Genomic DNA, 497,434 nt, shown 5'->3' on the forward strand with positions numbered 1-497,434 from the left:
CCATTTTTATGTGGAGGGGGCATAATGTCTAAAGTGCTATGTCAAATGCAAGAATTATAATGTGATGGAAAGGCATTTTTAAGGTTGAAGCAGAAATTGTCCAATTCACTGGTGGAATACATCTACTGCTGCCTCCTTCCAAGTACCAATTCACCAACCCTGGTTCAATTTGCTTACATGTCATTGAAAAGTATGAATTCCTGCTCTTTCATAAATAATCCTTTGCTTGAGAGGCCAGTTCCTACTCCAGTAGTTAGCCCACAAGTGCCCTTCACGTGGGTAAGCATTTCGGAGCACACTTAGGCATAGGGAATAGATTTAGAGGTTGAACATCAAGTTCTGTCCAGTACGTCATGTCAAAGGTACGATTCAGTCTACTGATTTTAATCATTGTTAAGTAAGTAACATTACATAACTAAATAATAAGTTTGTAGGACCTTGTCACGAAAATGGCTGCCACAATTGCCTAAAAAAATGCAAACTACACCTGAAAGCAATTACCTGTAAACTGCTTTAAGATGTATCATTGTGATAAGGTGCTATAAAAATGCAAGTTCTTTCTGACTGACTGTACTCTATGTGCCTGCCTAATGTCACTGAAATATTTTACAAACCTTTTTGATCAAGGGTACATCAATGCTGGAAAGTAAATATTGAAATAATAGTTACAAGCGGCTCAAGCAGCTGGAACGTACTCATTATACTCATTGACTTATCTCAAAATAGACTCATTTACCTTCAAAATGAAATCACAGCTCATGGCGATCACATCTGAAGGGGGGAGAATTCACTTATCGGCTATTTTTTCACCCACAAAGTCAATTCATGTTACAGTATATTCTGTGAAGCGCTTTGAGACGTCTAGAAGACGTGAAACGCGCTATATCAAATGCAAGGATTATTATTATTATCACCCAGTGATTCTCAAACTGTGAAGTGATAAAATGCTGAAAGAGTGATACAATTTTAAAAGATAGCCAATATGGGTTTATGAAGGGAGATCCTGCCAATTTAATTTATTGATTTATTTGACTGTGTGATAAAGGAGCTTGGAGTCCTGTAGCTCAGTGGTTAGAGCACTCGCTTTGCAAGTGAGAGACCTGAGTTCAATTCCAGGCAGAGGGCGAAACCTTGGGCAAGTTTCCTTACTCCACACAGAGCCTAATAATAATCCCTCTAACAAAACAATAATAAATTTGTCATTTTCAATCTACGACTGTTTGTGGGACATTGCTGTGCACAATTGGCTGCCGCGTTCGCCCACAAATATACAGTCAATTCACTTTACAGTGTGTTCTGTGAAGCACTTTGGGACGTCCTCCCGACGTGAAAAGCGTTATATCAAATGCAAGGATTATTATTGTTATTATTGATAAGGGTAAGGCAGTGCATGTTGTATATCTGGATTTCAGTAAGGCCTTTGATACAATTGCTCATGAAAGGCTGGTACTGAAAATAAAGAAAGCGTGAATCAGTGGAAGTATCTTGCAACAGATATGTAATTGGTTGACCGATAGAACCCAGAAAGAGGTGGTACAGGGAATGTCATCAGGCGGGGAGAATGTTACCAGTGGAGTTCCACAGGGTCTGTTTTGGGACCTCTTTTATTTAACATCTTCATAAACCACCTGGAATTAGGAGTCACAAGCACAGTGGCTAAATTTGCAGATGACACAAAGCTAATGAAGGTGGTAGACTTCGAAGATTAACAGACTAGGTTACAGGAGGACTTGAACATTCTTGGGAATTGGGCAGATCGATGGCAGATGAATGATGAAGGTAATGGACTGCTATTCATTGTGTTGTGCATATGTGGGTTCAAATCCCATCCTTTTCGCATTGCCTAATATCGGTTCAATGAGGGATTGGCAGCATTCCTACTCAACTGTAGAAAATCTATCAGGGGTCTGTACTGCACTGTGGCCCTTCCTGTTCCTTGTATTCACTGAATAACTAAATTCACAGACTCAGTGAAAGTTAAATGTGCAGGTGACACCAAGTTGGGGAAATTGTGGAATAAAAAGAGGTAACAAAGAGAGCTTGACTGAGTGATAATAAAATCCTAGTATTTGAAATATCTCCTTAACACATTGTCAGAACATCTCAAAGCACAGGATTTACTGTTAAGTGTAACAACTGTGTATTTGTCAGCAATTGCAGCAGCTAATTTGCAAACAGCAATTTCACACAAACGGCCATGACGAATATGATCAATTTTATCTGAGACATTACTTGTCATTACACTTGGAGAAACTCCCTTTTTTCAAATTCCCTGAAGTACTTTGAGACATCTTCCAGACATGAATGGCGCTAACCCAAATTCAAGGATTATAACAATAATAATAATATACAGTATCATGGGATTTTTAACAGCTGCTTGAACTGTTGGCAAGATCTCAATTTAACATCTCATCCAAAAGACAATGCAGCATTTCTCTAGCACTGCTGTGGAGCGTCAGCCTAGACTATGAGATCAAAGTCTGGATGTGGGGCTTGAACCCACAAACATTCTTGTAAATCTTCTTTCCAATTTTTTTTATTTGCCATTGTCATTAAAAATAAGCAGTGATAAGGTTCTTTACAAGTTTGGCTTAAGGGACTGAGATGGTACAATGGAGGAACACTACCCTTTCACCTCTGGGATCTGGTTTGGAATCTGGCCCAAATTGATGGAATAAAAGGTTTTTCTCTGCCAGCCAGAAAGGGCTAAGTAAAATTAGTTTTGGCAGTCACAACCCAGTTCCTAATGATCATGAATCCACAGCAAAACAGTGCCCAGTAATTTAGCACAAATTAACACTAAGTTGTCAATCTCAATCAGAAAGACTACAAAGATGCCCAGTATGGGAATGAAAATGTTATGATGATGCAACAGGAATTTTGCTTCTGAGGTTGATATTAAGTTACAAATAAAGTAGAATAAAGGAAGCTTTATACTTCCTGCTCCCAATTGCTCCCACCAGGGCTGGAGGCCTGTGCGTTTGTGCATGCGCAATTAAGTGCAATGCTCTGATAACTGTTAGTTGTTTTAATGTTATTAATGAACCAGTTATGCAGTGTCTTTTTAATAACTTCAAATGGACTGCCAAGAAGTATTAAAGGACCATTTTTTGAGCAGAGCATGAATTGATTTGCATTTTCTGCATTTTTTACGTCCAGCGCCCTGGGACGTCTTTCCGACGTGAAAGTGTCATTTGTTGTTGCGTTTATTACTACAGCAAGGTAAATAAGTAAATATGTATCCTGCCAAAGCACGTTTTACAACAAAGTCGAAATACTCAGGGGAAATAATAATAATAGTAATAATAATAATAATCCTTGCATTTTGATATAGCGCTTTTCACGTCGGGAGGACGTCCCAAAGCGCTTCACAGAACACACTGTAAAGTGAATTGACTGTATATTTGTGGGTGAACGCGGCAGCCAATTGCTCACAGCAATGTCCCACAGACAGTCGTAGATTGAAAATGACCAATTTATTATTGTTTTTGGTTTTGGAGGGATTATTATTAGGATCTGTGTGGAGTAAGGAAACTTGCCCAAGGTTTCGCCCTCTGCCTGGAATTGAACTGAGGTCTCTCGCTTGCAAAGCGAGTGCTCTAACCACTGAGCTACAGGATTCCAGGACTTGTGTCTAAATGTCATTTATTTTAATCTTCCCTTCTACCCCTCTTTAGCCAGATTGCATACCTGCATGGGCAAAGTCAGGATTGAGTCTGGCTTTAATGCCAAATCCCTCTAGTTAAGTAACTGCTGACACTCTGCTGACTGTGGCCACTTGGGTAAGGTACTCGAGAACACACAGAGAACTGTACCCCAGGAGAAGGAAATGAGAGTTGAAATGCTTTCAGAAGAGGAGAGAAAATCTTTGTGGGTTTATTTGCATAAAAACATTTGCATAAAAATGTTTTGTTTTAAGTTACCTGTTTTACTTCTAATACTGTTTCTCTCACATGGACCTAGTTTAAAAGCAAAGGCTGATGTTTAAGAGCCTGTGTGTCAAATCTGGGGCAACTATGGAAAAGAGAGAGCACCAGAGTTCTGAGGAAAGAGCTGCAACTTTTTTTAAAATATACAGTATATATACATACCAGATTTTCAACTAAAACTGCACAGATACTCAATATTCTAAATTTCTTATTATCCTGGCCTCATCCAGTTCTGAGTGACTGACTGCATTAAAAATAATAATAATAATTTGGTCACTCTACCCATGACTGTTTGTGGGACACTGCTGTGTGCAATTGGCTGCCACGTTTTGCCCACAAAATATAGTCAATTCACTTTACAGTGTGTTCTGTGAAGCGCTTTGGGACGTCCTCCCGACGTGAAAAGCGCTATATCAAATGCAAGGATTATTATTATTATTCTGTGAAGTGCTTAGAGACGTCTCGAAGACCTGCAATATCAAGGATTATTATTATTATCTCCTCAAGGTTATTTCAGTAGATGGCTGCAGTGTGACTGCTTCATGCTCATGTGAAACAAACTAGGTTTTTCGAAATGGAACCTTTTTGGCAAATTGCCACAGCAACGGCACCTAAACCTGGGTTTTAATCTGGATCTGACACATGCTATGTCTGTCCTTGAGGTACACGAAGCTCACTAAATTACAGCTCCAGGAAAATGACTTCCTGCAGCATAAGCAGATTTCATCTGTAGGAAGCCAGTGGCATGATTTCATTGATGAGTCATTGCAGTATCCTCCAGCCTGCATCATTGAATTTGTTTAACAGTATTCCTTTACTGTGCTGGAGAAATCTGCAATAGAAGCACTCAGAGAGAATAATGGTATGTGGAGCTATCAAAAATAAACCTACATAGGGTATAAATATTGAGTGACTCAATATCACCATTTGATCCTGAAGCAACAGGAGCAAATCTGATTCCAAAGTGACAATTTACTGTCGGATTTGAGTCAACTCTTTGTGATGGTCTCAGACTCTGGTTTCTGATCCAGGAGTTTTGCATTACTCCAAGACGATGTTGATAAGAGATCTAAAAAACCTGGCTCAACAGCAGGGCTTTGAAGAGTACAATTTTTCCCACTTGGCTCCTTGCTAGCCAAAACCCTGTCAGATAGAAGAATGGTTCTAATTGGAATAAAACAGGAAACTTGCCCGACAGTGCTCACAAAGGCAAGCGATTCAGTGTTAGCTACGTAAGCTCAAGCAGAACTCCGCAGTCTCCAAGTCTTCACTCCTGCCAACCTGTGTCAAATACTCCAGAATTAATTAAGCAAGATGTGTTCTGGGGAGAAAGTGCCTACTCCATTCTCGAAATATGAGAAATTTTCATGTGTAGATAGTATGCATATAGATTCATAGAATTATACAGCACAGAAGGAGGCCATTCAGCCCATGTGGCTCTTCAAAAGAGCTGTCCAAATTAATTGCACTCTCACGCTCTCCGTATAACACTGCAAATTTGTCCTCCACAAATATCGATCTAATTGTCTCTTGAAAACTGTTATCAAATCGGCTTCCACCACCCTTTCAGGCAATGCATTCCAGAATATAACAATTCGCTATGTGGAAAAAAAATTCTCCTTACCTCCCCTCTTGTTCTTTTGGCAACTATTTTAAATCTGTGTCCTCTGGTTACAAACCCACCCGCCAGTGGAAACAGTTTCTCCTTGTTCACCCTATTGAATCCCCTCATATTTTGATCACCTCTATTAAATCTCCCCTTAATCTTCTGTGCTCCAAGGAGAATAATCCTAGTTTCTTTAGCCTCCTCATAACTGAAGTTCTTCATCCCTGGTACTATTCTGGCAAATCTCCTTTGCAACTTCTCTAAGGCCTTGACATCTTTCCTAAAATGTGGTGCCCAGAACTGAACAACAACAACAACAATTTGGATTTATATAGCGACCTCCACACCTCAGAGCGCTTTACAATAACGGATCCCGGGACTGAGCCAGGGGGAAGGGGGGGGAAGGTGACCAAAGGCGTAGTCAAAAAGAAAGGTCTTCAGCAGAGACCTGAAAATGTGAAGGGAAGGAGCGAGGCGAAGGGAGTGAGGAAAGCAGTTCCAGAGCCTCGGGGCAATAGTGGCCGAAGGCACGGTTGCTGAGGGTGGAGCGGAGGACGAGGAGGAGGCCAGACCCAGAGGAACGAAGGCAACGGGTACGGTTTTGAGGAGAGAGGAGGTCAGAGAGGTAGGGGGTGCAGAGGAGTGCAGGGACTTGATTACAAGGGTGAGGATCTTGAAATTGATCCTCTCTGGGATAGGCAGCCAGTGCAGTCTGGCAAGGACTGGGGTGATCGGGGAGCGGAGTTTGGTGTGGGTGAGAATGCGGGCGGCAGAGTTTTGAATGATTTGGATTTTATGTATTGTAGTAGATGGGAAACCGGTGAGGTGGGCGTTGGAGTAGTCCAGCCGAGAGGTGACAAAGGCATGGACCAGGGTTTCAGTGGCTTTTGGGGAGAGGTATTGGCAGAGACGGGCGATGCATCGGAGGTGGAAGAAGGCGGTGCTGGTGAGGGACCGGATGTGGGGGAGGAAGGATAATCGGGGGTCGAACCTGACGCTTAGGTTGCATAAGGGTTCGGAGAGTTTTAGATGGAGGTCGGGTAGATGGAGGAGGTGAGAGCCGTGAGATTTTAGACGTTGACGAGAGCCAAAGAGTATGGCTTCCGTCTTGTCAATGTTCAGCTGAAGGAAGTTTGCACTCATCCAGCCCCTGAGATCTGACAGGCAGGCTGACAGAACATCAGGGGACTGGGGGTCGCAAAGAGAGGTGGAAAAATAGAGTTGGGTGTCATCTGCATACATGTGGAAATGTACCCCATGTCTACAGATGACATTCCCAAGAGGGAGCACGTAGATCAGAAAGAGGAGGGGGCCACGGATGGATCCTTGGGGTACCCCACAGGTGACCGGGTGAGAGCGGGAGGAGAAGACATTTGTGCAGATGTACTGCTGGCGGTTTGTGAGGTAGGACTCGATCCAGGCGAATGCTTTCACACTGAGGTGGATGACGGAGGAAAGGTGGTGGCGGGGGTTGGCGTGATCGACTGTGTCGAACGCGGCGGAGAGGTCCAGGAGGACAAGAGGCAGAGAGAGCCCTGGTCACAGATAGAGAGAATGACATTTGTGACTTTCAGAAGCGCAGTCTCTGTACTGTGGGCAGTGTGGAAACCGGACTGGAGGGGTTCGAAGAGGGAGTGGGAGGAGAGGTGTTGGTTGGCAACGACGCGTTCTAGAACTTTTGAGAGGAAGGACAGATTAGAAATAGGGCGGTAGTGGCTGGGGTTTGAGGGATCTAGGGAGGGTTTTTTCAGGAGGGGGGTGATGACAGCAGTTTTGAGGATTTCAGGGGCACGAGGGAGTTGAAGGTGGAGGAAAGGCGATCATGGAGCAGTTGGACGGCTGCTTCAGGATCTCCGCGGGTGGAGGGTGAACACAGTACTCTAGCTGAGACCTATTTGAAAGATTCATCATAACCTCCTTACTTTTGTATTCTTTGCCCCTATTTATAAAGTCAAGTATCCCGTATGCTTTCATAACAGCTTTATCTACCTGTCCTGCCACCTTCAAAGATTTGCTTATGTGGACCCCTGGGTCTCTCTGTTCATTCACCCCCTTTAAGATTGTACCATCAGCTTATGTTGCCTCTCCTCATTCTTCCTCTCAAAATGCATCACTTCGCATTTCTCCACATTAACTTTCATCTGCCACGTGTCTGCCCATTTCACCAGTCTGTCTATGTCCTCTTGCAGTCTGCTACTATCCTCCTCACTATTTACAACTTTTTCTAGCTTTTATTATCTGCAAACTTGGAAATTGTACTCCCTGTAGCCAAGTCCAGGTCATTTATATAGATTAAAAAGAACAGTGGTCCTAAAACCGAACCCTGGGGTCACCACTGTATACTTCCCTCCAGTCAGAGAATCAACCGTTCACCACTGCTCTCTGCTTTTTGTCCCCCAGACAGTTTTGTATCCATGCTGCCACTGTCCCTTTAACATCGTGGGCTTCAATTTTGTAACAAATCTATTATCTGCCCTTTATCGACTCCGCCACTACCTCACCCCTCAGGCCACTGAAACTCTTGTTCATGCCTTTATCACTTTCAGGCTCGACTATGCAAATGCCCTGCTTGTCAGCCTTCCCAACTCCTTCCTCCACAGATAATCCAGACCTCTGCAGCCCGTGTCCTCTCCCGTATCAAACTCCGTGACCCCATCTCCACCACTCTCGCCCGACTCCATTGGCTCCCTATCCTTCAGAGGATCCAGTTCAAGATCCAGGTCCTCACCTACAAAGCCCTCCATGGCCTCGCCCCACCCTACCTCTGCGATCTCCTAACCCCCGACCCACCCGCCCCACCATTGGCAAGAGAGCCTTCAACCATTCTGCCCCCAATCTCTGGAATTCCATCCCCCACTCCGCCTCACCCCCTCCTCAGCCTCCTTGAAGTCCCGCCTTCAAAACCCTCCTCTTCAACCCTGCCATTGGTCACCCCCCTATCCCTCCCCTCCCTTCTCCCCCCCAACCCCAGCTCGGGTCTGAAATGTTGTACACTGTCTAGTGCCTTGGGATGTCTTCCCGACATGAAAGGCGCTATACAAATGTAATCTTGTTGTTGTTGTTGTTTATCATAAGCCTTATAAAAATCCATATACTACATCAACTGCACTACCTTCATCCACCCTCTCCGTTACTTCAACAAAAAACTCTCAGGTTTGTTAGACGTGATTTGCCTTTAACAAATCCGTGTTGGCTGTCCTTTATTAACCCATATTCTTCTGAGTGAAAAATTATTTTGTCCCAGATTATTGTCTCTAGAAGTTTCTCCACTACTGAGGTTAGGCTGACTGGCCTGTAGTTCCCAGGTTTATCCTTTTCCCCCTTTTTTTGTACATGGGAGTAACATTTGCAACCCTCTAGTCCTCTGGCACCAAGGAGTTCAAGGAAGATTGAAAGATTGTGGCCAGAACCTCCGCTATTTCCACCCTTAGTTCCCTCAGTAACCCAGGATGCATCCCGTCCGGAACAGGTGACTTATCTACCATTTTAGTACCTCCTCAATGTTTGTTTTTTATATAAATATATATGGAACTATTCTTCTGGTCTCTATATTCTTAAGGGTTTTGCATGTGTCGGATACCATGCTGACCAAAAAAATAGTTACTACTTTGTTTAAGGAATGGTAGTTCAGCTGTCACAACACTATTTAGTCAAACTCACTTTCAGAATTTGGCAGGCAGCTGTCATCTCAATCACCAGGACTGTGGAAGCACAAATTTGTGGCCATTGTTAACTTTTATCTGCACATTGAACTGGCGAGATTATGGGCAGGACCAAAATAGTAAGGAAGATAAATTCTAAAGCAAATTACATTTCTATCCTTCCACTTAAGTCATTGCAGCAAACACTGTGTGAAACTGTCAGATAGGATATGCAGATATATTTATAAGAATGTTATTATTCATTCTGTGGATTTCTTTTATCCTCTATCTGTATTTATATTCAGGGTTAACTGTTTTCAGTTGATCACTGACTTGATAACAATTCTGCCTGTTTTGCTATAATTATGTAAGGTGAGCTGCCAAAAAAGTGGGTGTAATTACGAAACTGCAAGCAGCTAATATATGAAGAACAGTCTAGTTGCACAGTGACACATGGGCTTTACGCAGTATGTATTTCATCAGTTTCACCTAATTTGTACAGTAGGCTGGCCCAAGTCCTGTTAAGTTTAAAAGATTCACTGAAAGAGAGTTGTTGGAAGGCAGACAAGGGTCGTAAATACAGTGAGGGTGTGGTTTGTAGTTTATTCATGAGGGAGCTGTAAGAGGTTACATCAGAGAGGGATACAATGATATCACCACACAGCTAATCATTTATACTCTTGCACATTTTAAGCGCTTTGAGATGTCTAGAAGACGTGTAAAGTGCTATATCAAATGCAAGGATTATTATTATTTTTGCCTGGTTGTATTTTTGAATTTATCTTGTGATTCATAAATTCTTTTATCCAGACCTTAGCAGAATGTTAAAGTACTGTATACTAATAATAATTCTTGCATTTGATATCGAGTTTTTTCATGTCTTCTGGACGTCTCAAAACTTTTCACAGAATATACTGTAAAGTGAATTGATTGTATATTTGTGGGCGAAACGGGGCAGCCAATTGCACACAGTCGTGGATTGAGTGACCCAATTTTTTTTTCTTGAGGGATTATTTCACCCTGCTGGGAATCGAACCCAGGCCTCTTGCTTGCGAGGCGAGTGCTCTAACCATTCTTACCACTAAGCTACAGGATTCCAAACAAAAAATCCTCTTTGTTCCTATTCTGTTATTTTTTCAGCCCGGTCCCAGACCTGAATCTAAAGCTGTTTCAGCCAAAATGTATGATTGGAAGCTATTAGAGCAAACTCGCATTAGTGCAAAAAGCAAGGTTGTTCATACAACTGTCTTAGAGCTCAGAATATGGAGTGAAGAGTTGGTTGATAGCTTAACAAGTATCTGAGATGATTATTTAGGTTCCAGTTAAAAAAGCTTTTCTGATACAATGAAAATTTATCTGATTTTGAAGTGTTACAGTACACAATGACGTACAGTCATTGTGTCAGTATAATGATTGTTGTGGGGAAGGATCTACTCACAACTTTCTACATAGTTTAGCAACGGATTGGGATGTTCCTGCTATGTGGTGGCTATGCTTGTGGAGAGCATTCTGTCTGAAGGAGCCTGGAATTCCCAACCATATTGCTTTGTTGGAGGTGTCATCCTTCAGATGAGATGTTAAACCGAGATACTGTCTGCCTGTTTAGGTGATCATCAATGATATTCTATTCGAGAAGAGAGTTTCTTCTGGTATCCTGGCAACAATCCCCCAAATAAAATTGGTCATTTAGCTCATAACTGTTTGTGGGACATTTACTTTGTGCGTGTGCTTGTGTGTGTTTGTGTGCATGCTCACCCTCTCCAGTTGAATGGCCTAAGAACACTCACTGCCAAGGATCACACATGAACATTGCCACCTGAAAACTTGAGGGCAACCAACTCCTGTTCAACTATATTCCACCCTGTGAAGTCTTGGGACCAGAAACAGAGGGAAAACCCCTCCAAAAAAAAGTAAAATTAGAACTATAATTTGACACACTACAATCATAATAATGAACTCCAGCAAGTAAAATGTACAAAACTAATTTTTATTCGCCGAAGTTCAAGGTCAAAAGAAAGTACAGTACTTCCTAATATTAGATCTAAATGAGAGAACTCCCCAATTCACAGCCAACTTAATTTGGGCCTTCATTATCATGAGATATATTAAAAAAAGTATTTCTAAAACGCTTGCCAGAAATTTCACATCTTATTTCCCCCTTGCATTATATATACATTGGACAAAGAAGATGGGCTTGTGGTATTATCACGGTCACCCCTTTGATTTCCATGCCTGTCTGTTTTTTAAAATATTACTTGTGAAGTTTATGTGTTCACTAAAAGCACGAGCCAGTGTCAGTGCGGTTAGTAATTACTGATTGCGCTCGGGGAAACTCGGAAAGTGACGAAATTCAGTAGAACTGACGCATACGCGCTATAAATATATTGAGTAACCCTTTCAATATTTGTTTATGTATTTAACATTGTTTTTGATACTCATGTTGCCATCAGGTCTCCAAAGGTATCGATTGCAACAATTTGTTGGGGTAATTTACCATTCTAATCTGCAAATTAAGGATTGGCAGTGTACTTGTCCCATGTTGGATAACTGATTGGAGGATCTGATTGGACCATAAAAAAGGTACCAATTACATCAAGTAATTTGTGCAATACAATTACCATTGGGTATCCTAATTTGGAGAGGGGCTCAATGCCCATAAACGAACGAACGAGTCTTGTTGACGTTCAAATGAAAAAAACTAGCTTTCATTCAGGACTTGATGCCTGACAGACATTCTGTCAGCACAGCAGTGGTCCTGGAGTCAAGGCTGGAGGCAGAGAGGTACAGTTCGGTGCCATCCGCATACATGTGGAAGTTGACCCCATGTTTGCGGATGATGTCACCAAGAGGGAGCATATAGATAGTGAAGAGGAGGGGACCAAAGACAGAGCCCTGAGGAACGCCACACAAGACAGTGAGGGGCTAGAGGGGAAACAATTTGTGAAGATGAAGTCGAGGCGGTATGAGAGGTACGATCTGAACCAGTCAAGGACTGAGCCGTGAAGGTTGAGGTGAGAGGAGAGGCTGTGGATGAGATAAAGCGGTCAACGGTGTCGAAGGTAGCATAGAGGCCAAGGAGGCAGAGGGAGCCCTGTTCACAGATGGACAGAATGTCATCTGTCACTTTGCTGTGGGTGGCATGGAAACCCGATTGGAGGGGTTCGTGAAGGGAGTGGTGGGAGAGGAAGGAGCGAAGCTGAGAAGCAACAACTTGTTCTAGGACCTTGAAGAGGAAAGGGAGGTTGGAGATGGGGCGGTAATTTGAGAGTAGAGATGGATCCAGAGAGAGTTTTTTAAGGATAGGAGTGATGATGACTGTTTTTAATGGGGTGGGAACAGTGCCAGTGGACAGGGAGAGGTTTATGATGTTTGTGAGTAAGGAGAAGGATAGGGATGGAGTCGAGGGAGCAGGTGGTCGTTTCATGCAGGTTATAGTGATGGTGAGAGAGGAGTGGGAGACAGGTTTGAAGGTGTGGAGGGAGAGACGGGTAGGGACCGGGGTGGGAGGGGGAGATGGGGAGGGTGTAGCAGATGGAATGGCTGAGGCAGCTGAGCGGATCCCCTCGACTTTGGATTCAAGGAATTCCAGCATTGCCTCGCAGTAGGCATTTGAGGCGAGGATGGGAGAGGTGTGAGACAGTGGGCCGAGGAACTTGGGGTTGTCCTTGGCCTCCAAGATTGTCATGGAATAGAATGATGATTTAGCGGAGGCGAGGGAGTAGTGGTAAGATTGATAAGATTTCATTAAGTTCGATTTAAACCAGGGGTTGTCGGAAATGGAGGTGGGTTGGGTGGCTGTGAGGAGAGGGATTGAGGAGTTAAGGGAGGTGAAGTGATGGCGAATTTACACACAGCGGTGTCCCACATACAGCTATAAAGCGAATGATAAATTTTATTGGAGGACTGTTGGCCAGGAAACCAGGAGAAACTCCCTTCTCTTTTCAAATAGGAATCTTTAATAACCACCTGAACAGTCAGATTGGTTTGACATTTGATCTGAAGGATGGCACCTCCAATAATGTGGCACACCTGCAACACTGCACTGGATTGTCAGCATAAAACTATATGAATTCCAAGTTTTGATGTGGGGCTTGAACTTACAACATTCTGACTCGGAGGCAAGATTGCTGCCAACTGAGCCACACTGACACACAGTTGGCAGCAACTATTTGACTAAAATGTACAACAACATCAAGATTACATTTGTGTAGCGTCTTTAACGTTGGGAGGATGTCCCAAGGCGCTCGACAGTGTTCAGCATTTCAGACCTGAGCTGGGATCGGGGGGGGGGGGGGCGAGAAGGGAAGGGAGGGGAAGGGGGTGGCCGATGTCGTGGTTGAAGCGGAGGGTCTTGAGGCGGGACTTGGAGGAGGCTAAGGAGGGGGTGAGGCAGAGTGATTAGGGGATGGAATTCCATAGGTTGGGTGCAGAGGGCTGAAGGCTCTCCCGCCAATGGTGGGGCGGGTGGGTTGGGGGACGTGGAGCAGCCGGAGCCGGCTGAGTGGAGGGAACGGGCGGGTTGGTAGGGAGTTAGGTGGTCGCAGAGGTAGAGTGGGGCGAGGCCATGGAGGGCTTTGTAGGTGAGGACCAGGAGTTTAAACTGGATCCTCTGAAGGATAGGGAGCCAATGGAGTTGGGAGTGATGGAGTCACGGAGTTTGGTGCGGGAGAGGACACGAGCTGCAGAGTTCTGGATTATCTGCAGCCTATGGAGGGAGGAGTTGGGAAGGCCGACAAGCAGGGAGTTTGCATAGTCGAGTCTGGAGGTAATGAAGGCATGAACAAGAGTTTCAGCGGCCTGAGGGGTGAGGTAGTGGCGGAGTCGGGCGATGTTATGGAGGTGAAGGCAGAGCGGGTCATGGCTTGGACGTGGGGAAGAAAAGACAGTTGAGGGTCAAACAAGACACCGAGGTTCCTGACTGGCTGGTGAGTTATGGTGAGCAACCATGGAGGTTGATGTTGCCAGAGCCTGAGGTGCTGAGGTGCTGGTGGGAGCCAATCAGGAGGGCCTCAGTCTTGTTCATATTCAACTGTAGGAAATTTTCCCTCATCCAGGACTTGCAATCATGCAGAACTGTGGAAAATTCTTAAATTGAATTTTAACTGAAAACTAACTTCCACATTAAGACTTGATCATCCAGAACTTAACAGAAAATAGTCTTACAGGATAAAACTAGGTGGAATTCTGGGCTGTTAGCATGAGTTTAGATATTAGATAATATCAATTTTACCTGGATGTACTTGTTCTACCAAATAACAACCACCATATTTTACTGTATCTGGCAGTGGACATCTGCAATCCACCAAATCTCGGGATGGAGCAATTCTACCTGTGTTTAGGTTTACTCTATTTTCTTAGCTTTTTAAAACAACTTCCATTTTTGAAGCTGGCTTCAAAATGTCAGTAGCGTTCCTATGCACAGCTCACAGGAAATGACGGTAGTGATGCTTCCGGCACATCGTAAGTTTGTATACAGCACATAGGAAGTATTGGCAGAGGTGACCTTGTGACCTGGAAGTCAGCCATTTTTTGTATGTGCTTATTAACATGGTTGGTGAGACATTGGATCCAGCTGACTGTACTATAGCAAAGTTTCCCTATATTTAAGAACTTGCCCAAATCCTGGGCACTTCAAAATGATACAAATATAGAGTAAATCCAAACCTCGGTGGAATAGAGGGGTATAAGTGAGGGGAAAATGACGGGTGGGGCTTGTGTGAAATTTTAACATTGGCTAGTCTGGTTGTACCAAATGACCCCTTTCTGTGCCGTATTACAATGATCTGGATGAGGATCTTTGACCCATTCGATCTCATCCCACCAGAACACCCACCCAACCATCCTCCGTTCATTACATCTAACTGCTTTTTAAATGAGTCCAGTGTCCTGCCCTCTACCACCTTTCCTGGCAACCTGTTCCAGTCAATAATTACCATCTTCATAAAGATAAATTTCCTGATATCTGTCCTGAAATTACCTTTCACAGCTCTAAACCTCTGTCCTTTGCTCTAATCTTCTGATACATCCTGAAGTATTGATCTGGTTTTACTTTTTCAATCCTATTTAAAATTCTATACACTCTATGAGGTCCTCTCTGTGTCATTTTATTTCAGAACTCAACAACCATCTTCGTTGTTCTCCTCTGAACTGCCTCTATGGCCTGGAAAGCCCCTTATGTCATGTTGATCCGAACTGTATGCAGTATTCTAGGTGTGGTCTGAACAGAATACTATACAGCCTGAGTATGTCATCTGGGGATCCATATTCAACCGATTCAACAGCATCCTGTTTGCCTTGTTTATTGCTGCCTCACACTTGGGTTACCAACTCTGGTTGAAAGTATTCCAGGAGGAATGGTTGCTGTTGTAAAATGAGTCGGCACTGACTTTAAGGTAGCGTTGTAAAGTATCATAAAGTCCCTATGATGTCCCTATATCCCAAGGATTCCCTATGATCGTTCTCCCAGATTACTGACAGCAGTGTATGGAGATTAATCTTTAATTCCTGGCGACTCCAGGACACTCCTCACACTGTTTTGACATAATGAGCGATACAATACAAAATTACATTTGTAAAGCGCCTTTCACGTCGGGAGGATGTCCCAAGGCGCTGGGATTAGGACCCAAGCGGGGGGGTGGGGGTTGGGATAATGGAGGGTGTGAGGGTGGGGCTAGGAGGGTGGCCGAAGGCATGGCCGAAGAGGTCTTGAGGCCCACCTTAAAGGAAACACGGGAGGGAGAGAGACGAAGGGAATGTGGGATGTGGTTCCAGAGGGAGGGGGCAGAGAGGCTGAAGGCCCAATTGCCAATGGTGGGGTGGGCCGGGTGGGGGACATGGAGCAGGCCTGAGCCTGCTGAGCGGAGGGAGCAGTCAGGTTGATAAGGGGTTAGCAGGTTGGAGAGGTAGGAGGGGGCAAGTCCATGGAAGGCCTTGAAGGTGAGGACGAGAATTTTGAACTCGATCCTCTGAGGGATGGGGAGCCAGTGGAGTCGGGCAAGGGTGACGGGGTCATGGAGCCTGGTGTGGGAGAGGACACGAGCTGCAGAGTTATGGATGATCTACAGCTTGTGGACGGAAGAGTTGGGAAGGCCGACAAGCGGGGTGTTGGCATAGTTGAGCCTAGATGCAATGGAGGCATGTATGAAGGTTTTGGTGGCCAGAGGGGTGAGGCAATGGCAGAGTCGGGCAATGGGATGGGGGAAGGCAGAGCGGGTTATGGCACGGATGTGGGGGATAAAAGACAGTTGAGGGTCGAACAAGATGCAAGTTCCTGACTGGCTTGATGAGGTGGAGTGTGCATCTGTGAATGCAGATACTGTAAATGCCTGAGGTGTGGAGGTGCTGACATGAGCCAATCAGGAGGGCCTGGGTCTTGCTGTAGAAATTTGGCTCTCATCCAGCACTTGATGCCTGACAGGCTACCAGTCATCCTGGGGTTGAGGGTGTAGGCAGAGAGATAACTGACATTCCTACATGTCTTTCAGCCTCCCCATTGGCAAGTTTAATCCCATCCATGGAGCCACTTGACGTAACTCTGTATAATTTCTCCCCCTTGATCTGTATAAAATGCCAGCATATCTTTTCAATCACCCAGCTGCAAACATTGTCTACCAGTTGACTTTGCACCTATAAATTGTGTTGAGTTTTCAGAGAAAGTCGAAAAGCAAATGGTTAATAGTAGCTCTAAAGTGTCCACATCTGGTAAGCATTTTAACCAGCAAAAATCGTGACATCATTGGGTGACAAGTCTACTAACAACTCTTCAAATTTTATAGCCCTAAACACTCACAAAAAAGTTAGTACCTCAGGAGTCAAAAATTCCACTGGACAGAGTGGAAACTTCTGTTCAGTCCAGAACAGTAGAAAATTATCTTCAAACTTTATTAGGACAAGAAGTTTTGTTTTAGTGCTGTTTTTACTTGACTCTTCCCACTGAGTAGAACTATAATCAACTTATTTCTGCACTGAAAAAATTCGATTTAATTTTAACCACTTGATGAAGCTGTGAAATACAATGATGTTTCTGTACAGCACCACCTAGTGCCTGGGATTGGGTATATAACATGTAGACTTGCCAATGTACAGTAGCACAGTATAATGAGGTAATGATAATAATCCTTGCATTTGATATAGTACTTTTCACATCTTCTAGACGTCTCAAAGCGTTTCACCGAATATACTTTAAAGTGTATATTTTTGGGTGACCAAATTATTATTGTAGAAATTTCAGGTGGGTCTGATTGGCTTGCGCCAGCACCTCGGGCGCTGGCAGCATCAGCATCCACAACTGCACGCTCAACCTCACTAAGCCAGTCAGGAACCTGGGTGACTTGTTTGACCCTGAACTGTCCTTTCTCCCCCACATCCGCGCCATGACCGGCACTGCCTACCACCACCTCCGCAACATTGCCAGACTCCGCCACTGCCTCACCCCTCAGGCTGCCAAAACCCTTATCCATGCATTCGTCACATCAAGGCTCAATTACGGAAAGTGCATCCTCTTTAACCTTCCCAACTCTTCCCTTCACAAGCTGCAGATCATCCAAAACTCTGCAGCTCATGTACTCTCACGCACCAGGCTCCGCGACCCTATCACTCCCACCCTCGCCCGACTCCACTGGCTCCCCATCCCCCAGAGGATCGAGTTCAATATCCTCGTCCTCACTTTCAAGGCCATCCATGGCCTTGCCCCCTCCTACCTCTCTGACCTGTTGACTCCCTACCAACCTGCCCGCTCCCTCCGTTCAGCGGACTCCGGTCTGCTCCATGTCTCCCGCCCGAACCGCCCTACCATCAGTGGCCGGGCTTTCAGCCTCTCTGCCTCCACACTCTGGAACTCCATCCCATGGTCCCTTCCCCTCGCTTCCTCCTTTGCCTCCTTCAAGGCCGGTCTCAAGACCCTTCTCTTCGATCGTGCCTTTGGTCTCCCTCCCACCTCTCTGCCTTCCCTCACCCCTACACCACCCCTCCCCCATGCTCGGGCCCCGACAACTGACTGCTCAGCGCTTTGAGACATCCTCCTGACATGAAAGGCACTCCATAAACGTAATTTTGTTGTTGTTCTTGTCTATTCTGTTAATGTAGCATTTCAGAGTGTGTAACATGTAACAAATTGTTGAATTAAGTTTTAACGTTGAACCCCTTTCTATAGTTTCTTAAAAAATTGTTAGTTTACTCATCCCTCACAATGTCAGAACAATGTTAAACCAATAAAGGCAAACAGGATTCTGGGCTATATTATTAAATTAGTTGAGTCACATTCCCAAACATCATAGTAGCTACACAGTGCTCTGGTCAGGTCACACCTAGAGTACTGCTGGCAGATTTGGTCATCATGACATAAGGGGATGCCCTAGAGAAAGTGAGGAGGAGAGCGATGAGAATGATCTCCAGTTAAAGGAATTAGCTATGATGAGGAACAATTAAACAAGCTTGGGCCCTTCAGTTTTGAAAGGAGCTATCTCAGACAGAACATCATAGAGATATGTAAAAATTGAAATAGGATTGAAAAATACAATACACTGCAAATTTACATGTATATAGCGTCTTTCATGCCAGGAGGATATCCCAAGGTGCTGGACGGTCTAAGATTTGCAATAAGCTGAGTGTGGGGGCAGAGGAGGTGGGTGTATCAATATTTTAGCATATATCAAGATCATAGAACAAAAGAACGTATGTTTAGAGTTGGAGAGAGCAATTTAGGGCAAATAACAGGAAGTTTTTTTTTACTCAGAGGGTAATTAATGACTGGAACAGGTTGTCAGGACGGATGGTCGAGGCCAGGGAATTGGACTCTTTTGATGTTGTGATGGGAGGATAGTAGGGTGGGTATTCTGGAAGGGTAAGATCAGATGGGTCAGAGGGCCTTCATCTAAATCAATCTTGTGATCTTGTGACTTGCAGGAAATTGGCTTCAAAATTAAAGATTGTATTTAAGTATTAAACCCCGAACAAGGTGGTAATTCTACCCCAACAGTATGTGGAAGTGTGTTTTGCGGCTATAGTTTACAATAAGCCACAAAAACAATTCATAAATGGTTTATAATTGTCATAAAAACACCAAGCTGAAATAGCATATTTATACTCAAACTACATTATATACACATTACTACTATTTCAATAAAATAAAAACAATACAAATGGTAGATAAAACTAGTATTTGCATTATACTTTATTGATTGTAGGCTGTAAGGCCAAACCATTGCTCAATGGATAAGGGTGTGTACAAATTTTAGCTGGTAAATGGTGGCATTGCTCTCACAATTTTCATGCTGAGCTATGCTGCTTACTGGAAGCTCACAAGGAATTCCTTGAACTTGCTGTCCACCTTGTGAGGGCTCAAACCTGCACTTGTTGAATATCTAATGAGCATCTGTGACTAGTGGAGGAGGCAAGGTTTTTTTTTTGAGGCTGTACAAGCTCCTACGTGATCTGATTGACAATGTAATATTGGAATCGAGTGAATCTATTGTGGTTGTTTCAGCAGTCTGGTACCTGGTCCATCAACAGGCCAGGATTCTTCCCACTTGGCTTCTGTTAACCCTGCAAGTAAAAACCCTTAAGGGTAGGATGGTGCTTACTGGATAAGTAGCAGATAATGTTCACAATGACCAGCTCTGCAGTTTCAGCTGGTTAAACTCCAGTTGTACCCCATTGCACAATTGGGGTCCTCAAGCCTTGGCTCCTTCTAACCTACACCTCATACTTTCCAGAATTATACAAGAAGATTGAACACCTCCTGGAAGAGAGTACCGCACGACATCCCACACAAATAAGAAATTTTCACGCATAGCTGCCATATGTATGTAGAACTCTCAGTCTGGTTTGGATACTCTTAGGCATGTGATGAATTTCCGCATAGGTCAGACACATGAGCTGACTAAAATAAAGTAAAAAAGTACAAAATAATGATGTTACATGAATATGACAGTATAACAGATGGATTACTTTGCAGTTCTAAAGTACAATTACTACATAATATTTAATAGGCTCTTAATTCCCTTACAACAGTATCCTCAATCAATTTAATCAATTTAATTATAGTAATTAATTTATTACCACCCAGTGGCAAGAGAGAATTACTACAATTACTGGTTGAACCAGGAACACGCTTAAAGCAATTACAATAAAGTAATAATAATCCCTCCAAAAGACAATAATGGGTAATTTTCAATCCATGACTGTTTGTGGGACACTGCTGTGTGCGATTGGCTGCCATGTTTCACCCACAAATATAGTCAATTCACTTTACAGCATATACTGTGAAGCGCTTTGAGACATCTAGAAGACATGAAAAGCGATATATCATTTGATGAAGTGCTTTATCAAGTTATCAATATCTCAAGCCCTTCAGAGTATTTTACTGTCAAATGCGGAGACTAAATACAGTAGTTGTAGGTGAATGCGTCTGCCAATTTGCACACATTGGCCCAAAGGCTATGAAATTAAAATTGTCAATGTCATAAACATTCTTGATAGGCACATAACACTTCACAATATAGTGATACAGTGTTTAGTGTCAGACTAGCTCATTTGTGGCACTCTCAACTCTGAGTCAGAAGATGGGTTTAAGTCCCACTTTGGGACTTTGAACTCATATTTTCTGACACTAACCTGGGTGTGTGCTGCATTATTGGAGGTGTTGGCCTTCAAATAAGATGTTTCACCGAGGTTCTGCCTACCTGCTCAGGTGAATGTTAAAGATCCCATGGCACAATTTGAAAACAGAACGGAATTCCTCCCGGTGTCCGAGCCAACAATTTCCCAAATAAAATTGATCATTTGCTTCATGGCTATTTTTGGGACATCGTTGTGCACAAATTGGCTGCCATATTTTGCCAATAAAATACAGTCACTGCACTTTAAGATATATCCTGTGAAGCATTTGAGACATCCTCCCAAAGTGAAAGGCACTACATAAAATATAAGCATTTTTTTTCATAGACGTAAAACAAGGACTGGACAATTTCTATTTTATGTCCTGAAACCATAAGTGAGTCAGACGAGGACATTTTAGGAAGAGAAAGAAAGTCATAAGAGGACAAGACCATTTTTTTTTCAGCAAAATTGTTTTTATGGATTTCTTTAGAGTACATTACAGTCTGGATATAATTAAGTTGGAAATCAGTGCAAGGTTGGCAATTATACAATATAATACAGCACAATTTCATTTCTACAGTGCTTTTCACATTGAGAGGATGGCTCAAGGAACTTGATATCACTGGCTGAGCTGGGCATGGGAGCCAGAGGGGGTGGGGAGGGAAAAGATGACCGAAAGTGCAGTCAAAAAGGTACGCCTTGAAACGAGCCTTAGACAAAGTATTTACATATTCTGTTAAAATAAATTATTGTCACTATTAAAAACAGATGCAAAACAAAGTACCAAACAATGAAATCCTTTCTTTTCTGGCCCCTTTAGCAAGTTGTCTTTTGGAGCAGTTTAACAGTCACCAGAAACTAATTGAAAACACATATTTTATTTACAAGGATATGTGATGGTTCAACTCCCATTTGATTGTTGCATCCAATACACATTGGTCTAAACTGGTGAGGTGCAGAAGGATTCATAATCAATGATTCTTTGGACGTATTGCAGCCAACCCTTTGTGTGTCTGCTCAGCAAACAACTGAGAACTCAAATCAGAACCGAGGTTATCATCAGAGTGGAGATCCCGAGGGTCATCCTCGACACATCAGGGATTCACTTGTTCTGATTTATCTTGTGACCTCGAACTGCCCAATGCAAGACCTTGTTTAAAAAAAACATACAAAAATACAGGTATATACATTTTTGTTGTTGAATTATTCAAAATTGCTGGAAGCAGTTACTGAAAATATAGAAGTGTTGAGAGATTTTTTAAAATTAATTGGGTATCTGACACATAGAAACCCATCACCATGTTTAAGAGCATCCAAACCAAATTAATGAGAGTTCCACATATGAAGGAAGTTTCCCTGTGACAGGGACGCACCTGCTCATCTAATCCAAGAATTATTAGGCGCAGGTTGTTGAGAGCCAAGGTTTGGGAACCCAAGAATCTGTGTTGGGAGCTCGTAGAGTTTAATCGGCTAAAACAGTTTGCCATTATGAATACTATCGGGCAAGCCTCCCACTCCTTGTCCAGCGAGACCACCTTACCTTACAAGCTTTGACTTGCAATGTTAACGGGAGCGATAAGTGGTGAATGGTTAGAATACCTGCCCCAAAGGACTGGTAATTTGCTCCTCCAAGTCCTTCTGATGAATCACTCTGGCTGGTCTGTCATCAACAGTACTTTGTAAGTACTGCAAGCCTGCCTGGTTCAGGAACTGGATGACCGCGATCACCATACTACAAAGCATGATTTCGCTAGAAGTCCTTTTTTCATTAAATTGTCCATCCAGTTTGATGCATGCAAGCTCTTCACTGATGTCTTTAACTAGATGGCAAAAATGGAACATCTTTACCTTGATCATTCTCCTCAATAAACTGATCTGCATACACCACCTTTGAAGTATTGAATCATTGGCACATCTCGATGCCCAGTATAATTAAAGAAACCAAAGTTAAGGTACATTTCAAAAACCCTGACCCTTTTCTCATTACTAGCCTTCAATGTCCAATTCTATCCTATTTAAGAGCAATCTCAATATTCAAGATTTTCAGAAATGTAGCTTAATTTATATTTTTAATATCGCTATTCTTCCAGATGACACTTAAATCTGTGAAAGCTTTTCATGCTGTCTCAACTCAATTCCTCACTGAACCCCCCCCCCCCCCCATAATTTCCATCTACAAAACTGATTTTTTCAGTATTTATCACAAGATTTGATAACTTTGCCACCACTGCCCACTTGCATGTTTGTCTTCTTAATTTTGTGAGGTTTTCCTCAGTTTTTCATGTGACATTCAGCATCAGCTGCTGTGTTTCATGTTCAATGTTGCTAATCAAATGGATGTAATCTGGAAAAGATTCTGACCTTTTCTGTCTCCGATATTAATTCCTGGGTCTGTTCCTATGTTATCACTGCAGGTTGCATCATGCTTTGCAATGGATGAGGCTTTGTTTTTGTATAATAACAGCATGTCAATCTTGGATGGGAAAATTGCACTGTTTGGACATCACCCAGGCTTGGCTGAAGCCTCTGGACTTGTTATTTAAATTAATCATTTTAAAGAAAGGAAATCGCAAGTAAAACAAACAAACCTTTATCCTGTTTCATTTTATAAACATTTACAGGTGTAGGTTTTGTAACATCTATGCTGCAGTATTCTGTTATTTGGATATAAGAATGTTTCCCAATATCTTATGCATATGGATGTGTCCCACAGCTAATTCACTCCATAAATCTACTTAGCTTGGCATCTGCAACATGTGTCAGCTCAGCCATGAATCCAGTGATTAATGAAATTCAATATTTTTGCCACAACAAATTGCCTCAGTTCATAATTCTCACACACCATTGGGAAGTGAACAGAGCCCAGCTGAACCTAAAATGGCTTTCAAAACATACATTTTATTTCTATGACAACCTTTAACCTAAAAATGTAAAAAAACACATTTCTGATATAAAACTTATGAATCCTGGTAAATATCCAATCACTGTGCCAAAAACCTGCTGATTTTGAACCCGGGTGAGTGTAAACTGCAGCTGGAGAAAGCCCATTGACAAGAATATACTTGTTCAGCAACATTTTTAAAATAATAATGCTTTCATTTGAGATTGTGCCTTATCATGTCATTAAAGCATCTCAAAGCCCTTTGGGAGGTGAATTTTGTAGGTGAATGAGGCAGCCAATTTGGGCAGACCAATGTCCTACAAGCAATCGTGAAGTGAATGTTGAATTTTATCCACAGGATTTAGAGGAAACTGAGAGAAACTCACTTTTTGTTTCAATAATCAGGCAGGAGGAACCTCAGTTTAACACTTTATCCAGAGGAAACCACTTAATTCCCTCTCAGGAATCCAGTCTCTGATCCATCTCCTTTGTGCTGCATTTCTGAATCGCTGGACAGTTCAACCCTGCGTTATACATGTTCCCGCAGAATCCTGGCTCCGTGGCAGGTATTGATTCTCTTGTTCCTGCCCCCAACCCCCAGGCTTGACACAAAATAAGTGATTTCTTATGAAGACGTAAAGACATTACAGACATTTACATGATTAGGTAAATGTGTTGCCATTTGTGTTCCTTCATTCACTTCATGGAGTTTGATGTGATGATATAAAAAATCTGGTAATTGGGTGTACAATATTACACACTGTATCCTCTCTGTTTCAAAGAGAGGATTGTTGTTGACAATCCTAGAATATCTGAATGGAGCCAGTTCAAATCTTTCTAAAACAGCCAGTCAAAAAAAAATCACAAGACCCATTCCACTTCCTTGGGAGAATCTTTAGCATGAACATCTTTATATTAAAGAACCCATAGCACTATACAATAAGAGAACATAGTTTCTCCTGGTGTCTGGCCAACAATCCCCCAGATAAAATTGTTCATTCACTGCATGAATGTCAGAAGTGTCCATGAAGCAGTCTGAAGTGTTTCGACAGGATAAGGTATGATATCAAATGCAAGGATTATTATAAAATAGTTTAGGAAATATTTATCCTTGTGTAATGTAATTATTCCTGTTTGCTCTTGTATTGGTGTGCGGCAGGCAGAAACCCCCACCCCCCGCACATTGTGGAGTCCTGTAGCTCAGTGGTTAGAGCACTCGCTTTGCAAGCGAGAGACCTGAGTTCAATTCCAGGCAGAGGGCAAAACCTTGGGCAAGTTTCCTTACTCCACACAGAGCCTAATAATAATCCCTCCAAAAACCCAAAACAATAATAAATTGGTTATTTTCAATCTACGACTGTTTGTGGGACATTGCTGTGCGCAATTGGCTGCCGCGTTCGCCTACAAATATACAGTCAATTCACTTTACAGTGTGTTCTGTGAAGCGCTTTAGGAAGTCCTCCCGACGTGAAAAGCGCTACATCAACTGCAAGGATTATTATTATTATATTATTATATTGAGAGGAAAACTGAGTTGCACGCTCTCCTTTTTCACAAAGAGTTTACTTTCATGGACAGAAATGAGGAATTAAGGGATTAATGGATGTCTCAAGAGGGAAGCAATATGCATGAAATGGATGTAATATCAGAAAGACAGCAGATTGGGACTTGGTTTGAGAGCTTGCCAGGCTTTGATTTATTGCAGCTGCACCATTAGGCTTGCCAACAAGAAGTTTCAGAGGTAATTTTTCTCAGCAATAAGGAACGACTGAGAATTACATGTTTGTATTATTTATCTGGTTACTAGCTGAATTTTAATTTTCTGTTGAGAAGTTCATTTAGAGATGCAAGTTTAATGTAAAATTTTAACCAAAATACAAAGTGGATCAAGCTGTACCATGTGTAATTAAAAACTCCTCTGCCCGGATACTCACCCGCACAAAACTCCGTGCCCCCATCGGTACACCAATCCTTGCCAGGCTCCACAAGGATTACCGAACAAATCAATTTCAACCTTCAGTCACTCGTTTTCAAATCTCTTCATGATCTCACACCTCCCTACCTATCTACCTATCCAATCTGTGTATCCCCCACCCTCACTCCACCACCCACTGCCTCCGCTTGGCTGGCTCCGACCTCCTGTCTGTCCCTTGTCCCCTCCACCATCGGTGGCTGTGCCTTCAGGCCTTCAGCCCTGAAACTCTTTCCCTTAATCCCTCCGCCTTGGCCCCTCATAAAGTGAATTGACTATGTATTTTGTGGGCGAAACGCGGTAGTCAATTGCATACTGTAGTGTCCCACAAACAGTCGTGGATTGAGTGACAACTTTTTAAAAAAAAAATAGATTATTAACCCCAGAAAGAGATCCGCCAATTGATAAACAACTGGGTTCTTACTTACTGCTGGATAAACAATGTTTAACAGTTAAAATTAGGTCCCCTCTGACTTTTCAAAAAGAGAGGGGAGTTCCTCCTGTTATCCTGGCCAACTACAGTTTAAAGTAAAAAAATAATAAATAATTTTTGCATTTCATATAGTGCCTTATCATGTCATCAAGATGTCTTAACGCATTTCACAGGAATTACTTTGAAATGGGGAGACTGTATTTGTAAGCAAATACAGCAGCCACGTTATGCACAGCTATGCCCACAAACAGTCCTAAAATGAATGATCAATTTTATCTGGGGGATTGTTTGCCAGTACACTGGCCAACAATTGGCCTCTTTGCGAATAGTGTCATGCAAGCTTTAACGTCCCTCTGAACATGCAGGAGGAGTCGACATTTAATGCCTCATCTTAACGACGGCACTTCAGACACTGCTGGACTCCCAGGACTGTATTGGAGCATTAGCCTGAATTTGGAGCTCAAAATCTTGATGGGTCTTCTTATAATCCTGTAAAGAAGCACTTTGAGACATTTTGATAACTTAAGAAGCTATATCAAATGCAAGGATTATTATCTGAATGAGTGGGAAAATCCACCCTACTTTTTAATCTCTTTCAATCACACTGATCTGGCTGCTCCCTTCACTCAGTGAATACTGGCCTGCTTCATGTCCTCCATCCTAAACACCCCACCTTTGGCAGCCAGGCTTTCACCCTTTCTGCCCACTCTATGGACTACATCCCAGAGTCCCTCTGACTCATTCCTTTCCCTCATTCAAGGCACATCCCCTATGTACGTTTAACCATGCTTTTGGTCATTTTTGAACCCATCCTTGGTGCCCACCTCCAGTTTGGGTGCCAATCCAGCATTATTGGATTGTGTGCTTTGAGACATCCTCTGGCACGGTATAAATCTAAATTGCATTGTGTTATGATACAATATAGGCCAAAAAAATTATGAGATGGTTGCAGAAATGTAAGCTTCGATAATAATAATAATAATCCTTGCATTTAATATATCGCCTTTCAGATTGGAAGGAAATCTCAAAACATTTCACACATTGTGGGGGTCCTGGTCTTGGTTTAACTTCCATGAAACTATTCACTTTGCAGTTGAATCCATGCAATAGATTTGTGTGTGATATTTTAAGTTTCCTTGCGTAACTATTGATGCTTTATCCTGGAGCTCCCTCTAATGGCATAGAGAGTAAATCAACTATCTTATGTTATATTGAGCCGTAAAACAGGAAAACCTCAACTTCAATCCTCAGCCTGTGCTGACATAGCTAATGTCAGCTGGAGCAGCAGTTCTGACCCGACAATTAGCCCCAATGGCCCCAGACTTCAGAAAACAATCTTAATAGATCTTGTTCTTTTTTGCTCTCCAATGATTTATGCTGTAACGTACAATGTAGATGCTGGAAGATGATGGGACTGAGTTCCATCCTAGCATTCAAATAACTTGAAATGCGTGACAACAATGCCACCATCTTCCTGACCGCACCTTGGACACACGTCCATTCACATTGAGTGATGTTTCCACCAGTTGGAGGTGTGAACCTTAAGCAGCAGCTGCTTACCTCTCTGCAAGGCAAACAAGGTAGATTTCAAGCGCTGGCTATACAAACACATGTTCACTCCAGGTAATGCCTTTCGGTAGCTATTGCCCCAAACCACAGAATTTCCTCGTCAACTATCTGATGGACATCTGTCTTCAGTGTGGTGGGAGGACCTTTACAGGACAGCCTGTGACGTGTCAGTCACCTTGATGTTCTTGAGGTCTAATTCCAATACCGTATACAAGGCTTACACCACACCAGCTGCTTAATTCAGGGGCCCTCTTAATAGATGTGTCCTCCGTGAAGCCGACTCCACCTCCAGGATGCTTAGTAACAGGTCACTGTAGGCTGGAGCCCTCCCTGCCTGTAGCCGCTTCCTGTGTTTGTCACAAATCTACCTCACTGCTTGATTCGAGACTTTGCAGATGGGCTAAAGGAAGCCCCACCACTGCGTCCCGGGAGCTCAGATCCAAAAAGAACTGTTTGCACACTGGTATTATACTCCGCAAACGTGACCTCTATTGGGACCTTGCTGTCCTTGAAGAGAGATCAGTGAGCTTCACCTCTACTCTGCGCGATCCTTCAGGACAGTGTTCAGGCAGAGGTTGGTGTCCACCACAATCCCAAGGCAAGTTGAAAGTTCCTGGTTTGGATCCTTAAGATCCTCACCATTGTCTGTTCCTCTCCCCCTTCCCTCAGAGCAGGTTTTAATGAGCATTAATGACATCTCCACCAGCTGCCTAGCCTTTCCATTAGCACAGCACCACAGTGCGGAGTCTACCTCCTCCCAGTGGATTACGTAGTTAAGACCTTCAATCTGTTCCAGATCTCCCGTCAGTTCTTCCATCCTCCATGCAGATAATAATAATAATAATAATAGATGTTCAGCACCATTGGTCACCATGGCAATACAGGACGTAGGCTGAGTCAGGAAGTGAAAAGAAAAAAATCAGAAGCCATTTTCAGAGGAGCGCTCGGGTAGCGGGGGCACTCAGGGACTTTCCTGATTTCCTAAATATTCAGTTTTCCCCTGGAGGTTACCCAGCCATGCTGAGCAATGCAATTGGAGACCACAGTATGTGCCAAACCATCACCGTCACAATTGATTGTTGATCCATCCTTCACTCCATGGAATTTGTGAACCTTGGAACGGAAGCAGAGGGCACCTCTGTCGAAGGCTCATGTTTCATCTTTCAAGGTTCACACATGAATAATGACCATAAAAAGCATAACAAACTGAACATGCACAACTTTCTAGTTTCAGATTTCATTCAGAGTTTATAAAATCTGAAAGAAAAAGAATGAGATTCATGATTGGATTCCAGGCAACCAATAAAACCACAATCTAAGCTCTCACCAAAAAAGCACAGCAGTTAGCTGTACCCTGAGCACAGTGTCAATTTTAGATAATGCATAAATCTGAGGTACCGTCTTCCTGTTTTTCAGGTTAATGTTAAAGATCACATTGCATTACTGGAAAAGCACAGCAACTTTCTCCTCGTATCCAGACCAACAATCTTCCAGATTAATTGGTTATTCACATCATGACTGTTTGTGGGATTTTGATGGGGCAAATAACTGCCATGTTTGCCTACAAACTAGTCAATACACTTGACCATGATTACTTGTGAGGTGTTTTGAGATGTTTTGATTTGATAAGATGCTATAAAAATGTACATTCCATCTTTGAAAGAGGTTCAGGTCGATTTGAGCAAAAACCAAACTAATTGCACTACGCAAAACAGGATACATAGAAACTCCATTTACAATCCCATAAGAGTTATCACAATAGCTCATAACTCTGGTATTAATTGTAATGGAGGAGTCCTGGAGTCTATTCCTCCAATAATAATGGGAGGAATAGTAATAGTGGAGTCCTGCAGCTCAGTGGTTAGAGTACTCGCCTTGCAAGTGAGAAGCATGGGTTTGATTCCTGGCAGGGCAAAACCTTGGGCAAGTTTCCTTACCCATACATGCGATAATAATCCCTGAAGAAAAAAACAATAATAAATTGTTCACTTCAATCCACGACTGTTTGTGGGACACTGTCGTGCGCAATTGGCTGTCTTGTTTTGCCCACAAATAAACAGTCGATTCACTTTACAGTATATTCCATGAAGCGTTTTGAGAAGACGTGAAAAGTGCTATATCAAATGCAAGAATTATTATTATTTTATTATAATAATCCTTGCATTTGATATAGCGCCTTATCACCTCTTTGAGACGTCTCAAAGACGTTAGACTCCAGCAGTTACACCCACACACTCTGGGGTCCCCAGCCAACCTGCCAATACTTTCTGGAATGAAGTAACAGATGCCTCCCTGTAGGGAGAGAGTGCACATTCCAATAAATATCTCTGGGATTCCCCTGTGCCGGGGGGATACACGGGTTTCCACATCTGATTTGATAAGATGTCTGAACCCAAAACAACAAAACATTTGGCTGCAGCCAAAGCCCTGATAATGAGGGAGAGGGTCCAGGCCGATCAGGTCCAGCGCCGCGTCACTCCCACCGTATTACACACACTGAGGGACTCCACCCCCGCACCCCGAGTGCCAGCCCCCCCCCACCCCAGCACCCCGAGTGCCAGCCCCCCCCACCCCAGCACCCCGAGTGCCAGCCCCCCCCCACCCCAGCACCCCGAGTGCCAGCCCCCCCCCCACCCCAGCACCCCGAGTGCCAGCCCCCCCCCCACCCCAGCACCCCGAGTGCCAGCCCCCCCACCCCAGCACCCCGAGTGCCAGCCACCCCACCCCAGCACCCCGAGTGCCAGCCCCCCCCCACCCCAGCACCCGAGTGCCAGCCCCCCCACCCCAGCACCCCGAGTGCCAGCCCCCCCCACCCCAGCACCCCGAGTGCCAGCCCCCCCCACCCCGCACCCCGAGTGCCAGCCCCCCCCCACCCCAGCACCCCGAGTGCCAGCCCCCCCCCACCCCAGCACCCCGAGTGCCAGCCCCCCCCCACCCCAGCACCCTGAGCGCCAGCCCCCCACCCCAGCACCCCGAGTGCCAGCCCCCCCACCACCCCAGCACCCTGGGCGCCAGCCCCCCCAACCCAGCACCCGAGTGCCAGCCCCCCGCACCCCAGCACCCCGAGTGCCAGCCCCCCCCACCCCAGCACCCCGAGTGCCAGCCCCCCCACCCCAGCACCCCGAGTGCCAGCCCCCCCCCACCCCAGCACCCCGAGTGCCAGCCCCCCCACCCCAGCACCCCGAGTGCCAGCCCCCCCCACCCCAGCACCCCGAGTGCCAGCCCCCCCCCCACCCCAGCCCCCGAGTGCCAGCCCCCCCGCACCCGAGTGCCAGCCCCCCCCACCCCAGCACCCCGAGTGCCAGCCCCCCACCCACCCCAGCACCCCGAGTGCCAGCCCCCCCCCACCCCAGCACCCCGAGTGCCAGCCCCCCCCCACCCAGCACCCCGAGTGCCAGCCCCCCCACCCAGAGTGCCAGCCCCCCCACCCCAGCACCCTTGAGTGCCAGCCCCCCCACCCCAGCACCCTGAGCGCCAGCCCCCCCACCCCAGCACCCCGAGTGCCAGCCCCCCCCACCCCAGCACCCCGAGTGCCAGCCCCCCCACCCCAGCACCCCGAGTGCCAGCCCCCCCCACCCCAGCACCCGAGTGCCAGCCCCCCCCACCCCTGCACCCCGAGTGCCAGCCCCCCCCACCCCAGCACCCCGAGTGCCAGCCCCCCCCCACCCCAGCACCCCGAGTGCCAGCCCCCCCCACCCCAGCACCCTGAGCGCCAGCCCCCCCACCCCAGCACCCGAGTGCCAGCCCCCCACCACCCAGCACCCTGGGCGCCAGCCCCCCCAACCCAGCACCCCGAGTGCCAGCCCCCCCCACCCCAGCACCCCGAGTGCCAGCCCCCCCGCACCCCAGCACCCGAGTGCCAGCCCCCCCGCACCCCAGCACCCCGAGTGCCAGCCCCCCCGCACCCCAGCACCCCGAGTGCCAGCCCCCCCCACCCCAGCACCCCGAGTGCCAGCCCCCCCCCACCCCAGCACCCCGAGTGCCAGCCCCCCCCACCCCAGCACCCCGAGTGCCAGCCCCCCCACCCCAGCACCCCGAGTGCCAGCCCCCCCCCACCCCAGCACCCCGAGTGCCAGCCCCCCCCCCCACCCCAGCACCCCGAGTGCCAGCCCCCCCGCACCACGAGTGCCAGCCACCCCCCCACCCCAGCACCCCGAGTGCCAGCCCCCACCCACCCCAGCACCCCGAGTGCCAGCCCCCCCCCACCCCAGCACCCGAGTGCCAGCCCCCCCCACCCCAGCACCCCGAGTGCCAGCCCCCCCACCCAGAGTGCCAGCCCCCCCACCCCAGCACCCTTGAGTGCCAGCCCCCCCAACCCAGCACCCTGAGCGCCAGCCCCCCCACCCCAGCACCCCGAGTGCCAGCCCCCCCCACCCCAGCACCCCGAGTGCCAGCCCCCCCCCCCACCCCCGCACCCCGAGTGCCAGCCCCCCCCACCCCAGCACCCCGAGTGCCAGCCCCCCCCCACTCCAGCACCGTTGAGTGCCAGCCCCCCCCCCACCCCGCACCCCGAGTGCCAGCCCCCCCCCACCCCAGCACCCCGAGTGCCAGCCCCCCCCACCCCAGCACCCCGAGTGCCAGCCCCCCCCCACCCCAGCACCCCGAGTGCCAGCCCCCCACCCCAGCACCCCGAGTGCCAGCCCCCCCCACCCCTGGCACTCTGAGTTCCAGCCCCCCCCCACCCCAGCCCCCGAGTGCCAGCCCCCACCCCTGCACCCCAAGTGCCAGCCCCCCCCCACACCCCAATTGCCAGCCCCCCACCCCAGCACCCCGAGTGCCAGCCCCCCACCCCAGCACCCGAGTGCCAGCCCCCCACCCCAGCACCCCGAGTGCCAGCCCCCCCCCACCCCAGCACCCCGAGTGCCAGCCCCCCACCCCAGCACCCCGAGTGCCAGCCCCCCCCCACCCCAGCACCCCGAGTGCCAGCCACCCCCACCCCTGGCACTCTGAGTTCCAGCCCCCCCCCCCCAGCCCCCCGAGTGCCAGCCCCCACCCCTGCACCCCAAGTGCCAGCCCCCCCCACACCCCAATTGCCAGCCCCCCCACCCCAGCACCCCGAGTGCCAGCCCCCCCACCCCAGCACCCCGAGTGCCAGCCCCCCCCCCACCCGAGCAGACCCCGCTCCCCCCGAGCAGACCCCGCTCCGCTGTCGGGTCGGGTCGGGGGGGGGAGGGCCCTGTTGCCTGACGTCGCGCCGCCGCCAATGAGCTGTGTCCGGGCCGCGCTCCCCACTCACCGGCTTTGAGGAGGAGTCGAGGCCTCGGCGGCGCAGGAAGCCCGGCGGCCGGTACTCGCTCCTCACCCCGACACCGCCTCTGATTCCCGGGCGACATTGGCTCAAGTAAGTGCCCCTCTCCCCCCCCTCCCCCCGGGCAGCGCGGCCTGAGCGAGCGGCAGCGGGGAGTGTGGCACTGCACTGTAACTATAACCAGCGCCCACCCCCCCCCCAGGGCTGTGTGTGTGTATACACAGCCCACCCCCCCCACCCCCCCCCAGGGCTGTGTGTGTGTGTGTGTGTGTATACACAGCCCCAGCCCCCCCCCCAGGGCTGTGTGTGTGTATACACAGCCCCCCCACACCCCAGGGCTGTGTGTGTGTGTGTACACAGTCCCCTCCCCCCCCAGGGCTGTGTGTGTGTGTACACGGTCCCCCCCCCCCCCCAGGGCTGTGTGTGTGTGTGTACACAGTCCCCTCCCCCCCCCAGGGCTGTGTGTGTGTGTACACGGTCCCCCCCCCCCCCCAGGGCTGTGTGTGTGTGTATACACAGCCCCCCCCCTCCCAGGGCTGTGTGTGTGTGTGTGTGTGTGCGTATACACAGCCCTCCCCCCCCCCAGGGCTGTGTGTGTGTGTGTACACAGTCCCCCCCCCCCCAGATCTGTGTGTGTGTGTGTACACAGCCCCCCCCCCCTCCCAGGGCTGTGTGTGTGTGTGTGTGTGTGTATACACAGCCCACCCCCCCCCCCCAGGGCTGTGTGTGTGTATACACAGTCCCCCCCCCCCCCCCCCCCCCCGGGCTGTGTGTGTGTGTGTGTATACACAGCCCCCCCCCCGCCCCCAGGGCTGTGTGTGTGTGTATACACAGCCCCCCCCCCCCCACCACCCAGCTAGCTGTGTGTGTATACACCTCCCCCACACCCCTGGGTTAGCTGTGTGTGTATGTATACAGACCGTAGTTATGTTGTGTGTACATGTACACCCCCGGGATAGCTTTGTGTGCACACATGTACACCCCCACCTCCCACCCCATGGTTAGCTGTGTGTGTACCGCCCGCCCCCCCCCCCCCCCCGGTTAGTTGTGTGTGTGTGTACCCCCCCACCCCCGGACAAGCTGTGTGTGTGTGCGTGCGTGTGCATGTGCACCCCCACCGGCCTAGCTGTCTGTGTGTGTGCGTGTGCACCCCCCCCCACCCCGGTCTAGCTGTGTGTCTGTGTGTGTGCATGCGCATGTACCCCCCCCCTGGGCGAGCTGTGTGTGTGTGTGTACAGACCGCAGTTATGCTCTGTGTGCATGTACACCCCCGGCTGGCTGTATGTGTGTGTGTATGTAGACCCTAGTTAGACTATGTGTACAACCCTAGGCTGACTGGCGCTGTGTGTGTGTGTGCACCCTCCCAAGGCTGTGTCACCCCCCCCCCCCCCCAGGACTGTATGTCTGTGTCTGTGCATCTCTCCAGGGCTGTGTGTGTGTGTGCATTGTCAGCCAGCTCGGGGTCAACTAGCCAGGAGAGTGTTCACACACACAAAAACACAACCCTAGGGTGTGCACACACACACACAGGACGTCCTCCTGATGTGAAAGGCATTATAAAAATTTAATCTTATTGTGTGTGTGCACCCCCAGGGCTGTGTGTGTATGTGTGTGCGTGTATGTGTGCATCCCCCCAGGGCTGTGCATGTGCACATGCGCACCCCCTCCCAGGGCTGTGTGTGTGTGCACCCCCAGGGCTGGCTGTGTGTGTGTGCATCCCCTCAGGACTGTGGATGTGTGCACCCCTAGGATTGTGTGTGTGTGTGAACATCCTCCTGGCTAGTTGACCCCGAGCTGGCTGACTATGTATAGAACCGTAAACGGGCTGGGAGGCTGGTTGGGTGACTGCCTGGTGGGCTGGCTGCCTGATGTATGGGCTGGGTGGATGGTGGTCTTGGTGGTTGGGTGGATGGTAGGCTGGGTATTTTGGATGGGCTTGGGGTGGGTTTGAGGGGGATTGGGTGAATGGTGGGATTGGGTGGATGGTGGGTTTGGTGGGTGGAGGTAGGGTGGATGGTGGTGTGGGGTGATGGGATGGTGGTGCGGTGGGCGGGGTGGGTGGTTTGGTTGAGTGGAGGTTGGGTGGGTGGGTGCGGTGGGTGGATGGTGAGAAGGTGGGGTGGATGGTGGGATGGATGATGGGTGAGGTGGATGGTTGGGTGAATGGTTGGTTGGACGGTTGGCTGGTTGGACGGTTGGCAGGTTGGCTGGACGGTTGGCAGGTTGGCTGGACGATTGACAGGTTGGCTGGACGGTTGGCAGGTTGGCTGGACGATTGGTTGGTTGGACGATTGACAGGTTGGTTGGTGTGGATGGTTGGATGGCAGGTTGGTTGGATGGCAGGTTGGTTGGATGGCAGCTTGGTTGGATGGCAGGTTGGTTGGATGGCAGGTTGGTTGGATGGCAGGTTGGTTGGATGGTTGGTTGGATGGTTGGCAGGTTGGTTGGCAGGTTGGCAGATTGGTTGGCACAGTGGTTGGTTGGTGTTGGTGGTTGGATGGTTGGCAGATTGGATGAATGGTTGGATGGTTGGTTGGCAGGTTGGTTGGATGGTTGGACGGTGGGCTCGCTGAGAGTTCTGGTCCTGCCCTGATAGATTGCAGGAACAATAGTGGAATGTGGAATATAAACAGTGGGACACAGATCTTCTCCCACTCCCCTCAGCTACAACTCCAGTTAACGTATATTAACATAGAGCATCACAGCAAGGAAACAAGCCATTCAGCCCAGTTAGTCCGTGCTGGTGTTTACATACGTGCTTCTACCCCTCTTGCATCCCTCTCTTGTATCCCTCTCTTTCCTCTATTTCAGTCTCCCTAGTGTGTTTAGAGTCAAACGTGCTTCTTTTCACCCACCCAATCCTAACCATATGTCACTGGACAATTGCCATCTGGTCCAAGTACAAAGAGGTGCTTTACCTCTTCTTTCTCCCACCCCCACCCCCAATCTAGATGCCACCTCCAATCCACCACCAGCAACTGACCGTTAGATTGCTCAATTAGATGTTTGTCCAGACTCCCATCCATTTTATAGGTTGTGAGTGCTTGCTCTGGGCAAAGTGTAAGCTGTCTGTAAACTCTTCAGTTAAATAATGTCCGTTTTCAAAAAAAAACAAGCTGTAGTCACACTTGTTATACAGTACGCTTTTATGTACAGTGGGTGTATTGTATATATATATATAAAGAGGTTGGATAAAATGCAATTTCAAATGCTTTTGTGTTTTTTACAATACCCAAGTTAGTTTCCTGAAATTATCCTGAATAAGTTTGGTTATTTTGTATTATATTTAGCAGTGTTTTTTTAAAAAAATTGAAAAGGATTTACAACATATCCTTCTCTAAAAGTACTTAAACACAATGGAAATAAAGCATTTTTTTTAAGAAGGCATGTTTGTAATCATTAACTAACAGTTGGTATTTTTGAATATTGTTCACATAATGGGTTGTGCTGGTCTCAACAGGAAACAGAGTTCCAGTTTGCTTTAGTGGGAAGGACTACAGTGTGATGGGATCAAACTTGCCAAGAGGGAAGCTGGAAGAGATCTAGAGGTGTTTGTTGTTTTGTCTTTCCTTCACTATGTCAAAGCAATGTGAGACAGCAATAAACAAGGCAAACAGGATGCAGGGCTTTATAACTAAATCACTTGAGTTTAGATCCCTAATGTCATACTCGGGCAAGATAGCGCTCTGGTCAGGTCAGACCTTGAATACTGATCTGACCTGAGCACTATCCAGCCCAAGTATGATGACTGGGGATCTAAACTCCACTGATTTAGTTATATAGCAATCTGGTCACCGCGTTTGGTCACCGTGACATACAGGGGCCCAGGCCTTAAAGAGGAGAGAATGGTAAAGGGATGAGCTCTGAACAGCGATTAGACAAGTTAGAGCTCTTTAGTCTTAAGCGAAGATGACTTGGATGGAACCTTATCAAGTATACAAAATATAAATGGGATTGAAAGCGTAAAATCAAATCAATATTTTTGGATGCATCAAGACAGTAGAACAAGAGGACATTGGTTTAGAACTGTAAATGCAATTTCAGGACAGATAGCAGGAATTTTTTTTACACAGAGAGTAATCAACAATTAGAACAGGTTAGCAGGAATAGTGACAGAGGCCAGGATACTAGATTCATTTAAAAAGCTGATTGATGCAGTGGTGAGGTGATGATTTTCTTGAGAGATGAAATTGAGATGGACCGAAGGGCCTTCATCCAGACCAATCACGTGTTATTGTGATGTACTCAAAATTTGTGAAATGCCATTGCTCTGTACACAGCTTTGTAAGTATAACAGTTTGTTTAATGCACTGAGTACAAAGCAGTTCATTGCATTGAAAACTGTAAAACTATTGTAGTTAACTCCATAACTCCTGACTTGTGGAGGTGATTGCCATTTTTATTTGTCACTTCACAGGATGAGAATGATGTTTACAACGATTATAAACCTAGATTCAATCATTTTGCTGATTTTTATACAGTCCCTCAAACTCTTGCAAACTGCAGTGCATAATTTGCCACTCTGTGAAACACTGCTTCCATTTCAAATTGGTGGAAACTCTGGCTTAACTCCAGTTTAACAAACAATATGGATTTTTATTGAACTTGGGGAGTTATTTCACTCTATGGTTACAGATTATATGATAGTATAAAGCCATCCACTCCAAATCCAACTATTTTTAACACATAAAAGTCAATGACCACCCTTAGAATAATTATATTAGTGAAGATAGCAATGCTGCTATCTGTTTGGTAACAACAAACAAATCTAAATTTGGAAGCCAGTTAGATTGCAGAGCTATGCGTGTAACTCACTGTTACCTCACACTGCTCTATTGAACAAACCAGTTTCACATCAGAACCTGCGGTCTAACAGGGAATTTAAACTATTGACATCCACCATAGATAACACAGAGCAAATTTTATTCTAAATCAAATCGGAAGCAGTAAATTCTTACTGGAAAAGATTGAAATGGTGTCATTGTATGGCAGTTGAGTGCAACAAAGATATGTTTGGGAGATGGATCCCTTTGACTTGTGTGTAAATTTACTAAATATTATTGAAATGAAATGTAATTGATAGCCTGGGACAGTGTGGTTACCTGTTTCGCTGAGGTTCACAATCATAAGCAATATCGATGCACTTAGGAATGCTCAGCACTTTTGATTGCGGAGTGATGCAGAGTAAATTTGTACCTGTCATTTTGTTTTCTTCATTTCCCCTCAACAAACACACAATAGATCCCTGATTTTGATTATTCAACAGTGAACATTTTGTTAGTTGAATAGTTTTCTGTGCCTGTCACAACAGAACAACAGTCCTTGAGGTACTCATTTTGTTCAAACGGATTCGCCTTTTTGAATTAGCTGTGACTTGAATTATCCAAGGCAGGAACAATACACTATTTAGTCAAGAATATTTGACATCAGTACAAGTGCTTTTGTCTCTGAATGAAAGATAGCACTCCAAGATCAAATAGAACAAGCTGATTGTTCTAGTTAATTTGAGAATGATTAAAATGTCTATATCATAAAGCCTTGGATAATGTACTTTTCACAGTGCTTCTTGTTTTTCCCATTTTGCCTGTGGAAGTAGTAAGCTGCCTCCCTCTGACAGCCAACATTTGGAGGAAGTTGTCACTGAGGAGCATTCTGAGTGCATACTCTTCTGCACAGTGTATAACAATAGTACAGAAGCTGTCTGATGTTCTCAGCTGTTCAGAGTCTGCTAGTATACTTTGTGATGCCATTTACTCAGTGCCATTTTACAAAAAAATCTGGTGGATTGATCTGGAAAATTTTGTGACCGACTACTTTAGTTTGTGTGGTAACCCATTTTACTATCTTGTAAGCTGCACCTGTACAGCAATCTTTCTGTTAGAAATGGAGAACCGGATTTGCAAGAGTTGTAAAGCGCTCGGAAACGTTGTTCTACGTGCAGGGCGCTATACAAATACAAGTTGCAGTTATGTTAAATGTTTGCATCAAGGTCCCTTTGGAGGTTATGGTTAGCAGTGTAAAATTGCAGTAGCGGGGAATTAATTAGAAGGTGAACGTAAGCTACCATTTTTGTCAGTAATTTCTCTTTTTCTAACATTTTTAACTTGAAGGTTATGTTAACATGGAAATATATTTTAAAACGGAAGATTCTTTAGAGTATAAAGGAAGTCAATTAAATACATCAGATTTCGAGTCTCAGTATATTGGATTTCAGAATGGTAATCTGGTGTGGCTGTTCACAGTGGAGTGAAATATTGTCAACATTTACAGTCGTTTGAATTTGCAATTTGCTATGAGTAAAATTTTCTGACGTTTCTGTTGCTGCCAGATTATGTTCGTCTATCAACCTTACATTTGGACTAGGTTAACGTATCAGCATTCTAAAAATCAGTATTTTTATATGCAATTGGAAAAGTAAAAGTACCATGAGTTTATAATTGAACAAGTTGTGTCTAAACAGTTAATAGTACTTTACTCTCAAAAGTACTGTACATTCAAATGCTCTACACATGAATTTGCATAAATTGTCATTATAAGTAATATACTCAAGTTGTACATGCACCAAAGTCCCATTCATTTTCCTACTAAAAAAAATTTGATTTCTTTGCACAAGTCGGATTTTACAAGTCGGATAAACAGCTAAGTCAGGTTTCTTGGTCCCAAATAATGTAAATCCTGATGGAAATAATCTCCTAATACGTGTCATCGCAAATGCATCTACTGACTGGATTAACAAAGAACTGCATGTATAGTGCTACGTTTGAAACACTACAGTAAAGTAAATGAAGTAATTCAGTTACAGCGTTAATAGTTCTTTGTAATACTCTATTAAAACAGATACGATTTGAAACTTTTTTGGTAGCGCTATTGTACACATTTTAAACACGTGAGAATATGTACATTGTACAGATGTATTTGTTATGCAACAGTTGTATAAAATCCCACTTATACAAATCTTGTACTTCATGTAAGTCATATTAAATGTTATGGTCCACTGATATGACTTATGCAAGTTTACTTGTAGTTGTGACCAGCGGGTTGCATAAATTTGTATTGGTCATGATCAGAACAATTCAGTTGTGTACATATAAGTTCTAAACTGACTGATGAAACTAACTTTGTTTTTCATTCTCATGAGGTGTTTTTGTTTTGCAGAAACATACTATTGGAGAAGGTTCTGAGTCTTCTATATGGGCCATTTTCTTTCAAAAAATGGTAAGCGTGTGAAGAAGAGAAGACGGAAATTCAGGAAGAACTGCTTTCTTCATGGTCCTTGTATGCTGTGCTTCATAGTTCACAACACTTCTGTTCTTGACGAGGATCAGTTCGAAAGCGCGTCTAAGCTTGCCGAACATTACGCAGCACTGAAGACTTCCGAGGAGTGTGCAAAGTTTCTTCTTTCTCCAAAGGAACTTGCTATCTGGGAAGAGCAGGGAAAGAATCTACTCTCCAGTGTACCAGCAAAATTGATCAGGCCTCCTCTGTTCAGAACAATCTCATCTGAGTATTCCGAGATGCCAGTTTGCAAACGTAAATGTGCTGGGGTGCAAAAGTGTACACCTTGTAAACTGCCTCGCTCAACAGTTGAGGGAGCTCCTGAGACAGGCTCGAACAATGATCTAGCTCAGCGTCAATCACCTGTATGCACTTTGCCAACATCCACAGTGGAATGCACTAACGTGGGGCTTCACGTGGACATGGGTGACTGCTCTTCTCTGCTGCAATGTCCGGTGTCTCCTCTGGGACCGGAAGACAATGAATTGGTCCCACGTGGAAATTTGAAAGACTTAAGAATGGAGTCTGAGCTGCCCAATATAAATCAACTCCCTTCCTCTATACTTCTGAAGGTGAGGTATTTAACTATGCAAATATTGTACTTGTTTTGATTTTAATTTTATTCATACACTTCCATCATTTGTGAAAATATCAAAGGTGAGATTATTTTAAATTCAGACTCAGTCTATGTAGCTCGATGCTAGTTTGGGTAACTTGGTTTGAACAGACTTTGGTTGCTTTGAACAAGTTTGTTTTCACCACTCCCTGCTTAAGAGAGTGGATATGCCTTCCTCTCCCATGCGTCAAGATATGCCACTTTTATATTAGATAGATGGTGCAATAAAGAGGTTTAAATGTTCAACATAATCCAGTTTAGTTGCTTTATTCCTTTTCTATGGAGAGCTGCCCAGCTGTTTTTTGTGTGTTTTGTATTTTTAAGCATGCTTGTGAACTCATGGGTTTCTCAGAAAATTATAGAAAGTTCCATTTGAAATAAAAAATGAATAAGGCCATTGATTGGGGGTGGGTGTGGAATCCACAGAGTGAGAGAGGGATGTAATGCCTGGTTTAGGTTTTGGTGACTGCTCGTTCGTCACTCTCGCTGTTCTACCATTGGTGACCAATGTTCATCCACTGTCCTCCCCCTTTCTGGAGATTTCTCCGAATATCATCTCACACTTTCAAAGTGTATCTCTTTATGCATTTGGTCAACACCTGAAAATTTTCCCTCCTTTTCTCTCTACTTGGTGTGCATTATTTTGTCAACGACTGTTTAGTGGGATACTGCTGTAGGCACTTGGCAGCCGCATTTTGCCACAAAATACACAGTCAATTCACTTCACAGTATATTCTGTGAAGGGCTTTAAGACTTCTTGAAGACATGATAAGGTGCTATATCAAATGCAAGGATTATTATTATAATGTAAAACACTTCAAACTGTTCATTCTGTGTGAATTATATTATAAAGGAAAGTTACCGCAAGAAGAGCCTAAATGGAAGTGCGCACCACAAAAAACAGTGCTATACCCTTTACTTAGCAAAATGTTGGTTTCTGTTTGGTTTGATCTCCAGCACATGTGCCTCTGCTGCTGGAATCCTTAATGAACCCACAGGGAAGTAATAGCAGTAGAGCTTGAGAGCCGAGTGTCAGGTGACTTCTAGATCCCTCCAACCTCACAAACTTCAGACCCATCACAAACCTGCCATCTCTGGCCAAAGTTTCGAACATGTCGTTGCAAAACCACTTTGTTTACACCTCCTCCTCCACTCTACTCAAACCTCTCGAGTCTGTTTTTTTGCCTTGCCCAAGGCACAGAGACAGAGCTTGTCAAAGCAATAAATGACATCCTCTCTCTCTGCCTCCTCGACCCTTCCACCTTGTTCGACATAGTTGATCATGCCATCCTCCTCCACCGCCTCTCCTCCCTCATGCATCTTAATGGGACTGCACTCACATGGTTCGAGTATGAACCTACTTAACAAACCGCCAAGAATACATATTGGCAAATATTTTTTCCTCTCACCCCCGCTCGGCTGGCTCCGGCCTCCTGTTTGTCCCTCATGCCCTCCGCTTCACCATTGGTGGCTGTGCCTTCAGCCACTATGCCCTGAAACTCTATAACTCTCTCCCTCAATCCCTCTGCCTTGCCTCCTCCCGCCCCGTTTTCAATCCCACCTAAAGACCTTTTTGATCATGCTACAGTCACCTCCCCCTCCTCCTTCCCCCTGGCTTGATGTCAGACTCCTCCACTGTCAAGTGCTCTGGGACGCTACCGTGTGAAGGGCGCTATATAAATGCAAATTGTTGTTGACCTGACTCCTGGACTGTGCAGGCTCTGTTCTCAAACTCCATTAACTTTGTTTTGCTGCAGGCCTGATTTATAGGAGGAGTTGAGCAGCATGATGTTGCACATATGGTGTCACTGATGTATTCATGAATGTAATCGGACTGGATGCCAACCCAGAGTGATCTGTGGGTGGTTAAATGCACTGCCCAAAATCACCGTGGATTATACAATACAAAATTACATTTCTATAATGCTTTCACATCGGGAGGATGATCCCAGGTGCTGGAGGATGGTACTTAGGGCCCACAGCTCTGTTTATGTTGCCTGATTTTACTCGAAGGTGGAATGATGTGAAGCTTCCATTATCCTCTTGACTATTGATAATATTGACTGGTAAATATTATTGACAAGTAATCTAGACCAAACCCTATGGTGCTGTGCACTGAAATCCATTTGTGTGCTAATAAACTATTTACCGGTATGTTAAAATTCCAGCAAATTGCTTATAGTCATCTCAGAATAACTGGAATTTTAGACTCCTGTTGGTTGAATTCCGCTTAGTCCAACAGGGACCTAGGAAAATCGGAACAGGAGAGGCCGTTCAGCCCTTCGAGCCTGTTCCAACATTTAAGTAGATCATGGCTGATCTGTACCTGAACTAATCCTTTCAATTCCAATTTCCCGCTTTCTCCCCATATCCCTTAATACCCTGACCTACAATAATCTATCAACCTCACTTTGGAAGGTGTGGATGGATCCAGCACCCACGGCCTTTTTGGAAAGAGAATTCCAGATTTCTACCGCCCTTTGAGTGAAAAAGTGCTTCCTGATTTCACTCTTAAATGGCCTGGTTTTAAATTTAAGACTATGCCCCTTGTTTTGGATTCCACCACCAGAGGAAATAGCTTCTCTGTATCTACCCTATACCTTACCATCTTAAATACCTCAATCAAATCACCCCTCAACCTTCTAAACTCAAGGGAATACAATCCAAGTTTTCACAGCCTTTTCTCGTAACTTAACCCTTTTAGGCCTGTTAACATTCTGGTGAACCTGCGCTGCACCCCCTCCAGTGCCAATATATCTTTCCTGAGATGTGGTGCCCAAAGCTGAACACAGTCTCCAGATGAAGTCTGACTGATGCTTTATGCAGCTGAAGCATCATTTCTTCCCCTTTGTATTCCAGGCCCCTTGAGATAAAGGCCAATAATCCATTCGCCTTTTTGATTACTTTTTGCATCTGGGAACTAGATTTTAGTGATTTGTGGATATGGGCACCCAAATCTCTTTGTGTCTCCACAGTTCTTAATTTCTCTGCATTAAGAAAATATCCTGCTTCATCTTTTTTCTTTCCATAGTGGATGACCTCGCACTTCGCTACATTGAACTCCATTTGCCATAGCTTTGCCCACTCACTTAATCTATCTAAATCCCTTGGTAACTTCTTATAATAATAATCCTTGCATTTGATATAGCGCTTTTCACGTCGGGAGGACGTCCCAAAGCACTTCACAGAACACACTGTAAAGTGAATTGACTGTATATTTGTGGGCGAATGCGGCAGCCAATTGCGCACAGCAATATCCCACAAACAGTTGTAGATTGAAAATGACCAATTTATTATTGTTTTTGGTTTTGGAGGGATTATTATTAGGCTCTGTGTGGAGTAAGGAAACTGCCCAAGGTTTCGCCCTCTGTCTGGAATTGAACTCAGGTCTCTCACTTGCAAAGCGAGTGCTCTAACCACTGAGCTACAGGACTCCACACTTCTTACTCCCATCTACACAATTTACTGAGCTTCCTAGCTTAGTGTCGTCTGCAAACTTGGATATAAAACTTCCTCATCCTTCATCCAAGTCATGTCCTGCCAGGAACGCCAGGGCCAGAGGAAGAGATACAGAGTGGAGGGTAAAGAGCCCCGGCCCTCTCAGTCACGTTTCGCGCTGCCTCTATGACGCTACCCCATGTGAAGGGCGCTATATAAATGCAAGTTGTTGTTATGCAACTTGGTGTGACGCAGCGAGCAGCAGCAGGAAGAGTGCTATTCTAAAACTATAGAACTATATAATCTCAGTAGGAAACACAAGGTAGTGATAGAACATGGGGAATTTCAGTGTAAGTGGGAAGTGGATTACTTGTTTATTGAAAGTAATGGAATACCTCAATGCCTTGTCTTACAAGTCATATCTGTGTTGAAGAAGTTCAGAATTAGTTTTGCAATTATGGATTAAACTATTTTGGTTTTATTGAGCATTTTCTGTAGGCGCCTCCATATGCCTGCACATTTTAGCTGATGTAGCGCTTTTCATGTCTTCTAGACATCTCAAAGTGCTTCACAGAATATACTGTAATGTGAATTGAATATATATTTTGTGGGTGAAACGGATACAGTATAATGGATAAAGGATACAGTAAAACTTGCATAAGTCTTATCTTTATAAATCATATAATCGCCTGCACATTCACCCGAGTCCCATTCAGTTTCCTATCAAAACCATTTTGATTTCTTTGCATTGGTGGCATTTATCACCTACTAACTTGTAATGGCGCTATCCTACCTTGCAGTAGTAATGGAGGGTAGGATTGAATTATTGGTTGCATTGAATCACGGGAAACATAGTTTTGACCCGTCATTGCATGTGCACTTACCAGCTGCAGTGATGAACTACCACATATGCACTTACCGGCTGCTGCAGTGAATTACGCATGCGTAGTGTAGATTATTGATTAAATCAGATTTTGTTTTCATTTCAACATATGCTGCTATTAAATAAAAAGTTATTTCTTCTTTCCCAGCAATTTTACATTGATAATTTTATCAATGACAATTTTACATTGAGTGGAGACCTGTAGCTCAGTGGTTAGAGCACTCGCTTTGCAAGCGAGAGACCTGAGTTCGATTCCCAGCAGGGTGAACTTTGGGCAAGTTTCCTTACTCCACACGCCTGATAATATTCCCTCAAAAAAAACAATAATAAATTGGTCATTTCAATCCACGACTGTTTGTGGGACACTGCTGTGCGCAATTGGCTGCCGCATTTCGCCCACAAATATATATAATACAAGGATTATTATTATTACTATAATGCCAATGCAAATAGAAAGTTGCTGGTGTGATTTTTTTTCACATCTGCTGCTATTGATGCTTAGACAGATGTTGAATTGTAACTAGTGCAAAATAGTGGAGTCCTGTAGCTCAGTGGTTAGAGCACTCGCTTTGCAAGCGAGAGACCTGAGTTCAATTCCAGGCAGGTCAGGGTGAAACCTTGGGCAAGTTTCCTTGCTCCACACACCTAATAATAATCCCTCCAAAACAAAACAATAATAAATTGGTCATTTTCAATCTATGACTGTTTGTGGGACATTGCTGTGGTTGGCCATCAGACATGTAGCCCCAATTGTCAAACTTAAAAAAGAAAGTATCAATTATAGTAACTTGTATTTGAATTTATCCTTTCTTGTTTGATTAATGTCCCGAGGTGCGTCACGGTGACTATGGGGAAAACCCAGCAGGGAAACCCTCGAGAAGTTTACAGTCCAGAGAAATGGAGGGAAAGTTTGATGACGTTGGTCACAGCCGGAGTTATTTTGGGGAACGTTTTGAAGGCACGAGGTGAAGGAATTTGGGGAAAAAGTTCCAGAATTTCTAGGGATAGAGCCTGAAGGATGAACACTTTTCCAATCCATCACTACTTGACACTGCTGTGCACAATTGGCAGCCTCGTTTTGCCCACAAAATACATAGTCAATCCACTTTACAATATATTCTGTGAAGTCCTCCAAGACATCTCAATGACGTGATAAGGTGCTATATCATATCAGGATTATTATTATTGATACAAGTGTGGCTTTCCTTTGCAGTAGGGTTTCATCCGGAAAGAAAACTGGAAAGTATACAAGGTTTTATCTATTCAAATTGGTTATTTGTGTAATAATGCTGAATTAAATGGCTGCTATTAACTTCTGTTGCGAGTTGGTGCTGTGCAAAGCTACTGTTTCAATGGATGGCCCAGCAGGGTGATGGCATAGCATGCAGCATCACCTCAGAACACTGCTGAGCACCGGCAGTCACGGGAGATGTGATTTGGACATTGGTGCACGACAAGAGTAATGAAAGCTATGACGAGCATTGGAAAAAGATCAGTAAGATAAGATGTCTGATGTACAAAAAATCAGTGCGGTTTTGATCGCTCAGCAGCTCCTTGGAGTATTCGTTTAATAAGCAACTTCCATCCCTGTCCATTTGCTGTCAGCACACATCTTATCAGGGGAATTCTGTACTTCTCAGTAACCAGTGGGTGGGCTGCCTTGCACATACTAACAGTCAAGCAATGTAGTGTAAGTGCTTCCTATTCCTCTGTGGGATTTGTTTCTCCTGGATGATTTGCACGAGGTAGCTAATCTAGTCTAACACAGTACAAACCCAGGGTGAATTTGGCAGTTTCCCTGAAGGAATAGCTGTCTTGAGGCAGGTTTACCTCTGTGTTGGTGTACCCTTTCCTTCATTATCTGACTATCTCGTTGTCAAGTCTTCTCCCAGATTTTTCTTCTCCAGAGCTTTAGAGTTTGTTACAGAAGTGTGTGTTTCCACAGGCATGACTTGATTCAGAGGAGGAATTAGGATTCTATTACCAAAGGAAAATGTCTTCTTCTATACAAGAATGATGCCAACTTTCCCTCCTCGTGATCTGCAATAGATTAGAACGATCATTTATTTAGGTCAGAAAAGAGTTGTGTATCAGTCTTGTGCAGTCCTGTAACTCAGTGGTTAGAGCACTCGCTTTGCAAGCGAGAGACCTGAGTTCAATTCCAGGCAGAGGGCGAAATCTTGGGCAAGTTTCCTTACTCCACACACCTAATAATAATCCCTCCAAAAAACAAAAAATAATAAATTGGTCATTTTCAATCTACGACTGTTTGTGGGACATTGCTGTGCGCAATTGGCTGCCGCGTTCGCCCACAAATATACCGTCAATTCACTTTACAGTGTGTTCTGTGAAGTGCTTTGGGACGTCCTCCCGACGTGAAAAGCGCTATATCAAATACAAGGATTATTATTATTATTGTTGTTGGTTTTGGATGAGTCCTGGGAAATGGAGTTGGGAGGTAAGCGGTATTGGAGGCAGGTTCCTGAGACAATGGGTCCTCAGTGATCAAAGCCACTGATGATGATAGACCAGCCTATCTGGCTCACTGCCAGTATCGGAGAGGCAGAGTAGTCCCTTAGCGCAGGGATTCTTCAGACTTGACTCCTGTTAATCCTGCAAGTCAAAGTACCAATGAGTAGAGTACTGTTAGTTTGGACAGTGCTCTCAATGGCAAGTTATGCAGGTTTAGCTGGTTAAACAACAAGAAGTTGCACTTATATAGTACCCTTCAAGCGGGCTGGTGTCTCGGAGAAGTAAACTCCAGCAATACCCCAATGTACACTCTGGGGTGACCAAGCTTTGACTCTTTCAACCGGTGCCTGATGATTTCTGGAATTAGCAGGTTGCATATTTCCGTGAGAGAGTGCATAATTCATTGCAAAATGGGAATGTTTTTATGCGAGTATGCGGAACTTTGTCTAGTTTGGATACTCTTAAGCATGGTGATGGGTTTCCGACATCTCAGCGCCTTGGGAGATCCTCCCAACAAGGCAAGGTACTCGATATGACTATGCAAACTTCGTGCTTGTCGGCCTCCCCAACTCCTCCCTCCATAGACTGCAGATCATCCAGAACTCTGCAGCATGTGTCCTCTCCTGCACCAGGCTCCATGATCCTATAACCCCCATCCTTGCCTGACTCCACTTTCCATCACACAGAGGATACAGTTCAAGATGCTGGTCCTCACCTTCAAAGCCCTCATGGTCTTGCTCCCCACTACCTCTGCGACCTCCTTAACCCCTACCAACCTACCCCTCCCTCCGCCCAGCAGGCTCTGGCCTGCTTCACGTTCCCCCACCTCGCCCGCCCACCATTGGCGGGCAAGCCTTCAGCCACTCTGCCCCCCCGCTCTCTGGAACTCCATCCCACAGTCCCTCCGCCTCACCCCCTATCTTGCCTCCTTCAAGACCAGTCTCAAGACCCTCCTCTTTGATTGTGCCTTCGATCACCCTCCTTCTCCCCCTGCCTTTCTCCCTCCCCGATCTCGATCCCCAGCTCGGGTCCGAAACACTGACTATCCAGCACCTTGGATGTCCTCCTGACGTGAAAGGTGCTAAACAAATGTAATTTTGTTGTTTTGTTGTATATACGCAATTTTTGTAATGCACCTGCCTCACCAATGTTTATTCAAATAATTTTGCAGTCTAGAAATTTAGCAGGTGTGATATTCTGTAATCCTTTGTACTGTCAAAATATTCTTGTTGTATAGCCTGTTCAGGACTCAATTTAGCTTAAATTTCTAGACTGCAACATTATTCGAATAAACATTGGTGAAAAATGTCCTGTCCTAAACAGGGCAGAAAAACTCACTTCCTTAATATTGCCAGCATTACAGGTACTAATTTGTCATTTTTTGCATTTCAGGTCTTCTCTCATTTGTCGTTGAAGGAACGGTGCCTTTCAGCATCTTTAGTCTGCAAGTACTGGCGTGATCTTGGTTTAGATTTTCAGTTTTGGAAACAGCTAGACCTCAGTGGGCGACAGCAGGTATGAAATTGTGCAGTTGTGATACTCAAAGAAAGTCAATACACCATTGTTTGTAATTGTTATTAGCAAGAAAGGAAGCAGGTGTCAAGATATATGTCATATAAGTTATATACGTAAACTATTTTGACAGAGGAAGGAAATATTTGCTTATTTCTTTACAGTACCCAGAACACTGTTTTTTGCTCACGTGTCCAACGTTACATAATAATAATCCCTGCATTTGATATAGCGCCTTATCGCCTCTTCGAGACGTCTCAAAGAGCTTTGCAGAATATACTGTAAAGTGAATTGACTGTATATTTTGTGCGCACAGCAGTGTCCCGCAAACAGTCGTGGATTCAAGTAATCAATTTTTTTTTAAAGGAATTATTACTCCCGAAAAAGCGATCCGTCAGTCAACTAACATTCCTACTACTTCCTACTACTTGGTAAACAGGCGTGTTGAGTAAGGAAACTTGCCCAAGATATCCCCCTGCCAGGAATCGAACCCAAGTCTCGCTTGTGAGTCGAGTGCTGTAACCACTGAGCTACAGGACTTCATGCATGTCTGATATTCTGGGTGTGTGCCTACAGTAATCCCTAGAAAATGTGAAGTTTATTAAGCTAATTCTCATAAATAACCAGGTTCAAAAATACTATAATTTTAAATCCGTTCTGCCATTCCTTTAATGTGGTTGCTCAGGACCTTGCCGCCTCCTTCACTTGAGCGAGTGGGTTGATATGTGATGCACACAGCTTGTGTTGACTCTTGTCAGTAGGACATGACGTGCACAATTCAGGTTTGCTTCTCTCTCTGCCTCAGTATGAAACAGTCAATTGGTGAATGTGACTGAACACCTTTGGTCTTTTCCTCCTCATGCTCCCCAGTGAGAAAAAATCCACAGCAAGAATGTTTGCTTAGGGCACGTGTGCTAAAGATTTCCGTACTCTTCTTTCCTATCCTCAGCATTGCCTGAGCTCCTGCACCATCAACCTTCTACAGTCAACAGTCGTGGAGTCCTGTAGCTCAGTGGTTAGAGCACTCGCTTTACAAGTGAGAGAGTTCAATTCCAGGCAGGGCGAAACCTTGGGCAAGTTTCCTTACTCCACACGCCTAATAATAATCCCTCCAAAAAAACTAAACAATAATAAATTGGTCATTTTCAATCCACGACTGTTTGTGGGACACTGCTGTGCGCAATTGGCTGCCGCGTTCGCCCACAAATATACAGTCAATTCACTTTACAGTATATTCTGTGAAGCGCTTTGGGACGTCTAGAAGACGTGAAAAGCGCTATATCAAATGCAAGGATTATTATTATTTATTAACAGACTGAACAGAGGCAAAGCAGTGAACAAGGGGAGAGAGTGAGAACAAAAAGAGGAAAAAAGGGACATCAAATAATTTGTTTTCTTCCCTTTGTCATTTTTGATCTGCCTTGCATGTGAGAGAATTAGCTATAGATATACAGTTGATAATACAAACAAACAGAACAACATGCCTGGTCTGCACTTGGCAGCTTCCCAGGGTAGCACGTTTGAGATCAGGAGCTCATGGTGAGTAGAATCAATGTGCGCAGAGCTGGGTCTTGATCTCCACTTTGCAGCTTTGTTTTGATGCAAAGTGTGTGCTACTTTTTGGAGGCAAAAAGCTGGGGAATAAATAGAAATCCTTAAACTGCTGTAGCCTGCCAGCCCGTAACTTGTACATCTTAAAAAGGCTTCTTGACTTTTTCCCATCTGGGGTTTTGCACAACTGAAATACGATCCCATCTGCTGCACAATGCAAGCTCCTGGCTCACCTCGGGCAAACACCACACATGTTACTTGAAGTTTGAGAATGTGGGAGTTATTTGAATTGGAAATCCCAGATTGTGAGAAGGTGTCTTGTTTTGCTGCCAATCAAACATAGAGAAGAAACTGTTTGGGGATAAGGAAAATTCATGAGTGACTTGAGTCAAATATGGCAGCCACTTGTTGTAAGCAAAGTTCTGTAAATATTAATGAATTATGAAATCTGAAGGATTTTTGGTAAGGATGCTGGGAGAGACTTCCTTCTGTTTTCTTTCTTGGAAATTAAATACAATACAGTTTACATTTATATATCACCTTTCATGTCGAGAGGACATCTCAAAGCTCTTTACATTGCTGGATGGTCAGACAAGATGGGGGTGGAGGTGGTGGTGGGAGCTGAAGGGGTTTGGGAGGGGAAAGATGACTGAACATACACAAGGTGATAACTAACCATTTGAGTTGAGAGATGTAGACCAGGTGCCAGAATGCCATTTGAATACGATCTGTTCTTTTCACAGTTCCTCACCGCAATTGAAATATTATAAAATTTGCTGATGCGACCAAACTACATGATAGCCCACATTCAAGCAGATCTGGGGAAATTAAGCAGTCAGACTGAAGAATGCGATGAATTCTGCCCTCTGTCTCTTTTTGAACGCATTACCTCACTGCCTTAGCTCTGGAGGTTTTCTGGAGGAGAATGCAATTGCTGAGATTTCTGATTTATTCTTGTCCTGTATTCATTGGAATCCTGTAGCTCAGTGGTTAGAGCACTCGCCTCGCAAGCGAGAGACCTGGGTTTGATTCCAGGCAGGGCGAAATGTTGGGCAAGTTTCCTTACTCCACACGCCTCTGTTTACCTAGTAGTAAGTAGGAATCAGGTTGTTAGTCGATTGGCAGATTGCTCTTTTGGGGATAATAATCCCTCAAAAAAGTAATAATAATTTGGTCATTCAATCCACGACTGTTTGTGGGACACTGCTGTGTGCAATTGGCTGCTGCTTTTCGCCCACAAATATACAGTCAATTCACTTTACAGTATATTCTGTGAAGCGCTTTGAGACATGAAAAGCGCAATATCAAATGCAAGGATGATTATTATTATTATTATTGTGTTGTGCACTCCAGAGTATGTACTGGATGTGCAGTTGAGATTATCTAGTAGAAAATGAATTGAGTTAAAGCTGTTCTTTAATTACAGTGATGGGAAGGTTTATTGATATAATTATAGAACAGCAGGTATTAATATGTTAACTGACCCTTTTAGATGAATCATTATTGGAATAGCATTTGCGGAGGTGAGAAGAGGGATTTCAGTTGGCTGCTTAAGTGTATCTTCTCCGTAGCATCTCAAACTACGCTTTTGAAATGGAAATTACACATATTATAGTACATGCCTAAACTGCCATAGAAATGAATTTGGAAGGCAAATTCAGCTTTATAAAAATTGTGTACTTGGATTGAGACTTCTATATGGACTGTGTAACAAAAGTGTACATTCATTTCTATAGGTCATAACAGTTCATTCAGAACTCTGCAGCTCGTGTACGTCCCGCACCAGGCTTCGGGAACACATCACTCCCACCCTCGCTCGCCTCCACTGGCTCCCCATCCCCCAGAGGATCGAATTCAAGATCCTCACCCTCACCTACAAGGCCATTCACGGCCTTGCTCCCTCCTACCTCTCCGACCTACTATCCCCCTACCTACCTGCCCGTACCCTCCGTTCCTCTGGCTCCGGTCTGCTCCACATCCCCCGCCCCAACCGCCCTACTATCGGTGGTCGGGCCTTCAGCCTCTCAGCCCCAGGCTCTGGAACTCTATCCCCAGTGCCTTCGCCGCCTCCTCCCTTTCCTCCTTCAAGGCCGGTCTCAAGACCTTTCTCTTTGACCGTGCCTTCAGCTCCCCTCTCGACTGTCTACCCCCTCCTCGCTCCCTCCCTTCCCTCCCCTCACCCTGACCATTTCCCCCCTGCTCGGGTCCTGACCCAACTGTACAGCGCCTTGGGACGTCCTCCCAACGTGAAAGGCGCTCAATAAATGGAATCTTGTTGTTGTTGTTGTTGTTTAACGCTATTGTATGAATTCTCCAAAGCAGCTTCTTAGGTACTTCGAACATCAAACTTATTTTATTATGTAGCAATAGAAATTTAACTCATTATAATATTATTATGTTGCATTTATTACCTTATGTTCATGGATAATTTAGTGTATAAGTTTAGCCCACAAAATATTCACTTTACAGTATATTCAGTGAAGCTTTTTGAGACATCTTGAAGATGTGATATAGTACTATATCAAATGGAATGATTATTGTTATGTTATAGGATGAGTCAGGCCTATTTTGATCTTCTCCTCTCTTAAACGAGTTTTGACTTTTTCATCTTTTCAGTGGTATGGTTCTGCAGCAGCCAGATACCCTTTGGTAGCATGATCATGTGTGAACTTCAACCTTCAGTATAGCCAGACGATTCAACTTTGGAGAAGTGCATTGCGCCTATATCCATTCCTGTCCTTGTATGATACCCAAATATTTATGCCTCCAGCAGCAGTTGCTTGATAGCTTCCAGCAGTGGGAACCCTGGCTGAGTTTGAACTTTGGCTCATTTGGTCTCCCTTGTCCATAAAGCAATCTTACTGCTGGCCTGGCTGAGGCCAGCCAACTTTGGCACAGACAGGAGCTAGAACCTGGGATCTGCCCATACGGCTCAGCTCCTCACTGGTTGAAATCATTGAGTCATCGAGGGACTTTGCCTACAACAATAGAATCCCAATAAAGAGTACTTCATTTTAGGTCGGTTTTGCTTCCAGGGTTGTGGACCTCGAAATTAACTTACCCGAAAAAAAGATGAAAATGTATATGCAGACTCATTAGCACTTCAAAAAGCTGACTTGAGAACCAACGTGCATTAAGTGACATTGACAGAGACCAAATGACCTGGAAGGCAGCCATCGTGGCTTCCTTTGTGTTGCTTGCTCAAGCATTGATAGAGTCAGATGTCTTTCTGTGCTCATGCACAGTGAATGCAGAAACGCTGAACACCCCCTGTTATAGCAGTGGTTCGGATGTTATGGATTCTCAAGTATTCTGTGTTATGGGGTAGGGGGGTGGGGGCTCCTAATGGGTGCGGAGTCAGTTCACCAATCACGTGGAGAATTGGGAAGGAATACTAAAAATCTTCAACTGAAAAGAGAGTTTAGAAAAGAGTGTATAATCAAACAACGTCCTTCGGATGAGACATTAAACCGAGGTCCCATCTGCCTGTTCAGGTGGATGTTAAAGATCCCAAGGCAATATTTGAAAAGGGAAGGAGTTTTTTCTGGTGTCCTGGTCAACATTTCCTCAAATAAAATTTGTCATTCACTTCATGACCATTTGTGGGACATTACTATGCAAAATTGTCTGCTGGGTTTGCTCACAAATACGCAGTCATTCCACTTCACAGTAGATCTTGTGAAACGTTTTGGGATGTCCCACAGATGTGAAAGGAGCTACACCAAATGCAAGGATGGTAAAACTTCTGCACATCCTGTGTGAAGCAAAATAGAAGAAATATTTTTCACCTTTTTTTGAACAGAGTCCACGCAGTGGTGGGAGGTATTTCTCTGTTTTTATGCTAGTTATAGTTTTAGCTAAATATTGGCAACTAATGTTTTCCCCTCATCTGCCTTCCCGATCACACAAGCAAATCATTTGTATAAACAGAGACTTCCTACCATTCAAAGGTTGAAATGCGCCAATATGCTGAGAATGGATAAGCTGGAAAATTGAACTGTGGTGTTGATGTGCAGCTTTCCGGCTGATTTGTTTTTATTTACTTTATAGTGTTCAATTTCCTGCTTTGCTGCCACCTTGACTTTCTTAGTTAAATATTGTTCAGATGCAGGTCAAAAGCTGATTCAGTAATTTTCCAAAAGCCCAAACTGAAACACAAACAGATGTCTGCTCCACTATAAAATGACTAGCTTTGTGACATTTATTTTGAGGTGTAGATTTATGAAGGCTAGTTTATTTCTAAGCTTTACATCAAAGTGTAATATTAATGAAGATTGGATGTGTTCCTGGAATCAATTGTTGCCTTTAAAAAATTGTATATGAGCTTCTTGGTAAAGTCATTTTATTCTTATTTGACAGATCAATGATGAAATACTAACGAGGATTGCAGCGAAGAGTCGTAACACAATGCAAATTAATATTTCTGATTGTCGAAACATCTCGGATACAGGAGTGAATTCCATAGCATCGCAAAGCCCAGGACTTCACAAGTATATAGCATATCGATGCAAACAGCTGAGTGATGACTCTCTCATTGGGATTGCATCACATTGCCCTTTCCTGCAGAAAGTGCACGTGGGGAACCAGGATCAACTCACAGATGAATCCCTACGACAGGTATAATCAAACACTTAACCTATAAAATCAGTAGAAGGTGCTCTTGGCAGAATGATATGATGGGTAGAAATCTGAGAGTGTAACATACAACAGAGGCAAGTGTTATTTTTGTAATTTATCTTGGTACCTTTTTTGATCAATATTTTGTTGCCTTTTTTCTTGGAATAAAATGAACTACAGACAGTGCTGCTCAGTAAATCTTTAAATCTGTGAATATGAGACTAGGATATCTTGGTTCGACTGAGTGAGATGGATTTGTAAGCCCTGGCTGGAGAGCAATATGTCTTTTTTTTCCCCATTTCCTTGGGTAGTTTGCTTCATGTCTATCAGGTTTTATCCACAACATCTGCAAGAGGCATTTGGGTCACTGTGTTAGTGTAGTAGAATTGGGTTTTCTCTTTACTATGGATGTAGCCGAGATGGGGCTTTTTGTGTAACAAAGGCACACAAACAATCTCTTGAATTCAAATGCACTGTATTTTTTTGTTGTTTTATTTCTTGATAATTTTGCATAGCTTCAAAATCAACAAAAATAAGAAGTGGATGATTTTTTTCTTTTATAGGGCACATTGAACAAACTAACAGTACTGGTGACGACACTATACAATATAATACAATGCAATTTACATTTAGATAGCACCTTTCACGTTGGGAGGGTACCCCAAGCACATACCCAGTGGGGCAAGATGACCAAAAGTGTGGTCAAAGAGGTACATGTTGAAACATTCCTTGAAAGACGGGAGGAAGCAAGTCGGAGGAGCTCCGGGCAGGAGTTCCAGCGAGAAGGAGCTGAATTGCTAAAAGCTCGCCTGTATAAGGAAGGGGACATGAAGCAGAGAGAAAGAAATGGCTAGGTTAGTAGGGTTGAAGGAGGTGCAGAAGTAGGGTGGGGTGGGACCATAGAGGGATTTACAAGTGTGAACGAGGATTCTGAACTTCATCTGCTGGGGGATAGGGAGCCATTGGAGTTGGGTGAGGATGGGATGAAGGGCTTGTGGAGCCTGACACAGGAGAAGACAAAGGCTCAGAAGGAACTATAACAAGTTTCAAAAAAGAACTGGCAGGTTCATGAATGATGATTCATGAACCTTTAACGAGGAATCATTAAAGATTTCTCTTTAATATCTATATGCTCCTCTTGGTGACATCATCCTCAGACATGGGGTCAACTTCCACATGTATGCGGATGACACCCAACTCTATCTCTCTGCCTCCACCCTCAACTCCAGGACCACTACTGTCCTGACAGACTGCCTGTCGGACATCAAGTCCTGGATGAGGGTAAATTTCCCACAGTTGAATATGAACAAGACTGAGGCCCTCCTGATTGGCTCCCGCCAGCCTCCATGGTTGCACACTACAACTCACCAGCCAGTCAGGAACCTGGGTGTCTTGTTCGACCCTCAACTGTCTTTTCTCCCTCATATTCAAGCCGTGACCCGCTCTGCCTTCGCTCACCTCCGTAACATCGTCCGACTGTGCCACCACCTCACCCCTCAGGCCACTGAAACTCTTGTTCATGCCTTCATCACCTCCAGCTCGACTATGCAAACTCCCTGCTTGTCAGCCTTCCCAACTCCTCCTTCTATAGATAATCCAGAACTCTGCAGCCCGTGTCCTCTCCCTCACCAAACTCCGTGACCCCATCACCCCCACTCTCGCCCGACTCCATTGGCTCCCTATCCTTCAGAGGATCCAGTTCAAGATCCTGGTCCTCACATACAAAACCCTCCATGGCCTCGCCCCACCCTACCTCTGCGACCTCCTAACCCCCTACTAACCTGCCCGTTCACTCCGCTCAGCCGGCTCCGGCCTGCTCCACATCCCCCAACCCACCCCAACATTGGCGGGAGAGCCTTCAGCCACTTTGCCCCCAATCTCTGGAATTCAATCCCCCAGTCACTTCGCCTCACCCCCTCCTTAGCCTCTTTCAAGTCCCGCCTCAAGACCCTCCTTTTCGACCATGCCATCGGTCATCCCCCTTACCCTCCCCTCCCTTCTCTCCGCCTGACCCCAGCTCGGGTCTGAAATGTTGTACACTGCCTTGGGACATCCTCCTGACGTGAAAGGCGCTATACAAATGTAATCTTGTTGTTGTTGATGATAAGATAGATGTGTTGGAGGAATCATGAGGGAATTGGACAATACATGGAACAATAGTGCGCTGTTCCTGTGTGTTATTTTTGTTTGTAATTTAAGCATAGTCGGCACATTTTTATTCTTTTTAAACAAAGTTTGTTGCTTTACTAGTGTTTTCTGTGTGATTGAGATTGAGAGCCGACAGTATGTGGTCCCACCAGTATATCCCAACAGTATATATCAGTGACCTTTCTCCAGGAACGTTCAGTTCTACCTGGGTGAACTTGGCTACAAACCATTTCGATTCAACTAAATGGTGGGTTCAACCTTGAGATGTGCAGAAAAATGTTTTAAACTGTTGCAGCATTGTGATTATCAAGAGTTGTAGGCCTGAGTTTTGTTCAAATAGTTTCTTTATTTTTGGAGGATGTGCTCAGTGAGGAAGTTGCTCAGTGTGTAAATGTGTGCAGTGTGGCCTAAAGATGCACAGACAGGAAAGGTCTCGGGTTCAATCCTTGACCCCAGTACTCATGAGGGTAGACTGCCAAAGTCGGAGATTGTTGTCTAATTAAATGTGCACATACACACTTACGTGTATGAATATCCTGTTTGGTGCGCAGCAGGTCGGTGACTGGCTAAAGCTTCTCTGAATTAGAGACGTCATGATATAGGGAGCATGATTGACATTGACATTCTTGTTTCGGCTGGCGGGGGGGAGGTGAGGGGGGAAGTAGCAAGATGGTAATTTGCTATGGTTCGCACTCCTGAGCTTTGTCAAATGGTCTCTCTGGGGGGTGGGGGCCCACACGCGTGAAGGCAATTTTCGTGTGTGGTGCGTGTGTATTCCCAGAGCTTTCTCTCCTTTTACCAGAAGAAAAGTAGTTAAATAAACTGAAGAGAGCCACCTGGAGAGAGTTCTGCGTAGTTTGTGAAAGGCTGGACATGTGGTTCACGTATCCAAATGACAGTTATTTTCTTGTTTTGTCACAATTAGGTTGGCTACTGTTCTAGCTATTTTGTTCTATTTTGTCACTCAAATATGATGATTTCAATGCATAAAGCTGAGTAATTTCATATGATGGTGGAGTCCTGTAGCTCAGCGGTTAGAGCATTCGCCTTGCAAGCGAGAGACCTGGGTTCGATTCCCAGCAGGGCGAAAAGTTAGGCAAATTTCCTAAGAACCTGGTTGTTAGTCAATTGGCGGATCGCTTTTCTGGGGGAAATAATTCTTTCAAAAAGGTAAGTGAACAAAGTTGCGTTAGAAAGAGATGCTGCCGATTTGGCTTATCGCCACCTTTCCCTTTTCCTCTCCCCCACCCAGTCACGCACAGCCGCCAGTTATCTGAGTAAAGCGTTTTGAGACGTCCTCCCGACGTGAAAGACACTGTAAATTATTATTATTGTTGCCATTGTGTGCAAAAGAAGGGAAGCTAAGAGGTGTAAAGATGGAGTTTGGATTTACTTTTCCTGGGTGGTGGGAACATCCTGAACCTATTCTCTGAGAGGTACTGAAGAACAAATCCAGAAGGTGGTGCTGGCGTCACAAGTTTTCTACACAGTCTAATTCCCACACTGGTTCAGATTTTAGGATCGGAGACTGACTGGGTGTGCGGTGCATAGAATACATTGTGTAGCAACAATCCTGTTGATGCGTGCTTTGAATTTTGTGAGCACTGGCAAATTGTTGACCCTTAACATGAATACACAAAACACATTTGCTCTTAAGTGATTAACCTAACAGCATAGGAATTATTGTGTGAATAATAATCCTACACTTATTCTCTCTCTTGTGTAGTAAATATATCAAATTAGGCAATTCACTTTGCTGAACTTCGAGAAGCTCAGGGTTTCGCACTTAATAATGACTTCCACAAAGTCCACCTTTGTGGTGTTTCTCACATGGAGATTGTTCATGATTTTATGATTTTAATAAATACAGAGCTTTGTATCTTTAGTACTTTCTTAGGGAAATTTGAAGACTTAAACTTCAGTGTAGGTTTGATGTGGTGTTGAGCCAAACAACAACAATTTGCATTTATATAGAGCGCATGCAACAAGGTCCCATAATGGTCCAGGCAGCGTCTCAGATTTGATCTCTCATTTATGCAAAGTTAACCAACTTAATCATTGGAATGGCAGAAATATTTCCCAAAAAGGATTTTGATTTTGATGTATTCTCACATCCCCCATATGGGTATTCTCTGCGTTTACACACTCATCCTGATTTTTGTGCTTTGTTATTCTGGGATGCTGTGTAAGGCAAGAAGATCAGAGCACAGGAGCTCATAGAAAATTCTGAATTTTAAAATTCACTGAGGTCAGAAAATGGTTTCTGAGATGTGGAGAGGAACAATAAAGATTAAAAAAATTTTTTTTTGAAATTCTCTGCTGCTGATCCCTTCCCATTTGTAAGTTTCTCTTTTTGAATGTTAGATCTTTCTATTATTTTTATTCTCACAGAAGGTTGGGATATTCTAGTTTTACAAAAGATGTCAGCACTGATCTGTGGTTGACTTGGTTGGCATCATTGAGTGGGATTGGAAGGACTCTGCTCCAGGCCATTGCTTCCTCTTCACACACTTGAATCCAATTAAAATTGGCAGTGCTCACCTTTTGAGGGTAGTCAAGATGAGGTTTTAATTTTGGCCTCAGAATTGTGTTTCATCCATGTTACAGTAGCAGACAGGGAAGCTAATTGAGCTGAGGAAGCTTTTGGCACACCGGATGCTGGTTTTAGGTATGGAAGATAAAATATAAGCCTGATATATTATTGGATAAGAGAGCGAGGAGTGGAAATTCAGTACATGGTAAATTTATAAGCTTCATTCACGGTTTTGACATTAGGTATCGATGGAACATTTGTCATTTGAATTATATACGTGTTATACGGTCACAATAGATGTTGAAAGTGACCTCAGCAACTGGTTTGAATTCAATGTCCATGTCCAACAGGAGGGTGTTGTCACCATCATTCAGACGAGTTTGGAAAAGGTTTGACAATGAGACAGGTTTCAACATCAGCAGAGCTTTGTGCCCCAGCTTCCCTTTGGTGATATATTCATTTGATTGATTATACAGGAGATAATTTGTTACAGATGACAGTTTAATATCCCTGTAAACAGTGGGGGGCAGTGCAAGTAAATTTAATAAAAACGAACCTGTTATCTGTCATTAGATCAGAAACGTTTAATCATAAGACTGGATTTGCGAACATTGGAGAGGATTGATCTCTGTTATTTGGCCAAGAGAATGACTTGTGATAAGTACATTAGAGCAGAGGTAGACAAGTACAAAGATAGTGAAGATCTCTTGAAGGCCAAGCTTGACTGAGGGGATGAGTAATCACAAAGGGAATTAACAAGGACAGAATTATTTTTGTTTGGGGTTGATGGGTAGAATGTGGAATTTAATGCTACAAACCTTTGTTGAAGCAGAGTCCAGAAGTTTGTTTGAAAGGGAATCAAATACTTGAAAAAGAGTAATATTAAAGGGTATGGTAAGTGGGCAACAGGATTAGATCAAGTGATACATAGGCAAAAAAAACCTGCAAATGTGCAGACCTGTTTTGCAATATGTAACATTCTATCATTCTGTTAATGACAAAGCAGTGAGAACCATAATAATTGGTGGTGGAGATGGGGGAAGGGAAATGAAGACCTGGGCACAGTTGGTAGATGTTATAATATGAAATAAGATGTGAAATCCAGGCTTCAATGCTAAGATTGGGAATTGGGTTGAAGATGTATTCTGGGCTGTCCTGGCATTTGCGTAGGGAGCACGGTCGAGTCGAAATGGTGAACTTCAAGAGAAGGAGTGATGTTGAGGTGATCTTAAAGGGAAGTGGGTGTCGCCAAGCTTTCCAACTGAAGTAAAGGAAAAGATACACTAAAAATTGGTGATGTTACGAAACAAATCATCAAAGATATCTTAGACAGTAATTATATTTAACTGAACCCTTGAGTGCAAGAAGAAAGAAACTGGAAAAAAGCTGGTTAGAATGTCAGCCTGGACCCTTCCGGAGGGGAGCATCATTATTCTAGATATAATTAAGGTTAAACTTCTGAAAAATTTCCGAGCAGACTCAATAATTACAGTTTCTCCACAGGATAATCAGTCCTTCGAAGAGTGGGGGAGGGGGCTTGCATGATTTATGAAAAGGTGATCGAGCTAACATGAAAATTGGCAGGTCATAGAGGTGAGGATAGTGTACTCGGGGCAAATGACATTGAGTGATGGGATAGCTTAATGTTGAGGAACATTCTTTTTTGTTTTTTAAAGGAGAATGGTACTCTTGAGTGGAGTGAAGAACTGCAAAGGAAGAAGAATGAACTTGCATTTGTATAGCGCCTTATCATGTTGAAACTTCTGAGTGTTTACAGTATATGCTGGCAAAATGTATTACATAAGTACTTCCAGTTTCTTCTGGTAAGGATTTTTAGAAATGTTATGAAAAGAGAAATCTCAGCTCTTCAAGGCGAGGGAGGAACCCGGTGAAGGAATGATCTTTTGGTTCTCGAAGCCAGCAAATCCTTGTATATATGTGCTATAAAAATGGTCTGGCTAATATTAAACTAGTTAAATGTATTTGTGATCTCGTGTCCATAATCTAGAACTGGGACTGTCCTCTGGTCGAGATTTTGTTAATTGGCCAAAGATGTCCCCAGTCACATAAATAACCCATCATAAAATGTCTTGTTGTCTGCAGGTTACTTACTTGCATTTCATATTGTGCCTTATCACATCATTGAGACATTTCACAGAATACACTGTAAAGTGAATAGACTGTGTATTTTGTAGGTGAAACGCGGCAGCCAATTGCACACAGTTGTGTCCCACAAACAGTCGTGGATTGAGTGACCAAATTAATATAATATTTTTTAAAGGGATTATTACCCTGGAAAATGATCTGCCCATTGACCAACAATCGGGTTCTTACTTACTGCTAAGTAAATAGAGGTGTGTGGAGTAAGGAAACTTGCCGAAGATTTCGCCCTGCCCAAGAATTGAACCCGGGACCTCTCGCTTATGAGTCGAATGTGCTACCAATACGCTACAGGATACATGGAGTTATGTCCTGTACAGTTTATTTTTAAATATCAAATGGATTAAGTGGGTTGTTCATCTGTATCTCTGTGAATTGGAAGATTAAGTTGTACTTTATAGTTTTTAAAATTGAAATTTTTGCTGTGTGAATTTTCTTTGCATTAACATCTTAGCTGAACATCTTTTCATGAAAAGACTGGCTTGTGTTAAAGAAGCATTCTTAATTCAGATTCTGATGATACAATCCGATTTATTTTATTGAGGGTGCTTATGCTTTTAATCTTTGACTTGGTAATAATAATTCCATTAAAACTTTCTTCTGATATATTCATAATGTGCATCTGTCATCCTTAAGTGAGGGAATATTTCAGGTCATCAGTTGTGAAGGTTGTTGCTGACCAAGTAAAACTATCAACTTAAATGCGCTTCACTGAAAAGGTCACTTTTACTCTCGAGATGATCTGCTCTGTTATGGTTTTTCAGACGTACCAGCTGACAATAATGTAGAATATCCTTCCTGAGACTATTTGTTCAACAGGATTATTTTCGCCTTTTCAAAATTTGATTTGAATCGAAGTCCTGAGTCAGTGAGTGAACTGAAAGGTGCAGCTGCACTTTACTAGTTATTGTGAGACGCAATTCCTAGAAACAAGAATTCACTCGAGTCATGCTGTACGTGTGAAAGGATATTTACTCAACCAGCATAACTATGATGCCACATTTTTTCATCAAGGTGAATGATTTCAGTGCTGGGGAGATGGACACGTCCCCTGTTTTAGGCACCCATCGTCAATATTAAGCAAACACCGCTGCAGAGTAGAACTCCATTTACTCTGTCCAACAGTGTGACTTTATCCCAACTTTAGAAGTGCATCCACAAACACACCAGTGGGTAGTTAGTTTTTCATTGCTCACATCACCCATTTCAATGGGTGATTTCAGAGAGGAATTGAAAAGCAATGATCTGGCTCAGATCAGCTAACTTATCAGACAAACTATCAAATCTGAGTACTTTGGCCCCTCAAGCAGTACAAAAGACTCCTGGTTTGATTGCTGCTTTGGTGTCAACTTGTGCATTTTGCAATGTTGGGGGAAGGAAAGGACTATCGTAGTGGAATTCTGCCCTCACCCAACATCAAGAGGTCAGTAAAATCTGAAGCAGGAGTGTTGGTTGATGATTTTCTCTCCCTAGAACCTGAAATCTGGACTAAGATAAACCCTTGTGCAAGACTGAAAGCTTTTTTCAGCGTTGTGACCCAATAAAGTTGTGTTCATTAAAAATAACATAGCTGACATGTGTGAATCGGTGTGTTTTCATTTTTAAACCATTTTCTGTATAATGTTTCTAACATCTCCATGGGCCGGTTTTGATATGCTCAAGCATAGCAATGGGCATCAGGTTTGATACCCAGTTATTCTTGCTTCCCCATATCTCGTCCCTGACCAGGACCACTGTACTCCACCCCCGCCATATCACCACCTCCAACCAGATCTCATACCCAAGGCAGCTGAAAACCTCATCCATGCATTCATTATCTCCTGCTTCGATTTTTCCAACACCTTCCTCCCCAGTCTCCCCAGCTCCACCATTCATAAAATCCAATCAATTCAAAACTCCACTGTCCGTGTCCTCACCTGCACCAAACTACGCATCCCCATCACCCCAGTCCTTGCTAGGTTTCACTAGGTTGCTGTTGCAGAACAGATAATTTTAAGTTTCTCACACACATACAAATCACTTAATTTCCCGGCACCTCCCTACTTCTCTGATCTCCTTACAGCCTGTTCCTCCTTTGCTCAGCTGGCTCTAGCCACCTGCATGTCTTTCTTGGGAGGCCACCCTTGGTCAGTTCTGATGAAGGGTCGTGGACCCGAAACGTTGACTCACTTTCCTTTCTCCATAGATGCTGCCTGATCTGCTGAGTTTTCCAAGCTCTCTCTATTTTTGTTCCATTGTTCTGGTTATCTGCTAAGTAAAAGAGAACATACTGTGGCATTATTTTTCATTTTGTATCTGTAGCCTTTTGAGATTATTAAGAAAACAATATTATCACGCTTCAGTTTATATGTGCCTCAGAGTTAAACAAAGATTTAACAATCTCACTTTATACAGAGTAAATTATCTACCTCAATTAAAACCATGGAAAATATTCATTGAAGAAGATTGTAGTGGTGGCTGTCAAAATGTAAATAGATAGAATAATAGATAGTAAAGTATGATTTATATTTGTTCACACAAATTTAACTGAATAATTCACACATTACAGAATATCACCCAATTTTTTCCAAATTTGCAAATTAACAGTAAAAAGTGATCCTGCATAAATGGTGATAGTTTTGGAATTTGGGAATCTGATTATTGTGGAGTGCTGTAGCTCAGTGGTTAGAGCACTCGCTTTGCAAGCGAGAGACCTGAGTTCAATTCCAGGCAGAGGGCGAAACCTTGGGCAAGTTTCCTTACTCCACACAGAGCCTAATAATAATCCCTCGAAAACAAAAAACAATAGTAAATTGGTCATTTTCAATCTACGACTGTTTATGGGACATTGCTGTGCACAACTGGCTGCCGCGTTCGCCCACAAATATACAGTCAATTCACTTTACAGTACATTCTGTGAAGCGCTTTGGGATGTCTAGAAGACGTGAAAAGCGCTATATCAAATGCAAGGATTATTATTATTTGTCAGACTGCATTGCAGTAGGCTCACATCATGTAACAGATAAATAATGTGACACATCTTCTGCTGTTTTCTTTGCTCAGGAAAAAATGTAGCACGTATGTCAGACAGGTAATCTAATATCTTCTGTTAGAGAAATTAAAATGGGCTGACTTTCATAGAATCATAGGAGTCTACAGCTAATTTAAGATGCGCCTTAAAAATGATATGGCATTTCTTTATATATAATATGTATAATCTTGTGAGATCATTTTATATGTTGCAATCAACAACAAAGACGTTTCCTCTTTTTGGTTTAATTCTTTTGTTAAAAAAAAATTGTGTTTAGAATTCATTATTGTCTTGAGATGTTTTAGAGCTCCAGCATGTCTGGACTATTTGAGAGTCCAGTAATTTCAGTCTGTGTGAGACTCAGAACTAGTTATGTGCCACATGTGTCTAACCCCATCACCCAACCATGTTGTTAGTCTTTGGGGAAAAGCAAGAATCTGCCAGGAATTTAATTTGATTTCCAAAAGCGTAACAGTTCTGCAACATTCAATGACACAAAAATAGATCGCAAAGAGAGCCTCAGAGTAAATCAAGATCAATTTGGAAAAGAATGTGGATGAATTGAGGATGGGTGAGTAAAGCGAACTTCAGGCAATATGTCATTTCTCTCTGGAAGTCTCTCCCAATCCCTTCACTTTTAACCCCTTCTCTCCCTTCAATCAAACCCTCTAAAAAAAACCTTTATGTTATTTGATTAACTTCCTGAAATCTTTTTACGCTATTCAGTAGTCCACATGATTTTTGAGAAGTGCTTTGTATTTACACAAGTTATTTACACGCAAAGTACTGTATGCAATACAGTATAATACAATACAAATACAACTTATACTTATATAGTGCCTTTCACATCAAGAGGATGTCCCAAAGAACCTGACAATTCTGGCTGTGTACTGGAGGTGAGGGTGTGAGTTGAGGGTGTGAGGAGGGTTAGGATGACAAAGAACAGTCAAATAACTACTCTTTTGAGATGTCTTGGAAAGAGGGAGGGAGGCAGTCGGAGGGAGCTGGGAATAGAGCTCCAGAGCCTGCGCAGGTGCGTGCGGCTGAAAGGCCACCAGCCAATGGTGAATGGATACAGCGGGGGATGTATGTGTGTTGGAATTGCTCGCAGACAGACTTCAGCTCGAATGCTTAGACATTATTTTTGTAACCTGTGACCTTAAGATATCACGTCTAAGTTAGTTATTGAATTATTGAACTAAAAAAAACTCTTAATAAGAAAATAGTGTAAAATCGTAATAATGTGTTATGTGAAAGTCGTGAACACCAAGAGACGAAAATTACTTTATTTGCCAACGTCAATTCCCAAACATGTCTGATGGTAACACCAAGGTTTATTATATTTCTTTTGGTCACTGGTACATGTGGAAACCCATCATCATATTCATGAGCATCTGAACCAGACTGAGAATTCCTGAGTCCGAATGTAAGTGCAGTATTTCCCCAGAGGGATGTACCCTGCTTACCTAATTTAAAAAAGTCTGTGTGTATACAGCATTGTCCATATTAATTAGAAAAGTATCGTCTTCGCCAACAAAAGCAGCAACGATCTCATTTACGATGTGGGAAGGAGTGTATCAGTGCTGGTCATCATTTCATCTCCACTGATAATATCTTGTTGCTGTGTAGAGCAATGTGTCCACTGTAATATCACCTATTATGTATATAGATTATTTTGTGACTCACATCTTTCAAATAATAAATCTACGTTAGTTATTCAGTTATTAAACTTATTAAAGATCTCTTAATGAACAAATAGTCTAAAACCTTAATAATGAGTTATGTGAAAACCATGGACATAGAAAAGATAACTTGAGGAATTTTTGGAATGTAACTATTTTCAATGAGGTTATTCCAGAGTGAAAATGAATTACAACAACTACTTGCATTTATATGGCACCCTTCACGTAGCAAAATATAATAATAATAATCCTTGCATTTGATATTGCGCTTTTCATGCCCAATGTTTCGCCCTGCTGGGAATTGAACCCTGCTCCTCTTGCTTGCGAGGTGAGTGTTCTAACCACTAAGCGTCAGGTCTCCATAATTTGAAGGAGGTAGGGTGGATGAGACCATGGAGGGACTTAAATTCGAGAACAATTATCTTGAACTTGATCAGATTGAAGATCAGCTCTTTTACAAACCCAGTATTGTTTTTATGGCTTTTATCAACTCGCCCAAGTGACCAATGGCACGTGTAGGAGCTTTGGCCTTTTTCTCTCATATTACATTGATTTTTATGAAATTTTAAATTGGCTGTTATAGATTAGTGTACTTGCTTAATGGATTATGTACTTTCAGTGAGCGGTGAAACTTAAGGCTGGTTGAATAATGTATCCGCAATGGGGATGAATGAAAATTTGGGACTAAAAGAGAACGTGCTGATGGAGAACTGGAATTCATTTTGTGGGACAACTTTATTCTAATTATTTGTCATTACACTCGGAACCCATTTAATCGATAGTTCCATCGATAAATTATTTGCACTTGCTGTTTATGCGCCAAAATACAGTCTTCATTACATTTTTTTTCTCTCTCTGTGAGATATCTAAGTGCAAGTTTTGACGTAGTCAAGGTTCCAATCTACTACCGATGCCATGAGGAGCCATTGGGCATTCTTAACAGACTATCATTTTCTGCTCGGACTAACGATAACAAAAACAACTTGCATTTATATTGCGCTCTTTACGTGTGGCAGTGTCTCGGAACACTTAATGACAATCCTTGCATTTGATATAGTGCCTTATCACATCATTGAGATGCCTCAACAACAACAAGATTCCATTTATAGAGCGCCTTTCACGTCGGGAGGACGTCCCAAGGCACTGTACAGTTGGGTCAGGACCCGAGCAGGGGGGAAATGGTCAGGGTGAGGGGAGGGAAGGGAGGGAGCGAGGAGGGGGTAGAGAGTCGAGAGGGGAGCTGAAGGCACGGACAAAGAGAAAGGTCTTGAGACCGGCCTTGAAGGAGGAAAGAGTGTACATAGGAACAGGAGTAGGCCCTTCAGTCCCTCGAGCTTGTTCTGTCATTCTAATAGATCATGGCTGATCTACACCTCAACTCAAATTTTTCCGTAGAATATATGTTGAAACGTGGATTGACTGTGTATTTTGTAATGATGCACGGAAGTGACCCACAAACAGTCGTAGATTTTTTTTCTCAAGGGATTATTACCCCCAGAGAGCGATCCACCAATTGACTAACAACCAGGTTCCTACTTACTGCTAGGTAATCAGAGGCTTGTGGAGTAACGAAACTTGCCTAAGGTTTTGCTTCACTGGGAATCAAACCTGTGTCCTCTCGCGTGCGAGGTGAGCAGGATAACCACTATGCTATGGGTCTCCAGCAAAATAGAACTGCGAGGATGAATACAAGCTGCAGGCTCTTTCTACATACTGTTTTCTTTGGACTTTGAATCATTGGATTTATGATGAACGAGTGGTCACGATTGCAATTTCAGCACTTCTGTTGGAAAATCCACTTACGCTCACTTTTGATTTAAACATATTCCTGATACTAAAGTAAACTGAGTTTCCGCACTACAAATGTATTAGATTTGAAAACTTCATGAGATTCCCACCATGCAGTTTTGGGAGTTAAATGAAATCTTTCAGGAATCTGCACGCCTGACAGGCAGTATGCTGACATTTCTGAATTGAATTTGTGCAGTTCCGCATCAAGGGCCTTCATTTTTCTCAGGTCTTTTGGCCTAACTTTCTGAGCCAAATTATCGAGCTACGGTACTTAAATTAGGACTCCTGGGAGAGGGAGTGGGCAGTGGGCGAATAATTCTCTACTTGTTTGTGTATTCACAGACCTTGAAGTTGGTATGTGTAATATTCTGCAATAATATGGGCAGAATGCATTATTTGTAAATTTTACAATTTCAGCTTCCTAATAAAGGTATTAAGAAACTGAAGTTGGTGGTATTTCATAAACCAGTGAGTCCCATGTTTGGAAATACCAAAAACAAATTAATATTTGCCAGTTTGCTGTTGGATCAACCTGCCCATGCATAGCTTTTTTTATGAATAGGTGTCTGGTTAGAAGCAACCGTTTTGGTGCTTTTTTTATTTAATGGGGGTGGGGTGGCTTGTGTTGGGCCACTGTTCCATGGACTCTGTCCACCATCTATCACCTCATTCAGGTGGCAATTCTAAGCGTGTGAGCCGAGATAGCCAATGATGAAAGGCTGTTGGATGATGGAAGGAATATGTCAGGCCTAAATTCCAAGCAGATGGACTTTCAGCAGGAATCATTGGATAGCAACCCAAAGCTGCAATTGCGCCTGTTCTTCTCTTCCCATCCTCCCTTCTCCCCGCCCCGCTGCCAATTTATTTTTATCTGTACATTTTATTGAATGTTTTGATGTTTCCTTTTCTTTCGTTCATCTCCTCCTTTCTTTGCAAACAAGCAGTTACAAATTTCTCTTGTCATTTCTCTTTTGTTTTGTTGCAGCCCTCCCCTGAGACCACCTGCTTTTCCAGGTTGGTGTCTAGCAGTGCAGACAGTGTTTGTGTGTGATTGATGCAGTCTCCCTGCAGCTACGCTCATTATCAGTTTCTGTGCAGGCTGCTTTCCGTACTGCACTTTTTATCCCTCATTCGTGTGATAAATGGGTTCAGGACCTGCACACAGGTCACAAGTGGTACAGTACTGCAACTCTAAGATCAGGATGGGTTGATTTGTAATTGAAGAGACTGTTGCTTCACTTCAGGATAGGTAGTTTCGGGAGGTAAATTGTGCTGTATTTTCACTTGCATAACCTTTTAAAATTGATTGCTTGCTTCATAAATTTAGGAAGTGGAACCTAATGTCCCGGTAAATAGTATTTCGTGATGTAACTGAGCACTATTTATTAGTGATCCCTGCACTATATTTTCTAAAAGAAAAAAGCAAACCATTATTTTGTTTGAAAGGCTACACGAGCAAAATAAAGCAGCATAATTCATGGCTTTTCCCTACAGTGCTCAGAGGTGGTACTGGAATTTCTAACACTGAATTCGATGCATCGGGAGCTGGGAGATACAGTTCATGCTCGTAGATACATTTATTAACAGAGCTGCTTCTGAACATGAGGTGAGGACGAGATGGATACGTGTTTGAAAAGGTTAAATAATGTCAGTGGGGGAAACTGCTGAAAGATCAGAGAGTTTATCTTGCAACCAAAGCAATTCTTGTGATGAAGTTCCTGAGAAGCAGGTTTTTAAGAAGTACCTGAACAGTACCCAGGAAAGTACAACCAGTGTTGAAGGTTGGAGAGGCTGTTAGTCTCCCAGCACAGTGGTTAGAGAACTTGCCTCGCAAACAAGTAGACTCGGGTTCAATTCCCGGGCAGGACGAAACCTTAGGCAAGTTTTCTCATTCCCCTCGCCTCTGTTTACCTAGCAGTAAATAGGAACCTGATTGTTAGTCGATTGGGGGATTGCTTTCTGGGGATAATAATCTCTCTTAAAGAACATAAAAAAATGGTTTACTCAATCACGACTGTGGGACACTGTTGTGCGCGATTGGCTGCCATGTTTCTCCCACAAAAACACAATCAATTAATTTGACAATATATTCTGTGAAGCGCTTTGAGACGTCAATGATGTGATGAGGCGCTATATCAAATGCAAGGATTATTAGAAGTAGAAGGAGCAAGTGCTTGCATTAAAACATAACAAGATTTCTGTGTCAATTCCAGTATTTTTGTGTGACCTTCCTGAATTAAAGCACTGAGTCAGCATTTGCACCATTTCATCCTGCCCCTGTTTTTGTTCTTTGAGTTATTGCGTATTTTTTCTTTGCACCACGACTGGAGAGTGAGAAAGTGACGACTGTTCTATCGTCTGACCTATCTGTGCTCCTGTGTAACGGCAGATGCTTTCTCTTGATTTTTTAATGCACTTTTTTGCTTTTCACTCAAATAATCCAGTCTCCTCTGATCCACTCGAACACAACCATGTGCTTCAGCAACTAAGAGCAATGCAGACATTGTGACCATTTTTTCCTGAAGGCATTGGTAATTTGCCTGGGTTCTGGTGCTACAGGTGCTGGGTTCCTTCTGGTATTTCATCCAATCAGCCATTGTTCGTGTGTGAGATTTGACTGTAATTATTGATGGGTTATTTCAATCAAGGAGGGTGGGCCATCACAGCTGAGTCTGATCCATCTCTTTACTCGTGAGGAAGATTGAGTATATTGCATATCTATACTCCCGACACCAACCACTGAGGACAACTTTAGCGTTCTGACTGCACTCTGGCTGAAGTGAACTAACAGTATAGACTGGAACTTGAACCTTTCCTGGTTTGTATCACACAGTTACAATACAAATTACATTTACATAGCGCCTTTCACGTTGGGAGGACGCCTCAAAGCCCTTACCAATTGACAGAGCTTCACAAAAGCAGTATGCAGCACGAAAGTTCATATTTTCCCAACTCCAGTGCAATTTGTTCTGTTTTTCCCCCCTCCCCCAGCTTAGCCTTGATACTATACATTTTGTATATTTGTGGGACATTGCTCTGTGCAATTTGGCTACCACATTCACTTACAAAACACACCGTCACTACACTTCACAGTGAATACAGTGAAGTGCTTTGAGACGTACATCCTCTTAAAGTGAAAGGCGCTATATCAAATGCAATGATTATTATTATGCTCCTTTATCCAGTTGGACCCTTCACCATTACCCATGGTTTATTGATTACTTCATTGACCTATTTCATGTCCTATTTATTCATAAACCATGCTACTTACTCTGCAGCTACTGCACTTAGTTTTTCAGCCATGTGCGTTCTCTTCAATACTCACTCTTTTGGTTGTAATTGACTGCACTGACACATCTGTTTGATTGATTTGTGTTTGTTCCTTCTGGCTATTTTGGATCTTGTTCGTGACCTATTACTTGAGCCCAGTGAACTAGCCACCAGGCTCGAATCCACGCAGATATTTTAAATGCAGGTTATCACATTTCAAAAATTACTTTTGGCTGATGCTCAGATTGTGAGTTTTAAATAAAAAAACACGAGTGGAGCATTACCTGCGGTGCTACATAGCCTTACAGTGCAGGTAGGTTGTTCTTGGTTGGAACAGCTTTTCTGAAACCAAAATACTACCTTCTGAATTTTGAACATAGTGCTGCTAGAATGAAGATTAACTGCTGTGCACCTTTCCATTTTCAATGCTACTTTACACCATTAAAACACAAAAACAGCACTGTGATTTGCTGCATGTGCAAAGATCTTTAAAATAAATATTTTGAACAAACTTCTCTTTATTTTTGGCTGTAGTAGACACCGGTTAAACACTGGACTTTGGGACACTGGATTCTGGTTGAACTCCTGCATGTCCAGGACACTGTTTAGCCACCTTGTCACTAGATTAAGATTGGTTTGGATGAAAAAAGCGCTTCTGCTCATTTAATCTCATCCTTCTAGGACACCCACCCTACCATTTTCCAATCACAGCATCAAGCTGTTTTCTTAAAGTTTCCAGTGACCTGGCCTCAATCACCTTTTATGGCCACTCATTGTAGTGTTCTCAACCAAGCACTAACGCAAGTGAAAGGTTTGTTCTAGCAAAGAGGAGTGATAGTCAGAACCTGTAATACATTTCAAAAGGAGGATGTCTTAAAGTGCTTTGATATGCCCTCCTGATGCGAAAAGTGCAATATAAATATATATTGTGTTGTAATACTATGAATGTATTTTAAAATTTGGTCAGATGTTGGTTTGTGAAATACTGTAAATGAAGCTCTCTAATAAGGTCGGCAAATGTACTGAGATATTTTGACCACATTAGCAGTATCTAGTAAGTTTGATTTACTCCTGTATATAATAAAACAGTGAAATGAAGAAGACTGTAAAAAATCTGGCCATCAATGGGATGGCCTTTACCATTTAGACCTTTTGGTCTGTGTACTGAACTGTACTCTGAACAGCTGTGTGTTGTACTGTAGGTGGTTGAGAATTAGGACGAAATATTGAACTTCAGCTGACTTTACCGGAATCTGTCCATTTGTGAAATTTTGCAAAATAGTAGCGGTTATAAGCAACCCCATGGTCAGAAAGGAGAAGAAAATTGAAGCTGTGATTCCTTTCATGCTCACTGAAAATATAAATGAATATTCATTCATATAAACTGCTCACAGCACCACCATTGTATTATGGAGCGAAATTCTATCCGTCATAATCAGATCTAGAGGAAATGAGATACTCATCTGCTTGTGGAAAATGGGTGATAGAAACTGTACTCTGTTTTTCACCATTGGTTATCAATTTAACTTCACTGTTGTATTCAGTGAATGTAACTCACCAGTGTGTGGAGGTTGCACATAGTTGGTCAGGATGGCTATTTTATCCCTACCATGTTTATGAAACTGTTTAATCCATGTTGTACGCATTGGAGAACCCTTCAGATAGCTAAATTCATATATTTTTGAAATCAGAGGAAGATTTTGGCGTGAGGATTGTGAAATTCAATGGTAGACATTTTAAATCATGAGTGAAACAGTGGCACGTGTATTGATAGTTTTCTTAAACCACTTTATTAGTTTTCCATAGATTGGCATCTTTATCATTGCCCCTTGTTGTAGAGTTTGAAAAACTTACTTGCAGAAGTTTATTCTCATGTATTTTTGGTCGTTACAGTTGGGAGAAAACTGCCCAGACGTCATGGATATTCACTTCGGCCAATGCTACAAGATCACAGATGAAGGAATGGTTGCTCTAGCAAAAGGCTGCCGGAGGCTGCAGAAAATCTACATGCAGGAAAACAAATTGGTAGGTCAGATATAAAGCAAATGGGAAATTGGCTGAGCACAGTGCCTTGGTGCTGAGGGATAACCTCCAAATATATTCTGGAGGAATATTTTTATATTTACAGTTAATAATCCAGTTAATTCAATGCTTTTTTATGAAATAATTAATATTTTTTGGATAAAGCTAATGATTTTGGCTATGATGGTGTTTTGGTGGTTTGCTTCTTTATCATAGTATATGTCCCGATTGTACAGTGTTAGGAACCAGGCACTCCTTAAGAGATGATCATGATTCTTGTTTATTTCATTAACAGGAAAGCTTATTTGCAAGTACTTTGCACAACCAGTCACATTGTATTAAGGATGCACATTTGGACTATTTTATGTTTCATTCCTACATGCAATTTGGGCCCAGAGTCCACAGAGTTTTCAATTTGTACTTATCCATTCGGAGAGGTAACAGATGAGCATTAAATATGCCAGTTGATTTACTTCTCAGGCTTAAAGTAACTGCATAAAATAATGTCCTATTTCATGGACCGATTCTTACAAGTGAGATGAAAACTTTGGCCTGCTTGAATGAAAAATTACCTGCTGCCAAGTATGTGGATGTGTTGCCCATGGAGCCATGAAATGATTTTCAAAACTGGGAGCTGAAGCACTGATGATGATTTTTAGAATTCTTTTCTTGCACCTATAATCCTTATACAACAATAATGTTACAAAAGCCACCTGTATGACCAGGTGAGTGCGGTTTTGTTTCAGCTTTCTGTCTGCTTTGCATTTAAACAATGTTACTCTGACCTGAGCTTCCACCGCGAGACCTCTTCAAGGTACAGTGGGAATGTTTGGAGTTCTGCAGATTTCTGCCGTAAATGCTAGCAGATTGAGGAGCTGAACTTCTTTGAGACTCAAATGGCCTATTTTTTGGCATTGTTTGGTGAGGGATGAAAGTGCAAATAGCCTTAAAAAATTGCTAATGGAGTATTCTGAAATTGAAGGGCAATCTGGTTGCTGTTCAATAACTGAAGTTCTATCTGATGTTATCACTTGTCATGTAGATCACTGTTAGTAGTTTATTTAAATTAATAGCGAGCAACTTTAAATTGCTGAATAGTTATTTTGATAATTAGCAGTTTACTTGCTCAATAACTAATTCTCATTCTTAATGTGCGATTTAAATTTGAAGCTTTTAACTGTTGATTCATTTCAATGAATGAAAAGTGGAGGTGTTTATTGCAGAATACTCTGGTATTGAAATTTCTCCTTTTAACAGATCAAAAACTGCGAAATACTGGGCAGAGTTGCATGACGTTAACATGTTGTATTATATGCCGCATTAACTATGCTGCTTCACTTGTGAGAATGTATAGCAGATGTGAATGTGGGTGCCAAAGGACGTCTTTTATCCTAAATGGGAAATGATAAAGGCGTCTGGTCAAAGTCACTTGTAGGTTATAGATATCATCTGATTTGTGAGGGGGACTTGTATTACACTGATGTCTGCCAAGTACGTGAATAATAAATAATGGTGAATGTGATATTGATTTTTTTACTTCATAAGTGAGTTACGGGAGTCTTTCAAAGAAAATAAACAGCCATACAAACAACTTATCTTTTATTCAGTTGTAATACATCTGGAGTCCTGTAGCTCAGTGGTTAGAGCACTCGCTTTGCAAGTGAGAGACCTGAGTTCAATTCCAGGCAGAGGGCGAAACCTTGGGCATGTTTCCTTACTCCACACGCCTAATAATAATCCCTCCAAAAACAAAAACAATAATAAATTGGTCATTTTCAATCTACGACTGTTTGTGGGACATTGCTGTGCGCAATTTGGCTGCCGCGTTCGCCCACAAATATACAGTCAATTCACTTTACAGTGTGTTCTGTGAAGCGCTTTGGGACGTCCTCCCGACGTGAAAAGCGCTATATCAAATGCAAGGATTATTATTATTATTATTATTATCTGAAGTTAGTGGCAAAATCAATTTTTAATTCCTATGGAATGAATTTTTATTCTGGCTCCATCATTCTTTTAGTGAACAATTGCTATTTCTGTGAGTAATGTAAATGCTTTATTAGCACTGCAACATCTGGATCTAGTTCAGCCTTTTTCTGCGCAAAGCGTGGATACATGGTTTCCTGAACCAACAAATCGAAGCTCACTAAATACTGCTGTAATTCATCGGGACTGTCGAGTCTGAAAATGAATGAAATATCTGTGTATATGGTTTTATCTGGACTCAGTGTGGTCATCAATCACAGTGGCTGGTGGCAGGTAGAGATGAAATGAAGTGGTATGAATCGCTGGCATTCTCTTTGGAGCCTGGGAAGGCGAAGCAGGCCTGAAATTCAACCTCATCTATGACCGTTTTGTCTCAAATTGTAAGATCACACAGCATTGTGGAAAAATGTTAAATTCAGTGTAACTTTGGAAGCTAGCTTATTTTGGGAGGAAAATCTGGCTTCCAAATTTAGACTGGATCGATGAATTTTTTGGACCGTCTTAAATTTTAAGGCAAAGTGATTTTTACAGGCTCAGACTAGGTGGTGTTTCAGGCAGTGCTGTGTGATAGACATTGAGACGACCGATTTTAAAAGTAATTCAATGTGCTGTAATCTGGAGACTTGAACCTTTCACTCTTTGTATGGATGGATGTATGTTACACGGAGAATCTGTCTGGAGGGATTCTATTGATTTTTAGTTGGATGCTTTGGATCAGTCAAAGTCGATCTGGAATTTCGCAACTCTAATGATGTTTAGTACTGGTTATATATTTCTGCATCTTCACCTGTACTAACATTTTTCAGGGTTGGGTGGCCTCGGGCAAGCTTGAAAATCAATGCAGCCACTTCTCCTTTCTTAAGTCCTGGATGAGGGCAAATTTCCTACAGTTGAATGTGAACAAGACTGAGGCCCTCCTGATTGGCTCGCGCCAGTGCCTCAGCACCTCAGGCTCTGGCATCATCAACCTCCATGGTTGACCACTGCAACTCACCAGCCAGTCAGGAGCCTGGGTGTCTTGTTCGACCCTCAACTGTCTTTCCTCCCCCACATTCAAGCCATGACCCGCTCTGCCTTCCCTCACCTCCGTAACATCAACCGACTTACCCTTCAGGCCCCTGAAACTCTTGTTCATGCCTTCATCACCTCCAGGCTCGACTATGCAAACTCCCTGCTTGTCAGCCTTCCCAACTCCTCCCTCCACAGGCTGCAGATAATCCAGAACTCTGCAGCTCGTGTCCTCTCCCGCACCAAACTCCGTGACCCCATCTCCCCCATTCTCGTCCGACTCCATTGGTTCCCTATCCTTCAGAGGATCCAGTTCAAGATCCTGGTCCTCACCTTCAAAGTCCTCCATGGCTTCGCCCCACCCTACCTCTGGGACCTCCTAACCTGTACCAACCTGCCCGCTCCCTCCGCTCAGCCGGCTCCAGCCTGCTCCACGTCCCCCGACCCACCCGGCTCACTATTGGCGGGAGAGCCTTCCGCCACTCTGACCCCAACTTCTGGAAATCCAACCCCCAATCACTCCTTGCCTTGCCTCCTCCTTAGACTCCTTCAAGTCCCGCCTCAAGACTACTACCTAAAGGACTATTATGACTTTGCTTACTACCCCAGAAGGAATAGTTTTGAACAGAATTTGCTCTCTCTCGATTTGCTTTCCCTTTTCATAATTTTTATCTGGTCAAAATGAAATCAACTATTTGCTTTGGTCAGTTGACATTTTATGTTAGTTGTTTTGGAGAAAAGGACAACATTGATTATTTGGTGATTTTTTTTGATGATTTGAGTTTCTCAATATTCGCAGTCCAACCCTATTACAAGAAGACTTGTTAGAGTGCAATTGTTTGTGTATTGCTGGTAGGCTGTGGACTACACTATACTGTGTACATTTCCAGTGCTGACTGACTGGCTTCCTGCACATATGACAGCACATTAGGTCAGCGTGACTTCTGTCATGAACCCTGAAATATTCGCGAGAGTGGTTGTGGCTTATCAGCCAGCTTCCTGCATAGGTGTGTTGTATCATAATAATAATCCTTGCATTTGATATATCGTCTTGTCACTTCTTTGAGATGTTTCAAAGCGCTTCACAGAATATACTGTAAAGTGAATTGAACCTAGAAGTCAGCACTACGGCCATTCTTGTTTAATAGACCCTTCCTTAACAGGGTGGTGGGGTCTATGGACTCCTACCACTGTTAAAAATGTTGTTGTAACCGCAATTCACAATTGTAGAAAACAATTTTCCATTCACTTAAATAGTGCCATAAGAGTTTGAGGAAGGGAAAGAAGACTAGGTAGACGGGCTAAGCTATTTGTCAGTTCAGAAAATGCTATATTATCTGAAGATCAGCTAGGTCAAAATGCCTAGAAAACAAAGCATCAAATCTCCACGTGACAAAAACTGTTGCATTTCACATTCTGGCTGAGAACTCGTTATCCACTTTGGTTGGGGAGTTTGAATGACAGGATCGGACGTCCAGGACCATAACCCTGGAGCTGCATTGTTGGGTCGTCTGTTCTTGCAGTTTTAAATCAAATGTTTCTACTCAAAGTCCTGACTTGAATTTCTTCTACGAAAGTAGTGTTTATTAGGCATGTCAGATTGTCAAGAAAACTTAGGTCTCTTATTGTGTTTAACAGAGCAAGCATCAGTGGTTCTCACAAGGAAAATTTGTTGATTGAACATGTAGAAAATGTGTTTCTAAAGATTGAGGAAAACTGACAACACATGTGGGCAACTTTTTTGATCTGCAATTGTGTTTTTCCGTGGATAACCTCCCTGCAAAGTGGAAGGTCAAAGCTACCATTTCTTGATTTTTATTCTGTATTTTGACGCAAAAGCTGAGCACTGTGTTTACCAGAAGAGGGAGCATGAGCATCAGCAAACCACAAGCCAGCAGCTGCTGGTGGACAGTGTTCTTAAAAAGACTTGGAACCCACAGCTAAAATATGAAATTGCAATGCATCGTGAATGAGATATTAATATTAAAATGTGTATCCTCTTAGATGCAATACATACCTGAGTTGTTTACCTGTTTTTCATGATGCTGTTGTCTGTGTCGTGCTGTATATTAAAAATTCCATGAATAATTAATTTAAAAAAAACTTTTTATGTAAAATCATAGAGAGGTTGAAAATGTGTTGCTGTGTATGAAGTGCTGTGAATCGTGGTTTACAAATTACTACTACTCAGCCACGATATCGCCATCTGGCAAAGGCTGTTTTCTGACCAGATTTTTATTTTCCATCCTTCTATTTTACTGTTCGGAACTTTTCCCAATTCATCTTAAAATACTTTATAGCGAGAACAATGAATCATAGTAATAATGATCTTTGCTTTTGATATAGCACCTTTCATATCGGGAGGATATCTCAAAGTGCTTCATAGGATTTGCTGTAAAGCTGTGAGCACTTACACGTAGTTTGAGTAGACTATTTAATAGAAGCAGATTGTCAGAAAATTTAAGAGGGAATAAGATGGTGACTTTTTTTTGAGGTGTATGAGACTTGTCCATGATGATTCATATTTTAATTTTATTTCCTTTGGGACAGGACGGATGATTGTATGTTGTTACATTTCCTGTCGCACATTCCAGCTGTTAATTACCTGCTCAATAAAGAAATACTTCTTGGTGTCTATCCTAAACTTACCCAGCATATCCCCGAAACTTATCATCTTCATTTTATTTTCTCTTTTCCATTTAGGAACTTCTATACCTCTTCTATATAACTTCCTTTATATAATGTCCTCTGATGCTACTTTTGTTTGGCTGACAACTCCCAGTTTATCTAGCTGTACAATAAAAGATCATCTGTCTAATTCTAGGGATCTGACTAGCCCTCGGTACAGATTTAAGACAACTTCTTCAGATTTGACCTCACTTGATTTTGTAATGAGCCTGGAACCCTTTTGTATTTTTGTTGCTGTCTTATTCTGTTTGGACGTGGTAATTAATTATCATAAGATGTTACACCATTCAACCAGGCAATTCGGCTCTTCGAACCTGTGCTTGTCTGTAATCCCACTTTCCTGCTTCCTCACCAAAATCCTTCAATATTCCTCCTTTTCAAATAACTAATTCCTTTTTTTAAAAAAAAAAGTGCTTGGGTCTCTTCAACAACTGTTTGTGGCAGAGAATTCAAATTCCAACCATCCTTTGTGAAGACTTTTTTTCTAATTTCCCCCTATGATCCTTTTTGTCATTATCTTAAATTTATGTCCCCTCATCTCCGATTCAAATTAGAGCAGGTTGTTTGGCCGTGGTAAGTCTTTGTGGTAAAAGCCATACCTGCTCCAACTCGAATACCATATCTGGTGCTGGTCACACACAGAGAGTGGGAGGAGCAGTAGATTGTGTCATCCCTGACACTACCCCAACTATGGAGGCACTGACGAGTGATTGAACTTGCTAATGGCTAAATACATGAGGTTGTGCATTTTCACGTGGAGCCACTCAGGGGAGTAAATGTGTATATTTTTAATGATTAAGCTACACAGTACCAGTTAATTATCCGGTAGCAAGCACAGTCACTATTGTTCATATTCCCAGTGTAGGAAGAAATGGAATGGGTTTGAGGACTGTTTGCAAATTCTGCAGCACAAAGCGTGTCTAGCAAGAAGTGGTTTCCATTATTAACGTTGTTGGACAGTTGTGTTAATTGCCCTCTCTTACAAGTACTAACATTATTTTTCTGGATTTTTTCTCAGAACAGCTTTAATTGGGTAATTACTTTTGATGGATTCCAAGAGGTAGCACTTAGTGGCGCCATGAACTCGTTAGAAAATCTCTGGTCATTACTAGTTTTTATTAAAATAATTGATAAATCACTTAGTTTCTAAATAAGACCTAACTCCTACACAGTCCTGGCAAGTTTATAATGTAATAATAATAATCCTTGCATTTTATATGGTGCCTTTTATCACTTTGTTGCGATGTCTCAAAGTGTTACACAGGATTTTACTGTGAAATGAGTGTCTGTATTTGTAGTAATAATAATCATTGTGTTTGATTTAGTGCCTTATCACGTCGTTGAGACGTTTAAAAGTGTTTCACAGGATACACTGCATAGTGGTTTTGCCTGTGTGTTTTGTGGGTGAAACGTGGCAGCTAGTTTGCGCAGAACAATATCCCACAAACATCTGTGACTAAGAATGACCAATTTTATTTGGGGATATTGGCCAGGACAACAGAACCACTCCCTTCTCTTTTCGAATAGTGCCACGAGATGTTTAACGTCCACCTGAACAGGCAGACGGGACCTCGGTTTAACATTACGTCCAAAGGACGGCACCTCCAACAATGCATCACCCCTCCAGCACTGCATTGAAGTGTTAGCTTAGACTGTGTAATTCCAAGGCCCGGAGCGAGTCTCGAACCCACAACCTTCTGACACAGAGGCAAGAGTGCACTGCACCAAACCGATATACAAGGCAGACAAGTTGCGCACTGCGATGTCTCGCAAATAGCCACAAAGCGAGGTAACATTTTTTATTTTGGGAGATTGTTGGCCAGGATATAAAGAGAAACTTCCTGCTCTTTTCGAACAGTGTCACAGAATCTTTCACTTCCACCTGAACAGGCATACGGGACCGCTGTTTAATGTCTCATCGAATGATGGCTCGTGACAATGCAGCACGCCCCCAGCACTGCATTGGAATGTCAGCCGAAACTATTAGTTTGAAGTCCTGATGAGGGGCTTAAGCCCACAACCTTCTGACTCAAAGGGGAGAATGCTGTACTGCTGAGCCAGGCTGTCACAAGTATTCCACCAATGCATTGTTCACTGGACTGTCAGTAATCTGCTCTACAGAATAATTCTCGATTCCCAAAATGGCAGGTTGCAACTCTTGACCATTCTATCTAATAATAATAATATTCCTTGTATTTGATATAGCGCCTTGTCACATCTTCGAGACGTCTCAAAGCGCTTCACAGAATATACTGTAAAGTGAATAGACTATATTTTTGTGGGCAAAACGCGGCAGCCAATTGCACACAGTAGTGCCCCACAAACAGTCGTGCGTTGAGTAAATAAAATTATTATTATTTGTTTTTGAAGGAATTATTACCCCTGGAAAATCTGTGAAGTATGAATGGGAGGTGTTGTATAAATTAGATGTAAAACATATGATTGTTGTTAGATGTGAATCGTGATTCCAATTGGAAAACACCTGAAGGGGTGAAGGCCCAGTGAGAAGATTGAGGAGGGGAGAGAGAGAGAGAGGAGGCTGTGAATGAGAATCTAGTTGAAACTTTTTCAAGTTCGGAGTAGAAAGTGTTGATTATCTTATTTGAGAGATGTCACACAACAGGAGGGAAGGCACGTCTCCAAAGAATGGAAAGAAAAAAAAATGGAGGAATTCATTCACTCACTTTGGGTGAAATCGATACATTTGATTTGAAAATCCTGTGCACGCTTTGCATGCTTTGGATTGACTGTTGAACATGTGGCTAGAATTGCATTAGGGTATCATGAAACAAACAAGGTTTGCTATTTACCGAAGAATCTGGGAATAGGGGAAGAGCATTTAGCGATTACATTTTAGCCCATTGAGTCCGCTCCACCACAGATAATCACATTGAACTACGACCTCTCCAAATCTCACTTCCCTGCCTTCTCTCCTTTAATATTTCAGCTTTCCCAATTATCTACCCATCTCTTTCTCGAGTCCCTCTAATGGTTGTTCAGTTATTTTCAGTAACTTGCAAACACACAAAATCCAGAATCACTGTTTAAATCAGTATGATGCCTGATACTGGGCTAAAAAAGGAACTTGTCAAAAAGTGGAATGAAATGGGCCCCAATCAGTGAATAAGAATAACATACAGACTGGTTTCAAGGAAAAATGCATCTAAAGGTTCAGGTAGCACTGTTTGTTTTAAAAAAACACTCTTGTGATTTATGTTGTATGTTTCTGCCATGCAGTGTGCTCCAGCATGTGTGGTGCCCTGAAATGACCAGAAGAGCATTGCCAGCTATAGACCTTGTATTGTAAGCATAATTTTAAAAAAAATCAAAAGCAAAAGAGAAGATTTTGAATCTTGTTGACTTTGCAAAATGTGGTTAATAGATAAATCTGACAATTAACTGTTATACATGAAAAGTATGAAATATTAATCAGGCATTTGCATCTGCTAATGAAATGTGAATGAAGCTTGTTAGTGTAGGATCAGGTCCTGTCGCTGGATGAAAGTTGCCAGTAAATTTTTTATTGACTCAAAGTCAAAGATCATTACTCCACTGAGAAAACAGTTGTCAGGGCTTGGGTATTTGCTTGGGTATTCACAGACTTGAAAGGCTTCACAGCAGTAGCCAGACCATGTTTGGCTTAAGACATGGTACTCTTGACCAGGAAATTGTTGTGTTCCGTTCATGATGAATTCTCAAAGGAGATATCTGTCAGGTTCAATTCCGCTGTGCAAGTTGGTTTTCTGGTGCTGGAAGACTTGGCTACAGATAAATGATACTCTCTGCAGTTTAAGAACCGGTCCTTGAGAAGTAGTCTTTGAAGATTTGAAATAATAACTTTCATTACTTTCCAGCAGCTGTACTAGCAGTTGCTGTATATTTTTAATACATTTTTACAACTAATGGTTTTCCACTGGAAAGCAGAGAGTAGTTCAAATAGAAATATTAATGCAATTTTTAATGAATTAAACATTGCATTTGGTAGCTGGGATGCGCACTGCCTGTGTTTGGAAAGCTGTGCTTTCATTTGTTAATCTGATAAAGATGGTAAATTGGGATTGCTGATTAAAAATTATTTTGCATATTTTATTCAATGCAAATTTTGGGGGTCTGAATCTTTGAGAGTCACAGTCTGACTTTAAATATTTTTATTGCTTAAGATTGTTGCAAGTTTTTCATTGGAGCAAAACCTTTATATTCATAATTCCTAGAGATTCATTTTAGGTGCATGACCTTCTATAATGAATGCAAACTGATGTCAAACTGAGGGTATCATTAACGAAAGTGGGTTCGGAATTGTTGAATAATAGAATTATTCAATAATCCTTTGGTTTTAATTGGCATGAATTTAACTCCGATTTAAAGGTAATTTGTGGCTGTTTTTATTTGGGGGCGGGGTGGGAAATGACAGCGAAGTTTAAAATTAATATATTTGTGATGGAGTTGTGACTGAATAATCTTATTGCTGGTCTTAGATTTGTGAATGCTGTTGGGTTCTATCTGGCATGGTATTAAATTACTTCCACAAGTGGCTATGCAGTACACTCAACACAAACAGATTATAACATACCATAAACTTATAGGCGTTTATTTGGAAAGAAATTGATAGATCAATAGAAGTACATTTAAGATTTTAAGAATTGCACACTTGCATATTTTTAACTTTTTAAATTTCATATATTTTAATTTTTTTCTCATTATGGTCTCTCTGCAGGTATTTTCTACCGTAAGCAGTTTGCCATTCTGTTTCAGAAGAAAATAATATTGTTTCCTAACACAAGGGAATTATTCAGACACTTGAGAATAAGTTCAGCATTTGGTTGTGACACTGATCATATCAAGATATTGCAAAAACTCCATGTTTTATGCATTGTATAAAATGTGTTTCAGTTTTGAAATTGGCTTAAAATGACTGACTTGACTTTATATAAATGTTATGTATTTCTTTTCCATTTGTTATCCTCCACATGCCATGCAAGGTCAACAGGGTAAATTGCTGAATGGCTGTCGTTTTCTGAGACCTTTTCCAACTGAAACCGCATGACTCTTTCATCTTGGAATTTCATTCTTTTTCCTTTAAAGATATTTTATTTATTTTCTCACATGACCAGGTTCTGTTCTAGAAAGAATAGCAGGCAGGCAACTGCTGGGGTTTCTGTATCCTGAGTCACTCTTGGTTTTCTTGACCCCTTGGGGGGAAGTACATGGCATCGCCCCATAACAGCATGACTGATATTGTCAACAACAACAACTTGCATTTATATAGCGCCCCTGATGCAGGGTAGTGTCCCAGAGCTCAGCTCAGTAGATTTTGGGTACAAATCCTTGTCCTGCTACTTTATTGTAGCGTGATAGTCCAATGCACAATGTGCCTCCTCACCTTCAGTCATTTTTGTCCGGTCTGTAAAAGCATTACGTGTACTGCATCAAAGGTGTCATCGCACAGCAGGTACAGTACCATTGGAATACTCATAGGTTGGGTTGCTGCTTTGCCTTGGTGTAACAATCACCCTATCTCAAGTATGGTGCCTATAATACAATACAAAATTACATTTGTACCGCACCTTTCACGAAGGGAGGATGTCCAAAGGAATGGGCAGTCAGGCATTTGGACCTGAGCAGGGGGTGTTGGGATCAGGGAGGATGCATATACTTATCTTATAATCAGCCATAAAAAGACTTGGGTATGGAACCACGAAGGCCTGTCTCTGTTGTTTTTGCCAGAGTACCAGATATTGCTACCTACACACTTGCCCTTTACCAAGATCAGGACAGTGAGTGATACAAGTACAAGAAGTTGTTGTTAGTTCAGGGAGGCAGCTTCCTGGTCAAGATTTTAGTTTATGCCCTGAACTTCCTTTTAATCAACATATATGTAGTGCCGGTTTCCATTCTCCTTAGGTATCCAATCAAAGTTTGTGTGATTGAACCACAAGCTAGCAGATAACTCCTGTTCCAAGATGCTAAGGATTTAATCCAGAGGTCAATATTCGCAATATAAAGATGCAGAAAAGCTTTTTAGCAACCAGGATAAGGCAGATCTCTGCGTCACTAATTGCCAGGACTGAGAAGAAACTGTGAACCTCACAAGATAACTTTTTGATAGATATAGTTCATTTCCCTTCCTTTTAAGTATCCTAATTTGTGGTGACATGCAGATGGAGATCCATTGCATCAAAGCAGAACTCAGTCTATCATCTGCTTTAGAGGGGAGCGACCAGGGTTTTGTCACTTAATGACATCTTTTCCTGTGTGTGAAGTTCTTACTTCTGTGATTTTGTGGTTATCTATCTTCTCAACTGCAAGTTATTCTGAATATTGACCTCAAACCCAATTCCTTCAGGACACATCCAACATTCTTATCATTTCATCCTATTTTAGGGAAAATTAGGGCAATTTGTGTCCAGATTTATAGAAATTGCCTGTGAGGTCATTAGATGCCTTTTAAACACAGTTTACTTTAGGATATGAATTTGGCATGATTCTACCTCTGAGTTCTCTGTCAGCTAGGTTCTGGCTGAGCAAACAGTATAACTTGGTAACTGATCATTCCTCCCTCATGTGACATGGCTGCAGATCATTTCTACAATCTCTGTATGTTTGTTCTGTCTGAGGCACAAAATTACAGTTCCTGTTCCTTGTTTCACAGATATCCGGATTGCAATGCATCTCGGTGTGAGAGAAAGTCTGTGTGATTGAACCTGTCAGACGATCAAACTGACGATCTGCTGCAGGCGTAAACCTTGGGTTAAACCAACCATCAAACATTTACTTGATGCATTAGGAAATAAACTGTCCCCAGTTACCATCTTACAGGAAAAAAATCTACCGATAAAATTAAAGGCTATGTTGCAGTAGAATTGTAGTTATGAGGCCAGGGTTGCTGTAATATGCATTAGGTTATGGGAAATGTGCTGCTGGTTGATACCCCAGTTCAATTTCTGGATGTCCTCCTATACTCCCAGCAACAGCCAGAGAGAGTTAAGTTCATGTGAAATAAGTCTTCTGTTATGGACTGCCTGTGGTTTATGTACACACTCCTTCCTATACTATCAGATGGATAGCTCCTCTCGCTTCGAAAAGAAGAGGAAGATCCATGGAGAATTATGATGATTACAGTAAAATTTGTTTAGATCTGCTAGTAGAATCCTATTTTCTAATGAGTTATTACTTAAGGAGAATTAATCCGATATTGTGCAGAACTCTGAAAGAAAATGACCCAATCACTTTACCTCAGGTGTAGTATTCCTCATTCTTGAAATCAAAGCTCGGTTCCATGTATCAAATCACTTATATTCCTACATTCTGACATTACTTTAGGGTTGTCAAGGTTTTCTGAGGAAGTGCTGAATTATCAGAGGTGCTGTAATTTGGATGCATTCATCCATTCAACTGAGGTCACATCTGCCTGTTCAGGTGGATGTTAAAGACCCCCACGATGCCATGTTTAGAAATTGATGCCACAAGACGTTATACTCTGGAGGATACAAATAGTTAACTGTTTGGCAAATAGATCTGGTCTTTCATAAGCCTTTCATAATTTTGGAGCAGAGGAGCTGATTCCTGAATGCAGTTTCTGTCCAGGGAAGGTAGAAGATTGCTATAGATATGGATATCATTTGAGGAGCATGCTTTCAAGTCGAGTTACTTCCAAGTCAAGAGTAGTTAGAAATATCACTGCATTACTAATGAACTAACTTACCCCAATGACAAATCTTTGGAATTATATGACTTTCTAAAGGAAGCCTTTGTGGGTGCTTTTTGTGGAAGACCTTTCTCAGAAGAGTAAACACCGAATAGACAAGCTACCAATTGTCAGCTGGCTAAGGAGGGATAAAATTGCATGATGTACAAGAGCTCTGTTTTTATTGATGTCATTGGAACATTACTGTGTGGAAAATGGCTGCTGCGATTGCCCACAAAACATACAGTCACTCCACTTTACCATATATCTTGTGAACGCTTTGGGACATCCTGAGGTGAAAAGCGCTATACCAAATGTAAGGATTATAATTGGCCTGTAAACATTGATATTACATGCGTTCCACAAATGATAGAGTGAAGTGAGGCACACTAAGGCACCTGAGGCTACAAATTGCTGTGGTCTTAACCTTAAGAATGTGTCTTAAAATTTAAGATTGGACAATTTTGGAAAATTTTTAAATTCAGTCTTTTAACAGTTGTGGAAAACTCTTCCAAAATAAGATTTAATTCAGAATTCTTCCAAAATTCTTGATCTTAAATTTTAAGAACCTGATTTTATGAAGGCTTTCGTATCACAATCATGAAGAATTTGGGCTTCTGTTGCTTCAACGGAAAAATACACACCTCCTATTCCAAAGAGCACTTTCGAGCTGGGTGACTGAGGTATATTATGTTGACTGAAAGAGTAGATTTTTATTTTAGCTCTATGGTGATGCACATTTAACTGGGAAATTAGAACATTTTTGTTTTGTTTTAATGTGTTAATATGTTAATTGTATTCAAGATTCAATTGAATGTTTGGTTACCAAATTAATAGGTTAGTGCTAAAGTCATTAGTTTAAACGTTTAGGATTTCCTCATCCTGTACTGTTGAATGTTTTTTTTTAAAAAAGCATAAGCATTATTTAGATTAAACAAATTGAAAACCTATTTTGTTGCTTCCATCCACCTTTCACCAATCAGATCACTGTGACATGTCGTATTGTGATTCTCTCGCCAGATTGGAAAGCAACCAAATAGAAATGTCTGAAAGTATCCTGATCACAAATATGTTTCCGTTCTGTGCTGTTTATCCTGGCTGCATGACCTTCACCTCCAATTTTTGCCAATTTAAACACACGTGAATGTGTAAACATTCATTTACGTGGGTCTACAATTTAATTCCCAGCCAGATGTTTACAGATGCACATAATCTTGATGTGTTTACCATCTGTGTCCTCGTAAGGACGGTACTTGTTAACTGTTGTGAAATCAGAAATTGCCAGCCTACTGCAAAGTGCATGTGTGTGACTTGCCCACAAATTGTATTTAAATTGTATTTCCTTGTATTAGAGCAATAACCTTGCAGGTTACATTGATAAAATCATAGTTGTAAATGTCTTGCAGAGAGAACTTATGAAATTAATATTTATATTCTTGCTTGCAATGATATTCGAGAACATTTACTGCTTATACCCCAGCCAGTTAGATTGAAGAATTAGCCAACATGACAATGCTTTTAAAGATGCTCAAGCTCTGATTGACCTATTTTTCTTTCCTAATGGAGCTTACTCCACTAAATAATAACAACAATAATAATCCTTGCGTCTGATATAACACCGTGTTATGTCAGAAGGACGTCTCTAAGTGCTTCACAGAAGTTACTGTGAAATGGAGTGATTGTGTTTGTGGGCAGCAGTGTTCCACAAACAGCCATGAAATGAGTGACCAATTTTATTTGGGGGATTGTTGCACAGGACACTGGGCGAAACTCTTTTCTCTTTGCGAATATTGCCATGGGATCTGTAACGTTTCTCTGAACAGGCAGTTGGGATCTTGGTAATACGTTTTCATCCGAAGAACGGCACCTCTGACAATGAAACACACCCCAGGCACTGCATTGGAGTACCAGTTTAGACTATGTGAGTTTGAATGCTGATGTGGGATTTGAACTCAGAGGTGAGAGGTGCTACCAACTGAGCCAGGCTGACACACATTACATGCAGAAGATAGACACCCTCGATGGCCAGAAAGTAAAGATGCTGATTCCTGCATCATGGGGTCAAATAAGAAGTCACCAGTTCAAACTTGATCTGAGCAGTTGGGGTATAATATTTGGCCACAATGTTCTGAGTTAGGGAGGGGAAGTTGCTCAGTATTCCCACGTTTCAGCACGAGCCAGAGAGATGTGTATGTGTTGATATGAAGATGGGTTTGGAATCAGTTGTGGTCAAATAGCTGAACTCACTGTCAAATTTCACAAATGAATGTCTCTTGGGCAAAGTACTGGAAAACACCCGCGGAATCATAGCCCCTGGAAGAAAATAGTTGAACTTCTTCAGGAGAGGAGAAAAGTTGGCAGAAGCCCCCCTCCCTCAACACAGAAAATATTGCTGGTCAGAAAATAAGTGTGGTCTGCACAATGACGGATGCTTGAGGAATTGAGAAATCAGAACGAGTATCCTCTTTGTAGAGTTGGTATGAATTGTGCAGAATTGATTTGGTTTTGAAGCCATGCAGTTAATAGTTTTTACTTCTGTGGCAAGAGGTAATAGTCACACATATGGGACCAATTTACCATCACAAGTTGGTAAAATGGCTGTAACTTGTGTGTGCTTGCTGTTGACTTGCTATTTCAAGAAGGGATAGAAGTGAAGATTTTTTGAAGTTTGTTGACTTCTTCCCAACACTGGATAAAAAGACAGTGTCGACAATCTATCGTTTTGCATGAAGAGCTTACTTGTTTGATTGATGAATGACAGACACAGCTATGCTTCCAAAAAAAATCAATTTGTCATGTGGCAGTACAAGCTTTGAAAGAAATCAATGTCTCTTATGAGTACGCAGCAAGTGTTACACAAAAGCGTTTTTGGTTTTGTTATTACAGCCTTGACCTTGATTCCACATCCACTTAGTTAAATGCTCTATAATGCATCTTTCAGAAATGTTGTCTATCAATCATCTTAGGTGACAATGCTTTTTATGATTGTCAGATGGAGTCTGGATTGCAAGGAATCGATCAAAATGGACTGTAGTCATAAAAGTATAAAACTCTAGTTTTGTGTCCTATACATGTCACCCGACATTTCTGAAAGTGAAGTTTAGTCTTTAAGCAGATGAATTAGTTGGGTGGTCTGTCAGTAACCTCTGTTAACCTGCTAAGATGAAGATGAACCTTACAAAGCGTCATTGAAGAACTAACCTAATTATTTTCCTAAGCAGACCTTTTAAGTACCGCTCTGATACTCTGTGATGTGTTGAGCTGTACTTCAATGGATAACACTGCTGTTAATTAGTCTCTGAAATATATTTCTTCACATACATTTAAGGGGCCATTTGTATATATTAATAGGAGATTTCTTACATATATAATGTGATAATGTTACTTTATTGAGGTAAAAGTTATTTTAAGTTATTTTAATATCACTTCACACCCTCAATATCCATGGTTTATGTTTTATCTTTTTGGATTGTATTCCCCCCAGTAAGTTATCTCCAATTAGGAGAGCTTCGTCCACCAATGAATTAGCCAATGGAAGGCAACATCATTCAAGAGGTGTTAGGGCATGTTGGACAGCACCGGCTTTTCTTTCCCTTGTCTTGTGGGGGTGGGAATGGGATGGGTTGCTGTATTTGGCTGCCCAACTGAGAACTGGCAACCAGCAAGAGGGAATAATGAACAGCCATGGGATGAGGCCTCACAGCCTCCTGCAGATCAAAATAATAATCATTGCATTGATATAGCACTTTTCACATCTTCTGGACATCTCAAAGCACTTCACAGAATATACTGTAAAGTATAGTGACTGTATGTTTGTGGGCGAAATGTGGCAGCCAATTGCCCACAGCAGTGTCCCATAAACAGTCGTGGATTGAGTGACTAATTTATTATTGTTTTTTTTGAAAGATTATTATCCCTGGAAAACCGCTCCGCCAATCGAGTAACAACCGGGTTCCGACTTACTGCTAGGTAAATAGAGATATGTGGAAAAAGGAAACTTGCCCAACATTTCGCCCTGCTGGGAATCAAACCCAGGTTTCTTGCTTGCGAGGCGAGTGCTCTAACCACTGAGCTACAGGACTCTTAGTACTGCTTGTTCTGCAGTGCACTGCTTCCCCTTGCTGGTCTCTCTTGACAGTTCAGCTGTGACAAAACAAATCTGCAGTTCAAGTTGAACTGAGCTTGGTATAGCGTTAACCGTAGTCATTGTTGATTGTATTTGTCGGTTACTATATCAGTCAGTGATTGATGACTTAGCAGTAAAGAGTTTCTGTCGATGGACATCTCAACCAGACCATCTGATCAGAGCAATTGCAATTAACAATGTAATGTGACTATCTGAGTTACCAGGCATTCTGTGTAGGAATTTGTGTTCTGTGGTGAGAGAAATAGGCAAAACAAGTTCATGTTCTCTGGGCAACTCGGATGACTTTAAGAATGTAGATAGTTATGTTTGATATTGTTTAGAGGCATATATATTCAGTGAAGGACAATGCTTCTGAACTGAAATGTGGATAATGTAAAATGAACAAAAAAGATTCTTTATCTTTTAGAAAAAAAACAACTGCTGCATGCCTAGTTTTCCCTGTTGGAATTTTAGCAATAACGTTCCCCCCCAAATAAAATGACATTTTAACTGATTCAGCTGTTAGCGAGCTCATTCCACTTGCATTGATACGGTTATTATAGGTTACATGTTGATCTCTATGCTCCTTAATCTGAAATGATACAACTGGGACTCTCAAACTATATCTTTATATTCTGTTGACTATTTTTGAATCCAAAGCTTAACAGCTTGTTTTCTGTAATCTTTGGGGAAATGTTATCCTTGAACAGATACGGCTGATGCTTAACAGGAAACCTCTTCAGTGTGCAGTCCAGCAGTAAAAATAAAAATGAAACTTTATTCCAACAGACTGTCATTGCAAATCTTGCATTGAAACAAACTTTCTCCCTGGTCCCAGGTGAAACTGCTTTATACTCAAAAAGAGGAGCTTCCTCCTGTTATATTCATACAATGAACACTGACAACTATTTTGCTGGTCTCCCTGAGTTTGTGACAATGAAATTTGAGTGTGTGCAGCGAGATAGAAGAATATTGTTCACGGACTATTTATCTAACATTTTCTTTTTTGATGTACTCACCCGCACAAAACTCTGTACCCCCATCACACCAGTCCTTGCCAGGCTGCACTGGCTCCCAATCAACGAACGAATGGACTTCAAGATCCTCTCATTAGTTTTTAAATCATTTCATTCCCTCGCACCTCCCTACCTATCTGACCTGCTTACCCCCCACTCAACCGTCTGCTGCTTTCGCTTGGCTGGCTCTGGCCTCCTACTTGTCCCTCGTGCCCTCTGTTCCACAATTGGTGGCCGTGCTTTCAGTCACTGGACCCCGAACCTCTGGAACTCTCTTCCTCAATCCCTCCCTCTTGCCCCCTCCCTCCCCACCTTAAAATTCCACCGAAAGACCTTCCTTTTTGATCATGCTTTACAGACACTTCCCCCCTCCCTCTCCCCTTGGCTCGTTGTCAGACTCCGCCACTGTAAAGCGCTCTGGGACGCTGCCCCGCATGAAGGGCGCATATAAGTGCAAGTGTTGTTTCTCCCTCCCCCCCTTCCAACTGAGACTTTCAAATTTTAGTACTAATAATCATCCTTGCTTTTGATATAGTCGTATTGCATCAAGATGTCTCAAAGCGCTTAACAGGATTTAGTGCAGTGTCTGTGTATTTGCAGGTGAATGTGGCAGCCAGTATGTGCACTTCAGTGTCCCACAAACAGCCTTGAAATGAATGATTAATGTTATCTGGGGATTTGTTATTCAGGACACCGGGAGAAATCCCTTCACTTTTCGAGAAATGCCATTGGATCTTTAATGTCCACCTGAACCGGCATCTGGTTTAACTTCTCATCCAAAGAACGCCTCTGACAATGCAGTGCTTCCCCCAACACATCTAAACAAATTTCAAATAAATGATATTTATCTGGTACAAGTGAAAATATTTCCCTACTCCAAATGTTGACCTTCTGCTGAAGTCTATTATAGTTTCGAGCATCAAGGCAGTTCTTGTTCAGTAAGCCTATTGTTTAGCTTTGTGAATTATGTGCTGCAGTTGTTACTGTTGGAGAACCATAAATGGATAGAATTGTATTAGGCAGCTTTTAGCATACTATCCTTCATAAACAGGCAAATTAAAGAAAGGGGCTTGAAGGGCGATGGGCATAATGTGGGGCTGGTACGGACTCAATGGACGGATGGCCTCCTTCTGCACTGCAGATTTCTATGCTTCTGGGTTCCTATCCTTCCTGTTTGAGTGCATCAACGTATTCAGTATTTTTACCTGCAGAAGCTGTAGCTCACTCTTTCAGTAAAACATTTTTACTTTCCCTCCCCTCCCCGCAGTCTGTTGCTATGGAGGTCAGATAATGTCCCATTGCTACTATTCATGATGGGAAGCTAAGAAGAGTATTTTCAGAGGCGATATTCAAATCCCTCTGCCTCAAGTTAATGCACATCTCATGGTATCAATCAGCTGTTCACTTGTTGGACTTAAAGCAAGCTGTACAGAGGATCAGGCCACTTGGGGCATCAGATGTACAAATGGCTTGTTCACTGAAGTAAATAATGCCCTTGTCTTTTAAACTCATTTCTATGCAATCGAATGATGCATTTGTGTACAACCTCCACCCTTGTATGTTGATCTGTAACTCACCACTGTATTTCATTACAAATAAGATTACTTTAGAAGGGTTTCATCATGCAATGGAGAGGCAAAGAGCAATTTATAATTATGGTAACCTCTTAACAGACTGTGCTCTTGGTAGCAGTGACCCATTGTCCATGGGGTTGTGAACAGCAGGTCAAGCCTCTTGCTAGTATTGATAGGGTTTAAATAGCGTGCCCTTCAAAACGAGGCTTCTGCCCATCATTCTGTGCTAGTTCCTTTCTTTCTTAATCAGTTCCAGCACCAAAAACTAGCATTGCAAGATTGAGGTCACTGAGATTGATAGTTTGCTACACTGTTTGTTTTCAGAAGCTTCAATTTTAGTGAATGAGAACACCAACATCTCTGGTTACACAGCGCACTGCAGACAGGAGTTTTTGGGTGGGGGAGGAGGGGGATGAAATGGTTACATTTAATTATGTTTAGTGAGTCAACCAATTGATTTTGTGAGGAATCAGGCCAATACAAAGGTAAGGTTATAGGTTGAGAGAGTTAAACTTACATTTGTTTCTTCTTTAATATATAATAATAATAATGATCCTTGAATTTGATATAGCGCTTATCAAGTCTTCTCTCAAAGTGCTTCACAGAATAACTATACTGTAAAGTGAATTGACTGCATATTTTGTGGGTGAAATGCAGCAGCCAATTGAGCACAACAGTGTCCCACAAACAGTTGTGGACTCAGTGACCATATTATTGTTTTAAATTTTTTTTGAAGGGATTATTACCTCCAGAAAAGCGCTCTGCTAATTGACTTAACAACCAGGTTCCTATTTACTGCTAGGTTAACAGATGCGTGTGGAGTAAGGAAACTTGCCCAATGTTTCGTCCTGCCCAGGAATCAAACCCAGGTCTCTCACTTGTGAGGCGAACGCTCTAACCACTGAGCTGCAGGACTCCACCAGGGTATTTCCTAGTGGACAGCTTCAGAGGAGCTTTGGAAGCAGGTATCCCTTAAGCCTATCGACCACTCATGGCTTGTGGTCCAGGGCAGAGGTTGCATGAAGATCATGCAACTTGTGCAATTGCTTGGGGCCCTGGGCCAGTCAGGCCCCGCTTGGACCAAGTGATAAATTTCAGATTTTCTGGCCTGAGGAGGTAATTGGAGATCATGCCTTTTCACAATCGTACATGTGCGGATTTGCCACTAGGTTAAGTAGGTAGTGTTTAGTATCACTGTCTAGTAAAATGTAGGGGCCCAAAACCAAACCTTTGCACAAGGCCCCCGCAAGGCAACCACCTACACTGTCCCAGTGTGACCCAAATGAAGAAAAATCAAATTGCATGTTTCTGCAGTGGTGCAACAGCTGGTTACGCTCCGCATTCAGTGTTAGAGAAGTTTGAAAGTCCTTAGTTACATTTGCAGATTAAGGTTTTCTTACAACATTAAAATCAATCTTCGTAAAATTAGAGATTAGAGAACAAAATCACATTGTTTAAAGAAGAAATGAAGACAAGGGAGAAAACTTTTCGTGCAAAGTTATTTCTTTTTTTCCTCCACATCTTACTTTTCAACTTCCCATACATCTGTGATATATTAGAATTTTTTTTTTGATATCGTGGATACCCATCGTTTCTGGCAGCTATTTCACTTGTGATCCAGTAATTTCTGTAACACTGATCGATAACAGTAGCTACATTTTGGTGCATTCTTTATGGGAAATCCCATTTTGAAGATGACTGAAAAGGTAGCTATGATGAGAGATCAGCATAAATCAGACACTTATATTACCGAATAGCTCCAGTACCTCTTGGGCCATCTGCATCAATTTCATTACAAACTGGTGTTCTTGACCAGCTTGGAGTCTCATCTGGAAATGCAGTGGGGGGTGGGGGAGAAGGGAAACCCAAACAAAGAGACATTGCTCGTTTAATGTTCAGTATTCCCCAAGTAATAAGATAAAAGCCGCAACCTAATTATGTGTGCGCTCTTTGGCAGATGAGCCATGAAAAGATGAATTGGTTGTACAGTGTCTCCTCTCCTATTGAAACATAAGATGGTTTCATCACTGACTTGAAAGAAAACCAAAACAAAACTTGCTAACACAGTTAATAGTCTTGTAAAACCCTGCGAGTAAATTTTGCAATAAGTCATCAATAATAAATTGAATACTTTACTGTAAATAATCCCATCAATCTGTGTTTCAGGATTACATTTTTTTTAAAAAAAATTTACTTGCTCTGGATATTGTGCTCAGCGAGGATCTGAAATGGCTGCGATTACTAAATAGTAAGCCTCTCCGTTAATATTTTGTACTGAAGCAGAACAAATCCTTGGACTGTGTGGCGGCATTCAGACACAATGCTCACTGAACCGAGGCAACTCTACCCTTCAGTTGATTGACTTCAGTCCAGACAAAAGGAGTCGGTCTCTTGATGAGGATTGGAATGCTTAATCCCCAATGATTTTAGTTTATTTATGTTGGTGCTCCACATTGAGTTTAGAAGTGCATCTTATTGCATTGTTGCAGCCATTTCTCTTTACAAACTGAGGTTTGAGGCAGATGTGCATGTGTTATTCAACCCAAAGCCCTTATTATGATGAGTTTCTTTAAACAGAACTCTGCTTTTACAGATCCAATATAACACGAGCTTTTATTAACTCTTATTTTGTTCAATTTGCTCCTTATTTTTCTCCTCTTTATTGTCTCCCCTCCAACGCCACATACCTTCCAGCGCCTTCCTCCCGACATGAAAGGCGCTTTACAAATGTAATTTTTTTGTTGTTGTTGTTGATTTTGACTTTGGCCAGGCTATTGGGAGTCACAGGAGAATGTCTGACTATTGTTTTGCAAGAAAAAAATGAACAATTCATTTTTACCTCCATGTCACATTGCCTGACTAATTGTTGCTTTTAATTTGATTTTAACAAGGCCCAAGTGGTAAAATGCTGCTATGATTTTATGTTTCTTTTAACTTTATAGCTTGTGTATGAAAATTTTTAAAGATAAGAAACCTATATTCGTGGAGTCCTGTGGCTCAGTGGTTAGAGCACTCGCTTTGCAAGCGAGAGACCTGAGTTCAATTCCAGGCAGAGGGCGAAACCTTGGGCAAGTTTCCTTACTCCACACAGAGCCTAATAATAATCCCTCCCAAAAACCAAAAACAATAATTAAATTGGTCATTTTCAATCTACGACTGTTTGTGGGATTGCTGTGCGCAATTGGCTGCCGCGTTCGCCCACAAATATACAGTCATTTCACTTTACAGTGTGTTCTGTGAAGCGCTTTGGGACGTCCTCCCGACGTGAAAAGCGCTATGTCAAATGCAAGGATTATTTTATTCCGTCAGAAATGTAATCTTGCTTGAGCTTATTCCCGAATAGCATGGATGTTTGAGTTTATTCTTGAATAGTATGAGTATCTTAGTGATTAGAGCACTTGCCTCGCAAACGAGAGAACTGGGGTTCGATTCTCATGCAGGGCGAAACCTTAGGTAAGTTTCCTTACTCCACAGCCCTCTGTTTACCTAGTAGTAAGTAGGAACCTGGTTTTAAGTTGATTGCTTTCCCGGGGTAATAATAAGCCCCTCCCAAAAAATAATAATAATGTGGTCATTCAATCCACGACGGTTTGTGGGACTTTGCTGTGCGCAATTGGCTGCCGCATTTCGCCCACAAAATACAGAGTCAGTACACTTTACAGTATATTCTGTGAAGCTCTTTGAGACATCTCAATGACATGATAAGGTCCTATGTTAAATGCAAGGATTATTATTATTATGATGTATAGAGCTGTGGGATTGAGAGAGAGGCGGAGGTGCAGCAAGATAGGGAGGGAGGTGGAAGTGGGGGAGCTCTTTCGTATGCTTTTGCAGCAAACAGATTTGAGGAAAAGGATAAACACCCAAAAAGGTAAGTGTAAAATAATCTCTGGTTTGTACAAGAATTATTATTATTAAATCTGCAAAGAAATGCTGAATTTTACAGGAGTGTAGTACTGCACACCTTCAATTAAGATCAATCTCAGTTTCACACTGGGCACTTCTCTTCCTCTAAGGGGGGAATGGCAAAGTTGCTTTGCCATTCAAAAGATTGGCCAGTGCCACCGTTTCCACTGAACAGCAGTATACAAACTGAAGTGGAATATAAAAACAATTGTCTGTAAGCACATTGACTAAAATTTAACCATTGCTTTGCACTGCAGAGGTATTGCTTTATTGCGGGTAATAATAATATTAATCCTTGCATTTGATATAGTGCCTTATCAGGTTGTTGAGATATCTCAAAGCGCTTCACAGGATATAAGTGAATTGACTATATTTTGTGAGCGAAATACAGCAGCCAAAATGCATGTATTATTGAGCATTACAAATTAAAACTTCTCTTTTAGAGGTGGTGGGATGGAGATCTTTAAATGTCATTATTAAAATATTTTGATGTCTAATTTGTTCATTTTAATGTTACCTTTGTTGGAAATTTTGACAAAGCATATTTTTACAATGATCATGAGCAAAGGGTATTCAATCCAACAGAAAATGCGGTTCAGTTTAAATTATACCAGGGAGACACCGCAGTTAATTTCATATCAACTTTTGTGTATTGGACAAAGTGGATAATTTATCATAAGTGACTCTTAGAAATTTGCAAATGTGAAACTCTTTATCACCTCACTCATTATGATTTGCTTCACTAGGTAAATAATTTGTTCTTTCAGATTATGCCCAATTTAATCTATGTATTAAAATGCTTCATTGTGTTCTATTTTTCTCCAAATCCCAACATCCTTTACAAAAGATATTGTAGAATTTGTCAGATGATGGGTGTGTGCTGCACACCCCCCACCCCCCACACACACATACACACAAGCAACCACACAATAAACTTTGAGCATTGCAAAAGCAAAATGTCTAATGAGCTTTGTCTGTATTCCGAGCATAGCATTTGTTTATAACTGTTATTTGGTTCCATTCACAGCTTTAGAAATGTAGAATAGGTTTGTATTGTGAAAACTGGAGAGATCTTTTATTGCTAAAAGAATTGTGTGCCATTTTGGAAATTATTACAAACCTTGTACAAAATTCTGTAATATTACAGAATTATTACAAACAGATTGTACTGTGAAAAACTGAGTCTCAATACAGATGTTCATTGTACTCTGCACTCCAAAGATTTCAGGTAATCTTGAAAATGGAATGAACAACTGCTGAGGCAGCATTGAGAAGGTGGGAAAAGGTAATGAATGTATGTTAATATAGTAATTTAGAGGAATTGGTGTTCTTTGGGGCTGAAATTCTGGTTGATATAACATTCAGCATTTTAGGGTGATATGCGGTTATAATAAGGAAATCCCATTAGAGCCTGACATTGCCAAAGGCACTGTGCATAAGGTCACCTGGAATTTGAGCCCATTTTTGAGATTAACGATTGAGCACATTGTGTGGGAGATACGAGTGCTGAAATTTCGACTGGATATATGTGCGTTGGTTGGAGGGAGGAAAGCAAGATGATGGTGAGGAGGGAGTGACATTTATATTAAATAATATTTGTGGATGGTCGAGGATGATGAATGAAAGTGAGACCAATTGCTGAATGTAATATGGAAGCTAGGAAGGACTCTTAAACACAGAACACAGTCAAGCTTGTCATCTGCAAAAGAGTAGCTGCTTTTTCCAGGTTCAAAAAACAAGGTGCATTTGTTGTTAACACTTTCTGGTTACTAACTTCAAATATTTTTTACATTTTACTTGAGGTTAGAGGAGTATGACGGTGTAGCATGGAGCAAATACTTCAAAACTTCCAATATTAAGCATTTCCATCTTCTGGGAAATTTGAATATTTCTGTTACTGATCCCATTTGATAATAATAATAATCCTTGCATTTGCTATAGCGCTTTTCACATCTAGATGTCTCAAAGAGCTTCACAGAATATACTGTAAAGTGAATTGACTGTATATTTGTGGGTGAAATATAATATCTCTCTGTAAGGGATAATTCAGTTGATATTAGATTGGGGACTGTCAGTGACTGAGCAAAAACATAGTTCCTTTTACTCACAATAGCTTAGGGTTATTGCTTTTTGTGTTCATATTGTTTTCTCGCCACCTTTCTGTTTTTGCTTTTTCTTTCCAGTTTTGTGGCTGCTTACACAATCCTGGGGATTGCCAACCTTAGTGGATCAGAATCTACTTTGTAGATGGCTGAGTCAAAAAATGTGGAAGAGACAAACTCAGTGCATCACCATGTAGGTGGGGGAAGTGCTGGTTGGGTCGGGGTTGGGTGGAGGGGGGGGTGGGATGGCGGTGGGAGGTGATGATGAGTCAGAAGGAGTGAGGCAATTTGAAGAAGAGCCGTCTTGAGATCACTCATATGCAACTTATTCAGTAAGTTTGACAGGACAAGGTAACAGGGAGCTTCCCTTATGGCTGCAATCCATGTGTGACAGATTGAAGAGAAAATAGAGTGATATCGTATTCCTCTGTAAGGAAGTGATGCGCAAATCCTTTTTTCACAGTGGAAGTAGTGCCATATAATTTAAAATTGGCCACTTCTGCTTTGTTGCACTGTTTGCATATTTGCTTTATTACACATGCACACCTTTTTTTGCACACCTTTGAGTCTGTTTTGTAAGATATTTCACCTTTTAAGTTCTAGTTTTTGATCTTAACTCTTTGCATAGTTCCTTTTACTCTATATTGCTCTCATCCCCTTAGTTTTGTTGAATTGCAAATTATACACTTCGAGTAGTATCTATTGGAGTTGTTTTGTCTTCCTTGATGTTTGCCTCCGGGACGGTACCCCACATGAAGGGCGCTATCTAAATGCAAGTTGTTGATGTTGTTGCCTCTCTGACATTTCCTGATCCTGAGTTCTCTCAAGGAAGTCTTGCCTGCAGTGCTCACGGCTTTACTGTGTCGTGCTGTCAGCTGCAGGAACTGTTCACCAGGAGCTGAGAACAGACAAGGACATTCCTGAATGTCTGACAGGAACTTAAATTCACTGTGTCTACAAACCAAACCAGGCAGGACTTCCTTGAGGAAGAAAAACTAGCTTCGAAAAAAAACTCATGCATTGCTGTTAATTTACACAATCTTCTTTGGGTTCTGAAAAAAAACACTAGCTTTGATTCTAAGGGACCAGAGGCATTCAAACAAACTAAAAGAGCTCAGAGGATTTCTGATTACCACTATTTCCAGATAGACAGCAACAAATTGCATTTATAAAGCCCGTTTTGTGTCGGGACAATGTCCCAAGGCGCTGGACAAGTGAAGCTCAGACTTACAGGTTCACATAGGAAATAATGATACTGTTTTATGTTGTACGATGTGTTGTCAACAGGGCTCATTTGGCAGCACCCTTGCCTCTTAGTCAGAAGGTTCTTGGTTCAAGTCCCACATTGGGACTTTGATATAGTCTGGGCTGATAGTCCAATGCTATGCGTTTGGAGATCCTGTGCTGCTGGCGGTGCTGTCCTTTGGACGAGATGTTAAATCAAGTGGTTCTCTGCACCTTAATTCAGATGGATATTGGATCTGGTGGCACTGTTTTAAAAGAGGGGAGTTTCTCCTAGTGTCTTGGCCAACAATCCCCCAAATAAAGGTAGTTATTGACCTAGTGGCTGTTTGTGGGACATTGCTGTGTGCAAATTCGCTGCTCCTTACCTGAACAAAAATGCACAATTTACAGTTTATCCTGTAAAATACTTTGAGATTAATATTTTGTTTTGTCGTTTCATGGAATTCGATATTTCCTCCAATAGTGCTGTTCAGAATAATAAACACTTTGTATTGGTTTCCAGCAAGATTCTAGCACATCCACAGAAGTGGACACCGTACATTACATTGTGCTGCAATTTAAATTCAACAACCCATTCTGAGTATTTTTCAATGTTGTTGTTGAGCCGGGTGTCTAATCTGTGAGGAAACCCATCACTGTTCATAAGTGTCCAAACCTAACTGACAGCTCCACGCATACCACCTATACATGGAAATGCCCAAAATGCATGGAACAGAACAATGCTAATAAGACACTAATCCAAGATGTATTTCCTATTATGGTTATCGGGAAACATTGGATGGCAAGAAGCTCAATAGGACACATAACTTGATTGTAACTTGATTATTTAGCCCCTTACACAATTAAGGAAGGATGGAAGGTCATCAGGGGAAACTGTAATTTTTAGAGGGAAAAATAACATTAAAAAATTGCTTATTGTGATGAGAATAATTCAAAAGGAAATATTTTGATTTGCTTAATATGAATCAAGTTCCCTTCTCAATTGCTGAACCACCATCCAAATTGTAAGAACAGTAAGCTCCTGATAACTCATCACTCCTAGGGAAAAGGCCCAGTGACGAGTTATCCAGAGTGGCGAGTGTATAGATACATAAATGCAACCAAGATATTGATAGCATGACGACTTATGTGATAGTGACTAGTTAAAAAGGGTCGAGTTATCAGGAGTTCACTCTGTGTTGGAAAGTGGCAAAATTGTGGCATGATCTTTGATGTTTAAAGCACTTCTTGTTTTTTAGTTCTATTAATTATAGTTGAATTGTGCGGGAGATTTTTCCGCTTCCCTCCACCCCCCCACCCCCAAAAATATTGTTGAATGTTTCCTGTAGATGACTGTCTAATGAATTAATTTTAATAATAAGTGAAGTTATATCTACCAATTTCTGTAGATTTTAGATTGAAACTCTAGTGTTGTTTGTGGCATCCTAAGGGATTGCTCTTTCAGGTACATCAAGATACGTACGGCGCATTAAAGTTTATTTTTTTCAGTCAACATTTCTGGTTTCTATTGTAGTTTCTTTCTTCGAGAATTAAAATTTAATACAATTTGTAGTGAATCATTTAAATGCACCGTTCCAGGAATCTGTAGCTCATTAAAACATTTGACCCTTGATTCCCACTACATTCATGCTGAGTAATCCCGACACATTTATCACAGCCTCTTTCTGCTGGGTCTGCATGGCCACTGAAAAGCGTGTCGAATTTATTTTCAGACAGAGGGAAAAAAAGTGCAGCAAAGTGTTGGATCCTTGAAGCGATTAGATTCAGCAAACACAGACAAATCTTTAAATAAGATTAAAAAGCATTTATTTGTATTTTTAAGATGTGAAAATTGGGGAAACAAAACTAAATTAGGTCGCTGGCCCTTCATTGAAAAGCTTAGCTGAAGATCAACAGTATTGTCATTGATCTATTGACCGGAAAAGCTTGCTTCTGCCCTTTGAATACTGCTTGCCAGAAGGCCCTATGTAACCCTGTACAAAAACTTTTTGTTACCAGTTTGCAATAGTTCAGAAAGTGTCACTGTTGGACCACAGGATGTAAAATGGCCTTTGTCCCCATGAAAGGGACATTTCAAAAACTTTGCATTGCACATGCTGAATATTTGTCTAACTGTAGTCAGGATTGGGTTCACAGGGTTTAAAGAGATGGGAGTGTTGAGAAGAAAAGAACCCAAACAGGCAGGGAGGACTTGGCCTTCCAGCCAGTATAATCCCTTCTTCTGCTGGATGTGCCCAGGCCTGACACCCCATAACAAAGGACACTGAATTAGAAATGATGGGAGCTGAGGGCCGTTCCATTGGAAGCACATGTCATGGCCCACAGTTCATGTCAGGTCTCTGTTTGATGGCTTTTATTTCACCTGACACATGAGGGAAAGGTTTACAGAAGGGAAGTCATTACATAAGCTCGGCCAATGTCAGATCAAAAGTGGCCTGTGATCAAACAACCTAAAGGGTTGTGGAAGAAGCTTTTCTTTCTGCCCCCAACACCTGGCTGATCACTGAGTGAAAAATATCCCAATCCCTCAGATTGTGCCGATGTACTTTGATGTACAGTCAATGTAGGATGTTAGCGGGAATACAAACTTCAAAAGGGTGGTTCATAAGATGCTATAGCTTAACAAGAAGTTACAGGAAAAGTTTTGTGAGTCAAGGTACTTTGTTCTCTAGAGAGAGCGAGAATGTATTATCTCTTGTGGGTGCATCTTAAAGATGTACAAATAAATTTGAACTATAAACATTTGAAAAAAGCACTGTTTGATTTTTCAACCGATCATGGTCAAGGTTAGTAATAATTTAGTTATTGTTCTACAGTTGTGAAAACTGGGATCAAAATTTGCTGTGAAATTTTATAAGTTCCAGTCTCTTTCTTCTTTAGGTCAGGATGTTGCTTTTCGGTTAGAATTAGCTTCAGTCTGGTGTGAAATAAGAGTGCATTTGGCGATATATATACAAACATAAAAAAGATGACGCATAAATGAACACAAAGATAGAAATATATACATATTAGTGGCTGTTACGTTTGTAATTAAAATTGTGTATTAAGTGTGTCTGTCTTACATGATGACATAGCTACATTTAAATAAATATGGTATATATGGTTGTGATTTTATGACAAGATTATGACTTTTATTCCAGATGCATTAATATGTTGGCAGCTATGATTTCTTTTCGAGAAACCTCTTGCGTGATCAATTCTGGAAGGGGGAAGACACGGAAATGAAACGTGTTTTTTAGGATTTGGTTTTAACCATAAGGAAGACTGCCTGTTTGTTGTAGCTCTCGACTCACTGGAGAGGATAATGAAATTAATGCACTCCACTGGCGGGTTATACAGCCGATTGTATGTTTGAATCAACTTTCCACACAAATGATCTGGTGATTTATAAACTGAAATCTTCATACATATTATATGATTTATGCTGAGGAATATTATTAAAAATGACCACTACACAGGCAATTTGTAACATATTAAGAATGATGATGAGCTGAAATACCATAACGTACAGATCTTTGTAATACAGTAATTGCACAGTTTATTTGTCTTGTGTGGGATTTATGTCCTCATTATTTGTTAATAAGCACAGCGATTACCTCACAACCCTGAATGGTCTTAAGTGAACCCCATCACACAGCTCTAGGTGGAATTGGGATTACAGGGCACAATGAGAGTTTGAGCACTGGTGATCACTGTCTGCACAGAAGCAAAAAATATGTCTCTTCTGCCCCTTCCCACGCAAAATAGTAACAGAACACAATCATCGAGAGGGAATATTTTCAGTGCACTAATCTGACCCTGGGGTTCAGACTGACCTCTTCAAATCCCGACATCTTTCCTCTGTTAATTCAGGATGAGATTTAATACGCTGGGATTTGTAACATATTAGCGGCTTGTTCTTGTTCCTGGGTGTACGTCCAGCAGTCTCGTGTGAAATCTGCTCCGACTCAGTCTACTCCCAGAGATGAGTTCTTGCAGATCAGCATGACATGCTTAGCGAGCAGCCGATGCTATTTGTGACTTATATTACAATTCGATACACGTTTGCTCTGTATCCCACCTACACGTCCAATGTCAGATAAACCAAATAAAAATAGTTTTTAAGATCTTCGTTTGAAAATAAGACACCAATTTCAGGAAAGGATATGATTTGTGTTCTGCTGGTGGTTGCGTGAAGGATTTTACTGAAAGGGCAAAAATCATTTTGCAGATTCGTTTATGCAGGTGGTACATGTCTTGGATTGGGAGAGAAATTCTCCGTTTTCTCAACACTTCAAAGAATGCTGAATTTGGCAAATTGTTAAATTTAGCCTTAACTTTGTGATTTTTAAAACAGCTTTGAGGAGAAAAAAAAAGGCTTTGAGTTAAGACAGTATTTAAGAATTTGCCAAAATCTCTGAAGCTCTGAAATGCTAAGAAAATAGAGTAAATCTAGACTTGGTGGAATTTCTAACCAGTTTACTTTATAATGCAGTTTTCGGCCAGCTGTTAATCAAATTGGTAAGGTGCTTGAGGCATCTGCAGTGTTTATCTGTTAAAAAATGAAAGTTTGAGGATTGAACGTATGCATCTACAATCTGTCAAACGGATTTTGTAATGTATATTTTTGATATAGAAATCCACTGGGCTTTTTTTTTAGAAATTATTCTTTGTATTATTTGAACAAATCAAAAAGCTAATTGTATTGTTTTCAAATAAATATGTAAAACTATTTATGGAGGAGCTCTAGGTGTGCTAATAAAAATGCTTACATCCTTATACCAGAATATAGTGTTCTGAAATTTAAAAAAATACTTACATTTGATATAGCGCCTTTTCACGTTGGGAGGACGTCTCGAAGCGTTTCACACTGTAAAATGTGGTGGCTGTATACTTTGTGGGCGAATGCATCAGCTGATGTACACACAGCAATATCCCACAAATAGCCAGGAAGTGAATGACCAATTTTATCTAAGATTATTGATCAGGATACAGGGTGAAATTCCTTTCTCTTTTCAAATAGTGCCGGGGGGATCTTCCACGTTCACTTGAACAGGCAAACAGGTCCTCGGATAACATCTCATCCGAAGGGTGCCTGGTCACAATTTGATGTATGTTATTAATGTGGTTTAGTCTGCATTTGTAATTATTGTAAATGACGCGTGTGCAGTAGTAAGCAACATGGTAAGTTAATGCTTCTACAATTAATATCTTGTGATCCCATTTTCCTTGTCAGTGCTTCTGAACACTTGCTTCAGAAGAGCACTCCTCCTTAAGCACAACCTTCTTTTTGCTCTCGTTCTGCTGCATTCTCTTTGAGGTTATCTAATTCATCCCAGTTAGCCAAATCTTCAACCTTTGACCCATGGTGAACTCACTGACACATGGGGAAGAAATCAGATCTATTTGGCTCACGGCAGTGAAATTGCGCCTAGGTTTTTTAATTTGTCCTTTTTCTTTCAGTAACGTGAAATATTTCATTCTGGTACTGTTCAGAAAGAAAGACAATATCAGATGGGATCAGAATAAGAATATTCTTTAGATGGAAGGAATTCATAAATGAAAATGAATAAAAACTGCAAGTCAAAAGGGAAAGCAAACCAGAACAGAAATATTAAAAAAAATTAAAACAGGAAAAGGTTTTACATTTTATAAAGCAAAAATGGAACCAAAGAGGAAGAAAATACTGTACAAAAGTGGTTTAATAAAAAAAGTTATGAAAGAGGAAACCCATAGATTTTCAAAGGGTTATCATGGTTATTGGTGCAGCATTTGGAGGCAAGTTCCAGGCTTCAAACAGCAGGTAATGTGGTCTGAAAAACTGATATTTTTTTGTATGAGGTAGATGCATTGTCCCATCTACAACGTCTGCCCCAATAAACCAAGTGAGTGCAGATTCATTCTCAGGTGTTATTCAATGAGATGAAGCACTGAATGTGGTGGAATGTCCAATCCCATCAGGACCAAAGCACAGTGATAATGTAACAAGGTCAGATAAGTGAAGATGCCCCTTTCTCAAAGGATCTAAGTTCTAATGACCGCAACACAGCTAATTTTTATCAGATCAAAGAGTGAGACATTGCTTAGAGGAATAAGTAATCAGGGCAGATATGCAATATGACTTGAGTTTCTGAACTTGTTCAAATATTGGTCTCTTACTGTTTTCTCCCCTGCTCTCCTGAAGTTGCTGACTTGTGTGTGGGGGTTAAAGGTTACAGTTACCGATTGCTCTCTGGTAACTAGCCCATATGGCATTCTTCATGTGAGAATTTGTAGGTTATTTTGGTGGTGGTTGAACCTGATCCTGGCCTCATTCAGGCTCTACAAAAGTATATTTTCCAACAGGATCCCTCCCGGATAGGGATCAGGTGTTGGCTTTATTTGATCTTCTCTCTGTCTTAAGGGTACTGAGACCAAGTGTTGAATTCCTACAACTGGTTCGGCTGAGATTAGCAAACTCGGCTTGACCCAGGGATTGAATCTAGGAGTTTATGGCTCCGTTTCACACTGACTTCGTATTTACTAACTGAGAGATAATGGAGCCCTTCTGAACCAGTTTTTATCAGCTTTGTACAGTCAGCCACATCAATGAAAACATGCAGACAAGAAAACCTGGCAAGTTTTCTGAAGTCTGAAGTTTTGCAGACGATTAAAAAGAATGAATGTTTTCATACCAAACAATCCACATTTTATAATTGTGTTATCAAGCCAACACTGTATGAATACTTTCAGACACCTTACCTCACATAACTATGGAAAAATATAATTCTATGCTATTTTGGCACTCCTCCTCCCATCTCAAGTAACCAGTTCTAAGTGTACAATGTACTTTCCAAAAATCCATCAACTTTCAATGAGTTTTACTATTCCGTACCAGTATTGCCAACAAGAATATTTGGGGTTTTCAAATGCTCGGAGATGCCGCCCCGCGTGTATGGCACTGTCCTGCAGCTTAGTGGTTTGAGCACTTGCGTTGCAAGTGAGAGACCTGGCAGGGTGAAATGTTGGACAAGTTTCCTTACTCCACATACCCCTGTTTACCTAGCAGTAAGTAAGAACCCGGTTGTTGGTTGATTGGCGGATCACTTTTCCGGGGGTAATAATTCCTTCAAAAAATAATAATAAATTGGTCACTTAATCCATAACTGTTTGTGGGACACTGCTGTGCGCAATTAGCTGCCACGTTTCGCCCACAAAATATACAGTCAATTCATTTTACAGTATATTCTGTGAAGCGCTTTGAGACATCTCGAAGATGTGATGGGGCTCTATATCAAATGCAAGGATCTTTTTTTAATATTATTGTATAAATGTAAGCTGCTCTCTGGTACCTAGCCCATATGGCATTCTTCATGTGTGAGACAGTGAGGGTTTGTAGGTTATTTGACACTGGAGAACCTGATCCCGAAAGGCGCTATACAAATGTAATTTTGTTGTTGTTGTTGTTCAAAGACGCTTCAAAGCAGATGCTAAAAGAAGTTGCTTTTGGCTTGGTTTTATGCTGTGGACTCCTATCCACTCCTGAAGCCTTCAGCTCCCCTCTCGACTCTCTTCCCCCTTCTCGCTCCCTCCCATCCCTCCCCTCACCCTGACCATTTCCCCCCTCCTCGCTCCCTCCCCTCCCCTCACCCTGACCATTTCCCCCCTGCTCGGGTCATGACCCAACTGTGCAGCGCCTTGGGACGTCCTCCTGACGTGAAAGGCGCTTTATAAATGGAATCTTGTTGTTGTTGTTGTTGAAGTCTGATTCCTCGTAGAATCATAGAATTATACAGCACAGAAGGAGGCCATTTGGCCCATCGTGTCTGTGCCGGCTGTTTGAAAAGAGCTATCCAATTCAATACCACTCCCCTACTCTCTCCCCATCACCCTGCAAACTTGTCCTCCCCATTGCTCAAACTAATTTCACTCTCGGCTCTTAATCGCTGATGGCAGGAATGGGAAACTTTAATCTCATATCTCTGAATGGCTTTGAAGCTATGTTTCAAGTACATTCAGGTGCACATTGGTAGACAGTTCCTGAATGCTTTCTAATTGGTGAGGTGGAGTTCTCGTGCAATATTCAGTCTGCTTCTGAAGGACAAGAAAGTGAGGAATTCAGTTCAGTGCTGTGCAGTCTAAGAACTTACAGTACAAAGAACATTGAATTGTAATACATTGTTCATTTAAGTGAATTGATTCATCTGTGAAAACTAAGTAAATGATACCACAGTATTTTATGAGTTTATTTAAGATGTAATGAAGTGTATTGTACATGCAAGACAAAGCAATATCCTTCATATAGTGGACAGAAGATTCACTTGCGTCACTGAGCAGTAGAATTTGAATATGAAGCATTTATGAACTTGATATTCTGATGACTGGAAGCGAGGGACTGTTGATTAGTCTGTGTTGCCGTGATTTGGCATTTGAATAGATATTAACTATTGAGCTATCTATGTCGACGTCTTTCGAGTAACACTGGGTATGGTTATCACGCCAGCATACCTATTAAGTCCTTTTGTTTGACAGAATTTCAGACTGTTTCCTATGGTTTCTCATATGTCTTCACTTTTATGACTGGAGGTTGGTTCTTTATGCACTCTAGATTATCCAGACAAAAGGTTAAACTCTTCCTGGAACATCAGGAGATTATCGTATTTACAGTACTGTAGACTTTATGTTTTTCCAATTGCAAAGCCAAGTTTAAAATTGAGTTCCTATTCTTCTGTCTTTAATCTGCTTCAGGTTATCTTTGATCATCCTTTAAAGTTTTTATTATTAATAACAGATAATAATTAGGCTAATTTAATAGTAATTCTTACATTTGATATAATTCATCATCCCTTCATCCAAGCTTCTCAAAATGCTTCACATGATGTACTGTAGTGTGTAAGCAAACTTCTGCACAATGTAATGAAAACTTAGTTTTGTAAGATCCTATATTTAGTCACTTCATTTTTAGATTGCCTTACAATTTTTATAATAATAATAGGTTCCTCCCCTCACAGCCATGTAGCTTTAGATCCAGCCGTTGAATTAATTTGATAATAAACTATCTTTGCACCTGATATAGAGCCTTTCACAACAGAGGACGTGTAAAAACGCTTCACAGGATATACTGTAAAGTAGAGTGATTGCATTTGTAGGTAAACACGACAGTCAGTTTGTGAAGAGCAATGTCGCACAAATAGCCAAAAGGGAATGACCAAGTTATTTGGGGGATTGATGGCCAGGATATGGGTTAAAACTTCTTTTTCTTATTGAATAGTGCTATGGGAACTTTAATGTCCACCTGAACAAGCAAACAAGACCACGGTTTAATGTCACATCCAAAGGATGAATTTAAAATAAAATTGAACTTGAAAGCCTTTGGGTTGGGGAGATGCTGTTCTGCACACAAATTGAGTCATTTTTTAAAAAAAAATAAAGATTTGGATTTCAAGGCCAAAAGTTTGTGCTGGAGGGTTAATTCTAAGGATTCCTTGTAACTTGGCCTTTAGAAAAAGGAGTTGTATCAGGCAAGGACATCAATGGAATTACTTCTTTACAGTTCAGTATAACTGTCGCTAGATGGCAGCCAGAGAAACATAATTAAAAACTGAGCAGATTAAAGCACATTTAATAGCTCATCGTTTGCCAGGTATTTTAACTGCAATTGCATCTCATTCAGTATTCATTACTTGTACATTTAAAGGATCCTGATGGATTCTTGAAGATTAGGAATTCACCACTTGCTGCACTGGGACAATTACAGGCAGGTCAGTTCAACCTAGGCACAAATTTACTACGGTCTAGCAGACTGTATCATCAGTTAAGTTGCTGCCAAAAAACAATGAGCCTTCCTGGTGTGATACAAAAGTAATGAGAAATTTTGGACATCCATTGCGATTACCATACATACCTTTTGAATAAAGTCATAGCGGGATCCTGTATTCCATTGCAGCAGAGATAGAAAGGTGTGGCTGTAAAAGGGAAGTTTATTGGTACATATTATCCTCGCATGAACATTTTACTGTTGATTCGTCTTTCATTGTCAGATATTGTATTTCTGCTGTGGATTCTGTTCTTTATACAATGGAGGTGGCTCCAGAAACCATTGAGTGACATGACTGATTCGGATTCAACTTGGCAATGTGAGTGTGTGTGCTTGTGTAGTTCAGGGCTCAATGACATAAGAATATTACATGGATGGTCCCATCGCTCAGCACTCTTATGCTTCGCTTTATCCCCTTAACTCTGTAAAAGGGAGTGTTTATTCTTCACCCAACAGGAAATTGTATTTTGTTTGCAATTTGATGGCACAAACACAACAAAAGTGGATATGCAGTGTTGCTTTTTTATGTTTAAAAATGGGTGCTACTTTGAATGTTTTCCCATTACCATGCATTCCAATGGTTGTGTAGTTTTGTGCATGTAATTGCTAACCTTAGTCATATATTAACAGCTCTGCATGTTCTGGGTGATTGCCATACAGGAAATATTCCATGAATTATACAAAGTTTACAGGAAAGAACAGGCCATTCAGCCATAATAATTGGATTCTCTCATGCGCAGAATTCCATAAAGGGGACCTTATGTTGGGGGTGGGGGGAGGAGATGTTATTTTAGATCCCACCAGTGGACTGACTTGATAAAGTAAGAGCAGCAACATTGCAAGTGCGTTACTATCAACACCAGGAGTGAGTGACATACATTGTCTTGTGGATCATTATTGAGTGCTCTGAGATGCTACCCGTATGAAGGATGTTATATAAATACAAGTTGGTGTTGTTATTGTGCATCATGTTTACTCCACATGTAAAGTTGCTGATTAAAGTTTGTTTTATTTGTGCACAATAGTAACCTGGTCACAAGTAAATTTTTCTTACTATCCCTTACAGTTTCTCTTCTTTGGGACAGCAAAATAGTTCTGGGGCAGTTCTTGTTCATTGCAGGTACAATCCCAAGCACTTTGGGACATCCTCCCAACATGAATTGCCCTATATGATTATAAATTTGTATTGTACAGTACATTGAATGTTTTGTAAGCATTTCACTGGTGTCTTTATTGAAGCCTGGAAAACTTGATGCTAAACTCCCCTTGGCCAATCTTTCTATATCAGTGTCCAGTAGTTTCAGGCAATGTTTTTGCAAAGAATTCCACTAGCAGGTGAGTCGGTAACCAGGGGACATAGATTTAAGATAATTGCAAAAGAGCAAGAGGGAAGATGAGGAGAGTTGTTTTTACACAATTTTTTTTTGTTACGGTCAAGAATGCACTGCCTGAAAGGGTGGTGGAAACAGATTCAGTAACAACTTTCAAAAGAGAATTGGATAGGTTGTTGAAAGGGAAAAAAATTGCAAGCCTATGGGGAAAAAGCGGGGGAGTGGGACTGATTGGGTACAAAGACCCAGCACAGGCACGATGGGCCGAATGGCCCCCCTTCTGTGCTGCAATATTTTATGATTCTATGATTGTATGATAATTAGGTTGGAAATCTGTCCTGCTATGTATGTAACGCAGAATAAATTGCTGGTATTGATTTTGGCAATTCTCAGTTGCTTCTTGCACAGTCAGATCTGAAATTGAAACTAGCTCTGAAATAATATTGTAGTAATTTGTGTGCAACTGACTGAAGAATAGCTATAAATCACTGGACCTGAGCAAGGAGGGCTATTAGAGAGGGAGTGAAATCCTTGGAAATGGCCTGGTTCTCCACGAACACTAGTTTCTTATTTCATACAATGACAGAACTCTTTGGTAAAAGACAGTGTAGAATTGCAGTTGGTTACACAGCATAGCAATGAAACACCTAGAAAATTGCAGTGTATCAGAATAGTTAAAGCACGGGATGTGCTAAACATATGCAGGAGCTCTCAGCAGCCAGTTTCAGAAGGCACTGGTGGAAACTGGAAGGAAAAACAATTAGCTGGAAAAATAGCTTGTTGGTTTATTTTCTTTTTGCAGTTTGTGTTAAGTTGTACGTTAGTTAAACCGTGATTCTAATTTGGGGGTTGATCTGTTGTTAAAGTGCATCGAAATTGGTGACTGAGCCAGACTCTGGATTGAAGTGCTTCATGCTTTCAATACTACGTATTCATGTTTACACCTGTCACAACCCTCTCTGTGATCTGTTTTTCTCCTGTAATTGCCTCAGTAAAGAGGAGCAAATAGGCGTAACAGTTAAATGATTGGGATGGCTTTCCTTAAAACATTGTTGTGTTTTGGAATGAGCCAGTAATCTTTCTTGCAAGTCTTAATTTCTAGCAATGGGCTATTTTCTACTTTACATTTGGTGCTGTTGAAAGTTTATGATGCATTGCTGTAGCACCTATGCAAACGGCAATGATCATTATGTTCTGTCGGGTTAGAGGTCTGTGAAAGAAATCAATGAACCAAATGTACAAATTCAATTTTTAGGTACATTGCAGATTATTAATGATGATTAGAAACAGAATTATAGCTTTCTCTTTTGGCTCAGTGGGTAAATTCAGAGAGGGCCAAAGTCATACTGACCAGAAAAGTTGGATCCCTGTAAGAAAAAACAGCAGGGGATAACAGGACTTGGTGAAACCCCCCCATATATACTTGTGTACATATGCCCGGCTGAGAGCGAACAGCATCAATAACTTTCTCTCTCTTCCCAACACCCTCCCCCCCCACCTCCCCAATTGCACCTTTGAAGAAGGAAATCAGAAGGTAAAATCGCCCAGTCACAAGGCTCATAAGTGATTGGTTCAGTGTCAATCTGCCTGGTGAGTGTTGAGGTCTAAAATGACCGCCTTGCTCAGAGGAACGGAAGCTCTTTTCAATTTAAAATCTCTTATGACAAGGTTTGTTTCAAATAACTGTTTGGGGAGAAGAGTGGAATCTTTCCCATTAAATCTATTTTCAATATCTTTAGGACTATACCTGTGAAGCTATGCACTTGTACATATTTGTGAAATTCATATTTTTTACTTTCATTTTTCTTGCGGTATTTTCTATTAAGTGTACAGTAAGGAAATAGTATAAAACGCAGTACGTTTCCCCAAATAAATTGTGTTTTGTATGTCAGCATCCTTTATGGCTGGATGTGAGAACAATCCATTGTACAGCTGTAGGTGCAGTGCATCTGCTCTGGGGGTAAAGATGCAGAAATACAATGAAAGAAATATTATTCGCTGCAGGGCCACAACACTTGATGAAGCCTTTTTTTAATACAAACGGTTCAGTAAATCCGCTTTGAACATTGCTTGTATTTTCTGCTTTGAAATCTTTCGGCAACCTATTGAAGCATTGGTTGACAGACTCATTTTTTGAAAAATAATTGTCTGGTGTAAACCCATATTGGATTGCATTCATTAATCTGCCCTGAACTTTTGGACATCAGACTTGTTGGTGAAAGTCCTTGACTTGCTTGTTCCTCCCTTCAGTGTTACCTTGTTGTTAATGTAAATAACCTGTTTTTTTTCTTAATGAGGTTATTAGCTCTGGCCAATTAGAGAAATCTGTTTGTAGACTGTTATATTGATTATCAGTAAAACTGTAATACCGTAATTATTGCTTCTATCGTTCACAATTAATTTTTGGACGGTTGGGCCCAAACCTGTACTGTGATTAATGGAAGTTATTTCTGTTTGTGTTCATAGTTCTTGCTTGTCTTTGAAATCTCCAGCAAAACGTAATGTGCTCTGAATCAGTGCGCAGCCCGGGATATATGTTAGTCTAACTGGAATATCTTAAACTGTCTAAAGCTGTTCCTTAAATAATTCAAGGACCGTTTGCCAGAATTTCCACATTTGCAACTGGTATACACATACAGTATTTTAAAATTAATTTCTCCATTTTCTTATCCGTTTTTGAGTAAAATAACTCAACTGATGATATTTGCATCCTATAGTCATTCCACTACAGTTCAGTTTCAACAATTTCATAGTAGATTATCGTAATGGATGGGTAGTCCAATATGAATGTGTGTTTTGTCTTCAGGGGGAATTTTCTTCTCCATGTCAGTTTTTAGGGCCATTACAAAAGAAATCTGGAAGGAAATCCTCTGGCCTATCGAACACGGGATAATCCAGAGTGACACAGACAGAGAGCACAGGCTATTTTCTTCACCACAGGCATGAGAGAAAAGTCTTACATACCTCTAGTGCTCGGCTCAAGAGTGACTTTTGGCAGAGACCTGAGAGCAGGTTGTTTGCCCACGATGACAGAAAGATACCGGAGGAAAGCTTAAAGAAAGAACAAAAACACGTGGCACACCAAAGAGGAGAAAATTACCTCATTTCTTATCTGGTTTCTTTATCGTGTTTGTTGCTGATATTCTCACTTGTGCATCAGCTAAAACACGATGGGGGCACGAGGGCATGAGTTAAGGTTAACTGAAGCTGATCTTCGTTATGATATGTAAATGAAAGAAAATGTAACCGAGGTGAACTTAATATTCTGGAAACATTCTTTTGATGCTGGGGTCTGATTGGCAACATTTTTATATCCCCGTTCGGTCTATCAGTCAGCCAGTGTTCAAGGCGTTTGCTGTGGTGACTTCACAATCTATTTAATTAATCTAAGAGATTGTTGTCGAGATAAGGGATGCCAGAATCGGTGCGGATCACATCTAACAGTCTAATAACTCTCCTGAATATGGAGACAGTCATCTACATAGTATCACAAAGTCCTCCTACCCTCTCCCCCACCACCCAAGCTGATATATATTTGGCCTCATCCCTCCATCCATGTTACGGAAGATTTTGCACCAAACGTGGCGACAGATCATTGTCATGAAAATGATGGCGCTCACACCGATCCCCTGGATGTCTAAACACAGTTAAACACTTGAATACAGTTGAATATAATGAAGTACCTCTACATAGAATTATTATCATTCTTCCACATGTTTCAGATGTTGGTCAGTGCACTGTAAAAAAAACATGGAGTGAACATGACTTTGTGAGCACCTTCTTGTGGCCTCTCACTTTTGTTTAACTGCTCTCTTTGGTAGTACAATCACTGCTACAATTGGAGCACATGCCTTACTGGTACATAGTAATAGTTCATAGTACATAGTAATAGTACATAGAGGAAGTTCATAGCAATTGTGCCTTTCCAGAACATACCCCCACCCTTCAGCCAACATTCAATGACCCTCAGAGACATCATCTTTCCCATCTTTGATTTAGTTGCTTTTGTACTCAGTTAAGTGCTTTGCTTGCTCTCTCAATAATGTTTCAAATTCCATCCTCTGTTGTGTTCCTAAAGTGTCCTTTCTACGTCTAGATCGTTCTCCTATGTTTTTCCAGTCAGTCACTGAAATCAAGTTTCCTTTAATTTTATACAATAGTACACCATGGTCCGATTTGATTGTGTCTCGTGGAACTTTTGAAAGGTGGTTTATTATATACAAAGATTATTGTTTTTTTTAAACTCCAAATCCAAGTGCAACATTTAGTTTACGGGAGAAATTATATTCCTAACATACAAAACAATTTTGTGCTTCCAAATGTGGTTCAATGTTTTACTTCCCAAATCCTTTTTTTGCTATTTAACATGATTGGTCAGATAATTATAGACTAATTGGCTATAACTTTCTGCTTACCATTACACCTTTACTGAGACACTGAGCAGATGTGTGGAAAAATGTACAGGTGCAGAACCACAGGAAAATTTGCTCATTTAGAAATATACTCTGTGGTGTGTGTTATGTGTGTGGGGGTGGTGGTGGTTGGGGGTGGTGGGGGGTGTTAAATTGACCTTTCCAGTAATATCTATCAGGGCTAGTAATCTTTTCTACAAATCCATATTGCCATATATATAGTAAGGTCGGGGATAAAGTGAGCAAACTCTCGCTTTTCTCCCTCTTCAATCTCTGAAGCATTAGGAAGCTAATTGTTTGTGACTTCTCTCTCATCCAAATAAATTCTCTAATATATTTATTTATTCTTTTGAAAAATGCCTTTTGGATGTGATAAGGAAACTCTTGCAAACAGGTAGTCGAGTCTTGAAATAACGTTCAATTTTATTATATCTATTCTAGCCCAAGGAAATAGAGGTACCAGATGCTATCTCTGGAGAGCAGTTTTTATCTTTGATCATATCCGCTCCTAATTTACATTTGGGATGTCTGTTAATTCTTGGGAGATTATAATTCCCAAATAATTGGCTTCTGAGCGAATAGAAAAAACTGACAGAACATGTCGAGGACCAGATTTGTTCAGTATTAACACTTTTGATTACATCCAATTAACCTTTATACCCTGAAATGAATGCAAATAAATTTATGAGCTCTAAGGATCCTTACAGCCAGAATCTCTGAAACCTTTAAGATCAAAAGAATACCGTCCATGCATTAGTGAATGTGATGTTCCATGCCAGCCACTGTCAATCTGCCGATTTGCAAATATTGCCTGCAAGTAAGAGGAATGGGCATGGAATTCCTAGTGCTTGCAGGCACTAGGAGGCACCTTGTCTTGTTTCTCAGCTGAATGAAAACAGGTTTAAAACATTACAGTTAGTTGATATAGAACTATACCCAAGCATTTGGTAAACTTTTAGTCGCTGTTGCCGCTTGACTGTTCTAAGAGGCCTCTTGACTATCTGAGCTAACATAGTCTCATATTTGCTTTTATGCTTTTGAATATACTCTTTCTGTCGAGCAGTGGTGGCCAACCCATGGCCCCTGGTCCAAAAGTGACCCGTGGGGCGTTGAGAAATGGGCTGCTGAACCTTCACACCAATCTAGGTTGGTCGATACTAAATCAATATTTTGTTTCCTGCAGCTCCTGAGTCGTGATATTCATGGTGTGGCCATAAATAAATAAATAAATATTCAATCAAGAAAAATGTATTTGGTTGGCTGACCCAAAAGGTTGGTCACCACTGCTGTTGAGACTTGGGCTCAGGGAAGCTGGTCATTTTTATCTTTCCTTTGTGTGTCTTGTGCACTTTGACAACAGTGTAGTTAACGTGCTGAAATGTTCTGCAGTGAATCCACCTTCTGCTTCCTGACCCTTGGCATCGTTTTTTGGACTTCCTATATAATTATCTAATTTGGCTCAAATTATTTGAATGTTTAATTGGAATTTAATACTAGGGAACAAAATAGCAAAAGGGAATAGATTTTAAAGTTTAAGGATATTTGGAATTAGATTGTACTTTTTGAATAGAAATTTAAGATTCTTTTATTTAAAATAAAACTCCTAGTGTTTCCTGAGCCTCTTGGTCCGTCACCTGAAATTTCTCATGATCCTAGACTTGAGACCATTTAAGACAACATTTAAAGTCAGACTGAATTTTGCAAAATGGTCTCAAATTTACTTTTAATTTAGAAACCAATTTTCTGCAGTATGAAAAAGAACTATGGCAAATCAGCCTCCAATTTAAGGGTGAATTCAAAACTGTTTTCCACAACCGCTGCACAATATGATATTTAAAGCCTAACAATAGGGAATTTAGGGCCTTTGTTTGTTTTAACCTATTTCATTTCTGTAAAAGCATTTAACTTGCTCTACTTCTGAATTTGAAATCAGAAGTTCTTGTTCTACATCAAGCACTCTTGAAGTTAGTACTTACCAGTGAATTACTTCCTATTTTGTTCTGCTGTTTTTAACAGCCTGTAATTCAGGTTCTGAAAATTTGTTTCATGGTTTTGATCACTTGTTGGTGATTCCTGTACCATCATCACAGAATGACAATCGCATCCAACTCAGCTATTCCACCAGCTGAGCTGTTGCACTAATTAATTTACTTTTAGGGGATTTATGTGAAGCTCCTAATATAATACACCCTGCTGTGTTAAAGATCCCATGGGACCACTTGAAAGGAGAAGGGGAAGGATTTTCACCCAGTGTCCTGGCCAAAGGTACCCCAAATAAAATTGTTCATTCAAGTCATAGCTGTGTGTGAGGTATTGCTGTGTACAAATTTGCTGCTGTGCTCGTGTACAAAATACATAGTCACTGTACTTTTTAGTATATCTGGTCAACTGCTTTGAGACGTTCTCCTGATGTGAAAGATGCTATCTCAGAGAGTGCAAATATTTTGTTTTGTTTGTTAAATTCTAAATTTCAATTGATTCTTATTTGTGTCTAGGGGTTGGGGTTGGCTTCTGTTCACCCTGCAAGCCAAAGCCCTAATGGGTAGGGTGGTCCTAGCTGGACAGGCAGGGGGAAACTTGCCAGAGAGTTCTCTCGATGACAAGCTGTGCAGTTTTATCTGGTTAAACCCCAGCAGTGCCTAAACACACACACTGGGGCCTCCCTTGTTTCTTGTCAACCTGTGCCTAATGGTCTCTGAAATTCAGTAAGCAGAGTGCTTCCCTCCAGGGAAAGAGCATGCATTCCATTCCAAACATGGGGAAATTTCCATGTGTAGATGGTATACATATGTGTAACTCTATCTGGTTTGGATGCTCTTAAGCCTGGTGATGCATGTTTCTGCCACCCGGCTGACCAAAATATGTTAAGTATTCCAGAGACGTCTTCAGTGATATGGCATACGTTATTGCATATAGATTCTTAACTGGCCATGAAACTGCTATTGATATAGCACCTTATCACGGTGTTGAAATATTTCAAAGCCCTACACAGGATTTAATATAACGTTTAGTAATTGTGTATTTGTTGGCAAACTCGAACAGTCAATTTACGCATAGCAATGTCCCACAAACAGCCATGAAGTGAATGGCCAATTTTGTTTGGGAAATTGTTAGCCAAAAACACCAAAAGAAACTCCCTTCTCTTTTCAAATAGTTTCATGAGATCTTTAACGTGCATCTGACCAAGTAGCTGGGACCTCAGTTTGACGTGTCATCATAAGGTCGGCACCTCCACCAATGCAACGCACGCCCAACTCCGCACCGGAGTGTCAACCTAGACATTATCTGCCATCTGCTTAGTTTTCAAAGTTTAAATGTAGAGCTTTGGGCTCTGCAACCCTGCAGCTGAATCTGTGTCCAAGGCAGCTGGAAGTCATGTTGAGTGTGGGGAGAGGGGTAGGTGTACATTGGGTTGGGAAGAAAGAAAACAGCATAGACTTTAGCCTATGTTAACGTGGGTTCTTTGGCTGACTTAGAGTTAATCAGCCAGCTTTTGTTTTGTTACTTGAATACAGTTTGTCACATTTTCCATTTGTCCTGCAGTATTACTGCTTATTCTTCAGCTTTATTGTGACATGATTAAAATACCAGAAGGAACACCTTCCCATTAAACATCTGTCGCTGTGTTCTGCTGCCCTGTAGATTATAGAGTTGAACACACCATTGTTTCAGCAGGGTTATTGGATGAGTTCTGTAGGGAATGTTTCTAAAACTTTCACTGCAATATCAGTCTTGAGAAACATTCAACTGGCCAATAAACAAAGGTTAGTAAGCATTTGGCTTGGGCTCTTAATAAAATAGCTGGCATACTTAGTTTCAGTAAATTACACTCTATCTGAGAGGTGCATTGAAATACCTCGATGATGTAATAAGGTCCTGTACCAAATGCAAGTATTATTATTGTGCAATCACAATTTTGTTCACTTTTATGTAGAATATTGTTGTTCAATACTGACTTACTGCTCTGTTGTATATATCAGTCACATGATTGTCATTATGTGGCGCTATATCAAATGCAAGGATTATTATTTTTATTGTGTGCCATTTATTTCTAAACGTATTAAGGTATGGAAAAGGTATAATGTATATTTTCAATGTTTTTACAGATTAAGAATTGGAGCAAAACACTTGAATATTGTGAATCAAACTGATGCACTTTAATCACATCACACATTTAAGTGCTCCTTGTGTTATAGCAAACTTGAAAAATTGAAGATTTTAATTTTTGATTTATTTTGGTACTGCATAACTTGTTGCAGGTCTGAAAATGATTAACCAGTGATTGCACTTACAATAAAAAAAAGTTCATAGTAATGTACTCTGGCATTGTGTATAATGGCTGTATTACCCTGTGTGAAGGGCGCTATATATATGAGAGTTTTATTTTATCCATTCTATTCATAATAGAAGGCAATCATTGATCGGTGCCTAACAGAGTCATAATTTTATCAGCATATAATTTATATAGTCACTCATATGACCAATTGCCTAACAGTCAATTGACATTCCATCATAGACATCATAGAAAGGAGACTTATCATGTAAATGGAATAATCTACCATTACAGAGGAATAGGATCATAATGTGCTGGTTCAGGTCCGTAAACTCAAACATCTCATCACTGTAAAAAAAAAGGCCAAACTGGCTGCCCGGCATCACTTCCTGTATGTTTTACATGCGTCTGGTGTACAAGAAGCATTTCCTGGAAAATGTCCACCACTGTCATTCATGTCACCCATACACCTGACTTCCCATGCTTAAAAAAATGCCTGACTTGCAGGTTGTCAGAATGCTGCAAGTATTCTTTTCTGTGCGCTGTGCGTGCATATGCATACATGACGTTGGTGACTGGACAACCAGGAAGCCAGACATTTTTAGTGCGAGAAGTCGACCAGAAGTCGGCCCAAAACCAATCTTCATTATAAGTGAAGCCACTGTCTAATGGGTTTCAACTGTATAACTATATATAACTATATAATAAACCAGCAAGATAGTGCACAATTGATGTACATGAGTACACATAATACTTCGTAATTGTCACATATTCAGAAAGCATAAAAGAAACTACTTAGAAATGTTCAGCACAGAAGGGAACCATTTGCCCCATTGTGTCTGTAACACTGCAATCTGTTTTCCTAAGTTTTCTGATAATACCCCCTCCCCTTTCCAGTTATCTCCCCATATACCTTAATGTTTTCACTGCTTATCTAGTTCCCTTTTGAACAATGCTGTACAATTGATCCAGCCTCAATAACCATTATAGGAACAAATTCCATATGTAAAAATCCTCTGAGAGAAGAAATTCTTTCTAACCTCTAATTTTTCTGCTTTCAATCCTGACACTATGCCCCCTTGCTCATAATTTCCCAACAAAAGAAATACATTTTCTCTATTTGCCTTGTCCTACTCCTTTACAATTTTGGACCATAATCTCCTTCTCAATCTCCTCTGCTCTATTGGTAAAAACCCCTGTTTAGCCAGCCTTTCTTGATGGTATAATTGGCCAGCTTATCAGGGGATAAAGTCAACTAGAGTTTCTGCTCCTGATGACTATCCAGTGACACAAACCTGGAAATGTCACATATCGACCTTGGGGTGTGGAATAGTTCAGGTGGACTGATATCTCAATTACTGGATAAAGTATCAACACTCAGTATGAGTTCACATGTAAAAAATGGTCACTTGAGTGAAATACTGGAGGGTTTCTGGTCATAAGAAACTGTAAATAATCACTCAGTGCTTTGAGGAGAATACAAAAGAAAAGAATATTTAATTGGGACTGATGATGTAGAACATCATTCCTCTGTGGACATTTTTCCTCTGTGACTATTCAGTCCAATAATGGCTCCTGAAAATCTGAGTGAATTTGCCAGTTCTCAATCCCAGATGAGATGAACGATGGGAAAATGGGTCAGATTCATAGTAGAATTTTGTGTACAAGGATTAACTTTTGGTGCTAGAACTGTTGTGTGTGATTCCACTGTTCATTGCACATTCAGTCTTCAGAATAGTGTAGTTAGAATAAAAGTTAACCACTTTCTGAAGGAGAGATTGATACATTTCCCAAGGCAAAGATAACAGTAATCTTGGAAGTTGAGGAAAAGACATGGAATGGGACACAGTAGTGAAAATAGAGAAGTTTTATTAAACACATAAAAAAATGTTTAAAGCCTCTAATTGTATACCGGATCAACTAATCAAAGGTCATTTTTTTTCCTTTTTTGTTTTGGGACTAGGGCTGGAAATAATCAAAATTGGCAATGAATCAATAGCATGCCCAAAGTCTAGTTGGAGTGATTGAACAGTAATGTCACAGTTGGACTGAAATGGTTTGATGATGTGTTTAAAATTTTACCAGCCTGCTATTTCATTAGAAGTTACTGTATGGTTGAGTGCTCAATGCTCTTGAGTTAGATTTAGAAGTTCAGCAGCATCTTTAACTATCTCTACCAGAGCTTTTTGTTCTGCTTGTAGAAAATAACTAGATTGTCTAAAGGCTAGGCAATGGGAGCCATTTTAATTACAAATAGGTTACGTAACCCCTGATGCTGATCATCGACTGACATGTTTGATGATCAAAGGCAGGGTTTATTTCGGAGGTTCACTCAGTTGACGTTCAGCTAGCAGTTCAACATGGTAGTCTTTTTATTGAGAATCTAAAGCAAGCCGGGGTCAATGTTGAAGCATTACAAAGAGCGATTAGCGTACATAGCAGCCATGTAAAGATTATTGCATTGGTTCTGTGTATAATGAATGTGATCACTGCACATGTAAATTCAGAACAGATATGGCAAACTTTATAAAAGCTTGTGATTTTGTCATTTCTCTTTGAGCTCACTTGTGTGAACAAAGAAGGGATATAACTCTGATCTCTTTGTTCATCAGTGGCTTCACAGCATCAGCAAAGCTTAAATAAATCAAATGGACAGATTCTGGTTCAGGGGAGTAGAGGGAAATGTGTTTGGCACCGAGACAGGAAAGAGAAGAAAATGACTATTGTTTGAGCGGGTCCAACAAAAGAACTTCTGATGATGGGTTGAACTGGGTAGAGTGAATGACTTATTCTCATTCATGTTTTTTCTGAATTTTCTTGCTTTGCGCATTTGGGTTTAGTTTGATGAAATCAAGAAAGTGGCAATAGCATCCATGGCAATTTCAGCCAAAACAGATTAGTATGTAGTGTGTGTAGGGGGTAAAATGTAAAATCTGCACCCTTAAAAATTTTAAACAGCTAAATCTCATTCTGCCTCACTAAGTGCCCACAAGTGCACTTTCCAGCAGGGGCCACTATACAGCATAGAATCCAGGAATAATTATTTTCTCCTTCACTCCACATTGCTGCAATCCCAATAGCCTTGGCTAAGATCAACCAATTCAGCGTAGGGCTGCAATCAAAATTGGGACCTTTGAGGTTCTTTATAGTTTTACTCTTGGCAGTCGCTGGGAAAGCTGCCTGACTGTTATGTGAAAACGTACATATTTGATGACTGCTATTCCTGAGTTGAAGACCGTTCAGTATCCTGGTAGGCATCTTGTCTGTCGTGTAAAGAAATTGTCAGCAATACTGAATCTTCTATAAATATTGAATTCACCTTGTTGCTGGTTTCTATCCCATAAAAAGACTATTGTGTAGAGCTGAACAATAACTGAATTGTTCTATCTAGCTGAGGGGCTAAATCAGCACTGTGTCTTACTTATTAATGAGAGAAATATTATTTTGCTTATTTTTAAGCGTGTGAAAGAGGTTCTTTATCAGTCTGAAGAGCATGTGCTGTGAAAGAAGCTTTTAAAGCAGATCAGGAGCTGATTATGAAACAATTGTTAGTTTGTCAGCAGTTTGCTCACAAACAAACATCCTTTGCCAGGTATAGTGAATCATGCAGCTGTATTGTGGTCATGCAGCTTGCAGCCAGCCATTCATCAGAACTGTGGCCATCAGGCTGGAGAGTGAGAGCCAAGTTACAGTAGACCAAGGAAATAAATGAATCAGGATGAAAATACCGCAAGTCAAAAACTACAAACACAAGGAACAGCTAATTGGTTAGTAACAGATTGTAATATACTGGAATGATGTTAAATGCTTTGCTGTATACAGTGAGAGTCAGAAATGCAGTCATTAGTGTGATAAAGGCAGAGGATATTCCTGCAAGTTGGATGCATGACATTTGACTTGGACTTCTGGAACTTAAATTTGGTTGGCATGCCATAAGCTACTACTGTATATACAACAACATGCCATAAAACTACTGCTGTGTGCAAACGGCTGCCACATTTTGTCCACAAAATATCCAGTCAATTCACTTTACAGTATATTCTGTGAAATGCTTTGAGACGCCTCAACAATGTGCTAATATGCTAAATCAAATGCAAGGATTCTTAATTATTATTATTAATTATTATTATTGTTATAAGATACCAAGCAAAGGTCTCCGCCATATTGAATGTGACATTTGTCAAAGCTGATGAGGAAACTCTGGAGGCTCAGACTGTTGAGCCTCCAGAGTATTACCTGGTATTGTGAGCATGCACTCTGAGTTTGGGGTTTCAGTGGTTTCTCTGATTGGTATCTTGAGTGCAAAGCAAAAACTGCTGAAGCTTTGCATCTCAATCTGGTAAATCACCTTTCAGTGAGTTATAGTGTGTCTTGGCTATGGTCGGGATGATGGCAATGCACTCACAACACTTTTTTTTGCGGTGATTCAATAACTGATTTGCAGGACCTGAGTGTAATGACCCAGTGATTACCCAGCATATCACTAAGTATGGAATTCTTTCCACTCAGCTCCCGAAAACCCTGCAACTCAGCAAATTAAAGGGTTTCTGAGCTTGACGAGCAATCAGAAAGTTAACAGTGCAAGGAAAGCCAAGGTATTTCAAACAACTTCAGACACAGGGAGATAATGATCTCAGTCAGGTTGTCTGAAGGAATGGAAAATCACTCGATGTTTCAAAAGACAAAAACAATACAACCTCTTGCAGTTGGTGTCCCCGATACGGAATTGGTCACTTGGTCAAACTCTGGGTGTGTGTGGCTGTGATGCAGGGGAAACAATTGGCAGAAAATCACTTCACAAACTGGTTTTATTTATAAAGATAATGTTTTTACTGTACTGTGCATTAATGTTCATTAGCTTAGGAACGCCCAGTGCTTTGGGATCTCCTCCTGATGTGAAAGGCCCAATACAAATATAAGCTGTTGTACTGTAGAGGACATGATCTTAAAATTGGAGCTAAAACCAGTTTAGAATGAAATCAGCAAACTTATTTTCAGGCAGAATGTTGTGGAATTGTGGAATTCACTACCCTAAAAGGTTGTTGTAAAATGTTACTGGTTCAATTGAAATATTTAAACGGGAGATGAATGATAATGCTTGCATTTGATTGATCACATCTTTTAAGACAACAACATTACATTTATAGACGTCCCAAAGCTCTGAACAGTCAGGTGTTGGGGCCTGAGCATGGGGGTGGGGTGGTGTAGGGGTGAGGGAAGGCAGAGAGGTGGGAGGGAGACCAAAGGCACGATCAAAGAGAAATGTCTTGAGACCGGCCTTGAAGGAGGCAAGGGAGGAAGTGAAGCGAAGGGACCGTGGGATGGAGTTCCAGAGTGTGGGAGCAGAGAGGCTGAAAGCCCGGCCACTGATGGTAGGGCGGGTCGGGTGGGAGACATGGAGCAGGCCGGAGATGTCTCAAAGCTCTTCAAAGAATGTACTGTAAAGTGAATTGAGTGTATATTTTATGGGCGAAAGGTGGCAGCACAGAAGTGTCCCATAAACAGTCGTCGATTGAATGACCAAATTATTATTTTTTGAAGTGATTATTACCCCCGAAAAAGTGATCCGCCAATTGACAACTAGGTTCCTACTTACTGCTTGGTAAACAGAGGCATGTGGAGTAACATTTTGCCCTGCCCGGGAATCAAACCCACATCCTCTTGTTTGAGAGGCTACAGGACTCCACAATGAATATTTGGTGTTAGATCGCACATGATACAATAAAGTGACGAGCAGGCTCGATGAGCTGAACAGTTAACTCCTGTTCCTTTCTTAGAAACTGGAGTCACTGTTCTGTCTGCAGTCCTTTCCTCTGTTAACATTAAAACACAAATGATGGCTGCTGAAATTCCATACTGGGAATCTAAGTTTGTAATCACCTGCAAGGAGAGAGTGAAAAAGACTGGGGGTGTGATTCATTTGTATTCAATTGCAGTCTAATGTTTCCTGTGCAACACTTCAGCAATTTAAGCAATGAAAGTAAAATGAGAAATAGATACCAAGAAAAATCACAGTAGAGTTTTATAGGATAAACTCAGCAGTTGGTATATGAGGGGCTGTAAGAAACAGCATTGAGTTTGTGTAAAAGGAGGCATCATCCACAATCATCAACTGGAAAATGCTAATGTTTCTTATGGTAAATCCTGGGTTTTGAGGTGGATTATTTGCCAATATTTATAACTTCTCCATTAATTTTTCGACAAAAAGAAGTTGTGTTCTATTTCACTTCATTTTGATTTACTGTGACACGTCCTTTAAGGGTTTTGTTTCAAAGATCTGTGGTAAATTGGGCAATTATTTAAACCTAATTACCCCAAAACCAACCGAGCTGTATTTTGTTTTAATGAATAAACCTCTATTTCTTTGGAAATACACAAGTGAACACAGTTGATGACAGACAATCAGTTTATTTCAACGGTAGGACTTGGAGAGTGGTCACTGGAACCAGGAACACTTCCTACTCGGCTCCTGTTAACCCTACAAGCCATAACCCTAACAGATTGGGTGGTCCCTGCTGGACAAGCAGTGGGAGATTGCTAATCACTGCTCTCACTGGCAAACTGGTTTTAGCTGATTAAACCCCAGCAGTACCTCAGTGCACACCCTCGAGTCCCAAGTTTGGCTCTTTCCAATTTGCACTAATACACTCTAGAATTTGGTAAACACGATGCATCCCTCCAGGGAGAGAGTGCGTATTCCGTCCTTGACACAGGAACATTTCCATTTTCCTACATACTGCTAGATGACAGACATGTTTATGTAGCAGTAAGTAGGAACCTGGTTGTTAGTTGATTGGTGGATCGCTTTCCGAGGTAAGAAACCCTCAAAAAAAAATGATCATTCAATCCCTGACTGTTTCTGGGACACTGCTCTGTACAATTGGCTGCCACATTTCATCCACAAAATACAGTTAATCCAGTTTACAGTATATTCTGTAAAGAGCTTTGAGATGTCTCGACGATATGATGAGGCTTAATATCAAATGCAAGGATTATCATTATGATTTTGTACACATGTGGAACTCTGCCTGGGTTGATACTCTTAGGACACCCGGCTGAACAAACAAAAAGGTAAAAGTAATAGAAATTCCCCCCAGCTTTCCTGCAGGTGGTCAGATACATAGAACCGCAGTGGCCTGAGAAACATGGGTAACATAGGCTGTAACTGCTGTGACTCAGAGAACTAAGAGTACTCCTTGATGATTAAAAATATAAGTAGTCATGTACTGAATAGGCAGTAAATAAAAAGATGAAATAAGTTGGCTTTGCCCATTTTAATTGGTAACTGAATTCCTATGTAATGATCGGTCAAGTGGACAAATAGATAGTTACCAGAGCAGTGTTTAATAGTCTGGCTTCTCTGCATACTTCAAACTGAAAGAAATAGTACTCCAGTGATTTTGCTGAGCACCAGAGCCATATCAAAGCCTTAACCCCCATAAATTAGTAATGCGAAGTATATATAAATCAATGCCCCAGGGTTTCTGGGAGAGATTGGATTTTCTCGCGTGCGATTATTCAACCTGCCTATCAAATGCATTTTTTACCACATGGCGACTTCTTGTAAAATAAATATTTGAAAAAAAATGTGAATTTGAGAGGAGAGGAAGGAGTATTTTTTATATTGCAGCTGTGAAAAATGTATTTTTTTTTGTCAATGAAATGTTCAGCTTATGTGACGTGCGGGCACATAAACTAAAATAGAAAATGAGAACGACAGGTCCCAACACTGATTATTAGAGCATCAGCCGAATCCATTGTGGCTGCAAACCACATGTGTGTTTTATTTCACCCTTCCATAAATTCTAATTTTTATCGAAATTCCATTTTGTTTTTAAACTGCTTCAGGTTTAACACTTTGCTGGTATCTAATATTTGCATATACCCATTAAAGAGATATTTTGTTGCTATCTCTTTCCTCATCCACCTCCTCCACCGTAATGTGTATACACATGGGATATACAGTTGAAGAAAAGTGCAGTGCAAATAGGTACCGTACTTATTTTCTGGTGATATGACTTAGTGCTGTGTAAGATATATTAATTGGTTGTTATAATAATTTTAATTCTTGCATTTGATATAGCAGATGTCTCAAAGCGTTTCACTTCACAGGATTCACTGTAAGATGTAGTAACCGTATTTTGTAGGTTATTACAAAAGTCTTGTAGCTCAGTGGGTGGCACACTCACCTCACAAGTGAGAGACCTTGGTTCGATTCCCAGCAGAGCGAAATGTTGGGCAAGTTTCTTAACTCCACACGCCTGTTTACCTAGCAGTAAGTAGGAACCCAGTTGTTAGTCGATTGGCAGATCACTTTTCCGGGGGTAATAATTCCTTCAAAAAAAAATAATAATAAATTGGTCACTGAATCCATGACTGTTTATGGGACACTGCTGTGCGCAATTGGCTGCCTCGTTTCGCCCGCAAAATATGCAGTCAATTCACTTTACAGTATATTCTGTGAAGCGCTTTGAGACGTCTAGAAGATGTGATAAGACACTATATCAAATGCAGGGATTATTATTATTATTATTATTAAATTCCTACAAATCCTTCAAAGCATGGGTTAGCCACTGGCATTTTGTTTTTGCAGTTATACATCAGAGGATTGTCGCTAGTTTGTGAGCTGGATTGTGAAATATTTAATAACCATAGGGACTTGTAAAGCAGTATTTTGTAGCTGAGAGGGAATCTAGGACCTGTGGCAGTGCTGGCAAAGACCTTTTACAGCATTGCAAATTGATAGCAGGGATAATAACAATAATCCTTGCCTTTGATATAGCGCCTACGTCTCTGAGCATTTCACAAGTAATTGCTGTTAAGTGTAGCCACTGTGTATTGGTAGGCGGATGCAGGAGCCAATAATGCAAACAGCAGTGTCCCTTAAAACTAATGCTAAGTGACCAGTCTGTCACAGGGAGAAACTGCCTTCTCTTTTTAGATAGTGCTATGGTATTTTTAACCAGAATCAGTGGACAGGATTTCGGCTTTTGACATCTCATCCCAAGTATACAAAATAAATTTCAAATAAATTTGATCAGAAAGCAATTTGGAATTGTAGCATTTGACCTTTTGTTCTGATTGCAATATTCTGTCCAAGTTTGTTTAAAAAAATGTATATTGTTCTAGGCCTTGTGGATATCACATTTGCTACCTTCTCTTTGAGTGTCTGCAATGTTTGTATAGTTTGGTGGGTGGGGGGCAGAGAGAAAGGAAAGGAAGAAAGAAAGAAGGTACTTAGTATTATGTTCCCGTCAGTTATTTTAAAAACAAACTCCACGCATATGGCTGATTGCAATATTCATCGTCTTTTAATCCAGACAACAGAAATCAGGGATGAATAATTCAGGCCCGGCACAATTTGTTTTGTTTACTTGATATTTATCTTCATTATATGTTTCAGTAGAGAATACCTCAACACGATTACAATCTTACCCCGCTTGGGAATGGATTTATTTCAATCTAATGCCACTTTATATGGTGTATAATGTTCCTGTAGATTTATCACTCATGTTGATTATGTATCTTGATTTCTGATAATTGCTCTTATTTTGGAAAAAAACTGAGGTGCCAGTTGTCAGGAGCTCAAATTAAATTTGTTCTAAAATAACTGGGAGCTGGTCAGCCTGGCACTCTCATTTCTGTTGTGGAGGGTGTCAGGACTGACACTCACAGTCCAGTCTGACCATTGGCACCACCTTGTATTGTCGAAGGGGCTCATCAACATTTGGATGAGATGTTAAACTGAGATCCTATTTGCTTGTTCTATTCGGCTTCAAGATGCCAAGATACTATTGAAAAAGAAAGTGAATTTCTCCTGGTGTCCTGGGCAAAATTGTCCAGATACGATTCACCATTTCTCCTCCGATGAGCACAGGACCAAGCACTGATTGATAACTAGGATGGACCTGTGCTGTCACACTCATTTGAACCCTTCAGGACTTCAATGTGTTGTGTTCAAATATGAGTGAAACACATTTAAAATTCTTGCAGCTCATGCTTCACTTTCCTGCATAACAGCACCAAAACATAGTATTTGCATGTGTCATCTGCCACTGAGTTCACATTCTCTCAGTGGATCACAATTTCCTAGTGATCCAGCAATCTATATTTTAATTCATCTCAAAACTAACATTTTTTTTATTTCTTTGAACATCCCTTTATATGACAATATTATCACATTACAGAATTGATTTACACTTCAGTTCACAAAGTCTACATTGTGGTGAGTTTCCAATGGGATTCCTTAATAACAGTTCTGAGTCACAAATGGGGATTCCAACTGTTACCTGAACTGTGATAACTTGCTCCGAAGGTAGATTCTGTTTAATCCGTGAGACGCCAGCCCATCAGCTAACCCAGCACAGATCAGGAATCAAACCTGTTACCTTCAAGATCTGTATCAATTATTGCTGCACCAGTTGGTGCCTTTACCCACCAGAGCACTTGGGGGGTTACGTGTCTGGGTTTTAAGAGTCATAGAAAGTTTACAGCACAGAAGGTGCCCATTCAGCCATCTGCTGGTGCTCGCTCCCCAATGGAGCAATCAGTTCCAATTCCGTTCCTCTGCACATTCTCTGTACCCTTCAATATTTTTGCTTGAGTCATTTTTAACAACTTCCTTTTTAAATAGTGCTCTGGAAATAATTTTCAAGAAAACTTTTATAACTTAATTGTGAGTTCCCTGTAAAGGAAGTTGTTTTGGTTGATGACCTGTTTTTGTGTGTGTGTGTGTGTGTTTGTGCGTGTATGCGCACATGTGATATCTGGGGAAGGATGAATTCTCATCAACACAAAGGCAGATGTTTATAAGAATTAAAGGGTAATTGGTCAGGTTGATATTTTTCCCTTCAGTGTTGGTGCTGAATTGCTGTTGTAACTGAGTTATGGTAGCCCAGGTGCTGGCATTATGTCAGCATCGTTTAACTGCAGTATTTCACACATGAGCAAGTGTTCATTGTAGATACTGCAAATGGGTTTGTCTGGCTTTTCTTTTTAAATCTGAAGTTTGTTTCGCAAGTAACTATTGAGGAGAAGAAACCTTTTCGAGGAGATTTAAAATGACGAAGAAAGTAACAAATGGGGGAAGAAACAAAGTCTGAAATTGAAACCTAGGGAGCGGTAAGGGACGTACACACACACACACACACATGTACACACACACGTACACATATACACACACCCACGTACACATGTATACACACACCCACGTACATATATATATACACACACACATGTACACACACACGTACACACACACATACGTACACACAAATGCACATACACATAGACGCATGTACACACACACGTACACACACATGCGTGTACACCCACACCCACACGTTCACACACAGACACAATGCTAGTGTTGTACAAGCATCGCTTTTGATAATGTTTAAGTGCTTGCTGAACATTTACCTTTGAAAGGCCGTCCGTGCTTATATCCAATGGATGTTGCACATGTCAGAAACAATTTAATAAAAAAAATTGGCCACTTTAACAGAGAAAGGCCCGTGTGGGAAATCACAAGGCTTGTTACCCTGCAGTCCTCCAGCAGGTGAAGGAAGATCTCTAAGGCTGCAGTCACTGATCATTACTGAGCTTTGCTATTGTATCCCACCGAAGAATTATCTATGAAGAATTTACAGATGTCCATCCCAGCAGCTGGGTATAAAGTTTGTTTCTTAGTGTTAATCATGTTCAGAATTTATCTTGTCTTTATTTTCCACTTGAGTTGTAATTTTTGTCAAATTGACGGTACTTATTGCAACTTAAATACAAAAAGCAGCAGATTCAAGACTTTCTTTACAAAATTTTGGTGCTGCAAACTTAAATCTCCAGCAGAAAGTGATCTAACAATATCCCAAATCCCTGTGTAAAGTTGCTTAGTTTATTCTCTTCAACCGTGCCTTCAGCTCCCCTCTCGACTCTCTACCCCCTCCTTGCCCCCTCCCTTCCCTCCCTCCCCTCACCCTGACCATTTCCCCCCTGCTCGGGTCCCGACCCAACTGTCCAGCGCCTTGGGACGTCCTCCCGACGTGAAAGGCGCTCTATAAATGCAATCTTGTTGTTGTTGTTGAGCAATGGTTTTAAATCGGTGGGACTGTTTTGTTGCTGCACTTTGGCTGCCATTTGTCAGCACATCTCTGAGCCTTAACAGAATACTCCAAGATAATGCCATCCTAAAATATTCTGTACCACACAGTCGTATATCTAATTTTGATAAAAATATATGTTCTCAAATTTGATTTCTTTTTCAAAAAATATAATTTGTCACTCAAATCACAACTGTTTGTGGGACACTGCTATGTGCCATTGGCTGCTGAGTTTCGCCCACAAAATATACAGCCAAAGCACTTTACATTATATTCTGTGAAGCGCTTTGAGACGTCTAGAAGATGTGAAAAGCGCTATATCAAATGCAAGTATTATTATTATTATTGGTCAACACGCTCAAACTCCCCATTCTTTCTTTCCTGTGAAGGGAATTGGAAGCTATAAAACATATTTCTTAGAAACACAAAATTCCCATGCGCCAGAAACTTATAATAATGATAATAATAATCATCCTTGCATTTGATGCAGCAACCATCATGTTAAAAGTCTCAAAATGTTTAAAATGTCAACATGTTTGGAACAGTGACGCCAAAATGTAAACAAAATGAATGCAGCACATCTGCTCCAAGTTTGTATGTGTTTCATAACGATGTACTTTATAATAGATTTCTTATTTTGTAACCACATATTTTTTCTCCCAATTTTTGTTGTACCTAATTTGCTTTTTTTTGAGTGAATTATTCTCATTTTGACAGTCTGCAATGTAAAGTCCTTTCTCTCTGTGCCTTCCATTGCAGCAGACAGGTTTCCTTCACTCAGTAAGATTTTTCTCAAATATAGTCTACAATGTTACATGCAATTGTTTTCCAATATCTGGTTTCAGTTCCTTTACTGATTTTAAGAAGAAAAGGTTTCTGGTCTCTCCATTTTCTATTAAAATTAATAGACAGCTTGTCTCCAGCCAGCGTGTGTCTGATTTGGCACCAGTTGAATGAATGACATGATATTTATTTTTTCTGACATCCAAGTGATTAGATCCACAGTATAAAGTTGAATAGTTTGTAGCAAGTCCGTTAGATTACGCAGTTGTCAGAAAGCAATACATATTCGATTGATCTGAACCCTGGAGTTATGGGTGGTCGGTCAGTCACAGTAACAATTTTCATTGTTGCTGATGGTTTATTTAGTTGGGATAAATCGGGTTTGAAAGCTGAAGTGTGTTCATGAAGGTTTTGTTTTACTATATAACTTGAAAGCTGAATACTCCTGTAACCACGAGCTTCTTTCACCTGGTTTAGTTTTCATTTCCCACCACTGGTTGGATTTCTAATGGTTACAGTACGCACCGGGAAAAGAGTTCGACCTCTGAACTGTGCTGAGTGAGTTGAACTTAGCCAGGCCAGTGGTGGGAATGCAGAATTTGGCCTTTGCTTGTGAGACAAAAATCTGACTCTTTCTTGTTTGTGATTGATAACAAATATCATCTGTGAAAATTTGCATGTGTGGCCGTTTAGTGAGGACACCAGTGAGATCAGTGCTCCCAACTGGTTAAAATGCTGCTTGTGTATGAGGAAACAGTCACTTGAGGCAAGGGGATGAGGTGCTATGTCAAATGCTAGGATTATTATTTAAATTAAATTATTATTAAATTAAGGATTACCGCTGTACACAATTGGCTGCCCCGTTTCACCCACAAAATACAGTAAATCCACTTTACAATATATTCTGTGAAGCGCTTTGAGAAGTTTCCACGATGTGATAAGGCACTATATCAAATGTAGTGACTATTATTACTAAAACTCCAGCAAGAAGGATGCCTACTGCAAAGGGATAGGGAAAGAAAGAATATTTGTGATCTTTGGAATCTCTCTAAAAAAACACAGCCAGTGTGATAAACTAGACATTCGGGTGAAAAGCAATTTCTTGTCCCACTCGTGAAGTTGATTGTAACGTTGGACTTATCGCTTGTGAGTTACCTGGTCTGCCTCGTGATTGGAAATAAAACTCATATCTGACAGGGAAGCATTGAGCATCTTCTGTTTATCCAGTGTTGTGTGACTGAGACTCAGAATGTCAGAGTCTGTGTGTGTCTGTAAAACTAAAGGAAGCCATCTTAATCAGTACTTCCACAGCAATGAGCTTTGAGGGCTCAATTTCCTTCATGGTTCACAGACATTCAGCATCATTCCTCCCCATTGGTTTGAATGATTCGGTTCAAATATTCTGGAGTAGAGCAAAACAAAAAGTTACATTGGCTTCAGTGACATCATTTGTTCTACAATAAAGTGAGAGAAGTGAGTGATGACGAGAACATGGATATCAACAACAACGAGATTACATTTGTATAGCGCCTTTCACATCGGGAGGACGTCCCAAGGTGCTGGACAGTCATGTGGATGCTTGTTGTGGTGAAGAATGGCCACTTATGTGAGGTGGTCGTAACCTGTGGACCTACACCCCGGCCTTCAGCAGAAAAGGAACAGCAACACTGAAATAACACTTGGACTCTGAATGACAAGCCTTTTACTGGGGTAGATTTGCTTAACTTGTCATTTACCATCTCCCCCCCACCCACCCCCCCACACACAAAAAAAGATGTTTATAAACTTAAGCACGTTGAGCAAGGGGATGAGGGAGATATCTACATTAAAGCAAAGGTGAGGCAGAAGATGGTTAAAGTAGCGATACTTGCAGCAGGTCTTAAATTGATGAGCTGAACAGATGTTGCTATAACCCAGCGATTCTTCCAGCTTCCTCCACAGCTTGGTGTCGTGCTGTCAGTCGACGCCTTTATTGCCCATATTAATGGTATACATTTATTTAATAAAATGTGTCATTGACTAACCTCTCACCCCAAAATGTAAACACAGGCAAAAATAGAAGCTGAAGTAGATAGTGGATGAGTGGGTGTTTGTTTCTGAGATCCCTTGAAGCAGCCAAAGGGGTTAACCGCAGTAGGTGAGGTATTTGACAGCTGCTTACCAACCATTCTGGTGCCGTGGTTCAGAAGTGCTGCCACTGTGCTCCAAGTTGTAATGTAGTGTGAGCTATGAATGCGCACCACTGTGTGACTGATGAGATAAAATCTTACTGTGGGGAGTTGGGGGTGGTTGGGGAAAGCGCCTGTGATAAGAGGCATTTTCTTCATCGAGAGAATATCAGCCCAAAATCTATTCACCCTTCAGTTTGCACTTGCCCACATAAAGTACTTTTGTCAAGGTCAACAACAGTTGTTACAGAGCTTTATTTTATTTTAATGTTGTACAGTATTTGAGCACCACAGTAACGTGAATAATTTGCAGTGCTCAGGCCGTGTCATATTCTGTGAAAACCATGTTGTAAAACCATGTTATGGTTTCCTGGATGCAGCTTTGAAACCTCACAAAGGAGTAGCCCAACAATTTGTAAGAGAAATTTCTCTCGAGTACTCGTTATCCTTTAAGGCTGCTGCCTCTGCTGTGCAGTGGACATTGTTGAACCCCTTTTATTTTGCTGTGTACCTTGCATAAAATTACATTGGTCAGTCATCGGTCTGAGCTGGCTAAACATTTTTATTGTGAGCAGGAAAGTAAGGTTCCACCAGCTCACGAGGTTGTGCTATTGACAGTGATTGAAGACATGTTTCAAGATTCTGAAAGCATTGAAAGCATTAAGTGGAAAGCACAATATCAAAATGCTACAGGGAGACGAAGTAGCATTGGCTGCCTTTCTTCACACGTGCACTGGCTCTTTTCTCTTTCAGTTGCGGGATTTAACAATGTGTTAAGGTACAGGTTATTATTGGTGCGCACTGATTTGTTTGAGGTGGCTTTGTCGTTGTTTATTGTGGGAGATTGATTGATGATTTTGACCATTATGTTTGTTGGATGTGAAATTTTTCCTTAATAACTGACCGCTTACTGTCCCTTTAAGTCCATATTTTTCCCAAGTGATTATCGATGTGCATCTTACAAGCAAGTTGCATGCAGTATGCAAGCAGCAGTGATATGATCTTTTTCTGGATTCAAGAAAATGCAAGCAATTCAAAGAAGGAAATTGAAAAGTTAACACTCAAGTTTTCATTCCTCTTAATTCAGTTTGGGACAGCATTGCATTGGAACTGTTGGCCAGACTTACCCAGAAGAGCTTACATTTTTCGTATACATCTGACTGTAAGTCACTACAGTGATTCGGTGTCTTCCAATCTACGCTCCTGTCTTTCTCATATTCTCCCCCGCTTAAAATTGATTACGGTTCAACCCATTTTTGCATTGCAACATGACTCTGACCTGGCACTACCCTGCATGGAGCCCAGTTGAAAACTGAGGATAGCCTTCAATCAACTTTCAGCTCCTAACCTTGGTGTGATTGAGTTCAGCATGAGGTTTGTTTAGTTGGCTGCCTCCAGTGTGGATCGATAATAACCCTGTTACGCTGAGGTATGTCATTCAGATTCAGTTTACACTCCGTTCAGATCACATTAATCTGAACTGAATAGGATTTACTTTCCATTTCCACTGCTCTCGAGTCCAACCTGGGGAATGCATAGTGCAATATGAAATGTCCCACTGACACAGGGGCAGGAAGCAGATATCAAATTCACTCATACGTTATGATTAGCGAGAGTAACATCTACTGTAATCACAGTTAATGATGAATTAAAGTTACATTTACAGTGATAAGCCATTTGTCCCGAATATCACTTATCCAGACTGAAGGATTCTGTGAATCGCTGGACTCTGTAACTCAGAACACTCTTTGTACAGTTATACACACTCCTGCGTACAGTCAAGTTGGCTTGACAAAAATTTTATATTTTGTGCTTTGTTTCGGTATTTGTGATGAATCGGTGTTTTCCTACAAGTTCTATTCAGTGATTTCATTTTGGAAACTTTTCAGTGTTGAAGGAATTGCAGCTCGGCGGATTCGATCCCTTCCCCAACCGTTTTGAATAAATATCATTCCCCTGCAGCTGCCCCCCCTTCAGTACCATGTTGGTCGTGTAAGTAGCTACGGTGTGTGAGGTGCCTCCATCAAAGGAGCTGGTTTCAGCCATTGTCTCTGTTAGAGATGGAAGCAGCTTTGAACAGCTAAAGCATTGCCTTGTATACAACAACAACAACAAATTATATTTGTTTGGCTCCTTTTACGTTGGGAGGACGTCCCAAGGCGTTGGGCAGTCATTTGGACCCGAGCAGGTGGTTGGGATCAGGAGGGGTGGAGGGCAGAGAGGTAGGGGTTGGAGGGTGGCCGGAGGCACAGTTGAAGAGGAGAGTCTTAAGATGTGCCTTAAAGGAGGCAAGGGAGGGAGCGAGGTGAAGGGACTGTGGGATGGGGGAATTTCAAAGGGTGGGGGCAGAGAGGCTAAAACAGGGAGTTGGAGTAGTCGAGCCTAGATGTAATAAATGCATGGATGAGGGTTTCAGTGACCTGAGGAGAGAGGCAATGGCAACCCGGATGTCATTGCAGAGGTGGGGGAAGGCAGAGCAGGTTATGACACGGATGTCCAGTAGAAAGGACAGTTGAGAGTCAAATAAGACCCCAAGGTTCCAGACTGGCTCAGTGAGGTGGAGTGTGCAACTATGGATGGAGATGCTATGGTGTGGAGGCGCTGACGGGAGCCGATCAGGAGAGCCTCGGTCTTGTTGATGTTCGACTGAAGAAAGTTAGCTCTCATCCAGGACTTGATGTCTGTCAGACATTCTGTCAGGACAGCAGTGGTCCTGGAGTCAAAGGTGGAAGTTGACCCCATGTCTGCAGATGATGTCACCAAGAGGGAGCATATGGATATTGAAGAGGACGGGACCAAGGACAGAGCCCTGAGGAACGCCGCACAAGACGGTGTGGGGCTGGAGGAGAAGCGGTTTGTGGAGACAAAGTGGAGACGGTGTGAAAAGTAGGATCTGAAGCAGTCAAGGACAGGACCATGAAGGTTGAGGTGAGAGTTGAGGCGGTGGAGGAGGAAAAACTGATAGACAGTGTCAAAGGCAGCAAAGAGGTCAAGGAAGATGAGGAGGCAGAGGGAGCCCTGGTCATCATATGACCAAAATGTAATTTGTCACCTTGACCAAAGCTGTTTCTGTACCGTCGGCAGCACGGAAACCGGATTGGAGGGTTTTATAGAGGGATTGGTGGGAGAAAAGGAAGGGAAGTTGGGAAGCAACGACTCGTTCCAGGACCATGGAAACGAAAGGGAGGTTGGAGATGGTCCAGGGAAGGTGTTTTTGAGGATGGGGGCTCGATTACGCGAACTCCCTCCTCATCGGCCTTCCCAACTTTCCCTTCACAAGCTGCAGATCATTCAAAACTCTGCAGCTCGTGTACTCTCACGCACCTGGCTCCGTGACCCCATCAGTCCCACCCTCGCCCGACTCCACTGGTTCCCCATCCCCCAGAGGATCGAGTTCAAGATCCTCATCCTCACCTTTAAGGCCATCCATGGCCTTGCCCCCTCCTACCTCTCTGACCCTACCAACCTGCCCGCTCCCTCCGTTTAGCGGGCTCCGGTCTGCTCCTCGTTTCCCGCCCGACCCACCCTACCATCAGTGGCCGGGCTTTCAGCCTCTCTGCTCCCACACTCTGGAGCTCCATCCTTCGGTCCCTTAGCCTCCCTTGCCTTCTTCAAGGCTGGCCTCAAGATCCTTCTCTTCGACCATGCCTTTTAGTCTCCCTCCACTTCTCTGCCTTCCCTCATCCCTACACTACCCCTCCCCCATGCTTGAGCCCCGACACGTGACTGTTCAGCGCTTTGGGACATCCTCCTGATATAAAGGCGCTCTATAAATGTAATTTTGTTGTTGTTGTTGGCTGTTTTTAAGGTGGTGGGAACGGTGCCAGTGGACAAGGAGAGGTTGATGATGTTGACCTTTGGCATTGGTTGTTATAGACAAAACAATGCCAAATTCCCTATCCTTTGCTTATCCTTAAAAGTCCAAATACCTTGTATCGTTAACTCTTGTGCTTCCCCCCCACCCCAAGCCAGAGCAATTATGCTTTCCCAAAATTTGTCTATTCCAGGTGAGACCTCACTAGTTTATTTGTGTTTTTTTTACTGCCAAGAAGCAGAGTATAAATGAGCTCCAGAGGCAATGAGATGTATTCCTGCAAAAAAAATGGATTGAGGGATGTGGTAGTGAGAAGGTAGATAGCTGGGCCTCAGAATTAATCTAAAGAAATAGACTTATTGAACCTAATGAACCTGCCCTAAAAATAAAGTTCTTCACAATCACTGGTATATGCCGACCTTTTCCAAGATAAATTGAAATTCTTCTATAATCTGGAACAGAAGTCATGTAAATGTGCTGAAAGGCCCATAAGTATCAGTTATCTGTCAAGACTCTCTTGTAGCTCTGCTTTTGCTGTTTTAAAGGCTGTGGTTGAAGTAGCCTGGGAGAGATTTTTGTGCAGCAACATCCAGGCAATTTGTTCCAGTGACATTTATAAAGACTGCCCACAGTTATCATTGTGTAACTCATTGGTTAGGCTGCAGTTGGAGCATTGTGTCTGATTCTGGCCACGTTACCTGAGGAAGGATGTGAAGGACCTGGAGAGGATCAAGCGGAGATTCACTAGGGTGTTATCAGCGATGAGAGGTTTTGGTTATGAATCAGAGCAATTGAACAATAATAACCCTTGCATTTGGTATAGTGCCTTATCACGTCGGAAGGACGTCTGAAAGCCTATGTATTTGTAGGCAAACACAGCAGCACAATTGCACACAGCAATGTCCCACAAACAGCCATGAATTTTAGCAAACTAAGGGAGAGGTAAGGAGATTTATGTTCTACACGCACAGAGGTTGCTGAGATATGAAATATACTGCCAAAAATGTGTGGTTAATGCAGTATCTGTAATAGCTTTTACAAAGAATTAGGCAAATATTTTCAAAAAAGGGAAATGGCAGAGACAAATAAGAGCAGACAAGTGGAACTGAATGGGTAACTCTTTCATAGAGTTAGTGCGCGCATAAAGAACTGAATCTGCTTCCACCTGTTCATTATATCATTGAGCTTTTACACCAAAGCACACAGTGTGGCTACCAATCAGCAGCTTAGAAGCCTGGGAATAGGTTAAGATTGCTGGGAGATGGTACTTGGACTGCTCCCTTCCTTTTACATCATTTAAGATTAACGTAGCAATTGGGCTGAATATTGATTTCCTTTAAATAGAGTGCATATGTACATTGATTGGAATACCCGAGTGTCAATTTGTTCGTTCTTTGAAGTATTTCATTTAGATTTTTTGGATCAGATATGATGTGAACATTTTTCTTGAAAAAAATCTACAATTTTTAATTAGCTGCTGATTTGGGAAGGTATCACTTTTTCAGTCTCTTTTGGGGCAATTTGTTATTTCCTCACAAGCTTCAGCTGAGATCTAAATGAGATGGGCAATTTGTGAAATTTCTCAGTTCGACACAATGGGCTAACTGGCCTTCTTCTGTGCTGTAAATTTCCATGGTTCTGTTCGGTGCTGGAAAGAGTTTCCCTCTTGTGTCCAGAAAAGGTATAAATTATTCTTTTTGAGTTTAGACTCTGTTTGAATCTTTGGATTGGAGGCAGGTTTTAAAATTATTTCTCTTTACTTCTGTTCAAGCTTGATTGAAAAGTCTGCGTTTTTTGAGTTCTTGAAAATAATACATCAACCGGGTCAGGAAGGCTGAATGATAACCTTCGAATCTTTCTAAATGTTGAACTGTTAAACCAATCCATTCAGAAAAACAATTGATACCTCATCATTTCTTAATTATCTTAGAGGTTACCCAGTGCTGCCTCATCGTTCTTTTCTGTGCTTATTCTTACGTAACATCACAGGAGGGGTTTCTGACTAAGAAGGCCCCTTAATCCATTTGATCTTTCCTTTCCAGAATGCCCACCTTACTGTACTGTACCTCCACTTACAGCATGAAGCTGTTTCATATATGAACTCAGTGTCCTGGCTTCTACTACATGAAGAAGGCCCTTTGTCTTATCTGATCTCATCCCTCCAGAACACGCACCATGTCGCTCCCAGTGCCCCATTGAGTCCAGTGTCCTGGCCTCTGCCACCTTTCCTGGCAGAGGACTTGTTCCAGTCGTTGTTTACCCTCTGTGTAAAGAAAAACTTCCTGGTGTCTGTCATGAAATTGCACTTTACAATTAATTCTAAGCCTATGTCCTCTTGTTCTGCTGTGATGATACATCCTAAAGTATTGATCTGACTTTACTTTTGATACAAGCTCCCCTGAGAGTCGCTTTCCCTCAAGTCTGCCAGTTCCAATTGTTGATTGCTCTCTGAGTAACAAAATACTTGCTCACCCACTCCGATTCTGTGAAGTGCTTTGAGATGTTTAATTATTTGAAGGGCACAATATAAGTAATTATAATACTTGCATTTGATATAGTGCCTTATCACGTCGTTGAGACGCCTCAAAGTGCTTCACAGAATATACTGTAAAGTGAATTGACTGTATATTTTGTGGATGAAAATACAGGTTGTTGTTGCTTGGTGTATTGAAAGTTCTTCCTTTTGTAAAAACTAATGCCCCATTTAGCTTACTAAAGCCTCTGAAGGCAGTGCTATAATCTAAACAAGATGCTATTTTGCAAGGGGTTTCTTCCATGTTAACTGGACCAAAGCACAGCCCTGGATTTGTATGCAACCGGGTTTATAGCAGTCCACTTTAGCAGTACTGTGTGTCCAGTCCGGAGATTAGAAATCTGACAAAAGAGTAGGGAATCAACAACAACAACAACAACAACAAGATTCCATTTATAAAGCGCCTTTCACGTCAGGAGGACGTCCCAAGGCGCTGCACAGTTGGGTCATGACCCGAGCAGGGGGGAAATGGTCAGGGTGAGGGGAGGGAAGGGAGGGAGCGAGGAGGGGGAAATGGTCAGGGTGAGGGGAGGGAAGGGAGGGAGTGAGGAGGGGGAAATGGTCAGGGTGAGGGGAGGGAAGGGAGGGAGCGAGGAGGGGGTAGAGAGTCGAGAGGGGAGCTGAAGGCTCGGTCAAAGAGAAAGGTTTTGAGACCGGCCTTGAAGGAGGAGAGGGAGGAAGCGGCGAAGGCACTGGGGGATAGAGTTCCAGAGCCTGGGGGCTGAGAGGCTGAAGGCCCGACCACCGATGGTAGGGCGTTTGGGGCGGGGGACGTGAAGCAGACCGGAGCCAGAGGAACGGAGGGTACGGGCAGGTACTACATGCACTAGTACTGCACTAGTACTACATTTCTGTTTGCAACCCCAGCCATTCCTTTCTTGGCCTTTCTTGGCGAGATTGGCAGCTTAGTGCAGAATTGAGGTCAGCCTTGTGTTGTGATCCCACACCCATGTCCACACCACCATCAAACAACGAGGAGACGTTCGTACTGTCAGTGTGAGCTGGATTAGAACTCAGTTTTAATGACTTGTGCTTCTCGATGAGGGGAAAGTGAGCCAGGGCTCCTACTTCTGAACACAATCATGTGAGCACTGCTGGAATCGCCGTGTGGGGATGTTGGTTGATAACAGGATTGGACTTGGCTGTAATGCCAACTATGATTGACTAATCTGCTGTCACTTGGTGTCTGGGCCACACATAAAGAATGGTCACTCGGATACCGTACTATAGGGCTCCTGGCGCCTATGAGACTGTGCCCTAGAAGGAATCGGGAGGGGAGAAAATTATCATTAAAAAAATGCTACAAACAATAAAACAGTAGACAAAAATTGTATTATTAAACATTCAAGCTTTGACCATGCTGTACAGATGAACCAAATTAGATTGTGAAAACCGCAGTTGAAATGATTTAGTTTTATGTTTTACAGTGTTGCGTTTCATCTTCTGAGGCTTTCGGATGCATTTATGTTGAAGGCGATCGCAGTACCTTTGCAGAAACTGATGTGTTCTTTTGTTGAGAGATTCTGAGATCTTATTTGGAGAAAATTTCAGTGCTATCATGCTCATTTTTTATCTGCCTGAGGTTAGAGTTAACCTTTCAACACTGTATTGGTATAACGTATCATTAGGCTTTTGGTTCTAATTCCTGCTGTTAGCTTGAATGGTTAGAATTGCTTCCCAACCTGTGCAGCAACATTGCTGTGAAGGTGTTTAAACATAAATTGCTTTTGAGGTTCCTTGCAAAGAGCTGAACATAACCCTGGGTTTAGGATAACTGATGGTAAATTTAACAGAAATTGATCAAGCTTATTTACTTCGATTGACTTCTCCCTTTAGTTAAATTAATTTTGAATCTGAATCTAAGTGAATTCTCTGAAATATCTCCCCTGCTGATGACTTGATGTATTGTTGGTCTTGTCGGATTTGACCTAGTTAAGAAGCTGAAGTATGAATGTATTAAATCCCAGATTGATGCATTTCCCAAACCAGTGTTCTGCTGTGTGGTGTCCTACTATTTCACAGAAAAGTGGGTCTGAGTTACTATGTTCCAGCTGTACTATCAACTTGCATAACATTCTAATACAGCGTGTGATTTATGCCCAAAATGTGCAATCTAAATAAATTATTTCAGAATAAATTGGCAAAATGTGAATCTTGAAATGTTCCGGTATTTAATGGAGAACGTATCAGGATTATTTTATGCTGATATGAATTTTCAATCTGGATGTATTGGTAGCAGGGGGCACACTGGATTTGCACTCTGTGCGTTCATGTGTGGGATCCAGGTTCAAATCCACCCTAGACTGATAGCATGAAATCTCCCATTTCAGCTGGCTGTGAGGGTCCTGTATTTGGATGGTCTGAACTCAGTTCCCAGTGAGCAGAAAACTGGCGATAAATTGGCTCTGATCAGCGCAAGATAGGCTATGAAAATGGCTGATGTGAGAAATGAAAATGTCATGTTGGCGCAGAAGGGATTCCTCTACTGATGCTCTTCTGAGACTGGAACTGAATGAGTCAGTGTTGGGTCAAAGCAGAGGGAATTCTTCATTACCCTGCATCTGTCTTCCTTAACCTGGAATGCTTGATGCCAGCACTGGGTAACGAAGTGGAAATGTGTTCCATTCCCTCACCTTGAGCTGAGCAAACATTTGCAAAGGTGTGGGGGGGATACACAACTGGTTTCAGCCTGGCATAGTTGATAGTATTCTCATTTCTGGTTCTGAAGGCTGGTTTCATGTCACATTTTAACGCCATCAGATATTAAAGGGTGCAGACTACATTGAACGGGATGCCACACTCTCTGGCTTTGAGATTGTGTCTTAAAAACTAATGGGATACACAATGCCTGTTTTGACCCGTAAGGACAAAATAAATAATACCAATTAAAGCCTCCTTATGTATCCATTCATTTTGCTCACTTCAGCATCTGGATAATGTATGATGTCCTCAATTTAACCCCTCTGGATAGTATAGTACAGTACCACAAAAATCCAATAAGATATCCCTTTTTTATGTTTATTTAGAGACTGTTATTGAGTGCAGGGTAGTCTCAGCGCAAAAATTATGGCACAGGTTAGGTTGGAATGATTTTCTTCACTCAGAGGGCTGTTGAAGTTCAGAATAAATTACCACAAGTAGCTATTGAGGTTGGATCAGTGTAATTCTTCAACAGGAAGCTTGGTAAGAACTTGAGTGTTCTGAAACTCTGGAACAGTCCCTCTCCCTCAACTCTCCCTCAATCCCTCCTCCTTGCCCCCTTTGTCCCCATCTTCAGGTCCTGCCTGAAGACTTTCCTTTTTGACCGTGCTTACGGTCACCTTCCCCCTCCCTCTCTCTTGGTGTCGTGCTCTGCCACTGTCAAGCACTCTGGGATGCTACCCTGGATGAGGGCTGCTATGTAAATGCAAGTTGTTGTTGTTGAGAAGGCAAAATATTAAGAGATACAAAGAAAGAACTGAAAAGTGGGATTAATTTTACTGAAAATGTTTTTTTAATAATAATGTGTCGCAATGGCACAAACTTGATAGGCAGATACATTTGTACTGTATCCGATTCTCCCTTTTTAGCACATTATTTCTTGGTGATTGTATGTTAATTGTTTATCAATACACAAAATTATTGAGAGCACAGTTGTCAATTGCTGACTGGAGACGTTGAGAAACATCAATGCTCTGGAGTGATTTGATCGTCAGCATCGACCATGTTGCTTTTGTTGGATGCATTACTCACTGGAGAGCAGAAGAACCCAGCGAATGCATGTGAGGATGCATAACAGTTCTGAACCATTTCAAGGCTGATAGGTCTCACCTTGGGATTCAAATGTGGCTTGTAAACTGCTCAAGCTTCATTCCTGTATTTCATGATGTCCTCGAAGTCTCTCAATGAGATTACTTCCTTTCAATCACTTCCAGATATTCTTTATGATAAATTATCATTGATAAAGACCTAGGTTGCCCATGTTATAGAACTCTATGCATGTATATTGATGGATGCAAACTGCTATTCAGCTCTTCAAAGCTGATGTTCTGTGCAGTGTTTGGTATTGTACGTGGTCTGTACGTGGTCATTTGAAGTATTCGGCTATACTGTGATTTATATCCAGGTGAATTACTGCATTTTACAGCACGAATGTCATCTTGGTACAGATCAATCCACTTAATCTAAAAGCTAGTAATGTTGACATCAAAGTACTTTTACAGACAAGCTAAGGTTTTGTATGCTTCTTCAGCAAGATATAACAGTTTGAGGTGCGTAGTGGTTTGGTACTGTCATGAGTGCAAACAAAGAAAAATAGCTATTGAGTGGTCTTCAAGTCAGTCAGTTTTCTCCAACCCCATTTACAGTTTCATGCTTTGGTGCGATAGAGCCTGACATTGTTCCTGAGACTGGCAAAGACTCTGGTCTTTGTTGGATTGTTTTCTGCTTCCCTAGTGTTGCTTTTCACTGGTGAACTGATTTGGTCTTCAAAGTGGACTGGAAGTGATTAGATTTTGAGACAGAATCTTATAAAGAACCAATTATATACCTGCTTTATTCAGGTAGACTTCAAATAAATAATTGAGAGGCCATGCCTCGGACCTCAGGGAGCTGTATTGTTTCTCGAGGGATGGCATTGGGAATCTTGTAAACATAAGAATGAAGAGAACATTGTAGAGTTTTCAGTTCTCTGTCTGCAATGCATTACACTGAGAAAGGAAATGAACTGAATTCGATTCACATTTGCAAAGGGAGGATGCAAATTACTGTATTCTTGTCCCTTAATTCTCCTTCTCCCTGCTTAGTGCTGCCTATCATAATTGTTAAGAGCTTTGAGATTTTGATTGTGTGTGGAAAGTGCTATAAAAGTGTAAGCTTTTGTCTCCACACGCCAGGCCCATTTGCTGCTTGCTGTCACAGTGCAGACTGTTTGACTGTGACTGGAGGGAAGTTTAAGGCTGGCCTGGAAAAATAATTTTCGGGTTTCATGAGGATGTGGAAGATGAATCAAAAGCAGGAAACGTTGGAAATGGTCAGTCAGCATCTGAAAGAGAAATAGATTAACATATTAACTTATAAATCATTGGTGAGACCATACTTAGAGTACTGTGTACTGTTCTAGTCGCCGCAGTACAAAAAGGATATGGGAGAAATTGAGACGATATAGAGGAGGGCAACCAAAATGATTGAGGGGATGGAGGAACTGGACTATGAGGAGCGACTAAGTAAATTGGGCATGTTCACGCTGGAAAAGAGAAGATTGAGAGATGGCATGATTGCTGTCTTTAAGATTCTAAAGGGGCTAGACAATATACATCATGACAGACTGTTTCAACTTGTCCAGAATAGTAAAACCAGAGGACACTGCCTGCGATTGAAGGGGGGGAAATTCAGAACGAATCTATGCAAACACTATTTCAGAGAGCGAATAGTGAACCTGTGGAACAGGCTCCCTAGAGAGATGGTTGAAGCAGGAAGTCTTTCAAACACAGATTAGATATGTGCATGTGACCACCAGGAAGGTGGAAGGCGAACTAGATGGACCTTGGTCTTTGTCGTCTAGCATTTCTTGTGATCTTATGTTCTTATGTTTCAGTCATAGCCCTTTATCAGATGGATGGCTGATTCAACCTCTTTATGGAGAGATGAAGCACGTAGGTTTAATGCCAGCAGTTCTACTGAAGTCAATTCTACTTCTAATTTGGCAAAAAAAAATCTACGTGAGGTGCAAGTGGAAGCTTAACAATTTTTTTTCCCCTAAAAGGGGTAGGGTACAGATAGTGTCAGCAGTTCAGAAAAACAAAGTCTCCTTGAAGTAAAGTGAAGTATTTGTTTGGTTGATTTCTCTTTGTTTGATTCAATGTCATGTTGAAATGAATTGGCTCCCTGTCAACTGGGTGAAGAACTTTGAAGTGTCCTCCTGATATGAAAGGTATTGTTGTTTATTTCAATCCTTATAATCCTTGCATTTGACAGAGTGCTGTTTCATGTCATTATAATGTCTCAAAACTCTTCACTAAATTTACTGTAAAGTGTAGTGACTTTTCATTTGTGGGCAAACATGGCAGTCAATTAACACACAGTCACAAAGTGAGTGACCAGTTTTAACTGGAGGATTGTTGGGCAAGACACCAGAAGAAACTCCCTTTATCTGATTAAGATTTTTAAAATAATAAAGGCATTCAATTGGGTAGATACAGGTAAACTATTTCCTCTGGTGAGGGAATCCAGAACAAGGTGGCATAGTCTTAAAATTAGAACTAGGCCATTTAGGAGTGAAATCAGGAGGCAGTTTTTCACCCAAAGGAAATTGGGAACTTTCTCCCCCAAAAGGCTGTGGATGCCTTCACATTTTTACCACTGAGGTTGATAGATATTTAAGCGCTGTGAGACGCCTTCCGGTGTGGAGGGCGCTATATAAATCCAAGTTGTTGTTCTTATATTTGTTGGTGATATCAATGGATATGGGCAATGGTGAGTAATTGGACTTGAGGTACAGATCAGCCATGATCTTATAGAATGGTGGAACAGACTCAAGGGGCTGAATGGCCTACTCCTGTTTCTATGTTTCTATTGCCGTTTTATTGGTGTTACTAGAGCAAAACTGGGATGGATTGAAGTTAAGTGAAATCGTGTGGGTTTAACTACAGTGTGCCACTCGTGAGATCTGTGGGATCCATGAGTGGCTGGCTGCTTTTAGTACTTTGTGTAGCCCTGGAGTGACATTAGAATCGTACTTCTGATATTAGTACCTGTATGCAGACAGCAGGAAGTGCTGGTCTAGTGATGTGATGCTCTTGCATCTGTCTGACTACTACAGATAACAGTGTTACAGGAGGGCAAATGCTGGGGATCTAGGGCATTAACCCAGCTATACCAGCGTGCCAAGTATGAAGGGATTGTCATGACAATCATAACAATAATATGCGATAGAATAAACATTTTCTTTTCAAAATAATAATAATAATCTTTGCATTTGATATCACGCCTTTCAAGTCGTGATTCACAGGATTCACTGTGAATTATAATTATTATATTATGGGACAAAAATAACTTGATCTCCGATTAATATTTTGTTTATTTTTCCAGTGGAGAGATACACATTGTGTGGCTGTGCTGAGACAGCCATAATCTGGGTTCAGTATTTAAAGTTTCTGTTGTATAAATGTTGCTGCTTTTTTCTGTTCTCCAGTCCTTTACATTGCTTGCCAGCTCCATGGGGATCGCAAAAGAGTCTCTCTGGCTGCTTTTCACACTGAGGGCGATTAAAAGATTAAAACTCAAATTGAGGTTTAATTCAGCCAAGCGTCTGAGGTATCACCAGTGCTTTTCACCTTGCCTGTAATCCATTGTCCTGATTCTGTCTGTCCAGGAGCAAGAGTCATAAATATGCAGTCAGTTCACTTTACAGTCTATTCTGTGAAGCGCTTTGAGACGTCTAGAAGACATGAAAAACGCTATATCAAATGCAAGGATTATTATTATTACGGCAGAGAGACAGAGAAAACCCAGAGCCAGCAAACCATTCAATCCCCTAAACATAAGTATACATCCAGGCTGGAAACTCACAACCCAGCTGCTGGGAGTCGTAGAGGTGCTCTTTACTTCTCTATTTGTTTCTATTTGTTCTGAGAAGTTCTGTGCTTGTATTTTTTTCTTTCTCAGAGCCCTAAACAGTGACGGTGTTTAACGTGGAGCTGGGTAGATAGACAAGGTGACCATCGGCACTTTTGAAGAGGAAAGTCTTTGGAAATGGGCAAATACGGGCAAGGCAGAGGGAATAAGGCAAAGAGCTCCAGAGGTTCAGAGAGTAGTGACTGAAGGCATGGCGGCCGATGGCGGGGAGGAGGGGTCGAGGGATGTGCAGAAGGCCTGAACCAGGCGAGCGAAAAGGACAGTTAGGCAAGTGGGGTGTGAGCAGATTAGAGTGGTTAGGAGGCACTAGGGCATGAAGCAATTTGTAGATGAATGTGAGGATCTTGAAATTGATCTGTTCTGCGACAGGGACGGGGGATGGCAAGAGGCAAGGCCTGGGGCAATCCAAAGTGATGTACAGGGAAGTGCTGGGCGATGACAAATTAGCAAAGTTGGAGTATTTTATTGGGTATTTATATTGATCACAGTCTATTCCCATAAACACAGCTGCTATATTATTACTTTGATCTTATGTCTGGAAACAGTTTATAATCACAATCGTGACGATGAGTTGTTGGCAACACAACTTGTTGGCAGCCCACACGCTGTGGTTATGAGTCTCGCAGGTTGTTTTTTGTTTACTTCCAGCTTATCGTCGCTGCAGTAAAAGTGAAGAGCTGGAATGAAGAGGCTCATAGATTATGTGGAGCTATTTTGCGAGATGAGAAAATTACTGCAGTTAAATATTTTATCATTTGTTATCCTTCGTTTGAAGCTAACCTCTCCCAACGCGCTTTGCCGTTTTTAATATTCAAAACACAAAAGCGCTCTTAAAAATATATAAAACAATATTGGCTGGAGTTGGATGGCAGCTGAGAGATTTCCACCCATTAAAGTGAATTATATTGGTTGCATGGTGATTCCTAAACTGGTGGTCAGCAATTAGACCAAATTAATACAGATTGAAGACAGAGTAGAGCTGGTTTATTTTATTTTAGGTAGATGAGCACAGTGGAGATGACGATCAGTCTCGTTCTTTTTAATAACCATTTATCATTAACATGTACGGAGCGCTGCTGCTTATCATTATGAGCTCTTAAAGCTATTATCTTCCCCTGAAGACATTTTGTCCTGAGCAAAAATGTACTGGGGTCTATTTGTAATAATTATAGACTGTTAAATATGCACTGTTTATAACGCATTTCACTGATTTATACCTTCATTGTGCAATTTGAGATAATGTCTTCCAGAGAAACTTTTTGGAACTTCACTGAAAACTATGATGCTAAACTGCCCATGCGTTAGTGAATTGTTGTCAGTAACAAAATACAGACCAAGGCGAAAAAAATAGCAGTGAAATTGAGCCAGCCTATAAAATATTTAAGCAGGATTTTTGGGGGGAAGGGGTGGAATTTCTGAGACTAAATAAAAATAAATGACTCCTTACTGGGGAAAACTACAGCACACACTAAATGCAAGTCCTGGAAAAGTAGGGAGAGAAATTCACCTGGCTCCAGATTTACTCTCAGCTTTTTCAGAATGACCAGAATTTTAGCAAATTGTGGAAGTTGGTCTTAACTTTTAAGTCTGTTTTCAGTGGCTCTTAAAAAAAATCTCAGAAAACCAGCTTGATTTTGAAATCAAGGCTGCTTTTAAGAAGTTGTCAAATTCTGGGCTCTCTGAAATACTGAGAAAACCGAATAAATTTAGACTCGGGTGGAAGTACTCTGTAGTTGGGAGTATAAATTAGTTTGTTGGGTGTTCAAGAGATTGCTTGTGAAAAGATATTGTGCACTGTCTCATAGGGTTTAGAAGTAAAATCAAGGATGATTGAAAGGGAGACATATGATTAAAAAGGTGATATTTTTGCCTACAAAATACATAAATACTGCACTCTACAGCAATTACCTGTGAAGTGCTTTAAAAAGCAATGACATTATCGGCCCTATATCAAATACAAGTATTATTATTATAGATATTGGAGAAATGAGAGGATAATATATAGAGAAAGGGTTAGGAAATGGGATTACCAGATCTGCACAATCTAATAAACTCACAGCACAGGCTCATCTGGTTGAATAGCCTCCTTCTGTTCTTATGTTCCAAATGTTCTTTATTTCCATGTGTAAGTAGCATACAATTGTGGAACGGACTCTGGTTTGGATACTCTGAAGCATGGTGATGGGTTGCCGCAGGTGTCAGGCACCCAGCAGGCCAAATAAAAGGCTCTTTTCTGGACTGATTTGAGAAGGATCTGAATTCGGAATGGTTTGTTCCTTTGGATGACTGCGTGTTTCCAATTAATATCTTGGAGCTTTGAGCAAGTTTGACTGGACTGTGAAGTTTCAGAAGATACAGTGAAAGCTGCATTTGATAAATGTGATTTATTACATTTCACTTGTGTTTTTCCCTACAATTTTTCCTCTTCTCTGTCTCGAAGATGTTGCTTGTTATTGCACTCCCTCTGTCCTGCTATCCGTAGCCAAACCTTCAGCCACTAATCCCCGTTCTCTGGAACTCTCTCTCAAAATCTGCCTTCCCTTCATAAACCTGATAACTATATAGCAACTGAGATTCAATCAAGTGTATAAAAGCAGTTGATGGGTGGAATTCTGATTCTGTTATTTGCAGCTGAACATCAAAGTGCCATTTGGTTTGTTGTGCTGCATTATGTCCTGTTGCCAAATGAGTAAGACCTCGGTCGCTGGCAGCATCAACCTCCACGGCTGCACACTCAACCTCACTAAGCCAGTCAGGAATCTGGGTATCTTGTTTGACCCTGAACTGTCCTTTTTCCCCCACATCTGCGCCATGACCGGCACTGCCTACCACCACCTCCGCAACATTGCCAGACTCCGCCACTGCCTCACCCCTCAGGCTGCCGAAACCCTCACCCACGCATTCCTCATATCAAGGCTCGATTATGGAAACTCCCTCCTCATCAACCTTCCCAACTCTTCCCTTTACAAGCTGCAGATCATCCAAAACTCTGCAGCTCATGTACTCTCACGCACCAGGCTCCGTGACCCCATCACTCGACTCCACTGGCTCCCCATCCCCCAGAGGATCGAATTCAAGATCTTCGTCCTCAGTTTCAAGGTCATCCATGGCCTTGCCCCTTCCTACCTCTTTGACCTGCTGACTCCCTACCAACCTGTCCGCTCCCTCCGTTCAGCGGGCTCCGGTCTGCTCCATGTCTCCCGCCCGACCCGCCCTACCATCAGTGGCCGGGCTTTCAACCTATTTGCCCCCACACTGTGGAACTCCATCCCACAGTCTCTTCGCCTCGCTTCCTCCCTTGCCTCCTTCAAGGCTGGTCTCAAGACCATCCTCTTCAATCGTGCCTTCAGTCGCCCTCCCACCTCTCCTTCCCTCATCCCTACCCCACCCCTCCCGCATGCTCTGGTCCTGACCCCTCACTATCCAGCGCCTTGGGACGTCCTCCCAACGTGAAAGGCGCTCTATAAATGTAATTTTGTTGTTGTTGTTGGTTGCACTTACAGATCACAACTGTTATTGTATTCAGTGTCAGCTGCAAAAGAAGGGAACCCAGTGGCTGCTCTCTTGTTTGCTCCACTCTCGGCGTACTCAGATGCTTGTAACAGTCAGTGCCTGGAGGGTTCGATGTTTCCATTGGAGAATGAGTCCTTTTAAGATCTTTAGCCTTTCTTGCTATCCCCCTGTCCACCCCCACCAACCCGTTTGTAGGCGATCACCTTCAAAATTCATGATAACTGTGTGAGTTTTCCTGCTGTTGAAAGATGCTAAAACACCTTACTGTAACTTATTTGCTCCCCTCGTGTCCTGATGTGGGTGTGTTGGCAGGCTGTTTGAGTGTGGGACAGGAAGTGACATCCATAAAGTAAAATATTCCATTTGATCACTTAACCAGCTCTTCAACATTTAAAAAAAACACACATCTCTAATTTTGGTGTTGAGTAGATGTTCGGCCAGAATACCAAAACACCAGTGTTATTTTGCTTTGGCCGATTGTAAACAATATAGAGCAGGTGGTATAAAGCTAGCTTCTCACTGCACAGCCCTCATCCCAGTGGGTTGTGAAGCGGCTTCTCTCCTGGCGTTACATCCATAGCATAAAATAAAGAAGTTTATACTTTGTGGCGCAATGTCGACACAGATGTGAATGATATAAAGCAAACAGCCTGAGGTCTTTTGCAGCAGCTAATTTGGAACAAAGTGTGGTGTTTGGCTCTGTGCTGTGCTGCAATGTGGATGGATTCCATGTCTCTGCTCCCATTAGAGGAATTGAACGCTGAAACCTTGCTCTGCTGCAGAACAATGTCCTTTTGTTCTCACAAAGCAATAATGCGATACCTGTGATAGTAAATCAAATCACAGGTCTCGTTGGGTCACACGCCATATTTGGAGGCAGATCTCTGTGTGGTGCAACTTTAAGCTGGATGTAAGTTTGTATATTGTAAATCATAAATGTGGAGGCATTTGCCTACAAAATACAGTCACTATACTTTTGAAGAATATCACTTTGAAACATTTTCCCGATGTGAATGGCACTCTATCAAATGTAATGATTATTGTGATTCCAAAAAAGGCTCATTGGTTTGGGTTTAGGGATAGGAAAATTAGCTGCTCTTCATGTACTTTATTGCTATCCAGTAACTTTTGCTGGAGATACTTGAGAGCGGACATTGACTGTGGACCGGATTGCGCTTCTCTGTGATGCATATTGTGGTTCATTAGCCTGCCAGCACTCACTGCTGCGTCTCCCTATGAGTGATGCCCATTGAAGCAAGGTAATGGCGAGTGACATTGGGATTGTGGCTGAGTGGAAGAAAAATCAAATGAAGTTCCCTTGAAGGAGAGAAAGTTGGAGGAGAAACTTATCGACCAAATCTTCCTTTAAAAATACTTTTAAAAAAGTGTAATGATGTAAATCACATGAGACTTTATGCCGTGCTACTCATAGAAGTTGTCATTGTAACAAAACAGACAACTCTGCCTTCTCTCATGCATCCCTGTTCCAACGAAAAAAAGATGAAGTTATAAAGCGAACAGCCCAAGGTCTTTTGCAACAGCTAATTTGGAACAAAGTGTGGGCTTTGGCTTTGTGCTGCAATGTGGATGGATTCCATGTGCCTGCTCCCATTCAAGGAATTGGTGGAAACTAAAGTTTTCACCCCTCCAGTGAGAGAAAGATGGTTTTCATTCACCTAACAGCCTGTACCCCCAGGCTTCGCTATCTGCGGTGCAGGAATCTGGAGTGTTCCTGGACTCCCTGACAGCTGATTCTGAGATGGATGAATTTCGCTGACTGAGAGAGGTAAGATAATGAGCTTCTCACAGGACGCACCTTGCATTAAGATACGGACAAACTGTAATAGGTTTGTCAGATCCTTCACTGTTCTTCAAAAAAATCTTGTCTAAATCATGAAACTGTTGTCAGGGTTTCCCTTGTTGCCCAATTTTCCAGAGAGTAACACTTTGAGTTGATATGTCAGTAAAAACATCACTTTTTGTCTGAGATCTATGATTTGCATCCACTTTACTCCAAAATATGGTTCAGCACCATTTCTCAGTGTAGTATCAGACAGTACATTAATCCTGTAATAATGTAGACTGGAGTTTTTTGAAATAACATCAATACTTTTTCTAGTACTTTCTGAATCGCTGAAATTGGATTATCTATTTGGGATTGGCGCCTAGTAATGAATGTTTTGGAATGAAATGCATCCTTTTTTTTATTCCTATTTTGAAACTTTTGAAACATTTCTTGATTAATTTCTGTTACGATGCTTTAACACTGCTAAATGAACTGGAAATTCATAGCAGCTTAAAGACTGCCTTTCTGAGGCTCAAAGTAAATACAGTAAATTACTTACAGCAAAGGAAATTTCCATCAAAGACCATCAGATATCCAAAATTTAAAGGAAGTGACATTGGTGGTTTCATGATAACTTGAAGTTGGCCAATTTTTAGCACACGAGCCGGCCAGAAGCAAACCAGCTGACTGCATATGTGCACATTGAAGCCAGCTATCATCATCTCATCATGGTTTGGGTTGGGATTTGATAGACACAAATCACCACATTGTAATGGGGCTCCACTGTATTGTATTTGTCCTCCCTTGAGCCACTGGGTCCCCTTCTCCTAGCAGATTGATTTCAAAGCTCTTACCCTCCCCTAGGAATCCATCCACATCTGAGCATCTCACTTCCTCTCTGATCTTCTCTCACCCCATTACTCGACTCAGCCCCTCAGGTCTCCCTCCCTTTAGCACTCCATCTCATGTCATCTCTGTCTGCCTTTCAGTACTCACATGAAATCTAGTTTGACTGTACACATGGTCACCTCCCACTTAGCCTCTTCCCTGCTCGGAATCTGATCCCGTCTTTGTAAAGCGCTCTGAGACGTAATCTTCTGTTACTGGCCCTATATAAGTGCAGCTTGTTGCCAAGTTAAACAAAAATAACGATTAGACCCAACGTACTGTGATTTAAAATATAAATAAATAAATATATATTCTCAACGTACTTATCTTATGATTATGATCTTAGCATGAAAGTCAATTGAAGCATGTAAACGCTTTGCGTACCTGTGCTGAGCATGTCATTCCAGACCAATTCCTTACCTCTGTGACCCCCTTGGCAATGAAGCATTTATTTAGACACCAAATGCATGTGATCTATTCAATGAATAAAATCAAGGTAACATTGTAAAACTGACTCTGCTTTGAGGCTGCTTCACGACCAGGATCATATTTTTTTAAGAAAAGCACTTTTTTTTATATCTATTAATCTCGTTGCCCTATTCCAGGTGAGTGCTTAAGCATGCGGAGTATGTACACAGCAAATGCACATATAATCTGTGTGCTTAAATTCTGTCCACAGCATGTGCAGTAATATTGAGCGGTCCGCAGGTACTCAGGCACCTTGTGATGCACTCATCTTTTCAATATTCACAATGCACTGTACTGTAACCATCTTAATACAATTGTACTGTTTAATAATTGCTTCAAGTAACATGAGTGATCAAGAAATGCTTATGTTAGGCCAGTTAAGTTAATTTATAAAAGTAACTTACAATAAATATACTTTGTGATTTGCAACCTCTTGTTCTATGAGCTACTTCTGGAAACATTTAGCAGCACTCTAGTTACTCTCTATCACAAGATGCCTTACCACAATGAATGTGGTGTTATTGGCCTCCCTGAGTTATAGCAATTAACTAGCGCTGTTAACATTTGAATGTTAAACCACCTGAATCAGGGCAGAATGAATACCTCAGTGATCTCACTTAAAACGCACATGCCTACTGCAACCCAGGGTGCAGCCCTATCACACTGCTGCCTATTAGCTTCACAGTTTGAATCTCTGGATTAATAATGCCTTCCATGATTACGTTTTTTCCTCTCAGACAATGTCCAGAGTCATTCCAATATGATTTAAACAATTGAGTTTCTTTTCCACTAAATAAATCTTCAAGATTAATACATGGAGAATTGCTCTAGCAATTTTAAAACAACATAAGCTAAATTCCTATTTGTCCAGAATATGCCAGTGAGCTGTGTATCAGACACCTCATAGCTGTCTGAATTCTGCACTGTTGTAAATGAAATAATAGGTTTTTTTTAAGTTTCCCTTTATTACTGTTAAGAAAATTCATTAAATGTAACCAGATGGAGTTAATAGAAGGTGGATGACAGTGTTGTTGGGAAGAGTTACAGTTTTCTGGGTTTCAGTTTGGTAACACATGAGTGACTTCCATTCCCCCAGAGAACGTGGAGCCTGTGTTTTGTTATTTTGCTCCCCTTGCAGAGTGCATGCCTGAGGGTTTCACAGTAGTCTCACACCTATTATTCTGTGTCCTGTTCTACAGTGAACTCCCCAGTTAGGAGTTAAAGTGCATAAAATGCTAACCAGCACTAAAACGTAGTCCTGTAGCGTAATGGTTAGCACGCTTGCCTCGCCAGAGAGAGGACCCAGTTTTGATTCCTGGGCAAGGCGAAACCTTAGGCAAGTTTCCTTACTCCACACATCTTTGTTTATCTAGCATAAAAACATAAGAATTAGGAGCAGGAGTAGGCCATTTCGCCCCTCGAGCCTGCCCCGCCATTCGATAAGATCATGGCTGATCTTCAGACCTAACTCTAATTTCCTACCCTATCCCCATACCTCCTAATCCCTCTGTTTTTTTTAAAAATCTATCAGTCTCAGCCTTGAAGATGTTCAAGGACTGAGCATCTACAGTCTTCTGGGGTAGTGAATTCCATAAATTCACTACCCTCTGAGTGAAGAAATGTTTCCTAAACTCTGTTCTAAAAGGCTGACCCTTAATTTTATGACTATGACCCCTGGTTATAGATTCTCCTACCAGGGGAAACAGACCCTCAGTGTCTACTTTATCCAGCCCTTTAAGAATCTTATATGTTTCAATAAGATCCCCCCTAATTCTTCTGTACTCTAGAGAATATAGCCCTAGTTTATTCAACCTATCCTCATAGGTCAGTCCCCTCATCCCAGGAACTAACCGAGTGAATCTACGCTGCACCCCTTCTAGGGCAAGTATGTCCTTTTTTAAATAAGGAGACCAAAACTGCACACAATACTCCAGGTGCGGTCTCACCAAGGCCCTATACAGTTGCAGCAAGACTTCCCTACTCTTGTACTCTAAACCTTTTGCAATGAACGCTAACATGCCGTTCGCCTTCTTAGTTGCTTGCTGCACCTGCGAACTAACTTTTTGAGACTGATGTACAACGACACCCAAATCCCTCTGCACACTAACACTATCTAATCTCTCCCCCTCTGGAAAATAATCTGTTTTTCTATTTTTTCTACCAAGGTGAATAACTTCACACTTCCCCACATTAAATTCCATCTGCCACCTACTCGCCCACTCCCCTAGCCTATCCATATCCTGTTGCAATCTTTTTGCATCATCCTCAGAGCTTAATCTCCCACCTAGTTTAGTGTCATCCGCGAATTTAGATACGTTACATTCAATGTCCTCGTCTAGTCATTGATGTAAATTGTAAATAGCTGAGGCCCAAGCACTGATTCTTGTGGCACTCCATTAATAAGCAGTAAGTAGGAAACCGGTTATTAGTCGATTGGCAGATCGTTTTCTGGGGGTAATAACCCATCAAAAAAAGTATGGCCACTCAATCCACGACTGTTTGTGCGACACTGCTGTGCACAAATGGCTGATGTGTTTCGCCCACACAATACACAGTCAATCCATTTAAGAATATATTCTGTGAAAGGCATTGAGATGTCTCAACAATGTGATAAGGCTCTACAATCAAATGCAAGCATTATTATTATATAATATAGAAAATGTAAAAGTCTTGTTACCATCTTCCAATGCATTCACTTGCATACAAAATCCCTCCTTTACAGGTTTGGTATTTCCTAAGCATTCTACCCTTGTCACAGGGAATTTGGAAGAGGGCAGAATTTAAACAATTGAGTTTCTTTCAAAGACTAAATTAATCTCCAAGATTAATACCTGGAGAATATTGCTCTCTCAATTTTAAAACAACATAACCTAAATTCTGATTTGCTCCAGAGTATGCCAGTTAGATGTGTATCAGAGAGGAAGACGGGAATGAGTCTCCTGGGCTAAGATCAGAAAATCCCATTGAAGCGTCCGAACTATCAGGGAATAGGCTCCACGCCATGTTCGGGGGCGTTAGCATGGCACTTGATATGTCAATGAATTTCTTTTAAAAATAATTGGAAGCGTATTTAGTCAGTAACAGTGGTTGATGTTCTTGGAATAGGTGCAAACTGAGATATTCAGCAGGAGAATCCTGACAATTTGGAATGAAACCACTGGATACATGGTTGTGCCAGAATATTCAAACAATTGTTAAGATTGAAGCTGGTGTCTTTCTGAAGCTGTAACTGTCTGCTAGATATATTCCTGAATCCACCTCCCTGTCTGGAGATCGTATCAGTTTTGTATCAGGCACAAATTTGGTTTCATTTTTTTGTGGTCGAATAATACTCTTTCGTCATGCTGTGAAAAAAGAACTTATCCAAGTGTTTGATAAATGAACTGGTGACACCAAGCAATGAAAATTCAAGATCATAGCATGTTGTTGACCAAAGCAAGACCCAAGCCATGCGGTTTTAGGATGTTTTTGAAGGGAATGAGAGAGGTAACAAAGTGGTTTTGGAAGGTTTTTCCCCAAAGACAGGGCATGGCGACTGAAAGCTCAGCTTTTTGAGTGGGTTAGGAGCAAGCACCAGATTTAGAAGAGTGAAGGTTAGGGTTGGAGAAGACTGAGCAAGTGGGGTGAGGAGAGGAGACCTGGGAGTAATTTGAAATGTAATATTGCGGTGGCTTTTTCACTCTCCCTTGGATGTTCATTTTGTCACTGAAGTAAATGTGATTTCATTTTATGTAGCCCATATTTGGCATACAGACATACAAAGCAAGATGGTATGCCCAAGCTGCCTGACTAAATAACAACCTAAAGCACGTTTCTGACCTTCTCTGTATGGATTTTGAAAGTAAGTGAGTTGGGAAATCTGATGCAGTTGCCTAGGTATTCATTCTCCTGCAGTGTGATCTTTTGGTTAAAAAGGCCAGGCTGCTGCTGTTTGAAGTACTCAGATTGGCAGAATGAAGGCTTGTAACTTGTTCCAGCTGTTAATTGCCCTTTGCATAAGGAAATAGCTCCTGGGGTCTGTCCTAAAATTGCCCACCACAACCTGTGAACCTGTGTTCTCTCGTTCGGCTGCCTTGGAGGTACTCACATGGCATTAATCGTAAAAAACATGCTGCCGTGTGGAGGTGCTGAGCAGAAGCCACGTGTTTCACCGAAAGCAGGATTGGAAAAACAGAGGGAGATGCCCCCTGCCAGCAGCCGCACTGCACAGGGCCATGAGCTTGCCTAAGACTAATGTACGGCATAGAAAGGGCCATGGAAAATTAAAATTGATGAGATGGGATGGTGTCTCCCTTTTATAATCATGTGGGTTATTTACACTGAATGAAACCTTGATTTGAGTGTGCCGTGCGTGTCCAAATGTTCTAATTTAGCTGCGGTATGAAACAAAGCTGTCAAAAATTACAGGTATTCCTCTGAAACCAGGTAATTCGGTCTGTGCTGCTAATCTGTTCGTTTCATGCGTAAGGAGTGAGGAATCTGCACACTGATCTTATTTGAATAGGGGAATATGTTGGAATTATAGAGATCAGTTTCACTGCAGATTTATTTGAGTTGGAACTTTTTCCTTCACCACATTCTTCCTTCAATTACATTCTTATATGTGCCTGTAAGATTTATGTACTGTCATTACATAATTAACATAACTCTGGTCTTCTTGTTTTTAATGCAGTTTTGTTGAATATTTAAAAATAATGGAATCAAAGAATTCCCAGTGGCTTCCCCGCAGGCGGAGGTGAGGGGACGGGGTCAAATGCACATGGGGTGCAATATTAAGATGTGCAGATCAAGAAGGTCCTTGGTTTGTGTTGCATTAAACTGAGTTTGTCCAGGGCAATGGTAGAGGTGCTGCAGTTGGCTCAGTTTTTCTGAGAGAAGAAAGAAAATTGCTGACACATCCTGGCCTCCTTCACAATCCAGTGAACGCAGCTAAAAAGAACACCTGTAAGGACTGGGTACAGCTCAGCTGTGTTACTCTCCTCTGTGATCAACCTCCCCGACAAGGCACGCGGTCAAGGTTCTTATATGAAGAATAAGCCCTCCAGGAAAGCTCAGATAATACGGTTTCCAGAGAATAAGTATAATAAAGAACAAGTATAGAGAGTAAGCAAAGAGCACCCTTTGTCAAAAAAAATCAAAAAATCTGCTCTGCTTTGTAACTGAGAAACAGTTCATTTCAGAATCCTTGGCGGAACGATGATTTCACAGGCAGGTCTGGGCAAAGAAAGGCCCTTCGGCCGGTCACCAAAATATTACTCAATTTAAACTCAGTGTTGTTTATTTGTCAAGGTATGCAGTTATTAAGAGTACATGTCTGGTCTCAATGGGATTCCAAAACAAAAGGTTGATGTATAACTGTCACAACTTGTAAGTGCCTGATATACTTCTGTTGATAATGTTACTATGGATAGACAATGTTAATATTAAAAACACCAACTGACCAACGCTCCCTGGAGCCATACCCCAGTTTACAGAACCTTAGTTTCAACATCTCATCTGAAAGAAGGTTCCTCCAACAATGCAGTGTCAGCCTGGGCAATGAATTCAAAGTCGCAACATGGGGCTTGAACCCACCTCTGGCTTGGAGGTGAGAGTATTTCCAGCATGGACGCCTAAATATGACATCCTTATAAAGTGAACTGATAAGTGGAGTTGATGGTTTTAAAGTTTTGAAATATGTATCCATCTCTCTTCATTACTTTTGGTTTTGAACCTGCCAAATGGGCTGCAATAATCTTTTCTGGTCATTTACATTTCTATGTAAAGTGCCACATTGAGATTGCTCCATCATCTGGATCTGCTGCTGCAATCTGGAAGCATCAGAGATTAATAATGCTGAAATGTATTTTTTATATATAATTATGTTACTGATCTGGTAAATAGATTTGCATGTCACAAGATCTTTAACGTTCTTCTGCAATGATTTCCAGATGACATGTTTATTGAGAAATTCTATTTATTTGTTAGGTGCATTAGAGAAAGTCTTTAATTACATTTAGTTCCAAGATCATATTTAATTGCAACACACAGCACGACGCACAAAAAAACAAATGCCTCGCTCTGAGGAAATCGAAGACAGTAATTTGACTACAGAACCCAGTGCACTGAATAAAGGAAATATATTAACCAGACCTATCATAGATCTTTTTTAATGGATGGAAAAAATATCAATGCCATTAGTTCCACGCCAGTTTCCTTTCCCATTCTCAAAGCTTTAGTGCATAACTTATAAATCTCCTTTCATCAGCTGTGTGACTTGCTCAAAGCAAGTCCAACATCAAGCGGTGCCCAAAGAGGGAATGTCAGTGAAGGTTGAATAGGCAATCAAATTATTGCGAATTCCTGGGTGAAAGCTAATGGACTTAGATAATGTGATCAGTTGTCATTCTCTGTGCCCTTGTGCCATTGGACATACTTAGTATGCCTAAAGGAAATTAAATTGCATGTTTTTTTACATTTCATTACAAAATATTGAAAATATATTAACTTAAAGGAGATTCTTTCAATTGCAATCGGATGAGCCTGAAAATCCCAGTGGATTGTCTTTTTCCACTTTCCATAGCTATGAAAGACATATACAATGTATAACTCGATTGTATCCTATTTTTGCAAGATTTAAAACTGATATTTAGTTAATCTTTATTGGAGTAGCCAGAAGTTTTAGTTTCCAACTCAAGTGCTCTCTGTTGCACAGGTAGAAAACTCTTTTTCAGTGTGAGCAATGTGTTCGCTGATTTAAACCTGTGTAGAAAATATACTTGTCCTTTGTTGGATTAAATGCTTTTATGTGGATTAATGCCTGCTGTCTTATCTAAACAACTCTTTGTGTAGTCACACTATTTCAAAGCATCCTTGCAGTGCATACCCTATAACGGCAATGCTAACTTCCAAATGTAAATCAACTCTGCTCATAGATTTAGGTTCAGTTTGTTGCATTCCCACCTCTGAGTCAGAAGCTTATGGGTTTAAGCCCCTACTTTGAACTCACATTCTCGGCTGACACTCGAATACAGGGCTGCAGATGTGCTGCGTTGTCGAAGGTGCCCTCCTTCGTATCAGATATTAAACTGAAGTCCGTCCCATCTGCTTGTTCAAGTGGATGTTAAAGATCCCATGGCACTTCGAAAAGAGGAGAGAGTTTCTCCCGGAGCCTGGCTAACAATCCCCCAGATAAATAATTTGATCATTCTCATGGCTGCTTTTGGGACATGCTGTGCGCAAAATTGGCTGTCACATCCGCCTACAAAATAAAGAGTCACTACACTACAGTAAGTACTGTGAAGTGTTTTGAGACATCCTCCAGATGTGAAAGGTGCCATGTCAAATGTAAGGATGTTTATTATTATTTAGTTTTTTGAAGCCTTTCAAGTGTTGGAAAAGCTGAATCCCAGCAATGTGAGGCAACATTTACAAGCCGAAGGGAGGTTTTATAATCTGTCATTGAAACACACAACAAGTATTTTGTTGTTTCCTTTCCTAATATATCTACTACAAAAGCATGTTTTGCATTACTTTTAAAAGAGTTCTCAAAAACATCTTTTGCTTTTACATGCTACTACATGTGTTTGCTCTCAATATGCAACATGTTTTTGCCCACAAGTCCAAAAGTACCTTTGGGATGACAAATGTAACATTAATGAGACATTAAGATTTATAAGTAGTGCTTTAATGCACTGCTGATAAATTTTAGCAATGTGTTCACTGACTTCAGCTTAAAAAAACATATGTTTACATTGAAAACAAATCCCATGTTTTCTTTTTCGAAGGCTCATATTTTATAACTGCGTTTGTTACTTTGGAAATTCGTTAATTATGATTTTAAATCCTCCTGGGTTTGAAAATGCGCATTCATCCAAGAAATGATTTTGTGCACTTGCAAAACATAGACCTGAAGTTTACAGTAGAGAAAGAGATCATTTGGCCCATTATGGCTCTGTTGGCTCCGTTTTGTTCCTTTTTCCTGTCCTTTCTCCATATCCTTTTTTATTCTCCTTTTCAGCTGGTCTCCCTGGATCCACCATCCATAAACTTCATCTTATTCAACCATCCTCTGCCTGTATCCTCACCCACACCCTATCTGTCCATCACCCCAGTCCTTGCCAGGCTCCACTGGCTCCCTGTCTTTCAGCGGATCGATTTCAAGGTCTTCATCCTCACATATGAATCCCTTTGTGCTCTACCACCTCTCTATTGTACCGATCTCCTTCTGCTCCACTCCTTTTCTTGTCCACTCCGCTCACCCGGCTTGCACAAGGTCTCCCGCCCTGCCCACACACCATCAGTGTCCAAGCTTTCCAACTCCATGCATCTAATCCCTGGAACTCTTTACCTCTTCGTCTCTCTGTTGAACTTGCAGTCCTATTGTAAAACCTACCTTTTCAACTGTGTCTATGATCACATCCCTTTCCCGTTGACTCTCCTCCCCATTCCGTAAACCGCTCTGACACATTCTATGTGAAGAGCGCGAGATAATGCAAGTTATATTTATCTAATTCTGCTTTTGAAAGCTAATATCTGAGCACAGAAACAGCTTGTCAGAGTGACAAATGACATTGTGTCCATCTGGAACCAGAGCTCCCTCTGCCTCCTTGTCCTACTTGACCTCCGATGCCTTCGCTAACGTTGACCACTCTATCCTCCTCCACCGCCTCTCCTCTCACCTCAACCTTCGTGGTTCTGTCCTTGACTGGTTCAGATCGTACCTCTCACACCGTCTCCACTTTGTCTCCACAAACGGCTTCTCCTCTAGCCCCCACATCGTCTCGTATGGCGTTCTCAGGGCTCTGTCCTTGGTCCCCTCCTCTTCAATATCTATATGCTCCCTCTTGGTGACATCATCCGTAGACACGGGGTCACCTTCCACATGTATGCGGATGACACCCAACTCTATCTCTCTGCCTCCACCCTTGACTCCAGGACCACTGCTGTCCTGACAGAATGTCTGTCAGACATTAAGTCCTGGATGAGAGCTAACTTTCTGCATTTGAACGTCAACAAGACCGAGACTCTCCTGATTGGTTCCCGTCGGCGCCTCCTCACCTCAGGCACTGACAGCATCACCATCCATGGTTGCACACTCCACCTCACTAAGCCAGTCCAGAACCTTGGGGTCTTGTTTGATCTTCAACTATCCTTTCTACCCCACATCTGTGCCATGACCTGCTCTGCCTTCCCTCACCTCCGCAACATCGCCCGGCTCCACCATTGTCTCACCCCGCAGGCCGCCAAAACCCTCATACATACATTTATAATATCCATCAAACTATCCCTGATTGTTGGCCTCCACAACTCCTCCTTCCATAGGCTTCAGATCATCCAGAACTCTGCAGCCTGTATCTTCTTCCGCACCAGGCTCCATGACCCTATCACTCACCCGACTCCACTGGCTTCCCATCACACAATCACACAGAGGATACAGTTCAAGAACCTGGTCCTCACCTTCAAAGTTCTCCATGGCCTTGCTCCCCCTACCTCTGCGACCTCCTAACTAGTACTAAACTGTCCGCTCACTCTGGCCTGCTTCACGTCCCCCGCCTCACCATTGGCAGGCCTTCTGCCACTCTGCCCCCACTCTCTGGAACTCCATTCCACAATCCCTCTGCCTCACCCCCTCCTTTGCCTCCTTCAAGACCCTCCTCTTCAATTGTGCCTATGATCACGCTCCATTCCCCCCCTGCCCTCCACCCTCCCCGATCCTGACCCCCAGCTCGGGTGTGAAACACTGATTATCTCGTGCCTTAGGATGCCCTCCCAACATGAATGGCGCATTACAAATGTAATTTTGTTGTTGTAAAATCGATTCTGCCTCAATCACTAATTAAGATTATGAATTGCATATTGTAACATCCCTCTCGTGTAAACAAGAACTTAACTCACCCTTTGCTCTTTTGATAATTGCAGCAGACTCTTGTTCTAACACATCCTGTTTAATAAGAACATAAGAAATGCTAGACAAAGAAAGACCAAGGTCCATCTAGTTCGCTGTCCACCTTTCTGGCAGTTGCATGCACATATGTCCCAAACTACCTGTGTACTATATCAAAGTTTAACACAGTTTCTGTCCTGTTGACCTGCACAAACTCCTCCATTTCAGTAGCACAAGGGAAAGCTTTCAGCAGAGAACAGTTAAAGCAAAGTGGGATTAAAGTATTTTAGTCCTTACTGCTATCAGAGAACAATTAGAAGGTTAAAGTCTGCTTAAGCTCTAATGGAAAAAGACAGCAGAAATGTTTTTNATTTTGAAAAATGGAAGTTGGATGAGATACAGGCGGGTGTTCCAACAGTAACCAAACGGGATTTCGAGACCAGGTTCCAGGCAATTTTATTTGGCAGGAAAAGGTCCATAATGAGGAACAAAAAGAGGCATTTTGAACGATTGAAAGAATTAGAGAGTCAAAGACGGGAAAGAAGGGAATTGAAGGTAGCTAAAGAGAAAATTAGAAGTGGGAAAACAAAATTGGAAAAGAAAATTGGTAATGGCGAAGGAGAATACCAAGTAGGTTTGGAAATGGGATTATTTGCAACAAAGAAACAGGCAAAGAGCAGCCTGATCCTCTGAGAAATGAAAAGCAAAATCTCAGAGAAACAACATTGTCTCTAAGATAATGAAGGATCACCTTTGTTTTTCAGTTTCCCTGATGGAATTTGGTCGATCTTAAATTTTTTTGAAGCCTAAATTGATCATATTCTTTCATTGTAAGATTGGAGATCCACCAGGGTTTTCAGACACAGAAGCAGCAGCGGAAACCATCTGCAATCTCTAAAAGTGCATCCAGCAGCACTCTGCAACATATGGTTGTGTTGGATAAGGTGCCGAATCATTGTAGATACATAGCTAGAGCAGAAGGAAAAGGAATAGGTGATATTTATGTACAGTGAATTCTGTCTTTAAAAATCTGCTAGACATGGCCTTGGCCATTGTTTCTCACCAAAGAAGGTCTAAACCTACCTTGGAATGAAACTGTCAAATTACAAGAGATTTGAATAAGCAACACCTTGATTTAGTTGCTACCTAGAAACACAACAAGAGATCTGCTTAAAATCTTTCCATTTTGTTTAAAGGTTGTGTTATATCCACCTTCTCAATGGAATTCTAGTTTATACTATGGAAGAAAGGCAAATTAACCAAATTTCTATTGAGAAGACGGGTACAACAATGAATAGAAAAGCATTCTTTCATTGCAGCACAACCGGACTGGAGATTTTTAAATAGAATCTCTGTAAATAGTTGCTTGAGAGCAAAACCAGCAGAGACAACATTGAGCTAAATGACCCCCTTCTGTGCTGTAATGTGTCTATGATTCTATTAGGAATTTACATCCAAAGTTCAGTTTTGTCACAGCAAAAGTGCTATCACCAGGTGGCAAACTTTCGAAGCATTGTTCCCTGTTATTAATCAGAAGGAGAATAGGTCACCATTTACATAGTCAAAGCTGCTAAAGCAAACTCTATTCAGCAACCACCTGTCTTACACAACCAGTGCCCACCCATTTTTAGTCCTGTTGGTGGACAGTTGGTTTCAGAGGTCAGCTCTAAGTGAATTAAGTTTACTTACCGGTAATGTATTCACTAATTTCCATGGGCCGGTATTGACTCCTGTTCGACTCCTCGCGTGTTTACCAACACCATACTGAGCAGCCCATGTGATGCCCTCACTGGTGAGACAGCATTGATAGTCTAGCGGGAGTCTGTATGCGGACCCACTGAAATTTTATTACATTTTTCGGACCTGGTCAATGGAACTCTTACTCCTACATCAAGGCCACTTTGGTCCATTCCCTGAGTGGTTGCTGAAAATAGGTTTGACTGGTGTTGTGAATGTCACAGAATTTATGGATTCAATCCAAATTATTGATTCAAGTACAAAGACAGAAGCAACACATTTGGCTTACGTCAGCTGATTTATAGTCTTTTGAATATTTGTTTTGAAACCAAACCAAATCAGAATCATCATCTAAAACAGCAGAAACTTTACTTTTGTAAATTCCCCCCTTTTCCTGAAGGTGCCAAAAGCTCCTTGATGTTTAGTTTCAGTGGCTGTTCTTTATGTATGATCAAAGACGGTTTGTGTTGACAGATTATGTGGCATTACAGTCGAGCCCAATCCAATTGATAACAATCTTAATCGTAATCTTTGTATTTGATATAGCTCCCTATCATATTGTCCAGTCTTTTCAATTCAATTACAATAATTATTGTGTCCCACAAACAGCCATGAAGTGAATGACTGATTTTATCTGTTGGATTCTTGACCAGGACACCTGGAGAAACTTGTTTCTCATTTTGAACAATGCCATGGGATCTTTGTCATCCTCCTGAACCTGGGTTTAATATATCATCCAAAGGACAAGTTGTCGGCGAGATCCACATGCTCATTTTTCAACAGGAGTGACTGGACAGCGATTGGGAACAAACATCTTGTTAATCTTCCTCTTCCCTAGAAAAGGGGTGCCAAAGCTCATTATAGGATCCTCAACTGAAATCAGCTGTCCCAACACAGGCCAGGATTTGAATCTGTGACCGTCCAGTCTATGTAGCTTTGTGTATAGTAAGTCACAAGTCCGTAAAGGAAACTGGCAAACCACATGGTGGAAGGATGTGAGTTTGCACCTACAAAAGCTACACAGAGCAATTTTTGGAATGTGCAGTGGAGGACAGAGGCTTCCCCAAAGAGAGCTGAAATCGATTTTTTAGACACCTCGGGTTACTCTCAAAGTGGTTATGTAAAGGATGGCATCATTCGTGAGGTGTTGCAGTCGTCAAGCCAGAGAATGGAGTGCGACATAAAACTGCTTTAAAAAAGAAAATGAAACAAATATATTGAACACTGAAATAGAAAAGAGGCTTCGGATACGTTTGAGAAACTGAACTTTTGGCAACCTTAGTAACTTAAAATGCCAGATGTGTGGGTGTAATTTGAAGTATGAGGTGTGGAGTGATGTGTGCAAGTGTTTCCTTGCTACGTGTCGGCTTGAAGATGACTTAGGGGGAAGCAAATTTAACATCAGTGTGCCTTCAGCTCATTGGTAAAATAGGAAGTCACCAACGCTAAAGTTTCTTAAGTATTAATGAGGTTTTATGTGCTGGGTCAAAGCCCAGACAAATAACATGATCTATGGGTTTTGGTGCACAATCTTTTTATGCAGTATTTCTTTCTGCTTTCCAGTGTAGAAGTTCCCTCATCCTTAAACTAAAATTAAAAATGATCTGTCAGGTCATATTTAATTGAATCAGGTGAGTGTGAACAGGAGAAGATCTGTTGGATGTGCTCCCCCCCATGAGCAAGCAAAACCTGTTCACTCGCAAGCGGTGAAGTTGAGATTGTATTCTGGTCAGAGCCACAGATGTTATAGGATTCAGCCAACTAAACCTTCTCAGACATATTATTAGTTTATGGCTGTTATTTACCTTTCCAATCCCATTGCCTCACCATGTTTGTTACCAGGCAACAAAGCATTTTATTTATATCCTACGGTAAAATATTCCATTATGAAAGAAAAAATGTTTAAATCTCTGGTTTATGTTCGGGTTCAATTGTTGCACGCAAAGAAGCATTGGTTATACCAATGACACTTTTGGTTTCATGCAGCCCAGGTTGGGGTTTTGGTTTGATGGTTTTACCCACGTTGAAGATTATTTCTGCAGAAAACAGCTGCCGCAGTGATGACAGAACAAGCTTTACTAAGTGTTGTTAGTCTTGCCCGCTCACTGGATGATTAACTTAGCTACATCAGCTGAAGTATAATTTGAATGAGTTTGGTCTGAACGAGCCAGATCTCATTCACAAAAGTGCACATGACTGTAATGGCATATTTAGCCAGATGTGTGTACCTTTTTTTTTGCAATTTAATGCATCCAAATAGCTGAATCATCTGTTTAGTAATTCATGGACAACTTGATTCCTAAAATTATCAGTTGTTGTGTCACTAATCCTGTATAAAAGCCTGTAAACAATGAAGTCTCACCTTTATTGGATTTTTGTCAATCTTGATGGGTAATTCTGCTCTTCAGCCTCTGGGTTTCTCGAGACAAGCTGGGAGGTATCAGTGCAGCCATCCATGCAGCTCTAATAAGCAATTTATTCTTGTACACTCATTTATTGCCTCAATAACTTAAAAATATTTTACTGGATTTTCACTAAACATGCTAAGTCTGTTCATCTTCTCGGATGTTTGGCTCCTTCAGAAAATGGTCATGCTGGATATCAAGAGATGATTCCTGTGTTTGTGTGCACCCTCATACATACTGCCAACGTGATTTAAAAACTTGACAAATGTCGCTCAGTTTTACAACTTCGTTCACAGACAGGTGGTGCACCGTCAGTGTGCAAGGGAGACAGATGAGCAAATCTTGTTCAGCCAGCTAAGAAGCTTGTTTGCTGTTTCTTTTTAAATCAGATTTTACTTGTTCTTGTTTACTTGACCCCCACACTTTGGAACTCCATCCCACAGTCCCTTCACCTCGCCCCCTCACTTGCCTCCTTCAAGGCCAGTCTCAAGACCTTCCTTTTTGACCAGGCCTTTGGTCACCCTACTACCCCTACCCTCACTGTTCTCCAACCTTCCTGATCGCAACTCCCAGATCGGGTGCAAATCCTTGACTATTCAGCGCCTTGGGACGTCCTCCCGACATGAAAGGCGTTAGAGAAATGTAGTTTGTTGTGGTTCTGTACATCAGTATTTCCATGCAGCGATGTGTGACCAGGAGAGACATTTTGTTTGTGGATGGAGAATTTGATGTACCTTTGCAGTTTTTAAAATATCAGTGTAGGAGCAGTCTTTCTCCCGTTTGAAGTAAAGCTCCCATTACTTTTCCCGACAATAACGTGCCATCAGCCCTACCTCCGAAGCGCACACCCCACTGGACCGAGTGTGAATTTTCTGTCACCTGTTTAACCTCTACATACACGCATGAATAGGCCTTCATCCTAATGGAGGAAATCACATAATAATGACTTAATGCGTTTGAAGTTGAGACAAGTGATCTCCCTCGCCCACCCTTGCTGAATCTGACCCTTGTTTCTTGTCTGCCCTTCATTGTCCGCACTGTTGCTCCGCATCAGGAAGTTTCTCTTCAAACTTATCATTTTCTGAATTATTCCTTCCAGTTCATGGTTTAATGAATTCCATTAATAGCTGCAAACACAAAAAAGGATCTCAAAAGGATAAACAGAGAGATGAAATCCTCCGATCGGCAAGGAAGAGAACATAAATCAACGATTATCACAAAGAAAAGGGGGGAGGGTAGAATTAGAGTTTAGGGGGTTGTTATAATGTGGAATCTCTTGCCACCAACATATGTTAAAGTTGTGTTAGTAATAATGATAATAATCCTCGCATTTGATTTAATACCTTTCATGTTGGGAGGATGTCTCAAAGCGCTTCATAGGATTTTACTGTAAAATGTGACTATGTATTTTGGAAGCAAATGAGGCAGCCAATTTGCATTTAGACACTCCAACACAATGTTGGGGGTGGTATGCATTATTTGAGGGGATTAATAATAACAATAATTCTTGCATTTGACACATCACATCATTGAGACATCACAAAGCGCTTCACAGGATGTACTGTAAAGTGGAATGACTGTATATTTTGTGGATGAACAATGCAAACATTTTGCCCACAACACAAACAGCCATGAAGTGAGTGACCAATTTTATTTGGGGGAATGTTGGCCAGAACACTGAGAGAAACTCCCTTCTCTTTCCAAATAGTGCCATGGGATCTTTAATGTCCACCTGAACAGACAGAATGAGACCTCGGTTTAACGTCCCATCTGAAGGACGGCATCTCCGACAATGCAACACCCCCTCGCACTGCATTGGAATGTCAGCTTAGACTGTGATTCCAAGTCTGGACATGGGACTTGAACCCATAACCATCTGTCTCAGAGGCAAGAGTGCTACAATTGCAGCAGGCTGACATGATACATTTTGTTTGATTATATCTGTTGAGCTTGTGTCAGTAAATTTGCTTCATGGCTGTTTGTGGGACATTACAGTATGCAAGTTGACTGCTGCATTCGCCTACAAAATACGCAGTCACTACTCTTTACAGTAAATTCTATGAAGCCCTTTGAGACTTGATAGATACAATATAAATACAAGGATTATTATTATTGCTATCTTAACAATGACCTTGATAATATGACCGGTTTCCAGTGTTTCTGTTTATTATTCAAAATTCTGCCATTTGCATTCATGTATTTATATTTTTAAATGCTTTTGCTTTTCATGCAGACAAATTTGAGGATGTTCATGTTGTGAAGACAGTCGGTTGCATTGTTTGGTAACAAATCCTGTGTGGAAGTCAGGGTTGATTCCCTGGATAGCTGAAATGCCACCTTCACGTGTTAACCTTTTTCTTGCTAGTTAAGAACTGCCAGGCAAAATAAAGGCTGATTCTTCTCCTGCCATATCATGACCCAATATGCAAAGGGTTTCTTTCAAGCCTTTCAACAAGGCTGCTACATGGACTGATTTGCATGTATTTTTGAAGCACTACTATCTTGATCTGACTACTTAAGATGACAAATGCTTTGTGCTCAATACTAAACTATCTCTTTTATTGTACTGCTGGTATAATTCATTTGTATTTGCAGCTTGAATGGGTGAATATAAATCTTAGATCTTCATCATTCTTTGAATGTAATGCAGCTCCACATATAAAGCTTTTCCCCTCATAATCCCTTGATTTTATCTGTAGCCTGGAGCGCTTGGAGTCTTTTTTTGCTTTGGGTATACTTGCCTCGTTGTCCAGCTGATTTCTTCTGCTACTACGGCTTCTGTGAAAATAATTGAGTCACAAGTTCAAAACCCATTCTTACTACAGGGTAACCCTGTTATAACACTAACCTGTTGAGCTCTTTTCTTCCCAAAGCAGTAGTTTTGTGTGGATCTGTGCTATACTGGAACCCAAAGGTGACAAGTCAGTGTGTACTGCACTAAAACATTGCCTTCTGATTTGTCAACTTGGGAATGACGCCACTTCCTGCGCGCTGTGCGCACAAAGGTATCGCTGATGTTGGGTCCTGCACATGCGCTGGAAATGCCGTTGATGTCACTTCCGGTGAGCTGTACATGCATGCCATACACAGGAAGCGCCACTGACATCACTTTGTGAAAGAAGTGTGCATGCGCAGCTTGCAATATGCAGTGTCAGTGGCGACCTGCTGACCTGCAAGCAGGATCGTTGGTCTTTTTTTTTATCACAGACCTATTAAAGTCTATTTTTTGGGTTATGAGAAGGTTGCCCTTTGTGCAGTGCAGGTTTTGTGGACTGGTGCAAAAATATAATGAGTTGCAGTGGCCTGGCCTGCAATATCACCTGCTTGCATGATGGTCTGTAGACGCAATGAAAGCTGAACTACATTCCAAGAGAAACTAAAGCACGAAAGATAGGTGATTAAACATTTCACACATCTACAGCACATGTGTGAGTCGAATTGTCAATTTTGCCAACATGTAAGCAACTTTGTGCTGTGAACCCATGCCCACAGGAAACTGACCATTCCTATTTCATTTATGAACACTAAATGCGACAGAGACTTTTAATCCATCAATCTTTGTTGGACTTGGACCCAAATCCCAGAGGTGAGAGGGTAATGTTCCAACCTATTGGACTGTGCACTCCCCAAGGGTGAAGTATAATAAGGAAATGAATAGGAAATTTAATTAGGAAGTCTCTCATGAAATGAAATTTGGAGCCGAGGAATATCTGTGGAACAAATTGGTGCTGACACTGTAGAATATTTCCATTTTGCTCCGTATTTGTAATCGAAACTCTCGCTGTCTCTTCCCTCCCCATTCGCTTTTTCCTCAACACAGAAAGATCCTTCAGAAATAAGAAAACTCAGTGTTTATGAATGTTCGGTTGTAATAATAATACTTGCATTTGATATAGCACCTTATCAGGTCGTTGAGATGTTTCGAAGCGCTTCACAGGATATACTGTAAAGTGAATTGACTATATATTTTGTGGGCGAAACGTGGTTACGGGATAGAGAGATTGCAGGATCCTTTGGAGTCCAGGAGTGATTCTGTTTTCTTGGCATATGCACCCAGAGGAATTAGCAATGCATTTGATCTTGACCTCAAAACTTTACATATTTATCCTGCTATGAATTGAATTAAAAGGTTCATTCCAAACAAATTATGCCCTGGTTGAGTTATTTCTAAGTATCAATTCATACCCTGCTAACTCCTTTGGGATATAAATTTATTTTGGGTTTAATACTGTCCATTAAAACGTTACATTTTTGTTTTCTTATAACCGCTAAAAACATTCCTTATGTAAAGCCAGGGCTGCAGAACTTAGTGGTGTAGGAACTAAATGGGATTCCTGGAGGAGATAAGTGATGGCGATTCTTCTGGAAGCATCAGTGCTCATGGCTCTCTGAACGAATGTGCACATCTCTCACAAGATCAGAACAAGTGGCACTGTTATCCCAATAGAGGGATTAAAAAGAAAGGCAACAGCGGAAACTTTAGTTTGTCTACACCATACAGAGTTGCTGCACTTTACAATATGTCCTGTAAAGCGCTTTGACATGTCTTCCCGACGTGAAGGGCGCTGAAACAAACTCAAGGATTATTATTTTTCTTTTAAAAAAAGAAGAGGAAAGACTTGATTAGCAAACTGGTTGGACAGAATACAGGGAAATGCTAAATGTGTCAGCCTAGCTTGGTTGGTAACACTTTCACTCTGATTCACAAGGTTGTGGGTTCAAGCCCCACATTGGGATTGAAACTCACATAGTCTAAACTGACACTCCAGTGCAGTGCTGGGGGTGTGTTGAATTGTTGGAAGTGTCGTCCTTCAGATGAGTCGTTAAACCATGGACCTGCTGTTTCTACACAAAAAGAGAAGAGAGTTTCTGCCGGTGTCCTGGCCAACAATCCCTCAAATAAAAAATTGGTCCTTTGTTTCATGGCCGTTTGTGGGACATTGGTCGTGCTCTGTTAGCTATCGCAAATGAAGAGAACTGCACTTTACATTGTGAAGTGCTATGAGCCTTCCTCCTGACATGAAAGGTCCTATACGAAATGCAAGCATTATTATTTTAACCGAGTGACAACTGAACATTTGTGGACTATTAGAAGAAGTGGAAGAATACCATGCTAATGTGCTGAGAACTCTAACATTCAGAGAATCAGTAGTTTAGATGTTAATCTTTTATTTGTGTGCAAGGGCAAGATGGAAGCCTGGTAATTGTTTGATGATTCTTTTATGAATTTACCCTTATCTTTCCTGACATATTTGTCCCCATTCTATTAATTTTGAGATTGAGTGCTTTCAGGCACTAACTACTCCTTAAATCTCTGGAACCCCCTGCCTCAGTCCCATCTCTTTGCCCATGTTCAAATCACACCTGAAAACTTTCCTCTTCGACCATGCCTTTGGTCATCTCCGCTCTCCTTACAGCTCGGGGCCAAACTGCACTGCTGTTAAGTGCTCCGAGACGCTACCCGCGTGAAGGGCACAGTATAGGTGCTGGAGATTGTTGATATAGTGCAGAGAATTCTTAATTTTTTTAAATTTAGAAGCCTGTTTCTGCAGTTCATAAAAGCTCTGTAGGAGATGGGCTTTCAAATAAAGACTGAATTTAAGAAATTCCTAAATTTCTGCACCATCTTAATTGTTAAAACTTCACTGCTGATGATGATGAGGTTTGGACGATGAGGAATTTTGATTCCAGGTGAGGACAGTAACTGCCACTATTGAACTTGCTATTCAATACTCGCAGCCATGGTTCAGATGGCATGAATGGCCTCTAGAGTGAAATATCATGGAATTGTATCCCAAGAAAGAGTTGGCAGCATCAGGAGAGGAGGAGGTCAGTAAAATTGGCAAACAGAAGTGTGTCGTTCAGCCATTCAGAACCTGCAAGTTCAAACACTGCTCTGTTACGGAATTTGAGCATTTACATGTGTTCAGGTTGAGTTGCTTTATAAATTCACTGGCGTTAACCAGTTATAACAACTGCGGCAACAAGATTTCCATTATTTACCGCTGTTTTATTAAACCTATTCTTCCGTATCGTTCACAAAATATCGTTGTGCTCGGAAGAAAAACAAAGATTATTGAGAGGGCAAAGTGAAAAGCTTCCTCTGAGACTGGCTGGAAGATTATGTATGCTCAGTGGAGTTTATAAATATTAGATCAAATATGAGTTCGTGTTCAGTTTTTCCAATTAAAATAGTTGCTTCTCCAGAATGTGCCCGTGGTTAAAGACTCCTATGATTAAACCTGATTTGAAATGTGCCCGTTGCCTAGAAGTTCAAATGAATGCCCCAAGGGGATTTGCTCGAGGAAAGTTGTTAAATTTGCACAAAAATTAGAGAGGTCATTAAGGTTCCATGCTAGATTTTGCTTTCAAAGCCTAAATGCAACTATTTCAGGAAATCTGACATCCAGCAAGTAAGTTTCAGCATCCGGAATTCCAATCCGATTCTATTATGTCTTATCCTGTACAGCGTACAGTGCTGCCTCACTATAATGTGCTTCTTTCTAGTGCAATTTCAGTTGTAATGCAGTTGCAGCTTGCAATCCATTCACTGCACTGCAGGCTGCTCGCTTTCCACACATAGGGACTGGCATTTACACTAAGGTCATCACCAAAGTGCTTTACAGAATATACTGTAAAGTGAATTGACTATATATTTCACCCACAAAATATACAGTCAGTTCACTTTACAGAGTATTTTGTGAAGCGCTTTGAGACGTCTCGGAAGACATGATGATATATCAATATCAAATATCTATATCAAATGCAAGGATTATATTATTAATTATACTTAACTTTCTGTGCTGAAAAAAATGGTCATCAGATCATATGGATCCCAGACTGTCACTTCCTGTGCATTACAAACGGGAAGTGATATCGACAGTGACCTAACGATTTCTCTACTTTAGTGTGGAAGTGGCCCATGCACAGAAAGTGAGCTCGCTGGCTGTGCAGTAAAACTGTTTTTCGGCCTTTTAGAACAGGTTGGGATTTTATAGATCTCAATTACTGCATTATAACGAGGCTCCACTGTATATTATATTGAACTAGAGCGAACTTTCTTCAGCTTTTGTTTGGAATTTAGACGTTTTGCAAACAGCTTGGTGGGTAAAAGACAGTGTTATAAAGCCCATTAAACTGCTCTTTTTTTACTTAAATGTTCAGACCCAATTACATTCTTGTAGCAAAATGTAAACCTACTACTGGAACATACGGGAACTTTCTTTCTTGTGTATCGTACTGGCTCAGTTGGTAGCACTCTCCCTTCTGAGCCACAAGCTTGTGGGTTCAAGCCTTACGTTGGGACTTTGTACTCATAGTCAAGGCTGACACTCCGATATAGAGCCGGAGGAATGCTGCAACAATAGAGGGGCGCCCTTCGGGCGAGAGTTAAACTGAGGTTCTGTTTGGCTGTTCAGGTGGACAATAAAAATCCCATGGCCCTATTTGAAAAGAAAAGGGACTTTCTCCCTGTGTCCTGGACAAAAAACAATTGGTCATTCCCTTCATGACTGTTTGTGGTACATTGCTGCGTGTGGATTGGCTGCCAAGTTCGCCCACAAGTGCACAGCCACTGCACTTTGCAGTCAAGTGCTTTAAGATAACTTCTGACGTGAAAGGTGCTGATGAAATGTAAGCTTTATTATTTATCCTTTTTTCTTTTATTTCTCTCCAGGCGATTAAATTGTTTTTTAAAGACATTTTAAAAACATTTTAGTTTACAAAGACTTGAATTACAGCCCAGGACAGCAATAGTATAAGCAGGAATTCTCTGCCATTTACAGCCACCAAGTCAACTTCTAGAGCCAGACATTGATAATACTGTGGCACAGCACAATTGCACAATGGGTGGGATTGGGACTTCAGCAAGAATGCTTGTTCAACACAGTTTCAGTTCAGATTTTTAAGGTTGAAAAAGTGTGGCTTTAACTACTTCATATGCACTTGCGCTTGCAAATCTCTTTACAGTATTTTTCCCAGAGTTTTTTAAAGCAGCCTTTCATTACTGGGTGCTGGTGATTGTTATACTTAGAGAAGGTTCTGACTGAATAGTCTATTCTACAATTACATTCTGTGCATTGGTCTCTGCATGTAAAAGAGTTGAATAGCCAAGTGGTTTATAACTTAAATAATGCTGGTGGGTGAAGAAAGTATTGTGTCAAGTAGTCCTGTGGTGGTAATATTATTATATAATATCATTATTCTAATGCTGCCAGCAGCACATATGTGCGATCCAGTGGTGGGAGCGGATGAGTTGTACTGCTGTTAGACTCATTCCTCTTGAGCAATATCATCAGGGTTTGTGTGAGGATTCCAGCGGGGAGTTGTGGTTTTGTTGGTTGTTCATCACAGCTGCAGATGTGCTGCGATTTGGCCTGATGGTAGAGATTTGCTGCTCAAAAGCTGTGTGGGTGTGGATGGGTGGGTGGCATGTGGGATGGTAGGTTTCAGACCATGTGCGTTGGGTTGCATGCCTCATGGTGGGCTTCATCTTATGAAAGTGGCATGTTATTCGCTTGGATATATATAAACTTCATCTGCAGGGTGTCGACTCAGTAACGTGAAAGTTTCTGAAGAAAGGATGTTGAGTACCTTGGCTACAATGGAGAGGATGAAAAATGGAACAAAAAATTGGGGCGGAGGGAAAAATGGGAGAAAAAGTGGGTGCGACAAACTGGGCATTTTACTAGGAGCTGATTTCATTTACCATCAGCAAACATCTCAGCACGTCCTTCTATTGAAAAAAATCACACTTTGTCATTGTTTTAAAATATTTGATTGTAGTTATCTAACGGGAAAAAACATCTGTTGGAACTTGGATTTTTTTTGGTAAGACTGAAAAAACATCTGGCTGTTTAAGCTAACCGTTTGAGTGGTTTCCATCTTCGTTAAAGCTTTTCAAATCACATTTGCTTTTCAGTGAGTTTGACCTTGCGGTAGTTCTTAACATGAAATGCGTAGTTATCAAATTTCTAAAATGTTAAACGTGCTGATGAAAGCATTTCTCAACCTAAAGTGTTTACATTTCTATTTAGGAAATCTGTGTTTGCAAATTAGCTCCCAATAACCTACAGCAACATATAGTCATTCTACACTTGAATATTGTGGGGCATGCTGAAAAATGCCAGTGTTATTTGGCAGCACACAGAGTTTGTTTCCCACTGGATAAGTGTCACATTAATTTATTGGTCGCATTTCTTTCTGTGCAGGTGACGGATAAATCGGTAAAAGCATTTGCAGAACATTGTCCTCAGCTACAGTATGTGGGTTTTATGGGCTGCTCAGTCACATCCCAAGGGGTCATCCACCTCACCAGGGTAAGTATTATCCTGTAACCACTTGTCGTAAAGCGCCGGTAATTACTGTCAGATCTGTGAGCTGTGACCGTGTCTTTGAGAAAGCATGATCGACTGAAGTGCGACACAGGGAGAAGCATATTGATTCCTCAGCCCCCCCTCCCTGCCCCTCGCCTCCCCAACAAGTATCTTCACACAAGTTAAAAGTTTATTTGTGTCTTATGTTCAGCAAAGTTTGGTCTGGAAATGATTGCCATTCCTGCAATATTTTTCCAACTTAATGAAATGCATTTCATGAAAGCATTTATTTGGCGTGACTTCAGCATCAAGAGAGAGCTTGACTGCTGTAACGTTAACTTTAGGTATAAAATTAAGTTAAAGAAAATGAGGCATTGGAGAGGGAGGGTACATACAAGGGCAACAAGATAGCTAGCTGGAATTAGGTATCTTTATGAACCTATGGAAGGTGGGAATGTTCACGCTGAAGAAGAGAAGGTCCAGAGGAGTACTTCTTGAAATATTCAAGGTTATAAAGGGTTTAAATAAACTGAACCCTAATAATGTTTAACATGGCCAAACCAGACGACATAGACTTGAACTCAGAAGAGAGAAGGTGAACAGATAGTTCAGATTTAGTTATTTTAAAGGTTATTTAGACTACCTCATGGAAGCTGGTTCTGGGACTCTGGTTTGCTGAGAACAATGTTGGTCATTATCTTAGTTGTCACGCATAAAATTCATCCCAGGGTTTCATTTGTCATTTTTGAAGCTGGGATGGGAAGCGCCAATTGCAAACTCTGTTATGAGGATTGAAAGCGATGTTAGCAAATTTGGGACAACAAAATGGCTCATTGTGATTTTCAAAATGTGTGAAAACCATCCAGAGAGCGTAACAGTTCACACTTGTATAGGGAGCGCTGGATGCTGGCAGCACCATGCCCATCGCTGTTATAGGGTGAGAATAGGGAGTCGAATCAATACCTTTTATCCACAGTCTTGCATTTGTAAATTACTGTTTCAAATCTTGTTGTGGTGTTGCATAAGCTCACATACTGCCCTGTCCTGTTCTGTTCTGCTGGTAGCTGTGTTGTAAAATTAACAAAAATGTGAGAGTTGAGCAGTTGCTACCCTGTGAGCTGCAGTGTTTACAGTGTCTTGACAATACTGTTATAGTTACTGTTATAGGAAAGAAGAGGAGGAACGTGGAGAATTTTAACAGGCTCCCAGTGTTGTGCGAAGACATCAGTGAACTTCCAATGCAGTTTTGATTTGCTTTCCAAAAGTAGTTTAGGGTTTTTCAACCAAAACATGAATTTGATTTCTATCCATGCTCTCTGCCACAGCTAAGGATGTGGGATAATAAGGAGCATTATGTAGAAGGGATCAGGTTTTCACGCAAGGCCAGCCAACGTCTCCTATCTCGTAAAGCAAAGCACATTGGTATTCCTGTTCTTTCTGGGTGATGTCCAAACGGATCGTGGAATGTGCTGCCTCAAACTAATGGCCCTGGTCTGTGATAGCCAACGCTTCAGCACCAGAGCTGTTCACAGTCTCACTTCATCTGACAGTGTATGTAAAGCTGCTACCTGGAGCAGTTTACATACTTTCATCAGCTATTAGACCAACATGCCCTTCTCAGATAAGCGCAGTACCTCTGTCAATCCTTCGCTCTTCCATTGTAAATCCACAGCTGAGCTGCTCGAAAGTTTGGGTTTAATTTCTGGAATTCTTCAAAGCTGCTTAACGGGGCCATGACAGGTTTACAACAAGACTGTTTAAGTTAATGAGTGGTGTTAAATATTTCAAGTCATGTCCATATATCTGCTACTCTGTACTCTAACTCTGATCACTTACTGTAAAGGCAACTGATGATGTTCACAAAGTTAGTATTCATTTATACCTCTTATCTTAATAATAATCCTTACAAGAACAACAACAACAATAATAATAAATTACATTTGTATAGAGCCTTTCATGTTGGGAAGATGTCCCAAGGCAATGGACAGTCAGTGTTTCGAACCAGAGTTGGGAGTTGGGATTGTGGAGGGTAGAGGGCAAGGGGGGAAGCAGGGTGATTGAAAGGATGGTCGAAGAGGAGGGTCTTGTGATGGGCCTTGGGGCGTCCTCCTGACGCCTTGGGATCAGCGCCTTGGGACGTCCTCCCGACGTGAAAGGCGCTCAATAAATGGAATCGTTGTTGTTGTTGAAGGAGGCAAGGGAGGGGGGCAAGGCGTAGGGACTGCGAGATGGAGTTCCAGAGGCTGGGGGCAGAAGGAATGCCTGCCATTTTGTTCGACCCTGAGCTGTCCTTTCTCCCTCACATCCGCACCACAACTGGTACCGCCTTCCATCACCTCCGGAACATCACCAGACTACGGCACTACCTCACCCCTCACGCTGCTGAAACCCTGGTCCACGCCTTTATCACCTCAAGGCTGGACTATGGGAACTCTCTCCTCGCCGGCCTTCCCGCCACCTCCCTCCACAAGCTGCAGGTCATTCAGAACTCTGCAGCTCGTGTACTGTCCCGCACCAGGCTTCGCGACCACATCACTCCCACCCTCGCTCGCCTCCACTGGCTCCCCATCCCCCAGAGGATTGATTTCAAGATCCTCATCCTCACCTACAAGGCCATTCACGGCCTTGCTCCCTCCTACCTCTCCAACCTACTATCCCCCTACCTACCTGCCCGTACTCTCCGTTCCTCTGGCTCCGGTCTGCTCCACGTCCCCCGCCCCAACCGCCCTACCATCGGTGGTCGGGCCTTCAGCCTCTCAGCCCCGAGGCTCTGGAACTCTATCCCGCAGTGCCTTCGCCGCTTCCTCCCTTTCCTCCTTCAAGGCCGGTCTCAAAACCTTTCTCTTTGACCAAGCCTTCAGCTCCCCTCTCGACTCTCTTCCCCCTCCTCGCTCCCTCCCTTCCCTCCCCTCACCCTGACCATTTCCCCCCTCCTCGCTCCCTCCCTTCCCTCCCCTCACCCTGACCATTTCCTCCCTCCTCGCTCCCTCCCTTCCCTCCCCTCACCCTGACCATTTCCCCCCTGCTCGGGTCATGACCCAACTGTGCAGCGCCTTGGGACGTCCTCCTGACGTGAAAGGCGCTTTATAAATGGAATCTTGTTGTTGTTGTTGTTGTTGTTGAGGTTAGGATTAAGCGTGAATTTATATCGTGGTCAGGACTGGGGATGGGTCTGGGTCCTCAACCACTTGAAAATATAATAAATACTATAAAATAGAATCCCAGAAATGTGTAATAAGTTTAAAGATAATTATTTGGTGTTGGATCCAGACAATTGTTTTTTTCTTTTCCAAACCGGTAGCAAGAGCATCGCTCATTTGTAAATATTTTTTCCCCTTATATGGAAGGAAAATTGCCCATTGTTTAATGTACGTGTGAGCTATGTTGGTTTAACTGAAGGTTAAAGAACCTTTGGCTTTTTATTACGGTCTGCGTTCTCTAAACCAATATTCCTTCTCCCATTTAAATTTACCAAAACAGCTCTTAGTTATTCCTCTTGCTGCTGTTTGTGAGACGAGGCAGGCACAGATTAGCTGTCACGTTTGCCTCCATAATAACATTCACAATACTTCAAGGTAAGGTGTATGAAGTGCTTTGAGGAAATAGATGAGACATGATATCAAATCCAGGTGCTGTTACTGTGGGAACAAACTAAGTAATAATAATTCTTGCATTTGGTGTACCGCTTTTTAGGTCAGGAGAATGTCCCAAAAGGCTTCACTGGATTTACTGTATTGTAAAATGGAGTGACCATGTGAAAGTGAAAGTGGCAACCAATTTTGCACACAATAATGTCCTGCAAGTTGTGCCATTTGTTATGTCATTGCTTCGATATCTGTAGCTTTACTTGACAAAAGAGCCCACTACAGATAGATTCCCTAAGATGCAAACGTGCCGATTGTTAGGTGTTTTGTCTTGGCCCAAGCTGAGTTGACAGGTACCACCGATGGCTCAGTGATTAAATGCACTGTGTGGTGTGGTACTGAGTGGTGCACATTATGAAGGTCTTATGTTCACTGCCTGGCCTATACTTAGTTAGCTGATCTGAGCCAAAGGAGTGCAGCTACTTCATTTTGCCTCTACTCCGGATTAGGGAACTGGAAATCAGTAGAATTCCTGCTCTTGATCACAATCCAGCAACCTCTGCTGGAATACCTGGTGGGAACAGTGTCTGACTGCATTGTGATGTGTCCTGCATGCATGCATACAGACAGACATTTATTAGAGTGCTGGTTTCTTTATAATGCAAATTAAGTGTATGCTAGCCACCAACTGGCATAATTCACACACACCACCTGCAGTGTTTGTTATGTACCAGGCAGCCCCACTGCTAAGAATTACTTCTGGGTAATTCGGTCATTGTCAACATCACGTCCTGTATTGCACGTGCACAGGAAATGACATTGGTAGTGACCTGATTTCCTGGAATTGGCCTTTTTGAAACCTGATTGCTGGCCGATGTAGAGAAAGCAAAGCAACCCCAGCTGTGTGCAAGTATAGTGAAACCAGTCATCACAGCCGTATTTGCAGACCCAATGACTGCCTTTTCATGAGGTTTAACCACCTGTGCGCAAATTGGCTGTCATGTTCACCTACAAAATATAAACACTATACATTACAGTAACTCCTGTGAAGATAAGCTTTGAGACAACCTCCCGATGTGAAAGGAGCTATATCAAATGTGAGACTTATTATATATCCACATGCACACATATATGCACCAACCCAAGCATATGCGCATACACAATAACATACTATTAACCCTGATGGTTGAGGGAAAGCTTCGTGAAAGCAATGCTGGATCTTGCCGGGTGAAACCATTTCAATTCAGGGGGAAAACAGTCCACCACACAAGTATCACATCACACGTGACCATCATAAACAACAACAACAAGGTCGTCTGCTTTACTGCTTGGTTTTGGACCGAAACTCCAAAACTCTGGTTCCCGCGTACTCACCCGCACTAAACTCCATCACACCAGTTCTAGCCAGGCTCCACTGGCTCCCTATCACTGAATGGATCAATTTCAATATCCTCACTCTCGTCTTGAAATTCCTTCATGCCCTGACACCTCTCAGACCTGCTTACTTTCCAACTCACAACCCACTGCCTCCACTTGACTGGCTCCGGCCTCCTGCTTGTCCTTGTGCTCTCCATTCCACCACCTTTAGTTGCGCTTTCAGCCACTATGCCCCGAAACTCTGGAATACGCTTCCTCTATCCCTCTGCCTTATCCCTTCCTCATTTGAAGGTCACGCCTGAAGATCTTCGTCTTCGACCTTAAGGTATGGTCACCTCCCCCGGGCTCACTGTCATGCTCCGACTCTGTCAAGCGCTCTGGGACGCTACTCTGTGTGAGGGGCGCTATGTAAATGCAAGTTGTTGTTGTTGTATTGGACTGTGCAGGAGCTCGAGGTTTCTCTGTTGTGTGCCTCACAGACCTATATTATTCCATTGCTGGATGGATATAGACGTTGTGAAAGTAAAGCCAGCAGTGACAAGCAGAACTGGTGTTTCTTAACACGGTCACTTAACTGTCAGCTTTTACAGCCATTTCCCTGCCTGTTTTCTCAGTGCAGATCTATTATGATTAACAAGCCAAAGAGCTGATTGTAATTGAAGTGAACTAACAATCCTTATAGAATAGAGGTGTGGAGGTGACATCATAGTCAATCTCACTTGACAGAGTTATTGACTTGGGCTTCTCTTTGCTGAACACAAGGCTCTATTTGTCTGCCTGCTGTCCAAATCTGTCTGTATCGTGCTGCAGTGTTTCAGTAACCACTTGTCTTCTGGTGGGATAACAGTGGTGTCAGCAAAGGGAGAGAGAGCACCATTACTTTTCATGACCTTCACCGAGTCAATGAGGAAAACAAGTGTTGGGGCCAAAGGCGCTTCCCCCTGTTTGTCACAAGGAGGCAAATTTAATTTATCATGACCCGTTGTTTGTGTCCTCTGAGAAAGGTGTATTTCCAGTTCAGTGAGCAATGAAAAAGAGACATCAATGATTATATGGGCTTTCATATCAGCATGATGTATGTCCAAAGGACTTATTAGAAGAACCTAGGAACTCCTAGGAGTAGCCCATTCGGCCATCGATCCTGCTCAGCCATTGACTTTAGCAACTTGGCTACCACAATTGCCAACAAAAATACAGTCACAACACTTTACAGTAAATTCTATGAAGCGCTTTGAGATGTCTTCCTCATGTGAAAGGTGCTATATTACAAACAAAGCGGTATTACATCATTATAAATTCTCCTTAAATCTATTTTTTTGCAGTTTCTCTGTAACCTTGTCAGAAATTTGAATTCATTGTCTAAGATGACGCTCTTGTGCAGTGCTGCGGGGTGCTACATTGTCAGAGCTGCAATCCTTTATATGAGACATTAAACCTAGGTTTCACCTGCTTATTCAGATGGACGTTAGAGATCCCATGCCTGTATTCAAAAAGACAAGGGAGTTTCTCCTGGTGTCCTGGCTAACAATCCCCCAGATAAAAAATATTGATTATTCACTTTATTCCTTTTAGTGTACACAAAGAGTATGCTGGATTGACTACAAATGGATACAGTTGTTAAACATTTATCTCAACAGGCAGTGACCTCTGGTTAAGGTTTATCTGGAGGATAGCATATCCAGAGATACAGGGCTTCCCCAGTGCTGCTTTGGAATATCAGCCTGGATTGTGAGTTCAAAGTTCTGATGTGGGATTTGAACCCACAATGTTTTCCTCAGAGAAGATCGTGCTATCAACTGAGCAAGACTGAAAAAAGCTTGGAATAGGTGGACATTCTCATGAGCAGCTGTCCTGTTTAATAAGCCAATTGTCTAGAGTGAGGTGAACCCAGAATGTGCCCATATCTCCTTCATTTTAACAGACTTCTGTGCTCTTCATATCCATTCTTGAAGACCCTGTGAAAGTATTTTTTACATGCCAGGGTGTGTATTTGTATTTTGTGTGTGACTATGTCCACACATTTGTATGTATCTATGTTTTGTGTGCTATATACATGTGTTTTTAGGATGTGCATGCACATTTTGTGTGCATTTGTGCTTATGTGTAAGTATCTGTTTTCTGACGGGTGGAAGGAAGGAGGGCATCCAAGGCTGCACTCTCCACTTCTCAAAGCCAGTCAGGAACCTCGGCGTTTTGTTCGACCCTGAGCTGTCCTTTCTCCCTCACATCCGCACCACAACTGGCACCACCTTCCATCACCTCCGGAACATCGCCAGACTACGGCACTACCTCACCCCTCACGCTGCTAAAACCCTGGTCCACGCCTTTGTCACCTCAAGGCTGGACTATGGGAACTCTCTCCTCGCCGGCCTTCCCGCCACCTCCCTCCACAAGCTGCAGGTCATTCAGAACTCTGCAGCTCGTGTACTGTCCCGCACCAGGCTTCACGACCACATCACTCCCACCCTCGCTCGCCTCCACTGGCTCCCCATCCCCCAGAGGATTGATTTCAAGATCCTCATCCTCACCTATAAGGCCATCCACGGCCTTGCTCCCTCCTACCTCTCTGACCTACTATTCCCCTACCTACCTGCCCGTACCCTCCGTTCCTCTGGCTCCGGTCTGCTCCACATCCCCCGCCCCAACCGCCCTACCATCGGTGGTCGGGCCTTCAGCCTCTCAGCCCCCAGGCTCTGGAACTCCATCCCCCAGTGCCTTCGCCGCCTCCTCCCTTTCCTCCTTCAAGGCCGGTCTCAAGACCTTTCTCTTTGACCGAGCCTTCAGCTCCCCTCTCGACTCTCTTCCCCCTCCTCGCTCCCTCCCTTCCCTCCCCTCACCCTGACCATTTCCCCCCTCCTCCCTTCCCTCCCCTCACCCTGACCATTTCCCCCCTGCTCGGGTCCTGACCCAACTGTGGAGCGCCTTGGGACGTCCTCCTGATGTGAAAGGCGCTTTATAAATGGAATCTTGTTGTTGTTGTTGTTGAGGGGTTGGGCTGATGCCTGTCTGGGGGTTTAACATCTTCAGTGGAGGCTTGTTATAATGTGCTACTTGGGATCCATAAAATTCCAGCCCGCCTGATAACAAGGCCACAAGGCAGTGGTACATATTTGCAGTGAATGGCACATGCCATTTGTATTGTGAACAAATCATTGCTGTAACAAAGTGTGTTATAATTGGGCTGCACTGTATTTTGGCCAATCTGCCTTGCTCTCTTTCATATACCTCAAGAGACTGGTGATAACTGGACAAAATAGTTGAGTGGCTGGTCTGCCGAAGGTTATAGGACCCAAAAGGGTTGGACTTACCTTACTCCACTGTTTGTAAAAGCTGCATTCACATTGATTATATTCCCTACTGTCACTTATAAACTCAGTAATGGGCTTATCTGTTGACAACAGTGACATGTCTGCTCAAATAACAGTTTCTTTATGCAATGCTGCAATGAAGTGCTGCAAAGAGACTGATTAGGTTGATAGAGACTGAACATGAGCTTACTGAAAGAACCTGTTCAAGTTCATCCATCAGGTACCGAAACTCAACACTCCAATCAAACCTCCGCTCAGTTGATTATGCCAGCACACTGTGAGACTCAGGTAAAACATTTCTTCAAAGCAAAATTATTTCCTGTGCTCATAAGTGAAAGAGAGAAGTGCTGAACTTGTTGGAAGACAACAGGAGATAGGAACACCAGGGAACCCTCTCTTGCTGCCCACTCGAGTAGAAGCTGTCCAAGTGTTGCACAATCAGTGAGATAACAAGTGAAGGAGATCAACAAGGTGTACTTGAGCAGCTCTGCTAGTAATTGGCTCCTTCTAAGAAATGTAACCTAACCAGCTGTATTAACAGAGAATAACTGAGCTCCCCAATGTTGTTGTGGACAAAGAAATCACCTAGTGTAATGCTCAGCCATAGTGACTGATGGGGACGGATTTAAAACTCTGTCTCTGCTGACTTAGTTGATCTTAATCTGGACTAGGGGGAACATTAAACCAGGGTTCCAGCTACTATTCAATGGTCCTTGTTGGAAGGTGCATGTATATGGACCTCAGACAAGGACAGGATTTGATTCCACTCTGATGCCTTCTATGGTTGAATAGTCTCGAAAACATGTTAAGGCGCTATATCGAATGCAAGTATTATTATTTTATTGGAACTATTGCTAAAGGAGATGACAACAACAAGAAGTTTACATTTATACAGCACCTTTCATGTCATGCGGACAATTTGTCTTGGGGGTATCAAAGGGATAGAAACAGGGTCTGTTGTGTGTAAACCTGTATGAGTATCGACAGAGGCAAAGTCATGTTTTTTTCTTAACCTGGTTGAGGGAATTGGATAGCTGGCAGGCCTTTCCTTCAAGTGGGAAGTTAAGAGCACAACTTTTCTCTTTAAACTTGAGTGGCAAACCATCAGTTGCACTGACCAAAAACAATTAAAAATCAACTGACCCTCAGAATGGCTTGTGGAATACTTAGACAGGTAGATTGAGTGTCTTCCAGAGGCTGGCATCCTTGAGGAATGTGAAGGCATGGAAATAGTTATTATTAAATCCTTCTTTCTCCTGCCTTGACCAAGGTCTTTCCTCAAGCAACAAGAGAAATTCGACCTCCTGTCAAAAGAATTGAATTAAATTTCTATAAATGTTTGGGTCACGTTTGCAGTCCTTGTGATATTATGTCGAATTGGCCTGAGGTGGGATTGTCTGACCTAGTTCTGAACGGTGATAACAAGACACTTAGATAGACAGTTATCCTGCAAACCAGCAAACGGAGAGTTTGGATATTTAAATATTTACAGAGTAAGTGAGGTGATGAACTTAATAATGACAATCTTTGCATTTGATATTTCATCTTACCATGTTGAGACCTCTCAAAGTGCGTCACGGTATATACTATAAAGTGGTGAGACTGTGATCGCGACAGAACACAGCAGTGTCTCACAAACAGCTATGGACAATGCACACAGTCCAGCACTGCATTGGAGTGTCTATAGGTTCCAAGTCCTGACGTGGGTCTTGAACTCAAAACCTTCTGACTCAGAGGTGAGAGTGCTACCAACTGAGCTAGGCTGACCTTGTGAACAGTCTACCAGTAAGGCTGTGAACAGACTCTCAGCAAGTTTAATTGAATGATATATCATGGCAAAGAAATCATTCGAGGGTTATGTGTGATGAAGGATTATTTATTATTTTTGAAGGCTTGTATTTTTACTTTAGAATAGCTCGTGGCCCTCCCCTATTCCACTCCCACCCATCTCCCCTCAACCCCCCCACTCTCCACCCGACACCTTGCTGGCATTGTGCCAATGTTTAAAGTTTCTTTTTAAGCTATTACATTTTGAAAAAAGGTTCCATTTAATTTTTTAAACTTTTTTCCATGTACGGGCAATGAAGCGATCGATGATTCATTTTGTCTGAAGGTGGCATGTAATTAATTACTTCATTTCTCCTCCAGGAACATTGATCTAATTATTCTATAAGCATTTTCTTTTCTCTCTCTCTCTCTTTCCGTCTCATTTTCTGTGTTTGTTCCAACGTTTTTAACTTCTCCTAGCATTTGATTCATTTTTCTTCTGCTGGGTTAATAATAATATTATAATAATAATCCTTACATGTTGGATGTCCCAAAGTGCTTCACAGGATATGCTGCAAAGTGGAATGACTGAATTTTATGGGCAAACATAACAGCCAATTTGCACACAGCATTGTCCCACAATCAGCAATGAAAGTGATGATGATGATGATGATAATAGTAATAAGATAATAATAATAATAATCTTTGAATGAACAATTACAGTTCCATTGATACCAATCACCCTCTGGCACGTCACCCAAGTGGCAATTATTCACCTGTGAGTTTTGACACTGAGCGTTGGTAAGCTCTTCAACCGAACAAGGTGACAGAGCCCAGTCCTTAAATCTCAAGAGAGATTTTATTAAAGAAGGTCTCTTGGAACTTTGATCTCATCCTTCCAGAATACACATCACATAATCTTGTACATTTTCACTCTCATTTAAAATCTTATATATCTCCAGAAGGCCCACTCTGAGACATCTCTTTTCATGACTGAGCTCATTCCTCCGACAAATTCCTGGATCTATACCTGCCTGTTTTAAGAGGTACCTAAAATGTGGGAGCAAAGGTCAAACAGTTCTGTAACTGGATGTCGCGTCACTTCCAGTAGTGCAAGTGACCACTAAAATCCCACTGTCACAACCCAGTGTCTGTGTAGCTTACGGCACACATTGCACAAAGCACTCCAGATTGATGATTTTATTTTTAATTCATGCAAATGAATGCTTTCGGAAATTTCTCTACATCTTGTGACCTGTTAATTGAACTATTTTATATTTCTATGTCAGAGTGATACGTTTCACCTGGGAACATTTTTATTGGCAATTGTGTTCCGTGTGAGTGGGAGAGCACTACAGGAAGAATCAGCCATCACCTCCATTCTGAGGAAAAAGGCCAATGTCACAAGCTGTGGTTTGTACCCCCACATGATTCAGCGTGTTTAGCAAATCCTTGAAATATTAATTTTTGAGCGATGTATTTTACTATTCCACTGCAGGTTTCATTACGACTTTATTATGATCCATTTCAGATGCAGATAAATATGCAAATATTTATGTTTTCATAATTGCTTTGCAAGAGTACACAGCAATATTCTTCCTAGATAAAATTGGTCATTCATTTCATGGCTGTCTGTGGGACATTGGTGTGTGCAAATTGGCTGTCACACTCACCTGCAAAATACAGCCACTACACTGCAATGAAACCCCATGAAGCATTTTAAGATGTTTCAAGGACGCGATAGGCGCTATATCAAATGCAAGGATTATTATTATAGTTCAGAAAATGTAAATTTATAGATTTTGAAATGAATGCTTGCAATTCTCTCTTTCCAAAAATATGTATTTCAGTGCAACTTTGTTTTGATTTATATACAAGGCTTTATTTGAAGACTCTTTTACAACTGAAAATATCAGTGAGCAAAAACGAAATAGTGTTTCTTGCTGAACTTGCATTACAGGTGTTCCTGGATGCCAGGTATTAGGGTGAATTAATTAACCACGGAATGAAATTGCCCTATTGAAGTGATCAATGCCACTTTTGGTGTCCTCTACACTGCTTGTCTTTCCTCCAGGTTAGCTTGTGTGGGAAAACAAGACTGTCAGAGAAAAGTAATAAAATTCAGAGGCATTTAACAATGGGACAGATAAATTGGGAAATGTACAGTAACGCATTTGGTACTAAAAATGTCAAATACAATTATTGGATAAATAAGACGAGTCTAACAGTGAATTCATTGTCACAGCGCATGGCAGCCGCTACAAATAAAGCATTGAAATATATAAGTATTTCTGCAGAATAATAGACCAAGGAAATGTTACACTTCATAAAGCATCGGTGAGACTGCAGATGGAGTACTGTATTATGTTCAACCTCCAAAATCTACTTGAGGGAAATACTGTGGCACCGAGCCACACAGATCAGGAAGGTGCCAAGCTGAATCCCTAGACAATGCTGACCAGCAATGGATAACCTAGAATTTCTTTCACTGCGCTAGGGAAGTTTATGTGCCTGATTTCTATTTAGTGACAGCTTTTCCCCTGCTCCCCACGTTTTTTTTATTTTGGAAGCATTGATTGCTCATCCCTTGTTGCCCTGATTTGATCTCAAAAGAGATTGCGATGAAGCCCTTTAGCCTTTTTGGCACAAACCTTTCATAACACTTGCTCTACCCCAGCTGCTTTTTTATAACAACTTTTTGTTTATAATTCAGTGGCTTTTAAGGGCCATTTCAGGCAGGAATTTAAGTCAATCATTAAGTGTGGGCCAGGTTGGGTAAGGATGTCAGGTTTCCTTCCCCTTCGTCAGAACGTGGACCCGAAACTTTGACTCACTTTCCTTTCTCCATAGATGCTGCCTGACCTGCTGAGTGTTCTCAGCGACTTCTGTTTTTGTTTCAGATTTCCAGCATCTGCAGTAGTTTGTATTTTGTTTTTTTAATGAAAGTCTGGCAGGTTTGTGGCTTTTTTTTTAACTGATCCTAGCTCAAATCTTTGGTTTGTCTGTAATTCTATCCATCATTTGAATAGCTTGAATGTCCAGGCTCACAGCTGAAGAATGCGAGTAAGTGATTGCTACAATATTCTCTAGGGTCAGAGAGTCACTGCCTTGGCAGCTGCACGATTTGCTATTGCAGACAAGAAAGGTTGTTCCTGGTCTTTGCTGATTTAAAATAGTATAATAATAATATTAATAATAATAATCCTTGCATTTGATAGAGGTTTTCAAGACGTCTCAATTTCAGGAGAGGAGAGAATGGAGAAATAGACAAACATAGGTTACTGCACTGATTAAATGATGTAGAGAAAGAGGAAAGCGTTCAGAGCAGAACAATGATGCCCTAATTTACTGGATTGATCTGTAAAATAAACTTATTCTATCCCCAACAAATCCAAGGGAGGAAACATATGATTCAAGATTCTTGAAAAAAGAAAGGAGCATAATAGATGAGATGGATTTAGAGGTTTTTAATCGAAAATCACAAGAGAAAAAACAGTGAAGGTGATTTTAAGCCATGTGGAAGTAACAAACCATTAGCAGAAGGAATAACTTTTTTTCTGCTTCGACTTGTGAATTTATGGAATAGATTGCCACCTAGTGCAGTAACTACTGACTCCATTGAAACATTCAGAAAAAAACATTGGATGAATTCCTGGTTCAGCAAGGAAGGGGGGGAGGGAGGATTTGGGTTAGGAAAATGATAGAGACCTGCCAACTTCAGTGGCTCTGGAGGGAGATAACTACCCATTCCTTTTTTGTACATTCTGATTTTCAAAAAAGATTTCAAAAATGTCTTTAATAATAACAATAACAATAATAATAATCCTTGCATTTGATATAGCGCTTTAGTTTAGCAGTAATAACTGGATACAGCTATAAATGTCTGAATAATGGACAGATGTTTTTGTCCCTGTGGGTAACAGATTTCTCAGAACTTACAATACAATACAAATTTACATTCATATAGCGTCTTTCGCGTTGGGAGATCTTGGGACCCTATGCAGGATTGCTTGGTACAGAAAGTGATGCTGAATGTTCACGTGTGATTCTGCATAAAAGGAACATTGCACAGACCCGGGAAGCAAAGTTATATTGAAGCTTTGCTTTTGGTGTGCCATGTGCACATAATGACTACTTCCTTCCCAATTTATGCTATGATTTGTTTACCTTGCTCAGATCATGTTTAATCGTGCATAATCTTAGATAGTGCTTTGTGCAAACCATAGTGTAGTCCCATGTTAACAAGCTTCTTTATTAGCACGATTGCAGAAAACAGATCGAGCGTTAAAATAGCTGTTTTCTGGGTCATTCAATTGCCTCTGACTTCACTCCTCCACGCTGTGCATGGACAGGATCATAGCAAAGTTCTGATATAGGCCCAATTTAGCATGAGAATGGGGTACTGTGTAATAATGGAGCTTCACTGGATTCAGTCGTGAGCATCATTGCAGACAAACCCAATCCAGTCTTTCCTCCTCCTGAATCCGTGGCTTCCCGTATCTGCCTAAGTTGAGATAAGCTAACTCAGCACATATCAAGGATTATTCCTGGGGCCTTTCTGAGTTAGGATCACAACAGGTAATTCAACTTTATTTTGTTCTATTCCTGAGCCAAACAGTGAACCTTGATGCCAATATAATAAAATGTTAACTTAGCTACCTTCATGAAATGCAAAACAGAGCCTGTGTGAACAAATTCCCAAACTTCTCCAATCATTCATGAGTCCTGTATTATTATCATCAGGTCAAGACCGATTAGGATTTGCTGTGATTCACTGGCTGAACTCACCATAAGACGTAAGAGCAGGAGTAGGCCATTTGGCCCCTCGAGCCTGCCCCGCCATTAATAAGATCATGGCTGATCTTCTAACCTAATTCCATTTATCCGGGAAACAGTCTCATGGCATCTACCCTGTCAAGACCCTTAAGAATCTTATAGAAACCTATAGATCACCTCTAATTCTTCTATGTTCTAGAGAATGTAGGCCTAGTTTATTCAATCTATCCTCATAGGTCAACCCCCTCATCCCAGGAAACAGCCTAGTGAATCTACGCTGCACCCCCTCAAAGGTGAGTATGTCCTTTCTTAAATAAGGAGACCAACACTGCACACAATATTCTAGGTGCAGTCTCACCTAGACCCTAAACAACTGCAGCAAGACTTCCCTACTCTTGTATTTGAACCCTTTTGCAACGAATGTCAACATGACATTAGCCTTCCTAATTGCTTGCTGTACCTGCATACTAACTTTTTGTGACTGGTGTACAAGGACACCCAAATCCCTCTGAGCACTAACACTACCTAGTATCGCCCCCCTCTATAAAATAATCCGCTTTTCTATTTTTACTACCTAGGTGAATAACTTCACACTTCCCCACGTTATACTCCATCTGCCACCTTTTTGCCCCTCACCTAGCCTATCTATTTCCCTTTGCATTCTTCGTGTGTCATCCTCACAGCTTACTCTCCCACCTATCTTCGTATCGTCCGCAAATTTAGATATAATAAGTTCTATTTCCTCATCTAAATCATTGATATAGACTGTAAATAATTGAGGCCCAAGCACTGATCCTTGTGGCACTCCACTAGTCACATCCTGCCAATCTGTTTTCTTCCTGTTAGCCACTCTCCAATCCATGCTAATATATTACCTTTAATTCCATGAGCTCTACTCTTATGCAACAGTCTTTTACGTGGCACCTTGTTGAATGCCTTCTGGAAATCCAAATACACCACATGTACTGGTTCCCCCCTATCTAACCTGCTAGTTACATCCTCAAAAAAGTCTATCAGATTTGTTAAACATGATTTCCCTTTCATAAAGCCATGTTGACTCTGCCTAATCATCTTATGATTTTCTAAGAACCCCACGACAACGTCCCTAATTAAGGACTCTAGAATTTTCCCTACCACCGATGTCAGACTAACTGGTCTACAGTTCCCCAATTTTTGTCTCCCACCCTTCTTAAATATCGGCATTACGTTTGCGATCTTCCAATCAGTGGGAACTGTTCCAGAATCCAGGGAATTTTGGAAGATCAAAAGCAAAGCCTAGGATGCAGGCCATCAGGTCCAGGGGATTTATCGGTTTTTAATTCTGTCAATTTCTCTAGTACTATTGCTTTACTAATGTTCATTTCTTTAACTTCCTCACTAACATTAGCCTCCAGGTTCCCCTCTATTTTTGGTAAGTTCACACGTGAAAAAAGCCTACTTAGACAAATTATTGGAGGGTGTCTGTGGAACCAAACTCCAGCACTCAGTGACTTCAGGAGAGAAAGGAAAATTATTGAGAGGGAAGAGGGAATAAATCAATAGAAAACTGTGTTACAAATGCAATGCCTTTGAATCATGGACTGACTTCTCATTAACGCTTTGCAGTACAGTGCATTGGATGTTACTGTGAAAATATAAGATCAGGATCACAAAAATATGGTGAAATTGTGATCTAATCCCTTTCATCTCATTGCAACACGTAGATGGTGAATAAAATTGTAAATGTGTTATGTCTCATCTAGCATGTTGTGTACTACAGTTGTAAGTCAGCCAAAACAAAGAATAAGAACTGTGTGACTTCCATAAAACTACAGCTTAGATGTAGTTAGTTTTATATCAGTTTCTTTATATGTTAACTGATGAAATTCTGCCAGAGAAAATCACATCGGCCATATCTTACTGTGGTTTCATACGCCCAGAGGCAGATAATACAGGCTGCTGCTTAGTTGTGTAAAGTTATCATTTTACAAAATCAAGCTCTCGGTTAATATTTATTCCCCTAATAAAAAAAAGCGTCTACGTTTAAATCTAATTTTAATAGAAAACCATAAATATGTGGTGTAATATTGCTGCGATCAATGGGTTTCCAAAGCGTTGCTTTTGAAGCAGTAACGTTACTGGCACGAATTGATGTTTTCCGCAGGAAACACCATGTACATCATGCTGATGAGTAAGACCTTGTCTGTGGCCCAATATCTCTTCAAAATACTGCACAGTTACCTAATGTCAAGGATTAAGTTATAATTTGTGGGTAATTGTAGTGGCTATTTGCTTCAGCAATGTACCATGAAGTGAATGACCAATTAAGCTTGCTGCCAAGATGCTTTGAATAGTATCAGGGGATCTTTAATGTTCACCTGAACAAGCACGTTGGGTTTTTGTTTAACTTTCATCTAAAAAATGGCATCTCTGACAAAGCAGCACTTCCCCAGTGCAGCACAGAGTGCCAGTTTAGATTATGATTTCAAGCCCCAATGGGAGACTTGAATCCCACACCTGCTGATCCAGGGGTGAACGTGCTACCAACTGAGCCAAATTGCAAAGAAAGGTAGAAGAGAATGCTAGTGTTATGGATCTCTGAACAGCCTAATGGCATGCCCAGAATTCTGGGAGCAAGGTTACCAGCTCACTGTCTTGAGTTCGGAACAGAGGCATTTCATAAGGAAAGCTGAGAGGGATGGAAAAGTAGAGCGAGATTGTTTCTGTGCACGGATTTCAATCTGTCAAGGATGCACAATGCCCTTGAAAGAGATCGTACTCTATTTTCATTATGAGTGCTGCAAGTACAAAGCTTCCTGATGTAAATCACAAACATTTTCCAATCAAATTTCATCAACTGGGCATGTATCTGATTGGGAACAGATTGGGGTTTATAAGGTATTTGTGTAGATGGAAATGATTGATACAGATGTGGGACCGAATAGAAGGCAGGAATTTTGAGAATTCAGAGAATATACAGTATCACTAATATTCCTTGCCTTTCATGTTGGGACTTTTCAAAGCGCGCCACAGAAATCCTTATAAAGTGTTGTGATCATTAAAGGGGAATGAATGGGTAGAGTACAGTCGGAAAGTTCTTTGGTGGTTGGCCAATGGAGTAAGTCTGATGGTGGCCTTTTATCATTGTATGTTCTGTTCAAAACTCTCCCATTCTGGCATACCCATGGATACAATCAGTAAGACATATGTGCACATACTTATTATCTACCAGTCCTTGCTCCCTTGGAAAACCCTATTAACTGGGCTAACTTTCTAATTAAAATTGTTGCTCGGAATCCATCAGCTGCTAATCAGTTTTCGATTATCCATAGCAGTCCTGCAAATCCGTTTCAAATAATTGCTTCAAGATTTGTCATTATTGCCATTAGGTTGAGGTTGTTAAAAGTTGTATTTTCTCACAGATTAAAATTTTAATAAATACAAAATTCAATAGTTGATCCTTATTATGGAACAAAAGTCTGGGAAGTATTTTCTATTCTAAGTACTTGGGAATGATGTATTTATAAACACATAGTTTACATTTGCGTTTTTCTCCATTACCTGAGATTAACTTAGTCCTATCCTGGGTTGTTCTAGTCGAAGAAAATCCACTTGGCTCTAGACTTAGACTTCTTTCTTAGCATGTCAGTGAGAGAAAATTATGGTCAATTTGATCTTCATTTTGAAGTCTGTTTTACAAAGATTTACAAAGTATGTACAGCATGGAAATAGGACATTTGGGCCAACCAATCTCTGCTGGTGTTTATACTCCACAAGGGTCTTCATCCATTCCTTACTCCCTCCCATACCCTTTTATTCCCCTCTCCCTCACATGAAGGTCCAGCTTCCTCTTGAATGCATCTGCACTGATTGATTCAACCACCCCTTCAGGCAGCGAGTTCCACAATCTCAGTACCCTCTGCGTGAAGTAGTTCCTCATAAATTCTCCTTTAGATCCTCTAGTTGCTACCTTATAATAATAATAATCCTAGCATTTGACATAGCGCCTTATCACGTCTTCGAGATGTCTCAAAGTGCTTCACAGAATATACTGTAAACTGAATTGACTGCATATTTTGTGGGCGAACGTTTATCTTATTTGTGTCCCCGGACTACGGACTCCCCAAACCCGAGGAAATGGTCTGTTTTTGCTAAACTTATCGAAGTCCTTTATAATTTTAAACATCTCTGTTAGCCTGACTAATATTTCACCATTCCACTCCAGAATGTTATTGCAGTAAATATTTTTTGTCCCTGTTTCATGCTTTTTAAACTTGGCATTGAAAGTAATATAAATGTGTATAAATCTCACCTTATTGAGATACGCGTCATAATGGGTTTTGGGCATCCAAACTCCCCCTTATTAATACAGTATTGTGATGTTTTGTTGCTACTGGGTTTTAGTGTTCAAGACCTCAACACACGCTCACTTGAAGCATGCATGCTGCTGATATGCTGTTCAAACACTCCCCTGGAATTGCTCCAAAGTCAATTTGTTCAGATTAAGTTGCTTTGTATTTAGCCAAGTTTTTATGTAACATTCAGAAACCTTATGTCAAATATGTTCAGCCTCACAAAGAGTAAATGCCAACATTGTCAACTGCATAATTAGAATGTGTTGGAATTAAATATACCTTAAATCTTGAGAAAGCAATAACATGTGTAATTACCTTTTATAATACATGTGGGGCAATATATAACCCAATAACAATTATTTCTCTCCTTGGTGCAGCACTGTATGTGTAAGATATCCTGCAGAGTATAGCTGCAGCTATCCCATCAGTTGGAAGTTGGGAATGAGTTCTCATTCTTTTTAGAGTTCAGGTATAACAACAACAAAATTACATTTATAGAGCGCCTTTCACATCAGGAGGACGTCCCAAAGTGCTGAACAGTCAGGTGTTGGGGCCCCAGCATGGGGGAGGGGTGGTGTAGGGGTGAGGGAAGGCAGAGAGGTGGAAGGGCGAGCAAAGGCACGGTCGAAGAGAAGGGTCTTGAGACCCACCTTGAAGGAGGCAAGGGAGGAAGCGAGGGGAAAGGACCATGGATGGAGTTCCAGAGTGTGGGGGCAGAGAGGCTGAAAGCCCGGCCACCGATGGTAGGGCGGGTCGGGCGGGAGACATGGAAAGGACCGGAGCCCGCTGAACGGAGGGAGCGGGCAGGCTCATAGGGAGTCAGCAGGTCAGAGAGATAGGAGGGGACAAGGCCATGGATGACCTTGAAAGTGAGGACAAGGATCTTGAAATCGATCCTCTAGGGGATGGGGAGCCAGTGGGTTTGGGCAAGGGTGGGAATGATGGGTTTGCGGAGCCTGGTGCGCGAGAGTACACGAGCTGCAGAATTTTGGATGATCTGCAGCTTGTGAAGGGAAGAGTTGGGAAGGTCGATGAGGAGAGTTCCTGTAATCGAGCCTTGATGTGACGAATACGTGAGTGAGGGTTTTGGCAGCCTGAGGGGTGCGGCAGTGGCGGAGTCTGGCAATGTTGTGGAGGTGGTGGTAGGCAGTGCCGATCATGCCGCGGATGTGGGGGAGAAAGGACAGTTCAGGGTCAAACAAGACACCCAGGTTCCTGACTGGCTTAGTGAGGTTGAGTGTGCAGCTGTGGAGGCTGATACTTCCAGCGCCCGAGACTTTGAGACATCTCGACGACGTGTTAAGGCGCTATACCAAATGCAAGGATTATTATTACAAGGTGGGCATGCCTGCTATCATAGGAAAGGAAAGATCAGAGGACAATTGACTTTGCACCGCACACTCTTGTGATAGTGAATCCTGACCATGGAGCAAACCGATGCACACAGAGAGGCTATTAATGTGCTGAATAATGAAATTGGAAACCGTGTCAGAACTGTGACCAACCTAGGAGAGACTCAGCATTGCTTGCTGCTGAGGTGTACTTCCATGGAGAAGAAAATAAATGGTAGGGATGCGAGCAATCTGAATAAAAAAAGCAGGATTTGCTGGAAATGCACAGCAGGTCAGTTGTATCTGAAAGAGAAGAGATCAGCTTGGCTCAGTTGGTAGCACTCTTCTCTGAGTCAGAAGGCTGTGGGTTCATTCAAACCCCACATTGGGACTTTGAACTTATATAGTTTTGCCTGAGGTTCCGGTAGAGTGCTGGGGGGTGCTTCATTGTTGGAGGTACTATATTTTATATGTAATGTTAAACCAAGGTCATGTCTGTTTGTTCAGGTGAACATTAAAGATCCTATGGCACTATGGCTGCTGGGCTCGCCTGTAAAATACAGTCACTACACTTTAGAGTAAATCCCGTGAAAGTCTTTGAGCATGCTGAAACATTAAGCTACCTGAAACATTTAGCTATCTTTTCCAATCAGGAGCTAATTGATGTGGATTCCCAGTGGTTTGTGCTTTTGTTTCTACTTTTGTTGAACTGGATTTAAGAACACAACAACTGGTTCTTGCTATATCAGTGAATGGAAGGGCACTGAATCTCGTCTTTAGTCACTATAGGCATGACAACAATACCACAGCATCTACAATGCGGGAACACGGCATGTACCAAGCAGCAAATCTGATTTTTTTCCTTATTTGTATGGCTCAGCTGACTCCTGGATCCATTCATTGAGATCTTGGAAGTGATTGAATCTGAGACTGTTTTTGTATAAAAAAGGGAGTACTTGTGAAATTTGGAAATCTTTGTGGATGCCATGACTCAGTGAGCTTTTCTGTGTTGATCTGTTTGCTCTGCAGTTCCATTGCAAAGTGCCACATGGAGTGCCCATCCACAAAGCACATCACATCAGCACCTTTGAGCCTCAAGTGTTGGCACTGATTTAGAATTAGCGCAGAGGTTGCTGAGATGCTGGTTCTGACATTAAACTGATTGGAGAATCTTCTATAACCAAAACAAAGGTACAAAGGTACGCCAGCAGGACTGGTGGTGTGTCCTTTACACTGCTCACGGCAGCTTTGACAATGTTGTAAAGTGCAGAGATTTAATATAATAGCCATTAAATACATTTCATGAAACTTGCAATGCGTTAAGTGATAGTGAATGTGTTTCTCAGCAAAGATCTGTTTCTTCAGAATGCCTGAATGCCTGCTGATTATGTTTTTATATGCTACTTCTCTCCATTTGGTTGTGGTGACGTCGCTTATTTGTTCCTTTTGCCTCGTAAATCTGCTTTCTTCACTTCCTCAATGGCCCCAAAGAGTCAAAAGCACTGCCCACACAGAGCAGTCGATTCAATCCCATGCTGATCTCAGCTGGGGCAGTGGTTAGGGCTGGATGATTGGCTTTAGCACTCCTGGGTGAGGGAGGAGAAAAATAAGCCAGCCTTCCCATTTCTGATCGCTGTCCAAGATTTCCTGCTGGAAAGTGCACATTTGGACAATGGGTGAGAATTGGGTTTGGCTGTGATGCTCTCCGTGGTCGACTGACCTCCTGACATTGACTGTCGAGGCTCGCACATGAAGAATGTCAGGGTAACAGAGTGATGCCGGCACCTGTGGGACCGTAGCCCAGCAAGAGCTGCTCTCCTCAGGAGAAAAAGGAAGAAAATTGGCAACAACCCCCCAAATCCCTGCTTATCTCACTGGTAATTACTATCACATATGCAGAACAAGCCCAGGCTTTATTGGACTCTCAGCAAACAGAATTCAAATCACAGTTCGCAGTAACCTTGAAGTTAACACTGGACAATGTGTGCCACATTTTATATTAAGAGTTTTGAGTGAAAGGCAAGGTCAAAGCAAAGTCGTGAAGCGACTGAAGGCTTTGCCGTAACTTGAATGGAAGCTCTGAAATATCTGTGACTGTTAAGGTATTAGACGGTGGCTGCATTTTACTTTCTCACGGACTCCGCAGTCACTTTGGACCGTTGCCTTGCATCTGATGCCAAGTTCCGGAGGCTGTGAGTCCCTGTGTCAAGTTGCTACATCCAAAGCACTTAGCCGTGGTGCGTTTCCTCTGAACAGCTCAACAAAATTTCCCACATGTAGAAATCGCTTGTCGCTGCAACAGTGATTGAGTGGGCTGATCATGGGGTGCAAAAAAATAGAAATGGGAATAAAATTTATTGTCGAGAAAGTTGTCAAGAAGCGCAAACGTTAGCAACATTTGTATGCTGGCTGTGTTTTGACAGAGCCGGTATGCTGAAAAAGTGGCGTGGATGTTAGTGCAGTCTTTGATCTCATCGTGCACTAGAATCACAGCGTTTCTCTTTTTTTCTCTCTCTGCACATCAAGAGTTGTTCTAATATTACACACAGATGTTACGCAGTGCAAAGGAAAATTAGAAGAGTGTGTGGCAAAATACACATGTCGATTGCATAGTGAGAAAAGTGGAGCCCTGAGCATTGCTGTATATGACCACTATTTAGAATTGTTTTAAAAGTTGTTGCGCATCCTAAGTGCAGGTTAGCAAGAGCTAAGGTTTGGGGTCCCCAGAATGTGCGTTTGGGTACTGCTGGAGTCTAACCAGCTAAAACCGCGTAGCTTGCCATTCATATCGCTGTCTGGCAAGCTTTCCCACTGCATGTTCAGCTCGGACCACCCTGCTATTTAGGGCATTGGCTTGCAGGGTTAACAAGAGCTGAGTGGGATGATTCCCTGCCACCAGTGACTGGTTTGCCCTTCCAAGTCCTACCAATGAGCCAGCCTGGCTAAGCTGTCATCAGCACTGTCCTGGAATACTGTAGACCCGCCTGCCACAGGAACCGGACTAGAGACTGCCATAGAGGGCTGACTCGATTCTGACATTCCGTTGCCAAATATGGCACCATGTAGCCAGTTCAGCTCCAAGGAGACCCCGCTTACCTCTTCCAAACCCCCGCCCCCCACCACACACCCCCACAAGGAAGATAGTCATGAGTTGGTCATTTGACTATGCGCAGGTTTGAGCATAGTATATATACACAGGTGTATATATATTTACATACTGTAATACCTGTATATATTCATATATATATTGAATTATCTGTTTATATTTGGAAACCATATTACCTGTGTGTATATTTGTATAATACTAGCTGTACCCTTTGCAGCTATGCTTGCAACCAAAGGATCCAATATGGAATGTAGACAGACATTTCATCTTTATACTGAGCTGGGAGGACTCCTGTGGGAGGACTCCTTTAATATATTTTCTCTCCCTGTCTCTCTCCCAGTCTCTCTCTCAGTCTCTCTCTCTCTCTCTCTCTCTCTCTCTCTCTCAGTCTCTCTCTCGCTCAGTCTCTCTCACTGTCTCAATTTCTCTCTCTCTCTCTCTCTCTCTCTCTCTATCTCTCTCCATCTCTCTCAACTGTACCAGTCGCAGCTTTGCTTGCAACTAAAGGATCCAATATGGAATGTAGATTGACACACAGACAGACACACAACAGACATTTTGTCTATCTATACTCAGCTGGGAGGACTCCTGTAGGAGGACTCAGTAGGAGGACTCCTTTAATATATTTTCTCTCACATTCTCTCTCAGTCTCTCTTCCAGTCTCGCTTTCTATTTCTCTCTCTCTCTGTTTCTCTCACTCAGTCTGTCTCTCAGTCTTTCTCTGTGTCTCCCACAAACCACACAGTCACTACACTTTATAATATATTCTCTCTCACAGTCTCTCTCTCTTGAATGGTGTGTGCTTTTGTCTATCTCTACGTATTTGCAGAATATAACACATAACTTATATTTTGGAGCTTAATTAAAGCATTTTTTAATGCAGCTCATCAACGATAGGTGATCACCCCAAAAATATGCCCATGACACTCCCCCAGGCAAAAACTTTCTGACGAGGTATAAATCATGTCTCTAATTCAATTGGTCATTGCGTGATTGTCAGATACACGGACACACAGACACTGTCTTTATTAGTATAGATACCACATGAATGTATATATTTATGAAGAAGTATTAACAATATTTATAGGTGAAATATGGTTAAAAAAAAATTCACATCCTAACATTCTTCACGTGTGAGCCATGAGTGCAATTGTTGCAGTCTTTTTGATCAGAAAGAGCAGCATAATGGAGCCTAATGTTTACCTCTGAATTAGCTTGCTGCAGGAAGCCAACACCAACTGATATTTTTTGCTGGTATTTTCTATGTATGTACAGATATGTACATATGTTATGAATATACTCTTCATTTAAAGCACATAAAGCTATTATTATCTCACAGTGGCCTTTGAGCAAAAGATAGTCAGAACCCATGCATCACATGTAAAGTATTTTTCTCCTGACAAATGCACAGGTGACTGGCAGTCGTTTGAGTTATTGCTCAGTATCTATGGTAATTAAGTCTTTGGATGTAGTCCAGAGCCTGATGAAGGTCACTGCTGAATATTAACTCTAATGTGAAATATTTCTGGAATTGCCCTTGGAAGCAGCACATCAGGGGAGGGGGATCAGCGATGGGGGAGGAGAAGAGGTTAATGACCATAAATGGAAAGCTTAACAATATTTTATAATAATAATCCTTGCATTTGATATAGCGCCTTATCATGTATTTAAGACGTTTGCTTAGTTGAAAAGGGTTACATTTAGCCAATCATCATAAGAGGTGTCAGTGCACGAACCAAACACTTTGACACCATCGAGCAATCTTGGGATACCTATAAAACTGACCACATACAGATTGCAAAGCTTCCTGTCCAATCCAACTATAGGATCTCACCTGAACCTCACAAGAACACTCCCAACGTCTTGTGTGTAGTTTGTCATTCACTTGCCACCTGTCCTTCTGATCTATCTGAGAGCTCTCCAATTTAGTGCCTAATTGTGCTTATGGTTAGTATTGTGCAGTGTACCCTTGTCCACGAGGTTTTGAGAAGAAGCAGCCCAGATGTATTTCAATTTGAAGCCTTTCAGTTGACAGAGAGAGAGAGCAAACTTTCACCCCATCAGTCTGCCTTGATCTGAACCTGGTTCCCTGTGGTGAAAGGTGACTGCAACTAACCTGTTGTGCTCAGAATGATCTATGCAGGTGCAGCTTGTACACTCGATATGACAGCAATGCTATTCTGGTTGAATGTTTTGTGTTGTTTTGTGTTGGTGAAAGAATTAAATACAAAGAGATGAGCTCTTTATGAACTGTAGTAGAGCACGACCTGCTTGGAGACACGCAGAGAGCTCACCTTGCCTTCCTCTCTCTTCTCCCTTCAAGGACCTCCAGTTAACAATAATGACTCTGTTTCAGGAAATATCCCCCCCCCCAACCACCACACGCTGTTTCATTTTTTCATTTTTACCCCATCCCTCCAATTTGGTGACTTCTGCTCAAAAGTTATGAAAGGCAAATATGCAGTGAGTAGCATTTGTGGTGTCCCGTAGCATAGTGGTTAATGCGCTCATCTCGCAAGCCGGGTTCAATTCCCAGGCAGGGAGAAACCTTGGGCAAGTTTCCTTACACCACACTCCTCTGTTCACCTAGCAGTAAGTAGGAACCCAGTTGTTACTTGATTAGCATATCGTTTTTCCGGGGGCAGTAACCCCTCAAAAATAATAATAATAATTTGGTTACTCAATCTATGAGTGCGCAGTGTTTCGCCCACAAAATATACAGTCAATTTGCATTACAGAATATTCTGTGAAGCGCTTTGACACGTGATAAGGTGCTAAATCAAATGCAAGTATTATTTTATTATTTTGGCTTTGAATTGGACAGTTACTATCCATTACATACATGGAAGCTACAGGACTGAAACAGGCCAACGGGCCCAACTCGTTTGTGACGGTCTTTATACTTCACATAAGCCTCCAACCATCCAGGTGCACCCCCCTCCCCGAGCCTCTCCCATATATCCTTCTATTTCTTTCTCGCAACTTTGTTCATTTACACACAAAAATGCAGTAACCACATTTTACATTGAGTGAATCATGTGAAGCGCTTTGAAACATCCTTCTGAAACTATATTAAATGCAAGAATTATTATTATTATTATAATTGCCACTGTATTTCTGGAGTAACAGAGACTTCAATTCAAATGTGAATAAGCCTCGAGAGTTGCTGTATTATTCCTGCTTCCATTCATTCAACAACAACAACAAAATTACATTTGTATAACGCCTTTCACATTGGGATCACGTGCTAAGGCGCTGGACAGACAAAGTTTCAGACCTGAGCTGGGGGTTGGGATCGGGGAGGGTGGAGGGCAAGGGGGGAAGCAGGGTGATCGAAAGCACGGTCAAAGAGGAGGGTATTGAGATGGGTCTTGAAGGAAGTAAGGGAGGGGTCGAGGCGGAGGGACTGCGGGATGGAGTTCCAGAGGGTGGGTGCAGAGTGACAGAAGGCCCACCCGCCAATAGTGGGGCGAGTGAGGCGGGGGGACATGAAGCAGGACAGAACCCGCTGAGTGGAGGGAGCGAGCAGGATGGTAGGGCGTTTGGAGGTTGCAGAGATAGGGGGAGCAAGACCATGGAGGGCTTTGAAGATGAGGACCAGGATCTTGAACTGTATCCTCGGTGTGATGGGAAGCCAGTGGAGTTGGGCGAGGATGGAGGTGATAGGGTGGCGGAGCCTGGCGCGGAAGAGGACACAGGCTCCAGATTGCCGGATGATCTGCAGCCTGTGGAGGGAGGAGTTGGGGACGCCGACAAGCAAGTAGTTTGCATAGTCAAGACTCAATGTAATGAAAGCATGTATGAGGGTTTTGGCGGCCTGCAGTGTGAGACAGTGGCAGAGCCGGGCGATGTTGTGCAGGTGGGAGAAGGCAGAGTAGGTCATGGCTCAGATATGGGGTAGTAAGGATAGTTGAGGGTCAAACAAGACCCCAAGATTCCACTCCGGCTTAGTAAAGTGAAGTATGCAACCATGGATGGTGATGCTGTCAGTGGCTGAGGTGTGGAGGCGTTGATGGGAATCAATCAGGAGAGCCTCATCCAGATTGCAAACCTCAATACCTATTCCAGTCATTGTGTGTATGATTCACTTTCCTCAATAATAGTCAGACATCCTGATTTTTCCCCCTTCCTCCCTTCCTTTGCCTAAGACTTTAATTCTTGATGTTTAATTTCTGACAAAAATCTGTTACTTTGGCCTCACAATATAAATGGGAATTATCTGCAGTGGCGGGAGAATTTTTAATCTCAGAAACTCTATTAGAAACATTTATCTGAGCAGCAGTTTATTACTGTTTCCAACATCATGAAATATTTAAGATCATTTTAGAATAATGCTGATAGCTGAATATATTCTGCACTATCCAGCGGGCCAGAGTTTTATTTCATGATCTGATTCATTAAGGGCTTGTATGTAAAGCACAGTAATAGTGGAAGAAGGGTCCTGATTATTCAGGGGTTTTTTCTGCTCGTTTTAGCTTGAAAGAAGTGTCTCATTTGGTGTCGATGGGAAAGCACTTTTATTTTTGCTAAAAGTTTGTGTGGTTCTTTTATACACCTTGTACCTTTATGCCCTAGTACCTGCTTATCTCTCCAATCTCCTCCTTCTCCACTTCTCTGCTTTGCAGAGTCAGCACTGGCCAGGATCGAATTGTGAAGCCACATTGCTTTGAGTCTGTACCTCTTCTGAACCGATTGTTTTAGTAATGATGCAGCATAGAAGGAGGCCATTTAGCCCATCGTGCTCGTGCTAGCTCTTTGAAAGACCTATCCAATTAATCCCACTCCCCCACTCTTTACCCATCGACTTGCATTTTTTTTCTTTTCAAGTATATATCCAATTCCCTTTTGAAATTTATCATTGAACTTGCTTCCACCACCCGTTCAGGCAGTGCAATGCAGATCGTAACATAATTTTGAATACCTCTATTAAATTTCCTTTTAACCTTCCCTTCTCTAAGGAGAACAGTCCAGCTTTTTTTGTTTTGTAGATTCAATGTTCAGGTTTGATATTAATTGCAGGCTCCCAGCCCAACTTTCTTCGCATTTTCCGTATTCCCAACAACCACCTCAACAGGTTGCACTTCCGAAAATGAAACACTCTGAATGTTTTTTGAAAACTGGATTCAAGAAAACAATAATGCATATGAATCCACTTGAGATAGTGAGCAGAGACCTGCAGCTTGACACCAGTGGGAATACAGCCACAAATATCACAGAACATGGTGCAGGATACCAATAGGTTAAGGGATTTCTGGTGAAAGGTGACTGCAGATGAGGCTGAGGAGAGAATAGTCCATTTCTAACTTTCTTCAGTGCTTTACAGTAAGTCCTTTATACGGTGCAACTATGATAGATGTAGGAGAGAGGAAGAAATCAAAGCGTGCAGCTAACATCAAACATTTAACCTATAAAATGGCTTCAGTATATCATCGCAAACAAACTGGAGGTCATCAGACGGGCACAAAGTGTACATTAATGCTCCTAGTGTTTTTCGGCCAGATTGAAAATTGCTCCTTTGACCCAACATTGAGCTATGCTGAGCTGCTCTTGTGTTGAGTACCCGGCAATGGCTGGTGCTGGCGAGTTACATGGCGTCATTTCAGCTCGCGCTTTTCATGAGCCACCTGTACAAACACTTGCACCGAGCATTAGACATTGATGTACAGCATAAGATTTATTATCCAGATGCTGCACTTTGCCTTCAATTCTTACTTAGTAAAAGTTACTTTTCAAATTTTGCCCCAGGTTTACATTTGTACCGTGTTTATAAATCATCGACCATTTTAGCAAAGTTCCAACTGTGCATGTTATAAGATAATAGGTATACATAGGGGTTTCAAGGGTATAATCATATCTTGAAGTTCAGAGGAGAGTTATAAACTGCTCAAGTTCAGCCATGTGTACCTCTCAGTGAGATAATTGATTACCAAGAAGTGTCATAGGCAGCGAATATTATTAAAATGCAGTGTCCATTTTAGAATATAGCTAATTTCCCTGTGGGATCTGTGTTTGGATTCTGGCCAGGCAGAGGGGCTGCAGGTTGCTCTGAACTCTGATTACTGTCCCGAGATGAGGTTCTGTATGTTTATTCAATGAACCTGAGGCCACATCACAAATCTTGGGTCAGAGCAGGTTTCTCAGGCCACCACACCCCACTCCTGGGCTGTGACATTGGCAGATGGTATCTACCGATTGAGGGCTAAAGAGAAAATAAAATGTCTCTAAGATTCAAGGTGCAGTGGGCGATACAAGTGAATACACTATTTTGTTCCCCATATCCTAACAGTTTTGTGCATTCAGCTTGTTTCATGGGCTGTGGTCATTACTTTGCTTTAACCATTCAATGTGAGGTGCATAACAACAGAGTTGTTAGGAAATGGAATACGCTGCCAGGAGTGCTGGTTGAGGCAGAATCCATATTAGCCTTCAAAAGGGAACTAGATAGATATCTGGAAAGGAATAAATTACAGAGGTATGGGGAAAAGGCAGGTAAATGGGACTGAATGGATTGCTCCTTAAAAGATCCAGCACAGACAAGTTGGGCTGAATGGTCTTCTTCTGTTCTGTAAATTTTTGTGTTTTTTATGGCATACAAGTGACCCAATATGATTAAGTTTTCACGTCGAGCATCTTAGGTGCTTAAGTCTACACCTCTCCATGACCTATTCCCCTCACCCCTTCCCTTTCCTCAATAAACCCCCGGTTGAAAGGGGAATGGGCTGTGAGGAAAATTGAGTCCACAAATCCACCACCAATATAGGTGAATTCTCTTACAAATTGTAACGTATTAAACCCCAGTCATCGTGTACCGTTCGGCTCTGTTACTTTTGAAAGTTGAAGCTCCTGTTTTGTGTGTGCACAAACTTGTCATCTCGACAATTTGAAAAACACTTACATAGATTCTAAGCAAACTTTCTCAGTGACTTCCTCTCATCAATCACCAGTTTCCTCCTGTAAGAGAGCACATTGGGACTTGTCTGCGTAGCATTTCTGGAAATGAGGTAGGGATTTTAGTCAAAGGGCATGAATGCTTCAGCGATTTTTTAAATAAAAAATGCCTCTGGCTGTGTTGTTTGGGTTAAAAGCCCGGGAGAGAATTAGTGGAGCGTTTTATAGCTTACCGATAGGGATCTGAAGCCAGGAGACTTCTACTTAAGCACGCAGGTTAACCATGTGTCAAATGGAGTACAAACCAAAGAAAAGCAAAGTAGAACAAAACAACGATTGTTTCATTATTTATTTATTGCAAAGAGATTTTTTTAAACTATTCAAACTGAACAGAAGCAAGGTGCATGGGGAAAACACTCATGTGATGTAACAGCTTCCACGAGGTATGGAGATTTTATTATGAATAAACTGATAAACTGGTGACTCACACCATTGTAAAGATGCCATCTCCCACCTTGGGATATCCCTTCCTCTGATTTGGAAATAATGCTTTAGAGATCCCACGAGCAAAGCTACTCATTGAAAGACACATTGGGTCTATTTTACTCCCTTTGTAATTCACGGCATGGCTGTTTTTGGCACATTTCTGTGTGCAAATTTGCCTACAGAATACACCGACACTTCACTTTACAGTAACATTCTGTGAAGCTTTGTAATGTCCTGACATGAAGGACGTTGTATCAAATATAAGGATTTTGTCATTTAAAAAGGCATCATAAGGGTTAAAGTTGTGTACATGGTGCAACATGTGGCAACAAATATTAACAACAGAAAGTAGAGCTGATTTTAATTTGGTTTTAGGGTAAGAATAGTAGGTACAGTATGCAGTTTGGCAACACAGCGATGTCTGTGCTGTTGCCTGGCAAGTCAGGATTAAGGTTGGTGAATGGTTCTGTAGAGCAGTCGCAATGAGATTTATTGAGGTAAGCCCTATTGGAAAGCTTTCAGTCGTTGTGCAAAGTGACAGGAGAAATGTTGCATCTTTTCCATGAACCTTTATATTTCATGTGCACCTGCGATTAACTGGCAAAAATCTCAGGCAAAGATGAAAATGTATAACGTAGACATTCAAGAACATTTGTTATGTACATTCATGAGAGGCATCTGTAAGTTACAGAGAAGCCCTTTGTGTGAAAGAGTAACAGATTTTCACTATCTCAGTAAAGAAGTTGAAAAGACCATTTACAACGGATCCCTGTTATAACACACTTCATTATAACGCAGGTTCACTTACACTGCTGGTGACTGTAGCCAACTTCCTGCTCACTCGCTGACTTCCCACACATTAAAAGTTGGTCTTTTGGCTCAGCGAATTGAATGTGATGATATGAGATATTCCCTTCCTGGAGATTTTCCTTTCAATAAATGGCCTTGGGTGAACATCCTGTACTCCCCCAGCCTCACCACCCCCACCACCGAATCATCATGCAAATGTTTTGTTCCAAAGTCATCTGTGGCACCAATATGCCTGCCTCTCCTTGGGTGATCCTTTTCATGGATGGTTCACGGGATGTTGACTTAATTCAACTAAAAGTTGAATTCATCTAAATTTATGATTAAATTAAAACAAATGCTCACCTCAAGGGAAAGCGGGGGCCATAGAAATTTACAGCATTGTGTCTTTCTGTGGCTCTTTTAAAGAGCAATCCTTTCAATCTCATTACTGGACGTTTCCTAAAGCCCCTTGAATAGGCTGCATCCAGAACAAGCTCTCCCAGCTTCAGCACAGTGGTTGTACACTAAAGTGGTGTAAAGTCAAATCCACTTCCCCACAGCGCTCGGTGACATTAATATCTTGTTGCTCAGCCCCTTTTTTGATGTAAACATTACAATTGTATACCCTGGTTGCCACTGCTCAGTTGGTGATGTTCTTTGTGATATAACTGGATGAATTGCATGATGTCAAATGGAAACAGAATACACTTTACAGTAAATCCCATGAAACACTTTGAGATGGTTCGAGAACATGAACAGTTACTGTATCAACTGTCACATTTATTGTTAATATTGTTAGTGTTTGAAGTGGTCTTTTTATCAGACTAGTGCACACTGCAAACTATTCTATAAGCAACACCCATTGATTCTTGGCTTTGACAAAGGACGTGTCTTGAGATATCTTGACGTACAGAGAGATCAGTCCCAATCGGTCGGGGTCCTCTTGGAACGTGCTGTGTAGTGCAATTTCCTTAAATGCTAAGTAAATTGCTGCTTTCTGCACCAAGGGATCAATATGAAATGTTCATGTAAGTCTTTTTTAATGGGGACTTAAGAGAATAAAGATATTTATTCTTGGATCAGAAAATGATTAATCTGCTTCATATGAGATTTAGTGTCATTGATTTGGCTTTAATAAATACTAATGACTCATACTCGACAAGCCCTAAAGCAGCACTTTATTCGTCTATAAACTCCTAAAGCTGGAGATTAGCAATGACTGTAAATGTAAGGGAGTGGACGCAACAGCGAAAATAGCTCTGAAACAACACAACAAATGGCTTAAGCCTCTGTGAGCTACTCTCATCAGGGAGTTTTCCTGTCTTTCCATTTGCATTTTAAACATTTTTAAAAAGCTATGGATAGGGCGTAACCCAGAGACTTTGTGCTCTCTTTCTTGTGGTGACTTGCTCCAAAATGGTTGACTAACTGTAGTTGGGAAGCAAAATTAATTAATAATAATAAATTGGTTTTCATGCAACAAATTGGTTCATATTCAATAAATCAGGAGAGAAGCTTTTGCTTAGATTTCACAGCTACCTGTGCACAATCCTGCCAAACATTGAGTCCTCTGCATAATATTTACAGTGGACAATATATTTGAGAACTTGCTTTGCTTGGGTGCTCAGCCTGGAAATAGATTTTCTCACCTTTCCAATAACTAATGTGTACTTATCTGATTTTTAAGCATGAACGATGAACAATTATTTTAATGTACTATGGGTTTTGCCAGTAGCTACATGACTAGTGTACCATTTAGAACTACAATAAAGGGCGCAATGTAAAACATGCCAGCAAGCTAATACGGCACCTTCAATTTGTGAAGGCTTCACATTAATCAGACAGGTATGTCAGAAAGTAAACGCAAATCCCACAGCTTTATTTTGCACAACACAGGAATATTTGGACATTTATCAGAAGCTCAACCTATGTGTTATGTACAGACATGGTGCACTGTGGCTCAGGTGTCGAGCCCTTATTGAACATGTTCCACAGCAACAGAAAACAGAAACTTGTCATGTTCAGAATTCCAAGTGACTTGTAGTTAATTTCTTGTGATCTACAAATGGAGTTGCTGTTCTCCGGTGATTTTCTTCTTTTTTCTCTCCCTCGTAAGCTGAAAGAGCTCGTGAGCCTGGACCTGCGCCACATAACAGAGTTGAACAATGAGACCGTGATGGAGGTGGTGAAGAAATGCAAGCATTTAAGCTCGTTGAATCTATGCCTCAACTGGAGTATTAATGACAGGTATGATGGTGCTTTCTGACTACACACATGAGAGTGAAACAACCTCTGTAACCTCCCTGTTATTTTTCCACGTCCCTTCCTCTCCCATATAACCATACATCAAGGGTGTTCCTTACACATGAGATGAATATTTCTCATGATATCGCGTGACATAAGACCCTTTAAAAAGGTGCTTTGAGAAAGTAATACAAAGGCAATTGTCTGATGCTTTAAGAAAAAGCCATTGGCTTAATTTTTAATTGAAGCTTGTGTAGGAGGAAAGGTGGGGATTGTGGGGTATAGTTGGGGGAGGTTGGTTGGCTGAATGTTTGCAGAACTACTTTATTTGTTTGGGGAAACAGTATCAGCTCTGATTCAGAACCTGCTTGGGATTCTGCTGAAGTCCTACATGGAGAAGTCCTGCACCTTTCTTTGCTAGCCAAGTCAGGGCTGGAGATTTGAAATTGTCTTTGGTGGTTGCTCCATGAATACTTCAAGCAGAAGTTTGTTTTAACCATGCCAAAATATGCATTAAGATGATTTGCCAGAAGTCTAGTCATTAACTTGAATAAAGTTTAACCAGATTATGAATACTGTAATTGTGCCAAGCATCAATAGCATGTCGTAACAAACAGAAACAAACAGCTGTTTAAAACCTTCAAAAATATATGTTTGACGGTGAGTACACGGCCATTAGATATTGAAGATCATGTTAACTAAAGCTACAATTAAACATTATTCTTGATTAAATGCTATCTTACCTGTTACAGTTACCTTAGGGACTAACACAGGCCCACACAGACGCGCACACATGTACATACACACCACACAAAGGTAGATGGTTTGGCTACAGAGGGCATGTTGATGGGTACTGTTGATCTTTTCCTCCTGTCGATCTGGAATTTGACAAAAGAACCCCTGCAGATTAATGTGTAATGTTCGTTGTTTTAACTGTCTTATATTGGTATGTAAAAGGGAGAGAGCTGCTGTGAACCCAACAAAATAGAAATGCAGTGCGGACTTGATGGGCCTCGTGACCCACTCCGGTTTCTGCGTTCCTATCTTAAAAGGAAATTCTTTAAGGTACTATTGCGAGGGAAAATGGGAACAACCACATTTTGTGATGCTTTGGGGCCTTTTGTGCTCTGCGGCTAAACCTATAGAATTTATTGGAGAACCTTTACCCACAAGAAACAGGAGAACCTAGAATTGTTTGGAAGGTTTTATACCACAGCCGTAGGACACAGGAGAGTTGCCTTCATTTCATCTTTGCCAGAACTCACAGCCCGTCGGTGGGTGACCCATTGCATGCTCGTGCAACTGAATACAGTGAAGTGGACTTCCCCCAAACCCAGCAAACCAGGATTGCTGGTTTCGGGGTGGTGGGGGTGGCGGGGAGGGAAGCGTGGTCTGCTGAGCTAGTCTGGGTCTGAGGGGAGAAAGGAGTAGAAAATCCCTTGGGGAGAAGAATGAGAGGAAAGAAAATCAGAAGATAAATATTGATGAAAGAATAAAATGAAACACACCCCTGCCGCTCCCCACCCCAAAAAAAGTAAAGTTTAGAAGATGTGTCTTGGTATTTTTATCATCGTCGGGATCTCATATCCTACCAGATCGTTAGTGAGGGATCTTGTGTATAACTCTGCATTTTCCTCAACCAGCAAACCAATATAATTCCTGTCACATCACAGCTTCTTTGCTGTGAAGGTGTCTATTTAACACAGTTGGGGGGAGGAATATTTTTGCATCGGGTAATTTGTTTGCTAACGTGAACTGCATAGGTAATGCTGACACAGGCTGGGAGGGCATGTTGATGTGCCCTTAACAGTGCATAAATAAACCACAAACGCTGAAAGATGTTTATTTTATATGAAAGGCACTTTATGAATACAAGTTATCATTATTATTACACAGTGGAATAGGAAGCCATAAAAAGCAGTAAGGCTTTTTTTAAATCTCCAGCTTGATCAGAGTTATATCTCGCCTGACAGTGCAAGAGGAACATTGCATTGTCAGAGGTGTCATCCTTGGGATGAGATGTTAAATTGAGGTCACGTCTGCCTGTTCAGGCGGACATTAAAGATCCCACGGTACTATTCAGACAGAAAAGGAAGTTTCTCCCTGTGTCCTGGTTATTAATCCCCCAAATAAAATTGGTCACTCACTCCATGCATCCTAGTGGGTCATTGCTGTGTGCAAATTGGCTGCCGCGTTCGCCCACACAGTCACAGCATTTTACACTATATTCTGTGAAGTGCTTTGAGGTGTCTTGACAATGTAATAAGGCGCTATATTAAATGTAGGGATTATTACTACCATTGTGGTCGAGTAATCTGCATGCTCGCACTATTTGGCTCACACGTGAGAAATGTACCAGAGGGGTTAGAAGTACCCATGGAGCTGTACGCTTGTGTGAGAGATTGCCTTCAGCCAAGGATCAGTAAAGGGATAACAATTGGAAACAAGGAAGCTCCCTGCAGAATGTGCCCCAGTGCCACGACTGCTGACTATTTCCTCTATAATAATTGTACTGAAGGCAGCATTACAGTAATGCATCCAAAATTCACAATCACCAACAGATTAAATTTGTTCAGGTGCCTTGGGTGGCATGAGTCATTTTTTTCCAGATGATAGTATATTGTGACCTTGTAATTTATCATTCACGGCTCTATCCCTTGCAGAGACCGTACTGCTGAGAAAAATAATAGTCAAGAGGGCAAAAGGGTGAAAGGAATCCTTTGCTCCCCATCTCCTTTCTTTTTTCTTCAACGCTTAAATCTGAGTTTTATTATTATTGGAGGCATCTTCTGACAGCAATTGAAGGTTTTTTTCTCCCTGCTCATCCGGTTCTGATAGATGTAAAATTTTCCCACTTTAACAGCCACATGAGGGTGAATGAAAACACTGTAATGTCTGCTTGCCTCCCAGAGTGCTGTAAATTTCCAAACTCTTTCATTAGACGGTCCTGTTTCCCAGCAGCAAGTTTCAAGGAGCAGAGCGTGGTTCTATTGGGAGGTAATCGGCTTTACATTTTGAATGTCACATCGCAGAGGAGTTTAGAAGGTGTGACGGGAGAATAACGGTTTGAGTAATTTCATTTAGGAATTAAATTGAAGAGATTATCTTTGACAATAAAGGTATAAACTGCTTCTTTTCTCCCCCCCTACCCCTTTCTCGCAACAACTGCTTTATACAGATCTGAAGTTTCTGATCTACACGGGCCTCTTTAAACCATTCATTATTCTTTTAGATTACCACACTAACCTTTGTAAATATTATCCATATGTCCCATTGAGTACATAGAAATGCACTATTAACTGCAGGCATCTGTTTCAGGCTTGTGATGTGGTTTTTGTCATTGCATTGTAGCTACAGCAAGATGTTGCCGGTTTTGTACCAAACGGGGATTAGTTTTGACACTTTCTGATATTATTCACCATGGGCTGTTTGGAATTATCTGGATTTCAAAAGCCCCAGTTGAAAAGAATTACCAACACACAAATAACATGGGCTTCCCCAGAGCGTCTGTTGTTCATGCAAAATGCATTACGGCGCTTCCATTTCATTTGTGCCCACTTCCCATTTAAAGTGAATTAAACTATATTGCTGTTGAGTTAACTTCACTAAGGAGCTCAACGAAAATTGTGCAGTAATTCAGTATGACACTAATTCAACATTTTTTGATGTTTTAGGAGCAACCAATTATTGTTTTCCCCCCTTCAAACTAATGACTTTTTTATGATTTAGTTTATATCATAAGTTAATGTACAAGAGGAGCGTCAATTACAATACATGCATTTATTTCAGCGTAAGGCAGAATGGGGTGCCTCAGGGCGATCAGGGAGTATATTACTGTACCGGTGCAGATTCTGAATATTCGAACAGTGTTAAATATTGTTTTGAAGCAATTGTTTTTAATCTGAAGTTGTGTCATGTCTTGGTAGGAATATGTAAAGCTGATCATGTGGTGTTCATTTAATGATCTGATCATGCAATACCAAGTAATGGGTATCGATTGGTGAACATTTTATCAAACCTTTGCAGCCTGGATTCCTAGAACAGTGTTGCAAGCTTATAGAGGATTTAATTCTGCAGGGCCTCTTATTAAGTTGTGCCCTTCTAATCTGCCCAATGATGTTGTTTTGTTTACTTTAGATTTATGTGGGAAAAGTAGTGTCAGTTTTGCAGAGGAGAGAAATCGGAAGGTTTCTTCAATTCAGTCTTACTTGAATTCAGTACTTTGAAGAATCGGGTTCCAAATGAAGACTGAATTGAGGAAATTTCCAAAAATCTTCACAGTCTGCTAAAAATACACATCAGTTAACGAGTCTAAAGATTGCACATTCTAGTGGCTTATTTGTATTCCTCAGTAATTTATAAATTCATGTACAGACGAGTATGGATTACAATAAATACATTGGCTTCAGAATAAGACAATGGGGGCTTAGTGTGATCAGGGAGTACCTGGTCAAGTAATATATAATTGGTGGCCATGTCATGGGTTTTGTTAATATAGTAAAACTCGTATAAGTCTTATCTTTATAAATCGTATAAACGCCTAAGTCGTACATTCATAGTATCATGGAATTATACAGCACAGAAGGAGGCCATTCGGCCCATTGTATCTGTGCCGGCTCTTTGAAAAGAGCCGTCCAATCAATCCCACTCCTCTGCTCTCTCCCCATATCCCTGCAAACGTGTCTTCTCCAAATAACTGTCTACTTCTCCCTTAAAAGTTGTTATCGAATCGGCATCCACCACCCTTTCAGGCAATGCATTCCAGATCCGAACAACTCGCTGTGTGAAAAAATTTCTCCTCACCTCCCCTCTGTTTCTTTTTGTTTTCTTTTCTTTTCATTCACCTGAGTCCCATTCAGTTTCCTATCAAAACCACTTAGATTTCTTTACACTAGTCATATTTATCACCTCCTAACTTGTAACGCCGCTCCCCTACCCTCCACTACTCACGCACTTACCAGAGGCATTGAATCACGGTTGTGTGAACCGAGGCTGGATAGAGATGTCTACGAGTGTCCTTTTTGTGATTCAGCATGTCACACGTCTTGCCATTTTTATGATTGGATTTATTCCTTCTTTCTCCTTTCACAATGTGTTTCAGTTCTCAGCTATAATAATAATAATAATAATAATAATAATAATAATAAATGCATTTGATATAGCGTCTTTTGTGTCAGGAGGATGCTTCAAAGAGATCCACAGGATTTACTGTCAAGTGCAGTAACTGCGCATTTTTTAGGTGAACATTGCTCAGAGGAAGGGCCAAAATCACTTGAGGGTTGTAGAATAGAGTTGCCAGGGGACTGGGACTTGAGGCCTGCCTTCCTCTCCCTCCCCCGCTCTTTGTTTTTTTTTCCGCACCCTCTCGTTCCCACCTACAACCCTCCCATCATAGCACATTTTGGTGCTTCTGAAGAAAATGCCTTCCAAAAAAGAAAAAGGGAGTCAAAAGTAAGACAAGGGTCGCAGTAAAATACAGTTGAAAGACATAATTATAACGAGTTGAGACCCAGAGCATTTCAGAATCTGTGATCTTTTCACACTCCAGGCCTAGTTATTCAGATGGGACAGATTCAGCTGCTTCCAAAAAACTTGCAGCACAAGTTTTGGAATGAAAAAAACCTAGGATGTCAATTTATCCCGTGTTTAAAACTCCAGTTCTCTAGCCTTAAGAAATGTTAGTTTCATTTACTGCACGTTATGTGCTGCATGTGTTTCCAACCAGAGCAGAATTTACTAGCAAAACATGAGTTGTGTCTAGAGCACGTCTCGGAAGACTTCAGCAAGTGATAGCATGCACGTGTGCGTGAGATGAGTGGGTTTATATAACCTTTCCAATAAAACCCTTTAGAACTGTTGAATAACGCGCCCAGTTACATTGTTGCTAGATATTAAACAACACGCATATTGTACCCTGTGAAATTCAATTCCATTTAATAAGTCATTTGCATTCCATTGAATATCTCCTACTTGTGTTGATGATACAAAGAAGTCCCTGGGTGATGTTCATTCACATGGGTAGGTCATCATCATTCAGTGTAGGTCTATTTTGCGTGATGAATAAAGACATGTACCTGGCAGCCATCCATCAGCTGAAGCGAGTGTGCTTGTTAAGCTGAAGAGCAGATAGTGGAGAGCAGCCTTGTCAGTCGCTGTTCCGACATTTGCACAGACAATGCTTAGTCTCTGTGACTGCTTCCCACTGTGCATGGATCAACAACAAACTACCGTGACAAGGTCGTGATTACTTTAAAGAAACCCTCAAGATATCTCTGCCGCACTCAAGGCTACTTTTGTTTTAAGGAAAATAAAACACGCTAACTTTCAATAACACTGCACTTTTTCAGCTGAATGCTTGTTCTCCAGAAGGTTCACAGTCGGTCAGAATAGAGAACTACTTCTCACTGGGAGTTGTTAAGAATGACTATCAAACAATTTTGACGTTATTTGTACATTGTGAAAGGGACAGTAGAGGCCATAGCCAGCATTCAGGACTAAATTATGAAGTGGAGATCAAAAGGAGTTCACCATGTGTGAACTATACATTTGATGTCTTTTTACTCCAAAGTGCATCAATACCTGGATCTCGCTGAATCAAAAATAGTGTGTTCAGGAGAAATGATAGGAACAAAGGCAGCTTTGTGCATGAATATGGTATACATCAGCTAAAGTACTGGCTGCCCTGGGAGGTCACTGCTTTAAACAAAGACTGCTAGAGAGGCTGCTGTGTTAATATTTTCCATCAGCTGAAGAATTCCATCCTGGAGAAAGTAGTTTCTGTGTGGACTTTTTCTATCTCCTATCACTTAAGCTTGCATAACCTAAAGCAACAATTAGCAGTCGTTGTAGTTTTACATTGCTGTCCCTGTTGTGCAAGCACGGTACACAGTGTTTCTGTGAAAAAACAAAATTCCGCCTTGGTTTTGTTATGTACCTGGTTCTTTTAATATTATTAATAATAATAATCCTTGCATTTGATAGAGCGCCTTATCATATCTTAGAGACGTCTCCAAGCGCTTCATGAACATACAGTAAAGTGAATTGATTGTATATTTTGAAACGCAACAGCTAATTGCGTACAGCAGTGTCCCACAAACAGTCATGGATTGAGTGAACAGATTATTATTTTTTACATTTTGTTTTGTTACTAGGAAACAATTTCTCCCTACTGATTCCATCTAAACCCCTCAAACATGTCAAAGACCTCCATCAGGTCACCTCACAACCTTCTTTTTCTCTCCAGAGAAAAAAGTCCCAGTTCCTCCACTCATACGGAGGCCAAACCACTCATTCCTGGCATCATCCCAATAAAGCTCGTCTACCCCATCTCGATCGCCTTAACACCTTTCCTACAGTGATTGTGACTAACACTTGACACAATATGCTAACTGCCATCTCAGAGTGGGATTGTCAGGCTGAGGATGTCCTGTGACATGTCTGCCAATCATCCCCCATCTCTTCCCCTCAACCCGCTCACACATTCAGTCCTGGTTTAAAATAAACAAATTGGTTTAAACAAGATGTTTTATTGTATTCTAGCACTTTTGTTGAGATGTTCTTTTTATGAATAGTAAAGGTATATAAAACATGTAAGTTGGTATTTCTCTGAACCAGTATTATAAGAAAGCTCAATCTTGATATTTTGACAATGGAACTCAAGAGTAGCTATTTGGCAGGCAATAAAGTGTGCTGCAGTTATTGCCCGAGTTTCAATAAATCTAACTTTTTATTGTGAGACGTATCCCTCATTCTGAATTTTGCCCATTGGAGAATTTTACTTCAGTTTTTGCCAAGTTTTCCCCATTTCTCTTCCTCTCCCTCTTCCAAAAACAACAACTTTTGCTGGGAGAGCGCTGGTGACAGGCTTCCAATGCTTCAGCTGCTCTTTTTTTTGTAAACTCGGACAGTCGGCACTGGAAGGCTATTTGACCATTACAGATGAGCATGATCCTGTTCCCACCTGATGTCCAAACACTCCAATGGGAATCTCCGTGAAGGAATCAATACAATTTACATTTATATAACTGCGATGATTCATTTTGGGAGGACATCCTGAAGAGCATTCACAGGATGAGCATGCGAGCTGCAGGTGGAAGTCGAGGAGGGGAAAAATGACCGAAAGCATGGTCAACGAGGTACGTCTTGAGATGTGGCCAAGAAAGAAAAGAGCAAGTTGGAGGGACACAGGGATGGAGTTGAGAGGGAGGAGGCAGAGTGGTTGAAAGTCCATTTGTTGATGGTGGAGCTGATAGGGCAGGCGGCATGAAGCAGGCTGCCAGAGCAAGATTACGCCTGTGGTGATGAGCAAAACTATGGATGTCTTTTCATCCCTCTGACCCAGGAGTAATGAGGTCTGTTCCATTGGCTCAAATGCTGCCCTGGGTGAGATCGACTCAGCTCAGACTGAGAAGCAATGTTATGACCTTCTGTTTTTTGTATGACTTATCGCAACCCACCAGACTATCAGGGGAGCTCAGTTTGAGACTTTATGAATGTGAAATGTTTCAGACGCATTTCAACTAAAATTCAATAATGTTGGTTGTTTTCCCACTTGAGGCTAAATCCACTGGCACAATGAACACTAGGATGTGACCTGCTTGGATACGTGTCAGGGTGTGTAATGCAATGCTGCTCAGGCAGCCAGCCTCTCCGTTCAGCATTTCCTTCATTCAACATCTCCCTCATTATCTGCTTTGCAATGTAAGCTGAATTAAAACTGCACAAAGCACTTCAGTAATGCAAACATTATTCTACAAGAGGGGAAGCGGAGGCTGCAGTGACTGGAGTCGCTGCTCATCCCTGTCAAGCGAGGTGATGGATTGGTGATGTTCAGCGTGCTGAGAACTGAAAATCAGAAGGACTGGAGGGAATGATGCAACTAAATCAGGATTATATGTTTACATACGAAAACTCGGACTCAAAATCCCCGTGGGGAGGGAATGAAAAGAATTCAGAAGATTGATTTTCCATGTCTTAAATGGAATTACGGATTTTTTTTGTGTGGAAATGAATTTTTTGAGAGATCCTAAATGTGAAAATCAGTAAATATTATTTTATGTTGTTTGAGCATGATGGTTCTTTTCTAAGTGCACACGTCGCCTTCACTCAGCTTAATGCGTGTTCCTTAACAGTGGTTCATTGCATTTATTAAGCAAAATGACCGTAGGAAATCACTGTTGTTTTTACATCCTGTTAGTGGAGCCTAGATGAAATGAAGCCCGGATCTCATGCCCCGGATCCAATGTACAAAACAGACTTTCCCAACTGGGAAGGCATGTTCACCCGCAGAAGCCAAAATATGTCAGCCAAAGGAGACGGAAAAGCAGTAAAATATTGCCTTAGAAACTTTTTTAATGTCATAACAAAATTTTAAAAGTGTATATAATTCTTAGGGGACTGTATTTACAATCCAGGAAAATAGGAAGGAAAAAGTTTAGTTCAGGGTTCAAAATACCTGGAGCATAAAGAAAAAACGGACACAGTCTGAAACGTTAAAGAACTCTTACAATGTTTTCAAAGAAATTGCATACATTATGTGTTCTGAAAATGCTCTTTTTTGCCGAAGTGCTAACGTAGAGCTGTCGAACTTTACAGCACACAAGAAGCCTATTTGGCCCACTGTGGCTCTCTGAAAGAGCAATCCATTAAGTCCCATTTACCTACCTTTTTGTGTCATCCTGGCTCAGATGGTCGCATTCTCGCACTAAGGCAGAAAGTTGTGGGTTCAAGCCCCACGTTGGGTCTTGGAACTTGCACGTGTATATCGCCCTTCACGAGGGGTGATGTCTGAAAGTGCTGTTTTAAAATCTAATTGTTCCAAAAATCTAACATTCAAAACTCAAACGTTTTTATATTTAAATGGTGTGGTTGGCATTATTAAAAATTAAGAAAAATACCCTGTATTTTTTTGAATCTGAAATCTATATTTAAACCGTGGTGAACACTTTATTCTGCACTCATCACATGTTGCTCACTGGCCTTACCCCTGGGCAGGTGGACAAAGTACCAATTCTGGTGGTGGAACAAGAAACTATAAATAGGTTTGAAACGAAGCTGCACAAGCTCTTGGCATTTGAGAGGATCCAGGTTTGTTATACTGTATGTGGAGGTAGAAATATTGAAGGAATCTTGTGGAGCGTGGAATTGTTCAGCTTGGTCTACTCCTGTCACAAGTTATTATATATACAAGTTGTATGTAGAATTGTTGCACTCAGCCAGTAGAGTTGTAGCACATGTGGTGCCTCCTTTGAGGTACAATAAGCTCACTTCCTTTTGTACTAGGTCCCTGGTGTGTTAAACAGATCAGGAAAGCTAAGTGTGGGAACAAGTCCTGTTTCAGGGCTGCATCTGGACTTTTACTGTGGGTTGAGAAGGACTTACATCCTCCGGCTGAAAAGCTTTTCCAGTTAGATCTGCTGCTGATGGCCATAACCATAAATATGTTCTCTATCTTGCAGATTTCACATCTGAATTTAAACAAAACTTAATAAGTCTCCAAGCGTGGTGTTCACAATACTGTGAGATGGTCTTTTTTGAAATTATTGTGCATTATAACTTTGCCTGATATTTCGGAGAAGGGAAAAAAAAGGTCAATTGAACACTCCAGTTATAAATGTTTATGAGAGTTTGGATTTGTGTCGCAAAGAAAATCTGTGGCTCATACTCACTGGATAAAAAAATGTGATCTGTTTTCACTGGAACAGCAAGAGAACAGTAAGATCGAGCAGCGGTCTTCAAATTCTGAAAGGTTTTGAGAGGTTAAATAGTTGTTCAAATGGTAACAGCCAGGCTCTGCTGACTCCAGTGCTCCAAGACTGCCCTGTGTGAAGAGCACTATATAAATTCAAGTTGTAAAGGCAAGTTGTTTTTGTTGTTCTTTTAGCCACGATTGGTAGGAAAACTGTTAATTCGTGTTAGCTCAGGATAGTCACTGAAAAGAGTTAAGGGGGTAGTTTTGAAGATATTTTTTCACACAAAGGAATATGAGAACCTGGAATGCTTTGTCAGAGTGACAATTGAAATTAAAGTCATAACCACATTCAAAGGCATTTTAAGAAGAAAATATAAACTATGCAGGGAAATTGGGATTTGAGTATATGGCTCCAGTGAAGGAGCTGGCACCAGCCTTGGTTCGATCACATCATCCTATTGTGTAATTTCTATGATTTACGTTTTGCAAATTGGCTTTGGAACTGGCCAATCTTTCTAGCACTTATGACGGTTAATAAAACTAATGTAGGGGAAGCTTTCTGTCTGACATTTTCACTCTCTCGAACTCCAAGTCCTGCAGACAGACAAGTTAGCAACGCATTAATTATTCATTCAACAATTAGCTTTTTGCAGCTCATTTAGAGCTCCTGTCTTAACACAAAATCCCAACCCCAACATTAACTAAATGGTCAGAACTGATTAATGGATTCTGCTGTCTGGGCCACTTCAAAATGCATATGATCCAGGAAATGGAGGTTGGTCTAGTGTTGGAGTTAAAGGAGTGAGATGGCGGACTTGCCTAATTACTGTACCATAGTTACAATTACACAAAAAAAGGTCAATCCAGTTGTCACCAATTAGAGCAGCAAAAGCTACATTTACAGCCTGAAGAACCGTTATGTCAATTTTTATGCTGGTCTCATCAGCCTTTAACACATTTTCAGGATGTATAAATCTAATCTGCCTTCCTATTACACAGTGTGCTCTCCATTTACAGCAGTCGTTGCTGTAGCAGGGAGATAATCCTAAGCGCCTTCTATTAATTGTTAGATCTCCCATCATGTCTAATCATGTTGTTAAGAATTCATGTGGCACTTGGCAACTGTGGCAAATGTGAATAAATGAGCCAGATGGTTGTCTTTCTCGAACGTGCCTTTGGAACATTACATTTTATTTTTAAACAGAAATTGAAAAAGAGGAAGAAAGAGAGCAAGAGATAGAGACGGAAATTTAAGAATCCATTAAGAAAGGATCAATTCTTTGAGCTTTCAGCCATCTACATGGACTTCACTCCCAAGTTTCACTGCTTACTGATCTGGGTAGGGTATAAAGGAGAATCTCCCACAGATTGTTATGGGTGAGAAGACCCTGATTCAATCCAGTCTAAAAAGATCTTTTCTTTTTGCCTTTTTTTGTTTTTGTCTTTCACTGAATGATTTTCTGTGCATCAGGAACTCCTACACTTGCTTAAACAAATCATTTCAGAGTCATGGACAAGACGGTGTTGTCAGGCGGTCAGATGATACAGTTTGAGCACGGTCTGGAGGGAATAAAATCATTATGATGTTCTGGTGCAGCTTGAAACTGCACGAGAGGAGTGAAAAGAACCCAACAACAGGCATTATTGCTATCTCACCACTGCACTGCAGATCTTGGTAATACCTGCACAGGTTTCTCCTAAAATAAATATCACCTTTATTTTGGTAGAATGTGAGATCGGAACATGATCAAACTGTATATTATTGTATGCCTCTAGGTCTCAAGATGGAGATTAAAAAAACTACCAGCTCAGCGGACTAGATCAGCCTTGTGACCTTTTTTCATTCTTACCTCTTCATTCCTTCCCCAATATTCCTAATTCTCAACCTAGCGCATTGGGATGTCTTCCTGACATGAAAGGTGCAATGTACGTGTAAATTGCATTGTAATTTTATAAAATTAAGTTTGGAGACTAATTTATTGCAGCTTTTTAATGTATAGTGCTGTCTTCAGATCGAATCATCAGAAGTTTACAGCACAAGCACAGATGGAGGTAACGGTGAGTTGCTTCCAAAAAATTAGTAATTTGGGGATAAAGATAAAATGTGCTGAGGTGGCAATCCTGGGAAGACCAGTAACAGGTCCCAGTTTTGGATTTCTGAATAGATCAGTATGATGTAAGTGATTACTATTAAGAATTATTGTTAGGTAATTGTGCTAGGGATGTTGCACAAACAACTGTGAAGTGAATGATCAATTTATCTGGGAGATTGTTGGCCAGGGCACCAGCAGAAACTCCTTTTTCTTTTTGAACAATTTCATGAGATCTTGAATAACCATCTCAGAACAAACATAGGGTTTGACACTACAGGTCCCCCCAGTACTGTACTGTACCGGTATTTCAGCATAGATTATGAGCTCAAGTCCTCATATGGGCTTAAACTCACAATCTTTGACTTGGAGGCGAGTGTTGTCAGATTGCTGGTCAAATAGCAGAGATGATGGAAGACTCCTATAGGGGAAAAATTTACCCTGGGTCTAGATTTACTTCATTTATCCAGTAAATTAGACTATCCAAAATATGCCAAATTGGTGAATTTAGTTTTCTGTAAAGCGTAAAAGAACTTACAGAAAACTACCTTCAGTATTTGAGCTGTGTTTAACAATTTGTCAAATTCTGGCCGTTCAGAAATGCTTCATAAATAGAGTCACTTCGATGGAATTTCACCCCTCTTATTCATGTTTCTTTAATCACATACTGCAAATATGATGTGTGTTGACCTTTGTGAGTTCAATAAAAAAAATCTACGCTATATTTTTAAAATATATTAAAAAGTGATAGAAGGCCTGGAGAAAACTAGCCATTGTGATGCAGAAAAGCATAGTGCACTGTACAGGTCTGATAATGTTGATAGTGCTGTTCATTGTTTTTGAAGGGGAAAGGATATAGAAAGAAGTTCTGATGTACTTATGGAGGTGCAGAAGGTTAATTACATTTAAGGACAAATGGAAACTTAGACAGGGGTCTGAGGAACTGAAGATGGAATGTGTGGTGAGTACCGTTAAAGCAAAGGAAGTCACTTTTAGTGTTATCTGAGGTACGGGAAGAATGAAGAAGGTAATTGACTTCAGTGAGTTCTTATTAAAATGTGTGCACAGGAAGGATTTGCTTCGAACTTGACTTGAGAGCTTTCTTGGGTAGAAAAGAACTTCTAAAAGATGGACGGCCTGCATACAATCAGAGGTAAGATTAAACTATTAGTGCAGAATTTCAAGCGTTAATTGGGATTGTTTTAAACTGCATTTGGAGGTACTAAGAATAGAATAGGTAAGAACCGACGAGGAAAATGGTTATTGCTGACCAACAAGTCATGAGATAGAATATGTTGAAGGCATATTTAAGGTAAACTCTTAGCAATGTACATAGCTAATTAAAGTATTAATTTTATTAGTAATGCAGAAACAACAACAACTTGCACTTATGTAGCACCCTCCACACAGGGTAGATTCTCAGAGCACTTAAATAAACCAACATGGGCAAAAGGTGCAGCTGAGAGAGTATTGAATACTTCATAAAGATACAGCTATTCAAACTAGGCGAATAGTAGTGTCATTGGTGCAAATTCACTCGGCTTTGGTCAGCCACAATGGTGTAATGAACAGACCTGCCCTTCCAGCCTGGGCTCAATGATTTTCAATCCAGGCTGAGTTTGCAAGGAAACTTCTCTTTTTGAATTGTGCCACAGTATTTTTAATATATTCACCAGCATGGGTAATTAACTGTACGTAGGTAAAAGGTAATTGTCACATTTTATTCAGAACATGACAATGTAATTAGTGTTTAAGTGTTCAAAGTAAGATTCAGGTATCACTGTAAATCAAACCGAACAAATTACAATTATTAAGTCAGCAGAGGAAACCAAACAAACTGGGCCTAAATATGTGTTAGAATGGTAGAGATGGCAGCCACATCCTAACGTGTCTTGGGGAGATGAAAGAGAAAAGAAAAAGGGAAGATGGGCGTTGGGAAGCCTGATCTTACAGAGATTTTGGACGCAGGAGACAGACGAAAATAGAGTGGAAAGATTTGGCATAAATCCTGACCTGGTTCTGCAAATGATTAAACAATAGATCTGAAATTCCATCTAGTCTTAGCCTGCGAGGCCACATTGCCTTAAAGTTTAAGACTGTGCAAGAATGTGGAAAATTCTTCCTTTGGAAGCCAGCTTTCTGCAGTTCTTTTAAAAAAAAACACTTTACATCCAAATGTAGTCTGAATGTATGCGTTTTTCACAATTAGACCGTTTTCATATTTTTCTAATTTTTCTCCCCATTGTCGTATGTCTGTCTACCTGAAGGTCAGGGCTCACGTGCTAAGATACAAGTCCACAGGTGCTGGGTGCCCTCCAGTACCCCACCCAAGTAGGCATTGTGCGTGTTTGAACCTCGCCAGGCCTCTCGACTGTAGAGGGCATCACAGCAGGATCTGACCTCTCCTCACCCGGCTGCCACACATGTGCATGACCAACAGAGGGTGGTGAAGAGGGACTAGGAGCAGGAACTTCGGGTGATTCTGACCTCGCTAGGAGGCACGGGTCGCTTCAGCCTCCCCACGCAGCCCCAGCTAAGGCCAGCAGTCAGCACAAATCGGGATCCCAACCCGTGAGTTCCCCTAATGCGTCCCAGGGCCCCAGCACCCAGTACTAGATTCAGATACTAGAAAATCAACAGCAGCAAATATTTCAACCGTTTTCACCCTCACCACAGTGATACCCTGAGCAAATGATTTTAATGCAAAAAGAAGTTTTTGATGTTTGCACAAAGTTGACTGCACTGTTTAACCTGTATTCTTGCTGGGTTATTCATTCATTGCCTCCTACTGCACAATGCTGGAAAATGGTAATAAGTGTGAGCGATTACAGGAAATCTTAACGTTTCAGCCTCATTCCAAGCTGAATCCATTTTCAACCCTTGCCCTGAGTCAGCCGTCCTGCTCCAAAATCTTTAAACAGTCAGCACCAGCTCTCCTGCTGACACTTCCTGTAGCAGCTCACATGCCAGGAGGAGAATGTGACTGAGACAATACAGTGAGTGAACTCCGCTAACTGCAGGTCAGCCAACTACAAAGACATCCTGAACACTGTTGCACCAGATCTGGCTTCATCTCACCCTGCTTCCAGTTTGCCTTAAAGGCTCAATAGGAACTCAGCATAACTCTACTTCTGGTGCAGAAAGAGATGTCACTTAGCACCTCCTTCCCCCTCTTGAGTGACCTCATCAGAGTTAGGTTATGACTCTGATGTCCTTCTGAAGACAACTCGCTGAGTTGTCTTTTATTAAGTGTCATTGGTAACCCCAGCAGACTGCAGCAATGAACTTTCTGATAAGGAACAGCAGGAAAATCTTGCTGCTACATACAACCAACCACCTCCTCTTCCCTATTGCTGTCTATCGTGTTCCATTCCAGACACGGCAATTTCCTTGCTTGGGTGGCATACATAATGTGCAACTCTCAGGCTGCCTTGGATGCTCTTATGCATGGGAATGGGTTTCCACATGTATCAGACACCCAGCTGACCGAGGCTAAAAATGATGGGGAAGAGCAGGAAAGATGCTGTTTAAAACCAGTCCGCATGATCCAATTCATTTATATTCCTTTCCAACACGATTCATTTGGCTCTCATATCAATATACTGAGAGTTCACATTTAAGGAAGAGACATGCTAATGATAAACAGTTGTCTGAAGTCTCAGCGATGCTTTCATCCCTCTCAAGATCTTGCTATCAGGAACTCCTGAAGTGACTACAGTCATATTTGTTTTATGGCAACAGCCCATGTGCAGCATGTATTAAATTGCCTGTCTGATTCATGCACTGACTTTGATGTACATCAGTCATTTGTACAAGCTTTAATGTAAATCTTCTGCATCGTAGCCCCAGACAACCTCAAGGGGAAGGGATGGGAGGTTTTGTTTCCCCCTGTGAAATCGGATCAGAATGAATTAGTCCCCAGCATTTCTGCTTCACAAGTTTCTGCAATTATGCTGCAAATTCACCTCAAATGTTAATTTTCAGCACCAGATTGAACAGACTCTGGATGTTCTTTTAAATACAGACTGCTTTGCTGTGTGCTGTATCAATGGGTTGCTAAGTGTTCCACTATGGGGTAGATCAGCCTTGATCGCCGTTTCTCTCCTTGCGTAGACTTGTTGTTTGGGACCAGCTGCGAGCATTGTAATTAATATCTCGCTCTGGGACCCTACCTTGTGTGAGGGGCGTATATCAATGCAAATTGTTGTTGTTGTCTGCTCTTATCTCTGGTGGGCTTTGTAAAGCCAATGCTCCCACATCTGCTGGGATCCCTTGCTGTTGACAGGAACCCCAAGTAAAAGGCAGATACAAGGAGAAATCTCCCATGAAAGGCTACTTACACAGGGCTTGATATACCCAGTCCATAAAATAGTTGGACCATACCCGATACGAACAAGAGTACGGTTCCATAGATGTTGATCACCCTCTTGTACCTCAGCCACATGGCTATTATTTACACGCGAGGCTTGACAGTGAGTACTGACACTATTATACGGACATCACAGCCAAGTCCGATCCTGTCCTTGCCTGACCTCCACACATGCGCACCTTCCAGCAGGGGGGCTCTGGATTGCGATTAAGAGCAGGAATCCTGGCTCAGGCAAATGGTAGTAGTTCGGCTGAGATCATTTAACTCAACACAGACCAGAGAATGGATCTGGTATGTTTCCCAATCTGTATAGTTGAGCTGCCTAAAACTCATTGAGCGTTGGTGACGGGGTGGGTGGGGGGCTGTCTGGAAGAGTTACATTGTTTCCACAGTTTTATAACTGTGTTCATATGTGATATAGATACAGACATTGTGAAAAGAGTCTGGTGTGTGTACAGGAGAGGTGTGATCCTGATGCGGGAACACTGCCAGCAACAGTGAACCTTCACTCTTCAATATTGTAGAGAAACATTGGAATTTACTTATTCAAAACAGGATTTTCCACTGGGGGCCAGTGGCAACCTGGAGCTCCCTGGAAAGGAGTTTATTATTTTTGAAGGGATGTGGAAAGCAGGAGAGAGAGGGTTTTTGCACCTTGTCACCTTGGGGCAAAACATTTGCATGGTCTCTGTGGGATCAAGCTGGCTGCATGGTGACCCGCGTGGTCCAGGGAGAGGAGAATTGAGCAAACTCCTTGTGGTGTTCTCTGTAATCCTCTACCTGAGCCGGGGCAGGTTGACAGTAATCCAGGAGATTGTTGATGATTAACTTGTAGGCCTGGCTTTCAATGGTATTTAGGAGGGATTCTCCCTATATTGTGTTTGATAACAGTTGCTAACATAGTTTTGGCTACGTTGGAAGAATGAGTACGTTGGTTCCAGCTGGAGAAGCTGGTATGCTGTTGTGCCTTTTAATAAGTAAGTTAACGTTTTTAGCTGCTTGCATTACAGAAGTAACCAATGCATGCTTTGGGATCCCTAATACTGTATCCACTCACATACCTGTGTTTTCTGAGCATAGTCAAACAGTGTGTGTGTGTGTGTGTGCGATTTCACTCTTTCTTTCCTTCCTCCTGTCGGAGGTAAAGTTTTACAAAGTTTTGTTCCACAAATGTAGTATTCAGTTTTAAATCTCATGTTGTGATAGGCATAAAGATTGAATGGTGAGGAAATCGGGACAATGTTGACTTCTAGTTGCATTCAGAAAGAGGAAAAGTAATGAAAGAATGGGATAACTAGAGAGTATCATGTGAGGAATTACTCAGACACCCCACCCTATTTTATCAGTGTAGTTATGAAGAAATAATTTTGTTATTTTCTTTAAGAAAAATCTAATCCCAACCCTATTGCAAACACCTGCCCATACAAACCAATTCAAAGGTTTTTTTTGGTATCTACCACATACAGAAACCCATCACCATGCCTAAGAGTATGTAAACTAAACTGAGAGCAACATGCAACCCTCTTAGATATGGAAATTCTTATTCATTGGAATGGAATATGCACTCTCTGCATGGAGGTTGCATTCTGCTTACTAATTCCAGAGAGTATTAGGTGCAGGCTGGCAAGACCCAAGGCTAGGGGATGCCAGTGTGTGCATTGGAGTATTGCTGGAGTCTAACCAGCTAAAACTGCATAGCTTGCTATCAAAAGCAAGCTTTCCTGCCCACCCATTTGGGCTTTGGCTTAAAGGGTTAAGAATGGACATCTAATCAAGGTGTAACCTTCATAAAGTTGCCATTTTCTTGTGTTGTGCTGTACAACAATGGAGTTTAAACTGAAATATATGTCCCGGGCTGTAAATATTAACAGCTGCAGGTAACCACAAGTGCATCTATAAGTAGATTGAGTCAAAATGGATTTCCCAAGGGTTTGTGGAATGCACCTACATTAACTTCCCCGTTTGCGAGTCTGAATCACATTTTGTAAGTCCTGCTACAAATATCGCATTTTAAATCCCAGGAGGATAAACAGGCTTTATTGGTAATGCGCATGTATTGCATTTAAATCTCACCGCTGCTAGTGTTTAAAGAAGAATTAGAAGTATCGTGAGAATCATAATGAAAGAGCAATGCAAATATATAATGTCAATCTCATAGAAGAGTTTTAACAATTTTAAATATTAGTTTTTAATTACGGTTAAAATGGGGGAAAAAGAACAAATGTGTAATGAACATAAAATAGGCATTTAATCTATTGATAAAATCTGGGAATAATGATAGAAAACCTAGGAATGATATTGATGTTGGAATCAATTTAACACAGTCTCTTGAAGCTACTTGGAATGTATTTTATGTGGAATTAGTTGCTGCTTTGGTTCTGTCTGATGGTTTAAAAAAATAATATTTTTGGATGTGTCTTACTTATTACCTTTTTTTCATAAATATTGGACCATGTTATTTACTGAGAAGATTTGACAGCAAAAGACTTCCTAGTGTGCATGAACGATAAAAGCTGCCTCCCGTCTATATTAAAACATAAAGAATAGCATACAGTCTGATGTACTTTCAAGCTGGAAGCACTTAATTGTATTAAGATGCAGAACCTTTGAACTGGGTGTACACATTATGTAAATAATGCAGCAATGTATTTCACACTAATGCACAGAAAGCAGTTTTAATGATTGTCTAACGCCATACTCAACCACACTAGTCTGTGGAAAACAGACTTAACTACACTTGACTTTAATGACCACAAAGAACTAAGTCCCTGCAATGTTTCCTGAGACCTCCAAACAGTGGTCCCTGAAGTGCTGGTTCTAGACAGGACTTATCTATCACTGCTTAATTACTATGGGAACGGATGCGTTTTGTGTTCTTAAAGGTCTTCCCTTTTCATGTGTTCATTGTCTTTGTACTTTCTGCCATTTGCTAACTTAAGAAAACTTAAAGGGGGTATCAGAAGTGGGATGAAAGGGCAGGAGCAAAGTAGCCTGCTATTCTTGACCTGTTCTTGGCCTATGTTGCTGTTATTTGGTGGTGGTTCATCAGGAAGACTACATCATGCTTTCTGGCCACTCGTGTGAGAACAGAATCTAGAAAACAGCAGTACTGTGTATGTACTGTGGGCGCTCAACCAGCGAGACTTGAATATCACGTGAATCTTGCTCACTGTTCGACAGACAGCACAATAGAAACCAGCAGTAGCCTCGTCCAATTCCCCCATTCCAATATAGTGCCTTCCCGGCCCTCTTCCTGAGGTTGGATCTGTGCTAACCTTTCACACGCTGATTCATAGTGTGTGTATCCAGCATTTTCTGTTTTTATTTCTGATTTATAGCCTTCTCGTTTGTTCTATTTCTTTTGTCAATAGATGTGTTCAGTATCCTGACTGTGCATCCAATGCTTCCATTACTGGTTGTTTTGGCATTGACAAGATCAGCAGGAGTCCTTTGGGTAGCCTTGGTTCCAGGAACTTTCTTCTTCAAAGTTGTTTCGGAGACCCTGATCTTTCTGGGGGGCAATGGGAACTTCAGTCAAGAATCCAAATTGTATCCAACGTGCAAAGTACAACATGGTTACACTTGAGATCTTGGCCTTATTCCAACCTCAGTCACTGGACAGCAATCAGATGCAGCAGCCCTTGCTGATTTTTTTTCTTTTTCCTATCTGGGGGGAGGGGTATGACAGTGATGCCCCCACTCCTGCTTGGGTTGAGATCAGCTCACTAAACAAGCTCTGGGATTGACCTTCTGGTCTGTCTGGCTCAGTAATACACTGCCATGGACAGTATTTTTTATAATTCTCTAAAATCATAGAAATTTACAGCACAGGAGAAGACCATTCAGCTATTGTGTCTGTGCTGGCTCTTTTAATGGCAATCCCGTCAGTCCCATTTACCTGCCCTTTACCCTGTAAATTACAGTACACTCCTAATTTTAGGCATTTGGGAGTGAGTAATAATAATACTAATAAAAATACTTGCATTTGATAAAGTGCCTTTCTCATCGGGAGGACATCTTTAGGATTTATTTTAAGTGCAGTGACTGTACTTTCTGGGTGAACAAGTACGATTTGAGGTAGGGATTCTAATATGTAAAGCACATTTTTTATTGACTAGAAAGCTAATGTGTGTATGCGTGGTTATAATGAGACTAGTAGGTGTTAATTACTCTTTGTTGATGCGCCTGAATTTCACTCAAGTTAAGGCACGGACATTCTTCTATCTGAGTTTGCCGCTTGAGAACTGAAGAAGAAGGGTTTTTATTTGATAAATAACATGCCTTTTAATTGAAGCCTTTTAGGACTCCTTGTATCTGCTTGACAGCATTTGAGAAGTCCTATGGCTGCTATCATTTTTCATTGTCCCTTTAGTGTCCAGTGCGATATATTGCAGTGTCTTCACTGTGGTGATTTGGGAATGAAGTACTGTAATTTAAAACAAAATTGGTAACTAACTCGACGGCTTAGTAGGTCAGATTACTGGCACTGTAACACTGGACGATACAGACCTGGAACTCACAAGTTCGATCCCAGTGAATATTCTTATGATTGTTCACACTAGTACAAATGTCTGAATAATAATAATAATTCTTGCATTTGGCATAGCGCCTCATCACGCCATTGAGACATCTCAAAGTGTTTCACAAAATATATTGTAAAGTGAATTGACTATATTTTATAGACAAAATGCGGCAGCCAATTGCGCACAGCAGTGTCCTACAAACAATTGAGTGACCAAATTATTTATTTAGTTTTGGATGGATTATTACCCCCAGAAAGCGATCAACCAACAACCGGGTTCCTACTTACAACAACAACAACTTTCATTTATATTGTGCCCTCCACACCGGGCAGAGTCTCAGAGTGCTTAGTGCTAGGTAAACAGGAGGTGTGTGGAATAAGGTCACTTACTTAAGGTTTTGCCCTGCCCGGGAATTGAGACGAGTACTCAAACCAATACGTTACAGGAATCCGCATCTTCGCATCGCTGTGGTACTTATGGGTGTGTGGAACATGATTTGCCGCTTGCAGTCTCTGGAAATCCACAAACCATGTAAAAGCAGTGAAGGTTTGAAATGGAACAATGCCTCCACTTTGGTGCCAGATAACAAGGTTCCAGAGCTGCAGCGTAAAAGTGGCAATGCTTTCCAAGCACGCTGCCTTTCCTATCTCCTCCTCAAACACAATTGATTCAGAATCTATGGTGCTTCTAGAGTAGTGCATTGGATATTCTCACAGCGCTTCGTGTGAAGGAATGTTTTGCTTTTAACCAGTTTTGCCGCCTGTTTTAGGGTTGTGTCCCCTGGTTTTGGATTTGTCTAGCAGAGTTGTCCCCTGACGAGCTTGTCACATTCTTTTATTTATTTTAGAAAAAAAATCGAAACCTTCACCTACTTAGTGCCATGGAATACAGCCCATTTTAATGCAGCCTCTCATCATACCTATACCTCTAAATCCATTCATTACATGTATCAATCACTCTCGATGCTATTGGACTTACAGATTCTACACTGTTAGATAGTGCCATTAAGTTGTCAAATCACAATTGCTACACTTTACAGCAATTACCTGTGCAGTGTTTTCTGATGTTTCAATGTTATAGGTGCTACATCAAATCCAAGGATGATGATTATTATTCATATTGGATCATAGCCTGTGCATGTCAGAGGGACGAGGTACTATTGAAAAAAACACTTATTTTCATTAGTTTGGGAATAGTTTGTCAGTGTTGTCACAGTGATCTTGCAGATTATAATTTTACATCATCTTTCCCCTACCCACTCTCCTTGTCCCCCAACCCCCTCAGCTTCCCACCCTCAGCTCGGAGACCCAGCCCTCCTGATGTGAAACATGCTATATTCAATACATGTATTGATGATACATTTGTATTGTATCATCACTTTGTTTCTGTAAAGAAATGACAAAGGTTTCTTGCCACTTTATTGTGAAGCTGGTGCAGTTTACGGTGCCCCAGCCTGGAGATGATCAATGTCAGAGGGATAAGGTACCAATGAAACAAAATACATATTTTCATTAGTTTGAGAAGAACATATCTGTTTTCCTAGTACTGGACTCTAATTGCTGTGGATTATCTATACCAGTAACTGGCACATTACCACCAGGCCTCTTCTAAAGGGCGGAATAATTTGGTAACTACATTAATCCCCCAGACAGGTTTTCAAGCAATTTGATGTAAAGGTAAAATGTAATGTCCTTTATAATCCAATGAAGAGATGATTTCTATAAATTCTGAGGTTTCTGAAAGATATATAATTTGTCCTTGTACCATGCATGATCATTTGTTTTCATTAGAATGAGAATGTAGTTATAAATCTTTCAAACGTCTAACCTTCCTCTTTTTGTCTGTTATTGATCAAACAAATGCTTCCAGCCATTTGTATTGATAGAAAGAATCTATTTGCAATGATAACTACAGCAATTTTCTGAAGTCAGTCTGGGTCTGCATGTTCACCATAAATTATTGAAGTACTTTAATTTATTCAGACCCCTCTATTAAAGGCATAGGCATTGCCCAAGGTGGTTGGTTTGTTCAGACTGTACTGCCCATCTGTCTGAAGCAGCTTTTTGTTCTGGGGGTCCACAAGATTGCTTCAGAGACAATGCTTTGTAGGACAATCTCTCTCAGCTTGGCTCGATTGCTGAATCGGACATTTGCTTCAGTCTGCCTGGACTTGCTCTCAAAAAGTTTGCTGGCATCTGCATTGGATGTGCAATGGAATATTTCGTGTCCCATGAGAAGAGTCAAGAGCAGAACCTCAGTGTAAACTCTGAGTGATTCCATTTAAGGTTGCATCAACGGCCAGTTTTTGAAAAACAAGGGCTTTATATAATGTGAACTTTGTTTCCGTGTATGTCTTGCTGAGTTACAAAGCAGCAGGAAACTAGACAGTGATATTTTAATTTAATATTATTCTTTTGATCCTTCATTAACTGTACTTACTCTCTCTACTCACTCCACCTATCTGAGCATTAATTGATAATGTTATAAAAATAACCTGCTTCCCTATTGACTCACTTGGTGTGTCGGGCTCCGCCACTGTCAAGGCCTCTGAGACACTACCCTGCGTGAAAGGCGTTATATAAATGCAAGTTGTTGTCTTGAGCTCTGTAGACCAGGTAGATCTCGGGTTCAATCTCTGGTCTCAGCTGAGTTAGCTGATCCCAGGCTGTGCTATAATGATAGGGAAACTGGATTTTCTTTAATGTCTTGGGTGTAGGTGCGCTGGGATTTTGCGTCATTTATTGCCCATCCCTGGTTCCCTCAGAATGGGCCTTCTCTTGAAACTACTGCTGTCCTTGTGCTGATGGTGCTCCTACTATGTTATTTGATAGTGTTCCAGGATTTTGACTGAGTGACGAATGAATATCCAAATTAGGGTTGTGTGTGACCTTGTTGCTTAACATGTCTCTGAATTAAAGAGAGGATAACTCAAGCAGGATGGGCATTAAATGCGAGCAAAATGCCAGCACACCCTCACTACTGAGTCAGACACTTGTGCCAGGCAAGTTGGCCAGTATAGAAATCTCTGGTGCAGAAGTCTTCCAATTGCTGTCCAGTGACCTGTTCTGGAAAGTGCTTATGTACAGGCATCAAATGAGGATTGTTGGTAGGTGAGCACTGAGCTGGACTTGGCTATGAATCCTTCCATAGTTCTAGTGCTCCAAGATACTCCTGCATGAAGAGCGCTATATACATGCAAGCTGTTGCTGTGTCATCAGATGCCTGGGAACGTTTCGCCTACAAAATATATTCTTTACAGCATATTCTGTGAAGCGCTTTGAGAAGTCTCGAAGATGTAGTAAGGCGCAATGTCAAAGGCATGGATTATTATTATTACCAAAAGTCACAGATGAAGGATTTCCACTTGGGTGGGGTGCCTTTGGAATGGTACCCAGCAAAAGTCGATGCATTTGGGGGTGGGGGGGCAGCGGAGATTAACTAAATATAAATTATTTTGGCTGTTGGAGAATGACTTGAGGCAGGTCATATCATCAGCACATTTCCAAGCTGCAAAATAAGCTTGGAACCTGAACGTGGAATGAGTCCTATTCTGTGCATAACACTGTGTGGCAATCAACTTTTAAATCCTGGATAATAAATCCACACTTTCTTTTCAATTCATGCAAGGGAAATAGAGTTTACGTCCTGCTTCTTTATATTCAATTTCTGTACCTGTACGGCAAGGACAAGCAGCAGCATTAAGATATATCCTTGTTATCATTTAGAGAAGCACGAGTGTACTGTTCATCATAACTTACAAATTGGCTATCAACAAATGTTTGCGTCATTGAAGCAACATTTGGTTCCGACTTAGGTAAATGTTTATGCTTGGCAAATATCGGCCTTATTATATAAAAGTCTGGTCTTTGTTAAAAAGCTTCCTTCAGTGTTGTAATTGAGGTCTCCTTTAAAATACATTCCTCAAGACAGGCTCAGCAGCAATTGTGCTTCATAAATTCTTGCATCGTGGCTTTGGATTGTAGTGGAGTCCTCAGGGAGATTAACTTCCATTGAAGTTGACAGTGATTTGTTTATTAAAAAGTATATACTTTTGTAATGTCTTGTTAGAGAAAGCGAAAGCAGCCAGTTACTAGTGATGAAGAAAATTAAATGATTCAGGGTATCAGATTATTACTGTAAGAGACCAGCATGAGGTCCCCATGTTTTATGCAGTAGTTCTGGTTATGACATGTATTTTATGTTCCTGTAGAACTCCGACTGTCATGGAATTCCACAGTCTTGAGATCCTGGTAAAGCTTGTTAGAGTTGGCCACAACAACAAATTACATTTGTATAGCAGTGCAATCCAGTACAGCGGTGCGACAAGTCTCAGTTTCAACACAGTGAGGATATAAGGAGAAGGGAGAGCATTTGGGCCAGATTATTTGAAGCTTGGGAGGAAAGTTCAGAGGAGTAATGACCACCGTTGATATTTTTCGTGATCAGCCAGTTATCGTGACACATGCGGGAATGCATCACCATGTCCTAGAGTATCCAAACCAAACTGCGAATTCTGTGCGTCCCAACAACACATAGAAATTCCTGAGATAGATTGTTGGAATGGCAATGGAATGCACTCTCTCTTGGGGGACGCATCCTGTTTACCTAATTCTGGTAGGTATTAGGCACAAGAGCCAAGGCTTTGTTGCAACAGAGAGAGAGAGAACAGACACCACAGGTGAGAGAAATATCACTTGCCAGACATCGTAACTTTTCTTCACAAAGGACCGACCAAATTGTGTTTTTCTTCAAAACAAAAGGCCAGCATGTTAATAAAACAACTTTGGTTGTCTGATGGAAAGTTTTTTTTTATTGTTTCAAGAGTGTAACCTGCCAGTCTACACACTTTAACCAGTCTTCTGATATGCCTTTGACATATGCCTCATTTATTTTGCTAAGTACTGATTGAAATGACAGGTTTATAGTAAAAAAATATGATGTTGCTGACAGCTCCAGTGGAGAGCTGGGCAAGTTAGCAGATTGGGGTGACATTTAGAGTTTGCGTTCATGCTTAGATTTACTCCAGAATTACACAACGCAAATTAAAATGCCTGAGAATGCTTTTTGTTTTTGTCATCCTTTTGCCAGCCCTTGGAGAGATTTGGGAGCGATTGTTCTCGCGTTCCATGCAGATTGGATATTACATGCTCCTTCTATTCCCCTCCTCGCTTCCACCGGAGAAAAACACTGAAATTTAGGCAAATTTATAGCATCCATGAAAGTTCAAGATATAAAAGATATTCAAGATATATGTTCTCTCTCATGCAGCCATCCCATTAGGATTGCACTCCTTGCTCGGAAAACAGTAGTAAAATGGTAAGCATTTTATTAAACAAAGTTGTATTCAAACAACGAATAGCTTATTAAAGTTGTTAGAGCATTACATAAGTGCGCATGGGAGTAGCATTTGTGCAATGTTAAAAATGCAGTGCTTTGGTGACCTTTGGCACAGTTGGGCATGAATGGATTGTTTTTCTGGAATCTTTCATGGGCAATAGCAGTTTGAACATGTGCACCATACAGACTTTGCATTCAGTTATTGTCCATTGCCCGAGACCATAATTGTTTTTTTGCTGTCAGATTTTTAACCCCTTTCCTGAAGTCATTTGACTATTTTTCCTTTTTCACTAGTGTCCTCTGGTAGTTCTCATATTCATGTTGAGCTTTGTCGATGAGTGTTCGCAGGCTGTATTGACGCAGAAGATAGTCGAGCCATATCCCATCCTCACCGGACTCGCCTTCACTCATGTTCCTTCAAGTGAAAATTTCTGGATAAAGATCAGAGCAGGTGCTCTGCATGATGTTCTTCTCCCTCACCCTAGGATCACATCTTAAAGCTCTTATTTGAGCTCTTAAAGTGATACTGGGATCCATAATATCCCAACCCACGCTATAACAAAGCACGACATTCATTGTGCAGCACACACTCCCTTTTTGCTCCCTGAGTGCCTGCTGGTTCTGTGCTAAAAGAAACAGTGACTAACCTCTGGGCCATAACAGCTGTTAAGACCTTTTTTTAATCTTAAATTTAAGGTGGTCCAAAATTGCAGAAAATTCCTAAATTCAACCTTAATTGGGAAGCTGGATCCTTTCAAGTACTGATTTTCACATTAAGAATAACTTCCTCGATTTAAGAAATTTTCCATAATTCTGCGCAATCTTAAATTGGCGGACAAAGTAATCTTTGCAGGCTAAGACTAGGTGAAATTTTGGAGCCTTCATAGCTATAAACATTCTTTAGTAAGTTTCCTAAAACTAGACATATTGGTTCCAAACACACATTTTTATCAATGCCTTGAGCAAATTTCACATTAAATATTTTCTTGCACATTATGGCTCTACACATAAAGCCTAGAAATCTATTTGTTACCTATCCTCATCCACAGCCTCTCCTCTTACCTCAACCTCCACTGCGCTGTCCTTGATTGGTTCAGATCGTACCTCTCACACCGCCAGCACTTCACCTCCTCAAACGGTTTCTCCTCTAGCCCCCCCACAGTCTCGTGCGGCGTTCCTCAGGGCTCTGTCCTTAGTCCCCTCCTCTTCAATATGCTCCCTCTTGGTGACATCATCCGCAGTCATGGGGTCAACTTCCACATATATGCAGATGATACCCAACTCTATCTCTCTGCCTCCAGCCTTGACTCCAGGACCACTGCTGTCCTGACAGAATGTCTGTCAGACATCAAGTCCTGGATGAGAGTTAACTTTCTTCAATTGAACGCCAACAAGACTGAGGCTCTCCTGATTGGCTCCTGTCAGTGCCTCCTCACCTCAGGCGCTGACAGCATTACCATCCATGGTTGCACACTCCACCTTACTAAGCCAGTCCGGGACCTTGGGGTCTTGTTCGACCCTCAACTATCCTTTCTACCCCACATTCACGCCATGACCCGCTCTGGTTTCCCCCACCTCCGCAACATTGCCTGGCTCTGACACTGTCTCACATCGCAGGCCGCCAAAACCTTCATATACGCCTTCATTACATCAAGGCTCGACTATGCAAACTCACTGCCTGTCGGCCTCCCCAACTCCTCCCTCCACAGGCTGCAGATCATCCAGAATTCTGCAGCCGTGTCCTCTCCCACACTAGGCTCCACGACCCTATCACCCCCATCATCGCCCAACTCCACTGGCTTCCCATCACACAGAGGATACAGTTCAAGATCCTGGTCCTCACCTTCAAAGCCCACCATAGTCTTGCTCCCCCTACCTCTCCGACCTCCTAACCCCCTACCACCCTGTTCGCTCCCTCCACTCAGCGGGCTCCAGCCTGCTTCACGTTCCCCACCTTGCTCGCCTCGCTGTCAGCGGGCGGGCCTTCCACCACTCTTCACCCACCCTCTAGAACTCCATCCCACAGTCCCTCCGTATCGCCTCCTCCCTCACCACCTTCAAGACCCACCTCAAGACTCTCCTCTTCAACTGTGCTTTCGATCTCCCTGCTTCCCCCCCTGCCCTCCACCCTCCCCCACCCCGACCCTCAGATTGGGTCCGTAACTCTGTCTGTCCAGCGCCTTGGGACGTCCTCCCGAAGCGAAAGGCGCTATATAAATGTAATTTTGTTGCGGTTGTTATTTAATGGTCTTGTTCAGGTGCATTTCCACTTTGAAAGACTCTGCGTCTCTGCTCCTATAACCCATTATCATTTAGGGTACATTTCTTTACCTCACCCCAGCCAAATAATAATAATTATAATCCTTGCATTTGATATAGCGCTTTTCACGTCTTCTAGACGTATCAAAGTGCTTCACAGAATATGCTGTAAAATCTATTGACTGTATATTTTGTGGGCGAAACGCAGCAGCCAATGAGCTACGCTTGCATTTTTCTGCAGTGAATTCAAATTCCCATCTGTATTCCTACACTGCTAACCTGGTTTATGCTCCCCTGTGTCTGACACAAGCCTTCCACAAAAAAATACAGTACTCTGGACCTGAGTAACTTTAATGAGACCAAATACAAATTGGAAGACTGTTTTGTAGCTGAGTCAGTAATACTCCATTCCGCCACTAATTTACTGGTAAAAATAATTCATTTATATTTTAACCCTTATTCTCTTATCAAATCAGACATTGCAATTTAGGATTTCAACTTGCCAACTAGTTACCGGTGAACACTGAGGGGGAATCCCAGTTTGTAATCTCACGTCATGAGGCCCAGAAGTCAACTGCTGAATGAATGCAAAGCTGCAATAAACTGGTAAAACCTTTGTGTTGTAGACGTAACAATAAATTCCAAGGGGAAGCGCACTAGCCAGAGACTAAAATCTCTTTTATTTGCAGCCTGAACGTTTCAATGTGTGTTCTGGTGCACCATACCTGTTTGTGGATTGGCTCGCTCACTGTGTCAGGGCGTGTTGCTGAGCCAAGGATGCTGTTTCTTTTCATTTTGCTGGCAAAACACAAGGTTACATGTGTGAGCACTTATACGAGCAACGTGCCTCTTTAGGGGTTATTTGTTCTGACTCCGTTTTTGCTGAAATAATACTACTTAATACTGCAATATTTTCTGACAGAAATAAATCAACTTATTATCACGATCAAGCAAGCTGCTAAAATCGCTGCTTATTTTTACTGTCTTTGTTCGCTTGTTGTACTATAAATGAAGGCCGTGTTTTATAGATAACAAAGGGATGCAAACTGTATTCTTCAAAGGCAGGGAGACCTGTCAGTCATTGCAGGCGATAATGAACCATTGTATTTGAGACATTTTGTGCAAAGTGTGGGAACCAGACTTATAAGTATAAGTTTTTAAGTCAGGTGTAAGCAATACAATTTTGAAATGAATTTATTTTCACCTAGAACTGTGGTGCAAAAAAGCGGGTATTCATACTTTCCCATTTTTCCTAGTATAATCTCTCTTGCACAGAGTATGCTTCCTTCATTCTGCCTCAACAATGTTCCTGAACCTCACCCTTCTCCTTCACATCTCAGTCACAATGAGCCAGGCCACCATCTTATGTTGACTGTGGAAGGAGAGATAAATCAATAACTCCTTCGACTCCAAGCAGTAGTGGTGCCACACTACACCCCCTTACGCATCATTGCCTCAACATACCTACAGTAAGCAAGTACACCCAAGGGGCTCAGTTCCCTCAGAACTCCTCAGGACAGGGCAGTAACATAACGATTCAGGGTTACAGAGTCTGCCTAGTCCAGTACTGGCCAAACTGCGGCCCGCGGGCCAATTCTATCCCATGGGGCTGTCAAGAAGCAGCCCCAAACATTTGCACTGTCTAGTTTTTAAATCCTACCTGAATACCTACCATCGACCGAGCCTAAGATCACCTTCCCCGACACCCTCTTCCCTTGCTCGGTATCTGATTCTGTCTTTGTAAAGCACTTTGAGATGTTAATTGTGTTATCCTATAAATGCTAGTTGTTGTTTCATTGGTTGTCAATTATTTGATTAAAGACAACTGTGATTTCTTATATATTTGATCATATAAGGGTTACCCAACTTGCATAATAGGCCGACTATTGGTGTAACTTGGAATAACATGAACGCTTGATTCTAATTACACTGACTGCCACTGAAGGGGTGGATTGTCATACAACTCCTTGTTTGGGTAACCATGATGTCCCTGAACACACTCGGTTACCTCCCCGATGCCTTGTGGAGTCCTGTAGCTCAGTGGTTAGAGCACTCGCTTTGCAAGCGAGAGACTTGAGTTCAATTCCAGGCAGAGGGCGAAACCTTGGGCAAGTTTCCTTACTCCACACAGAGCCTAATAATAATCCCTCCAAAACCAAAAACAATAATAAATTGGTCATTTTCAATCTACAACTGTTTGTGGGACATTGCTGTGCGCAATTGGCTGCCGCGTTCGCCCACAAATATACAGTCAATTCACTTTACAGTGTGTTCTGTGAAGCGCTTTGGGATGTCCTCCCGACGTGAAAAGCGCTATATCAAATGCAAGGATTATTATTATTATTATAACAGTTGGAAGAGAGGCCCAGTGTTTGGCTGTACACGTGATCCAGGGATGTGCGGACGCTCTGTTGTGCCTGATAGACAGGTTGGACCCTCCACCTTTGCCAGAATAGCATAGGTCATAGTAAATGCTACAAGAGAAGATGAGGTTTATTAAAGGTTTGAAGTCCAGGTGACTGAACTTAGTGTTAATGAAAGAGAGAGCTCAAGTCAAATTAAAACCGAGATGGTTTTCAGGGTTACTCCATGTAACTCAGTGACAGCAGATGATAGTGAAGGTTTCCTGGATGTTGCATAATGTATGTTCCTTTTAATGACAGTCGGCAAGCTTTTCTAGCAAGACGCTGTGTTTCTGTGAGGTGCACAGTTATCAAGTACACTTGTCAGCTGAAACACTTCCTGCTGGAAGAACTTTGAGAGAATGTAAGGGAAAAGAAATGAACTTCCTATGTAATTGGTGCTGGATTGCTGGAGCTGGCAGATCATTAGCAGGCCAAGACCTTGGGATTTTCTGAAATGAATTGCGAAGAAAACTCTTTCAGTGTGGCCCCAAAATAAGAAATTCCAGGAAATTAAGGAGTTTCATAATTCATTAATATGAATGCAGCCTGAGTCTAATAGAGAGGTTCCTCTGTACAAGATGTAATTGAGGGGATTTTGGTGCAGTAGGTTGGGGATTAGCTGACATGCCTGATAGTTCATTAAGACTCGGGGGAGAGACCTGGTTTGATGTACAAAATATTGGATGTGAGGAACATAACCGTAAGGAGGGAATATCACACAAATCCTCCCAAATGAAAAGTGTAACTTGCCAGAACTACACTTTCACCCAGTATTAAGCTCCATTTATACTAGTGTATAAAATAATAGTTGGAGAGAGAGAGAGAGAGAGAGTCAGAGGGAAAGTGGCAGAAAGAGAGAGAGAAAGGCTGGTATTTGTATTTTGCGCAATGTCCAGTTATCCGCACTGTCTGCTTATCTGCAACTAGGTCGCACCCAATTAGTGTGGATAATCTTCTCTCTATTGTAATAATAACCATCCTATAGTAATATGCTTGCATTTGATATAGCATCTTATCACTTCTTTGAGTCGTCTCAAACCGCTTCACAGAATATACTGTAAATTGAGTTGACCGTATATTTTATGGGCGAAATATGGCAGCCAATTGCGGACAGCAGTGTCCCACAAACAGTTGTGGATTGAGTCATCGAATCTTTTTAAAGGTATTATTACCCCCGGAAAAGCGATCCGCCAATCAACTAACAACAAGGTTCCTACTTATTGCTAGGTAAACATAGGCACATGGAGTAAGAAAACATGCCTAATGTTTGGCCCTGACCCATCCAGGAATCGAACCCAGGTCCTCTCGCTTGCTCGTGTTCTAACCAGCACGCTACAGGACTCCAGAAGATGGTCAAAAGGTGGGAAACTTGCCAGATGCAAACAATGCAGTTTTAGTTGGTTAAAACTAATTGTACTCAACACACACTCTGGCATCCCCAAGCTCTTGCCAACCTGGGGCTAATACTCAGTATGTAAGTAGGATGAATCCCTCCGGGAAGAGAGTGCACATTCCAAACATAGGAATTTCTACGTGTAAGTGGGACTCATGGAACTCTCTCTGGTCTGGATACTTTTAAGCATGGTGATGGTTTTCTTCATGTGGCCAGGCACCTGGGTGTCCAAAAAAAATCTATATCTAAAACAAAGAAAACTGCAAATAAAAGTAGCTGACATTTGTACCAGACATGTCAGGAGTCAAAAGGCAAAATACTGCAGATGCTGGAAATCTGAAATAGAAACAGAACTTGCTAGAAATACTCAGCAGGTCAGGCAGCATCTATGGATAGAGTCACAGTCAGAACTCAGGCGAGGAGTCAAATTCCCATTTTATTTAACAATGTGAACTACTGATGTGTTCATAAAGTTAAGAAAAAGCAGAGCTCCATATGTTTAAATAGATTTGGGGATTGGAATAGAATCATGGAAATTATAGCATTGGAAGAGGTCATTCTGCCCAGTCTGTACAGTGCCAGCTCCTCCTCTGGAGCAAACCTGGATTCCAATTCCCCGCTCCTTTCCCTTTAATGTTCCTCCTGTTTAAATGTTTATCCAATTCCCTTTTGAATGTCTGATGTCCCTTTGATGTTGACAGCTCTTTTATTTTGTGTAAAGCGTCTCCGTGTTTCAATGCAATGGTTTGTAACAGGATTCAAAGGTTCTTATTACCGCTGCTTCCTGAATGTGCATTTTTGTGAACCGTGGAAATGCTGCTCCGAATTAACGGAAGGAGAATCTGTCAGAGTGGAGTTCCCGCGGGTGGACATAAAGCACATCCGGTTACCCGAAGGATTCAACGTATTATTGAATCCTATGCAGATACTAGATTGTAGGTCCCATTGTGTAAGAACATGGATGCTAAATAACTTCCCTTTTGTAAAGCAACATTTGGAGAGTGAGAATGTGGAGTCCTGTAGGGTATCGACTAGAACATCTCACAAGCGAGAGGACCCGGGCTCAATTCCCGGGCAGGGCGAAACCTCAGGCAAGTTTCCTTAATCCACATGCCTCTGTTTACCGAGCAGTAAATAGTAACCCGGCTGTTAGTCGATTGGCGGATCGCTTTCTGAAGGTAATAATCCCTTAAACAATAATAATAACTTGGTCACTTAATCCACGAAAGTTGGTGGGATATTGCTGTGCGCGTTTCCTCCACAAAATATACAGTCAATTCACTTTACAGTATATTCTGTGAAGTGCTTTGAGACGTTTAGAAAACGTGGAAAGCGCTATATCAAATGCAAGGATTATTATTATTCCGTGAAGCGCTTTGAGATGTTTCAACAACATGAAAAGACGCTATATCAAATGCAAGGATTATTATTATTATCAATAAAAATTGTCGTGTCTCTTTATAATTTATGGCAAAATAGAAAAGTACCAACATGCCATGGGTTCCCCCCTTTAATTTTCTTTCTCCTTAGCTCAAAGGCATTGGGGGTCACTGGAGTAAATTGTTTTACCCCTCCATTGTGGAGGGGTGAGATCCGCTAAACCAAGCACTACCTGGATACAAACCCTTTTAATTCTACTGCATCTGATGGTTTGTGATTTCTACGGTTACATGTTCCTTTGTCTTTACTGCTCACATTTTCTAGAGATCATTTGAAAAATTCCATTCCAAGGAGACTCTCCACCTCACCGTGCTTGACAGTAGCTGTAATCATTATCATAAAATGTAAATATTGGAAGCCAAATTGAAAAGGATCTGAAAAATTATCATTTGCACAAAGATTATGAACAGTCTTAACTAAATCAATTGATTTCATTAACATTACTCTGCAGACACTCGAGCTTCTTGGCTCCAGTTCGAGGAACGATGCAGCTCATTAAATTCATTCCTCTTGTGCATCCATCCATGTATGTGGTACTTCTCATATGTTGAACAGAAAGTTATCAGCCTTGAAACTTGTCTGTCTTAATAACGTATGATGACATAGGGTACAGATGATACTATACACCCAACAACTTATGCTTTGTTCTGTCGAAATGTCCTTGGTACAGTGAAAGGAAATTGTCTTTTTCAGTATGAATTGCTGCAAAGTTATTACTTTGCGCACCTCAATGAATTTTTTTTGTATCAAGGACAATTGCTTTCTATCTGTGAGTATTGATTTGTAGTGACTGAGTGCAAAGCCACTAGAGAGCACTACCTTTATTCCCAGTACTCTGCCTTTGGCTCTACCGCATCACACAGACTTGTTTAAGAAATAGTTCCAGATTCTTATTGAGGGACATTCAGATACATTTACGGATTGGGAGAGAGAGTGAGAAAGAAAGAGTCTGGCCTTCAGTTCTGAATGGTGCTCAGAATACTCCCATGAGGTGAGTTATTAGGTCTTCCTGATGTTTCTAATATTCTTCTGAAGGTTATTTCTGCCTCTTTGTTATAAACTTTTTCTTCACTGGAATTTTGAAGGCAGCAGAATTTTTTAGATTGTCACTGTCACTGTCTGCCTGTTTGAGTGGAAGTTAATGTCTCAAGACACCATTCGAAACAAGATGGGAGTTTCTCCTGGAGTCCTGGCCAACAGTCCCCCAGATAAAATAACCTCTACTAGTCAACAAACTGAGTATTTATTTTAATATTCACACCTCAAATAGATCCAAGTGAATCAATTACTTTTCAAATACTCAATTGAACTCCGATTAGTGAAAAGTGCTGTCCGATACTCTTGAGACACATCCCAGCAAGTTCGTTGGTTTCAGAAGGAGATGCCTTGGATGCCATAAATGTGATTGACAGCTCAGGCCAGTGCTCACATTCTCTAATGCTCTCTGGTGTAGTCAATTAGAACACAGAGCTGGGATTTCCATCTGGGAAGTTTCAGAGTTGCCACACTTGATAGGCTCACATGATTTGATTTGATCCCCTATTGAGCTCAGCACCACAGCCCCAGGTCTTAAGGCTCAGTCTGTTTAGCTTAGCCATTGAGAGGTGTTGTGGGACGGAAAACCAGCCACATTGGGACTATTGTCCTGAGTAACTAAACTGGACTCCAGATTTAAGCTTCAGGTTATCTGTGCTGAATAACTTTGAAAAGATGACAAGTCAGAATAAACTACTGGTTACTAGGAAATCCATAGACAAAGCAATGACTTGCACTCAGACAATCTGTTGTACATCATGTGTAAAATAGGTGTAAACTGTGTGCGTGGATAAAATTACAGGCTCCTTGAATTTTATGTTGTTGACAACCAATACTTAAGGGCATGTATAATTCCCCTCTACACAAATTGCACTTAACTCTCTCTCTGTTTACACATGGCACATAATAATACATCCACATGTATTTCCTGGTGTGAATTTTTCTCTTCCAATCCAATCTGGAGTAGAAAACAATTGCAACTTGCATTTATATCTAGAAGGTTATGCTTGAAGGCTTATTTGAGGAAGGCCAGAGGAGGCTCATGTGGAGCATAAACACCGGCATAGACCAGTTGGGCCGAATAGCCTGTTTCTGTTTTCTAATGTATTCTAATGTATATTGCACCCTTCACACGGCGTAGCGTCTGAAACAAACACGTACACAAGTTTAATAATTTGCAAACTACTTTGGCCCATCAACTTGTCATGATTTTCCATTTAATTCCTGCAACAGTTGCTTTCTGCTTTCTTCCACTGCTACCTTTGGATTTGAGCAGAACTTGAACCCTGTTGTCTCATCTTCTGATCCCCCATCAGATCCAGAGTGAGCGCAAGCAGTGCTTTGCTCATTTAACACCACATTTCTTCCCTGAAAGCATTGATTCATTCTGTTGTAAAGTCGCAAGAGGGAAAGATACAAGGCAGTAATACAGGACTGGAGAAATGGCGCAGAAAGAGGAGGGCAAGACTGGAGAGATTGGAACATAAGGCCAAGAAATTCAAACTCTTATTATAATAATAATAATCCTTGCACTTGATATAGTGCTTCACATGAATTACTGTGAAATGGAGCAACTGTATTTTTAGGCAAACACAGCAGCACAATTGGACATAGAAATATCCCACAAACAGCCATGAAATAAGTGACCAATTTTATTTGGGAGATTGTTGGCCAGGATACTGGGAGAAACTCCCTTCTTTTTTCGAATAGTGCCATGGGATCTTTAACATCTATGGAGTTATCAAAAACTTGTTGCATCTGTGTTGCTCAGATTCACTACCAACCACAGAATTTACTATTTGAACTATCAAAGTAGCCTTTTGTATTAAAATCAATTTAAATATTGATATTTTCTTCCCATCACAAAACCTTTAGATTCCGAGTGTTTTTTTTTCATCAATCCTGCTTTGAACTTCTTTCCATGTATCTCTTAAAGTTTTTTCTTCTCAGCTGCTTAGCCAGTTCCCTTTGGAATAATTCTGTTGATTCAGCCTCAAAAGCCACTTGTGCTAGTGAATTCGATACCCTAATAATGCACTGATTGAAGAAATTCCTTCTAACCTCTCCTCTGATTCTTCTTACAACCTTCTGCCCTCCTGTCATCAATTCCCCGACTACTCTTTTCTTATTTACCTTCTCGTGCCCTTCAAAATGTTTAAAATAAAAACAACAAACAACAAAATTACATTTGTATAGTGCTTTTCATGTAGGGAGGACATCCCAAGGCGCTGGACAATCAGTGTTTTGGACCCGAGCTGCGAATTGGGATTGGCGAGGGTGGAGGGCAGTGGGGGAAGGAGGGTGATCAAAGGCACAGTCGAGAGGAGGGTATTGAAGGAGCAAGGTAGGGGGGCGAGGCGGAATGGAATTCCAAAGGGTGGGGGTAGAGTGGCTGAAGGCCCGCCCGCCAATGGTGGGATGGGCGAGGCGGGGTGTGTGAAGCAGGCTGGAGCCTGCTGAGTGGAGGGAGTGGGCAGGTTGGTAGGGGTTAGGAGGTCGCAGAGGTAAGGGGGAGCAAGGCCATGGAGGGCTTTCAAAGTGAGGACCAGGATCTTGAACTGTATCCTCTGAAGCCAGTGGAGTCAGGCGAGGATGGGGGTGATAGGGTCGCGGAGCCTGGTGTGGGAGAGGAGACGGGCTGCAGAGTTCTGGATGATCTGAAGACTGTGGAGGGAGGAGTTGGAGAGACCAACAAGCAGGGAGTTTGCGTAGGCAAGCGTAATCTCACAGTCTCTAGATGTTATGAATGTGGGTATGAGGCTTTCAGCGGCCTGCGGTGTGAGACAGTGGGGGAGCCGTGCAATGTTGTGGAGATGGGAGAAGGCAGAACAGGTTGTAGTACGGATGTGGGGTATGAAGAACAGTTGAGGGTTGAACTGGCCGCCGAGATTCCATATTGGCTCAGTGAGATGTAGAGTGTATCCATGGAGGGAGATGCTGTCAGCGCCCGAGGTATGGAGGCGCTGACGGGAGCCAAGCAGGAGGGCCTCATTGAACTGACATTGAACTGTAAGAAGTTAGCTCTCATCCAAGACTTAATGTCCGACAGACAGTCTGTGAGGACAGCAGCTGTCCTGGAATCAAGGGTGGAGGCAGAGAGGTAGAGTTGGGTGTCATCCGCATACATATGGAAGTTGACCCGATGTCTGCAGATGATGTCACCAAGGGGGAGCATATAGGAGGGGACCAAGGACAAAGCCCTGAGAAACTCCGCATGAGATGTTGCGGAGCTGGAGGAGAAGCCGTTAGTGGTGACAAAGTAGAAACATCTGTCAAATACACACTGAAGCTCCTCTGGGTAAATTGGGATTTTGTCCGGCATTTGAAACAGTCTCTCACATTCAAGTTCATGTCAAAACCCTAAGGGAGAAGCTACATTCACATTTCTTGGGAATTTGGGGGTGGGTGGGGGGTGGAATTGGCCCGTCACAGGTAATCAGGAGCTAAGGAAAGAGGAAAGTGAAAAGTAGGCAGACAAACAGAAAGAGGCAAAGTATGCAAAATAGCAGTGAGCAAAAAGTTTAGAGAGAAAACTTGCAGGTGATGAACAACAGATCAACGAAAGAAGGGGAGAATAAAATAATTTGGCAACGAGAAAATGGAGCATGTCTACCATAAGAGGCCATCTGTCCGCCAGAACTCAGACATGTCACGGGTAAGATAGCAGAAAGCGATCAGACCCTCATTGAGATGATGGTGACAAATGCCTGAGCGGAATAGTTTATGGGTATACGGTAACGCACTGTGTCTGATCGATGGAACAAATGATTGTATTCACTTAGAGCCTGATAGCAGGTAATGCAGTTGTAGCTCGGGGCTTGCCAACAGCACAGCCAGATTCCGAGCTCAGTGGAATTGAGAATAACAGCGATTCTTCACATTGCCCAATTGTGCCAGTTTATCTCCAGACAATAAACTGCATCTCACTAAATGATTGTCCTTCCACCATTCACTTGAATGCATGGTGCTCAATACTGCAATCTGATAGACAGAGTGTGCTGCCGATGAGCATTATTCTGGTGTGAACAGCACAGAGAATTATCCTGGTTCCTCTCGTAACATTTATTTTATTCAGCAGATAGAGAGCTAGGGAGTCTTTTATCTGAGTGTCAGGATGAGATGCTTTGTTTGCATCTCATGCACAGAGTGAAAAATGGGATTGTAATACAAACACAGTGAAGCATTATGTGAAACTCCTTCCACTCATCGGAGCAAAGCGGATCTTACTGAATGTGCATCCTCAGTATTGAGAGGTCTCTCCCCTGGTTGGAGATACTAAAACCAGGGGTCACAACCTTAAAATCAGAGGCCAGCCCTTTCGCACTGAGTTGAGGAAGAACTTCTTCACTCAAAGGGTGGTGAATGTATGGAACTCCCTACCCCAAAGGGCTGTTGATGCTCAGTCCTTGAACATATTCAAGACTGAGATAGATAGATTTCTTATTGCAAAAGGGATTAAGGGATGTGGGGATAAGACGGGGTTATGTTATTAGCTGGAGTTAGATTAGAAGATCAGCCATGATTGAATGGCGGTCCAGGCTCGAAGGGTCGAAGGGCCCCAGTCGGGGAGCGGCGGCGGACAGCGCGGGGAGGAGCCTGGGCCTACTGACCCAGGTACTTAAACTCGACGCCGGAGCGAGTTCAGCTCGGGGGGGAGGGAGGTGTGGGGGCGGAGCGGGGGAACTGCGACGTCATAGATTAGTTTTCAGGTATGTGCGTGCGCACAAAAAAAAAAAAAAAAAAAACCCTCTGCGCCCCCCCCCACCCAGGGCTCACATCAGAGCCCACTATGGTCCTGTTGGGTTCGCTGCCCCAATCTACGGGATAATGCCATCCACCTGACCGCTCGCTCCCGGTCCCCGCGTGCGCACTATGGCTGCCGCTTTGACCCGAGCCCCCTCACCCCCTCCCTCACTCCCCCCTCCTCTCTCCCCCCAAACCCTCCACCCTCTGCATCTCTCCCGCTCTCTCCTCTCTCTCCGTCCCTCTCGTCTTCTATCCCCACTTGACCCTCCCACAACCTCCCTCTGTTCCAGCCTGGGAATCCTCCGCCGGGCTCACCGCGGCACTCGGCGTTGGCTGTCCAGCAGCAGCCACACCGACTGCCCCATTCCCCACCACACTCGCCACCCACCCCGGACACAGACCCGGGGAGTCAACCTCTCCTCCCTCATCCCCATTCCCCCCACCCCTGCTTCACAACCTGGACCCCCCTCCCCTCCCACACACCCTTCTGTCAACCGCTCCCTCCACATCGGACTGCAAAATGTCCGCTCCCTCTGCAACAAGGCCCTGGTCATCAACGATCTCATCCTTGATGAGAACGTTGATATCATGGCCTTAACAGAAACCTGGCTCACCCCAGGCGACACCTTCCCCCTCACGGAGGCCACGCCACCCGGCTACACCTCCCACCACATCCCCCGCCCCAACCGCCGTGGCGGTGGTGTTGCCCTTATCTCAAGGACACCACTTGCCCTATCCCCCTACTCCACTGGCTCTTTCCCCTCCTTTGAGCACCTCACCCTCTCCCACCCCTCATTCCTCTCCCTTAAAATCCTCCTCCTCTACCGGCCCCCTAAAACCTCTCCCACCTTCATCTCTGACATTTCAACACTCCTCACATCTCTTTGCCTCTGCTCCGATCGCCTCATCATCCTGGGCGACTTTAACCTACACTTCACACCCTCCTGCTCCATCTCCACAGACTTCTCTTCCCTGCTCTCCTCACTCAACCTCTCCTTACACATAAACTCCCCCACTCACAGTCACGGCCACCCACTCGATTTGGTGATCACCCGGGGCCTCAGTGTCTCGGATGTCACTATTACCGACAAGGCCATCTCTGACCACCACTTCATCTCCTTCACCACCTCCACCCCCCTCCCCACCTCCACCAGACCCACCACCATCTTCTACCGCCCTTGGAAGAAGTTACCCCCACAATCCCTAACCGATGCCTTGGAGTCCTCTGAACTCCTCTCCCTCTGGCCTTCAACCCTCACCGACCCCTCTTCTCCTCTCTCCCTCCTCCACAATACCCTCTCCTCCACACTCGATACTCTTGCCCCCATCACTTCCCGCACTGTCTCCTACTCCCGCTCCTCCCCTGGTACACCACCCACCTCCGCTCACTGAAAAGCCAGGTGCGGGCTGCTGAACGCACCTGTGTCAAATCTGGCCTAACGGTCCACCGACAAATCTGGCTGGACCTCCTCAAAATTTACCGCTCCACTCTAGCCTCGGCCAAGTCGTCCTTCTACTCCAGGATAATCCTGGAGGCGAAGAACAACCCCAGGCTACTGTTTTCCACCACAACCCGACTCCTCCGTCCCCCCCGCCACCCCGCGCAGGTCATCTCCTCCAACCTTCACTGCGAGGAGATGCTGGATTTCCTTGAATCCAAGATCAAGGGAATCCGCTCCGCGGTCACTTCCCCTCCAACTTCCACCCACCACCCACCCCTTCCCTCCCACACTCCGACTCCTACCCATCCTCCCCTACACACCTTCGTACCCGTTTCCCCACCCTCTGTCACTGAACTCATCCTATCCCTAAAACCAACCACCTGCTCCCTTGACCCCATCCCCACTCCACTCCTTATCTCCCAGCTCCACTTTCTTGCCCCACATATCACTGACATCATCAACCTGTCCCTCTCCTCTGGCTCTGTCCCCATTCCATTAAAAACTGCCATCATCACGCCCACCCTGAAAAAACCCTCCCTTGATGCGTCGCAGCTATCAAGCTACCGGCCCATCTCCAACCTCCCCTTTCTCTCCAAGGTCTTGGAAAGAGTTGTCGCCTCCCAACTGCGCTCTTTCCTTTCCACCCATTCTCTTTTTGAACCCCTTCAGTCAGGTTTCCGTGCTGCCCATAGCACAGAAACTGCCCTGGTCAAGGTCACCAATGATATCCTGACCATCTGTGACCAGGGCTCCCTCTGTCTCCTCGTCCTCCTCGACCTATCGGCAGCATTCGATACGGTCGACCACGCTATCCTACTCCACCGCTTGTCCTCCCACCTCAACCTTCAAGGCACTGTCCTTGAATGGTTTAGGTCGTACCTTTCTCACCGTCTTCACTTTGTCTCGACGAATGGCTTCTCCTCCACCCCCCGCACTGTCTCATGTGGTGTCCCTCAGGGCTCTGTCCTCGGTCCCCTCCTCTTCACCCTCTATATGCTCCCCCTTGGTGACATCATCCGCAGACATGGGGTTAACTTCCACATGTATGCGGATGACACCCAACTCTACCTTTCCTCCTCTACTCTCAACTCCACGACCACCGATGTCCTGACAGCTGCCTGTCCGACATCGAGTCCTGGACGAGAGACAACTTTCTTCAGCTCAACGTGCGAAAAACCGAGGCCCTCCTGATTGGCTCACGTCAGCGCCTCCGCACCTCAGGCGCTGACACCATCAGCATCCAAGGCTGCACTCTCCACCTCTCAAAGCCAGTCAGGAACCTCGGCGTTTTGTTCGACCCTGAGCTGTCCTTTCTCCCTCACATCCGCACCACAACTGGCACCGCCTTCCATCACCTCCGGAACATCGCCAGACTACGGCATTACCTCACCCCTCACGCTGCTGAAACCCTGGTCCACGCCTTTGTCACCTCAAGGCTGGACTATGGGAACTCTCTCCTCGCCGGCCTTCCCGCCACCTCCCTCCACAAGCTGCAGGTCATTCAGAACTCTGCAGCTCGTGTACTGTCCCGCACCAGGCTTCGGGACCACATCACTCCCACCCTCGCTCGCCTCCACTGGCTCCCCATCCCCCAGAGGATCGAATTCAAGATCCTCATCCTCACCTACAAGGCCATTCACGGCCTTGCTCCCTCCTACCTCTCCAACCTACTATCCCCCTACCTACCTGCCCGTACCCTCCGTTCCTCTGGCTCCGGTCTGCTCCACGTCCCCCGCCCCAACCGCCCTACCATCGGTGGTCGGGCCTTCAGCCTCTCAGCCCCCAGGCTCTGGAACTCTATCCCCCAGTGCCTTCGCCGCTTCCTCCCTCTCCTCCTTCAAGGCCGGTCTCAAAACCTTTCTCTTTGACCGAGCCTTCAGCTCCCCTCTCGACTCTCTTCCCCCTCCTCGCTCCCTCCCTTCCCTCCCCTCACCCTGACCATTTCCCCCCTCCTCGCTCCCTCCCTTCCCTCCCCTCACCCTGACCATTTCCCCCCTGCTCGGGTCATGACCCAACTGTGCAGCGCCTTGGGACGTCCTCCTGACGTGAAAGGCGCTTTATAAATGGAATCTTGTTGTTGTTGTTATGTTATACCCGTGCATGCTTTCCCAAATTCGGGAGGGAATCGCTGTTCAGAACAACCCTGAGCTGGAAGAACTCTGAATGATCATAAATTCCAGGGTTCTGGAAGGAAAAGAGATGTCTCCCTCAGTAATCGTTTAACAACAACAACAAAATTACATTTGTGTAGCGCCTTTCATGTCGGGAGGAAGTCCCAAGGCGATGAAATTCAACAATTCCGATTCAACATTTCCATGCCTTCAACAATTCAACTTCTGGAATTTCAGAGTGACAGATTATTCGCAAAGGTTATCCAGGCCCATTTAAAAAAGTTACTAATTCATTCACTACGGTTATAATGAATGCTGCAGCATGTTTTGTGCTGAACTGGTTACAGTGATCTGATTAAAGTGTGAGACACACAACGAGTGCTTTAATCGGCATTCGTTTCCTGACTGCAACATGAAGAATACTGTTCACTAGGACCACCACTAGGTTGATGCAGAATACTGTTGGACCCCAGTATCTTTGGTATATAGTGGGTGTATATAGACTGTGCGTGTGCCATGGGCCGGCAGTGTATTAGAAGTGCAATATTGTGGCGCTGACTGGCTGACACCTTTCACAAAGGGTCTCCTGCTGTTAGCTGTGTGCCAGCCATTGCTGGAAATGTTCACAAGAGCTTGCGCTGCGGAGCAGCCAGCTTCCTGCGTGCAACGCGGCTCAGGGACATCAGCGGCAACGTCATCGCAATTTGAGGACGTGAAGCACTGACCAGCGATCGTTCTATAGTGTGACCGGTTATACTGCGGGTTCTCATCATGACCTAATCTATCAGGTTATAGCTGGGTCTGACTGTAAATCGTGCCATCTCTGCTGGACCTGTGCGTGGGAGGGGCTGCCATGAACATTTCACTGAGAATGGTATGGGGGGTGGGGGGTTGGTTGTGGTGGAGTTCCACCGTTGGCACATCTAATCATCTAATCTTCAATAAACACCAATGTCACTTTACTGGAATCTCTCTACCTCTTCATACAGGAACAGTCAAGCATTTTTTTTAAAACAGCCCAATATTGAGCACTGAAAGAGTTAAACAAGCTCAAGCATGGAATAAATAGTATTGAGGAACCCAGCCCTAGACGGTCATTAATGTTGCCTACAAGTATAAATATTACAAAGCATTGTCAAATCTCTATTGATCCTAAATGTATTTGTGCTTGTTTTTCTCCCCCTTACTCTCGTTTTTTTGTAAAACCTATAAAAATGATTGACTAACAGTGAACTGAAGAATTGAATGCTTACTTGATGTGGACTGGCACAATAAGAAACACAGTCTGCTTTACTGTAGGTTCACTGAAACAGAGCTCAAACAGGGCTAGTGAGGGCTTGAACTTGCACTTGTCGGATGTCAAATGACTAACTATCCTCTATGACTAGTGACTATCCTCGGGGGGAGAGGTGGAGGGTGGGGTGTTGGGGTAGGCAGGAAGCTTACCTTGGAGCTCTCCTTGGAAGGTCAGAATCGAGAATTTTTGACAAACTGTAATTAATACTCTCCAAAATTAGGTAAGCAGTGTCTATGGGGAGAGAGTGTGCATTATAAATAATAATCCTTGAATTTGATAAAACGCCTTTTCACATCTTTGAGATGTCTCAAAGTGCTTCACAGAATATACTGAAAAAAGTGGGGTGACTTTGTGCTTTGTGGGGAGACGCAGCAGCCAATTGTACACAGCTGTGTCCCGCAAACAGTTGTGGATTCAGTGACCAAATTATTATTTTTAAAATTTTTATTGAGGGGATTATTACTCCCGGCAAAGCGGTCTGCCAATCGACTAATAACCAGGTTCCTACTTACTGCTAGGTAAACAGAGGCATGTGCAGTAAGGAAACTTGTCCAAAGTTTTGCCCTGCCGGGAATCGAACCCGGGTCCGCTCGCTTGCGAGGCAAGTGGTCTAACCACTGAGCTACAGGACTCCAGCATTCCATTCCAGACATGAAAATTTATTTTGTAGGTGGCAAACACTGTCCATTTTGTATACTCTAACTAAAGCATGGTGATAGAATTTTTCCAAGTGTCAGACACCTGGCTGAACAAAGAAAAAAAACAGTAAGCTTGGAGTTTGAGAGTGGAATGTGGAGATGTTGAACAGAGCTTCCACAATGATATGGTGTCTGAAAACTTGTGAAATTAGCAATCTTCCATCAATTATAAACAAAAGCAGAAGTCGCTGGGAACACTCAGTAGGGCAACTTTCCTTTCTCCATAGATGCTGCCTGCCCTGCTGAGTGTTCCTAGCGACTTCTGTTTTTGTTTCAGATTTCCAGCATCTGCAGTATTTTCCATTTTGTTTCCATCAATTATAGTTGATTTGAATGCTGATGGCTATTACGTAGCTCATCACTTAGTGCTCCTGGACATCCTGAGACCAAAAGAGGAAGAAATAGTTTCAAGCGCATTCATAAACTGAATTGCAGGGATTTCGTATTCTGTAACGCTGCAAAGATTCTTCTTATCTGATGAACACGGCACAATGCGTATTTAACATTTTATGATTTATGAAAGAAGGAAATCTAATATTACTGTGAATTAAATGAGTATTGTCAGGCATGATTAAGAAGGTTATATATTACAATTCAATTGTTTTGTGTATGTTTTGTTCTGAATATTGTAGGTAAATAACAAGATTCAGGGATAAAAATGCGCTGCATTTTGGAATAAAAGTTAATATTCATACGTTCTGTTCAGTTTAACCTCCAAATATAATAATAATAATCTTTGCATTTGATATAATGGAGATTATATACTCTTTTAATTCACAGCCTGAAGCCTGAGGAATTCTCAGTCACATTTTGCTGCTGGTTTCGTCGCATGATCTCCCCTCACACCATTTTTATCGTACAGTTGTTTGGATTGGTTAGTGTGACAGAGGCTGTTCCTGACCTGGTTAGTGTGACAGAGGCTGTACCTGACCTGGTTAGTGTGACAGAGGCTGTACCTGCAGTACTTAATCTTCCAATCCCATTGAGCATGAGGATTCTCATCAATGACTCGCTCCAGTGATGAGAATGAAAGCTATCACACCGCTCTGCTAACTATCCGAGCTGGCTCCGTTCAGTTCTTTTCCCGAGATGCGAGATTGAGTGCCACAGATGCACAGTTCACAAAAATGCCTTTAAAGTTTGTAATGTATCTTCATGCTTTTGTCTTGAAGGAGATGAAGGTTCAGTTTGGGAATAAAAATAGAGTAAGATCAATCTATTTCTTTTGGAACTTGCCCATTACCCAGCTGTTTCTGGAAATACTGGAGTTACTGAGGAAGTACTTGAATCAATCTCTTATTCCCAATGCCTTACCCTTGTTGGTGGAGGGAAGGGAGATGCTCAGTTTATCATTACATTTCTGACTTGGTTGTTTTTTTAATTCTATTGAAGTTAAATTCAAATAAAACAAAAAACAGGCATGGAAGTGGCAAACGGGATGTATTTTCTGCAGTGAAAATAACATCAAAACTCCAGTTTATAACAGTGGTAATTCACTCTATGCCATGGCAACTTGATCTCTTTTGTTTGAGAATCATTGCCATCTTTGCTCTGTTCCCCAGGGAATGATCGATAAATGATACAACAGCTTGTCATTTAACCGTTTGGGACTCTACAGGATTATGCTTGTGTGCAACTCTGTTGAGTGCATGATCATTACTTGGGTGTTTGTAGAAACATGTCTGCTATTAAAACAAACGAGTGGGATGGTTTACCTCCATGGTGCAGGACTAACCTTTATCATTAACTCAGCGACAGCAGGGCAACATCACATTAGTTTTCAGTTCTCGCCTTCTAAGGGTGTCTGCAACTGGCTCGGGATTTTGACTGCTTTTTCCTGGAGCCTTCAACATCCATACACAGATGTGAAAACATAATGTTTATACACAGAGCAGGGGGATTTCCAAGACTGTAGCAGTTTGTTGAAGAGGAAAGTGATTTGCACTGGGAATATTTAATTTAACATGTAAAGCATCCTTTCAAGTTACTAATTTCACCCATTGAACTGTTAAGACCGACAACTTCATAGCACATGTGTGCTTATTAAATAAAATTGGTCATTCACTTCATGGCTGTTTTTGTGACATGTTGCTTTGCGCAAATTGACTGCTGCATTCACCTACAAATACACTGTCACTCCCTTTCATTGTAAAAATCCTGTGAAGTGCTTTGAGAGGTGTGATATCAAATGCAAAGATTAATATTATTTAGCTTACATTTTCTTTATGTTATATACATTTTATATCTTGAGTTTTGATATGTTTGCAGTATCATAATTAGGTGTTTTCATCATTTTTGTTATGAAATAAAGAGAAAAATAGTAACAGATTTTATCTGAGAGTGAGGTTAAAGGCCAAGGGTGAGAAAAGGATTCTGACCTGCCCTATTTTTCACTCTGTCCAGCAGTTTGACCCCAAAGATCTGGAAGTGCCTCCCCAGCTGTGGATGCAGTGTTCATGTCTTGGGTGTCTTTTGGCCTTGTGATAACATGTAGATTTTTTAAAAAATAATCCCTATTTTTACACCTCATTTTGTTTCTCATTTTGCCCATTTCTTGCTGTCTCTATCCAGTTCCGCTATAGTGGTACAGTCCTGCTCGGCTGAAACTGATGATCCAGACTGTGGACATCTGCCCAGTTGACATCAGATATGTCAAAGGAATCTTTTGAGACCTTGATGGCCTGATGGTCGAATGGTTTACTCCTTTGAAATTTCTACAACAGATATGTGAATTTAAATAGGATGTGATAAGTAACAATAATAATCCTTACATTTTAGACAGCGTCTTTCGCAGCGCCAGACCATCTCAAAGCCTTTCATAGGATATTCCATGGAATGTGATGAATGTATATTTTGTAGATGAACATGGCAGCCATTGGGCACACAGTAATGCCATATAAATAGTCACCGAGTGAATGACCAGCTTTATCTGGGTGGGAGGTTGTTAGCCAGGACGCCAGGATAAACTCTGGTTTTCTTTTTGAATAGTACTTTGGGATCTTTAATGTCCACCTGAAAAGGCAGATTGGACCTTAGCTTAATGTCTCATCCGAAGGACGGTGCCTCCAACAATGCAGCACTCTCCAAGCACTGCACTGGAGTGTCAGGCAGATAGAGTTCCAAGTTTGAGTGTCAGACTTGAACTCACAACCTTCTGACTCAGAAGTGAGAATGTTACCATTGAGCGAGGCTAACCCAACCGTGATAATTATCGCAAGGCACAATTTCCCCATCTATGTAATTATGGAATGGTGTGTCTAAGCAAACCAGGAAATTGATCCTGTCCTTATCAGTTTCCCGACTTTCTCCTAAATCGAGAGAAACTGAAATTGTGTCCTGGTGGAGATGCGCAGTGTCTCCCGGCTGACTTTGTCTCTTGAGTTGAGAGTCTGGTGGTGACAACTGCTAAGTAGCTTAAAAAAAACAATCCTGGGAAAATCCAGGAGATGAGTATGCGGGGAAAAAAATCTGGAGCTGTCGCAAAGAATCAGCTACAGTTCAGCGACGGAGAGAGTGAGCGACAGGTTACTGACGGAGCTGGTGTTGTCATTTTCAGAATGTTCTGGCTACCCACCGAGCCGCCTGTTTAATTTTCTGACAAATGACAAAATTACTAGAGGATGGGGAACAAAGGTGGGAGTCAATTGCTCTGCTCTGCTGATGGACATAAGCCTTGAATACAAATTGGAGGCTGAAATGGGATTTATTTTCATTTCTGCTGCAGAACATGAGATAAGTAATCAGGTTGTTGTACTGAAACTCATTAGTGTATTATGCTGAAAGATATTAGCGTGTCTCCTATGGGCACCCCAATCTTTTTCAAACCAGAAAAGATTTTTTTTCCAATTCACTGATGGCAGAAAGTGTGCCCTTAAGCACACTCAGACTGCATAGTGAGTAATGTAGTGTATTAAGAAGCTGTGTGATATATCACTTCAAGAGGAGTACAGTACATTTGCAGTATGTCCTGGCCAGATTGCTCCTCTTGTTCAGCAGTAATCTCCTCAGTCCTATTCTGCCCCAGATTATCTCTCACTTCCCTGAAAAAACTCTTCCACTAGTTGTCATGCCCAGATTATTCCTCCACTCTCCTCCACAATAACAACATCATCAATTGTATTTATATAGCGTTCTTCACAGCTTAGGGTATCAGAGTGCTATATGTCTGTTCAACAGTTTTATCCTCAGCCTGATCCTTACCCTCTTTCAGTGCCACCTCCTCCTAAAAGAATATCGTGTTGAAATTCTATGAGTTGTATGCCTATAAATTATTGAAAGATAAAAAACAGGAATGCATTGCAAGACAACAACAACAACTACTTGCATTTACATAGCGCCCTTCATGTGGGCAGCGTGCCGGAGCGCTTAAAGATTGCATCCGCATCAGAACCACACACCTGAGGTGACCTCTTCCCCCTCTTATGGTTTATTGCTCCCAGGATTCTGTTTACCTTTCTGTGATTCTGCGAATAATTGAGAGGGGAATGTGACCCTGTTTGCAGGGGTTTCCAATGAGGTCATACACCATCACAGATACAATTATGTACGTGCTTGTAAGAGACGGGGGACAGTGTGGGGACGGGGCTAAAATTCCACCTACTCTTAGCCTGTAAGACCAATTTGTCTTAAAATTTTAAATAGCGTAGAAGTTTTTAAAATTCTTAATATGGTCTAAATTGGTGTTTCTTCCTCGGAGCCGTGGAAATTCGGGTTACAATTTAAGGCTGCTTCCTGTTTCCCGCAGATTCTGTGACATCAAATATTTTACAACTAGATGGACTTGGAGGCTAAGACGAGGTGGCAATTCGGGCTTCCTGACTCTTAGAAGCAGATAAATAAATTATATCTGTGATGGTGTGTGGCCTTATTGGTAACCCTGGAAATAGGGGTGCACTCTCCCACTTCAGTTATTTGCAGAATCACAGGAAAGGACAACACGGTCACAGCAATAAACTATGGGCCGGGAGATATCAGCTGAGAAACGTGTCGAGCTTAAAAGGTAATTCACCCGCACAATATCTTTTTGCACAACATGAGGGTGGGGATTGTTCCTGACCAGAATAGTTAGCGTTGATCCTTGATAACAGTTTCTTAAGATTCTGGACAAGCCAGGTGACAGCAGAAGCAACTTCACCTCAACCTGTGGGAGGAGGTTATCGATCTTTTGTGCCTTAAAATAAAATTGAAATAAAAAATTAAATGAGATTAAAATACAGTAATACAGTAATAAAAAAAATGTTGCCCAGGTATTACCTGGAGCTATGTTTGTGTAACAAGCAGAATACTCAGTGTGTGGGCAGAACTAATGTAACTCACTCAGGTTTCAGGTGCTGGTGAGTAATTCTCTCTCTCTCGCTCTGTGGATCAATGTTGTATTTAGCAATTTGCCAGTGAAAATCCTTCATGCAATGATGCCTGTTTCATGCTGAGGGTTTAGAAATATCTGTTATCTCTTAGAGTGCTAAAATTCTGATCTCCCCTTCCAACCCCCAGCAGTGAAGGCATATCAGGGAGAGAGTCTGGAAGCTAAGCCTTAATTGGTCTTTATCTTAAATGTGCGAAACTGCAAGGGTCCATCTGCCTTCAGGGCCTTTTGAATGTGCTGCAAGTGGAAATGTGTATTGTTGAAGGTCAAGCTTCGAGGTCCATGTAAACCAATAAAACTAGCAGCAAATCTCCTTAGCGTGTGTTTGTCTGAGAAATTTCAGAGCTGAGCGCAGAATCCTAAAGAGGGAGACTTACCACCAGCACTGACTGCATCAATTTAAAATGACTTGTTCTTGCTCTTCCCCTCCCCCCCACCCAGGCTTTTTTTTATAGAACATTAGGAATCGGCTGCAAGAAGTTGTTACTGAGCCCAATAGCATGAGAGACTTGTACTAACATCAAAGAACGTCATTTAACACTATTCCTTGCATTTGATGTAGCACCTTATCATATCACCTGTTGTTGTTGAGACAACAACAAATAACAACAAATACCATTTGATATAATGCCATTCATGTTCGTCTCAAAGCACTTCACAGAATACAATATAAAGTGACTGCACATGTGTGGACTTCACCCCATTCCCCACCTACTCTTGTGGAGGTGTCATTCTGTGCAAACCTTTCCCTATCCCCAAAGGCAATTTAGCAAAAATTGCAGGATAATCATTCGTTCCCTCATCCACAGGATTTAACCTTGGCCTGGTAGCCCCAACCCCTCCACCCCACTCCATATCCTTAATGTTTTAACAGTGATGTTAAAAGAAATTTGCAGCAATACACTGAAAATATTAAAGCTGATCATATCTGTTGATCATTTGAAGGGTCCTGGTTGTGAGATTCTGCCTTTCGGTGTCCTCTGATCTATATCACACACCACTTGTCGTCCCATCTCCTCAACCCCCCACCCACACACACACACCCTGAGTCCATCTTGTACCATCCAATTCTTTTTACGTGCATTGTAAAGTGAATCTTATATTGAAGCTGAACAGTGTAACAGTTACCTTGTGTCTAATTTGCAACAATTCTAATGAGAATCCTTAGAAGGAAAGTAATGGTTAAAACTTTTGTTCAACACAAGTAGCTCCTTTGTTATATATATATAGAAGAAGACATAGCTTAAGGCCATTTGAGTAACATTAAACAGAATTTTTCCTCCTGAAAGTTTGTCACACTGACATACAGGAGTGCTGCTCTGGTACACTTTCAAAGCAGAGTTCCTTTAAGCTCATGTCATATGCCTGATAAACATTCATTTACTATTCAGTTTCCTTATTAAGAAATAGCCGCATATTCGACCAAAAATTAACTACTGTAATGCACTTTGTTCTGTAGTTGCAATTTAAAACGAACCGCACACTCGCCAATGGTATAATACCATTCAGTGTATTGCAATTTTATAAAGCAAATCTGTTTCCAATCACATTATATTGAGCAAATGAAAACCTTTGAATTGATAGTATGAACTAGTGTGGATTTGCACAAAATGCACCCAAAATATTTCTTCATTCATAGATTATGACTAAAATTTTTTTAAAGAAATCTCATAGTTTAGGAGTCCAGCTGTAGGACCCATTAAGTACTGTGTTTCCTTTGTGAATTATAAACAAAGCACAGATACCATAGAGCATTGAAACATAGATATTCTTGTCCAGTTTGAATGTCAGATATGATAAAATAGAATCCACAATACTGTCTATTTTCAAATTGACTTGTTCCATTTTTATCTTTGTAGCTAAAATACTGCCGTAAGCCTCAAAGGATTAAGTCTGCTGGTTTGTTATCGTTGACATAGTGTGTGTGAGAGGTGCCCTGTGTTTTTAATAAAACTGGAATGTGAGATGATAAAGGCTTTCTTGGCCCTCTGGTGTGAGACTGAAGTAGCGCTGACTACATTGGGTAGATTGCCTAATTATCTGCACAAGACATCCAACCAGAGCTCCACACTTGTCCCTCAGTGAAACCAGAGGCTACTGACATGCATTCTTATTATTTTAAAAATCTTATCAATGCAAACTGTGAAAATATTTTTTCAGCAAGTGAAGAGCTGTTGTGTGTTTGAGCCCTGTTCTATACAGACTGTACAGTGGTCCAAACCCAAAAAGTCATTTCTGCCTTCAACTATGACACAAATCTGCTTGGTTTTCTTGAAGCTGCATGTTATTTGTGTGGCGAGCATGTTAAAATTCAATAAAGAGAGAGTTTTTAAAATAACTTTTTAAGTAAGCCAACTTTGTCTTTTTGTACTGCTCCATTCCCATGTGTTGTCTCCATCAACACTATTTTATAGGTAAAAGAAAGCTGCAGCTCGTGTTTTTTTCCTATATGTAGCTTAGCACCTTAGAAACTCATCTTGAAACGAAAAAGGTGTTTCTCAGGTAATTACTCTCCAGTGCAGTGACTGGTTTTATTGTAGGCAAAAAGGAATAAATACGAATATTGAAAATGTGAGTGAACCAACCCCAGATCATACTGTGGAGGCACGTAGACTGGGAGTTGCAGTCAGAGATATCCTGCCAAGCTCATCAGGCAAGTTCCACCCTTCACACTGCAATTTCTATAGCTCGGTGCTGTTCAGTGTAATTGATGTGGAACCAGCAAAATATCATGGCAACTGAGTTGCTCTTTACTTCAGGCATCCTCTGCACTTCATGGTTCAGATCCCAGAGGAATGTGTGGGTCTTGCCCCTTTAAATTTAACATCCTGAGAAAGAAGACAATCTGTTCCTCCCTCCACCACCACCAACCTACCCACCCACCCCATACAAATACGCCCGAAGCCTTGCATTGTGTGTATAATGGACTTTCTCCCTATCATCTCAGTTCTAGAACTACCCTGCCTGAAGGGCACTATATAAATGCAAGTTGTTGCTGTTGTACATCCCCTGTCAAAAGTAGTTCAGTTTTGGTGAACATTGAAAAGCTTAAAAACTAGTCGTTGCTGAAGAAAAGAATGAAATGCTGGTTCCCAGGTTGATGTTGAAGGCTGCTCAGTGAGGCAGGACTGATTATTTTTCTCTCAACTCTGCCCTTACAGTGTTGGGATTCAGCTAAATTAGATGCAGTTAAATTAGATGCTGAATAACTGGTCTACTTTAGCTTCTGTCACCACTTTGAAAGAAAAATAAGTTTTAGGACATTGGAACATAGGCTCCTTTATAATTTAACCATGTCCCTTACTGCGGGTGTACAGGAATGGCGAACACCAGTTAGGTGATGTTTAACATTGCCAATCTGCTGTTGATAAATAAGGAGTGACATTTTACTGTCAGGCTTGTGGATCAAAATGGCGCAAATATTTATACTGTAGTTTTATTCCTGACATTTTTGTTAAATTTTCTCTATCGCTTTCTCAGGCATTATAACCCCCCTCCCCCTTCCTTTGCTGGGATTTAGTTCCAACAAATATTGGTTGTTCAGTGCATTGCCCCAGTGGCTGTTATCATGTGGGAGTCTTGACAGTGAGCACTGGAGGACTTTTGAGCCATCGCCAACCCTGATCCTGTCCTTGCCTGACATTCGCACAAGTGCACCTGTAGGGGAGCAGCAGTAAAGGGTCTCCAGGGTCTTCAATTTGCCGAGGTCAATCACAGCACTTCATCTGCTGCCCGCCCAGCTGAGACCAGTCAAACTTAGCACAGCTCAGGATTCGAACCTGGGATATTGTCAACCCCCAAGGCTTAGTTACCTACCAAGTAAACTTGCTGAGCTGTGGAGCTTGTAGTTTTATTAACTTAACGTTTATTCTGGTGATCTGACTTGAACTGGATAAGAACAGAGTGTTTGGACCACCTTCCCAGGGCTGTCAATTAAAGCAGATGAGCAGCACACAAGCTCTATTTTTGCAACTTGACCCAATAACCGTCCATCACTTTTTTTTGTCAACTGAACATTTTTTCACGTAAAAGAACCGTCGTCCTTTCATCCAGCAATTAATGTATCATTTGAAGGGCCGTAAAGTGGAGAAAGCTGAGAGTTATGAAGCAGATGTATCTGGGTATTGAATACATTGCAAGGCTGCACCCTGAGGTGTTTTTGCTCTTGTGAGCAGATGCCATTTATAGAAATAATAATCCTTGTATCTGTATTTGAAATAGTGCCTATAACATTGAAACGTCTCACAGGGCTTCACAGAAGATTGCTGTCAAATATAGTAACTTTGTATTTGCAGGTAAGCACATTGGGCGTTTTTGTACCAGCAATGTCCCACAAGGTCCCATGAGGTGAATAACTAATTTATCAGGAAGGTTGCTGCCTAGGCTCTGGGAAAAATTATCTTTTCGAATATTATCAAGGATGTCACCCGGGCTCAGTTTGTAGAACTCTTGCTTTTGAGTTAGAAGGTTGTGAATTCAAGCCCCACGTTGAGACTTTGAGCTCATTGTCTGGGCTGATACTCCAGTGCAGTGCTGAGGGGGTGCTGTGTTGACAGAGTTATAGTCCTTAAGGTGCAATGTTAAACTGAGGTCCCATATATCTCTTCAGTTGGACATTAAAGATTCCATGACACTATTCAAAGGGAATATTGTTTCCGGTGTGCTGGCCAACACTCCCACAGATAAAATGGATAATTTGCTTTTTTGTGGCACACTGCTGTGTGCAATTTGACTGCTGCATTCACCTACAAACTACAGAGTCACAACACTTAGCAGTAAATCCGGTGAAGCGCACTGAGACGTCTTGACGATATGATAAGCTGTTACAACAACAACAAATTCCATTTGTATAGCACCTTTCACGTCGGGACAACTTCCCAAGGCGCTGAACAGTCAGGGATTTGGACCCGAGCAGGGGTCGGAGGGCAGGGAGGATAGGGGTAAGAGGGTGACCAAAGGCACTAAATCAAATGCAAAGATTATTATTATTTATATTTATATTGTGGGATCTTTAACATCCATCTGAACAGGCAGATAGATGGAGCCTTGGTTTAATGTCTTACCAGCAAGATGGCACGGCACCTCTGACAATGCCGTATTCCCCCAGCACTGCATTGGAATGACAGCCTGGACAATGAATTGAAACTCCTACATGGAGCTCATTTGGCAAATAATATCTGAGTCAGCAATGCTATGAGATTTTATTTCTGCGGGGGGGGGTGGCAGGGGGGAGGGAAAGAGGGGCTGCATTATTTGTGTGTGTAAGAAACAAAGAATCGAGTGGAGATAAACGAAGCAGGAAAACAGACTGAGCAGAGGGAGTTTTTTATGGGCATAAAAAGGTAGAGAGCAGGGGCAGGAGGGTAAAAAGGAAGAGAACTGTCAAGCACAAGCTAGAAGGGGGCATGGACAGAGAGAGAGAGCAGTAACAAAATGACAAATTAGGATAAGGAGTGGATTGAGAAACCGGAAAAGAAAGTTATACCAGGGTTTACCTGTCATACTCTTCACTTCTATCCTCTAGGACACATATGTTTTTGTGGCAAACATGATTAAAATGACTAAAAATACCTATAGGCTTATTTTTACTATTACGGCTACTCAAGGATAAACCACTCACAGATTCTGAAATATTCCTTTATGTCAAGTGGGTCCCCGATGGCAATGTTATCAGCATTCACGGTTAAACAAAAATAGGTCATTTAAAAAGAGAAAGGAAAACAACAACACTGAAAGTCGCTTACAAAATACAGTCACTCCCCTTGATAGTAAATCCTCTGTGGCTCTCTGAGATGTCCTCCTTAACTGAATCAAACCTATATCAAATGCAAGGTTTATTATTTTTATTATTATTTATTGTTTGCAGTAATTTCCTATTTAAGAGAGAAAGTCATGAGACCTGAGGTACACAAAATTATGCGGGGTGTTGACAGCATAAATAGGGAGACGTTGGTTCCATTCATAAGGGAGTCAGTGACTGGGGGACATAGTTATAAGAACGGTGAAAGGAGGACTTGGGAGGAATTTTTTCACCCAGAGAATTGTTGTGGTGCGAAATGCCCCGCTGAGTAGGGTGGTGGAGTCCATTGTTACTTTCAAGAGGAAAGTAGACAGGTACTTGAAAGAGAGGGGGCTTGAGGGGATATGGGGATAAGGTGGGGCGGTGGGATTGAGGCAATATCCTTGCTCTGTGAGCATGTGCGGGCTCGATGGGCAGAGTGACCTCTTTACACTATGTTTCTATGGCTTTGGCCACAGAAGGTTGGAGATATTGGGATCTAATTTGCGGTATTTCTTGATCGGATTGCTCCTGTTAGAATTCCTGTCGGCAGCAGGAACTCCACGCTGCAAGTGGGTCACATTGGAACAGTGTTCCATTGTTTGGCATGACGTACTTCTGCTTCCAGGACGGAGTCTCTATTTGTGAGACTAATTAAGAAATCCTGTTACGAAATAACTGCAGATTAGACTCCCATTTGTTCACTCTATGTCATTTACAATGTCGTCTCTGCATCTCTGCACGTCAGTGAAATAGGTTTTGTTTTTAATCTAATATTCGCGATGTGACCCCCGTTATTTAGCAATTGAGACTCTTGAACAATGCAGTTCGAGGGCTGCGACCTCCTAATAAACAGCAACTTGGCAAACCTACATCACTGCTCTGTATGCCCTGTTAAAGGAAAGGTGATGAAATGTTTTGCCTCTTTCATTACACAGGCAATTTTGAAATATGAATCTTATCTTTAGTTTTACGCTATTCTATAAACAGTAGGAAATATTTAAAAATTGGAATTGTACAGAATTATAAAGCGTTACAGCACAGAAAGAAGCACATTGGGTCAACTAGTCTGTTCGAGTGTTCATACTCCACACAAGCCTCCATCCCTCTTAATCCCCTCTCGTAAACTCTTCCATTCTCCTTTCTCAATCATGTCTGCATCAAGTTTCCTCTAAAATACGTGGATGCCTTTTGCTTCAATAGATTATGGCAGTGAGTTCTACATTCTCACCACACTTTGCATGAAGAAGTTCCTCTTAAACTCCCTTCTAGATCAGCTGTTAGCCATCTTATATTTATGCCCCATGGATTGTAAATGGAAGCAGTCTATTAATGTCCAACTAATATGCAACTAATGCTTCATATACACAAGAACACACTCTATTTCGGGATCAAAGAGACTCAATCCCTTTGTTTTGAGCTTGGAATGAAATCCCCAATTATACTTCCACGCAGATCTGTGCAACACTTGTTTTTTTACTTTAATGCTGTGCATCTGTGCTTTGTTGTGTTTTGGTAACAAAATGTGGGTTGCTTTATTTTTGTTTTGTACAAATTTTCAGTGTCACTTTGTTCAGAGAGGAACGCTTATTTTTAAGCCTGGCAGTAAGAACGTATTGAAAACACACCAATATTTATTGGAGTTTGGATTGGATTGTCATTTAATAAAACATGTTTGCTTAAATAAAATAAACATCTACAAATTGTCTCAGTGTCCTAAGCTAGGGAGAGATAAGGTCAGCTAATGATCCCACTCCTCATCACTTTCCAGTATTAACAACTGTGGAAAAATGCCTTTTTTTTTAAAGAACTGCATACATCGGTCTTCCAAATAAAACATTAATTTAGGTGTCAGTCTGGCTCAGTTGGCAGCACTCTTGCCTCTGGGTCAGAAGGTTGTTGGTTCAAAGCTGTCCATTGGGACTTTGAGTCCATGGTCTAGGCTGACAATCCAATTTTGCTGCTCTGGGGGGAGCACCATGTGTCCCTGTTCAGATAATGTAAATTGCATGTGGCACTGTATAAAAAGTTTCCAATCCCCTGGCGCCAACAATCCTCCAATTAAAATTGATCATTCACTTCATTGTTGATAGTGGGCCATTGCTCTTGGCAGATTAGCTGCTGCATTTGTCTACAAGTGTATAGTCGCAGTCTGTTACATAACCTTTCTCATGTGTCCAGATACATGGGGGATGTTGGAACAATCGTGGGAAGAAGGTATGATCCTGTGGTAACTATGGGGGAGTCTTATAGGCGGTGTTTTGTTAATTCCCTCCTTCACACTTTACTCAATACATTTGCATCTACATCTAGGAGATGTAGTTGATCATACTGTGAGGATGTGACTGAGCCAAATAGTGTCTGTTGAAAGACTAAATATATTACTTACATTTGATTTAACTTCTTAACATGTCATCAAAATGTCTCAAAGAGCTTCACAAGATTTACTGTATTGTGATTGCATATTTTGTAGGGCAGTTTCTTGATGGGAGAGGTTTAAACCCTCCGCTGGTACTGTGAAGTGTTGGCCCAAATTAATACTGTTTGTATTTTTGGAAATCGGTAATATAATGGACAGGTGAAAAGAATGAGGCCTCTGATGTCGTTGGCTAGTTATAGCCTTTTAAGATTTAAATCCTAAATCTACTGCTGCGGACAAATTTAATCGACTTGTCTAGGTTAGCAAAGCCGGACTGGGGAAACTTTGACAGGAAGTATCTAATAATAATAATAATCCTTGCATTTGATATAGCGCTTTTCACGTCGGGAGGACGTCCCAAAGCGCTTCACAGAACACACTGTAAAGTGAATTGACTATATTTGTGGGCGAACGCACAGCAATGTCCCACAAACAGTCGTAGATTGAAAATGACCAATTTATTATTGTTTTTGATTTTGGAGGGATTATTATTAGGCGTGTGGAGTAAGGAAACTTGCCCAAGGTTTTGCCCTGCCTGGAATTGAACTCCGGTCTCTCGCTTGCAAAGCGAGTGCTCTAACCACTGAGCTACAGGACTCCATCTGAAGTAAGGACACAAGTCTAGGCAAGATATAGAGTCCTTTGTTTAATTAGTTTAAAATGAAAAGAAAGTTACCGTCAGCAAAGCAAAATGTCAAAGGGCCCTCTGTGTCATTTCCCCTGTAGTTTGTTCCAGCGTGAAGGATGATGGGTGGGTCAGCGAGGGTCAAGACAGTCCAGAGTGGCCCATTCAATCATGTGTTGAGAATGTAACAATTGCATATTTGTACATAATACACAACTCAGAATTCCTTCGAAAGCCTTGGGAGCTGAAAGCTTGGGAACACATGTTCCCTATATTCCAGTTAATTCGGCACAGACCCGATGGGTAGAATGGCCTCCTCCTGTGCTGTATAATTCTACGACTTAGATTTCACAGAATGTTCATCCCATTCAATACAATGTACTGTTACCTGGTATGTTTTGCCTTCCCTCCTGGTAGCCAGATTTCCCAGCTACTCTAACCAGTGTATCTGGGAACCGTAGAGGACTGTGGCTTTCCCCAGTGATAAAAGCTACCAGCATCCAATTAGTCTTTTAAAATAGCAGGAGAGAAAGAAATAGATCCCTTTGTGGAGCTTCAGCTGTTTCGTGGCATTCTTTAACGGGCTGCATAACATTTAAAATCCTATCAGATAGCTGACAGCTATCAGGAATTTATATCCTGCAGCAATGCTAGCCTGAGGGCAATTTATAATAAGGTGGCAAACTTCAACCATGGTGATGTTAACCCCTTCACTTGCAATTCATTACTTTAGGCTGTGTCTCTTGTAATACATGCAGAGACCTGCCTTTGAATTGTCACAGGGCTGGTAAGGGTGAGGATACAGCCTAGCAGAATGACTCTGCTGTTTCAGAGGAACAAAAGCATTCTTAATTTGCAATAACAGAAGTGACACAAGATGCTGTGAGGTACAGAATACTGAAATCGGGGCACTTAAAGAGGCCACATTCCTCTTGTGGAAGTGTGCAGAGTTGAATAAGGAAACTTTTAGAGAAAAATAGATTCCTTTCCTTTAGGCCGAATTTGAAAGTGGGGAGGGAGAGGACAACGCGAAGGAATTGAGGAAGAGAGTTCCAGAGTTTCGGGACGTAGTGGCTGAAGGCAAACAGGAGGCCGGAACCAGCTGAGCGGGGCCAGTGGGTGGTGGAGTGGGGGGTAAGCAGATTGGATAGATAGAGAGGTGCGAGGGCATGAAGTTATTTGAAAATGAGTGAGAGGATCTTTAACCAATGTGTTCGGTAATTGGGATCCAGTGCAGTCTGGCAAGGACTAATGTGATGGGGGTACAGAGTATTGTGCAGGTGAGTGTCTGTGCAGCAGAGTTTTGGATTAATTGAATTTTGTTATGGTGGAGCTGGGAGAGACCAGCGAGGAGGGCATTGGAATAGTCCAGCCAGGAAGTGACGAAGGCGTGGACGAGGGTTTCGACTGCTTTTGTTGCGAGGTACGGACGGAGGTGGGCAATGTGGCAGAAGTGAAAAAAAAGAGGTCTTGGTCAAGGAACGTATGTGGGGTAGAAAGGAAAGCTGGGGATCAAACCTGATTCCTAAGTTGCGCGCAGGTTCGGTGAGTATGAGGGAGAGCCCAGGTTGAAGAGTTCAAACCCACAGGATGTCTTCAGGCAGTCTACAGGTTTATTGCTGTAAAATGTAACGGTACTTTGTGTGATACCCAGTCTGACAAATCAGAAAGGCTTGTATGTACTGAGCTAGTCCTTTGCATCTCAGCAACAGTAGGAGTGCTGCCGTTGGCCTTCCTGATTGTTGTCCAGCAAATCCTCCTGGGCTCTAACGAAGAACTGGACAAGCACATACATTAAAGAGGAGCATTAAAGGTTCCAAGAAAAGAGCAAAGAATTGGGATTAGGATAATAATAATCCTTGCATTTAATATAGCGCTTTTCACACCTTCTAGAAGTCTCTTCACAAAAGTGCTTCACAAAATATACTGTAAAGTGCAGTGACTATATATTTGTGGGTGAAACGCGGCAGCCAAATGCGCACAGCAGTATCCTACAACAATCGTGGATTGAGTGACCGAATTATTATTGGGGATTTTTTGATGAATTGTTATCCCCAGAAAAGCGATCCACCAATCGACTAGCAACCGAGTTCCTACTTACTGCTAGGTAAACAGAGGCGTGTGGTAAGGAAACTTGCTCAACATTTTTCCCTGCCGGGAATAGAACCCAAATCTCTTGCTTGCGAGGCAAGTGGTCTAACCACTAAATTACAGGGCTCCAGGATAGATGGCTTCTTAGAGGATTACCGATTTGGCTGTTACTGTATTGTGCATTTGTATAGTTCTATGAAGAGCGAGGGCACATTCAGGTTGTAGCGCTGAGACAAGTGTCCACGCTGAACAGTGTGAGCAACATCCACTTGGGTGAGGTACCAGAAGATGTCTAGCTTAAGTGAAGAATGAATCGAGTCTCGCTTTGTAAAGCCGAGTAGACTGTCAGCAACTCTGACTGGTGGTCTCTGGAGGATGTCTTTGCCCACAGCCATTTTATAATTTGTCACCGTATCTCTGGGCAAACAGTGACAGCGCACTGCAATGTGAGACACGATGACAATGGCTGTGCTGCATATGGCTGCCACAGAGAGCATGCCTGAACACCACGCACACACACCTACACACACACACCCGTCCTCATTAACCCATTGAACACTAGTCGCAGGCACCTCCAGGTGAATTGAATTGTCCTCCTCCAGGAGGACAATTCAAAGCACTTCACAGGATTTATTGTCAAATTTCTTTGTACTGGTAGGCTGATGCAGCAGCCAATTTGCTCACAGCAATGTCCCACAAACAGCAATGAAGTAAATGACCAGTTTTATCTGGGGTATTATTGACCAGGACACCAAGAGAAACTACTTTCTCTTTTCAAATAGTACCATGGGATCCTTAACATTCGACTGAACAGGCAGATGTGACCTCAGTATAAAGTCTCATCCGAAGGATGGCATTTCCAACAGATGTTTCTTTATCGAACCCTAGTGTATGATTTTTATAGTAATCTAAGCAAATATAAAATAATAGATTCTATTAACAAACGCAGCTTTTCACAGAAGTATTTACGTCTATTTTGAGAAGGGTCATCCTTAGCTCACTCCTGTACAACACAAATCTTTGCCTGTTACCTCAGAACAGCAGTATAGTAAGGGTGATGTCTTTAGGAAGTTATCTTAACACTAGTACATCCAGAATAATGCAATATTATGTCAGATGCTTTTGACATACAATGTAAATATTTTGTTAGTTCTTTGATTTCCATCTCAGTCTCTCCTGAAGGTAATTCCTCTTTCTGAAGTCAGAGTGCCACAGGTGCTATTCTCTGCTATCTTATTCTTTTACAGATATGATCTGAGATAGTGAGTGTCTGCTGGTTATTGGACCGTACACAGCCTTACAGCAAAACTTGAGCAAGCCGGTACGCATACATCCACGCTCGCAGACACAGCCACTCTTGCGCACACAGACACACACTCAGGCACACAGACACACACTCAGGCACACAGACACACACTCAGGCACACAGACACACACTCGGCACACAGACACGCTCAGGCACTCAGACACACAGAAACACTCAGGCACACAGACACATTCAGGCACACAGAAACACTCACGCATACACGCGTATTGAGATAATATGCGTCCCCCATTCTCCCCAATCCCTCCACTGCCAGACATTTAGAAAAAAACAGTATTAACCTGTTTTAACATCAAACCCTCTCTGACTGTGCTGTATAGAAATGAGTAATGGAGATTAGGGAAGAATGGAGAATGAATTGGGATTAGGGAAATTAGCTTCAGTGAAGAGTTGCAAGCACCAGGATAAACTCAATGGGCTAAATGACCTCCTTCCATGCTCTAATTTCTGCGGTCCTATATCAAGGATCTAAGCTAAAAAAAAATTGTTGTGAACATGTGGAGCTTTCAGGTCTCATTGGCACAAGCATGTCATCCTTTGCTTTGCCTGGAGATGTAATTTGAAAGTTAACCCAGGTTTGTAATCACTCCTTTATCCTGGTGTCACCTCCTGAAGCACCTCATTTACATGCAGTTTCTGTAGCCTGTTCTTCTTGCACTGAAGTGCACTATCCCTCCACATCTCACATATCTTCTGTCAGGGATTCCCAACACGCCAGGTTTAAGAACTGGAAGTTGCAATTACCAAAGAAAATCCTGCTTTGCAACTCTCTCAGATTAAGGAGTCTTGTAGCTCAGTGGTTAGAGCACTCACCTACCAAGCGAGAGACCTGGGTTTAATTCCCTCAAACCTTGGGCAAGTTTTCTTACTCCACACGCCTAATAATAATCCCTCAAGAAAAAAAACAATAAAATAGGTCACATCAATCCACGACTGTTTGTGCGCAATTGGCTGCCACGTTTTGCTCACAAATATACAGTCAATTCACTTTACAGTCTATTCTGTGAAGCGCTTTGAGACATCTAGAAGACATGAAAAGAGTAATATCAAACGCAAGGATTATTATTTATATTATTAAAGCCTATTGTTTTTTACTGTTGTGTTGAGACTCTTGACGGATTAGACTGACCTGCTGATTGCTTGACTACTTCAGGACAGGAGAATCGGCTTCTCTTTGTGCAACCTGATCTTTTGAGTGGCTGGGACTCGGAGAGTGTGGGCTCATTTTAGCTTGATGTAATTTGTAAACTAACTCCTACCTGGCTTTTCTTAATTAAAACGCTTTGATAGATGTGTCAGTGAATTGAAGGGTTAATGTCAGTGCATTGGCTAACCTCGGGGCTGGAGTTGGCTTTACCGTGTGGAACAGGGGAGTTATCTCTTAATGATTCCCTATCTTTCACATCTCATTTAATTAAACCTTGATCAGTGTGGGGGTGTTGATGATCTGATGCTGCATGTTTTTATAGCTCTGGCCCAGATTAACTGCTTGAACTGGGACCAAAGAATCGGATGCTTAAATTACACTATTATTAGCCAGCTTGACTTGATGTGTCAGTGAGGGTATCTTGGCTGCTCCATAGCCCTAGGTTAGTGGGCAGCTTGCAAAAGCATTAAGATACAGTGGAAAAAAAAACTAATCTTTGATTAATGTAACCATGTTCAACCTTTGTAAAAGCAGGGTGAGTTTTATAAAGGTTAGGTATTATGAAAGGGTTATTTTGACTCTTGCTACTTTATTCTCCATAACTGCTGATGTTTACTTTAACATAGCGACCTGACAGGTCAAGGAGTTTAATTAAGACCTTGCATGGGGAAAGAAAGAACTAAAAAAAATGCGCTTTTAAGGCACAACACTCACAAGTGCCTCTCAAATGTTTTTTGTAGCAAACATGGCAGCCGTTTCATGCCACCAACTTCCCAAAGACAGGCCATGAGGTGAATGACCAATTCATCTGGAGGATTGTTGGTTTGGACACCGGTAGAAACTCCCTTCTCTTTGTGAATAGTGTCAGGGGATTTTTAACACCAACTTCAACAGCAGGACAAACTTTCCTCAGTCCTGCAATCCAGATAATGAGCTCAAATCCCCCACGTGGGGCTTGACCCACAACCTTCTGACCCGGAGGCGTGAGTGCTACCAACTGAGACAAAACTGCCACTGAGCATCAATAGTGCTTTCTGGTCTGCTTCCCATTGTGATAGGGTCATTAAATTCTGTTCGTGAATTCTGTAGCAGTTCTGCCACGTGTTAGACGTGTTTTGCACCAGTTCTGTTTTGCCAAGTTCCGCTCTTTCTCTGTAAAGGGGTAGCCTTGAGAAAAACAGCAATTTGCACATTATTTTTAATTCCAAGACTGTGAAATATCAGCATTATTCGCTACACAGCTCAACGATTCTTGCCCTGACAAATGATTGATAGGTTGATTACATTGTACTGTCAAAAAGATCAGTCGTGATATTGCTGCTTCCCTGTGCGCCTTCCGCCTCTCCCCACTGTGAGGTTATCTGTCTAATTGAAGCACTTTGGCTGTCAGGTAATACTTCTATGTGAAGGTCCACTTCAGTAGTCACAATTAAACAGAGTAACAAAATGCTTTATTAAGCTAGAAAATAGCTACTGTAGGCAAGGTTCTGTGTTTTTTACACAAACCATGTCGGAGTTAAATTTATCATCCACATGATATTTATCAAATGGAATAAATAATCCTTTCATTTGGTGCAGTACATTTCACGTCCAAAGAACATATAAAGCACTTCACTGTCTGGTGGAGTGACTCTGTTTTTTTGGGAGAACGCAGAAGACAATTTGTGCACTGAAATGTCCCAACATAACAATAAAGTGAATACCCAGTTTTATCTCGAGGATTGTTGGCCAGGACAAATTAAAGGTGGTTATTTTTGATATTTCAAAGAATAGTAGACTATTTTCTGCTGTGCCATAAGTTCTTCCTTGTGAAGCATGACAACCGCAAAGTGAATGGTCAGTTTTATGTTGAGAATTGTTGACCAGAACACCGGAAGAAACTCTCTTCTCTTTTCGAATAATTCTACGGGATCTTGAACATTTACCTGAACAGGCAGACAGGACCTGTGAGTAATGTCTCATCCGAAGGATGACACCACCAATAGTACAGCACTGCCCCAGCACTATATTGGAGTGTCAGTCTACACTGTTTGAGTTCAAAGTCGCAATGTGGGGCATGAACCCACAATCTTCTGACTCAAGAGTGCTATGGGAGAGAGTGCTACCAACTGGGCCAGGCTAACACACAAGACTGGAAGTGGGAACCACCCTCCCCCAATGCCATTCCCCCAGTGGTGAAGTAGGGCTTGCAGATCATCCTTCAGCCTGATATCAATAATAATAATAATAATATTCTTTGCATTTGTTATAGCGCTTTTCACCTCTTCTAGACATCTCAAAGCGCTTCACAGAATATAGTGTAAAGTGAATTGACTGTATATTTGTGGGCGAAACGCGGCAGCCAATTGCGCATAGCAGTGCCCCACAAACAGTCGTGGATTGAGTGACCAAATTATTATTGTTTTTTTTTCTTGAGGGATTATTATCAGGCAAGACCCGAGAGCCTGAAGTCCAGTCCACCTGACCCATATTCTGAGACATTACCATTGAGAACGATTCCAGAGAATTCTCCTCACGTCCATTTTATTCAATCCATATCGCGTGAACTGCAAATTTGTCCGCATTATTTGAAGAGTCGAGTGTTTAAATTAAACACAAAACAGTTGTGGAAGTTATGGTTGAAGCATTGTTAATACATTGAGTTTGATTTTACAACAACTTTGGCTTACATGAAAATGGGTGTTGCTTTTTTAAATAAACATTGAGGGATAAATGGCAGAGTGTCCGGCAGTCTGTCACTAACATTGATTTTCCTTGCCTTTAGCTTCCTATTTTCTTGCCAGTTGTCTATATAATTTGTAACAATTTGCTTGCCCTACAACATAGAGAAATTTTAACTGATAGTCCTTCAGTTGAAATAAAACTCAATTTTGGGTTGTAATAAAAAATGCACTTGGTGATTTTACCACCTTGTGATGCAAAATTACAGTTCTTTTGCAACCTGAGGCATTAACTTATTGAAAACTTAATGGAATGGATTGACTCTTGGGCACTGATAAAACCACTTCAGCAGTAAGCAAATTTCAAAGGTTACTGAGTAAAATAAATCAATATGTGCTTCTGCAGCACTTCAACGTTATAATAGACACAAGCTCATGAATTCTGCAAGCAGCCTATCGAACGCCAACGCAGTAGTTGTCCCACAGATCCTGGGGTATCTAATGGAAGTTGCAACAGTCAAGAAAAAGGAAGTGAGTTTAATAATGTAATCTTGTAATGTACTAATAATGTAATAATGTGGTGTCCTGTAGCTTAGTGATTAGAGCACTTGCCTCGCAAGCGAGAGACCTGGGTTTGATTCCTGACAGGATGAAATGTTGGGCAAGTTTCCTTTCTCCACATGGCTCTGTTTACCGAACAGTAAGTAGGAACCCAATTGTTAGTCGATTGGTGAATCGCTTTTCTGGGGGTAATAATTTTTTCAAAACAAAAATAAACTTAAAAAAAGATAATAACTTGGTCACTCAATCAACAACTGTTTGTGGGACACTGCTGTGCGCAATTGGCTGCTGCGTTTCGCCCACAAAATAAATTGTCAATTCATTTTGCAGTATATTTTGTGAAGTGCTTTGAGATGTCTCAAGATCTTATAAGACGCTATATCAAATGCAAGGATTATTATTATTATCTTCACATCGAGTAGTGCTTCAGATACTTTGAGAAAGGCTGATGATGTTTGGCAAAAAATAAAAAAAAATCTGCTTTTGTGGAAGAGTGATTTTAATTGATTTCTGCCAATTTATTGGATGTGCAATGCTAAACGTATGAAGGTTAGTTTCATACATTACTGTTAAATCAAGGCCTTAACCAAAGATAAGTTAGTGTGACGGGAATTGGGCCAGTGACTTAAAGACTTCAAGTTCGTTATGTTAATTCTGCTTTGTTTCACCTACAAAATGTGGTATCTGTACCTTCAATGCTCGTTTTGCACTGCAGTTATGTGTTAACTGTTATACCTTACTGAGCAATGAGGTCAAAGTTGTGATATTTTTCCATTCCATGGAATCAAGTTGATAACTGCCATGGGCGAACACAGCCCTACTTCCTAATGTTTTTCAAATAGTTGTTCTCACACCATTCCAGTATTTCGGTGCCTGTTTGGAATACCATCTTAACTCAACTTTGCACCCACTGTTTAAAAACTCTTGTTTCTTTTATAATTGTGCTGTAGGTTCTTTAACACACAACTCAACAGATCTTGAGTTTAATGCTTAATTTTCAACAATAGAGTGTTCCCTCAGTACAACACCAGAGTGTCAGCCTGGATCACAAGCTCACATTCCAACATGGGGCTTGAATTTATAACCTACTAAGCTTGAGGCAAGAGAGCTACCAAGTGAGCCAAACGGACATCCAAGATGAACCCACAAAAAGTCTATTCTGGTGTCAGCCTCGCTCAGGTAGTAGCACTCTTGCCCATGAGTCAGAAGTGCCCACATCAGGAGTTGAACTTACAGCCAGCGCAATGCCTGGGGGTGCGCTGCATTGTCGGAGGTCCCGTCCTTTGGATGAGCTGTTAAAACTGAGGTCCTGTCTGCCTGTTCAGGTGGAGGGTAAAGAACTCTTGACACTATTCGGAAAGAGAAGGGAGTGTTTCCCGGTGTCATGGCCAGATTAACTTTATGACTGTTTGTGGGACACTACTCTACCCAGATTGGCTGCCATGGTTCTCCTTAAAAAATCATAGTCACTATCCTTTACATTAAATTGAGTAAAGTGCTTTGAAATATCCTCCAGAGGTGAAATTGTAAAAGGCGCTACTATAATAATATTGTTCTTTGGTCATTTGACTATCAAGTACAATTGTTGAAGTCATTGATTGTCTTCTGGGCTTGCAGGTCAGTGTGATGTGTGAGGAACCATCATTTCATTGTTAGCATGCAAAGACATCTAAACTCTCCAGTACGAAAGGATCTCACTCCCAACCAGCTTTTCAGAAAGCCTGCACGTTGCCAACAGGAGACTGACTTAAAAACTTTAATTTCTGGTGGCAAAGGACTTCCCAAAGAAGCAGTAGATCATTACAATGGAATAGTCACCCAGTCTGTGGATCGAAAGTAATTAGAGCAGCTATGGCACGACATGAAGAGCTGTGTGATTACTAAAGTGATTGAAAACAGACAATTTGAAGTGTATTGCACTGTAACTGAGTCAGTCTCTGGTGGTTCTGTGTCCAACCAAGTGCTGCTTGGGATCAAGGGTGACAGGTGCAGAGACTGGCTGACAGGTATTTCAAGACTTGACTGAACTTTCAATTGTTTTTCGAAAAGCCCTAGAAAAGGACAACTTAATTTGTCATTGTTTTCGATTACTAATACAGTTAAGGAAATAAAGTATTTTTTTTTAAACTCGTTTGTTATAGTAGAGAAAGAGAGAGAGAAAGAGAAGAGTTGGCATAATGTGGCATTATAGTTACAGGATAGCTCCTGATGTAGCTTTCTTTTTTAGTTGGTGCTGCAACCAATTTGTGTTCAATTGTCCACACTGCTTGCTTATCTGCCATGGGGCCGGTCCCATTCGGTGCAGATAAACAGCTTTCTACTATAATAATTGTGTTCAAGTGTTTTTATTCTGAAATGCTGTACACTGTCCAGCCCTTGGGACGTCCTCCCGACTGAAAGGCGCTCGACAAATAAAATCCTGTTGTTGTTGTTGGCAGCTGCCATGTTTCCTTGAGTTTTCAACATTCCAAAATAAATCTAATTTTTCACCAAGCTTTATCTGAGGTTTCTTGCGACAAAATTCCTCCCACGGATTGTTTTACAAAAATAGTTTCTGGGGAAAAAAAGCAAAAATTAGCAGGGTTTTTATTTACTGAATAAAAACATGTAATGATCCTTAAATACAGTGCATAATAATTTGAAATCTCAAGAAGTGATAATAAGCACTAGGGGTTGTTGAACTGTGTACTGCTTTACATACTGCAGGATAGTTTCATATTAGATCCTGATGTTGATGTTATGTGTTTATTTTAAAGGGCGTGGTTTTTTGTTGAATATGCTTAGGAAGGATCTTCGGGTGTAGAGTTTCACATATAGATCCGCACAAAGGGGATCTCTTGCCTGGATGAAATGGAAGCTTTGGGTTGTAGAGGTGAGACTACCTTCCTTGTCAGCAGCTCATCACAGACATAAAAAGTCAGGTGCTCAACCTTTGCACCCTCCTCAATCAAGCCAGGCAGAGAGTTCTTCTTACTAATTTTCTCCCCTACTTTGATCCCAATGTTGCCTTCCACAGTTCCACGGTGTCAGTCGGCTCTCCATTACCTTACCCATGTAGTAGCTATTATTTATGAGTGAGTATTAGGAACATAGGAACAGGAGGAGGCCATTCAACCCTTCGAGCCTGTTCCGCCATCTGATTAGATCATGGCTGATGTGTACCTCAACTAATCCTTTCAATTACAATTTCCCACTTTCTCCCCATATCCCTTAATACCCTGACCTACCAAAAATCTAGCAACCTCACTCTTGAAGGTGTGGATGGATGCAACATCCACAGCCTTTTGGGGGAGAGAATTCCAGATTTCTACCACCCTTTGAGTGAACAAATACTTCCTGATTTCACTCAGCCTGGTTCTAATTTTAAGACTATGCCCCTTGTTTTGGATTCCCCCACCAGAGGAAATAGCTTCTCTGTATCTACCCTATCAAATCCCTTTATCATCTTAAATACCTCAATCAAATCACTCCTCAACCTTCTAAACTCAAGGGAATACAATCCAAGTTTTCACAGCCTTTCCTCGTAAGTTAACCCTTTTAGGCCTGTTAACATTCTGGTGAACCTGCGTTGCACCCCCTCCAGGGCCAATATATCTTTCCTGAGGTGTGGTGCCCAAAACTGAAAGCAGTACTCCAGATGGGGTCTGACTAACACTCTATACAGCTAAAGCAGTATTTTGCCTTTTGGCTTTTGGATTACTTTTTGCATCTGGAAACTAGTTTTAAATGATTTGTGGATATGGATACCCAAATCTCCACAGTTCTTAATTTCTCTCCATTAAGAAAATATTCTGCTTTATCATTTTTCGGTCCATAGTGGATGACCTCACACTTCCTTACATTGAACTCCATCTGCCACAGCTTTGCCCACTCACTTAAACTGTCTTAAGTTCCTTTGTAACTTCCTACTCCCATCTACACAACTTACTGAGCCTCCTAGCTTAGTGTCGTCTACAAACTTGGATATAAAACTTTCTATTCTTTCATCCGAGTCATTTTATATATGGTGAATCGCTGGGGTCCCTGTACAGACCCCCTGGAGGACACCACTCGTCACATCCCCCAATCAAAGAATGTTCCCTTTATTCCTATTCTCTGCTTCCTACCTCCCAACCAATTACCAAGCCACATCACAAGGTTACCTCCGAATCCAAGTGTTGGGGGGTGGGCGTGGGGGGGTAGGTTCTATATTGTGATCAAGAGCGCATACTCTGTCTGATTTAGAGTTGAGCTGCTGAGCCCCTACTGCTGTCTTAGCCGGGATCAGCAAACTCAGGACAGACTGGGTATTGGATCTGGCATTTTCTTGATCTATTGACTGAGATGTTCAGTGGTAAATGCCTTGAAACATTGACAGTGCTGAGATCAGTAATGTTATGCAGGAAATGATATGCAACTCACCGCAGGGTGTGATGTTGCTGGCAGCTAAACACTAAAGTGTTTTGTTTTAAATCTCGCTTCTGGTTTTAGGCCACCTTTTTACTTACGATTTTTGGTATTATCTGGACTGTAAAATAACACTCTTCAACAGGTAATGCCTCTCTCTCTCTCTCCCCAGCCTCCTTTCAGTCATCTTCAAGTCAACCCACCCACAAAAGGTTTATCAGAAACGAAGTATAAAAACTTTTTGTCAATTCAGCAGGTGGTGAATATCAAATAGATTCCCAATCTTTTGCTTTAAAATGAATTTTTTGAAAATTATTTTTGAAGGATCTGGAGACCCGTGCTATAAGATGTGAAATGTAAGTTATATACTTCGCTTCACTTCCAGCGTAATTTCTTACTCGATGACCACAAACTAAGTTGCAGTACTGAACAAACAGACCATCTCTGTTGCCACAGAGCAACCATTCTGCCTGACTTTCCTTTGCTTAGCACCTGCTGTGCTGTGTCCCATGAGACTTAAGGGGTTAAAAGTCTGTAAATCAAAAGTCATCTGAATGAGCGTAAGATAAAAAGTCAGATTAGCTTAGTGCACAGAGCACTGCTACTGAATTTAGAGCGATTCTCCCCGCTCAGCTGGATTCACTGAATATGCAACAAATCAAGCAGTAGCTAGTCGCATTGTTTCTGTCATCTGTGCGGCAGTAAAAAAAGATGGGGTGCCAGAATTAATACTCTTCAGCACAGTGCACTGGTGGCTGTTTAACAACCATGCCAGGCTGCGCAGAGAGCCTCTGGCACTCAGAGCTGTCACTCCAAATGACTGAGATTCCTATGGCTGCAGAATTTACTTGAAAAGTGCTTAAAAGTTTCTCAGATTTATGCTACTTATCAACACAGTGGTGGACAGTTCGCAATGTCTGTCGAGCACGGTTCTGAACCGTAATGTACTTTGATGATTCCAAGTCAGATTTGAGAAGTATTGGGTTCGGAAGGTTCTTCGGGGTCAGAGGAGGTGAATAGGTGGTCCGGGGCACAGTGATTTATTTACCCCCCCTGTTATTTCATTGAAGTGTGCTCATTTGTTTGAAACAAAATGATTTAGGGATGAGGAAAACCAATAAACGTATCCAGAACATTTAGATCCTTGTATTTGTTACAGCACCTTATCATGTCATTGAGACGTCTCAAAGCGCTTCACAGGATATACTGTATAGTGAATTGACTGTATTTTGTGGGTGAAAGCAGCAGCTCATTGTGCACAGCAGTGTCCCAAAAATAGTCAGTGATTGAGTGACAATTTCTTTTTATGTTTGGGGGACTTGTTGGTCGGGTTAACGGGAAAAACTCCCTTCACTTTTTGAATAGTGCTATGAGATTTTTAACAACCACCTATCAAGCCATCTCCACTGTTTGCCTATAGAGTCACTACACTTTGCAATTAAAATAACTCCTGTGAAGTGTCGGGATGCATTGAGGCTGTGATAATAATAACAACAACTTGCACTTATGTAGCACCCTCCATGCAGGGTAGCGTCTCTGAGCGCTTAACAGTGGCGGAGCCTGACTCTGCCACTGTTAAGCGGAGTCACTGTTATAATAATATTCGCATTTGTTATAGCGCCTTATCACGTCTTCAAAGCGCTTCACGGAATATACTGATAAAGTGTTAAATATGATAAAATGCTCCATCAAATGCAAGGATTGTCATACTATTATTTTTTATTAAACTAGCCCTACAGTGAAAAGTTTTCACATAACAGGTAGCCTCGATGCATTCATGGGATGCTTTCTTCATCACAGGAGAGTTAGGAGAGGCACAGCAGTCACGTTGTGGCTTTCACGTGATACAATCCCTGTTACATACAGTTGATGTCTTTTGATGAATTGTTTGTGTTTGCCAAGCACTTCCCAATAAAAATACTAAGCCACCAAATTGGTGCAGTGGACGACAATTAACCAGTCAGATCTGGGGTTCAATCTAGTCCAGATTAGTGGGATGAGAATCATTTTCGTAAGACTACTGAGGGAATGGAGAATGGGACAGTGTCAATCCAATTTCAGTCAGGTGTGGGTACTACCTCACAGAATTGTTCACTATGTGTCCCCAGTTGGTACTAACATTGGCAGTTCAATCAGGCAGTCAGTGAGCAATTTGAAAAAGTCACTCTCTCAACCCGCCCACTCCCTCTGCTCAATGGGCACTGTCTTGCTTCATGTCTCCCGCCCTGTCCGTTCCACCATTGGTGGTTGGGCTTTCAGCCTTTCGGCACCCCATTCTCTGGTGTCCCTCTGCCTCGTTCCTTTCCTTGGCGTCCTTCAAGGTCCACATCAGGACCTACCTCTTTGATTGCACCTTCGGCCATCTTTCCCCTGCCACCCCCATCCCCACATCCTTTGGCTCACCCCCCCCCATCCGACCTCCAGATTGGGTTCAAACACTCAACTGTCCAGGGCCTTGGGACGTCCATCCGACATGAAAGGCGCTCTGTAAATGTAATTTGTCATTGTTATTATAGTGGAGCACCCTATTCTGAAAGTGGGACAAGTAGAGGGAGCCGTGCTATCACACCTAGATGATGTGCTTGATGCTAATGAGGAAAGTGGAAGAGCCTATAATTTTCCAATAGTAAGCCCTCCTGCCATCCCCCCACCCACCCATTCTCAGTTGCAGCGTATGTTCACCAAAGAGTGAAAATAATGTTCAAGACACTGACGTTCAAATTATTTTGACAAACCCTTTTATGAGCTGATGTCAGCTATCTGCTGGTGATGGAGAAACTAGGAGGGGAACTTTCCATTTGTTGAGCATTATGGCCTTTTTGATTGATAGTTAGTGGGAGAGCTGTCAGAACAATGGACATGAGATACATCGCTATTGGCATTGAGCAGTCTTTAGCTAATTCACTATATAGCATTGTAATGAGCAGGCAATGAGGTGATCCAAGCACAACGCTGATCAAAGCAGCGAGGGGAGGGATTTGATAGTTGCACGTACTGGTCTTTAATAACCTGCTTAGTCCTTTAGGGTATTCGAAACCCCCCCCCCCACACACACACACACAATTAAACTAGCAGAGAGGGTTAGTGAAGGGAAAAGGAACGGGTGTTTCAAGTTCCGAAAACCTTCAGGGATAGCAATTCTACCTGGGTCTACATTTAACCTATTAAGGTAGCAATTTCAGAGTTAACACAATTTGACAAGTTCCTAAAACCAGTCTTAATATGAATTCCTTTTTCCCATAAGTTTAAGAATGATAGAAAAACAACTGTGACTGAATTCAACAATTTGCCAATTTCTAAAACGTTCTAAAATGCCATGTTAGTAGAATAACTCCAGACTGAGGTGGAATCTCACTCCACTATGTGGAGCCCTGTTGCTCAGTGGTTAGAGCACTCGCTTTGCAAGTGAGAGACCTGAGTTCAATTCCAGGCAGGGCGAAACTTTGGGCAAGTTTCCTTACTCCACACACCTAATAATCCTCCAAAACCCCAAAACAATAATAAATTGGTCATTTTCAATCTACGACTGTTTGTGGGACATTGCTGTGCGCAATTGGCTGCCGCGTTCGCCCACAAATATACAGTCAATTCACTTTACAGTGTGTTCTGTGAAGTGCTTTGGGACGTCTTCCCAACGTGAAAAGCGCTATATCAAATACAAGGATTATTATTATTATAATTACCCCACTTGTTGGCAGAAGTTGTAATGGATGCAGACTAGATGGGTCAAATCCAGTGGGTTGAAAACTCCATGAACATGAAATTCCAGTACTTCCGTTGTCACTGTTTGCTTTCAAAAATAAATGTTTTCAGACCTAGAGAAATAGGTTTGAAAACCTTGTTTCTTCAAGGATGTTGAAATCTCTGGCAGCTGTTCACTGTTTGTAATGGCTGGATAAAACAAGGTGTTTTACATCAATTCTAAAAGTTTCTTTTATTGGAAAGTTTCTGTGCTTCTAAAGCATTACTCTGGTTGGAAATGTAAGTCACGTGATGAACCTGGCGATAATTCCCTCTGTTCTGTGCAAATTTTCATTTTCTGTGTGTGTTCTGAGGGTTGAAAACAAGAATTAACTGACACTTCCATCCCTCTCTCTCTACCTCAGTTTAATTTGTTACATTTGCTCCTGAGACCAGCAGTATTCGCAAAGACTACTTTTCCAGGCAAATTCTCAATCCTTACTTGCAATAAGATTTGGTGTTTTACGGTGGTTAAAATAAGATACGAACAAAACTAAATTTAAAAATCATGATTTGATCTTGCATTATTGTTTTGCAGCGAATAAAGTCACTGGAATTTAACATATACTGCATTTAAATAAGTTAAGATGTTCCTTTGTGGGAAGAGTGCAATATAAACGCATGTTGCTACTATTACAATATAAAGACTTAGATTTGAAACTTCCCCTGTGACTATTTTAACTCTGGTTATTGAGCATATTAAGGTGTTATTGAATTCTCAGCAAACTGAGCTGAAGCTGGAGTGCAGCGCACCACACAATGTATTAGAATCACAGTTAGTTCTGTAACACAGCTCAGCTGGGGGGAAGAGGCCACCTTAACTAATGATCTGCATTTATGCCTCTGACTAGTGCCATTAACAGTGTGCATGTGCAGAGATGCACTACGGGGAAGAAATTGCACCTGGTCTAGATTTATTCCATGTAGCATTTTAACGGGTTCAGAATTTCGAAAACTGTTGAATTCAGTCTTGACTTTGGAGCCAGTTTTCTGCAGTTCCTCAAAAAACTTAATTGGGATGTTTCCCCAAACATATTGTATGCACTGGAAATTGGTATCTCCCATGTTACAGGGAAGAAATGTATGTAATGCTTAAAAACTGACTTTCCCAGATCTATATATTAATCTTCCCCCTGCCTGCCGCCAGAGTTTTCTATTCTTTTGCATAACGTTTCTCTCTGCAGAGGTACAATTTGCTTGTAATGCACAGTAAACATCTCTTTTAATTAAAATCTACCATTGTGAGATCTGAAACCAAGCCATTCCAAGAGAATATTTGTAGTTTCTCATGTAAGTTTTGTCCTCTGACCAAAGCATTGGAGCTTAGCATCGCTCTTAAGGTCTGGTCACCCCCTAGCATACTTTTTAAACACCTTACAGAATATGACTCTTGGAAGTATACTTAAAGGACAAGTAATTTTAACGTTTGATGGCATCAACTCTTGGGAATGTATTGCATTTAAATGATACCTAGAGGTGTGTAGAGGGAAGAAATCTAACTCAGGATTTCTGATGATATTTCTGAACACGTGAGTGACGCCCTTGTGCTTTGTAGCAGTCATCCAGACCCGACAGCATTCCGGTGACTCCTATACCTGTTGGTACATTAAATCTGTACAGTTTTAATTTGTTATAGGGCTTTGTTCTGCTTTCGTTCGTTTTTTCAACAGGCTGCTAGTCTGGGTGAACTTGCATGCCATTGATCAAATTTAGACAGGAAGATTCACAATTGTGACATTGTTATTGGCAACTTTACCAAGAAATAATCTCCAGTGAATTCTTAGGAAATATCTAGGTCTGGTTTTCGTGACAGGATTTTATTAGAGCGTGTTGTTGCTGATGTTATTCGCTGCTCTCAGGGCAGTGAAAGTGAAACCTAGTTGTAGCCGAGATCACCCGTCACTCTTGAAAGGGCATTCGTAAAGAAGAACACAACACTATTAACCTTTTGTTATAGAGATTTCTGCCTGTCAATCATATAAAAGACACCTGCAGTGCTCTTGACTTGGGTCTTTCCAACCATTGCAAGACCTCCTATCATCAAGTCACAGTACTGTGCTGTGTCTGAAACAGCTGAGTACTGACCAAAGTTCAGAACCTCCGTCTCTCTGAGTTAGAATCCAAGAAAATAGCCCCTAGTTCAGTGAATACCAACCCTTCAAGGTGGGGACCCAGCTGAGAACAGTAATACATTTACAGTCTTTCCCAGATGCTGGGCTGCGCATACAAACCACTTGTTCATGTTTTGATTGAACCCCTTTGATTGGAGCCTAACATTGTGGATTGCAGTGAATGGACGGGGCTGGAACTTTGGCAAGAATTAGAGAATGTTGATACGTGTTTCTTTGAATGGAGGAACATCGAAGGCCTTGAGGGCACTGGCACCACAAGCGTTTTTTTGAGAAATGAGCTAAACACGAGCATTGTTCTTGAAGAGGGTTGTGTTGTGTAGCCTTTTAGAAATTTAAATCTTGGCTAAACCACACACGATCTGTGTGCATTGAATTCCTTTTTGTGTTTCTCAGTGCCATTCCATTCACGCTTAAACACTGCAACCAAGTATTAGAGAACTTCAGGGTTGCCTTTCCGTATGATATTGAACTGCACCAAATGTCTTTGGAGATTTAACGTAAGAGCAGTTTATTCACCTCATAATCTGCTAAACAGTATGTATTATGTCAGCCTGGCTCAGTTGGCAGCACTCTTGCAGAATGTTGTGGGTTCAAACCCCATATCGAGACTTTGAGGTCATATCTAGGCTGGCACTCGAGTGTAGTGCTGTGGAGTTCTGCATTGTTGGAGGTGCTGTCCTTTGGATGAGATGATAAAGCGAAGTCCCCTCTGCCTTGGGATGTTCTCTCGATGTGAAAGGCACTATACAACTGTAATTTTGTTGTTGGTATTGTTGTTGACTGTTGAGGTGAATATTGCTGTGTGCGAATTAGCTGTCGCAATTGTCTACAAAATAAACAATCACTACATTTTATAGTAAATCCTGTGAAGTGCTTTGACTGTCAGCAGCTTTTTGACTTGTAAGCTCTGAGGAAGCAAGGGCCTATATTCAGTCTAACAGCAGACAGTTATTTCAAGCTGATTGCTTAAAATAAGTATCTTTTTCCTTCTTTACACTGCATAATCAAGATGAGGTAATTTTTAATGATCAGTAGAAGTTAAACGCCTACAAGAATTTGTCACTTGTTTAAGATTTTCAAGAGCAGCAAGGTTGAGAGATTTGTATCTGCCTCACAGGGAGTCTGCTCTATGCATTTACAGATGGAAGATAGGCTGAGACCTTCAGAGGTTTGAGTCTCAGATATTTAACTGCTGTGAAAGGACTTGGTGAGGTCTGTGAGGTATATGTTCAACAGCCTACATTCGTTGCAGCTTCAAGTATGAGGGGTGGTGCGATTTTGCACGTTCATGCACATTGAACCTGATTGACGGGAAAACCCAACTTTTAACAATAAACTTCCATTCAGTCTGTTATGAAGCAGCAGGCATAGTCGAGTAGGATGGGAGCTATAAATTATTGGGTCCTTCTGTAATTTTTCCCAGTTGAACACCCTCAAAGGCTGACACACAAATAGAAAAGACAACTGGAGCAGAGTTTGCCAGTTTAGATCAATGCTCTAAAAATGCTCTTACTGCGGTGTTGGATGTGCAGGTGCTGTTTAATTCAATCGACACTTATATTTCATTGATCTGAAATAATGCAATCTTTTATCCCATTTTAAATATATTTTGTTGAATTCTTGTGTTTATCAAGCTGTGATCCTAGGGAACAGACCACTTTTCAGTTTTTGCCATCCACTAACTGCCAGCTCTTCCACTTCAAGCACTGCATTCAGTAGATGCCCTGTAAAGTTCCCTGTATTCTGTTCCAACATCAGAGGCCTCAAAAGCCTCATGTTTTTCGCCTTAAGGCCATAGTTTTAAAATTTAAGGCTGTGCGGAATTTTGCAAGTTTTAATTTAGTCTTAATTTGTAAGCCAAGTTTCCTCAGGTCCCAAAAAGAACAATGGAAAATCAGCTTCCAATGTAGACTGAATTTGTGAATTTTCTAAAATTCTGCACAATTTTTAAATTTAAGTGAATGGTCTTAAGCATTATAAAAAAGAAGGTATTTCAGACTCCCATTGAATTGTGATTTCTCACTGTGTCTCAAGTTAACTTATGTGCTCATTAAGTGAGATTGGTAATTTAGTGCTAATTTGCTTTAAAATGCGGCCAATTTGTGCTGTAGACTTGTGCCCACTAGGAGGTGGGTTGAGACCGCACAATCAATTTCATGTCAAATCTTTCACTGCTGCAGGTTGGAGATTCCTTTTCATCAGTCTGTGCCAGGATTTGAATTTGGGTGCCTGAGGTATGAGAGCAGTTTTCTGACGAAGTCTTCTGACTTCTCTGCATCACCCAATCCTCTTTTTTTTACTCCTACTGGAGATTGAGCTGAACACAAATTAATCAGAATGCCAAAGACCCTATCAAAGTCAGAACCATTTGTGGGATGAATCAGGGCTGGGTTAGACCGGATCTTGCTGGGGTGGCATTTGTGCCTGTTCTTACTCAGAAACATGAAGGCATAAAGCCAATGGCAATTAAATCTTCCTCGCCTCCCTGAAATGCCCAGTGTATAGTCCCACTGCCAATTCAATTAAAAAAAATCAACTTTATTGCTTTGAATCTACCACACCCAGAGCCAGCATCTGACTGAGAGAAACTGCTGTCAGGGCACATCAGCTGGACTCGTGCACTAAACTAGGGTCCTGCTTAAACAGCCCACTGCATGGTAGGACAGTAATGTAAAACCTTTTCTGAAATCTTGTGCTTCAAGTAACCTTCAGAAATGTGGGAGTAAATAGGGAAGTTAGATAGGAGCCATTCACACAGAGGGCAGTGCGCTGGTACATGTTACCAGGGAAGTTTAGCAAAGTAAATGGTATGGATGGGTTCAAAGGGGACTTGAGATTTTGGTTTTGAAGGTGAAATTCAGTGCTGTTGAGATAAAAAAAAGACCATTACTTCTTATTAGTGTTTCTTGTGTTCCTATCACTGGGCATTGGAGGGCACGTGAGTGGGGTTTATAAAGGCTAATAGACACCAGGGAGTCTTTTCAGAGATTTTTTTTATATGAGGCAGCATCTGCATGAAAAAAGAGCTTCCCAAACTTATTTTCATTTGACTATCAGCATCTGAGGGAGTGATGTAAATCCCATCCAAACACATGAGTACTTTCAGGCACACCGTAACTTTTGGTGACAAAATGGCACTTCTGCATTTTATCCTATCCCCCTGAAGAGTTGAAGGTTTGAAAGAATGTTTTCATGAAGATCAGAGACTGTAGCTCATTTTTCTATATTTTTCTCTCTCTGAAGTGTATTGTCGTGAGGATCACGTTTTAGGTGGGAATTATTTTTTTAAAAAATCAATCAAACGTTATACATTTGGAGTACAGAAGGGTTTATAGTTATTAGTCAAGGTAATAATGGTTTTGACACATTAGCATTCGTGATGTTGCACAGCTCTTGTCTGCAGATATAATGCAGTGACATCACGATTATTTTGCCAAGACAATGAGATGACTAACAATAGAAGAAGCGTTTAAGTGATTTGCAGCCCTCAGTTCTGGCTGACACCTATTTAGCTTTCTCAGTAGTCTGTATACCTGTCTGAACAGAACTCACAATTTTGGGGTGAAAGTTAAAAGCTGAATAACAATATACAGCCTCCCTGCTCTGGGTGTTTCACACTATCCTGCCAGCTCTCATTTCTTTGCAGTTTTGGCTTGTAGGAGCTGCAGGCTGTCGTGGGACTGAGAGGGCAACATCCCTGTGTTTATAGAAACATAGATGTTTTCAGCATAGGAGGCCATTCGGCCCACTGTCTCTGTGCCAATGTTACTTCTCTTTTTTTAACCCTGCAAGCCAAAGCGATATGAATGGCAAACTATGTGGTTTTAGCTGGTTAGACTCCAGTAGCACCCCAACGCACACTCTGGAGCACCCAAGTTTTGGCTTTTGCCAATCAATAATAATAATAATAACCCTTGCATTTGATATAATGCCTTATCACGTCTTAGCCTAATACTTAGGCCTAGGGTAAGCGGGATTCATCCCTTCAGGGAGAGAGTGTGGATTCCATACCAACAATCTATCAGGAATTTCCAAGTGTAGGTGGGATGCATGAAATTCTAGCTTGGTTTGGATATTCTTAAGCATGGTGATGTTTTTCCACGTGTCAGACACGCGGCTGACCAAAAAAAATTACAAAGTTGCTTTATTTATGAATCCCACTTTCCAGCTCTTTCCACATATCCTTATTTTTAAACTACTCAGATGTTTGCTTATCCAGTTCCCTTTTGAATGATTCTGTTGATCCAGCCTCAATAGCCACCTGTGGCAACAAATTCCACAGCCCAACAACCCTTTGAGTGAAAAAATTCCTTCTCACCTCTCCCCTTCATATGATAATGTATCACATACCTAGAGGGGCTTTTCCAATTCTCTTGTTAAATTGAACAAAGACAATTGGGGGGAGTGGGGGGCATGGAACATGTCAGGAAGAGGTTTCCCTCACAAGTCTCTTAATGTGTGTGAATCAAAAGGTGAGGCGACTCCTTCCTTGTCTCCCCTCTGATATTCATCTCTGGGTTGGTCGGGTTGATAATAATAATAATCCTTGCATTTGATATAGCCCTTATCACGTCTTCAAAAGACATCTCAAAACGCTTCACAGAATATACTGTAAAGTGAATTGAATGTATATTTTTTGTGCGATCGTGGCAGCCAATTGTGCACAGCAGTGTCCCACAAACAGTCGTGGATTGAGTGACCAAATTACTTTTTTTTAGAGGATTTATTACCCCGGAAAAGTGATCCGCTAATCGACTAACAACCAGGTTCCTACTTGCTGCTAGGTAAACAGATGCGTGTTGGATAAGGAAACTTGCCCAACGTTTCGCCCTGCCGGAAATCGAACCCAGGTCTCTCACCTGCGAGGGGAGTGCTCTAACCACTGAGTTACAGGACTCCACGGGGAGTTCAGTTTAATGGGGAGTTCAGTTTAACAAAAGCCAGATGAAGCCAAATATTTTAAAAAAGAAAACTACTATTTCCTTGAAAGTTTGGTTCATTGTGTAACAATGAAATGATAATAATCCATGCACCTTATTGTCTTAAAACATCTGAGTGGTTCACAGGATTTCATGTAGAGTACAGTGACCATTTATGGTAATCCTTACATTTGATATTAGGCATTTCACGTTGGGAGGACATCTCAAAGCACTTCACAGTATCTTCACGGTAAAGTGTAATAACTGTATTTTGTGGTTGGTAGGTGGGTGCGGGGTGTACAATATTTCTGAATGTGGCTTAGAACAGGTGATTATTAAAACAGGAAGCCTGCTTTAATTGTTCTCCCTTCCTCTGGAGTAGAATGGATACAGACTTGAGGAGATGGTCAGGCAGCTTTGACACATTTCATCGGTGTCTGTTTTCATCTGATAATGAGTCGCTGCTCCGGTTGATCAGATTGTAATTTTAGTTAATTAACCAAACCTGCCTGATTGTTATAAGCACAGCTCGTAACTAGCAGCAGCTGAAACTTTTCCACTTCTAAGAAAATAGCAAATATCTTTTCAAAAGCATTCGGTCTCCACATGACTGTAAAGTACAACAAGCTGCTTTAATTTGGCTACACTAAAATCAAAGGATTAAAGACTATTTCTGAGCTGTAATTGTCATAATCATAGTTTTTCTAGGATTTATATTTCAGCTCTTGTTCATATAAGCTAAAGATTTCCAGTGGTAAAGGATGAGAAATGTTCTTTCTTTCGCCTTTCAGGACTCCAGAACCATTACAGCACAATTCTCCAAGCTATTATATGAATTTTTCATATTTTTATTTCATTCTATGCTCTAGAAATATTGGAGTAAATGTTATAACGTTTTAACACTCAATGTGCTAACTAACAAATGGTCGTCAATTTAGCGACTTAACACTGACTGGTCCCTTTGGTTTGCTGGCCCGGACACCCCACCCCACCCCAACCCCCCCACATCATTCTGAATGACCACTGGTGCCCTAAAAGACAGCCTTGTGCCAGTTAGCGGATTACCAGTTCAACCAAACAAAATAAAACAGGATAAAGCTGGCTGAGCTGTATCCCAATGCAAAGTGAAAGGAATCGAATGTCTTCAAGAAAGAAAGAGGAGATGATCAGTGGTGAAAATTAATGAGAAGCAAAAAAGGATGACATTTAATGTTTTGTCAGAAATTGGGGTTGGGGGATTAAAAACCTTGGGAAAACAGCAAAGTAAATGGTGCACCCAAAAGCCACTTAGGATGCAAAATGTATTTCCTACAGGGAATGTCCTGTACGTCAGTCCAATCCACGGGAATTTCATTCTGCAGCCTATTTTTTGCGGGTTTGTGTGATGTACTAAGGTTTCCTGGAAGAGCTATCCTGAGGAGTTTATTCTGGTGCGATGGCCTACTTACATTGGTCGTTTCCTGACAAATGCTTTTCCAACCCCACTTAGCTTATTTTCACAAAGGACGCACACCAAGTATGTTGACTTGCTGACCATGAACCAGGCTGTTTATTAACTTGGAAGTCTGATGTAAAACGGCTGAAACGGAACTATTTAACAAGTGCGGGTATGCTTGGTTAATGCCTCACTAGCTGACAGAAATGTGAAGCTTGGAGTGAAATGTGCTTTCATTTTACACAGCAAAACCTGCACCTGCATGTTATCTGGTTCTGTGACTGCCAGGGACCCAAAGGCAAAGAGCAGCCCGGTGGGGGGGGAGGTTCAGCCAAGGGCAGCACACATACAGTGCATTTTTGGAACTGATCCCCACCACAGCACTCTTAATACCTCTGCATTGAAGAGTTAGAAAGAAATATTTGCAACAAGTATGCTTCCTTCGTTAGCTGCTTCCTGCCAAAGTAATTACAGGACAAGCGTGTGTTGTAGGAGCTTTACTGGCATTATCTGGAAACCACATATCCTCATCAAAAAACAAAAGGCCATGACTTGCTGTAACTAATGAATACTTGGCATACATAATAAAGACGACCAACAAATCTCGATGTTCCAATGTTTTATCAAGCCTCTTTTTGTTATTCCCTCAGTAATGAGGTGTGGGAGGGCTTCTTTCTGTATGTGCCAGTGTGGATTTCTTTCTGCGGCTCCCTGTCTTACAGGCTTTGTGGGCTGAATGGATGAAATGATAGGAAAGGACAGACTTCGCAAAGGCAGAACCTGGCCTCTGGCAAGGTTATCTTCGAAATGTTTCTTTTTACACATGGATCGGTCTAGAGACAGCTTGATGGTTGCCACCAGTCACTGAATAGCAAAGGGCTGGAGAGGTAATGAATTGGTTTTAAGGTCTGATAGCAGGAACGCATTGTCCTGAAAGACAGCACACTATGTACCCAGAGCCATTGATAGGGTTTGGGGAAAAGAAGGCAAGGGTCTGCCCACTCAGTCAACAACGGCCTACATTTATATGATGCTTTTCCTGCAGGAAAGCATGTTGGAGCACTGCTCTGATATTCATGAATCTCTCACCAAAGTGGCCATTCTTACGGAATCAAAGATTATTACTGCACAAAAATAGGCCATCAAAAATCCACACTAATACTTTCTCTTTGTGAGATACCGAATCTCAGCCCACTATCCTGCTCAATCCCATGCTCTTTAATGCATTATTCTTCAAGCATCTATCTAGATTTCTTTTTGAAATAATTCACAGACGCTGCTTCAACGACTGGTTTTGGCACAGAATTCCACATTCCAACTACCCTCTGTGTAAATATTTTGTATTTAAACTCTCCTTCAATTCCTTTTGTTGTTATCTTAAACCTGCGGTCTCTCATTGCTGACTGGTTCACCATTGCAAATAATCTACTGCTATTTACTCTCATTTGCGAGTCTGGACAATGAATGGGCTCGAGCTTGTGGGTTGGGTTAACCACATGCAATGGCATGTCAGTGCCTATGTAAAGAAACAATGAAAAGGATTTCAAAATCATCTGGAATCCTTTCCATTCATTGTGAACCAGATAACTAAGGACACCCATAATTCCCTCTGTGCACATATGTTTGCACCTGGTCAATCCAACTGACACATTTTACATATGGGTTGTTATCTAGGCCCCAGTGTCACAAGCGTAGGGTTAATCCAACCCACGAACTCCAGCCCATTCATTGTCCAGACTCACAAATGAGAGTAAATAGCAACAACAACAAAATTACATTTGTATAGCGCCTTTCACGTCAGCATTGGATTATTTGCAATGGCCAACTAGTCTGTTGTGGTTATGTAAGTCCTAAACCTGACCTTGTTCTATATGTCAGGGGAAATAAGGATTTTTCCACCTCAACACGGCTGATGTGATAAAAAAATAATACTTGCATTTGATGTAGCAGGGAGATGTCTGAGTGCTGCCAGCTAAACTGGGCTGACACACTGAGCTGGGCTGGTAATCTGAGCAGGACTGGCCTGCCCCGAGCTGTGCAATGGAAGGAAAGGTTTGGTACCAACTGCCCTGTTCCTTGTATTTGCTGCTTACGTAGTGAGTTATTGTTCCACCTGGACATCTCCTAAGCCAACTAAGGGTGTAGTCCAAATATTTTGCCATTTTCGGTTGACTGATGAACGTAACAAGAAAGGTCTTGGCAGTTCCTGAAAGGTCTAAATTAATTATGTTACCAGTGTCAGCAATTACTTTATGGTGTTGTATGTACTAACTGGATAAAATAAATATTTGGTTTCCTGCCAGACATTAATACTTCACATCCCAAAATTGGAAGGATTGTGTTCTGTGTGTAAGGGAACATTTCCTGCTGAGGACAGACAGTGGTATTAGAAATCATAATACGCTGGAGTGTTTTCTTTTGTACAATATTGAGATAAAAGCAAATTTATAATAATCCTTGCATTTGATTTTGCTCTGGTCATAAAGTGGAATCAATGTTTTTTTCATAGGCAAATTGTGTTTGTTATATGGGTAATATTTCCTAGGAGAGCAAGGGTTTATTTATACAATTCAGCCATGTAAGGAGTAATTTAATGTGGCAGAGCAGAAAATACATAAAATTTTAGCGCATAGGAGAGGCCATTCATTCTTAGTAAGGTGGGGAAAATGTTGTACGAGCGTCACAAACACACACACACACAGAGTATTTCACTTTATTGCCAAGGGTGTCCTCCTTTGCAATAAAACAAAGCGTGAAAGAATGGGAACCTTCTACTACTGATATCACTTTCTATGCACTGCGCTTGACCACAAGTGTGCAAGAAGCACCATTTACACACGCACACACACCCTGTGAAGCAACGTTAGCAGCGCTTCCTGGGCACAGTGCACATGTGCAGCATACAGGAGGTGATGTTAACAAAACTTCCTGCATGTAGGACAGGAAGTGACACCAGCAGTGCTTTCTGCATATGGTGCAAATGCATGGAAGTGTTGCCAGCAATGACCTGACAACTCTGAAGGTGGCCATTTTTCAGTGCAAGCAATCAGGGCAGGAAGCTGGGTGTAATGATGAGTGTCTCCAGGACTCCTGGGCTAACTAGGTGCCTAAAACAGGGTGGCCCTGTAAATTCCAGCTTCACACATGAGGAATGGCTGCCCGAACAGACTGCCAGGAGACAGCAGGCAGCTATGCAATTGTATCTCAACATAAATAACTGCCTTGAGGAGAGGAGGGGAGAAAAGTTGGGGTCGGAGAAATAGCAATCATTATTGTTTAAATAATGTTTGTAAGATTTATCAGTGGGCCTATTGCAGTTTCCACAAGCAAAGGCTGATGCCACCAAGCATGCCCATCTATTAATTTGTTTTGACTTTATGCATCAATAGAATAAATCTAAATTAGCTCAGTTTCCCCTATTATTTCTCTTCATAGACATCAACACCCACATTATTATATTCCAGTGATTAACTTCAACTGTAAGTGACAGCATTGACCATATTTATTCAGATAGTTAAAAATCAAATAGAAAGACCTTTAGCAAAGAGGAGCGAGAGAAAAAAAANCTTCCTTTGATCCCTAAAGCAATCTGTTTTATGTTTCATTTTATAGGCATCGTTTGGTTGATGCGCATTTATCTGCTGGGGATTCTTGTGTTCTACTAAATCTGATGTATTAGGCAGCTCCATACGACTGGACAGCCTCAAGTTATCCAGCAGTGTTTAGCTGTCTGTGATACAGTTCATTGGAAAAGATTTTGCAAGTGTATTGGAGGCCCAGGGAAGTAATGTGGAGCAATGTTTTCCTAGCAGTTCTTTCCTGACAGTTCAGTCTGTCTAACAGGAAGAGAGCTTGCATTGCAATGCTGATTTTGCAGCTAACAAAATTATGTTTTTTCTGCAATAGTCTTTGTATGGCTGCCTTGTATTGATCTCTGTACTCACTCTCCCATTAATTTTAAATATCTGCTTTTACAAATTTCTCCTACTACAGTGTACGTCTTCCGTTCCTTGTACTTTCTTTTTATGTGGCAGACCTCATGGTAGACTGGAGCATGGACTTATACTGCCTGCTTTGAACTGTGCTACACAGCAATAAGCAACAGTTAACATTGCTTCACCAACAATATAATATAGTTTACATTTATAAAGCGTCTTTCACTTCGGGAGGACGTCTCACGTCAGCTGAACATCCGATCACCCATGGTATCAAGCTTGGCAGATGAACATTGTGCTCTTTCATGACCAGAGCTTCTCAAAAAGGTTATGCTAAAACGCTATACAAATGCACGTTCTGTTTCTGACAGGCTGGAATCTGGTGGCAACCAGACTTGAAATACATCCACACTGTCACTCAGATTGTTCAGGAACTGGCTTTGATCTGTGAGTGACTTTAATTTGGTGTTTCAGGTATGCCTGGTGTCCTGACAGGGGCTATATTGGTATTTTTAAGAGCATTGCCTTAGCTTAGTACTTATCACATTTGACAAAACTACTGTCTAGGATCTCTCTTTAAGTTCTGACTTGGTTTCTGGTAACCACACAGAGGAGGTGACCTTAAAATGATTTTACTTGCCAGCTGAGGTGAAACGCTCCCACCAAATTCGTTAAAAATGCCACAAGTCCTTAAACTCCATTTGTGCTTCCTTCTATCTTTGCGGTGGATCTAGAGTCAGAAATTGCTCATATTTTTTTATTGTTAAAGATAATTAAAACATGGGCGAAATCCGTGTTTAATTTTTTTTCCAGATATGAAGTACGTGAAGATAGGAGTTTATTGTTCAGATTTTCTGCTGCAAAATGCCATGTTTGAGAATGATACAACATAGCTCAGCGAACTGTAACAAGATATTCTTGTTAATACTATCTTAACTGTTTGTTTTAATTCCATAGGACTTTCTGTGAAAGGTTTACAATATCTGTATTAAGTGAAACGCCTTATATTGTGCTGGATTCTCTTTCTTATCCCCCTCCCCTGCCTCCCACACATCATCTACATAGAGCATCTGGGTATATGTTATCTGTTATCTCTGATCCCAAACTTCAAAAGAGAAAAATCCTCAGATTTACCACTTGAATTATCTGTCTGATTGCAGATAGCACTTAATTTACAGGTGCTGCCCTGAAAGTGGACATCCATCCTGCTCCTTGTGATAAGCTTGATGAACACGAGAAAGCAGGGAGTGAGAAAAGGGTCGATCAAACCTCTTCATAGGCCTGGACTTTAGCTCCTGGGGGATAGATCTCCACTGATGCTTCTGATCCCTAAAGTGAAACAAACAGGATATGCATTCATCCCATGGCTCAAACGTGGCCTCTCCTTCGCAGCCAGTATAGACAGCCCCAGCAGCACGGAAACCATTGTAGCTCGAGGATAATTTGTTCACCTCAACCCTAACCTACCGCTAAGAAATGGTTCCTGTTTTCAAATAGTAATAAATTAATTGAACTGGCCAGTGAATCAGTGTCAAGAAGGCACAGATTTAAAATTATTACAAAAATAGTGAAAAGGAGATTAGAAAAAATGCTTTGCACATATGTAAGTTAGTTGGAATATGGAATTCTCTGCCACAAATTGTTGTTGAATCAGAGTTAATGCAATTTTGGAAAAGGGAATTAGATGTTTGAAGAGGAGAAACATTAAAGGATGTGAGGAACAAGAGAGTGTGATTAGATTAGGGACTCAGGTACAGAGAAAGACCAGTGAATCCAAGTCACAATCGGCTTGTCTGCTCCAGACAGTTTTGTGGTGCTCACTTGATTCACTATGCAAGTGGGACTCATCAGTGATATAATTCCATCGTGCGCCAGCGAAGACTGGAATCAGCATACAGTGGTGTGGGAGTGAACCTAAACATTCCGAGACACTTCCCCGTGAAGGGCGCTATATAAATGCAAATGAATCATTAGCAAAAGCCAATTGTAAGCTTCATTTTTATTTCTCTGCACTTTTTGTGCCAACTTTGCTGCTGTGGTAGCCCGTTGAGATAATCCTTTACGTTTTATTTACTTTAATTTGTAAATCCCCTCCAGCATATTGAACAGCTGAGAAATTCAGAGTAGTGTAAATTAAACATCTTTTCACTTTACATCCCTACTCCTCGTTTCTTCCCAGGCATACGGCTAAAACCTCTGAATATTCACCTGATATATAGTTTAGTAAATGTGGTCTTTTCAGGCTGATTAACTAAACAATAAAAGGAGTAGGACTTCATCGACGGGACATGGTGATTACACTTAAAATAAGTTACCAAATCATTTTAAATTGTGTTATAAATAGTGTCACTTCCAACTCACTATTGATGCATAATCCATCCAAAGGCATTCTATTTTATTGTTTCCAGCGTAATAATAATCCTTGCATTTGATATAGCGCCTTATCACATCGTTCAGACATCTCAAAGCGCTTCACAGAATATAGTGGATTTTGTGGACAAAGGGACAGTAGTGCTCGGACCTCCCAGTGCAGCTGTTTGTAATGTCTGGTCTCTGTGGGCTGATCCTTATTATATTTAGTCCTAACCATTCCCCCACCACCCCCACCCGCCCAACGTGCAGAGTGTTGGATAATTAGAAGCTGCATTAAGCTACATGTTCAGGGTACTTGTGAGGTTTTGATATTGAATTTCCTCCTCCTCCTGTTTGATTCCTTTGTGTTGACCTTACTCTGCAGTGATGAGTCAGGATACATTAAATTCCTTTTACTTAATGGAGCAGCAATAGATTGATTCTTGATTGCTGCAATTCTGTGTACCATCTGTGCTGAGTTATATGAAAAATAAATAGCGCAAGCCTTGTTTAGTTTGGAAAACAAAGTTGACTTGCCAGTTTTACTCTGGCTGGAGCGTGCAATAAAGCCTACGTATAGCTGCGTGTTGAGGAAAGGATGGGCTGGAGTACTCCGACTTTTATTTATGCCGACTTTATATTCTTCGACTGTTGACCACAGCAGCCCTTACTTTGACAGTGCTGCAACATTGGCAACAAGGTGGAGTCCCATAGTGTAGTGGTTAGCACGCTTGCCTCGTAAGCGAGAGGACCTGGGCTCGATTTCCTGGGCTCGAAACCTTAAGCAAGTTTACTTACTTCACATACCTCTCTTTACCTAGCAGTGGTAGGAACCGAGTTGTTAGTCGACTGGTGGATTGGTTTCCAGGGGTAATAATTCATCAAAAAAAAATTGTTCACTCAATCCACGACTATTTGTGGGACACTGCTGTGTGCAATTGATTGCCACAGTTCGCCCACAAAATGCACAGTCATTCCACTTTATAGTATATTCTGTGAAGCGCTTTAGGACATCTCGAAGATGTGATAAGTCACTATATCAAATGTAGTTATTATTATTATTATTAACTTGGTACCTCTAGATCAGGCCACGTTCTCTCCAGGAGGGAACAAAATTGTGAACGGCCCTTTTTATTTTCCAGCCAGGCTCTCAAGGAAAAATATCTGTGTTGTGTTGTTTAGTAACTGGCCAATTCAGTGACCAGGTAATGTTGCACGACCTTCTCTGAAACTGGTTTAGTTTAAGGAGAGGGCAGCTTCTTGCTGGTGTTGATTGGTCAGGATGAGAATATGGGACCAGCTCTCCTCAGATTCCTCAGTGGGAATGGAAAAGCTAAGGGAAAACCCTTAATACAACCTCATTTGAGGAGTATTTGTTCATTTCTGTATCAAACTTGTTAAAATGGTTTGGTGGCTGGAGGAATTTGGGCAGTCATAGAATTTTGTGAAATGAAAATGCAGAAATGTCAAGGCAAATAGCCAGAGTGTTTAAATATTACCAAATAAGCATACAATTTTTTTTAATGTAGTACTGGAAGAAAGAGGACAATGTACCGCAGTATGACTGTGCATCATATCTGTTGGGACGTGACTTAATTTAATATCTTAAACTGCACATCTGTTAAACTATCTCTTCATAGCGCTGGTGCAAATTAAATACCACAATTGCCTACTTAACATGCACTTTATTTCTCATTACTCTTACTTTGTGGAGCTTTTTTATCATGAAAAGCACTGTATAAATAAATGTAAGTAGTTGCAGCAGTTACACTGAATGTTCCAAAATAACTACAACAAACCATTATTCTAATTACAATAAATAATAATAATCCTTGCATTTGGTGTAGCGCCTTTCATAGCAGGAGCACACTTCACAGGATTCAGTGTAAAGTTTAAAGGCTGTGTATTTTGTAGGCGAGTATGGTAGCCAATTTGAGCACAACAGTGTACCACTTGAAGTGAATGTCCAATTATATCTGGGGGGTTGTTGTCCATGACACCATGAGAGAAGCTCCCTTCTCTTTTTGAATGGGGCCATTGGAATTTCTAATGTCACGTTAAGCAGCAGACGAGACCTTGGTTTAATGTCTGGAGTGTCTGCCTAGACTATGTGAGTTTGAATTCCTGAGAGTCCTTCCAGCTGAGCCAGGCTAACAATTATTTGGTCACATATTGTGTACATTTTTATTTTGCTTTGTGGTATCTCATTTACTGTTAATTAACTCCAGCTCTTTCTTTTCAATTGAGGTGCCTACATATTCCCCAGCATAATCTGGACTAGGTTCTTGTGGAAATATAACATGGAATAATATTTTTTTTGTAAAAGGGAAGCAGTGCTGTTGTTGGCTCTATGGTTGCCATCTTGGGAATATATTGGTGGTAACAGCAACAGCCCAACAACTATTCTCAAGATGGCAACAATTCATTGCTTGACTTTTAAATTGGGTGTTGTACAATGCTAGAGTGTAATAAAAATCTAGGTTCATCTCCCGTTTACTTGCTGCAGCGATCGAATCTGAGTGAAGTTTCTTGGCATGACATTTGTTCAGTTACTTGGTTGGTATTTTTGCCATTGGCTCTGCAGAACACTGGTCTCATGGGACACATGTCCTCCTGAATATTTAATCCTCTAATGTCAGTAAAACCAAATATTGCTTGGACTGCGTCTGGAGATACATTTTATAATTTTACCACAACAAAAGCAAGAGAAGCCACAAAGTTGACTTAAACTCTAAAGAAAAGTTTTGACATCAGCAGAGATCTGACCCAGAAGCAATGTCTGCTGGTCATTTTAATGGTATACATTGTTATAGCATGGGGTCTGAGTTTATAGACCCAAACCACTGCATTATAACAGGATCAGTCTGCATCAAGGCAATGCAATCACCCCAAATTGTGGACAACAGCATTAAATAATTATCTCTGTTGGGGGAGTGGGGGTAGGGGGGAAAAAAAACTTTTATGCAAGCTCTGCTGCAAATCCAAACTTACCTCATATATTGCAATTCTGTGAGAGTCAGTGGACAACCTGTACGAAGATTTCTTGTTGAAATCTGAAACAGATTCCTGGTCATTTCATCAACAACACAACAACAACAAGATTCCATTTATTGAGCGCCTTTCACGTCGGGAGGACGTCCCAAGGCGCTGGACAGTTGGGTCAGGACCCGAGCAAGGGGGAAATGGTCAGGGTGAGGGGAGGGAAGGGAGGGAGCGAGGAGGGGGTAGAGAGTCGAGAGGGGAGCTGAAGGCACGGAGGCATCAGAGATCTGGAGAGACCAGTATCTCTGTAGGATGCAGGAGCTTTGTGGGGACTTTCTTTAGAGAATCTCTCTTGGGCTGAGCTACGTAGCTCAGCGGTTAGAGCACTCGCCTCGCAAGTGAGACCTGGGTTTGATTCCTTGCAGGGTGAAATGTTGGACGAGAGGACTTGGGTTCAATTTCTGGACAGGGTGAAACGTTGAGCAAGTTTCCTTACTCCACAAGCCTCTGTTTACCTAGTAGTAAGTAGGAACCTGGTTGTTGATCGATTGTCGGATGACTTTTCCGGGGGTAATAATTCTGTAAAGAAAAATTGGTCACTTCAATCCACGACTGTTTGTGGAACACTGCAGTGCGCAATTAGCTGCTGCGTTTCACCCACAAAATGTAGTCAATTCACTTTATAGTATATTCTGTGAAGCGTTTTGAGATGTCTCGAAGATGTGATAAGGAGTTATATCAAAATGCAAGGATTATTATTTATTATTATAAACAATATACTGTTCATTGAAAATCCTTGCAGTTGATATAGGCCTTTCACATCTGGAGGACCTCTCAAAGTGCTTCACAGCATTTACTGTAGGGTGTAGTGACTATTTGTAGGCAAAATAAGAACAAGTGTGTTGCTTTGTGTTGGTTTAACACAAATGGGCTTGTTTGTTCATCGTAAACCCTTGCTCTTGATCTCTCAAGATCTTCAGATCCTGGAAACCAAATGCTTTGGAGGGTATGAAACTACAGAGGATCTCATACAACTTCTTGTTGTGTACGCAATCTGGACAGTAGGGTGAAAATCATGATTTGTGGTGTGCAAAATGAACATTGCCAATGAGCACTGATCACAGTTAGTCAATAAACGGAAGTGGCTAAGATGTGATTTGTTCTGCAGGTTTATTCCTTTTCCCCTCCCTCCTTCCCCTCTAAAGACCCTACCACAATGCTTGGGTCTGAAGCTGGCCTATGATTCCCTTCATCAGAAGATGAAACCAGCTTAACATGATTTTTATTTACTTGCCAGGTGGGGAAGGGTGCCTCGCACCCTGGAACAGAAACATGGGGATCACACCCACTGACCAGTCAATATCTTTCATTCCTGATTGTGAGAGAGAATTTCTACGATGTGATGATTAACACCGGTGTTACTTAACGGATCACATTAGCTAATTGTTATGCATAGTCAAGTGTTGTACCTATTGTATACTTTTGAAAAGGTCTTCTGGTTGATCAGCCTCAGGCTGTAGCAGGATTCATCTATGTGGCGTTGGCCACAGGATGAATGAGGGCAGCAGCTGGAAGAGAAACCAGGCACACCTAAACCAGCATATAAAATGATTATTGGTCCACTCACATTGCATGGATTTGCTCATCTTCAAATAAAATTCAAATGTGTAATCTTGATCCAACAATAACAGTTTCCCAAATCAGTCAATAACTGTCTTTAAGTGCTTGCAAGGTTGACATTGGCCAGTTAACATGTAATTTTCTCTTTTAGATTGTGAGGAAAGTTAAAATCTTATCTTTGACACTGGCTACACTCACACAGAAAATTGTTGTTACAGTTGTTAGCTGTTTGATGTTTTCTATTCTGTTCAGCTGCAGAAAGAACGATTCCAGTGGTGTACAGACTGGATAAAGGGCATGTTTTATTTAGTCTGTTGAAAACTAGATTCAGGCAATAATCCTGATCAAAGTTAAACATTTTAACAGACGTCTGTGGATTTCTCAGAGATCTGACATTATTACGAATTCTCAACTTCAAGACTTTAGATTCCCCCCCACCCCAATTCCTCCAATTATCATACGTGCTTGTGTATCTGGTGGAAATGACCACCCCATATCACCAGTGATAATTGCAAGCTATAATGGTGTTACCATTATAACACGCACTGGTCTAGCCAGTATATTGGGGGTGCTGACTGGCTGACTTCCTGCTAACAACATGTATCCAAACTACATGAAAGAATTGCCACTGAATAAATATCATTTCCTTGTGAGGGGGATGCAGTGCGAAAGAGGGATCACCATCTGAGGCCTGTGACCTATTTTGACCCCATTCTTGGTCGATGTGATAGTGATGTCAGTGGTAATATGAGATGCTGCATTTCCTTCTATTATGCATTAATAAATTTGTTGGTCAGAAATGCTTTTCAAGCTGCGCAATATAAAATATTGGAATGCGTTGCCATTAGCTGCATGTTTATTGGCCATCATTGGAGAAGCACTTGTGTCTGACTGAAAACTGCGACAGCTCATTGCTCGCCTTTCTGTTCAGCGTGACGTGGCACAGTAATGTGATAGGGTATTGGCACAACTAACATTGCTAATGAGAACTCCTTCACCAAGTGACAAAGCACAACCATCAGGTGGAAAGAACTGGCCTCGAGGATAGAGGTGCTGCCGTGATACTCGAGGATACAAGAGTTCAATTCCAGTTATGTGCAGTTGGTGAGCAGCAAACGAAGCGAGACCTGTCCTTGTTACAGCAGTATGACTGTCTAAATAATATATTGTGTTACACAGCAGAAGCCACTTTGTCTGATTTTCGGCTGGTTTTGCACTGTCATTTTGAAAAGAAGTTATTTTTTTTCCTGCTCTTGCCAGTGTTTTCTCACCTCTTCTCCTGATGGTGCCTGATTCCTTTTTCCTAGTGCTTGAGATGTGTGGATATGCATGATTACCAGTGAACTTGCTGAGTTTGAGCATTTCTTTAACACTAAGCCACAGCATCAATCAGTTTCATACCTTGGGACATTGAACATAAAAGAGACAGTAAAATTACATTTAAAATAGGAGGAAAAATAAAATATCCGCATATAGGTAAAATAAAATTGTGTCAACCTGGCTTGGTTGGTAGCACCTTCACCTCTTGAATCAGAAGGTTGTGAGTTAAAGCCCCACATCGTGACTTTGAATTCTTGCAAGCGAGAGGACTTGGGTTCAATTTCTGGACAGGGTGAAACGTTAGGCAAGTTTCTTTACTCCACACGCCTCTGTTTATCTAGCAGTAGGTAGGAGCCCGGTTGTGAGTTGATTGGCCGATCGCTTTTTCGGGGGTAATAATCACTTAAAAATAAATAAATTTAAAAATTAATAATTTGGTCACTTAATCCACAACTGTTTGTGGGACACTGCTGTGCACATTTGGCTGCTGCATTTTGCCCACAAAGTATACAGTCAATTCATTTTACAGTATATTTTGTGAAATGCTTTGAGACGTCTAGAAGACCTGATAAAGCGCTATATCAAATGCAAGGATTATTATTATTATAATCTAGGCAGACACTCCAATTCATTGCTGAGGGAGCACTGCATTGTTGGAGACGCCATCTTTCGTATGAGTCGTTAAACCGAGGCCTCGTCTGCCTGTGCACTTGGATTTTAAAGATTCCATGGCATTATTTGAAAAGAGAAGGGAGTTTCTCTAGCCAACAGTCCCCCAAAATAAAATTGGTCATTCACTTCATGGCTGTTTGTGAGACATTGCTGCACACAAATCAATTGCTACATTTGCCTACAACTGTATTGTCACTACACATTACTGTAAATCCTGTGGTGTGTTTACCACATCCTCCCAACATCAAATGCAGATATGAAAATAAAGAGAATCATGGAAATTAAAACACATCAGGAGTTCATTTAGAATAATTGGTGCTTGCTCTTCTGTTGGAGCTAACTTCTCAAATTTAATTCCCTGTTCTTTTCCCCATGCCCTGTTATTTTCTTCCTCTTCAAATGTTTGTCTAATTTCCTTTTTTTAAAAATATTGCTGTGGTCTCGGTCATAATAGTACATAATAATAAGTCTTAGTTCCTTGATTTATGAAAATATACTCTGGAAAAAGTTCATAAAAATTATCAACTTTAAACAAACATTCTTTGAGGTTGTTGCTGTGAGAATTGTTTTGTCGTGCCAACTATCGATATGAGAATTGTTTCCTCTCCTCATGACGTTGTACAACTCATGGGCTTTGGCATCCTATAGTGCCTCCCGCAAATAACCCGTAATTTAAAAAAAAATTATATTAAAATGTTTAGTTGCAGTGTCAGCCTGACTGAGTTGGAAGCGCTCTCACCTCTTGAGTCAGAAAGTTGTAAGATTAAACTGCACATCAAGACTTTGCAATTCACAGTCTAGGCTGACAGTTCAATAGAGTCCTGTGGGAGGCCCCAAGGCGAAACCTTGGGCAAGTTTCCTTACTCCACACAGAGCCTAATAATAATCCCTCCAAAAAAACAAAACAATAATAAATTGGTCATTTTCAATCTACGACTGTTTGTGGGACATTGCTGTGCGCAATTGGCTGCCGCGTTCGCCCACAAATATACAGTCAATTCACTTTACAGTGTGTTCTGTGAAGCACTTTGGGACGTCCTCCCGACGTGAAAAGCGCTATATCAAATGCAAGGATTATTATTATTATTGTTGGAGGTGCTGTCCTTTGGATGAGGTGTTAAACTAAGGCTATGTGAGCCTGTTTAGGTGTTTTAAAGAATCCTATGACACTATTCAAAAAGTCAAATGAGTTTCTCCTGGTGCCTGGCCAACAATCACCCAAATAACATCGACCATTCATATCAGGCTGATTTTGAGATGTTGCCATGCGCAAATTAGCTGCCATGTTCACCTACAAATACACAGTCACTACACTTCACAGTAAATCCAATGAAGCACTTTGAGACATTTTACCAACTAAGTTGTTGTATCAAAACCAAGGATAACATTACCTTAACCCTAATTCCGATGTGCACAGCAGACAGTGGGGTCTCCATTGACTCAATCTGAAGCATTTTAATAAGAAAGGACAAATAAATCAAATTGGAGCTTGTTTTTTTATAAATCTACTTCATACATATTGTGATAGATGTCGCTGTTGAGTATATGTGTACCTCTCGCTGTTTATAATGTATGTACTGTAATAGAGGTTTGTTGATTTCCTGTTCGGTGACCTTCATAACCTCCAGTGGTATTGCACTGATATTAACTTGATGATAATGAGGATGATGGACATTGGCTTAAACCTCAACAGATAAATGGTTGTCTTCACTGTAGAATCTGTGCCTGGAGTTTCTTTTCTCTCTCAGTCGTGTCTTATTAAAATGCTTTAGATAGTGTAATTGCAGTCCCTGCTGTCTGTACACACCAGAATTAGGCTAAATGGCAGCCTGCAAGCCCGCTGACTGTGCAGTGTCCAGGGTTTTTAAATTTGTGCAGTTCAGGCTGCCACATCTGGCAAAGTGGAGATTGAAGCAACTTATACTATCCAAAGTGCTTTCCGTTAGCTGCGGCTGTGATCAAAATGCAATTTGCCCTGAAAGAGTTGGCAGGCCAATCAGAAAAAGATGTTATTTAGTCCCTGCTAAGCTAATTGTTTTTGAATTAATCTGTATAAAAAAAACAACATAAAGGAGAGCCTTAAAAAAAAAATCAATTTGATTAGGTTTCTGCCTTAAAAGTGCACTGCTAAAGCTTCTCAGATCAGCCTGAAGCCGTCAGGTTGCATAAGTGCACACTGTAATCTCCTGAAAGGTACGAAGATGCGAATTGCTAGTAGATAGTGAGTAATAATAATAATAATAATAATAATAATAATCCTTGCATTTGATATAGCGCTTTTCACGTCGGGAGGACGTCCCAAAGCGCTTCACAGAACACACTGTAAAGTGAATTGACTGTATATTTGTGGGCGAACGCGGCAGCCAATTGCGCACAGCAATGTCCCACAAACAGTCGTAGATTGAAAATGGCCAATTTAATTATTGTTTTTGTTTTTTGGAGGGATTATTATTAGGCGTGTGGAGTAAGGAAACTTGCCCAAGGTTTCGCCCTGCCTGGAAATGAACTCGGATCTCTCACTTGCAAAGCGAGTGCTCTAACCACTGAGCTACAGGACTCCAGACAGTACCTTGGCAATGGATATTTAATTTTTTCCCCCACGCCTCCTCTTTTGGAAGCAATCACTCCTGTCAGGATACTGGACTGGCTCGCATTGGTCACCTTCTGGAATCTCACTGAAGTGACCAATGTCATTCACAGGCCTGCTTAAGCAGTGGATATTAGCAGTATTCACTTTAAAGTATATAATAATAATCCTTGCATTTGATATATCACTTCTTTGAGACGTCTCAAAGCACGTCACAGACAGTAAAAGGAATTGACTGTATATTTTGTGAGTGAAAGTGTAGTGACTGTATACAACAACAACAAGAAGATTACATTTGTATAGTGCCTTTCACGTCGGGAGGACGTCCCAAGGCGCTGGACAGAGTACAGCATTTCAGACCCGAGCTGGGATCAGGGGGGAGAGAAGCGAGGGGAGGGGAAGGGGGTGGCCGATGGCATGGTTGAAGAGGAGAGTCTTGAGGCGGGACTTGAAGGAGGCTAAGGAGGGGCGAAGTGGGGTATATTTTGTAGGTGAATGCAGCAGCCAACCAGCCATGTGCTACAAAAAACCTTGAAGTGAATGGCCAATTATATCTGGGGGCTTGTTGGTCAGGACACTGGGAGAAACTATTCTCTTTTTGAACAGTGCCATGGGATCTTTAATGTCTACCTGAATAGGCAAATCGTAACCCGGTTTAACGTCTCATCTAAAAGATAGCACCCAGGGCAATTTAGTGCACCCTTAGCACTGTACTGGAGTGTCAATCTTTGGGCTGTCGTGGAGTTTGAATGCACAACCTTCTGACCCTAAGGCAAGAGTGTTACTGACTCAACCAAGCTGATGTGCAATAAGAGAAGGTCATTCACAGGCCCGTCCTCTCAGCAGGGTAACTGCACAATGTAAGGAGACTGAAGCCATGCCGAGGAGAGAGAGGAAAATGAAGAAAGAGGTAGCCCCGTCCTCAAAAATAAATAAATGTAGGGGGAACTCAAATGCAAAACTGTTTCCAGGTTTGGTAAAGGCATCTTCCTGTTAGAAGTGGAGCCGTGTAGTTTAGGAAGTGACAGGTTCGAACCTGTGTTGAATTAGCTCATCTCAAAACTGGTAACAATAGGGACACTGCAGTTATTCTTGTGGTACATAAGTATTCACTCTGTTTTACAGTATATCCTGTCAACACTTTGAGAAGTCCTCCCGATGTGAAAGGCTCTATATCAAATATAAGAATTATTATTTTATTTTTATTAAATGCAAGGATTATTTATCTGTCCTTATAAGTCATTGAGAGGCACAGGTGAAATAGACTTGGCTCTCATGTCACCACAGTGTTGCACAGCAGCCAATTACAGGCACTTTTGAATGACATCACCATCTGTAGCATAGAGAGCAATGAAGCCCCATTGCCTGGAATGGTGGGCATGGCTTTACTCCTTGCTCTATAACGCCTGTCATGATGTGGTGCTAATCTACAGTGTCTTGTTTGATTGGCAATGTGAACGTGCTTTGTGTCTCATCGCTGGTGTGTGAACTAAATGTGAGCGCGCCACGGCCTGTTAAAATAAAATGTCTGCTTCGTGAAGGAAGGGACTCGTGAATGGTGGGAATTAAATTTTGCATGGATTTGTATGTGCTGAAGTTTTAACAATAGCGACTTGCATTTATATAGCGCCCCTCATGCGAGGTAGTGGCTCAGAGTCCTTTACAGTGGTGGAGCTTGACGCTGAAATGGGCAGAGAGGGGAGGTGACCATCGGGATGATCAGAGATGCGATCTGAAGACTAGAAAAGGAGGCAAAGTGAGAGATTGAGGCATGGATTCCAGACATAGTGGCTGAATGCAGGGCTGCAGATGGTGACTCTCAAAAAAAAGCCTCAGGTTCTCACAGAAGCCTGTCCAGATGGAATATGTAACGTTCATGTAGGCACACATAACAATAGTGGACTTCATGTGCTGACTGGTGCTAGATTGAAGATGAGTTGGAAGAAGGATGCTGTTGACCTTCAGACCTGCCCTTCAGCAATTGCAAGCCATGCCCAATAGTGTTCAAATCAAAGAGTACTGTTTGGGTTTTAAAATAGGCTGCTGATGGGGGTTATGTAAAATTGAAAGAAAATACTGTATGAACAAAACGTCATGCTTAAAAGCCTGATAAAGTGGTCTGCGATCTTTTGTTCAGCTCTTAAGGCAGCTGAACTCTGTTGCTGTGTGGTGCTTTCTCTCTCTTGTGGTGTGCCATCTGTATGGCTGCCGGTTTTCTCCTTTGAAGATGCAAAATGGGGCTTCGGGTTCCGTGACCCTTTCTCCATTATGTGTCGTCTTTAAGTCCTGCTCAGTGTCTTTTCTGAATTCTGTGATTGCGTTTAGTCTCCTTGTGCTGACTGCTGGGATATCTCTGCCAGCCCTGCTTATGCCTCACCACAACTAAAGGAATTCCATTGTGCTTCTATTCCCTTTTCTCCCTCCCTCTCCTTTCCCTGAATCGCTGCAGAACTCTATACTGGCCAACTCTTCCTATTGGCATCTCTCGGGACATACCAGCTATTTCCTCTAACAACATAAAAAATGCCTAAGCTTCAGTGAAATGCCACCTTGATGACCGTGTTTGGCTGTCTCCCGGTTGTCGGAAGTTCCATGTGCAGTGGCGAGTGTTCTGTGGTATTTGTAATCTGAGTTTGAATCTCAGTCTTGGCTTCTTTTTGCACTGAGCTGCACTTTGTAGTAACTTCGTTCATCTTGAGTAGATTTGTCTGGTGGAGACCGGGGATAAGCGGGGGTTCTGAAAGGCTAATGCTGGTAGCTTAACAATTCACTAGAATTTATTATGTACACCATGGGCATGGGCAAGGTTTGATCTGCGAAGGAGCTAAGCAAAATGGTGATCTGATCATCTCATTGTCTTCTGCTACATTTGATGTAGCTCCTTTCATGTTGGACAAAGCGCTTCATTGAATATACTGTAAACGGTACAACTGACTGTTTTTTGTAAGCTCATGGGACAGCCAAGTTGTGCACAGCAATGGCCCACTAACTACTATTGAAGTGAGTGACTAATTTTATTTGAGAGATTGTCAGCCAGGAAACGGGGAGAAAATTCCCTTCTCTTTTCAAATAATGCCATGGATACTTATGTGAATTGCTCGGAACTATTGTATCCAATAAAAGTGGCAATTGACAAAAGAGAATGCACTTTGCAAATTCACAAGGAGGACTTAAATCCATAACGGGAGTCTTTGTATAACTAAAATAAACTGGTTGCCAAAGAGGGAGGAAGAACTTGCATATTTTATGCAAGGGCTGGTGTATTAGATTCAAAGTAATAGAGTTCATGACAATTATCTAGCACTTTAGTTAAACAGCAGTAAGGACCAGAGTTTGCGAGTTGACCGTCTAAGCTGTTAATCTCTTTTTTAGGCTTTTTAATCTTTTCAGGGGAATGTAAATCCTTCATTTTCAAGGTCTGTCTGGGACATAATTCACATCAGAGCTGTTGTGTGCAACAAACCTCTACTTAGGTTATGCTCCACTGGAACATTTAAGGCTGTGGATTACTGGTACTTTGAAATGAATTCAGATTGATCTGAACATATTTTACCTATAAACTTTCCAGGGCAGAGATCAATTCACACTGACCATTCAAGGGGAAAGAAACCCTCAAGGTGGTTTCAAAAATAGCAGTTTGAAATGAAATGCCAGACCAGTCAAGTTCAGGGGTCTGTGTTTACATAACTGAAGCAGTTTACAATTGAAATGATTTAAATTAAATCAATCTGTATTAGCATGCATGCATAATTTCTTTTCTCTGCAAATAGCGAGAAGGATTTGCTAATGCCAAATTGGATGGTGTTCTGAATAAACTCTAAAGGTGATTATTTAGATTTTATTTTTAAATGAACCAGATGTAAATTTAATTATTGACTGGATGCAGATAACCTGCAGGACGCTGCACTGCAGGAGATCATGCCTGGAATAGTTAATCATAGATATATTCAGTGATGCTTATTTTGACTTTTATCCGGTTTAATTCTCCATTAATTTATTTTCATACGTAAACTTTATGCTGCTATCTTGCGGCTTCCTTGGTGTCAGGCACAGGTCTCCATTTTAAAGGGCAGGTAGGAAATCCGTTCCGATAGCACTTATGAACTGACTGCAGGTAAATGTGTTGAGACTGCTGTGGGTCGAGTCATTCCTATCATTCTCTGTTGCAGTACCTTCCTTTTCTATTCTCCCCAGCTGTACCTGGGCAAGATCAGGCTTTCTGTGCGTGGAATTGTTTCATAGTAAATCCTATGAAGCGCTTTGAGACCATTCTCCTGACATAAAAAGCCCTTTACCAAATGTAAGGATTATTATTATTTATCCAGAAGTAGATTGCAGAATTCCCGTGAGTTGCTATGGCCTTCAACTATTTACCAGCAGAATTCAATATTTATGATTCTATTATGAGCAATGTTCAATCCTATCATGCTACTTAATTGAGATCTGGTCGTTGTAATGGATGTGGGATGCTCCATGGAATGGGACAGTCTTGATATTATCACAAGTGAAGTTTCCCTCCGAACAATTCTGAGGCCTAAAATGCGCGGTGCTGAGCGCAATTAGCTGCAGTATTACAGGATATTCCCCGAAATGCTTTGAGATGTCTCGAAGACGTGATAAGACTCCATATCAAATGCAAGGAATATTATTAGTATTCTTGGTCTGTAAAACCATATTTCCTTAAATTCAAGATCGCACAGAGTTGTAGGAAATTATTAAATTCTGATGTTTTCCATGAAAGTTTTTTTTAAAAAAAACATAGCTTCTAAATTAAGACTGAATTTAAGAAGTTTCTACAATTCCGTGTGAATGTTAAGATAAAATGATCTTAATGTTTGAGACGGGATGAGATTCCAGGCTTCTAGTATCATGGTTTGGTTTTCTTCAGACCAACAATCCTCTGGTCTTGGTAACATCTGAATACTTTGAAGATCACACTCTTTGGAATTTCCTAATGGATCCATGTTAAGTATACTGACAGATATTGTATTGAGCCATATAGCCCAGGAAGGTTTTGTGTTAAATGGCTGATGTGCACTATGTTATCTTATCTCAGGCAAGGTGATGGTCAGGATAATTAATTGATCTCAGGGTCCTAGGTTAGGGAGAGGAAAAATCAGCTGGAGAGCTGTTGGATCAATTTTAACAATAAACAGATCCTAATTACTAGCATTTAATCAGTAACTTCAGGCCCACCCCCACCTTGGTATCTGCTGTATTGGAGCCTTCACCTAGTGTTTGCTGGATTGGAGCCCCCTCCCTTATGGCAAATAATTAGGTTCCACCTTATTGCTTTCTGCACTCACAAGCTTGTGCTTTAGTCCCATGTCCCATTGCGTGTGTGGTTGGAGTTTTAAAGCTGTTAATTAAAACAGCAGAAAATAACAATTATGTCATTTTGGACTTTGAGAAAACCAGGATTTTCTTGGTTTTGTTCACTGTTTGATAGTTTACATGTGCTGATGAATTCTGGGGATCAAAGGCAAATTTGTGATTTCTTGATAATCAGATAATCTGAAAATTGGATCGGGTAAAAAAATCTATGCAGATGTCTAGATACCAGCCCAGTGTGATCAATGCTAGTGTCCAGCAGGATGTCAATCACACTATATTTCTTCTGCCTTTCATTTTCCCATGACTACCTCAGTGCTGTACTGCCTTCTCCTTCACACCGGCCCAAATTTCCTCAGCAGCCAAATTAGTCGAGTTCAGATCCCAAGGCGACATGCTCAAGCTGTCTGGTCATTCCTGGCCGCACCTGGAGTACTGTGTGCAGCTCTTGTCTCCTCAATAGAAAGGGGCATCCAGGGCCTAGAGCCTTTGCAGGGGCTAATCCTCAATGATAGAGGGATGAGCTGTCAAAACGACTAGATAAACTAGGGCTCTTCAGCCATGAAAAGCAACATCTCAGAGGGGACCTTAGAGAGGTATAGAAGATGATAAATGGGTTAGAGAAGGTAAACACAGAATAATGCTTTCAGATATGCCAAGACAGCGGGCACTGGTTCAGGATGTGAAGGACAGCATTATGATTGATACCAGGAAGTACAGATAACCCATTATAACTTGGTTACCTGAGTCCAATCTCTCAGGGCTCACTTTATAAAGAAGTTCAGAAAAATGTCCAACTTCCAGGTTGTCATCACCATTGATGTCACTTCCTGTATGTTGAGCAGGAAGTAATGATGGCGTCACTCCCTGTGTGAAGCGGTGTTAGGGGTACTTCCTTCACTGGGAATGCAGAGTGCGCTGGGCATGGCATTGGCAGTGACCTGGAAGTCGGCCATTTGTTAACACTTGGGACACAGGCCAGTTCACGCATCAGAACCAACCTGAGTCCACAGCCAGCAAACCAGTGTTACAACGGGGTACATTATAATGAGGTTCTGCATGAGGTAATCAACGGGTTACTAGGAATGATGGATTCTGGACTCAATTAAGAAACAGATTGGTGCCATTATTGAAAAATAATAATAATAATCCTTGCATTTGATATAGCGCTTTTCACGTCGGGAGGACGTCCCAAAGCGCTTCACAGAACACACTGTAAAGTGAATTGACTGTATATTTGTGGGCGAACGCGGCAGCCAATTGCGCACAGCAATGTCCCACAAACAGTGGTAGATTGAAAATGACCAATTTATTATTGTTTTTGGTTTTGGAGGGATTATTATTAGGCGTGTGGAGTAAGGAAACTTGCCCAAGGTTTCGCCCTCTGCCTGGAATTGAACTCAGGTCTCTCACTTGCAAAGCGAGTGCTCTAACCACTGAGCTACAGGACTCCAAATGAGAGGTTAGGTGTAGAATTGGAAGGATGAGATCCAAGGGGCCAAAAGGCCTTCATTATTTGCACTTCTCTCGTGATTTTCAATTACAATTTTCAATTACAATCAGCAATTGTTTCGCCCACAAATACACATTCAATTCACTTTACAGCATATTCCGTGAAGCGCTTTGAGACATCTAGAAGACGTGAAAAGCGCTATATCAAATGCAAGGATTATTATTATTATTTTATAATACTTTGGCAACAGAAAAAGAAAAATGAGGTTCATTTCGCTCATTGGGATCCACAATCTATAGAGAGCATAAGGAAAGCTGAAAAAAATCACTTTACCTTCAAAGCGTTCCACTAACTATAATAGAAAACAATAAACCCTGAAAAATATTTTATACTTTTAAGGGGAAATCCTTGTGTGTTGTGCATCCTTGAGTCTTGCCTCCTTCTTTTGGTGGTCATAATGACATTGTGACAGATGATCCCAGCAGCCCAGCTCCTGTATTTAGGGATATCCTGGATCCCTTCCAGAGCTACCTTGCCTGAGAGAAACATCGACCTGAGCTTGTCTGCACAGAAACGTGAAACTGACCATTAAGGCTAACAATTTTATATGTTCCATTCATCCTTATGGTGCTCTCAGGTCAGGCCAAACAAACTATAACCCAAAACGGGCCTTCTTTACATCAACATAAACCCACCTTCTTGCTAAAGTACCGACTGAATTGGTGTAAGTCAGTGAGGCTCGTACACCCAGCTTTGTGAATGTACTTCGAAGAGCAAGTCAATGTACATGACTTGGTTTGAACATCTCTTTCTCTCTCATTTAACACTAAGGACAGAATATTATTCAGACATTGACAATATTATCTGAAGACCTGTCTGAATTTCAACACATAAAAACATGTTTGCCTTTGCACTAGAGGGTTGTATCCCAGGGTATTGACTACATTAGAGGGCACTGGCTATATCAGAGGATATTGACTACATTAGAGGGCACTGGTTATATCAGAGGATATTGACTACATTAGAAGGCACTGGCTATATCAGAGGTCATTGACTACATTAGAGGGCACTGGCTATATCAGAGGATATTGACTACATTAGAGGGCACTGGTTATATCAGAGGATATTGACTACATTAGAGGGCACTGGCTATATCAGAGGATATTGACTATATTAGAGGGCACTGGCTATATCAGAGGTCATTGACTACATTAGAGGGCACTGGCAAGGTGGTCAAATGGAGTAAATCTCCCTGAACATCATTGTCATTATGTGTCTGTATATAGACACATGCCGTTTGTCACGACAGTCTTAGCCTTTGCCATAGATCTTAAACAGATAGGCCCTCCTCCTTTGACAAAGTACTTTGAGACAATTACCAGTGACATGCAGAGAATAACAAATGAAGGCACAAGGTAGATAAATTCACCTCTAGGTTCAGTGTTCTTCATAATTTAAATTAATGTGCTTTCCACGTAGCAGTCATGCTGCACTCCTCCCTTCAGCACTGCACAGTACTGTAGTGGTATTGAGTCCCTGTGTATGGTTCAGTCTATTATGGTTGACGTGCACCACCGGTAGTAAAGTAGCTGCGGCAAGTAGACAGGCAGGTACTGGATTGTTTCAATGCCCAATTGTTGCACTGAGCACTGTAAGTAGCCACTATTATAATTCTATGGACATATTTATAGTCTTGGGACCGCTGGATTTTAGAGGCTGTTTTTATTTCCTCAACATTTAAAATGAAACCTGAAATTGCAATTAACCCAACAAAATCCAATTTGCAAACAGTGCTCTGACATCCAGGTGCATGTGAAGGTGAACCCAAGAAACAGACATTTCTCTCCTATCCTAATTCACCAATTTAGCTTCATTTTCATTTTGCCTCCACCACTTTGCCTGGTCGATTGTCCCAAACATTTAACCTTCTCTTAGTGAAATCTCAGTGAGGCCTGCTATTTATCTCAAAGCTCTCTAATCGTTGCTGGTAAGATCATTTCATTTACGCTTGTAATCGATCAAAGGATGAGGAATATAATGTATCTTTTTTAAAAAAAAGTATACGATTTGAAGTCATTATCAGAAGAAGACATGAAAGTTTGATTCTCTGTTGAAAAAAGTGCACAGTGTCTCCTCTGCCAGCACTTTCTCTGAATTTCATTGCACTTTGTTTCATGAAAGAAATCCTGTTTAGTCAGTATTTTGCAAGCCATCTATTTCTATTCTCCATAAAATACGCAGTACCTGCCTCGCATCTAAGGAAACTCATCAGTGCAGAAAGATTCCTGCCTGTACTTTACACACACTCAGGGCTTCACAATCCATCAATTTTGACAAATGAAACCTGCTTTAGAGCTGTGAACTATCTGGCTATCACTTTCACTGATAAATATCTGATCCAAATACTGTACTACAGCACTGCACTGCATTACATCGACTCACCTGTTACACTTGTGTTGAAAGTGATTGTTCGAATGCTGTATATCTTAGCAAAATTTAGGAAAACCACTATAAAACTGAAGTTCAGAATCATAGCAGATTTATGGCATAGACCATGATGGGTCTACCATTAGACCCATCAAGCATTTGAAAGCTTCCTCCCTGCAGTTATCTGCCCTAATTCCATTTCCATTTAAACTGTAATGTTTTACCTTGAGTTTCATCCAATTCTCTTCTCTATGCTGTTCTGGACTTGGCTTCAGTGGGCAATCAATAGTATAGTATGGAAGTGAAGTGGCGGTATCTCCTTTCGACCAGAACTTTAGAATTTTCTTCCTCAATCCCTCTGCCTTGCCCGTTCCTTCCTTATTTTTAGATCACATCTAAAGACCTTTCTCTTTGATTGTGCTTACGCTCATCTACCTCCATCCCCCCTGCTCGGCATCAGGCTCTGCCACCCTTCAGTCCACTACACCGTGTGAAAGGCATTATATAAATGCAAGTTGTTGTTTTATCCTTGTTGATTTTCTCCCGTGATGCTGGGCTGCAATTCTTTAGATACTGAAGTCACCCAAGCATTGGGCATTCTTCATGTGGGAGCTTGAACAACGCAGGTCAGCAGGTTAGTGGCCATAATTATAAACTGATCTTCTTCCTGTGCTCACTGGGTATCCACCCTGCACATAGCGTTTTTGACGAATAGGGGGGAGCCTAGCTGCTTTTTCCTCTTCTCAGGGATTCTGAGACTAGTCGTGACAGTTATTGCACTGTCCGAGACAGCCTTACTGAGTGCAGATAACACATGTGTCAGCTTGGGTCAGTTGGTAGACTTCTTGCCCCAGGTCAGGAGGTTTGGGGGTTCACACCACATAAGGTGAGCTCATAATCCAATCCACTGCCAATCCACTCCAGTGAATATTGGGGCAGCACTGCAATATCAGAGGTGACATTTTTCAGACTGAATGTCTGACCTTCACACTGTGTGTCTGTTCTTCAGGTTGATATTAAAGATCCTTTGACACTATTCAAAAAGAGAAGGGAGTTTCGCCAGAGTCCCAAGGATCAGTAATCTTCTAAATAAACTGGTTATTCACCTCATGGCTGTTTATAGGACCTTGCTCTGCACAAATTGGTTGACGTGTTTACCTACAAAAACACAAACTACAATGGATAGCAATTTCTGTGAAGAGTATTGAGATGTTTTGGCATGATAAGGTACTGCAAACCTGTTTTTCTTCTTTCTAAGATGAGGATCTTCCTGATCTCTAACAATCCTTTTCCAATGGATCTGTTAGCTGAGCTGCCAAAGAAGTGGGCAGATCCTTACAACATAAGAACATAAGAAATCTTAGACGAAAATAAGAACAAGGTCTACCTAGTTTGCCTTCCACCTTCCTGACCTTCCTTACTGGTGAAAAGGCTTGCATCTGTGGAACTCTCAATGTTGGTTTGTGTTTCCCTGCGTGCCTTTCAGAAAATCTCTGGTCACTTCCATTATAGTGCTATGAAAGTTTATTCCAAAATCGCTGTTTCAATGGATTATAAATAGTACATCAAAAGTGGGAGTTCTTTTGAGGCGATTTCAAATGAATTTCCGTTGTGGTGCCTCGGGGTGTCTGTTTCTGTTTATCTCATGCGTCAGTGCTTAGCTCAGTCATGATGAGGCAACTATTGCAGCTGCTTAACACGCACACGTTTTATTTTGCTTCTAGGTTTTTATAATTTATAAGATTAAATAAAGTGACGTGTTCTATGGGTGTCAAATGCACATTTGTTCGGGCACGAGGCGAAGGTAGATTGAGCACATTGCAGATTATTTAGAAATAAAAACACTCTATTGTGTTGGAATTAAACTTGATAATGGTCCTATTCCAGTGGAGTCCTGTAGCATTGTGATTAGAGCACTCCCCTTGCAATTGAAAGGACCCAGGCTCAATTCCTGGGCAGGGAAAAATCTTTGGCAAGTTTTCTTATTCCACATGTTCCTGTTTACTTAGCAGTAAGTAGGAACCCGGTTGTTAGTCGATTGGCGGATCACTTTCCAGGTAGTAATTCCTTCAAAAATAAATAATAATAATTTGGTCATTCAATCCACAGTTGTTTGTGGAACACTGCTGTAAGCAATTGGCTGACGCGTTTCGCCCACAAAAAGATAATCACTTCACTTTACAGCATATTCTGTGAAGCACTTTGAGAAGTCTCGACGACATGATGAAATGCTATATCAAATGCGAGGATTATTATGTATTATATATATTATTGTCTTTTTGCATGACTTTGCTATTGGGAGCCATATTGTTCTTCTGGCTGTTGATCTCCTTTTGTCCAGGAAAAGATAACCTTGACACTGTGCAGTATGATACAAAATGCAATACACATAATCTCAGCTATAATAAAATGAAATTGTATTCAGCCATTTGTGGCTGATGGCGTGGCTTCCATGCAGTTCACTTTTATGTTGCTTTGCGCAGAACAGTGACAGATAAGCTTTTCCGTTTGGCACTAGATCTAACTTATCTAGACAACGGATTAGATCACAGTTTAAGGGTTCGCTCGTGTGATTTATCTGGAGCATTAAGAAGAGGAATGCACAGGGTTCCCGGAGATTTCAACTGAAATTTATAACCCACATTTTTGATCTTTCAGAATGGAATCCCAAGTTAAATGGAGTGCTTGCAATTAGATTCTATGGGAATTTTGTTGTAAAATAATTTTCTATGTTGCAAATGTTCACAGGTGGTCTGAATGACCGCTTGTTAATAAACCGATGCAGCTCAGTTTCAGTATTACTGCAATCCAGAAGGCCACGTGAGCCCTTCAGGTGAAACTGATCAGAAATGTGAAGAAGAGTACAATTCTGATGGAGTTAAATGGTCGAAATGGATGCACTATGTAGCAATGATACTGTGAATACCAGACCCACCTTATACATTATTATTTTTCTGAAGAATCAGAATCTGGTTTCACATCAGTGCTTTTACAATTTCCAGTAAATCAGAACGGCAAGTCACCATGAATGTTATAGGAAAGCCCTTATCTCAGGATATGAAGCCATTTTAAATCCAGAGATTGTTTTGTGGAAGTAATTTTTAGGCATGACCAAAGGTCTCATATTTTGTAAAGAACGTACCCACTAGTGTTTGTTACTCTTTGGCTGAAAATGGGGCCTTTGCAAAGTGAAGGCACGACTAATTTCCACTGAAATGTGTGGGATTCATTATCAAATTCAAAGCCAAAATTACTTTAAAAATTGCAAAAAAAAAGCAAAGGCTATCTTTTGACTTTTCCAACCTTTCATTGGACTTTTCAGGCCTTTGCCACATTTGGGATTGCAAGCATTTTATCTCCCAATTTTAGGTGCAAATTGAAATTTGCACTATCCAGTTTACGAATCCCACGTTGTTTATTGACAGTCTATAAAGTGCAGATGGAGACCGCTGGTATATTGGCTCTATATTAATCCCTGATCCTTGTATAATCCTTAATCCAGTTGCGTCACTTGAACTCCTAAATTTCTAAACAATAACTTTGTGAGAATTGGCTTGCTCTATGCCAGAATCTCAAATTATTCAGAACAAGAAAATGTGAATTGGCCACATGGTGATGTCCATTCGGTAACCAAACTTGGAGATCCCAGTTATGTCCAAAGATACTGGTGCTGATATTTAATGTCTCTTTCACTTTCAAAGCTCTCTGCCTCACCCCCTCTGTTGCCTCCTTCAGGTCCCGTCTAAAGACCTTGCTCTTTGACACCGTGCCTTTGGCCACCTTGGCTGAGATTCGGATCAGGATAACTTAATGCTGTTTTCTTGGCTCAGTTATGATTAAAATAAAAGAAAGATGATGGAGTGATCTTGGTGAAGCAAGCAAGAAGAATTCTTGTTTATTGACTGAAAGAGACAGTATTCTATTTATGGGCACGCAAAACTGAATTTTAATTAGCACTTCATCGAGCGGGTCTACAATGAGTTTCAAACATGCTCTTTGAAACATCGCGTTCCGCAAAATTTCAGTGATGTGACTGGCCGACAATTTAAAAATCCCCTCAATAAGGATTAAGTATTAATTTCACGGGATCATCTCGGGCCCCAAATACCATGACTTTCATCATTGAGTCAGGAAGTCAGTATGAGCGTTTAGCTTTGTGACTAAACACAAAGACAAAAAAGAGAAGTGTCATTTAAATATCTTCATAAATGCACCATTGATGGTGAACAGAAAGTTAAGTCACCCTTTAGGACTTCAACTCCATACAGAAAGCTGCTCCTGTGTGCAGAGGGATTGTAGGGGGTGTAGAGGAGTATATAATTACGATATGTTGTTACGAATATATTTGTCACAGTGTATATGTGTATCAAAGTTAGGAATTGTTGCTTGGAAATTCTCCATTAAAATTGCATTGGAAAGAATTAATTCAATAATTTCAATTCTGGGTTCAAACCTATTTTGTGCATTATCCCTCTTTACCCCTTCTTTTTTGAAGGTAGTGACTTGTGCTGGATAGCATTTTATAGGCAGCAGCGGCCCAAGCAGCCATTCTTCAGGAACGAGTGTTGGCCGGACTTGCACCTAATCCTGATCTCATTGCATAAGCTGTCAGCCTGGCTCAGTGTGGCACTCTTGCCTCTGAGTCAGAAGGTTATCGGTTCAATCTTTTGAGCTCGAGGCTGATACTCCAGTGCAGTGCTAGTTGGAAGTTCTGATCTTCGGACGAGATGTTTAAATGAGGTCCCATCTGCTTGTTCAGGTGAACGTTAAAGATTCCATGGCACTATTTGAAAAGAGAAGAGTTTCTCCCTGTGTCCTGGCCATCAATCCCCCGAATAAAATTGGTCATTCAAGTCGTAAATGTTTGTGGTTCATTCCTGTGAGCAAATTGGCTACTGTGTTGCCTAAAAATAAGCAGTCACTACACCTTACAGTTAATATTGTGAAGCGCTTTGAGACATTTTGATGATATAAGACACAACATAAAATGCAAGGATTATTATTATTATTGTAAACAAGCTTTCCAACAGAGGTCACTAAAGGAACACAAATCCCTGGCTACTACCATTCCTCCCTCTTTTCGGAAAACAGCAAAGTGCTAGTTTGATGTTCCTGATTCCTCCCCAGTTTCAAAATGGCTGCTTGCTGTTTCTGAAATTCTTCCATGAGTTGTATGCCCTGACCTTGATGATACCATTATCATCCCCATGTAAGGATATCATGATCATCACCTTCTGCTTATTGTTAAGTCATTTTCAATCCAATTTGTGGCTAATTTGTTATTAATTCCACTTGAATTAACTCTCTACAACAGTCTTGCAAGTGGAATTTATTGAAGTTCAATATCCTCAAGATCCTAATGTTTAAATCCCTCCCGGTCTTACCCCACCCTACCTCTGCAACCTCCTCAAACCTGACAAACCCAGTCACTCCCTCCACTTGGGGGCTGCTTCGCGTCTCCCACCCCACCATCAGTGATCGGACTATCAGGTTATCCACCCTCACACTGTCCCTAAGTCCCTTTGACTCACCCCTTCCTTCGCCTCCTTCAAGGTCCGCCTCAAGACTTTTCTCTTTAACCGTTCTTGCGGCCATCTTCCCCACCTTGCACCCAGACCCTTGGCCCCCACCCCAGCTCGGGTGCAAACCTAAGACTGTCCAGCGTTTTGGGATGTCTTCTTGACATGAAAGGTGCTATAAATGTAAATTTGTATTGTATGGTATCAGACACCTTACAACATTCATGTAAATTGTATCCACTGGGGAGCCCTCACCCCTAGTTAGTTTGGTTCCTCAAATAATTCTAGTAGAATTCAAATCTCTATCTGAACTATAATTTTACAGACAAGTGGCGGCAGAACGCCTTGGAAATGCTGGAGGGCAAAATACTTCACTGATTAGTCTTTTCAGACTGCATTGAGAGAATAAAAGCGAAAGAGGGCAAGTACTTTTAACCCAGCTAAATTTAACTTTATTTACTAGAGCTCCATTTGCTTTCTTTAAAGTTTAGCTTCGAAGCATTTGCTAGCGACGGAAGCATGTTGCCTCCTGAATATTTGTCGTTCCTGATAAATAATCAGTCTGTCTACAAAATATTACCATTCCACTTTACAGTGAGGTGCTTTGAGATGTGACAACGTGAAAGGCGCTATATGAAATATTAAGATTATCATTAAATAAAGGGTTTTGCTGTAGTCTGAGACGATAAGATTTATTTTGCTGTTTGTTGTTGCACACTAACTGCGGGGGATTGCTTTGTCTCTTCAGTGGAGGGAGAGGGGGTGTTGCTGTTTCACTGCTTGCAGTTTGCGATTGCAAATCACTGTTTTCACCATCAGATGCACTGGTACATTGGTCACGGACTCATTGCTAGCACTGAATTCTGCTGCAATTTTGCAGAATCTGAGGAGGCTGTGTGCTATAATGGGATATTTTTTCCCATCCCTAGCCCATGGATACTGAGGCCAACATTATCTCCTGGCAATGGCGCTCTGGTTTGAGATTAGCTTAACTCATCGCAGAGTAGGGATTACATTTAGGATATAATGTTTATAACAGCAACACAATACTACTAGCGGAATAGCCAAGTGGAATCTGATCATTTAATAAGCGGGGATTAAACCGTTCTCTGAGGTCATGCTAGGTTCAGGTACAATGATGGACTCAGAGACCATTACATCCGTCAATCAATCCTGTGCAGTCAGAGGAAAGTGGGTGGAGGACAGGAATGCACAGCTACTGGATGGAGACCCTGAGCTGACCTGTGCCTGTGAAGCCGAAGCTGGAGGTAAAGCAGAAGCATTTCTCTGCTGCTTTCATGAAAATCGTTTCTCATTGTTAAACAGCTTGGCTACAATACATGGACCTTCATGTCACTGTTCTCTGCCGCTCAGACAATGGGATGTGAACAGAGATGCCACCTAGTGATACTGATCCTTCGTAGCCCACAAACTCCTGCTCTACACCAGCTGTTATAATCGGAGCAAACAGTGATAGCGAAGGAGGCTCGGAGCGAAAGAGATCTTTTAATCTGGAGAACCCTGAACAATAAGACAGTCAAAACCATATTCTCTGTTTTGCTACTGAGGAAGTGACATTCCAAGTGTGCTGATCTCAAGCTGAGGTTGGATGCCATATCTGGCGACTCTGACTTCAGTTACAATCAATGAACTGATCAGACATGGCTGATCTCGGCGCAGTCATAACTAAAATGTTGGAGTATGCCAGGGGAGAGAAGTTGAAAATCGTTTGGATTAATTTCCACAATGAGCATTGTGCTAAAGTTGTTTCTCATGGTTCCTGCGAGGAGAAAGGGGATGTCAGAAGGCTTCACATGCAGGAATGGCATAGGGTGTGTGCACAGCACAGCACCCTAGAACCATCGAAATTTACAGTGCTGAAGAAGGTCATTTGGCCCAACACTTCTGTGCTGGCTCTTTGAGAAAGTAATTCTTTCAGCTTCATCTACCTGCCTTTTCCTCAGACAAAACAAAGTACTGGTGGAAATTAAGCCTGTGGATCTACCAATGACACAGTGAAATAATTAAGCAGTGCACATCATGTTTTGTTAAACCTTTTGCAGACTTAGCGACAGATACTAAAATCCCAAAAAGTAATTCCTTGTGTGAATCATTTGAAGTATTTTCAAATGACCAGGGAGGGCAATATCAAATCCGTTCAACATTTTATTGAATTCTGTCCGTCAATGAATTCTTATTTTTACTAGTCCCATTTTTCTTTGAAGAATGAATGTTACAGGAGGATTACACAACATAGCAGATGAGAAAGTCTTAGTTTTATGCATTGCCATTCATATTCCATCTCAGGTGTGCAGTGAGAGCCACTGTGGTTTTTACCACTGATTCAGTCTGTAGAAGGGCAATGAGAGTCTTATCCTGCACAATTTCCTCAGATAAACTGTTCCTAGTAGCTTGAAAGCAAACTGCATTCATCCTCCAATGCCCTGTGTCGCAGAGCAGCAGGATGAGGTTGCAATCCGCCATTCACTACACAATGAGCCCCCAAACTCTGCATTGCTGGGACAGGCAGTGAAAGTCCAGCAGCTGTTGAGTGTCCACTCCTGCACATCCCAGAGAGTAATTCCATAGCAGCACCAGCAACATCCATCCAGCAGGTCGTTTCCAACTTTTATTGGGATTTTCGGACCTTTTCTCAGACAAGAAAGCAAATTGCCAATCACAATCACAAATCTTAAGTCACTATTACTTCTGTAATTTCCAGTTGGCAAATTCCTCATTTTAGATCCCAAAGAGTCAGTAAAGATAGAATCTAATCGCACCAGGTGGCTGGTACAGGGTTCCCTTGCATTTCACTGCTGTGCTGTGCACTTGGCCTGGGTTAAATCACATGGGCAGTGTTTTAAGCGATTTTTAGAAGATAGGTTTGAAAAGAACACTTGTCTTGTGAAGTGCAGAGCAGTCAGTGTTAATCTATTTAACCTTTCCTGTGTTCTGGATTACATGACACGAAGCAGAATGAAATGTAAAGTTCCCCTGGCAAATGAATATTTCTTTCTTCGGTCAATGTTCACCCAATGAGACCTTGACCGTTCTGTTTACTTTTGTTTGATCCTAATTCAGATTCAGCTTCTGAAGATAACATTTCAATGCGCTCGTGCCAACATCAGAGCAAGGACGCGAGACCATCACTACAATAATAATGGGATATTGTGTTTAAAATGATGTCCTTGAATCCCTGTATTCTCAGTTTTAAAGTGTTTCTCTCCTGCGCTCCCCCCCACCCCTTTATTATTTTAAACAGAGTGAGAGGTTGTTTAAAGCCACAGAGACTTGTTTACTCTCACCAATTGCTGGGAGATGGGAACTGAAATGCCACCCGTAGAAGTTCAATTTATCAGAGGAATGGTTGGAGATGTGACTTTATCGTGCTGTCTGTTCACTGTCTGAGATAGGGCACACAAAATAACGTTAATAGCATAACATAGACGTGCCGAGACCCAGCTCAAAAAATCAGTTAGTAAAGTGTCTCTTAGCGTTCAATTTGGTTTAAGCTCTGGGGTAATCTGAGACATGGATCCTGAAAGTGAAAGATGCTTCCCAGTGTCCGCCAGTTCTAATTAGCTTTCACTCGCTCATGAGTACATCGTAAACCATAACAAGGTCTCCAAGGATTGCTCTCTGGTCCTGGGAACAATGGTTGCATTTCCTCATTAACTGCCTGCAGTTGTCACCAATGCCAAATCCTAGATTTATTATCACAAACTTGGCTATAAATTTATCTTCAAACCAGTGACAGCCCAACACTTCCATCTATCTGAGTGCGGGATCTGTATGCATAACTGCTGGTTGATGACTGCATGATACAATGGTATTTTCACCTTGTGTTTCTGAAATGTGGTCAGCATGTTACTTGGTGTCAGCTTGGCTTAGTTGGTAGCACGCTCTCCTCTAGGCCAAATGATTGTGGATCCAAGACCCATTTGGATCCAGTCCAGTGTCTACACTGTTGGAGGTAGTGTTCTTCAGATGAATCATTGAAACCAAGACTCTGTCTGCCTGTTTGGCAGGTGGATGTTTACTGTTTGAAAAAAGAAAGAATTTTCTCCTGCTGTTCAGGCCAACAATTCTCCAGATTAATCAGCCATTTACTTCTGGTTGTTTATGGTACCTGTTGTCATATTTGCTGACAGCTGTCAGCCTGGCTCAGTTGGTAATACTCTTGCCTCTGAGTTAGAAGGTTGTGGGTTCAAGCCCTACTTTGGGACTTTGAATTCTCAGAATCTCGGTTGACATTTCAGTGCAGTGCTGGGAGAGTGCTGCATTGTTGGAGATGCTGTTCTTCAGATTAGATATTAAACTGAGATTGTTCAGGTGGATGTAAAAAATCCCATGAGTATTCAAAAAGAAAAGCAAGTTCTTCCAGTGTCCTGGCTAACAATCTCCCCATCCCCAAAATTGGTCATTCACTTCATGGCTGTAGGACATTACTGTATACAATTGTGCTGCCGCATTTGTCTAGATATACACTGTCACTCAATCTCACAGAATATCCTGTGAAGAGCTTTGAGATGTCCTTCCGGTGTGATAAGGGGCTATATTGAATGCAAGGGTTATTATTGACAGTGTGCACATTCCCGTCATAAGGTGCAACCAGATCCATGTGCTGAACCTCCGCGATGAATAGACAACTGTACTGCTACCTCTTAAAATTAACCAAATGAGTCCAAATGAGTCAAGAGGATCTAACTCTGTTGTTTGTTTCAGGGAGATATTGTGTTGAGAGTTCTTGTTTGCCTAACCATTTGAAAACCTGAAAACCATTTGACCCCAATTTTGTATTAATCTGTCCACGTCTTTTTGTTTTTGTTTTTACAGATGTGTGGAATTCGTGGCTAAGGAAGGACAGAGCCTGAAGGAGCTATACCTGGTGTCCTGTAAGATCACTGATTACGGTGTGTATTACTGCTGCTGTTTATCACTACTGCCTTCGGGATATGTCCATGTCTGCAAACTGGAGATTATAGGGACATTTATGTGCAGATACACTCTACAGGTTCACTGAGGCCCCTCCAAAGTAATCATAAAAAGCTGAGAAATGTTTTGCTGAAAAAGGATTTTTAAAATCTTCAGAATATTCAGTCATTTTATGTTCCTTTAAGATTGTGAGGTAACCTGTAAAAACTTACCTAAAGCCGGGGTATTGAAGTATTCAGTGTGAGCTTCTAAATGATAGCAGTAGATTTTACAATCCGTTTTGAAACCTTTGTCCCAATTCAAGGAAAATGGAACATAGTTAATCCATTCAAAAACCTTTGCACTCTTTTAAAAACAACTTAACAAATACTTTTCCCATGTTTGCAGAGTAATCCCAGGAAGACAGAAAACTGCCAATCATTATTTTAAGTATAAGTTCAGCTCAATTTGGAAATTCAAGAGCAAATGCCACCCTTTGTAAAGGGCTGTGTATGATTTGTGAACCTTATTGCAATACAATAGTTTTGAGGCATTTTTCGAAAATGCTTTGTGGTGTGGTTGAAATGTTCAATCCATTTTTTTGTTTATATTGATACAAAACCCATTGATGAATATTGAACAATTACCTAGTTAGTTTGTGGTCATTACAGGTGCCATTACAAACCCTTCACAAACCCCTTTGCAAATGCCCATAAGATTAAAAAAAACACCCGCTATATTTGGTAATAGCAGGATACGTTTGGATTAGTGATGTGTCTCTCTACTGGATCTGTACACTGTAGATTATCTATTACCCTGGCTCTGGGGCAGTGGTGCTGAAATCCAGGTGGCGCATGTCTCAAGTTTCATTAATAATTTTGATACATTATTTGACTATGGTTAGTTAGAATGTGAGTTTATTAACACTTAAAAGGTTGCAGCTCACATTAATGTACATTTTCCTACTTCGCCTGTAACATTTTACATGTTTTGCTTTACCGCAGAAAGCTTTAAACTTTGATGCTTTCAAGCAATAAAGTTAAAGCTATAAACAGACCCAGTACTATAACTTCAAAGGATGAGTACAGTATACAAAAATATAGCTTTATGGCCTTTGGCTGCTCTTATGGGTTCTTCTCAATGACAGAGCTTTGATTTCTCCTAGTGCCACAATAAAGGCTTTGAGTTAATTCATAAACTGACCTTGCGGCAGAAGATAATAAATATAGTTAAATACATGTGGTAAGTAGCAGTTTGGTGCAATGAAACCTACACTGGCTGTGATTTTCTGTGTATAATTCTCAAGTATACTCCTTCAGGGCAAGGAAGAGGCCTGGAGAACTGCAGTACGCTCTTCATTGGTGACTCGGGGCTAAAACCCTTCAAAGCATTTACTATTTTTATTCTGTTGATCCCAAACTCTGTGCTGTTCCCCAGTGCTTACAGTGTCAGATTGGCCAGCTAGTGGTGGTGCCGGTGTTCCTCAGCAGTGAGAATATGTTTTCTGAATAGCCTACAATGTGTTGCAGGTTTATTATTGAGTTACCAAGGACATTTTAACTTTATTTACTCGCAGAACTTCCAGAAATTGGTGTTATCAGTGGTTATTTTCTAATCTTGGCCTGACTCTTCCACATTATGTATGATGTGGAAGACATCAGTACTGCATTCAGATGTTGTACAAAAGACTGAGATTGGAGGTGTGATGCTAAAGTATTGGTACAAAACAACATTACAAATACTGTGATAAAATATGAAGAATAAAGTAAAATACTGTTCGGATATTCCACTGTAGTGTTTCTGGAGACCAGAGGTTTACAACCTGCACGAGGCCTTGTTTTTCTCATTAACGTGGCAGATTGTAGAAAATAATCCCACTCCACATCTCAGAACAGCATTGTCTGGGAGATGAAGCAGAGATGGAGGAGAGATTGTGCCAGTATTTGCTTTTTTCAGCAATAGCATTGGTGCATGCGCAGTTACAATTCAAAAAAGCTTTCTCAGAGGTTTTCTTACAATACAATACATATTTACAATACATTTATATGATGCCTTTCACATCAGGAGGAAATCCCAAAATGCTTGACACTTCTGTCTGGGTGCCTGAGCTGAGATGGGTGCTTTGGGGTTTGGGAGGGGAAAGATGACTGAAAGGCAGTCACCAAGAGGTGTATCTTGAGACAAACCTTAAATTAATTTAAGATGAGCCTGCAGGTAACCTTAGCAAAATCCTCTCCTAAAGGCTAGAACGGCATTTAATAATCCTTACATTTGATATAGCTCCTTTCACACAGAGAGCATGTCTCACAGGGCTTCACACAATATACAGTTAGGTGTGGTAACTGTGTGTTTTGTAGGTGAACACCTTACCTTTTTTTTATGCAGCAAGTACCGTTTCAGGAATTAACAACTCAATCCCTAATAATTTAGATGTGATCGGATAATCTCCGGCTACCTGTCAAATCTCTATCGGAAGACAGACGTATCATCAACTTGCCCTGAGCAAGATGCTCTTCCCCAGCTGATGGGACCACGGCCACTGATCTGTTACACTTTTCAATTACCTACAATGTATCCACAGGGATAGAAGTGAAGCAAAGAGATGATTGAATTCTTTAGTCCATGCTGTATTACTTGCATAATCGCTCATTACTCCTTGGAGGAGGAGTGTGCTATTCTTTCAACACCAGAGCTGAATCACCTAGGTTATTTTTGAAACATTATTCTTTCGGCAAAAGAAATTTATCAATAGGAAAGCATTTCCGATTGGAAAGGAAATGAATTGCTATTGCTATACAAGCCTTGTGAGGAAGCTTGCTTTGCTGCACCTAAGTTGTAGTGAGATGGTTTGTGTTTTTGACATACTGTACAACAAATAAAACTAACTCTGTTCACAGGCACAGGCTGCATCCACGTAGTCCAAAAAGTACCAGTTGACATCTGGCGAGTGGTGCTATTTAATGCATTTGTTGCAGACTTTGATCTGTGACAGCAGCCCACACAACTGACAGGAGATGCGTTGTAGCAAGTCAAGATCGTGCTCCATTTCACCCAAGGCAGAATGCTTTGTTATCAGGAGGTGCTCTAAACAGCAACCTTGCTAAGAGCTGATGAAAACCATCCTGTTGGTGGCAGGCAGATTTGAGTGACGAGCATCCTTGGGACTCACCCCCTCCTCCCTTTCTGCAAACAGGGGATTAATCATTCAGTGTGAATACTGACACTCTCTATACTGGAGGCACCAGAGGCTACCAAATTCCACTTAGTCGTCGCCATTCTGTCTTAAAATTTAAGGTGCACAGAATTGTGAAAAATTTATCAATTCAATCTTAATGTGAAAGACTTTTTTTGTGAGCAATGCAGAAAAGTGGCTTTGCAGAAAAGTGAATACAAAATTGAGACAGAATAGCCTTGCTGGTTGAGATGTTGGGGGTCTGTGGTAATACCCAAAGGAGCCACGTGTACAGTTCGACTGAATTCAGCCTTGCTCTACAGGTTTAAACTCTCCCTGAATGGCCAGTTTTACACTCACTGTTCTGATTTTAAGCTTGTTCCCTTTGGGTATCCCCACAGACTATTCCAGATGGCTCAGTCTTTATATCCTAGTTTCTGCTTTATTACAAAGTCACTTACTAATGATCCCTGTCACAATGTCACTCTTCTTCATGTAGTAACTCTTCCCCCTACCCCCCATTTCTCATTTCTATGGTACAAAGTCCATTTTAAGGATTACGCTGATCACCAGTTGTTTATCATTATAAATAATACAAGATGGCTCTGAGCCTATTTGATGTCAACACCCCAATATTGACACACTTCCCTGCCTTAGCATCATTTCCTTAAGCCTCAATTGCACAGAATAGGCCCATTCAGACTTTCCTGTTTTTTTGGTCCAACCATATGGTGTGGTCTTAAAAAGTCATTAGTCAATGTCCAGTCCAGTACCTGCCCATCTGCTGTTAATCTGAGGATGACAGCTGTTTTGAAAAATTTTGCAGCCATCTATTTGAGCCAGGTGGGTGCCAAGCAGAAGGCTGGCTCATGAAGACTGCATCTAAAGCAATATTGTGTTTTGAATGAATGCAATTGAGGCTTTTGGAATGTCCCCCTTATCCTTCTGTCAGCAGTTGCAGTCTAAAGAGAGAAGAGACAAGCATCCCATTTAGCATTATCTTTTGCAGTTTGAAGTTTGTGAGCCATCTTAACAGGCTGCATTTGTTTTAGCAACAACTTGCATTTAGTTGTGTCTCGGGGCACTAAACTTTATTAAACTTTCTCCAGAATAGTGACAATTATAATAATATTTGCATTTGATATAGCACCTTATGACATAGTTGACCTTAACAAGAACTTATTGTGAAGCGTAGTGACTGTATGTCTTTGGTCATCTTTTCACCTCCTCCTCAACTTTTTCAGCTTCTCCCCATCCAGCCCAGCCAGTTTTGGGAAGTGCTTTGAAACATCCTACTGACGTTAAAAAAAAAAGCTATATAAATGTAAATTGTACTATTTGTTTGTAAGTGAACAAGGCAACCAATTTGCACACACCAATGCCACACATTTTTATTTTTATCTTGTGGTATTATTGACTTTGGACACCAAGAGAAACTCTTTCTCTTTTCAAATAATGCCATGGACCCCAGTGTTTGGTGCCTGGAAGTCAGGTCTGTGAAACTACCCAGCTCAATCACAGTAAAGCCATCATAGCTCATCTGTTTCTCGGGTCCAGCTGGAGGGAAAGAAATACTTTCATTCTGACAGTGTGAGGCAAAATCCAGTGTAGATGAGAATTGGCTGGAGATTGGCAGCGGATGTTGACAGGCTTTTCCTGCAGAAATAATTCTTTCGTATCCAGACTTGGGAGAAAGTAGGATTTTCCTCAGCTTTAAGGAGATTGTGTGTCAAATGAATTACCTTGAAGTGAACACAAGTGACTGGCAGAGGGGATACCAATCATGCACATAATTGTGTCACTGTCTTTCTGATTTTCCGGTCTAATTCTGTTATTTATTGATTCCCGCCAAATTCCAGTCTTCTTTTTGTGAAGAAAGATTTCGACCAAAAACCATTTTATTTTAACATTCATTTAAAAGATCTGTTTGAAAAGAGCCCACATGACTACTTTGTTTCTTAGGTTCTGATTGAAAGTGCGTTGTTTGGCTTTTGTCAGGATTTTTCAGCTCCTGCCTGGTTTTGTTTGGTTAGCACTGAATTGAAGTGGGAGGAGGATAAGGCAAAGTGGATATAATGAACACCTTGAAGCGCTGTAGATTTTACATTATTCCTGTTTTCTATTTAAACAAATTTAGCAACAACATTAAGAGATGTGTGCATTGCTCTTTAAGGTGCACTGTATTCCTCAGGAAGGTCCCATTTTTACGTTTCACAAAATGCAGTTGCTTTTTTTTAAAATGTGAAAATAAGGAATTGATTCACTAATCCAGTCAGTCTCACCTACCTCTAGGTCAGGTGGAGTGATCAGCACAGTGCTGAGTGCAGTATGTCTGTTACTGTACCACATGCTGTCTTGTGAACTAGAGCAGGCTGCAGACGATTGAAACCACATAATCATTCAGCCCTTTCCTCCAGCCACAGAACTGTGGGTCTTGCTCAACTAATGAGCTTTTTTAATTATTGCATTACAAAAAAATTCTTCGGTGTCTCCTACTAAGGCCAGATTGAAGAGGTGAGGCTGGCCTCCTCTGTCAGCGCATGTTGTATAGGATTATATGTTTTTAGTTTGGGAGCCGAAAAGATGGGCCATGATGTCCAGCCCTATTTATTCCTGTATTTCTAGGAATGTATAGCCTAGCACTTGGCATTTCAGCACTTCTGAGTTTCACTTGCTAATGGGATTGCAAGGCTGCTACCTTCAGTTAATGAAACTGACTTTAGACTGTTATTCAAATATTGATGTACATCATAAACATAATAATATTCCTTGCATTTGATACAGTACCTTTCATATCAGGAGGATGTCTCAAATTGGCTCCCTTTTTTGTTTTTGTCTCTTTATTGTAGATTTTGTTAAGGCTGTTTAGCTACCTTCCTGAAGTGCATTGCTGGTCTGTTACCGCAAGGCTTGAGGTTCCTTACTTTAATTCAACATCTCTTGATTTTAATCCTTTTTGGCTTCTCAGAGTATCTGACCAAGAAGGAGGGACAGGCAATCTGAGACTCAGACTTGTGCAGCCAACGAAATGTGCCTTCCAATGAGTGTGACCATGTCAATTTTCCCCTTGCTAACTTGGCACCCAACTACAAAGACCTCCATCAGTGGCAGGTGGACTGCAGTGATGGACATGCTTGGAATTCAAGCTACAACCATTTGCTGGAGAGTGAGGCACTTGATGTGCTGTGTTATCAAGCAATGCAGACATGGATAAACCCCCTGCCCTCTCTGGGTTTGAAACACAGCGCTCGCCCCTTTAAATAGCGGTCTGTGTTGGAATCCAGGAGAGTGGATATGATTAGGTTTCTTCATGACCGCTGGCTAAACACAAATCCTTTTCCTCACCCTGGTTGCTGTTTACTAATCTCCAGCTCTTGATGATAACTTTGCAAACAGGCTGCTTGTGTACTGCTGAGAGCATGGGAGCCACCTTCCCAGGAGAGCAGCTGGCTTGTCTGGGGTATGTTACCTTCAGCAACGGAAGGAGAAAAGGTTTGTAGGAACTGAGGGGAGATGCTCGAGGAAGTAAGAAACTTAACATTAAGGGTAAGAACGAGTTCTGTAATATCAACTCTATCCCCAATGCGGCATTTAGAGAGCACAAAAGAAAGTAGAAATGTGGATCTTGATATTATAGTGTTATCTTAAAAGTGATAAAAATAGATGCAACAGAGAGAATGGAATAGAGAGGTAAGAGGTAGGGGTTTAGGCTCATGTGAAGTATAAATACCAGAATGGACTAGTTGGGCAGAATGCTCTATGTAATTCAATGTAAAACAAGAAAAAAAATAAGTGGGGAAAATGAATAAGTAGAAATATTGTCTTCTGATGAGCACTGAATAAATAATACCAAGACGCTTTACAATACCGTACAATATAATAAATTGTAGCACCTTTCACATCAGGAGGGTGTTTTGAAGTGCTTGACGACACAGGCTGGGCACCCGAGTCAGGAGGAGGGGAAAGATAATCAAAAACGCAATCAAAGAGGGATGATTTGAGATGAGCCCTGAATGAGGGGTGGGAGCCTGTTGGAGGGAACTCAGGATGGAGTTCAAAGAGCTGAAAGTCCGCAGTTGTTTATGACATTGGTGCTATTACACAGCAATAACCTGCTCGCAGTTTTTTTTAAATCATTGTAACAATCTGAAGTATTTAAGAAAGATTAAAACCAAGAGTTAGTCAGGAGATAGCTTCATGAATCTGTATGCACTGAGTGCATTGTTTTCAATTTCCACACTCCTCTGAGCTGATCATTCAGAATGCAGAGAAGTGCTCTGTGCTTCCAGTGCTTTTCGTTTAGGTGTAGCAAGGTCCTCTAGCTGGCATTTAAATTGTTTAAGAAACAATTGTCATGTTTCTCTGGAGGCTTGTGCTGCTGCTCTCATCCTTGGTGCTTTAGCTGTGAAGGGCAAACATAGGCCAGAGGTAGATGTGCAAACAGCAGTTTGAGGCTCCTGAAACCTTTCCATTTCATTGTTCTTGGTCTTTGCTTGCCCAGGTACATTAGTCATGCTGCAGAATTAATTCTTTAAGCATCACACAAATGACTGGTGGTCGTAATTTGGTCCAAACCACTGCACTCTTTACTGTGGCTATCCAGAAATTCTGATCTGTGGTGTAACCCTTAAATGTCTGGAAGTGATTCAAGCATCAATTGTATCCAAGCTCCTAGATTTTCGGTCCATTGGTTAATCGGTCTTTCATGCTTGAACAGCCAGCCCATTACTTCTTGTGAAAGATAGTTTTGAATATCCCTAAAATATTAGAGTTTAAGTACAGTTGCAATTTGAGAGATTTGATGGGCTGAATTAAGAATGTAATATTTTGTTTCACGTGAGAAAGCCCAATCCGAGGATGAATGGACCTTTTGAACCAAATGGCCCAATTCATCATACTGATTTAGTTCTGGTCATCGCAACAGCTTCCCATCTGAAAAATGAAACGAAATGAGAGTTACGCTCTTCTGCCCCCTCTGCCACCCAGATCCAGACCCAAACATCATCTTCAGTGGTGTTCTCCATGAAATCACCCACAAAGTACAGAGAGCCCACATCCCTTTGCAGTATATCCTGTGAAGCGCTTTGGGACATCTTAATTATGTGGTAAAGCATTATATCAAATGCAAGGATTGTTATTATTGTATTGTATCTGGGGCTGTGGCATTGGACTTCAAGTTCCAACTTTAAATTTTCAATTTAGTATTCCACTGTCCACCAGTCAAATGCTGTGGACCCATCTTCCGTTGAGACCGGTATTGGAGGTGGGCGCAGACTACATCCAACACCGCCAGCTATCCCTTTCCTAGCTTTTAGTCATTCATTAGCTATGTGAGACTGATACATGTTTAATTCGACCACTGCTCCTCCTGGCATTCCACCCCAGTGCCAAGCAGAGTGTTTTGGAGACCACTTTTTATGATATATAATTAAAGTATCATAAAAATTATTCAAAATAATTTTAAAAATGTGGTCACTTAATCCACAACGGTTTGTTCGACATTGCTGTGCGCAATTGGCTGCCACGTTTCTCCCACAAAATATACAGTCAATTCATTTTACACTATATTCTGTGAAGCGCTTTGAGACGTGATAAGGCGCTATATCAATTGCAAGGATTATTGTTATTATTAAATAACTAAAGGTGATATCTATAAGTAGTTTAACTTTTTGGGAATGAAACAGTTCTCTGGGTGTTGAAGCCTCAGAGGGTCACCCTTATTTTCTTTAAGAATGATCCTGATGCTCCAAAGCCTTAGAAAGGTATAGCACAGGAGGAGGCCATTCAGCCATTGTGCCTGCGTTGGCTTTCTGACGGAGCTAATTGTTTATTCTCATTCTCCAGCCCTCTTCCCCACACCCTTTTCTATTTTTCCTTTTCAGTTATTTATCTAATTGCCTCTTAAATGCTAATATGGGTTCTGCCTAAACCAATGTACAGCATTGCACATCCCAACACCCTCTTGTGTACGTATAAAAAAAAGTATCCTAACCTCTCCCTTTGTTCTTTTTGTAATTATCGTAAACATGTGCCTTATAGTTATATTGGTTGTGTATCCTGACTTAAAAAGCATATGGCTGAAAATATTTTTTTGAATCCATTTATTATTCCTGTCGTTTTAACCATTTTTTAGGGCTACATTGGAGACTGGTTTGCGAGAGGTGTAAGTTGATTAATAACCAGCAAATCCTGCAGATACCCAATATACCAGAAACTGAATCTCCGGAACTCCTTCTTGACACCAATTTCAGTTCTGATTTCCAGGAAGGTGGATTATTAGTTACCTTACATTTGGATGTCTCACACATGAACAAACCCTTCACCGTGCTTGAGAGTATTCCAAACCAGCCTGAGAATTCCCCATACGTATGCCACATACACGTGGAAATTCCCTATTTGTGGAATGGAATTTGCACTCTCTCCATGTGTGTCATTGCAATGAATAACTGGAAAATATTTATTAATGACCACAATGAAAATAAAAAAAGCAATCACAAGCATGGCATAAATATTCTTAAACCAGAAAGCTAAGTGTAAAATAAATACTATAGAAATGGACTCAGTTGGAAAAAAGCTATGGTGAAACCACACTACGAGTAGTCCAAAACTAATTTTTCTGTTATCACCAGGAATAATTGGGACGTCTTCCCGACTTAAAAGGCGCTATACAAATGTAATTTTGTATTGTAATCAATGGCTAAGCCGCTTTAGGAATACTGTTATTTGTGACCCCACTGAGCTAACAGTGAAGTGGGTAAGGGACGTGTTTTAGAGTGAATGTGGTGCAGGTAGTGAGTCGATTTTGAGTTTAAATATTCTCAACTCTTTGTAAAAACTGAACCTAAAACTATGTGACTCTTGGGCAGAAAGTCCACCTGAGTCTAGATTTCTTCAAAGAACGAATGGAGAAAAGTCTTCAAAATAAAGGCTGTGTTTCAGAATTTGCCATATTCTAAATATTGAAATGCTACATTAATAGAGTAAATCTGGACCCAGGTGGAATTCCTCCCCATCTGTAGGTACTGTGTCGAAGGCGATGCAGACAATAGCCTGTTCCCTACAAGTGCATTTGTATTTGGAGATTTCAGTGATATATTTTCCTTTCTCTACACATTGAAGGTTGTACTGGTTGTATCAAGAGGGGAACAGTGCACGGTTGAGTTTTAAGTTATATTACAATCACTACCATAAAAAATATGAAGGAACAATTCGAAAGAATAGAGAATATTAAGTTGCTTGAGGGCCTTGTTTCCTCCTCACGATGTATGTGCATCCAAACTATCAGTGCTCCGTGATAGGGAGAGGGAAGAGGCCATTGCAGGAACAAATTGAACAATCAATGAAGCATCTCAGGGAAATAGTATTGTAAATTTGATCGAAATGAGATATCATATGGCGAAATCTAAAAATGTTGCAGTGTGCTACTGTCAGAAGTCCAAAATCTATTCCCAATACCACAGACAATTCCAAACTGGCCTTGACAGAAACAAACCCGAGGAAACATCATAGTTATGGAAAACAGCCTGTCACTTACAAATCAGGAATTGCAAATTGATTCAATGAGTATAACTAGTGAGGTGACCTCAACATACAAATCATCTGTGATAAAATCTCCATTCCCTTCACCTGCACAGACATCTGCAACATTCTCCTCTTGCTGAATAAACAAGAGGCAGTAAAACAGACCTGTCTCACTTAACCTCTCTGAATGGCCACTTCCATCTACAGGGTTTCCACAAAGTTCTGTTAGCCCCATGTTTTTTTCCTACAGTGCACTTACCAACAACTGAAACGTGAAAGAATGCTGCTTATTGTATTCAGAAATACTTAATTGTATTCAACTGTATTCGAATGTTTAACTGTATTTAGATGTCCAGAGAATCATTGCGAGCGCCATCATTTTAATAGCAGATAATGATCTGTCGCCATATTTGGTGCGACACTGATGTACCATGGATGGAATGATGAGTGACGAGGTAAAATGCTCTCATTTCATATTTCATAAATGGGTTTGATTCCTGGGTGGGTCAGGGCGAAACCTGAGTCAAGTTTCCTTACTCCACACACATGCCTCTGTTTACCTAGCAGTAAATAGAACCCAGTTGTAAGCCGATTGGCGGATCCGTTTTCCGGGTGTGGGTCACTGCTGTGCACAATTGGCTGCTGCGTTTCGCCCATGAAACACACAGTCAATATACCTTACAGTATAGTCTGTGAAGTGCTTTGAGACGTCTGGAAGACGTGACGAGGCACTATATCAAATGCAAGGATTATTATTATTATCTTAGCTTGTTTCAGCTTCTCCATAGGCTTATATCGCTGTTTTGCAACGGAGGTAAAAGGACTTTGAACATCCTGTAGATTGCATTTCTAGCTGACCTCTTCTTGAAATGCAGAATATAACCCAGGCTACTGAAGGATAACAAATCCTAAAATATCATTGTAAAGACTCTGCACCTCCAATTGACTATCTTTGAAACAAAAAGTCAAAAAAAATTCAACAAATGTAAGTGAAATGTTAACTGGCTTGAAGTCAGCAAAACTCCTGCTGGAATACAGCTCTGCAAGGCTACCAATTCTATCAATGAAAATCTGCCAGTTTGACTGACAGCAGAATATTTAACATGGGCCATCGCTGATCAAACGCTCAACTAGTAATTCATGGTGTCTGTAAAATTCCATTCTTAGATTCCTCATACGATAATATTTGGGGAATGACTGAATTCTGCAGTATCATAGAATTATACAGCACAGAAGGAGGCCATTCGGCCCATCGTGTCTGTACCGGCTCTTTTAAAAAACCTATCCAGTTCAATCCCACTCCTCCGCTCTCTCCCCATAGCCCTGCAAACTTGTCCTCCCCAAATAATTATCTACTTCTTCCTTAAAAGCTGTTATCGAATCGGCTTCCACCACCCTTTCAGGCAATGCATTCCCGATCTGAACAACTCGCTGTGTGAAAAAACTTCTCCTCACCTCCCCTCTGTTTCTGTTAACAACTATTTTAAATCAGTGTCCTTGGATTACCGACCCACCCGCCAGTGGAAATAGTTTTTCCTTGTTCACCCTATCGAATCTCCACATAGTAAGAAATTAATAATAATATTCTTTGCATTTGATACAGTATCTTATCACATCAGAACATCGCAAAGTGCTTAATAGACAGTGTATTTTATAGCCAAACAGGTCAGCCAATTTGCGCACAGCAATGACCCACAAATGTATTAAATGGGAGTGAATGACCAAATTTATGTGGGGGATTGTTGACCAGGCCATTGGGAGAAATTCCCTTCTCTTTTTGGATAATGCCATGGGATCGCTACCATCCACCTGAACAGACACTTATGGAAATGCAGTGCTCCCCCTCTTGCTGCATTTGAGCATCAAATTCCCGACACGGAACTTAAACCCACAGCCTTTGTCTCAGAGTGAGACTGTCAACTGAGCCAAGCTGACAAACAGCAAACATTCCCAGTCTGTTTGAACTATGCATTTTGTTGAACTGCTGCTTGCAGCTTTGCATTATTTAATTGTCAGGGGAGAAGTCACTGCCTCTCTTCCACACACAGGTCAGGGGTAGGATGGCTTGATTGGTCTAGAGTTGAAATAGGGAATTTCAGGATAGAAACCAGAAAGTATTTCTTCACCCATTAACAATTGGAACAGATTACCAGGAAAAGTGTCTACCCCCAACCTATTTTGTTCCAATGAAAATAGGCCCAGTATCTCTTGTCTCTGCTTATATAAACCTCTCATCACCTTTGTAAATCTCCATTGCATTCTCTCCATTGACCCTGTTCTCCTTCCTAAAGTGGGGTGACCAAAAAACTGGATATAATACACTAACTGCAGTCTACTTAACAATATAGGCAGGTTAAGCATCACCAGTTTCGTTTTTTTATTCTCTATTTATAAAATCTAGGATCCCTTTAACTTCCTTCACAACTTTGTCCACCTTCCTTCCCATTTCTAGATTTATGTATGTTAACCCCTAGGTCTCTCTGCTCTTCCTTTTAAAATGGGAAAATAGGTAAATCCATTTAATCTTCCTGCTGTTGTGCTAATGAAAACGTCAAAGACTTGTGGCTTGTCAACACTACAATGGTTTCTTTTCTGTTCACAACCTCACATTTTCTGAAATGTCCTTCAGTCCAGTGAGAGTTTTGGAGAACAGCTGCAGAGAATATTGCAGCACACTGATGTTATCCATTGCAGAAAACCATATGTGAACGAGAATCAATCTCTCCATGCAGTGAGAAAAATTCAGTATTTACAAACTGAATTTATCAACAAATCAGCATCAGACTTTTTCAGAGAACAGAACATAGTAACAGGCGTAGGCCACACAGTCTGATAAGCATGTTCCTATGGCAGATCAGCCTGTGGCCCGCACTTCGCGCCCACCTTTGGTGGTCGAGCATTCAGCATCTCTGACCCCATGCTCTCTATCCCGCAATCCCTCTACCTCACTCCCTCTCTTGCCTCCTTCAAGTCCCGCCTGAAGACTTTCCTCTTCGACCATGCCTTCAGCCACCTTCCCACCCCCATCCCACCCTTCCTGCCCTCCAACCATCCTGACACCAACTCCCAGCTTGAGTCCAAAAGCCTCAGGCTGTCTAGCTTCCTGGGACGACCTTCTGATGTGAAGGGCATTATAACAAGTGTATTTTGTTGTTGTTGTTGCATCCATGCCCTCCTGGAGCAGTGCATTCCGTAATCTCACAACCCTCTGTGATTCACTTTTCATGGCCTCAGTTCTAGTAACAACTTTCTTATGGTAGAAATATACTTTGGCTTGATTCACAAAATAATGCTCCAAGACTGTGTAGATGACACAATTCTGATCCGCTGTCAGCATCGAATCACTAAGTCTTACTATGAATATCGAATTGGAGAACTTCATTCTCTCTTTCTTGTCAAGATGTGACTTGAGATCATAGCCAAGATCCAACAAAGAGGGGACACATTAAGTGCAAAAATAGCCATTCACAATTGGCAGTATCTGATGTGTGATGAGCAAGATTCATCAACTAAGACACTTGGAGTACATCGTGCTGATCTCCACTGATACAATCTACTTCTGGAACAGAGTTCCCACAGGCCAGCATGACGATTACTGGCAAGGAGTCTCCACTCAATTTTCTAATCGTGTTTGAAGCAAATAGCATCAATATTTTTAATCAAAAACTTGCTGTGTACACGAGGGAGAAGTGAATAGAGGGGCACAGGATCGGGGTATAGTAGGATTAGGGGCTCGTGTGGAGTATAATTGTGGGACTGGTTGGGCTCGATGGCTTGTTTCATGCTATATCAACAACAACAAATTACATTTGTATAGTGCCTTTCAGGAGGATGTGCCAAGACGCTGAAATCATACAAATTCACTCTGTAACTCTATGTTATCCCATTAGAAATTGCCGCATATTAAATCACAATATATTCAGAATCAGCAGGGCCGGTGAGCTGTGCATTCTTCCGCTCTGTTGGGTTATGTACTCTTACTGATGGCCTTTACACTTACACTGCACAGGAATTGTCTTCCGCTGTGCTTTTCCTTCAGTGTTGTCATAGAATCAATCAAACTGAGGAAGATAAACTAGAGAGAAGCTAAGTACCCCCTCAGTGAAGCTGATTTGCTTGCTGCCTAAAAGAACATTGACCATATGTCTCTACCAACAGCAGAACTTTCCCAGCCTGAAATGCTGAGCAACAAACTGAGCTTTTATGGTAATATCCAAATTCTTCACAACAAAAACTCTTTAACCTACATGAAACGACCATTCAGTTTGACGGACTAGTTTTGTTCCCTTTCAAGTGGAATCTTCCGCCTGACCCTCCTATGTCTGCAAGGCTTCCCCTGTTAGGAACTCATTTGTCTTCACCCTGAGCTACATATGAAACAAATTCCCACGACTCGGCTGTGTAAAAGGGCCTCAGAAATGGAGTTTGGGGCATCCACAGTCCAACCACCAGGCTGCCATCATCATTGTGCAAGCTACTGCATATTCAGGTACTCATCAAGTGCAGCTTTCATCTTCCAACTAGAAAGTAGATACTTTCTCAGATAACTCTAGGATCTATTATGTGCTATGTACAAATACATGTGTATCATTACTCTTTTCATTGGTTGTTAATTACACTGTTAAAAGCACAAATAATCCCCTCTGTACAATACAATACAAAATTACATTTCTTTACATTTTACGTCGGGAAGACGTTACAAGGCACTGGACCGCAGGGATTTGGACCTGAGCAGTACACATACTGTACATATTCCTCGCTGACTTCCTCTCTCCTCAAAACAGTGCCATTGCCTTCGTTCCTCCAGGTCTGGCCTCCTCCTTCTCTCCCGAGTCCTCCGCTCCACCCTCGGCGGCCATGCCTTCAGCCACTATGCCCCGAGGCTCTGGAACTGCCTTCCTCACTCCCTTTGTCTCGCTCCCTTCCTTCTTATTTTCAGGTCTCTACTGAAGACCTTTCTTTTTGACCACGCCTTTGGTCACCTTCCTCCTCTCCCCCTGGCTCCGTCCTGGGATCCGTTACTGTGAAGCACTCTGAGATACCGTCCGGCGTGGAGGGCGCTATATAAATCCAAGTTGTTATATACATTCACACATAGTTTGCATAATTTGCATAATACACACAATTTCAGATAATTTGCTTATAGCGCACAATAGATCCCCAATGCCCCATCTTTGGGTGTAGGTAAGAGTAGCTTTCAGCTCCTAAAAGTCATGTTGCCAATGTACCTTCCTTGTGTCTTTGTACAGTATTGAACACCCAATTAATACACCAGTTTGAATCCCAAACTGGGGCTGGTTGGAGGCATTCACTCACTCACTTGGAGTGAGTTTTAAATGTTGATCAATTAATTGGAGGGAGAACTTAACACAGTGAGGGCAGCTGAAGTGCCTCATTAATCAAACCCATTGAAATATCTATAGGCGAATCAAGGAGGATAGAGTATATACAAAAGGAGATGTGGGGGGAAAGCATGGTATTATGAATGTCTGTATGCCTCTTTGTACAATTCATGGTGAATTCCATTGTGGAAACTGGATGGATAACTCAACATAATTTTACATTCTCAGTCGGTGAGGTTAAGAAAGGACATATCAAAGCTATTCATAATTGTGATCTTTTAAAACCTGTCACATTAAAATTGAATCTATCTTAAAATGGTCTGATCTGAGTAGATAATATGAGCACAAAATGGGTGCTATATAAATGCAAGTTGTTTGTGGTGGTGGCGTTTAGTAGAGATTGACATTTCCTTTTTCAGCACTCAGGAAGAAATAGAGTCTTGTTTTTTATATAACTTTAGTAAATATTGCAAAATGTCCAAAATAATACAGTATGTGTGACGGTCATTTAGATGCACCTTATAAAGTTGGGAACAGCATTTGTTTCATTCACTTAAGTTGGTGGTTTTAACCTACTTTGAAGTCCTTCTCCAGGCACCATAAGCCTAATTTGCATTTAAGAACTCTACGTCACACAGTGTGTCCTTATGATGCAAAATACTAGAACTTGGTGTTCCTATTGATGTTGAGGTTTTCAGTCCATGAAATACTATGAAGCATTTAATCCCTAAAAAGTCATAATACATAGTGAGACATGTGAATGCCATTGAAAAAGAGCTCAATTGAAACATGGCAGCATAAAGATGCTTTCACTCGACACAGCACTTTGGGACGTTTAGTGTGTCACCTGTAGGGAAACCTTTGTAGGTCAAGCAGACCACGAGACCCTAGCTTCGGGGTGTCCTCAGGTGGAAGCTGAGGCTCACTTGATATGCAGAGCTTTGGTGCAATAGGACCACTTTACCTGTGAGGCACATTATCGGGCGTGAGGCGCCATTTATGATGCAGTTTATACTGCAATTTCTCTTTTGAGTGTTTTTTAAAGGACTGAAGTCCTTTTCTGATTTTGTGGTAGAGTGTATCAGAAGAGGTGAAAAGCTCTGAAGTGTGGTGACAAAAGCAGATAGACTTTATAGGTTTTCTACTATCCTAATAAAATGGCCACTGACCCTGAAAATTGTTGAATTTTTGTTTGTGGTAAATCACAGAATGGTTTCATCGTGATTGTTCAACAGGGCGTTTATTTCACAAATTTTCTTCCCTTCGTCACCGTCCAACCGCTGATGGTGAAAAGGCAGTTTGGGGGTCATGAAGCAAGCAGGTGCCTGCTGAGCGGAAGGAGCGTGTGGGTTTGTAGGTTTAACCGAGAAGGTCGCAGAGGTAGGGTGAGGAAGACTGTGAAGGGATTTGAAAGTGAGCACGGGGATCTACCATTCATTTTGGAAGGCTGCTTTTCCTTAACTGTTTTTAAAGGTTGGTTTTACAGCCCATCAACAGGCTAAGCACTGAATGATGACATTATCTCATGATACATATTAAAGGATTAATTCTTGATTGAAAATTATATCGGCATAGGAAGAGTAAAACTCAGTGGAAGCTCCAACAGAGAGTTGTGCCCCATCGGGTTGACTTCTCTGCGGCACTTCAAGGGTTAAGCTACGAGGACAAACCTGCTCACGCAAATAATACCCAGCGGGGGAAATTTGATTGTGCTGAATTGTAATTTTTTTTAAAAGCGGGGCTATTTTGCCCAAAGAATATTACATTGGGGGAAGTACTATAACTTGCGATGTGAAGTGTTGTCTCCATCAATGTCATTGAAAATCTCCCACTCAGTTGGAAACATCTGCCTTTTAATCCCCTCCCTGAAGCCTCCTAGAAACCTGAGATTTTGCATCTGAGACCTGAAGAGAGTTGCTTATCAGCCCTGGATGCTAATTCAGAGCCGTCACTCGGTCTGACATTCAGTACCTGCCACATTGAAGGCAAAATGGATAGAAGCACCTACATTCACACAGGCATGTCTTGGCACATCACTGTGGGAAACCTTGCTCACAGTGTTTGTCAATGCTGAAGAAAACTGATATTTTACATGTTTCAGGAGAAAATGGGGCTTATTCTGTCCTTTTCAACTTTTCGATGTGAGTTTATAATGGAATATCCCATTATGGGAAATCCTATTATAAGCGTACATTGAAAGATTCGCTACACTCAGTGAACGGAACAGAATAACCCCAATCCTGTGACAAGCTGAAGGGAGGGGAGAGTGCTAACAGAAGAGAACTGTGAGACCAAATCAGACTGACAATGTTTTAGTGTAATCGTGGAAGGGCACTAAGGTTTGATTTTTGTGCACTCGAAAGCGCACAAGTGCTCTGCCTTACTGCTCCCTTAACTCCCCCATCGCAGTAAAAGGAGAGACAGTATGGGGTAATCGAATTGAAAACCTGAGACAGAAACCGTGAATAACCTGTAAATGCCAAACAGGAAACTTTTATTAAATGCAGTCAATGTCCTCTGGGGAGAAGAGTCTTAAATGCTCCCGGATTACACTGTACAGTTTGTCTTGAATAGTTCAATAAATACACCCTGAGGAGTTTTTGTACTATTTTTTAACCTTTCAGCTACTATTAATATTTTTAAAACATAAACATAAGTCACTGGGAACACTCAGCAGATCAGGCAGCATCTATGGAAAAAGGAAAGTAAGTCAACGTTTCGGGTCCACAACCCTATCAGAACAGTTCTGACGAGGGGTCGTTTTTGTTTTCATATTTCCAGCATTTGCAGTATTTTGTGTTTGTTTATATATTAATATTTTTAAATTTGGTCCATTTATTGTTATATCTAATAAGGAACAAATTGCAATTTATAGCACCGCATCACGTCAAAATATCTCAAAGGTTGGGACGTCCTCCCTACGTGAAAGCCTCTATACAAATGTAATTTTGTTGTTGTAATTGCAGGAACTAGAAAGTTGCTACAAACAAGCATGAGGGCGAATGACCAATTAATCTGGAAGGTTGTTGGCCCAAATATCGTATAATATCTTTAATATCTTTAATATTCACCTGCAGATCTCAATTTAATGCTTCATCCAAAATAAGGCACCTCAGACATTCAGTTTAGAGATTCAGTCTAGATTTGACATTGAGCTTTGAACCTGCAACCTTCTGAGAGTGATTCTCACTGAGCCAAGTAACATTATGAATAGCGCAATACCAAATACAAGAATTATTATTATTATCCTCACTGACTTTCATGGTTCAGATACCTTATGTTAAATGCTTTTCTTATGACATTGGTGCATCACTGGGCGCATGCTACATATTGCTGGATGGAAGAGATTTAGACAGAATATCCTGAAGGTACAATATTCCAGACATGAATACACACAAAGGAATGCTTGAAAAATGAGCCAGGAATAGTTTCCCTTTCTCTTGCACACACAGACAATAATTTTAAAACATTTTCATTTCACATGCAGTGTCATCAAATGTCTCATTTAAGATTTTTTTTCCCCAAATATCCTGATGTCACTGCTTTAACTGTGCATTTAGAATGACGAAAACAAGTGCTTTCCTGTGGGACTTTGGGAATTATTGCACAGGGGATACTAGCTCAGCCATGAAGGTATTTGATATTGATTATTACTTATAATCTCCAATGGTTTAGTTTGAAATTAGTTTTTTTTAATTTGGAAGTAATTTCATTTTCCACATTCCATAGTCTCAATGCACTCTGCCACTCTGCTCTGGCATAGCTTGATCTCAAGGTCAACCTCTAAGCTTTAAGGCACACAGCAACCCAGTAAAAACTTTGCTTTCAATTCCTCCTATGGTCTCGGTCCCGTGAGTGTGATCACGCTTATCTTCCATTACAGATGCAAAGTTAGAGCTTTAAAAATCCTGTATGAGATGTGATCATTTTCACTGGTAATAATGATCACATACTGTATTTTTCATATACATAGAAGTGTGTGTATGAGAGAGAGAGAGAAAATATATGTATATAAAGTTGCCTCTCCCTTCAGAGTCAGGCCTAGTGTCCTCGAGTGTGATTCACACGTCTCTCAGTTACACCTCCGTTTATACCATTAAGCATCTAATTTACATACATGTTGAACTTAATGTCTAGTGCTGCCAGGCACGTGCTGCTAAGAGAACTGTTATCCAATTGTTATTACACAGGTTTGCCTGTAGCACAATTCAGGTATGGAGCCCAACATTTACTGACCAAATAATCCAAGATACGGCAGAAAGGTAGTTGGCTCACTTCAACCCGTCAGCTGATTCCTCACTTGCGAAAGAATGGTGGTGATCCAGGTCAATTCCCTGATACCACATGCTAGCTGCACATAATAATAATAATAATAATAATAATAATAATAATCCTTGCATTTGATATAGCGCTTTTCACGTCGGGAGGACGTCCCAAAGCGCTTCACAGAACACACTGTAAAGTGAATTGACTGTATATTTGTGGGCGAACGCGGCAGCCAATTGCGCACAGCAATGTCCCACAAACAGTCATAGATTAAAAATGACCAATTTATTATTGTTTTTGGTTTTGGAGGGATTATTATTAGCCGTGTGGAGTAAGGAAACTTGCCCAAGGTTTCGCCCTGCCTGGAATTGAACTCAGGTCTCTCATTTACAAAGCGAGTGCTCTAACCACTGAGCTACAGGACTCCTGCGTAGGAAGTGATGTCAGTGATCCTGATATCTGCTATTTTCAAGTGGGAAGCCAAGTTGGTAAACTCTAAGCTCATGTACTCTTGGTTGACACTCCAACGCTGTGCTGGGGGGAGTGTTCTATTGTTGGAGGTACCACCCCCTGGATGCAACATTAAACTGAGGACCCCAGCTACCTGTTTAGGTAGGGTAGACATTGAAGATCCCATTGGACTATTCAAAAAGAGAAGGGAGTTTCTCACAATGTTCTGGGCAACAACCGCCACCCCCCAAATAAAATTGGTCACTCACTCCATGGCTGCTTGTGGGAGATTGCTGCGGGTGAATTGGTTGTCACATTCGCCATCAAACTACACAGTCACTAGACTTTCCAGTAACTTCTGTTAAGTCTTACAGATGTGAAGGGCACAATATCAAATGCAAGGTTTATTATTATTATCATTATTATTATAATCATATCCTGTTGTAATGCTGGTTGGGATTGTATGACCAGCATCTACAGAGTTATAATACTGCACTTGTAATATGATATATTATTTGCATGAAACTTCAGAGACACAAAGAGCAGGAAGGATTTCAGGAATAGCCCCTCCCCCCACACTTGTTTTGTCTTTAACTGTAATTGCAAAGCATACCATGCCATTTGAAAATGACCTCAGACTGTGCGGCTAGATTGCATGTGGCAATGCTGCTGAATATTTTGTTAGTGTGGAACAAAAGCATGGAATTGCAGAGAATTAGGATGCAGACTGTCAGGTAAAACAGAATCGACATGTAATTACTTAGGGTCGAGGGGTTACCAATATGCAAACTGCATTATCTTGTTCTAGTTAGTGAGCCAATATTTGGATGTAAAAACAATAAAGATCAGTATTTCTTGTGCATTAAGATGAGAATCTGTGTGAAATACAACCGCGGTGCACTGCTTTGGCAGGGCCTGTCAATCAGAGCCGCAGGAATACATTAAAAGATTAAAATCACTTTTTGATTTGCCTCCCACTTCAGATGGAGCTGTTTTGACAAGGGTGTACCAGCCAAATGAGAATTGCTATTTTTAGAAATATACACGGTATTTTTTAAATCCTGGAGTCCTGTAGCAACAACAACAACTTGCACATATATGGCGCCCTCCATGCAGGGTAACGTCTCAGGGCGCTTAACAGTGCCGGAGCCTGACTGTAACATATTGGTTGTAATGACTGTAGCATATTGGTTAGAGCACTCACCTCTTACAGAACGGATTGATTTCAAGATCCTCACATTCGTTTTCAAATCCCTTCATGCTCTGGCATCTCCCTACCTCTCCGAACTGCTTACTCCCCAACCCACTGCCTCTGCTCGACTGGCTCCGGCCTCCTGTATGTCCCTTGTGCCCTCTGTTCCACCATCAGTGGCCGCACTTTCAGCCGCTATGTCCCGAAACTCTGGAACGCTCTTCCTCTATCCCTCCGCTTTGCCCCTTCCTTCCCCATCTTCAGATCACGCCTGAAAACCTTCCTGTTTGACTGTGCCTACGATCACCTCCCCTTCCCCCCGACTCGGCATCGTGCTCTTCCAGTGCAGGCGCTTGAGGACACTACCCTGAGTGAGGGGTATTATTATAAACGCAAGTTGTTGTTGTGCAGGAGAATCAATCAACCATCTTATAACAGGATCACCCTGCTACTTCTGATTCTAGTGCAAAACGCTGACCACTCAGCCACAGGCAGTGTATAAAATGCACCATTTTAATCCTGAACTGTTTCCCAGTGAGATATAGAAGTCCGCTATCATATTGTACACCTGAGTGTGCAATGCATGTTACATGTAATTGATTGGTATAATGTCAGACACTGAAAACAGCTATTTCACTGATAATGTGAAACACTATTTTTCAATCTTTAGCAGAAAAACAGATTTGTGGTCAGGTTATTTTTTTCTTGCGTTCCATAAATATTTTTCTATTTCTCCACCCTTTCCAAAAAAACTTTTTTTGAAACAAAATCAAACAATATATGCACGAAGCATTAACTTTGTAGATCTTGTGGAATTCATTTATGGATGGATTTTTGCTTCATCGAGTCTGTTTCACCAGTTTATTAGATCTTATTAAATCTTTTAATCCCAATGGCTCACTCTTTCACTTTACCACTTACTTTGTCTACTAACCAGGTTCAGGTTCAAGCGCTCCAGGAAGCTACTCCGCGTGAAGGGCTCTATAGAAATGCAAGTGTTATTCATGCAAAGAATAATGCTTCTTCATTTCAGCTGCGATCTGTGATCTGTGAATCAAAATAGCATGGTTTTACAATCCCATTTTGCACCTAATTCCATCACCTGTTGTCACCTTCTTCTCACCTCCATCATATGTTGTCATCTTGTTCTCACTTCCATTAAGTGTTGTCACCTTAATGTTACCTCCATCATATATTATCACCTTATTGTCACCTCCATCATGCCGTGTCACCTCCATCATGTGTTGTCACCTTGCTCAGGTGGCCATTCTTCATGCGAGAGCCTGTAAACTGAGCCATACTCAATCCAGTTCTCACACCATGTTCACACAAGTGCGCTCGCTAACAGGGATCACTGAATAGCAACCAGAGGCTGGAACCCTTGTCTGATTTCACCCTGACTCCCAGGCACTGTGAGACAAGTGTAGCACCCCTATCTGTTGGTCTGCGGCACTGCCCTGCACGAGGGGCGCTATATAAATGCAAGTTGTTGTTGTTGTCTTGGTGAGATCAGCTAACTCAACATTGAACTGAGGTGAAACCTGCGACTTTATGTTTTGGGATTAAGTGGTCTGTCGGGTCGTTTTTTTTATTGACTTGGCCATCAGGTGAGTTGGACTGTATTTATTTTGTTTTTATGTCTAATTTGATAACTTTCTGAATGATTTCCAGAACCACCTTTTCCAGGAGAAGCTTGTTCCGGTTTTGTTCACTATTTAGAAATGAAGGGTTAGATTGTGTCAGTCACAGGATCACAGCAGCTATCAGTTGTTTACTGCTTCTTATTAAAGTGAGTGAAAATCGTATGGTGTGCACTATGGAGTTCAAACATAAAAAGTTAAGTTGGTGTGTTATTCACACCAGTAGTCTCTTATTTACGTGTTTGTTCCATGGACTCTTTTGAAATCTCTGAATCCCTTGTAAGCAAACCCAGTAAATAGGATAAGATAATTTATGATTCTCTTTTACTTTGCCACATGTCTTCTCTGATTCATTAACTTTACACACTGAGCCACATTATTCCAAATTAAGGAACGTCAGAAGCTTTACAAAAAGTCTTCCAGGCATATGTATGGCGTGCATGGTTAGCGCTAGTAAAAATGTAACCAGTGCCTTGCAGAAGGAGACGAGCTGTCAGATTCAGGTAGGTTTTGAGCAGATTTGCCCTTGTACAGATCCATATTGATACCCTGTCACTTTGTGCAGAGATCTGACAAATTGTCAACTCCGCTCAAAAAGTGGATGGCAGAGTGAACCCACATTGTTGCAGACAAGCTGGCGGTCGTGAGATGAAAGTCTTGGTAGATGAAGCCACGGCATTCTGCTGCAGTTAATTTACTCACAGGGTTCCTTGTACTACCTTTAAGCTATCACTGAGCTTCCGAGTTAAGTAGTTTCACAGGGATTATGAGGTTCAGCCGAAACAAAGTAAAATGGGTTTGTGGCAAATTAAGAATAAATCTTATTATGAATATGTGACTCAGCGAGGTGAGTCGGTCATTGTTTAGTTCTGAGAATGACTCCTTGTAGATATCATTTAGCCGTTTGCTTTGTACAAGGAATATGCAAGGTTGGACATCTGGCTGGTCTCATTTTCTAAATATAATTGTTCATGATCTCTCACACGCTCGGTCTTTCCCCCCTACAGCATAAATGGATCCAGTTCCCTCTTAAAATGAACCCTGTTCTTATCCAGGGAAAATCTTCCACATATTTGCCACCTCTTTTTATGTGGTTACTGGTAAATCTAAGCCATCTATTTGCCACTGAAGCTTGCTCCTTGACCTGTTCTCTTGCTCATTCTTCAGACAATCTTTTCCTCAACTTTCGATTCAATTCACTTTTAAATGTTGTTCTTTACTGGGCTTCAGCAACTATTTGTGCTAAAGCATTCCACATTTGAACAACACTCTGTGTTCAAAAAAAGTCATCTAACCTCTCCCTTTCTTTTTCTGCCCTAAACCAGTTCTGTTGAATGGTTGGAATTCAAAAGTTTCACATTTTTTGACTCAGTTTGCACATTTGCACTCACCGCACAAGTGATGCAACTTGTCTTTAAAGATACACTTAGTCCTTTGCCACTAACTTGTGACCCTCTGTTGGATCCTGAGATGTTATGCTGTACTGTCAGTCGATATGACAAGGTCAGTTTTTATTCTTGTTTTTGAAAGAAATAATATAGCCCTCTGAGAGCTGCTTGTTTTTATTCTGAATCAAGCTTTACCATTTTCTCAAACTTTCCACTTAAACGGTGCCCTACTCTAGAAAGCCATGTATATTTTATTTTTTGCCAAATTCCTCCCCACATAGGAGATAAAACTTGGACTCCTTTTGATTTTAAAGGAGCAAGACAATATAGATCACGACAGGCTTTTTCAACTTGTCCAGAATAGTAAAACCAGAGGACACTGCCTGCGATTGAAGGGGCGGAAATTCAGAACGAATCTACGCAAACACTATTTCAGTGAGCGAACAGTGAGCCTGTGGAACAGGCTCCCTAGAGCGACGGTTGAAGCAGGAAGTGTTGATTCTTTTGAACACAGACTAGATAGTTTTCTTTTAGGAAATAACATTATGGGATATAGTACATAGATAGTTTGGGACCTATGTGCATGTGGCCGCCCTGAAGGTAGAAGGTGAACTAGATGGACCTTGGTCTTTTCTCGTCTAGCATTTCTTATGTTCTTATGTTCAGAAAGACGCAATTCCACCATTCCACCATCCTTAGTGTCCCTACTCCATAGGTGAGCCTGGATGCTCAGTATCTGATCGTTATTCAGCTGTAGGAAGGGTGAGCCCAATCCTGTCCTCACCCAGCCTGCCAACACATACAGCTGTGGTCACTGGGTCCTTAGCAAATTAAGAATAAATCTTGGTATGGGTATAAACTTCAGCTAGGAGAGGTGAGTCAGCCACTGGCAGGAACAGATTGCTTCAGTGCTATTTGGTCCTGGTTGTCATCTACTACATCTGACTATCAGCGTATTGAGATGTACTTCAGTTGCTACACCACAATAATAAAAATAATTATAATAATTAGGAGAACATCTCAAAGTGCTTCACAGGATTACAATAAAGTGTAATGACTGCGTGTTTAGTAGGCAAACATTGCGGTCAATTTTGCACAAAACAATGTCCCACAAACAGTCATAAAGTGAATGACAGATCTTATGTGAGGGTTTATTGGCCAGGACCCCAGGAAAAAACTCCCTTCTCTTTTCGAATAGTGGCATGGGATCTTTAACGTCCTCTTGCAGAGGCATCCATGACCTCGGGTTAATGTCTCTTCCGAAGGACGGCATCTCCCACAATGCAGCCCTGCATTTCAGTGTCTACCTGAACTCAAGTGCTACCAATGAAGCCAGGCTGACACCTACCTATTGCAGTCTAATAGGGGGTACCTGAGTTCACCTCAATCTCAGCCTATTGAAATGTAACTCAGCTGGTTTGATTCTGACCAGTTCCTCCTTTGTGCCAGTTTGACGCTGATTCCTGGATCCATGATGAATATTTTGATTCCTTCCTATAACTGATTCATTTCATCGGTTTTCATGGAATCCTACCAGCACAGGAGGAGGCCATTCAGCCCATCAGTTCTGTGACAACTCTCTAAACGCACTATAATTTAGTTTCACTTTCCTTCCCTTTCTCCATAACCTTTTATATTTTGCCATTTTCAAACATATGTCCAGTTTCCTGTTAGAAACAGCTATGAATTGTGCTCTAGCTGTATTGATCATAATAATAATCAGCTTCACATTTGATCTTCTGTTTTCTATCAAAACATTTCAAAACACTTCAGAGTTTTTTTTCATGTGACGTGCAGATGAATGTATTTAAAGGTCAGCATGGCTATCATTTACAGCCATGAAGGGAATTAACATTTACTTTAATCTTGGGAAATCTTAGCCAGCTCATGTGGTAGTAACCCATGCACAGTCACTACACTTTACATTAAGTATATCCTGTGAGGCACTTTGAAACATCCACTCACTGTTAAAAGCACTATGCCGAATGCAAAGATTATTCTTTTTATTTTTATTATCATAAACCTCACGGTGCTTCTTTTTTTGTCATGATCTTAAAACCATGCCCCGTGGGAACAATACCCACATGTGCGGCCTGTGTACATATTTCCATGGTCTCAGAGCCCCATGGTCCTTAAAGTGATCTGTTGTGAGGTGGAATTGTTTAACTCTGGATTCAGTGCTGTTTTGCGCTGAGTCAAAATAAAATATTATGAAAGGTAATAATAGGAGCATTTTGCCAGCCTGGCTCAAATAGAATCACTCTGAACTCTGAGTCAGAAGGTTGTCCCATTGCTGGGCCTTGGACTTCACTCTAGCTCACTGCTGTGGGAGTGCTGCATTGTCAGAAGTGCCATTGTTCCGCTGAAGTCCTGAAGTCCTGTCTGACTGATCGAAATAATCGAAAGAACAAAATCTGCACAAATAGAAAGAGAAGCAATTTGAGATGTCTGCATGGTGTGAAAGGCGCTATATCAAATATAAAGGTTATTATTATTTATTAATTTGCTCTGACAGTGAGCAGTCGTTCTGTACTCTTTATCTCACAAAAAACAGCAAAAGAGTTGAGGAGAAAGCTGCTGGCTTTCTTCATCACCAAAAAACACAGTACGGATGTTGTAGGGGAAGACTAAATGAGAACTGAGCATGAGGAGTGCGGAGACAAAACAATAGAGAGAAAGAAAGGAGGGCACAGAATGGGAAATGATGGAACTTTGCGGAAGGAAGAGTGAAAGGAGACATGTTGGGGAACACTGGGACCAAAAGAAACTTAGAAAAAGCAGAACTGAGAGAACCAGAATCTGGTTCATACATCGTTTATATGTGTGGTTTGAAACGTTGACTACTGTTGGTGAGCAGAGTGTGTATAAATTGTAAAAAAAGGATTTGTGAAAAAAGAAGTGTATGGTTATATCACTTCCCAATGTTGGCCATCTGAAACTCTGATCACACGTTGCTATCTTGCCAGCATCCTCCCCTGACCACAACCCTTTGTCTTCCACTTCTTCCACCTCCATTATGGTTTGATTTTACACTTTGTGCCCTATTTAACTATCAGATCTGGCATTTAAATCTAACCTTTAATTTCTGTTTTTAAGATTTCCAAGTGTAGTGGGAGTGACTTCTGCACCAGTATAATTTTACAGTTTTGTGGTTTGAGTAACGTGTTTGAAGAACAGATGTGATTTACAAGCCAGATGTGTCACAGCCTTGAATCAGAATGCCCTCTTTTCATGCCTTCTTCCATGATTCAGTGCTCTTTTGTGTATTTCAATCTATGCAATACGAGAAAGTGCAAAACAAGAGTTGATACAGCTTGGAATTAGGCTGCGGACCAAGATCAATTGCAGTAGTAATCTCCACCCCAACGTAAAGAGCACAAATGAGGCCCCACTATCAGAGCCACATGCATGAGGTTACTGGGTTCAACCCAGGTACCCACGATCTACCATTGGGATTTCATGAGAGAAGAAGTTAATTAACAGGGAAAGTTTTGCATGCTCGGATCCCGAGGAATTGAATCGCTCTGTATGAGCAGAAATTCCGCAGTAATCCCCACACTTTCACTAATGAATCCTGTTCTTCTGTACTCCACTTATGCCATTCACCCTGTTCCTGCAGCAAGGAAACAACTATGTTCCATGAAGACATCCCAGAAAATCCATAGAGATCTATGTCAGTCAGAGATCTTTTGACTGATCCAATTGACTGATCTATACTGATTTCTATAGCTGTTACTTCTGTTTCTACTCAGATATCTTTCCAGTTGCTTTGCGCCGGTTCATCACAGCTTTGATGGCGTGTGTTGAGTGTCTGAGCAGCCCTGGATTGTGATGCTGGCATGTTTTCTAATCTGTGGCACGGGTTTGGTGGCAGATTACAATCCCATTCAATTAGAGAAATGCTAAGGATGGGAAGCACAAGTTTAAAAATGGTGGATTTATTTCGTGTTTCCTGAAGGCGCTGACTTTCACTGGGGTGCAGTTTCGGCTCCTGATCTCATTTGCCATTCACACACAGGTACATTGCAAGCAGGGTTCAGCAGGTTACAGTAAGCAGTTGGAGGCCTGGCTGATTGTTCCCACGAAATCCTTGACTGGGAGAACTGAGGTTATCAGCAACACTCCAAACTGATGTCCCAGTTGAGATTAGCAAACTGGATACTCTGCTTTGTTTGTAGTGCTGCACTAGCCTTTACCATTAGGACTGTTAGAGGAGGCTGGGAATCTATATACAGAAAACTCCTGACAACTAGACTTTGGATTAACTTGTCACTACCACTTGCTGTAAATATCGTGGCCACTTGCCATGCAATTATCAATAAGGGACTCTGCTTTATTGTCACTCTGTTTAACATGTAACTAGACATATTCTAGAAATTCTTGTAAGTACTGTACTTACTCGGGACTAACTCGTCCTTTAAAATGGCATCTTGCATTTCAGAGGCCTCCCGCTCTATCCTGTGACTGGTGCGGGAGCTGGTGGAGGTTGGTCACGTACGCTCAGATACATCACAGAGGCCTCTGGTTTGCTGGAGAGTTGTGCTATGGCCTCCCACCCCACCTCCCACTCTATCCTGTGACAAGGTAGGGAGTGAGACTATGGCGCTGCCCTTCAATAGACAAATGGCCTCTGCGACAGGACAGGACCGGGGAGGCCTCTGTGATGGATCTGAGCATGCGCTCCCAACCTCCGCCAAGCGCCCACACTAATTACTGCGCCCTCTTGTGGCCCAGGAGGATTTATGTGTAACTCACCACTTCGGATAAGTCGTCACTGAGCCCTTTTACCTGCGAGTGACGAGTTACCAAGAATTTACTATATCTATATGTATATCAAAACTTACTAGTTTACAACAGACTTAAGGAAAATTGTGTTAACAAGGAAGAGCGAGAGGACAAAGTCATTCATTTGAAATCAATGAGTAATGCAGGACTGCTGGAATTGCCTTTCACCACTTCATACCCAAGCGACTATACATTAAACTGAGTAGTCTCTCATAATTCAACACAAGTTGAGGGAAGCAGCAGTGTTCTGTTTACTGGGAACTTATTGAATATGACAAGAAGATGGATTCGCGCCTATTCCTGTAAGCGAGATGATAATCGGTAGACTTGCTAAATGAAAATGGATTGCAGAAACAGTGACAGAGCTGCTGCCTTACACTCCTATCAATTAGGCAAAATGCGTAAATAAAGTGATGGGAGGAAAGAATTCTATATTGTGGAGAAACACTTCAACCCTCATTTTCAGGGCAATTATTCAGATTGCTTTTCTTTTCCCTATCCTGTCTCCTGACTCATTGTACAGAGAATAATGGACACGTTACAGCTTGAGATTCAGATGGTGTCAGACTGGAAGAGCAATTAGATCACTACCTTGCAATTACTGGAACTCCGTGTAGGGGGGAAAATCGGTGTGACAGGAGCGGGAAATTGTGGGCAACGAGTGCCGGGATCAAGGCAACATAATAATAATAATCCTTGCATTTGATATAGCCTTTTCATATCTTCTAGATGTCTCAAAGAGCTTCACAGAATATATTGTAAAGTGAATTGACTGTATATTTGTTGTCGAAACGCAGCAGCAAGTTGCGCACAGCAGTGTCCCACAAAGAGTCGTGGGTTGAGTGACCAAATTATTATTGTTTTTTTTTCTTGAGGGATTATTTTCAACATGTTCGATGAGAGGGAAGTGTAGTACATCCCTGTGTCCCATTGATCTTTGTTACCTCGATGCTGTGTGGGCGATTCAGGTTAATATTCTGATTGAAGATTGAACTGATTTGTTTGCCAGCGGAGTGTCTCACTGATACATTGATGTCACCTGTTGGGTTGTTGCACAGAGTGCTTCCGCCAGAAGAAGTCATGGTTTTGACATAATTATGGGCAAATTCAGATTGATTACCAGGAGGGTTTGTGGCCAGTACGCTAAATAAATAAACTGTTATTCAGTGAGATGCCTTTAGCTGCACTGAACACCTGTATGTGTCATAAAGATTGGTTCAGATTTAGTGAAGTTCTTGGAGATTTCTTTACATTTAGTATAAGTCCACATTGCAGCAGCTTCATTACCAATTTCTTATTTCTCTTGCTTACCTACAAAACATACAGTCACTTCACTTTACAGCAAATCCAGTGAACAGCTTTGAGACGTCCTCCCGACATGAAAGGCATGAAAGGCGCTGTACCAGATAATCGTTTTTTTTTGCTCTGCCATGTGAAGCTGTAATAAAAAAAGTGGCAGTGAGCAGGCATAAAAACTACTGTATGTGAATTAAAAGTTCTTAAAATAACAAAAATGCTTTAGTAAATTATAATAGTAAAACAATGATTTGTCAAAATGCCCTTTCATATTGAAAGGGGAATTTTGAGAAATATAACAGGGAGGCTAATTATAAAAGAATTTTAAAAATTGCATTTGCTATTGCCCTATAAAGTTGAAACATCAAAATCTGCTTTACGGTAATTACTGTGTATTGTGTAGGTAAATACAGCAGCCAATTTGGGTACAACAATGTCCTGTAAGCAGCAATGAAATTATTTCATTTTCTGGATTGTTGGCTAGGAAACTGGGGCTAAGAAACTTTTCTTTTCAAATTGTGCCATGGGATCTTTAATGCCTTCCTGAATAGGCAGACAGAACCTTGTTTGACAACAACAACAACGTGCATTCACATCGCTCCCATCACGCAGTGTAGAATCCCGGAGCGCTTTAACGTCTCATCCGAATGACAGCACCTCTGACAATGCAGGACTCCCGAAGCTGCACTGGAGTCAGCCTAGATTGTGAGCTCAAAGTGTCCAAAGATGCCAAAGGCAGAGCAAGGTTCCTCTAGTATGCAACTTTGCGCTTGGTAGATTGGACTTGCACACTTGAATGTAATTTTGATCCATGATTAAACATTTCAAAAGAGCAAATGGAATGGACCGTGTGAATTAGTTTGATGGCAGCACAGTTGGTACATATTGAAAACTTCAATTGTTGGCGACAAACACTTTCTAAGTGTTTGCTCTACGTGCTTCTTCACCTACACGCTCTCCTGTCTTATGAGAGCTGATGTCCTTTTTTCAATTTTAGGTAGGATTTTGTGAGAGCAGTTGTGTATATTACAGCTAATCTATTTATGCACTTCATTATTTTCCTAGTTATGTGGCGGAGGTGATTGAGCTGAACCTAATGATAATACAGAATGGCAAATACAATGAAAATTAACATTTATATTTCTTTTGATCAATTAAAATTAAAGGACCGAGTGCTGCTGGCTTTGCATGGGATGTCGGGACAGTGGGGGAGGAATTTTGTTTGATTGGATTGGGAAAGGAGAGAGGAGCGAGCTCAAATCCCTTTTAAATCCCATTGTGGCTTGGCCCCACCCTACCAAAATGACCTCCGATAACCCTACTGACCAGGCCGCTCGCTCTGCTCAACAACAGTAACCTGCTTCTTGTCCCCTGCCTGATCCACCCCACCGAAGGTCAGGGAGCTTTCGACCACACTTTTCCCCTCACAAAACTACTCAGGATCCTCTCCCCCACACCACAGCTCAGATGCTCCATCAGCAATGCTTTGATCTATCTTCCTGATGTGAAGGTACTATGTAATTGTAAGTTATTGTTGCTGCTTACTGACATTTTCCATTGTTCATTGTTGCTATCTCGTCGTTTATTAATGGATCAGTCTGACTCAGTTGGTAGCTTTCTTGCTTCTCAGTCAGAAGATTGTGGGTCAGTGCTGTGGTTGACATTTCCATGCATTGCTGGGGGTGGCTGCATTGTTGGAGGTAATATCCTTAAGATGAGATGTTAAACCAAGGTCCTGTCTGCCTGTTCAGGTTTTTTTGGTCAGACAGGTGTCTGACATATGCAGAAACCCATCACCATGCTTAAAAGTATCCAAACCAAGCTGAGATTTCCATGCATTCCACCTACACATGGAAATCACAGAGATAGATTGACTGTTTGTGGGACATTATGGCTGTGCATAAATTGGCTGCCAACCACACAACCACAATAATAATAATCCTTGCATTTGATATAGCGCTTTTCACGTCGGGAGGACATCCCAAAGCGCTTCACAGAACACACTGTAAAGTGAATTGACTGTATATTTGTGGGCGAACGCGGCAGCCAATTGCGCACAGCAATGTCCCAGAAACAGTCGTGGATTGAAAATGACCAATTTATTATTGTTTGGGTTTTGGAGGGATTATTATTAGGCTCTGTGTGGAGTAAGGAAACTTGCCTAAGGTTTCGCCCTCTGCCTGGAATTGAACTCAGGTCTCTCTCTTGCAAAGCGAGTGCTCTAACCACTGAGCTACAGGATTCCACAATACACAATCACTGCACTTCACAGGAAATCCAGTGAACTCACTTATGCGTCAAGATGTCCTAACGTGAAAGGCGCAATTATCCTTCTCACCATCCATTCCTCCCATCTTTGCAGTCCATAAGCAGCAGTTATTGAAAAATGTGAGAGGTTATGCTATTTAAAACTGAAAACTTTTTCTTGAAGTAACTGAAAGTTCAATGGGAATTTGGATCAGTTGCTTTATTTTTATTTTTTTCTCCTTACAAAGAGCCCGGGCTAGATATAATGGGACCTAATATTTTTCCAGTGTGGTCACACTGGTTGAAGGTTAACTTTGTCTGAATGAGAAATAGACTCACTAAGAGCGCTCTCCTGGTTTAACAAGCGTTCACACAGATGGACCAATTTCTCTTGTTTTGGGGATTAGGAAACCTAACCTGACGCAAACGATTACTGTCGCCTTGGATTCCTCTCTGATTCGGTTCAACGTTTTTGCGGGTGGGAAGGTTGAAATGGTCAGTGATCATATCCCAAAAGAGGAGAAAGCAAGCCCAAAGCAGTTTGTTTAGCACCAGGGGCAGGTGGTTCTTTATAATGACCTGCAGCGAGCACAGAGAGATCAGAATGGCAGATTTAAGATAGGTCAGCTTCAACAATGGGATCAAAGGGAGATCACTACAGAATAATAAGGCCTCTGCATTTAATTGCGACAAAAGTGCTAATTGGATTGCAAGTCACCTTTATGTGTTTTTTGCCCCAATTAGCCAGTCATCCCTGGCTAACTCCTTATTACAAACGATTATGGATTCTGAAGGTTTCTCCACCAGTAACTTTGATGTTCCCTACCTGTGACAGACAGGAAACGAGAGACTGATGAGCTTCTTTTTAAGGCTGGATTATTGATGTAATTGCCAGCCATAAAGGGTTGATGGCTGTGCCATGGTCAAGCCACGCTGCTCGGCAGAGCGGGTAACTTTTCGTGTCATTAGTCTATTTATTCAGCTTTCATGCAGCAGAATTCACTTAGCTACCTTAAGGTGAACACAGTGAATTTCATATACGCCAGTAGGCATCAGTTGGTTTAATTGTGGAATTAAAGACAAACTCTCTGAGATTCTCTGATGCAGCAACTTATCACTTGTTGTTAAGACTCTCTTTGGTGGCGTTGTGGTGAAGTGGGAAGAAAACGTGATAATGCAGTGATAAAGGAGTTATGTTTTTGATCAGCTGGGTGTCAAGATCTGTCTCTTTGGCTGCGCTTTTGATCATCGTACCTTATACAACCCCTACATCTTCCTCAGTTCTATCCTCCCCAACCCCCAGCTCTGTGCCCAGTCAGCTGTGTAAGCTCCTTTGAGACGCTACCCCACTTGAAGGCTGCTATATAAATGCAAGTTGTTGTTGAGACATCCTCCCGACTAGAAAGTAACTATATAAATGTAAACTGTTGCTGTTGTTGTCTGATAGGTGGAAACCCATCACCATGATCAAGTGTATCAAAACTAAAATATGAGTTCAACAAATATATATATTCCACACATGGAAATTTCCCTGGGGCTGAAATGGCATGCGCACTTTCTTACCAGAAAATATTAGGCAGGTTGACAACAGCCAAGGCTTAGGGACCCCAGAGTGTACGTTGAGGTACTGCTGGAGTTTATTCCCATTGTGAGCTTTTAATTGCCCATAAAATGCATGATCATTTTATGATGAATTTGGACACTAAGTGCCATAAAGCACACACACTCCAAATTGTGGTGTTGGGCCACTGGGTGATGTGGTGCTGAGGCTGTCAGCAAAGACCACAGGCTGACACATACCAGGAGCAGTGATTATAGTGATTATTTATTGGTGGAAAGCCTAATATCTGTAAAAGAGCAGTTTTTAGAGAGCCAAGTTCCTTTACAATGCTGGTTCAGAATTTTTTGTAAGTGTTGAAATTCACATGCCTTTGTATTGTATGAAGTTGCAGCAACAAAACAATTCAGAGATAATTCAGAGATTCCAGGCAGGGCGAAACCTTGGAAAAGTTTCCTTACTCCACGCGCCTAATAATAATCCCTCCAAAACAAAAAACAATAATAAATGGGTCACTTTCAATCCATGACTGTTTGTGGGACACTGCTATGCGCAATTGGCTGCCATGTTTCGCCCACACATATACGGTTAATTCACTTTACAGTGTGTTCTGTGAAGCGCTTTGGGACGTCCTCCCGACGTGAAAAGCGCTATATCAAATGCAAGGTTTATTATTATTATTATTATTATTCTGTGAAGCGCTTTGTGACGTTGAGAAGACGTGAAAAGTGCTATATCAAATGCAAGGATTATTATTATAATAGGTATAGCACCTAATCATGTTGGAAGGATGTCTCAAAGTGCTTCACAGGATTTACTGTGAAATGGAATGAATTATGTATTTTTAGGCAAACACAATTGTACACAGAAATGTCCCACATAAAGCCAGGAAATGAGTGATCAATTTTATTTGGGGGGATTGTTGGCCAGGACACAGGGAGAATCTCCCTTTTCTTTTTGAATAGTGCCATAGGATCTTTAACATCCACCTGAACAGGCAGATCCACCTCAGTTTAATGTTTCATCTGAAAGACAGCACCTCTAACAACACACCCCCAGCACTGCATTGGAGTGTCAGCTTAGACTACGTGAGTTCAAGTGCCAATGTGAGATTTGAACAGCTTTCTGACTCACAGGCGAGCATTCTACCAGAGCCAGAATGACACCCCAATGGGATGATTAGAAGTCTGAATGCACAGCTGTCAAAGGTCTTGTACTGAACCTATAGAGATGTAACAGGCAAGGGCATCTAGTGCATGAGTACCTCCTGGCTTCACGTAGCCAAACTCTTGGAGCTGGGGCCAGAGCCTAATCTGTTCTTTTGGCTGCCGGACGTTTAGCCATTCCGCCTCCACTCTGGAACTCTATCCCAGAGTCTGTCCGACTCACTCCCTTCCTCCATGCGTACAGGGCAGTCTCAAACTTACTTATTTGACTGTGTTTTCTGGTCATCTTTCTCCTCCCTTTCCCCCCACAGCTCAGCTACCCACCCAGTATTATTCAGCACTTTGAGACATCCTGCGATGTGAAAGGCGCTATTGTATTGTGTAGTATTTGGCTGCAAAAGAGGAGAGGGAACAACAACAACTAGCATTTATATAACGTTGCACAGCACTTGGGAAATAAACATCATAAATGTAGCTGTTCAAACGGACCAACGTGTCATCAAATCACTTCTCAATGGGAGCAAAATGACTACTTTCTTAAACCTTAAAAAGATTTTGATATTTACACCACCAGCCGTGACACTGTTGAAGTGCACACATTAGCCAAGGAAAATGTCAATTTCTGTTCCTTGTGTTCATCTGCAAAAATCCCTTATTACTTTGTACATTGTTTTATTCTCACTGAAAGGAATCCATTGTAGAGGACCGCTGTCTGACTGTGCAGATCACACACCTGCTTTGAACAAGAGGCCTTGAGCTCCAGATTCCGAACCATGTGCAACAAAGAAATTTCGAGCTCCAGCCTGTAGACTATCCCACAGCATGACACTCATTCTGCCTGTGTGTGTGTGTACACTTTCCACCCATCACTCTTCTCTCTAGTTATATAATAAGTAATAATAATCCTTGCATTTGATGTAGCGCTTTTCACGTCTTCTAGATGTCTCAAAGCGCTTCACAGAATAGATTGTAAAGTGAATTGACTGTATATTTGTGGGCGAAACACGGCAGCTAATTGCGCACAGACGTGTTCCCAAAAACAGTCGGGGATTGAAATGACCAATTTTATTATTGTTATTTTTCTTGAAGGATTATTATTAAGCGTGTGGAGTAAGGAAACTTGCCCCAGGTTTCGCCCTGCCGGGAATTAAACCCGGGTCTCGTGCTTGCAAGGCAGGTGCTCTAATTACTGAGCTACAGGAGTCCGCATGTTTTCCCCTCTCTTCTTGTTTCTGCTTTTTTAAAACTGTTTTTCTTCTACGTTTTCAGTGTATCTGTTGCATTTGTTGCATATGAGTCTTTTTCTCTTTTTTCCGCTGTCTTTCTGCTTTTTCTCTCCCAGTTTCATCGCTTCAGCCTCTTTATTTTGCCCCCCCGTGTTTCTCTTCTTTGACATAGCTGACTTTTTTTTCCTGCGTCTCTTTCATTCACTCTTTGTGTTTGTCTTTGTATTCCCCCTTTCTCACTTTTTTTTATTCAGTGTCTCTGTGTCTCCTCTCAGCACATGTGAAGTGAAAGTAGCCCTGGACTACACTAGGATTCCCTGACTCCGGGTGGTGTGTTGGAGAGACTGTCAGCATGGTGAACAGGCTGACACAAACATTCAATGGCTAGTTACTGAAAACACTCAGACCCTAACAGCTGTCAAACGGCAGTTTTTAAGAGATCTTGAAGATTTTGTGATGTTTGTGCAGACCTATTTTGTAAGTGTCAGAGTTCCATTGCTTTTGTATCGAGTGCAGTTGAAGTCGGTACCTATTGGAGAGATGGTTAGAGAGAGCTCTCTATGGCTCATGAAGAAATCTGGGATGGCTTGAAAGTTTATTGTAACCAGGAATGTTTTGTGGAGGGGTTTTGTGTTGAGATGGGTTTGCGTTTCCTGACAACCCTTTTCTAGCAATGTGCCAGGATACCGGGGAAATCATTAATAATGAGAGGAACACTGAGCACTCACAGCAGGCCAACCAGTGTCTGAAAGGGAAAAATAGGTCAGCATTTTGGGGGTGACCCTTAATCAGAACCTGAAGCAATAGCCTAGCCTTCTCTTTCAACCATTGCTGCCCTTCTGAAGATTTCCAACATTTGCTTTTATTTGTGATTTCCAGCCTTCAAATACAAGGATTATTATTCTCAGTTTTTTTTCTTTGAATTTCCAATGAATGGAAGACACTGGCTTCGGCAAGCTTTGAAGACATGAAATTCAAGGCTGATATTTTAAGATATCTTTCAAGAACAATTTCGATATTTCTGTTAGGATATACATTTTCAGGATACAATATATAGTTTGCAACTGCCAGAATGGTGGAAGGCGAACTGGGTGAACCTTGGTCTTTTTTCGACTAGCAACTCTTATGTTCTTATGTACCAGTAGCTATGCTTGCCGCTGACCGAGTCTGTTTGCAGCACATCATCTCTGCTTACGAGTACAACTGACCTAAAGCAGGACAGAGGAAAAATGACGCTTGCTGTTGGGAAGCTAAAATACACTGACCTGTGTTTGGAAAATTAACTGTTGAAACTGGAGAGGGAAAGAGAAAGAAAAAATTGGCAGCAAAGCATTCGACCTGAGCCCTGTGAAATTGACAACAAGATTTTTGGCTGAGTACCACCACAGTGCCCTGTGAATGGCGCTGAGTGCCATTATCCTCTTTAATATACCCCTTTAGTATAGGTTTAATCCAGAACATACACTCATTCACGTTTAATCCCGAGCCAGAAAGGCATTCACATCCCGCATTGTCCTTTATATAATATTTTACCCTAAAATACAACGGTATTGAATAGGATTAAATAAAAAAATGATTACTAATAAGTGTTTTGGGGAAGAAGGGAAAGAATGCATTTATCAGAATACTCAACAGGTTTAGTGAGAATCCTGTCCTACGGGGAAACTTTGAGATAAGATTGGTCCCTCCTTTTTGTGAGACATTACTGTGCAAAAATTGGTTGTCGTGTTCATCGACAAAAACACCGTTACTACTCTAAAGTGAATCATGTGAAGCTTTGAGACATTTCAAATGAGTGATTAGGAGCTATAAACATGCAAGGATTATTATAATTATTAATAACTCCTTATAAATGTTGATGCAATTCAATTTTTAGGATGCAGCTTGTGTGCCGTTCATGGCAGCATTCATCATTGTAACACTTGCCAGGAAGTATTTATTTGTACAGAGGCTATTAAACAGGCTAGAATGGGTTATCAGGAATAGTTATTGAGGCCAGGGCACTGGAATTATTGGGAAAAAAGGCTGATGCTGCACTTAGGAACAGGGTAAGATGGGTATTCTGGAAGGATGAGATCAAATGGCCCAAAGGGCTTTTGGTTTAATGTTCCCAAGTGCATAGCCGATGATTTACATGCTGTTAAAGAAATCTTTGTGGTTTGGCAGATTGAGCGAAACTGAACCAGGCAAGTCCTATGACGTATTTCTTCCCAGTACAGCTTGTTCAGCTTCCCAAATAACTGAATCACACCTGGTTAGACTGTCTTGTGGTCTCTTCGAGACTGTGAATTATATGAAATATAGGCATTTTAAAATTCTATATCGGTGTTCCAAAATAATTGTATTAAAGCTGCCTTATTGTCTGACTGGCCAATGAATTCTCTGTAATAAGCACTTGAACCCCTGCAGTTCCACAGGCAAATTCATTGATTTTAAATAAATGGATATGGCTTCCAACAAATAGCTTTTGTGTTAAGGTGACATTAGGTATACAAGAAAAGGAACGGCGCTGGCAGTGGTGTGAAGTTAATAAAGCTGCAGAGAATGAATTTAGAGATTCAAATGGATACGAGGAAGAAAAACCACTTTATTATTATGAGGCAACCCTTTGTTTACAAAAAAATCTTAACTGCGTATGATAGGTTAATCTTCATTATGAAGTTGATGGGGTTCGAATCTATTGTAACTCTTTAACTTTTTAAAAAAATAACATATCTGCCTGAATAGATTGCCATCTTTCGACAAGGGCAATGCTTCAATGTAACAATTGACGAATTCAAAAGAAAAATCTAATTCTTTTTCCTTTCTTCACTCACTTGCCTTCAAGGGCTGTCTTTGATTAGTTCAGATCATACCTCTCACACTGCCTTCACTTCATCTCCACAAACGGTTTCTGCTCTAGCCCCCGCACTGTCTCGTGCGGCGTTCCTCAGGGCTCTGTCCTTGGTCCCCTCCTCTTCAATTTCTATATGCTCCCTCTTGGTGACATCATCCGCAGACATGGGGTCAACTTCCATATGTATGTGGATGACACCCAACTCTATCTCTCTGCCTCTACCCTCAACTCCAGGACCATTGCTGTCCTGACAGAATATCTGTCAGACATCACGTCCTGGATGAGAGCTAACTTTCTTCAATTGAACGTCAACAAGACCGAGGCTCTCCTGATTGGTTCCCGTCAACGCCTTCTCACCTCAGGCGCTGACAGCATCACCATCCATGGTTGCACACTCCACCTCACTAAGCCAGTCTGGAACCTCGCGTCTTATTTGACCCTCAACTATCCTTTCTACCCCACATCTGCGCCATGACCCGCTCTGCCTTCCCCCACCTCTGCAACGTCACCCGGCTCTGACACTGTCTCACACCGCAGTCCACTGAAACCCTCACACATGCCTTAATTACATTGAGGTTCAACTATGCAAATTCACTGCTTGTCGGCCTCCCAAACTACTCCCTCCATAGGCTGCAGATCATCCAGAACTCTACACCCCATGTCCTCTCCCACACTAGGCTCCGTGACCCTATCATCCCCTTCCTTGCCCAACTCCACTGGCTTCCCATCACACGGAGGATACAGTCCAAATCCTGGTCCTCACCTTCAAAGCCCTCCTCGGTCTTGCTCCCGCCTACCTCTCCGACCTCCTAACCCCCTACCACCCTGTTCGCTCCCTCCGCTCAACGGGCTCCGGCCTGCTTCACGTCCCCTGCCTTGCTTGCCCTATTGGCGGACGGGCCTTCCACCACTCTGCACCCACCCTCTGGAACTCCATCCCGCAGTCCCTCTGTCTCACCCCCTCCCTCACCACCTTCAAGACCCACCTCAACACCCTCCTGTTCGACTGTGGTTTTGATCTCCCTGCTTTCCCCAAGCTCGGGTCCGTATTTCTGTCTGTCTAATGCCTTTGGATGTCCTCCCGACATGAACGGCTCTATACAAATGTAATTTTGTTGTTCTCCACTATGGTTCCCCCCCCCTCCCCCCACTTCCACCACCCAACTAATTGAACTTTTTAACGTTGGTACCTCTTTAAGACTATGATTTACACACATATATTGGAAGTAGGAGGATGGTGGAATGATTTGCATGGAGAGTTGGTTTCTGCGTGTCAAGACACCTCGCTGACCAAAAATAAATCTTATTTTAAATAAACAGAAAGAAAATCATTGTAAAAAAAATTCCCCCAGAGACATTTATTTATGGACTTGTGCTGTGAGAAAGCTGAATTAATGATGACAAAGATACTGTTGTTGAAGGAATTATAATGGGGTCTAATATCTAACATATTATGACAATATAAAATGCACCTGGGGGTAAGCGTTGGAGGTATTGGATCTCCTTGGAGCTGAACTGACCAAGGTGACATGCAAAGCATTGCATTGGAGCCCTGTCTTGGACTATGAGCTCAAAATCCAACAGAATAGCAGTAGCATTGTTCAACTAAACATTTTTTTAATGTCAAATATAAATCAGCAGAAAAACACCACAAAACTATAGTAAACGTATTTGCAGTTTTCTTTTTCCATTAAGTTTCTGTTCTCAATCAAAACTCAAGCAGAGAACAGTCCTTACCAACAAGGAGAGACTAATTTGTGGAGTCCTGTAGCTCAGTGGTTAGAGCACTCGCCTCGCAAGTGAGAGACCTGGATTTCATTCTCGACACGGCGAAATGTTAGGCAAGTTTCCTTACTCCACACACATCTGTTTACCCTAGCAGTAAGTAGGAATCGGGTTGTTAGTCGATTGGCGGATTGCTTTTCCGGGGATAATAATCTCTCAAGTAAAAAAACAATAATAATTTGGTCACTCAATCCATGACTGATTGTGGGACACTGCTCTGTGCAATTGGCTGCCGCGTTTCACCCACAAATATACAGTCAATTCAGTATATTCTGTGAGGCGCTTTGAGACGTCTAGAAGACATGGAAAGCGTTATATCAAATGCAAGGATTATTATAACTCACTATGTTTACCTACTGTTTTATTATCTTAAGAAAGAATTCAATTTGAAGTTGACTCATCCAGATGTTTTCTTGTTTATTTCACTTGTCCAAAAGCTTGAGACGACCATGCAGTTTCTCTGTTCGTCTCCGCAACACCAGAAAACCATGTGAGCACGTGGGAAGTGCCGGCTCTTTTGAGTCTTCAGTTTGAGCTAAGAGCTAACAAAGTAACTCATGAAAAGTGTAGCAGAGCTGTCTGCTAAGACAGCCTTGAACTTCTACAATTCATAGCTTGCCAGTGCTTAAGTCTGATAGTCTTGGACTCAACAACCAGCTCATCCAGACCATTACCACCTCATTGTCGGTTTGCAGCTGCTCTTAAACAATGAATTCAGGAATCCTCTCAGGATTCTGAGTATCCAATAGATGTATCAGCCAATGTGGAATAAAAAAAATACCTAAAATAGCTATGTGAGATGTTTTTTTTAGTTGGCACAATGCCAGCCCCCAGGAGAAAAAAGCATGAACCTTGCCTGAATTGTGCGTATCCATGACCTTCAAAACTGAAAAAGATTTTGTGCTGCAGTTGCATTGACATTTTTTTAAACTAAATTGAATTTGTGGAAAGCTGCAGTACTGAAAGACTCTCCCTGTTCACTGAGAAGCGTTGAATGTGGTATCTTCTACTCCCCTGTCAAAGGAAGCACAACCCTTACATTTCCACGCAAATACGATGCTGGAGTGGGGGGCTGCTCTAGTGTATTGGTGGGACTGACTGAAGCTAGTCCATGAACACAGGGCCTGGCTCTTGTTCATGGTTCACAGTGAGTATGCTGACTCCTGTTATAGTCAAACATGAGACACATTGAATGTTTCAGAATGGTTGTGGGTTCCAGCTCCATGTTGTGACTTTGAACGCTTGTAGTCTATCTTTACACTCCAGTGCAGTGCTTGGGATGTGCTGCGATGTTGGAGTTGCCGCCCTTCAGATTAGACCGAGGTATCATCCTCCTGTTCAGATCGGGACCTCAGTCTAATGTGGATCGGAAAAACAAAGGGAGTTTCTCCTGGTGTCCTGGCCAACAATTCCCCCAAATAAAATGGACGTGGCTACAACAACAATAGCAATGTGCATTTGTATAGCGCCCTTCATGCGGGGTAGCGTCCCAGAACGCTTATTGGCTATTACAAATAAAATAAAAATAATAATTAACCACTACACTTTACAATAAACTCTGTGAAGCGCTTTGAAACATTGACAATATGATGAAGCTCTATATCAAATGCAACGATTATTATTATTCATAGTGGATATGATGAGTATTTTTTTACAGATGCAGCCAGAGACACTTGATAACCACCCATTTTCACTGACAGTCCCCCACCTTTAATATTGAGAAAGAGAGCAGCATTTACAATGGTTTGCCCAGTCACCTGCCTGAGGAGACATGATAACAGGGTTTGTCGCAACGTGTTGGGGAGTAACCACTCGTACCCATGTCACACCAACAACATTTCTGCCGTTTCCAATTGCCACAATGACCATCTATTGCTAAATTTTGACTGACTTGATTTAAACTTACTGAGCAGAAAATCAATTGCAACTTGTACAGCATTGTAAAACTTGCTTCCATTGTTCCACAATTGTTTAGTGACCTGCCTCTTATTGTACATAGTTAGTGTTTTAACATGATCGGCATCTTCCAAATCTCTGTATGTTGGTCTGGGTGGGGTGTAACCCATGGTTTTAAATGGAGAAATTGGTAATGGATGAGTTAGGTATGTGTTGGGTTTCCCAAAGCCATTCCTGATGTTGAGCTGCAAAGCCGTCTTGCGCATTCGACTTGACGATGGTGGGATTCAGTGCTTGTTAGTGAGGTCGTGGCTTTTCTACCACATCAAAAAGGGTCTCCTGTGAAGCGCTTTGAGACGTCCTCCTGACGTGAAATGATCATTATTATTATTATGGTAATTGTTAGCTAAAAGCTGCACTCCACGAGCCAGTAATTGGTGTGCAAGTCAGCTTCACGGACATTATTGTCTCCAGTGATGTGGAGGGGGCGGTGGGGGGCGGTGGTGAGAAGTGCCACCAGTCCTGCTCCTATTCAATGCAATTCGGTATTTACATCACATATTAGACACCCTATGGTCACTTCCCCTCTCTCCTTGGCTCAGCATCAAGCTCCTCTATTGTTACGCATTTTGAGACGCTACCCATGTAAAGGCCGCTATATAACTTCAAGTTTTTGTTACGACAGCACTTTACTTGCTGCTCTGTACTGGTGCTCAGTTGGAGCCTGCAGCCAGCCCTGATGCCATTGCAAACCGTGTTTAATAGTGAGCAAGCGGCTATGTGCAGCATTGAATAGCTTTTCCAGGCCCAGCCTCACAGCTCTGAGGAAGGGTCACACCCAAAGTGTTAACCTCGTCTTCAAGTGCCGATCGACCTACTACATCCTATAGCAGCGTTTTCTATTTTTATTTCAGATTTCCAACCTTCGCAGTTTTGTCTTTTTATCTCAGCAAAATCAATCCACATTGACGTAGTCAAAGAGATGAAAACAGCCGAGTGCTGAGTGTTAATGCTGTCGGAGGTTTGGGGTAAACTGCCTCTGCGAGTCAGCACGTGTTGCCATTTAACCTCCTGCTCCTTCATGCAATTCCACAGTCAATTTAGTTTTTTTTGTAAGATTTATTATGGCTTAACTGAGCTTGTTGGGCTTCTGAGTTTAGGTGAGGCTTTAGAGCACACCAAGGGACTTCATGATTTGACACAATCCTGCTGACTGGCCTGACTGCTTTCCATGTATTTCCTCTCTTCTTAAAATGGGTGCTCCCTGTGTCTGCAGGACACCATCTGGTTGGAAACTCAAGCTTCAAATGCAGAGAACACAGATGTTTCATTGCTTTATATTTGGCTTAAGTCCCAGTAAATTTCTAACATACACAAGACTCCTCTAGTCGGGAGACCATGCCTCGTCAGGCTGTTTTAGTTAAAGAGCTGGGATTTCTGGGATCATAAACTAAATGGTACATGGGTAGCATGGTACTTGTCCAACTAGTTACACCTTACCCTACCGTTAGAGCTACGGTTCACAGGGTTGAGGAGATGTCTAGACCTCCAAGTCTCATTGATGAGCCAGACAGGCTGGTTAACCACCATTAATGCCTTAGATTACTGCTGCTCATATGTTCAAGTCTGAATCTGTCCGGATCGAATTTGGTTCTTTCATTTGTTCTCCTTGGCACCTTTCCATACAATCCGCAAGGAACGTCATTGTTACTCCTGGTGTTTATTGCTGTCACTATGGTACTTTTCATGAAATCATCAGGCCACAGTAAAGATAAACTTATGTCACAGAAGGTACAGAAAAGAGCAGTGAAGAAAGATTAAAGTAATGTAAACTTGAAAGACTGGAACCTAGACAGCAGAGGTGGAACCTCAACAAGGTTTATAAAATATTAATACAGATAGGGCAAACCCAGACAGTTACTTCAAGTCAAGGTATGAAGTAAGACTAGAAGTTGGATATAACTGGAAATAGTGGAAAGTATATTTGGAGCAGATTTCAGGCAAAACTTCTTTACTTTCAGTTATAAATGTTTAGAACAATCTACCAAGCACGATGATGGATAAAATAGTTGGCTTATTGAAAGTAAAATTTCATTGCCACAACAGAAGAGTGGATGTATTGTAGCCTATCACCCACCCTTTTTTATATTCCTATGGAATTCTACTACGTACAAATGTGAATGTGATCAATGGCTGCAAACTATGTCTCATACTGTAAGGATGAACCCATGGTTTGCATTGATAAGTATCAGATGTGTGCTTTAGGCATGTGCGCATCCCAAATTGAAGCTGACTGCCCCATTTGCCTCTAGCTTACAGTTTAAGGCTTACAAACTGTATTGGCCAGTGATAATTATCACTTTGTTGTTCCTTTCCTCAAATTGTGGAGTCCTGTAGCTCAGTGGTTAGAGCACTCGCCTTGCGAGCGAGACACCTGGGTTCAATTCCAGGCAGGACGAAACAATAATAAATTGGTCATTTTCAATCCACAACTGTTTGTGGGACACTGCTGTGCGCAATTGGCTGCCGCATTTCGCCCAGAAATATACAGTCAATTCACTTTACAGTATATTCTGTGAAGCGCTTTGAGATGTCTCGAAGACATGATAAGGCACTATACCAAATGCAAGGATTATTATTATTTATTATTATGAAGCAGAAACTCATGTAAGTGGTCAAACAAAACCATTTTTTCATGTAAGGTGCTTCTGAAACTGGGCATGACTTTTGCACATCATGATTTCTTACTATATTTCTTACTCAATAATAATCCCTCTAAAACAAAAAACAATAATAAAATTGGTCATTTTCTATCCACGACTGTCTGTGGGACACCGCAAATGGCTGCCGCGTTTCGCCCACAAATATACTGTCAATTCACTTTACAGCATATTCTGTGAAGCGCTTTGAGACATCTGGAAGACATGAAAAGCGATATATCAAATGCAAGGATTATTATTATTATATTATTATATCAAATGCAAGGATTATTATTATTATAAATATTCATTCCGCCTACCAGCAGTCAAACAGCATGAACCACGAGCCGAGAATGAAACATGACATCCCCCTTCACAGCAGTGAACAAGGAGAATTTTGCATCCACCCTCTACACATTTGGGTAATTCTTATCCCATAATTAAAGAATCTCTATGTTTAGATGAGAAGTTGGACCGCCACTGTCTCACGAGATGGGGCTGAAGGCCATTCTCTGACGTTCATAATTCAGACAACGGCACTCTACCTAGTCTCACTCATAGAGACCAAAGCGAATCTTCATATGCACTCTGCTGATGCTCCTCACATTGTTCAGTTGCTGCTTTCCCACAACACGGCAAGACTCGCTTTTTTCAGCAAACACTAATGCCTTTGCCCTATTTGTCTCACTCACTGCTGGCTGCTTCTTCACTCTCTGTCTAAGTGCCACTGACTGGAGCTGGTTTCATTAAGTCAATTTCTTACCATCAGTGCACTTCATTTGATACCTTGTTCAAGCAAATTGCCTTGGCCATCTTTCTCTTCTCCTTTGTGTGAGTCTCCGGCACTCACTACCATGTGCATTTACTATCTTTTTTCCATCCTTTCTCCTCCTCACAAAGCTTTATAATGCAGCAATGGACATAGTGAGCCAGGCATTCGTTCCATTATCTCAGCCTTGCTCTTTCATCCTCTTGCGCTTTTAGGTCAGTCAATTGACTTGGGAGTAGATGATTCAAGATTCAGATCCCACCGGTTCTCACTTAGAGTTGATAAAATGGGTACTATGGGGTGAAAAACACAATTTTCAATGCTTGTTTTTGATCATCAGGCATCCATAAAAGAGTCAAACTTTACAGAATAGGAGGCCTCTCCAACATGCAGCAGATAAACATCCTTGTGCTTACTTTTAAATTGCTTTATAGTCTTGCCCCATACCTCTGCGACCTACTCAAATCTAACCACTCCCTTCGCTTGGCAGGCAGCATCCCCATCACCCTGCCCACCCCCCACCATCGGGCTTTCAGCTTATATGCCCCCACAATCTGGAACTCCATCCCGGAATCCCTATATCTCGTCCCTTCTCTTGCCTTCTTCAAGGTCCATCTCAAGACCTTCCTCTTTAACAGTGCCTTTGGTCATCTTTCTCCACCACCCCTCCTCTCTTGCAGCTTGGATTCAAACCCATGACTATTCAGTGCCTTGGGATATCCTCACAATATGAAAGGCGTTATATAAATGTAAATTTGTTGTTGTTGAAAGAGGTATCCGTTTAATTCCACTCTTCTGCCCTTTCACCGAAGACATGTCCATATCCCTTTCCAAGCTGTTCCTCAGTTTCTAACTGCTTGGGTCAAGTGGTGGTGTCTAAAACTCATGGGGTTCACAGGATTTCAGGCCGGTTCATGAAGCATCGTCTTAACTCTGCTTTAATTGCTGTTATTCTGCAAACTGTGATCCGTAAAGTGGAATCAAAGGTTCAGTGGTTGTCACAAAGAGCTTTGCACCCAACCATTTTCACAATGTCAGGGTGCAAATATACAACAAGATCAAATCATATTGGATCCTCCTAAATTGTGTGAGATATTGAATGGGTGAAGGTTATTAATAGATTTGGAGAATAGGTGGGGAAATGGGATTAAAAGATTAATGTATTAGATGGCTGAGCAGATTCGACTGTCTGAATGGCCTCTTGTTCCTGTGCTTCTGTGTAATATACTGTAGAACTTTTGAGGTTGCCTGTATCTGAGCTTGTACCCTCGTCGTCTTCCTCTGGATTTGGTCACTCAATCCAAGACTATTTTGTGGGACACTGCTGTCCGCAATTGGCTGCCACATTTTGCCCACAAAATACACAGTCAATTCACTTCACAGTATATTCTGTGAAGCTATTTGAGATGTCTTAATGATGTGACTAGGCACTATGTCAAATATAAGGATTATAATTCTTCTTATTATTTCAGTGCAGCTATTTTATTCTGGCGCTCTCAGTCGCAGGGAGTGGCTACAAGTGAGTAATTGACTCGTGGAGCTGTGATGGCTGAATAAACGGGAGCCTGAACCTTGGGCAGTTTACAGCCTTCGACTGAACCCACGAGATGAGGCAACCTCTGTGAAATGGCTGTGTGATATACTGATTCTGCTCTGTCTGGGGCTAAGGCATTCTTTAGTCTGCAGTGACTAAGGTCATTGAGTCCAGCAATACTAACTAACTTGTAATCTCAGTGTCAGCCCTACGATTTTATCCAGATGTTACTTGTAGCTTGTTACCTGGAGACCGTGTGGGCAGTTTGTGCAGTATTCATACAATTCCCGTTCATGACGTAGTAAAGGAATTATTTAAGTGAAAGGCATTTTACAGGCAGCTGACAATATAATAATAATAATCATCCTTGCATTTGATATAGCGCTTTTCACGTCTTCTAGATGTCTCAAAGCGCTTTACAGAATAAACTGTAAAATACTTGTGGGCGAAACGTGGCGGCTAAGTGCGCGCCACATTTGAAATGACCAATTCATTATTGTTTTCTTTTCTTGAGGGATTATTATCAGGTGTGTGGAGTAAGGAAACTTGCCCAAGGTTTTGCCCTGCTCGGATTCAAACCCAGGTCTCTCGCTTGTGAGGCGAGTGCTCTAACCACTGAGCTACAGGACCTGTTGGGGAATATTGGTGACACAAACTTTTGAAATAAATCGACTCTTTAATGCTTATTTCAGAGGTATTGTAAGTGTTGGAATTTCTTTCTACTTGTGAACGTGTATTAATTAACACGTGAACATATATTAATCATGACAAAAAACTGAGAAAGAGATTCTATTCAGTCTAGGCTGACACTCCAGTGCAGTGCTGGGGGTGTGCTGCAGTGCCAGAAGTGCCGTCCTTCAGATGAGATGTTAAGTTAGGTTCTGTCTGCTTGTTCTTGATATTAAAGATCCCATGGTCCTATTTGAAAAGAGATGGGAGTGTCTTCCGGTGTTCTGGCCACATTCCTCCAAATAAATTGGTTATTCACTTCACGACTGTTTGTGGGGCACTGCTGTGTGAAAATTGGTTATCGTGCTTGCCTAATGCGTTTTGAGACTTTTGAACACTATATCAAATGCAAGGATTACTATAAGGAACATCTATTTGCTATATATCTTTTTCTGATTTTTACCTCTCCCATGATTTTTACCTCTCCCATGAAGGCATAGTTCAAGCTGAGGTACTGTGCCACCCAGGCCCCTTCTGATACCTCATCTTAGCATTTATGTGTGTTCTTGTACAGTGAGTGCTTTTTGGCGATGGTGGTCAACTCAGCTCAACCCTTTTTTCAAACACCTGTGATTATCCAGCAAATCAGAAGCCAATTGTAATGCCCCAACCATTGCTCAACTCAGAATGGGACCTGCAACCTTGTGATCTGTGAAGCATGGTACTACATGTGGCTTTGTGTAGCAGATCATCAGAATTTGGGATAAACGACTTATTTGAAGGAAATTTACAAATGGGCGTAGTGCAAAGTTTCGATACTCCACCAGATAGTGGAGTCCTGTAGCTCAGTGGTTAGAGCACTCACTTTGCAAGCGAGAGACCCGAGTTCAATTCCAGGCAGGGCGAAACCTTGGGGAAGTTTCCTTACTCCACACGCCTAATAATAATCCCTCCAAAAAAAACCAAAAAAAAACAATAATTAAATTGGTCATTTTTCAATCTACGACTGTTTGTGGGACATTGCTGTGCGCAATTGGCTGCCGCGTTCACCCACAAATATACAGTCAATTCACTTTACAGTGTGTTCTGTGAAGCGCTTTGGGACGTCCTCCCGACGTGAAAAGCGCTATATCAAATGCAAGGATTATTATTATTATTATAGTGGCAGGCTGGGCGTGACAGCTGCAATCCTGCACCCATGGAGATACAGGCCTCGCCTAGGGCCTAGTGGAGAGGCAAAAAACAGAGACATTTCCCTGCAGTGAGAGGTACGTCACTATGGAATCAGGGATGGGAATAGTCTGTTGGCTCAGCTCTCTAAATAAAGGTGAAAAAAGCACAGACCCCAATAACAAATTACAGTGATTCAGAGGCAGCAAAGCACAGGCTTTTAATAACCATTGCAATCTGAGTTTGCTTTCTGCTATGTGCAGTGGAAAGTCTGATCCAGCAGACTGCTACAAGTTATACCAATTTCTTCCATTGCTTGGAAATGCAGGTGAGCACATCTTCAGTGCGTGGGCAGCACGAGCAAATAGGAACAGAGAGGGAAGGAGCCTGGCTGCACTTTGCAATGTCCCAGTCACAGCACTGGGGCATTTTGCTGCCTGTCTGTTATGGATTGAAGCACAGAGCACATGGCATATTTTTATCATTTGTTTTCTTGGCCCCAGTTCAGAGGTTTGTGAAGGCTTTGAAAGCAATTTCCAGTCACACAGGTCCCCTGGAGTGAGTCACAGAATCAATTAGCTGTAAGAGAATCCAGCTTTCCTTTGATTTTTAACCTCCCCCACCCACCCGTCAATTGTATTTCCTTGTCTTTGGGTCTTATTTCCACACTACCTAGTTCATCTGTAAAGAGAGGGCAACCTTTCCATCAGCTGCTAACATCATCTTGGCCAACGTTAATGTTGAGATTGTATTTCAAATGTGATGTTTGAAGATTGGTCCCCGACCTGTCTGACATGTGGAGTGAGAAACGGTGATTTAAGAAACAAAAATTCCCCATACATCGATAAATTGCTCAACATAAGTTTTTTATAAATACAGCTATTTCTCAGACCAAACTGTTTGATGCAGAGATGCTGACCTAATTCAAACGTGAGAACTTACGCTACCATTGTGCCAAGTCAAGGGAAGGAGCAGGGGTGGTGGGGGGGGTCATTTTGTTTATCAAATGGTTTGACTGCAATTTTCAGTGATGTGCATCATGCAACAAATTTTTCACCTACAGATTCAGTCACTATAATAATAATAATAATCCTTGCATTTGATATAGCGCTTTTCACGTCGGGAGGACGTCCCAAAGCGCTTCACAGGACACACTGAAGTGAATTGACTGTATATTTGTGTATCTCTATACTTTATACAGTCAATCCTGCAAATGCTTTGAGATTTCCTCCCAATTTGAAAGGCGCTACATCAAATGCAAGAATTATTATTATTATTTTCACACAAATAGACCATTGTTAAACTCGATGGTGACAACAGCAGCAATGTGGGTTCACTCCCTCTCACAGAAATCTTTTACAGCATATTTTTTAGAAAACCATAGAAAATTTACAGCACGGCCATTCAGCCCAATGAGTCTTTGGTTTGATTGATCAGGGGAGGGGGCAAGTTTAGATGGGCGAAGGGATGTTTAGTTCTGGGGGAGAGGAGGTGCACACAAGATTTATGGAGTACCGATCAAATTTTAAAGCATGGTAGGAGGGAGACTCGAGTGGGTGAGAAGGAGAGAGCTGAACTATTGTAAACTGTACCTGTCTGCTACTCTAACCTCTCCTCTCGGCGGGAGCTCATTTAAGTGTGTGGTGTGTTTGTAGTCCATCACATCCTCCCCGGTACACCACCCCAAAGGTTGTGTGTGAAAGACTGTTCTTTTTAACAATTGCAAGAAAGCAACTTCCAAATTTCCGAATTTTCTACAGTGTGACACAACCTTAAATTTTGAGACAAAATAATTTTATAGGTTTGGATTCAGCAGAAATACAGAGCCTTAATGCTTGACTCAGGGAATCATGATGGGGTGATTCAGGAAGAGGAGGCCAGGTCCAGTCATTGTTCTTGTGGAACAAAATGCGACTGGGACTGAGCTACCCTGCTTGTTTAACCCTTAGCGAACCGTGATACCTTCACACTGTGCAATAACAAGAGATAAACAAATGCTGAATATCTTTCCAGAATAGACCCTCCCTGCACTGCTCATCAAAAAAATACAATCAGTATGTGAGCTTTTGTTAGTTTTTAAGTCTGTATTGTAAGATAGGCTTTGTTCTGCAGTCATTTGTCTCATTTTATTGTTGGAGTATAAAAACAAAGTTGTACCTATTATTGATGAAGATGTTGTGAAATGCGCTAGAATGTATTTTCACCGTGAACTTGAATTTTCTCTAGCTCGCTGGAACCTACTGAGCTATGCTTTTTCCTGTAAATTGTTGGGAATAACAATGCTTTGCTTTCTGAGTTTGATACCTGATTTGTCGCTTTATGAGGACTGCTGGATGGTAGAATTAGTGATGGTTTTGAGGTAAGATGCATTTTCTCAAGCAATTTATTTTTTAAATATGTTTTTTCTTCTCCATTTTGTTCCTTTACTGGAATCGGTTCTGTGTTAATCATCGCCTGAATAGTAACACCTCATCTAAGTGGGTCTCCTTTACTTGTGAGCTTTTAACCAGTAATAATGCCAAGTGTTAAACTATTGGAGGAGGAAGAGTGGATGGCACGTAGCAGCATCTCATTGACTTTTGTTTTGCACGGATAATGAGCCCTATGTCCCTCAGTTAATGGAGGGTCGTAAGGCATCCACACCAAGGAAGCTACTAATTTTCGCAATAAGTATGTGTAAAACACAGTCTTACCAATTGGCATGCGAATCATGTGTTCACAGGCAAACTCTGAACCCAGCCCATGGATGATCACAACTGCATTGTATTTTGCATGTTTGTGACGCAATCTTGACGTCCCAAGTATGTTCTTAGTGCCACAATTGCTTGGGTTCATTGCTAATTGCTCTGAGACGCTATGTCACATGAAAAGTGCCATATATAAGTTGTTGTTTTTGTTATAGAACAAACAAGTCAATGAGCTATTTGGAGTTGTACTCTAAACAATATTACTGTTTTAACATTGACCACTTTGGCCAGAAACACACAAATCAATAGCCGTTTTGTGATAAATTTTACCACAAATTTAACCATTTTTTGACAATTTTTTTGTCGGCCAATTTCCTTCCATTTTTTGACATGAAAAATATAAATACTTGAGTTTTAATATTGTGGATTTACTTACCCACACCACTTGCTGCATTTCCAGTGGATAGGTTCCCAGGGAACAGCCTCCTGACTAGGGTTTGGCCTGTGTGTGTGGGTGGGTGGGTGGGTGTCCTGGCGAGATCTTAAACAAAAGTGGAGTGGGGGAGGAGAGGGAAAAGATAGCTGTTCAATTACAGGGTATTTTGAGCGTGGGATTAACGTTTACATAGATTGCTGTAACTGAGACCAATGTGGAACATGTTGTGAGCTGGTATCCAGCGTTCTGTATGAGCATCAATTTCATGCTGAAAATCCATTCCAACGTGACATTTTCTTCATTGGCAAAATAAAAATTTCAGTAGTTTGCTAATCCAGCCATCAAAATACACGAAAGACAACTCCGCCTATCAGGGAAATAGCAATATCAAGTTGAGCTCTGTCGTGTTAAAATGAGGCAGTTTGTCCTATAGCTCCCTCATTCTTGGACAATATTTATCCGGCACCCAGCACAGTGCATTCTGAGTCTTTGTTTTATGAAGAAATGATAGTATTCTGTGGAGTCCTGTAGCTCAGTGGTTAGAGCACTCGCTTTGCAAGCGAGAGACCTGAGTTCAATTCCAGGCAGGGCGAAACCTTGGGCAAGTTTCCTTACTCCACACAGAGCCTAATAATAATCCCTCCAAAAACAATAATAAATTGGTCATTTTCAATCTACGACTGTTTGTGGGACATTGCTGTGCGCAATTGGCTGCCGCGTTCGCCCACAAATATACAGTCAATTCACTTTACAGTGTGTTCTGTGAAGCGCTTTGGGACGTCCTCCCGACGTGAAAAGCGCTATATCAAATGCAAGGATTATTATTATTATTATTATTATATCTGTTAACTCTTGGAACGTCAAAACTCTAGCTTTCAAATGGGAATATCGGTTGCAGAGGAAAAAAAGATTGGAAAAGTGCTCAAACAGAATAATCCTTGCATTTGATATAGCGCTTTCCACGTCTTCTAGATGTCCCAAAGCGCTTCACAGAATATACTGTAAAGTGAATTGACTGTATATTTGTGGGTGAACGCGGCAGCTAATTGTGCACAGCAGTGTCCCATAAACAGTCGTGGATTGAAAATCACCAATTTATTATTTTGTTTTATTTGGAGGGATTATTATTAGGCGTGTGGAGTAAGGAAACTTGCCCAAGGTATCGCCCTGCCTGGAATTGAACACAGGTCTCTCACTTGCAAAGCGAGTGCTCTAACCACTGAGCTACAGGGCTCCACGAATATACTCCTACAGAATATACTGTAAACTGAATTGACTAGAAGATGCAAGTTGGCGTGCTGTTCTAGGATTTCCCAGAGAGACTGCAATTTGTACGCCATGGGTGACTTTTGTGGTAATCTTGGAACGTCCTCCCGATGTGAAAGGCACTATACAAATGTAATCTTGTTGTTGTTGTAATTGAACAGTGATTACACTCTACAAGTGCTTTTTCAACCCTCATGTGTGCATTTGAGAGCTGGTCTGTATGGCTCGAACCTACTCAGTGTTTTATTTTAGTACTCGGCAAAACTATTGCTCTTAACAAGGTAGTAGCTTCCTCTCATCTTTTCCCACCACCACCGTGCCATACATAAGGAGGCTTGTGAGAGGTCTCAGGGAAGGAGTAATGGAGAAAATTTCCGTTTCCTTGCTGTCACATCGTACATTCGTGATTTTTTGTAATTGAATCGCCTGTTTTGAATGTAATTTAATAAAGCTTTTCAAGGCACAAAAGACGTGGGTAACGTCCAGAGACTGTCAGTGCAGTGTTTTGAGGGAGTTCTTTATAGTTCTTGTTGTGCCTTGCATTTAATGAAAACATTCAGAAACAGGCTGGATCGTGTTTCCCTGAGCTCACCTCTTCACCCTGCTGGAGGATTCGGAAGAGATCCAGCGTGGAACGACTGGGAGGAATGAGAAAAGCGCTGTTCCCAGAGAATTGTGATAGTGTAACCCAGGGTGGAATCTCCCCCACTTTTAAATCAACATGAGACGAATTCCACCCACAGTCAGTGCCTTTGTGTACGCAGCAAGGCCACGCCATTTGTAAACCAAATGTCTGTTAATAGATTAGTGTCAGACGCCCAGGCAATCACAATGTGATTGTGGCGTTACACTTCATCAGTCTCCTTCGAATATGAAATTGGCATTTGGGGGTGGTGGGGGTGGGGGCGGAGATGAGGAGAAACTTCCTTTCCTTATTGAAATCCAAACCATTCTTCGAGAATGCTGAATAACTGCAGCTTCCTTATCTCTGCCTTTCTGATTTTTAAAAAACATATTTTTTGTTTAAAGGGAAGAATGTGACTGATATCCTCGGCAGGTGACGGTGGAGGAGTCAGTGAGGGATCTGAAATTGCGTAGGTAATTCAAGCAGAAACACTGCTTGTGTCTCTGCCAATAGTACAGCCTTATAGACACTGTCAAGCTCAGTAACACCTCCAAACCACCCCACCAATGGTCTCAAACACGCAACTTAAATAAAAACAACTTCCTTCATTTTGAGATCTTTGAAAGAAAAGTTCATCGTGCCTTTCCAGCCGAACCTTATCAAAGTGATCTCATTGTACTTCAGCATATAAAAGAGAGGAGCTTGAAGGGTTTAGGGATAAGGAAGGCTGATGGGATTGAAGGATTCTCCTTGAGCCGGTGCAGGCTTGATGGGCCAAATGGTCTCTTTCCGCACTGTCGATTTTTATATTTCTATGTTCTGTGCCCTGCCCCAGTCCAGCCGGTCATTTTCGTAGCGATGTCCTGTCGTAGTAATTATAGGATCAGTTTTCTTTTCTATTAAGAGTAATGTGAGATAAGAAGAATCCTAACTCTCTGGAGCTGGGATTTGACTAGGGTAGGAATCCTTCCCACTCAGCTCCTGATAACCCTACAATAATGGAGCAGTTATATTTTCACCCACAAAATATACAATCCATTCAATTTACAGTATATCCTGTGAAGCGCTTTGAGACGTCTTGAAGATGTGATAAGGCGTTATATCAAATGCGAGGATGATTATTATTATTACAAGCCCAAGTTCTAACAGATAGGTTGAACCTCACTGGACAAGCAGCAGGAAGCTTGTCAGACAGAGTCAACAATGGCAAACTGTGAGCTTTTAATGGGTTAAACTCCAGGTGTATCCCTTGCACAATTTGGGCATTGCATGTCTTGGCTTGAAAGGAATAACTTATTTTTATTTTGGAGGATTGTTGGCCAGGACACCGGGAGAAACTCCCTTCTCTTTTCAAATAGTGCCATGGGATCTTTAACCTGAACAGGCAGATGGGACCTCGGCAAAGGACAGAACCTCTGACAATGCAACAGCCCCCCAGCACTGCTTGGAGAGTACATTTAGACCATGTGAGTTCATTCCCGACACGGGGCTTGAATCCACAACCTTTCGACTCAGAGGCAAGAGTGTTACCACTGTGCCAGACTGCAGGTCAGCAGGGTGCGTCCCTCTGGGGAAAGATTCCGCACTCCATTCCAGATAAACATTTCCATGTTTGGTTTGGATAGTCTTTGGCATGGTAATGCATTGCCACATGTGTCAAACACCCACATGACCACCAAATTCCTTCTCACCTGCAACTTTCTCTTTGTAACTCATTCCCCCCAAGTATTTGAAATGTCCACAATATTGAGCAGTTTGCCCACACGCAGCACTATTCCTCCTTCGATAACTGTGTGTTGTGTGTGAACTGTAAAGAAAACATCTGTGAAAGTTTCTGTCAGTAAAAAAANCTGCCAGTAGTTCATGTGTCGTGTGTATGTGCTCTTCAAGACTGCTGAAAGGAAGTTGAATTTCTCGATAACAAAATCAACATATCAAAAGCTGCCTCGTAACTCTCCCACCCACTGCTGGATCTGATGTCGCCCACAACTAAAGGCCTCACCTAATATTGTCATTAATTGCTGACTGTGACAGTGTTGGTGCTCATTAAGTAGATAAATAGCCTTTCAGTCAGCACAGGGGAGCACAGAGCACCACTGCACATCTCACAAGCGCAGCTCATTTCAGGCAACGGTCACGTTCTCTCTTTATTGAGACATTATAAGAGCTTCCCATTCTTCTTCAGGTAGTACAGTAATTTAAGGTTTCTAGTTAATAGGAAATACTTTGATTTGAATCAAATCAAATCCTAAGGTTTTTTTAAACTGTGAAAGTTTATTCCAACGCGAGGCTATGTTTGGTGATATTGGGCCAAAATTGGGACCTATGATGTGTTACTTAACACATTGTTGAAAGTGAAAGGTTGTACCCAGTCGATGGCTTAATCTATTATCTGGCCCATGTATGTAATCCTCGCCTCTGTCCCCCTCACAGACTCCAGCAATTGGATCCTAGGCCACCCACACTTCCCATCACATTTGCCAGCCTTCAGATCAGGGCATTGAAATGCTGGTTCAGTTATCTGCAGTTGAGTGGGCAGTGCTGTAGCATAAACACAGTCAGGCTAAGCTATGAGGAGAGGCTCACAAGCTAAACTTGTTCTTATTAGAAACATAATTTGAGAGGAAGCGTGATACAAACCTTTAAAATGATAAGCAGTATAAACCACATCTATAAGTACGCTCTGAATTTGTGAGTCAGAACAGAATGTAGATTTAAAATGATAATCAACCAGTCCCCCCTATTTTGAGGCTCTATCCCACTCCCCCTCAAAACCACTGCCACCACTCCTCTTAAAAAATGATGGATATCAAGGCCTAGATGAGCGCAAATTTCCTGCAACTGAATGTTGGCAAGACAGAAGCCATATTCTTTGACTCCCATCAATGTGTTCTCTCCTATGGGTCTGAACTCCTCAACCTCCCCGGGCTCTCCCTCAGACTCACCAAACCCGTGCGCAACTTAGGTGTCAGGTTTGATCCCCAGCTTTCCTTTCTACCCAACATTCTTTCCCTGACCAGGACCACTTTTTTCCACCTCCATCACATTGCCCGCCTCCGTTCGTACCTCACAACGCAGCCAAAACCCTCATCCAAGTGTTCGTCACTTCCCGGCTGGACTATTCCAATGTCCTCCTCACTGGTCTCCCCAGTTTCCCGATACACAAAATTCAGTGAATTCAAAATTCCGCTGACCAAATACTCACCCGCACAAAACTCCGTATCCCTATCACACCAGGCCTTGTCAGGCTCCACTGGCTCCCAATTACCGAACGGATCGATTTCAAGATCCTCTCACTCATTTTCAAATCCCTTCATGCCCTCGCACCTCCCTATCTATCCAATCTGCTTACCTCCCACACCACCGCTCCCTGCCTCTGCTCGGCTGGCTCCGGCTTCCTGTTGTCCCATATCCCCTCCACCATCGGTGGCCGTGCCTTCAGCCACTTCGCCCCGAAACTCTGAAACACTCTCCCTCAATCTCTCTGCCTTGGCCTCTCCCTTCCCCACTTTCAAATGCCGCCTGAAGACCATCCTTTTTGATCATACTTACAGTCACCTCCCCCGTCCCTCTCCCCCTGGTTCATTGTCAAGAGCTCCGGGACGCTATCCTGCGTGAATGGTGCTGTATAACTGCAAGTTGTTGTTATGGATGAAGTATCAAACATGATCAGATATTAGAGGAATATTTTTCCCCACTGAGGAGTGCATGTTGATAGTTGCAAAAGGCGTTACTGAGTTGATTAGTTCCTTCAAAGAAAAATTTGCTTGAGAAGAGTATTAGAGGTATAGTAGAACACTACCTATCCGCACGATATATAACTGCTGTTTATTTTTCTTTGTCCTCCAATGGGGAAGCTGGATATCGGCCTGCGAGATACTGGCAGCTAAATAGATCTGTACACTTACAAAATTGGTTGTAAGGTTTTCATGGCTAAATGATCTTAGAAACCTCATACACTTAAGCACAACAGTACTGTTTTTGCTGGTAGTGGACATGGTCTTTATACATTCCTAAATAGAAAGATTAGGGTGAGAGATAGAGATATTGTAAAGATGGAAAAAGAGAGAAAGTGAGAAAGACTCCCAGAAAAAGACATAGAAAAAGAGAATGGCAGAATAAAAGAGTCCGAGGAAGAGAATTTGCTGGCACAGTGTGGCCCTGTACGGTGACAATATCAATCCTGATGGAACAATTTTTTCGTTGCCTTGAGGCCAATTTGAATTTTAGTGATGGGATGTCCAATTATCTGCACTATTTGCTTATTCAAAAATATTTATCCACAAAACGTATTGTATATAGTGAATCCTGTGAATAATTCCCTGAGTCTTGGGCCAACCCTCCAGAACATCGCTCGGACAGCAATTTTCTAGGAGGAGTCGGAGACTCATTTGTCCGTAATCGGATTTAATGGAAATAACCCTGAAATGTGGATCAGAGCGAGGGTCTGGAGGGATGGCTGAGACTTATCCCAGTACCTGCAGCTTCACCTCTTTGGAATCTTGCACTTTGGACTCTGGTAACAAATGTTGCACAGATACGTGGGGTTGGGGGTTGAGATGGGGGGGTACATATCAACTGTTGTTGGCTAGCTGCAGTGACATGTTCAGTGCACATTTTCTGATAGGAAATCCATTGATAAACATGAATGACCATTGGTAACAGCTAGCAAACTGTGCGTGATAAGCCCTTCAGTGTGAATGGTGATGGCAGGTTCAGGGTCAATAGAATAACCAAATGGACTGGAAAAGGAGGAGTTCTTTTTACCAGTCATCGGTCTCAACAAGATATGAAACATATTCATCAGAAAAATGGAAGACGACCTTGCTGTTTGAACCATAAGGAAATGTTCTATTGAAGAGCACAGCAGAGTATCTATGATATGCTCTTTAAATCTGAATTGTAGCAGTTGACAGGCCAGCAACTGTGATTATGATGGAGCACACAGATTAATACACAGCACACAACTTTAGATACACTGTGTGGAGCCAGTACCAGCCCAACACTGCAGCTGTATCGGAAGAATAAAATCTAGGTAAATAATATTACTGATAACCCTTGCATTTGATATAGCACTTTTCATATCTTCTAGATGTCTCAAAGCACTTCACAGAATAGACTGTAATGTGAAGTCATTGTATATTTGTGGGCGAAACGCGGCAGCCCATTGCGCACAGCAGTGTCCCACGAACAGTCGTGGATTGAAGTGACCAATTTATTATTGTTTTTTTTCTTGAGGGATTATTATTAAATGTGCGAGCAGCACTTTGTTCTTTTGCATGAAAAGGGAACTGAATAATTTTTCTTTAAAATCGCATATCTGTAATTAGATATTGGTGTGCGCCAAACTCTTAATTACAGCAGATTCACAGTTTCAAAGGTGAGGCCCTTTTAAAGATATCTAATGTGGTATCTTCCTGGAAATGAAAACCTGAAAAGGATGAAAAGCTGCCCTTCACTGTCCAGTTTCGCTCACAAAGTACACAGTCAGTTCACTTTACAGTATACTTTACAGTATATCCTGTGAAGCACTTTGAAACGTCTCAATGATATGATAAGGCACTGTATATCAAATGCAAGGAATGATACTTTATATTATTATTGCTGCCCTTGCTACCCTTCACTGCTCTAGACTGCCCTTCAGTGCTCTAGACTGCACTTCACTCTGCTGCACCACTGTCCCCTGCCATTCATTGCCCTTCAATGCCCCTGACTGCTGGCTCCCAGATGCACTTTGACTTTTTCCTTCAGAGCCCAGTTGTGGTTCAGCCATGAATGGAAACAAGGCCAATACATGCACATATGTGTACACACACAAGTGGACATGTTTATAAACACACATGCCTGCATTCACACATCCTATTAGGATTAATTTAATAACATGAACATTTACTACTTGGTCCAGACTGCATAATGAAGAGAGTTCCTTCCCCCATGCCTTCCCCCAGACAAATGTCATCTTAGCCATTACAGATATTACTTGGAAGCTCTGTGTTTATTCCTGTTAAACTAGCAGTCAGTGGAGCATGCTCGCAAAGGTTCATTCAGAGATGTGTATCATGGGCCCAAGCTGGTCTCATGACACAGGCATTGCTGTGAACGCAGTGGTTCTGAGCTTTACAGCAACTTGCATTTATATAGCATCCTTAAAGCAGGATAGCATCTCAGAGCATTGTCAGAAAGAAAATAGGTAGTGGAAACAATTGTGAGGCTCTCCTTGCAGTGTCATAGGAACATAGGAATTGCTGGATGAAAAAAGACCAAGATCCATCTAGTTCATCTTCTACCATCTTGGTAGTCGCATGTTACAGTATTGGAGATGTTGATAGTAATTAATTCTGTAACAGAATGTGTCGAGACGGTGTGAAAGTTTAGCGCTCATCTTTTCAGATAATAATAATAATAATAATAATCCTTGCATTTGATATAGCGTTTTTCATGTCGGGAGGACGTCCCAAAGCACTTCACAGAACACACTGTAAAGTGAATTGACTGTATATTTGTAGGCGAACGCGGCAGCCAATTGCGCACAGCAATGTCCCACAAACAGTCGTAGATTGAAAATGACCAATTTTTATTATTGTTTTTGGTTTTTGGAGGGATTATTATTATTAGGTGTGTGGAGTAAGGAAACTTGCCCAAGGTTTCGCCCTCTGCCTGGAATTGAACTCAGGTCTCTCACTTGCAAAGCGAGTGCTCTAACCACTGAGCTACAAGACTCCACGTCCACCTACACTGTGAGCCTAAAAGCTTATTACAGCCTTATGTATTCCTATGTAATTCTTCCTTTTAGTGAACATTATGCCATTTAACTACATGGGTGTAATGTTCAATTTAGGTTTATTTTGTTGAAATTATGCATTAAGATTGAAGCTTGTGACTAGAAAATAATGCCTTGTTCCAGAATGACAGGTGAAAATGTGTTGCGTTTTGGAGACCATCTTGTCACCATGTCCTTTAACCCCCGCCTCACAGCTCTGAATGCCTTGCTACCCTGTTCAGACTATATTCTAGATAAGCAGCAAGACTTATCAAAGTCCAATGTACCTCAGTGGAGATACAGCAGCCAAACCTAGCTCTGTTCCTTTATATTTCAATTCCAAAGGGTGAAATTTAGGTCTCTATGTAAGTGTTGCATTGCTTTGGAACTGGCAGCCAACCTTATTATCTCGGTTGATGGACTGTAATTAGCAGCAGTTTTATAACACCAATTATGTGCTGCAGATATGTTTTCAGTCACACTTACACATAGACACCACAAAGCCACACAACAGCAATCCACTGCAATAATCGCATTGTTGCAATGTGACACTGTCTGAGGCATTTTGCAGTAAGTGTCTGCATTTGTTGTGGTAATTACTGTAATTTATTGTCTTTTGCACGGGTTTAAATTTGAATGGGGAAGAGTAAAAGTGAGGGAGGAGGGGAGTGGGGGGAAAAGGGAATCAATATGCCAAGCCGAGCTGTTCATTCGTTCTCACATGGAGGCACAGATGCTTGCGGAGCATCAGTAAAAATCTCAATGCCAAATGATTGACTGGTCTTTTAATATGTGCCGAGCAGTAAATTTCTTTCTGAAGCAATTTGCGTTTGCTTCCTTTCATTCCACCGGCAGCCTTCAAATCATAGCCCGAGAATATTTAGGTTGCCTTTTTATTCCCACGAAAGCCCTGAAAGTAAGCATTTTGTCATTCCATTAAGTTCTTTGTTAAAAATCCACTGACTAGATATCAAGGCGCTCTACAGGTAGTGCTCTTTTTTATTAATTTACCTACATGCGCTGTGTCTCCCTTGAAATGGGCCTGTCTCTCTCTCTCTTTCTTTGTACTGCTCGCATTTGAAGATGGGGAACCTTGACAGGGGCTTGATAGGGAGCCTGTAGTTAAATAAATGAATTTGCAGACAAAAGGACCTTGGCTCTCTTCTGTAACTTTGATCATCCACCGGGACTGACTTCTTATCAAGTCGTAGAGGGAAAACATTTTGAATGCAAAGTTTTTTCTCTTGTTTTTTTATAAATAGAAATCTAAAAGGCCTTTTTAAAAAAAAAACAGCGTGAGACTGTGGTGTCACAGGGTTTAATCGGTTGTGTTTGCAATGCTGTGTTCATCTTGTGAGACTGGTGCCTGTCTTGCTAAATGCGGGGAGAAATTCTTTCTAAATGAATTCAGATGACCAGACAGCAAGGGATTTGAAAGGTAACAGGTTGGATGTAACTGGGCCTGTCTTTAAGGCTTCTTTTGCTCTGATGTTTCACAGCATGCAACCATCCTTTTATTTTGTTCAGATTCCTGAAAATCTCAGTGGCTTTCAACCAAACAAAGCAAACTAAAGAGTATTTAAATGGATAATCAAGGTCTCTTCAAATCTCTCAGACACAAATAACCTTGACATTGGTTTGATTGAGGCCAATGATTAACACAATGCTCCCTGTATGACTTTCACGGATTCAGGGGGATACAGAAACCTCCTGGCTGGGCTCCACTCTGTATTTTCTCTGAATGAAAATCTCCGTGCAGTCCGTGCAGGGACTGGGCCCTGGAGCAAAGTTTGTAACCAAAATCCTTCTTAAAAGCATCCTGCCAGCTCACGCCCTTGGACACCAGATTTCATATTGGTGCAATGCAAGCACAGTCCTGAAGTGAGATCAACCCTTGCCCTGTGCAGCATGTCTTTGAAGTGTGGGTGGGGAGGAATGCCAGGTTGTTGGCTTTGATGGCTCCTTGCTCATGCCTTTGATCATTTTTTCCTAGTTATTGACATTCAGAGATCGCAACAGATCAAACCAGGTCTGTGTTGGCAATCAGTTGCCATTGTGAACATGCTGAATTCTACGCTCCACATTGGTTGCCCTGTAAAGCAATTCACCTGTGCTTTGGTTTGAGGCTGTAATGTATTCTGCTTTGCCCATTCTACCCTTCACGTTTGAGGGTTTGTATGTATCTGTGTCAGTTGTCAAACAATGCTTGACAACTGATATTACTGTCTGGCCATTGATATCCCTGCCTGGCAAGCTTTCCTACTGCTTGTCCAGCTAGGACAACCTGTTAGGGCTTTTGATTGCAGGGTTAACAGGAGCTGAATGGGAAGAGTCCTTTCCCCCAGGAACTTATCCCGTTTTAATCTCAACCATTTTTTTTTGGGGGGGAAGAAAAGGGTCAAATTTAAAAGGGGGCTGGAGTCAGAGATATGGAGAAGGCTCTATCCTGTCATGCTAACACTTTCCCCAAATCCCACTCGGTTATTTTGGATGCCTGCCTGGCAGTGTAAATCAGCATCCCATTCGACCATAAAGGATAACACAGCTGAGTCTGATTACAGCTGTTTGTACCGGGATGTACATTTGAAAAGCCACATTACTGGGTGAGGTCCCTGTTTGCCCCCAAACTATTTGGAAAGTATTCTTTCATTACAAATAATTTAGAACAGCTCAGGCAGCTTTCATGGGAATGGTCTTCACGGCTGCAGAGTCGGTGCTGCCGAGGGAGGGAGGGAGGGAGGGAGCGAGCATTGCGCATGTGGCAAGCAATGTCCTGCTGTTAGCTCTCAGTGATTCTTGTAAAATGACCAAGGGAGTGGGTGGTGCAGTGGGTCATCTTCAAAGCCCTCCATGGTTTTGCTCCCCCCTATCTCTCCGACTTCCTAACCTCATATCAGCCTGTGCTCTCCCTCCACTTGGCCAACACCAGCCTGCTTCAGGCCCCCTGCACTTCCCTACCCTCAGTTGGCGGTCAGATATTCAGCATCTCTGCCCTCACACTCTGGAACTCTATCCCGCAATCCCTCCACCTCACCCCCTTTCTTGCCTCCTTCAAGTCCCGTCTGAAGACCTTCCTCTTTGATCGTGCCTTCAGCCACCCTCCCACTCCTACCACCCTGGCCTCCACCTTTCCTGACCCAACTCCTAGTTCGGGTCCAAAAAACCCTGACTGTTCAGCGCCCTGAGACATCTTTCCGACATGAAGGGCGCTATACAAGAGTAATTTGTTTTTGTTGTTACCACACTGACCCTCATCTCTAGGACCTAGGGCTGAATCCAGCTTTGTCTGGTGGGATGAAGTCCCACTCTCATACAGCTGTTTAATGGTGCTACTGAACCACAATCAGGCCACCCAAACCAACTTCCAAGATCCATGAGCTCACAGTATAAACAATTCTAGTGCCCTTGTGCTGATCTGTTTGCAGACTTTGGCATTCCTGCATGCAGCTGATGCAATGGAAGTAGCGTTGTAGCGTTTCACAATGCTGGGAATGTCTGTTGCACAAAGGTAGGGGGTGGGTCCATGCTGCGATATGTTTTTCCTCTGTCTGTCTCTCTCTTTCCCTCCCCCCACACACCCACATCCTATTTCATCAGTCCTTAAGGGGAGGTGACAACAGATATTTTATGCTTCCCTTAAGGGACGGAGGAGAAAAGCGAGTGAGTGCTCGCCAATATCGAAGGTCCCCTGTAGCTGGCAGCTGAGATGCAGAAGCCTCCCCGTCACAGCCAGTAAAGTGCTAAATAGATGACAGTACTTGAATTTTTATAGCCAACTTAACACATTGAAATATCTTAAAGTGCATCACAAGTAGATGTTAAACCAAGGTCCCATCTGCCTGTTCAGATGGAAGTTAAAGATCCCTTGACACTATTCGAAAATCAAGGGAGTTTCTCCCAGTATCCTGGCCCACAAATCCCCCAAATAAAATTGGTCACTCACTCCATGGCTGTTTTGGGGACATTGTTGTGCGCAATGTCCCACAAACTGCCGCGTTTCACCCACAAAATAGACAGTCACTCTACTCTGCAGTATATCCTATTAAGCGCTTTGAGCCATTTCGATGACGCTATATCAAGTGCAAGGAATATTTATTATTATTATGATGTGGCTGTTTCTTGGGGCCATAATGGCAGCCATTTGTGCCAGAAGGGTCCCCCAAATAGTGATGAGTCAAATGATCAATCAATCTGGGAAATTGTTCTCAGCGAGAACCCCCCATCTCTTTTCAAATAGTGTCATGGGATTTGTCATAAAACAAGAAATATATTGAGAAAACATACTACCCATCAAACTTGGACTTACCTAGACTCTTGTGAATGTTCAGAGGGGCGCTTCTTGACGATTCCGTGGGCCACTTCTGGTCTGCAGGCCACAGGTTGGCTACCACTGCCCTAAACTGCTATGAGCCCATGTTCCACGTGGTGCTTGAACCCACAGCCAAAAGGCGAGAGTACTAACAACTGAGACAAGTTCAATCCTAAATAGGTGGGAGTGGGGTGAATATATAGGTTTTAAATACACTGGAATGATATACGTTTTACAAAACTGATTGAGTTCAGTGGAGTCCGTAACTTAACATGAGCAGGCATCGCATTCTGTAACTTGCCTGGTCATTTCTAAGAGGATCCCTTTATCAAGGCTATTCTGTTTATTCGTTTGGGAGTAATTGCAGTTGGAAGCTGGATCAAATTTGTCTGCACCATAAATGTCATCCCATCTGCCCAGATTTATAACGGTGTCTTATTTCCAAGAAAACAATAAACTAGAATTGAACTTCTATGTCTCCTCTGTGTCTTTAACATTGGCGACGGGTGTTATTTTTTTAAAACAATCTCTGAACATGAATTTAAACGTTTTAAGATGACTGGGAGGTCTGGGCAGAACAATATCCTTTCAGCTTCTAGACTTGGGTTTGAATCCAGCCCAGTCTGATGGGATTGAATGTCTCGCCTCTCCAACAGCTGTTAATGGTGCTCAGCAAACAAGTTGAGGCCAATTCAACCCATTTCTAATCACATGACTCGATGGTATAAATCTGCCCACGCAATTCATACTGTGCAAGAACAAGAATCGCTTTTTTTTAAATATTCATATTTACAGGGTTTGTACAATAAATTTTGAGGCAGAGTTGATGTAAGGGACTGGATGGTATAATTATCATTATCCTTGACCAGTAGTCATTGTGCCCTTGTTAATTGCGTGGGGTGGGAGAGGGAGGTTTACTGACACAAGACTGAGCATTTTCAATGTCAATTTAAGCACCTAAATTAATTTTATAAATGTAAATGATTCACCTTGTGAATCTGTGCAATGGACATGAAAATTAACTCTCCTTTTTGAAGTCACATCCTCGGCTCACCTTCCTTGTTTATCTTTGGTCCCTGACCAAGACAGGATTTCTTCACCTTCGCCACATCGTCCACTAGATCCCGATCTCACATCAAATGCAGCCAGAAACCCTGTCATCTCTCAACTAGACTTTTCCAAAAAATTCCTCATTTCATTTCAGCTCTCACTGAACCATTTCAGCTCTCACTGAACCAAAACTCTGCCAATTGCATCCTCACGCACATCAAACTCCACTTGACCATCACCCCAGTCCTCACCAGGCTCCACTGACTTCCTGTCTCCCAGTGGATTGGCTTCAGTGTTCTCACCCTCACTAATAAATCACTTCACGTTCTCGCACCTCATTGTCTGTCACCTTCTCCTACCTCACTCTTCTACCTGCCCCGTCCACTTGCCTAACCTGAGCCTCCAGCAACCACTTTTTGAACCTCTGGATCTCCCTCTCTCTATCCCTACAAATCACTCAACACTTCTCTATCTATCTTTAAATTCCACCTAAACAGCAACAACAAAAACCTTCCACTTCAACCATGTCCCTATTCCCTCCTTCTGTTTCTTTCTCACTCAGTGTCCAACCCTCTCCTTGTAAAGTGCTCCTAGATGCTATATAACTGTAAATGATTGTCGTCGTACTCTTCCTATTTTTACTTTCTTCCTCTTGTCTGCGTCCTCTCAGAACCTCAAAACTGGACGTCCTTACCTGTCTGATTCTGACCTCTCTCCTTTATCTAACTGAAGCACAGCAACACCCAAATAAATGATAAATAATCCTTACATTTGCGAAAAGTTAGCAAACAAAAACAAATGGAAAGTTGTTTTCCCTTGTAATAATCCTTACATCAGATATAGTGCCAATTACTGCTAAGTGATTGTCTGTATTTTGTGGGTGAGCACAGCAAATGAAAATGAAACAAATGACTAATGTATCCAGAGAGTTCTTGGCCAGGGCATCAGGAGAAACTCCCTTTTCTTTTTAAACAACGTCATTGAATCTTTAATATCCACCCGAAAAGGCAAGTGGGACCTTGATTTAACGTCTCATCCAAAAGGAACTTCACAACCTCTTCTTTTGAACTTCAATGGTATCTTTAGGCCTTGATGCCTTACCTTTGGCAAGTTTAACAAAGAGAACACAATTCCCTCCGTGGGGAAGGCGAGAAACTCCGAGCAAAGGGAACAATGCATTGTGTGTTGGGAAGATAGAGGAGGAGGAATTGCATTTTTGTTCCAAAAATATGAAAAATGTTTATGTTGGCCTCGCTCATAATTGCTGGGAAACATGCCATGGAGAAAAGGAGTTCGCCTGGCAAACAGCGAGGGCCTGGGAAATGAAAACACACAGAATCACTGTGACGGAGAGATGAGAGCACCTTCCTGCTACTTTTATCCGCACTGCAATGACCCAGCCATAAAAATTGACAGCATTGAGTTGCACGTAGGACGTCCCGCTGCCCCACCCAATCTGGCATTAGCTGTATTTCACTTGTATTGCCAGGTCAGAAAGTCACTGTAGCAGCAACAATCTCAGCTACTGCCAATCCGTTCCATGTGTGTCATCCTCTGTCAACTTAGTGAAAAAGAGTGCAAGGCAAAAGACTCGGGTGGGAGGATATAAAAACTCCAGACCATAGTAATTACATTCAGATTGAAATAATAAGCATGTTTTTTTTTCCAGGAGTTTTTTGCTATCCGTTATCATGAGCCTTAAGCCAAGTCTGCAAAGATAAATCTTTTTTATTTTCTAGAATTTGTAGTATTTTTATCATCGCCATTACAGAAATGGCTCATCTTTGAACATTCTTGTTTGTTTTTATTAAGTTATTATTTTGGTGCAATGTGTTGCCTGTTTCTCCCCCTTCCCCTTTAGCACAAGTCACTGCAGCCACATCAAACAGCTATAAATAATAATGCTCCAAACTCATTTCTATGTCAGCAACAATGTACTAATGGAAAATAATAGACAAAACTCAAACCACATCAGCTCAAAGGAATTCTCTTCGCTGAATGCCTGTGATTATAGACGCTGTTCATGCTTATGATAATAGATAAATCATTCTATTTTGTTTTCTTACCCCATTACAATGTTAGTCAATGCAAAAAAAAAACAATGGGAAGTTTTTTTTCATTACAAGATTGGTCTCAACAAGTTAAGACACTGACAAAGAAAGAAACGTGGCTTTTTCGGGTGATTACGTGGCCACTCGTTCAAAGCAAGGAAGGAGAGAAGGAATAAAATCTATAATAACAATTAACCTTGCATTTGATAGAGCACCTTTCGTGATAATTCACGGGATTCACTGTAAACTGTAGTGACTGTATTTTTGTAGGCAAAAGTAGCAGCCAAATTGTGTACAACAATGTACACAAACAGCCATGAAGTGAATAATAATAATCATTGATTTTATATAGCTCTTTATCACATCTTTGAGACGTCTCAAAAAGCTTCACAGAATATACTATTCCAGCGCTTTGGGACGTTTGTTCAGTGATGGGGAGCCAGTGGAGCCTGGCCAGAACTGGTGAGATGTGGGTACAGAGTTTGGTCCGGGTCATTATGTGGCAGCAGAGTTCTGAATGAGCTGGATCTTGTGAATGGTGGAGCTGGGGAGACCGGCGAGGAGTGCGTTTGAGTAATCCAAGCGGGAGGTGACGAGGGTTTTGGCTGCATTTGGGGTAAGATACGGTCGGAGCCGGGCAATGTGGCAGAGATGGAGGAAGGCGGTCCTGGTCAGGGACTGGATGTGGGGGAGGAAGGACAGCTGGGAGTTGAACCGGATGCTTCGATTGCGCACTGGTTCGGTGAGTCTGGGGGAGAACCCAGAGAAATTGAGGAATTTAGATCCGCAGGGGTGAAGACATTGACGGGAGTCAAAGAGTATGGCTTCCATCTTGTCCAGCTGTAGTCCAGGAAGGAACAACCTCTAATGAAGTCTAATTTCAGAGTGGGGTTCATGTAAGTCAACTGGACATATTTCTGCCTTGGACTCCTTATTTAAAACATCCTGTTTGAAATGACAGTACTTTAGACCCCAGTCTAATGTACTTTTTTTTACAACATTGGAACTGTATCGATGGACCTCAATGGCTATTTCCAGTTCTGTGCATTCCTACATTCCTGTGTTCACTTCCTGGACTTTGTAAGGCGCGTAGCTCACCTCCCTCGGGAGATGAGGGGCAGTTTTTTCAACGTCTGTTGGAATGAATGGATTGTGATTTTGCTGGATCAAATAATTTTTGAAGGTCAATGTTTTCTTATGTTGTTTTATGCACAATATCGAGAATAATAATTGCTGGGGATTGAGGCCAAGGCCAAATATTTATTCAAGAATTCAGTTAATGTCATAAAAAGTGCGAAGAAACTTGGCTTACTCAGGAACATTATCTAATACCACAGTGATGTTTGACTGACTGTTGTTTATGTGCACCTGTTATCTGTCCACGTGTGATCTAACATTTACATGATTTTCCAGGGGTAATAATTCCTTCAAAAAATGTTTAAAAAACAATAATAAATAATAAATCGGTGATTATCATTATTATTATTATTTAATTTGCATTCCATGATATTCACAGTAGCTTTGTCTGAAACACTCATATTTCACATGCCAACTTAGCTCCCAGTTCTAATTTCAAACTGAAAGTGATGATATTTGGATCCTGTTACTGAGCTCAGGTGGTTTAGGCACAATACTCTATGAAGCTGTTGGTGGAGTACTTAGTTCTCTTCTTCCTTCCTATTTCTAACTGGATCAATATGTCAACTGGTTAACCAATATGTCAATATTGATTGACATCAATATTGTGCCTTTCACATTGGGAAGAGGTCCCAAAGCACTTAACAGTACTGGCTGGGCACCTGAACTGGGGGTGTGAAGAGAAAGATGACCAAAATGAGGTCAAAGGGTAGGTCTTGAGAAGAACTTTGAATGGTGTTATGAGAGAGCAAGTTGGAGGGACTCCAGGATGGAGTTTCAGAGAATGGGGGTAGAAAAGCCGAAAGAAAAAAACAGGATTTTCTTTGTAGAGATTTTGACGGGAGCGATTATATTGCATAAATCACATTGTGAGCCAACATTGACAATGTTTCCCACACGGAATCCTGACTGGAATGTGAACCCTCTGAAGGCGTTGTTGAGCTGATCTCACCTTTATGTGTGAGTCAGTTTGCTTTTCGACCATGGATTGTCTTGCAGCTGAAGTCTCATCAGTTCTGACCATCATTCACACGTGTTCACTTCCCAAAATTATGTGTTGGTTGGGGGTGGGGGATGAGTGGAGGAGGTCATTGGATACAATCACTGGCTGCTGATATGTTTCCCTTCTGAAGCACTGAACCCAATTCTTTTGCCCTAATATCTGCCCTAGCATTGAAACGGAGCCACACAGCCCTCAGGTTTGTGTGGCTTTGTGCTGCCCAGAGGATGTGATATTTCCTACCAGACTATCAATAAGCTGTCATATTCAGAATTGCTCCCCAAGATATAGGAATGCACAGTCTTCAGTGTTGGGATAAGGAGATGCATGTACTGCACATTGGGGTGAAGAATGAGGTCTGTGACGTGATATTTAACCTATCGCTTGACACATATTGTTCTAAATCTGTCAGCCCCGACATCAGCATCATGGATCATGGTTTAACCCAAAGTCAGTCATGTTCCCAGAGCTCTGTCATCTTTACCTTTAGGAGTCCATATTTGTTCCTTCTATCCCACTGCACGGAATACCACACACACCAGTTTGTTCAAATTTTGAACCGAAGGATAACAGGATGGTTTGATCATTGCTATGGTAGAACTGGAGATTAGCAAGAATTTATTTTACATATCGAGGATGTGGAATGTCCTGCCAGAAGCAGTGGTCAAGACATTGTCCATAGGAATGAATGAAATGCAGGGGTATTGAGGAAAAAGGCAGGAAAATGAGACTGAATTAATTGTTCTTTGAAAGATGCAACACGCCAAATGATCATCTTGTTTGCTATACCATTCCATTGTTCTAACCTGGTGAAGAGGAGTGGGCTGCACACATGAATCAGGCCCGAGCGAGGCAGTACCTGAGGATGTAGGGTTGCAGGAGATCACTGAGGTCAGTGGTGAAAGCTTGCTGAAAATGAGGACAGGATCCTATAGTTGATCCATTGGGGGAATCCAGTGACCCAGACGAAGATGGGGTTGATGGGGTCATGGAGCAACAGTGTGGAAGAGGTTATGGGCTGTGGATTTCTGTGTGGTCTAGAGTTTTTGTGAAGGGAGATGATAAAGGCATTGATGAGGGTTTAAGCTGATTTGGTGGGGTGGGGATAGGGAGTGACAGAACAGACAATGTTACGAAGAGGGAAGAAATGAACTTTGTCAAAACTTCATAATAGGCTCTTGCAACACATAACTTGCAAAACTATTGCAGAAGCCAAGCTAGAAATAAGTGAGTGCCATTCAACGGTGTAATCCTTCAGTGATTTCATCTAACGGTACTCTGAGTCTATTGTAACATCTTGGCAGGACTCACCAGCACAGCTGAACACAAGGCAACTTCTAGGCCTGTTTCTTCAGCACAAACAGCGATTATGGGGAATAACTGACAGTAACATGCCCATGGAGGGCAAATTACATCCGTACACTGCTCGAGCAACATACCTGTGGCTTATGTCATCTGAACTGCTTACATGAAGTACAGTCTTGTAACTTCTGCCCAGGTGTCAACCATGGTGGTTATTAAGTAGCAGAGAGTTGTGTGGCCAAACCTGTGTCTTAACTCTTCAACATTAGAGCGTGTGAATAAGGTCAAGCTTGGAAGATTCTCAATTTTTACTGTTGGATTAATTGTGTAATTTCTGTGACTTTTCCCCCTTGTGTCTCATCTAAAAGACATCTCCAGCAATGCAGCCTTCCTCATGTAACTTAGGTAAAGGAGGCAGCTTATTAACTTGGTAAGAAAGCAAACTGTGTCACCTTGCATTTTACAGACACAAAAGCTAGACTGTTGACATGCTGGAATCATTCAAAGCAAACGTTGAAGCTTTTATTTTTGTGGTTCCAGATAAGGTATGGACTCATCTTTATTTCTAAATACAAGATATTTAGATATAAATACAGATATTGAGGGATGGATTGGTCTTTATTTATAAATACAGGTTTTGGGGTATGGACTATGTCTGTATTGATACATATAGGTATTGAGGTATAGACTGCTCTGTTTTTAAATACAGGTTTGGGTTATGGATAATCTGTATTGTAAAGAGTTTGAACTGCGCACTCTGGTATCAATGGTCAGTTTGCGAGCGGGGTGTGGCGGGATCACGTTTGTGCCGCTGAATTCTTATCCTTGAACCTCAGAGCAGGGACAGCTGATGCCATATTAATAAGAACATAAGAACATAAGAATTAGGAGGAGGAGTAGGCCATTCGGCCCCTCGAGCCTGCCCCGCCATTCGATAAGATCATGGCTGAGCTTCTGACCTAACTCTAATTACCTGCCCTATCTCCGTATCCCCTAATCCGTCTATTTTTAAAAATCTATCAGTGTCAGCCTCGAAAATGTTTAAGGACTGAGTATCTACAGCCTTCTGGGGTAGTGAATTCCATAAATAATTCCATAAATTCACTACCCTCTGAGTGAAGAAATGTTTCCTCATCTCTGTTCTAAAAGGCTGACCCTTAATTTTAAGACTGTGACCCCTGGTTATAGATTCTCCTACCAGGGGAAACAGTCCCTCAGTGTCTACTTTATCCAGCCCTTTAAGAATCTTATATGTTTCAATAAGATCTCCCCTAATTCTTCTGTACTCAAGAGAATATAGCCCTAGTTTATTCAGCCTATCCTCATAGGTCAGTCCCCTCATCCCAGGAACTAACCGAATGAATCTACGCTGCACCCCCTCTGGGCAAGTATGGTCCTTTTTGAATAAGGAGACCAAAACTGCACACAATACTCCAGGTGCGGTCTCACCAAGGCCCTATACAGTTGCAGCAAGACTTCCCTACTCTTGTACTCTAAATCTTTTGCAATGAATGTTAACATGCCGTTCGCCTTCTTAGTTGCTTGCTGCACCTGCGAACTAACTTTTTGAGACTGGTGTACAAGGACACCCAAATCCCTCGGCACACTAATACTATATAATCTCTCCCCCTCTAGAAAATAATCCGTTTTTCTATTTTTACATACCCACATTAAATTCCATCTGCCACCTACTCGCCCACTCCCCTAGCCTATCTATATCCCGTTGCAATCTTTTTGCATCATCCTCAGAGCTTACTCTCCCACCTAGTTTAGTGTCATCCGCGAATTTAGATACATTACATTCAATGTCCTTGTCTAGATCATTGATGTAAATTGTAAATAGTGAGGCCCAAGCACTGATCCTTGTGGCACTCCACTTGTCACATCCTGCCAATTCGAGAATGACCCGTTTATCCCTACTCTCTATTTTCTACCCGTTAGCCACTCTTCAATCCATGCTAATATGCTCCCATTTATCCCATGGGCCTTAACCTTGTGCAATAGCCTTTTGTGTGGCACTTTGTCAAATGCCTTTTTAAAATCTAAATATACTACATCTACTGGTTCCCCCCATCTAACCTGCTAGATACATCTTCAAAAAATTCTAAAAGTTTAGTTAAGCATGACTTCCCTTTTGTAAAGCCATGACTCTGCCTAATCTTGTTATGGTCTTCCAGGAATCCTATGATGACATCCTTAATTAAGGACTCAAGAATTATCCCTACCATTGATGTCAGACTAACTGGTCTATAGTTCCCCATCTTTTCTCTCCCATCCTTCTTAAATAGTGGTGTTACGTTTGCAATCTTCCAATCAATGGGAACCATTCCAGAATCCTTGGATTTGATATAGAACCTTATCATGTCGTCGCGCTTCACAGGATATATTGTAAAGTGGATTGACTGTGTATTTTGTGGGCGAACCTTGGTGGCCGGTTGCGCACAACAATGTCCCACAAACAGTGTTATGGGCGGGCCAGTTTGTGTTTCAGGAAGGCTGGAGGGCAATCGGCTCAGTACCCTCCAATAGGCTGGAGGAGCCCAGTAAAATATTTTAGACTTCTACGCAGAAGGAAAGCCTGTGGATGATCCTTGGAGCAAACTAGAGGCTGTGTAAGAAGCATTCCCAAGCCCAGGAACCAAGTGTCTGGAGAGGAACAGGTCAGAGTGCTGAAGTCCATTACTGTGGTGCTGTCAACACATGGTTAACCTGATCTGCCATCGTTGGTCCTCAGTTGATTTATTTTGTGTGGACCTCTTTCGCGATGCGACCCTTGCATGCTACATACAAGTGTTTATATATATATATATTTATAATACATTGAAGTGTGTTTTGGGTTGTGTGATCAATGTTTGAATGAAAATTAAGATGTTGATGTTAGACAGTTTTATTTGCTGAACTGTCCCACAAGGTGATCAGTGACTCACCTTGGAAAACCTGCAAGCCACAAGTGCCATCAGATTGAAAGCTTACCCAGGAGTTATCAAGGTCTTCATCACAAGTGGCTCATCAGATGTTCTGTTGATATTTATTAATAAAATTAAATACTAGTCATCTGATGTGAGTTAGTACTATTAGGAATGTTCATGGTGCTTCACTATTCCTTACAGTTTCCTCATAAAGTGACTTTCACCTCGCTCCACCGAGCAAACAGGTTTTAGTTAATGATATGTGGGCGGGGGGCATTCCATATAACTCTCACTGGTGGTTCTTTGGTCCAAGGAACCTGTCATTCCTAATATGCTATTAACTTTGCACTGGAATTCATTGGTATATTTGCATGTTGACTGGTTTATTTGTGTGTTCATTGGTATATTTGCATGTTGACTGGTTTATTTGTGGGTTGACTGGAAAATTGGCATCCTGACTGATCTTTTGGCATGTTTGGTGGTTTAATTACATGTTGACTGGTTTATTGATACGTTGACTGATTTATTGGCATGTTAACTAGTTTGTGAGTTGACTAGTTTATTTACATGTTGACTGGTTTATTTACGTGTTCATTGGTTTATTTGTGTATTGACCGGTTTTATTGTTATTTTGACTGGTTAATTTTGCATTCTGACTGGTTTATTGGTGTCCTTATTGGTTTATTTGTGTGTTGACTGGTTTATTGACATCTTAACTGTTTTATTTGTGTGTTGACTGGTTTATTTACATGTTGACTAGTTTATTTGCATGTTGATTAATTCATTTGAATCGTCTAACAGAAAATAAGATTGATGTGGGTCATGACTGGTGCTTCCTCATGTCAGTGTCTGATAGCAGAGCATAGATTTCAGTGTGCCCTGGGCTGGACAGGGGTTGGCGATCTAATTGGCCTCATGTTTCAGCCCACTCAAAGCGTGAAACGACTCAGAAGATTCATTTTGACCATTAGTAGATTGGCTGTGATGCAGCTAATGAGCTGTAGGATTGACGTTGTTCTTGGAATTCAGATCTTTGCCACACATTATGCCCTTTCTTTTCATAGGATTGCCAATTGTCTATCTGCCAGTGAAAGATACTGCCTCATTTCACTGGAAGGTATATTGTCACAACAAATGGCACTTTGGCACTGTCACATACTGAGGCACAATGTCAAGAGGATGGCTGGTTCATTGGCATGTTGAGTAGTTTATTAGCTTGCTGAATGGTTCATTTGCATGTTGACTGGTTTATTTTGATGTTCACTAGTCTATTTGAGTGTGGACTGATGTATTTCTGTGTTGGCTGGTTTATTTGAATCATTTGACAGAAAATAGGATTGATTCGAGGTTCGAATCTTCCTCTAAGCTCCATTCCTGATTTGCGTCACACTGGTCAAAGGATGTCTGCCAGCAGTGAAGAAGGAAATCCAAACCGTTCTAGGTTAATATTGCATGTGGGTTCAATCCCCACACAGGATTTGAGGTCAGAATCCAAGCTGACACTCTGGAGTAATTGCTGGATTGTTGGAGGTGTCTTCCTTTGGAACAGAAATTAATCTATTTGCCTGTTCAGGTGCACGTTAAAGATTCTGTAATTATATACCTAGGAGTTCTCCTGCTGTCCTGGCAAATATTTCTCTTTCTTTCATCCAAAATTCACCAAAGATGATAATTGGTGAAGGGTCAGTAGAACAGATTGGCTGTCAGTTTACCTATTCAACAACAATCATGTAACACTTCAAAGCAGCTCATTGTGTAACCTGCTTCAATACATTCTGATGTGATAAGATACTGTATCAATTGCTAATACTGGTACACAATTTCTGGAATCCAGAAAAAGGGTACGAGCCCAAGGCTTGAAGCAGGTCAGTAACAGGAGATTTAGAAACCCAGGACGGTGTTTTGACACTTCACTGGACATTTCACACTCTCAACCAAGTGTGTGCCCAAATATAGGTATTCAATAATAAGATCGAGATTGCTGTAAGTATCGGACTAAATGTATTGGCTGAAAGCGTGGTGGAAGCCAAGAAGTAGATTATTTGGGGAGGACAGGACAAGTTTGCAGGGTTATGAGGAGATTGCGGGGGAATGGGATTGATTTGGATAGCTCTTTTCAAAGAGCTGGCATAGACATGGTGGGCCGAATGGCCTCCTTCTGTGCTGTATAATTCTATGATTCTATGAAATGATGTGTGGCATTCTTGTTCAGCTTTTTGTGGTAATAGTATTGTGTGAAGCATGTGCTTCCACTGTCCAGGAAGCAGAATGAATACTGGAACTCTGTCCCAGCTAATTGAAGAGGTATTTCAAAGGGATCTTGGAGTCTCTAACAAACATCCAGCTGCCTGATCACTTTACAAAAGGTTACCACATAGTTTGTGTGATTAGATTAGAGGCAATAATTCTTTCCGGCAATAGACCCAGCTATGAAATATAGATCAATTCAGGCAGCTTTTCTCAAGAAACAAGTTTCTGTACATTCTTTCCCCCTGCATTAACTGCTAATAGATTGGTTGTGACGGTTTGAAACCCTGAATAGATTTTTCAGTGATTTATGAGAGTCTTTTAAATAGCAAAACGTGTCAGTTCTAATTACCAAAATTCATAATTTGTGACGTTGTAAGTAGGGAGATTATATTGCAAATTCTATTCGAAACAGACTAGAAGCTCACGTAAACTCTGTGTCTATTATTGGACTACTTGAATCATTTAATTTTTAAATAAACCTCCCACAAACATTTCCTTCAATAATAGTGAAATGTCTGCAATACATTTGTTTGTTTTTCAATATTTAATAATATTTAGTCTAATGGTATTTAATAATAATATTTCTTGCGCTTGGTACAGCACTTTTCATGTCAGGACGATATCCTAAAATGTCTCACAGGATAAACTGTAAAATGTAGTGACCATGTGTTTTGTGGGTGAACACAGCATCTAATTTGTGCACAGCAATGTCCCTCAAACAGCCATGAAGTGAACGACCAATTTGATTACAACAACAACTTGCATTTATATAGCGCCCTTCACGTGGAGTAGCATCCCGGAGTGCTTGACAATGGCGAAGTCTTACACTGAATCAGGGGGAGAGGGAGGGGAAAGGTGGCCATAAGTATGATCAAAACTGAAGGTGTTTCGCTGGCATTTGTAGGTGGGGAGGGAGGGGGCAAGGCTGAGGGATTGAGGGAGAGTTTTGGGGCATAGTGGCTGAAAGCACGGCCACCAATGGTGGAAGAGAGGGGACGACGGACAAACAGGAGGCCCGAACCAGCTGAGCAGAGGCAGTGGGTGGTGGAGTGGGAGGTAAGCAGGTCTGATAGATAGGGAGGTGCGACGGCATGAAGGGATTTGAAAACGAGTGAGAGGATCTTGAAATCGATCCGTTCGGTAATTGGAAGCCAGTGGAGCCTGATAAGGCCTGGTGTGATGGGGGATGCAGAGTTTTGTGCGGGTGAGTGTCTGGGTAGTGATTGAATTAGATTAAACGTTCCTGGAAATGTTATTTATTCCATTTAAACTACAACTTTTTTTTAGCTTTTATATTCTCTCTTTGCTCTGCATTTCTAAATGAATACAGGCTGAAGTCATATTCATAGTTTAGGTTTGGAATGTGTTTAGAATCCTGTAGCTCAGTGGTTAGAGCACTCGCCTCACAAGAAGTCCTGGGGCAAAAACAGTGAGAGCTGGGAACTGACGAAGGGTCATGGACCCAAAACGTTGACTCACTTTCCTTTCTCCGTACATGCTGCCTTGACCTGCTGAGTTTTCCCAGCTCTCTCTGTTTTTGTTTCAGATTCCAGCATCCGCAGTATTTTGTGTTTTGTTCAAGAGACCTGGGGGTTAGATTAAGGATTATTATTTTATAAATATACTGCAGGGATATTGGGAAAAGACAGGTAAATAGAACTGAAAGGATTCTCTTTTTAAAAAAAAGCATAGACAAGATTATATAATAATAATAATCCTTGCATTTGATATAGTACTTTTCGTGTCTTCTAGATGTGTCAAAGCGCTTTGCAGGATTTTACAGTAAAATTTGGCGACTGTGATTTTGTAGGGAAATATAGTATCTTTCATATAGGAGAACATTGCACAGCACTTCATAGAGATGGAGTTCGAGCTCAAACTCAGATCGGATTAGAGAGGAGTGGCCAAAGTTGCAGTCAAAGAAAGAGATTGAGTGTTTTGGACAAGTTTTGAGGACTAAGGCTATAAGGGTGGGATTGTTGTATTACATTTTTGAAACATCCTTCTGACTTGAAATATCAAATGTAAGGATTATTATTATATAACAAACGTTATATAATAATAACATGTAAACTAATTATTATTAATTTAGAGCGTGTTCAAAGAGCCACAAATACAATAGGAACAGGGTGCGCTAGTGAGATTGGAGATTAAAAGAAATGTTTTTCTCACAGATTGGTAGATATATGAAATAGACGTCTAGCAAAAGCAGTTAATACTGTGTCGATGAACCCCTTTAAAAGGGAGCTGGATCAATATCTGGTTAATAATCCTTGCATTTGATATAGCGCTTTTCACATCGGAAGGACGTCCCAAAGCGCTTCACAGAACACACTGTAAATTTGTGGGCGAACGCGGCAGCCAATTGCACACAGCAATGTCCCACAAACAGTCGTAGATTGAAAATGACCAATTTTATTTTTGTTTTTGGTTTTGGAGGGATTATTATTAAGATCAGGATTGAAGGTTGTAAGGAGAAGCATTGATACAGACAATTTAATACTCTATGGAGTAATCTGGTTTCTATACGATTGAGACATTGTTTCTTGGAATACAACTGGGCAGAGCTCCCAACTCCTGACTCTTACCAAGATGTGGCTGTCTCGCTCTCTCTGTCCTGTCATCAGAAGCTATAGAGCAGCCTAAAAAAATACAGAAGCCATTCTTGTAAATAAAAAAGAATGCAAACCATTAAATAACAAATTATTATTCACTGTTGTTTTAGGAACATAGGAATTAGGAGCAGGAGTAAGCCATTCGATTCCTAAAGTCTGCCCCTCAATTCAATAAGATCATGGCTGATCTTCTAACCTAACTCCATCTGCCCACCTTATCCCCATATCCCTTAATCCCTCTATCCTTTAGAAATCTATCAATCTCAGTGTTGAATATGTTCAAGGACTGAGCATCAGCAGCCTTCTGGGGTAGAGAATTCCATAAATTCACTACCCTCTGAATGAAGAAGTGTTTCCCTCAACTCTGTTCAAAAAGGCTGACCCTTAATCTTAAAACTGTGACCCTAAATCTAGATTCTCCTACCAGGGGAATCAGTCTCGCACTGTCTACCCTGTCAAGCCCCATGAGAATCTTATATATTTCTATAAGATTACCCCTAATTCTTCTATATTCTAGGGAATATAGGCCTAGTTTACTCAACCTATCCTCATAGGTCAACCCCCTCACCCCAGGAATTAAACTTGTGAATCTACGCTGCACCCCCGCTAAGGCGAGTATGTCCTTTCTTAAATAAGGAGACCAAAACTGCACACAATATTCTAGGTGCAGTCTCACCAAGACCCTATACAGTTGCAGAAAAACCCCTTTGCAATAAACATCAACATGCCATTAGCCTTCCAAATTGCTTGCTGTACCTGCATACTAACTTTTTGTGACTGATGTACAAGGACACCCAAATCCCTCTAAACACTAACACTATCTTGTCTCTCCCCTTCTAGAAAATAATCTGCTTTTCTGTTTTTACTACCTATGTGAATAACTTCACACTTCCCATGATATTCTATCTGACACCTTCTTGCCCACTCACCTAGCCTATCTATATCCCTTTGCAATCTTTTTGTGTCATCCTCAGAGTTTACTCTCCCACCTAGCTTAGTGTCATTCGCGAATTTAGATATTTTGAGTTCTATGTCCTCATCTAGATCATTGATATAGCTGGTAAATAGTTGAGGCCCAAGCACTGATCCTGTGGCACTCCACTAGTCACATCTTGCCAATCTGAGAAGGACCTGTTTATCTCTACTCTCTGTTTTCTTCCCATTAGCCACTCTTCGATCCATGCTAATATATTGCCTTTAATTCCATGGGCCCTAATCTTGTGTAGCAGCCTTTTATGTGGCACCTTATCGAATGCCTTCTGAAAATCTAAATACACTACATCTACTGGTTCCCCCCTATTTAACTTGCTAGTTACATCCTCAAACAACTCTAAAAGATTTGTTAAGCATGACTTCCCTTTTGCAAAGCCATGTTGGCTCTGCCTAATCATGTTATGATCCTCTAAGTGTCCCACTACGATGTTCCTAATTAAGGATTTTAGAATTCTCCCTACCACCGATATCAGACTGACTGGTCTATAGGTCCCCATCTTCTCTCTCCCACCCTTCTTAAATAATGTTGTTACGTTTGTGAGCTTCCAATCAAATGGGAACCGTTCCAGAATCCAGAGAATTTTGGAAGATCAAAAACAAGGCATCAGAAACATTTTGCATTGGAAAATACATCCTTTTGGGTCATGTGCCCCCATTACGCCTGACTGAATGCAAGAGTCAGGGTGGTGTCTCAGAGCAATAGTAGGGAGAATTGTTCCTGTGCAGAGCAAACTCTTCAGAAGCATTTCCTTGTGCACACAGGAATTACTGTGTTATTAGGGAATTGTGCTATGGTTAAATAATATTTAGAAAGCTAGATTGATTCCTGGAGTTAAAAAAGGTGGAAAGGAAAAGCTGGGGAACTATAGGCCAGTTAGTCTCACACCAGTGATAGGAAAATTTTTAGAATTGTTGATTAAGGATGTTGTAGTGCGGTATTTAGGGGAGCACAATATAATTGGCCAAGTCAACATGGCTTTACAAAAGGGAAGTCATGTTTGACAAATCTCATAAAGTTTTTTGAGGATATTTCCAGTAAACTAGATAAGGGTGAATCAGTGGATGTGGTCTATTTGGACTTCCAGAAGGCATTCGATAAGGTGCCGCATAAAAGGTTAATCCAAAAGATAAGGGCCCATGGAATTGGGGGGAGCATATTAACATGGATTGGGGAATGGTTAACGGGTAGGAAACAAAGAGTAGGGATAAACTGGTCCTTTTCAGATTGGCGGGATGTGACTAGTGGAGTGCCACAAGGATCAGTCCTTGGGCCTCAGCTATTTACCATCTACATCAACGATCTAGATGAGGACATCGAAGTTAATATATCTAAATTCGCGGATGACACAAAACTAGGAGGAAGTGTCAATACAGAGGATGACATTAAAAAAATGCAGCGAGACATAGATAGGTTAGGTGATTGGGCAGGTAGATGGCAGATGAAGTATAATGTAGGGAAGTGCGAAGTCATCCACCTAGGTAGCAAAAATAGTAGAGCGGGTTATTTTTTAGAAGGGGAGAGATTGGAATGTGTTAGCGTCCAGAGGGACTTGGGTGTCCTTGTACACCAATCACAGAAAGTTAGTCTGCAGGGCAGCAGCAATTAGGAAGGCGAACGGTATGTTAGCATTCATTATGAAAGGATTAGAGCATAAGAGTAGGGAAGTCTTGCTGCAACTGTATAGGGCCCTGGTGAGACCACACCTGGAATACTGTGTCCAGTTTTGGTCTCCTCATTTAAGGAAGGATGTACTTGCCTTGGAGGGGTTGCAGCGTAGATTTATTAGGTTAGTACCAGGGATGAAGGGGATGAGTTACGAGGATAGGCTGACCAATTTGGGCCTATATTCTCTAAAATATAGAAGAATTAGAGTGGATCTTTCTTATAGAAATCTATAAGATCATCAAAGGGCATGATAGAGTAGATAGTGGGAGATTGTTTCCCCTGGTTGGAGAAACTAAAACCAGGGGTCACAACCTTAAAATCAGAGGCCAGCCCTTTCGCACTGAGTTGAGGAAGAACTTCTTCATTCAAAGGGTGGTGAATGTATGGAACTCACTACCCCAAAGGGCTGTTGACGCTCAGTCCTTGAACATATTCAAGATTGAGATAGATAGATTTCTTATTGCAAAAGGGATTAAGGGATATGGGGATAAGGCAGGGTCAGGTTATTAGCTGGAGTTAGATTAGAAGATCAGCCATGATTTGGGGCAGGCTCGAAGGGCCGAATGGCCTACTCCTGCTCCTACATGTTATGTTATGTTATGAGTATAGAAGACTTTAGGAAGTTGAAAAAAATCTGACAGTATTATCTTGTATTATTACTTTGGCTCAGATACTTGGTAACACCTCACCTCTGACCCAAAAGGTTCAATCTCGCCTCAGGACCCGAGGTCATAGTCTAGCTCAGTGCAATAGTGAAGAAATGCTGTGTTGTCAGAGGTGCCATCTTTTAGATGAGACATTAAGCTGAATTGCTGCCTATCTGTTAAGGTTTACTGTAAGTACCCCATAGCGCTATTTAAAAGAGAAATGTGTTACTCTTGTTGTCCTAGTGAACAATCCTCCAGTGAAATTGGTCATTCACTTACTAGCTGTTTGCAGGATGCTGCTGCAATAAATGGCTATTGCCCACAAAATCTGGCATTGCACTGGACAGTACACTCTTGTGAAGCACTTTGAGGCATTTCAATACAACTTGTTATAAAGAGTAAAGTTCCTTCTTCCTTGTTGGAAGGTCTACTTGTATTTAAATCACCTGTCACAGGATATCAAGGGCTTGGATTACTCTTACTGCATCATGTAGCAACTTTCGTAATCCGGATTTATAATGGGAAAAAATCACTTTTAAAACACGTATTGTTAATGCTACTTACTTTATCATCAAGAGGAATTTCTTCATAATAATAATCCTTGCATTTGCTCTAGTGCCTTTCACATCGGGAGGATGTCCAAAGTGCCTCACAGGATTTACTGTGAAGTGCAGTGACTGTATTTGTGATTAAATGTGGCAGCCGATTTGTGCACACCAATGACAACAAACAGCTATGAAGTGAATGACCAATTTTATTTGAGAGATTGTTGCCGGAACACCGGCAGAAACTCTCTTTTCTTTTCGAATAGCGCCATGGGAATTTAATCGTCCTCCTGAACAGGCAGACAGGACCTTGGTTTAAGGTATCATCTAAAGGACGACACCTCCAACAATGCAACTTCCTACTCCACCTTAGCACAATTTTGTAGTGTCAGCTTAAACTATGTGAGTCCAAGTCCCAGCCCACAACCCTTTGACTCAGAGATGAGAGTACCACGACTGAGCCAGACTGATGCAAGTGATGGTCAGAGACACAATCAGTAGCAGAATCTTGCCCAAACTTAACATTGGTTGAAGTCTACAGTGGGATAAATGGTACAGCAGGTTATTAGAACCTCATCTTTTTCCCAGTTTTTCTTCTCAAACCACATTCTCTTATGTTCGTGGAGGTGATGAGAACAGTATTGCTTTTGGCATCAATGGTAATTGGAACAGAGCTGCTGCTTCAAAGAAAATATTTTGGTCTCTTAGTGAAGTGGAGCTATTTCTCTGGCCCACATGCAGCACTGTTCTGATATGAATTGCATCTCGAAGAAGTAGAGCAAAGAACTGTATGTAGAGTGAGACGTAACTTATTATTTTGGTCAGATTTAGATGTTGCCCTGTTGAGTAATATTGCTGGAAACTGCATGAGACGTACCCTGTTATGGTGAGCCTCCAAAAGACTAACTAATAATATGGTGCATGTGCATGTCATAAATTCTGCTTACCAGCCCACTCATTGAACAAAACATAGCCTGGCGATGCTCTCATAACAGCCACTGGTTACTCTGATGTCTCAGGAACCTTTATGTTTGCAGTTACTTTGATGTATAAAATGTAACTTTTTTATTAACATTTTGGTCTTGTCTTTTTCTCCTCCTCTCATTGTATTGTTCTCCACTTCTGAATGCCCTGAGTCATACTGAAGTACAATTACATGTGTACCAGTCTCCAAAGAGTTATTATTCGTGGCTGAGCTAACGCAGTGCATCTCGGCAGGCTAATCGACAGATGGGGGCGTACCAGACAACTTCTATTCTGTCCTTACTCAACATCCTTGCACACAAACTTTCCAGAAGGGGGTCATTGGATAATGATAAGGAGCTGCAACCCTGGCTGATCATTTTTCCTTTCCCTATCAAAGCAGAGCCGGTGCCAGTTATAATAATAATAACAATCCTTGCATTTAATATAGCACCTTATCACATCGTTGAGGCATCTCAAAGCATTCACAGAATATACTGTAAAGTGAATTGACTGTCTATTTTGAGGGCAACACGCGGCAGCCAATTGCGCACAGCAGTGTCCCACAAACAGTTGTAGAGTGAGTGACCAAATTATTACTATTATTTTTTAAGGGATTATTATCCCCGTAAAACGATTCATCAATCGACTTAACCAGGTTCCTACTTACTGCCAGGTAAACAGAGGCGTGTGGAGCAACCGTGCCCCCAGTTCTGTGCAGTGTAGAACCAGATAAATTTATAGTGCAGGAGAACCCATTCAGTCACCATGCTTGTGCTAGATCTTTGAAAGAGCTATCCATTCAGTCACATTCCTCTGCATTTTCCCCAGACCATTTTATATTCTCATCCATTTATCAAATTCCCTTTTGAATACAAATATGGACCTTGACTCCAGACATGGCAGTCTACATCCTAACAACTCTGTGGGTAAAAAAATGTTCTTTTGTTTATAACCTTAAATTGATTCCCTCTGTTTATTAACTCACTGACTAATTTGGAGGTGCAATACATTTGGCAACTTGGAAATAATTCCACTAGCACATTCATCTCTTTCTCTCTATTGGATGTCAACAACCAACTCGTGACTATCCTACTTGGGTGGGGGTGGGGGGAGTAAGTGGGGTCTCCTTGGAGCTGCTGAACTGGCTCCAAGGCGACATGCCTGGCAATGGAATGGTGGAATTGAGCCAGCCCTCTGTGGTGGTCTTGGTAGTCCAGTTCCTAAACCAGGTGGGTCCGCAGTATTCCAGGGCACTGCTGGCTCATTGACAAGACCTGGAAGAGAAGACTAGTCACTGGGGCAGGGAATCATCCCACTCAGCTCCTGTTACCCTGCAACCCAAAGCCCTAACTCGTCGGGAGGTCCTAGCTGGACAAGCAGCAGGAAAGCTGGCCATATCAATGGCAAACTATGCGGTTTTAGCTGGTTAGACTACGGCAGTGCTCAAACACACACACTGGGGTCCCCAAGCCTTGGCTCTTGCCAACCTGTGCCTAATACTTTCCGGACTTAGGTAAGCAGGATGCGTCCCTCCAGGGAGAGAGTGGCATTCCATTCCAACAGTCTACCTCTGGGATTTCCATGTGTAGGTGGGATGCATGGAAATCTCAGCTTGGTTTGTGTATTCTTAAGTATGGTGATGGGTTTCTGTATGTGTCAGACACCCGGCTGACAAACAAAACAAAAAAAAAATCCATATGGGCAAGCAGCTTGCCACCACTCAGCAAAGAGAAAGTAAACCTAGAGCTATACTTTCACATACATCAAGCCATCAGGACAGTGGGGCACAAGTTCAAGGTAGCCAAGGGCAAGTTTAGGATAGGCAATGAGAAGTGTATCTTTCCGCAGAAGTTAATCAACTGTTTGAAAGGGTTACAGGAAAGGTGGTTGAGGCCAGAACAATGCAGTCATTTGAGATACAGCTTGATGCTGTAATGGGTATTCTGGAGGGATGAAAGGGCTTTCTTCATCCGAACTTCTCTTGTGAACTTCTCATCAAAGCAGAGGTGATATCGGAAGCTCAGTATTTGGGTCGCACCACTCACTAACGTGAGCTGTATCTCACAACCTAAGAGCACAGGGGCCTGACACGGGCTATCAAATGTGGATGATGTACTCACAGCACTAATGGCTTTCACTTTGATGAGCACAATCACAACTTTCATTTATACATCACCCTTCCTGTAGGATAATTTCTCTGAGCACAAAAAATCACCGAAGGATCCAGAATTCTAATTTATTCATTTACCCTTCCTCTATGTTACAGATAGGAACATATTAGAATCATTACATGGGGGAAGTCTAAAAGGTTACATAACCCTGTCACGTCAAATTTATCTTTTAAACTCATAAACTCGCACAGCTAAAAGGTCATTGCTGAAGCCTTCCAAGCAAGAACTGCAAGATCTGGTGAAACAAACACAAGTCAGCTCAAAGCTTTATGAATAGTTAAGAAGGGCATCATTTGATTTTTCCACATAAGTCCAATGCTGAGATAAGTGGGCGAAAGAAGGGAGAAATTCCACAAGGGTCTAGACTTATTCTATTAACATAGCAATTTAGGCCATGCAGAAGTTGACAAGTTGTTGAATTCAGTCTTAACTTTGAAGTCATTTTTCTGTAGTTCTTAAAACTACCTGTTTTGAAATTAAGGCTGTATTTAAGAATTGACCAAATTCTGGACGTTCTGAAAATCTTCGCTAATAGAGTAAATCTAGACCCAGGTGGAATTTCTCCCCAGCAGTCTAGAAGAGGAAACATTGGAGTTGAATCAGCCTGCAAATTGAGTAACCGATCTTTTCTGCTGGTAATTTACGAATCGTCCCTCTGACTCATAAGACCTCAGCACCAAGCCACTTGTTATTGCTTGTTGGGCTGTTCAAGCGCTTTTCAATCCTATTATCATGAGAAGGGGGTGGGGTACTGCCTCATCTCCGCAGTGGAGTCCTGCAGCTCAGTGGTTACAGCACTCGCCTCACAAGCGAGAGACCTGGGTTTACTTTCTCTGTTTACTTAGCAGTAAGTAGGAACCTGATTGCTAGTCGATTGGTGGATCGCTTTTCCAGGGGTGATAATTCCTTCAAAAAGAATCCCCCAAAAATTGGTCACTCAATCCACGACTGTTTATGGGACACTGCTGTGCGCAATTGGCTGCAGTGTTTCGCCCACACAAAATACAGTCAATTCATTTTACAGTATACTGTGTGAAGCGCTTTGAGACGTCTCAGTGATGTGATAAGGTGCTATATCAAATGCAAGGATTTTTTTTTATTTCGGTCTACTCTCCACAGGGGATGCTCCACATCCCCCGCCCCAACTGCCCTACCATCGATGGCCGGGCCTTCAACCTCTCAGGCCCTAGGCTCTGGAACTCTATCCCCCAGTGCCTTCGCCGCCTCCTCCCTTTCCTCCTTCAAGGCCGGTCTCAAGACCTTTCTCTTTGACCATGCCTTCAGCTCCCCTCTCGACTCTCTACCCCCTCCTCGCTCCCTCCCTTCCCTCCCTCACCCTGACCATTTCCCCCCTGCTCGGGTCCTGACCCAACTGTACAGCGCCTTGGGACATCCTCCCGACGTGAAAGGCGCTCTATAAATGGAATCTTGTTGTTGTAAAAAGGAGGGCAAGGCGAGGAATACTGAGTTTTCAGAAAATTTTGTGGGGACTTTAAGCATCACTCAGGAGGCAGCTCGCTCACACTTATGATTTATGAGTAATTGCTTTTTAAAAAGATTGCAGTTGCAGTTTTCTTGAGTATTTTATGTTCTCCTGACTGTTTATTCTCTTCCATTCTCTCCTCCAATGTTGCTGTTCTCCTCAGGACATGCAAGGCTCTGTTGATGACTGACAGGTACCCAGCTTCCTGAATTCCCTGTGGGAGCAAATGCTGACATGAGCTTGCATCTATCCAAGCCAGACAGCACCTGATCACCGTGGTCCCACTCACCCACATCCCCCCCCGCCCCGCCCCCCCATACTTGTGTCACCGTATTCTCAATCTCTCTGTATCCACCGAGTCTATTATCAAGCATTCCGTTAAGTTACCCCTCGTGAAAGATGCCATATAAATGCAAGTTGTTGTTGTAGTAACAAAAGTATTATTACTTTCATAATATTATTTTATAGTACGTATTATCAAAAGCCTGAGAGTTAGTTAAAAAAAATTCATATTGGAAATTTGAAAGAAAAATAGAACATGCTGGTAAAGAAGAGCTGTCCATTCAGTACCTGATGGTAGGATACCACCGTGGATGCGACTGTTCCCGTTTTATTCCTGAAATTATTTTTAGAACATGTTGTCATGGGCCAGGGGCACAGCGGAACCAAACCAAGAGGACAGAAAAGTAAATGCAACTGTTTCATGCACTTGTATCTATTTTTCTCTTTATAAAATACAGCACATCAACATGTCATGGAGGCTCGTCAAAGTGCTTCAAAGGACTTTCGTGTGAAGTGTAGTGACTGTGACTGCATTTATAGGCTACAGAGAAATGTTAGGCTATATAGAAATTTAAAATGACAATATTTTAATACACCTGTATTTGGCTAGACAGCTAGATGCTTTACGCAAATTGAGTTTGCTGCTTCAGCTTTAGTTCTTGTTCTTTTCCCCCATAATGGTTTTCACTTGGGGGAAGAGAGAAGTCAAAGAGCTCCGTGCAATCACTGAGTGTGAATTGAGTCCCTTGCCTGCTGTGCTCCTCAGTGGCAACTCTCTCCCATTGTTATAAACAGAGCATTTATTTTTCCCAAATGCTTTTTGAAATGTAACCAGGCAACAGTGAGGCCTGGGTAATTAACCCTCTTACACTGACCGTGACTGTGATGTTTGCTACAAATTGACGCTTTTTTTTCCATTTGTTGTAGCTCTGATAGCAATTGGACAGTACAGCACAACCATTGAAACAGTGGACGTGGGCTGGTGTAAAGAAATCACAGATAAGGGAGCAACCCAGATCTCACAGAGCAGCAAGTCCCTCAGGTACCTGGGACTTATGAGGTGTGATAAGGTAAGAAGCTTCACTTTGCCATCTTAATGCTTTATTGACTTGTTCAGCAAGTGGCTAGTTCTTGCGATCTCTATTCTGAAGCACTCTCAGCACCCAATGCAGCCTTATAGAGAATGATAACCTTATATCCAATTTATTGGACGATCTGGCTGGCATATTGAGGCAACAAATGTATTTGACAACATTTTTTTTAATATTTAAGATTTTTTTCACAGGGGAGAAGAAGATAAAAGATGAGGGCCAACTAATTTGGGGGCATAATAATAATCCTTACATTTGACATGCCTTTCACATCAGGAAGTTGTCTCGAAGTCCTTTACATATATACTGAGAAGCAGAGTGGCAGTGTATTTTGTAGGTAAATATGGCAGCCAATTTGCACACAGTAATGTCTCACAAACAACCGTACAGGGGAACAATCACTGATCTTTACATAATGGGCTACAGTGGCACAGTCTGTTAGCAGTCGACAACACAGACGCAACCAGAGTATCTATTTAGAATGGCACCAGCCACTCTTCTGGATTTGTGGACAACACTAGCAGCAGCAGCAACAACAAATTACATGTCTATAGTGCCTTTCACGTCGGGAGGATATCCCAAGGTGCTGGATAGTAAGGGATTTGGACCTGAGCAGGGGGTTGGGATCAGGGAGGGTGGAGGACAGGGAGGGTAGGGTAGGAAGGTGATCAAAGGTGCGGTTGAAGAGGGGGAATCTTGAGACATGCCTTGAAGGAGGCAAGGAAAAGAGCGAGGCGCAAGAAATGTGGAAGGAATTCCCAAGGGTGAGGGCAGAGAGGATGAAGGCCCGACCACTGATGGGGGGGGCGGGCCAGGCGGGAGACATGGAGCAGGCTGGAGCCTGCTGAGCAGAGGGAGCGGACAGGTGGATATGGCGTTAGCAGGTCACAGAGGTAGGAGGAGCAAGGCCGTGAAGAGGGAAGTCGTGTCAGTGGGCTTACGTTGACAGGTATCCAGAGCAGCTACAAACTCAGTATAAAATCAGCAAAAAGGCAACATTTGAGGCTATCTATAAAACTGATTGGACTGTTAAGAAATCAGAATCCCAACTGGGAGCAGCAGGAAATTGAGATCAATATCACAGTTTAAAATTAACTACTCTGCCCGGCTGACTGATCAGCAGTACAGCTTGAATTTTTCCAAACATTAATACTACAGATCCTGTTTATCAAAATCATTTTCAGACCCAAATTAAAGTGGTCACGAGTTTGAGGGATAGAGGGAGGGGGGGAGAAGAAGTTTTATATCAATAGCCTGAGATTACTAAATATTATTCTGGTTATTGTATTCTGACTGTGATAAGTCTGCTTAATGATGCATTTTGATTTATGCATCAGTAAATATCCATTGGGAGCTCCACATGGTAAAGATGTGCTGAAGTTAGTCACAGTTTTATTGGGTTGAGATCAGAAAAGGCTAATGAAACTTCTATTAAGAATGCGCTTGATATGGCCCAGTTTACCCCTTTGTGATCATTACTTGCCTTGCAAATATAGACCATGAGGGAAAGAAACAGACATGCAACTTTGTTTAAGAAGATCTTGGGCTGGGTCTCCACATTTAATGAGTAGATAGCCTCACAGTTTCCTTGAGATCACTAGAGGTTTAGTGAGATTTTTGTTGCATTGAACTTTCCATTTGCTCTATTTTTTAAAAGTGTACTTTCTCATGAAGGTTTAGTTAGTGGGGATGGGAGCGGGTAGCATTTTAGATTATAATAATAATCCTTATATTTGATACAGCTCCTTTCACGTTGAGAAGACATGCCAAAGTGCTTCACAGGATATACTGTGAGGTCTAGCGAATGTGTATTTGTAGGCAAATGCGGCAGCCAATTTGCACACAGCAATGTCTCATAAACAGCCATGAAGTGAATGACCAATTTTATTGGGGGATTGTTGGCCAGGACATCGGGAAAAACTCCCTTCTCTTTTTGAATAGTGCTGTGAAATCTTTAGCGTTCACCTGAACAGGTGGACTTGATTTCAGTTTAACAGCAGTCAAACAATGCAGCAGATACCCAGCATTGCATTGGAGTGTCAGCTGAGACTATATAAGTTCCATGTCCCAAGTGGGCCTTAAACCCATAATCTTCTGACTCAGAGGTAAGAGTGCTACCAACTGAGCCAAGCTGACACACTGCGGTAGCAACTATCTAGATTTACCTAAAGCTTTCGTACCATGATATACAGGAGCTCTGAAGTGATCTAGGAGATGATATTTGCATTTGTTCACTGAGGAATTGGTAACAAGAGAGTATAAAATCAGGATTATCATGGGAAGAATTAAGGAGGAGGGAGGTTAGAATCTATTTAATATAGAGCTTTATTAAAATGTGGAATGCTTTCCCACAAGCAGCTATTGAAGCGAAACCATACGAACATTTAACAAGGAATTGGATAAGTATGAGAAACAAAACAAGAGTACAGGGAAATAATGGGGAATTGTGAGCAGAATATTTGTCTCCAGTGGAGAAGTTATCACTAGCAAAAGCTTGCTGGAGCAAATACAACAACAACTTGCAGTTATATAGCATGCAGGGTATAGTTTGATGCATAGAATAGCCTCCTGTGCTATAATTTTTCTGATTCTATGGAGTATAATATGTAAGAATTAATAAACAGTGAATCAGATTTACAGATAATTTTGAGTCACTCCTGCCGATAACAGGAAGTGCAGCACGCCTGACTGTGGTACCTCGAGTAACAGGAAGTACATAGATTTGCATAGATTGTACAGCTTGGAAACATGCCATTGGACCAAACTAGTCCATGCTAGTGTTCATGTTCCACAACAGTGTGCACCCAGATTACAACGGGATCCCTGCAGACTGGCATGATTCACTTCCTGTCGCTTGAGACACGTTGCAATGTGAAGCACATATAGACTTTTATGAACACAAGAACAACATGTACAGTATTTGTAGAACGCTGTTCACTTAGGATAACATCTCAGAGCACTTCACATTGGATGCTGAAAAGGGGATCAGAAGTGATCATCGGGGATTTTCGAAGAGGTAGGTTTGAAAGACAGATAGAGAGGGAGAGAGAGTGATGCTTTGGGATAGAGATAGGGAGTTCCAGAGATTAGGGGCATAGAAACGGAAAGGTCAGGCACTAGTTAGCTGAGCTGGATCCAAAGTGATGTGATTGGCAACGGAATGCCAGGATGGAATCAGCTCACTGTGGTGGCCTCAGTAGTCTCATTCCCGAGCCAGGTGGATCGGCAGGACTCCAAGGCCTTATGGAAATTTCCATGTGCAAGTGGCAGTCATATGTGGAGCCCTCAGTCTGTGTTTTTTTAATTTTTCACCCCCCCCCAACCCACAATAGCTCTGTTGTTAAAGCTTGTGCCATGTACAATCCAAACCAGAAAAGCTAAATCCCCAGCCTGTGTTGAGTTAGATGGTATCAGCCCAGCTTTAACTGGGACTGTTACAGTTGTTTTCAGAGTCTTTGGACTAGAGAGGAAACAGCTGAGCAGGGCTCCTGTTTCTCATCTCTACCCAGTGACCATGATTGGAAAAATATAATGAGAAATAATAATCCTTGAATTTAATATAGCGCCTTATCTCGCCATTGAGAAGTTTCAAAGCACTTCATAAAATATATTGCAAAGTGAACTGACTGTGTATTTTGTGGCTGAAATGAAAAAGTAGAGTGTACTTGAGTGAGGTCAGCATCAGGCTCGGCTGTGATACCCACTAGAGTCAAACAATCCACCAACACATTTGCCTGAACTTGAGTATGAAAAATGACCAAAGGATTCCTGTCAGTCCATAGGTCCTCCGCTCTGGAAGCAGATTGTGTCAGGCAGAGTTCCAGCGGGTCCAAGTAACATACTTCCGATTGTCAGAAAGGGACCTAATTAGCAAACCTCAGATTCTTTATTAAGAAATCAGGTTAAGAAATATTGCAAATAAGACCCCCAATGAGTTACTGTCACAGTAAAAGTACGACTACGTGGTCAAGCAAGGGATTATTCTTTTTATTGGATGGGCTGAGAAAGAAATGCCAGACTGCACATAGGGAGCCTTCCAGCCTGCAGATTTAGTAACCCGAGGGGGTTTCTGAGTTCCAAGCACTTCTCGCTTCTGCCCGCCCCAGTAACATAGCAAGAAACTACTGTGTCAGTTTACCAGCACGTCAGCAGAAAGACTTAAATGTCAGCTTACAAACAGCAACCATGTCATGAGTACTGACATTCCTCATGCATGGTTTTAGCTTTAATTTCATCATTTTAAAATGTAAGATTGTGTAGGGTTTTACAAATTTCCTAAATTTATTTTCTTTTGGAAGCCAGTTATCCATATGGTCTTTGCAAGAGTTTTTCAAAATTGTTGAGGTGAAAGCCCCACATTGGAACTTTGAACTCACGCAGTCTAGGCTGGCGTTCCAGTGTAATGCTGGAGGATCTTTGCATTGTTCGAGATTGTTCTGAGGTTCTGTCTCCCTGTTCAAGTGGACGTTAAAGATCCCAAGGCACTTTTCGATAAGAGAAGGGACTTTTTCCTGGTGTCCTGGCCAATAATCCCGCCCCAAAAAATGGTCATTCACTTCAACAACAACAACAACAAGATTCCATTTATAAAGCGCCTTTCACGTCAGGAGGACGTCCCAAGGCGCTGCACAGTTGGGTCATGACCCGAGCAGGGGGGAAATGGTCAGGGTGAGGGGAGGGAAGGGAGGGAGCGAGGAGTGGGGAAATGGTCAGGGTGAGGGAGGGAAGGGAGGGAGCAAGGAGGGGGGAAATGGTCAGGGTGAGGGGAGGGAAGGGAGGGAGCGAGGAGGAGGAAGAGAGTCGAGAGGGGAGCTGAAGGCACTTCACTGCTGTTTGTGGAAATTGCAGTACACAAATTGATTGCCTCATTCGTATACAAAATGCAGGCACATGCACGGCACTTTTCAGTAAATGCTGTGAAGCACTTTGGGATATCCTCCAGACATGAAAGGTAATGTAGATTTTTTTTAGTATTTGAATTTTTAGGTATGAACGTTTCAGGGTCCACAACACAATTGCATTATTAATGAACCCAAGTTATATGAAGCATGCTATAAATGGGATTCCGCATGATGTGTGACATGATAGTTACTTGTACATATCTGTCTCTGAGTTACCTAATACCTATATCAAACCACAGAATTCAAAGTAGCTCAAAAGCCCCAAGCTACCAAAATGAGAGTTGGCCAATTAAAATGGAAATGTTAACTTAACTACTTGGCTTTACAATGTTGAAATCCTCACCTTGACACTGAACATCTCACATGGTAACAATGTGCTGAAATAAGTCATTGTTTTGCCCTAAAGAGACTGACTCTGGCTTTAGAAAGTAGACAGCAGTGAAAATTTATTCAGGTATTCCACTGTGACTTCACAAGCAAATTTGATGTATAAGCTGCCCCACAACAGGAATAATATTAAAATTTACCCCATCCTGAGCCAAAGATCATGGTGCAGGACATCATCAAGTTGAAAAATGAATACAAAATAATTCAAGAAATGACGCTGAGCTTGAGTTTTAATATCCTTTGGGTTGTGGGAGGAAAGGGGAGGATTTACAGGTCCAGGAAAATGATACAAGTTACAAGACAACATGATGAATCTTGATTTCAACACTAGAAGCAAGAGCATAAAGGACACCATGATAATAATAATTCTTGCATTTGATATTGCGCCTTATCACGTCTTGAAGATGTCTCAAAGCGCTTCACAGAATATACTGTAAGTGCTAAGTGAATTGACTGTATATTTTTGTGAGTGAAATGTGGCAGCCAATTGTGCACTGCAGTGTTCCACAAACAGTCGTTGATTGAAGTGGCCAAATTTCTTTTTTTTAATTTGAAGGGATTATTACCCCCGGAAAAGCGATCCACCAATTGACTAACAACTGGGTTCCTACTTACTCCTAAGTAAACAGAGGTGTGTGGAGTAAGGAAACATTTAACATATTTAACCATATTTAACAAGAGAGCAAAGTTCAATGATAATAGCGGAAATTAGAGAACATCAAAAAGGCTGCAGCAGAGAGGTTGGAGGTCACAAGTGACCACCAAGCTTTTTCTTGCACCCTATTGAAGAGTATTTTGAGAGAAGTATAGGAAAAACCTGCTGAGATATGAGAGTAGTGTTCAGGAGTGAACAGACTTATGGATAGAAATTCCACCTAGGTCTAAATTTACTCTATTAATATAGAATTTCATTGTGTGCAGAATTTGGCAAATTGTTGAATTCAGTTTTAACTTTTGAAGCTCATTTTCTGTAATTCCGAAAAGAATTTACAAAAAAACAGCTTCAAAATTAAAGACTATTTAAAAAACGTGAGGAATTTCTACCCACAGCTTCACACAGAACGATAACAATTTACAGCATAGCAGGCCATTCAGTTCATTGTATCTGTGCTGACTCTGAACAAAGTATTAATTTCAACCTATTCTACTTTTTTCCATACTCTTTTATATTTCTCCTTTTCAGATATTTATCTAATCCCTCTTGAAAGTTACTTGGGTGCCTGGCTCAACCACAGTGCTAGGTAGGGCATTCCGTGTCCTACAGAGTTTATCAAAAGGTATGGGAGAGATCAAGACAGTGGTTAGGCCAATGCAGCATGAGAGGCAGGAAGATTTGTACACAAAACGTATGTAACCCGCAATACGTTGTTGGATACAGGTTGGGAATATCAATTAAATGGATTGTATTAGATTATGAATGGAGATGGTCATTGAGAAGGAACAGAAGTAGTAAAGAATTAACTTAACTCACTAAGCTAAAACTCAATATTTACCTTCATATTTTAAGCCTCCTGTAAGCATTTCAAACTCAGATTGTCTAGGTCGACACTCCAATGCAGTCCTGGAAGTGTGCTGCATTGTTGAGGCTATTGTCTTTTGAATACAACGTTAATCCGAGGTCCTGTCTGCCTGTCCAGGTGGCATTAAAGATCCTATGGCACTATTTGAAAAGAAAAGAGAGTATCTCCCAGTGTCCTAACCAACAATCCTCCCAAATACAAAGGGTCACTCACTTTAAAGCTGTTTGTCAGACATTGCTGTGCACAAATTTATTGCTGCATTAGCCTACACATACACAGTCACTGTAACGTGAAGCACTAGGAGATGTCTCGGCAAAGTGATAAGGCACTATATCAAATGCAAGGATTATTATTATATTATATTTTTAACTGTGAATTCCTCGTCAGTCTGGAAGCATAAAACTGAATAGAGATGAGATGAAATAAGCATTATAAAGGAAGATAATCTTTGAAAACCATTCCTACAGAAGTATACATGTGACAGAGCTGTTGCATCTTAAATTAAATTCAGGCCCAAATACTAGGAGACAAATTAATGTTTTCTCCCAGTGTAAAAGTACTGGCAATTTTTTTTAATTGCATTTTAAATGTCTTTTGATGAATCAAGGTTTTTAGTGAATAAAATACTTTCTATTTTTCGATTTTCATTGTAATCAAACACTCCCAAGGTCAAGTGTAAAGCTCCCATGGCAATGTGTAACAATGGGTTGAAAAAGCAGTGATTCACACCAGGATTCTCTATTGCGGGGGTTACTATACTTTCTGGGCTCAACGCCCCTAATGATATTAGGTATCCTGACTGAGGACCCCATTTGGGCTGGGCAGACTCCATTTTGGGGCAGCGAGGCATGATCCCTGGAAGGCACGAGCACTCTTGGCTCCGGCACAGATTGGCTGGCGCTGATCTGTAGGCACTCACTGCAACTGTACTGCAAGTTATCATGAGCCTTTGGGCTGAGAGGTAGTCGTAAGGTAGATCAACAAGTTCCGCCGACCCCAGTTTGGGAACCAATGTAGAATCCAAGAAGTGTTGAGACTTGCCTCAAATTAATGAGATGGATGCTTATGCACGCTGTAGTTTTGTCTGATCTGATCTGTGGATTGTGATATGTATGTACTGGTCGAGCAATATAACTCAGTTGGTATACTTTGTCTGAGTTTTTAAAAATATGTTCCAAGTGAACCAATCCAAACTTCCATACCGCCTCTTAGATCTTAACATCAGTATCTAATCGCACTTGAATCTGAAATCTTGTCGTTTAGTTTTTAATCAATTGTTAATTTCCATTTACATATCAAGTGTGTAAGTTCTTGTTTTCTATAATTTCAAGCATTAGAACTACACAATAATTTGTATTTTCTACTTTTACTATGGTAAGTTCTTGAATGTTTCTACTGTGCTTTTTGTCCCCTTTTCTTTGTCTCTTGCCTTTACTCTGAATACCATCATCCTAGGCTGGGCTGCCTACTTGTAAGCTTGTTGTACTACCTACTAACTAACAGCGTGTTCTTTTCCCAAACTTGTCTACTTGTCACATAGCTCCTGTCTTTAGTGTTAAACTAACTCGTCATTGATGGCGCTGAATTTTGCCCACAAAATACACAGTCACTATGTTTTGCAGTATATCCCGTGAAGTGCTTGTGAGATGTCTCGAAGATGTGATAAGGCGCTATATCAAATGCAAGGATTATTATTATTACTGAGGAGTGATTTTTGGGAACGCACCTTTCTCCTCTGGCTGCATGGACCTCTATAGTCCCACTGGGTTTTCCTAGCCTTTGCACTTCCTGCCACCTCCAGTGTCTCCTGGCCCTGGAGCCCCCAAATCATCGCATCCCAAACAGGGGTACCACCCGCCCCCGTTCTAACCTCCTCACCCCCAACATACACCAGTCCTCACCAAGCACTATTGGCTCTGTATCACAGAACGGATCAACTTCAAGAACCTCACACTTGTCTACAAATCCCTTCATGTCCTGGCACCATCAAATGCAAGGATTATTTTTCTACCTCTCTGACTTGCTTATTCCCCACACTCCACTGGGCTAGCTCTGGTCTCCTGCATGTCGTGGAGTCCTGTAGCTCAGTGGTTACAGCACTCACCTCGCAAGCGAGAGACCTGGGTTTGATTCCTGGCAGGGCGAAACCTTGGGCAAATTTCCTTACTCCACCCCTGATAATAATCCCTCAAGAAAAAAAACAATAATAAATTGGTCACTTCAATCCATGACTGTTTGTGGGACACTGTGTGCGCAATTAGCTGTCGCATTTCATCCACAAATACACAGTCAATTCACTTTACAGTATATTCTGTGAAGCGCTTTGGGATGTCTAGAAGACGTAAAAAGCGCTATATCAAATGGAAGGATTATTACTTTTTATGTCCCTCGTCCCCTCTGTTCCACTATTAGTGGCTATGCTTTCAGCGACTGTGTCTCAAAACTCTGGAACTCTCTCCCTCAACCCCTCAGCGTCCTCCTCCCCCATTTTCAAATCACGCCTTAAGACCTTCCTCTTCGACCGTGCCTCACGGTCACCTCACCTCTCCCCCCGGTTCTGCATCAGGCTCCGCCACTGTTAAATATTCCAAAATACTAACCCGCATGAAGGGCATTCTATATAAACGCAAGTTGCTGTTGCCTATGGACCCCAGTTTGGGAACCAATGCTCAGAATTTATAGAGAAGAATTGAGCTGGTAACCAGCAGCTCATGAAACCCCACTATGAAACACAGGGTTCTTACAAGTCCAAATATGATATTGTGAGCCATCATGTTTTCAAACCCAAAATGCTTTTCCTATAATAGTTCATAAATTAAATTGCTTGTCTCCAGGAATGGTTGTTACGTGTGTGTTTGTGTGTGTGTTTGTGTGTGTGTCTGTGTATATGTATGTCTGTGTGTGTATGTATGTATATGGTGGTGGGGAGGACAGGGGCTGCTAGCATGGTTATTCATCTGCACCTCATCCTTCATGGCTTGAATGTGTAAAATCATGTGGGAATGCACCCGGTCTCACCTGTGATATATCCCCATCAGTCTTCAAGTTTAACTTTTTATCAACTGTGTTTTAAACAGTTATTTCAAAACCTTTTTCAACATAAATACACAGTCAATCCACTTTACAGTATATCCTATAAGGCACTTTAAGATGTCTCAACGATGTGATAAAGCACTATATCAAGTGCAAGGATTATTATTACTGTTATAAATTGTGCGAACTAGAAGAAAGAAAAAGAAAGGTGAGTGCAAGTGTATAAAAACGACAAAAAGGGAAAACCTTCACTGAAATAAAGTTAAAATATAAACTGAGATGGTGAGCAGAGATATCTGTAGGCTGATAGTTCAAGCTGAGTGTACAACTGTGGGACAGAGCATGGGGGAAGGAAAGATTACATAAAGTTTAAACGAAAAAGGGAAATTGAGTTTGGATCTTTTGTTGCTGCCACATTGCCTGAGGGTGAAGCAGTGGTATCTTTACCACAATGGACATCATTCAAATCGAAAGAAGAGAAGTTTCCAATGAGTTTAAATATAGATCGCTGGCAGTAGGCTGTTGTTAACACCATTAAAACTTACTCAACAATTGTTTCTTGAGCGATGCTGATGTAGGTGAGAAAACAAAGCCAGGATTGAACTCGATCTTCGCTAAAAGCTTAGATCTCACTCTTAATACAAAATGGCAAGCCTAGTGCAGGGTACAGTAGCAATGATGCAACAAGAGGTCTATTCATTTCTCAGCACTGGTGCTGTTCACACAGCCTTTGTGGAGAATCAATGCAGTTAATAATACCAACACCGTGGTGTAAGATATTTCTGAATGTTCCTGGCTGAGTGGCTGAGTGTTTCCAGTGACTTCTGTTTTTGTTTCAGATTTCCAGCATCTGCAGTATTTTGCGTTTTGTTCATAAGATATTTAATGTTCAGCTTTCAGTAGAAGTATTATAATAATAATAATCCTTGCATTTGACATAGCATCGTTCATGTCGGGAGAATGTCTTAAAGAACTTCACAGGATATATATACTATATGGTGTTGCGACTGTGCATTTGTGGCAGCCAATTTGACCACAGCAATGAACCACAAACAACCATGAAGTGAATGACCAGTTTTATTTGGGGAATTTTTGGCCAGGACAACAGAAAAAACTCCCTTCTCTTTTTGAATAATGCCATGGATCCTTAAGATCAGGTTAACATCTCACCTGAAGGATGGCACCTCCAGCAATGCAGGACACCCCTGCACTGGTTTAAAATGTCAGCATTAGACAATATGAGTTCAAAGCCCGAACATGGGGTTTGAACCCACAATCTCCTGATTCTGAGGAAAGAGTGCTACCAACTGAGTAAGGCTGAAAGAGTTAATGTTGAAAATAAAAAAGGTGCCGAGCTGCTGGGCAGAGTGTCGATGAGGAAAATAGGTTCAGCAATGTTCAGTTCTCAGTGTGAAAAATAGAACATTTCATAACCGATTCAATGTGATAGTCCTCACGTGGAAACGTCGCACTATTCAACACCTTGAATGGAGTGTGTTCAAGTACCTGGTGTGAGGTTGAGGGTCACGTTTGTTCAGATCGAACTTGTAATACAAAATCAAGTCTGACATTTGGACATTCAGGGATTTAAGTGCAATAAAGCAAACTGAAACAGGAAGGATGAAACCTCTAGTTGTTGTACTCGAACATTTAAATGGAATCCCGCAGATTGCCATTTGCCAGCCCTTGTGCTGTGGTGCAGGCTCCAGATATGACGATGTGAATTTGCTTGCATCCTTATGGTGCTTTTTGAACTCAGTAAATGGCACCGTCCCAACAATGTTCCTCAAACGTGACCTTGAAGAGCACCACCTGCTGCACCACTTCCACACGTCCCCTCCACCTTTTTATTGTTGGCCTTTGAGATAGGAGACTGTCAAATTAATGCCAGTTCATGCCAGATTAAGGAGACCGTTTGTGTTGTTCACTCACATTCATTGACAACTTCAATATGTTTGCAAAATCTATTTCCCTTGTGACTTAACAATTGTTGAGAAGAGACTGTGTTCCAGGCAGCAATTGAATTCTAGTCTCAGTGCAATTTTAATATGTGAGCCACACAAGCTCTGGAGAATCCAGTCAACAACTTGCACTTGTATAGTGTCCTCCATGCAGGGTAGCGTCTCAGGAGTGTTTAACAATGGCAAAGCCTGACTCCGAGCCAGGGTGGGGAGATGACCATAAGCATGGTCGAAAAGGAAGGTTTTCAGGTGAGTCTTCAAAAAGGGGAGAGAGGGGGCAAGGTGGAGAGATTGAGGGAGAGTGTTCCACAGTTTGGGGTCATAGTGGCTAAAAGCACGTCCTCCAATGGTGGAGCGGAGGGTGAGAGGAACGAGCAGGAGGCCAGTGCCAGTCGAGCGGAGGTGCTTGGTAATGGATTGGGGAGTGAGGAGGTCGGAGAGGTAGGGAGGTGCCAGAGAATGAATGGATTTGAACAAGAAAGTGAGGATCTTGAAGTCGATCCGTTCAGTGATGGGGAGCCAGTAGAGCCTGGCCAGAACCGGTGAGATGTGAGTACGGAGTTTGGTCCCGGTCAGTATGGGGGCAGCAGAGTTCTGAATGAGCTGGATTTTTTGAATAGTGGAGTTGGGGATACAAGCGAGGAGTGCATTTGAGTAATCTGGGAGGTGACAAGGGCATACATGAGGGTTTCGGCTGCATTTGGGGTAAGGTACAGTCGGAGGTGGACAATGTGGCGGAGGTGGAAGAAGGCGGTCCAGGTCAGGGACCGGATTTGGGAGAGGGAGCACAGATAGGAGCCGAACTGGACGCCTAGATTGCGCACTGGTTCAGTGAGTCCAGGAAGTTTGAGGAGTTCAAGAGTGAAGACGTTGACGGGAGACAAGGAGTATGGCTTCCGTCTTGTCCACATTCAGCTGCAGGAAGTTTGCACTCATCCAGGCCCTGATGTCTGCCAGACAAACTGATCGAACATCAGCAGACCTGGAGTTGGTACTGGAGGAGGCAAAGTAGATTTTTGTATCATCCACATACTTGTGGAAATTTACTCCGTGTCTGCGGATGACATCGCCCAGAGGGAGCATATAGATAAGGAAAAGAAGAGGGCCAAGGATGGAGCCCTGGGTATCCCGCAGGTGACTGGGCGGGGGTGGGAAGAGAATCCATTTGCTGAGATGAAGTCCAGAGAGGTTGCAGAGAGATTTTTGTAATGTCAGTTAACCTTAGTTTGTGTTTGTTACATTTTTCCATTTTGCAAGGTGTTGGGTCTAATGTGGCAATTTGAGGTTAATCAGAATGCATAGAAACATGAGAGAACAGAAGGAGGCTAGACAGCGCATCAAGCCCAGTGCAGTCTACATGTTCATGTTCAGCGTTCATGTTTTAGGGTAAAGTATATGTGTGCAAGTGGGATTCTTTCATTCATTCTCTCCATCTCCTTGTCTCAGAAGCCTCACTTAATAATAATAATAGTAATAATAATAATAAAGCCTCACTTATCCAGGCTGCAGGGCTGGGTATGATGCCCGAAACATTCAATACCTTCATAATTGAGGAGAAGATGCAATGTTGTTAAGAAGATCTTCATTTCACTGGTTGCCCTAATAGACTTGAAACGGTAACTCACTTTCCTCTCTCCATACCAGCTGCCTGACCTGCTGAGTGTTCCCAGTGACTTCTGTTTTTATTTATTATAGCCCTAATAGACTGTCTGATGGGCTCTCCAGTATTTTCTTGTATTTAACGGATATTGCAACCACATCTCATCAGTCAAAAAGGAATTTAACTCTTGACCTTATATGGCAGTAAACTTGGCCTGTAAAAGTCTGTATAAACAGCCTTAAAATTATACCTACGTCTCTTCCATTTAACATCAATACATGTTCCCAGCACATTGAAGATCATCTTATAAGGACTAATAAGTGTAAATTGCCTGGGGGAAAGGGTAAGAGAAGATACCTTCTTTTCCTACCCGTAGGTCCTTTTAGTCAGATGCATTATTCCGTGTCCATTGATGCGTGTGTGTGTGTGAGGAGGGGGGTGGGGGAGAGAGGATGCATGTTTATACAAGGATTTGGGTTTCTGCCCTTCTCATCACTACTAGAGTAATGCAATGCTAAGGTTAAGAGAAGGGAATTTTTTTCTTTTTGTAGTTTGGAATCTCATGGGATGAAAATCTCCAGTGATTTATGTGATTGACACTCATCGTGCTCTTCAGAATAGCTTCAAAGCTGCTATGATATCCCAAAAGCACAGAATATTCATATTACTTACAGCTGCAGGTTGGTCTGCTGGAAGTCAGTGTCCTGTTCCTCTGACTTTGAACCTAAGTTTATTTTTAAAAAACAACACTACACCCTGGTGTGCAGACAAGCCTTGCTTTGCTGGTCAGGGATATATTTTTCTTATGATAATAATAATCCTTACATTTGATATAGCGCCTTATCGCATCATCGAAACGGGTCAAAGCGCTTCACAGAATATACTGTAAAGTGAATTGACTATGTATTTTGTGGGCTCTTTCAAGATGTGTAAAGAAAGCAGCTTATCGTTCAACTTAAAGGGGAATATGTTTGAACTGGTATTTGCAACAGAAAATATTTGACTGTACATGTAACTTAATGAGCAAACGTTAAACCGAAGTCACGCCTGCTTGTTCAGGTGGACTTTAAAGATTCCACGACACTATTTGAAAAGAGAAGGGAGTTTTTCCTGATGTCCTGGCTAACAATTCCACAGAAAAAAATAGTCATTTACTTTACCCCTGTTTGTGGACCTTTGCTGTGCAAATTGGCTGCCACATTCACCTACAAAATACATAGTCATCACACTTTACAGTAAATCCTATGAAATGTTTTGAGATTCCTCCCCATGTGAAAGGCACTACATCAAATGCAATGATTATTATTATACTTCATGCTGAAAAGATGGATCATGGTTGTGAGTGTGTGTTGCCTATATTTTAGCTGTGCTATATTGTATATGTGTGTGCATGTGTTCAGAATTCGGGGACTGATTTAACTGAGCTGTTGGATTGAGATTTCATTGTTGATGTGAGTATCAGTGTTCGGAGCTGTGGAACTTCTATCTGGCTTGTGCTTTGGAAGTGCGAATCATGATCTATCCCCCTGCGAGTTAGTAACAATCTGTATTGCAACACTGCAGAGTGCTTGTGGAGCCAGGTGGAATTTTCCTCAATGGATGTGTTGTGCCAGATTACAGGTGTGTGTATCCAAAACCAATTCCTATTTGGAGATCTTAAAACCGGCCTCATCGACAGTGGATATAGTATTTATTATACTATAGTACCTAGGCCCCCTCCACTCCACTACAGGCAGCCATGCTTTCAGCCACTAAACCCTCAACTCCCTACCTCAATCCGTCCACTTTGCCTCCTCCCGGACCATTTTAGGATCACACCTAAAGATCTTTCTTTTCGACTGTGCCTACAGTCATCTTCCTTCTTTTCCTGGATTCGCATTAAGCTCAGCGACTGTTAATCCCTCTGAGACGCTACCCCACATGACAGGTGCTACATAAATCTAAGTTGTTGCTGTACTTCCACAGTACATGTGCAGCAAACATGGGTGAGCTTGGAAGTAAATAAAGTGAAATTTCTGTAGTAACTTTTGTCTTTAAAACGTATAAAAATCTTATGTAGGTTTCACTGGTTCTTTTCTAGATGACTTTTGGCATTGATCCATAATTGCCGTCGTTCTCATTCTGTTTGAGTTGCATATAGAATGATAGTGGATTTGTCCCAATGGACATCCTCCTAAGAACATGGGAAACTTATTAGGATACATATCAGCAGAAATAATCTTATACCATGTGGAACCTAGTGATTGAGAAAAGGTCACCCATGGAACCAACTGGCTGGAAATAGATAATCGAATTGTGGGGAAAAACAGATATTTTGTAGTTTTTCTTGATTGGCTTTCGAGATAAATGAGCATTTATGCACAATTGTCCCGAGGAGATTAAATAGTTACAAGAACAACAAGAACAACAAAATTACATTTATTGAGCGCCTTTCACGTCGGGAGGACGTTCCAAGGCGCTTGGTAGCTGGGTCAGGACCCGAGCATGGGGGAGGGGTGGGGTAGGGGTAAGGAAAGACAGAGAGGTGGGAGGGCGACTGAAGGCATGATCAAAGAGCAGAGTCTTGAGACCAGCATTGAAGGAGGCAAGGGAGGAAGTGAGAAGGGAGTGTGGGATGGAGTTCCAGAGTGTGGGGGTAGAGAAGCTGAAAGCTCGACCACCGATGGTAGGGCGGGTCGGGCGGGAGACATGGAGCAGGCTGGAGCCCGCTGAACAGAGGGAACAGGCAGGTTGATAGAGAGTCAGCAGGTCAAAGAGGTAAGAGGTCAAAGTGAAGACAAGGTTCTTGAATTCGATCCTCTGAGGGATGGGTAGCCGGTGGAGTCAGGCAAGGGTGGGAGTGATGGGGTCACGGAGCCTGATGCGTGAGAGTACGCGAGCTGCAGAGTTTTGGATGATCTGCCACCTGTGAAGGGAAGAGTTGGGAAGGCTGATAGTCGAGTCTTGATGTGACGAATGCGTGGGTGATGGTTTCGGCAGCCTGAGGGGTGAGGCAGTAGCGGAGTCTGGCAAAGTTGCGGAGGTGGTGTTAGGCAGTGCCAGTCATGGCGCGGATGTGGGGGAGAAAGGACAGTTCAGGGTCGAACAAGACACCGAGGTTCCTGACTGGCTTAGTGAGGTTGAGTGTGTAGCCATAGAGGCTGTTACAGTGGAGCCTGTTAATAATTTGACAATTGGTGGTAAAAATGTGGTGTTTATTTTATAAAACAAACAGTAAAGCTCACCATCTATAATTAACTTTATGACATACGACACAGATATATGAAACAAGCACGTATCCAGACACTGTTCTGTACTCCAGACAGAACAATAGTACTGAGAGTACAGGGACGACAACACATATCCAGGTTCTGTTTCGTACTCCAGACCAAACAGTAAACCTGGGGTCACACTTTGAAGTATACTGAGGAGATCAGCCCCTGGACATACCCCTCAGAGACAACTGACTCTCGTAATACCAACACTAAACAGGGACAGGCGTCCAGTGAACCCTTGGACCCAACCAGTCATACAGATCAGTATTCAATCGACAATGGTAACACCAAATCACAGAGATTGGCTCCAATAAACTCAACAGACATAACCAGCTATTAGCCCAGCACCTAACTTGTACTGCCAAACCTGACTTCTGGGTTTCCCCGGACTAACCACTACTACTGTTATTACTTCCCTGCCTTGCAAACAGATCCAAAACCATATTACCTACTATTCCTCTTTCACTACTAATAGTCACTTTCTTACTGGAGATAAATTCCCTCACCCCTGTACATAAACATTGATACAGTAGAATTGATATTGATTCCACTGATCTTCTGAAATGCGCTGATCTTCTACACAACTCCAACTATTCCAAAGTTACATCTTTTATGTGTTTCTAACTCCACCTTCCCTGGTCACAGAGACAGCTCCCACCCTTCAAGGCTGCTTTGCACAGAGAGAGATTTGGACAACTTCTGGGCAGCCTTCCACAGTCTGCTTGTTTCTCAGCCTTGAGATAGGCAGGTGTCTGAGGCTGCAGTCTTTCCTTTCTGTGGTCCATTGTTCTTACAACTATACTCAAGGACCCGATTGTGCATTATCTCAGAGGAGTGAACATCTTCCCAGGAAAATATGAAATGTAATCAGAAACTAACCTCAGCACATCCAGCAAAGCTACTTTTAACATTTAACTATCAAACCTTCTGGAATATTTAGTTGCTGTTTGAAATATCCTAATGTATCCTGAGGTGAAAGTCAATAGATTTCAACAAGCCCATCAGTAAGATACATTGTACACGGTCTAGGGAAGGAATGTCTTGATGGGAGGGATGTCTTTTTCATTCTGTCTCACCTCATCAAAGTAGGTTCACTTAAGTTTGGGAACATAACTAATAACTAGTAACTGACATGTTTAACAATCATCTTCATTGGAGGGAAGCGAGCTGGGATGAACAAAGAAAGAAAGCACAAAAGAACAATAAACCACATATTGTTAAGCAACTTGGATACACAATAGAAATCTGGATGCAGTTAGATTTAGAAGCAAGAAAAAAGACACGAGGAAGTGAGACGAAATGTCATGGGGATGGTGTATGCTACAGAATTAAAATTACCACAAAGATCAGTTGATCTTGACTCTGGCTGGCACTTGAGGGGGTCTGAAGTTTACCTGCACCAGTAACTTTGAGATAGTGGCAGGAGGAGCATAGTGTGAGATGAGACAGAAACCAACAATCAGTGGGGAATTGCAAGATGTGAAGGGAGAGCTAGGTGAGCTGTTCTTCTCTAGGTTGTAGGAATTCAGGTTAAAACTGCTAATGTTTATTTTAAAAAGCAGCTTTGCCCTTGTAAGTTGAAATATATATGGTTTGTCCCTAGGATCAGATCATTGCGTTTGTTTATTTTTTTGCTCTGTGGTACGTAGCCTCTGGTTGGTTTGGATTGCTTGCAGTCCACATAAATCAGATTTGCAGCGTTGTTAGCCCTCCTTTCTGTAAAAAGATCAGAGCGCTTTCCAGGCCAAGTGGAGTTCTGCACTGTATGACTCCATTGATTATCACTTGCCTCCAGGCAATAGAAGGAGAATGGATTGATCACAACCATAAAAAATCATCAAAAGATTTCATTCTTAATCAAATTAGTGTTGGCATGACCTTTTCGCCCCTATCTCAGACAGTCAGCACAAAAAGCTACGTTAAAAGCAAAATGCCACTCTCTTCACATCCTCGATGCTAAATGTCAGCCTTGAAGACCAGAGGCCTTTTCCGTATCTAATTACATAGAGGCCATGTTGTTTCCTCCATATCAGGCTGTAAAATAAATTTTAGCATCACTGCTGATCAATTGGTAAAATATCAGTGTTTGACAAATCGTGATTGTTTGAGGAGTCTGCCTCTGCTGGTATACATCGCTGCCTATCAGCAACATAGCAGAATCAGAAAATGCCATGTTTCATTTACTCTAAATCTCCCCTGTGGTCTCAGGCCAGGCACTAAGGTTGACTGACAGCACAAGCAACCGCTTGGGCCTCTGCTGGTGAGAGCGACACAAGATTTTGTATCCCTCTAGAGGCACAAAATTCCATCTATACTTAGCCTGCGGAAGACCATTTTGACTTAAAGTTTCAAATTGCGCAGAATTGTGGAAAATTCTCAGACACAGTTTAAAGTTGGAAACCGGTTTAAATTTAAAGGCAAAATGGCAGTGTGGGTAGTATGCTCACTGAGCCAGGTGGGTCCGCAGTACACCAGAGCACTGCTGATGACAGACCACCCAGTCTGGATAATCAGAAGGACTGACCAGCTACTGGGGGTAGGGATTCTTCTCACTCAGCCTACCTCTGCGACCTCCTAACCCCGTACCAACCTGCTCGCTCCCTCCGATTCCCGGCAGGGCGAAACCTTGGGCAAGTTTGCTTACTCTACACACACGCCTGATAATAATCCCTCAAGAAAAAAAAATAAAATTGGTCACTTCAATCCACGACTGTTTGTGGGACACTGCTGTATACAATTGGTTGCCACATTTCGCCCACAAATATACAGTCAATTCACTTTACAGTATATTCTGTGAAGCGCTTTGAGACGTCTAGAAGAAGTGAAAAGTGCTATATCAAATGCAAGGATTATTAATTTATAATTCCAACCTATGCCTCATACTTGGCTCTTGCCAGCCTGTGCCCAATACTCTCCAAATTTAGGTAAGAACAGCATGTCCCTCTGGGAGAAAGTCCACAATGCATTCCAGACATGGGAATTTCCACGTGTAGGTGGCATAGACTTGTGGAATTCTGCCTGATTTGGATACTCTTAAGCATGGTTGCTGCATGTGGCAGACATTCAGCTGACCAAAAAAATTGTCTCACAAGCTAAGATCACGTGGAATTTTGGGCCTCATCGGGCCTTTGGCCTTTTATGCCTCCACCCTATGGAAGTCCATCCCACATTCCCTTCGCCTCGCTCCCTCCCTTGTCTCCTTCAAGCAAGCCTTCAGCTACCCTCTTTGAGCCCAACCGCAGCTCGGGTTCAAATCCCAGCGCTTTGGGACATCTTCCCGAATTGAAAGGCATTATACAAATGTAATTTTGTATTGTATGTATTGTATAGAATAATGAACTCTGAAATGTTTTGCAAGGCAATATTAACATAAAAATCAATTTAAGCTGTGCTGCACCAATTTGATGTTACCTTCAATCGTGCTATGTTAGTGCCTTATAATAGACTGTGTTGTCCTACAATGGTACTCTCCAAATGCCTTCTGACATTTAATACGTTATATTTCTTTGCAATCCATTTGGACAAGACTTCCTTAAATCTATTTCTGAGTGTTACTAGCATGTGCTTTGTTGACAACATATTTTATCCCTATTTCATTTATGCATTTTTGTGGGAAGCAATCACACTGAGGTCTAAAATGTGCCAGTTTCTAACATGATTCTTTAATAAAGATAGTGTGAAGTAATTCTGGCTACCGGAAAGAGTGCTCGCTCCACTGCTCTCCTTATTAAAGATTCCCATGAAAAATCGCCAGATATTGGACCCATTATATAATGATATTTTCCGAAAATACAAAAAAACACCAGATGAGGTAGACATACCTCAGCAAGCCACAGGCACTTTTCACAGTGTACATTGAAAGTTGCTAGATTAGTTCTGATAACCTCCCATGATCAGTGGATATATGGTTTCACACTCTCTTGAATCTCTCATCTTTACAAACACTAGAGTCTGCTAGTGGGACACCAGCCCACACCTCTCTTAGTCTTCTTTTCCTGTTTCTGTACATGGTTAATTTCCAATGGAATGCAGGACTTGGAGATAAGTGAACTTTCAGCCTTTTTATAGATTTCTTTTACAAAAAAAGGAGCTGACAACGTAAAAAAAATCACTTCTTCTCAACTCATTTTTTTTTAAGCAACATTTTATGGTAGTGATTTATTTAACTTGAAATTGGCCAATACATTTAACAAAAGTAAATTAGAAAAGGGATCCAACGCTTTTCAAATAAATTACAAGTGTTCTTTTTTTTAATATAAAAACAATGAATGTGGAGTTACTTGTCATTTCAATGTAAAACTCGGTGTCTTGTTAAGGATTCTGTGGGGATTGATGAAGCTTTCTTTCAACATGAAATTCGACTAATAGCACACAGTAAGAAGGGTTTGAGGTAATGGCAATCATATGCTTGAACAAACCCAGTAACAAAGCCTGGATGCCAAAAGGGTCAGATGTAATGTTGCCAAGGTATCGGAACAGCAGAATGAGTAATTTTCTGGGCAAAATCATACTTTGGTTTGTAATGAGCACATCGACCAGATTAGCACCCGGAGCAATGGAAACAGCAGCTTGAAGACGTGTGCTGCAATTTGTTTGTGCTAAAGCTATGTAAATAGCTACTGCAGCTTTTAACATCTTAAAGTAACAGTCCTGTAGCAATTTAACAAAATATCACATTAGCTACAGAATAGCATTTCACAAAACTAATACCAAGTGATGTTCAGGCACACTCCTCCAGATACTACTTAAAAGGATTATTAGAGGAAGTAAAAAAAGCAGTAGCAAAGCAGATTGTGGTCAGCAGCAAGAGGGATTGAAAGAAATTCTGTTGCTATCTCAGCACTTGACAGTGTGTTAAAGACCAGATAACTCCTTGGAAGGATAAGTTAGGAAGAGAACTTCTGGGAGATCAAGAGATGGCAGTTGTGTTAAATAGATTTTTCACATCAGTTTTCATAAATGTAAAGCTGTGGTCATCGAATACCAGATCCATTCGTTTTGGCTCAGGAATTTTTAACGCAAGTCAAGCATGTGTTATAAAGAAACTCTTAAGTTGTGAATGACTGACTGCAAGGCAAGCAGACTATATTGGATGCACCCCAGGATCCTCAAGCAAATGCCAGAAGAAATAAATGAGGCTTTAGCTAATATCTTTAGGAACTCATTAGTACTGAAACTACCTGTAGACTGGAGGACCTCAAAGGTTAGTCTGGTATTCCAACAGGAATAAATTATGAGCTTGGAAATTATAGACCCGCTAGTCTAGCATCTGTGGTGGGGGGGAATATTTGAAGTATTGTATAAGCGGCTATCAGTGTTGAGCTAAAGAGCCCAGACTCACTAAGGAGCAGCCAACGTGGATTTAGAAGCAATAAGTCATGCTTCACAAATCTTCTGGAATTCTTTGAGGAAGTAACTAAACTACTGGATGAGGTCTTTGCCGTGGGTACGATTTGCTTGGATTTTTGAAGGCATTTGATAAACTTCCAGATGTGGGACTTTTAAAGAATGTTAAAACTCACATTAGCCACAGTAGTTGGATTGAAAACTGGCTTAGCAATGGGAAGCAGAGGTGATGATAAATGGAAAAGGCTGTGATGGGGGTCAGTGACGAGCGAAGTACAGCTAGCAACTCTTCTTTACACTCTTGCTCATAAATTACTTGGAGGAGAGAGCATATACAATTTTAAAATCTGCTGATGATACCAAGCTTTTTGTCCATCAGATAAGTAATGTAAGGATGATAAATAGCGTAAAAAAACTGGACCAAATTGAGCAGATGGGCCAAGGAGAAGCAGATGGATTTAAAATTGATGCACACACGTTAATACCTATTTGAACAACAAAAATCAGTGGTCGTCTATACAAAGTGATGGGGGTGGGGTGGGGTGGGGGGCAATAGCAGAGGTAGAGATAGAAAAGTATTGGTAGCATATTGATCATTCACTGAAGGCTTCCAGTCAATGCTAAGCTACTGTCAAAAACATTAATCAACTACAAGGTTGCATCTTGAAGCATTTGACTGTACGCCAAAGGAATATTCAAACCTTCAATCACTACGGAGTTCACATTTGGAATATTGTATGCATTTTGGGGGCACTCTACCTTCAAAAGGATATTAAAAGATTGGAGAAAGTTCAGAGAAAAAACATCAAGGACTAGTATTTAGAGTTACACAGAAACAGAAATCTTCTCCACGGAAGACAGTCGATATTGTTTTAACCATGGTATCTAGTTTTCCAAATGGGCAGCTTGAGGTTATGAGGAGAAGATCACAGAGCAGAAGTTCTCATTGGAGAAAAAAATTAGGTGGTTTGATTCAGGCCTTTAAAATGGTAAGATGGTGGAAGTAAACAAGCTATATTTGTTTTTTAGTCAGCCAGGTGTCTGACACATGTAGAAACCCATTACCATGTTTAAGAGTGTCCAAACCAAACTGAGAGGTCACGTATGTCACCTACACATGGAAATTTCCCTATCTGGAATGGAATATGCACTCTCTTCCCAGAAGGATGCACCTTGCATACTTAATTCTGGAGACTATTAGGTTCAGGTTGGCAGGAAATTTAAGCTAGGTATGGCTGAAATGTAACCAGCTAATATCACGTAACTTGCTAATAAAAGCACTGTCTGAAAAGCTTTCTGCTGCTAGGACCACCCTACGTGTCAATACTTTGGCCGAAGGCTGTTTAACTTACACAGTGAGAGCAGAACTGGAGGGGAGAGGTTTAAAAATAAAAAATCTAAATGAGTGCATTGGAAGCTTTCCCCCTCTGCACAGAATAGTAGATATGGTGGAAGAGAATGTTTACAAAAGCAGTTGATGATGTGCAAAAGAACTCCTTGGCCAAATAAATGTATTTTCTTAAAATTAGCAGGTGGTTCAAAGATAAGTCCAAATGAACAAGTATTTCACAGGACATAGGTCTGCACAATCTGATGTGAGCCAGGGTGGTGGGATTAAAATGCTTTTGTTCTATTCCTCTAGGGCCAGGGCCTATTTATGTAAAGCTTTCCCTGGAGATAATAATAGTTCTTACATTTGATATGGCGCCTTATCACGTTGTTGCGTTAAAGCGCTTCACAGAATATATTGTAAAGTGGATTGACTGTGTATTTTATGCGCAAAACACCGCAGCTAATTGTGCGCAGCAATGTCCCATGAACTGTCGTGGATTGAGTGAATAAAGGTAAAGAGAGTGGGGTTAAGTCTTGGATAGGGTAGATTTTGTGTGGATTGTGATGAACTGCACTTGATGTTCCAAAACACTTTTTCACTTCTCATGGTTTCTTATGTTCTTAGTAAAGAGGAGATATTTGTACCAATGGAATAGCTGCTCCTATTCTATCCACTCATTTAAACCCTATAATTCTGTGCCCTGGTTCCTGGATCAATGGAGAGATAATTATTATAATCCTTGCATTTGAAATAGCACCTTATCGTGTCATTGAGACATCGTTGGGACAAGTTTTCACAGGATTTCACTGTGATGTGTACTGACTGTGTATTCGTAAGCAAACTTGCAACCAATTTGCACACAGCAATGTCCCATAATCAGCCATGTGACCATAATCAGTGACCAATTTTGTTTGGGAGATTGTTGGCCAGGACATTGGGAGACATTCTCTTCCTTGGTTGAGTAGCACCATAAGAACATCCACCTGAACAGGCACATGCAACCTTGGTTTAACGTCTCATCCAAAGGACAGCCCCTCTGATAATGCAGCATATCATTAGCACTGCATAGGCTATGTGAGTTCAAAGTCCCAATATACAGAGATGACCTGCTCCCAGGCCATTACTAATGCAGCAAAGTGTTCTAGCACAGTGGCGGCCAGCCTTTTTGGATGGCCAACAAAATAAATGTTCTTCATTCAATATTTCTTGATTTATGCCATAAATCAAAAAATATTGAATCAAGAAAAAGTTGGAAGCAAAACATAGATTGAAACCAGACTCACCTAGACCAGTACGAATGTTCGGCAGGCCATTTCTTGATGGTTCCACGGGCTACGGGTTGGCCACCAACTCTCTTGCATAATGAAGTGATGCTTTCTCCGACATTTCCTCCCCTGCCCGAGAGTAGCACATGTAGTTCCACTTGGCACTCAGATTTACTAAACTACCAGACAAGTGCTGTGTTTCTTCCCTAATGTTGACCTGGTTACTTTTGGTTTATTTTATTAACTTTTCAACACACTTATATATTTGAAGGCTCAGATAGTTTGCATGGTTCTTCAAACATTTTAATCCTACAAATGTGCACCGAGTGCATTAGCCAGGCTGTAAGTGCTTGTTGGTACCCCAGTAAAATATCTCCAGGTTCCTTTTTGTGTTTGCCAGCAACAGTCAAGGTCAAATTCCTCCTTGGAACCTTTCCCTCCATCTGCATCCTGTTGTGCCACTTAGTGTGCTTTAATAAAGGACAGATGCGCATGACATACTCAGATCTGTACTCCACTCCATTTCTTACACTGATAATTGTAAAGCAAACTTTCATTCCTCGGCTCTGAAAATAGTTAACAATGTCCAGCATTACCTTTAATGTACCGTGAACATCTAGAAATAATAACAATAATAATCCTTGCATTTGATATAGTGCCTTATCACATCTTCGAGATGTCTCAAAGCACTTCACAGAATATAATGTAAAGTGAATTGACTGTATTTTATGGGCGAAATGCGGCAGCCAATTGCACACAGAAATTGCGCACAGACGTGGATTGAGTGACCAAATTATTATTATTTGTTTATTTTTTGGAAGGGATTATTACCCCTGGAAAAGCGATCACCAATCAACTAATAACCGGGTTCCTACTTTCTGCAAGGTGAAAGGAGGTGTGTGGAAACTTACCCAACGTTTCACTCTGCCGGGAATCAAACCCAGGGCCCATGGCCTTTTTGGCGATTGCTCACCCATAAGCTACAGGACTCCACAATGCTTAACAGTTATGATAAGGAGTAGTGAACTATGCTTTATTTTCATTAACTGATAGATTCACCTTGCCTAAGCAAGATTCAAGTAAGTTATCACTTACCCACAGAGCCACAAACCATGACTTTTCTCGATCCAGGTGTGAGGCCTTAATCTGTAAGACAATTTTGTCTTAAAATGTAAGATTGTGCAGAGTCGTGGGCATTTCTTAAATTTAGAATTAATTTGGAACCAGGTATTCTGCAGTTCTTAAAAATAAATATTAAGATCGAAATTAAGAATTTGTCACAAATTAAGAATTTGTTTCTGATTTGCCTTCTTTTTACCCCCAGTGAATGTCAACAAGTTATTGATTCATTGCATTGTAGTTCTTCGCTAATACTGTGAAGAATTGACATGTTTCTTCTGCATTCACTAGTAATACAAGATTAATTACTGTACCGAAATTCAGTGTCCTCCAGTCATTTGATGGCAAACAACCTTTGTCATAATACACAGCCAGTAACAGTCGTTGAAGTGGTCCATAATGCTCTCTACAGTCCCCTTTAACCAATCCTATAATATGAGGCAGTGCCTGCTTTTTTAGGGGAAGCAGATATCTCCTTCAGGGCAATACAATTCCCGACCATGCCTTCATACTCCCAAGTAAATTGGGTGGATGATTCAATGAACCGCTCTCTTCCCCCTCCCCCAGCCACCCATGAGAACTCATCTCACAGACTATTGCCCGCCTGGCCTCATAATTGTAGCAGCATGACTCAACAGCACAAGAGATCATAAAGAAGTCAACATTTGAGAGCTGTTTGCAAAATAAATCAAGCGAGCTGTTCTCTTGCCACACATCAGTCCAAAAATATCCATTTGATCTGAAGAGCGTTATCTTGGATGTAGTTGAATACTCTGACTGTGAACAAGGCAGAGCTGACAGTTCTTCTGATTCTCCATCAACTAATTAAGAAGCAACTACATTAATGAATTGGAATGATTGGAATGTAACGTTCATCAATTGTCGACAACCCATTTCAAGTACAGTTGGATCTCTCTTTAGACCTCTTCTCATGTCTTATCTTGTTTTGATGCCAATTTGTTCCTCTTTTCCATTGATTTTGGTCATTTCCATGGGCAGCTCTCTGGTACCTTGGCCAAGTGGCTCGTCTTCATGTGTGAGCCCAGATAGTGAATGTCAACAGATTATTGAATCAATGCACTGTAGATCCCAGCAAAAGCTTAGATATTTGATCATTATCAGGAGGTGGAACACTAGCTTCTTTTTACCCATCCCTTGTAAAGCCATTGGGAGAACTCTCAGCAGACACTGAATTGATGGCTTTGTGCTACACCTTGTGGGCCCTTCACCAAGTCACCTTACTCCTAAGCCCAAAGAACTGGGCACTTTAAAGTTAATGCCATTTTATCCAGTCAGATCTATCAGTTTATAATACGAGGAAAGGAAAGTTGAGCAGTGAGTTGTGAATTACCAACTAATACTGAGTAGGAGTGAGACAAAGAGAAGAATGTCTGAGATCCAGACCTGACAGGCAATGTCATCTTTACCCCCCCCCACCCCACACATACACACACACAAAGCCTTCACACAAGGGAGAGGGAAATAGAAGCATCCGGGAGGGATTAAGGAATGGGTAGAGATTTGTGTGGACTATAAGCACGGACTGGTCGGGCCGAGTGGTCTGTTTCCGTGCTGTACATTCTTTGTAACATCTTTGTAACTGATGTAACACTGGGGGTAGGCTTCTTGGTTTCTCATTAGCAGGTAGTATGTTACTTTGGGGAGGAAGGAAGCAAGCAAGAAACATAAAGAAAGTAAAGGATTCAAGGAGTTAGTAACAAAGCTGTATCACACCAGAGAGAGAGAGGGTTCAAGAAAGATGGCATAAAGCATCAAGCAGCTTGCATAGTTTCTATTCCAGTCTCAATGTGGAGGCAATAGCACTTGTGGACACAGTTTAGTTTTGTTTATTTTCCTTTATCTTTTCTGAGTCCTTACTTTCTGGGCTTTTCCCTCATTAGTCGCTGTGCTTTTTCATACGGCTCCAAGCCACGAGACAAAGTGTTTTAAAGCGTTATGATTCTGAACCAAGGTTGCAGTAGGGTCATCTCACGGGAAGAAAGGGTTGTCTGAGAAATTATAGTGGTTAGCAGAGGTGTAACAACGCTTCACGTTATTATTCTTTTAATTGGGGCTTGTCGTGTTAATAGTTGGACTCCTCAGTATTCGCAGACCACTGGGGTCTAATCAGTGTCAATGACTCTGACTGTACTGAATGTTCTTTACGGTCTCCTGCATTGACACAACACTGTAAATATCAATCCAATAAAACTTTCTGTAAATACGCTTGCTTTTGAAGTGCGCTCCATGTTGTATTATAATCGCTCTCTGTTTTTTATGATTTTTTTTTAACACATCAATGATTGGCTTATTACATCTGTGCCATTTGGAATTCGTTTTCAACCCAACAAAGACGAGTTTTGTGACAATTGTTTCCATGCCAACCCCTTGGGAACCAAGAAGAAAAAACAGCCAGCCACGGAAAGTGTTTCAATTTATCTTTAACTTAGAGTTGACGGGGAATAAACTAAATTAAAATGAATAAAACTAGCACAGAGAAGAGAGAGAAAAACAACATGTGAGGTCGCGTCTTGAGGAGTGGTAATAAAATATCAAAATACCCAAACTTGTGGTTTGATTTTTTTATAGTTAAATATCAAGAATAACTTTGAGACATTTAGCGCTTTGAGATGTCCTCCCAACATAAAAGGCTCTCTATAAATATAAATGTAATCTTAGAAAATTGGTCACTCAGTCCAATTGTTTGGTGGTCGGTGATGCCATCCTTCGGAAGAGACATTAAACCAATGGCATATCTGCCTGCTCAGATGGACATTCAAGATCCTATTGCACTGGACAAAAAGAGAGGCGAGTTCCTCCTAATATCCTGGCCAGCAGTCCTCCAGATAAAAAAAATTGGACATTCACTTCATAACCATTTGTGGAAATTACTATGTGCAAATTGGTTGTCGCATTTGCATACGAATACACAACCACTACTGCACTTTACAGAAAGTGCTTTGAAAATGTTTTGATGGTAAGGCACTATATCAAATGCAAGGATTAAAATAACTGAGGTCATCTGCTGTGAACACAAGTGGTAAATGGCTGAAATTCTTAAGTGTTTTAGAGAAGTATCTATCAATATATTAGTTGCCGCATGTGTGTGACTATCATTTGTATGTAGCATATGACAGATGTTCTCTGCACAACTCAAATGGAGTGAGTCACAGCGTGCATCTGTCAAGTTATTTAGATTGGTCTCGAGGTCATAACCCTGAATGTGTAATTAAAATTGTGCCGCCATAGGTTGCATTCACTGGGTCGAGAGACACGAGCCCTGATATAAAATTAGTTCCTTACTTAAATTAATTGAAATGCACACTGCTTGGTGCACAAGTCTGAAATATGTTAAAAGATATTCGTGTCTGGACTTGCTTTTTGCTAATATTAAATTGTAGTCTGGGTTATTGATTCCACTGCTTCAAGTGCAGATTGATATTCTGAAAGTGATTAAAGTCTATTTGAAACCGAGATGACTCCAACTTTAAATTATCTTTTTTTAATCTGCAAGTGGGTTCTCGTAATCAACAGTGATAGGATGGATCATTATTTCTAAATTAGCACAGTCATATTCTGTCAATAGAATAAAAGGCCATCCACATTGTCTTGGCTTCTACTTCAATCCCAGCCACCAATGTGACTGTTCCCACTTTCCACATCACCCAATTTGAAGGCATCTCTGAGTAAAATTCCCGATGATTTGTGGTTGATTTTTCACTATGAACGCATGGCACTAGGGTTCTGAAATTCCCCCCAGTCTTAGCCTGTAAGGCCATTTTAACTTAAAATTTAAGATCACACAGAATTGCGGAAAATTCTTAAATTCAGTCCTAATTTGAAAAGTCCTGAACAACTGAATTTCCTAACAATTTTCCACATTTCTGCACAATCTTAAATTTAAAGACAAAATGCTCTTACAAGCTAAAGACTAGGTAAACGTTCCGACCGTAAAGGCATTTAGAGCCAAGAGCACAGAGGAGAATATCATCACAACAGTCTGGCTTGGATTTGACCTGAGATCCCAAGGTCAAAGATCAGTGCATTAACCCACTGTGCCAGCTAGGCCTCCGGATAGCCATTTATTAAAATAAATCTGATTTCATTCCAGTGTTTGTAACAAATAGCACTTGGAGCAGACTACATCCTGCTGCAATTCGTGAGGTCAATTTGCACTGAATTGCTGCTATTGACTTAGACGCCATTTATTTTGGGCGTAATATTATGTCGGAATATTTATCCCTTGAAGGCAAATAAGCAGCACACATGTGAAAGAATATAAGATAATGGGAAACAATGGCATTGTAAGTAAAGGGAACAGACATCACTGTGTCCCCATATTAAAAAAAACTTTGCATATCAATAACAATTTACATTTATATAGCACCTTTCATATTGGGAGAACGTCTCAAAACAATTCCCACAGCTGACTGGAACTCCGAGCTTGCGGGGTTGGGAGAAAGCCCAGAGGGGGAGAGTTAGAGGATAAAGTTACCAAAAGAATCGTTGAAAAGATAGGTCTTAAGGCGGCTTCATTGTTGGGAAGGAGCAGGTGAGACTCTGGAATGGAGTTCCAGAGAGTGGGGGCAGAATGGTTAAAAGCTAATCCCCCAATGCTGGGGTAGGTAAGGCATGAAGCAGACCAGTACTTGCTGAGCAGAGTGAGCAGCCGGGTGGTAGGGTTGCAGGAGGTCACAGAGGTAAGTGGGGTGGAGGGATTTAAACTTCAGGGTGAGGATCTTGAATTCGATCCCCTGGGGGATGGGGATCCAATGGAGCCAAGCGACAATGGAGGTGATGGACTCACTCACGGAACTAAAATTTTGAATACTTCTATACAAGTATAGATGTCTCCTTTCAATACTCTTACAGCAACAGAATAAATAGAGGTCACAGAGGTAGGTAGGGTAGAGGAGGAAGTACTTACCCAGGGTATCCCCATGGGAGTGTATCAATTTCATGTCATTTGGTGTCAGTCCGGGCAGTCTGTTTGTGGCTCTGAAACCTTGAGGGATGTGTGCACCGTCCCGACCAAAGGCATTGCCGGCCGGTTCCACAGTTACAACCACCAGCTTTTGGGTAAAACCATTTTAAATTAAAAGAGCCATGGAGGGGGAATGGGGCGGGGGACTTCTTTATCTCTCTGACCTTCTCATACCCTACTTCTTCCATCATCCTCTCTGCTCACCTGACTCGGGCTTGTTGCCTCTCCACACCACCATAAGATCTTACATCTCAAACTGCTGGAACTGTCTCTGTTACTCAGTCTCGCGACCGTTCTTTCTATCCTTAAGTCCTATCTGAAATCCTACTTCTTCAAATGTGCCTATGGCCATCTTCCACCTCACAGCCTCCCTTGCTTGGCGTTTAAGCTTGTTCTTGGAAAGTACCTTATGTGAGGGTTGCAAAATAATCTCTCAATGCAATTGACAAGTGTAGTGGTGGAAATAAGTCATCTAAAGTTGTTTTTCAAAGGCTCGGTTGAAGAGATATATTTCATGAGGTTTTTGAAGTTCTGTAGGAAAGATAACAAGACAGAGTAGTTTGGGGAGTTAGTTCCAGGAGCTCGCTGGCTGAACACTCAAATATCATTGATAGAGCGAAGGGATTGGGTGAAGACACCTGTCTCTATTCCAACGTCCATGAAGCCAGATTGTGACTAGAGAAAGATTCCTGTTGCCCAGGAGGTGCCCCAGCAGATTGGCCTCGGACACATCCCCCTTCCTACAGGACTTGCAAGTTAACAAATTTACAAGTATTGCAAACCAAACGTCAGTATTTAGATTTCATGAGATTTCATGATGTCTCGTGCATTGGGTAAAATTCAGTAAAGCGTAAGTTTGTTATTCCAGATTAATGCAGTCAACCTCTTTAAGAATGTGCTATATTGTATTAAATCCTTTTCAGTTTTCTGGAAATTATTGAAACTTGCCATTCATAAAGAATATTAATGTACGCTAGATGAACTCCTCCATAGTTTATTGGTCAATTCACTGTGCAGTCATTACTGGTTTGGAGCCATACAGGCCAGAAAGATTCTGAATTTGGTTTGTGAGCTGTGCTGAGTTTGCCGATCTCAGGCCGGGCAGCTGCAAAAATGCTGCAACTGGTCTCAGTGAAATGCAAAAGGAATAGTCAGTCCATGTTCCCGTTTGCTATCCTTCGCCCCTTGTTTCAAGATATCCGGCATAGACCATGTTAACCTCAACAGTGAGGTGCTCCATTTGTCATTTTTCCCCTGCTCCCCACAATACCCGCTGAGACCTACTAAGACTGACTGCCTCGGTTCCAGGCTCATAGCTAAAAAATGGCCATTTGTACGATGTGATTGTGTACTTTTATCCCAACATACCCAAAGAGGAAAGGAGACGATAATTGAGGGGAAAACTATAAACTATAAATCGCCCACAAAATATAGTCACACCACTTTATATTATATCCAGTGAAGCGCTTCGGGGCATCTCAATCACGTGATAAATTGCTATATCAAATGCAAAAAAAATGATTGTAATATAAATTGTATTGGGCATTCAAAGGCATTCACTTACATTTTTAACTCTGTTTTAAAGGTGAACGAAGACACAGTGGAACGTCTAGTCCAGGAATATCCACATATTACATTCAGCACTGTGATGCAAGATTGCAAGCGGACACTAGAACGAGCCTATCAGATGGGCTGGATCCCCAACACATCAACAGCATCCTAATCTTCTGAAGAGTTGGCTATAAAAGCTCTTTGTGGTTATTGTAATTCTTATATACACTGATGTAAATAAGAGCCAGTGCAAAAAAAGTTACATACAGTAGACTTTCCAGGCGTTAAGTACAAAAGACCATACCGGTCCACTTTATGTTCCTGTCTATGCCCTTTTTAAGGTTGGAATCATGGATTTTCAAATATCCATGCAAGGATTTTTTAAAAAAAATAATGATAATTGGAAGGGGGAGCATTTTATGGTCTGTAGCCCAGAGTAATTTTTATCTTTTTTATTTTATGAATCATCCAGTATTTTCTTTTCTGAAATGATTGTTAAGAAAGTTTAAAGTAAAAAAAACTCTCCCTTTTACTTTCTTTCTTCTACGTCAGGTTTGGTGCTGTATCTGAAGCTCCTAAAATCTGTAATTTCTTTTCAGGTGTGACAATGATCTACCACACTTATCTGGTTCTGCTCCTGTTCAGCTGCTCCTCTTTGAAATCATCTCCATTAAGATTACATCTAATTTAGGATAAGCTTGGTTAAAAATCTGAAATCATTTTTATTAAGCTTCATTCATCCTTGATAAAATCAATTATTGCTGAAGATCAAGACTAGCAATGATTCTGTTAAGATTTCGCTGCAGTCAGAACCAATAGAGGATTTTTTTCTCCCCTAAGAAATTGTGCAGACTTTTAACTGTTGCCAACATGAGCAACAATGTCTGACTTGTACTTTGCTACCGTTTGTATGTCCTTTTTCTAAACACATAGTTGAGACTTGCTTGTGTAAGACATACGTTTTCTAATACGGTTAAAGCAAAATAAAGTGAACTTTTGGCAGTTTAAATCATTTGATTGTCAGTGTAAATATCACCCCTGCACACTTTGCTAGTTCAGTAGCAAAGAAATGTTTGGAAAGATAATAGTTCAGGATTTTCAGAAAAAACACCGTATTATTGTGCGTTACTTAATGTTTGTCATTAAATAACATCTCCAGTGCTAAACTAAGCAAAGTTATGTTGTGTTTTACATTGAAAAGCCTGGAAATCCAATATTCCAACCTTTAATATTCAGCAGCAGAGATTTACGTTCAGAACATACAATAACTGCACACTGATTTCTCATTTGTAACTGGTAGCTGATGCTGAACTGCTGCAGAATAGACATGCTATCAGATGTGTGTGTATATAACAGAGACAATACACAGTTTTTGAGACTTTATGAATTCAAAAATAATAGGGTGTAAATCTTTTTACAGGAAAATCTAGGGATCTGGAAGAGGACATTACGTGTGTGTGTGTTTTAAGATATATATTGTAGTTTTTTTTGAAGTACCACTTGCACCAGCCATGAAAATCAGTTTCTTTCACGTTCATGACTGTACAAAAAATTAGTGGAAGGCATGAAGGAAAGAAAGGTAATTTAAGTGATGTTTGGTAAATGCCCCCTTTGAGAGTCGAGGCAGTAATTGAACAGATTAAGATAACTGACAGTAGCTGCACAGTGAGTCTAACTGGAGGTCTCTGTGGGTCGTGTCTCAGATCCTGTGCAGACACGTTAAACAAGTTTGTCAATTTTCCATTAGATTGATTTTTCTCACAAGTCTGGAAGAGTTGTCTCATTTTCTCTTTTGAGAGGCAACAGTTTTCCCAATATTGTGCCTTTCTGTTTAAAACCACATTGGGACGAGCGAAAAAAAATTGGAGTTTTTAGCTGATTGAAAGTGATGATCCTTTTGTTTTCGAATGTGAACTGAACAGTGTTGCAGTTAAAAGGCTTTTAACCCTTCAGTAGCACTTTTGCATGGGAAGTACAGTAGGTCTAGCACCATTCTGTTAATCAATCAGAAACTTCTGCTGAGTAAGAATGTGGAATGCTCCATGATTTCCATGTATCGGATCAAATTATCTAAAATATACATATAAAGGTGTTTTTTATATAATCCCAGAAATATGCACATTTTGAACAATGCTAATAAAATTCGCTCCCCCTCTCCCCATACCAGCCCTCCATTACAAAGCCCTCTTGAAAGAGTGTGTCTTTTAACTTTTTAAAATGTCCATTTCTTCGTCCGAAGAATATATATTTTAAATAAATGTTGTGTATCCATCCTGCCTGTACCATCACAGCAGGCAATTCTCTATTGCCTGCAAATGACATGAAGCATTCCCCATTCTTTGTGCTCTGCTTCCTAATGTGCCCTTTCTTTGCTTCCCTCTGCTTTATCACTTTATCAATGCTGCAAGGTAAACACTACAGCATGCACTGCAATACTGATGGCTGAGCTGATGCAGAGACCAGCTGGGGTCTACCATTAGCTTTAATCTCCAAGCTGTATACAGAACGTGCACCAGATAGCCCAACAATGACTGTATGTTACCAAACAAATTGTTTGTTGCCCGTTGAGATTCTTTAGGGAGTGATTCTCCTATCTATCGTTGATAAATAATGGGAAAATCCTATTGTAAGCTCACATCAAGATCAGTAAATTTTATTTAAATTTAGAGAGTACTGTAATATTATGATTGAATAATGTTTGTCAGATTGGTGTCCCTGCCATTCATTCCCAGACTGAAGTTAGTCTTAACAAACCTCAAGGGAGACTTGAGAGCTGAGCATATTTGCTTCCCCACCCCACAGAGAGAAGAGGATATAAGCACCTGAAATACTTAATGTTATGTGTGCAGATTAACACATAGCAAAATATATAGATGAACGGACTAACTGTTAAGGAACAGGATAGAAGTCTGTTAAGAAAAAGTATAGATAGAGATGATCGAATGTTGTGTAGAAGGTGATATTCCTGAATTGCTGGGATTGTGGGAAGCAGTCAGGAGTAAATAACACAGGATTTATGGTTTGATAGATAGGTTGTGGAGTTTTGCTTGATTGAATTTTGGGAGAGGAGCAGGGAGCTATTTTGCAAATCCTTCTCAGGAGATTAAATGGGTTTGGTGGAGTCTGTGATAAATTGGAATTGTACACGATCTATGGAAGATACAGGATGGATGGGGCCAAATGCTTTTTTTCTCGTTCCATACTTTATGTTCTTAACAAACCCTGAATTTCCAAGTGACTCTCTCAGGCATTTTGTTAACAATAAAGGCTTGTTTTTTCCTATGGTGTGTTAAATTTGGTTTCTTTCAATGATGTGTTTGCTGAAAAGAGTTGTTTAATGTCTCTTGCCTAAATCACAGTCAGACATAAACAAGTTGAACAAAATACATGATCGTGAAATCTTTTTCCAGTCTGTTACATGAAGACTGTTTAATAAATGTACGATTTTAAGAAAAGCACCTCTAGGAGGATTTGTATCCTTGTGCTAATTTCACCATGTCACCATGAGGGGAATTTACGGCTGGAATAGGTTGTCAGGAATGGTGAGCGAGGCTAGGACTCTGGATTTCATGTAAGAAATGAGAGTATGTTAGGCTGGGTATTAATAATAATAATCATCATAATAATAATCTCAGTACTGGTGCTGTTTATGCACCCTTTATGGAAAATCAATGAGGTACAAGACACTTACTATAATAATAATAATAATCCTTGCATTTGATATAGCGCTTTTCACGTCGGGAGGACGTCCCAAAGCGCTTCACAGAACACACTGTAAAGTGAATTGACTGTATATTTGTGGGCGAACGCGGCAGCCAATTGCACACAGCTATGTCCCACAAACATTTGAAGCAGCCACTTACCACATTGTTGAGATATCTCAAAGTACTTCACAGGGTATTCTCCAAAGTGATATGGCTGTTTGTATTTTGTGGGCTAATGCAGCAGCCAATTTGCACATAGCAATATCCCACAACCAGCCATGGAGGGAATGAGCAATTTTATTTGGGAGATTGTTGGTTAGGACACCGGAAGAAACTCCTTTCTCTTTTCAAATAGTGCCATGGGATCTTTTAATGTCCACATGGACAGGCAATAAACAACAACTTGCATTTATATAGCTCCCTTTACAGGGGGTAGCTTCCCGGAGCACTGGTTAAAATTAAACCCTTTTTAATTACAGCTTCCCTAAAGGGGAGTTTTTCTATCCTGGATTTTATTTGCTCAGTCTGACACACACAGAAACTCATTGCCATGCTCAAAAGTATCGAAACCAACAACAACAACAACAACAAGATTCCACTTATAGAGCGCCTTTCACGTCAGGAGGACGTCCCAAGGCGCTGCACAGTTGGGTCATGACCCGAGCAGGGGGGAAATGGTCAGGGTGAGGGGAGGGAAGGGAGGGAGAGAGGAGGGGGGAAATGGTCAGGGTGAGGGGAGGGAAGGGAGGGAGCGAGGAGGAGGAAGAGAGTCGAGAGGGGAGCTGAAGGCACGGTCAAAGAGAAAGGTTTTGAGACCGGCCTTGAAGGAGGAAAGGGAGGAAGCAAGGCGAAGGCACTGGGGGATGGAGTTCCAGAGCTGAGAGTGAGAGTTTCATATAATAATAATAATCTTTGCATTTGATATAGCGCTTTTCACGTCGGGAGAACGTCCCAAAGTGCTTCACAGAACACACTGTAAAGTGAATTGACTGTATATTTGTGGGCAAACGCGGCAGCCAATTGCACACAGCAATGTCCCACAAACAGTCGTAGATTGAAAATGACCAATTTATTATTGTTTTGGTTTTTTTTTTGGAGGGATTATTATGAATGAATAATAAATGAATAGGTGCAGATTGGCAAGAACTTGAGGACCCTAGAGTGCATGTTGGGTACTGCTGGAATTGAACCATCTAAATATCACATAGCTTGCCATTGTGAACACTGTCTGGTAAGCTTCCTGCTGCTTGTCCGGCTAAAACCATCCTACCTACCAGGACTTTAGTTTGCAGGGTTAACAGGCCCCATGTGAGAAAAATCCCTGACTCCAGAGTTTACTCCTACAAGGATGCCAACACACCAGCCCGGCCAGTCTGTCATCAGCAGGAGTACTGCACAGCCATCTGACTCAGGAACTAAACTTCCGAGACCGCCATAAGCAATTGACTCGATTCCAACATTCAGTTGCCAAACACTTCATCTTGGAGCCAGCTCAGCACCAGCCAGACTCCATTTACTTTCTCCCCCCAACCCCCAAGAAGGATAGTAGCAGTTGAATGTGCCAAGAGGGGAAGTGTAGAGCTGAGGCTGGTGCTTCCCTATAGGAGGAGGAACAATTTGATGGCAAGTTGCCCTGGTCCATTCTTAGGCATTTCCAAGGGGAAAATCACAAAGATACATGAGCAAGGGTCACATAGCATGATTTTTAAGTTCTTTCCAGCCTCTCAGCCAAGAATAGCATCAGGAAAGAACCTGAAACAAAAAGGCCAATCTCCCTTTAGCTTACAGCTGTTGGCATACTTGTGGGAGTAAACTCTGTATTCCAGGGTGTCGATTGAAATTTAGAGATTGCTGCAGATTCTGTGCCTTCATGTTTCTACACCCCGAACATAGACATAGACAAAATGCATGAAGATTTCATTTCCTTCCAATTTCTTTCTGCTTTTTTTTCCATCTGCAACTTCCTCTTCTCAAATGGTCATTACAGGGTACCTCGGAATCAGGTGGTGGGCAAGTGGCTGACACACAAAAGGTACATGAGCGTGCCATGGGGTGCTTCTCTCACCTTCCACTTGTGTGATCCTCTGCCAGCACTTACGTGGTTGGTAGGTGCTCTGAGGGCACCAGCATTTTGCTGATCTAACACATCTGTCACTACCCTCCCTGTTTGACATTTAATCTTTGAAAAAATCTGCGATTATCAAGATCAGAGATACCATTACTATTGAATGGAACACCTTTTCCCCTTTTTTCAATCACAAACTCTGCCCAGCAAAGCTACATCAGTACCAGATATTGAGTACAATTCTCTCTGCTTTGCCCTGACAGTGAACTTTAGCCCCAGTCTCAGAAGAGTACCAGCCTCACCAATATAAATATAAATGTTGCTCCTTCCCTCACCAAAGCATCCTCATTGCTTTTCAGAGTGATAAAGGTAATGCCGTAGATATGGTAAATAGTAGGTTTGTTTGAAAAAAATTAAGGTGTGTGGTATTAATGGAAAAGTGGCAGCATGAATTGAAGGTTGGTAAAAGTATCGTAAATAGTGAGGTTACATAGTTGTTATTCGGAATGGAGAGATGTAAATAGTGAGCCATGTCAGGAACACTGGTCTCTCCATTTATATGAATCATCTACAGCCACCTGCCTGAGGCTTTGTCTGTGCAGCTGCCTGAGACTGTGCCTGGAGCCCCACTATGCAGGCAACAAATACCGCTACGTGCTGGGCTTCTACCTGTACCCGGTGCCAAGAAGGGTTGGTCTGGCAGAACCGCCTCGAAACGTTCCACAGAGTTGGAGCGTGCCAAACCTCCTATCCTATGTTGAGAAATTCCTGAAGAACACCATCCCTGACCCCCACAAAATCACTGAGTTTCCACGCAGCAGGTAAGGGAGAGAGGGCAGACCCGATCGGGAGCTACCCTGCTGCGACAGCCAGCAACATCTGGCAAAACGCCTCGTCACCGGCCCTGATCAACAACCATCAGGACATGGCCTGGCTGGCGATGAAAGGGGCCTTTCCCCTCAGGGCTTTCATGCACAGTCAAGGTTTGGGCCAGTCAGCACGTTGCCCTCGGGCCGGCTGCAGAGGCCAGGAGACTGTGGACCACCTCTTCCTGGAGTGTTGTTTCACAAAGGCGGTTTAGAAAAAGATGGAATGGATTCTCTCGTGGTTCGTCCCTGGGGACCCGCTGTCACGGCACTCAGTCTCTTCCTCGGCCTGTTCCCGGGCACTCACAGCGAAACCCACATCGAGTGTGCCTGGAGGATCATAAACTCGGTAAAGGAGGCCCTTTGGCACTCCCGAAACCAGCTGTTCTTCTGGCAAAACGAGGGGACTTGAGGGCCTGCCTCAGGCTCACGCACGCTAGGATCAGGGACTATATACTGAGGAACAAGCTAAAGTTCGGCTCAACTGTGGCAAAGGCCAGATGGGGACTAACGCCGGCAGGAGCCGCTTTGGCACAACCCGCTCAGGATGCACCCAAAACTGAAGGACGCTCAAGATGTAACCAAAGAGCATCACAAAAATGTATTTACGGTAAACGTGCGTATCGTGCACATCGGGGCACCTTCCAAAAGCGCCAAGTGCACCTTATCAGAAAAAGAAAATCATCTACATGTGATATGAGGGGTATAATTTCTAAACAATAATGAATTGGTCATTTCAATCTACGACTATTTGTGGGACATTGCTGTGCGCAATTGGCTGCCGCATTCTCCCACAAATATATACAGTCAATTCACTTTACAGTGTGTTCTGTGAAGCACTTTGGGACGTCCTCCCGATGTGAAAAGTGCTATATCAAATGCAAGGATTATTATTATTATTATTAAGTTTGAAGATGACACAAAATAATATTAATAATCCTTGCATTTGAAATAGCACCTTATCACACCTTTGACTCATTCCCTTCCTTGTTCTTCCCCGTTCCTCAGCCCCTTCACTGATTGACAGCCCAACTCCAGCCGCTTGTGAATGGCTGGAGTCGCCTGTCATTTGCAATTCAACTCCTCCCAACTATATTCTGGAGTTCTTCATGGTTGAAGGCTCCATACACAGAAGGCATTTTGCTCTGATGAACCGGATTTTCATCCGAATTAACAGGCATATTTAAGACAGGTTAGAATACAAATGAATTGGGGCCGGGGGTTTTGTTCGCGGATTCCATTGCATTAGATGTGGAATGCCCTGCCGGGAGCAGTGGTCAAGGCAGAATCCATATTAGCTTTCAAGAGGCAACTGGATAGATATCTAAAAAAAGTAATTTGAAGGGGCCATGGGGAAAATGCAAGTAAGTGAAACTGAATTATTGTTGTTTCAAAGAGTCAGCACAGACACAAAGCCTTCTTCTGTGCTGTAAAGTTCTATGGATTTATGACCAACCTAGTGTTACCTTGTGATGCATTGTAGGTTGATCTATACAGTGGTACAGAATGGCTCTGCTCCTGTTGTTAAATTGCCCAGCTTGTTTCACATAGGAATCTTACAACCAGAAGAAAGGAGATGCTTTCATCCAATTTAATTTTGTTGCATTCAAAAACAAATGCCAGAGGCCACTGGCATGTTACAGCTAATGCTGACTGTGATTAGTTAAGTCAGAACTGACTGGAATTGGAACCAGCAACTTTCTGGTATGTATAACTTTGTGACTTTAACCATTAGGTCATTGGGGAATGTATATTTGCTGACTATGCCACCCATTTTCCCCGGGGCAACAATATTTTATTGCTACTCAATTGTATTCCTGGTCTGCATCATATCATAAAATATTTCTGTTATAATTGGGTGTGGTTAAGGTTAAGAAGAGTATTAGGTTAGAAGTGTACTTAGAAGTGATCAAATACTCAGTAAAACACTATTATTCCTGGCCTTTTGGGACGATGGAAATATGTAGAATGTAAATTGCCCTATTCATTCATCCTGCAGTGATTCTAACATTGCCAAATTGCATTGTTTAAACCTAGTATTTATATGTGTTGCGTGGAATAGCTGCATTTTTAAAAATTCTTCCATCTCCACTGGGTGCAAACCAGCAATTTGTGACACTTTCTGCTAAAAGCGAAATAACTTATGTTTTGTATTGAACTGTCTCCAGGCGTAACCAGCAGGGTTTCCAGATCAGTACCAAATCGCTGTGGGTTCCAGATTCATTCTCAGGTAACATATGGAGCAGAAATCTCAGCTGATATTCACCACAGTGGTTTCATCTCAATTCTAGGCTCATGTTTGGTTGGCTCAGTATCAGGCTACAGGGGGTTGTTTTTGCCCTCAAAGCTCCACAGAGTACCCTCATTTGCTGCGTGCTGTGACTGATTGGATAGCATCAAATAAGACCAACTTCAATCCCCACAAATCCAATTTTGCATTGTTAGAATGTAAATTATATGAATAATCTCCATGAGCACAACCCATCTGCACCTATGATGGTAGGACAAATAGCATTACTTCATGAAGTTGTGGAGAAGCAATCGAATTAATGTAAAACCACCGGATGAATATCATTTGTGATTGGCGGAAAACATATTTGCGCATTTTTTTGGATTTTTTTTTGGAGATAGTTATAAATCCCTTTTTTAGGTTGAGATAAGATTTGACTTTTGAAGATAAGGTTGGAAAATGATGTAATCCTGACCAACATTTCCACTTTGGAAGACACTGCAAACAGTGCTTATGTGTCTGAAATATACTTGTGTGTCAGCCTCACCCATTTGATAGCTCCTTTGCCTCTGAATGAGAAGGTTGTGGGTTCAACCTGAATCACAGCAAGACTTTGAACTCATAGTCTTGGCTGACACTCCAGTGCAGTGCTGGAGATGTACTGCAATGTCAGAGATGCATTCCTTCAAATGAGATGTTTAAACCAAGGCCTCCTCTGCCTGTTCTGCTGGTTGTTAAAGATCGCATGACACTATTCAAAAAGGGAAAGGAGATTCTCCCTGTGTTCTGGCCAACAATATCAACAAAATTATATAGTCACTATACTTTACAGTAAATCCTGTGAAGCACCTTTGAGATGTTCTCCCAATGTGAAAGATAATAATCATCCTTGCATTTGATATCATGCCTTATCACGCCAGAATAAGATGCTATTATCAAATGCAAGGATTTCAAATATTGCATCATGTCATGGTGTACCACAGGCTGGGGGAACACCAAATATTACAGCTTCTCCAGAAGAGAAGTAATAGCCAAGCTGGCTTGTAAATTGTAACTCTTTAAGTATTGTATTTAACGCAAATAGTTTGATCAATACCAAAAGCACACTGTGCTACTGTTTAAGGAGTCTTAAATGAACTGGCTTTAGATTTTGGAACATTATACAGAAGTTATTAAATACAAACAATCGTAAACCAATTAGATGAAAATCAATATACTTGCAGACATGCCTTGGCAAATGTTGTTGGATGCATTTCAAGTGAAGGTGTATTAACCCCTTCGAACGTGAGCATTTTATACCATTTTATTATGCCAGACTGATTCTCTTCAGTGCTTGCGGGGGAATAAACAAATAATTTCTTTACCCAGCCTGTAGGTTCCCAAATATACACAAGATTAAATTAGATTTGTCTGGAATGGTGCCTTTCTTTGCTCGTTTCCCATTTTCCAAAGTCTTTTCAATAATCCTGTGTTGCATATTGTGCTGATTTTAACATCAAGCAACCACTGATGGTAATTATCACATCACCCCTCCCCCATCTCTCCATAGATATATTTTGGAGGGTTTATTTGTGCTCAATATAAGAGATGTCAGTCCTGAGCAGCTAGAATATGTTCATTGAATGTCAGTATCAATCATTGCATTCACCTACATACAGTTACTGCATTTTACAGTGTATCCTCTGAAACACTTTGGGATGTCCTCCTGATGTGAAAGGCACTAAAGCAAACTCAGGATTATTATTTTAGGTTAGCAGCAACCAGACAAATGCAGAGTAAAAAAGTTTAAAAAGCGCATCTCAGAAGAGTGCCCTCTACAGCCTTCCCACTTCTAGTTTCTGACTCAGATTGCCAATGCAGTCCTTAGGTTGTGTTACTTTTAACAAAACTCACGTGAAAGGTGCTATACTAATGCAAGTTGCCGTTGTTGCTTTAACCTGTGGACGTGCAGACATTAGAATCTCAGTTGAGACTTTCCAACATTGGTTTGATTTAATTGTAGCAGAGACAAGACCTGCACATTATTATCATTGTTATTATTCTAAGTTTATTGCCTTTTATATGTTGTTATAAATGGCACAATGGTAGATTTAACGTGCTAGAGAATGAGTTTTTGTTTCCGGATACCTTTTCATCCACAAATTGTTTCTACATTCTTGACAATCTGGGCTAGATTCAACCCAGGTATAAATGGTGCCTCTGGCAATGTGAATAGCTCTGGAGCTGTGTTCCTGACACCACCTGGAAGAGTGATGACAGGAATACTCCTAATGTGATTTGCACTCCTGCAGTATAAATACAGCAAGTGTGAATCACGTTGGACTTTCTCCTTTGTTCTCCTTTAAAAGCTTGCAGACCCAGAAACTTTATGTGAAACAATTTAACATTATTTAAAGAGCAGATGACTTGATCAGTGTTTTAACAGGATTATAAAACAATCCCCAATTTTAGTGTTCCCCAAATACACCAGGACAGAATGCAAAAGATTAGGCATTTGGGATTTCTTTGCTCTAATTGAAAGTGATAGTGGAGCAAGTAGCATAAAGATGGCTTCCTACTCCACATATCTACATTGTACTGCGGGGAGCAAATGGAAGTGTAACTCCAGCATAAAAGAACACACATAAAACCTTGTTTCTTCTGAGCTCTGACATTGTAGACAATGTTCTGAATACTATCAATCAATACCTAGCAAAAGGAACAATAATGCACTAATGATATTGTACTAACGCTTTCACACTTAGCGATAAGATGTAACAGTAATCATGCAACTGGACGGGAACCTGAAAACACCAGGTTGATTAAAGGACATGACCTGTCTCTCCTCAATTCTCCAGTGCTGCACAGATAGTCATCTATTATTGCCTAAATAATCGCACATTATAGTACAACCAATTTGAGTGTCTATTTGTTGCGTTCGTAATATTAGTGCTTTTATTGCCTCATTCATCATCAAGGATTCTCTATGCAGCATCTGGAATATATTGCCCAGGCCTCTGTTTTTATTGATTTCCAAGCGTCTCCTGCAGAAGACTAATGAAATGCAATCCGCCTTCTTTGTGTTAAAGTTCATCAGAAAAAGGGCATTCTTTTTAAATGAAGAACTTGAGTCTTGAAACAATGAAAAGTCTGCCTGATACTAGCAGGCACACAGGTTTACAAACCTGCGATAGAACTGATCACAGTTTGACTAAGACCCAGTTATGAGAAATTAGACGCTGTACAAAAGGGGATGAATTCTGCAACGTATGGTGTGTAGGGGGCGACCCCTGACTCCAGCACAATGGTTCAATGGCACAAATAGTATGACAATTTGACATTGTTATTCAAAAGCAAAACCAGAAAAGCATGTTTACCTAATCAAGCAGAGAAAAAACAATCCGAGGGGAACTAACATCTTGACAACTATACACGTTGAGCAGGACCAGAAGAGTGAAATCAGGGTGCTCTTGCAGTGCAAGCTTCCATATTTCCATTCATAATTCAATAAACAAAAGCCCTGTCTTTATCAATCTCCAATGGCATGTTCATTATGGAGAAAGTGTTAACATCTGCATGCAATATTATAATGTTGTCTGAGTTATGTTTATATATAAACTAGCTGCACCCATTGCAGCTATGCTTGCAACCAGTTTCATTAAATCAGCCTTCTTTCATCTGGCTTTTTTATTTGTCCTTGAAAGGCTTGATCTTTGCTTCTTAGGCATCTTTATCCCTTAACATTAAGAAAATGTGCTATTCATCTCGTTAGCATTCCTTATTCACATATTTGCCCATATATCCTTTTGGGAGGACTCTTGTGGGAGGACTCCTGTTGGGAGAATTCAGTGGGAGGACTCCTGATTGGGAGGACTCCTGGTTGGGAGGACTTCTGATGGTAGGACTCCTTGTTGGGAGTCCATACATATGTGATGAGCTTGTTTAGGTCACGATAGGAGATCGCTGAAAAAAATACGCTCATGACAATCCCCCATGCAAGACCTTTCCGATGAGGTATAAATCATGTCTCTATGTCAATCAGTTATTGCGTTATTGGCAGATAGATACACAGACACACAGACATTACATCTTTATTAGTAGAGATTAGTAAAGATATACCTCTGTAGATAGATGTGTGATTTCCTTTGTCACTACTTTGTTGCAGAATAACATGCGTACATTTTTGGGGGCTTAATTAAAGCATTTTTTTAATATAGCTCATCAACATTAGGAGATCCACCCAAATAAAATATGCCCATTACACTGCCCCATGCAAGACCTTTCCGATGCGGTATAAATCATGTCTCTACGTCAATCTTGTCAGACAGACATACAGACATTTTGTCTTTATTAGTATAGATTAGATCACGTGACAAACAGACTGTTCTTAATAGAAAATGGGCTTTTTCTGTTTGAAAATTGAAACATACATTTGCTCTGAATTGATAGATTTGATAACAGCTGTTAATTTGAATATAACTTGCAATACTGTATTCATAATGTTACCTACAGACAGACTCTCTCATAATTTGGAAAATACAAATCTTCTCACTATTGAAATTGCTAAAAGCAAGTGCATATTAATGAAGTATGCTAATTAGATGTAATTAGTTAAGGTATAAACTAGACTTTAAGTATAATACATTGTCAAAGCTCACAGCCACTTCAGCACCCAATGCCGTTCAAATAGAAGCTAGGCCAATTCCTCTCAATACTAAAAACCCAGCAGAGACTCTCCTTGTGACAATGACTGACTGCTACAAAATGAACCACGTCTCTGCTCTTGCCTACAGCTCAAAAACAACTCTCTTGATGCAGCTCAATGAGGAAATTTGCTCAGAGGAAAGAAGCCTATTCTCTCAGTGAGTCAATTAGACAGAATTTTCACTGGCACATTACAAAATATGCCACCTTAATTCTACTCTTCTGAAACTGGGTGAGAGTTTGACAACTGCGCTACAAGGGATTATTAATTTGGTTATGAAATAAATTTCTCAATGACTATGGGTAAACAACAAACAGAAGAACAGCTTCAGAGTTAATAATAATAATCCTTACATTTGATATAGTGCCTTTCACCCTGGGAGGATGTCCTAAAGCGCTTCACAGGTTATACTGTATTTCGTAGGCGAACTCAGCAGTCAATTTGCACATAGCACGTAAAGCTATGCTTTGAGTTAATTGAACTATTTGCTGAATGCTGGAAGCTACAAAATGTTACATTAATCGAGTAAAACTAGACCCAAGTAGCATTTCTATCCAAATCCCTTGTCCCACAATATTCTCTTGGCATATTATGAAAAAATATGATCAATAACATCATGGATGCATTTCTCAAAAATATATAGTAGACAGCTGGATTCAGATGTTGCAATGACAGAATAATAGTACTTGGATTATTTAGCAATTGAACATTTATCCACTTTGCATTCCTTCCCCACAACTCCACTTTGAACTCTTCAAAGCTTCTGTAGTCAACCTTATAGGCACCCTTAAGATCAAACTCAATTCTTATCCTGAAGAAATTGCAGTTTTTACAGAAGGCACACATTCAATATGCTGATCCTATTATTCAGAAATAACGCAATCTAAAAGTGGAATGAACATCTTGAGCCCGTTGAATTCTTGTATGCTGGCAGCATTGATGTTACTATTTTGGTTCTGTCTTTCATTTGTGTAAGAAATTGACTCCTCGATGTACACAGATTCAGACAAAGTGAAAATGTCCCAAAACAGCACAGTAGTCTTGCTTTTGGAATAGTCTTTTATGTTCTTCAATATGTACCTGAGCTACAGTAGGATTTTGTGTTAATATTACACTTGCAATATCAGAAATTTGGTGTGTAAGTTATGCTACATTGCATCTAATTTGATCCGGCTAATCTGCCTCAACCAAAGCAGGTGGAGCTGCACTATATTGGGTACAGCGTAAAAGTTGGAGACAGATTAACATCAGAGAAACCAATTCACGTTTTGACATACATTGTTGTACAATATCTATGTGGCAGCATGAGTCAGATTCCTTTGAACTGGCAGACAGCTAACCACACTAACAATGTTTGGAGAGGCACTCTCTGGCCCCAATGTTCCCTGGTCAGTGTGAGCAAGGTACTATTGTTTAATGTGCTTCATTCAGTGCAGCCACATAACTATAACAATTATGAGTGAGATTGCAAATTGGAATTGCTGGAAGCTTTATTCTCTATCTGTCCTCAATAGAAATGGAGAGTAGCCAAACTCATTTTACTTGGAGACTTTGCAGGCATTACAAAGAGGTGGAAGCAGTTGTTTAATCAATGCGGGCTGGATCAAATCCCGATTCCAGAGGTAAAATAACAATGCACGTTATAATCCAGTGCAACACACAGTCCTCAGCACGAACAATGTATTAAGTTCATAATGAATGTAAATCCTCCGAAACATGGAAATAAAAATCCTATTTCCAGTCTGCTGATCCCACACTGATGTAACTGAATACTTTACCTAAACTGGAAATATATAAAAATAGTCAAATAATTAATCAGTAAATCAAAGAGCATAACTGACATAAATAGAATGCTCATGAGGTGTAGTTTATTTTCACTATTGACGCTTCCAGGAAAACTTCACAAGTAGCAATTTTAAATAAAAGTTATGCATGAGATATCAATGCATCATGCAGAAAATGCCATTTCATCTTTTGTGGCAGAGAGAGTAATATTCTTGACTTTGAAATAATTCCTAGAGAACAACAAGGTTTTCAAATAGTGTATTGCATTGATTCAAGCCCTTTTCACAGAATCATAGAATTATACAGCACAAAAGGAGGCCATTCGGCCCATCGTGTCTGTGCCAGCTCTTTGAAAAGATCTATCCAAATCAGTCCCATTCTCTCCCCATAGCCCTGCAAACTTGTCCTCCCCAATTAATTATCCACTTCTCTCTTAAAAGTTGTTATCGAATCAGTTTCCACCACCCTTCCAGGCAATGCATTCCAGATCCGAACAACTCACTGTATGAAAAAATTTCTCCTCACCTCCCCTCTGTTTCTTTTAACAACTATTTTAAATCTGTGTCCTTGGGTTACCGACCCACTCACCAGTGGAAATAGTTTCTCCTTGTTCACCCTGTCGAATCCCCTCATAATTTTGAAAACTTCTCTTAAGTCTCCTCTTAACCTTCTCTGCTCCAAGGAGAATATTCCTAGCTTCTCTATCCTCTCCTGATAACTGAAATCCCTCATTCCTAGTACCATCCTGGTAAACTATTTTCTTGCTCAGAATGGATCATCAATAGAAATATAGATCAAGTGAACATTCTTTTTTTTACTTCATAAAATGGCATATCCACTTGCAAATAACAAAGCAAAGATTACAAAATATGGGATATGGTTTCACTTGAATTTCTGGTACACACTATTATGAAGTTTAAATTGTTTTGAGCTGATGCACCACCAAATCTAAAAGAATTGAAGAATTCTAGACTGAGAACAGAGATGTTGCAACAATCTTCAGCAATCAAACATTATATTATCAGCATCAATTCTGACAATGTATTTTTTCAGACAAAGTAAACAGCATATATAAACATTTTAACTTATATGTTTATTCTCATTAATTTGCCAAGCCAGCCTATGTTCCTTAGTTGTTGATGGCCATTGGGGTCTTGAATGTTTACTTGATTGTCAGTGTATTAATCAGTAGATACAATGTGTGATTTCCAGTTTGATCATCATAAGTTATACATTTTTAATTTTAAAATAATTTTAGAATTGTTATATTACAATTAGATATGTTTGGAGTTATGCATCATTAAACTATTATGATATAAGATATTTTCAATATGTTTGCAGTAGAGAAGGTAGACAATTATTCATTTACTTTTCTTTAGGCTATGAAAATACATTGGTGTATATATAGCTGATAGTTTCAACTTACAGGCATTCTTTTTAAGATGACCAAACATTGACACATGATGACAAGGTAATTTTTAAGTTGTCCTAAGGCAGAAATGTGAATATAGGAGAACGTTGCTTTATGTTTCTGCCCCAGGACAAAGTTTAGGTAGTCTCAAAAATACTTATCGTCAAATATGTGCGTGTTGTAACATATAAATATAATTTGGGGTTCTGGGCAGATATCGTGAGTGAAACAATAATACATTTCCATTCTGCTTCTCAAGATTTGTCTGCTTCGTTGCTACATGTTAGCTCAGCCCAGCAGAGTAAAATTATAATTGTTTTGAACCCAGGAATATTGTCAGCAGTGACTGAGCACTAAAGTGAGTGAGAGCATGGAAGCCAGACACCTGACCTTTCATGTGTATGTGCAAGGTGCAAATATAAAAAAGACATCCAAAATTCTTTGTGTATGACATGAATTTAGATGGGCAATTCCACTGCAAGGATAGCGTGTTAATGACATAACGGCTGCTAATTGTTCAAAATCACCCAAAATGTATACGTTTGGGAGCACATTCAATGTATAAAGGGAAACACAGGCTGGAGACTGCCTAAAGAAGAGCAACAGGGATGATCCCCAGTTTTAGAAGAATGAGCTATGAGCAATGATTAGACTCTAAGGGGACCTTACAGATGTATATTAGATTTTAAATGGGATTGAAAACGTAACAATACTTTCGGATGTACCAAGGCACTAGAACATGAAGACATAGGTTTAGAGTTACAAAGAACAATTTCAGAAGAGACACCAAGAAGTATTTCTGTATCCAGATTAATTAATCACTGGAACAGGTTACCAGGAAGGATGGTTGAGGCCATCAGATGGCAATGTTAACATGCCCACAAGTGCACCTTGTATTTGAAAGGTGAGGTGCTGTCTAATCATGTTCGTTTTACACTAATGGTTTGGAGTACAAATTGGTCTGATGCTTCTTGACTATCAATGCTGTGTAGAGTATATGTAATCAGCAATTGTTTCCTCTCTTTTATTAGATCTGTATTTGCCACTGCTTTTAGGATTTCAGCTTTACACCAACTTGGCTATTAATAACAATGCCAACATTTGGTATAGTACTTTTCACGTCAGGAGATTGTCTCAAAGCGCTTCACAGGATTTACTATAAAGTGCAGTGACTGAGTATTTTGTACATGAAAAGTGACAGCTAATTGCATGCAACCATATCTCACAAACCGCCATGAAGTGAATGATCAATTTTATTTGGAGGATTTTTGACAATGATATCGGAGAAACTCCCTTTTCTTTTTGAATGGTCCTGTGCGACTTTAATGTCTACTTGAACTACGGCAGTGACAATTTATCTTAAATTGGATAAGATAAGAATAAACTGAGAGGAGGAACTAAAAAGGTTGTCGCTGCTCAAGGTAGATAAGTCACCCGATCCGGACAGGATGAATCCTAGGTTACTGAGGGAAGTAAGGTTGGAAATAACGGAGGCTCTGGCAACAATCTTTCAATCCTCCTTGGACACTGGGGTGGTGGCAGAGGACTGAAGGGTTGCAAACGTTATTCCCCTGTACAAAAAGGGGCAGAAGGAGAAACCTGGGAACTACAGGCCAGTCATCCTAATGTCAGTAGTGGGGAAACTTGCAATGTGGGACAAAATAAATTTTGACTCAGAAAAATATGGGTTAATAAAGGACAGCCAACACAAATCTGTTAAACGCAAATCATGTCTAACAAACCTGATAAGAGTTTTTTGGTGAAGTAACGGAAAGGGTGGATGAAGGTAGTGCAGTTGATGTCATTTATATGGATTTTCAAAAGGCGTTTGATAAAGTGCCACATAAAAGACTTGTCAGCAAAATAGAAGCCCACGGTATTAAAGGGACAGTGGCAACATGGATACAGAACTGGCTGGGAGACAGAAAGCACAGAGTGGTGGTGAATGGTTGTTTTTCTGACTGGAGGGAAGTGTGCAGTGGTGTCCCCCAGGGGTCAGTAATGGGGCCACTGCTGTTTTTGATCAATATAAATGACCTGGACTTGGGTATAGGGAGTACAATTTCCAAGTTTGCAGATGATACTAAGCTAGGAAAAGTAGTAAATAGTGAGGAGGATAGTAGCAGACTACAAATGGACATAGACAGACTGAAAAAAATGGGCAGACATGTGGCAGATGAAGTTTAATGTGGAGAAAAGCGAAGTGATGCATTTTGAGAGGAAGAATGAGGAGAGGCAACGTAAGCTGATGGTAGAATCTTAAAGGGGGGAAGGAACAGAGTGACCTGGGGTTCATATAAGTAAATCTTTGAAGGTGGCAGGACAGGTAGATAAAGCTGTTAAAAAGCATACGAGATACTAGGGTTTATAAATAGGGCCATAGAATATAAAAGTCAGGAAGTTATGATGAACCTTTATAAAACACTGGTTAGGCCTCAGCTACAGTACTGTGTTCAGTTCTGAGCACCACACTTTAGGAAGGATGTCAAGGGATTGGAGAGGGTACAAAGGAGATTTACCAGGATGGTACCAGGAATAAGGGACTTCAGTTATCAGGAAAGGCTAGAGAAGCTAGGATCATTCTCCTTGCAACAGAGAAGTTTAAGAGGAGACTTAATAGAAGTTTTCAAAATTATGAGGGGATTCGACAGGGTGAACAAGGAGAACCTATTCTCACTGGCGGGTGGGTCGGTAACTCGAGGACACCGATTTAAAATAGTTGTTAACAGAAACAGAGGGGAGGTGAGGAGAAATTTTTCACACAGCGAGTTGTTCGGATCTGGAATACATTGCTTGAAAGGGTGGTGGAAGTCGATTCAATAATAACTTTTAAGAGAGAAGTAAATAATTATTTCGTAGGACAAGTTTGCAGGGCTACGGAGAGAGAGCGGGAAAGTGGGATTGAATTGGATAGCTCTTTTCAAAGAGCCGGCACAGATAGAATGGGCTGAATGGCCTCTTTCTGTGCTGTATAAATTCTATGATTCTATGAACAGGCAGATGGGACCTTAATTTAAAAATCTCATCTGAAGGACAGCACCTACAACAATACAGCACACCCCAGTCCCTACTTGAACGCACAACTTTGTGAGTCAGGCTGACAACTGAGCCACGGGAGTATGGAAATGTTTTAGTTACAGCCTTGTGTTACACAAAACTGTATGTGGCAATGTAAATCTGGTTTATGTATTAGCATTGTCTATTGCTTCTTACCGTTCAACGAGCTGCGTGTTTTAAATCTGATAATAAATTGGCATCATATCTTTTGCTATGTTTTAAGAGGGCAGATCTAAATGCATGCACTGGGTGAAACTAACTACACAATTATCTCCTAACAGCTTTGCATGTTAATGATCAGCTTCTGTACGAGCTAGCATGCTGATCAATCTCAGACACATTCTCTGATTGACCCATTATGGGCCCACTTGTGCTATAATAAATTAAATAAATGTAATAAATACAAATAAACAATAAATAATAAACTGTGCTTTATTAAACCAGCTCGGGTCCGAAACACGGATTGCCCAGCGCTTTGGGATGTACTCCCGACGTGAAAGGTGCTATACAAATGTAATTTTGTTGTTGCTTCGGTCAGCTACAGTGCTTTCAGTCATCTTTAACTCACCCCCCAAACCCCTTGGCTGCCACCCCCAGCTCGGGTTCCCATCAAGCACATTAGGACGTCCTCCCAATACGAAAGCTGCTACATAAATGTAAATTTTTGATATAATATTAATTCTTACATTTAATGCTTCAACGAGCACTTGTATTGCATTTCCATGTAGAACAATATCTCAAAGCACTTTATAGAGAAATATGGGAGCCTGAGCAGGGTGGGAGATAGGGGATGCAGGAGATATAATAATAATAATTCTTGCATTTTTGAGATAGCACCTTATCACGTCATTAAAACGTTTCAAAGTGCTTCACAGAATATTCTGTAAAGTGAATTGACTGTATATTTTGTGGGTGAAACGCTGCAGTCAATTGTGCACAGCAGTGTCCCATAAACAGTTGTGAATTGAATGACCAATTTTCTTTCAAGGGATTATTACCGTTGATCAAAAGTGATCCGCCAATTGACTAACAACTGGGTTCCTGCTTACTGCTAGGTAAACATAGGTGTGTGGAGTAAGGAAACTTGCCTCAGGTTTTCCCCTGCCCCAATATTCACTTTGAAGGATTTGAACGCAGAGAGAGGGAAGGAATGAGGTGGAGAGATTTAGGGAAAGATTTCCAGAGAGTGGGGGCAATATGCCTAAAAGAATCCCCGATAGTGTGCTGGAGGGACGGGAGTACATGAAGCAGGCCTGATTAGTTAGGGAGAAGAGAATGAGAGGAATAGGACTGCGAAGATCACAGAGCTTCTAACCCCACAGGCCGGAGCTGTGGAGAGTTCTGCATCTCTGCAACTAATCACCAGCGCAGACCTCCATTAATAGCTGTTTTTTTAAAAGGTCAACTGGCTCTTTAATAACATTGAACATATGTCCCTGAAAGGTTCTTAAGCACTCCATTTTTTAACTAAAATACTTCATGCTCCAAATTTCTACCCATCTCTCCTGAAGCCACTGACTTTTGCTGGGACCCAAGTCCATGTTGTCTATCTTGTCCAGGTGGCTGGTCAAGTACAGACCTAGGCAGCGCTCATTGGAAGGCTTGAAGCCACAACATGTACTTGCCCCAGTATCTCTGTCGTTATGTTTTCTGCAGGTTATTCAGTAATTACCATATTTAACTTTTGACAACCTGAAAGATCTCTGATTATTTTTGGAGCCAACTTGGAATTAAGATGAAATATTATTTCCCCCACAAACATTGGTGCCGGAAAATTCTACCTAGTCTTTGAACGGAAGGCCATTTTGTCTTCACATTTAAGATCAGTGCAGATTTGAGGAATATTTCTAAATTCAATCTTAATTGGAAACCAAACCTTTTCAAACATTGTGGAAAACTGACTTCCAAATGAAGAGTGAATTTCAAAATGTTCCACAATTCTGCGCTCTTTCGTTAAAGTAAAATAGTCTGAAAGTCGCGTCTGTGACATGCTCCGAGACAGTTTCTTATGTGAAGGGCACTATTTAAATGCAGGGTGTTGTTATCTTACAGGCTAAGCGAAGGTGGAATTTCAGGCACTGGTCGAGCTCATATTGAACCTGCCTCATTTTAGCACTGATGTCCCAGTGAAGCTGACCATAAAAATAGATCTGACACTTAGTTTGGTTTAACTTTTCAAAATTCCGCATAGAGCTGACATTCCTGCATGTGTAAAGTCAGAAGAACAAATTTGGTGCTTTTCAGGATAGTTAAATCAATACAATGAAATATGGTCTGTGACCACTGCAAAATGCTGACCCTTCAAAATGGAACACATTTTTCAAATGCCCACTCCACAGCCAGACACTTCCCCTCTTGTTCCATAATGGCATTCAGGAGTAATTAATGTGTTACCAGTATAAATAGTAACCTTCTTCCAATTATTTTGATGCTGCCAGATAAGATCTCCCAAACCATATGTACTATCATCAATATGGACGACAAAAGGGTCAGGGCAACACAGGAAGTTCAATAAGTTTTCTTTCAAGGATTTCACTCTCTCGGGTACGCTTCCAGATTGTACCTTTTTGCAGTGCTTTCAGCAACTACATTCTTACAGAAGCATTTGACAAAACTGTGACAGGGCCCCATTATTTCATGAATCTATTTTTGTAGCTGTATTTTCAAAGGCTTTTGGGAAAATACCGAGATGCTGTAATATAGCACATGTACAATGTGATACATAATTGTTTCACTTATAAAAAGTGGGTACCAGCTCATTTTAGTATATTAAGGTCCTTTATTGTAAGAAGAAATATCCAAACGTTTGGACTGAAAAATATCATCTAAATATGCAAAAGTAGGGCTTGCTCACAGACGCTGACAGCATCAATTTACTTGAATGCACATTCCACCTCGTGGAGTCTGTGCAGAACCTTGACTCCCAACTGTCCTTTAAACCTCACATTTGTGCTCTGACCCACACGGCTTCCCCTCACCTCTATAATATTGCTTGCCTCTACCACTATCTCCCTCCTTGGGGTACCAAGATCCTAATTCACACATTCATCATGTCTCTGTTCTTTGGTCAGCTGGGTATTTGACACATGCAGCAACCCATCACCGTGCTTAAGAGATCCCAACCAAACTAAGTGTTCCATGCATCCCACAAACATAGAGATGTTTATTGGAATGTAATATCCACTTTCTTTCTGGAGGGACCCATCATCCTTACCTAATTCCAGAAAGTATTACGATACAATACATAATTGCATTGTAAAGCGGCCTTTACGTCACAAGGACGTCCCAAGGAGCTGAACATTCAGGGATTAGGACCTGAGCGGTGGGGTGGGGGAGTGATTGGGATCAGGGAGGGTGGAGGGTGGGGTAGGATGACTGCTGAAGGCAAGGTCGAAAAGGAGGGTCTTGAGGCGTGCCTTGAAGGAGGCAAGAGAAGGAATGAGGTGAAGGGAATGTGGGATGGAGTTCCAGAGGGTGGGGGCAGAGACCCTGAAGGCTAGACCATCGATGGTGGGGTGGGCTGGGTGGAGTTCATGGAGCACGCTGGAGCCTGCTGAGTGGAGGGAGTGGACAGGTTGATAGGGAGTTAGCAGGTTAGAGAGGTAGGAGGAAGCAAGGCCATGGAGGGCCTTGAAGGTGAGGATGAGAATTTTGAACTCAGTCTTCTGAGGGATTGAGTATTGGAACCGGGCGAGAATGGGTGTGATGGGGTCACAGAGTCTGTTGCAGGAGAGGACTCGAGCTGCGGAGTTCTGGATGATCTGCAGCTTGTGGAGGGAAGAGTTAGGAAGGCCGACAAGCAGGGTATTAGCTTAGTCGAGCCTGGGTTTAATGAAGGCATGAATGAGGGATTCAGCGGCCTGAGGGGTGAGGCAGTGATGGAGTTGGCCAATGTTGCGGAGGTGGGGGAAGGCAGAGAGGATCATGGCATGGATGTGGGTGGAGAAAGGACAGTTGAGGGTCCAACAAGATGCCTAGGTTCCTGATTGGCTTGGTGAGGTGGAGTGTGCATCCATGGATACTGATGCTGTCAGTGCCTGAGGTGCTGGTGCAAGCCAATCAGGACAGCCTCGGTCTTGCTGACGTTCAACTGTAGAAAGTTGGCTCTCATCCAGGATTTGATATTGGACAGGCAGTCTGTCAGGACATCAGTGGTCCTGGGGTCGAGGGTGGAAGCGGAGAGATAGAGTTGGTTGTCATCCGCATATATGTGGAAGTTGACCCCATCCATGTCTGTGAATGATGTCACCAAGAGGGAGTATATACAGGTGGCCCACCCCACCATCGATGGTCAAGCCTTCAGGGTTTCTGCCCCCAGAGGGAGCATATACAGGTTGAAGAGGAGAGGACCAAGGACAGAGCCCTGCGGAACACCACACGAGACAGTGGGACAGTGGGGGGCTGGAGGAGAAGTCATTTGTGAGAGATAGGATCTGAACCATTCAAGGACAGAACCTTGAAGGTTAAGGTGAGAGGAGAGGCGGTAGAGGAGGATAGAGTGGTCCACAGTGTCAAAAGCAGCAGAGAGGTCATGGAGGATGAGGAGACAGAGGGAGCCAAAGTCACAGATGGATCGAATGCCATTTGCTGTGGGCAGCATGGAAAGCTGATTGGAAGGGTTCGTAAAAGGAGTGGCAGGAGAGGCTCAGGTTGGCAAGAGCCAAGACCTGGGGACACCAAAGTATACATTGGGGTATTGCTGGAGTCTAACCAGTTGAAACCCCATAGCTTGCCATTGAGAGCACTACCTGGCAAGGTTTCCTGCTGCCTGTGCAGCTAGGACCACCTTGCCCTTCATGGCTTTAGGGTTAATGGGAGCTGAGTCCAATGGTCTGCCCTTCCAAGTCCTACTGATGAGCCAGAACACTGTGGACCTGCCTGGCTCAGAAACTGGACTCTCTAGACAGTCACAGAGGGTGGTTTTGATTCTCACATTCAACATGGAGTCAGTTCAGCTCCAAGGAGACCCTGCTTACCTCCCTCCAAGGAATCATTACATCCAGACTAGATTATGCCATCTCTCTGCTCACTGGACTAATTGCCTCTTCCCTTCACAAACTGAAGACTATCTAGAACTTTGTAGCTTGTGTCCTTTCCGGTACCAGGCTCCATGAGCCTATCACTCCCATCCTCACTCGACTCCACGGGCTCCCTATCCTCAGCGGATTGAGTTCAAGTTCCTCATCCTAACCTGTAAATCTCTCCATGGTCTTGCCCCACCCTATCTCTGCAACCTTCTCAAACCCTACCAAAGCCTAACCTTTTAAATGGTTAACCAGACTGCTTCTTCTGCTCAGCGACACTGGCCTGCCTTCATGTCCCTGCCCCACACACCCCACCATTGGCGGTCGGGCTTTCAGTGTGTCTGCCCCCACCCTCTGGAACTCCATCCCAGAGTCTCTTCAACTCACCCCTTTCCTTATCTCCTTCAAGGTCCACCTTAAGACCTTCCTATTTGACTGCAATTTCGGCCATCCTTCCTCCCTCACCCCCTTACCCTCCATATTCCCGGTACTCAGGGTGGATGCAAACACTGGACTATCCTGAGCCTTGGGACATCCTCCAAATGTGACAGGCACTGTATAAATGTAAATTTGTATTGTATCGTTGTTTTTGGTCTTCAGACCATTGTCTTCAAACTGAGGATTCATGCAGATTTTTTTGTAAATCAGTCTTAATTTGGAAACTGATGTTGACAAAGAAAACCGTCGAAAATTAATTCCAAAATTAGACTGAATTTAAGATTGACTTATAAAATTTTGTACAATCTTAAATGTTAAGACAAAGGTCTCAAGACAAAGGGAATTTCAAGCCTCAAGACCCTCAACCATTAATCTTTTAAATCTCACCAAGTTATTATTAACCCCAAATAAAGTGACTTTAAATTAATACCAGGCCATAGTTTGTTACAAGCTTTGTCTTTACTTTATAAATTGCATCTATCTTCGCCTGCCAAAAGCTGCTATTAAAGTCAAGTGAATTGAAGCATTAAGTTCCACTGAAAGAATCTAGAATTTCATGCACAGATGGTAATGAATAGGCACCTCACTCGGTTTTAGCATTAAGTATCAACACAAATTTCCAGTAGTTTCATCATTTTTGGAAACTAAAACTGATGAAGTTCAAGGTAATTCAGAGAATTTTATTCCCTTTCCAAGCAAATCTTTCAGTTGCTTATATTCATTTATAATAAATATAATAATAATGTTATTAATTAATTAAAAATAATATATTTATATTCATTTGGCTATTTGTGAGACAATAGCTGCTCATTTTGTCTACAAAATACCCGGTCACTACACTTTACAGAAAATGCTGTGAAGCATTTTAAGATGTCCTCCTGAAATGAAAGGTGCTATATCAAATATAAACATTTTATTATTATTATTATATATAATTTTCTCCTTTCCAGAATCAGAAGTTCTCGTGGTTTTAGCCTTAAATTTTAAGAATCTTGGAAAGTCATTTAATTCATTTTTAATTTAGTATGCATTTTTCTGTGATTCTTCAAAAGAATGATCAGCTTCAACTGAATTTGAGAATTTTCCAAAATTATGCAAAATAATTGAAATTGGACTGTGCTGTGCAGCAAAATAATCCTGCTCTGTCTGAATCGTTACTCATGACTGAGGAACTGTCACAACCAAAAGAGAAATAGTCACCAGAATTACCAAACAATCCTTCAAGTGTTTAGTAAGTAATGTCATTCAAATTATTTCTCTGTCCTGCTCAAATCATAAATGAAAGAAAACTTTATACAATCATACTACATAAAACCTCCTAGTGAGATCATTACAAAACTATTGGTTGCTTGTAACAAAGCTATGATCTAATACAGATTATCATGTGGACATAGGATCCTACCCCATTCTCTCTGTGATAGTGTATATGGAACATTATTAAGTAAAGGTTGACCAATCCAGGCTCACAATGATTTACAGGTAGTACAAAAGTGATACAACACAACTACAACAACTTGCACTTATGAATAAAAAATAATAATCCTTGCATTTGATATAGAGCTTTTCACGTCTTCTAGACGTCTCAAAGGGATTCACAGAATAAACTGTAAAGTGAATTGACTGTATATTTGTGGGCGAAACGCGGCAGCCAATTGCGCACAGCAGTGTCCTACAAACAGTCATGAATTGAATTGTCTAATTTCTTTTTTTCTCAGGCGTGTGGAGTAGGGAAACTTGCCCATCGTTTCAACCTGCAGTTAAAGTATTCTATAGCTTGACTTTTCCCAAGCCCATATCATATCCTGTCTCTAACTTACAACTCTATTGAAAGTAACCGTGTAATGCATCAGAAGTTATTTATAATAAAAAATAATAATCCTTGCATTTGATATAGTGCTTTTCACATCTTCTTGATGTCTCAAAGCGCTTCACAGAATATACTGTAAAGTTAATTGACTGTATATTTATGGGCGAAACATGGCAACCAATTGCACACAGCAGTGTCCCACAAACTATTGTGGATTGAAGTGACCAATTTATTATTGTTTTTTTTCTTGAGGAATTATTATCAGGCATGTGAAGTACGGAAACTTGCCCAAGGTTTCGACCTGCTGGGAATCAAACTCAGGTCTCTCACTTGTGAGCCGAGTACTCTAACCACTGAGCTACATTTAGGGTCACGAGAAATGTAACCCTAAATGTGATTTAGGGTCACATTTCTCATGACCCTAAATTCACTATCTCTCTGACTAGTTTTCAAGATGTGTAGGTATCAATTTATTCTTATTACATCCAATTATTGGTCATAGTTAAAACCCAGACAAGTTATTTTTAATTTCCAAAAAGTTTTCTGTCTTGTTTTTGAAACCCTTTATAGCCACCTTGTTCCATCACATAGAATCATAGAATCATAGAGTTTACAGCCCCGAAGGAGGCCAATAGGCCTATCTTTCCTGTGCCGGCTCTTTGAAAGAGCTATCCAATTAGTCCCACGCTCCCACTTATGCTGGTATTTTTATTCACATGCTTTATGCTTATCTGCTGGTCTTCCAATTTGCTTTAGTTGCCTTTATTTTATAGCTATGATCTTTTGTTTTTGCTTGATAGGGAAAAACTATCTGCAAATGTGTCTACATTTTCTAACTCTAATTTTAAATATCCACAAGGGAGGAGGGAATAAAAGGATTTGGGAGAGATGATTCGGAGGGGAGATCATGTGGAGTATAAGCAATGACACACACTAGTTGAATCGAGTGGCCTGTTCCTGTGTTGTTTTATGTAATTGTATGTAATTATTATATGTAAGCACCTTTATCAACTTCTTGTTTCAATTTCTCTTTCAAGAAAGAAAAGTCCTAAGGTGACCACTTTTCCTCCTATTTCTGCCCCTATTCTCGAAGTGATGTTCTGTATGTTTGGTTTCTCTCTGTTGCACTCTATTTGATAATAATGGCTATTAGCTTTTACCTCCTTAACCCTACCTACCAGAATTTTAACCTGTCTCCTTTCATATTTGACCTTTCATAGCAGGGAACAATTTTCCTGAGCAACTCAGACAATCTGCTTCATGATCCTGAAAACTTCAATTAGGTCACCTCGGCGTCTCTTCTTTTCAAAGAGAACAAGCACAACATCCTTAACCTTTCCTCATCACTTAAATTCCTGATACCTGGAATCATCTTGGTACGTCTGTTCTTTCCCCTAGAGTAATAATATTGTTAATTATTATGCAGGTGACCTATATCTGTGGGTTGGCAATCTAAAAATGTACTTAATCTCTACAAAGGGCTTTGAAACTGTACAAAATCAGAAATCAGCTCTAATTTAAACCGCCTGAGCTCTTTAACCTTCCAGCCAATTAATCATGACAGTCCTCAGGAAGGAACGTTGATCAAATCTGTTTCTGCCAAATATGGATGGACTTATTAACCTTCTCCTACCAGTCTCTGGCTGTCTTATGCTAAACACTACTAAGTGTGGTAACGAATGTCAGTAAACATTCATTTGATTAATTGCCAAAGACTCCTCCATATTTGTGGTGCAAGAGCTCAGTCACTTCTATCCAGGATTCCCCTTTGCTATATTGTCATTGCCTCTCCACCCCTCCCCCACCTCATGCATTCATGTTCTTTTCACCTTCTGGAGCTTCAGAGCTTTCAATAAACAAATGCACTCTTCTCGGAGTTTCAGGATTTCAGGTTCTGTGGTTGAGCCTCAGTCGAGTAGCAGCAATAATAACAATAACAAATTACATTTGTATAGCGTCTTTTACATCAGGAGGACGTCCCAAGGTACTAGACAGTCAGGGATCCGCACCCGAGCTGCTGGTTGGGATCAGGAAGGGTGGAGGGGCTTCCTTTGAGAATCGGGGTCCGTTCTGAATCCCTAACCCTCATTGCTGTCGGTGATTTAATTCCTTGACAACAGCTTGATCTGTCCTAAGTAACAATACAAGAGCTACTTGAACACAAAGGATCACCAAAAAAATCAAAGATTCCTTTCTTTCCAAACTTTGGATTTAAATAGTCCAGTCACTACACTTTATAGTAAATCCTGTGAAGTGCTTTTGAGACATCCTCCAGACATGAAAGCTACTATACCAAAGTAAGGATTATTTATTATTATTTGTAATACTTAGACAAGATTGACCAAATAGCCTCCTTCTGTCCTATCATTTGTATGAGGAGGTTGGTCTGCTGCATCATGTGTCAGCCTGGCTCAGTGACAGCGCTCTCGCCTCTGAGTCAGAAGGTTGTGGGTTCAACCCCATGTCAGGACTCAGAATCACCTGGTCTAAAATTACATTCCAATGTAGTGCTGGGGGTGTGTTACATTGTCGGAGGTCCCATCCTTCAGAGGAGACGTTAAACCACGTTAAACCATCTATCTGCCTGTTCAGGTGGATGGTAAAGATGTCATGGGACTATTCGAAAAGAGAAGAGAGTTTCTCTCTCCCGAGAATGTTTCTCTCTCCCTGGCCAACAAACCCCCAAATAAAATTGGTCACTCACTCCATGGTAGTTTATGGGTCATCACTGTATGCAACTGTCTGCCGTATTTTGCTATAAAATACACAGTCAATCCACTATCATGTGATGCGCTTTGAGATGATTCAATGCATGATAAGATGCTATATCAAATGCAAGGATTATTATTGTTATTCTCCTTAACAATCCTAACAATACAATAACAATACAAAGACCACAACTCATGCTGGGTAATGTTCCACAGCCGGTGGTTTCCTAATGATACAATAATTTGTTTAACTGGCCTCCGTGCTTCAAGCGTGAAGCTGGATAGAGTTCAAATGGGCTACTCAAATGGAAGGATACTAAAACAAAACCCATTTATACCATTCATCTTCTTAAAATGCACTGCAGGGAAAAGGGGTAATATAAGTCCAAACTATGAGCACATGTCTAAAATATGTAGTACGTGATTTTCACAAAGAGCCACATCCAAAATTGATGCCAGAAATATGTATTCTCATTCAAATATTTGGTACTAAGAATCATAGAATCCTAATAATAATAATAATCCTTGCATTTGATATAGCGCCTTTCATGTCGGGAGGACGTCCCAAAGTGCTTCACAGAACACACTGTAAAGTGAATTGACTGTATATTTGTAGGCGAACGCGGCAGCCAATTGCGCACAGCAATGTCCCACAAACAGTCGTAGATTGAAAATGACCAATTTATTATTGTTTTTGGTTTTGGAGGGATTATTATTACAGTTATTACAGCACAGCAGGAGGCCATTCAGCCCATTGTGCCTGTGGTGGCTGTTTGAACGAGCTATTTCATTTGACCCATTTTCCCCACTCTTTCCCCATAGCCCTCCATATTTATCCTTTTCAAGTACCTATCCAATTCCCTTTTGAAAGCTATTATTGAATCTGCTTCCACTAGGCTTTCAGGCAGTGCATTCCAAATCATAACAACTCTCTGGGCAAAAAAGTTTCTCCTTATCTCTCCTCTGGTTCTTTTGCCAATTATCTTAAACCCGTGTCCTTTAGTTATCGACCCTCCCTCCAATGGAAACAGTTTCTCCATATCTACTCTATCAAAACCCCTCATAATTTTGAACATCTCTTTTAAATCTCCCCTTAACCTTCTCCTCTCTAAGGAGAACAATCCCAGCTTCTCTAGTCTCTCCACATAACTGAAGTTATTACTTTTTATTTATTATTATGAATTATGAGTTCAATAGTTCTCACTTGATTGAATTTATGGAAAAACATGCACACATGCATGCTTCACTTGATAATAACTTGAAGTGCAAACCCGGCCAAATTTTTCCCTCTGTGGTCCAGTGATTGTGAGACTAACACCTCTGCTTTTACTGTCATTGTTACAGTTATGAAGAGCAGTTTGTTCAGAAAGATTTATCTGTACTGGAGATTTATTAAAAACTAGTTAGGACTCATATATACATGGTAACATCCCAACTTTGCTGCTAACATTACTTTACATTTACATCACATACTGACCAATGTCATTCAGTCCCATTGTATCCTTTGATTTATAATGTCAGTTTTCTAGGCTTGAGCAGAAACAATTTATTTTATGTTTGTATCCTGCTTTCTCCTGTACTGTGTCTGGAATAAATTGTTATTTGAAAACGAATCCAGAACAGAAAACCTCATGCAACTGAGATTCTAGCCTTTAGCTGTCCAGATTCTGACTTAGATCTATTTTAGTTGTGCTTTCAGGTGAGCAAGTCACAGGAAAGCACCTGCCATCAATTTCAACAAACCAGCTAGCCCTTTAACCGCTCACCCATCAAATCATCGCAAGACTTTCAAGGGATACAGTACATGCACAGTATTATTAGATTAGAAAAAGCACTCTTCATTACTTTTCCACAACAAACCTGCCTACAATAAACTCCTGATAACTCCACCCTGGTTTAACTTGTCACTGGCACTCAAGTCATCATGCTGTCAATATTGTGGCCGAATTTACAGTTATTTATTTATTTTTATGCCTAACTCGTCAGATAACTCGTCGGATAACTGGTCACTGAGCCCTTTTCCCTTGGAGTGATGAGTTATCATTAGTTTACTGTATTATGTCGCATATTGAGAAACGCCGCCAACAATCTGTATGAAAACCTTTAAATAGTAATAACAAATAGTTACTGCAGCACAATATGTTCATTACTTTTTATTTATTATCTTTCAAAAGCAATAGTGAGAAGTCTAGTTGAATGTACAGAAACAAAATTGAAAGCCAAAACCATTTCTTAGTGATTACCATTTCTTAGTGATTATTCGTACTTACAGATAATTCAGATCACATACTGAATTTGCAACTCTGTGTACTTATACAGAAGTCATCTTGAATTTAACACGGAAGGTTGCCAAATACCAGAGCATGTTAGCTTTTCATAGATTTACTTAGATTGTACAGCATGGAGATAGGTTTATGTAGGTCATGTAAAGGTAGAAAATAATGTTTTAAAATATATCAAGTTATTTTCTGATAATTGTTAGATTTAATCTGCTATTACATCGGTGGCGGAATGTCTTACTTTCTCTGCCTCTATTAATTCTGAGCAGCTCAAATGGGTTCCATTCCAGAGTGGTAACATGTCCCTGGGGACCAAGTTTGAGTTGGGGTGGACAGTTCACCAATTATAATTGCAAATCATCTAAATCCATCTAGTCTGACAATGTCCTCTACGGTTAGCTTTTGCTTTATGGTTCGTGTAGGGTCTGATTTTGATGCTTACTGCTATTTTCCCGTAGATATGGGTCTCTCTGTTATCTTTTCTCTCTGTACCTATCTAATGATTGACCACGAAGATTTGAGTCAGGGCTTGACAAGGATCTCAAATAATTTATTTTGCCATCTTTTGCTACTTTTAAATGTGACTTTGGATCCATGGATCTGTATGATAACCTCCAGATGAAAATGAAATACAGTACCCCTTTTTCTTTTTTTCCACATTAAAATAAGTAACTAAATTGCATTGTTAAAGTAATTGTTTCCTTACGCTTCTGTTTACCTAGCAGTCAGTAGGAACCCAGTTGTCAGTCGATTGTCGGATCACTTTTCTGGGGGTAATGATTCCTGTAAAAAAAAATATTTAAAAATTGGTCACTTCAATCCACAACAGTTTATGGGACACTGTTGCATGCAACTGGTTGCTGTGTTTCACTGACAAAATATACATTTTGTCATTTCACTTTACGGTATATTCTGTGAAGTGCTGTGAGACGTCTCGAAGATGTGAGACAGCGCTTGTCAAAGTCACAAACGACATTCTCTCTATCTGTGACCAGGGCTCCCTCTGTCTCCTTGTCCTCCTGGATCTCTTTGCCGCATTCGACACAGTCTACCAGCCATCCTCCTCCACCACCTCTCCTCCCTCATCCACTTTAATGGGACCGCACTTGCATGGTTCAAGTCCTACTTAACCAACCACCTCCATTTCATTTCGGCAAATGGTTTCTCCTCTCACACCTGCGCTCGGTTACCTGCGGGATACCCCAGGACTCCATCTTTGGCCCTCTTCTTTTCCTTATCTATATGCTTCCTCTGGGCGATGTCATCCACAGATACAGGATAAATTTCCACATGTATGTGGATGACACACAAATCTACTTTGCCTCCTCCAGTACCATCTCCAGACCCGCCGATGTTCTATCAGTTCGTCTGGCAGACATCAGGGCCTGGATGAATGCAAACTTCCTGCAGCTGAATATGGACAAGACGGAAGCCATACTCCTTGACTCCTATCAACGTCTTCACTCCTATGGATCTAAGTTCCTCAACCTCCCTGGGCTCTCCCTCAGACTCACCGAACTAATGTGCAACCTAGGCGTCCAGTTCGACCCCCAGCTGTCCTTCCTCCCCCACATCCGGTCCTTGACCAGGACCACCTTCCTTCACCTCCACTACATTGCCCACCTTGGACCATACCTTACACAAAAATGCTGCCGAAACCCTCGGGCATGCATTTGTCACCTCCCGCCTGGATTACTCAAAGATTCCAGCTCATTCAAAATTCTGCTGCCCGCATACTTACCCGGATCAAACTCCGTACCTACATCTCACCAGTTCTCCATAACATCGCCCGACTCCGCCACTACCTCACCCCTCAGGCCGCTGAAACTCTTGTTCATGCCTTCATCACCTCAAGGCTCGACTATGCAAACGCCCTGCTTGTCGGCCTTCCCAACTCCTCCCTCCACAGGCTGCAGATAATCCAGAATTCTGCAGCGCGTGTCCTCTCCCTCACCAAACTCCGTGACCCCATCTTCCCCCCTCTCGCCTGACTCCATTGGCTCCTTATCTTTCAGAGGATCCAGTTCAAGATCCTGGCCCTCACCTACAAAGCCCTCCATGGCCTCGCCCCACCCTACCTTTGCAACATCCTAACCCCCTACCAACCCACCTGTTCCCTTCACTCAACCGGCTCTGGCCAGCTCCACGTCCCCCGACCCACCTATCCCATCATTGGTGGGAAAGGCTTCAGCCACTCTAACCCCAACCTCTGGAATTGCATCTCCTGATCACTCCGTTTCGCCCCCTCCTTAGCCTCCTTCAAGTGCTGCCTCAAGACTCTCCTCTTCGACCATGCCATCGGCCACCCCCCTTGCCCTCCCCTCCTTTCTCCCCCCCTGACCACAGCTTGGATCTGAAATGCTGTATATTGTCCAGTGCCTTGGGACATCCTCCCGACGTGAAAGACGCTATACAAATGTAATCTTGTTGTTGTTGTTCTGGCCAGGCTCCACTGGCTCCCCATCACCAAATGGATTGACTTCAAGATCCTCACACTTGTGTTCAAATCCCTTCACTCTCTGGCACCGCCCAATCTCTCCGATCTCCTCACTCCCCAATCCAGCACCCGTCGCCTCCACTCGACTGGCACCGGTTTCCTGCTCGTCTCTCACACCCTCTACCCCACCATCAAAGGTCGCGCTATGCCCCGAAACTCTGGAAAACTCTCCCTCAAGCCCTCTGTCTTGCCTCCCCTCTCTCCCCTTTTTCCAGTCCCGCTTTTTCAACTGTGCTTACCGCCATCACCCCCCCCCCCCCCCCCGCCCACCCGGCTCGGAGTCATTCTCTGCCACTGTTAAATGAGGCTACCCTGCATGGAGGGTGCTATATAACTGCAAGTTGTTGTTGTTGTATATCAAATGCAAGGATTATTATTATTGTTACTTACTTCTCAGAACTATGGAAATTCAGTACAAGGCCAATGCAGCTCTCCCACCCTCCCACCTGCTAAACCATGTAACCTTTTACATTTTTTCTCTTCAAATTCTTATCCAATTCCCTTTTAACTTTTTTTTGTTATGGTGTTAGCTTCAAAATTCCATGTTCTGATAACTCTGCATGCAAAAAATTCTAATTTCACCCTTAAACTCTTCCTGTGACGATCCTGAATTTATGCCCACTTGTTACCAATTCAATAACCAGCAGGAATAAACTTCAATAGCCATATAAAACTCTGCTGAAAGTGACCTACATTTAAAAGATAGAATACAGAAAAATCCGCTGCAGCATTTAAACTGACAAAAGAAAAGATTAACGAATAAGAAGTCACACAAAAACATGAAAATCACAAAAGTAATTCTTGTTAAAGTATCCTATCCAGAATCCATTTGCAGCCGATCACTGTCAGATGTGAACAGTTTCAGGTAGATGCATCAGTAATTATTATTAGTAAGTACCAAACTCATTTGTTTGAATTCCATGTGTCAATGGGTTTAGCACTTTGTGTCACCATTTAGTTTTTACCGATGTAATTTGTGTAGTGAATATAATATATGAAGCTCAGTTTAAATGCTGATGGCACTGCGGCAGGAAAATAACATAGCAATGTCCTACATACCGTTCATACAAATCTTAGATTCTAATCAAAGGCAATAAAATTAATAATAATCCTTGCACTTGAAAGAGCACCTGATCATGTTGTCGCAACGTCTCAAAGCACAGGATTTTACGATGAAGTGTGGTGACTTTGTAGATGAATGTGGCAGCCAATTTGCACACAGCAATGTCCCACAAACAGCCATGAAGTGAATGACCAAGTTTATTCAGAGAATTGATGTCCAGGATGCTAATCCCTTCTCTTTTTGAACAGTGCCCATGGGATCTTTGACATCCACCTGAACAGGCAGGCGGGACCTGAGTTTAATGTCTCACTCGAAGGAAGGCAAATCCAACAATGCACTGCGCTGAATTGTCAGCACAGTCTGTGAAGTCAAAGTCCCAATGTGGGGCTTGAACAAACTGAATTACTATCATCTATTATAAGTAACCTTCTGATTCAGAGGAGAGGTTGCTATCAACTGAGCCAGGAGGTATATTCTTTGAATTCAAGATTCTTCAGTGTCAAATTCTTCCAAGGCCTTGCCCCACCCTCTCTCTGCAACCTCATGTGACCCTACCGCCCAGGCCGCTCCTTCCACTCAGCAAACACCAATCTGCCTGATCTGCCCCATCATCAGTGGGCACACTTTCTGCCATTCTTCTCTGGTTTTTAAGAACTCCATCTCAGAGTCACTCCACCAGCTCCCTCTCTCCCCATCTTCAAAGCTTGGTGATCTTTCGACTCTGTTTTTGGTCAACTTTCCCTCCCCTCTCGTAGCTCGAGCTCCCAGTCAGCAGTGCAAAGCGCTTTGAGAAATCCTTGCAACATCAAAGACGCTATATAAATGTAAAGTGTTGTTGCTGATAGCACTGTTGGAGGTAGTTATATAATATGTATAATAATCCTTGCATTTGTATAGCGCCTTATCACATCATTTAGACGTCTCTGAATATACTGTAAAGTTGACTGTATATTTTGTGAGTGAAACGCAGCCGCCAATTGCGCACAGCAGTGTCCTACAAACAGTCATGGATTGAGTGACCAATTTATTATTATTATTTTTTTCGAAGGAATTATTATCCCCAGAAAAGTAATCTGAAAATCAACTAACAACCGGGTTCCTACTTACTGCTAGGTAAACAGAGTTGTATGGAGTAAGGAAACTTGCCCAACATTTCGCCCTGCCGGGAATCAATCCCAAGTCTCTCGCTTGCGAAGCGAGCGCTCTTACCACTGAGCTACAGGACTCCATATGGCCCATACCCATTTTCCACCCTCCCTCCAGGATAGCACCTGTTCTCCTCCACATTAAATGCTTCGTACTGCAATTATGTCAGATTTAAGCTGATCCACCCAGCAGATTTCCATACTGAGACCAGAGGAGCTGGCTCAGTTGCACATCAGCTTTAAGCATCAGCTTGGCTCGGTCAAGTTCAAAAGAAGGTAGTTTTTTTTAAAATCTGTAAATTTGCCAGGAATTTTCCATGGGTGTCAGATACCTTTATGTGATGTAGGAAACTTAATAACTATTCAGGGGGCCATTTGCCTATAATGTCTTTTTACTGTAACAATGTTACAGGAATTTCTCTGCTTCTCATTGCACTCTGATCTTTTACTTGTACAGATGATAGTAATTCAGTTTGTGACTTTGATCTGATAACACACAAGTTATGTTCCAAATCATTTCCATACATACAGTCCCACAGCTATTGCCACAGGTTCTTATGTCATCATCAGGTGACACCACTAATGGAAAAAGTAGATAGCATGCACAGTCTATCTGTCTTGCTTATCAGATTGGAGGCACAACTAGAATAGGTTCAGTGTCAGGTATTTAAGTTTCATGTAGATTATTATTCCCAAAAGGAACAATAAACCCCCTTCCTCTAACTCAAAGTACAAGATTACAAATTCTTTCTGCTTTCTGCTCAGATCCTTCTATTTTCACTCATCTTGATTCGGGGTCATTGCTGTAAATACAACATATTTAAACAGCTTGGCCCAATTGATAGCAATTTCACCTCTGGGTCAGAAGGTTGTGGGTTCAAGCCCCAGATTGGGACTTGAGCTCATAGTCTAGGCTGACTCTCCACTGCAGTACTGCATTGTCTCCTTCGTTCAGCTGGTTTTGGTTTGTTTGCATCTTTGTCCCATCTGCTCCCCAGGTTTTCAGCCACTACACCCTGAAACTCTGGAACTCTCTGACTCAATCCCGCCACCTTGCCCACTCCTTGCATCTCTTCAGATCGCATCTGAAGACCTTGCTCTTTGACTGTGCCTATGGTCACTTCCCCTCTCTGAAGGATTCAGTGTCAAGTTCCGCCACTGTTAAGCGCTTCGAGACTCTACCCTGTGCGAAGAGATATATAAATGCAAGTTGTTGATAATAATAATCTTTGCATTTGACGTATTGCCTATCACGTCACTGGGAACGTTTCAAAGCGCTTCACAGAATATACTGTAAAATTAATTGACTATATTTTGTGGGAGAAACGCAAAAGCCAATTGCGCACAGCAGTGTCCCACAAAAAATTGTGGCTAAGGTGAACAAATTATTATTTATTCATTTTTTGAAAAAATTATTACCTCACCAACAGGAAACATAGCATGTGGGTGGATCAAAATGAAATCCTCTCAGTAAGGGATTTGCAATTTTGAATGGGAAGAAATTTTCCCCTTTTTTGGTGGGGGAGGGCTTTGGAAGGGTAATTAACCTCTAAAAGTGATCCGCCAATCGACTAACAACTGGATTCCTACTTACTGCTAGGTAAATAAAAATGTGTGGAGTAAAGAAACTTGCCTAAGGTTTCGCCCCGCTCGGGAATCGAACTCTGGTCCTCTTGTTTGCGAGGCGAATGCTCTAACCATTACACTACAGGACTCCTGTAGAGTATTGTTGTTGTTGTTGTTGTTGTCAGAGGTACAGTCTGTCAGCTGAGTCGTTAAACCAAGTTCCCATCTAGCATTTTGGCAAGATGAATGTTAAAGATCCCATGACACTATTCAAAGAAAGGAGGGAATTACTCTCAGTGCATTGACTAATACATACAGAATTAATTGCTATCAGCATTTCTATTATTGTAGCATGTGACTACTAGGATGGTAGAAGGCGACCTAGATGGACCTTGGTCTTTTTTCATTTAGTAATTCCTATTTTCCTATGTCCTGGCCAACAATCCTGCAAATAAATTGGTCATTCAAGTAGCCTCATGAATATTTATAGGACATTGGTGTGTGCAAATCGGCTGCAGCATTTGTCTACAAAAAGTCACTATTGTTCCTAGTCATTACTGTAAAGAGCTTTGGTACATTTATAATGTGATAAAGCACTAAAAATGCAAATTCTTTCTTCTATTGGTCTAAGTTTGGCTCAGTTAGTAGCAGTCTTACCTCTGAGACAGAAGATTGTGAGTTCAAGACCCACATCAGAACTTTGACCTTACAGTCTCGGCTGACACTCCAGTACAGTGCTGGGGGAATTGTTGGAGGTGCCGTCCTTCTGATGAGACATTAAACCGGGGTCATTTCTGCCTGTTCAGATGGAAGTTAAAGAGCCCCTAGCACTATTTGAAAAAAGAGAAGGGTGGATTTCCAACTGTCCTGGGCGACAATTCCCCAGATAGAATTGATCATTCACTTCATGGCTGTTTGTGGTAATTTGCTGTGTCATATTTATCTACCAAATATACGGTCACTAAATCCTGTGAAACGCTTTGAGATATCCTCTTGATGTGAAATGCGTTGTATACCAAATGCAAGTTTTTTTTTATTAAAAAAAGGTTCTCTGAGGTAATATGTAATCTCAGATACATCAAAAATATCGCGTCCCTGTATAATGCTGGCATAGCAAAACTCTTGCATAAAATCAAATATGCATTATTTCAATAACAAATATACAGTATATTATAAAATGAAACTTACCAGGGAGAGGTAAAATCTAATATAACCTCCAAATTGAGAAAGCTTTTATCTTTTTGAGCTCCTGTCACAGGATCTGAACGTGTCAATTCAATTTTAAAAAAATGTGGTCACTCGGTTTGCGGGACAATGCGCAGTTAGCTGCGCATTGGTTGGTTTGCAGGGGTGTGCGCAATTGGCTGCCGTGTTTCACCCACAAATATACAGTCAATTCACTTTACAACTCCAACAACTTGCACTGAGAGAGCGCCCTTCACGTGGGGTAGCGTCCCGGAGCGTATATTCTGCGAAGCGCTTTGCGATATCCGAACACTGCGATAAGGCGTGACACCAAACGCAAGGCTTATTGTTATTAGACCCCAGTAACTTACTCGTGTGACTACTGCTGTGAACATCATTTTGTGACCACGACAAAGAGCGAGAAAGTGCGTGTGACAGTGAGGATGTGCAGACGTGCAGATGGTGATGCTGCCGCCAGGGGGAGTGTTGGGGCTGTCTAACACGTGTCTGTGATCTGTAAATTCAGTCCTGGAGACTGACTGAGCAGTCAGACAACATTTACATTCCCCTAATAAACTGCAGAGTGGAAACAGCAGTCACGACGTGCAAAACGCAGGCAAGTAGTGGTGCTCACAGACGCTCCACATACTGCTTGCATTTGTGCATTTGGGGACAGGCAGTGCTGTGATAGCGTCTGTGGTGCATTGGCTTTTTGGTAGCGAGTTCAAGCTCACTCTTTGCAATATATTGGATGGAAGAAACCGGTGAAACATTGGCCACTGATCACTGATGTTGATGCGTTTGTTTCATCGGGTGCACACAACGTGGCACAATAACAGCAGCCGACCTCTCCCCCCCCCAGTGCTCTGTAACTGGTTTATTTTTACATCACCTGCATGGGCAGAGACTTAACCTGATGATTATTCCCGAAGGAAAACAGATTGCAACGTATTTTGTTTTGATTTTTTTTAATTGTAAAATAAAAGTTACACGGTCTTCGTTTGCAAATTATTATGAACAGGTCGGTTTAAGAGCACAAATGCACGATGTAGAAGGTGATAATCACAGTGTGGCTGTGGTACCCAGAGTCAGATGGTGCTATTATTTTTTTCAATGAAGTCAGCAGACTGTGCAAAATGCTTTTTTTTTAATACACACACAACCAGGTGATTGCTATTGGGGGGAGTGGGGGGGAGTGGGGGGGGGGGGTGTGGGGGTGGAGGTGGGGGTCGGTGATGGCTTTGATGGTTACAGATCCCTTACAGAGGCTGTGGTGCTAACTTGATGTGATTTGCCCTGTGCTCTGCATCGCACATATTAGAGAGGAGAGG

At 41.7% G+C, this 497,434-nt stretch overlaps 1 protein-coding gene and 1 non-coding gene across 5 annotated transcripts; both read left to right on the top strand.

Moving 5' to 3' along the window:
* Positions 1-32,889: 32,889 nt before the first annotated feature.
* On the top strand, positions 32,890-459,871 carry fbxl17 (F-box and leucine-rich repeat protein 17). Of its 4 annotated transcripts, XM_042334042.1 has the most exons (11): positions 33,000-33,047; positions 36,338-36,425; positions 40,033-40,724; positions 48,954-49,076; positions 54,984-55,241; positions 73,729-73,860; positions 179,862-179,969; positions 213,829-213,959; positions 333,410-333,486; positions 424,172-424,314; positions 456,624-459,871. In XM_042334042.1, the coding sequence occupies exons 3-11, from the start codon at positions 40,068-40,070 to the stop codon at positions 456,759-456,761; spliced, it is 1,767 nt and encodes a 588-aa protein (XP_042189976.1). In that variant the 5' UTR covers positions 33,000-33,047; positions 36,338-36,425; positions 40,033-40,067; the 3' UTR covers positions 456,762-459,871. The 4 variants fall into 4 exon arrangements, with proteins under 4 accessions (XP_042189972.1, XP_042189976.1, XP_042189979.1 ...); XM_042334038.1 differs by lacking the exons at positions 33,000-33,047; positions 36,338-36,425 and adding an exon at positions 32,890-32,970; XM_042334045.1 differs by lacking the exon at positions 36,338-36,425 and having other exon boundaries at positions 33,012-33,047.
* On the top strand, positions 58,406-58,477 carry trnaa-ugc. The gene has a single exon. It is a non-coding gene; the product is annotated as a tRNA-Ala (tRNA).
* Positions 459,872-497,434: the final 37,563 nt, after the last annotated feature.

The sequence above is a fragment of the Callorhinchus milii genome, unplaced genomic scaffold (genome assembly GCF_018977255.1).
Source record: "Callorhinchus milii isolate IMCB2004 unplaced genomic scaffold, IMCB_Cmil_1.0 Scaffold1, whole genome shotgun sequence".
NCBI classification, from domain to species: Eukaryota; Metazoa; Chordata; class Chondrichthyes; order Chimaeriformes; family Callorhinchidae; genus Callorhinchus; species Callorhinchus milii.

What these genes read in the sequence shown, in the direction of transcription:
- fbxl17 (XM_042334038.1), top strand. Translation starts at nt 40,068, where the DNA reads ATGGGCCATTTTCTTTCAAAAAATGGTAAGCGTGTGAAGAAGAGAAGA. An exon ending in CAGATGAATCCCTACGACAG is followed by an intron (nt 55,242 to 73,728) that starts GTATAATCAAAC and finishes TGGTCGTTACAG; the next exon opens with TTGGGAGAAAACTGCCCAGA. An exon ending in GACTTATGAGGTGTGATAAG is followed by an intron (nt 424,315 to 456,623) that starts GTAAGAAGCTTC and finishes TCTGTTTTAAAG; the next exon opens with GTGAACGAAGACACAGTGGA.